At 35.6% G+C, this 488,045-nt stretch overlaps 1 protein-coding gene across 8 annotated transcripts; it reads left to right on the forward strand.

Moving 5' to 3' along the window:
* The first annotated feature begins 198,779 nt into the window (after positions 1–198,779).
* Positions 198,780–482,651, forward strand: ADAMTS19 (ADAM metallopeptidase with thrombospondin type 1 motif 19). Of its 8 annotated transcripts, none has more exons than XM_015451847.3 (24): positions 198,780–199,459; positions 200,082–200,737; positions 257,523–257,688; positions 275,364–275,536; positions 276,851–276,934; positions 277,637–277,794; positions 293,146–293,189; positions 337,753–337,858; positions 358,587–358,727; positions 360,236–360,386; positions 380,786–380,887; positions 386,284–386,414; positions 387,309–387,481; positions 392,824–392,951; positions 397,133–397,253; positions 404,049–404,162; positions 418,710–418,867; positions 423,069–423,222; positions 439,508–439,643; positions 445,690–445,894; positions 448,547–448,699; positions 459,640–459,735; positions 479,226–479,403; positions 481,387–482,651. In XM_015451847.3, the coding sequence occupies exons 1-24, from the start codon at positions 199,369–199,371 to the stop codon at positions 481,536–481,538; spliced, it is 3,771 nt and encodes a 1,256-aa protein (XP_015307333.2). In that variant the 5' UTR covers positions 198,780–199,368; the 3' UTR covers positions 481,539–482,651. The 8 variants fall into 8 exon arrangements, with proteins under 8 accessions (XP_015307333.2, XP_065402784.1, XP_065402785.1 ...); XM_065546712.1 differs by having other exon boundaries at positions 404,049–404,129; XM_065546713.1 differs by lacking the exon at positions 459,640–459,735.
* Positions 482,652–488,045: the final 5,394 nt, after the last annotated feature.

Raw genomic sequence — 488,045 nt, forward strand, 5'->3', positions numbered from 1 at the left:
TTGTCAGTTCAGGTGTCTTTTGATTAGTGATTGAGCAATATATTGTTACCATTGTCTTACTTTCACTATCCTTCTGTACTGAAATGTTTTTCATTGCATACAGTTGCTTCATTTTAAAATCGAATCTGACAATCTGTTTTAATTGATATTTTTGGACCATTTACATTTAATCTATTTACATGGCTAAAAGTTACCATATTTCTAGATAATTCTGTTTGTTTCTTCATTTCTCCTTTGTTCTTTTTTCTGCCTCCATTTTATTGAGACCTTTTGGCTTCTAGTTTATTTCTACTACTGATTTATTATTTATACTCCTTTTTTCATTTTTAAAGTGAGTTCCCTGAGGTTTACAATATACAACTTTAAAAAATAACAGTCTTGTAATATTATTACATTTTATGTACCATAAAAACTTTGCAACAGTATATTTCAAATTCTCCTCCCATCTTTTTTTTTGAGATGTAGTCTTGCTCTGTCGCCCAGGCTGGGGTGCAGTGGCACAATCTTGGCTCACTACAACCTCCACCTCCTGGGTTCAAGTGATTTCTCCTGCCTCAGCCTCCCGCTGGGATTACAGGCACCCACCACCACCATGCCTGGCTAATTTTTGTATTTTTAGTAGAGACAAAGTTTCATTATGTTGGCCAGGCTCGTCTTAAACTCCTGACCTCAGGTGATCTACCCATCTCTGCCTCCCAAAGTTCTGGGTTTACAGGCATAAGCCACCGTGCCTGGCCTCACCTCTCATCTTTTGTGCTGTCTTCATACTGCATCTTACTCTTCCACGTTGGTCCAACCATAGTACTGTGCTCTATTTTTACTTTAGACACTCAATTATCGTTTAGAGCAATGATAATGTCTTAAACATAAGAAGACATTTCATATTTATTTTCATTTTCACCATGTTAAGAGACTTTCACAATTTGCATAACCAAAGTTTTTGGATTGCGTTCATTTTTCTTGAAGAGTTTACTTATAATATTATGTGCAATCTCCTGGTAATGAGTCCCTTTTTTATTGTTTCTCTAGCAGTACTATGTCTTTTTATGACCGCCTACCAGGTTTTCCTTTTATGTCTGAATTTAAGCATTTTGAATATAATTTGGCGGAAGGAATATTTTTTAATCGTAAGGCTGAGTTTTCCGGATCTGTGATTGATAGCTTTTTAACACAAAATTCTCAGCCTTTTTCTCTTCAAATGTTCCTTCTGATTTTCTTCCTTCAACTTTATACCCAGATTTGAAGAGTCAATTTTCTCTGCAATTCCTGAGGCAGTGGTAGAATTTCCAGATAACTCCTACAGGAAAGTGTAGTCCTTGGTGTTCAAATTCAGTGGAAGAGAACATACTATTATACTCTCTTTCAAAGGCAAATGCTTTTGGAGTGACTGCAGGTAGCAGTTCTCTGCTTACATTCCTAGGTTCCTGCTTTAAAAAAAAAAATCTGATAATCCCTTACTCTCATACCAACTAATTGACATATCTGGGAAGGTATTTTCTATATTATATTAAGGAATAATTACTGGTTTTGGTTGAAGAGTTGATTCAAGCAACTAACCCATTATGTTGTCAAATAGAATTTCTTCTTGTTCTTAAGGTTTTAGGTGAGGAGTTTGGCTTCAATATTCATGTTAGTTTTTCAAAGTTAAGCCTAGAGACTGGGTTTGCCTTGTTAGTAAATCTGCTTCCCAATTTAGGAGTATCATCTGTAGATACTCCTAAATAAAATTAGCTTTGGTAATAAACCAACATTTTAAACTGCTAGGCAATTGATTAAAGCAGTTAGTAAGCATCATACATTATCTAAAGTTCTAATTAAAAATTATACATAAAAGCGAAAATTATAGATCAATGAACCATTCCCTATATTCCAGATTCAATAACTATCAATTTTATTTTGCCTCATGGTTTATTCATTTTTTTGTTTTTATTTTGTACTTAAATAATTTAAAATTCTAGCTCTCATAAAATTTTCTGCCGGGCGCAGTGACTCACGCCTGTAATCCCAGCACTTCGGGAGGCCGAGACAGGCGGATCACGAGGTCAGAGATCGAGACCATCCTGGCAAACACGGTGAAACCCCGTTTCTACTAAAAATACAAAAAAATTAGCCGGGCGTGGTGGCGGGCGCCTGTAGTCCCAGCTTCTCCGGAGTCTGAGGCAGGAGAATGGCGTGAACATGGGAGGCGGCGGAGCTTGCAGTGAGCGGAGATCATGCCACTGCACTCCAGCCTGGGCGACAGAGCGAGACTCCATCTCAAAAAAAAAAAAAAAAAAAAAAAAAAATTCTGCCTATGTGTTTTCTATACGCATCTCTAATACATATGTATATTTTCTTACCTAACCACAATGATATCACACCTAATAATGTTACCATTAATGTTTTTATATAATCTAAGAACCAAGGCATAAATTTACTCAGTTTTCTCAACACGGCTTTTAAATAGTTGGCTTATTTGAATTAAGATCTAGACAAGATATATGCATTTCATTTGATGATTTTTCTTAAGGATCTTTATTCTAGAATGTCCCCCTCTCTACTTCCTCTCACCTTCCCCTTGACATTGACTTGTCCCACATTTCGTGATGTTCCAATTAATCAAGTCACAATCAGAATTCAGTTGTAAGTGTTCCCATCAGTCTTCCACCTGTTTGGCCTGTTGATAATTATTACCTAAATAAATTAGGTTTTAAGGGTTATAAAATAGACACTACCTATCATTCCTTCTATATTTATTAAGTTCATTCTCAAACTTCTTCCAATAATATTGAATTAGTATTTTGTTTTGGATAATCATGAACTAAAGAGTTTTTAATATATTCAATGAACATTCAATTGTATTCATCAGATACTCAAATTTTTCTATTTTTCACAATGCTCACTTGTGTGTCATTTTAAAATATTTGATTAGTCTTTCAAATCTTGCTTGCTTTATAATATTCCCTGTTTCTTGTTTTATTCACTTAATTTATCCACATGCATTTACTCTTTACTATGAAAAATGAAGATAATACTACGCTTACATTTTTTCCCTATGAGGAGGTGAAAATAATACCTTTCGTTAGAAATATCTCAGTCCCTACAATGCTGAAGGCTTCAACTTACCACACAATAATTGCTCTGCTTTGTGTTGTATTTATATTTGGTATGGGATGGTGGTTAATTCCAGTACAGCCAGTTCTGGAAAGTTTAAAAAGATTAACAGGGGATTTTTCCAGAACCAGAGATCAATGGTTCTTTTTAGAATGAGGGATGCTTAATGCCTGTGTTTTCACCTCTGTGCCAGGTTATCAACTCTGGGGCAATAGAAGTCCCCTTTAACCTCCTGTCACAATGTTTGCAAAATTTGTAGGCTTGCTGGTTGAGTTTTTAGTCTCTATTCTACAGATAAGGTAACCCTTGGTGATGCTCACTTTTAGGAAAGTGGTTTAATTCTAGCTACCTTTCCCACTTGACATGAAGCCCAGATTCCTTTCACAGGGAGCATGTCTAATATACCTGTGAACGATTCTGTATTAGTTCCCTATTACCTTTCTGACTTTGAGGTCCCTCTTTATTTCTGGCACCTACATAATTTTCTTGGTTTCAAGCTTGACTAGGCCTTATATTTCATTTATGGTGATATATTATCTGTAATGTCTACATGTCTTCATTGGTATGGAATCTTCCATAATGTTAGAAAGTTTTCTGAATGTCTTAATGGAAGATGAAAATTAATGAGTCATTTGAAAGCCTCCAAGTGTTTTCTGGTAGAAGAATATGAAAAGGTTGACAGGATATTTTTTCTCCCTACTAAATGTTTCAAAAACTCACAAATTCCATCAAGAAAAAATTTTATAAATATTTTAGTGAGCAAAAAGTGGGATACTTCCAGTCATAGATGGCAAAGTTAAAGCACTTTTATTTAATTATTGTACTTTAAGATCTGGGGTACATGTGTAGAATGTGCAGGTTTGTTACATAGATATACACATGCTATGGTGGTTTGCTGCACCCATCAACCTGTCATCTATGTTAGGTATTTCTCCTAATGCTATCCCTCCCCAAATCCCCCACTGCCTAACAGACCCCAGTGTGTGATGACCACCCACCCCCATGTCCATGTGTTCTCATTGTTCAACTCTCACTTATGAGTGACAACACGCTGTGTCTGGTTTTCTGTTTGCTTTTACACTGTTGGTGGGAGTGTAAATTAGTTCAACCATTGTGGAAGACAGTGTGGCAATTCCTCAAGGATCTAGAACTAGAAATACCATTTGACCCAGCAATCCCATTACTGGGGATATACCCAAAGGATTATAAATCATTCTACTGTAAAGACATATCCACACGTATGTTTACTGTGGCACTGTTCACGATAGCAAAGACATGGAACCAACCCCAATGCCCATCAATGATACACTGGGTAAAGAAAATGTGGCACATATATACCATGGAATACTATGCAGCCATAAAAAAGGATGAGTTCATGTCAATTGCAGGGACATGGATGAAGCTGGAAACCATCATTCTCAGCAAACTAACACAAGAACAGTTAAAGCATTTTTATTCCATTTCATATACCAATTAAGGTGACAAAAAACAAAGCTGCATCCTTATAGACAATAGTAGACAGCAAAACCCAATTCACCAATTTCAAACAATAGTAGCCAAGTAGTGCTAAATTTTTACCAAATGAAGAAACATTGAAAATTGTATATATTTTGGTGTATCCTGGGCATAGTTTCCTCTAAGAATTGAAGAACCTAATCAAGAGATCCTTACTTAGAACAGGGAAATGTGGGGGGCCTGAGCAAGCCATGGAATTGTTCCATAGTGGGAAGTACCATGCATTGCATGTAATTGTATACCTTGAAAACTCAGAATATACCCAAATTTGCTGAGTTCACAAATATTTCCCTTGTACTCCCCACCCCCATACATCTTTATTTATTCTGCCTTGGAACATTTATTAAGTTGACCACATATTATGCCATAAAGGAAAATTCAATCAATTCCATTAAATAGAAAATATACCTCGTTCTCTTAGAACACAATGCATTAAAATTAGAATTGAATAACAATTGTGGAAAACAAAGTAAATCCAAGAAAAACACTGAGAAGGAATTAGTCAAGATAAAGTTAGATATAACTGAAAAATAAAAAAGTAGAATTAATTAAATCAAAATCATAATTATTTGAAAACCCCAATATATTAAAAGTGAAAATAATTTCTAAAACCACTATTGAATCAAAAGATAGATAGTAAGAAGCAGAGGTGCAAAAATCAGAAACTAGATTGAAAGAATTATAAAAGTATATTTTATTCAAATGTATTCCAATAAATTGGAAAACCTTTGTAAAATTATTTTTAAAATATCAAATGTGACCACCAAAAGATAGAATATTAGCAGAACAATTACCTGGAAGAACTTGAAAACATTATGGGCGTGTGACTACAGCAAATGCTGCAGGCTCATTTGATTTCACAGGAGAGTTCTGATCTGTTGAAACTATTTACTACGGAAAAAGAAAACTCTTGCATTTATATAAAACCAGAGCAATGTTGACATTAAAACTTGGCAAAGATAGCATCAAAATTAAACACGTAAACATTACAAAAGCCACTGCCAATAAGTATAACTTATGGATATAACTGCAAAAATTCCAAAATAAAATATTACAAAATCCAGCTGCACATTTAAAAAATCCAAAATTAAAATATTAACAAATTCAGCTGTGCATTAAAAATGCACACCATAACCAAATCAGGACATTTTCTTGTAAGGATAGTTCAATATTCTATTTCCTTTTGCTAATTCTGCTATTAATATGATTCTACTAGATTGTTTTAACATATCTCAATAAGAAAAAAATTGATTACATGAAAAGAAAGTGCTGGAAATTTCAACTTCTATTGCCAAAACAACAACAACAACAACAACTGTGAATTAGGTAGAGATGTATACTTTCTTAACTGGGTAAAATATACATGTCTGAGCAAATTCCAGTATCATGCTCAATAGTGATCTTGAAGTGCTTCCATCAATGTGACTTTTATCTTTAATTATATGTAATATTGTGGACATATCAGTAAATGATATTCCAAAAATTTTACCATGAATTTTCACTATTGGAAAGTTGAAGCCAAAATTATTATTTTTTATTTTAATAAATGCCATGTTATTCCTAGAAAACCCCAAATAGTCCAGTGGAAAAAAATTGAGAGTCATTTACCTGATTACAAAATTAACAGCTTCCTTGTGTATTATAACTGGTGAAGTAATGTGATGGATAAAATCTTCTTTTCACAAAAGCAATAAAATAGTAAAATACTGAGGTATTAATTTAATAATATAATTTATATTACTTGTGCAATAAACGATTTCAACCATAGAATGAGTTTTGTAAATAGAATGAATTCATTGTTTTTAGGCAACGAATTGGTATTCTAGAGATTGCAACTCTCTAAATTATGTAAATTCAATATTGTGACAAAAATAGGAAAGTAATTTTTGCAGCAAACGAATTAGAAGATTTATTGGAGAAATAAGCACTGAAGTATAATGTAGAAAACTTAAAAAGGGGTATTGAAAGTTCATTAGGCTTGAAAAATTTTTAAATGTTTCAAAATAGTTCACTAAGACAATTTTGTTGCACTTCATAAAAATATAGATCAGTGTATAAAAAAAGTTATAAAATAAACTCACACATATGTAGAAATTTAGTATATAATAACCATGGTATTTAACTGAGTGGTTATTTAGAAAAATTCTGAAACTCTATCTGAGATGTTCTATTGAACACAGAACATACACATAGACCCTATCTCCTATTAGATCACAAATTCAAAAGTTAAAAAACAAAACTCTTGGTTAAAAACCATGGCATTCTTTCCATAATACGGAGTGAGAAAACTCCAGACAGGAAATGTCTATCTTATAAATAAAAAAAAAAAAAGATCCATTTAACTACGTGAAAATTTAAATGTTCTCCGTGATACAAATAAAGTCAAGATAAAAAATGTCACACTGGGAAAAATATTTATTAAATACAACACCTAATGCAAAGGCCGATTTTCTTATTGAATATTTTGTTAATTGTAATTCACATTTTTTCCACATTTTAATGTCTCTCGAATTGGAATGTCAAGAAGCTTCCTAAAATGGCATCACTGTAAGAAACAGATGGCTTGGAAGGCCAGTGGTTGGTGGGAAATCAGACAAGCATAGTAACTTTTCTGCAGCTGGAGTGAAGGGTAGATTAGGCTCAGTGACTTAATCTACCCTTTTTTTAGGGACTGTTTTAGTGACTGTTTTAAAAACGTGCTTTAACACCTGTGCTCTTGATTGCACAGTAGACACTATTATGGGGCAAAACATGGATATGAAAGACTCAGTGTTGCCAAGTGATACTGAAGACTCTGACGTTTAATTGAAGAAGTTTGTTTTGTTCTTTTGTATATGTGCAAGAGCGAAACATGACAAAAACATCCATTTACATATATAAAAGGATTTTTAAATATGTTCAAATTAAAAATGTGATAAGAAAGCACTGTTTCTTAATTTAATAGGCAGGGATTTTTCCCCCCTACTTGGTGCATAGTACTATCAGTGATGTCTTAGGTTTGTTGAAATATGTAACATAATGGACTTCTATAAATCCATGAGAGATAATCCAAATTCATATTTGAAGAAATTCAAATGACTCTTAAAGACATGAACAGGGATTGATGTTATTCATAACTTTTAAGATAAAGTCTTTTTAAAGATGAAATCCTATTTTGGCTATCAGATTTATCAAAACTCAAATACAGTGTGGATGAGGGTAATTGTAAACAGCCTCATACAGTTTTAGTGATGGATTAAACTCACTGACTCTCCCGAAAGGGCAATTAAATGATGATTATCACAATTAAGAACAAAAATAGATTTTGAATAATAATTCAACATGTGTAAATTTATCCTACAGATATTCATACACCTGTACAACTAAATATCTGCAAAGAAAGTCACTGCATTATTTTTAATAGTGAAAAACAAAAACAATTTTAGTGTTAGTAGCTAATAGAATAAATTATGAGATATCGAAGCAATATGATAATTAGTTTCTTATAAACAAGGCAATGTTTATATGCTAACACAGAAATGTCTCCAGAATATATTTTCAGCAAGAAAAGAACAGGTTCAGAATAGTATCTATGTGTGCATATACAGTAGACATTCATTCACTTGTTGAAGAAGTAAAATAACTATATATTTCTAAGATTGTGTTTGTATGTATATATGCACACATGTACAAAATTTAAAAGTATATACCAATAGCAGTGTTATCTTTCAATCAAAATTCTAGTTCAAAAAAGGAATAGACATATGACATTTGCCTGTTTAGGTAAGTAGCCTCAGTCAACTTTTGTATGTGCAGACAGTGACTGATATCTATATGATTAACCTGACCTCTAGTTATTTACCCTGAACCTGTTTGACGTGTTTTCATTTCTTGGTGGGTTTACGTCAGGTGAAGAGCAGTCCTATCCCACCCCCTATGACCTTGCAGTTCTTGTTTGGTTCAGCCAAAGTTGACTGCTATGCTCAGTGCTCTATATTGCCCTATAGGTGTTTCAGATATCTCTCTCTGTTGAAAGATGTAGTCCTGTTTGATTTGGGGGTTTTCTCTTTTTCTCTCTACATGGGCTGCTTTTTAAATTTTTTTCTTTGAAAATATTATAGGGTCCCACACATAATGCTGAATATTTCTAAATTCTTTGTTCTACCTGTGCTCCCAAACATGCTGCTGTTAGAAGTTATGGAAGAAAGCAATATTGTCACTGTGGCAGGAATGTGTCCTTTCTTTCTGGAGATTGTTAGCACAAGCATTATTATTCTTGCTCTTGCCCAGGTTGAATGATTTATGGGTGAAATATTTAATTTTTGGAGCACTTGACATTTTTGACCTCTCATCCATCAACCCTTTGGAATTACATTGCTTGGGAGATTGAAATACTACTTCATTCCTTTGTGGATATTTTGAGTTTTCCCTTGTCACAGGAATACTGCCCTGGTTTTACCCATGAGAGTCATTTGAGAGGTTAGCATATGGTTTTCAGAGGCAGGCACAATCAGGAAAATGCCAAGAACGTCTGTGAAGAACAATGTCCCTGTTTAAGTGCTTTGCAAGCATTAAATTTTTACAAAATAATTTATTTCTTTGTACAATATATTTCTAGTTAAAATGGTAGTTTTAACACACACACATACACACAATTATCTTCTTTAGAAGTAAAGTCGTATCAAAAAAAGAAAATTGTTATTGTCATGACTGTCATTAATATAGGTGGCTTTGTGGGATAATAATAGAAATTGTTCTGCTTTTTACGCAGCTTTTCAGCTAAAAGCATTTCAAAACTTCTAGAATATAAAAGCATAATAAAAATAGAAATAGTATATTTTCTAGAATAGATTCCTTCTTCCTTCATGCATTTATGGTGAATGCAAAGTAGTTAAATGTCAGCAACCTTCTTAAATTTGAAGAGTGCCATTGGTAAGTGAACCAGATTTATCATCAATACTTAAAAAATCTTGATTGTCCAGCATATAATAAGTGAGACAAGGCCTTTGGTATCTACATTTGTTATTTTAACTGTCTGTGATTCGACATCTGGACACGTACATATTATTTTTCTTTATAATACAGTCAGGATTGTATCTGTGACCTTAAGGCTTAATTCAGAAAGAAGATATACCACACTGCAAGATTTCATCACTGTGAGTAGACGCTGGAGTGAAAGCATCTGTTTTCTTTGTACTAACTGAACTAGAGGTCTGGCTTTGTTTTCGGCCTGTTGTGAGATATGCTCCCTGGTGTCCAGAAATGGGTGCTGAATTAATCATCTTGTCCTAAGCAAAACTCTGGGAATAACATTCAAAGAACAAAATTCAGAGTTTATTGTACCCAGGAGCCTTCTAAAACAAGAAAATGGGACTGATACTAGGCCATCAAGAAAAATATTTGTTTCACATATGTAATTTATAGCTGTCCCTTACAAAAGACACTTTAAGGTATTAACATTGTGTTCTTTTCACCACCTTATGTCCTCTCAATGGCAGAAAATATCTTCCGTATTGAGACACTAAGAAGAAATCACATCTTTCAAGTTTGAGCAGGCAGAATCCTGGAAGTTATTCCTATTCCCAGTCCTACTCTTTGAAGGATATACTCCAATTGCTCTAAGAAGTAATATATTCTGATTACTCAAAGATTTTTGAGAAAAACATTCTTTCAATATATATTTGTTGTGTCCCTACTATGTGCCACAAACTCTCCTATGCATTTACATACAGCAATAAACAAGACAAAGAGCCTACTTTCAGAAAGCTTTAATTCTAGAATAACTAATTGTAGTCTTTCATATACTCAGGGACTAGAACTCTTTTCCTAGCTGAGGTTTCTTACATAAATGATAGTATCTATCAATTAAAAATAACTTCTCAAAAAGGCATTATACATTGCTTCTATATTTTACTTCATTATCTCAATATTTATTTTTAGAAGGGCAATATAAATTCTTCTATATTTTACTCCATTATCTCAACATTTATTTTAGAAATTTTTTAAGTCCAGCCAATTTCACTTATTCTATTCTTAAGAATTGGAGAATTGCTAGTTCATGACCCCTATTAAAAATGATCCTTAAACTGGTAATTTCCTAAAAATATATATTGTGGTTCAATATATCTGGCATGGGGCCCAAGATTATCCTGCATGTGTAGCCACCCACCAGGTAATCCTGATGTCCTTGGTCTATGGACCAGTCTGAATAGCAAGCCTCTGCACAGCAACAACATAAACTAAACACGCTTTAGTTCTCCCTATGACTCAATTATGCAAGTCTTTAGACTTTATTAATTTTATTCTTCACAGTAAAAATTGTCAAATGTGACTTTCCAAGACAGGTAGGGATTATTATTTATAATGTGCCCCCCACAAAGAAGGGGCTAAAAAAATCTTTAAAGATTATGGTCATTAATTGTATCATTCAACACACTTGTGGTATAGTGAATAGGAGATATGTAATAGTAGCTGAGAGTTGGAAATTTAGAATCAGGAAATGCCTTATTATTTATGTAATGGGAAGAAAGTTACTTTCTCTAAGCCTGTTTATCTGTAAAGTAGGGATGACTAATATCACTTGACACATAGGGTTGTTATGAAGATTATGAGATGATGCTCACATAACTTCTGGCACATATTGTGTATTCAATGCTAGCTCTCCAATTATTACCATGCACAAGGGCTATAGAAGATAAAAAAAAATGAAGACTTTTATTCTATGCTCAAAGAAGATACTATCTGGCGTGGAGATAAGATTTACATGTTAGTAACAAATTCAAACTAGAAAGATTGGTGAAGATTGGTAAAGAAGAACAAATAAAGTGCAGTGGGAGAAGAGGAAGTGATTGGTTCACTTTGGGATCATTACAGTTGCGCCTTCTTGAAAACTCACTATGCATCTGTCTCTCAGTGTTCTAGTACCTTATGTATATTAACTCATTTAATCCTCACCATAACCCTGTGATAGGTTGAAATTTTAATCATCATGTCATAGAAGAAACTGTAGTAGAGATAATTTATCCATGACTAGAAAGTAGTTGGGCTAGGTGTCAAATTCAGTCTGACTCCAGAGTCTTCTTCCTAACCACTGTACTGTTCTGGTCTAAAAAGACATAGACCTGGAGGCAGTTTCTGAAATGGCTTTTAGTAACCAGGCAGATGACGATTAGGGCAGGGAAAGGAGATGATTAAGAAAGGAATTACAGGTACCAGAAATGGCGTGGGCAAAGGCAGAGGGACTGGAAAATGTGGAGCAAGTAGAAAGAGGGGAGTATTTGCATTTACTAGAGCGTATATTAATAGGAGAATTGAAAGAATGGACCAAATAACTTGTATTTTCTAAGATTTTATGAATATGATTTTATCAGTCATAGAGAGTAGTTTTAGGACTTCTCAGGTTCCCACTGATGGTGTTCTTTAGAAAAGACAACTCACTGAAAAAGACCATAAAAGCTCAGCAGTTGGCATATCTTTAGGAGAAATGTGTTCCCTAAGGATATGAAAGACCTGCATTGTTCTAAGTTAGATTTGGGTGAAATGTGTGTTGTTTTCCTTTCCAGAACGGAAGAATGGTTTAGTCATCCACATACAATTTCATTATCTAATGCCGTTGTAAGAGGAAAAAATATTTGCCAAAAATTCAGCAGCTGTTTTCTTTACTTTACCATTAGAAGTATTTGTTCTCTCCCTCAGCAGCTAGAGATTTGCTTGGATAGGCTCTGTTCGGTCTGTCTGGTTTATTATCCTGGAAATTCAGAGAATAGAAGAAGCATGGCTGACCAATTGCTTCCCTGCTTTCCCACTCCTGAAACTCTCTCTACCCCTACTCACTCAGAGGGTATACAGACTTGATTCTAAAGGCTTACATGTGTTTCCAGCTCCAGAATTTAATATCAACAATATTGGAAGAGCAGTTTATACTTTCTGAGTCTATTGCAATGTAGGAAGAATACTTTTCAACCATATCGGCCTGGGTTTCCCATTTCTCAGAAAACTTTTTGTGATTTTAGTAGCTATTTTGTTTCCGATAATGATGGTCCTTTTCTTTTTCTTTTATACATGTTATGTCCCAGGAAAAATTGATGACAAAAACCCTAGGGTAGTCTAGTTTTATATAGTAAAGTCAAGTCTCTGAGAGTTTATCATTAAAACATTTTGTCTTACAAAACTTGAATCTGGAGAACAGTTTTTTCTTACTGGTATTGTTTTGTCATCATGTCTATTTATATAAGTAGCTTTCTCTCTGCCAAAGATAGAACAGAGATGTATCTTGGATTTAATTAAGAACATTGAATTGAAGGAGTTTTGTTCACCCCTTCTCCCCATTTTTAACCATTTCCTACTTTAGGAAAAAGTGATATAAGCTAAAAATATCCACTGTGTTTTGATATGACAATGTAGTAAGGTGAATAATGACTCCCAAATATGTTCACATTCTAGTCTCCAAAATCTGTAAATACATTACGTTTTGTGATAAGAAAGACTTTGCAGATGTGATCAAATTGGGGATCTTGGGAGATGAAGATTGGGTCTCTGTAAGAGGGAAACAGGAGAGTTAAAGTGAGAGAGGGAGACGTGATGACAGAAGCGGAGAGTGGAGTGATGTGGGGTGACAAACCAAGAAATGAGGGCAGCCTTTAGAAGCTGGAAAAGTCAAGGAAATGTATTCTCCCTCAGAGCCTCTATAAGGAATGCAGCCCTGCTGATATCTTGTGTGAATGGTGGGGGGTTGGGGGGCGGGTGGGATACAGAACTGCATCTTTCTACAGAAATATCCCTGAAATATCTGTAAAACTAATAAAAGCACTAAGCATAGAAGTTGACTTTGGTTGAACTAGACTGAAAAACAAGGCCGATAAACAGCAACAACAAAACTTTCACCTTCCAAGTAGTGTTACTTTAAAGTATTTGAAAAAAGTTTGTGTATTTGTTGGAAAGAAGCCTTTAAGACTGTTCTATCCTGTGCACAACTTTCTTTGGTTTCTTCTAGTGTTATTTTCAGATTCCTCCTTTTCACATTTATGTTCTCTAATTGTTCTGCTTTATTTTTAGCAGAAGAGTATTCTCAAAGTGGTTTTCTTATTAGTATTGTTGCAGTTGTGAGGCACAAGAGTGACAGTCCCTTCTTCCTTCTGAAAATCAGTTAAATCTCATGTCATAGTGGAAACCCACGGTTCTTAAAGTAGTCTTACAGCTTTTCCGTAAAAGCCTTTGTGCAATGCTTAAAAAGCCTCGTCACTTTCAATCTTGGAATTGCTGGGAATCAAATTTCTTGATGAGGTCCATTCAGTCTTCTAATAACACGGCAACAGCTGTTTTAGAAAATTTCTTTGTACTTTATCATTAAAAATACTGCTTATTATAAAATTATTGCTTAATTAAATTCTTTTGACACTAATACAAAATCAGAAAACAACAAAAATCCATGTCCTTGGTATGAACATACATATGTGTATGTGTGTGTATGTGTATATATATGGAAAATTTTTGCTGTTTTACTTAGGATGGTAGAAACTATTAAGGGTAATTTTATTCAAACACTGAAAGTTCAGTAAAGCTTTACATCTCTCACTCTTAACCAGGCTCTGGTACTAACCTTCCAAAAGTGAAAAAGGGCCTTATCTTTTCCATGGTCATGGAGATGGAGACATTCTAATACTGAGTAACCTTGGTGAGAAGGGCTTTGTGTAGTAGAGGATGAAATGAGTTTCAAAGTTCTCCTCTCCTTCAGAAGAAGGCTGTTTTCTTCCATCAATGTGGCTAATAGGTGACTGTTCCATTGAGTGATTATATGCCTAGTGTGCCACTATCGGAAAACTAAGCATGTGGGAGTTATTTATATCCTACTGCTCAAGGTTATTGCCAAGGTCTGATTTTTCACATGTCTACAATTCAAAAAATTGCAACCTCCTGCATAAATGGGTTAAAATAGCTGTTTTTAAAATTCTATCTATAATGCCTGTAATCCCAGAACTTTGGGAAGCTGAGGCAGGAGGATCACAAGGTCAGGAGATCAAGACCATCTTGGCCAACATGGTGAAACCCTGTCTCTACTAAAAATACAAAAATTAGCTGGGTGTGGTAGTGTGCGCCTGTAATTCTAGCTACTCGGGAGGCTGAGGCAGGATAATCATTGAACCTGGGAGTCGGAGATTATAGTGAGCCGAGATCGTGCCACTATACTCTAGCCTGGTGACAGAGCAAGACTCTGTCTCAAAAAAAAAAAAAAAAAAAAAAAATCTATGATTTAGATTTCAAAATGTTATTGGAATTAAATTAGATGTGTCTTCCTGTATCATATTTTTAGAAAGTGAAGATCTATTTCCATCATCTGTACATACTTGTCTTTTAAAAGGAATTTGGCTTATACTGATGAACTCTTCAGATTAATATTTGAGTATATTATTTGCTTTATGTGAGGATAATTTGTATCTTGTAGAATTTTAAATGTAAGTTATTCAATGTGACATGTAAATATGTTTTATATAGAATTAAATTAAGAATATATATAGAATTAAAGGATTAGATGACTGTCAACAGCGAAATTTTGAAATTTCAAAACCTTATAGAGCAAATAACTTGATCTCAGCTTGATATTTAAGGAAATTGGAAACCTGGATAAGCTACAAACTTGTTTTTCATATTGTGACAAAACTATTCTAATAAGATTAGATGCTGGAAGAGAAGAAAGGAAAATAGACATAAAATTGGCAGAATTATAGCTGTCATGATACTGGTGTGCTAAAATTTAATATAAGTGGATATTAGTTTCCTATTGCTACTGTAACAAATTACCATGAAGTTAGTGGCTTAAAATTGCATTCATTTATTACGTAGTTCTTTAGGTAACAAGTCCAACATGGGTCTCATTGTGCTGAAACAAGGATGTAAGCAAGGCTGTGTTTTTCTTTCAGAGGCTCTAGGAGAGAATAGATTTTATTGCCTGTTCCAGCTTCTAGAGGCTGTACACATTATTGACTTGTGGTCCCTGCCTACATCTTCAAAGCCGGCAACGTTGCATTTCTTTGACCCTTACTCCAGTTATACTTCTCGCTGACCATAGCCTAGAGAGGCTCTCAGCTTTTAGGAACTTGTAAGGCAAACTCCTGAATAGACAATATTTATTTCAATCTTTTTTTTGAAAGAAATTTCATTTTCAAGAATTAAAGTTCAAATAACTCAGTGTAGCTGATGTTCTAGGAGGCTTCAGAGTTAGCACTCACTCAAAAGAGGATTAACTTCCCAATCTTGAAACAAAAAATTTTACCTGTGGTTCTTAATAATAACTTTTAATCAATGAGAACACAGGGAGGGGAACATCACACACTGGGGCCTGTCAGGGTAGGAGGCAAGGGGAGGGAGAGCATTAGGACAAATACCTAATGTGTGCAGGGCTTAAAACCTAGATGATGGGTTGATAGGTGCAGCAAACCACAATGGCACGTGTACACCTGTGTAACAAATCTGCATGTTCTGCACATGTATGCCAGAACTTAAAGTAAAATTTAAAAAATAAGTTTTAATAACAGACAATTTAGTTTCCTTTAAGAAAGTTTGCTAGACTCTGCTCCTGGCTTACAATAAATGTAAATAAAACCATACCGCTTCAAGTGTTTACCAGATTTGCAGTTTTTTCAGTGCTATGAACAGTTCTTTGATTGTTCATTTTTACCTTCAACTTCTGATTTTTCTTCAAAGTCTGTAGAAATCAATTCTTGCAGACTATGAGTCAGTCTTTGTTATCAGCCAGATGATGGGGAAATGAGGAACTCATCACCCTGTAGGGCTACAGGTTTTTTGCTTTACTGGAGGAAGTAGAAAGTAGATACAGGTCAAGGAAAGCAGGCAAGCAAGCAGATTGGCTTAAAAGCAGGGCGAGTTAGATTTCAGAAATGGCAACCAGTTCTGTTAATGTAAACAGTAAAATTTAGCTTTCGTTGACAATTTAAAGTTGAATGAAAAACAGTCACCAGGAGGGAAATCTGAAAAGAGGCCAGGACAGAGAATAGGCATAGACCACTGTGTAAGAACCACTGTGTAAGAACCTGGAAACAACAATGGAAGACACATTTGATGATATATTTAGGCAATTTTGTTAAAAAACAAGTAAACCAGAAGAGACAGAACACAGCAAAATGTGTATATATGTTATGGATGGTGCTCTAGAAGAGAAGAAAAAGATAAAACTGCTAAAAACTCTCACTTTGTTCAAAGATTCGTGCACATTTTTCCTAGCTGCAATGTTTCTTGTATACAGGAAGATTGGGTTGAATGAGTAGCACATACAAGCAGTACAGATGCTTTATAAGCAATTTAAAATTTTATTTGCTCAGCATATTAACCTTTCATAAACTGCTCATACACTTTAGGCAGGGCTGTAGATCATGTCTCCATATTATAGGGCAACCAACTGTCCCAGTTTGTAGAGCACTTACAGGGTTCTCAGAATACAAGATTTTCTGTTTTGAAACTGGATGGTCCTGGGTACAGCCTCCTGGTTAGAGTTGGTTCCTGGGAGGCAGGACTTTCAGTGCTAAAACCAGAAAAGTCCTAAGCAAACTGGGACAAATTGGTTACCAGACCATGTCCCTTAGGTTGAAGTATACTCTAGGAGTTTTGTTGAAGCTGTTGGGAAAGAGCTGTTCTTTGTTTTATAGTAGGGTCAGTAGACTTTGCCACCTGGTAAAAAAAAACTGTATCTCTCAAATTAACCGAAAGAGTGGTAAACACTACCAACAGGGGATATTATCAGTAGAGCTCTATTCTCTCTCTGTTTTTGTTTATTTTTAATTTTTATGGGTACATAGTAGGTGTCTATATGAGTTACATGGTATTTTCATACAGGCATGAAATATGTAAATCACATTAGGGTAAATAGGGTATCAGTCTGCTCAAGCATTCATCCTCTGTTTTTAAAACAATCTAATTATACTCTTCTAGTTATTTTTACATGAACAATTAAATTATTTTTTTATTATAGTTACCCTATTGTGCTAGCAATGACTAGATCTTATTTATTTTTTACCATGTTTTTATACCCATTAACCATTCCTCCTCTATACTGACGCACACCCCAAGACCGACTACCCATCCCAGCCTCTGGTAACCATGATTCAACTCTATCTCTATGGGTTTAATTGTTTTCATTTTTAGCTCCCTCGAATGAGTAAGAACATGTGATGTTTGTCTTACTCTACCTGGCTTATTTCACTTACCTTTGTGACCTTCGGTTCCATCCATGTTGTTGAAAATGACAGGATCTCATTCTTTTTTATGGCTGAATAGTACCTCATTGTGGATATGTACTATGTTTTCTTTATCCATTAGTTTGTTGATGGATACTTAAGTTGCTTCCAAATCTTAGCTGTTGTGAATACTGCTGCAATAAACACGGGAGTTTGATATACTGATTTCTTTTCTTTTAGGTATATACCTAGGAGTGGGATTGCTGGATCATATAGTAGCTCTGTTTTTAGAGCTGTTCTCCATAGTGGTGGTACTAATTTACTTCTCACCAATAGTGTATGAGGGTTCCTTTTCTCCATATTCTCATCAGCATTTTTTATTGCCTGTTTTTTGGATAAAAGCCATTTTAACTGGGGTAAGATGCTACCTAATTGTAGTTTTGGTTTGCATTTTTCTAACCAATGATGTTTTTCTATAACCTTCTTATACTTGAATACTGATACTTTTCTCTAGGTTTGGGAGTTATTTTATTATTCCTTTGAATAAACTGTGTGCCCCTTCTCTTTTTTCCCTTCTCTTTAAGGCCAATAACTCTTAGATTTTCCCTTTTGGGGCTATTTCCTAGATATTGTAGACATGCTTCATTCTTTTTTATTCTTTTTTCTTTTGTCTCCTCTGACTGTATTTCCAAATAGTCTGCCTTCAAACTCACTAATTATTTCTTCTGCTTGATCAATTCTAATATTAAGAGACTTGGATGTATTCTTCAGTATGTCAATTGCATTTTTGAGCTCCAAAAATTTTACTTGATTCCTTTTTATTACTTCAATGTTTTTAATAATTTATCTGATAGAATTCAGAATGTCTTCTCTGTGTTATGTCGACTTTCTTTGAGCTTTCTTAAAATAGCTATTTTTAATTCTGTGTCTGATAGGTCACGTATCTCTCTTTCTCCTATTTGGCCTTATTTGGTTCATTTGGTGAGGTCATGTTTTCTTGGACAATCTTGATACTGTGGACAGTTTTCTGTGTCTGGGAATTGAAGAGTTGGGTATTGATTGTAGTCTTCACAATCTGGACTTCTTTGTACATGTCCTTCTAGGTAAGACTTTCCAGGTATTTAGGAAATGGGTGTTATGATCTAAGCAGTATCTGCAATAGAGGCCATCCCAAGTCCAGTAATGCTGCGGTTCTTGCAGACTCATAGAGGTACTACCTTGAAGGTCTTGGACAATATCTGGTAAAATTCTCTGAATTATCAGGCAGAGACTCTTGTTTCTTTTCCTTCCTTTTCTCTCAAACAAATGGAGTCTCTCTCTCTCTCTGTTCTGAGCCACTTGGGCTAGAGGTGCAGTGACACAAGCCCTCTGGTGGCCAGCACCACTAACACTGTACTGGGTCAGATCTCAAGCCAGTACAGCACTGGGTCTCACCCAAGGGCTGCTGTAGCCACACCCTGGCTACCAGCTATGTTTTCTCAAGGCCTTGGGGCTCTACAATCAGCAGGTGGAAAAGTCAGCCAGGCCTGTCTTTCCCTTCTGGGTAGTGAGTTCCACCAAGACCCTACCAGGTCCAGAGGTGGTGTCTAGGAGACAGGGACTAAAGTCAAAAACCTTAGATATCTACTTGCTGCTCCATTATACTGTGTCTGAAGTGGCACTCAAACCACGAGATGCAGTCCTTCCAACTCTCGCCTCCCTTTTTCAAAGGCAGAGTAGGTCACCATGACCACAGGCCCGTAGAAAGTACTGTTAGACTACTGCTGATGTTCCCTTAAGGTCCAAGGGCTCTTCAGTCAGCTTGTGATGAATCGTGACTGGCCTTGGACTTTTCCTTTAGGACAGTGGGATCCCTTCTAGTCTGGGACAGGTCCAGAAATGTCATTCAAGAGCCAAGGCCTGAAATCAAGCACCCTAAGAGCCTGCTTGGTATTTTACTCCCTGTGGCAGAGCTGATACCTAAGGTGCAAGACAAAGTCCTCTTTACTTTTCCCTTCACTTTTCTCAAGCAGAAGGAATCCCTCTCCATAGTCACCACAGCTGAGAATATGTTGAATCTCATCGGAAGCCAGCAAGTCTGAGTCTCACCGAAGATCCATGATGTACCACCCGGATGTTGCTGCTGGTTATTCAGGGCCCAAGGGCTCTTCAAGTAGCAGTACCCAAGACTGGATCCTTTCCTTCAAGGAAGCATGTTCCCTTCTGGCCCAGGATGTGTCTATAAATGCTGTTTGGGAGGAAGGGCATGGAAAGGGTAACTCACAGCTCTGACCAGTGCCCTATCCTGCTGTGACTAAGCTGTTATCCAAGAAGCAATACAATGACCGCTCTTTTCTCTCCTCTCAAACAAATGGAAGGAGTCTCTTTGTGAACCATGAGCTGTATAGCCTGGGATTAAGGGAGTGATGGAGCCAGTACTCCCCTAGCTACCCTGGCTGGTGTATCAGTAGATAATGTGCACCCTCAGTCCACTGGCTCTGAGTCTGGTTCAGCCTCTTGGGACACCCGTAGGCATTGTAGTTCTCATGGCCTAAGCTGTCTTTCAAGTTTATTTAAGGACCCAGCCGGAAGTGGCGAGGCTTGCTGAACTCAAGTTTCAACCACTGAGATGAGCACTTCCCGTCTGGCTAAGGTTGGTTTAAATACTCCCTCCCTGGGTGGGCATCAGTGGAGTTTGGTTCAGTTTTGCTTTCTGCTACAACAGGGCAGCACTGAGTTCAATGCAATGTCACAAAATTGTTGTGAGCTCCCTCCCTGAAACACACAGATTCTCCCTCTGCACAGTAGACTTCTGCCAGTGGATGGGGGAGGGGTAGCATTGGCAATTCAGGATTGTTTTTCCTGCCTCTCAGTGCCTCTGTGAGCAATATGAACTTAAAACCAGGTCCTGTGAGTGCTCACCTGATTTTTGGTTCTTATGAAGGTGTTTTTGGTATGGATAGTTGTTAAATTGGTATCTTTGTTGGGGGGAAGAGTGGCAATTGGTGGAGCCTTCTATTCCACCACCTTGCTTCACCTCTAATTCCACTTTTGACATTTTGATATTGGATGTACTCCTGGGTTTAAACATACCTAAATTCCAGATAAATGTACTGGATTTTCTATTTCTGTGAGGCAATACATTCCTTGTTATACTTACATAGGTTTGATTGTTCTGTCATAGGTAAGTTACATTTTATATTTTCTCAGTGCCAAATTATACTTTAAAAAGGCTAAGCCAGTCTTTTTTAAATCACCAATAAGTGAATATTTTAACCCATATTTGATGTCAGACTTTGGTATTCGCCTGTAGTGTTAAATGGTGTATAATTGTTGGTATAGTTGAAATCTTCTTTAGTAATAGTAATGTTACTTTATCAAATTTTTTTTTCAGATAATCCAGTATATGATTAATGTTCTAAATTATTTTAGTATTTTTATATTGGCTGTTAGTCTTTTCCTAGTTGATTAATTCAGTTTGATGTTATACATTCCTAAATGGTTCTCTTTTAACATTGGATATATCTTTAGACATACAGACATTTCCTATATTGTTGTAGTGAAATTTGTTAATTTTAACAGCTTATTTTTTAAGAGAACCTGCCCTATTCCTAGGTCAGCAACATTATTCTGTATTTCCTTCAAAAGTTCGTAATTTTCATTACTTATGTGTAGATCATTATTGTATCTGAATTACGTTTGTGAGCTAGACATCAAAATTTAATCCGTATAAAAGTTTAACACCATTTATTTCTCCCCCAACTTGTGTAAAATAACATCTCTTCTTTTAAAAGTTCCCATTTATGTTTGGGCCTGTTATATTCTATAGGGTAACTAGTTCATTCCTACATAAATACAACACTATTAAAATTACTACCATTTTATAATAAACACTGACATTAGGTGGTTCTGGCTTCTCTTGCATTTTTTTGCTCACAAATTTTAGAAAGAATTTATTAAGCTCATTGTAAAATCTTGATATTTTGATCAGAACTGCAATTGTTTTGTACATTTAAGAAAAATAATAACTTTATGATAGTTTTTCTATATCTGAAAAGGATGTACTCTTGCTATTATTTTAGATCTTTTTTTAAAAATGTACTTTAATAAAGCTTTCTAATTTTCTTAAGAACTTTTCTAGTACTTTTTATGTTAATATTTATTTCCAGGTTATTTCCTACATTTTCTAACTTTTCTGCTATATTTGCTTTAAAATATGTTTTCTGACAGGTTGGAAGAATATTTTTGTATATTTGTGTTTTGTCATGTATCTGGCAATACTGACCCTAAAAATTATTTTTTCACGTACTCTCAAGCAAGACTAAGCAAAAAGGACAAATCTAGAGGCATCACATTAATTGACTTCAAACTATACTATAAGGCCATAGTCACCAAAACAGCATGGTATGGTATAAAAACTAGCACATAGTGCAGTGGAACAGAATAGAAAGCCCAGAAATGAAGCCAAATACTTACAGCCAACTGCTCTTCAACAAAGCAAACCAAAACATTAAGTGGGGAAAGGACATCATATGCATAAGTCTTAAATGTAGCTTGGAATCCAATCTGCTCACATGAGGTGTTAAACGTACAATTGTCGGTTAAAATAAAAGATAAGCTTGTCATGATAATGACAAGTGTAGAACTTGCTAATATTGTGAGTTTCCATTTCAAACATTTAAAGTGCATTGATCTGTGTTTGCTTCTGCACTAGCAAGTGAAAAATAAATATTTGTAGAATGAAATTTGTGAGGCCAATTTCTCCCCATGTTCAACAGTAATCACAAAAATCTTTAACTTCCAATTATGATCATTTTGAATAAGTAATTTGTTTTCCCAGAAGGGTACTAAGCCACACTATAGGAAAGCTCCCTGAGTAAAGGCTTCTGCAGGGTGTCTATGAAAAAGCACACGTGTCCAGTGAGGTATTAGAATTCCTCTACAGGAGGTTATTTCTTGTTCTGTTGGGTTGAGGGGGTCTGAGGAGTCACTGAAGTTGAGGACTGCCACCCAACCAAGTTTACAAATTCCTGAACTACATAGGGGGAAGCACCACCCTTTGTTTTGTCCAGGTGGTATAATGCTCTGTCTCTCCTTAACTTTGAGAAAGGAGTTCTGAGAAGAGGGGTACTATTACAAAGTCACAAAATGATGAACTAGTTCTTTCAGGCTAATTAATAATTGTGACATCAATTTGCATGTGCCGTGAATAGAATTTTTATTATTTACTATTGGAGCACAGGGGAAAAGTAGTTGTAACCATTACTTGTGATTGGAGGGACAGAAGTGGTGGCCAACAACCTCCAAGCCCCAGGAGGGAACAACAGGTATCAAGAATATGCAATGCAATATCCAGCAAACCACAAAGGGAATGGTAGATATGAGTGGGATTTCTCCTTAGTGATTCTATTATATATGAAGAAAAAAAAAAAAAAAACTATTGCTTGTGCATAGAGAGATGAAAAGTAATGATAGTTCCCTGAGAATTCAGATTCCATTAACATGGAATGTGAACATGGGTCACACTAACATGACCAGTTATTTACGTTCAAAATCCCAAAGGCTATTTCCACTTTTCACTCTCCTAAATTTCTCCCTGACAGTTAATACTAAGGACATCCTACCATATAGAATTCTCTCCTTTGGTATCTTCCCATTCATCTTAATGAAAGCACCAAAATTTCAGTGTCCTTCGAATGTTGTGATTGGCATGCTTCCATAGTCAAATTTCCTGGAATTAATCTATAAGTAGAGCTCTTGTCTCCATTTTCCTGTCCACTTACTGCATAACAAACTCAACACTATCATAATGTGTCTGTCTCAGAAAACAATGAGAAGAAAGGACTCTGACTTTTAGGCTTTTAGCTCTTCATATTTTGCTTCCTTTCTGTATTCTTTTGTTTCTTCTTGCTGTTTAAATGTTGGTGACTTTCAGAATTCTCCCCTAGGTCCTATTGCAATCCTGCACCATATATTTTCTCAGGGTGATCTGCAACATGCCTAAGATTTCCAGTATGGCAGTGAATCTCAAATGTAGAACTATAGCACTGACTTCTCTATTGAAACCCTGACCCATATTCCCCATTTCTTATTGTAAATCTTCATCTTAATATGCATCAGATCTCTCAACCACAATGCTTCCAAATCTGAACTCATGTCCTCCACCAGGAAAGGCACTACCCTTACTTCATTACCTGAGTTAATACTGTCACTAGCTTTGTAGGATGCTTTTTAATGGGCTGACCTTAGTTATTTGCACCCATTCTATTTTAATTCCCATATTCATGGTTTAGAAGAATTAGATACTCCAATGACAACAGGAATGTGAAATAAAGAGAAAAAATTTTAAATGTCAAGGCCTATTTATTGACAATTTTGAAAATATAATTGTTTTGATTTCCCCACCTCCTATTGACAATAAGGATCCTCTGCCTCTTTCAGCACCAGCCATCTCTTTTTTTCCCCTAATCCCTCCAGATTCTTCCTTCCTATCTTTGGAAAATGTCTTAGATGTGAGGCTAACTAGTACTACAGCAGGCTTAGTCTGTAGTAAGGATTTAGACTTTAAAAAGTGTTATCCTGCCAGATCCTTGTGATCAGACATACACTGACTTCTTATCTACCCCAGGCCATGGACTAGTGCTGGTCTGTGGCCTATTAGGAACCAGGCCACACAGCAGAAGGTGACAGCGAGTGATACCACCTGAGCTCTGCCTCCTGTCAGATCAGCAGGGGCATTAGATTCTCACAGGAGCACAAATCCTATTGTGAAATGCTCATGCAAGGGATCTAGGGTGTGCACTCCTTATGAGAATTTAATGCCTGACAATCTGAGGTGGAACAGTTTCATCCTGAAACCATCCTGGCCATAGAAAAACTGTCTCACATGAAACCAATCCTTGATGGCAGAAAGGTTGGAGACTGCTACTTTAAACTATTTCATCAGTTTTGGGAAAGGGTCAGGTTTCACTTCTTACTAACTGATTTGCTCCGAATAAGCTACTGAAGTGATCTACTAATTATGAATTGCTATATCTTACTCAGAGAGGCAATATTAATAAATTAGAACACATTCCTGTCTGGGTCATGCTGATCAGGAAAATATTTTTATTCATACCATATTCGGGATCAGAATATTTCTACTATCTAAACTTTAAGTATTATTATGGCCCTCGCTTTCATTTCCATAAGGAGAAAAATTAAAATGTCCCAACTCCTCACTTTTTTGGGGGGTCTGAATTCCAAGCTTAGATAACTAGCAAAATCACTTTTTAAAATGACCACTACACTAGCCTCATTCCTTAGACTAGAATCTTTGTTGTCATTCTCAGCTCCTCTTTTTCCTTCCTTTCCACGTCCTGTTATTTATGAGACGTGTTGATTCCACAACAAAAAGTCTCCTGCATCTAGTTATCGCAGTTTGCTCCACAGCTTGGCATCTGCAGTCTTTCAAAAGACTCACCTTCTGATTCTTATTTTTATACCCTACATTGGTACTTTACTGTACTCCAAACAGGCCTTTGTTTTTCACTATTGATTGTGTCCACTGGCTACTAATTGGTAAAAGCCTTCCAGACTTTTTTTTTTTTTTTTTAATCTTTAAAAACCTCATCCTGCAAGACCCAGCTTAAATTCGGCAAGAGAAGAAGAAAGACAAACCTTTGCTTACAATATGGTAATTTCTCAGTGTAAGTTCCAAAAGAGCAGGAATCATGATTATATCATTTTTGATACATCTCTAATGATTCTATATCAACTTTCACATATAAAAAAATAAATGGCACATGTTAGCTGCTAAATCTAATGAATAAGAATGAATAATAAAAAATAATCACAGGTTTTAGTTCCAGTCAAAATGGAGTAAGCAGTTTCCAGTCTATGTCTTGAACTGAATGGAACTAAATACCCTTGAGAGTATGTACGGAATAGCCATCTAAAATGTGAGCTGGGAAATACAAAAATACTTGGAGAGTAAACAGCACACTTCCTGCAAAATGGCAAATCTAATAGTTATTGGCCTTAAAGAGGAGATAGAAAAAGAGATACAGGGGTAGGAAGTTTGTTCAAAGGCATAATATCAGAAAACTTCTCAAACCTAGAGAGTTCAAGTACAAGGATGTCATAGAACACCAAGCACATTTAACCCAAGAGTACTACCTCAAGGTGTTTAATAATCAAATTCCCAAAGGTCAAGGATAAAGAAAGGATCCTAAAAACAGCAAGAGAAAATAAGCAGATAATATGCAATGAAGTCCCAATATGGTTGGCAGTTGATGTTTCAGTGGAAATCTTACACGCTAGGAGAGAGTGGCATGACATGTTGTTTTGTTTTTTTTTTCCTTCAGAACTTTAAATAACAACTTTTACCCTAGAATAGAACATCCAGGGAAAATGTCCTTCAAGCATGAAGGAGAAAGAAAGATGTTCCCAGACAAACAAAAGCTGAGGGATTTCATCAACACCAGACCTGTCCTACAAGAAATGCTTAAGGGAGTTCTTCAGTCTGAAAGAAAAGGGTGATAATGAGCAAAAGAAATCATCTGAAGGTACAAAACTCATTGGTAAAAAATAGCACAGAGGAAAACACAGAATATTATAACCTGTAATTGTGGTATGTTAACTACTATTATCTTAAGTAGAAAGACTAAATGATAAACTAATTAAAATAATAACCTCAACAACTTTTAAAGACATTGTTCAATAAGACATAAACAGAAACAAACAAAAAAAAAATAAAAGTGGGAGGATGAAGTTAAAGTGTAGATTTGTTGTGTTCTTTTTTCTTGTTGGTTTGTTTGCTTATGCAATCAGTGTGAAGTTATCATCAGTTTAAAGTCATGCGTTATGAGATAGTATTTAAAAGCCTCATTGTAACCTCAAATTGAAAAACATACAACAGATACACAAAAGGTAAACAGCAAGAAACTAAATCATACCACCAGAGAAAATCACCTTCGCTGAAAATCACCTTCGCTGAAAGGAAGTCAGGAAGGAGGGAAAAAAGAGAAGACAACAAAACAATTAGAAAACAAATCACAATGTGGCATGAGTCAGTTCATATGTATCAATAACATTGAATGTCAATGGACTAAACTCTCCAAAAGACATAGAGTAGATGAGTGGATAAAAAAGGAGACACAAGAAACACTTCACCTATATGTTGGATGCCATGTCATACCAGTTAGAATGGCAATCATTAAAAAATCAGGAAACAACAGGTGCTGGAGAGGATGTGGAGAAATAGGAACACATCAATATATATCCACAATTGATATATCGTCTTGCAGAATTGACTCCTTTATCATTATATCATGACCTTCTTTGGTTCTTCTTACAATTTTTATCTTGAAATCTCTTTTGTCTGATATAAGTATAACTGCTCCTGATCTTCTTTTGGTTTCTATTGGCATAAAATATCTTTTTCCTTCCTATTATTTTTAGTCTATATGTGCCTTTAGGTGAAGTGTGTTTCTTATAGGCAACAGATTAATGTGTTTTCTTATTTTATCCACTCATCTACTCTATGTCTTTTGATTCTGCAGTTTAGTCCATTCACATTCAATGTTATTATTGATACATATGGACTGACTCCTGACACTTTGATTTGTTTTCTGGTTGTTTTTCTTCCCTCCCCTCCCCCTCCCCTCCCCCTCCCCTCCCCTCCCCCTCCCCTCCCCTCCCCTCCCCCCTCCCCTCCCCTCCCCTCCCCTCCCCCCTCCCCTCCCCCCTCCCCTCCCCCCTCCCCTCCCCCCTCCCCTCCCCCCTCCCCTCCCCCCTCCCCTCCCCCCTCCCCTCCCCTCCCCTCCCCCCTCCCCTCCCCCCTCCCCTCCCCCCTCCCCTCCCCTCCCCTCCCCTCCCCTCCCTCCCCTCTCCTCCCCTCCCCTCCCTTCCCTCCTTTTATGTCCTTCTTTTGTCTCCTTCCTTCCTTATCTTGTTTCCTTATCTTCTTGTTTTCTTCCTTCCTTTTAGTGAAGGTGATTTTCTCTGGTCGTATGATCTAGTTTCTTGCTTTTTACTTTTTGTGTATCTGCTGTATGTTTTTCAATTTGAGGTTACAATGAGGCTTTAAAATGCAGTCTTATAACCCTTTACTTTAAACTGATGACAACTTCACACTGACGGCATAAACAAAGAAGCAAAAAGAAAACTCATGAAAACTCTACACTTTAACTTTGTTCCCCTGTTTAACTTTTTGTATTTTTCTATTTGTATCTTATTGTACTCTCTGTGTCTGGAGAAGTTGTTGTAGTTATTATTTTTTATTGGTTCATCATTTAGTTTTTCTACTTAATATTAGTTTATACATCACTATTACAGTGTTATAATTTGTGTTTTTCTGTGTGCTTAGTATTACCAATGAGTTTTGTGCCTTCTGATGATTTCTTATTGCTTGTTAATGTCCTTTTCTTTCAGATTGATGGACTTCCTTAAGCATTTCTTTAAGACAGGTCTGGCATTGATAAATTTATTTAGCTTTTGTTTGTCTCTGAGGGCTTTTATTTCTCCTTCATGTTTGAAGGATATTTTTACTTGACATACTATTCTAGGGCAAAAGTTTTTTCCTTCAGGACTTTATGCCACTCTACTCTCTCCTGGCCTGGAAGGTTTCCACTGAAAAGTTTGCTGCCAGACATATTAGAGCTCTACTGTATGCTATTTTTAAAAAAATTTCCTCTATCTGCTTTTTGGATCCTTTCTTTATCCTTGATATCTGGGAGTTTGATTATTACATACTTTTAGTTAAATCTTTGGGTTAACTCTGCTTGATATTCTATAGCTTTCTTGTATTTGAATAGTGAGATTTTCCCCTAGGTTTAGGAAGTGTTCCGTTTTCATCTCTTTGAATAACCTTTCTACCCCCATCTCTTTCTTTACATCCTCTTTAAGGCCAATAGCTCTTTTAGATTTTTCCTTTGAGCCTATTTTCTAGAACTTTTAGGTGTGCTTTATTCTTTTTTCCTTTGTCTCCTCTGATTGCGTATTTTCAAAAAGCTTGTCTTCAAGATCACTAAATATTCTGCTGGATCAATTCTGCTATTAAAAGGCTGTGATGCATTCTTCAGCATGCCAACTGCATTTTTCAACTCCTGATTTTCTGCTTGATTCTTCCTAATTATTTCAATCTGTTTGTTAAATTTTCTGATAGATTTCTGAATTTCTTCTCTGTTATGCTGAATTTCTTTTAGTTTCTTCAACACAGCTATTTTGAATTCTGTTGGAAAGGTCACATATCTGTTTCTCCCAGATTTGTCCCAGCCTTATTTAGTTTGTTTGGTGAGGTCATGTTTCCCTGGAAGGTGTTAATGCTAGTAGATATTCCTCAGTGTCTGGGCATTTAAGGGTTAGGTATTTGTTGTAGTCTTCAATGTCTGGGCTTATCTGTAGCCATACAGATAAGAAGGCCTTCTTGAGATGGCCTTTCAGATATTTGAAAGGAATTGGTGTTGTGATCTAAGCTATGTCTGCCTTAGGGGGCACTCCAAGCCCAGTAACGCTGTGGTTCTTGCAGACTTGTAGAGGTACTGCCTTGATGGTCTGGGACAAGATACGGAAGAATTTTCTGGATTACCAGGCAGAGACTCTTGCTCTCTTCCCTTGCCTTCTCTCAAACAGAGACACTCTCTGTGTGTTGAGCTGCCTGGAGCTAGGGATGTTGTGACACAAGCAAGCACTCCTTGGCCACTATCGCTGGAACTGCACTGGGTCATACCTGAAGTCAGCACAGCTCTGTCTCACCCAAAGCCCACTTTAACCACTATCTGGCTACCTCTTGTATTACCTCAAGGCACTGGCCTCTGCAACCAGCAGTTGGTGAAGTGGGCCAGGTTTGTCTCCTTCCCTTCAGGGCAATGTTTTGCCAGATGGGTCCGGAGACGCCACATGGGAGCTGGGCATTGGAGTCAAATACCTTAGAAATCTACCTGGTGCTTTCTTGTACTGTGGCTAAGCTAGTACTCAAACCACAAAATGAAAGTTCTTCCCACTCTTCTCTCCTCTTTCTGTAGGCAGAAGAGATCCTCCCCTTGGCCACCACCACTATAGACCCGCATGTGTACTGCCAGGCTACTACCAATGGTCACTTAAGTCTCAAAGGCTCTTCAGTCAATTTGTGGTAAATGTTACCTTGCCTGAGAGTCACTCTTCAGGTCAGTGACCTTCCCTCTGGCCCAGGACAGGTCCAGGAATGCCATCTGAGAGCCAAGGCCTGGAATTAGGGACTCCAAGATCCCACTGGGTATTCTACCCTACTGTCGCTGAACTAGTACCTAAGGTGCAATACGAAGTCCCTTTTACTTTTGCCTCTGCTTTTTTCAAAGAGGAGGAGTTGCTCTCACCATAGCCACCACAGCTGGGAATGTGCTGGTCTCTGAGGTAGGGCCTGGATAGATGGCAGCCAGGGACCGCTCAAAGGCACCAGCAGCATGGCCAGCACCTCTCTCAGCTATGGAGCTATTTTAAGTTCACAGCCCTGATAGCATTGTATCCATTTGTCCAGGGGGACAATGGGGCTGGACAAGAGTGAGAGAACAGTCCCCACTCTGCCCTCCAGTGAGGTGCCCAGGAGGGGATGATGTGAGCCTGGAGTTACAGATGGCTCAATTTTAAGAGAAACCTGAAATCCAAATGCTTATATGGAACTACCTGACATTTAAATCATTCTGCAGCCCCCACATGCAGGTGAGGATGGAGAGGATGGGAAGCATTACAGGTTGGAAGGCTACCTATCAAGTACTATGCTCACTACTTCTGTGACAGAATCATTTGTACACCAATCCTCAGTGACACACATTTCACCCAGGTAACAAACCTGTGCATGTAACCTCTGAAGCTAAAATAAAAGTAGAGGAAAAAGCTAAATAAGCTAGACTTCATTAAAATTAAAAACTTATGCTTTGTAAATACAATGTCAAGAGAATAAAATGAGAAGCCAAAAACTAAGAGAAAATATTTGCAAACAACAAATCTGATAAAGAAGTCTTACCCAAAATATACAAACACTTAAAACTCAACAGTAAGAAAATAAACAACCTAATTGAAAAATGGACAGAAGACATGAACAAACACCTTGCCCAAAATGAGATTTACACAAATAAACATGTGAAAAAATGCTCAAAATCATACATCCCCAGACAATTACACATTAAAAAGAGCAATGAGATACTTCTACACACACATTAAAATGGCCATTAACAGCATCCAATACAATTACATCATCAACTACTGTAAGGATGTAAAAGTAGGATGGTACAGCCACTTTGCAAGACAGTTTGGTAGTTTCTTACAAAACTAAATATACTCTTTTCATACAATCCAGCAATCATGCTCCTTGGTTCTCATCCAAAAATGTTGAAAACATATCCACACAAAAACCTGCCAATGGATGTTTATGATAGCTTTATTCATAATTGCCAAAACTTAGAAGGATCCGAGGTGTACTTAAGTAGGCAAGTAGATAAAACAGATGTGGTACATTAAGATAATAGAATATTATTCAGCTCTAAAAAGAGATGAGCTGTAAAGGCATAATATGACATGGAGGATACTTATGTACATATTACTAAGTAAAAGACACTGGGGAAATAACTACATACTGGATGATTCCAACCACATGAAATTATAGAAAAGGTAAAACTATGGAGACAGTAAAAATATTAGTGGTCACCAGTGGTTAGGGCTGAAGGAGGAATAAACAGGCAGAGGATACAGGATTTTTAGGGCAGGGAAACTACTCTTTGTTAGGCACACCCACAGCCTCAGGCAGCGACTCCAGCAACCCTTTCCTTGGGAGGAAGAAGCCTCTAGATTTCAGGAGTGCCCTCCAGTGGTTGCTCTGCCATCTGACTAATCCTCTACTAGTTTCCCCAAGGCCAACTGGGGCAGCACTTCTTGCAGATCTAAAGCCCAGCTGAAAACTGAAGTAGGATCTTCTCACTTACAGGAAAAGGCCTCGATCATTGCATAGACAGGCTAAAATCGACGAGTGCTTTGGGTCAGAAAGTTTGTGGGGTTTGGTGGCTTTTTATTCTTTTTTTTTTTTTTTTGGTTTTTCATATCATGCACACCACTTGCCTACTCAACTCCCAAAACAACATTCTCTCACAGCAATTGCCAGGGAAAAATATGAGGTGGAAAAATCAGAGTAACGTCTTCCCTTAGGGTGGAGATTATACACCCCATTATACACCCATATAGTATGCTACTATAACCGTGGATGTATGTCATTATTTGTCAAAACCCATGGAATATACACCACCAAGAATGAACCCTAATGTAAACAATAGAATTCTAGTAATAATGATTGTGTCAATACAGGCTCATCAGTTATAATAAATGTACCACTGTGGTTTGGGATGTTGATTGTGAGGGAGGTTGTGCAAGTGTGGGAACAAGAGATACATGGGAATTCTCTGCTCAGTTTTGCTGTGAACCTAAATCTACTCTAAAAATAATGTTTATTAATTAAAAACAAGTGGTGGCTTATAGATTAGGAAAAAAGCTATAATTTGATTTAGTATTAAATTGGGGTGTTTCTATGTTTTCATTTTTCTTTGCTTTTCCTTTATTTTTTTATCTCTAATATTGCTTGACCTGGACTCAAAGGCAACCTGAAGTTGAAACTGCACACTGGGTATAGAAGGAAAAATCTCCAGGAGAAAGCTTCTATTTCTGGTCTGAGAAGCAAGAAAACCAGCCCCTGAGGGTCAGAGAGAGATGGTTAAATCCTCTGGTTTTTGTTTGGTTTGGTTTATTCTCTCCCATCTCAGACCTAGAAAATCTTATGGTATTGATGATAGGAGTAGCCATGCAGGAAGCTAACACAAAGAGGGAGGGGAACACTGCCCTTGGACCAGAAAAATATATTCTCGAGAACATAGGAGAGAATGTCCTTTGCTGTTTTATTTCCCTATACCCTCATGTTGCTCAGCCCCAGAGGTAGAACTGGTGAAGGCAAATATCTGGCAGAGAGAGGAGACTGAAGCCCTGACTCTGTAGTCATAGGACCAGGAAAAATGTCCTTGAGAGCTAGATAGTGCCAAAGAGAAAGGAGGGAGTTTAAGAAAGTAATTTTATAGAGTTATGTATGAACTTCTGAGCTCACTCCCAACCTACATATGCTTGGATCTGACCTAAAACAGCATGCCAAAGGCTTTGAGAACTGAATTACTTGGGTAGGTCACTGTGCAGGTCCCAGAATGGACATTATATGGCACACATGCAGGACAGACCTGAAGAGCACTACCAGACTTTGTTAAGTGAACTGATGTTGGAAGCACAGAGCATAAGAAGGAACTTACAGCCTGGACCTTACGAGGCTGACTGCCTGTTAAAACAACAACAAATTGCCGGGTGTGGTGGCTCACGCCTGTAATCCCAGCACTTTGGGAGGCCAAGGAGGGTAGATGGTGAGGTCAGGAGTTCAAGACCAGCCTGACCAATATGGTGAAACCCCATCTCTACTAAAAATACAAAAATTAGCCAGACATGGTGGTGCGCACCTGTAGTAACAGCTACTCAGGAGCCTGAGGCAGGAGAATCACTTGAACCTGGGAGGTGGAGGTTGCAGTGAGCTGAGATCACACCACTGCACTCCAGCCTGGGTGACAGAACAAGACTCCATCTCAAAAAAAAAAAAAAAAAATCAATATTCTTCATAAGATTTAAACAAGACTGAGGGTCTTATAACAAAATATTCAAAATGCCTAGAATATAATCAGAAATATTGAACATATGAAGGTCTAAAAAAACATAAAAGCCAACAGACTCTAAAAGCTAGAGCTACCACAGATTTTGGAATCATTAGATGAAGACTTTTAAAGCAACTATTATTTTCTTTCTCTATGAAGTTTAGGTGGCCACAACAGAAAAATCAATGCTATAATAAAGAACCAAATGAAAATTTCACTACTAAAAATAAAATAGCTGAAATATAAACATTCACTGGATGAGCTCAGCACAGGAATGGAGAGCACAGAAGAGTAAGTCAACCTGAATATAGGTCAATAGAAATAAGATATTCTGTATGTTATGCCCTACTAAAATTTAACCATAAAATGCAAAAATACAGGACATTCTTTTCAACAATGTAAAAAAAAAAATGAAACCATAACCACATATATCCCAAATGCCAAAGCACTTATATATTTGCTTTCACATTTATGTATTTCAATATAACATTTATCTTTTTTAAAGTTTTGGTTTAAAAATGAAATCAGTGCTGAAATCGAATATCAAGACAACAATGAGTCGTGGGTAAGTTACATACAAAATTTACAAATAGAACCAAATCTGTGTTCACAGTAAAATTTATTGCTTTGATTCCTTATATCTCTAAAAGTGAATGATATAATTTACATATAAGTAGCACTCAACATAAAAATGCATAATCACAACATGCACTGAAAAATTAGAAGGAAGTAAATATTTAAAGAAAAAAATAAAAATAATTGAAAATGGAATTGGTAAACGTAGGATACTTTGAAAACCAAGCCTATAAATTAGATAATACATTCTATAGCCTAATTTTAAAAAGAAGTCATATTTTTTGACATTAGAAATGAAAATAGAAAGTAAAACACAGATATAAAGTGAAAAGAAATATTAGTGAATAATATCTTAAGCACAATGCAAATTTGGATTTTTAAATTTGTCTTTGGAAAAAAGTGTAAATCTATAGAAATTAGAACAGATGGAAGAAAATTTAAAGATTGCCTTAAATCCCACTGATAAATGTATGTGGGAAGTCTTGCTTTTTGGTATTCTATTATCTTAATATGAAGTGGGGAATAAAGGAGGTAAAACTGTAAAGAACATAAAAGTATTGAAAAGATCAACTCTTGTCTGTTCCATTACCTGTATCCATGTAAATAAATAGCAAAATCAGCACACTTAACAATTTTAAAGATGGTTTATTTCAAGAATAAAAATTTCAGTGTTATTTAACGTATCTCAGTTTATAAAGAGATGTGTAAAACTCCTGTTCATGTTAAGGTTTATTCCAACATAATCAGCAAAATTTAAAAAGAGCCCCAAAATAAAATCATAATGCCATTGTGCTTACAAATTTTAAGAAACTTATAAGCATAATTTAGAAATAAGTTTAAAAAGCAATATGCCATGACAAAAGGAGGCTTATTTTAGATATGTCAGAATGTTACAATATGAGAAAATGAATTCATATACTTTACCTATTGAAGAGTGAGGGGCCAAAAATTATTTGGTCACCTCAATGACAGCTGAAGAATTTGATTATTTCCCAATTTAATATAAACTTACTAAAATATAAACAGATGCTTATATCTTTGATTTTTAATAACTATATAAGAAAACTAAAAGCCAAAATTATATACAGTCACATACTGCATAATGATGCAGTTAACAACTTACCACATGTATAATGGTGGTCCCATAATATTATAATACCTGGCTGGGCACGGTGGCTCACGCCTGTAATCCTAGCACTTTGTAAGGCCGAGGTGGGCAAATTGCCTGAGCTCAGGAGTTTGAAACCAGCCTGGGCAACATGGTGGAACCCCGTCTCTACTAAAAATACAAAAAAATTAGCCTGGCATGGTGGTGGGCGCTTGTAGTCCCAACTGCTTGGGAAGCTGAGGCAGGAGATATGACTTGAACCTGGGAAGCAGAGGTTGTAGTGAGCTGAGATTGCACCACTGCACTCCACACTCCAGCCTGGGTGACAGAAGGAGACTGTCTCCAAAAGAAAAAAAAAAAAAAAAAAGATGATAATACTTTACTTTTACTGTACTTTTTCTATGTTTAGATACACAAATACTTATGACTGTGTAACAATTGCCTAAAGTATTCAAAACAGTAACATGGGGTACCAGTTTTGTAGCCTAGGAGCAATTAGCTTTACAATATAGCCTGAAAACTATAATGTATATACATGCAAACATAATATACCTAATGAAACTATGCCAAGGCATATCTTTAAAAAACTGCTAAAAACAAAAAAGCAAAAAAAAAAAAAAAAAAAAAAAAGAAAATCTTAAAAGCAGCCAGAGGAATAAGACACATTAGCTAGAGGAACAAAATAAAGAATGCCAACAAACTTCTCATGCAAACAAGATATATTCAGTCACGTAGCTCATCCAAGGACATTTCTGTCAACAACAGAACACATACATGGTGGTGATGCCATAAGTTTATAATATCACATTTTTACTGTACTTTTTCTGTCTATTTTATATATATATTTATAATCTGTCTGTTTGTTGAGACAGGGCCTCACTCTGTCACCCAGGCTGGAGTGCAGTGGCACAATCACAGCTCACTGCATCTTGGACCTCGCCAGGCTCAGGGGATCTTCCTGTCTCAACCTCTCATGTAGCTGGGACTACAGGTGCCACCACATCCAACTAATTTTGTAATTCTTTTTTTTTTTTTTTTGTGAGACGGAGTCTTGCTCTGTCACCCAGGCTGGAGTGCAGTGTCGGGATCTCGGCTCACTGCAAGCTCCGCCTCCCGGGTTCACGCCATTCTCCTGCCTCAGCCTCCCGAGTAGCTGGGACTACGGCTAGTTTTTTTGTATTTTTAGTAGAGACGGGGTTTCACCGCGTTAGCCAGGATGGTCTCGATCTCCTGATCCCGTGATCCGCCCGTCTCGGCCTCCCAAAGTGCTGGGATTACAGGCTTGAGCCACCGCACCCGGCCTAATTTTGTAATTTTTATAGTGATGGAGTTTCGTCATGTTGCCCAGGCTGGTCTCCAACTCCTGGGCACAAGGGATTTGCCCACCTCGGCCTCCCAAAGTGCTGTGATTACAAGTGCAAATCACCATGCCCAGCCTTCTTTTCTGTTTAGATATGTTAAATACACAAATACTTGGGATTGTTTTACATTCACCTACAGTGTTCAGTACAGTAAGATGTTGTACACGTTTGTAGCATAGGAGCAATAAGTTATACCATATAGCTTAGGTGTGTAGGTGACTATACCATATTGGTTTGTGTAGGTGTGTTCTATGATGTTCACACAAGGATGAAATCACCTAACAAAGCATCTCTCAGAATATATCCCTATCACTAAGTGACATGTCACTGTACAATAAATACTGAAAAACAAGACTAATTTCCATTATAACCAGGAATACAAAGATGCCCACTAACACTGCCATCATTTACAATTACTCTGAATGTATATTTTATGATCATTAAAAAGACAAAAAAAAAAAACCCATAAAACTGGAAAGGAACAGACATTTTCATTATTAGCAGATAATTGCATACTTGGACAACTTAAGGGAATAACTTGAACATTGTTAAAAATACTGAAACAGTAACAATCTTCAGTAAGAGGTCCCATTACAAACCACTATTCAAACTTTAATTAATTTTTTGTACAAATAGTTTTAAAGATGAAAAGATGCTATTTACAAGTGAACATAAACATATAAATGCAAATACACCTAACATGAAGTGTGTAGAATTTATGTGAAGAAAATTATAAAATTCTGGCAGGAGTTATGCATGTAGTCTTCAATTAATGGAAAGACATCTACTTTTCTTGGATAGAAAGACTTTCAGTACCTTATAAATGTCTACTCTCCTCAACTTAATCCATAAATTTAATGTTGTTCAAACAAAAATACCTGCAGGACTCTGAAAGTAGTCAAGCGAATTCTATAGCCAAATAAATAAGAATAACGAAAAATAATCTGTAAACGTGTAATGCAGTGAGAAAGCATTATTTGTCATCTATAATGTTGATTATAAAATTTATTTTTAAAGTTTTGCCCTGGCTTCTTAAGAAACAAGCAGATACCAAATGGAACATATTAGAGAATAAAGAATTAAACATAAGTAAAAACGGAAATTTAGTATAAAATAATAGAATTCCTATGCAATAGTGAAAAAAATGTAATCAATATTGTTGTGACAACTGGCTGGTTATTTCAAAAAAGCTGGATTCCTACTTACTTGTTAAATTATACAATAGATTACTTTTTAAGTAAATTATGTACTTTATTTCTTAAATAAAATTTATAAATTCTGGATTAACTAAAATCATAATTGTTTGAAATAGTAACTAGCAAATATTTTTTCCTCTTTGACTCTCCAGCATTTCCCCTGATGGAAGGGACAGCTGTTATACTGTAATGGAAACATTCTAAATTTGTATGTAATTTCCTTGCCTGCCATGCTTCCACAGCACCATCATTCATGGACTTACATAAAATTCTTTCTGAGCAATTAATTTATATATATATATATATATATGTGTGTGTGTGTGTGTGTGTGTGGTGTGTGTATGTGTGTGTATTATATATATATGTATGATATAGCAACTGGTTACTGTTCATAGAATTTACTAAGTTTTCTCTGTAGTCCTGTACTAAAATACAGCTACAACTATGACTATTTGGCCATTTGGTATGGCCATTGAAGACAGTTTTGTACACTTGAAAGCAGATAATGCTTCCAGTTGGGTGTGCTCAAGGAATAAAAATACTTTGAGATTTTAATAAAAACATGGCTACAATATACTGGTCAAGGAACTGGAGTTGAAGGTGAGGAAACAGGAGTGGTATTTCTCACAATTTTATCTATTGACTTGCTTGCAAAAGTCTTGTGACTTGGGATCTGCCAGTGTAGATCATATTACTCCCCAAAAAGAATGCTTCCACCAGGAGACCCCAACATGTTTCTATTGAATTAGAAGCTGATACAGCCATTTGCCCATTATAGGATCTTATGACTCTGGGAGAACAGATAAAAACTCAAAAGACATTTGAGTTGTAGATGCAGGGGAAACTGTAAATAAAATCAGGGCATAGCCTGAAGTATCTCTTACAGTCCCTAGGTCAGGTAATAAAAGTTAATGGAGGCTGGGCACTGTGGCTCACACCTGTAATCCCAGCACCTTGGGAAGTAGAGGTGGACGGTTCGCCTGAGGTCAGCAGTTTGAGACCAGCCTGGCCAACATAGTGAAACCCGGTCTCTACTAAAAACACATATATTAGCTGGGTGTGATGGCAGCCACCTGTAATCTCAGCTACTTGGGAGGCTAAGGCAGGGAGAACTGCTTGAACCAGGGAGGCAGAGGTTGCAGTGAGCGGAAGATTGTGCCACTGCACTCTGGCCTGAGCAACAGAGCGAGTCTCTGTCTGGGGAAAAAAAGAAAAAAAAAAAATAAAGGGTTAATGGAGACTACAGCAACCACAGGTAGGACCAACAAGTGCTCAGGTCACTTGGGAATTGATATTTGGATATCTAGCACCAGATGTAGAACCCTAGTCAGATAAGGTGCTGGGCTGAAGCAAAATATCATATAATAAATCGTAGAAGAAGTAAACCAGAAATATGCAAAAAGCTTTCAGTGTCAGTTGAACATACTTGCATATTCTTCCTTGCTGTATTTATTTTTTCATATAGAGTATGGTGCTGGTGGTGGAATTTATTGCTGTCTCCATATATTATAAAACAATCACATGAAAGTATGATAGAACCACAGGAGGAGTGTATATCTCCCAGAGATCTTGGGCTTGAATCTGGAAGCGAAAATTGATGGGATTTCAGATTGATGACTTTTAGAGAGTGGTTGTGTGTTTTTGTTATTGTACTAAAGCTACTTGAATTAGGCAGAAAATGGTATTTTGTTTTTTCTTTGTTTCTGTTTTTGTTTGTAAACAAAAATAGGCACTCTTCTTTTGGGGCATGAAAGGTGAGTGATATAATGGACATTTATCATTTTAGAGGGTACCAATCATATACTTCTCTGTCTTGTGTTTGGGTAATCCTTTGCTTTGTGTCTCTGAGACTACTGCACTGTATAAAAGCTAAAAATGCCTAATACTCTCTTTGGTGGTTTCTTTTCCATTGATAGCCCATGACTTAAATTCTACTAATCCGTCGCCACATCATAGACTTTTTCAGTCAATAGTTTATGACATAAAGGCAATTGAGCCAGCAGATTTTCATTACAGCCAACATGGTAGTGGCTGTGGCAGCAACATTCGCTTTTCAACAACAGCAATAGCACAGCAGCCCAACTGGTAGTATCCAGTGGCCAGTAATGAGACAGTATAAGCTGAGGAGTATTGGCTTAGTGGGTGAAGGTAGCAGTGATACTGATAGTGATCCAGTACCATGGCCTGATTTTAGAAGCTGCTTTCTTTTCTGGGTCTTCCAGGTTTCCTGGAGATTGAGTTACCCAATATCCTTTTAATAAATGATTTTTTTCTGATTAGTGTAGCTAGAGTTAATTTCCACTGTTTTATAACTAAATATCCAACTTTTTATGGATTTTTTTCTATTTGTATTTCACTCTTTCTGCCCTATTTAAGTATTTAGTGAGTCTTCCTTCTCAGTGCCTAAGGGATATATAGATTTTTTTTTCTTTTTTTTTTTTTTTTGCTATACCCAGCTGTCTGAGTAAAGCAAAAATTTTGGCTTTGTTTTTTTTAACAAATTTAAGCCTTGAAATGGGATTGATAAAATATCTGGAACAGAATCAGGGATTGGTGTAGATTTTCTCAAAATGAACAGAAATCCTTCAGCACTGAGAGAAGTAAGATCAAGAAAAGAGACATGAGAGATGCTTATGCAGGCTTTCTTAACATGCCCTTAATAAGGCAGCAAGAGAGGAGAGGAAATGTCTGGAGAATGCATCTAGGTAGATGAGGTCATGGGTGGTTTTAAAACAAAAGATTCTTATGTCCTAAGCATGGCATTTTTGTAAGCTGTAATTTCTGCAGGGCTGTGCTAAGGGGAGGAGAACCTTCCATGGACAAATGAATTGGTGATAACATGGGCTATTTTTTTCAAACTTTGGCAGTGTAAGAGATCCTAGAACCTTTCATAATCCCATGGAGACAAAAATGAAACATAAAGACTGGGATTAGGTTTCCCATCAACCAAGTGTGATAGAGATTCATAAGCTGATCCAAGAAAAGATAAAATTATGATTTTATTCTCTTGACATTGTGAACTGAAATTCATGTACAGCATTAAATAAAAATGCAAAAATAAAATTCCAAAATTAAATACGGATTTTTATCTCTTAGATTAAGAAAGATGTGTTTTAAAAGATGAACTAAGTCAACAATAATAAAATAAACAACCCGATTAAAAAATGGCCAAAAGCTGGGTGCAGTGGCTCATGCCTATAATCTCAGCAATTTGGGAAGCCAAGGTGGGTGGATCACTTGAGCCCAGGAGTTCGAGACCAGTCTGGGCAACATGGTGAAACCCCATCTCTATTTAAAAAAATACAAAAATTTTTCGAGCGTCGTAGGACATGCCTGTAGCTTGTTACTTGGTAGGCTGAGGTGCCAGGATTGCTTGAGCATAGGAAGTTGAGGCTGCAGTAAACCAAAATTGTGCCACTCTATATGTGCCCACCACCTCGCCCGGCTACTTTTTTGTATTTTTAGAAGAGATGGGGTTTCACCGTGTTAGCCAGAATGGTTTCCATCTCCTAAGCTCATGACCTGCCTGCCTCGCCCTTCCAAAGTACTGGGATTACAGGCATGAGCCATCACGACCGGCCACTTTTAGTGTTTTTGTCACGAAGTCTTTGTCCATGTCTGTGTCCTGAATGGTATTGCCTAGGTTTTCTTCTAGAATTTTTATAGCTTTGGATTTTACATTTAAGTCTTTAATCCATCTTGATTTAATTTTTGTGTAAGATGTAAGAAAGGGGTCCAGTTTCCGTTTTCTGCATATGGCTAGCCAGTTTTCCCAGCACCATTTATTGAATAGGAAATCCTTTTCCCATTGCTTGTTTTTGTAAGGTTTGTCAAAGATCAGATGGTTGTAGATGTGTGGTGTTATTTCTGAAGTCTCTCTTCTGTTCCATTGGTCTATATGTCTGTTTTGGTACCAGGACCCTGCTGTTTTGGTTACTGTAGCCTTGTAGTATAGTTTCAAGTCAGGTAGCATGATGCTTCCAGCTTTGTTCTTTTTGCTTAGGACTGTCTTGGCTATACAGGGTCATCTTTGATTCCATATGAAATTTAAAGTAGTTTTCTTCTCATTCTGTGAAGAATGTCAATGGTAGTTTGGGAATAGCATTGAATCTATAAATTACTTTGAGCAGTATGTCCATTTTCATGATATTGAGTCTTCCTATCCATGAGCATGGAATGTTTTTCCATTTGTGTATGTCCCCTCTTGTTTCCTTGAGCAGTGGTTTGTAGTTCTCCTTGAAGAGGTCCTTCACATCCCTTGTTAGTTGTATTCCTAGGTATTTTATTTGCTTTGTAGCAATTATGAATGGAAGTTCATTCATGATTTGGCTCTCTGCTTGTCTATTGTTGGTGTATAGAAATGCCTGTGAGTTTTACACATCAATTTGTATCCTGAGACTTTGCTGAAGCTGCTTATCAGCTTAAGGAGTTTTGGGGCTGAGATGATGGGGTTTCCTAAATATAGAATCATGTCAACTGCAGAAAGAGACAATTTGACTTCTGCTCCCTGTTTGGATATCTTTTGTTTATTTATCTTGCCTGATGTCTCTGACCAAAACTTCCAATATTATATTGAACAGGAGTAGTAAGAGAGGTCATACTTGTCTTATGCTGGTTTTCAGAGGAAATTCTCCCAGCTTTTGCCCATTCAATATGATATTGGCTTTGGGTTTGTCATAAATAGCTCTTATTATTTTGAGATATATTCCATCAATACCCAGTTTATTGAGGGTTTTTAACATGAAGGGATGTTGAATTTTCTCAAAGACCTTTTCTGTGTCTACCGAAATAACCATGTGGTTTTTGTCTTTGATTCTGTTTATGTGATGTATCATGTTTATTGATTTGTATATGTAGAATCAGCCTTGCATCCCAGGGATGAAGCTGACTTGATCATGGTGGATAAGATTTTTGATGTGCTACTGGATTCAGTTTGGCAGTATTTTATTGAGAATTTCCACATAGATGTTTATCAGGGATATTGGCCTGAAGTTTTTTGTTGTTGTTGTTGTGTTTCTACCAGGTTTTGGTATCAGGATGATGCTGGTTTCATAAAATGAGTTAGGGAGGAGTCCCTCCTTTTCAATTATTTGGAACAGTTTCAAAGGAATGGTATCAGCTACTCTATGTACCTCTGGTAGAATTTGGCTGTGAATCCATCTGTTCCTGGGCTTTTTTGTTGGTAGTCTGTTAATTACTACCTCAATTTCAGAACCTGTTATTGGTCTATTCAGGGATTCCAATTCCTAGTTTAGTTTTGGGAGGGTGTAGTTTCTTTGCATAGAGATGTTTATAGTATTCTCTGATGGTAGTATTTCCATGGGGTCAGTGGTGATATCCCCTTTATCTTTCTTGTGTTCCTATTTGATTATTCTCTCTTTTCTTCTTTATTACTCTAGCTAGCTGTCTATTTTGTTAATTTTTTCAAAACACCAGCTCCTAGATTCATTGATTATTTTTTGAAGGGGTTTTCATGTCTCTGTCTACTTCAATTCTGTTCTAATCTTAGTTATTTATTGTCTTCTGCTGTCTTTTGGATTAGTTTGCTCTTGCTTCTCTAGCTCTTTTTAAATTGTGGTGTCAGGGTGTTGATTTGAAATATTTCTAATGTGGGTATTTAGTGCTATAAATTTTCCTCTTAACACTGCTTTATTTGCATCCCAGAGATTCTGGTACATTGTCTCTTTGTTCTTATTGGTTTCAAAGAACTTCTTGATTTCTGACTTAATTTCATTATTTACCCCAGAGTCATTCAGGAGCAGCTGTTCAATTTTCATGTAATTGTGTGGTTCTGAGTGAGTTTCTTAATCCTGAGTTCTAATTTGATCTCGCTGTGGTCTGAGAGATTGTTTGTTATAATTTCCATTCTTTTGCATTTGCTGAGCAGTTTTTTACTTCTAATTATGTGGTTGATTTTAGAATAAGTGCCATGTGGCACTGAGAAGAATGTATATTTTATTGATATGGGGTGGAGAGTTCTGTACATGTCTATTAGGTCCACTTGATCCAAAGCTGAATTGAAGTCCTGAATATCCTTGTTAATTTTCTGTCTTGTTGACCTAATATTGACAGTGGGTGTTAAAGTCTCCCACTATTATTGTTTGGGAGTCTTATTCTCTTTGTAGGTCTCAAAGAATTTGTTTTATGAATCTGGGTGCTCCTGTACTGGGTGCATATATATTTAGGACAGTTAGCTCTTGTTATATTGATCCCTTTACCATTATGTAATGCCCTGCTTTGTCTTTTTTGATCTTTGTTGATTTAAAGTCTATTTTGTCAGGGGCTAGGATTGCAACCTCTGTTTTTGTTGTTGTTGTTGTTTTGTTTCTGATTTCCATTTGCTTTGTAACTATTCCTCCATCCCTTCATTTTGAGCCTATGTGTGTCTTTGCACATGAGATGGGTCTCCTGAATACAGCACACAAATGGGCCTTCATTCTTTATCCAATTTGCAAGTCTGTGTCCTTTAATTGGGGCATTTAGCCTATTTACATTTAAGGTTAGTATTGTTATATGTGAATTTGGGCCTGTCATCATGATGCTATCTGGTTATTTTGCACACCGGTTGATGCAGTTTCTTCATAGTGTTATTGGTCTTTATATTTTGGCATGTTTTTGCAGTGGCTGGTACCACTTTTTCCTTTTCATATTTAGTGCTTCATTCAGGAACTCTTGCAAGTGTTGGAAGTAAATGCTCAGTGCTGCCAAGTGAAAATAACACTCAGTCAAAAGTTTTCCCAGCAAGGCAATTTACTTCTAGAGAAGAGTGCGTCTCGTGGATGGAGCACACGGGACAAGGGAGGGGAAGAGGGTCTTATTCCTAACGCAGCTAGTCCCTACTGCTGTCTTTTCCCTATTGGCTAGGGTTGGATGGCAAGTCTAAGCTAATCCCAACTGGCTATTTTAAACAGAGTGAGGGTAGGAGCCGGAGTGATGGGGTGAGTAGTTTTGACAGGAGGGACAGTTACAGAGCAGGTAACTAAGGATGACTAAGAACAGAGCAGGTGACCAAGGGTGACTAAGGTCAGAGCAGGTGATAGAAGCTAGGATGGGGTTGTTTACTGAAACTAGGGGAAAGGAGAGGTAAGGAACGAGGAAGTCAAACTTTAAAATGAAGAACAAAGAACAGGGAAGCTGAACATAATGACACATTGGTTCTTTGTAGAGGGACTCAGAACTCATTGTACTTAATAATTTTCTCCCTCTTGAATTTTAAAGGAAGTTAACAAGCTAAACTTTGAAGAGGAATTTACTGTATCCTATACAAGGCAGCTCTAGTGGTGATGAAATCCCTCAGAATTTGCTTGTCTGGAAAGGAGTTTATTTCTCCTTTGCTTATGAAGCTTAGCTTGGCTGGAAATAAAATTCTGGGTTGATTTATTTTTTCTTTAAGGAAATTGGATATTGGCCCCCAATATGTTCTGGCATGTAGGGTTTTTGTTGAGAGGTCTGCTCTTAGTCTGATGGGCTTCCATTTGTAGGTGACCTGGCCTTTCTCTCTGACTGTTCTTAACATATTTGCCTCCATTTCAACCTTGGAGAATCTGATGATTATGTGTTTTAGAGTTGACCTTCTCATGGAGTATCTTAGTGGTGTTCTCTGTATTTCCTGAATTTGCATGTTGGCCTGTCTTACTAAGTTTGGGAATTTCTCCTGGATAATATCCTAAAGTGTGTTTTCCAGCTCATTTCCATTCTCCCCGCCTCTGTCAGGTACTCCAATCAATTGTAGATTCAGTCTTTTTCGTATTTCCACATTTCTCGGAGGCTTTGTTTGTTCCTTTTCATTCTTTTTTCTCTAATCTTGTCTGCATGTCTTATTTCAGCAAGGTGGTCTTCAAACTCTGATATCCTTTCTTCAGCTTGATCAATTCAGCTATTACTTGTGTTATATTCACAAAGTTCCTGTGCTGTGTTTTTCAGCTCCATTAGGTCATTTATGTTCCTCTCTAAACTGATTATTCTAGTTAGCAGCTCCTCAAACCTTTTATCAAGGTTCTTAGCTTCTTTGCATTGGGTTAGAACATGTTCCTTTAGCTCAGTAGAGTTTTTTATTACCCATTTTCTGAAGCCAACTTCTGTCAATTCGTCCATCTCATCCTCCATCCAGTTCTGTGCCCTTGCTGGAGAGGCGATGCAATCATGTGGAGAAGAGGCACTCTGGCCTTTTGAGTTTTCAGTATTTTTTTGCTGATTCTTTCTCATCTTCGTGAGTTTTTCTAGTTTCAATATTTGAGGCTGCTGACCCTTGGATGGGGTTTTTGTGGGAACTTTTTTTTTTTTTTGGTTGAGATATAGTCTTGCTCTGTCGCCTAGGCTGGAGTGCAGTGGTGCAATCTCGGCTCACTGCAAGCTCCGCCTCCTGCCTCATGCCTCCCAAGTAGCTGGGACTATAGGCGCCCACCACCAGGCCCTGCTAATTTTATTTTGTGGTTTTAGTAGAGACAGGGTTTCACCATGTTAGCCAGGATGGTCTCGATCTCCTGACCTTGTAATCTGCCCGCCTTGGCCTCCAAAAGTGCTGGGATTACAGGCATGAGCCACTGCACCCAGCCTGTGGGAACTTTTTTATTGTTGATGTTGTTGTTGTTGCTTTTTGTTTGTGTGTTTTTCTTTTAATGGTCAGGTCCCTCTTCTGTATGACTGCTGCAGTTTGCTGGGTGTTCACGTCAGGCACTATTCATTTGGTTCACTCCCACGCCTGCTGATGTCACTCAAAGAGACAGGAGAACAGCAAAGATGGGTGCCTGCTCCTTCTTCTTGGATCTCTGACCTTAAGGGACACCAATCTGATGCCAGTAGGATTGCTCCTGTATAGGGTGTCTGACAACCCCTGTTGGAAGGTCTTACCCAGTTGGGTGGCATGGGGAACAGGACCCATTTAACTAAGTACTTTGACGGTCTCTTGGTGGAGAGGGTATGCTTCCCTTGGGGGAACCCATTTCTCTGGGCTGCCCGGATTCCTCAAAACTATCAGGAGGAAAGACTAAGTCTGCTGGTCTGCAGAGACTGTGGTCACCCCTTCCCCAGAGGCTCAAGCCCAGAGAGATCAGGGTTCTGTCCCTGAGTCCCTGGCTAGAGTTGCTGGAGTTCCTGCAGGGAGGCCCTGCCCAGTGAGGAAGGATGCATCAGGGTCAGGCCTGAATAGGTGCTCTGGCCACAGTCTGACACAGCCAGTGTGTTGGGCTCTAGGGAACACCTTTTGGGACCAAGCTGACCACCCTGCCTGGCTGCAGCAGGGGAAAAACACAGCCTGGAGCTATAGAGATGGATGCCGCCCTTCCCCCGCCCAGGGAGCTTAGCGTGTTAGGCAGTTATCAATCCCTGTGCTGGCTGCTGCCCCACCCACAAGGAGCTCAAAGGCTTAGACAGCAAGCAGCCACAGCTGTTGTGCTAGTTGGCCCTCACACCAGGTACTTGGCAGGCTTAAGCAGATTCTAGCTGAGAAGCTGCTAAGAATCTGTGTGACTCCGTGATTGGGACCTACGCCCCAGTGGCATGGGTTCACAAATGATACCTTCCAATCCATGTCTCACACAGTTCTGTGGAAAAAGCATGGTTTCCCCTGCTGGGTGGCAAGCTCACTTACCACTTCCCTTGGCTGTGGGGTGGGGACTTCCCTGCTCTCAGGTGGACTGCCTCACCCCACTGCTCTTTATTCCTCTCTGTGGATTACGCCAGCCTCCTAGTCAGTTCTGATGAGAGAACCTGGATACCTTGGTTGCCAGTGCAGGATTGACACGCTATTATGGTTCTTTTCAATGGGAGTCTCTGATCACCACTGCCTCTAATCAGCCATCTTGGCCCCGCCTGAGCTGACCCACTTTTGAAACAGTTTTATGTTTTCTTTTTCTCTGTTCAAGTAGTTATTGGGAACTCTTACTCCCTACGCTGATGAAATCATGGGTAGAAGACAACAGAGTCATAAGTACAACAGAGATAGATGACATGAGGTTGATGGGTTTGAGATAACTCTATAACTTACTTCTGTCCTCAGGACCTTCTAAAGTCTGATCCAAATGTTCTAATCCTACAGTACAATGGATGGCTGCTTTGCCCGGTCAGTATTATAACTTTGTAGATGTGACAGCTCACAGTTCATAATTGCTAGCTATGATGCATAGGCATTTGATTTTTCAGTCTGTACTAGGGCCATGTAGCATGCCAGGGACCGTTTCCTGAAGGAACAGTCATTCAAGTCCTAGTGGTTGATGCTGCAAATGTCCTATTGTGGCATGTCAGAGAATCTATATGGCATTTTCATCAATCCCAGACATTTAGCACTGTGGGAACTGCTGGGTCATATGACCCAAACAGCCTCCCGTTGTTCTGGTGCCCTCTGGAAACTGGCAGTGAAAATAGATTTGAGTATTATCCTCAAGGGTGTATATTCCCTCCAAAACTTGGAGCAGCCTGCCAAGCTCTGTGCCTCTCTTAGTGATGGCCGATATGAGGTGCTCTTCTCTTTAAAGGGGAGGTCATGACATAGCGAAGACCTTAAGATTATTAAGAATACACCTGTTTCTGCTTTTTTACCCCAAAATCTGTATTTTGATTAACCATGTGATCAGAGGTCTGTTCTGGAGTCATCCATTTGGAATATCCTACTACAATAGCTGTTACTCCAAAAGACAACAAACAAACAACAAAAAAAAAAAGGGAGAATTTTTTCAGCTACTAAGTGTATCCATCTTAGACATGTAGAAAATAATCAGGTGAATTATTTGCCCTACTGACTTCACTGTAAGATATATCTGGGTCAGGAATATATTATCTGGCCTCCTTATGTCCCCCCAACATAACTGGGGGGGGCTATAAAAGCATTTGAGGCCTTTTAATGTCAATGGTAGATTAGCTCCTGTATGCAAAAGCCCTGAAAATACATAGACACTTTCTTCAGTGTTAAGTTACTTGGCAAATGGCCATAGATCAATTGTGCACACTTTCTTTAGTATGATGTAGTCTATTATATAGTCGATTCTTAAACTTTAATCCTCTGTCAATCCAAGAACACAGGCTCTGAGAACTTGCTCAGGATTAGAAACTGAGAAAATGAGGGATCATGATTTTCCATTGGGGGAGTGATAGTTTATATCAAACAGTAACCTCCTTGGTTTCTCATCTATTTTGTCTGTTAGCCATCATCATGGATCCCTATGTGTCACTGTCCCCTAGTTAGCATTCTGGCCTTGGAGCCAGCCACAGTAATTCTATCAAATTTCAATCTATTTAAATACAGCTGTATTGCATCTTCTATTCCAGAGTCCTATCATCTCAGTTGTCAGTAGGAATACCAGTTCCATAATACCATCCCTACTATCAATCTTTTCCAGCAGATGACAGCCATTACTGAGCTTCTCAGTGATGTCATGAGTTTTTCACTAGCACATTTCTTTATGGGCTGGTGAAGGGAGTGTTCTACTTGTCCTCCCGGTGAATGTAGTAAGCTGATATGTTCTTGAGTCTTATATAATAGATCCATTCTAGAACAATACATCTGTGAGCCTTATGTTTTCTTGGCTGACAATGTCTAGGCAGTTCTAGCACATTTGCCTCATTAGGACCCTTTTCAGGAGTTGTTACAGTGCTTTGAATCTGAATCATGGGAGAACATTCCCAGACAGCAAATTCTCCATTATTTAGCTATATTCTGCTCTCTGGTTTAGCACCATCATGTATCATTCCCAGGCATGTTTTCTCAGTTACTGCTGGAACCTATTTGCCTGGCCCTGCAGATCCTTCTGTGAATAATACCTTTGTCTTTTGGTAGGGTCAGTTTTTTCTTAGTTGGGCTATGTTAAGCTTGATCTTCATTACTGGTATATTAGTCAAGAGGAGAGGGGGATGGATTTTGAGGAGGGCAAGCATTTTCTTGTAAGATATATGCCTCAACTGAGGCTTCTTTATGTATTCTAGATTTGGGGGGAGTACAGTCCTGCATGTTAAGAGGGTTCAGAGAACCATGGGTGTTCTAGTATTACAAAGGCTAGTTAGAAGATTTTATTTAATTTTCTCAGGTGCACCCACATAAATATCCCCATTTCCAGGCCTTAGGATTCCACAATGTGAGGGACGTGACTTTGACACTGGAGATTTGCATGCTGTGAGTTCAGACTTCACTTATAGAACATGCTAAGTTAGGTGTTTATCCTTGGTGCATTCAGGTGTCATCAGAAAAGCATGAACTTGAACACATGGGCTCAACAGTTCGGCAGAGAATGTGTATGAAAGTTCAATTCAAAGAATAGGGTTTTGACTCAACTGGTACCCTCAAACATGTCAATGAAAGTGAGACTGAAACCGTTTCACAATGTAGGTATAGAAACTTCCTTTACTTTATTGTACTGAGGTAAAAGGTACAAAGTAGGAGATGTTTAATATTTCTGTGCTTTTTCTAAGATACAGGCACTTGAGACCTGTGTAGATTCTGTTTAAGTTCTATCTAAATCATGCCTGCTATTTCTATTCTGTGTATTAACAATAAAAAAATGAAAAGCCAGTGGAGAAAGACTTTGAAGTAACTTTCAACTAAGTTTTATAATACTTGAATGATCATAAAACAAAGTTGATTTTTAAATTATGTTTAAAGTGGTCATTATAAAAAGGCTAAATTATTTTTTCATAATTCCTAAATATGCATTGACCCATTATTTTTTGGTTGTGACCCACTTTTAGCATTTTCTAAGCACATCTGGCACCAAGAGGTAACTTTTAAAGTGGTAGAGAGTCTGTGAATAAGAAGTTGGGTTTTACAAGTTCTTGAGTTATGCTTTGCCTCTGAAGATGTGGGATAAAGTAATAGGTAGGTCCTGTAGTCAAGGAGAAAAGTGATTACTAAGTAAATAACAGGAAACCTTTTGGTACCCAAAGAAGGCATATGGAATAGAAATACCAGAAGCCAACTTCACAGATGAATTTTATGTCATTGATATAGCTCTACATTTTTTTCTTCCTGCTTTTCATAAGGTTTGCTAAAATATAGGAAGTCCAAAGGAAATTCAAAACTAAAATGTAGAGCTATTCTTTCCACTATTAAACTATAATTGAACGATCAGTGTTGACTGGCTGTTTACTTTCAAAGTACATGGGAAATGATAGTCTTGATGGTTTCTCAGTAGCTAGGTATTACAGTTCATTTTGGATAAAAAATAAATGTGCTCAAAATTTGAGTTTTTATTTTCTAATTAAGAGTTTATTTGTATGTCTTTGGATCATAAAATTATTTCAAAATATAAACGTTGAAGTATTACACAGGTGACATATCTACAGAAATTCATCACTTTTTTGTATATAGTCTACTATAAGAATGGTTAGTTTTAGCAGAAAGACTTTATTTTTTATTTTATTTTATTTTTTGAAATGGAGTCTGTCTCTCTGTCACCCAGGCTGGAGTGCAGTGACGTGTTCTCGGCTCACTGCAACCTCCGTCTCCCAGGTTCAAGCAATTCTCCTGCCTCAGCTTCCCAAGTAGCTGAGATTACAGGCATGAGCCACCATGCATGGCTAATTTTTGTATTTTTAGTAGAGACAGGGTTTCACCTTGTTGCCTAGGCTGATCTCAAACTCCTGACCTCAGGTGATCTGCCTGTCTTGGCCTCCCAAAGCACTGGGCTTACAGGCATGAGCCACCATGCCTGGCCAGAAAGACTTTAGTTTAAAACTATAGAAAGAGTGTAAAACCACACATACATATAGTTTACAAATATAAATATTATTTTTAAATATATGTAATTATGTATTATATTACCCACATATAGTAATATATAAATCTTCTAGGAGGAGAAAATCTTTTTAGGTAGGAGAGAATAAAAATCCAGGTTCTAGGCTAAAGGGAAACTATCCTGCAGGCCTTAGAAAGACTTGTTTGGGAGAATACCCTGGCACATATTTGATATATTTGATACAAAGTAAAGGTGTCATTTGAAAATTCTTAGCATTTGTGATATACCTGAAGTGAGTCCATTAAAAGTGGACCATTCTATGGCTTAAAGAAGTAGAAATGAGTGATCTTGTATCAGTGATATTCTATGCCAGTAGTTGTCAAGTGTTTTGGTTTCAGGACCTCTTTATACTCTTAAAAATTAATGAAGACCCCTAAAAGCTTACTTTAGAAAATCTTGGAAGATGTAAGAATACACAACACAAATTCCAGTGGCCATCAGAACAATGATGGCAATGGATGATATTTAGCCTGTGGAAAATTCAACTGTACGCTTATAAAATGATGACAGTAGAAAAGGCAAATAACATTTGTTACTATTTTAAAATAATTTTGATCTGGTGGATCTCTAAGGGTTCCCAAAGCACACTGAAAAATACTGCTCTATGCATCATCTGGAAAGAAACGTTTGAACAAAGGGAAATAAACCTTACTCAATTAACCTATATAATATATTCATTGGAAAAATAACATTTAATTTATGGAAAAATATTTATTTATTTTTACTGTTGTATTATAATTTAAGTTCTAGGGTACATGTGCAGAACGTGCAGGTTTGTTACATAGGTATACACGTGCCATGGTGGTTTGCTGCACCCATCAACAGGTCATCTACATTAAGTATTTCTCCTAATGCTATCCCTCCCTTAGCCCCCCAACCCCTGTCAGACCCTGGTATGTTATGTTCCCCTCCCCGTGTCCATGTATGTGTTTTCATTGTTCAGCTCCCACTTATGAGTGAGAACAAGAAGTGTTTGACTTTCTGTTCTTGTGGTAGTTTGTTGAGAATGATGGTTTCCAGCTTCATCCATGTCCCTGCAGAGGACATGAACTCATCCTTTTTATGGCTGCATAGTATTCCATGGTGTATATGTGCCACACTTTCTTTATCCAGCCTATCATTGATGGGCATTTCGGTTGGTTCCTAGTCTTTGCTATTGTGAACAATGCCACAGTGAAGACTTCATGACTAAAACACCAAAAGCAATGGCAACAGAAGCCAAAATTGACAAATGGGATCTAATTAAAGACCTTCTACACAGAAAACAAACAAACAAAAAAAACCTATCATCACTATCATCAAAGTGAACAGGCAACCTATAGAATGGGAGAAATTTTTTGCAATCTATCCATCTGACAAAGGGCTAATATCCAGAATCTACAAAGAACTTAAACAAATTTACAAGAAAAAAGCGCCATCAAAACATGGGCAAAGGATATGAACAGACACTTCTTAAAAGAAGACATTTATGCATCTAACAAACATGAAAAAAAGCTCATCATCATTGGTCATTAGAGAAATGAAAAGCAAAACATTTTATTTTTTACATTCATATTAGAATTGTGTGTGTATAACTACAGTTAAAACATATATGTTTTAAATGTATATATGCATATGTATATATATGTATATACTCTGGTTGTTACCAGGAGACCAAGAAATCATGTCTTTACCTCACAAAGGTGGAGAGACTTAGAGTAGACCATAGTTTGGCTCTCAAAATCTACACTAGACTGATGTTTCCTGAGTCTAGTACCAAGTACTTACTATACTCTCCTGCTGAAGCACCTTGATGTACTACTATTCTCTACTCAGGAATTCAATCTGTGGGGGGCATGAATGAGCTACAGGGCTTCAGGAGTGGGTCCGATCCCTCTGAAGGGAAGGAACTGGAACCTCCTGAAGAGTGGTGGAGATCTGTACCAAAGAATTAAGGACACGACCACCTCTGAAAGAATGTAGATTAGATCTCCACATAGAAAAATAAACTCTAAAAACAGGGAGTTTCCCATGAGATGTTCTCTTGTGGAAGGCAAACTTTTAGTTTTTTTTCCTTAGATTCCCAAGAGAGTCACAGTTAGCATAACTTTAAAGGTACCCTCTTCTTCCATACGTCTTACATTGTAATGCTTTCTAGAGATTTCCAAACATTCAGTAAAGTTGAGGTTTCCATACAGAATGAAGTTCAGGGTTGAGAGAAATGGTACCATCTTCATGTTTCCATTCTGGGAAGGTCAGCATGGCACACACTAGGTCAGTGAGAGCCAGAGTTAAAATTCCATGTGAACTCTGTAGGTAGAGTAAGAAGTAACCAACCACAGAGATGGGAGTAGTGAGGGTCAGCAGAGATCTGTCATGGGGATAACTGAGGAGTTCTTGTGAGACAAACCCTCTTTCTTTTTCAAATACACTGGAGAAAGATGACACATGACAGCAAGGAGGCCACTTGGGTGCTTAAACTTCGTTTCACTGGTCGGGTGCGGTGGCTCACACCTGTAATCCCAGCACTTTGGGAGGCCGAGGCAGGCAGACCACAAGGTCAGGAGTTCAAGACCAGGCTGGCAAATATGTGAAACCCCGTCTCTACTAAAATTACAAAAATTAACTTGGTGTGGTGGTGTGCACCCGTAGTCCCAGCTACTTCGGAGGTTGAGGCAGGAGAATTGCTTGAACCCAGGAGGCGAGGTTGCAGTGAGTCAAGATCATGCCACTGCACTCCAGCCTGGGCAACAGAGCAAGACTCAATCTCAAAATAAATAAATAAATAAAACCTTCCCTTCCCTTGAATTTTCATTAAAACATGACTTTCTTAGACATATTTTTGCAAATCATTTTCATGTTTTACCTTTTAATTTACTGCAGATCTACAACTCACAATCTTTTTCTTAGCATTAGCAGAATCCAGCATACTGATTTTGAAAGAAATTCTTCTGTATCTAATTTTGAACTCGTTGTTCTTTTTCACCTGTCCCATTGAAATGTTTTTCTTCCTCAATTAGAGATTTATAGACTAAATAAAACATTTGTTCAGTAGCTGTGGTGACCTCTGTCACCAGGGCTGCTAATCAAACTATCTCATACATTTTTCTCTAATCTGTGAGCTATTCCTCTTTATTCTTTCCTAGAACCTGTCTTCAATCTTTGGTTAAAGGCAATGTGATAGAAATAATATCTTATGGTAAATAATTATAGAAATTATGTATATCTTATTGTGGTTTTGATTTGCATTTTCCTGATGATTCATGATACTGAGCATTTTTCAATATGCCTATTGGCCATTATATGCCTCCTTTTCAGAAATATCTGTTTATGTGTCCTTTGTCTACTTTTTAATAGGATTATGTGTTTTATTTTTCTAATTTTTTTAGTTCATTGTTTCTTGGCATTAGTTCCTTGACAGATGAATAGTTTACAAATATTTTCTCCCATTCAATAGGTTGTCTCTTCATAATTTTGTTTCATTTGCTGTGCAGAAACTTTTTAGTTTAATATAGTCCCATTTGTCTATTTTTGTTGCCTGTGCTTTTGAGGTCTTAGCCATAAAATATTTGCCTTGAGCAATGTCCTAGAGGGTTTTCACTATGTTTTCATCTAGTAGTTTATAGTTTTTAGGTCATATGCTTAGATCTTTAATGTATTTTGAGTGAATTTTTGCATATGGTAAGAGATAGGGTACTAGTCTCATTCTTCTGTATATGAATATCCAGTTTCCCACCACCATTTATTGAAAAGAGTGTAATTTATCGAATGTGTGTTCTTGGCACATTTGTCAAAAATCAGTTGTTATTATGTGGATTTATTTCTGGGTTCTTTATTCTGTTACAATTGTCTGTATATCTGTTTTTATACCAATACTTTGCTGTTTTGTTACTATATTCTTGTAATATATTTTGAATATCAGATAGTGTGTGAACTCCAGCTTTGTTTTTTTTTTTTTGATCTGAATTTCTTTGGCTATTTGGGCTCCTTTTTGGTTCCATGTGAATTTTTGGCTTTATGTTTTCTATTTCTGTGAAGAATGTCATTGGTATTTTGATAGGGTATATATGGAATCTATAGATTGTTTTGGGTAATATGGTCATTTTAACAATATTCTTTCAATCCATGAGCATGGGATGTCTTTCTAATTTTTGGTGTCATCTTCAATTTTTTTTTTTTTTTTTTTTTTTTTTGAGACACAGGCTCACTCTGTCACCCAAGCTGAAGTGCAGTGGCATAATCTTGGCTTACTGCAGCCTTTGCATCCCAGGTTCAGGTGATTCTCCTGCCTCAGCCTCCCAAGTAGCTGGGACTACAGGTGTGCACCACCATGCCTGGCTAATTTTTGTATTTTTAGTAGAGATGGCGTTTTTGTAGTTTTCCTTGCAGAGGTCTTTAATATCCTTGGTTAAATTTATTCCTAGGTATTTCATATTTTTTGTAGGTATTGTAAATAGTATTTCCTTCTTGATTTTTTTTCAGCTAGTTCATTACTGGTGTTTAGAAACACCACTGATTTTTGTATGTTGATTTTAAGTCAGATCTAAGAATTATGTTTTTTTGGAAGAGTTTTTAGGTTTTCCTTTCTTTCTTTTATGTATTTTATTATTATTATTTGACACAGAGTCTCACTCTGTCACCCAGGCTGGAGTACAGTTGCATGATCTTGGCTCACTGCAAGCTCTGCTGCCCAGGTTTACACAATTCTCCTGCCTCAGCCTCCCGAGTAGCTGGGACTACAGGCACCTGCCACCATGGTCAGCTAATTTTTTGTATTTTTATTACAGATGGGGTTTCACCATCACCATGTTAGCCAGGATTACCTTGTGATCATCAGGTCAGGATGACCTGACCTTGTGATCTGCCCACCTCAGCTTCCCAAAGTGCTGGGATAACAGGCGTGAGTCACCACCTGGCCAGTTTTTCTAAATAGAAGATCAACTCATCTGTAAAGAGGGACAATTTGACTTCCTTTATTTCAATTTGGATGTCTTTTCTTTTTCTTGCCTGATTTCTCTGGCTCTTACTTCAAGTACTACTATGTTGGATAGGGCTGGCAAAAATAGTCCTCTTTATCTTTTTTCCAGTTCTTACAGAAAAGGAGCTTTCATCTTTTGCTCATTCACTGTGTTATCTGTGGGTCTGTTTTATATGACCCCTTATCATGTTGAAGTATGATCCATACATGCCTAGTTTGTTGACAGTTTTTATCATGAACAGATATTGAGTTTTATCAAATGCTTTTCTGCTTCAGTCTATTAATGTGATGTATTGTGTTTATTGATTTGCAGATATTAATCTATCATTTTATCCCTGGGATGAATCCCACTTGATAAGAAAGTATTATCTATTTTATATGCTGTTGGATTCAGTAAAATAGTATTTTTATAAGAAATTTTTTCATCTATGTTCATCAGGGCTATCTACCTATAGGTTGCTTTTGTTGTGTCCTTGTCTTGTTTTAGCATTAGGGTAATTCTGACCTCATAAAATGAGTTAGGGAGAATTTTCTCCAAGTTTTTTGGGAATAGCTTCAGAATAATTAGTAGTAGTTCTTCTTAAGTTTGATGGAATTCAGCAGTGAAGGCATCAGAACCTAGGCTTTTCTTTGTTGGGAGACTTTTTATTACTGATTCAATTTCATTAATCATTATTGGTCTTTTCAGATTTTTTATTTCTTTCTGGTTCACTTTGGTAGGCAGGAATTTATCTATTTCCACTGGGTTTTCTAGTTTGTTAGCTTATTCTAGTTCATAATAGTTTGTAATTATCTTTTATATTTCTGTGATATCAGCTGTAATGTATCCTTTTTTACTTCTCATTTGGATTTTCTTTTTTTTTTGTTAGTCTAGCAGTTTATCAGCTTTTGTTTACCTTTTCAAAAGCTAACTATTTGTTTAATTGACCCTTTGTGTTGTTCTTTTGGTCTCTATTTTATTTATTCTTGCTCTGATCTTTGCTATTTCTTTCTACCTAATTTTGTGTTAGGTTTGTTCTTGCTTTTTGAGTTCCCTGAGATGCCATCCTTAAGATCATTTATTTGAAATCTTTCTACTTTGTTGATGTAGGTGTCTATTGCTATAAATGTCCCTCTTGGGAATGCTTTTGCTGTTGATAAAGGTGTGCCTGAGACTGGGAAGAAAATGAGGTTTAATGGACTTACAGTTCCATGTGGCTGGGGAGGCCTCACAATCATGGCAGAAAACAAGGCAAGGGGGCAAGTCATATCTTACATGGATACAGGCAGGCAAAGAGAGAGAGTTTGTGCAGGGGAACACCTCCTTATAAAACCATCAGATCTTGTGAGACTTAATCACTATCATGAGAACAGCACAAGAAAGATCTGCCCCAATGTCTCCATGATTCAATTACCTCCCACTGGATCCCTCTCACAACACATGGGAATTCAAAATGAGATTTAGGGGGGGGGACACAGCCAAATCATATTATTCTGCCCCTGGCTCCTCCCAAATCCCATGTCCTCATATTTCAAAACCAATCATGCCTTCCCAACAGTCCCCCAAAGTCTTAACTCATTTCAGCATCATCTCAAAAGTCCACGGTCCAAAGTATCATCTGAGAAAAGGCAAGGCACTTCCATCTATGAGCCTATAAAATCAAAAGCAAGTTAGTTACTTCCTAGAAACAATGGAGATACAGGCATTGGGTAAATACAGCCATTCCAAATGGAGAAATTGGCCAAAACAAGGGGGCTACAGGCCCCATACCTGTCCAAAATCCAGTGGGGCAGTCAAATCCGAAAGCTCCAAAATGATCTCCTTTGACTCCAGGTCTCACATCCAGATCACAGTGATGCAAGAGCTGGGTTCCCATGGTCTTGGGCAGCTCTGACCCCGTGGCTTTGCAGGGCACAGCCTCACTCCTGGCTGCTTTCATGGGCTGGTATTGAGTGTCTGTGGCTTTTCAAGGTACATGGTGCAAGCTGTCGGTGGATCTACCATTCTGGTCTGGAGTATGGTGGCCCTCTTTTCACAGCTACACTAGGCAGTGCCCCAGTAGGGACTCTGTGTGGGGCTTCAACCTCACATTTCCATTCCACACTGCACTAGCAGAGGTTCTCCATGAAGGCCCCACCCTGGCAGCAAACTTCTGCCTGGACATGCAGGCATTTCCATACATTCTCTGAAATCTAGGCAGAGGTTCCCAAACCCCAATTCTTGACTTCTGTGCCCTTGCAGGCTCAACACCACATGGAAACTGCCAAGGCTTAGGGCTTGCACCCTCTGAAGCCATGGTCCGAGCTCTACATTTGCCCCTTTCAGCCATGGCTGGAGCTGCTGGGACACAGGACACCAAGTCCCTAGAGGGTACACAGTACGGGGACCCTGGACCTGGCCCATGAAACAATTTTTTCCCCTAAGCCTCCGGCCTGTGCTGTAGGGGATGCCTGCTGTGAAGATCTCTGACATGCCCTGGTGATTAACATTTGGCTCTTCATTACTTATGTAAATTTCTGCAGCCAGCTTGAATTTCTCCTCAGAAAATGGAATTTTCTTTTCCATCACATTGTCAGGCAGCACACTTTCTGAACTTTTATGCTCTGCTTCTCTTATAAAACTGGATGCCTTTAACAGCACTCAAGTCACCTTTTGAATGCTTTGCTGCTTAGAAATTTCTTCTTCCAGATACCCTAAATCATCTCTCTCCAGTTCAAAGTTGCAAAAATCTTTGGAGCAGGGCAAAATACTGCCAGTCTCTTTGCTAAAACATAACAATAGTCACCTTTACTTCAGTTCCCAACAAGTTCCTCATCTCCATCTGAGACCACCTCAGCCTGGATTTCATTGTCCATATTATCAGCATTTTACTCAAAGCCATTTAACAAGTTTCTAGGGAGTTCTAAACTTTCCCACATTTTCCTGTCTTCTTCTGAGCCCTCCAAATTGTTCCAACCTCTTCCTGTTACCCAGTTCCAATGTCACTTCCACATTTTAGGGTATCTTTTCAGCAGCATCCCAGTCTACTGGCACCAATTTACTATATTAGTCTGTTTTCATGCTGTTGATAAAGATGTAGCCAACACTAGGAAGAAAATGAGGTTTAATGGACTTACAGTTCCACGTGGCTGGAGAGGCCCAACAATCATGGTAAAAGGCAAGGAAGAGCAAGTCAGGCCTTACATGAATGGAGGCAGGCAAAGAGAGAGAGCTTGTAGGGAGGAACTCCTCTTTATAAACCCATCAGATCTCATGATACTTATTCATTATCACAAGAACAGCATGAGAAAGACCCACCCCCATGATCTCTATGATTCAATTACTTTCCACTGGCTCCCTCTCGCAACACATGAGAATTCAAGATGAGATTTGGGTGGGAACACAGCCACACCGTATTACTGGACATAGGGTTCTTGGCACTTTTGAGGCTTTGCCAAGTCTCTGGCCCCATAGTGGTGGCAGCAGGCCAAGCCTGTTTGTCTTTGGGCCCCCAGGTGGGCACTATTGTTAGCAGCTTGAGGTGAGCCAATTCTTAGGCCTCTAGGTGGCTTTCTCATATGCCAACAGTGGCAGTAGTGAGCCAGGCAGGGGCTTGGTTTTTGGGTCCCTGGGCAACATGCACGACATGGGAAATGGCAGCAGAAGTGGCAGGAAAATCCTCAGGTTCACAATCAGCATCTACTGGTGGTCATGATGGCTGCAAAATATAAGGCAGGCCATCTGGGTGCCAGTGGTGGCGGCAGCAGTAGGAGGCTGGGTAAGCCAGCCCTGGGTGGGGCAGGGAAATCCTCAGTCTCCCAGATGGTGTGCTTTGCCACCGGTGGCAGGTGTTCTTGGCCTGTTGTTAGGCCTCCTGTTGGTGTGCATGCATGCCCAGAATGACATACAGGAAAGGGTGAAGCCCAAGTCCCAGAGTGTCATGCTTAGGCACTGGAGAGTGGTTCCAGGCCAGGTAAGCCTGTTCTTAGACTCCCTGCTGGTGTAAATGGGTACAGGCTGTGGTTGGCGGGGCAATCCCTAAGACCCTGGGCAGCATACTCAGGTAGCAGCAGCAGTGGGCAGGGAAAGACTGTCTTTGGGACACACACAAATATTCTGTAGCCCTGCTGCTGGGGAGGTGGGTGTTGCTTTTATTGGCAGTGGACCCAGGCAGGCAGCTTTCAGGCTCTGGGGAGTGTGTACTTTGGCTCCCTTTGTCTTGAGGACAGCCTGCCTGAGGCACTGCACAGACCATTCCCTAGGGTATAGGACACTGTGAGGGTTATGGTGCTGGGGAATCCTGTTACACTGCTGGGTCCAACTGTCATCATGCCACTGCAGCCTTCTTGATGGACATGGAAGGATGTTAGTGGAGGTTTCCAGGGATGTGGAGATGCAGGGACCATTGGGCCCCAGGGCTGAATGATGTCTGGGCTCTCAAAATGGCAACATACTGCAGCTGTTTGGGTCTCAGGAGGTGTGTGGGACTCAGTGTGAATTCCCTATTGCAGCAACACCATTGTATAGACCACAGGAAGCTTGCTATACGACTTATCTCAGGGGCCTATATTTGGGTACAGTGCCTCTTCTGTGGCTAGGATCACAGAAGTCCATGGTGGGAATGTAGACTGCTGGTATCTCTACTTCCCCAACACTGGGGAGCTTTGCTGGCTGCCAGTCAATCCTGGCCAAATTGGTTGCACTGCTTCCCTTTCCATTCATGCCTCAGGTGTGTTCTGTCATTTCTGTGTTGAATTCCAGTGTTTTCTCTCAGGCTATGTGAAGTGTGATTATTGACTTGCTCTTTTGGTTGCTCTTTGTGGAAGAGGCAAGTACTGGATGCCTCTAGTCAGACATCTTGAAGACCCGCTTAATTATATCTATATGATGAGAATTAATTCAATAGAAGGATATTTATCTTCTTTAATATATAATACATGTTAAGTATAGTATATATAAAATAGTATCTCTACTTAAAAGAGAGTTAATGTTTGATAAGTAGCACTAGCTGTCAGGAAATCATATATACTATATCCATTGCAGCCATTCAGGTCTTCAAACTCTCCAAAGATGTAATTACAAATCCAGCTGGCATTTGGAACAGGTACTATACTCACATTGCCAGATGCATTTCGCTATATATATTAATCTTTTATGCAGGGCGCTAAAATTTTTTTCTAAAAGTAAAGTATTTTTTACATGTAACTAGAATATAATTCATTTATTTTGCTATTTCACAGGGCAGGAAATTTAACAATTCTCCTGTATAGAGTCCGAATTTTAATAAAAAAACACTCTTTCATATTACATTAGGATTTTTTCAGAACCTCACTTTGCATTCTTTTATTTGTATTATGATGTAGCTCAGGGATGAATGATAATTTTTTTTTCCTTTCTCTCTAATGTTAAATATCAGTAGTTAATCATAAAACAATGGGCTCTTAATGTTGTCAAATACTTTGATAAATAGAGATTATTCAAGACTTCAAATCCTTTTTGAATTGAGGCACGGCATAAATGAATAATAATCAAGAATACATAGGTGGCAGTGTCATGAAATATAGTGAAACCATTATGTGATACTATTATATTCATCACCCGTTATTAAAATTCTTTGTTGATTCACAGTACTCAGTGAACACATTCAGTACTTCCCCTATTCTTACCATACCATGCGCAAAGCTTCTGCTGTAGAGATTTTAATTAAATGATTAAGAAACCAAGCTAAATGTGAATACCTCCTCTAGAAGGGACAACATTATTAATAAAGTCGTAGATAGGTCAACAGTGAAAACCTGTTACTCTTCATGGAATACTCTGAAGTGGTTAAAATAACTTTTTTTCCTGAAAAAACTAAATTATCATGGTATGTTTAAAGTTCCTGCACTGTTCTTTGAGAGAAAAGTAAGTGGAAAGCATAAAGAAAAAGAAAAATATTAGTAGAGTAACTAGAAATCATATTAATACCTGTGTGTTAATGCTTTATCACAATAGTATTCTGTAATTTGTGACAAATCCTGGATTTTTCACTTGTTTAGCTTTACAAAAATCTTTGCGTTATTTGTCCAGAGAAGAAAGTGTTTCCCCATAATATTCCATCCTATTGTGTAATATTTCTTTTGGGGAAGTTACATATAGATAATTCTCATATTATTTCTACAAGCATTGCATGGACCTACTAGTTGCTAAGACCCACATTGCCTGTCTTTCCTAGTCTTCGTATGGAAGAATGATCATATTAATTGTCTCAGTTCTTTACCCTTCCCTGTATGCATTCTTTGCCATGTGACTTCCTAGCTCCTCTCAGTAAAGAGGTGTGCAGTCTAGTTCCCTATCCCTTAAATCTTGGTTTGACCTTTAGCTTGGTTTGGCCAATAAAATAAGATAGAAATGAACAGTGTATCAGTTCCCAGCCTAGCCTCAAGTGGCATTGCATGTTTTCTTCTGACTCTCTCACATTCTGCTATTATCATGAGAACACACCTGAGTCAGCTCCCTGGTGAATGAAATATGTGGAGCAAAACCAGGTAATTTTAGTTACCCCCAAAGAGGCTAACCTAGATCAGCTAACAATACCCTGACCTACATTTACATGGGAGATCCTATCTTTCTGTGGATTACAAATGTTATTTGATTTTGTCACATAAATGTCACTTACATGTATCAAGCTTTTGGAATTTTATATTTACATTGTAGCTGATTGCTGGGTCAATTTTTATTAATGTCCAATGTACATTTAAATGAGAATATATTCTCTATTGGGTTCAGGCCTATTTATCAGATAAATCTTAAGAATGTTATTTAAATCTTCTTTATTCTTGCTCAGTTGAGGTCTATTTGATCTGTTTCTGAGATTTATAAATTTCTGTAATACTATTTTTCTAGTAGTCCCTGTCAGTTTTAGCTGTATATATTTCAAATCTTAATGTTTAGTGCATTAAGTTTCACGACTGCTATTTTTTGGAGAATAAATAATAGCATCCTTATAATAGTTTTCATTTTGTAGTCTCTTTATGGTATTTATGTCACTTTGTATGCTAGAGACTTATGTGTCTTATTAATCATTTCAGCCAATCTTGTTTTGTAAAAACAAAAATACTGAATAATTTAAAGGGTTTGAAAAATAGACACTTTGTCTTATTTTACAACATAAATTTGGCACTTTTGAAAACATTAATAAACATACCATGCTCATGGATAGGAAGAATCAATATCATGAAAATGGCCATACTGCCCAAGGTTATTTATAGATTCAATGCCATCCCCATCAAGCTACCAATGAGTTTCTTCACAGAATTGGAAAAAACTGCTTTAAAGTTCATATGGAACCAAAAAAGGGCCCGCATCTCCAAGACAATCCTAAGTCAAAAGAACAAACCTGGAGGCATCACGCTACCTGACTTCAAACTATACTACAAGGCTACAGTAACCAAAACAGCATGGTACTGGTACCAAAACAGAGATATAGACCAATGGAACAGAACAGAGTCCTCAGAAATAATACCACACATCTACAGCCATCTGATCTTTGACAAATCTGAGAGAAACAAGAAATGGGGAAAGGATTCCCTATTTAATAAATGGTGCTGGGAAAATTGGCTAGCCATAAGTAGAAAGCTGAAACTGGATCCTTTCCTTACTCCTTATACGAAAATTAATTCAAGATGGATTAGAGACTTAAATGTTAGACCTAATACCATAAAAACCCTAGAAGAAAACCTAGGTAGTACCATTCAGGACATAGGCATGGGCAAAGACTTCATGTCTAAAACACCAAAAGCAACAGCAGCAAAAGCCAAAATTGACAAATGGGATCTAATTAAACTAAAGAGCTTCTGCACAGCAAAAGAAACTACCATCAGAGTGAACAGGCAACCTACAGAATGGGAGACAATTTTTGCAATCTACTCATCTGACAAAGGGCTAATATCCAGAACCTACAAAGAACTCAACCAAATTTACAAGAAAAAAACAAACAACCCCATCAAAAAGTGGGCAAAGGATATGAACAGACATTTCTCAAAAGAAGACATTCATACAGCCAACAGACACATGAAAAAATGCTCATCATCACTGGCCATCAGAGAAATGCAAATCAAAACCACAATGAGATACCATCTCACACCAGTTAGAATGGCGATCATTAAAAAGTCAGGAAACAACAGGTGCTAGAGAGGATGTGGAGAAATAGGAACACTTTTACACTGTTGGTGGGATTGTAAACTAGTTCAACCATTATGGAAAACAGTATGGCGATTCCTCAAGGATCTAGAACTAGATGTACCATATGACCCAGCCATCCCATTACTGGGTATATACCCAAAGGATTATAAATCATGCTGCTATAAAGACACATGCACACGTATGTTTATTGCGGCACTATTCACAATAGCAAAGACTTGGAATCAACCCAAATGTCCATCAGTGACAGATTGGATTAAGAAAATGTGGCACATATACACCATGGAATACTATGCAGCCATCAAAAAGGATGAGTTTGTGTCCTTTGTAGGGACATGGATGCAGCTGGAAACCATCATTCTTAGCAAACTATCCCAAGAACAGAAAACCAAACACCGCATGTTCTCACTCATAGGTGGAAACTGAACAATGAGATCACTTGGACTCGGGAAGGGGAACATCACACACCGGGGCCTATCATGGGGAGGGGGGCGGGGGGAGGGATTGCACTGGGAGTTATACCTGATGTAAATGACAAGTTGATGGGTGCTGACAAGTTGATGGGTGCAGCACAGCAACATGGCACAAGTATACATATGTAACAAACCTGCACATTATGCACATGTACCCTAGAACTTAAAGTATAATAATAATAAAAAATAAAAAAAAGAAAAAAAAGACAATTGTTTTGAGATTGAGAAATAAACAGAATAAAAGAAAATATAAAATAAATTGCTATAAAGGTTGCAGAAGTTGTAAGTTATTTTTAAAATAGTATTAATAATCATATAGTAATAATTGAAATGCTAGGTAAAAAAAATTTTGGGAGGGGGAATATATGAAACGCAAAAACTGGCACAAGAAAACTCAGACCAAATCCTCTTAAAAACCTTGGCTTGGTAATGGAAAGCATTTCCAAGATAGCATCAGCCAAACATGGTTCTGCAGATGAGTTTTAGCAAATGTTGCATGCAGAGATAACCCTTTTAAAAAAATGTTTCTGCATACAGGATATCAAAATACTGTTGTGATACTGTTGTATATTTGAAACTTAAATTCAATTAATTACAAGAGATAAAATCACAGTCCATTTCATATGTAAGCATAGTTAAAAACTCTACAAAATACAGTTGTATTTTCAATAACTAATATATAATGACTAAAGTTTTATCCTAGTAACATGAGGTTATTACAAAATCATAAATTGTATCAATGGAACTCATGATACCAAAACAGTAGTTACTGCTTTCTTTTTACCTATCATCTGTCAAGTCTATAATTTTAAAATCTAGGTTTATTAAAGCAACTAGGAATTATGTCACCTAACCAGGAATTGCATTCATCAATTTTTCTAATGTTAGATACCTTTGTATCTAATGTTTTTTCTACCTTTCCTGGAAAAAAAATATCAATTTGGCCAAGATGATTATTTAATACTATGCAAAATTCAGTGTGCTAATATTTTATGTGAGCTATTTCCATCTGTGTCTTTAAAACCAGATGGGATAATAATGTTATACTCCCTTATTACCTCATTCATTTTGGGTATCAAAGATATAGTAATATTTGCCTCATTGATTTTCTGTTCCTTAGCTGCCTGCTCTACAGAAGAACTTATATTGTTTTGGGATTAATTTTTTGAACGGATATAAGAACTCACCACTAAAATTATTTGGGTCCAGATTTTCATTTGGAGGAGAGAGAAATTCCTATGGATTTTTAATTGATTTCCTAAATGGTTATGGGATATTCTTTTTTGCTGTATCTTTTTGAGCCTGTTGAAATAAAAATTGCATTATTCTAAAATATAACAAGCTTTTAAATTTATTGGTAAAGAATTTGCTTTTAACATTAATTACTTATGTTTATTATTTTATTTTTAAAATGTTAGTTTTTTTATATCTAATGTTGATTTTTGTCGTCTTCTTTCTTATTCATGCCACAGATTTGTTACATATATTAGTCTTTTCAAAGATAATGTTTAAAAATGGCCAAGTGTGAGCCATTGCACCATGTTAGCCAGGCTGGTCTCAAACTCCTGACCTCAAGTGATCTGCCCACCTCAGCATCCCGAAGTGCTGGGATTACAGGCATTAGCCACTGTACTCGGCCTGAATTTGTTCTTATTTTTCAAAACTGTTTTGATCGCTTGAGGTCAGGAGTTGGAGACCAGCCTGGCCAACATGATAAAACCCTGTATCTACTAAAAATACAAAATTATCTGGGTGTGGTGGTGCATGCCTGTAATCCCAGTTACTCAGGTGACTGAGGCAGGAGGATCACTTGAGCCTGGGATGTGGAGGTTGTAGTGAGCCAAGATTGTGCCAGTACATTCCAGCCTGGGTGATGGAGTAAGACTCAAAAAAAAAAAAAAAAAAGATGTTTAAAAAATACTAATAAACAGCATACCAACAGACATCATTTAATCAAAAAAGGTCACTGATTCATCTTCTTTGACCTACATATTATTTATAACTATGTTTTTAAATTTCTCAAAAAATGGAATATTTTAACAATTTTTAATATTGATATCTAACTTAATTGTGGTCAGATTTTAACACTTACAATTTGCAGTAGTATGTGGTCAATACTGCACAAATGGAACATTTGTGCTTGAAAAAATATGTTCTCATTTATTAGGTGTAGTGTTCCGTTTATGGCCATTAGATGAAATTTATTTGTGTGTGTGCACATATTCTATGAATTACTGAGGTATTTTATTAAAATTTTTATGATGCATTTGTCTGTTTCTTTGTATTTTAGTCAATTTTTGCTATTTACTTTTGAGGCTAACATTTTGAATTGTTTTCATTATTAACCTTTTTTAATCTGTCAATATAGATTTTGTCTTAGTTTTTATATTAATATAGTTATGCCAGTCTTTATTTTGTTAATATTTGCTTATCTTTTTTGTTCACTATAAGTTTTAGGGTACATGTACACATCATGCAGGTTTGTTACATAGGTATACATGTGCCATGTTGGTTTGTTGCACCTATCAACTCGTCACTGACATTAGGTATTTCTCCTAATGCTACCCCTCCCCCAGCCCCCGGTGTGTGATGTTCTCTGCCCTGTGTCCATGTGCTCTCACTGTTCAACTCCCACTTATACGTGAGAACATGTGGTGTTTGGTTTTCTGTCCTTGTGATAGTTTACTGAGAATGATGGTTTCCAGCTTCATCCATGTCCCTGCAAAGGACATGAACTCATTCTTTTTTATGACTGCATATTTTATCTCTTTTCCTATTCTTTGACATTCATCCTTTCTGTGTTTTTATGATTTTGTCTATTGTAAGCAGCATATAGCTAGATACAAAGATTATCAGATTAGGGGAAAATGTTTAGTGGTTGATGGGCATGCTAGCATATATTGATGGAATGTCAATCTTACTATTTCAAATAATATTATATAGAATTCAAAATAGAAAATAAGTTTTATGTTTTTATTTGTATCATTTCCTAAATGAAAATACAAATTTTCCATGACATATAACTTTTTAAATAAAAAGAATAAATAAAATGGTGTTCATAGCAGAACTCAAGCTAGTTAAGTTTTGAAGTACTGGGAAAAATAGCAAAAGTTATAAAATTTCCAGTTTTTTGGATATTTCATATTCAAACATTTTATAGAATTTATTGGATTATAACACTTCTTTACTGCCCTCACCTCCACCTTGCAACATCTGTTCCATTTCTCTGCTCTGATTATAGTATAACTCCTTGGATAAGTTACCATGACAGTTGTTTCCAGTTATCTTCTCATGTTTTCTCTTACTTCCTTTTCAAAATCACCATGCCACCAAAATTGGTCTAAGATCATGATAGTTAGTTTTTCATACTGACTTAGCAGGGTTTAACGTAATCATTTTATTTTCCTTAAAGCACTTTTCACTAAGCTTCTGGGACACTACAATAATTTCCATTCTACTTGATGCTACTTCTCAGTTTCCTGTGTTAAATCTTTCTCATCTTCCTGAATTAGAAGCATCAGAGGATCCTAAGACTTATTAGAATCCTTTAGTCATACCTACATACACACACACCCCTTTGTGAGCTTATCCATTTCACAAGCTCATGTTCCAAAATGTAAAACTCTCTCCTAAATTATTTGAGTCGTTCTTTCAAAACACTCCCCATTTAGATGTCAAACAAGCATCTTAAACTAATACGTTAGTTTATAATTAGTTTTAAACTAGTATGTTTAAAAACTGAACTCCTAGCCTTCCCTGCACTATCACTACCTTTGATAAACATATTCCACAGTACCGGGAAGGAAACAGGATTCTTTTAGTTGATCAGACCAAGATTTTGAGACATTATTGGAAGCGACAGCAAATTATCCCTCATTATCAAAACTTTTATTTAGCTATAGACTTTACCCACATGTTGACCGTCTACATGTATTTCCAGCTTGAGAATAAATTGCAAAACTCTTGTCACTTCATGTAGCCTATATGGCTAGGTTTTCTCTATTGACAGATGAATGAAAGTGAAGCATGCAATTTGAGCTTTGTGTTCTTAAAATTGATGTTGTTTAATCTTCGTATTTTCTTTCTGCCTTTCTACAAGTTGAAAATTTGTTTCAGTTCTTGTGAGCTACCTAATAAATCAGATATACTTGGTATGGCAATGCTTCCAGCCCTGAAAGCTGTTTCCTGGATTACCTCATTGAACAATGCTCACCAACACACCCTGGATTACTTGCTTTGTCTGATAGTGACAAAAGTTTAACTGTCTTCCAGTTAATGCATCATACTGGACATATCTCTTTCCAATCCTGTTTTTTTTTTGGCTTTGCCTATGAAATATAACTACAATAGTCATTCTAAGTCAGTGTTGATTTTTCGTCTGCGAGGACATTTGACAATGTTTGGAGATATTTTTAATTGCAACAAATGAGGGGGAAAGGAGTTGCTACTTTCATGTAATTAGTATGGATCAGGAATGCTACTAAATATCCTACAGGGAGTTGGGACAGAGAAAGATGGCAGAAATGAAGGCTCCACCAATTGTCTCCCACACAAAGACACCAATTTAACAACTGTCTACACAAAAAAGCACCTTTATAAGAATCACAAAAATCAGGTTAGTATTCATAGTACCTGGTTTTAACTTTATATTCCTGAAAGAGGCACTTAGGTAGGAAAGAAGCCTTAAATCACTGACACCACCCCTCTCCCATCCCCTGGCAGGAGCAGCATGGTGCAGAGAGTGTTTCCCTGCAGTGGGGAGAGGGAGAGCACCACAAATGCGAGGCAGTGAACCCAGAACTGCCCTGTGAAAGCAGAAAGAAAAACCGGACCAAACTCAGCTGATGCCTTGCCGTTGAGGGAGTATTCAAACCACCCCTAGCCAGAGGGAAATCACAGATCTCAATGATCAGAACTTAAGCCTCACCATAGCAGGTGAAAGTACTCTGGAGCCCTAAGTAGACTTGAAAGGCAGGGTAGACCACAAGGATAGCAACTGCAAGGCAAGTCCTAGTGCTGCACTGAACGTAGGGCCAGTGCACCATGTGGGGGGCGGGCATGCAACCTACTGAGAAACAAGCTGGGGTGGCTAAGGCTGTGCTGGCATCACCCCTCCCATAATCCAAGGTTACACACCTCATGGCTCTAAAACAGACCCCTTCTTTCTGCTTGAGGAGACGAGAGGGAAGGGTGGGGAGGACTTCGTCTTGCATCTTGGACGCCAGCTTAGCCACAGCAGGATAGGGTATCAATCAGAGTGGTGAGGCCTCCTTTCTGGGGTCTAGCCCCTGGAATGCATTTCTTAGACACACCCTGGGCCAGAAGGGAATTTATTTCCTTGAAGGGAAGGATGCAGTCCCGACAGTGTTTATCACCTGCTAACTGAAGAGCACTTGGGCCTTGAAGAACCAGCAGCAATAAGCAAGTACTATATTGAGGGCCTTGGGTGAGACAGACTTGCTGACTTCAGGTGAAATTCAGCACATTCCCAGCTTTGATGGCTATGGTGAGAGAGACTCCTTCTGCTTGAGAAAAGCATAGGGAAAGGCAAAGGAGACTTTATCTTACACCATAGGTACCAGCTCTGTCACAGAGGCGTAGAGCACCAAGCAAACTCTTTGGGTCCCTGATTCCAGGCCTTGCCTCTTGGATGACATTTATGAACCTGCCCTGGGCAAGAAGGGAGCTCGCTGCCCTTGAAGGGTGAGTCCTAGGCCAGGCAACATTCACTACAAGCTAAGTGAAGAGATTTTAGGCCTTAAGGAGACATTGCTGGTAGGCTGGCAATATTTCCCATGGGCCTGTGCTGGTGGTGGCCATGCAGCAAGGCTCCTTTGCATTTGGAAACGGGAGGGAACAGTGGGAGAGACTGCGTCTTGTGGTTTGAGTGGCAGTTCAGCTGCAGTACAATAGAACAACAGTTAGACTTCTCAGTTTTTTTACTCTAGTCCCTGGCTCCCTGATAGCACCTCTGGTCCTACCTTGGGTCTGGGGAACCTTACTCCCCCAAAGGGAAAGAAATGGCTGGGTTGGCTTTGCCACTTGCTGATAGTAGAGCCCTAGGTCCTTGAACAAACATAGGCGGTAACCAAGGAGCACTTACTGCAGGCATTGTGTGAGATCAAGTGTTGTACTGGCTTCAGGTCTGACTCAGCACAGTCCTAGTGACGGTGGCCTTAGGGGAGCTTTGTGTGACTCTACCTCTGGCTCCATGTGGCTCAGAACAGAGAGAGACAGAATCTGTTTGAGAAAAATTAAGGGAAGAGTACAAGAGTCTCTGCCTAATAATTCAGAGAATTCTCCCAGATGTTGTCCAAGACCTAAAGCAGATAAGACTTAGATCACAACACTCAATTTCTTCTGAGTATCTGGAAAGCCTTCCCAAGAAGAATGGGTACAAACAGACCCAGACTATGAAGACTACAATAAATACCTAACTCTTCAATGCCCAGACACAAACATCTGCAAGTATCAAGACAATCCAATAAAACATTACCTCACCAAATGAACTAAATAAGACCCAAGGACCAATACTGGAGAAACAGATATATGTTCTTTCCGATAGAAAAGTCAAAATAGCTGTTCTGAAGAGACTCAAAGGAATTCAAGATAACACAGAGAAAAAATTCAAAATTCTATCACATGAATTAACCAAAGAGATTGAAATGATTAAAAAGAAGCAGAAATTCTAGAGCTGCAAAACATTGTATACTGAAGAATGCATCAGAGTTTCTTGATCAAGCAGAAGAATTAGTGAGGTTGAAGATAGATAGACTATTTGATAATACACAGAGGAGATAAAAAAGAAAAGCAATGAAGCACACTTACAGGAGCTAGAAAATAGCCTCAAAAGGGCAAATGTAAGAGTTATTGGCCTTAAAGAGAAAACAGAGAAAGAGATACAGGTAGAAAGTTTATTTAAAGGAAAAATAACAGATAATTTTTAAAACCTAAAGAAAGATACCAACATTCAACTACAAGAAGGTTATAGATCTACCAAGCAGATTTTACCCAAAAAGTCTACCTCAAGGCATTTATTAATCAAATTCTCAAAGGTCAAGGATAAAGACTGTAATTGCAGCAATATAAAAGGAACAAATAACATACAGTGGAGCTCCAATATGTCTGGCAGCAGACTTTTCATTGAAATTCTTCCAGGTCAGGAGAGTAGCATAAACAATATCATGTGTTTTGTGAAAACATGGATCAAGCTGGAGGGTATTATCCTTAACAAAGTAACACAGGAATAGGAAACCAAATACCATATGTTCTCACATTAAGTGGAAGCTAAATGATGAAAACTCATGAACACAAAGAAGGGAACAACAAACACTGGTGTGTACTTGAGGATGGCGGGTAGGAGGAGAGAGAGGAGCAGAAAAAGTAACTATTGGGTACCAGGCTTAATACCGGGGTGATAAAATAATCTGTACAACAATCTCCCATGACACGAATTCACCTATATAACAAAATTTGTGCTCCCAAATCTAAAATAAAAGTTAAATAAACAAAATCCAATCACCTGTTGCCTAAAAGAAACACACTACACCTATAAAGACACACAGACTGAAAATAATGGGATAGAAAAAGATTCCATGCCAATGGAAACTAAAAAAGAGCAGGAGTAGCTATATTTATGCCAGACAAAATAGATTTCAAGACAAAACTGTAAGAAGAAACAAGGTCACTATATAATGATAAAGGGCTCAATTCAGGAAGAAAATATAACAATTTTAAATATATATGCACCCAACACTGGAGCACCAAGATATATAAAGCAAATATTGTCAGAGCTAAAGAGTAAGATAGACTTGAATATGATAATAGTTGGAGACTTCAACGCCTCACTTCTAGCATTAAACAGATCTTCCAGATAGAAAATAAAGAGACATCAACCTTAATCTGCACTACAAACCAAATGAACCTAATAGATTTTTAACAAAATGTTTCATCCAAGAGCTGCAGAATACACATTCTTTTCCTCAGGACATGGATCATTCTCAAGGATAGACCATAAGATAAGTCACACAATAAGTAATAAAACATTCAAAAACCTGAAGTAATATCAAGCATCTTATTTGACTACAATGGAATAAAGTAGGAATCAATAACAAGAAATTTTAGAAACTATGTGAATACATGGAAATCAAATAATATGATCCTGAATGTGCAGGTCAATGAAGAAATTAAGAAGGAAATTGAAATTTTTCTAGAAACAAATGATAATTAAAACACAACATATCAAAACCTACAGGATACTGCAAAAGCAGTACTATGAGGGAAGTCTGTCGCTTTTTAAGTGCCTACATCCAAAAGGAAGAAAAGCTTTAAATGATGCATTTTTAAAAAAACTAAGAAAGAGCAAACAAAAACCAAATAATCAGAAGACATTTAAAGACCATACCTGAAATTAATAAAATTGAAATGAAACAATACAAAAGATAAATTAAACAAAAGTTAGTTTTTGAAAGTTAAATACAATTGACAAATCTTTAACTAGACTAATTATGCAAAAAAGAGAGATGAGACAAATAACATCAGAGATGAAAAAGGAAATGTTATGACTGACATCACAGAAATTCAAACATTATTAGTGGCTACTATAAAAAATCTAGAAGAAATGGAGAATTTCCTAGAGACATAAAACCTGCCAGGAATGAACCATGAAGAAATGCAAAACCTGAACAGACCAATAAAAAGTAATGAGAACAAAGCCACAATAAAAAGTCTCCCAGTAAAGTAAAACCTGGAATGTGATGGCTTCTCTGCTGAATTCTGCCAAACATTTAAGGAACAACTAATACCTATCCCACTCAATCCATTCTGAAAAACAGAGGAGGAGGGAGTACTTCTCAACTCATTCTACAGGATAGTATTACCCTTATTTCAATAACAAAGATGCATCAAAAAAAAATTACTGGTCAATAACTATGATGAATATTGACGTAAAATTCTTCAGCAAAATACGAGTAAACTGTATTCAACACATTAGAGACATCATTTATCATAACCAAGTAGGATTTATTAGAGATGCAAGGATAGTTAAACATATGCAAATCAATCAGTATGATACATCCTATCAACAGAATGAAGGACAAAAACCATAAAATCATTTCAACTGATGCTGGAAAAGCATTTGATAACATTAAACATCCCTTCATGTTAAAACCCTCAAGAACTGGTTATAGAAGAAATATACCTCAATATAAAGCCTTATACAACAGACTCACAGCTAATATACTGAATGGGGAAAAACTGAAAGCTTTTCCTGTACAAGCTAGAACATGACAAGGATGTCCACTTTCACCATTGTTGTTCAGCATAGTACTAGAAATAGTTACTAGAGCAATGATGTGAGAGAAGGAAATAAAGAGCATCGAATTGGAAAGGAAGTCAAATTATCCTTATTTGAAGATGATATGATCGTATATTTGGAAAAACCTAGACTACACACACACACACACACACACACACACACACACACACACACAAGCTATTATAACTGATAAGCAAATTCAGCAAAGTTGCAAGGTACAAAATCAATACACAAAAATCAGTAGCATTTCTATATGAAAACAGTGAACAATCTGAAAAGAAGATGAAAAGTAACCCCATTTATAATAATCACAAATAAAATTAAATACCTAGGAATTAATTTGACCAAAGAAGTAAAGGATTTCTGTGATGAAAACTGTAAACCATTTATGAAGGAAATTGAAGAGGACACCAAAATGTGGAAAGATATTCTATGTTTATGGATTGGAAGAATCAATATTGTTAAAATGTCCATACTACCCCAAAACAACCTACAGATGTAATGCAATCTCTATCAAAATACCAAACACATTCTTTATAGAAATTGAAAAGACCTTTCTAAAATTTACATGGAACCACAAAAGACCCAGAATAGCCACAGCTATTGTGAGCAAAAAGAGCAAAACTGGAGGAATCACACTACCTGGCTTCAAATTATACTACAGAGTTATAGTCACCAAAACAGCATGGTCCTTGCATAAAAACAGACATATAAACCAATAGAACAGAATAGAGAATGAGAAATGAATCCACATACCTACAGTGAACTCATTTTCAATGAAGATGCTAAGAACATACACGGGGAAAAGATAAGCTGTTCAATAAATGTTGCTGGGAAAAATGGATATCCATATGCAGAAGAATAATAAACCACTATCTCTTGCCATATAAAAAAATCAAAAAAATAACAAGTAAAAGACTTCAGTCAATGAAACTACTACAAGAAATCATTGGAGAAACTTGCCAGGTCATTGTAGTGGGCAAAGACTTTTTGAGCAATATCCCACAGGCACAGGCAACCAATACAAAGATGGACAAATGGGATCACATCAAGTTAAAACCTTCCTCACAGCAAAGGAAATCATGAACAAAGGAATGAGATAACCTAAAGAATCTACTCACCTGACAGGGAATTAATAACCAGAATATATAAGGAGCTCAAACAACACTTCAGGAAAAAACCTAATAATCTGATTTAAAAATGGGCAAAAAATTTGAATAGACATTTCTCAAAAGAAGACAAAAAATGACAAACGGGCATGAAAAGCTGCTCAATATTATTGATCATCAGAGAAATGCAAATCAAAACTACAATGAGATATCATCTCACCCCAGTAAAAATGACTTTTATCCAAAAGATTGGCAATGACAAATGCCGGGGAGGATATGAAGAAAAAGAACCCTCATACCCAGTTTGTGGGAATGTAAATTAGCACAACCACTATGGAGAACAATTTGGAGGTTCCTCAAAAAACTAATAACAGGACTACCATATGATCCAGCACTCCCATTGCTGAATCAACATACCCCCCAAAAAAAAGGACATCCGTGCATCAAAAAGGTATCTGTACTCCCATCCTATTGCAGCACTATTCACAATAGCCAAGATTTGGAAGTAACCTAAGTGTTTATCAACATATGAATGGATTTTTAAAACGTGGCACAGATATATAATGGAGTACTATTCTGTCATAAATAAAAGAATAATATTCAGTGCAACAACATGGATGGAACTGCAGGTCAGTATCCTAAGTGAAATAAGCCAGACACAGAGCAACAGACATCCCATGTTTTCACTTATTTGTGGGATCTAAAATATGAAAACAATAGAACTCATGGAGACAGGGAGTAGAAGGTTGGTTACCAGAGACTGGGAAGGGTAGTGGGAGTGGGGCAGAGGGGTATGAATGGTTAATGGGTGGGTACAAAAGAAAAATAGAAAAAAATGAATAAGACCTAGTATTTGCTAGCATGAGAGGGTCACTATAGTCAATAATTTAATTGTATATTTAAAAATAAAGAGTATAATTGGACTTTTTGTAGCACAAAGGATAAATGCTTGAAGGAATGGATACTCGTTTTCCATGATATGATTATTATGCTTTGCATGCCTATATCAAAACATGTTATATACCTCATAAATATATATAACTAATAGGTACCTCAAGAATTAAAAAGTAAATTGTAACTTACAAAGATGAAAAAAAAAATATCCAACAATTCACAAGGAAGTTTCCACAACAAAGAAAGTATTCACACCAAAATTTCAGTAGTGCCAAAGTCAGGAAACCCTGCTTTTGTATCTGATAATTTCTCACCACCTCCTTTATCACCACCTGCTGTCATCTTCCCTTACTTGGATTGTTGCTGTATCATCCTATCTAGATTCCCTATTTCTATTTTTGCCTCCCTATACTCTGTTATTTGCCTAGCAGCCAGAGTGGTCCCCTAAAAAATATCATCTCAGTTATCTACTAAAATCTTCCAATAGTCTCTCATCTCATTCACAACGAAAGACATATGGAGAACTTCTTTTGCATATGTTAACATGCTTAGAAAAGTCTACAAAACTGTGTATGAGTCCTATTTTCCCTCCCACCTCTTTTATGCTATTTCAATTATATTAGCCTTCTTGTTCTTTCTGAAACAAGCCAAACATATTCTTGCCTCAGGATTTTACTCCTACTATTCTTTCTGTCTGGACCACTCTTCCAAAGAAACGTGCATGACTTGCTTAACCTTTTTCAGGTCAGTGAAAACTTTGACTGTGCCATTTAAAATTGCATCCTATTCCTTTCATACAATACTTCTTATCCTCCTTAACTTGCTTTGTTTCTTCCATAGCACTATCACCACCTAGCACACCGCATGTTCTGCCCTTTTGGTTGTTTATTTTCTGTCCTCACAACTAAAATTTAATCTCCATGAGGACAAGGTTTTTTTTATTGTTTTGTTTTTTTTTATCACCAATGTATTCTCAAGGCCTAAAATTTACCAGGTATGCAGTAGGAACTCAGTAAATAAATACCAGCTGAATGAGTGAACTAATGAGCGATATTATCTTTGCTCTTACTGTCATACATTAAATAATGTAGTACCTGTTCAGGAATGTTTACCTGATCTATCTCTGCCCCTAGTTGTAGGCTATTTGCATCCTATTGCTTGAACCTTACTTCTAACTTAAGGGCTTTGGTTTTGGTTCAGTAACAGTTTTTCAAATATGTTTTAGATGTTAAGTGTTTTAGGATAGACTTTCCTTCCAATTTTATTATGGGCTCAGATTGGTTTTATGATGTGGCTTCTCAGCTCCCTAAGGCAGTTTGGTCTGAGGTTTCTCTTGCATAACTTGCCATAATCTCTCTCTCCCCCAGGACCACCCAGGCTCTGCTGTTGTGTTTTTATGCTCTCGTGCCATGGCCATCATAAGCATCATCAGTTATATGCATTTACTGCTTAGGCACTTCAATAGAAAAGTGGAGGTTATTTAAGAAGATATGCTCCTAAACATTTAAGCATTTGTATTTTTTCTTTCCATTTGTCTTGCCATTTAGGCCCCCCTGGTATGCCCCAGTTTTATGTGAAAAGAAAGGACGTTACAAGATGCACCATTTCACAGTGTTTAACAAGACTGCTTTGGTGCTGTACAAAGTTATTTTACCTAAATATTGATCTAAAGGCACCATTTGAATGATGCGACAATTGATGTTAATTTCTGGATTTTACCTGAAAGTTCTACACATGCTCATGGAAATCAATTTACCTCAATGCCTCCATGACAACCTAAGATTTTCTGTTATAAATTATCTTAAAAATGCTAAATGTAGACAGTTTCTATTTGACTGTGCTGCATTCTGTCCAGAAAGAGTAACCTAAGAGTGAAGGTCCTCTATTTCTCTAGCATACCAAGTCTCTTATCCTGTAACCATTTAAGGTAACACAAGTGTATCTTTTATAGATATGCCTTCAAACAAATTATCAGGAGAATACATAAAAATAGAAATATTAGGTGCTTTTCCAAGCTCAGGCCATACTATCAATAAAATCCAATTAAATTTATTCAAATACCAGGATTTACTCAAATATTTTATGTTTGATGCATATTCTTGGTCTAAGATTTAATTTAAAAAGGTAAAATCTATAATTTGAGAAATATTTGGCTTAAATTACTGAGGGGCAATATAATGTAGTAACTTCTACAGTTGAGTATATGCATTTGGATTTTATGAAGTAATTTTATAGTTTTGATGTAACCAGAAAGTAAACCATTTTCTTTAACACAATTAAAAGTACTCTGATCTGCTATTTATAACTACTAGCTTATTATTTGACATTATGAGAAACATAATATTCTTCCATTGTTTAATGAAAAGAGCCACTATTGTTGAGTTTCTTTGTTTTGAAGTGAAATTCAAAATCTGAGGTCTTATGGATATAAAATGGAAATCAATATCAAAAGTATTTTTCATAATTATGATTAATCTAGAAGATCATATTTGTTTTGTTTCCATATTTCTTGTCTGTTGGAGGAGCAAGATTAACTAGGAAAAGGAAAAATAAGTTTGGCAAAGGAAATGAATATGCTGTAAAGAAATTGTATTAGTTTTTTTATGTAATCACATTCCAGAGGTTTAAAAAGGTGTGCATTGAATAAAACTCTAAATTATTTTAGGTTTTTATTTTTGCTCTCCAAATCTTTAACATCTTGTCCTTTTTCTCTAGTGAGTAGCCAGATAGCTACTGCAATATATTCTAAAGTTTCTTAACAGTTGAATATATATAGTTAACAATAAGGCCAATTCTTTCATTTTTGCAATAACGGTTTCACACTTCTAAATCCATCATGCGCCAAAACTTATAGTCAATCTTGTAACAAACCACTACTTTCTAAAGATTAGGAAAAACTCTTGGTTGCTATTTTTTCTTATAAAATTTCCCTAGTAGATTCTTATTTTAGGGTGGGTTGCTTTTAGTCATTAAGTAATAAAAAAGAAAATCTCTGGCTTTTCCACTAAAGTGCTCCATGACCTAAGGAAATGCCCCAGTCTTATTCGTAATTTGTGAGTGTAGGATTTCATAAATTATTGTCAACTGACAAGAAAAAGGAGAGTTGGAACAACAAAAACATTTTTAGAAACACTACTTCATCTCAAAGTGAGTAACCTTCAAAATCTAGGTAGGGCTATGGAAGTGTTGTAAATCTTTGTGTGATTTGTTGTTAAAATAATACAAATACTATTTTTGAAATATAGTGTTATTTTTTATTTTTTATTCCTGAATATGATCTTTCTCTTAGTCAGAGACATCTGTTACTTTAAGAACATTTGTGTTTTTGTTGTAATAAAATAAACAGAATCCAGGCTAAAATTTTGATTTCCCAAATGATCTTTGAATCATAGCTAGAAATTATTCTTGAAAACCAATCTTTGCTGAGGAAAAAAGGGAGTTTCTAAACTCAAATATATTTATAGTTTAGAATCTCCTCGAGGAATATAAGTATAGGGTTTAACAATAAATCAGAGCATAGTATAAACAGGATGTTTCATATGGGAAGTTCATGTTAGAGAATAATACAATAAAGGATCTAGAAAAAATTAGAGGGGCAGATGACAAATACTATGAAAGAAAACCTGGAGAAGTTGAGGAAGACATTAAGAATATCCAACTGATGCTACACTTCACTACCATTTCCAGCATGACATGAATGTGAAAGAATAATGACAGATGGCAGTGCCTATAGGCATGGGTGTGAGATAGAGCCCTGATCCTCACAGCCTACAAATAGTGTGCCAAGCCTGGGTATTCTCATGTGTTTAGTGTTGGGGCATGACAGTGCTAAGGAAATGAATGAAGCAATTGACATTCGGATCCATAAGGAGGCCATCACTGGATATAAGTTTTAGGGATTATAATCTTCATCATGAGTACTGGTAGGACACTCCGAAAGACCAGCTGGATGAGGCACATATTGGTAGATCTCAGCTCAGGATTCATGCATACGACGTAGTCCTGGAGATCACCAAGCGACCAGGACAGAGGACTGGAGGTGACCAAGAATGCAGAGCATATGTACCAGAATTCCTTCCCCAACCATCTTGCCACAATAAGCTTCCTAGTACTCAATGTTAAGTATAAGGAGACAATAGGTAAGCTTTTTGAAAGAAGGGAGAATCAACCCATAAGGAGTTAAAATTTAAAGAAACAATTTAAATCAAAGTCTATCTTGTTAGATTAAAAGGTAAAGTAGTGAGTCATTAATGGTAGATATTTAATTGGAAATAGACAGTAGGCTGGGCACGGTGGCTCAGGTGTGTAATCCTAGCACTTTGGGAGGCTGAGGTGGGCAGATCATGAGGTCAGGAGATTGAGACCATCCTGGCTAACATGGTGAAACGCTGTCTCTACTAAAAACACAAAACAGTAGCCGGGTGTGGTGGCATGCCTGTGGTGCCTGTAGTCCTAGCTACTCGGGAGGCTGAGGCAAGAGAATCACTTGAACCCGGGAGATGGAGATTGCAGTGAGCCAAGATCACGCCAGTGCACTCCAGTCTAGGTGACAGAGCGGGACTCCGTCTCAGAAAAAGAAAGAAGAAAGAGAAATAGGCAGTATTTTACTTTACCTTTTAACATAACAAGATAGACTTTAATTTGTTTCTTTAAATTTTAATTCCTTATCTGAGTTGATTCTCTCTCCTCTCAAAAAGCTCACCTATTGTTTACCATTTGTGGAAATGTGCCATGGACTATCCCTGTTAACTTTACATTAAAAGATGACCTATGAATTCTGTCTATATCACTAACTTATTTACAAATGACCACACCCAACTTCTCCAAGGTCAACAAACCTCTGAAGATGAACTTGAGAGCCCTGGAGTTCCCTTGCCATAATGAAAGCTGACCTAGGAGCGTTTTTGAAGGCCAGCCTGGCCTGCCAATGGAGAATACAAACAGCCACAAATATTCATAGGGATAGCTTTTGGCATCTTCTACTAAAGTGGTTCCTCTGCTGCTGCTGCCTCTGTTCTTATTTGTAGCCACTATTTTCCATTACTTAGGAAGACACATTTGGTATTCTAAGTAATCAAAACAGTTGATTGGCTACCTGGTACTCAATAGTCCAAAATTATATCTAATTTGTTTTATCAAGGTAGAATATTACTAAAGTGCATTTAGTATGGTTTTTAAACCCTGTTTTCCTAGCATGAGACAATCAAAATAATATTTTTAAAAAATCCAAACGCGTAAGTAATCACAGATAAAGTAGCCATATAGGTAACTCATGTAAACATACGCTTGTACAGATATGTATATCCATCAATAATTAGTCTGTTAACTCATACAAACATATATTTACACACGTAGTTAAAATGGTCATGTTTTTAACTCACATAAACACATGGATTGGCATACAAAGATACATGAATAATTTCAGATTACATGGGCATCACTACTGCATAATTCTAAATTGTCAATTCTTTTTGGATCAAAATATACATAGTGAGCATGCAGAATGAGTTCCTAGTAATGCTTTTAGGTATATAGGACTTTGTTAAATAAATGATTCTGTCTTCATAACAAAATTCCCTGTACTTTATGCTTGAATCCTGTAGAAGCTGATCCAAGACAGAGAAGAAGATACATGGAGCTTATTTGGGAGGTGCCCTGATAAAAGATTACAGACATGAAAAAAGGGAAGAGAAGAAACTCTTTTCAAGGTATGTTATTAAATCGGTTACCATTTGGGCGACTGGGGCTCAGTCCACCTAGGAACACTTAGAGATAAAGTACAATACTCTTTATTCCAGCTGAGGGAGCTGGGGTAGTCACCTCTCCGTCCCATCAGTCATAGGTTGGAGACTTTTCCTGGAATGGGGAGGAGAGGAAGCATTAATTCCTTAGGACTTGTGACCTGCCTCTTACATGCGTTGACTAACTTTTGTTGGCCAGGGAAAATCTTCCAGCAAGAATTGTCAGGCAAAACAATTAAAAAATTGCAAATGTACATGTGTCAGGAAGTGGTATTTTAATTTAGCCTGGTAAAGACAGTGAAGGAAGTGTGTGCCAGGCAAGAGGAGCAGCATGGCCTAAGGACAATAGAGGAAAGTTTTGAGTGCTTTAAAGTAACTGTAAGAAAATTAGCATGCTGGATTGTGGCAAGCTCCTGGGAGCACATTATGAAACGAATATGGAAATGTTAAGGGACAGATTATGTGAGGCTTTGCTGACCTGTTAAAGATGTGGGTCATATCCACCATGCAACAGGGAGTTACTAAAGAGTTTCCAGCAGAGAAGATCATTACATTTTAAGATTGCCCATTACATTTTAAGATTGCCCTTGCTATATGGATAATGGATTGGAGGGAGGCAAGAGTACATAGAAGGGGAAAAATGGCAAAGGAGGCTATTGCACGGTCCAGGATGTAATTGACAGTGATATGAATTAGAGTGGAGATTGGGAAAGTAGATGATTTTGAAATAGATTTTGGAAGTGGAATAGAATTTTATGAGCACAATGGTAAAGAGAGCACAATTTTCAGTTTGTGTGAGCAGGACAATAGGTATATCTGGATAAAAAAGACAGAAAAAAAGGTTTGGGGAAGAGGTAAAGGTCTAGGGATCAGATTCGGAAAACAAACCTGAAATGCCCCTGAGACATGTAAGAGAAAATGTGAAGTAAGCAGTAAGACACATGAATGCACTGGGTTGAGACTGAAATTCTAGAAGTTAGGAAGCATTTTTCTGTAAATCATCAGGGGTGTCAGAAACAACCATTCATTCTCTGATACAGTGAATTCAACAAGAGAAAAGGAGTCAAAAGGTTTTAAACAGGAAACCAAAAGTAAAGAACTATTTCCTATTTATGTCTAAGTTCCTTATTTATTAGGTAGAAAGCTCAAGGTGTTAGAATTTTCCCCCAAAATTTAGTCTCTCAAATTGTGTTTCAGAGCCACGATCATAATCATATATTCTTCATGAACTTTCATTTAGCACAGTCTAACCAAGAAACATCATAAATTGCTACACAGTACATGGTATAGCAGCAAAAGATGTTGGGTTTGAATTTTTCTGTAATTGAGCAGAGTCTTATTCTTCAGGAATTATTCTGCTGTAATGTATAAAAGCATCTTTATAACTCCTTTCTTTCAAGTATTAGGCTGATTTAGGGAAACCCTGGGGCTATCAAAGTAGGCGAGAGAAATTATAGTCTAGGATGATAAATGCTTCAATCTGGGGAACGGTAAATAGTACAAGAGTTGACACTTAGACCCACAAACCAGAAAAAAATAATCTCAGGTCAGAAACTTAGAGAATGAGGGATAAGTATGAATGCAGAGCTTAAAACTGGGCCAGGGAAGCAATTTAGAGATAACTTATAAACAGTGCTGGCCTGTAAGAAACTGCCTTGCATGTATTTGTCTTGTGTAAGATGGAGGAAGACCTGCTGGCTTCCAGGAGCAACAGCTGACCTGTAACTGTGTCAGAGAAGAGGAAGTAACTCTTTGTAAAACTGGAAGGTGGAAGACATCACAGAAATCAGTTTTTTTAAATCTCTTCTCAAGGCTTGTGGGTTTTGGCTCCCGTGTATCTGTTACGTGGTAATTCTAATCTTGGAAAGTCCATTTTATTTCCTAACAAAGGTTCCTATGATCTGAAGCCAAAGACGACTGGAAAGAATTCAAGGTTATTAGCACATTTATCATATAGCACATAGAGCTGAAGGACAGATTATAGACTGATTTAAGTGTTACGGTGATGGGAAGGGGTGGGGCAGAGAGAGGAGAAATTGAGAAAGAAAAGATATTTCAAGAGGCTATTTTCCGATAAGGAAACAAAAACACCTTTTACTTACATAAAGCAATCATAAAATACTCATGCTCAAGTAAATTAAGTAACATCCAACTTTGTTTATATTTTTTCAGTATCTATTCAATCCTAATGAATTCTAAGCCAATTCTCAGAAAACTGTTTCTCTGAATCAGCCTGTGAGCAGATTTAAAGAAGGTAATTACAGCAGAGCTGAGCAGAAACAGAATTAAGAGGCTGGAAATTGAGGCAGTCATCCTTAAGATACATATTTAGATACCTGGTTAGATAAATATATTAGTCAAGCTTGTCCAACCCACAGCCCACAGGCTGCACTGTGAAATGACTAAATACAGCTAATTAACATATGACTTACCACATAAAGTTATTTTTTTTCTGGTGAGAACTAATATCTACTCTTTTAGCATTTTCACAAATAAGATATATTGTTACTAACTATAGTCACTTATTCCTCCTAACTGAAATTTTGTATCCTTTCACCATTACTTCCCCAACCACAACTGCCCCCAGTAACCACCATTATACTCTCTATTTCTTTAAAACCGACTTTTGTAGATTCCACATATGAGTGACATCATGCAGTATTTGTCTTTCTGTGCCTGGCTTATTTCACTTAACATGATATTCTCCAAGTCCATCCATTTTGCTGCAAATGGCAGAATTTTCTTCTTTTTATGACTAGTAGTATTTCATTATGTATATATATGACATTTTCTTTATCCGTTCATCCATTGATGAACACTTAGTTTGAGTCCATATCTTGGCTACTGTAAATAATGCTGCAGTGAATAGGGAAGTGCGGACATCTATTCAACATAATGATTTCATTGCCTTTGGATATATATCCAGTAGTGGGATTTCTGGATTATAAAATAGTTCTGTTATTAATTTTTTTAGGAACCTTTATATTATTTTCCAAATTGGCCACATGAATTTACATTCCCATCAATAGCTTGTGCAAGGGTTCGTCTTTTTTATAATAGCCATTTTAGCAGGGAAGAAGTGATATCTCATCGTGGTTTTAATTTGGATTTCCCTGGTGATTCGTGATTGATCATATTTTCATATATCTGTTGACCACTTGTATATGTCTCCTTTTGACAATGCCCCTTCAGGTCCTTTGCTCACTTTTGATTGGGTTATCTGTTTTCTTGCTACTGATATGAGTTCCTTATATATTTTGGATATTAACCTCTTATCCAATGAATACTTTTCAAATGTTTTTCCTCAATCTGTGAGTTGTATGTTCCTTGTATATTTTGGATATTAACTTCTTTTCTAGTGTATAATTCGCAAACATTTTTTTCTCCAATTTGTGAGTTGTATCTTTCCTTTGAAGTGCAGAAGCATTTTGTTTTTTTGCAGTCCCATTTGTCTATTTTTCCTTTTGGGGTCCTATCTAAAAAAAAAAAAAAAAAAAAAAAAAAATCACTGCCCAGACCAATATTGTGGAGCTTTTCCTGTGTTTTCTTTAGTAGTTTTACAGTTTCAAGTCATCTAGTTAAGTCTTTAATCCTTTTTGAGTTGATATTTGTATATGATATGAGACAAGGGTCCAGTTTCATTCTTCTGCATGCAGGTATCCAGTTTTCCCAACAACATTTCTTAACTGTCCTTTCCCCATTGTGTGTCTTGGCACTTTCATTCAAACTCAGTTGGCTGTAAATACATGGATTTATCTCTGAACAATAAGTGACTCTGTTGTTCCATATGTGTACCATGCCAATTTGGCTACTATAACTGTAGTAGATTATCTCCAGGTTTATTCTTTTTGTCCAAGATCATTTTGTCTATATGGGGTCTTTTGTATTTCAAAATTTTAAGGTTGCTTTTTTGTTTCTCTGGAAAAATATTTTTGGTATTTTGATAGCGATTACCTGAATTTGTTTATTGCTTTGGGGAGCATGAATATTTTTGTGATATTAATTCACCCAATGCATGAACATGGGATATCTTTCTTTTCATTTTTGTCGTCTTCAATTTTTTTAATCAATGTTTTATAGTTTTCAGTGTAGACATCTTTTAACTTCTTGGTTAAATTTACTTGTCAGTGTGTTTTGTAGCCCTTACAAGTAGAATTGTTAGTATTGATGTATAGAAATGTTACTTACTTTTGTATGTTGATTTCGTATCCTGAAACTTCACTGAAATTGTTATTCTAACAGGTTTTTTTTTGTGAAATCTTTAGGTTTTTCTATACATAGTATCACTTTGTTGCAAACAGACAATTTTACCTCATCCATTTCTATTTGAGTGCTTTCTTTCTTTCTCTTGTCTACCTGCTCTGGCTCTGACTTCTAAGACTATGTTGAATAGAAGTGTCAAGACTGAACATCTGTGACTTGTTTTGAATCTTAGAGGAAAAGCTTTTAGCTTTTTCACATTAAATATGGTAGGTTGTGGGTTTGTCACATGTGGTCTTTATTGTGTTGAGGTACATTCCTTCTATATCTAATTTGTTGAGTTTTTCTTTATCATGAAAGTATATTCAATTTTGTCCAAGTCTTTTTTTGCCTCTATTGAAAGGGTTGTATATTTTTTGTCCTTCATTTTGTTGCTGTGGTGTGTCACATTTATAGATATGGATATGTTGAACTATTCTTGCATTTCTAGGATGAATCGCACTTGATCATAATGATCTTTTTAATGTGCTGTTGAATTCAGTTTGTTCATATTTTGTTGAGGATGTCTGCATCTATGTTTATCAGTTCTCGTTTTTCATAGTGTCCTTGTCTGCCTTTGCTACCAGTGTAATACTAGCCTCATAAAATCAGTTTTTAATTATTTCCTCCTTTTCAATTTTTTGAAACAATTTGAACAGCACTGGTATTAGCTCTTCTTTAAATGTTTAATAGAATTTAGTGGTGAAAGTATTAGTTCCCAGTCCTTTCTTTGTTGGGAGACATTTATTATTGATTCAATCTCCTTACTTATTATTGTTCTGATCAGATTTTCTATTTCTTCACAATCGAATCTTGGTAGGTTGCATATCTCTAGGAATTTTCCCATTTCTTCTAGGTTATTCAATTTGTTAATATATAATTATTCATAATGGTTTCTTGTGATTTTTCCCCTCTTGTGTCAGTTTTAATGTATCCTTTTGGATTTTTGGAGTTTGAGTCTTCTTTTTCTTTTGGTCTAGCTAAAGGTTTATCTTTTCAAAAAACTCTTAGTTTTATTGATTTATTCTATTAACTTTCTAGCATTTATTTTTTTCTTTTCTCACCTTTATTATTTCCTTCTTCCTACAAACTTTGTGCTTAGTTTGTTCTTGTTTTCTATTTCTTCCCTTATTGTCTTCTTTTGTGGTTAAGTAATTTTCTCTAGTGCTATTCTTTGATTCCTTACTTTTTTTTCTGTGTATCTACTAATAGATTTTTCACTTTGTGGTTACTATGAAGCTTACAAAAAATTTTTACAGTTATAGCAGATTATTTTAATCTGATAAAAACTTTAATACCAAAAAAGAAACTTTATACTTTTACTTCTCTCCTCTCTGAACATTTTGAATTTTCAGCGTCACAATTTCCATATTTTTACATTGAATATCTCAATAAATTATTGTAGCTAAACAGTTTTGTCTTTTAATATTTATACTATAAAGATATAAGTGATTTACACATTACCCTTACAGTACGAGAGTATTCTAAATTTGACAGTGTACTTACCAGTGAGTGTTGTATTTTGAGAAGTTTTTGTGTTATTTGTTAACATCTTTTTCTTTCACCTTGAAGAACTCCCTTTAGCATTTAGCAAGACAGGTCTCGTGGTGATGAAATTCCTCTGCTTTTCACTTGGGAAAATCTTTACCTCTTCTTTGTTTCTGAAGAACAGCTTTGCTGGGTATGATATTCTTGGTCGCGAGTTTACTTTCTTCAACATTTTAACTACTAGATATCACCCTACTTTCTCATGGCCTTTTATGCCGAGCAGTCTGTTGCTAGTCATATTAGTACCTCCTTGTATGTTATTTTCTCCTAATTTTTAACTATTTGCTTATAATATATATTGATATGGTCCCATTTGAATTGGATCTGATTAGACCTTAGATCTTCCTTTACATGGATATTTATACACTTCTCCAGGTTTGGAAAGTTTCCTATTATTTCCTTAAATAAATTTTTTGCCCCTTTAACACCTTTGACTTGAAAATTTGCTCTTTTGATGCTGTCCCATAAATCCTGTAAGCTTTCTTCATTCCTTTTCATGTTTTTCTCCTCTGATTATTTTCAAATATCCTATTCCTTAGTTCAGATTCTTTTTCTTGATCAATGTGGTTGTTAATGCTCCCACTGAGTTTTTCATTTCATTCTTTACATTTTTTTAGCCCCACAATTTGATATTTAAAATTATTTCCATTTCCTTGTTAATTTTGTTCACTTATTGCCTTCCTTATTTCCTTGTTTCTCTGAGTTTTCTTGAAATTTTCCAAGTCCTTAAAACAGTTATATAGTTAGAATATTGAAATAATTAGGATATTCAAATGGACACATGGATTGCATGCTTATTTTACGTACATCTTCGCCAACACTTTCATTGCCAGGCAGTTTCACGTTGTAGACAGTGATAGTGGGTATATATGGTATTGTAGTATGGTAATTTGCATTGCTTTTAATTTTCATTTCCCTGATGACTGATGATATTGAACATTTTTCCACTGAGTTATTAGTTTTAGTTTTTGTATATAGAGCACTCTATCAGTTTAAACTCTTCACTTTTAAACAGAATCTTTTGAGGAGCAAAATATTTTAATTGTTATGATATTGAGTTTATCAATATTTTTCTTTTAGAGATTATGCTTTTATATATTAAGAAATCTTTGCCTAACCCAAAGTCACGGAATTTACCCTTTTTAGCTAGATTATTTATAACATTCTTATTAAAAGGGCTATTACTACCCATTTGGGATTAATGTTTGCATATATTCTCAGGTATGTATTTTTAAATTTATTTTTTTCCATCATGTGTGCGGATGAATATCTTTTTCCAGCAATATTTGTTGAAAGACTATAATTTCCCTATGGAACCGCCTTGGAAATTTTGTCAAAAAACAATTTATCTTACATGTGCAGATTTCTGGATTTTATTCTACTAATCTATGATTATTACGCCAATATCACTGTTTTGATTAAAATAGCTTTATAGCAACACTGGAAACCAAGTAGTATAAGTTCTTGTTTATAGGACATAGACTAGTGTTTTCATAACAAAAGATTGTTTTTCTTTTTCAAAGTTTGGTTCTTAGGTATTTGGTATTTTGGTTATTGGGTTGCTTGTATTTCCATAGGCATTTTATAATCAGCACATCAATTTCTACAAAAAGCAATTAGGATTGTTGGATATATTGATCAACTTGGGTAGAACTGACATCTTAACAATATTGAGTCTTCCAAACTATAAAGAAAATCATGTTTTTCCCCATTTATTTAGGTCTTGTTTAATATGAAAAATTTTTTTTGTATCAAGAGTGCAGGTCTTGCAAATATTTTGATTAACATGCTATTGTAAAAGGTAGTTTTCCTTTCAATGGTTCATAGTTAGTAAACTGATTTTTAAAATATTTACCTTGTATCCTATAATTATGTTGAGGTCACTTATGTTCCAGTATATTCTGATGTGTTTTATTAGTAAATAATATTAGCAATGTGTTAACAATTTTGAAAATGGGCAATAGGTATATGGAAGTTAATTATATTATTATCTACATATTTAGTTTCTCCACTAAAAACTTTACAAAGAGCCCAAGGACATAAATAAAGTAAAGGATATCTAGTAGAGATGGAAAGATACTAATTGGATTGTAGTTGGCAGAAAAGTGTTAAGTAATAAAACCCAACAATAGGTTGAGTTTTTTTTACAAGGAAGGGAATGGCTTTTGCATTGAGAAGGAGAATGTAACAGATAAAAATCAATTAAAATACAGAGAAAAACATGAGGAAACGTTGGCTAGTAAAATGATGAGTGGGTCAAACTTATGTGGAAAAAAAGGCTTTCATGAAAAATAGAATAAAAAGAACCAAGAAAGTAAAAATATGTCAACAAACATTTGATCGACTTGATTTTTAAAACATATATGTCTGAATATAATCTAAATAATACCATAAATTATTAATAAACTTAATAGTTTCCTATATACCCATAACTTTGCACAAAATACTCACAAACTCCCTGCAAAGCCTGATGGGAGACTCCTTTTTACAGACAGGAAATTTCTTCAAAGTTCATCTGATAAAGTATAAATAAGTCATTTAGAAACAGGTACTTTATTTGCAAAAATCACTTGCAGAAATTTAGCTAATGAACTAGTAAGCCTGAAGTTTCCTTTTCTTAATAAAAGCAAAAATACATTATTTATTAAAAATAGACCAAAAAAATCCATTAACCTAAAGACTAAAAATAGTTTATCAAAAGCCGGATTGTAGGATTAGCATAATGATTTCCTCATCTGCTGTTTCACAGTTATAAAGATTTTGCTTACAAAGGAAGAAGTCAAATTGTCCTTGTTTGCAGATGATATGATGTTATATTTGGAAAAATCTGAAGACTCCACACATACACACACACACAAAACTATTAGAACTGATAAACAAAATCCAGTAAAGTTGCAGGTACAAAATCAACACACATAACTCAGTAGCATTTCTATATGCCAAAAGTGAACAATTTAAAAAAGAAACCCCATTTACAATTTAAATACCTAGGAATTAACTTAACCAAAGAAATGAAAGATCTCTAAGGAAAACTATAAAACACTGGTGACAAAAAAATTTAAAAGGATAATATTCCATGTTCATAGATTAGAAGAATCAATATTGTTAAAAGTCCATACTACCCAAAGCAATCTATAGATTCAATGCAATCCCTACCAAAATGCCAATAACATTCTTCACAAAAATAGAAATAACTACCTTAAAATTTATATGGAACTACAAAAGACCCCAAATAGCTAGAGATACCCTAAGCAAAAGAAACAAAACTGAAGGAATCACATTACCTGACTTCAAATTATACTCCAGAGCTGTAGTGACCCAAACAGCATGGTATTGGCATAAAAAAAGACACATTGACCAAGATAACACAATAGAATACACAAATACAAATCCATACACCCACAGCGAATTCATTTTTGACAAAGGTGCCAAGAATATACAATGGAGAAAATACAAATGGTATTGGAAAAACTGGATATCCATATGCAGAAGTATAAAACTAGACCCCCTATCTCTTGCCATATACAAAAATCAAATTAATATGAATTAAATAATTAAAGACATCAAACTATGAAACTACTACAAGAAAACTTTGAGGAATCTCCCCAAGACATTGTAGTGAGCAAAGACTTCTTGAGGAATACTCCACAGGCATAGGCACCCACAGCAAAAATGGACAAATGGGATCACATCAACCTGAAAAGCTACTTCACAGCAAAGGAAACCATCAACAAAGTGACAAAACAACCCACAGTATGGGAGAAAATATTTGCGAACTACCCATCTCACAAGGAATTAATAACCAGAATAGATAAGGAGCTCAAACAAGTCTATGGTGAAAAAAATCTAATAATCCGATTTAAAAATAGGCAAACAATTTGAATAGACATTTCTTAAAAGAAGACATGCAAATGACAAACAGGCTTATGAAAAGGTTCTCAACTTCACATCACTGATCATCAGAGAAATGCAAATCAAAACTACAATGAGATGTCACCTCACTCCAGTTAAAATGGCTTATATCCAAAAGACAGACAACGACAAATATTGGTGAGAATATGTCAAAAACAGAACCCTCATATATGGTGGTAATAGAAATTAGTACAACTACTATGGAGAACAGTTTGGAGGTTCCTCAAAAAACTAAAAATAGAGCTACCATATGATCCAGTAATCCTACTGCTGGGCTATACCCATGAGAAAGGAAATCAATATATCGAAGAGATATCTGTATTCCCATATTTATTGCAACACTATTCACAATAGCCAAGATTTGGAAACAACCTAAGTGTACCTCAACAGATGAATGGATTTTAAAAAATGGTACTTATACACAATGGAGTACTATTCAGCCATAAAAAAGAACAAAACTCAGTAATTTGCAATATGGAAGGAATTGGAGATCATTATGTTAAGTAAAATAAGTCAGGCACAAAAAGACAACATAGCATGTTCTCGTGTATTTGTGAGATCTAAAAATCAAAACACTGAACCCATAGGGAATAGAAGAATTGTTACCAGAGGCTGGGAAGGGTGGTGGGGAAGAGGTGGGGATGGTTAATGGGTACAAAAAAAAATAGTTAGAATGAATGAATAAGGTCTAGTATTTGAAAGCACAATAGCAATAGGTGACAATACTCAATAATGTAATTGTACATTTAAAAATAACAAATGGTATAATTGGATTGTTTGCAATGCAAAGGAGAAATATTTGATGGGATGGGTACCCCATTTACAAGTAATAATTATGCATTATATGCCTGTATCAAAACATGCATGTACCCATAATTTTTTTAAAAAAAACTTTGGTTACAAACAAATTAACACAGCCTCCACTATTATTCTAGTACAACATTCTTCTTTATTTTTGCTTCACAATTGCCCAAGTCCATCAGCTGCAAGGTACTTATTTTGTCATTTTCTGCTTCAAGTTTTTGGTTTGACCTTTCAAGGTTTTTTTTTTTTTTTTTTTTTTTAAATAGAATGGAGCATGTATTAATAACATAGTCTATTTCTAATCTTACTTTTTTGATTGCTTGACACTAAATGTACAAGGATGCTTACATCATGCAGAGACATTAAATCATATAACTTCTAAAGATACACTCTTATAATAAATTATGAGTCTGGAAAAAATTCTTCCTATATGCTGTTATAATTTACAAAAAGAAAAAATTTAATTATTAATTAAAACATAATTATACTTAAAAAATATAGTACTAATTCTAACCTATTTTAGATTAATCCTGTTTGTAAAAGTTTAAAAAAAAATCAGAATAGAAATTTGCAATTTTAAGATAAAATTAAGTATATTAATTCACTATAGCATTAAAATGCAATAATGTTGATTTCCTCAACATGTCATGAGTGAGATTTCATCCCTTACATTATACTTGCAATGCGTTTTGTTTTCTGTTGTATCTGAAATTAATGAACTGAGTCATTCTGAGATTTGGCTAAAACTAGATGAATTTATTGCTTTAACCAGAAATCTTAATACTAGATTTAGGATAAATTAAATCTTGTTTTTGCTGTCTTTGATATTATTTATACATCCTCTTCTTGGGCAGCTGTTAGATACAGTAGATATTAAATGGCTATACAAAAATGGCATAAAAGACATAGATAATTTTGTCACTGGTACTATGCCAACTAAAATTTAAAATAAAAGAAAGTCTAGTAAGGGAGAAAAAATAGAAAAGAAAACAGTTATACATTACAGTCTCAAATATTTCAGAAAACTTTGAGAAAGATATCCTAGCAAGTCAAGAAAATAAATTTGAGGAAGATAAATAGAGCATTCTCAAAATTCAACAATACAATAAAATCTTGACTTGCTGATTTATATTCTTAAAATAAATTTAAGTAAGATCTTTCAAAACTGTGTATTACTTTTGTTCTCCTGATCCTGTTGACCTGTGTCAAAGTCACCCTGACCTGAGAGAGTCAAATTATTTTTATGTTTCAGATGTATTTTGACAATATTATACTTAGTTTTAGTACTTTTACCTCCTCTTTATCTGTGAATATTTCTCCTCTTCTTTTATTGTCTCTCCATTTAAATCCCTGTAGTTTCTTTTTTGAAATATACACAAAAAGAGGCCGGGCGCGGTGGCTCAAGCCTGTAATCCCAGCACTTTGGGAGGCCGAGACGGGCGGATCACAAGGTCAGGAGATCGAGACCATCCTGGTTAACACGGTGAAACCCCGTCTCTACTAAAAAATACAAAAAACTAGCCGGGCGAGGTGGCAGGCGCCTGTAGTCCCAGCTACTCGGGAGGCTGAGGCAGGAGAATGGCGTAAACCCGGGAGGCGGAGCTTGCAGTGAGCTGAGATCTGGCCACTGCACTCCGGCCTGGGCGACACAGCTAGACTCCGTCTCAAAAAAAAAAAAAAAGAAATATACACAAAAAGGCAAACACTCTAGTTTATTCATTGGCTATTTAAAAAAAAGTATGTGTATCTCCCCTGTTCAGGTTTTTATATTTTTACTACATACACACATATCATTAACACCATGGTATTGCTTTGTATGCTTTCTACATTTTCTTTCTAAATTAAAATATATCACACTGTATATTTCCTTTGTAATCTTTTTTTACTGTTTTGTTTTTTACATTTATTTATGTTAAGACACATTTTAACTGGTATTGCATATTATTGCAAATAATATGTAGTCAAATATAGCAAGTTTATAATGTCCATTTTATATGGCTAGATGACAATGTTTGTATAAGAGAGTTTTCTAGATTATATTCCTAGATGTAGATAAGCACATTGTTCTTCAAGTTTACATATTCATTACGTTTTCATAGTATCCAAACCTTTCTATTTCTTCATCTCAAGTACTTTTATAGAAGAGAAGTATACTTTTTTTTTTTTTTTTTGAGAAAAAAAATCCCCCTGGGAGAAACTGTGTCACCAAAGGCTAACTTACTGGTATTTTACCACAGCCAGAGTATCCTTGGGGAAGGGAATACCCAACTCCAGTTCTCGCTAGCCTTCCATATGTGAGAAGAGAAATTACCAACTCCTGCCCCTCCAGCCATCTTCCAACCTAAGGTGGGGGTGGGGAGGCGCTGCTAAGCACTTGTGATAGTCACAGACACAGGTTCACTAAAAGACTGAGACCTAATCAGAGGACAATAGAACACTTCCCCTCCCTCAACATCTTACCACCACATATCACTAAAGGTTCATTTACTGGAGTTCCTTCAACCCAGTACAAGTCTAGCTTTCAACAAAAAATTACAAGACCTACTAAAAGGCAAAAAATACAGCATCAAAACTAGAGTTAGATATGGTAGGCATCTTGGAATTATCAGACTGAATTTAAAACAACTGTAAGTGCAAGGATTGTAATGGGAGAAGACAACATGCAAGAACAGATGAGTAGAGAAATAGAAATTCTAACAAAGAATCAAGTATATTTAGTATCCCCAGAAGTATGAAGTGCCTCAGGAGACTGCCAGTAAGTGTATACTATTTCTTGTTGTCAGTCCGTTTGTATGTACCATAAGGCTTCCAAAATTGCCACCTTGAATGTTCCTGGAGCAAATCACCAGTGATCTGTGACTGCTGTATAATGACAATATTTACCATTTTTCATATCTAATTGAGCTACTGTTTGTGTAGTATTCCATATACATTCACACCTACTAAAACTTTTTAAGTATACAAAACAGTTGATAATGACATATGCTTTCCTTCATAGTCATACTCAGCTAGTTACCTTAACAGGCCACATCCTGGTTTACAGAAATCCGGTACATCAGTTGCCAACTGCCAGGAACAGTATGTCCAGTTCAGTGTAAAACACAGTCCAAATGGTAATTACAAGCCACTATTACTCAGGCAAGTCTTCAGTTAAGAGTATTATCATCATCAAGGGATGCTGGTTGATATCTTCTCCAAACCATCCACAGCAACTTCTTGGGTAAGCCTTAGGGTTCAGCTTCATTCAAATACCCTTCTCAGCAGAAAAAAAAAAAAAAAAAAAAAATCCAAATATTTCTTTCAGCAGTGGCCATCACTTGGCACTACATCTGAAAAAACAGCTAAGAAAATTAGATTTTCTTTTTTTTTTTTTATACATCATTACCTGTTTAAGTATCACTTCTCTTCTGCCAAAATTTTCCTTTTTCTTTTACTCATTACCTGTGTTAGTCCAGGCTCAGCCGTGCTGGGTGGGATCTCTACACAACAACCCACAGGACAGATAAAGCCTTCTCAGAATTGTTTTTTCATCCTGACACAGATTAAAAAAAATAATGGGACAATTTCAATAACTAGAAGTGGGTCCAATACCTACAGTTCATCTTAAACACACATGGTGAAGACTCTATCCAATCTGTCATTTCCTTAAAGTTTCGAGGAAGTGAATTAGCACAGCAATGCCTCTCTTGTTGTGACATGCATGGGCAGTCTCAGACACAGTACACCTGGATCTGACAAGAAAAAAAAATTTGCAAGGTGTGAAAGGTAGAGTTTGTGGCTATATCATCTCTTAACCCTCATTCCACTTCACACAGGAGAAACCTTAACAAAGTTCTTCTCTCTCCAACTTTTGGTCATTCAGGTGAAATATACATTCATCCAATCAAGCCGGCCTTCCCTTCACACAACCCCCACTTATCATTAACCTCACTTTTAATTGCCCAATCTAGTTCTCAAGCAAACTGTTACTTTGAGCATGAAAAGGGACATAAGTTCATATTATGTTATGCTTCTTAGTAAAATACATACTTTTTAAAAAATGAAGTATAGCCTGGCCGCATTTATAAACATTTCACTACAAAATTTTTATGGTATCTCAGCTATTGCATCCTTTGCAGGATAAATGGAGTCCAAAAGCAAATATATGCCCATTCTAGTCAGAACACATTTGAAGCCATTTGTAGCTACTGGCAAAGATCCTATGTAGCCTGCCAGCCACAGTCAGCTATTATCTCGAAGAAATCTTACACATATTTGTTTCCTGTTGGTATTCTGTACATCTTTTACCACATTAGCAGCTTCATAATTTGATAAATACATAGTTATTCTCTGCAATGTTTCATAGCTTTAGCATCTCCCAGTCAACTACTATTTTTTTTTTTTTTTTGAGATGGAGTCTCGCTCTTGTTGCCCAGGCTGCAGTGCAGTGGCGCAATCTCAGCTCACTGCAACATCCACTTTCCTGGGTTCAAGCGATTCTCCTGCCTCAGCCTCCCAAGTAGCTGGGATTACAGGCACCCACCACCATGTCCAGCTAATGTTTTTCATATTTTTAGTAGAGATGGGGTTTTACCACATTGGCCAGGCTGGTCTCAAACTCCTGACCTCATGATCCATCTGCCTTGGCCTCCCAAAGTGCTGGGATTACAGGCGTGAGCCAGTGCACCCAGCCAGATGTAGCTACTTCGAAAATCCAAACAAAGCTGCCAGCTTTTGCATTCCAGTCCTCTTCTGAGCCAGTAGCTGATTTTTTTCTGTTTAGTAGGTACACGGCACCACTTTAGTTCTTTCTCGGAATTCCTACAGGATTTCCAAAACCACATTCCCTACAGAGATATATTCTTAGTTATATGATAATCTAGGTCTCATTTGCCTGAACACATGGCAAAGCAAAGCAATGGCCACTGTCCATGAGTTCATTAAATGTAAAACATTTTTACTGAGGAAAAACCCAGTTCTCTTTGCACTTTTAGATATGTTGATCTCAAGGCTGCCCATTCTATAGCTTTACCTCTTGTAAAAGGAAAAAAAAAGAAATAAAAAAGAAAAAGAAAACAAAGGAAAAAAAAACCTTGCCTAAGGTCTTTATCAAACCCCGGAAAGATATTGGCATATTTCCAAAATAAATTGCATTCCTGAATTTAGGAACACACCAGGAAGCTTGCTTTACTTTAGCAAGAGACAAATTTTAGGATTCAGGAGTCAACAATTCTAGAGATTGTATGGTTAGTTCCCAAAAGAGGGCTGGAAACTGCTCATGGATACAATGTTCTCTCTAAAAATGCCCTGACAACCACTCCCAACCCCCAACACACAAACACAGCCCAATTTGAGAACATATTCCTATGTGTACCATTTTATCAGTAGACTCAGATGAGTGGCTCTAGCTTTATAGGAGTATCTGACATTATCCATAGCATAGTAGTCATTTCAGTTCTCAGAAGTATTTTTCTTCAGTGATGGGAGATCTCTCCACCAGATCCCAGAAATAAGCCATCAATTATCCGCAAAGGGATGTATCTAGCTGTGGTGTTGGGTACCTGGCAAGTCTATTACAGCGTCACTTTTGTGGGACATCATTTGATTTGCCATTGGTATCGGTCTCTGAGTTTACAAAGCAGGTACCTGCAAACTACTGAGATAAAAGTTAAGATTGTTTGCATCAGTGATGGAAGAACATATTGAGTTTAGTCAGTAGGGGGAGCCATATTTTCAACTTATCCTTGAAATGGGTGGGAAAATATTTAAGAAATTTATAACAGTATGAAAATATGGACTTTATGCAAAAACATTTGCAAGACACTTTAATGAAATTTAGTCATTCCCAACTTTCTACACAAGTTAGACCTTGTATAAAACAACAGATATATGCTTCCACCCAATATGAAGCATCCTTTATACCAAAAAAAAAAAAAAAAAAAAAAAAAATGCTGTCATGATCTATTCAAAGAGGAGAGATATGAAAATCGCCAAGGCATTGTATCCGTATCTCAACACCTCTAATTTAGTCACATTCTCCACCTGAATGCTCTGTAATTCAAACACCAAATTGTAATGTTGTTCATCACCACCTTACTGTGTAAGAGGAAAGAATGAAGAAAAAAGTAATTAGTAATATTTTATAAATGTGTATGTATAATACTTAGTCTGTGTGTATGGGATTTTAGCCCAGAGCTTATTTATTAGGAAAAAACCAATTGCTTTCTTTTCCTTTCCACTTTTCCTTTTGAGGCAAAAAGAATTTCACCAGTCCTGGCCATCTCCCTTCTAATGTCAAATCTACCAGAAGTTTAAAATGTCCTACATGTTTCTTCCTCTCCCAGTAGGGGAAAGATAGGCACTTTATTTCCTATAAATAAAGTGGTTTTATCCTTTTTAAAATATTTTTTCTATTTCTACATCATTTGGGTGTTCAAGTGACTTTATCATTAAATCATGATAATGATTATTTTGAGTGTCACCAGCAATAGGCCTAGACTTCTAAAGTCATAGGAAAAATATTTGAAAGCATGTGAATTGTGTATAATTGATTGTACTGTGAAAGAGATTTATGGATTATAAAACTTTTTTTTTTTAATTCTTCTTAATGATCTTTCAAAGATTCTCTTTTTAAAAGGACTACTGGTGATGCTGATAGCTACAGCAGGCTGGGAAAGAGACTATTTCAAAATATTTGTGTTCTGACCACAGATTTTGGAGGAACTCCACACTTTCTTTTTAAAACTCTAGGAATGCCTGTATGGGAATAAAAGAAAATATGGTCATCTGGGAAAAATCAGTGTTGGCCCAACCCAGAAAAGGGATAACTGAAACTAGGTCACTTGACTAATAGCTTGAGGGGCACCCTGTACTATTTTCTTCACTTTTAGAGTAAGAAGGAATGAGGAATCACAACAAAAACTGTGCTTAATAAATAAAACAAATGGAATTTACCTCACTAGCACTTAAAGTCATCTAATCTTTCTCATGTGGGAAAAGCAAACACTAATATTGTTGCCATCATTTTCCTATTTCAAACTCATGGAGTATAATCGAAGAGCTGGAAGCAGTATTACTCTGTTAAATCAGTTGAACCCCTACAATCTTCTAGAAACTGTATACAAGTTTTTTTTTTTTTTAAGAAATTGTATACAATTCCTTTAGGTAGACTAAACTACATCATTAGTGAGTCAATGGAATAATTTTTTTAAATTTAACTCCAAAATCTAATATGAAAACATACTAATCCCAAGAATAATTGTTATACTAACATTATTTTAATATTTCACTTTAATTTGTAATTCTATTTGGTAAGAACATATAGTCTGTGCACAAGCTGATTGGCTCTTTAAAAGGAAAACATTTGATGAAAACGATCTTTCTATTTCTACTTAAAAGCAGTTTGATAATATAATTCTAGAAAGCACAGTGGAAATCAGTACAAAGTTTAAATCCAAAATAGTTTAGCTAAAAATAACACATTTACCAGCTTAAGAGTCCTTGTAGAAGAGATGAATTAAGATCTAGGACTAGATATTTCTCAACTCAGGCGGAGCTTTATATTTAACAACAAAATTCTTCCAAGTCAGACCATGATATGTTGAAAATAATCTCTTCCTTTTTTCCTTAAAACCCAACTTTAGTCCATCTTGGAGAATATAAGTCATATGTTAGCAAAAAGTTAGAAAGCCTCTGAAGAGATGATTCCTAGGTGTACTTAAACTGGCCAACTTATTTCAAAACACCTGTGGCTGCTGTTTTATCTGAGGACTTTTTTTTTTCAGTAAAAGTCATGCATACTTTACTATGAGATTAATATACCTCTCAATTTAATGAAAATCATGTGTTAAGTAGGCAAAAACTATAACGAATAACAAACTTATGCAAATTTTTAGTATCTCTTATACTGCATCATTAATAAATGGAATAATTATAAATCATTTATTTTTGCATGGCCAATGTAAGCTTTAAATATGAGCATAGGCTATGTTTTCTATTAATTTTATGAAGACCTAATTATGGAGAGGAAATTTAGACATATTTAATTTTTTAGATGTTAGGCAAGATTGCAGGTTTATCAGTAATTTATTCACAGGAAGATTTTAAAAATAATTTTGAAACACTTCTTGGACATGAAATGTGTATTACAACATGTGCCGGGGTTATGAATGTAAAGTGTATGGGACTCTGTTTCTATCCCCAAGGGGTCAAATACAATTTTAAGGAGAAGTATACTTAAATAAAAGCATTCATCATGTATCAAAAACATCCCAAACCTTCCCTCCTTCATTCCATACCATGCATATTATATTTTCTGTTTACATTTCTTGGAATATCTTTTTTTCTCACCAAATTTCCTGGTGACTTAAACTTTAAGACTTAGAATACAGAGGTGTGTTTTTAAACTGTAGGTGTGTTGTTTCTGTGGATTTTTATGTATGTATTTAAATATGTGTTTGTAAGAGTGAGAAAGGTATATAGATATGCAGGTAGCTTAAGTTTTTAAAATACCGTGTTCTCCAGACAACTAAAATGATAAAAAATAGTCATATTCATCAATATTATGATCAACTCTAGTAAAAACATAGAGCTAAAGGAGAAGCACAGTATTATCTCTTTCATATCATACATATGTATTTTACCTTATATATGGCAATGCACATACACAAAACCATTACCCTGTAAATGTCTGCACATATGCTGCACCTTTCTTAACCAACCACTGGAATTAACTAAATATTTTCTATTGTAACTATAGAAAATCAAACGGTTTTTCTGTAAAGTTTTTATACAGTTTAGGTTGAAAAATCAGCATGAAAAAATCAGATAATCAAAAGTCACCTTGTAAATGATATTAAACTTGGTTGTATATATACAACCTTAAATATAAATGTATAATGCATACCTGTAACATATAGTACATATTGTTCTTAACTTCAGTCATCCTTCTCTGGCGTTGAACATTAGAATTTATTCCTTCAATTTAACTGGATGTTTGTACCCATTAAACAAATTTTCATTCCTTCCCCCTAAACACATGACCTTCCCAGCATCTGGTAACTACTATTCTATACTTTATATACATGAGATCAACTTTTCTTTAGCTTCCACATATGAGTTAGAACATGCAATTTTTATTCAACAGAGTGATGGAAGTCTTAACCAGCTCAATTAAGCAAGAGAAAGAAATAAAGGATATCAAAATTGAAAAGAAGTTCAAATTGTCCCTGGTTCCAGACATTATTGTCTATTTAGAAAAACCTAGACCCCACCAAAAAACTGTTAGAACCAATAAATTAATTGAGTAAAGTTCTAGGATACAAAATCAACATACAAAAATTAGTAGCATTTCTATACAACAACAGCAAACGCTCTGAGAAGGAAATCAAGAAAGCAACCCCATTTATAATAGCTATATAAAATAAAATACCTAAGAATAAATTTAACCAAAGAAGTGAAAAATCTTTACAATGAAACCTATAAAATTCTGATAAAAGAAATTGAAGAGCACACACAAAAAATGTAGATATTCCATGTTCACAGATTGGAAGAATATTGTTAAAATATCAATACCATCTAAAGTGGCCTATAGCTATAATGAAATCAATGATTGCATTCTTCACAGAAATGTGAAAACAATCCTAAAATTTGTATGGAACCATGAGGGATCCTGAATCATCAAAGAAATTCTTAGCAAAAAGAACAAAGCTGGAGGCATCATATGAGCTGACTTCAAAGTATACTGCAAAGTTACAACAACAAAAACAGCATGTTACTAGCATAAAAATACATAGACCAATGGAACAAAATCAAAAACACAGAAAAAGTCCACACTTTTACAGCCAACTCATTTTCTACAAAGGCATCAATAACTTGTATTGGGGAAAGGACAGTCTCTTTAGTAAATGGTGATGGGAAAGTGTTTATTCATATGTAGAAGAATGACACTTGATTCCTATCTTTGTACAAAAATCAAATCAAAATGGATTAAAGACTTAAATGTAAGACCTGAGACTATGAAACTACTGGAAGGGAACATTGGGGAAGTGCTTCAGGACATTGGTTTGGGTAAAAAAAATTTGGGGTAAGACCTCAAAAGCACAAGTAACTAAAACAAAAATGGATAAATGGAATTACATCAAACTAAAAAGCTTCTGCCCAGCAAAGAGAACAATCAACGGAGTGAAGAAACACAGCACCAGAGAAAATATTTATAAACTATCCATCTGACAAGAAGTTAATAATGAGAATATATGAGGGACTCAAACAACTCACAGCAACAACAACCAAATAATCTAATTTTTAAAAGGGCAAAATATGAGAGTAGACAGTTCTGAAAGGTAGATATGCAAATGGCTGACAGGTGTATGAAAAAATGCCTAACATCACTAATATTCAGGAAAATGCAAATCAAAACCACAGTGCAAAATCATCTCAGTTACAATGGTTATTAAAAAGGCAAAAAATAGATGCTGGAGAGGATATGGAGAAAGTCTTCTTATACACTGTTGGTAGGAATGTAACATAGTACAATTAGAAACTTGGAGAGAAAATCCAGGTATCTTGTCCCCACAGAATGTTTCACAATAATGTAAACTCTTTGAACTGTGATAGCCTCAGGGTCACATACCCATCTATGGATAAAAGGTAAAATCTAATTGGCCAAAGTAGCTTAAGCACAACATTTGCCCGAAAAGTAGCTTATGCTGACTGAAGAACAACCTCTGTATAGACTTAAAATAGAAAGAGAGGAAAAAAAAAACAAACATCTGAGCAGGGACATCAAAGGTGGCACACTCCAGGGGAAATGGACTTCACACAATTGGTTTAGCCAAAATCTCTAAACAAACAATTGACCAAGCCGACAACAACAACGTAACTCAACTGGGGGAATCAGTGTTGAAAGTGGCACCATGAATCTAAGATGCTCAATTTTCAGAAGAAATTTCTACATGTTTAAAAATATGTTTCAAAAACTAAAGGAAACCATGTGTCAAGAATTTGAGAAATGTTTTAAAACAAGACCTAATCAAATGAAGAGTATCAATAAAGAGAAAGAAATTATTTTTAAAAAATTGGGGCCGGGCGTGGTAGCTCACGCCTGTAATCCCAGCACTTTGGGAGGTGAGGCAGGCGGGTCACCTGAGGTCGGGAGTTCCAGACCAAACTGACAAACATGGAGAAACCCCGTCTCTACTAAAAATACATAATTAGCCAGGTGTGGTGACGCATGCCTGTAATCCCAGCACTCAGTGGGCTGAGGCAGGAGAATTGCTTGAACCTGGGAGGCGGAGGTTGCAGTGGGGTCCATTGCACCCCAGCCTTGGCAACAAGAGGGAAACTCCATCTTAAAAAAAAAAAATCAAAGTAAAATCTCTGAACTAAAAACTTTATTAGAGAGACCAGAGAGGCTGGGCACGGTGGCTCATGCCTGTAATCCCAGCATTTGGGAGACCAGGGCTAAGGAGGGTGGATCACCTGAAGTCAGGGGTTTGAGAACAGCCTGGCCAAGATGGTGAAACCTCATCTCTAATAAAAATAAAAAAAAAACAAGCAGGGCGTGGTGGCAGGCACCTGTAATTCCAGCTTACTTGGAAGGCTGAGGCAGGAGAATAGCTTGAACCTGCAAGGGGGGGCGGTTGCGGTGATCCAAGATTGTGCCACTGCACTCCAGCCTGGGCGACAGAGTGAGACTCAGTTTGGGGGGAAAAAAAAAGACTCAAAACATAAGCTCTAAATGAAAGAATCCGTGACTTGAATATACATCAATAGAGAGTACGCAAATCTGAAGAACATTAAGAAAGAAGAAAAGAACGAGGAGCATCAGTGAAATAGGAGATATTATTCATTAAGTGTGCCAACAAACACACAGAGTGCCAGGGAGGAGAGAGGGAAAAGGGCAGGAAAATATTGGAAGAAATAATGGCTTAAAACTTATTAAATTTGATGAAAAACGCCAATCCACACATATAAGAAGCTCAGTGAACTCCAAGTGGGAAAAATTCAAAAAGATCCACATCTAGGCACATAACAATTAAAATGCTTGAAAGCCAATGATAAAGAGAAAATCTTGCAATCAGCTTAAGAAAAAGGCCTCATCATTGAAAAGAGAACCCTAGGGTGGGATTTGAGGGAGGATTGTTATCACTGCTAATGGGTTTGTGGTTTCTTTGAGGGTGATTAAATTGTTCTAAATATAGATTGTGGTGGTGCTTACACAACTTTATGAATAAACTAAAAACCATTTAATTGTATACTTTAAATGGGTGGATTTGTATCCTGTCAATTAGCTCTTTAAACATCTAAATTTTTAAAAAAGTTTGAATTGGAACAAAAACTATGAAGGCCAACATTCATTTAATATTTAGCTCAAGATGGAGCAAATATAGAGACTGGGTAAGGAACAATATTTGAGCAGATATTAGCTGAGATATTTCACACCAATTCTCAGATTCATGGATCCCACTGTATCTCAAGAAAGACGGATACGTTGTAGTGAGGCTATGGAACAGCAACAACAAAAGCAACAACATTACATTTTATTGAAAAGCAAAAGGAGGGAAAAGACAGATCAGGTTCTGAGGAATGCTAATTAAATTGTTAAATTCCTTATAACAATAACAACCCTAATAACAAAATGCACATTGAGAAATTTAAACAGGATATTCAAACAATGTATGAGTTGGCTGAGCACAGTGGCTCAGGCCTGTAATCACAGCACCCTGGGAGGTCAAGGAGGGCAGATCACAAGGTCAGGAGATCGAGACCACCCTGGCCAACACGGTGAAACCCCGTCTCTATTAAATATATAAAAAAATTAGCCGGGCGTGGCGACGGGCGCCTATAGTCCCAGCTACTGGGGAGGCTGAGGCAGGAGAATGGCGTGAACCTGGGAGGCGGAGCTTGCAGTGAGCCAAGATAGTGCCACTGCACTCCAGCCTGGGCAACGAGTGAGACTCTGTCTCAAAAAAAAAAAAAAAAAAAAAAAAGAAAAAAAAAGAAAAAAAAAAGTAAGAGTCAAATAGAAATTATCACAGAAATTTAAAAAATATATATCCATTTTATGAGATGAAAATTACTTTTGGTTACTGGAAAAAAAGTTTAAGCCAAAAGTGATTCATAGAAAAGTAGAAATGCTAAAAATTAATAAGCTTAGTTTCTCCAACATATGCCCTGAGATGCCTTGAATTGGTTTCAGGTGTGTCACAGACACTAATGTTTTAATATGCTCATAATCATAAAATCATAGCCTGACTGGCTCCTAGGAGATAAGCTGTAAACCCTTGGAATATCCCACCTGGTAAGAGTATCTTTGTATACCTGGGGCTCTGGGCCACACTGTATCAGTTTTACCTCTGGGGGTTAGCTACAGACTGGGTAGCTAAGGTCCCATGGGCTCTCCATGCCTATGGAACTGACCCTCAATAAAAGCCCCGAACACCAAGGTTTAGGTGAGCTCCTCTGGGTGGCCATGCTCTTTACATGATGTCACACATCATTGCTGAGAGAATTAAGTGTTGTCTGGATGACTCCACTTGGAGAAGATAACTGCAAGATTATATCTGGTCTCTCCCCGCCTCGGTCCTATGTGCATTTTGCTTTTACCCATTTTAATCTGTATTATTTTATGGTAATAAACAATAACCACATGTCCTTTAAGAGAAGCATTGAGTTTGAGATTGGTCTTAAGGACCCCGGGTCAACCGTTCAAAAATTTGCAAATGAAGTTGTACTTCAATGTTATTTATATAAAGCACCATCTTTAAACTTTCTATTTTTTTATTCTTAAATATTTATGCTGGTACCAGATGCCAGAAAACATTTCTATGTGAAAATGTAGTGATATTTACTTATTTGCAATATTTACTGTTAACAATTAGGCAGAATCTTCTTCTAGATAGAACTAAAAGATGGGTTTTTTCCTTAAAATATTTTTAAACATAGATGAACACTTAATTAAATCAATTTATGAAAACAGAATGACAATCCATTTTTTAAAAAATCAGTTTTTCAATACATTGTAATCATGAATATAATGTTTATTGAATTTTTTAGTATTTTAGTTATTGAATGTCATGAGTTAGAATAGGAAAATATCTCAAATCAATAACCAGAACTTTAAAACTAAAAGGAAAAGAGCAAACCAAATCAAAGCAAGCAGAAAGAAAGAAAATAAATTAAGATAAAAATAGAAAAAAGTTATTAAAATGCATATCAATGAAATAGAAAAAAGAAAAAATCAATGAAGCCAAAAGTTGGTTAATTGGGGGGAAAAAAAGTTTGGCAAACCTTAGTAAGATTGACCAAAAACAATGGAGAAGATACAGATTATTGAAATAAAGAATGAAAGCAAACAATTCACTTCTGATCCTACAGAAATACAGTAATGTACAACTTCATGCCAATAAATTAGACATTTAGATAACAAATTCCTAGAAAGACAAAAATGACTTTAAAATTACTCAAGAAAAGAAATAGAGAATCTAAATAGGTGAAAAACAAGTAAAGAAACAATAATTATAAATCTTCCCACAAAGAAAAGCCAAGGTTCAAATGGCTTCACTGGCCTGTATTTTCAGAAGATTAATGTGCATTTTGGGCAGAGAGAAAATGCTTATACATGTAAAAGAAGGCCCTATGTGAGACAGGATTTGGAGAGAAAATAAACATGATTATAATTATCTAAACAATGATAGTGGCAGGTGGAATGAGTAGAAATCATATTCAAGAGGAATTCAGGAAGCAGAACCCTCAGAACTTGATGAGGATTATTGATAGGGTGGGATCTATGATGCTACCCAGTTTCCTTGCTACAGTGAATGAAACAGGAAATACTTTCAAATGGCATAGGAAAGACGGGCTTATAGGGAAGATGGGCACTTCGTTTTGTAAGAATTGAATAATAACAGTGTTTCTGCTGTACACAAGGGAAAAGGTCAAACAGGCTGGTGCAGATACCAGCCTTAATCTCCATATGCATGTCAATGTGATCATTCATATTTTCAGACAAATGCACTCTGCATTTCCTAACAGAAAACATAGCAGCTTCAGCCAAATAACATTCATTGTTAAGACATTCAGGGGCAGTCTCAGGTTTGATATATTTGTGTAATGGGGTGAATAGGGAACCATGTATTTTATAGCTTTCTTGTCTGCCAATCTCTGTACCTGTATTGCGGCAATGTGCTCTCTCATGGCCATAGCATGGACGCTGCACCTTTAAGAATTATATCCTTACGTAACATCTCAATTAACAAGGAGCAGAGCAGGATTTAGAGGTGTCCTCTTTGCTTCATTCTGGCCTTTTATTTCTCCCAGAAGCTCTTTTCCAGGAGACTCCCCTTTATATTTTACTGGTGAAGAATGTCTAAGCCCCAATCTTACAGCAACTACTGCCAATGATAACAAAATAATTGGCTTGGACTCTGGGGCTAGGCACATTGGTATTCAGACAAAAGCAGGGTTCCGTTGGGAAAGTAAAAAAGGGAATGGTTGCTGTGTAGACAAAAAGAGTATGTGTTGACAATTACTAAATGTAATTTTATTTAGATCAATAAGTATATAAGTCTCCTGGGTTCCAGTGGTCACGATATGAAAATATGACAAGCCATAGTCCCTGGGCCTAAGGAGCTCACAGTACTTTGATGCATTTACATAAGCAAACAGAATTATTGATCAAATCTGTTTTAAAAGTGGTAATATAGTAGTGTATTGGAGTAAAGAGAAACAGACTCCACACTCACAAGAAGAGAAACAAACTACCATTTACTGACCTACTGTATGCCAGCTTAATCCATGCATGTTGAATAAATTTGTTGACTGAAAAAGTATTTATAACACAGAGATGACATCTGGCCAGCAGAGATAACTAATAGATCCAGGTTTAGAACTCATGACTCTAAACCCAAGACCGGTCAATCTTTCATCAGATATCAGTTCACGTGATTTAAAAAAAAAACTCATAAAGTCTTGTCTTGTTACCTAACTATATGCCTGTTTCCCCTATTTAAAACAGTGTGGACATTCTACTTTATATGTAAACATTTATAATATAATGATTCTGAGATCAGATCTAATTGGAACTCATCTCACTGGATTTTGGTCACATCTAGTAAACCCACCAATCAAATGTCACACTATTGTTCTTAATTTTCCATTGGGATAATTAAGGAGGCTCTGCTTTTTCAGAGATGGGGCTTTATTTATACAGAGGAAGAAAAAAAATCACAACCATAACAAAAAATGATTTTGAAGTTTTCTGCAATTTTCAAAAATTGAAGGAAATGTTAATTGGAGAAGCTGTTTTGTAATGCCAATTACATCAACACAGTGTGTTTATTCTTAGTGTATAATATTCACCAGACTTCCTAAGTCCCATGGAAAAGTTCTGAAGCAGGAAGAAAAGCTTCAATCTTAATTAGAAGCGGGTTGATCAGAGGAATTTCTTTAAGGGGGATTAACTATCCATACAGAAACAAAGGGCCAGATTCTTACTCCTTCTTAGCTTCAAAAGGAGCTCCAAGCAAATAAGACAAGTAGAATAAAGAGAAGGGAAATGGCATCTGGCTCCATTTCTCATCCTTCTGAAGGTTCAGAAAGGATGTGTGACTGCCTCAGGCAAGATAATTAGAGTGGCTGAGTTACAAACATGAGGCAATAACATTGGATATTATACTTTCAATATATCTAAGAAACTTAAATTGAAATGTTTCTTTGGGGGCAAAAAAAAAAAAAAACCCTAAAAACAGCAAACATTTTAAATGTGTTTTCCATCATTGAAAAAAATATATTTTTTCTTTGTTTTGTCCTGGAATTCATTGAAAATGTTTGATGCTACAGTATATTATATCGTCCTGCTATGTGTTAGCCTATGCCAATGGAAGTATACAAATTTTAAAATAGAAGGTTATGAATTTTAATCATTTTATGTTTGAGATTTTTAGAATAGGTGTTATACTATTATAAAATTCATTGTGATGTCAATATTGCATGTTTGAAATATGTTTTCAGTTGAAAAATGTAAATAATTTGATAATAGGAAGGCTACATAGTAACTAAGCAAAACCAATAGTTTTGGAAGGACCGATTTCATGTACTATCATGTTGAATTCATTTATCAGGATGTCCTTTCTGCAGAAGAAATAATACATGGTGACTTTTGAATTAAAACGTGGATAACTTTGAATACTACTGTGATTATTTATATTTCTATTACATAAAGAAAAATCTAACGTTTCAAATAAATTAGCAATTTAGGACAAAGGGAAAATGTTCTATTAGTTTTTCACAAGATCTCAGATCTTTCTTTGAAGAAAGATGACACAAATTTTAGATTTCTTACAGGTGTTAGGAAAAATGTGTTTCCAATTAGCTTTCACTTAAGAATTTTTCACCTTGAAACAATTCCTATATTGAATGTCATAAATAATAATTATAAATATCCATGCTACATACTATTTTCAGGTCATTGTGTGAATTCAGAATAGTACATTTACTTTTGTAAGAACATTGGCTTCAGATTAAACCCTTGCTAAATTTACATGCTGCTGAAAGAAAAAAAAAATGAATCACCTTAAAATTGTAAAAGATTATATAGTTTAAAAACAGAATACCATTTTCCAGTTTAATTTGACAGATGGTTTTCATTCTTTAAAAAAAAATACAAGTAATAACTGCCTTTGTTAATAACTGCCTTTGTGAATAAAACGTAACACTACAAGTAGGTATTGCATAAATATTAAAAATTCTTTATCTTAATCTCCACTACTCCCCATGGTCTTATTGTACTTTACATCCTTCCAGATCTACCAATAGAATCATGCTACATGCAAAATTTAGAAACTTTCTATCTTCACCTAACAAATATTGTAAACTTTTCATAGCTACATTTATTGTGTTGGCTATAAAGTATAAAATGGAATAGAGATATTATGATTTATTCAACTAGTTCTATTTCCAGGATTATGTCCTTCTTTTGCAGAAGCACTGCAAATTACCTATATGAATATTTGTCTTAGGCTATTTGTATGGTAAATTCTTAGAAATAAAATTCCTTGGTCAGGGTTTGGGGACATTCCAAATGTTGATATATATTCCATTTTGCCCCTCAAAAAGTTGTCCTATTTCATCAATGGTATATAAAAAGGACAGCCAAGCATGGTGGCCCACGCCTGTAATCCTAGCACTTTGGGAGGCCGAGGAGGGCAGATTGCCTGAGCTCAGGGGTTCGAGACCAGCCTGGGCAACACAGTGAAACCCTGTCTCTACTAAAAATTAAAAAAAAAATAAAAATTAGTCAGGTGTGGCAGCGTGCGCCTGTAGTCCTAGCTACTCAGGAGGCTGAGACAGGAGAATGGCTCGAACCCGGGAGTTGGAGGTTGCAGTGAGCCGAGATTGTGCCACTGCACTCCACACTCCAGCCTGGGCGACAGAGTAAGACTCCATCTCCAAAAGAAAAAAAAAAAAAAGAAGGACTACTTTCTCACGCCCTGTCAAAGCCTATTTCATTACCTAGTTTATGTTTTGCCAGACCAGTAATAAAAGGTATTTTAAAGTAGGCTTGCTTTGAATGTCTTAAGAATATGTTTGACCATCATTTCATAAGTCAGTGGTTTTTGCTTTCCTCGTTCTGTGAAGAACTTCTCATGAAAAACGTCTATGCCAGTATTCCTGTTGGGTCCTTGGGACCTGTTGGGCTAAAACAGCAACAGCAGCAACAAAAACAAAACGTCCCTTGCTTATTATCTATGTAACAAAATACCAATGGATATTCCTGACAGTAGAAAGAATACATTGAAATTATCAAGTTACACACTTTCCTTCTGGTCACTTTGCATTGATCCTTCTCTCTGCATTGGGGATGGAAATTAAAGTCTTTAATTCAGTAGCTATGTGCTCAGACAAAAAGTGAAGTTGAAAAGGAAGTAAATTAAGTTACAAGCAAATAAATGTTCGACTGGATAAATATTGCTCAATTGGCCATAGTGTTAAAGTTATACAATTCTAGTTCAGAGTATACAGTGCTCAACTCCAATAGAAACATTACTGCATCTGAAAAACTATGAATATATTTAATTAAATCTTAGGCAAATCCACAATATTTCTGTCTTTGGGACCTCTGGTCACATCCTGAACTGTGTTATTAAAATTTACATCCTATGAAATCTGTTCTTATCTCTGGGTTCCAAAGGAATCCTGACGTTTCAGGCCTTTGTTAGCCTGAATTACTTCTTGTTTCCTTGAGATCTCCAGGTCTGTTTTCTGGAAATCTTACCCTACACCTTGATCTAAGACACTCAGTCATATTAGTTTCTGCAATTGACAATTATCGAATTTTGAGGCCTGGTTCTGCGATTAGTGAGAGATAACAATGCTCTTCAACTCTCCTTCACAGGAGAATTGGTTAGTTTTCCTTCACCAATATCATTTAATAAGGTTGACCATTATGAATTACGTCTAACCAGGCACCAGTGCTTGACCCTCAAGCCCTTCCTATTTCAAAGCCTAGCCTATGGTAGCTGTTTAGAATGTCGGTTATTTTCACCTCTGGGGTACTTGTAACTCTTATTTTGGAAGGCTTTAATCTCTTGTTATCAGTCTTGATCATTTATCATTTCGATATTCTATGAAAAAGAAAAATTTCTAAGATTGCATAATTGTCAATATTTTATGGTACTACTTTATGAATAAACTATAGCTGTTTTGACTTCTGTAATTGCTCTAGATTTGCTCTTCATCCATTACTTCCTTGAAAATAAAGACCCAGAAGATTTATATTCACAATTGAGGCTGTTGCAGACACTTCCTTTTCATAAAATTTCAGGATAAATTATCCTCTTTGGGGTAGATTTTCATTCTTTGTATCACTTAGTTTCTTTTCTTCTCCTTAAGATGGTGCTTAAGTGTATACATAAGGATTTGTGCTGTCCCCGGAATCATTATGAGTTTCTGTGGCAGTTTTCTCTCTGCCTCATCAATGAACATGCAAATGACACCTGCCACTGCTGTGTGGTGCGGTAAGCTCAAGACTCGCTCACTTGTCTTGGCTGGCTTCCAGTAATTCTTCATGCACACCTGGCCCTCTCTTTGATCATTCTTTTACTACAGATACTCTGAAGCCTTACCAGTACCTTCCATGGAAAACTCAAGCAGAATTCTCTCATCAATCATCCCCCACCCTGGCAGCCTCAAGGCAGAACCACTGGCCTAGCCGATAGCTGGTTTTCACATCCCCACTGAGAGGACATCAGAAATTTTGAGAGTTGGTCAAAAGCTCCTCCCTCAGCCACTTGCAGCTCACTCTCTGCTAGTACACATTGTAAACAGACTTTAAAAAATGGATTTAAATTTTCCATTCTGTTTTTAGGACAGTGAAAAATGAGACTGACTGCTCTGAGATTCTCTTAAATTTACTGGACTTTTCCAACCATTACCTATGCCCACACTCGGTAATAAAAGTACATCTGACCATTTGCTCCCTGTATCACTCTGAATATTGTCTCGCCTATTGTCCTTAGAAATATTTCCATCTGTCTCCTGTGTAGGCGAGACTTTTCTATTTGACATACTGACTTTTCTTTGCCTATGACTTGAGTTAAATGCAATGTTTTCAAAGTAGTATTCTAATTATAACAATATTTTCTTTTTTTTTTTTTTTTTTTTTGAGACAGAGTCTCGCTCTGTCGCCCAGGCTGGAGTGCAGTGGCCGCATCTCAGCTCACTGCAAGCTCCGCCTCCCGGGTCTACGCCATTCTCCTGCCTCAGCCTCCCGAGTAGCTGGGACTACAGGCGCCCGCCACCTCACCCGGCTAGTTTTTTGTATTTTTTTAGTAGAGACGGGGTTTCACCGTATTAGCCAGGCTGGTCTCGATCTCCTGACCTTGTGATCCGCCCGTCTCGGCCTCCCAAAGTGCTGGGATTACAGGCTTGAGCCACCGCGCCCGGCCTATAACAATATTTTCTGCTAATATAAGTAATTCACAGAAATTTTAAAATATAAAAAACGTTTTTAAAAGTCTGAACTCTCCCCAAGGCATTATCACCACCAATATTGTATTTCAATCTTTCTCTATGAAAATATTCTCATTTGACTGTATTCTATGCAAATAACTTTATACAGATCAGGTCTTAGTACCCATATGTTTTGGAAAATTATTCCTTGCAACCCACAATCAGTCTTAGAGATCTTGTAGCTAATATAAGTGATATTCGTCTTAAAATGTGTACTATATTCCATTGCATGAAAAGGCCATAATTCATTTTACTAAGCATGTCTTGGTGTCATAAATATGTATTTTATATAAAGGTATAAGTTGTATATTAGAATGTGTCTACTTTTTAACCTATTTTGTTTTTCTTAGCCTTTTGACTGTACTGAATTGTTATTTGAAACTATTTCATACTCTACAAAAATATTATATTACAAATAAAGACAATGTAAATAAAATTTCAGAGCTACAAAATAAAAACTATGGAATCATTAAACATTTCCTAGCCTGGAGTTTACCTTAAGAATCTAGGATTATGGGAATAAGTAGAGTACAATTGTAGATTGATATTCTGAATGTCTCTTATCCATTTTTTCATATCCAGGACATTGAAAACTATAAAGCACATTCATTCTTTAAGATGTAAGAGAGTATCTAGTAAAAACAACTTCTGAAATAAAGACATCTATGCCATGATATTCCTCCTAAAACAAAAACAAACAAGTGAAAGAAATTGTAGAATATATAGTAATTAACAGCAGAGTATCTGGAGGCAAACTGCCAGAGTTCAAATTCTGAGTGCATCCTTTACTAGCTGTGTGATATGGGCCAAGTTCCTTAATCTTTGTGTCTCATTTTCCTCATTTGTAAAATGAGATTATGTCATTACATCAGAGGGTGAAGGTTCAGAACAGTGCCTGGTACTAAGTAACTATTCAATATATGCTAGTTATCATTTCTGATGAACCTGGAAAGCAGGTACGACTAATCAAGGAGGGAATACAAGCGTAGTGAAAAATGAGATTGGTGGTAATATAAATTCAAAGGCAGATGCAGATCATTAACATCTTGCAAAGCCCTTCAACATATATTCCATAATCTGAAGGTCCAGTCCAAAGAACCCTTGCTTCAAATGGTAGTTGAGGGAAGCCTTCCTGACTCGTATTTGGCACATGAGAGAAGATGAGATAAAGATGACTGAGGCAGTGCGCAGGTTGACTGTGTGTCAGAGAGTATGAGGAAAGCACACAGCAAGCAGCTCTATAGTTTCTGGTTTTGACCAGAGGAAGAGAAGTTACTGCCAAATCACCACACCAAACATGGTCATCTTCCTTGGGGCCCGGTGTTTTCCTGCCAGCCTGGAACGGACTGAGCCACAGTCTGTTGGTAAATGTTTGGTAGAAAAGTGATAGCTCAAGTTTCCATCTGTAGTTTCCTATCTGCTGACCCAACTCATTCCCCTGCCTGACTTGTTTCTCACACCATCTTTTAACAAACAAACAACTGGCAAGAAAAAAGGCCTCCTTTTCCAAGATGAGTAGTAACCGGAAAGAAATTAGCATGGGGTCTATACAAAGGTAAGAAAGGAAAAACACAATGCTAGACTCCTTAAACCCATGGATGTTGTGTGGATGAAGAGAAACTTTTGTTTTACTTTAAGCCCTAATGATTAAACAAATGAAGTTATTGAATAGTTAATATTCCTTCAAACAAAATATTCCTTCAAACATAAAAATTCTTCTAAATACTTATTCCTTGCATGAGTGATACATCAATGTCTTTTATTAATATTTGAAAAGTAAATCAACCACGTATTTTGAAAACAAAGGATACCCCAGTTAACAAGGTAAAGTAATAGCTGAAAGGAGGTTTGGATATACATTTGAAAGAAAGAGAGTAACAGTATTAAGTCAGGAGAAAAAAAGAAGCCATGCCTTTAAATAAATAAAACATGAAGGCTATTATTTTGTGATTTGAGTTTTCTACATTTAGAATGTAGAGCATGACATACAATTATTTTAATTATGAAAAAGCTTATATTTCTCATTATTTGCCCTTGGCCAATAAAACAAAATGCATACATCAATGCTCATGTATAGATGAGCTCATGTTGTTATTCATTAGCCTATACTTATAAATGATGCCTAAAGAAAGTGGATATGATGAAAAGAAAAAATAGCTATAAAAATGTGTATTAATATAAAATAAAATTGTTTTTAAAAGACAGAAAATTTCAACACATTAAATGTTGATGTCTGAGGACTAGAACCAATTAAAAAAAACTTATTTCAAATATGATGTAAGAAACCTCCCTAAAATAAAGGTATATTTAAATATGCAGGCTAAATGATGTTGAGTGCCTCAGGAAAAAGTAATTAAGAAATATCTTTGGGACAAAAAAGAAAAATACTTATGGGAAAAATAATTAAACTGAAGTTAAAGCTTCCCACATTCAATATTCCATATGTTCGTTATACTAGTCCCTCTAGTTCTGAGAAAGATTTAAAAATTTTACAATAAGGAGTTGAAAATATATGGATATTATAGATCAAAGTGTACTTTCAGTGTGAAAGCACATTTTAAATTTTAAGCCATGTTCTCATTTATTATAGACAACAGTTTTACATTTTAAAAATATACAAGAACAACCCCATAATATAGCATTCGATACTCTTATTAAAAATCCTCATGAGAATAAACTGTGGCCTACCTAAAATTAAATAAAGGAGCACAGTATGAGCATTGATAATAAATGCTGAATCCATTTAAATATAGAACTAAAGCTAAGAAATAATATTATATTTAAAGAAGAAAATAAAAACCTATTGACATGGTAGAAAATATAAATGGACAAAAAATCAGGAAGTGAAGAGAGACAATATGAGTGTTGTATTCTAATTTCCTCAATATTCTAGTGAAGCAGATTGTTTTGTGTTCTACAGATAAGCTGCAGAAGAACCACAGAATAGAAAACAGTACACCAAAACCCAAACAAGAACACAAACCATCTATCAAAATGTATTTTACCATTAGACAGCATTTCCTCAAATATGATGCAAAATTAATAGCAAGCATATCTATCATATAAATAAACGGAGAGAGAATAAGTGTACTCTTTAATGAGCAAACAAAGTTATTAGATTGGAAGCTTTGATCACACAGCAACCCTGCTATTTCTATAAACAAGAAATTCATCTGGAACAAAATGTTTAAGGATGGTATAAAGTTAAATGATGAACAAATCTAGACAGATGAGTGTAAAAGCAGAAGTTAGAAATATCATAAGTATTTAATTCATGGAAAAATCTTAGAAAAATGATAAAGAACACTTTACAATGAAAAATAATATAATTTGCTTTGTATTATGTCATGAATATTTGTTTACAAAATGACAAAGCATAATTTGTCATAAAGCTATGAGGAGTAGGTGAAACATAAGAGTAGAGGAGATTTTATTTTCCCTTTATCAGGATACAACAAATAAAAGGATTCAGTTAATAAATAGAAAACGCAAAAGATTGTATATCATATACTTTTGCCATGTGTTTCTATATTTTACATGTCTTAATACATTTCAACATTATTTTTTCAAGTGTTCATGAAACACAGATAATAAAATGAAAACCACATTTCTTCATCAATAGATAACAAAAGTAGAAGATCCAAACAAAAAGTACTACATTCAAATTTATTTTTAGAAATCATAGTCCTATTCAAAGTAATATTGTGGATTCCTTATAAAATATATTAGCAAAACTTGATGTAACATTGAAAGGAGATAATAACAGTTCGTGGAATGTAAGCCATCTTGTGATGAAATAAGTATTTTTCATTAAGCAGCAAAATGTGTTCTGTCAGGGGATCATTAGATGTATGGGAGACCCTAAAATTATATCAGCAGAAACGTTTATGTGTTTTGCAGGAGCCTCTAAAGCCTTGAAGAAAGTTGGGTTAGCTCATCTCAAGAGACTAATTAGCTGTAAGGCTGACTGGCTGGTCTACTCAGAGAGAAAAGTTCATGCAGTTAAGCAAACTTACTGTAGGGAGTTGATGTGAGTTTGCGAAATGCAGTCTCATGTTGTGAACATAAATAGGTAAAATGATTTCAAAGAAGACAGAAATTCAATGTCTTACAAAAGCTGATGAGAACTGGAATTCTACAGAGTTGTCCTTTAGTTACCTACCTAGGGAACTTTTCCATGACTTATAGTCAATTAGAGGTAAGAGACTTATCTCCACAAGACATGCCATGACACAAGTAAGGTGAGAAACAAGTGTTTTTTTCTTGACACGTTATGTTCCTTTTTGGGGAGAAGGTAGCTTTCAGAGCTTGCATTATCTTCAGAGTTTTGCAATAAATAATCCACATATTGGATGAGAGTACCATTACTGGAGAATTTGAGGTCCTTGAGATCCTGATTAAAAACTTATGAAAAATAAGAGTCTCATTCAATATCTGAGGTATGATAGTCTGCATATATTTGATTCTCTCAAGATAAACAAGTATTGACTGTTCAAATGTAAATAGATTCCAAAGAAAGCAGAACCTCAATCCAAAACTGTGAAATAGGTTTCAGGTGGATTTGAAATAGAATAGTATTTAGATTTAGTACCAATGGAGAGCAGAGTATATCCTATTGATAGCCCCATGATTGTGAATGAATTTCTGATGTTATCTTAAAAGACAGGTTAGAGTATTAGAAAAGCTACTTCAAAGTATAGGTCTCTTTTCTGTTAGTCTTTCCAGAAAGGTCTTATTTCTGTTATTCTGATTTCAAGTGGTGGTGTGCAGCTTTTGGTAAATGTTTAGATGAATCACTCTGAACTTGATGGGTTTAGCTTCAATAATCCTGCCAATATGAATAGAATTCTTGACCCATGGGAATCTGGTATCTTGCAGAGATCTTAAGGTTATATGTTTGATTTAAACATAAAGTAAACCTGTGTCCAAATTAACTGTAACTGGATTATGAGTAGGAGACTGAGAAAGACTTTCTGAGGCTCTTTTAAGCTGACAATTCCATTTATGTTTTAAACCTATTATGGTTAAGTTGCTTGGCATGGTATCATAAAGGAGGAATACTTTTTTTTTAAGTAAAAGTACATGAAATGCAGTCATCCCTCAGTATGCTGGGGGGGATTGGTTCCAGGAACTCCTGCAGATGGCAAAATCTGCAGATTCTCAAGTCCCTGATATGAAATAGTGTAGCATTTTCATATAATCTATGCACATCCTCCCATATACTTTGACTCACCTCCAGATGACTTGAAATACCTAATACAATCTGAATGCTACATAAGTCATTTGTTATACTTTATTGTTTAGGGAATGACAAGTCTGTACATGTTCACTACAGACGCCATTTTTTCTGAACATTTTCAACCAGCAATCGGTTGAATCTATGAATGCAGAACTTACAGATACCGAGGGCCAACTGTATTTAACTAACAATTAACACATGTTTTCGTATTTTAAAAACCAATAGGCCTGGCACGGTGGCTCATGCCTGTAATCCCAGCACTTTGGGAGACTGAGGCAGGCAGGTAACTTGAGGTCAGGAGTTCGAGACCAGCCTGGCCAACATGGTGAAACTCATCTCTACTAAAAACACAAAAATTAGCCAGGTGTGGCAGCGTGTGCCTGTAGTCCCAGCTACTTGGGAAGCTGAAGCAGGAGAATCACTTGAACCCAGGAGGTGGAGGTTGTAGTGAGCCGAGATCGCACCACTGAACTCCAGCCTGGGCAACAGAGTGAGACTCCGTCTCAAGAAAAATAATAATAAATTAAAAAATAAAAACCAATAATTTCCAGCTGTATGCCCCTGGATATATTAACTTTATGTATCTTTAAAAACACAGACTCATAAAATTAAAAATACAATATTATAAATATAATGAAATTTACATCCCATAAAATAAATGATTAAGTTTCTGTTGAAGTTATTGTCTTAAAGACGACTAATCATGTCATTCTCCAATTTATCTTCCACCTGTTACATTGTGTACAGAATAGTTTCCAAACCACATAGCTTGTATTACATGGCCGTTTACAATATGGCTCCCAACTACTTCTTTCATCACTCCACTGCAGCTATTCTACACTCCTGTCACAATGCAAAGTTAATTATTCACCTGACAAGCTCTTCTTTGGTGAATATTTACCCTATTTACAAGGTGAGCTAAGAAAGGAAACTCTGCAACTATGCTTATTGGCACCTATACACATTAATAGCTTTTGTAGTTTTATAATTTTATATCTGTTTAAATATGTCATATGTGTATTTCTTCCTATCCCTAATTAAAACATATGATCAAAAATCTATAATCATATAATTTACTTCAAGATATGCACTTAGGTACCCTTGGAACTTTTATTCTTTAAATATTTCAGTCTTATATCATTTATCAGCCTTTTTAGCCCTTCAAATCATTATTATGGTTTTCTCTATACTCTTTCCAAGTTCCCCTCACATAGAAAATGGTGATGTATTGTATAAAGATGTTTATAACATTTGTCAAGCCTTCATTATAAAAAGTAGTCTAACAAAGCAATGATGTAGTCTTCCTTCCTGTTTATGCATGAATATATATTATGTGTGCATTTTAACAGTGGCAGCCCATGACTGATTTGTGGCCACTGATGAGTCATTTTCTTGACTAATTACACTAGGTCTGTTTATGATATGAACAATAAAACTATGATGGAGAGCTGAATTCTACAGTTTAAGTGCAGATGTTAAGAGTTTACATTCAGCCTATAGAAAGAGGTAACCAGATAGTAATTTCACTATGCTTTCTTTTTACGCTATTGCCTTCCAAATGTTCAGATGCACTGAAAAATGTTGCTTTTTTTGTATGATCAGTTTAAATTTCAATCAGATTTTCTATCAAATGAAAATTTGAGTATAAAAGGCTCTCTTTCCAGAGACTTCCATATTACAAAATGAAAATATAACTTAGGTCATAGTGTTGTCCTTGTTTTTTCCTGTTTGAGTAGCTCTTTCTACTTCTGCCACCAATAGTCAGTGTCTGCACCATCAACATACATATTCCAAATGATTGTTGAGACTGGAGGAGTCATGCAGCTCAAGTAGGTTGAACCTGCCCTCTTATGTAACCCCAGGCCTGTCAATATAGAGGGCTCAATTTTCTCTTAATTAATGAGCCTCACCTTTCATGATGATGTTGTTGCTCTTTGGTTCCTATGAATTTAGGTGCCTTGACTTTGTCTTGAGTTTCATTTTCTGAGAGAAAATGATTCAGGTTCCTTATTATCACTGGTGAGAATCGTGCAGTTGGAAGATCTGCACTGAGAAACCAACTAAACCATGAATGTATTTTATGCTGTTATTATACAAGTTACTTACAATTCTACAGTAAACTTTTTATCAATGTAGTAAGTATAAAGATACCTCTTTGTATAACAGAAGTGTTAATGTGTTTTTAAAAATAATATACATAGTCCGGGTGAGGTGATTCATGCCTGTAGCCTGTAATCCCAGCACTTTGGGAGTCTGAGGCGGGCAGATCATGAGGTCAGGAGATTGAGACTGTCCTAGCTAACATGGTGAAACTCCATCTCTACTAAAAATACAAAAAATTAGCCGAGCGTGGTGGCACACACCTGTAATCCTAGCTACTCTGGAGGCTGAGGTAGGAGAATCGCTTGAACCTGGGAGGTAGAGATAGCAGTGAGCCGAGGTTGTGCCACTGCACTCCAGCCTGGGCAACAGAGCAAGACTCCGTCTCAAAAAGTATACATAATTTGTTTCTTTGTTTTTAGTTTAAAATTTTATGTAAACATAACATGGTGCTGGGATTTCACTCCCTCTTTAATAAGTTTCCTCTGCTGGTTATTCTTTTCCAGAAACCAATTTCAGAAATCTTCAATGAAGTCTGAAGCCAGGTGCGCTGACTCACACATGTAATCCCCACACTTCGGGAGGCCAAGGCTGGTGGATCACCTGAGGTCAGGAGTTCGAGACCAGCCTGACCAATATGGTGAAACCCCGTCGCTACTAAAAACACGAAACTTAGCCAGGTGTGGTGGCACGCGCCTGTAGTCCCAGCTACTCGGGAGACTGAGACAGAAGAAATGCTTGAACCTGGGAGGTGGAGGCTGCAGTGAGCTGAGATTGCACCACTGCACTCCAGCCTGGATGATGGAGTGAGACTGTCTCAAAACAAACAAAAAAACTTCAATAATTCTGGAAGAATAGTAGATTGCAGAAAAGATGACTGTTGTTAGCAACCAAATAGCCAGGCACATTTGAACAACTTGGACATCTCTGTATATCAGAAACTGACATAACATTATATTAAAATAAAAGAAAATATGCCAAGGCTGTGTCTTTATAATAGATTTCAATTTTAAGATGTTTGCTATTTTAATGTTTTTATAATTTACCGTTAACCTCAACATTTAAGTGGATGGAGTTTTATGTGAAGTCATGGCCATCAAGCATCTATTACAGATGGTGCCATCTAAAGAATATTAGTGCTCACCCTCCCAAACTCCCGACGAGGTGGTGTAAAGTCAGATTCTACTCTCACTCAATACCAGTTCGTTCCCTCCAGTCCCCATGGCCTAGAGATGCCTACTTAATATCTATTCTATGCTTCCTGATCCTTTTCAGGATCTCTGTATTGTTGGATGCAGCAATGTGCTCATTCAAAAAATTGCACTTTTCTGGCTGCCCTTGCTTATGAACATGGCCACTGATATGTTAGAAGAAGCTGTTGTGTGAGCTTCAGGGAAAACTTACAAAATCTGGAACTGGTAGGGGATCTTTCACTTTTCACCATGTTCTTATCTGGACTTCAGTAATGATTGATAGTGGAAATCCAACAACCATCTTGTGAGCATGAGGTAAATTTGAGGATGGAAGCCACACATTAAAGATGATAGAGCAAAAAGATGTTAGCAACCTGGGTCCTGATAACTTTATAGAGCCACCATAGCAACTCGTGTTATGTGAGAAAAAGAGATGTTCTGAGATCAAGTTTAAGCCACTATTATATTTCAAGTATCTGCAACGAGTTCAGTACAATTCCTAGCATTTATTACCCTTCCTAAAATAGGCATATAAAGTTGTATCTTTCTTTCCCATAATCAGAAAATAGCAATAACACACATATGTACACATGCATATAAAAATGTGTATTTAAAAATGTTTGGCAGAAAAGGTACCATAATCATCAAAATACAGATATCATTTATATCATTTTCTGTTTCTATTTTCTTGTACTTTTCAAGTAGACTTTTTTTTTTTTTTTGAAACTAAGTTTCACAATTGTTGCCCAGGCTGGAGTGCAATGGTGCGATCTCAGCTCACTGCAACCTCTGCTTCCCATGTTCAAGCGATTCTTCTGCCTCAGTCTCCCTAGTTGATTACAGGCATGTACCATCACACCTGGCTAATTCTGCATTTTTCTTGTACTTTTCAATATAATAAACATGAATTTCTTGTAAAAAGAAAAAAAATTGTTGAAGGAACATATTGAATAAAAATGGTATACCTGGCACTTTGGATTTATAATTCTTATACTGTAATAACCTCATTATCTTATTTTATCCTCTATACCACTATATATATATATATCTATGTATCTATCTATCTATATATGTAGATATATATATCTGCTAGTTACATGCAACCAAATGAATCTGTGATAACAATATTGAGAAGTTGGGCAATCTATATATTTTTACTATGACTATTATTTAAACATCCACAGACCTTGATAATATTTGTTATAAAATACTTTTCTTTCAAGCCTTGAAATGGATTCATCTAAGTGCCAAGAAAAAAAAGTAAGTATTTAAAAATGTCTTCTCTGGAGATTTATGCTGGGAAGTGTCAGAACAACAGGCAAAGTACAACTGAGAGGACTCAGTGCGGCTCAGTCACTGCCATGCCCCATGTGTTCCAGAAGATTAGCACTGTCGTAAGCTTAATTATGATAGATGATGATTAGGTGTTATCTTTGGTTGTTTTTCTGGCTTTCTTTGACATGCTTGTCTTAATTAAACCCAAACTAGAATGAAAAATAAAAAAAATCTGCCATTCAACCTTCTGTATAAAAAGCCAGAATTACACATCAGCTTGTATTTATTCATCCTTAACAAGAAAAGCAATGCCATTGGAAATTAATCAAGTGTTGTTTTTATTTAACTCTTGTACCTTTTAGAATTATGTTTACTAGAAGCCATGGATGTGAAAGCATGTAAAATTATAAAACTCTGGGAAAAGAGACTGAGAATAGAGGTATGGATTGGAGGAGGGCGACACTTCCTAACACATATATTATGCATATGTGGTAGAAAAGATACCATAATGGTTAAAATATAGATATCATGTTATTTCTATGTTCTTGTGCTTTTCAATATAATAAACATGAATCTCTTTTGCAATAAAAAGATAAAATTGTTGAAGGAAGATACCTGGCACTTTGGATTTATAATTCTTACACTGTAATAACTGCATTATCTTATTTTATCCTCCGTTAAAAAAACCCAGAATAATAGTCATCATCATCATAGTCCTTTATATACATTGTGCTACTATTAAAGCTATGTCCACGCATTTTTTAAAATTCCTGGCTTCAAGAGGTAACACTTAATTCCTCTAGCCTGGAGTAAGTGTTAGACCTTGTGACTTCTAACAAATACAGTATGTCAGAAATATGTGTCCCTTTTGAGTTTTGATTATTTCTGTCTGTTTCTCTCTCATCATTCACCACAGGAGAAACAATCTGCCATGTTATTAGCTCCCCTGTGAGGAGACCCACGTGATGAGGAACTGAGGCCTGACAATAGCCAGAAGAGTAAGCTTGGAAGTGGATCCTCAAGCTCCAAACCTTGAGATGATCCCATTTCTGGCCAACATCTTGACAACATCTTGACCGCAAGACCCTGAGCCAGAACAACCCAGTTTAGCTGTACCCTGATCCTTGACCCTGAGGAATTGTGAGATAAATGTTTTCTCTCTCAAGCTTCTAAATTTTGGGGTAATTTATTATGCAACAATGAATAACTTTTTAATATATATATGTCATATATACTATATATATGTCATATATACTATATATATAACATATAATGGATAACTATATATGTGCTGCTATTTTATAGATATATATGTTACCCATTGTTGTATAATATGTATACACACATACACCCACACACACAATTATTATCTAAAACCAAATGTGGAATTCTGGGGTAAAATGAAAGAAAGCTTAAAGTTTCCCCAATCTTTACTACCTCCAAAGTCTACACATTTACCCCAAATCTAAAAACTATGCCAAACAAAGCAGCTATTGAGTGAAGGAGAAAGTTCATCATCAGTCCGTAGTGTACTGCAAGAAGAGGAGACGAAAGAATTCAGAAATCAACCACGACCTTTACTCTGAGATTTCTGTCTTCCTCAAATCAGCAGGTAGGAATACAGGGATAAAGTGAATGGACACAATTCTGAGAAAAACTCTAACTCTCACTATTTGGATATGAGCCATAAGTGCCTCTCCAAATTCGGAGGGATGAGAAACACGGAAGACCATTGAAAAGAATTTGTAAAGACCTATGGCTTACGCTCACATATTTGAGTATATATTGTCTATCATGGTTTTTGTTTTCTGTTCATCTTGCTTAATCTATATTTTTTCATACATTCCTTGCCTTTCATTCTTTTCATTTTCTTCCCTCTTCTATTTTGAAAATTAAGATATATTTTATTCATACAGTGACTTTGACTACATTAATAATTTCTACAAGCATTGTTTAAAGTATACATTAGCAATATCTCTATCCTCTTCCAGAGTTTAGACCAGTGATTCTCAAATTTAATGTCCATACAAAACACTGAAACAGTTTGTTAGACTTCCGACTCTGACTTAGTAGGTCTGGGGTAGACCTGAGAGACTGCATTCTAGTTACCTCCCAGGTGAATCTGACACTCCTGGTCCGTGGAATAGAGTTTAAGGAACAAGGCCTTAGAGCCCCATCATTCCTTTCACCCCTCATTCTAACTAAAATTTCCAATTTACTATTGTTCATTTGATTTCTGACTATCAACTTTTTAACCAGTCTAGCCATTACTCTTATGATTTTAGAAGTCAAGCTTTATTTGTAGCTTTTCTCTGTCTCCATTCTTCACTCTTTGTGTCTTGTACAGTTCTTTGGGGGTCATTTTTTTTTCTGCTTTATATTATGATCTGCTAGTAACAAACTTCAATTTAAGTGTATCAGAACCTTTGCTTTTCTTCTTGTTTAACTTTTGTACACTTTTTTTAAAAATAAGAGTATTTTCTGGGAGGCTGACATAGGAGCCTCCGGTTTAAGCCCAGGAGTTCAAAGCTACAGTGAGACAATTGTGCCACCTACTCCAGCGTGGGTGACAGAAGACCCCCATCTCTTTTTATATACATATATATTCCTATATAGCCAAAATGTTTTCATTTCACTTAAAATAATAATTTTAAATATATTATCATTCCTTATTCAAGTTTTTCTAATAGTTTCAAAATGTCCAAAACAAGAGAGAGAAACACCGTCATGAATTTAATTTGTTACTTCTTTATCTTAAGGACTATTGTATAGTCAAGTTTTTCCTCATGCAAGTAAAAAAAATAGATTTCTGTGTTATGACATTGGTGCCATACAAATATCCAGTTTTCTGTCAAACTTTTCATCTTATGGTTTTAACACCAATTGATAATTGTTACTATAATCTATAGTCATCAGGATTTGTAAAAATTGATTATTTCTCCTACTTATTGTATAGAACTATCTTTCTCTTATTAAACAAAGCTATTTAGCTTACAACTTATTACTATCTAATAAGAGAAAGGAAATTTACTATAACCTAAAATATAGTTGCCATTTAAATGAAGAATAAATTCTTTATTCCTTCTCATAAATTACCAAATTTCAAAGGAAAGTTGATTTAGTAGTTTTGTTAAATAGAAATGAGTATCATTGAGTATCAATTTTTTCATTGAGTATCATGAACCCAACCATTTTCATAAGTTATATTGTAATGATTTACTATCATTACTCTTTGTTGAAGCCCAAATGGTTACAAATATTACCACAAAGAGTCCCTTTAAGTTGGCACCTATCCTAGCCCAAAGTGAATGTCCTCATGCTCACCCTCCAGCAATAGATTAAATACAAACCAGCAATATCTAGCCCTCAAAGTGAACCTCTTAGGGAAAGATAACATGTTTCAGACAAGCTGCTAGAAAGTTGAAAAATATTTTCAAAATGTGTAATGAAGAGAATAGTACAAGGTTCAGAATAGTACTATCCATGTCCTCTGATTTCTGTTAAAGGGATTTTTACTCATTCATTTATTCACATAATGAAGATGCATTACATTCTAGCTAAATTCAGGGAAGATACCCTGCCACTTGCTAAGAAAACAACTTAGCTCAAAGCATATATACATTGTCCTCCTCTATGCTGCTGTGGTGAAGGATTCCTAATCAAATAACTTCATTAACGAATGGAAGCTTATCACTTTAATAGGTTGTTTAAAGAAAAGAATGACAGGTTTTGAGAATGTGATCCTCTATCTGGGAATAGATAAAATTAGGGGAGGAGTGGGTTAATGTTATAGGCAAAAATAAAATAATCCAGGTAATGGAAGATGAAGATATTTCAAATAAATTTCAGCAAAGGTCCATACCATTGAAAAAAGCAATGCGAAATGATACTAAAAATATACATTGAATTTAGGAAAGCATACGCCATTGGTAAGCAATGTGAAAGCTCGTGAATGTTATTTTGGTATGGGAAAAAGTCCTTTATTTATATATAAATCAAAATCTCTGGAACTACACACTATAACTTTTTAATAAACTTTTATAATAAAAGTTTACAGTAGAGAATCATGTTCAGAGTTGAGGAAGAGAAAAAGTAAATTGTTTATTATTTTCCACAGTGTTGTGATTATTTTCATGCAATGTAATTTTTTAAGTTCAAAGAAGGAATTTTCCTGAAACTCTTTTTTAGGATTAAATTCTTAAATTTTGTTGTTTTAAGAGAATTATGTGTAAGAAAAATCATTTGTATAATCTAAGTTTTATAACTTCATGATGCTATCCATGTGTACAGAAAGATATATGATCACTGTGCTGGTAAACTAAGATATCTTGAATAAATATTAATATTTTTAAAGACTCCTTTAAACCAATAATAGGAACTCTGAAATCCTGAGTCCTGGGGTTTTGATTTTGTCACTGGAATTTTCTTTCTTAAAAGGCAGTATGGCAAGTATAAGAATGTTATATTTTCATTGCATCCAGTCTTTTTTTTATCCTATTGTGAAGAAGCATCCTGTAATTCCAGATGAAGCTCAGTTTTTATATCAGCCATTTTTTTAGAAAGAGAACTATACTCTGGATCCTTGAGTGAAAGGGTTAAGCATAAGTAATTTAGTCTTTTTTTCTCCTAAATGTGCTTGCTTCATTAGGTTTCAGAAGAAACTACCCTAATGAAGAAAGAGAAGGGAAAGACGTGAAAACCTCCAGAGTTCTTCAGAAAGGCTTCCTTTACATAGAATCGTTCATCAATTTCAACAGTAACAGAAAGTAATGGAAACGTGATCTGAATGGGTAGCTGAAAATTGAGTAGTAACTTAAAACTCTATTGAAGTTTTTCATCAGTTATGGGGCACAGCTTGACCCTTGTATTATAAATATTTAAATGCTGTGGATATTTTGCCAAAGTTTAAGTATTTCTTCCCAAAGAAACAGTGGCAATATAATGTGAGTCATGTTAAAGTACTTAACCTTCAGTGGGCAGATAATTTTTATGATGATTTTAAGTAAGACCCCGGTATATTCACAAAAACCCAAAACTTTATTTAGAACTATATGGGAAGCTATTCTGTCTAAAAGCTCACTCTTATTTAAAGTATTTTTTGAGGAAATAAAATGATGTTAAAGCTGGAAGTCTCTAGCACAGAGAGTGATTTTTTTTTTAGATGCTCCCAACTCATTATTAAATTTTGCTTTCCTATTTTCTTAATTTTGTATGTATGCCATTGATTTCTGGCTTATACACTTGTATTATATTTATAGCTGTTTACAACCATTGAACCAAAAGTTCTATACCTGTTGAACATCTGAAAGGAGAGAAAATTGAAAAGCAATAGGTTAAGAATCAACCTGTGGTCCCAAGAAAAAGAATTAAGATCCTATAAAATTCTTAAAGCATTTCCTCTATAAATATTTGAAAGTTATTTAATCTTTTGGTCTTTATAGTGCCTGGACTGATATTCTGCATTAACTATGGAATTATTATTATAAGGAATATTTTGTGATTTTTATAAGAAAAAGTATTTCTCAATGGCATTGGAAGAGCTTTGCTAACTCTTAGAAGAAAGAGGGAAGAGAAGAGAGAAGGAAACAAGTAAAACGAACTGGTGGTACGTCGTGTCTTAGAGATAATACAAGGATATCATACTATAATGTTTTCAGACAAAAATTATGGACAGGCTAATTCGTGAAATAAGATGAAGACCTAAAAGGCAGCAATGATCCTATACAGTATACTCTGTAACAGTTGTTTTCAAACTGCTTTTTAAACATAAAAAACAATTTTAAATCCACTATTTGAGCACATTTTTCCAGTGTGACATATTTAAAATACATATCATTAAATTTCTGGTTAATCTTAAACATGGAAATAAAGTACGAAATTTCTAGTTGTTGAAGTATGTTAAAATAAAATACATTAAAATATCAATATTTCAGTCAAAAATTTAAAGTATATGGGGGTATATGTGTACATACATATATGCATATATGTGTGGATGCACAGAAATACAAACGTGTCTATATAAGGATCTATACTGCTCTAAATTTTTAAAACACAGAAGAAGAAAAAACTAAGATGTATTTTTATGACTTTTTAGTCAACTATAGGGAATTCTTCAATTGTCCAGAACTCCTTCCTCTTTTTAAGGCCAAAGGATCATTACCTTCCTTTGTCCACATTAAAAAAGAAAATCAACTTAATCTCTAAATGAATATTAAATTGATTTCCTCTTAAAGTTGACATCTGTTTAACACAAGCTAATTTCCGAGGGCTGAAAGAATTACAAGCCAAAAATGAAACCCTAAGTCCCCGCAGGTGGCTGAACAGACACCCTCTGTGCCAAGGGAACCTCAGAGAAACCTGAAAAACTGAATTCCTACCCATTACTAGAAGGGACATCAGAAATGCCCCATTATACCCCATTCCTTTGGAGTTAGTGCAAAATTGACCAACATTAACATTAAAACAGAGATCGTTGGGCACAGTGACTCACGCCTGTAATCCCACCACTTTGGGACGCCGAGACGGGGAGATCACGAGGTCAGGAGATCGAGCCCATCTTGGCTAACACGGTGAAACCCCGTCTCTACTAAAAACACAAAAAATTAGCCAGGCATGGTGGCGGGCACCTGTAGTCCCAGCTACTTGGGAGGCTGAGGCAGGAGAATGGCGTGAACCCGGGAGGCGGAGCTTGCAGTGAGCCGACATTATGCCACTGTATTCCAGCCTGGGCAACAGAGTGAGACTCTGTCTCAAAAAAATGAATAAATAAATAAAACATAAGACTGACCGAACAAACTCTAGCTTGATGCTGGTATAGCTTCTTGTGACAAATAAAAAACTCTGAATAAATTTGACATATTTTACCCCAAAATGTATTTCTTTGATATATTTTGAAATAGCCCTATAAAGCCATCTTAGGTGGGAGAAATTTGGATCTGTACAGAATTACCGTTCATGTAGTCAGACCTGTCATGGATCTAAAAGAGATTAAGAGTGTGATACCGGCGAGGGAAAAGGGCTTATAACTGTAATCCCAGCACTTTGGGAGGCTGAGGTGGGGGAATCACGAGGTCAGGAGTTTGAGACCAGCCTGACCAACATGGTGAAACCCTGTCTCTACTAAAATTACAAAAAATTAGCTGAGTGTGGTGGCAGGCACTTGTAATCCCAGCTACTTGGGAGGCTGAGGCAGGAGAATCACTTGAATCCGAGAGGCGGAGGTTGCAGTGAGCCAAGATTGTACCACTGCACTCCAGCCTGGATGATAGTGCAAGACTCCGTCTCAATAATAAATAAATAAATAATAAGAGTGTGGTACCTTTTAAGTTGTGAAAGTAGACATTTGTCATCTATTATCTCTAAAGATTCTTCTCTCTAAAGCCTGCTACCTACAGGCTTCATCTATATAACAAAGATCTTAGCTTCCACAACCCCCCTTATCTTAGCTCAGGCATTTCTTTCTACTGACTTCAAGTCTTTAGACAAAGCTTAACTCTCAACCAATTGCCAATGAGAAAATCTTTGAATCCACCTACCACCTGTAAGCCCCCACTTTGAGATGTCCTGCTTTTCTGGGCTAAACCAATGCATATATTACCTGTATTGATTTACATCTTTGCCTATAACTCCTATCTCCCTGAAATGTATAGAACCAAACTATAATCCAACTGCCTCGGGCACTTTCTCAGGCCCTCTTGAGATTACTCATATTGGCTCAGAATAAGCCTCTTTAAATATTTTAATATGTCAACAAAATTAAAAGAGCAAAGAACTGTGTGAGTGGTAAGAAATCTCTTCCCTATTTTTCTATATTTTTGAATTGACTTCTCAAAGTATGTTGCAGAGTACCTGTCCCATATGTAAAGCCACCATGGTTAGCAGTAGCTCTAACCTACAGCTATGATCCAGGGTCATCCAAGTGTCTCAATTTTTATTTTGTTAGCTTTTTAAAATTGTTACCTACTGCATTCCAGAGTGTTCTTAGAGTTAACTTACAGAAATAAGCATTTAAAAATTTCCCATGCATTATCCTGGCTCAAAATATTATCGTAAGTCTTTTTGCCTCATTGTATTGTCTTACATATACTTACTTCCCTATTTACTCCTGGAGTTTGAGGTATTTTCTCTCCTGGTTCCAAAGTTGTTGTCATCCCTCTACTGTCACAAAATCAGAGGGTCCAATTCTAGTTGCTGTAACTTCACCTATTTTCCAGATATCACCACAAACAGATCTTTTGTCCAGAAGGAACAGGTATAGAGAAACAGAGGCACTTCTATAAAATAGATAACCGTATTATCCCATTTTGTCACCGATCAGCCACAGGTAGCCACTTGGTATTCAGCAGGCTCAACTAAGTTGTCATTGTGCTTATCATCTAGAATCATATCAGTCCAACATGAGAAGCCAGGTAACTAAACCATAATTAAATTTAAATTCCTTAGGTACTCCTTTGGCCAGACTGCCATCTGGAGATTGTACCAAATTGGGCCTGGGGTTGCCATTAGGGGAAAGAGAAAAGCATCATATTCAGAAATAGATCAGAATCCTGAACATCCCAAATGAATTAATAAAACCCTCTATTCATTTCTTCCTGGTGGTTGTTTTTTTTTTTTTTTTTTTTTCCCAGGAAGTGGCCAGAGGAGATTATTCCTTTCTGAAAACAGCCCCATTAAGTAAACAAACTGCTTTATGAAAGTATGAGGATCAGTAGAAGGTGAGAGAGGTAGAGTCAGAAATCTTTTTAAGTTGATATTTAAGGAACCTGTTCTAATGCTCAAGAATCCCGAATACCAGTGAGTGGTAGAGGAGAATGGGGAATCCATTGAACAATTTGACGGCCAGGCCATTGTTGAGCTGCCTTTGCAGTAAAACGCGCATTATTTTCAGAAAGCAAAAGGTCAAGAAAGTCAAAAATATGACGCAAAATTAGCTTCAAGAACCTCAGTGGTATGTATGCAGTTAACTGATTAGACAGGAACAGGAACAGCAACGCTGTTGCCTAAAAGGGGTGTCGACACTGGTGAGACAACATAGCAAACCTCTATCCGGTAAGGTTCTGAAGATTCACCTGGTTTCTGCCCACAGTGATTGTCAATTTACCTCCTTTATCACTGCAAAGAGGAGAAGGTAAATTCACAACCATTATGGGTAAAAAACAGTGACTCTCTGTGAGAGTTGTCTGTTAATTCTTATCAGGGTGAATCAGAAGAGAGGACAATATTCGTTTGTTTATCTCTTCTTCATAGTGTCATGGTACCTTTGACATTATTCAGTGTCTTAAACCAGAGAATGTCTAATGTTGGAATTTTAAGTAGGGCAGAAAATCTACATATTTGGTCTACCGAGTGTATTAATCTGTTCTCACACTGCTATAAAGAACTGCTTGGGACTGGGTAATTTATAAAGAAAAGAGGTTTGACTCACAGTTCCACATGGCTAGGGAGGCCTCAGAAGTTTGCAATCATGGCAGAAGGGGAAGCAGGCACGTCTTACATGCCAGCAGGTAAGAGAACATGTGAAGGAAGCAAAGGGGGAAGAGCCCCTTACAAAACTATCATATCTTGTGAGAACTTACTATTATGAGAAGAGCATGGGGGAAACTTACCCCCCACCAAATGATCCAATCACCTCCCACCACGTTCCTCCCTCAACACCTGGGGATTAAAATTAGAGATGATATTTGGGTAGGGGCACAAAGCCAAACTGTATCACCATGGTTTTGTCAAATCATGACAAATTTGCAACCATTTCTATGTGGAGCCAGTTATGATAGATGTTACTGCTTTTGCTGCTTTACCTGATGAGTATAACCAATAGCATCAGCATTTGTCATAATAATACACAGACTGAACATTTATAAGATACTTCACATTTTACAAAGCAACTTTCATGTTATGATTTCATCCACCTTCTTAAACACCCCAAAGGAAGGTAACATTTCTTCTAACAAATGAAAATACGTGGCTTATTTATTATTATGCAACCTCAAAGCAGCAGAACTAACATAGAAACTGGGGTCTTTGATACAGAAATCTGGTGTTTGTCCAGAGCTGTCATTAAAGCTTTCCTCTTAGAAGGAAAGTATGACTAAGGTCTTTTGTTTTGTATATGTTGAGATCTTGCCATGCAGCTTGTAAATGTTCACAAAAAGCATGGGGAGTTTTGATACTTAATTACAAGATTGGGTCAACTAATATAATGCCCTGGATTCTCAAGTTCTTATTAGATACTTTTGATGTTGGAGATTATTGTGTGTGCCAGTGGATGCAGAAGGTTGATTTGGCCCAGCCTGTCATTCCTCCCACAAGCCCCCCAATTACCTGGATGATGTATTGGTAGAATGGGCAATGCTACTGAAGAATTCTTTCATCTGAGAGTGAAGATGAAAACAAACCAATACATTCTCCCTGCATTGTTCACTAGCTTTTTGTTTTATCTTCCTAAGGTTTGATGTTTGATAATGAATAAATTAGGATAAAATGTGAATGCACCCTCTGTAAAGACCCAGCGGGAAACATTGGCTGTTGAGCCAGATCTCAATCAGCAAATGAAAGGGGTTCATTTTGGCATCAAGACCAGGCCTGTGAAGTCTGCATATTTAGAAGAAATTCAAGATGAAAAAGGAAGTATGTGTGCATGATATTTATGTGTATGCAAGGGAGATAGAAAAGTTTCAATTTTATGGAAACATCACAAACTTGATATAAAGCAACTTAATTTCCTCATTTTATATTTAAAAATATTATTTCACTATTGTTGATTAAATTGGCATAGATATTTTATTAGTGCACATGTTTTACCATTTGGAGGCTGAACTTCTTTTGAAACTCATACACATCTGTAAAATACCTACATTATTGGCATAAACTGTTGCTCATCTTCATGGAGACAACTTGAGCCATGATTAAAAAAATTGTATGGAAACTGGTTTTATATGGAATAACATGAACAGTCATGAAATTGGTGTTAATACTTCTTTTTCTTTAGTATGATATTTAGATCTGCTTCTCTCTTCCTGGTCTATATGCATGCCTTCTTTTAAAGGTTGTGATATATTGTTATTCTAAGGACATTGCCTTAAGGAAGTTAATGACATTAATTTAAAGCCAGGATCTGAGGCTAACAGCACTCATACCTAAGATAGTATGTGGTCCCATGCTGTTACCTTTCTCCTCATACCTGCCTTCCATAAAGAGCTGTCACGTGACTTTGGCACCTCCCAATTCTTCCCCCTGTCACTCAGCTTTTCGACAAACGCTGGCTTTTTTCTGTAGTCCTTTCTTCACCTAGGGCATGCTTGAAGCCTGGAAGCTTTGCTACAGGCTTAAATTCTTAACTATGTAAGAGGTTATAGCCATTCGAGGAAAAATACCAAAGAGGCAAATAGGTTTCTCTGGCATATTCTCCCTCTTCCCATATTATTTCAGACTCTAGGACCTGCTGTGAAATGAGCCTTGAGGAAAGCTTGTGATACTGGTGGGCAGACACTTATTGTTTTTTTATATGTATCCATTACCTGTTACTTCTTCTGGGCTCATTTAAACAGTAAACTCTTTTTTTAATTATATAGCTTCAAACTGAATTTCTAAATGAAAAAAAATCTGAGAGTCTAGCTAGTATGTTGCTAGATGGATATTTTGGGTGGCAAAGACACTTTCCTAAATAGCCTATCAAAGATGATGTCTCATCCAACACTTGTATGTAATATGGAATGAAGACATTGTTCCTTTGGAAAGTAACTCAAGATCTTGTACCCTAAGGCTGCTACTGTAGTTTTGCTTCAGACCTTGAATAGACAGCCATAACTCTTGTCATCATTTATTTTGTGTGATAAGTGACCTGGTTCAATGCAGGATCAACTTATTTTTAAATAGAGGAAAAAAGGAACATATAGAGAAATATATGTGACAGGTTCGTTACATTATATGGACATCAAAACAATAGCATTTTTTTCTTTCAATCTGTAATCAGATAAATGTTCTCTTTCAATAACATGAAAAAGGAAGATGTAGATAAGGCAGCTAACTTTTGAAACAGCCTGTTCAAATGAATTTTAAAAAGAAATAAAGGATTTTCTATTCCTTTGAGAAAATTTTTATACTTAATAATTTTAATAATTAGGATTTAACAAGATTAATGCTATGTATTATACATTCAGTGAGATTAAAAATACATTGAATTAAAAGTACTTTTGTTTTATATCTGACTGTGGTTGACATTCAACATATTTACTTAATTTTTTCCTTTGACCTCTTTTCTTCTCATTTCCTTTTTGTGACTATAAAGCTGAGATTTTTATCTGTTAATTAGTAGCTTAAACTTCTGATGTTAGGGTTGCCTGGGGCAAGCAAACATAAATCGTTAAGTATTACATTCCTACCATATAATTAACTGACTTTCCATATGTGAAAAAGAAAAGGGAGAAAGGGAGGGAAGGGAGAGAAAGGATGGAAAGGTGTTAGAGGAGAAGTACCCACCAGAGGAAAATGTATTATATTACTAAATAAGTTGTATTTCTTTATAATATCACTAGGTGGCATATGACTGACTTGAACAAAAAACTAGAGAAGAGCCAGGAAAGTTATAATTAAAAAAAAAAAAAAAAAAAAGCTATATCTGGGAGTTGTCTGTATTTGTTCATTTGCCTATATGTTTGGCAGCTCAGAACTCAGATACATTAGATTTGTATTGGGGATCAACTGATATAATACATGTAAAAGTGCCGTTGGTTCCTGGTGTACAGTTAGCACTCAATATATGTTAATTTGGGTTATTATTTGTCACAGAAAGCATTTTTTGTTGCTTATATTGCCATTCAAATATATAATCTTATAAGAGTTGGCAAGAATTTCATTAACTAGTAATATGTTTCCAAATGGCTTATAGAATTATTTAAAATAAAAAATATGAAATGACAAAGTTATAAGCATTTTGAAATATTTTCTAATTATTTTAAATTTAGGTAAATATTAATGTCTTATGAAAAAGTAGATCCATTCAAATTCAAGAAAGGGTTCATAAATGTGCCTACCAAGACTCACCACCATGTACTGAATTCAAGTTTCTAAAATCTAGAAGTATAAACATATGTATCTGTATTATACTTATAGTCACAAGCATTTTTGTAACTAGGCTCTATTCCTTTAAGAATTGATGGATTAGCTGGGGCACAATGGTGTGTGCCTGTAGTTCTGGCTACTCAGGAGGCTGAGGCAGGAGGATCACTTGAACCCAGGAGTTTGAGACCAGCCTGGGTAACACAGCAATACACTATCTCTTAAAAAAATAATAATAATAAAATAAAATAACTGATGGATTACCAAAATTCACTCCTAAATATAAAAGAGTTTGATTACTTGCTACACACAAATTTCACTTCCTTCTTACTTCTATGAAAAATATGTCTCAATACAATAATAGAGAACCTGCAAGAAAAAGGTAGATTTAATAAAGCAGTTTATATATGTTAGATTAGAAAAGAGAAAAATGGGAAGTTGTAGCAACACTTTAGGGTACTGATGATATTGATATCACCCAAGAAGAATAAATATAACTAGTCAATAGATGTGCATACCATACATTTTCATTTTTCAACATGTAAAAATAATGACAGAATTAGCTTGAAACCAGGTCTAAAACGTTCATGTACATTTTTCCCTCTAATGGTTCATTTAGATAGGCAACAATTTGAACATGCATTTTGATGATGCCTCAAGTAGAAATTTGTATCACTTCCTTTAAGAATCCAAAAATATGGACAAATAATTATACAAAGGAAGAAAACTTAATCTTCTAGTTTTAGAAAAAGAAAAAACTTGACTACTTACTTTGTGGAAAACATATTTACATTTTAACAATTAAACAGTAAGAGAAGTATCATTATTATACATTATCTATGAGAAAAATAAAGTACATGTAAGTAAAAACATGCCCAAAGTCACTCATCTAATATATAGAAAGACATGGATTAAAGTTAACAGACATTGTATTAGGCTGACCCTGACGAACACTTCCAATTAACAGATTTTATGGATGGTGAATTAAAAATATAATGAATTTTCATTAGAAAATACATCTATATTTGATCACAGTTCTGCAAATAAAGACAGAAATTTGATTTTATGCGTTAATACCTTGCATTGGAATTGAGGGTGTGTTTTATAATGCGACAAATTTAACATGGATTAAGGATCAGAAATTCAAAGTGGGGCAATCACAAGTGATATTTAAATGATATAATAATTCAAAATGTTGGAAGCCCCTCTGGTTCCTGGTAAAGTAGATCAGGTAATTTGGACCAAAACTTTCATGAGGATAACTGGAAAACCTGGTGGGGGGGGGGGGCGAAATGTGTTCTGAAAACACTGGAGAGTGGAAAAGATAGTTAACATTTGCAAACTAGAATCTGGGGAAGAAAGGATAGAAAACTACTGAGGTAAACCTGAGATTTGTAGTTGTTTTCCCCCAAAAGTATTTGCCATTACTGAACAGCACAGTCAAGAAACTCAGAGATGAAGTATGTATTTTTACAGTCTGGCATAGACAGGAAGCTGAGAATTGGAGTACAAGGACCTTCAAAAGGAGAGGAATTATAGAATCACTTTCACTTAAGTTTGGGACTCCAAAGAGCCCTACCCCAGGGTAAGAGCGATTTCTATATAGAAAGATTCTTCTGGAGAATATAGTTCATGTTCAACTAATCTCAATCCCTCAGATTGGATTGAGGCAACCCCAGATTTCTACTGCCCCCACATAGCTAGCAGATGCACAAAAAGACTTCGGAACAAGATAACATGTTCGTTCTCAAATGATTTCTCCAAACAACTTTCAAACAATATTTTAAACTACCCAAAATCATAAACAGATGCACAAGGAGTTAAGGTAGCATGACTGAAAACCAGCAGCAAGAATAAAACATAGAAACAGACCTACAGGGACTCCAAATATCAGCCACAAATTTTGGAATAATTATACTACTTGTGTGAAATAATAATAACCAGGATTGAAACTTCCAGAAGAAAATTACAAACTATAAAAACAAATGGAAATTCTAGCAGTGAAAAATAAAACAGTTGTAATGGAAGACTCAATGGATAATTTAAAAGCAGGTGAGAAATAATTTGTTCAGTGAAACAACTAAGAGGAGATATCAACAAAGAGACAAAAATAAACAACAAATGGTAAAAGATATTAAGTGATGAATAAGAATGTTTAGCATAATGATATTTGTAATCCTAAAGTACAGAAGGGAAATGGAACAGAAACATATTTGAATAGATAAAAGATATAAAATCATTTTCCAAAAGACTGTGATAACAAGCCAGATAAATACAAAAAATCCACAATTATATCAGTAACTGCTAAAAGCTAAGAACAAAGACAACTGTAAAGCAATTGGAAGGTTAAAAAAAAAAAAAGGGCCGGGCGAGGTGGCTCAAGCCTGTAATCCCAGCACTTTGGGAGGCCGAGACGGGCGGATCACGAGGCCAGGAGATCGAGACCATCCTGGCTAACACAGTGAAACCCCGTCTCTACTAAAAAAATACAAAAAACTAGCCGGGCGAGGTGGCGGGCGCCTATAGTCCCAGCTACTCGGGGGGCTGAGGCAGGAGAATGACGTAAACCCGGGAGGCGGAGCTTGCAGTGAGCTGAGATCCGGCCACTGTACTCCAGCCCGGGCGACAGAGTGAGACTCCGTCTCAAAAAAAAAAACAAACAAACAAAAAAAAAAAACAAAAAAACCCACAAGGGTTTATATTTTAATATGTGACAGTTAATTTAAAACCGGAGTATTACATCTACAATAGAAAACAAGACAGCTGACTGATATTTTCAAAGTGCTGAAAGAAAACAACTGCCAACAATAATTTGATATACAGCAAATATGCCTTTAAAAATTAAGGTGAAAAAAATAGTTTTAGGTGAACAAATTCTGAAAGAATTATCATTAGTAGAATCTACTATTGTGAAGAAAAATACCTCTTCAGAAGGAATATATAAGATCTCATGAAAAATTAGAGATTCATGATGGTAAGAAGAGACAGAAAATGCTAAAAATGAGTAAATCTAAATAAAGTTGAATGGTATGAAATAACAATTACTGTGGTTTATATTTTGTATGTATACTTATATAATTTAGTTGTAATATATTGTTATATATAATAAAAATTTTTAGTTTATTTATAATTACTAAGAGAAAAAAAAAGCACATAAATTAGAAGTTGGGTGTACATGTCTTTTAAGGAACTATCTGATTAGAGAGAGAAAGTGGGTGGGAGAAATGACAAAGAAAATGACATAGAGAGAAGGTATATTATTCCTTTTTCACACTGCTATAAAGAAATACCCCAGACTGGGTAATTCATAAAGGAATGAGACTCACAAGTCTGAATCTTGGGGAGGCCGCAGGAAACTTACAATCATGATGGAAGGCTAAGGAGAAGCAAGTACCTTCTTCACAAGGTGGCAGGAAAGAGCACAAAGGCGAAGGAGCCCCTTAAAAAACCATCAGATGTTGTGAGAACTCACTATCATGAGAACAGCATGGGGGAAACCACCCTCATGATCCAATCACCTCCCTCCCTTCACACATGGGGATTACAATTTGAGATGAGATTCACCTGGTGACAGTGAGCCAAACTGTATCAGAGGGAATGAATAAACATGTATGGAAACTGACAAACTGGCAAATTATTCTTTTTCTCCTTTCTCCTAGTGCAAAGCCATTAGATAGAGACACGCAAGTCTCTGCCATGACCTGGAATAGATATCAGAGCAAAAAGGTAAAGAGAATATCCATGTAGGAATCCACATCCAGCCAGATGTGGAGTGTTTTCCTGAACAGGTTGAAGGGCACATTTGCATGAGAGGGTGGCCAATTATGTCAGAAATGGAGCAAGGAGGGCATCTAATTTGAAAAGTTAACAATACGGAATCAGAGTCCAATCCAACAACGTGAAGATTGAGACTATGCTGTGATTGGGCAGCCAGACAACAGTGGTCAGAGCTAAAGTATGGTACATTAGCACAGGGTGGAATCTTAGCACAAAGGTGGGGAAGTGGTACCAATGAGAAATATGTTATAGGTAGATTCATCAAGTATTTATTAATAAACATATGAAGGGTAATGGAAATTACATTTCTCAATGTTGTAGCAGATGATTACAAATAGAGAAAGATTACAAAACTAGAATAAATCAAATGGTGAAATGGAATTGGAGGTATGAGCATTAAATTCTGGATGGATGGATAGATAGATACATAGATACATAGATAGATATAGATATAGATAGATGTGTACATGTATGATATGGTTTTGCTGTGTCCCCACCCAGATCTCATCTTGAATTACAGCTTCCATAATTCCCACATGTTATGGGAGGGACCCATGGGAGATACCTGAATCATGGGGGTGGTTTCCCCCATACTGTTCTCATGGTAGTGGATAAGTCTCATGAGATCTGATGGTTTTATAAGGGGAAACCCCTTTCACTTGGTTCTCATTCTCCTTTTGTCTGCTGCCATGTAAGACTTGCCTTGCCTTTCGCCTTCTGCCATGATTGTGAGGCCTCCCCAGCCACATGGAACTGTGAGTCCATTAATCCCATTTTTCTTTATAAATTACCCAGTCTCATGTACATCTTTATTAGCAGCATGAGAACAGACTAATACAGTATACACCACACACACACACACTGGTACTAGTCTCTAAGAAAGAGTGGGAGCAGCAACACTCCATAGCAAAGACCACACCTAGCACCCAGATCTCAGTTTCTAAATACCATTCTTCACTAAAACTACTCCTCGAAAAAGTGATTAAATTCAGAGCTGGAGAAGGGAAAGTGTAAAATGATCCTGGAAATTCTTGTGGTGCCAGAAACATAGAAAGTGCTCAAAAATTGTGTGGGCATGTGAAAAGGACACCAGAACCAACCTGAAGTGGCTTTTTCAGGACACATTGGGAATACTGTACACATCAAAATAATTAATAGATTATAACTCACTGAATGAATTGGAAACCATGAATTAGTACTGATATAACATAATACATTGAGAATTAGATGAGAAATATGATATTCATAGTCTCTCTAGGTGACATTCAGTCACATAGTCTGCAAAACACTTCTTAATTACAAAATGAAGAAGCCTTAGAGACACCACCTTCATCAAGCAAAGTGTACATCATCAGTAATGAGCCTAAATGAAGCCATGTGCCATGTGATACAATGCACTAGGAAGAACCTGACATTTCTTCTGTGATGTTTTTGGTAAAAGTTGCATAACCTAAATCTAATCATAAGGAAACATCAGGCAAGCACAAATTAAGGAACATTCTACTCTGAAATCTTCAAAAGTGTCAAATCTACAAATATCAAGGTAGATGAAGGAACACTTCTAGACTTAACAAAGCTAGAGAAAAATGATAGTCAGTGGTTGGGAGCGGTGGCTCGTGCCTGTAATCCCAGCACTTTGGGAGGCTGTGGCAGGTGGATCATGAGGTCAGGAGTTCAAGACCAGCCTGGCCAACATGGTGAAACCCCGTCTTTACTAAAAATACAAAAATTAGCTGGGCATGGTGGCAGGCACCTGTAATCCCAGCTACTTGGGAGGCTAAGGCGGAGAACTGCTTGAACCCAGGAGGTGGAGGTTGCAGTGAGCCGAGATCATGCCACTGCACTCCAGCCTGGGAGACAGGGCGAGACTCCGTCTCAGGGGGAAAAAAAAAAAAAAAAAGGAAAAATGATAGTCAAATGCAATGCATGATTTTGAAATGGGTCTTTTTGTAATAAATGGCATTTTTGGGGATGACTGAAAAAACTTGGAGCCTGAAGATTATAAAGCAATTATGTGTCAATGTTGATTTTTCTGATTTTGATGATTGTAATGTGATTATACAGAACAATGTTTTTGTTTGTAGAAATACACAAGAATGTATTCAGGGGTGAGGGGGCATTGTGTCTGTAATTCTTTTTAAAATTTTTTTTCCCTTTGTCAGGGCTGAAGGGCAGTGGCACAAATGTGGCTCACTGTAGCCTCAACCTCCTGGGCTCAAGCCATCCTCCTACCTCAGCCCCCTAAGTAGCTGGGACTACAGGCACACACCACCATACCTGACCAATTTTTGTATTATTTTGTTGTTATTGTTGTAGAAACAGGGTTTCACCATGCTTGGTCTGGAACTTTTCAACTCAAGAGATCTGCCTGCTGCAGCCTCCCAAAGTGTTGGGATTACAGGCGTGAGCCACCACACCTGGGTGTAACTAATTCTAAAATGCATCAGGAAAAAATGTTCTCTTTACTGACCTTGTAACTTTTCTGCATTTGAAGTGTTTCAAAAGAAAAGAAAAAAGGCAGATAGAACACCTTCAAAATAATTGGTGAATTTAGGGGACATTTTTGCACACATATACACATATATGAATGTTTATAAAGAAAATATTTTAAACACCTTCATAAATAACATAATTTATAGACAAATATTAGGAAAAATATACATGTGGACCACTTCCTCTAAGACAAACTTGGAGAAGACCAATTTTGCAATTGAGAACAACTAGAAAATCTAGAAGGATTTTTAAAATATGTTTGAAGGATTTGGAGAAGTCTCAGGCAGGACTTGAACAACCAGATTACACATTTTTTCTCTGAAGGCATTTGCAAATATTATCAACAAAGAGGCTGAGAAGGAGAATAGAAAGTGACTACATAGGGACAGGAACGCCCAACAGAGTTTTTAGTTGTGTGGAAGAACAACTGCAAAATAGACATTTTATTCAAATACATAAAACAGTTAAGAATATATTTTCCATGTAGTGAAGTCTCAACCATTTCTAAAGGATGGAAAACAGAGAGCAGGTTCCCTGATCTCTAATAATTCTGTGAATTATTTCAAAAGTATACAGAAGCTGTGGGTGAACAATTAAAATCCATCCAGTTTCCTCTGACTATATCCCAATTTCTCATAGTCACCAGAATCACAATTATAAAGAATTTAGAGGTCGTCAAAGGAAAAGCCTCTTTGGAATTTGACACACATATTCAGAGATCAAGATACACACTTCTAAATAAACTACGGGGCAATAAAGAAGTCACAATAAAAATTAAAAATGTCTTGAAGTGATTAGTAAGGAAAATACTACATCAATACAAGTGAGATACAGCTATAACCATGCTGAGAAATCCATAACTTTAAATTTCTAAGAATAAATGCAAAAATAGATGATCTAAAATGCACTCAAAAAAGTAAGAAAAAGAGCCAATTAAATGTTAAGATAGAGGAAAAGAAATTAGATAAATAATATTTTAAGCCAATGAACTACACAGCCAAAATTGTCTTTTAGAAAGGCTAGTGAACTAAATCCCTACTGAGAGTCATAGAGGCATAAATAACCTGAGTCAGGAATAAAAATAGTGATATGACCAGAGAACCCACATAGAAAAAAAAGACATAATTAGAAAAGATTATGAAAAACTTCATGACAACACATACAAACATTTGGATTAAGTGAAAAACTTTCCTGAAAAATAAAACTTTAGAAAACTGGCACAAGAAGAGATAGAAAAAAATGAATAGACCCTTAACTATTTTCAAGCATTCTAGTAAAAAGTAACAAAAAATTTACAAAATATCATCTGGAGAATAGAAAACCAGGAATAGTTCCCTTCTGGTTTTATCACATTGATAAAATGATGGTCACCAAACTCGTGATTTTTATATAGGCCAGTATCATTTATGCACACACATGCAAAGATTATAAGAGGTCAAATCACATGTAATCTATAAACAAGACTTAAAAAAGTCCACTAACTGTAAACAAAAAGGTTGATAATAGGACAAGAATAAAATTAAGAACTTCTGTTTATCAAAAGATATTATTAGGAAAGCAACAAGGATGTTCCCAGACAAGGAGGATTAACAAAAACAAAACTAACCCAAACAGGTATTTTTGTTAGTTCTACATATTGCAAATATACTTCACTCTTATATACATACTTTAGAATAACATACATATGAGCAACAAGAACAGTCTGTAAAATGTTTATAGCAGCATTATTTATAATAAAATAGCTTAATATGTTGTTATGGAGTCATACAATGGAATATGTGAATGAATAAACAAGCGGCAGACAACATGGTTGAGTCTCAAAAGCAGTGTTGAGCAAGATAAACCATATACAGATGAGAACATACTTTAAGGTTCTAGTTATGCATAGTTCAAAAAAATAGGCAGAACTAGACTAAAGTGCTAGAAGTCAAGATTATAATTTCTTTGACAGTGATGGAAAAGGTAACATCTGGGAGGAGGGAGCTTCTGAGAATAGAATTAATATGGTTTTTTTTTGACATAGGTAATAGTTACCTATTGACAAGTGCTTGCTTTGTAATAGCTTGCTTTGACGTAGGTAATAGTTACCTAGTTGACCAGCGCTTGCTTTGTAATAAGTTAATGAAAAAACTTATTGGGAATATGAAAAGATCATGAAAATTTTAAAGATATAATGTTGAATAAATACTATAATATTAATACTTCTGTAACTGTACTTATAGGACAAAGTAGTAATTTTGTAGTAGTAGTAGTACTACTACTACTGTACTAAAGTAGTAGTAAACCTGATAATTTTGTAAGAAATGGGGACATATCAAAATATGTATTTTTGTTTGAAATTCTGTTAATTATTTCAAAAGTGTACAGAAGCTGTGGGTGAACAATTAAAATCCCTCTAGTTTCCTCTGACTGTATCCCAATTTCTCATAGTTACCAGAGTCACAATTATAAAGAATTTAGAGATCATCAAAGGAAAAGCCTCTTTGGAATTTGATATAAATATAACAACCTAAGATATGCCCACATTAAAATGACCTACAGGTCTTATGATGATGATAATAATAATAATTTAGTAAATTTACACATAAGGAATAAGGCAGTACCCCTCAGGTATGAAAATGATGCTAGCCCTACTGCTTCAGGATATAAATGGACACAGTAATCAATTTTTAACTCTGCACTTAAGAATGCCTCTCTAGTAAGAAGTATCAACTTCAAAAGGACTCTTATTTTAGAAACGTATGCTACAGATCACTAATAGAAATGCTTTTTATGATAGTTTATTCTTTGTCTTTCATCTAAGCAGCTAGCCACTTGTGGTTTTATGAGGGATGTCATTTTTGTGGCCCTAGCCTGAAATCCTTAAATTCGAACATCTCTAAGACACTATGATTGATCTTTTTGGATAGCATGGAGATGAGGATGTATTCTCAATGTTTTCTCCTAATATAGTTTGGCTGTGTCCCCACCCAAATCTCAACTTGAATTGTATCTCCCAGAATTCCCACATGTTGTGGAAGGGACCCAGTGGGAGGTAATTGAATCATGGGACTGGTCTTACCCGTGCTATTCTCATGATAGTGAATAAGTCTCACAAGATCTGATGGGTTTATCAGGGGTTTCTGCTTTTGCTTCTTTCTCATTTTTCTCTTGCCGCCACCATGTAAGAAGTGCCTTTCACCTCCCACCATGATTCTGAGGCCTCCCCAGCCATGTGGAATTGTAAATCCAATTAAACTTATTTTTCTTCCCAATCTTGGGTAGGTCATTATCAGCAGTGTGAAAACAGACTAATATATCTCCCTTGCTGATGATTAAATTTAATGAACATTTAAAATAAAGTGATGTTTGGTTATATTCTTATTTTTAAAATCTTATCCTAGATTGTTAAAAAAGTGTCCTAAGCAAGCCACTTAGGGGGCTGAGGCAGAAGGATTGCTTGAGCCCAGAAGTTTGAGACCAACCTGGGCAACACAACAAGACCCTGTGTCTAAAATAAATAAAGTAAATTAGCCAGGTGTGGTGGCACACCTTTGCAGTCTGAGCTACTCCAGAGGCTGAGGTGGGCAGACTGCTGAGCTCAAGAGTTCAAGGCTGCAGTGAGTGATGATCAAGCCACTACACTCCAGCCTGGGTAACAATGAGGCCCTGTCTCTATTATTAAAAAGTGTTCTAGGAATACATTACTACAGTTCTCTCAGTATGTTGACAGAAAGAAATTTAAAAAAATAATCACACAACACTGCCCAGAAAAGTCTGGGCTGCAAGATAACCTGAACTCTACTTCCATTCTGTGCCCTACATGGGGATGTCAACCCAGAAAGGGTGGCCTTTTTGTAAATTGTCCCCCAAAGGGCATTTTCCTGACCCAAACGATGTCACTATATAGATCAGTTTAGGTTCTGAATTGACCCTCAAATCTGTGTGTGTGTGTATGTGTGTGTGTGTATTTGTGTGTGTGTGTATGTGTGTGTGCACTGACCCAGCTTGCACTACTATGGGTGACCCACTGAGACATAAGCATTTCTTCTTGCAATCAGTCTCAAGGACTGTTTAGCCCACACCCTTCTTATGTGCATCTCCTTGCCAGAGAGACACTGTAGAAGTGCGCTAGTTCTAGATTTCTGCCCAATTGGGGCACACTGTAAATTCCAAATTCCAGATTCCACTCAAGTTATATGGAAGACATAGGGTCCTTTCTCTAGAATTATTTTGCCTGGGAACACCATACCACTCTAAATAACTTTCTGTCTCAGTTTTAGATGAAGTCCCCAAAGGTTAAAAGCAAAAAATATTGGTAGCAACTATGTGCACACTTTAAAACCAAGTGTGGTACTCATTTAGGGCTTACTAAGGATGTGAATGTACCCCTATTTTTGTGATCATATCCAGAAAGAAAATACAAAAGAAGAGATTTTGATTCTGTTTCTTCGATTGAAGAAGGCAAGAGAGAACATCTTAGTAGAGGTGTGTTGGAATGCTACAAAATTTCCCATCCCTGGTCCCATCAGAGGGACCCACACTTTCCCCTCACCTCAAACTAGTGATGTGGCTTCAAGTGGATGATTTAGAAAATACTCCCCTGAAATCTGAGGAGAGAGGAGATGGCATCTTGCAGATTCTGATCCCTTAAGACCAGTTGCCTCTTAGCACCACACACAATCCCATGGTATCACTATTGAAATAATGACAGTCCCAAGAAGAGATGCAAATAACATGATGGTTGACCTTGCCACTAATAATTAGAATGGGATGTGATAAATACTCTAATAAAGGCATGAGGTTTTAAGAGAGTTAAAGGGAAAAAATGATGAACCTTGTCAAAAGAACTCTATGAAAAGCAATGGCAAGAATAAAAGTTTGGGAGGGATGATAGAAGGTGTATTGGGGTTATCCAGCTAACTGGAGAAAATGTTCTGGGCAGGAACAATAGGTTTGCTAAATTTCTGATGAAAGAGAGACTAAGCATGTTTGGATAATGGCAAGGGACTGAATGCTGCTGAACAGTAAAGAGCATAGATGCCAAAGGTCATAATCAGAGATGGGCTGGAGAAGCAGGTCGAGGAGAATTTGATGGTTTTTTATATAATCCAAATATCCTAGAATATTCAAAACTGACACTGTAGGGGTGGAGTTTTTCTATATTGTTGAACGGTGGAAATAATTACTAAATCTGATGATGAGAATGTTTGACAATTAGTTGTAAAGGATACGTTGTAATTTAAACACCATGTGACTTAACAAAACTTGTTAGATAAGTGAATATGTACGCTCTGCACATTGAAATAACACCTGAGAAAACCACTAAGTTTGTTGTTTAGTTTTCACCTGAAACCATAAATTTTCAGAAAAAGGAAAGTGGGGCCGCTCTAAGATAAGGACTTCATGAAAATCTTCCATGTTTTTACTCAGAGGTAGTCTTACCTAGTGTCTCTGGGTGAACGTGTTAGGGAATATAGGAATATTTGATTTCTTCTTGAGCTGGTTGTCCCTATAGCATTAAATACCATAAAGTTTGCATTATTTTCCCCTCTAATAGCTTAATTCACCAGATAGGTCAAATATTTCAGGTGTGAGATTTTTAAAATTTATGATTTGCTAAGAGATTTCTTCACAGTAGAGGAAATTGAAGATGGAATATGTAATCTTTCCACTGTACTTCCCTACAATTATAAAAAGTAATCAAACTTCCCTAAAAATAATAGAAAATGCCTTAAATTCTTTTAGGAGATCCAAATCCATGGTCACTTAACTTTGTTTAAAACATCTTTGCCTCTAATTGTGTTAGGGTAAATTTTGTTGGAATTTGCCCTTGAGGTTACCCTCTAACCACTTTCACAAACATTCTTTTCATATTGTCACATCTAAAGAAGATCCTTCAGCCATTTCATTTATAATCAAGTGCCTCCCCTCTTGGTGTGAGCTTAAGTGAGAGCATAGGGCACACCAGGAAAGCTTCAGCCACTGAATGCTGATGAAGTGATATCTTCAAAGAAGATGTCATTGGCTCATCACAGCAGGTTGGCAGCTGCAAGACAGGGAACTCAAGTGTTATGCGCTCAGTGATTTCTATCCATTGTGACTGCAGAATAGACTTAACACAGTGATTTCTAAGTTATGTCATCTATCTAGGTACCATTGCTAAATACGAGAATTTACAAGAGATGTCTAAGAAACGGTGGCATAATATTTTAGAACACAAGTTGTCTATATAACCCTGTTAATGTTTTGAAAGTTTTGGAATCTCAAGACTTGACACTGTCTTGTAGGCATTTTTTTTTTTTTTTAATGAAGCTACATATGTCTTTCTATAGCAGAGTCAGAGCGATGGATATATTGTCACCTGCTTTGGCAGACTCATTGAACATTCTTGAGGCAGAGCAAATGGGAGGATTGAATTCCCAAGACTTTGTCCTTTCATACTTCATGCCCCCTACTATTCCCTTCAGTCTCCTCACTATGCATCCAAACTGGCAGGTAAATCACTGGCTCATGATGCATTCATCCATAAGCTTTTCTCTTACTTTTCTAAAATATGAGAATCACTAAAATAATCATAGTCATATTTTTGTGATTTAGGATTAATATAACCTACAGTCAGTGATATAATATAGATTGTATCATAGCAATGAAAGAAGAGTTTGGAAAAAATCTCGGGTATAAAAGCCATAACTCAAAGCAGATATTCTACTTAAAGATCTGAAGGAAAGCTACAAGCAGAAACAACATGTGTTTCGTTAAAACCCTAAAATCTTTACTTCTTGCTGTGTACTTTAAGAGTTAGAAATACATATTTAAGATAACTATATGTTACATACAACTTGAGTATGCATTAAATTCAGTCATAAAATTTTAGTGACTGCCAAAGCTGGTTTTAAACACTGCCTACTAACATTCTATTTCTGAATTTATAAGGAAGCTACTCATTCACTTTCATTAAGGAAAAGTTGATTAAATACTTTTTCAAAGTATTATTAATAGTTTACAGGGATTCATGCTTCTCTCGTTAGTACTTCAGCTCATATTCCTATAAGGTGAGTCAAAATATCCAGAATTTAAAAAATACTCCGAATAAAGAATTATTCACATAGATTTAATTCTAGTTAATTCTATAAATCAGGCACACTGAATATCACTTAGCATTTAACCTAAACAAAAACAACATTACATACAAAACAGAATGGGCTCAAAAATGAGCTCACATTCAAGTCTATGAAAGGTTTCATTTTGTTGATCCGCACCTCTCAACTCCAGTATTATGACACTATGAGATGTTCACTTAATATTTGCTCTTCTTGATAAATCAGACAAACTAAAACCAAACGACAGATTTTTAACGAGGATCCTAACTATGTAAGTTCTCACAAAGACTCAAGTTTCACAGTCCTTTTTTCCATGCCTCATGTCCCTTGAGGTAAAGGTTTGGATTTAGTGTATTGTTAAATGTCGGGTATATACTAGGCTTTGGTTTACATACTTTCACACATGTAATCTCCATTCATTTTTAATTATTATTATTTTTGGAGATGGCATCTTGCTCTGTCTCCCAGGCTGGAGTATAGTGGCACAATCACAGCTCACAGCTCACTGAAGCCTCAAACTTCTGGGGGCTCAAGTGATCTTCTGTCTGAGCCTCCCTGTAGCTGGGACTATAAGCATTCACCACCACTCCTGGCTAATTTAGAAAAAAAAAACTGTAGAAATATATTGTCACTATGTTGTCCAGGCTGGTCTCAAACTCCTGGCCTCAAGCAATCCTGCCACCGACACTTCCCAAAATGCTTGAATTACAGTTATAAGCCTCCACACCAGGCATAATTTTAAGTTTTTAAATGGCACACACATACATACCTCATACCTCTCTCAGTGGCACAAATAAGAGGGAAATTTGTTGGAGTTTTTGAAACCACTAAAGGCCTGGTTCAAGTTACATGCAATGTCAGTAAATAGGAGTAAATATATTTTCATGGATTGTGTTCACAGAAAGATTTGGCCTGATTATTTGAATAGGTATAGTTGCCACACATCCCGAAACAAAGTGAATTTGTTTTACATCTGTTCTGTGTCTATAGTACTTTACATTATCTTGATATAAAGGACATTTGTTTTGCTTACTCTCAGCCTGTAGCCCTGAAGTCTGCTTAGGATTGCTTCACATTTATCCTAGATGCTTCTGTGATTTCTCCAGTAACAGTAAAAAAGGTATGCAAGTTATTAACAGTACCGTTTCTACTTTGATCTTTATCACCACACTTCTGCTGAGTCTTATACGTGTTCACATTCTTACAAGTGGCATTTGCAGATACCACCTCAACTGTGTGCACTAAGTTAGCTTCACCAGCTTTTACATCAAGGATTTTAGGAGAAACAAGGGAGAAATTAGCAAATTTCTGTGGTTGAAAAGCCTGTTGTAGTATTATTCCTCGATACAGTGCTGTTTGAGCATGTCAAAACAAAACTACTACTCTCCTCTCCTCAATGTCTCTAGAACTTCATTCACTGTTTACGACGTCCTACTCCTGATTCATTTACCTCCCTTCCTACAAATCATTGTTTCCTGTAGAAAACTTAACTCTACCAAGGCAGGCAGATTATGAGGTCAGGAGTTTGAGACCATCCTGGCCAACATAGTTAAACCCCATCTCTACTAAAAATACAAAAAATTAGCCGGGCATAATGGTGGGAGCCTATAATCCCGGCTACTTGGGAGGTTGAGGCAGGAGAATCGCTTGAACCTGGGAGGCAAAGGTTGCAGTGAGCCAAGATTGCGCCACTGCACTCTAGCCTGGGCAACAGTGTGAGGCTCTGTCTCAAAGAGAAAAGAAAAGAAAAGAAAAAGAAGAAAAAGAAACGTTAACTGTAACAATGCACATCTTATTTTTTAAAAAGTCCCCTTGACCCACTTCCTTTTACTTTAGATTTTCATTTATTTATCTTCCCTTTAGGGCCAAATTTTATGGAAACACATTACTATGTCTTGCCTCTATTTCCTAACTACCCATCCAAGCTTCAGTTCATTCCAATTTGGCTTCTATCTCCAGCCTACTAACAAAACTGTTCTTGTCAGTGACCTCCACTTTTCCAAACTCCATTAGATTTTTACTCATATTGTGCAGATTCTCAGAAGCACTTGACATAGTTACACTTTTTTTTTTCTGAAAATATGATGAAACTGGAAGCTCCTGTCTTTTCCTCTACCTACTGATATACCAAGTAAATATCTGTTCATGGATAAATTCCCTTTGGGAGAAAGTCAGAGACCAGTGAAAAAACTCCTACACCTTCAGCAATTGAGAAAATGTCTATATTGAAGGGATACGAAAAGTAGAGACACACTTGGGCATGAACCAAACTTCTATCAAACTTGCATTGCAGAGTGAATAAGCTCAATATATAATAGCCCTTCAGCAGCCAGAATGAAACTTGGCACTTCACAAGCCTTTCCTTCAGCTTACCCCAGTGATAAATCCAGTTCTACCCACGTTTTTCACACATCGAATAACTCCAGCTCCTGGGAGGAGTTTGGCCATGCAACAAATGCCACAACTTCTGTAACTCCCACCCAAGGCACTGTCTCCTTATTGACCCAGACCTGGGAGTCAACAATGATTTGCATTTCTGATTAGCCATAGACCACAGAAAACAAAGAGGTGGACATACAACAGGCACACTGTCAGCATGTATCTCCCCAGGGTCAGAGCATACAGTCGAACATTAGTATGGGCATTTGCCACAGATCCTTTCCCTGGTCTGGTGCAGAGAATATGAAGATAAACACCTGTGCTTAACTTCACCATGAAGATATAAGAAACCAGGACACACATGCAGCATACTAGCATTCCCAGTTACATTTACTATAATAGTTTGGTTCCTACCTTCCCAGTTTCAGCACGAACAGGACATGGCATGTCTGGAGGATAAGGACCCACCAGAAACAGAGAAAGCAGTCTGGACAAACCCAAAGATTTGAGAGGCACTTTAAAATCTCTGGCTGGACAGATGAGTGAGATCCTTCTTCTAAACAAGGCCAGTCTGTCAAGACTGGGAGAGATAGTTGTATTATATAATATGCAAAAACCAACAGAGAGTTAAGGAACCATAAAGCTGCTCACTGAGGTTAGGGGAACAATATGAAAACAAAGTGAAAATCTAAACAAAGAGAAGGCATTAAAATGTACCAAACAAGGTCGGGTGTGTTGGCTCAAACCTGTAATCCCAGCACTATGGGAGACTGAGGCGGGTGGATCACTTGAGGTCAGGGGTTCAAGACCAGCCTGGCCAACATGCCGAAACCACATCTCTACTAAAATTATAAAAATTAGCTGGGTAGGGTGGCACTTGCTTGTAGTCCCAGCCACTCTGGAGGCTGAAGCAGGAGAATCACTTGAACCTTGGAGGCGGATGTTATAGTCAGCCAAAATCATGTTGCTGTACTTCAGCCTGGGCGACAGAGTGAAATTCCATCTCAAAAAAAAAAAAAAAAAAAAAAACAGAAAACAGAGCTGAAGACTAATATAGCTCAACTAGAAAAATCAATAGAAGGGTTTTCCAGCAGAATAGATCAAGTACAAGAAAAGATCAATGAACTCAAAAACAGGTAATTGAAATCGTATAATCTGAGAGGAAAAAATGTAAAAAGAATGAAAAAAAAAGTAAATAGTTTAAGAGACATGGAACATCATCAAGCAAAACAACATATATATAATTTGCATATCAGAAGGAGAGGAGAAAGGGAAAGGAACAGAAAATATATTCAAAGGAATAGTGGCAGAACATTTCAAGCCTGAGGAAGAAAACAGAAATCTGGATCCGGTAAGCACAAAAGACATCAAATAAGATGAATCAAAAGAGGCCCACATAAAGACACATCAAAATGAAATTGTCAACAATCAAAGAGTTTTGAAAGCAGCAAAGGAAAAGAAAATTGTTACATCAGGGGACCTCTCATATGGTTATCAGTGGAATTTTTTTTTTTTTTTTTTTTTTAGCAAAAACCTTACAGGCCAGAAGGGAATGGAGTGATATATCCAAAATCCTGAGACAAACATGTCAACCAAGAATACTATGCCCAGAAACCCTGTATTTAAAAAAAGAAGGGATGAAATAGACTTTCTCAGATTAACAAAAGCTAAGAGAATTATCAGAAGTAAATCCACCTTACAAAATTCTAAAGTGAGTTCTTCAAGCTGAGGGAAGAGGATGTGAAATAGTAACATGAAAACTCATGAAACTACAAACCTCACTGGTCAAATAAGAACATTTTCAAATCTCAAGCAGTCTAACTCTGTAATAGCCATTGACAAAATGCAAACTTAAAAACAATCATTGTGACAATAATTTGTTAAGGATACAAATTCTTTTAAAAATGTGTATTTTAACATCAAAAATACAAAGCATGGGAGAAGAGGAACTAAAAATGTAGAGTTCATATGTGATCAAAGTTAAGTTGTTATCAGTTTAAAATAGCCAGTTGTAAGATGTTTTATGTAAGCCTCAGGATAACCACAAAACAAAAGCTTATAATGGATACAAAAAAGATAAAAAGAATAAAGCAAAAGCCACTATAGAAAGCCATCAAACCATAAAAAAAAAGGAAGAAACAAAAGAACTACTAAACCACCAGAAGATGGTTAACAAAATGGTGCAATTCAGTTATTAGCTATCAATAATTACTTTGAATATAAATTGATTAAATCTTCCAATCTAAATGCATAGAGTAGATGAATAAAGCATAAGACCAAACTATATGCTGCCTACAAGGGACTCACTTCACTGTAAGGGACCCACCCAGACTAAAAGTAAAGTGATGGAAAAATATATTTCATGTAAATGGAAACAAAAAAAGAATGCCATATTTATTTCCAACAAAATAGATTTCAGATCAAAACTGTAGAAAGAGACAAAGAACATTATTATATACTAATAAAAGTTCAATTTATCAAGAGGATATAACAATTACATACACACCCAATATTGGAGAACCTATGTATATTAACATTAAGAGATCTGAAAAGAGACATAGACTGCAACACAGTCATAGTAGGGAATTTCAATACCCTACTTTCAACATTAGATCATCCAGACAAAAAATTAATAAGGAAATGTTGCACTTGAACTATACTTTAGACCAAAGCAGCCTCACAGACATACACAGAACATTCCACTAAACAGCAACAGAATACACATTCTTAAGTGCATATGAAACATTTTCCAGGACAGTTTATGTTAGGTCAAAAAAATTTAACAAATATATGGAAATTAAACAATATACTTCTAAACAACTATTGGATCAAAGAAAAAATTAAAGCGGAAATTTTAAAATTTCTTGAGACAAATGAAGATGGAAGCACAATACACCAAAATGTATGGAATTCAGTAAACACATTCTAAGGAGGAAGTTTATAGCCATAAATGCCTCCATCACAAAAGAAGGTAGATCTCAAATAACCTAAACTTATGCCTCACGAAACTAGAAAAAGATAAAGCTAGGCTCCAAGTTAGAAGAAGGAAGAAAATGACAAAGAAAAGAGAAAAAATAAATGAAACGGTGGCTACAAAAAACAATAAAGAAAATTAATGAAACAGAGTTTGTTTTTTGAAAAGCAACACAATTTACAACCCTTAGTTAAACTAAGAAAAAAAGAGAAGACTCAAAATCAGAAATGAAAGAGGAGACATTACAACTGATAACACAGAAATACAAAAGATCGTAAGAGACAAAAGATCGTAGGAACAATTATACACCAACAATTTGGACAACCTAGAAGATGAAATATTTCTAGGAAAATACAACCTACCAAGACTGAATCATAAAGAAACTAAAAATACGAAAAGGCCAATAATGAGTAAGGAGATTGAATCAAAAATTTTAAAAATCTCCCATCAAAGGAGGTCCAGAACCAGATGAATCCTACCATACCAATTTTTCTCAAACTCTTCCAAAAAATTGAAGAGGAAGGAACACTTCCCAAACTCATTCTTTGAGGCCAGCATCACACTTATACCAAACCTAGGCAAAGACACTACAAGGAAGGAAAATTATAGGCCAATATCCCTGATGAGCATAGATGCAAAAATCTTCAACAAAATACTAGCAAACCCTATTCAACAGAACATTAAAAGGATCATTTATCATTGTTGGGATTTATCCCAGGAATGCAAGGTTGGTTTAACATACCCAAATCAATATATGTAATTCACTATAATAACAGAATGAAAAAGAAAAATCATATGATCATCTCAATAGTTGTAAAAAAGGTATTTGATAAAATTCAGCATTCTTTCATGATAAAAACTCTCAATAAATTAGGTATTGAAGGAGTGTACCTCTAGACAACAAGTCATATATTAAAAGCTCACAATTAGCATCACACTCACCAGTGAGGAGAAAGGTTTTTCCACTAACATTAAGAACAAGACAATTATTCCCAGTCTCATGACTTCTGTTCAACATAGTCCTAGAAGTTCTACTGAGAGCGATTAGGCAAGAGAAAGAAATAAAAGGTATCCAGATAGGAAAGGACAAAGTAAAATTGTCTGTTTGCTGACAACATGATATTATATATAGAAAATCCTAAAGACTCCATAATAAAAGACCTGTTAGAACTGATAAAATCTGTAAAGTTGCAGTATATAAAACTCAGCTTACAAAAATCAGTAGCTTTCTCTACACTATCAAATTTTTTGAAAAAGAAATTAAGAAAATCCCAATTTCAATAGAAGTTGAAAATATAAAATGCTTAGGAGTAAACTTAACGAAGAAAGTGAAAGTTCTGTATACTGAAAACTATAAAACATTAAGGAAAGAAATTGAACATTACACAAATAAATGAAAAGGTATCCTGTGATCATGAATTCAAAGAATCTTGTTAAAACGTTCATACTACCCAAAGCAATCTACAGATTTCATGCAATTTCTATCAAAATTTCAAGATCATTCTTCCCAGAAACAACAATCCTAAAATTCATACGGACCCACAAAGACCTTAGATACTCAAAGCAATCTTGGCCAAAAATAACAAAGTTGGAGTCATCACAGTAGCTGACCTCAAAATCTATTACAAAGCTATAGTAATCAAATAGCATGATTCTTGCGTAAAAACAGACACATAACCAACAGAATAGAAGAGCGAGGCCAGAAATAAACCCAAACACTTATGGTTGACTGATTTTCACCAAAGGTGCCAAAAACACACAATGGAGAAAGGACAGTCTCTTCAGTTAATGGTGTTGGAAAAACTGGATATCTACATGCAGAAGAATGACATTAGACCCTTATTTCACCTCATATAGAAGAATGAACTCAAAATGAATTAAAAACTTAAACATGAGATTTGGACCTATAAGAACACTAGAAGTAGCACAGATGAAAGTTCTGTGACATTCATCGGAGCAGTGACCTGAATATGACACTGTAATAACAGGCAACGAAAGCAAAAATAGACAAGTGGGACTGTATCAAACTAAAAATTTTCTGCATAGCAAAGAAAACAATATTTGAATAGATAACCCAAGGACTGGGAAAAATACCTATAAATCATACATTGGATGGGCTAATATCCAAAATGTACAAAGAACTCAACCTACTCAAATAATAAAACAAATAACCCTTTTTTCAAAGGACTTGAGCAGACATTTTTAAAAGAAGAATTACAAATGGCCAACAAATACATAAAAAATTGCTCAATATCTCTAATAATTAGAGAAATACATATTAAAGCCACAATGAGATATCATCTTATACCTGTTAGATTGGTTACTATCAAAAAATGAAAGATAAGTGTTGGTGAGAATGTCAAGAAAAGAGAACCCTTATATACACTGTTGGTGGTATTGTAAATTAGTACAGCCATTTGGAAAACCGTATGAAGATTCCTCAAAATACAAAAAAATGGAATTACCATAGGATAAATTCCAATACTGGGTATATACCCAAAGGAATTGAAATCAATATGTTGAAGGGATATCTGCAATCCTGTGTTTATTCCAGCATTAACAATGGCCAAGACTTAGAAACAACTGCAGTGTCCATCAACAGATGAACGGATTTTAACATTTTGGTATATATACACAATAAAATATTATTCAGCCTTAAAAAAAGAAGAAAATTCTGTCATTTTGACATGGATGAACCTAAAAGACATTATGTTAAGCAAAATAAGCCAGGCACAGGTAGACCAATAAGGTATGAACTCTCTAATATGTGGAATCTAAAAGTCTAACTCATAGAAGGGGTATGTAGATTCGGGGTTAGCAGAGCTGTAGGGGGTTGGGAACAAATGGGGAAAGGGGAGACATTGGTCAGTTAGATAGAGGAAATAAGTTCTGGTGTTTTATTGTACAGGACAGAAACCGTAGTTAAAAATAATGTCTTATATATTTCAAATTAGCTAAAAGAGAGGATTTTAAATATCCTCATCACAAATAAATATTTGAGGTAAAAGATATATGCTAATTTGAACATTCCACAATGTATACATGGATGGAAACATCACATTGTAGCCCATAAATATATAAAATTATTTGTCAACAATAAAACAAAACCCTAGATAATTCCAAGATTATTGTTTTAATAATTCAAAGAATCTTCTGATAGCCCTGTTATACATTATCTACAGCCCTAAATATGATCAACTCGTCTCATGAATTCCATTTTTAAGGGAATTTAAGAGAAATAAAGTTATGCATGTAATTTAATCAGCATGAATGTTTTTCAATGTATTAGTAAAACATTAGCTGTATGTCTACTACTAAAGATTAATTTTGATACATTGTCATGATAGAAAACCAAACAGCATATTGAAGTATATATATGTAAAACAAACAAACAAGCAACTATTTGTAACAATAAGAGCTGAAAATACAAACTATGTGGAATAAGATATTCATAGAAGTAATCTCTAGATAGTGGATTTTAAAATATTTGATTGTGTATGCTTTTTTGTATTAAAATCTTTATGTTACATTCATAATTAGAAAATTTAAATACATAAATAAGAGGCTTGTCTAATCCCTCTTAGGTTTTCTCTTGTTTTCTTCTTCTTTTTTTTTTACCTGAGACAGAGTCTTGCTCTGTCACCCAGGCTGGAGTGCAATGGTACAATCTTGGCTCACTGTAACCTCCGCCTCCTAAGTTCAAGCAATTCCTACCTGCCTCAGTCTCCTGAGTAGCTGGAATTACAGGCGTGCACCACTGCACCCAGCTAATTTTTGTATTTTTAGTAAAGACAGGGTTTCATCATGTTGGCCAAGCTGGTCTCAAACTCCTGACCTTATGATCCACCTGCCTCAGCCTCCCAAGTGTTGGGATTACAGGCATGAGCCACCTTGTCTGGCCAGGTTTCCTTTACTAAAGAAAATAGTGATGAGTCTTCCTAATCTGACATTGCTAATATTCACTTCACTCACATTAGCCATTTTTTCTTCCAAATAAAATAAAATCTTTGGTTTATTGGATAACATATATCTCTAATATATGTAATCATTTATCTTATCGATGCCTTGAAAGTAGTTAAGCCCAACATCTTCCCTCTATTTCATGTCTACAAACATGATTAGTAAAAAATTTTTATAATTTTTATAGTAATGAGTCTAAATATAAAGATATCATGTTACCATTCATGAGATTTCATTTACATTGGCTTTTTAGTGAAAGATCCATTGGAGCCTTGCTTCGATGACATAAATTTGCCCAAATAATAATAAATATTTGGGCAAAAACTATATATCAAGTTCAGTCCTAGGCTCCTTAGATGTGTTTTATTGCTTAATTCTAATAATAATGTATGATATGCTGCTAATGCTATCCCAAAAAGAAAATGAGGTTTGGAGTTATGAAGTGATTCTCCCAAAGGCACATAACTAATTAGTAGTGTGGATAGGATTTGAACCTAGGTCTACATAATTCCAAAGTCCATTAAGGCTGTTAGTCTGCATGCTATAGTAAACAGGTTGCTTCAGATTTGGAGGCTGTTCAACAGAAGACCACCTCCTGTGACCAGTTGTTTGTTGTCTTTCACTAGTCTCCAAATAATTTTTTTTTGTTGCACATAACTTCATTTAAAAAGTCATGCTGGTAGTGGTCAAAAAATACTGAAAGCCATAAGCATCAATAAGAGTAGAATTAAAGTCTTTATAAAATAAAAATCAAGCTAAACTTAGAGTAACTTTGCAGTTTTAAATTTAAAGAAGGTTAGATTTATAAGCAGGTTAAGTGTAAATATAATGGAAACATTTTCCTCTGAAAAATCATTATTTCCTACTGTCTTCAATTAAAGTGTTGGAGAGTTAGTTTGCCACTTAATATCCCTATGTAAATAAGTGAGATGTCTTGGAATCACAAGGGAAGATTCATGGAAATGGGGAAGAGACTCATTTGGAGATCAGATTCTAATCTTTTAATGCTGACAATTTGATCCTCTGAAGCCTGTTAAATGATTTAGCTACATAAGTTGTAGAAAGATTCAATTGTTCTGAAGAATTGTACTGGACTTTGTTAGTAACTTCTAACTTATTATCAGAACCAATGAATGATAGAATTTTAGAGCTGGAGATGAACCGTTACAGTAATCTAGTTCTATTCTCTTAACAACGGAAAATTGTGAAAATGCATTTTAAAGTAGTTAAATTACTAGCTCAAAGTTTCACATTTAGCTATAGAAGATTCATTCAGAGGCCAAAATAGTAATCTTTTCACCAAAATTCAAGTTATAAATTTACACAAACTAGTCAATATTCATGTCCAATGTATAAATAGTGCTTGTTTGCTTAGGTCATTTGTTAGTTCCAGGAAATAATCCTAAAATGACTAGCTTGATATTTCACACCCAGCTAGATGATATTAAATCACTACAAAGAGGGACTTCTACAATTAGGCCACTACAATTAAATTATTACAATTATAAAATATTAACAAAAATTTCAATCTGTTTGCATTCATATATTACGTAGTTCCTACATGTATAAATCATTTGTATTATGGACTTGTTTGCTGTAGAAATTAGTTGTCTAATAACTAATTCTAAAATACCAAAATCAGACTATGTGTATATAGTTGAAAGCAAAAAATAAAAGTAAAATTGTGCTTAATAAAAGTTATCTAACCAGAGAATCAGAGCTTACTTTGGAACACCATGAAGAATAACACAAATATCTGGCCATTTCTTTGTACATAACCATCAAGAATCATCCACTCAAACAAGGCTATGTGACATGCCATAGAGGTTTAATGAGGCCAGCATGTTTCCTGAAAACTTGTCTTGCAAAAGGTTTCCCTGTTTACAATATTTCTCTGCATACTAAGGTATTGCTCTGGCACATTCAAAAGTGAACAAAGAGCTTGTTGTTAATACAAAAAAAGCCCCCCTCCCCTTCCCATGTTATTTGATACCTTGTGGCTATAAGTGATCTAAAGACGTCTGGGTGCTGAAGCAAATAAATGGAAAGAAGCTGTTCTGACATTGTACTCAGACATTTGAGTGGAAAGTTAGTAAGTTCTGCTTCTTGCAGCTTCTTATAGATAAGGATCTGTAGTGTGCTCATTTTCCCTTGGCCACTTTCCCACATCCTAATCCAGATTTTGCTGTCAGGTATAGTTACACATTTCCTTTACTCCGGAGACCAGCACTTGGATGTGATCTCATTCATGCATTTTGGATACTAAATCATTGTTGTTGTTGTTGTTGTTGTATGTAAATGGGACCTGTGGAGAATGATGGTAATCCTGGAGCCTGTTGGACTGAAATAAGAAAGAGGCCAGCTCTTAAAAGTACTCAAGTGGCACAAAAGAAGAACATACAGGGTAAGTGGTCTACAAAGATGGTCAGCAATAATTTCTCCCATCCCTGTTCATTCATGCATGCCGTGACTTCTATCAAGTAGTGAGGTATATGGCTCCATTCCCTGAACCGAGGCTGGCCGTGTGATTTACTTCAATCAAATAGAATGTGGCAGAAAGAATGTTCTGGGACTTCTGAGCCCAGAACTTGAGAGCCCTTGGACGGTCCCCTTTTGCTGTCTTGAAAACCATCTACCATTTGCAGAAGTCTGGCTTCCTGAAGGTTGAGACTCTAAAGGAGAGAGAGAGAAAAAAAAAAAGAGAGACAAGACTGTCCCAGCTACTTCAGCCATCTCAAGTGAGGCCATAGACACATCAGTGAAGCCATCTTAGACTTTCTGGCCTATTCCAGGTTGAGCTGAAGAACTTCCCAGCTGAACCCAGCCAACTTTCAGAATCATGAGAAGTAACGAATCATGGCTGCTCAAAGCTGTTAAATTTGGGGGTAGTTTGTTATGTACCAACTGATGACTGAAATAGAATCGTGTTACAGTTGGCATAGCAAATAATCTAACTTCAGCCCCACTACCTTCTGTGAATCTGCTTTTGCTATGATTTCTCTACTGCATTTGGTACCTCTGATTATGCATTTTATAAATGTTAAATGTCTCAATATTTCAAACATGGTTCTACATTAAGCTACTAAATCATCTCCAGAAAACTGTGCTATTTTAAAGTGATGATTACTTTACCTACCTACTTTGCTCTCTAGCAATTCTTTTGAGCCATACATCTGAGCGCCATCTTCCCCTTGCCTCTCTTTCATAGCTCATCAGCCGTGATAGTTTTACATTTGTGACTAGAACATGTCTCACAGATGTGTCCCTTCATTTTCTTCCCATTTAAACATAAGGGACTCAGTATTTATTACCTGAGCTAAATAAATCATCTCCTACATTGTTTCCTTGTCCTTCAATTAAAACGATTTTTCCAAACTGCATATAAAATCATGTATTTTTCTGCTTTAAATCACTAAATGGCTCCCCCTACCATGGGAGAGCTTCCTCAGTATGTTGGGCACAATAACGGGTACACACGTTGGTGAGTCTATAAATGTTTAACAACCTGCTTTCCATGATAAAAAGTATATACAGACACATACATGTATATGGTTATTATGTTTTACTGATATAAAGAGTGCACAGCACACAATTTATAAGTAACAACAACATATGCATTACCCATTCTTGTAAATTCCATATTGCCAATGAATTTAACAGATTTTTTGTTGATTTTTGCCAAACTGATGTATCTGGAACAAAAATATAGTTATAGTTCATAAGCAACTGTAGTTTCTGACATGAATGTTAATATTTTCAGTTATATTTATGGGTATGATAAAAATGAACAGTGATGTATGTTAGAACTTAAATCATTAATGACAACTAAATCAGACAACAGTTTTCAAATGTGTACAGAGTATTTCAGTTTTTGTACTATTCACAATATAAAAACTTTAGATACAGCACACTTAAGTGTAATCTGAATTATTAACATTTTCTCCACCATTTTCTTAGGCCCAGACAACCAATCAACAAAACAACAAATAAAAATCTGATTTTAGTGTTTGCTGATTTTTCCTGGCCTCTCCATAGCCAATTTCAAGCTACCAACATGATGTCACTATAGGAGGAACTGGAAAGATGCATAGTAGTATAGAATTATATAGTATTTCTATTACTCTAGTCAAGTAGAAATAACCTCACAAGCATACAAAGAGTACAGTATAGTTAAAATCATTGGGAAGTTATAAGTTTTGAATATTTATTACTTTTGTTTTTAATCTGCTTAATTAAAAGTTTAATATGATCTCTAATAATGGCTATGTTAATCAACTAGCTTGTATAATTCTTGAGATTTAAACAATCTACCCTGCCTTGCCAGTATTATTACCTGGCTCAGGCACCCCAACCTGTTGTGCCCAAGACCTCCATCTGTTTGCCTCTAGAGGAAGCTGGTAAAGCTCAGGCCTCAGTAATAGCTGAACTTCTGGCCCTCATCCTCACATGGAGAACTGTAGCCAATTTTTCACATTGTGAATCAAGCCTCCATGAAACGATCCTTTGCCCATGCAGACAGAGATGAATACTTCTTCCCTTATGCCTTACTTTTACTTAGTTCTATCTCCTGCAGTATCTCTCACAAATATCATGACTATTTTCCATTTTCCTAATACATTAACCGTTATAATAGTCTGTAGTAAGGAACTGAGACCTATAACATGTATTTTGCTTGTAATGTAAGAATAAATGTATGAAAAGTGAGTGGGTTGTTAGGGATGACAGAGAACAGAAGATTGAAAATTACCACCAGAATGCAGAGCTCTCTATCAGACTGTGCAAACCAACTGTCATTATCATCATGTAACATGAAAACAAACAAAGTGGTTCACTTTATTCAGGGTTAGTGAGATAGCACTGAAGAATAACAGAGCAGTCTGTCATCACTCTCCTAAGTAAATGATTAGTAAGCTCCTAAGAAGACCAAAATACTTCAAAGATTCTCCTTGGCAGAATCTGCCAAGATACTACACTACACACTTTGATGGCAACTTTAAAGTAATGAGAGTAGTCAGAGATAAAGCCAGTATAAACCTTAGTGATACAGAAGCTTTGTGAAGCAAGAAGGATTGACATACTTCTGATTAGTATTTCCTCAACACATGCATAATCTCAGTATCAACTGGCAATATTATAACCACTTCCAGGAAAAAAAAAAGTCAACATCTATGGAAAATAACTGCAGAGCTTTGTGATGTTTTCCAAATGCCACTAACAATATTATTTGACTTCAAAAGCAGAACAGTAAAGGCTGAATCCTATATTGCCTTCTTCCAATTAAATGTGTAGCTTATGTTTTAACATGTTCTGTTGTGAGGAACTCAATACATCTCTCACTGCTTAGGCTGTATTTGGCAAAACATGAAAACCAATAAGGCTGATAATAGGGGTCTGAAAGCCAGTCTCTTATCATAGCTGCACTACTTTCAAATCTATTCTGGGCTGGGTAAAGCCTGGCAAAAGATTATACCACACCACGAAGGTTCTACATGACCATGGGTAGCTCTTGCCAGCAGGGAAAAAGGAGCTCTAAAAAAGACTTTAAAATGTACTGCTTCCCACACTGACGCCACATCATCACAGGATGACCAGCTTGACTTGATCACGTTTTGTTAATATGGTGTAAATTGTTGAGGTTGCCACAGGTCTGCAATAATAAAAATCAAAACATTTGTTGAACACCTACTCTATTCAATGCTGATTATCACCAATTTTGTAACAACATTAATGCTAATTGCTTATAGTAAATGAAGAAATGTACCAACATGTTGAATATTCTTATACCAGAACTTGTAGAAAATCTTACAGTGATATCCTTATTTATAGGTAAATTCAGAGACTCATTGAGGTGAATCTACACATCTCAGGTTACACAGGTGGGAAGTGGCAGAGCTAAATTTGAATGCAGACCTAACCTGAAGGTTTATGTTTTGAACCTACAGCATTCAACAAAGACATACTTTATGCATTAGCATTAAAGTTCCACAAGTTTATGCTGTTAATAATTAGTCAAACATCAACAATGGCATCTTTAAAAATAGGTTAGCAGTAGGAACACAATTCATCTCACTGTGCTGAAACATAAACACCCAAAATATTTGGATGTCAATATTCATGTCTAAACATATTCAGACATGTGTTGAAATGCAGAAAATTATGGGGTTCCTTACTTTTTGCTATGCATATTCCTTAGTAGGATAATGTTTATTTCTTTCATTCAGCAAATATTTATTGATCATGGGCCAGGAAATGCGCTAAGCCTTCCTAATGCCCAATAAACAAGAGAAGAAGGACTCTTGTTACCCAGTGAACATTATAGTTGGAGAAACAGATATATAAATAAAAAGTAAACATGTGAATATGATCACTACAGACTCTGAAACTTATTATAAAGGAAATAAACACTGTGATGTGTCAGAGAATAACTAGAAGGCAACTACTGACAGTCAAATAATTTCTTACTGGTATTATTTTCAATAGCAGTAGCACTAATAAAGGGAATATTTGAGGCTTTCTTGGAAGGAGATATGTATAAATGTATATGTGTATGCATGTGCACGTCTGTGTGTGTATGTATGTGAGGGGTAGAATTACACACTGATTGATGCTGAAGGTGCTATGGAAAACGGAAGAAGTTTTATCAAGTGATAATTGTTTCGAAACCCTCATTGTGTGTCAGCAAATTTTAGCTTTTTTTTTTGCAGGTAATGATTTTTGGTTTCCATTTTGGAAAACTAAATTTTCCTCTCTTCTATTCAGATACAAATGTATTGCAACTACAGATATTTGAATCAGTGGGTTTCCCAGGAACTATGAGAAAAACGTGGCATGAGTTGAAAGAACCAAGAGCCCCAATTCCAGTTGGGGAAACCCTGCTGCCTAGGATATGCCCTTGCACAGGTTATAACAATTCTTTGCAGTCTCTAAACTGAGAGTGTTGCATTCACCAAATGATCTCTGAGATTCATTCCAGCTCAAAAAATCTCTGATTCTGTATTTAGAAGTTGAAAAACAAATGAACTGAATCACTAAGTACAGATTGTGTGTGTGTGTGTGTGTATGCACACACATACATATACACACAATAATATATAATAATATGGTACATAATGTATATAGTTATACCATACACTATAGGTTTTTATATATATTGAGAAAGAGAAGTAGAGAAAATTTATCAAAGTAGGGAACAGAATTGTCTGTTTGAAATATCCTTTAATACTCTATATTCTGAATATTGATTCAGAAATTCTAAACACATCACTGTAAAGACATTTGGTGTGCACAATACTTGACTATTTAAAAGTTTTCTAGGGCCGGGCGCAGTGGCTCACGCCTGTAATCCCAGCACTTTGGGAGGCCGAGGCAGGCAGATCACTTGAGGTCAGGAGTTCAAGATCATCCTGGGCAACATGGTGAAATGCCATCTCTCCTAAAAATGAAAAATTAGCCAGGTATGGTGGTGCACACCTGTTATTCCAGCTACTCTGGAGGCGGAGGCAGGAGAATTGCTTCAACCCAGGAGGCGGAGGTTGCAGTGAGCCAAGGTTGCGACACTGCACTCCAGCCTGGGCGACAGAGCAAGACTCTGTCTCAAATACATACATACATACATACATACATACATACATACATACATACATACTTTTCTAATCTAGTATCTTCATTTTGGAGAGGAAATGGCAGCCAAGAATGATGAAGAAATTGCTATTGGCCAAGAACACAGCAGCAGAAGAAGCAATGGCAGACTGGTCTCAAGTCTCCCACAGTTGTCTCAGATCAACTCTGGATCACATCACTTCAAAACTTAAGTTTTCCCATTTGAACCAGCCATGTTCTTTTTCTGATCTTTGTTCTTCTTTATTGTTTTAATTTTATTAGTATTATTAATATTTTGGAGATATATTTCAACCAATATTATCATGACATTGTTTCTGATTCCAGACAATCATATTATAACTCCAGGTTACTGCTTATTAAAAAAAAAAAAGTAGGACAATAAATTGTCACTTAATCTACATGCTTTGTTCATTGTTCCTTTTGGAATGTATCTTTTCCTTAAAGATAAAACCAAATTACTACACTATCATTAGAACAATGACAATTTTACTGATTACACAGGATTTCAGATTTTATATATGGCATCTAAATCAAGAAATCAAGTCAAGTACAAAAAGGAGTTAAGTTTCGTAATGCTTTCCCTCCTTGTGAGGATGTTCATGCTGTTCCGAAGAAATAAATAAAGTGGGAACTATAATCGAGAACACGCTTCTTAAAATTCTCAGATTAATCTGGCTACCCAAATGAAAACATGCATCCACACAAAAACCTGTACACAAATAGTCATAGCATTATTAATACAAGTCAAAGAGTGGACACAAGCTAAACATCCATCAAATGATAAATGGACAAACAAAACATGGTATACCTAAAAATGAAATATTTGGGAATAGAAAGAAATGAAGCAATATACGTGTTATATCATGTTGGGTGAAATAACCAGTCAGTGGACACTACATATTATATGATTCATTTATATAAGAAGTCTAGAATGTGCAAATCTAGAGAGGCAGGAAGTAGACTAACGGGTAGCTGGGGCTAGGAGGTGTAGAAAGAGGGGATGGTAAGTACTGAACTATTAAAGTTGAGTATTCCTTGGGTTGCTTTACGGGGTGATAAAAATGTTCTACAGTTAGATTGTGGTGGTATTTGCATAACTCTGTTAATATACTAAAACCACGAAATTTTACACTTCAAAGTGGTGAATTTCATTGTATATGAAGTTAAGAAAAATTGTCTACTTTAGCATCTCTATACTGAACTACCTATGAACTCCATGCTCCAACTTATTTCTTAGAAACTGTGAAATGACAAAGTACTTTCATTAATACAAGTTCAAGATTCATGAGCTCGAAAGAACATTTGAATTCATAATAATCAAAAGCTACCCCAAGATGTTGTGGAACTAGATTACTTAGGATTGAATCCTAGTTCTGCTAGTTATAAAATGTATGACTTTCAAAAGAACAAAGCTGGAGGCATCACGCTACCTGACTTCAAACTATACTACAAGGCTACAGTAACCAAAACAGCATGGTACTGGTACCAAAACAGAGATATAGACCAATGGAACAGAACAGAGTCCTCAGAAATAACACCACACATCTACAGCCATCTGATCTTTGACAAACCTCAGAAAAACAAGAAATGGGGAAAGGATTCCCTATTTAATAAATGGTACTGGGAAAATTGGCTAGCCATAAGTAGAAAGCTGAAACTGGATCCTTTCCTTACTCCTTATACGAAAATTGATTCAAGATGGATTAGAGACTTAAACGTTAGACTTACTACCATAAAAACCCTAGAAGAAAACCTAGGTAATACCATTCAGGGCATAGGCATGGGCAAGGACTTCATGTCTAAAACATCAAAAGCAATGGCAACAAAAGCCAAACTTGACAAATGGGATCTAATTAAACTAAAGAGCTTCTGCACAGCAAAAGAAACTACCAGCAGAGTGAACAGGCAACCTACAGAATGGGAGACAATTTTTGCAATCTACTCATCTGACAAAGGGCTAATATCCAGAACCTACAAAGAACTCAACCAAATTTACAAGAAAAAAACAAACAACCCCATGAAAAAGTGGGCAAATGATATGAAGAGACAGTTCTCAAAAGAAGACATTCATACAGCCAGCAGACACATGAAAAAATGCTCATCATCACTGGCCATCAGAGAAATGCAAATCAAAACCACAATGAGATACCATCTCACACCAGTTAGAATGGCAATCATTAAAGTCAGGAAACAACAGGTGCTGGAGAGGATGTGGAGAAATAGGAATACTTTTACACTGTTGGTGGGATTGTAAACTAGTTCAACCATTATGGAAAACAGTATGGCGATTCCTCAAGGATCTAGAACTAGAAGTACTATATGACCCAGCCATCCCATTAGTGGGTATATACCCAAAGGATTATAAATCATGCTGCTATAAAGACGCATGCACATGTATGTTTATTGCGGCACTATTCACAATAGCAAAGACTTGGAATCAACCCAAATGTCCATCAGTGACAGACTGGATTAAGAAAATGTGGCACATATACACCATGGAATACTATGCAGCCATAAAAAGGATGAGTTTGTGTCCTTTGTAGGGACATGGATGCAGCTGGAAACCATCATTCTCAGAAAACTATCACAAGAACAGAAAACCAAACACTGCATGTTCTCACTCATAGGTGGGAACTGAACAATGAGATCACTTGGACTCTGGAAGGGGAACATCACACACCAGGGCCTATCATGGGGAGGGGGGAGGGGGGAGGGATTGCACTGGGAGTTATACCTGATGTAAATGACGAGTTGATGGGTGCTGATGAGTTGATGGGTGCAGCACACCAACATGGCACAAGTGTACATATGTAACAAACCTGCATGTTATGCACATGTACCCTAGAACTTAAAGTATAATAATAAAAAAAATAGAAAATGTATGACTTTAGACAATTGATATCTTCATTCATCCTCAGATTTAAAAAAGTATATAATAGTATCTAGCTTATAGGTAAATTCCTATTTTGTGCAGTATTAGCTAATGTGATATGGTTCAAATAGCTGGAGTAAGTCATGTGATAGTTGGAACCCCTTGTTTTATAAATTTAATATTATTGGCATGATGCTTTAAAGAAGTTATGTAGAATTGCACAAAATCACATAGCAAAATGAGATATTTTATAGCTCAGTATTCTCGACTATAAGATATCATATACTTTCTACTTATATTTAAGAAAAAAAATTGGATTTCATTTTTTTCACTTAAAGAACTACTTTATTTTTGCATGAAAATGTGTCTCACTTTAAAATAATTTAACCAATTTAGCCTTTATAGTCTTTGTTTCTTCTGAAAGGGGCAATTAGATAAAAGGTAAGAATATACTTTTTGTTCATATGCTGATTGTTTGAACTGATAGACACTAAATAAATTTTGTGTTTAATTGAGTTTGTATCAAATGGGTTATCCCAAATAAACATTTATGAATTTTGAAGGCACATTAATAAAGATCTTCAGTTCTAACAACATGTATTAAATTAGCCATTTTCATCCAGCAATCTCTAGTGGGGATAATAAAAAGAATTGTAACACACATTTAAGATGCTAAATTTTCCAAATATTAGAAATAGACACAAATATAAAATGACTCAGTAGTTAAATAAAATATTTTCTGCTGGGTTTTATTTCATGCTTTTGATTCCCAGGTAAGTTTTACATTGATTCAGGAAAGTGATCACAAAATTATGTATACTTGATTTGCTGACTTGGGAGACAAAGAACAAGAAAGTGAACAACAAAGAAGGGGAAAGAGAAAGGAAATGACAAAGACATACTAATGGCACTCTGGTTAGCAATTTTGAAAAGGGTAACAGATTATTTGATCTTGATATAAACATCCTTCTATCATAAAGCAGATATGCAACTACAGTCCCTGAGCTGGAATGCAAAGTTTTATAGCCTAAAAGCAATTTATGCAACTAGTGTTTAAAATACTGAAGTCATTTAGAAATGTAAACTAAAAAGCTTTTTAAACAGCATCTTTCTTATGTGGAATGAAAGGGATAGGAGCAACATACAAACTTTGACATTTGACTGCATTTATAATCCTGACACATTTGGTAAACATTTTGATAACATTAACTTCAAGCTTAAAGAAATGGCAAGGATATGTTCAAAACTTGGGTTTCTTAAATTTTATCTTTATAGCTGATCAGTTACATCCCTTTTTACATCATCTTCCAAGAAGAAAATATCTGATTAACCCAAGAATCAGTAGTTTCAGTTAACAGACTTCTAAAATGTACAGCTTAAATACAGAGCAAATAAAGAATAATTGTCAGTAATTGCAATGTATATTTCATTTGTTCATTCTCAGTTAAAGCAAACATATCCCATATATTATTTCAGTTATACCTATATTATTAAAATATATTCTGTGAGATCATATTAGAGCTATTATAGGCATAAGAATTTAAAAAGACATGGTCACCTCTGTTTAAAAGCCCCTAGTCAGTGGAAGATACACACATAACAAATAATGGATTTAAGTTACCTATAATAAATGCCATAACGGAAGTATTTAAGAGCCCTAGGAAAATATCTGGAAAGGAGAGGTAATTACTACCTTAGGGAATCTTACAAGACTCCTTTAGTAGATAGCAATTAGGCTGGCCTTTAATGGAAGGGTAGTATTGGACAAGTAGCCGTGGGTGATCAGGAAAAAATGTAGAAGAAAGGTATAACAGGAGATAACAGTGTGAACAAAACAGGGTATATTCTTTAAACAAAAGATTGATTGGTCTGAGTCTCTTTATTCCTCTACAATTCAGTTTCTCCCTTTCTGGATATCATAATTCAGCAAACTGTTAAGCAGCCATACAGCATTTTTGCCACACTGCTTTCTATGTTCATAGAAAATTTCCTAAGACTAACACCATATTGAAGGGTTCAAGAAAGCAGGACAGTAGTTTGATTCATCTTGGTGTATAATTAATCTTAAAAAACATATAAACAATCTATATGTCAAATATTATTGCTTGATGCCTTTTAAAAATTTATATGGACTTATGTGGTACATTGTAATAACACTAATAACACTACAGATAATAAAGTTGAGAGAATTCTTACTATGTAAATACTCAGGTCATTATTTGAGTACACCTTGAAAAAGTTAAGTTTTTTCAATGTAGTATAAGTACGAAATTAGCCAACAGGAATATTAATCACTGGATGATGTCTCATGCCAATATAGAAAAAGCCCCTAAACTAGCTATCACGGAAAATTAACAGAGTCATAGAATAGTCAGGCCTCAGAAAATTTGGGGACTGGCTAGTTTTTCAACATCCAAAGTAACCCTACCAACGGTCTCTTCAGAATCAGAAACCTGCCAATACCCATCCTGTTCATAGTTATCGGCTACTTTGTCTCTTCACATTGTATATTTCCATCTTTGGTTTATATTGCTGCGACCAAACCAGTAACACTCTTTTCTGTAAAGGTCTTTTTGGCTTGTACTTATACACAGATTCTGTTTACTCCTGTCCACTGCTACTTTATGATCTCTTTTTCCCTCTCATCACTTTCTGTTCCCACTACCAGGTTGTATTAGTCTGTTCTCACACTGCTAATAAAGACATACCCTAGACTGAGTAATTTATAAAGAAAAAGAGGTTTAATGGATTCACAGTTACACATGGCCAGGGAGGCCTCACAATCATGGCAGAAAGCAAAAGTCATCTTACATTTCACCTGGCAAGAGAGAGCATATGCAGGGGAACTCCCCTTTAGAAAACCATCAGATCCCATTAGACTTACTCACTATCACAAGAACAGCATGGGAAAAACCTGCCCCCACAATTCATTACCTCCCACCAAGTCCCTCCCATGACACACGGGAATTATGGGAGCTGCAATTCAAGATGAAATTTGGGTGGTGACACAGCCAAGGCATATCACAAGCAAATGATTTCTGGCTACTTACAGTTCAGATAGCTAAGAAAAAGGTGTGTAGTCCTTATGCAGTTTTTACACTGGTAACTGACTGCTCTTGATTTACAGGTCAACTCTAATGTAATCACATTTAACCACAGGGATGGCAGCCTTGTAACAATGTCATGTCAACTTACACAAAAGGAAATTCTGGGGCTTGGTGTAATAAACATATACTTTTCAGAACACTCAATTCTGTTCTGAAACATGAATAGGTCGACAGTTTGTAAAATATAAAAATTTTTCATGTTCTAACTATTTAAAAAGTAGTTTATAAGCAAAGACCTTGTTAGACATAGGTAGAAATCATAGGAGGTATTAAAGATAAGTGATTAGAATATAAATGTTGAACACGGAAAATAATGGACAAATCAGAAGATACCTAATATTCATAAGGTCCTTGTGTACAAAAGATTTATGATATACTAAATATTGAGAATTTAGTAAATATGAATGAAGCATATGAAACACTCAATATTCACGAGTACTTAATTGGTCACACATTGGTGACCCCCTCATTCTGGCCTCATATCACCCCTGCCCAAGAAATTCAAATGCAACTCAAAACTGTTCAGCAGGCTATTGACAAGCTACAGATCTGATAGGTACCTTGTCCCTGTGTTTCTCTAATAAGAGAAAGTTTATGTCATTGGCCTGAGGCACCTTCCACTTGTGGGCCCTCTTGCTCACATCTAAGCTTACCAGTAACCACACCATCAGTGCAGAAGGTAGGAGACAGAAAGGCAGGACATATGAACGTAGCATACCCCAAGATTCAGGAAACGTGGTCCTCTCACCCCACTTGTATGCTATCCTATTTGTATTAACTATCCTTGTCTCTTTGCTCTTTCTTCCTGTTAGTGTTCTAAATATGATTCGAGAACGTTCATTTGTTTGTGAGCCTCTCTGTTCTGTAACCTCTGAGTTTACTTTCCTTGTACTTTACTTGGAGGCTACTATTGCATTAAGGTAATTTCCCACATGACATTTGATTTGCCCAAGACTCAAATAAGACATCTTTATTTTAGGTTTGTTTCTTAACATCAACCAACTGGAGTATAAAGAGGATATAAAACAACAGTATACTAGAAACCAGAGGGAGAGCCTTGGAAAGAAGGGAATTTTATTGCTCCTTGGCCTTTTGGCTAAGATCAAGTATAAGAAGGGAATTTAATGTTCACCTCTTTGTATTCTTTTTAGTATGAATTTTAAAAAAAACCCTTATAGGGTTCTATTTTTAATAGCTGGCTGTATTTATGTTGCTATTTTGTTACTAAGAATAATATAGCTTCTAATCAGGATCTTTCTATTATGGATTTAATGCAAATCCATCAGTATTTGCATTCTACAAAATATTATACCTCAGCTATATTACTCTAGTCAAATTTGCTTGAGAAACCCAATTGTTTTCACCATCCCAACATAGTAAAAATTGATATGATAGAAATTCATTTTGTCTTTTTTTTTTTTTTTTTTTGATATTGGGTCTCACTCCATCTCACAGACTAGAGTGTAGAGGCATGATCACAGCCCATGAAGCCCCAACTTCTTGGGCTCAGGTGACTGTCTCATTTCAGCCTCCCATGTAGCTGGGACTACAGGTGCTCACCACTATACTCAGCTAATTTTCAAATTTTTTGTAGAGACTCAGGCTGGTCTCCAACTCCTGGTCTCAAGCAATCTGCTCACCTTAGCCTCCTAAATTACGGGAAGAAATTCATTTTTTATCTTTGTAATTTTCATTGGTAACATTTGGAAGAAACAATAGTCCTTGTTCTATCAATGGTTTCAGACTGTATCCATAAAACAATTATGTAATAATTCATTGTTCAAGTAGAAAGGGATTTAATGTACATCTAGCTCAGTATTTCCATGGTAAATAGGAGTAAACTCCTGTCCATAGAACTGTCTCTATGAAGGCCCTATAGGGAGTTTAAAAAGAACATGGACTAGCAGAATATCTCCTGATTTTAATTATTCTAGTGTAACCTGCAGTTGGAATGGTAGAGTTGGAATTTATATTTGAATTACTGCCTAGACTTTCTTTATACTCTGTATTAGTTTTCTATTGATGCCATAAAAAATTACCACAAATGTAGTGGCTTGTAACAATACATTTATTATTTTAGAGTTCTATAGGCTAAAAGTCCAACATAATTCTCATGGGGCCAAAATCAAGGTTTCATCAGAGCTCTGGTCCTTTCTAGAGGTTCAAAGGGAGATTTTATTTCCTTGTCTTTTCCAGTGTTAAGGCACAACCTTCTACCACTTTCAAAGTCAGCAATGTTCTATCTCTCTGACCCTTTTTTTTTTTTTTTCAATTGTTACATCTTCCTAATCTGGGAAAGGGTCTCCTCTTTTATAAACCCAAGTCCTCACATTGGGTCCAGCCTGCTAATCTAAGAGAATCTGCCCAGTTCAAGGTCCTTAACATAGTGGTATTTGTAAAGTCCCTTTTCTGAGAGGTAGCATTTATATAGGTTCTAGGGTTAAAATATAGACATCATTGGGGACTGTTAAATTCTTCCTACCATATACTCCATCCTTAAAATGATCCAATACCTTTTTTATTGAGGTTTTATAATCATGTTTCTCTAGTGGCCACATTTTTTTTTTTTTACATTCTAAATGGTCAAGATATGAATATCATTATATTGGAAGAAAAAATACTGAAAAACTTCTTTGGTAAAAATACAGTTATATAGTAATGCAACTCTAGTAGGCATTGTAATTGTTGTAAAACCATTGGTGAAAAATGTGAAGCTATGAAAGACCTTCCTCTCCATTCATTGATAATGACATCACCATGAAACATGGCCATTAGTCAGGGTCAGTTGAATATGGCATGTCTTTCCCATAAACTGCAGGCAAGAGAAGGCTCCAATAACTTGCACAATTTAAATGGCTAGATTTCTACTACCTAAGGACAGAATTCTGGAGGGTCAGGATAAAGCATGCATCGTTAGGACTAGATCAAAATCTTACTGAAAAGCAAAAGTGCCTATTATAAAGCTATCAGAACTTTACTTTGACTACTTTTTCTAATATTAATTTGTTTAGTATTAATGATTTGTTAATAGTAGGAAGAACAGTCAATCTAAAGTAGTATCTGATAACCTCATAACTGCTGTGAAAAATAATGGTATAACGTTTAATTTAAATATTTTCTGAGTTTATTTTTATTTTTTTGCTCTATAGCAAGGCTATTCCTAATTTTCCTGCTTGATTAGTTACATAGTCCTTTCAATACTCGTTTTAGAAATATCCTGTGGCATCTTGCTATTTCATTTGCATTAAGAAAAATAAAATAAATAGAAACTGGAAATATAAGAACAAGAGGGCCCAATTCAGACATCTCTCTCCACTACTTAACGTAAATGAGTTGAACTAGATACCACTTACCTAACATCTAAAACGAAGGAATATAATTATCGTCCCACTTCTTTCAACTTCAAAACACTATTGTACTAATTGATTGAATCTTTTTCAATCTCAGTGTAAAATGTAAACGGTGATTTTCCCCATTTCTAACTTGCAGCTAAGTTTTGTCTTTGATGGAAAAGTTTTTGTCTTTACTGCTAATACTTTCGAACTGTATTAATGCAGTATCTTTTTTAGTTTGGTTTAAAACTGAACATATTACAAAGCCTATTGATATATTCTCTTAATTATTAAACAGTAGTACTTAATCTCCATTGAGCCACTCTTCTAAACATACTACATGTCTTTTGTTAAAGCTTAACAACGCCCAGATGAGCATGATTAAGACTGTTTATTGAACACAGCAGTCAGAACATTGCCTATAAAGAACATTGCAGAATGGGGAATCTGAGTAGCACTTGCCACTTTGTGTTATTAACTTCAACTGTCGATAGGTTACATGTCCCCCAGCTACAAGAAAGGCTAACAAATGAGTTTTCTACTTCTACCTTGCGGAGATAGAGACAAAAGAAAAACATTTCTTAAATATATGTTTGAAGCTGCTGGGGAGACAAAAACATGACAAATATGCACTACAGTGAGAAATCAAAATTACTGAATCCTTCGTCCCCGTACTAAACAGAGAGGCTGATTCATTTAAACATTAGGTCATGCATGCAGTTAAAATTATAACAATTAAAAAGTAGAACCAGAATGAGAAACTCCCAACCAATAAGAGGGGTTACTAAAATATTCAGTCAATATAAAGTTTGAAAGAAGGAGAAGAAGAAAAAATTTGATGAGTGAAATTTCAAAATAAGACAGTAAAAATAAGTCAAAAAAACAATAATTGTTAAAAGATAGACACACTGAACTTGTAGATAATAATTTTTAAGTTCAGCTATACGCTACTTCCAAAAGCTACTTCTAAATCAAAAGATTGAAATTAGGGGGATTTAAATATATTATATATATATATGTATATATTATACAAATAAAAATATATAAAAGAAGAAAACTATATGCCCCAAGGCAGAAACTGAATATAGTTGAGTTATTATTTTTTTTAAAAAGGGGACTTTAGGCTTCCTGAGCAAGGTGGCAGGATTGGAGGTCATTGGCTTGTATAACCCCCACAGCAATAAGAATTCTACATCGGTGCACGAACAAAAGTCTCTTTGTGAGAGCCTGGGATTCAGGTAAGAGATTATGAAACCTCAGTGGAGCCCAAGTCCTAGGAGGGTCATTTTAAGATTACAGACACGGCTGGGCACAGTAGTTCACACCTGTAATCACAACACTTTGAAAGGCTGAGGCAGGAGGATCACTTGAGGTCTGGGGTTCTAGACCAGCCTGGCCAATGTGTTGAAACTCTGTCTCTACTCAAAAAAAAAAAAAAAAAAAAAAAAAAAAAAAAGCCAGGCTTGGTAGTGCACGCTTGTAATCCTAGCTACTCAGTCAGGAGTCTGAGGCAGGAGAATCACTTGAACTTGCAAGGTAGATGTTGCAATGAACCAAGATCGCCCCACTGCACTCCAGCCTGGGCAACGGAACAACTTCTTCTTAAAACACAAAAACAAAAAGAGAGTGCAGACCTGCATCCAGGTGGCAGACATACTAATTGTGCTCCTGGGTTCAGACTTGAAAATGGCCCCATTCCATGCCCTGTTTGGCCTTACGCCTGCCGCCAAAACTATCCACAAGGGCTCAAGGAGAAAGCACACACACTAATGCCTCAGTCTTGGAAACAGACCTGAAAGTTTCTGTGTAACTTGGCTTTTGCCCCCTTTGTCTGTGGTCCTAGCTTAGTAAGACCCGCACAAGGACCCCAAGAAAGATTTGCCCTTCTGTGCCACAGGACAAGTACACTGGCTTCTATCTCACCACACATCCTGAAATGGCCCTGTCTGGGATCCAGTTCCTGTTGCTGCAGTCTGGGAGCTATCAGGAAGGCATAGAGATCTGCCAGTTTGCCCAACTGAGTACCCAGGCAGGCTTCCCCACCCCTGTCTCACAGCAGATCCTGAAGGGCCTGGTATCAGCCTCACCTGCTCTGTGCTGCGAGTAATCTCTCCCATCCAGAGAACTGATGGACTCACCTGTCTGTGCCACCATAAGAGGCATGCTAACCTCCATTCCACAGCAGATCCCTAAGGGGCCCTGAGGCTCAGCTTCCACCCTCTTGGCTACAACCTGAGAGCAATCTTGACAAACAGTGAACTTCTGGGAGACACATCCATTTGTGGCAATGGGACAGGTTTTCTAGCCTCTGTCCCACAGTAGTTTTTGAAGAGGCCGTGATTCTCAGCTCCAGCACCTCTCAGCTACAATCTAGGAGCAAATATGTTCTTTTCTATTTCAATTAGAAAGGTCACAAACACTTTATGTTCACAGGAAATAAGCAATATGGACTTAGAGTTTTACCCCAGAACTGTATTAGCCCTCCAGCCCTCTGTCAGAATATATCACAAAGAAGTCTCAATTTTTCTGGACATCCTCCATAACATCACATTGATCTATTACAGCGATGACGTCATGTTGATCAGGTCAGAAGAGCAAAAAGTTACCAGCATTCCTGAATCTTTTGTAAGTCACTCCAGAGAACAGAACATAAACTCTATACCTGACAAACTTGCAAAATTGTAGGGGTTCAATTATCAGAAGCATACTAGGATATCTTTTAAACATGTTAAAAAGATAAATAAATTGACTCTTGCAGGTTCTACCACAAAGGAAGCATAACACCTGGTGGGCCCCTTGGAGCTTTAGAGGCTACATATAGCACACCTGGAGGTAAAGCGCCAGCTCCTAGGCCAGGTGATACAAATGGCTGCTCAATTTGAATGAGGCTCAGAGAAGCAAAGCTTAGGCCATATGACCCAGCAGACCCTATAGTGTTGGAGGTGTCCATGGTGCAAAAAGAAGCTATGTGTATTTTGTGGCAAGCCCCCTCAGGAGAACACTAGTGAAGACCTGTGGGGCTGTAGGCATGGACATACCATCTGCAATGAGAATTATATATTTTAAGAAAAAAACACTGGTATACAAGTGCTTCCTGGTAGAGATGGAGCACCTGACTATGGGACATTAAGTAAATAATAGCCCATAGCCATAATAGCCCATCATGAGCTGGATCTTGTCAGACCCATCCATTTATAAGTTTGACAGCTGCAGCAAAATTCATCCTAACTCTGAAGTGCAACATCTGGGATGAAGCTTGAGCAATATGAAGCCAAAGCAATCTGTTCTAACCAGTGTTCCTCCAGAGAGACAGAACCGACAGGATACAGTGAGAGATCTATGAAAAGGACCTTATTAGGGGAATTGACTCACACAATTACAGAGGCTGAGAAATTCCACGATAGGCCATCTAGAAGCTGAAGAACCAGGAAAGCCGGTAGTGTGGTTCAGTCCAAGTCCGAAGGCCTTGGAATCAGGGAAGCTGGTGGTAACATCCTCAGTCCAAGGCTGAAGGCTGGAGAGCCTAGGAACTGCTGGTCTGAGTCCTAGAGTACAAAGGTGGAAGACCTAGAGCTCCGACATCCAAGGACAGACAAGCACTGCCAAGCTCTAGGAGAGAGAGTGTGCGAGAAATTCTCACCCTTCTTCTGTCTCCGATCCATCTGGTCCCCCAGCCAATTGGATGGTGCCTGCCCATATTGAGGGCGGATCTTCCTCACTCAATCCACTGACACACACCAATCTCCTCTGGAAACACCTTCACAGACACACCTGGGGCAGTCTAATCATTCTAATCAAAAGTAAAACCACCTAGGTTTCCCTTTCAGCAGAAGAGGAATGGGCTCAGTGCCTAATGAAGTATTGAAAACAAATAATTCGACCTATTCATGTTAACTTCAACATAGTCAAGTTAACACCACAAATCCTACAGGCTTATGAAAAGTAGCCCCAATCCCCCTGGCACCCACCACTGTTGTACCAGCAGCTTTCCCTCAGATCATGCCTAAGGTTGTTTGGGGGCTGACTTAGTGTATGGGTGCATAATGGATGGTAGCTGAATTACAGCCTAATGTAGGGGTGCCCTGAGACAGTGGGGACAATAGGTAGGAAAACCTTTGTTAATTAACAAAGTTTCAAATTATGTTTCTGGTCATCTACACTGTGTAAAAAGAAAAAAAGGCCTGAAGACTCACTGGCAGTGAAAAATGCTTTGGATGTTTGACACGGAAACAAAGAAAAGGAAAAGACTGGAAAGAAAGTTACAGGGAGATATGAGATAGAGGCATATGGATGGACATATTGAAGTAGGGCAGTGTGAAAATTATTGTATCATATGTTAACACCCATGACAGAACATCCCCCATAAAAGAGGCATGAATTTAAAAGGACCCAGCTGGTGGCGTCAGCCAGCCCATATCATTGGTCACGTCCATGCTGGCACAATGGGCACACGCACAAAGTGGCCTGAAAGGTAGATAAGGAGACCATCTCTGTGTCCAACAGCATGTGCTCCTACTAGCTGACCTAACTAAGGCCAATATCAAATGTCCAAACAGATAATAATAAAGATCAACCTTGAATCCCCATTTTGGCACCATTCATTGAGAAGCCCACTGACCAGTTGGTGGCTTATTGACTTCATTTGGAAAGGCTAGCAGTTAGTTATCAAAAGAATAAACATTCAGAGTTTGGGTTTGTCTTTCCTGTATACAGGGTCTTAGCTAGTGTTACTGTTTGAAGATATACAGAGTGATCAATCTACTGGCACAGGATCTCATCAAATACTGCAGAAGACCGAATGACCAACTTAAGAGCAAAAAAGTCTTTGCTTACTTGTCGCATACATGACCAGATACTATATAATGTAATAAGAAGATGCAGTGAAAATGTTCCAACAAATTGCTAAAGACCAAACATGGCTGGCATCAGAATGTGTAGCTCCTGGGAGCTGCAGTTTGTCCTCCCTGAATCCCAGCAGGTGTTCAAGGTGAAGATTAAGGGAAATCCTGAGAAAGCTTCCCTAGCAATGTCACCTGGGGGAGAGGAACAATTGCCACTGTTAGAAATTCCAAATAGACCCATCTCCCCAATCTTCCTTAAAGAACAAAGCCATAATCTGCAGGGGAAACAGAAAGAACAATTGTCACCTTAAGGCACTAGAAACCCCTTGCAACTAGTAAAAGGGAATTTAAAAAATAAAATAAAAAGCTCTACCTGGAAGGCGGGGCAGGAATACTTGCTAGTCCCAGTACCACAGCTAGAAGGCCGCACTCCACAAGCTCATAGAGACTGCCAAGACTGAGGCTTAACCACTACATTAGAGAGCACCCTTCCTTCCCAGCTTTCCACCACCTACGTAATAGACATTGCATTCCCACCTCCTAGGTAACAAACACTGAGTGAAAATCACAGTGGAACACAACTGAGAGAGTGGCAAGAGACAGATTCTCATCAGGGAGCAGACATAGAGAAGCACTCTGATAAATTAGCCCACACCTAAACATGTGGTATCATTGAAGGCATACAAAGCCTTTTTGCACTGAGCATGACTATAGCAACACCAAACTTCAACCGAAACCCAACTTTTGACTAGATCACTAGAAACTTTCACACTAAAGCTGTAGAGGAAGGAAAAGTATGCCCATCTCTAAGCATAAAATACACTTGCCTCAAAATCTGCTCTGCCATAGAACATGTCTGGCTTCTGACCAAAATTACAAGGCATTTGACAAGTTGAGAATAAACACAGCCTGAAGATACAAAGTAATTATCAGAACCAGACTCAGATGTGACCCAGATGCTATAACCAACAGGGAATTTAGAATAACTATAATTAATATGTTGAAGGTTCTAATAGAAAAGTTATAAAATATGTAAGAATACATGGGTAATTTTAGCAGAGAGATAGAAACTATGGGGAAAGAATCAAATCAAACGTAAATACCAGAAATAAAAAATACAGTGACAGAGATGAAGTGTTCTATGCACTTCAATTTTCAGATCTCTAAAAATGAAATTGTTATTTAGCACTTCATACTTCTACCAATATGAAAGTTCAGACTGATTTGACCTACCAAGTGTTTTTAACTTACTTGTGTCTCTTTTGGATTGCTTGAGTAATAAAATTAATAAAAACAAGAAAATCCAACATAAAGTTATTGTACTGACTCACTTGTGTTTAAGACATGCGTATGTGTTTGTGTGTATAATACAAAAATGTACCTTTTAACTACTTCATTAAATTTAATCAAAATAGCTGAATCAATTTCTTCATATAGCCCCTAATTTTGAGTAGACATGTTGGGGTGCAAAGACAGGAAAGGTCTTTGTGTCTGAAACTAAGACTGTTACTTATTCCAGAAATTTCTGCATATCACGTAAGTATCCAAACTTGCAGGCAGCAATAATTTTCTATTACAGCCGAAGGTAAACTTCCTGGAGAATTCTGTTAAATTAAGTTGTTCTGTGAGAACACAATACTCTATGTGATATAAAACAGCTCCCAGAAATTTACTAAATTGCTTTCTCATTAAGCTGTATTTTTGAAACTACAAATGATCAGTTTAAGCATTTCTTCTCAGCAGAGTACATGTAAGACGAGATCAAGAAAAACTTGTATGACAATTCAATTAAAGTTCTGTGGAATAGTGCTATTAAAATACAATAATCATACAAGTTTTACCCATAGGTACTGCTGTTAATAATACTCTTTGTAATTTGTTAAGTGCTGACAGTGAGCAGGCACAGCCCCTGCCCTGGGACGCTATAATATAGAATTTAGACAGCCAAGGAAAGTTGAATAAACTATACCAGTTAATGCAGTTAATGTTAGGCTTTGGGGCTTATGTCCGTCTATAAATTTGTCTTCCTTTTCTCTTCATTTCCTCCCCTTTATTCTTGTAAAACATCTTATATAAAGTAAATACACTACTGTATATTTTTTCAGATTTCTCATAGCTAGTTTACATTAAATAATTCATGAGCTAATTTATAACATATAAAGTTCTTTACAATTGTTTAAGGCAGTATCGCTCAAAGTCCGTGACAGCTTTTTGCAGAAAGAATTTGACATTAAATTCATAAACATTGGTAAATAATGAAATATACAAATTACTAAAATTATCCTGTCTCATTGTCAGAAATGGTGGCCTATTTTATAATAGTTGGAAAACAAAAATGAAGAAAAGAAGGAAAGAAGACCTGTTAACAACACTATTCACAGTTGTTATCTTTGTTTCACCTAACAAGTTTTCTGTATTGTATTTGAAGTGGATTTTGTTCTAAAGTGAGTTTTCCTTAAGACATTATTTTTAAAGTCTTTGTTTGAAGTAATCTCAAACATATACATGTATATTTACAATTTTAAACAAATCTTTAATTTAAGCAAATAAATGTAGAGTAGAATTAGACACTGAACATTTGGAAATCATGAGTTTGGTATTCATTACTGTTCAGATAAACAGAAATACATTGTTACTTTCATAGAAGAGAACTATACCATCACAAAGCCATTAAAACAAAAATCAAGATCTAGCACATACAAGTATGCTTCTAGGATGAAAATCCAGCTTATAATCTATCTTCAATTTTTATGAGTTTATTTATCCTGAGATAATATTTGAAAGGCTTTCCAGAAATAGGAAAGCATACGTTTCTGGTTCTAATTTAAATAGTCATATGTGACCTTAATGTAGTAAGAGGTATTCCAGTCAGGGTAGTTTCTTCTATGGATCAAGTATATTTTTGTTAAATTGTAAAAATTTAAAACAAATGTCTCCTATGCTGAAAAAAAGAACCTCAAGGGCATCATCAGTCATAGGTTTAAAACACATGCCCAAATAATTAACAGCTAAATCATAGCAGAAAAGAATAAGAGCTTTTCCTGAACAATTTGCCGCATTATTTAAAGTCTTCTCTTAGAAGGGAATTGTTCTAGAATGACTGAGTTTCTCTTTGCACTTTCACTCAATAAACATTAATGAGTCGATTATGTAAAAGTAAAGAAAAACAGAGACGCATTGAGCACTTTTGTGATTTTATCCTTTAGAAATTCTTTAGAATTTTTTAAGTTATAGAGAATTAAATGACATGATAGAAAATATTATTTAAAAAGCTTTCCTATCCCTCAAGCTCTCTTTGATGCCTAACATACATTCCCATCTTATGAGGTGTTTCAACAGTTTGTTGTCTATTCTCCAATTCCTTTTTACATACTCATACAAGCATATACACACACATCTCAAAGAAAATACTATGTGTATTGCATTATGACTTCATTAAAATATTGTGATATAATGTATACTTCTTTCCATATCAGTAGAAAATGTCCATTTTTAAAAAGTAATTGAGAATTTTTCATAATAATGTGAGCCATAAATTATTCTTTCACCTACTGACAAATATTGTTCTTTTCCTCCAGTTTCATGCCACTATGAACAATGAGCAATAAACATCCCTGTACAATATCCCCATGTGCCCTGGCTTATGTATCTCCAAGATGGGTTTCTTCAGGTAATACTTCTGAATCAGCAGCATGTGTCATTTAATTTTTTTAAAGATGCCCAGTTCCATTTCCCAAGGGGGTTCAGCACACACTTGCAGAAGCAAGGTATGACTACTCCCACCTCTCACATCCTCATTTCCACTGACTCCTGTATTCATTTTATTTCAATGGGTGAAAAAAAATCAAATCAAGATTTTTTGGCTATAATCCATATTATTCTCCATGGTGAAGTTGAGAAAATTTTCATGTGATTATTTCATGTATGCATTTCCTGTTTCCTCAATGACTTATTCTATCCTTTACCCACTTTCCTTTTTGACTACTGTGCTTTCCAAACTAATTTATAAGAGCTCTTTTAACATTAAAGATATTAATAATTTATTTTATGTGTTTTTCTTATTTTTCAAATGTTATATTTTAAAATACACACATTTTTAAAATGAAGTATATTTTTAATGACTTTTAGTTTTTTTATATTACTTCAGAAGTCTTTCCCAACCAAAGATTGTTCAAATATTCCCTGATAACATTTGTGTCACTTGCATATTAGGGAATCCACCATAATAGAGACTGTGAAAACTTTAGTGAGGAAAGCTGACATTTGAGAGTTTATGAATAGCTTCCATACATTGCCACCTATGATATTTGCTCGCACTCTCATTGATCAAAGACAAATAAGTGGAAAAAGAGGCTGGCAGATGTAACCTAAGAATGAGCACCTCTTTAACAGAAGGAAGTTAGAATGAATGGAAATTAGAGATTAATTAGTCCACTTACTGAGGGGACTTTTGAGGAGTATGTATATGGGGCACAAATGTCTTCTACTCTAGGGCCACTTCAAAAAGTGCAGGTACATAATGCTTATGTGGGTTTCTTTCTCAGCATCCTCTGATTGGGTTCCTTCCTAACTTCTTACAACCTTGGCAAGCCATTAACGACTGTTCATTAATCAGTGTAGAAGCTTACTTCATGCCATCCCTCTTTCCAGCGAGGTGGACAAAAGAGGTGTAGATTTGATATTCTGTGGGGGTTCTTCAGGACTATCCTGGACAGGGCTGTAGCACTGCAACAATGCACTCATGGTTTGTTGATGATAGCAAATTTCAGAGAAATCCATAAACAGAATTGTTTCCATTGCTGTACATTTTTAGAGTTTAAGAGAAAAAATTCCCAAATCTGTAACTGCCTATTAATTGTTAGAGGCTATATTTGTTTGCCCAAGTAAAAAATCACATCTAGAATAGCAATTAACTTTGATTACATTTACAACATTCCATTATTATTCTCCAGGGCCATCTATCATCTGCACAGGTGAGTTAAGTAGGAATGTGGGAAAAAAACGGCACCTCTCTTGCGTCTTCCAAGCCTCTTACAGAGGCACTGATCACTGTGGTTTCCTCAGTAATTCAGGGTTGCTTTGATTTATTATTTTGGTTTGGAGAGGGAGTTCTAGTGGTTTACCCTTGGTGTCTGATCACAATAGTTCTTACCTTATGTGTCAGGAAAATTCCTGATCTTCCAATTCCACAGTATTTCTATTCCTGGTACACATTCAGCAACTGGAGAAAAAGCATAGCATTGTGATAAAGATTGCAACATTTTTACCAAAATACATTTCCCATTTTTCCTTGAGAACATGTTAGTTTATATTTCCTACCCTCCCTTGTAATCAGATTTTGCCAAAAGAATGTGAGTTGCCATAATGTGTGCCACTTTAAGGTATTTTGGAAACAGGTCTACCTCCTTTTGTGCCTTCTCCTTCCACAGGCTAAGTGTAGACAACAAGATTATAGGAGATGAATAAACCCTAAGAAGGAAGGAGCTTGGTTCCTAAAGCATAAGGAACATTGCCTGGTTTGTTACAAAAGTGTGAAATAAATTTCTATGATGTATGAGCCACTTTATATTGTTTGTCATCATTGCCTAACAAATGCAGAAAATATATTTTTGTTGTGTTTCAGCTAAATTGAGGATTATATTTGTTACTATCATGAACACAGTATAGATTCAGGATTTCATTAGGCCTATCATATCAGACTCAGATCAAAATACATTTTTGACTTTCAGAAGTCCCCACTTAAACATGTAAATTGCCATGGATATTGAGTCTTCAGGTATCAGTGTGCTCCGAGCTAGTAAGCAACAATAAGGCCTAAAAGATCTGAGCAGTAGTCTACTCCTCAAAGCAAAGTGATCTTAGTAGTTCCAGGTTCTCTTCTGTCAGGCAAGGAGGAAGCTTCACTTACATACAATATTATCATCAAGTCTTCTCAGGGCTGTCCAGGTTTTCCTTCATCCCAGGGCCTGTGGACTATCTGATTGAGCCAGGTCTGAGAATTCAGTAAAAAACTGATTATCTTATCTTATAATGGGTGGTCAGACCTAGAGGATATTTTTGTTTTCTTGTTCTGTTTTGTTCTTATGTTTTTTTAACTCAGAAAAAATAGGTGGCTCTGGTAAGCTGCCTGTTCATGTTGCCTATAACAAGCCTATGATATATCAGCAACCACCCAAATCTCTGTGGGTCGGGCCATTTGGATTCTCTTGCCAGTAACAAATCTGCTTTGCCTCTGAGATTAAGTGCCGCTATGTCACCCAGAATTTCAATTGCCACACTGGAGTCAGGGAGACCATTTCAACTGCATCCCATATCAGCATTGGCAGCCTCAAAGAAGAGCCACTATTGCATTTTTAAATATGCTGATAAGCCTCTCATCAACTCCTCTAATTTCTCAAGGCCTTGGAGAAAGGAGTAGTTTCTAGGCCTTCTTGAGAGGCATAAATTTCATATGATCAATGCTCTTTAGCATTGTAATCTCCTGGCCTTTGAATTTTTCTTCACCAATACACCAAGGAAGTTCTGAACTGAATGGTAGTTAGAGATTGTTTAGTCCGCTCATAGAAAGCCCCTGAGTTTCAGCACGTGCTTTAAGCTGATAACTTTGAAATTTGGGCCTCTCATTGGCCTTTTGAAAGGTCATTAGAAGCAGACACCCGACCCCAAAATTCTTACATTCTATATGGCAAATATATGGTGGCAGATAATTCTGCTTTCAGTGCATTATTTAATTCCAGGAGATCGCAGATAATAATTTAAAGAAAATCTTTGTCATGATGTGTCATGGACTGACAGATTCTCACTAATAAATACAAACAATGTTCATGGCCTCCAACTCTAACTACGTACAACTCCCTGGATTTTTCTGTGGTCCCTTTGACTGCAACCTGCTCCCTGATACTAATTTGTGTAAGTCATGGTTTTTACTTGGAGCAACAGAACTAGATTCTGGCTCACCTTGGCAAAAAGCAGTTTAATAGAATGACGTCATTGTGTAGATTAAAGAATTGATGAAAAGCTAAAAAAAACAAGCTGTGAAACAAGGAGAAACCACAGGAAGCTGTCATTATAGCCAAGCCCCTGCTGCTGGAATAGCTGGTGAAGATGCTGGTGCATTGTTTCAGGATACTAAACAAACTGCTGGCACCATCACCACCACAATCCCTGGACAATTCTGTTGAAAGGAAATCAAAAGTGCTCTTACCTTTGTGTTACTTGTTTCAGATTTGCCACCTATGGACATTCTATTAGCCGAGGTCATAAACCTGTACCCCAGTGGATAACGAGAATGAAAACCTGGACTATTATATATTATACTTCCAATTCCACCTTAGTGGAAATCAATCCCCATTTACCACCTCAAACCAGCACAATTCTTACCTGTGGGGTTCCTATAATACACAACATGGGAATGGGATTCCCATAATTCTCAATTGTGGGATTCATATAATGAGAAAGGAGGTCAAATAGTGGGCAGCCAAAACCTTAACAAATCAAATGTCACAATAGCCTATCGATTTTAAATTCTATTTTCATTTCATGCTAAGGGTTACCTTCCCATCTCTAGTCAACAAATAAAGGGAGTACTGTTCAAACTTTTTTTTTCTTTGTCAATGGAGCCCTTTTTGTCTAAGAAAAATTCTGATAACCATTTTTACTTACCCTTCTGTCTCTCTCTGTCTTTGTCTCTCTGTCTCTTACACACACACATACACATTTTGAATACCTAAAATAATCATAGAACTGTAAACATAAAAGGCCTATATCAGTCTCAAGTGAGTCAACCTCTTACCTCTTACAAACAGTGACGTGGATATGGATGGCACTGTCTTTGGTTTCAGTCATTCAATTATCCAATAAACATTTATTGATTATTTAGCAAAGGAGGGTATTCCCTCTAAGACTTGACATTGCAAACAGTGTTGGAATTAAGCATCTTGCTAACCGGGAGAAAGGGTACTACACTGTATAATACAAAAAGCTTAAGATTTGTGTCAGACAGAGTGATTTTAAGTCTTCAGGTAATGATCATTATAGTGATGATCATTGGTACTCAGTGGGATGCTGCTCAAAGGAATGCAATGGAAAAGTCCAAGCAGGGAGCTCTTGGCCCTGGATCAGTATTTCTTAACCTTGGAATTGGAGTCTCAATAGTTCTGTGTAAATTATGAATAAACTTTTAGTAGCAATGAAATTCTTGTATATAAGATCTAAGCGGTATGTGGAAAGGCCTAAAGTATTGCCTTATGTTTTCATAAAGCCAGAGAACTGTATTATAACATAATTTACTGCTTTGAGAATAACATATTTTATTGTTTTGAAGGCTGGGGATTCTCATTTTTAGATTTTAATCTTGGCCTCTTTTACTATTGAGAGAATCTTAAATACCTGTTTAGGCAGAACAAATTTCTATAATGAGTTTTATATGTAACCCAAACAAAACTGAGACAGCCATGTGCTACACTCAGAAATAAAACACAAGTCCCACATGCCTCCCCCTGTCCCAATAAGAATAGAAATAATTTCATATGCCTTAAATGCATATATACATAACACATAACAAAACTTTGTAATAATCTCTTTTATTTATCAATTTTTCCAAAGCCCTTTTATCACTGCATAGAGGTGGCCCCTGCAACATTTTATATTACTTTCTCGAAAATTTCAGGAAAACTCAAAACTCAGTTTTCACAGACTATTTTCTTTCTTGTTCTTTTTCCTTCCTTCTCAGATTTTTTATTTTCATTAAAAAAAATTGCTCTTCACACTAAAAGGATTTGAAAGACCAGCTTTCATTCTATTCACCAATTACTTGGCCCCGGTCCTGAGCAGGGGGTATTTAACATGTCCATTAGAAGGCAAAGGAGGGGGAAGCCTATATATATTTCTATCTTTTAATTTTGTTTGTCATATATTATTATGCTGACACTTATCAATACATTTTTCTTTCATAATAGTCTGGAAGGCACAAAACTAACAGTGATTATACCTAGGGAGTAGAATTTTGGGATGGTGAGCGGGTAGGACAAAGTCATATATTGAACTGACAATTATTAGGTTGGTGCAAATGTAATTGCGGTTTTTGCCATTTGGTGCCATTTGCACCAACCTAATATAAATAAATGCTAAATCAGTGAGGACTGAACAGAAACACCAGGTGCTATGATGACGTAGAGCAGCAAACGAGACCTAACTTGGTACTTCCGATGCAAAGAAGAAAGGTACGTGAAGAATAAGTAGGAGTTGTCATTGTTAATGTACAGGATGAGAGGGAACATGTTTCCATTAGAGGGAATGGCATACATGGAGACACAAAAGACTATAGTATGCTATAAGAATTGAGAAAAATCCAAAAGGGAAGAGTAGAATGTGATGGGACTGAAAATACAAAAGGACTGGGATCGCACAGGTCCTTTAGATTTTGTTAAGGAGTTTGAATTTTGTCCTGAGAGTATCTAGAGAAGAATATTAATCAGAGGATATTATTTTCATTTTAAATGATCACTATGGCCACAGAGTAAAGATTGGAACGTGGTAGAGCAATGTGCAAGCAGGAGAAAGGCTAACAGAATGTTGCAGTGGTACCACGGAAAGATGACTGCATCAGCTTAGTGCTACAAGCACTAGAGCGAGGAGATGAATTTAGGAGCTAAAGGAATAAAAGAGAGAACACAACACATGGACACAGAGAGGGGAACAATTCACATCGGGCCAGCTGCGGGGTCGGGGACGAGGAGAGAGTATTAGGACAAAGAGCTAATGCATGCGGGGCTTAAACCCTAGATGATGGGTTGACAGGTGCAGCAAACCACAATGGCACATGTATACCTATGTAACAAACCTAGACATTCTGCACATGTATCCCAGAACTTAAAAAAAAAAAAAAAAAAAAAAAAAAAAAAAAAAAAAAAGGCCATGACTTGATGACTGGTTGGATGTGAGTGATAAAAAGATGCATGCGTTGGCCGGGTGCGTTGGCCGGGTGCGGTGGCTTACGCCTGTAATCCCAGCACTTTTGGAGGCCAAGTTGGGTGGATCACCTGAGGTCAGGAGTTCAAGACAAGCCTGGCCAAGATGGTGAAACCCCGTCTCTACTAAAAATACAAAAATTAGCCGGGCATGGTGGTGGGTGCCTGTAATCCCAGCTACTCAGGAGGCTAAGGCAGGAGAATTGCTTGAACCCAGGAGGTGGAGGTTGCAGTGAGCCAAGATCGTGCCACTGCACTCCAGTCTAGGCAACAGAGTGAGACTCCATCTCAAAAAAAGAAAAAGAAAAAAAAAAAAAAAAAAGCATGAGTCAACGATGACTTCTTAGGCTCATGGTTCCACCATTTGGGCGGATGATGGTGACTCTCACTTACCTGTGGAATCTTGAGGAAGGTCCCTATTCCCTAAATATTTAGTCACTAATGGCTAAAAATGAAACACTGAGAGTGTCACATATTTAGCTTAAGTCTTTCTGTAAATAGATTCATTGAGATATAATTTACATATAAAACATTTAACCGTTAAGTGTACAATTTGAATGATTTGTGAAAAATATATAGTTGCGCAATGAGTACCTTAATTGTGATAAAGATTTTTATCACCTAAAATAGTTCTCTCATAGCCCTTTTCCCTCTTTGCTCCCAAAGCTCCTGGGACTGAACTTCTTTAATTACTTCCGTATTATCTTTTCTCCACTTTCATATAAAGGGAAGCTTCTTTCACTTAGAATAATGCTTTTGCGATTCATCCGTTTTTGCCTGCATCAGTAGTTCTTTTCTTTTCATTGCTGACTTATGTTCCACAATCTACTACAATATTTTTATCTATTCATCAGTTGATTGACATGTAGGTTATTTTCAGTTTGGGGCCATTATAAATAAAGCTGACATAAAATTCACATGAAAGTCTTGTGTATACCTACATTATTTTTTCTTGGGTAAATATGTAGGAATTGTGTTGGTGAGTTGTTGGGTAAATGTATATTTAAGAATCATAAGAATCTGTCAAACTGTTTTCCAATGTGTCTATACTATTTTGCATTCACATGAACAATGCATGAGAGTTTCAGGTGTTCCACATCCTTGCAAACATTTGTTAATGTAGAGAATTTTTATTCATTCTAATAGGTGTGTAGTGTTGTCTCCTTGTGGGTTCAATTTGCATTTAATGTGCATTGTCCTAGTTACTAATAATGTTGGCTACCTGTATATAAAAATATGAACCTTGATGCTTATCCTACCTCATTTACCAAAATTAGGTCAAAATGGATAATAGTCCTAAATTTAAGAGTAAAAATTTTAGACCCAGAAAAAAAGTAGGAGAAAAGGATTTGATCTTAGCTTAGGAAACACTTCTTAGAAAACCAAAAAGGAATTCTATAAAGGACAAATTAATAAATTGGACTTCATCAAAATTAAAACCTTTTGCTCTTTAAGATACCATTTAGTAAATAAAGGTCAAGCTACAAACTAGGAGAAAATATTTACAAACTATGTATCTGTTAAAGGATTTTATTGAGAATATCTACATACAGTCATGCAACACTTATTGATGAAAAATTACATTTTTATTTATTTTTTGAAATGGAGTTTCGCTCTTCTTGTCCAGGCTGGAGTGCAACAGCATGATGTCGACTCACTGAAAGCTCCGTCTCCCGGGTTCAAGCGATTCTCCTGCCTCAGCCTCCCAAGTAGCTGGCACCCACCACCAAGCCCGACTAATTTTTTATATTTTTGGTAGAGACGTGGTTTCACCATGTTGGTCAGGCTGGTCTCAAACTCCTGACCTCAGGTGATCTACCCATCTTGGCCTCTCAAACTGCTGGGATTACAGGGGTGAGCCATGGTGCCCAGCAGAGGATACATTTTGATAAATGCATCATTAGGTAATTTCATTGCTGTTTAAACATCATAGAGTGTTCTTATACAAACCTACATGATGTATCCTACGACACACTTAGGCTGTATGGTATAGCCTATATCTCCTTTGCTATAAACCTGTACAGCATATTACTGTACTAAATACTGTAGGCAATTGTAAAATAATCCTAAGTATTTGTGTATCTAAACATACCTACACAGAAAGGTGAATTAAAAATATGATATAATATTATGGGGCCACTGTCATATATGTGTTCTGCTGTTGACTAAAATGTCCTTCTATGAGGTACGTGACTATATATATCTTCATGTTTGCATAGGTTTTGATGAGAAGTTTGCTGTCATTCTCAACTTTGTTTCTCTAGATAATGTCTTCTTCCTCTGGTTGCTTTTAAGATGTTCTATTTCCTTTCTGTTTTTAGCAATTTGTTTAATATATGCCTTGGCATAGTTTTATTAACTATGTTATGTTTGCATGTATACATGATAGTTTTCATCAAATTTGGAAAATATTCAGCCATTATTTTTTCAAATAGTTTCTCTTCCCATTTCCATTTCTCCTCTTCTTCTAAAACTCCAGTTACTCATAAATTAGATATCTTGTTATTATGCCACAGTTCACCAACACTCAAGTCAATTCTTCTTGTCTTTTTCTTTCTGTGCTTCACTTTGGATAGTTTCTTTTGCTATGTCTTCGAGTTCACTGATACTTTTTTTGGCAGTATCTAATCTACTGTCAATACCACCCAGTATGTTTTTCATTTAAAAATATTGTATTTTCCATCTCTATAATTTCAAATTGGGTCTTTTTATGTCTCTCTTGATAAGGTTCATGCTTTCCTCTATCTTCATATACATTTACAGCATATGTGTAATAGCTGTTTAATGCTTTTGTTGGCTTATTTTATTACTTTTGTCATATCTGGATCTGTTTTTACTAAGTGATTTTTCTCCTTGTTATGAGTCATTTTTTCCATGCCTGGAATTTATAATTGGATGCCAGAGAATGAGAACTTTACATTGTTGTTGTTGTTGTTTTGAAATACTATTATTCCTAGCCAAGTGTTGTGTCACACGCATGTACCCTAGCCCTTTGGGAGGCTGAGGCAGGTGGATTACTTGGGTCCAGGAGTTTGAGATCGACCTGGGCAACATGGCAAAACCCCATCTCTACTAAAAATACAAAAATTAACCAGGCGTGGTGGTGTATGCCTGTAGTCCCAGCTACTCAGGATTGTGCTGAGGTGAGGGGACTGCTTAAGCCCAGGAGGTCAAGATTGCAGTGAGCCATGATTGAGCCACTGCACTCCAGCCTGGATGACAGAGTGAGACCCTGTCTAAATGAAAAAGTACAAATATATAAAATAATTATTATTCATTTAAATAAAATAGACCTTGTTCTAGCAGGAAATTAAATTACTAGGAAACAGATGAACCATTTTGCAACTATCTTTTAAGCCTTGTTGAGATAGTCCCACGTGAAACTTTAATTACAAGGCTAATTTAATTTTATTACTAAGATGATTTTCTAAGAACATTATCTAATATCCCTCATATTATGATGACCTTCCACCTTAGCCAGCAGGAACTCATCATGTTTGGAGTATTGTTTGGCCTTTAATACTTTATGCCTCCCCCTCCCACCACTCACCCTATGCTTTAGGTGGTTTCTTCACATGTAGAAATCAGAACATAGACATTTAATTCAAAGTTCTTCCAGAAAACATTCAGAATTCTCCCTTTCTCTCTTTGTCATAGCCAACACTACAGACATCTCAATTGGTTCAATTTACATTATTCTGACCAAACAAATTATAATTGATCAAACTTTCCACCTGATGGCTGCCAAAACCATTGCACCCAACTCAACTACAAACAAGAGCAGGGCTTTCAATGGAAATGTTAAATCAGTGGTTCCAAAACACTGAAGCATTTATTTGATGAATTGTAAAAGGAAACGGAATGTGGTTTCACCAGTAAAATCCTGAATACAAAGCACAATCAAAGCAATGGCTACCAAGAGAGGTTAGTGGTTCATTCAAAGCAAAAGCAGTCCAGTTAAGAGCAAAGGTCATGGCAACAGTTTTTGAGATGCTTAAGGAATTTTGCTTGCTGACTTTCTGGAGGGCCAAAGAATAACGTCTGCTTATTATAAGGGTACTTTGAGAAAGCTAGCTAAAGCTTTAGCAGAAAATCTCTGGGAAAGCTTCACCAGAGTCCTTCTCCAAATGACAATGCTCCTGCTCAGTCCTCTCATCAAACAAGGGTGATTTTGTGAGAGTTTTGATGGGAAATCATTAGACATCACCTTATAAGTCCTGATTTGCTCCTTCTGACTTTATTTCGTAATCTTAATCTTTAAAAGGCATTCGTTTTTCTTCAATTAATAATGTAAAAAAGACTGCATTGACATGGGTAAATACCTCACAACTTTTCAGTTCTTCAGGGATGGAGTAAGAGGCTAGTATCATGGCTTACGAAAGTGTCTTGAACTTGATGGAGCTTACGTTGAGAAATAAAGTTTTTATTTTATTTTTACCTTTTACTTCCATTTTCCACATACTTTTTGAAATTTCCTTGTAATTTATGGCCAAGGGGCAGACAATGATGGTTTTTAAAATATGTCCACAAATTCTTTGACATTTCCCCATTTGAATGTGGGCTGGACCTAGTGACTTGCTTTTTATGATGAGAATATGATAGAAGTGGTGGCATGTCACTTGCAAGATTAGGTTTAAGAAGACCATGGCTTTTATTTTGGGTGCGCTCTCTCTCAGATCACTTGTTCTGGGGGAATGCATGTAATGAGCAGCCCTATGGGAAAACCTGTGTAGCAAGTTGCTGAGCTTCCTGTCAACCAAGTGAGTTGAAAGCAGAACCATTTCTTCCAGTTAATTCTGCTGAAACTATAGCTCTGGCCAAGAGTTTGACTGCAAACTTGTGAGACAGCCTTAATCAGAAATACCTGGGCTTATCCAGTCTTGGATTCCTGACTCTCAGAAACTATGTCAGATGATAAATGTTTGTTGTTTTAAACTGCTAAGGTTGTTACGTAGCAATAGATAACTGATTCACTCTCTGTGTAGTTCCCTCCTTTCTGGTACTCTGCCCTATAAATTCTAGCCTCCTTCTCTGCCTCCTCAACTCAGCTTGTATTCAGGGCTCTGTTTGGCTTTCTTCTCTCTGTGTTAAGGCCTGAAACTGCCTCCAGGTAGTAAGCTGGGGAAATTGTAGTGACCAATTCATTTACTTCTCTTCTCTCCAAAGTCATAACCCTAATCTCCCTGTTGTCCAATATCTAAAAACCTGTACTATGTTTTCCAATTGCCTAAGGTGAGAGTTAACTACAGTCCCTGTAATTCCATTATGGCCAGAACTAGCTTAAGATTTGATGTCAGTTTAGATGTGAGTTCTACTGGGAGTTGGTATCTTCATGGAACTCAGTGAAAGAGTTCTGTGTATTTTCTCAAGACTTTAAGAATTTGGTGGGGGGAGGGCGGGTGGATTTAAGATTAGCTTAGGTTAATTTTAACCTAGGGTAAGATTAGGTTGTGAGAGGCTTAGTGCCAATGAGTGAAGAGAACAAGGGAGAGTTGACAGCATCAAGTCCAACTTTCTATATGGAGGAGCGTGGATTATAAATGACAGTATGAGCACCAAAACAGTTGATTCCACTTACTCTGATACTTTGTCATTTACCTCTTCTCCTTCTGTCTTTATTCTAAGAACACAAAAGCAGTGCTCTGTTGGTGTTAGCAACCATCTGGTGACATATGTTGTGATCTGTCTTACCAACATATTTTTCCCAGCTGCTCTTTTCTTTCGTCTAAGGTTGGTAATGCACACACATGCCTCAGTCCTGCCTTTTCTTCTCTATTTCACCACACACAGTTTACTCAATTCCAAATTAGGCTAGTTCTTTCTTTTATATACAAAGGTACTCAAATTCACTCACTTTAACTGATGCTCTTACTTGCATATCTAAGTCTCTCCTAGAGCACAAAAATTCGCCACATATTTCTTTCTTAGGCTTGCTCATTCTGTAAACCAGATAAATCATGTTGATAGTGGCTAATCACCAGCAGAGCCAGTGATGCAACTCCTGATCAAGGAATTAGAATTGGAACAAAACACCATAAAAAAAATCAATTTCCATCACTTTCTAAAGCATCTTGGAGAATTTCCTGATAATTTCTGAACCTATTCAGTGTAAATCCTTGAATTAGTCAGGTGATATATAAAAGAAATCATTCCTACCTTTCAAAAACATTGATAGTCTAGTAGGAGAGATAAGTACATAAGTCATTAAAGCTCAGGTGACTTATAAATGTCTCTGAAATATGTAAATACATTATAACAGTATTTCAAAAGGGAAAAAAGAGAAGAGTTAGCTGGGAATTAGACAAATCTTTCCATAACAATTAATATTAACCTTTACCATGAAGGATAGGTAGGGATTATATATTAGTAGGAAAAAAAGGCAGCAATGCAAACTTACATTGGTAAGCTGTGCTTTTGAGTATACTTAACTTAGTTATACAACTCATTTAGTTTTAAAAAATCATGAATGTTCTCTAATAATAATAATAATAACTTAATATGCATTATTCCTTCAGTGCTGCTTTTTGTTGTTGTTGTTAAAATATGTGTGAGAAACGTGCTAAGGCTCATCTATTGGAAATATTTCATTGAAATTAGCTTTCAATCTTAATAGCTTCCTGTACTCGAAAAATAAACTGCCTCTGATTTTTTTGCCTAGCTTTAAATCTGTATAATTGAGTCTCACGAAAAAAAAGCATTTAGGTTTCTAAGTAACCCAGATATTTCTTGAGCATCTGGAAACCCACACCTTACTTACTCCAGCATTAGAGATTTTATAAGACAGGGTTTAGAGGCAGATCACTCTTGACAAACTCACCTAGAGTGTTTTTGCCTTTGTTTCTAAACTCTGGACAACTCAAAGAAAGTATTATAGGACCCAGCTTATTCAAACAATGGCTTTCCTTTGAAATAAGATCGTCTGCTTCCCTTAAAGGCATAGTAGTCACCTTTGACACAAGGAACAGAAGGTAAAACAACAAAGGAAGTGGTGAACCAACCTCAGTGCTGCAATTAAAAAAAAAACAACACTGATTTGCATTACTTCTCATTTCTAGGTGTCTGGCCTAGTCCAGAGGATGCAAATGGCAGTTCAGATCAATCATCCTTAAATCTGATATGAACGCTTTGATGTGGCTGAGGGAGAGGTGTGGAATGGGGAGTAGGTACCATGAAGAGAACTGCAACAAAGGAAAAAAAATATTTGGGGTTGAACTGCCCCCAAAGAGGACAGAAACAGCAAAAATATATTTTATATGTACAAGTAAAAAGTACAGAAGGCAAAATAATCTTACCTGGTCTGAGATCTTTAGAATATAATGTTTAATGTTGATTCCCTTACTCTTACTCCTTTTAGGACTCCGTGTGTGTGTGTGTGTGTGTGTGTGTGTGTGTGTGTGTGTGTGATGGGGTGGGGTAGGGAAGGAGAAAAACTGATAGTACTGATGAATGGTGAGCTATGAAGATAAGGAAGGAAAAGAGGCTCTGAAAGGTAAGGGTGCCTACTCTCCTGGGAACCTTTAAAGCACATTCCATGACAAATTACATTATCTCCGGGCTTAGAAAATTCCGACAAAGATGAGAAGACAAATCAAAGGCCTTTGGTAAATGAGGCCTGAGCTTTGTGGTCAAGTCTGCACTAATTTTTGCCTTGTGTGATGTGTGAATTTGACAAAAAGAGGAGCTGGATTGAGGAGTGGGATGGGAAGGGGGAGGCACCTCTACCTGCACACACCTCAACTGACTGATGGGGGGCAGGGGATGGATGCAAATCAGGCCTTCCCGAGTGGCCAATCAATAGTCAGGTGAGGGATTTTGGGTCCCCACCCCATCCCAACCGGCGTTTGAGCACGTGCACAGTGTTCTGGGACCTTTGTCCCGCAAAGTCACGCTTGGCGGGCACCCCTTGGTCCCTTTTTCTGATCAGATGTCCTTGATTCTTTTCTGCTCTACAACCCACCTCTCTAGTCGTGTCTTCCCATCTCCCTACTCATTCCCTTCCGTGCTGCTGCGGGTGAGAGCTTTCAGCGTTGCGTCCCAAGGAGCGTGAGGAGTGTGCGGAGCTTGGCACACCAAGTTGCTGAGACTGTGACACCAGCCTCCGCCCGTTCCGCGCGGGTGCAGGCGGCGAGCCTCGGCTCGGACACCACAGCTCTCCTGCCCGCGCCGGGCAGTCCTCCGCCTGTCCAGAGGCAGCACTCCCGGCTCTCGGCTGGCTGTGGGTCTGTCCTGTGGGGCTCCAGCACTAGCCTGCTCGGCCTCGGAAACTCCTGCAGCGTCCAGAACACAGAAAATAGACTCATCACCTAATTCGCCAGGGAGCTCCAGCGCTGCGGGGCCGCGGCACTGCCTCCCCCGCTCCTCCCCCCACCCGACCCCACCCCACCCCCGCCAGGGCTTCGGCGGCCTCCTGGAGTCACAGAGCCTACCCCCCCACCCCAACACCCCCTCCCCCGGCAGACAAAGGGCCTGGGCAAATTCGCCGCCCGGCCTCCTAGCGCTCCGGGGAGGCCGCTGCGCCCGGAGTGGATCGCGCTGGAGGCGTGCGCCGGGCGAGAAGCCGCGGCCGCCGGAGCGCAGTATGGGGAAGAACCGCGAGATGCGCCTGACTCACATCTGCTGCTGCTGCCTCCTTTACCAGCTGGGGTTTCTGTCGAATGGGATCGTTTCAGGTAAGTTCTTCCATGACTTTCTCGCTTCCTTTCCAGCCATCCCAGCGGAGACCGCGAACGTAGGGGTCGGCAGGGCTGGTGCAACCGGTGCGTGGAGAGCAGAGCTCAGTAGGTAGCAATAAAAATGAGCTTGAGGTGCGGGTTAAGGGGTCAAGTTCGGAAATGAAGCACACTTCTGCCGGCCTCGTTTTAACCGTATGTGGAATAGTTTCCTTCTAATTAGAGCAATAATATTTGCAAAGGTACGTTTACAGCACCTGGAGGAAAATTAGAACGTACCTAAGTTGATAGCAACGCTCTGCTCTAGCATACACTTCAGAAATCGTTTACTCGTGCTGGAGTCTTTGCATCGGTTTTCTTTTCAACAATGAAGTACGGTCACCAAACTTTGATTCCCCCTTCCCCCGCCCCCAATATAATCGTACTTTTACTCTGAAAATGCTGGGGTCTGTAATCTGATCGCAAAGCTTCTGGGGTTGCAAAGAGTTTCAGGGGCTAGACGGGTGGTCTCCATTGCATTCAACGCGAGCGCCCTGTATCTATGGATTGTGAGCTTGGAAATATTTGTGCTACTGGAACCGCGGCACTTTAAGCCCCGCACTTCTGTCTGCCCCGCCCGCAGAGCTGCAGTTCGCCCCCGACCGCGAGGAGTGGGAAGTCGTGTCTCCTGCGCTCTGGCGCCGGGAGCCGGTGGACACGGCTGGCGGCAGCGGGGGTAGCGCGGACCCAGGCTGGTTGCGCGGCGTTGGGGCCGGCGGAAGCGCCCGGGCGCAGGCTCCCGGCAGCTCACGCGAGGTGCGCTCTGTGGCTCCGGTGCCTTTGGAGGATCCCGTGGAGGGCCGATCAGAGTCCCGGCTCCGGCCCCCGCCGCCGTCGGAGGGTGAGGAGGACGAGGAACTCGAGTCGCAGGAGCTGCCGCGGGGATCCAGCGGGGCTGCTGCCTTGTCCCCGGGCGCCCCGGCCTCGTGGCAGCCGCCGCCTCCCCCGCAGCCGCCCCCGTCCCCGCCCCCGGCCCAGCCTGCCGAGCCGGATGGCGATGAAGTGTTGCTGCGGATCCCGGCCTTCTCTCGGGACCTGTACCTGCTGCTCCGGAGAGACGGCCGCTTCCTGGCGCCGCGCTTCGCAGTGGAACAGCGGCCAAATCCCGGCCCCGGCCCCACGGGGGCAGCATCCGCCCCGCACCCTCCCGCGCCGCCCGACGCAGGCTGCTTCTACACCGGAGCTGTGCTGCGGCACCCTGGCTCGCTGGCCTCTTTCAGCACCTGTGGAGGTGGCCTGGTAAGCGCCTTCTTTCCCTAACTCTCCATTTTCCCCTGCTGCTCCTCTCCTTGCCCCATAGATCAGGCTGATTTGCATGCACCTTCTCCCCTTTCAGTGTGCTCCTTTTGAGCTTCGACCTAGACTGCACCCCAGGTGTCTACATCTTTTGCCTCCCATGGAACATCTCCAGGGCAGTTATGTAAATCCGACGTCTAATTGGATGGATAAATGGCCTTCTCCTTCCAGATGGTTATGTGTCTTTCGAAACTACATGAAACTGTGCCTTTTTGTAACTTCTTCCCAATGGCTCTTCTTTCTGTTCTCCAGGGTTTTCTGAAATAAGGGCACCACGTGATGCCTTTTAGAAACTCAAAAACAACCAGTCGGCTCACTGATGAATCTCCTCCGTGTTTGCACAGCACTCTCTGTTCCTCATCTGTTATCTTAGAGCTTTTTCATAACCTACTTCAAAGTTGTAAGAACAATTCTATAGGGAATTACTCTGACAGTTGTCTAGAATTTAAACACATCCAGAGCCATACTGGACACCTGTTCACTGTTTTTGTGAAAGATAGGAGTTGGGAGGGACTCAATTGAGAGACTGGAGCTGTTGAGTAATGGGTGACATTATCATCCAATCCGTGTTCAAAGGGTTATGGTTCTGTGATTTACATTTCATTTGACAGTAGTTTCTTTTCTTCTTTCCACTCTTTGGAGGAAAGGAGCAAGGTGGAGAGCCTTGTTAAATGGCCTGTTGGGATGGAAAGTAAAAGCCATTTGCTCTGTCAATGCAGAACATCATTTGATTTTTCTCCCTCTGTCATGATTCAGGGGTTAGGACAAGCTTCTATAAGTTGTCCTTTGTGTGTGTGTGTGTGTGTGTGTGTGTGTGTGTGGTCAAATATGCATAACATAAAATTTACTATTGTAACCGTTTTTAGACGTACAGGTACATGGCATTAAGTACATTCACGTTGTTGTGCAACACCACCATGTCCTTTATGGTTGCTCCCACCACCATGGGCTTAATATAAATTGGTTTAAGAAAAAACTCATAAAATATCAAAAATGTCCTTGTGATTTGTGGCTTCATTTTGCTCTTCATAGTGAGCCACTGAGAAATCCACAGGAACTTGCATGGAAGCAAACTGCTCATTTGGAGAAAATCCAACAGCAGTGGATAGCAGAAAATAATCAGCACAGTCACAGCCACCCAAACCTACCACCTGCCCCCCACCCCTGAACCAAGATCCCATAGTCGAATGATGTACACTGTTGGACAGTGCTCATAATGATGAATATTCAAATATGGGCATTTTTAGGCTTAAGTGAAAAAAATTGGCATGGAAAAATTACATGTAAAGCTTTTATTAAAAGGTTTTCTGTGGAACTGATGTTTGAACATTTCACTGGGGAAAACGTTTTGTGGAGATTTCATTGTCCACTAGCTTTTGGCTGGGGATTAAATAATCACATATAGAAAGTTCCTGGTGTGGTAGGAGCAATGGGGGATAAAGAATTTCACTGTGTTGAAATGTGCACTTTTGGTCAGATTTTCCAAATGACCCATTCCTTCTCTCTGTATTTAAGGAAGCAAAGTTAGAATTATAAGTAGGTTTTTCATAGACTGAATAGGAGTTTGACATACCTCCCTGTTTATCATGTTGGACTTTTACTCACTTTTCCTATTAGCTACATATGTATATGTTCTGAACTGGGAAGTCTTTGTTATTGAGGAAAACTACCATTGCCAGCAATACAGTTTAGGAGTTAGGTTTTCAGTAAAAAGTTAAGCAAATAGCCAAGAAGGGTGGGTTTGTTACTCTAGACTCTAATATGCCAGCCCTTTTCCCTTATGAGCTGGTGGATAAGGAAAGAGAGAGTTGTTATCTGTACTCTGGAAGAGATTTGTTCCCTGATGACTGACAAGCTCCTTATCTCTCTAGGCTTCAGTTTCCATAGGTAAAATTAGAGAATTAGATGATTTAATTAAACAAATTGGAAGGTGGGATTAAAATTCTGTTGGATATTTAATGTATTCCAGGTCCCTTGTTTAGGGGATAGAATGTTCTGCCTTTTAGGGGCCCCAGAATTAAGAGAAAGATATCATGTATAAGTGGAAATGACACAGGTAGTCACAAGACAGTGACAGATCAGCACAATGAATCGAATGTTATGCTAAGGTAAAAATCCCTTGGGAGAGGTGGGGAATGCTTCCCAAAGCAGATGAAGTTTAACTGGATCTTAAACCATGGAGAGGATTTCGCCAGGCAGAAAAAAAAGCTGGAGTGTTGTAGGTAGAGGGAGGAGACTGAGTGCAGGCATGAAAATACAGGACCTGTCAAGGGAATGATAACGATTATCTCCTATGACTAGGCCAGAAGATGCGATAGAGAGAAATGATCTTAAAATGTCTAGAGATCAAACTTCAAAAGCCTTGTCTGCAAGAATATGGGCTTTTTCTAACTGAATATTCACAAAACTCCTTACCTGTTCCTCTATATCTCAAGAATTCTGTGATCCTGTAATGCTAATGTGAGGAATTATGATACCTTTATATAGAGATGATGAATCATTTATAAATGCAACTGCCATTAGTTTGCAACAATTATTCTCTTCTCAGGGAAAGCTTTCTTATTGTCAGTTGCAGAGAAGAGGGTATTTCACTAACAGTACCTTCCCCTCCCCTCTCTTGATAGTAAGTTTTGCCTACTGGTACCTGAACTTTTCAATATCTTTTGGATTATGAAATGTTTAAAAGGATCCAAAAGTCTGTAGGAAAGGAAATAGAACATCAGCTATCCAATTAAGTGAACATTTATAAGATTGACCAATTTACTCTCCAGGTACTACGCTAACTTGTGTTATCAAAGGAAAAGTGCCAGAATGGAGATTTTGGATATGGGGCAAGAGCTGCCTCTTCAAAGTTTTTAATCTTTCTGGATATCATATCTGGATCTGTCTCTATATAAAATGTACAAATTATACTTATATATGTAGCAATTGATCTGTGAAGCGTTATTATTTCTATTTGTCCTGATTAGTGTATTATTGAATAACAATCTTATTTGAGTCGTATATTAGGTCTTATAAGCATGCAAATATACTACTACTAATCAATTAAACATTTATTGAACAACTCTTATGACTAAGGCCTTTTCCAGATATTGAGAATACAAAAAGAAGATGAAGCAGTCTCGATATATTTCACGGGGCTCTCAACCTAACTTGCCAGTCCCCAATGAAAACAGGGAAATACAATAGGTTGAGATGTATGAAAATACAGGTATACCATGAGTGCTCTGATGGCACTGTCTTGTTCATCTCTTTTCATTTCCAGCACTTTAGTTTTTAGTAGGTACTCAGTAAAAATCACTGAATAATAAAATACAACAGATGAAGTACTTTATATTTTAAAATCATCTTAAAAAGTTAAAACACACAAAAGCAACAAATTAAATCCCATGAAACTGTGCAACAATTATCTTTGCTCAAAGTTAACACAATTTTTTTTTTCTAAAAACATTCTTATAAGCACTGGGCCAAAATAAACTAGATTAGTATATACCTGGCCTATGTTTTTTTTAATGGACTACTGACATGGCAGACTACTTAGATTATTTTTTCCATATGATGAAGTGTGGATACTAAAACTAATTCCACCTTTTCCTACTTAAATTAAGAGTTTTATCCAGTAGTCATTTTGGTTAGCTTTTATTACAGAATCTGGAGCCTTCTGTAAATTCAATTATTTTTTATCTTATTTGCACTAAAGTATTCTATGCTGTGGGAAGTTTTAAACAATTAAATATTTTTGTGACTCCCATTTAAATAAGGCACTATATCAGTTAGCAGTGTGAAAGCTGCTGTCAGAGCAGGAATGGGTAAAGGGAAATAAACACATAACAAGGAGAACCAGTGGAATCAATCAACATCCAAATGAAAAAATTAAGATTACAGACTGACCTCATATATCTACTTTCTTCTTTCAAGCAAAATCTTAGGAATGATAGAAAAGATATTCTAAATAAATATAAAGCAGTATTAGAAGAGAATGTCATCAGGACATCAGATATTTTAAATATCTCCTGAAAGATTGAAACAGTTTGGCTTGGATTAAGGGAAACATATAGTCATTAGAAAACATCTGTGAATTGCAGGAGCCATGCCAGAAGTGCCGCTGTACATGCAGGGAAAGGCAATGCAGTGAGCAGAAAGGGACCTAGAATAAGAGTAGGATTTGTTTTCTCTGTTATCCCATTCTGCCAAGCACCAGAAGCCACATACATGTCGCTAACACAGGAACAGAGAACAGATGCAGAGCTTACCCAGGCACATGGGTGACACCCAGGAAATAGTCTCTACTCTCAAAAGATGAGCTGTTGGATTCTTGCACCGAGTCAAATGTCCCATCTGTCTCTAACTCAAGGAGAGCTGAGTAAACTGAACTAGTCACAACAGATAGGTGAGCAGGGAAGCCAAGAAAAGATGAGCTGACACCCAAGAATATTACATTTTGAAGAAAATAATATAAAAAGAGTCTAAAACTCTTGTTAATTAATACAAGAAGCAAAAAATTAATAAATAGAATAACAGAAATCTAATGCCCAGAAGAATAAGAGCAGGTATATATTCATGGAAAAAAATAAATTAAAAAAATAAGAACAAACTTCTATCCATAAAAAAAAAACAGATTAGATACAATGGAACTGAAATTATATCTCTGTTAGAATAAAAACTCAATAGATGAGCTGATAGGTAAATTTGTGATATGGAAGATCAAACCCAGAAATTGTCCCAGAACATAATACAATGGCCAAATGAATATATAATAATAAGAAGAAGTTGTGAGCCATGAATCATAGGTCTATATCAAACATTTCTCTAATAGGAATGCATTTAAAAAATCAGTATAAAGATTCAATTGTAAAAATACATGCAATTATATGCTACCTATCAGTTAGACTTTGGATATGAGGCCAGATGTTACTTCTCTGAGGGTAGAGGGTAGATGAGATAAATGATGTTCTGGATGATCCTCGCTCAGCATACACCAAAAGCAATTTTCAATACAGGTTTCCGTATTTGGAATTAAAAATAAAGACAAATGGAAAGCAGTTTATGTGTAGAATTCTTGATTTTAAAAATTTTCATTCTTTATTGTTGTTTCCTTTCAAAATTGTAGCAACATTTTTAAACAACTTTCTTGTTTTTCCAAAGTTTTCACGGAAACAAAAATGTATTTTGCACTCAGATTTCACTGGCTTTCATATTTAATTATTTAATATTTAAATATTGATTAAATTATACATTTACAGAATGTTGTACCTACCAGTGTTCAGACAAATATGGCTGACTCTTGTCACAGGCTGACTGGTGGAAATGGTTGTGTGCTGTAAGACAAAGGAAGTGTCTGCTAGCTATGAGCATTCAGCATGCTGTATGCCTCAGCGACATATTTTCCAGATGATGTGTGGAGTATTAAGTCAGCGATTCTAGTTGAATTGGTTGATATAACCAAGATTAGTTAGGGAGAGGTAAAGAGACCAGTGATTCTGATTGAATTGGTTGATATAACCAAGGTTAATTGGATAAAGGTTAAGAGACCTTTTTTTCAGCGTCAGAAACAAATTTGTCAGAGATGAGACACAAACCTTCAGAGTGAAGGACCAACCACAAAACTCCGCATGACCTAAGAGGGACCCAAATCTAGATACACATTGACAGAATATTAGAAAATCAAAGAGAAAGAGAAAATCCTATGCATTTAATGGAGGAGAGATGATCTACAGTGGGATGTGTGTCAGATTGACTTTAGAGGATTGAATCAGTAATACTGGGTGCCAGAGGATCAGGTAACTTCAGAATTCTGAGGAAGAGTCATTCTAAGTCCTGGATTATATGGTCACACAAAATACCATTCAAATCTGAGGCCAAAGTAAAATCATTTTCAAAATTATAAGGACTCAGATGTTACCACACAGAATCTCCAAAAAGATATGCAATGAAAAATCTTCCTCAAATACCTATCCCCTGGTTAGTACTTAGTTTTCCATCCTAGAGGTAACCAGGGTCATCTGCTTATAGTGTCTGATCTGGAGGTAGTTTATGCATAAACAAATATATATACATGTATACACTTACAGTTTTTTAAAAACCCATATTGTTTACACACACACACACGGTATTATCACATTTGAATGTGTAAAGAGATTCCCCTTTTGTTTAGTCCTCTTATATCTGATTGCAAGGATCTTTTGTAATCTACCTAATCAGTTTGGTGTTCCTGGATATTTGATTGAATACAATATTTTCCTATTAAGAACAAGGCTAAATATATAGGATTCTGTAGAAATGCTGTTTTGCCTCTAATGTATATCTGTATTAAAGGGCATGTGTATTGGTAATTTGGACAGATATTGCTTAATTGTACCCATAGAGATGGTGCTACTTTACAGTCTCAGACCAGGAGAATAGGAGAGTTTCTCTTTCCCATGTCCTGTTACTGGTACGGACGTTATTATTAAAATTTTTGACCTTTGTGAAATCTAATAGGTGAAAGATGTTATTTATTATTATTATTATTATTATTATTATTATTGAGACGGAGTCTCACTGTCGCCAGGCTGGATTGCTATGGTGCGATCTCAGCTCACTGCAGCCTCTGCCTCCTGGGTTCAAGCAATTCTTCTGCCTCAGCCTCCCAAGTAGCTGGGACTACAGGCGCCCGCCACCATGCCTGGCTAATTTTTTGTATTTTTAGTAGAGATGGGGTTTCACCATATTAGCTAGGATGGTCTTGATCTCCTGACCTCGTGATCCACCCGCCTTGGCCTCCCAAAGTACTGAGATTACAGGCGTGAGCCACCGTGCCCGGTCGAAATAACTGGTTTTTAAGTGTACCTACCTTTATGGCATTCTGTGGATTTCCAGTTTAGCATCAGAGTAGCATGAATAATATAGTTATGTGTGAGAGAAGTTTCTGGATTATGAGAGGAGCAATATGTAGATACGTTAGTCTTCATCAAAGGAAGACTGAATAAACAGAATTGTGATGCTGATCAAATAAGCTACATTGTACATTAAAAATAAACTAATCATATATTAACCTATGTCTGCATTCTCAGAGAACTGAGACATGGACCAATTTTGTGAGAAGAAATTTTGATTATTTAATAATCAGTAAATAATTGCATGTATTTATTTTAAGTTTGTTAACTGAATCATAAATATAGTATACTTTTAAATAACAAAATTCTTTATAGAGCCTGAAAATATGTTTATGCAACACTAAAACAGAGCACATTTTAATTGAGCTCATGCACAATTGAATGTTTCCACTTATTTGCAATTGCATTTTTACCCCAGAGGGTTTTATGTCTTCGTATTTGCAAAATGAAGAAGAATCAGAGGAGTTCCAGGTTCCTGGTAGATGGGATATGTTTTGGAGCAGTGGGAGAACTAGTAGTCCCCCTTGAATTATGATTTGGAGGTTTCCTGAAAGGAAGTTTTAAGATTCCCTTAGCAAACTGAGAACCATAATTTGATGCAGAGTGCATTTAGGGTGCAGCTATAGTGAGCACATCCATCTCATCATTATTCTGATGCCAAGCCCTAGACTGAGAGAAGTGAGAAAATGGGAGCTTAGCCATTCCAGTGCTACCCAGATATTTTTATAGAATTATTACATGGCGGTGTTGGGAAGTACCTTAGGGATTAGATGGTTTAGTGTCTGCCTTTTCCAGAGAGAGAAACTTGACTTCATCTCATAATTAATGTGCATGTATCTGCAATAAATTATTAACTTTTTAGACTCTAACTCAGATGATCAGGGAATGGTGCTGGTGAGCCCAGGCCAGTTTTGGGATTACCAAATGCTTCTGCTTTTCTATTGTTTTCCATTTAAAATAAATGAGATCTAAACATATATATATTTTTTTCTTAAGCACATTCAAAGGATAAACATAAGGATATTTTGCCCTAAACTCTTTTTGTAGTCTACTAGCCTCAGCCTAGCTTTATTTAAAATAAGACCACTTCTGCAGTGAGGCTACATCATCAGCCATTTGACCATGCTCCTTGATGTTCTGTTTCTTCAAGTGTGGTGTGTAGATACCAGGATCAAAATCAGGCGGTGGGGTGTATGGGGGTGTGGGGGGATGTGGTTTGGTGAGGTAGAGGTAGTCTCTATAAAAAATAAGGATTCCAGATTGAATGACAAACCTAAAATATGAATTTAAAAAGAGTCCAAGATAAAAATAAGCCTGGGGTGGTGGCACATGCCTGCAGCCCCAGCTACTCAGGAGGCTAAGGTGGGAGGATCACCTGAACCCACGAATTAGAGGCTGCAGTGAGCTGTGATTGCACCACTGCGCTACACCTGGGTGACAGAATGAGACCCTGTCTCAAAAGAGTGAAAGAAAGACAGAGAAAGAGAGGGATAGGGAGGGAAGGAGGTAGGGAGGAAAAGAAAGGCAGGAAAGAAAGAAAAAGGAAGGAAGGAAAAGGAAAGAAGGAAGGAAGGAAGGAAGAAAGGAAGGGAAGGAAGGCAGGCAAGACCCTGTCTCCAAATAAATGAATAAATAAACAAACAAAAAGAATACAAGGTACTTATTTTTTGAAAAATAAGGTACTTTTAAGTTCAGGGGTACGCATGCGGGTTTGTTAAGTAGGTGAACTTGTGTCATGGGGATTTGTTTTACAGATTATTTCATCACCCAGATATTAAACCTAGTACCCATTAGTTAGTTTTCCTGATCCTTTCTCTCCTCCCACCCTCAACCCTCTAGTAGGCCCCAGTGTCTGTTGTTCCTCTCTATGTGTCCATGTGTTCTCATAATTTAGCTCCCACTTATAAATGAGAACATGCGGTGTTTGATTTTCTGTTCCTGTGTTAGTTTGCTAAGGATCATGGCCTCTAACCCCATCCAGGTTGCTGCAAAGGACATGATATCGTTCTCTTTTGGGGCTGCACAGTATTCTATAGTGTATATATACCACATTTTCTTTATCCAGTCTACCATTGACGGGCATTTAGGTTGATTCCATGCCTTTGCTATTGTGGATAGTGCTGCAATGAACACACACACGTGTGTGTCTTTATAATACAACAATTTATATTCCTTTGGGTATATACCCAGTAATGGGATTGGTGGGTCATATGGGGTATTTCTGCTTTCAGGTATTTGAGGAATCACCACACTATCTTCCACAATGGTTGAACTAACTTAAACTGCCATCAACAGTTTATAAGCATTCTTTTTTCTCCACAACCTTGCTAGGATCTGCTATTTTTTGACTTTTTAATAATAGCCATTCTGGCTAGTGTGAGATGGTATCTCATTATGCAAGCTAAAATTTGAGGGCAGCCACTTCAGTGGCTCTGAAAACAACAGAGCTCAAGATTCTTTCCTACTGGATTTGCATCCACTAAACTTCATACCCTAAGGATCTTGCATGAATTTTAATCCTCATATGCTCTTTTTGGAAAGTTCCAGTAACAGTAAAATTAGATACATCCTGTCCTTACTTAATAATATGGTCCCAGAAACCGACTCAGATGCTAGTGAGCTAAAAAGGATTCTATGGATTTAAAATTATTAATCAACACAGTATACGTGTGAACTAGTTGGAAGGTAACACAATGGAACATGAATGCCAGCATGAGTGTTTTCCTACTCTTCAAATAAAAAGAAAGCAAAAATTGAAATCTGCTTCCTCTTCTAGAATCTGGAAATATTAAATAGAAGTAAGTAGTTTCATTCATCAGCCATTTTATCAGTAAAATTGCAGCAGGAGAATTACTCCAGCTGTTTCACAATATTATTGGAGTTATATATTTATATTATATTTCTTAAATATAATTTTATATTTATATATTATCTATTTATATATTATTATATTTATTAAAATAAAATTTATCAGAAATAAAAGAAGAAATATAACTTCAGACTGAAAAGGTCAGTTCAGATGTGGATAAAGGAAGACCGAGGCATATTGTAGTGGGATGTTAGAAAATCAGTGGTGTAGAGAAAATTGTAAACTCTTTGTGAGAGGTTGTCTATCCTGGAATAGCAGTGCAGTATGGGGTTAAAAGGACCTTGAAAATGCATAAGAACTGAATGGTAAACTATCTCAAATGCCAAAAAAAAAAAGAAGGTCTTTTCTACTCATTCACATTCCAGGTATTTGGATGTCAAATGTCCTGTAAAACTTATTAAAATTAACAGTTAAAAAAAAATTAACCTGCTAAGAGCAGTGGAGAGGCAGGTGATTATATCAGCTAATCACATTAATGCATTTGGTCTGTCTCCATTATAATTTGGATTTGAATGTATATATTAGCAACTAAAATATTATAGGTACATTTCCATTATAAGATTATTATGTTACCAACAAATATTTTAGTCTGCCCAATTTATAGATAGGCAATTAGGTTACTGACAGAGGAAATTGCATATAGTTAGCATATCTAGGGTGTTTGTGTTGTCTGGCTCTGGTTATATTCTTACAGATGAAGTAAATAGAACTTTAAAATTTTATTACAAGATAGAAAGTTTGAGTAATTCATCATGGAAATAATATTTGTATATAAATATAATCAACACATTTAAAGGCTGAGTAACTCATTGTGGAAATAGCTGCCTGTTTATAAATTTAATTATTTAGTGCCCCATTTTTTTTGCTAACATGGATAATTTCTCTGTAGATCACCACTTAAAATTCTGTCAGTTCAAAATAGGTGGTTCTATTTAATAATGTTTTAAAATATATTGAATTGATATTTTAAGATGAAAGTTCCTATGTAGAATTTTTTCCAAGTGCACCCTAATTATCTCTCATTAGTAAGATACGTTCATGGATATGTCAGGCTGATTTTTTCAGGGTAAATCAGTATTTAAAATGTAACAAATTAAAAAGGATACTGCAAATCCCCTTTCTTCCAACATCTTTTTTGAGGTATGATTTATATACCCTAAAATTCATCCAGTTTAAGCGTAAAATTCAGTGTTTTTTAGTTCATTTATAGAATTGTGCAACCATCACAACTTAGTTTTAGAACAGTTCCATCAACTGGAAGGGTCCCTGATCCCCACCTGCAGTCATGTGTTCCTATCTCCAGTCCCAGGCAACCATTAATCTACTCTGTGTCTCTATAGATTTGCCTTTCATATAAATGTAATATTATAAAATTCGGCCATTTGTGTCTGTCCACATTCACTTAACTTGATGTTTTTGAGGTGCATTCACCTGGTAGCATGTATCAGTAGTTCATTCTTTTTTTCTTCATGGACTATTTCCACTGTCCTGAAATACCACATTTTGTTTATTCACTCATCAGTTGGTGGGCATTTGGATTGTTTCCATTTTTTGGCTATTATGAATAAAGCTACTATAGATATTTGTGTACAAGTCTTTGTGTAGATGGCTATTTTCACTCCTCTTCGGTGGAAACCTAGGACTGCAATTACTAGGTTGTACAGTAAGTTTGTTTAGTATTTTAAGATACTGCCAAACTTTTTTTCAAATTACTATATCATTTTATATTCCCCCCAGTAACGTATGAGGATTCCGGTTTCTCAACATCCTCAACAATACTTGTTTACGTACCACAGAAATCTCTCATTTTAAGTGTACAATTCAATGGTTTTAGTACATTTACAGAATTGTGCAACCATCACAACTTAGTTTTGGAACATTTCTATCAACTCAAAGGGTCCCTTATACCCATCTGGAGTCACTCTGTTCTTATCTCCAGTCCCAGGCAACCATTAATCTACTTTGTGCCTCTATTGTCTCTTTTGGATTACTTTTATGGATTTGCAGTGGTATCTCATGTGGTTTTAATTGTTTTCCTAGTGACTAATTATATTGAGCATCAGTTCATGCACCAGTTCATAGCCATTGTAATATCTGTCATCTTTGGTGAAATGCCTACTCAAAACTTTTGCCAACTTTTTAATTATTTTTTTCTACTATTTAGTTTTAAGAGTTCTTTATATACTCTGGCTGTAAATACTTTATCAGACAAGTGATTTGCTAATGTTTTCTTCCAGTCTCTGGTTATCTGTTCAGTTTCTTAATGGTATCTTTTAAGGCCAATTTTTGAGACTTTTGATAAAAATCTCATTTATCTTTTTTTTTTTTAATGGAACATGTTTTTGATGTTGTATCTAAGAACTCAGTGTCTAACCCAAAGTCACAAGGACTTCCTCCTATGTTTTCTTCCATAATTTCCATAATTTGAAGTGTCACTTTCAATCCTATGATTCATTAGTTTTTGTGCATGTTGTAAGACTGTACATTTTCTCTTTGCATGTACTTTTCCAGTGGTATCTCAGAACCATTTGTTGAAAACAGCATACTTTCCTCATGAAATGCCGTAGCATTTTTGTTAAAAGTAAACTGACTGCAAATGTGCGAGTTTATTTTTGAACCATTTTTAGTGTTGTTTTGATCTATATTTATCCTCATGTCAATACCATACTGTATTGATTTATGTAGCTTATAATATTTTTTAATTTGGTGGAAATTTAAGTCCTTTAATTTTGATTTTCTCTTTTCAAAATTGTTGTGGTCTGACAGGCACGGTGGTTCATGCCTGTAATCCCAGCACTTTGGGAGGCCGAGGTGGACAGATCACTTGGGGTCAGGAGTTTGAGACCAGCCTGGCCAACATGGTGAAACCCCGTCTCTACTAAAAATACAAAAATTAGCAGAGCAGGGTGGTGGGCACCTGTAATCCCAGCTATTCAGGAAGCTCAGGCATGAGAATTGCTTGAAGCTGGGAGGTGGAGGTTGCAGTGAGCCAAGTTTGCACCACTACACTCCAGCTTGGGAGACAGAGGATACTCCATCTCAAAATAAAAATAAAAATAAATTGTTTTGGCCATTCCGGCTTCTTTATATTTCTATATACATTTTAGGATCAGATTGTCAGTATCTTCAAAGAACCTGCCTGGACTTTGATAGGAGGGTTTATGCTTAATCTGAAGTTCGGTTTTCTGAAATTCCATTTTGGAAGAGATCTTATCTTAAATAATACAAAACCGATTTTTTTTCTCTGTGAATATGATTATTACTAGAGGAGTTGTTAGGATCTGTTTTCGAACATGCTGTTTATTTGTTTGCTTGATTTTAACCCTGACCCTAACAACTTTGGTCTTTTTCATAGCAGTAGGCATGAAACACAATAGTGGAGTCTTGATTAAAAGGAACAAAATAAGCTACTGGTTGTCCATATTACAGTATTTAAAATGAACAATTTGAAACCATTAACAATATTTAAATTCCATAAAGGATTTATGAGAACAGGTAATCCAAGATACTCATTTGGAGGCATACAAATAAGGAATACAAAATAGGAAGTCACACAGATAGTGTTTTTGCAGGATTAGGACATGAACCCAGGATTCAGACTCCAGATTCCACTCTTAATGTCTGTCCTACTGCTATGAAAAAGACCAAAGTTGGTAGGGTCAGGGTTCAAATCAAGCAAACAAATACAGACAAATGAACAAAACCCAAACTAATCTTTTCAGGAGTGGATTTCACTCACAAACATTCAGAGTTATTCTGTAAATGTAAGCTTGTGTAAAATTATTCTATGTGTTTAGTTACACAGAACCAAGGATTTCAGTACAGTACTTTTTATTAAAAACCAAACCAGTATGTCCTCTCTGGTAATGTAAGTTTCAAGAGTTGTCTCCAGACCACAGGTATTATGACTGAGTAAATGTTAGGGAAATAAAGACCCTTAGATAGTTAATCCATTAATATGAATTTATTAATGAGATAAAGAAACCTAGTAAAGGATAGAAATGCTGTATTTAGTTAATTCCAATGAAAATTTTTCTTATTTTAGTAGTTCTTACATAGAGGTGTGTCATGACACTAATGACATCCTGGAGTTATGAAATTTGATATGAAAGCAAATGTGGAATCACTATCGTTTTTTGGAAGTGAACGTTTATAAAGCTCTAGTTGCAACTGTTACCCTGGAAAAACTTGGCTCAGGAAGTGAAAGGAAATTCTATCTGAATGGTTATATTTAAGTCTTTTGCTTTAGAATAATAATATATAGAGATATACACTGGAAATCTTCATAACTTTTTAAATAATATGCTTGAATTTCTTCTATTTAAGTTGACTGTAGGTGAAGATTAAATCAAAATTTTATTCCTGTATGTCTTACACTGAGTTTTAGCTTTAAGAGATAAAATGATGACTAGGAATTCTATGAGGAGAGATGTTTTCGAATGGTCAGAGGAAAACAGCCAAGACATGTAAGTATCATTTGAAAGTCAGATCCAAATCTTAGCTGATACAACAGTAAATTAAAGAAATAGATTTCATTACTAATTTAATGTCCATGATTGTTTATTTTGCATTTTCAATTTCTGTAGTTCCTTCTCTTTGTCAGGCCCCAAGAGATTACACAATTTGTGTGAATTGATACAACCTTCCTATGAGGGAGGCAGAATCATAAAGGAGGTTAGTGGGTGGAAAGATGAAAGAGGAAAAATAAAGCCACTGATTTGTATTTAGAGTGTGGTTTAAGTTTAAGAATATGGAAACCCCTATTTTCATTTGAAATGCTTTGGAATAACATACTAAAGCATCCTTGGGGACACCCTAACACTGCACATTAATATGGTTTAAAAGGTCTCCAAAGCATTTGCCTATAGTTAGCTCTGTTGTAGTATTTTAGTAAGTGTTCTAATAACTTGGCTGCTCTTGCCTTTGGCTGTGAAGTCTTCACAAGTGCACAGTGTCCAATTTTTGGGTCCTTGGTCACATGGTCTTACATGTTCACGTTCTGAGCCTATTAATAACTCAGCATAGGCTTGTAAGAAAATACATCAGACTCTATATTGGAACTGCATAATCAACTGTCTACTTAATCCTTCTCTCATTTCTTTCCATTACCTCTTACTGTAGAAGATACACATTCAACTATGTGTTCAGTGCCTGTTTCCCCTTTTATTCTCATTATTCTTTTATTTATTTCAATAAATTAGCCTTAGAGAGTTAAAAAAATTCAATATAAGTGAAAAAGAAAGCAGAGAACCATCACAATCATATAAATGGTTATAACCATGATGATAACATAGGTTTTTAAAGTACATTATAAACTGTATTTACAAATTCTTTTGGCTGTAGTAAGGTTACACACTTTGTGGAAAACAGCTGACCTGCTTGAACAAATGCTTATGTGTAAATCTAGTTTCTAGAAATGAAATTATATTTTAAGGGCTCTATAGGGTGTTGCTATGTAAGGGAAACCAATTGTGATTTTTTTGTCATTAATACAATAATAACCTAGAATTTAGTGTCACTTCCTTAGCACAAATCTGGTTTGCACATGCTTATTTTATCTTTTCATAATAATGTGGGATACTCTTAGACATTTTGAAGGTACTAGTAAAATTTAAAACATATATGAAATAATTAGAATAGCTTTCTGTGTTATGTCAGTGGTGGATAGTAAGTAACAACAAACATATCTGCAAGGAATGGGAAAAGTACCAGATTCTCCTGTTAATAATACCTACAAGGACAGGTAGAAAGTGGCACCCCTACCGTTTTTTGTTTGTTTCTTTTTAAAAACGGGGTCTTGCTCTGTCATCCAGTCTGGGGTGCAGTGGCGTGATCATAGCTCACTGCCACCTCGAACTCCCATGCTCAAGCAATCCTCCCACTTGAGCCTCCCCAGTTGCCAGACTACAGGTGTGTGCCACTATGTGCAGCTAATTTTTACTTTTTTTTTTTTTGTACAGATGAGGGGTCTCTCTGTGTTACCCAGGTTGGTCTTGAACTGCTGAGCTCAAGTGATCCTCCTTATCATCTCCCAAAGTGCTGGGATTATAGGCAGGAACCACTGCACCTGGCCACCTCTACCTTTAGTAAAAATCAAATCACAAGAGGAAAATCAATGAATGAAGGTGCTGTAGTTTTCATTTGCATTGATTTTTAAAAACAAAGACTTGAGGACCAAAATATAATAGCCACTATTTATTGAACACTGCTATATGCCATATACATATTGCCATAAGGTATGGTGAATTTTTCACAGAAACCCACTAAGGTACATGTAGTCACTCAATTTTACAGATAAGGATGCTGAAGCTGAGGGAGATTAAATAAGTCACCCTGGTGGGGTAGTTGATGAGGCCTAGAGGTGAAACTTAAAACCTTATGTGTGTGTGGTGTGTATGTTTGTGTATTTGATGAAGATACTTTGTTGCTTCAGTATTATTTTTCAGAGATATAAAACAGATTCATATCATTTTAATTCTTTGATCCAAGATATGGGACAGAAATTGATGTGGAATAAGTATAGGAGTAGAAATAGTAGAATTTAACATAGAAATTTGCTGATTTGTAATGTAATCTATCTTCTCTTTCTCTTTCTGTTTCCTTTCTGATGTTGGTATATTTAAAATTTTTAAGTAAGAAATTATCACGTTAGGGAGATTTCCTGTGAAATAATCCTGGCACAGTCCAATATCATCAGTACTTCTAGAAGCAAGGAACTCACTAAGGCAAGAAAATAAATAAAAGGTGGTCAGATTGTAAATGAAGAAGCAAAGCTGTTTTTTTAGTCACAAAAAACATGATGGTCTATAGAGAAAATCCACTAAAACTAACGTGAGGTTTAGCAAGATGGCGGGATATAAGTTTCATGTACAAATACAAGTTTATCATAACTTTTTTTATAGTACTAAGGAATGATTAGAAATTAAAATTTTATAAGCACATTTACAATACTATAAAAACATGTGATACTTAAATATAAATTTAACAAAATATGTCCTGTACCTGTATAGTATACCAAAAACTATAAAATATTGCTGGAATATTATAAAATATTGACAGAAATTAAGGTATATCTGCATAAATGGAGATACATACGTAGCTCATGAATTAGAAAACTCAATTTTAAGATGTCAATTAGTTCTGAATTGATTTATAGATTTGGCACTCTCATTTTTTTTAAAAAACCAGCTTTTTGGATAGAAATTGACAAACATGTTTATAGTTATGGAATTCCAGAGAACTTAGAAAAGCCAAAACAATTCTGAAAAGAACAAAGTTGGAGGACTTACATGATCTTATTGAAGTGATAATGTTAAAGGTTTAAAATCCAGATAATCTGATATTGGAACAAAGAGGCATATGGAACATAAGACAGAATCCAGAAATAGTTCCACTTAAATATGACTAGTTGATTTTCAAGAAAGTTACCAATGTAATTCAATGGAGAAATTCTAGTCCTTGACATATGGTGCTGAAAGAATTTGACATCAATATAGGAAGAATGAATCTTGGCAGCTATCTCAACAGCCACGAACATTAATTTGAACAAACTATAAATCATTAGAAGAAAATCTTCACTCCTTTGACATAAAAATATTTTAGGTAGGATACAAAACTACAACCTTAAAAGAAAAGTAAATTACATAATTTGGACATCTTAAGTATTAAAATCATCTCTTTTTCAAATGACACTGACATAAAAACATAGTACAAGAAGTGGGAGAAAATATTTGCAAAAGATATATCTGATAAAACATTTGTTACCAGAATATGTAAAGAACTCTCTTCATTCATAAGAAGGCAGACAACATGAAAAATAGGCAAAATGTTTGAGCAGTATCTTCAGTAAAGAAGATACCAGATGGAAAAAAAGCTCATGAAAAAGATGGATAATATTATTAGTCATTAAGAAAGAAAGAAAGGTGAATATCCACATAAAAGTTCTCAAAGATTCACAGCAGATTTATTCATAATAGCCTTAAACTGGAAAATAAGCAATAATGTGTTATTGTCACACAACACAGTACTACTCAGCAAAAACAGTAATATATATTCCACAAAATGGATGAATGATGGAAGCTAAACACCAAAAAATCTATTTGTATGAGATTCTAAGAAGGAAGGACAAAACTGTGGATCAGTGGTTGACAAAAACCAGGTAATGAGGAAAAAGAATTCATTGTAAAAGTGCACCAGGAACTCCTGGGGTGAAAAAGTATTTTGTATAATAATTGTAGTGGTTGTTACATGACTGTATATGTTTGCCAAAACAAATGAAAAGCAACATGCAGTCTTTTACCCCTGTATTAATCTGTTCTCACACTGCTATAAAGATACTACCTGAGACTAGGTAATTTATAAACAAAAGAGGTTTAATTGACTTACAGTTCTGCATGTCTGGGGAGGCCTCAGGAAACTTACAATCATGGCAGAAGGTGAAGGGGAAGCAGGCACCTTCTTCACAAGGTGGCAGGAGAGAGACAGAGAGTGCGAGAGTGCGATTGCAGGGAAAACTGCGACTTTTTTTTTTTTTTTTTTTTTTTTGAGACGGAGTCTCACGCTGTTGCCCAGGCTGGAGTGCAGTGGCGCGATCTCGGCTCACTGCAAGCTCCGCCTCCCGGGTTCCCGCCATTCTCCTGCCTCAGCCTCCTGAGTAGCTGGGACTACAGGCGCCCGCCACCGCGCCCGGCTAATTTTTTGTATTTTTAGTAGAGACGGGGTTTCACTGTGGTCTCGATCTCCTGACCTTGTGATCCGCCCGCCTCGGCCTCCCAAAGTGCTGGGATTACAGGCTTGAGCCACCGCGCCCGGCCAAAACTGCGACTTTTAAATTATCATATCTTGTGAGAATTCCTTCACTATCACTAGAACAGCATGGGGGAAGCCATCCCCCATGATCTAATCACCTCCCACCGGGTCCCTCCCTTGACACCTGGGGATTACAATTTGAGATGAAATTTGGGTGGGGACACAGAACCAAACCATAGCAACCCCTGATTACCTAACCATCCTCTGATTAACACTCTTGCTCCCAGGATAAATGCAAGTGTCCTTAGCAGTTTCCAATCTTTTTGAACCTGGTGGTACAGGTATAGTCTGATAATAGTTATGGTAAAACTGTTACATTTCTTAACAGTGCATTTCAGTGGTGTGATCTCAGGTGATCTTTGCTTGTTTAGCCCACGTTTCATCTAGTCTGACAGTTCTTTTAAATCAAAACATTAATGGATTATTTTGTAAAATAGTAAAACAACACTGAAGTAAGTATAGAAAGAGAGAATCCCCAGTCCCCAAACCCTCCCCAAAGGTGACTTCAGATAGCAGCTTGATGTGTTTTCATGGAGGTCTTTATACATACTATGTATAAATAGATTTCCGGTGTTACCTGAAGTAAGTATAGACAGAGAGAATCCCTAGGTATTTTATTCTCTTTGAAGCAATTGTGAATGGAAGTTCATTCATGATTTGGCTCTCTGTTTGTCTGTTACTGGTGTATAAGAATGCTTACTGGATTAAGAAAATGTGGCACATATACACCATGGAATACTATGCAGCCATAAAAAAGGATGAGTTTGTGTCCTTTGTAGGGACATGGATGCAGCTGGAAACCATCATTCTCAGCAAACTATCACAAGAACAGAAAACCAAACACCGCATGTTCTCACTCATAGGTGGGAACTGAACAATGAGATCACTTGGACTCGGGAAGGGGAACATCACACACCGGGACCTATCATGGGGAGGGGGTAGGGGGGAGGGATTGCATTGGGAGTTATACCTGATGTAAATGACGAGTAGTTGGGTGCTGACGAGTTGATGGGCGCAGCACACCAACATGGCACAAGTATACATATGTAACAAACCTGCACGTTATGCACATGTACCCTAGAACTTAAAGTATAATAATAATAATTTAAAAAAAGAAAGAAAAAAAAAAAAAGAGAGAATCTCCAGTCCCCAAACCCTCCCCAAAGGTGACTTCAGATAGCAGCTTGATGTGTTTTCATGGAGGTCTTTATACACACTATGTATAAATAGATTTCAGGTGTTACCTGAAGGCCTTTTTGCCCTAAGATCTCCAGGAAATTCCTTGAAGCCCTCGAGTGTCTAAGGCCTTGACTCAAGATTTCTGTCCAAGCTTGGGGTAAGGAGTTAAACAGCGTGGACATCCTTTCTGAGCTCCTTCCTTCTCTCTGCACTTGCATGCGTTGCCTTTGCTTCCTCTGCATCAACTAGTATAGAACATTTAAGCACTTCACTGCTTTCCCAGAAAATAGTTTCAGACCAGTCATTTTAGGAATTATAGGAAATTTTGATGAAGAACTAGGGTATTTGGAAATACAATATATTGGAATACCTCAGCCTTCTAGTACTTCATTGTCTCCCATGCTTTCTCCCCATCCACCTGTGCTCTCCCCCTTTTCTTTCTGTGTTGTTTCCAGATATTCTGAATTCTTCACCCTCTATCATGCGTAATTATTCACCTCTTCACTTCTCTCACCCAACAAACTTTCTGTATCAAATCCTTCAAGGTATACAGAAGAAAAGATGGCCTTCCAGTCAATGAAATTCTCTTCTAAGGGGTCAGTTTGAATTACCACCTTCCTCCTTGGATTTTTGCTGTTCCATATGTTGTACAATAGAAGATATTTCATGTGCAATATTTTGGACCTGTTTTTCTCCAAATTAAGGGAACTACCAGAAAATAGGTTTCTTAATTCCCAAATTAATTAGCTAAAATCAAAATATCTAAAATCAAATTATTTAAAATCAATTATCTAAATTATACAAATTAATGATCTAAAAAGATGAGTTATCATATCATACATATTTGCAAAATTCAGTGAAGTGTTTTAAGCACTTGTTTATATTACAACAGAACTTACAGCAAGCAAGACCTGTCATGATTCATGTGCTATCAATAATGTCCCATGATATCACTCCATGACCATCCCTGCCATTCTCCTAGTTATTACCAACCTCTTATTCACATTTCTATGTTCACAGTATCACTATATGCTCAGTCCCATGTCAAATATTTCTTCAATTATCTTTGTGTTGAGAGTTTCTAAATGAATACTTATACAAAATTATCCTTTTAGGATAATTCCATTCTTATATTTTGCTGTTATAGGGTCATAAATAACACAATCTTTTCACATACAAAATTTTGCTCATAAAATATAAATGGGATTACATATTATATGTGTTCCATAACATTTTTACTTGTTTATTGACTTGTAGGAGATCTTTATACAGCTTGAATACTAATATTTTATTAACTGTATACATTACAAATATCTTCTGTAACTCTGTGACCTAGAGATCATTTCATGGCATTTGTATACATCTACTTTTTTAAACAGCCATATAATAATCCATCATATGAGAACACAATAATTTATCTAGGCTTCCTGTGTAACTTCCTTTTTAAGAGCAAGAAGCTCGGCTTCCTATTAGCTGTGTTATTTTGGATAAGATATTCAATCTCTCTGAGACCCTGTTGCCTCATATTTAAATGAGGAAAAGTATTTTCTACCTCATATGGTTATAGGTGAGATTAAAGAAATAGTGCAAATAAATTATTCTAGAGCCGGGTTTCTCAACCTAAGTACTAATAATATTTTGGGGAGAATAATTGTTTTAGGGGGCTATCCCATGCATTTTAGGCTATTTAACAGCATCTGTGACCTCTATCCTTAGATGCTCAGTTCTAAAAGCCCAGAATGTATCCAGACATTGCCAGATTTCTCCCTGGTATGTGTGTGTGAGAGGAAGGAGACACAATCACACTCAGTTGAGAACCAATATTTTGGAGAAGGGCCTGGCAACTAGTGTCAGATATACTACTACATGAGAGTGGACATAGGCACAGCCAAATTCTGTAAGATGCTCTTCATATGAATTACATTATGGGTAGCTCTTGCTGCAGTTGTGCGTGGTTGTGGCCATGAAGAAAGGTGACCATATTGCTAGGCTTTTAGGTTTGTGTCATTTTTACACTAATACAAATAACAATAATTTCACAATATACAACTAATTACATAGATCTTTGCATGCCTGTGTGAGCATGCCTGCAAGAGATATTCCTGGAAATGATGTCTTTGATTGGGGCGTGGGGAGACACAGGGTTTGCATTGTTAAAAGTTTTATATATTCTACCAAATCAACTTCTAAACCAAGTGGTCTAGTGCTAGACCAAGTTACACTCTCATTAACTGTAGTTAAGAGTGCCTTTTGCCTCATATCTTTATCCGTAGTGAATATAAACACTCTTATTAAATTCAAACATACTTCGTGAATTTTTAATGTTTATTTCCGTAGGTTACATTTTTTCTTTTGTGCATTACATCCTCATCATCCTTTTTATATGTTTCTGTTAATCTTTTAGTTTTTAAACGCTGTACCCAGACCTCGAATTATAAAGCTATTAGATTACACAATAAAAGCACAGATATAAATATAGGTAACAGCCAGGTTTCATGAATGTTAACATTTTATTATTTTTGCTTAAGACCTTTATTTTAAATTCTGCACATCATGTTGAAGCCCTCATGGTATTTCTCTCCAACCAATTTTTTTCTGGGTTGCCAGATGTAACAATGATTCCAAATTTGCCCATATATTTCCATTCATATTTTTATTATTTTGTTAGGCATATATGCAGCCATAAGAATGTACATAGCATTGTCTTGTGTTTTTAAAATTTGCACAAATTTAATTGTACTTTACAAATTCTTTTAGAATGCCTTTTAAAATTCAGATCATATTTTTAAGGTTTATTCAGGTGGATGCATGTAGTTTTAGCCTACCGTTTAAACTGCAGTGTTTATAGAATTATTTGAATATTTTATTCATTACCTTATTGATGGAGGTACATTTTTTCTCATTTTCTTAATTTTTGGAATTATAAGCAATATAATAATGATGATCCTGTTGTAAGTCTTACGTGTACATGTGCGAGAGTTTCTCTTTGGTTCAGAGCTATTAGTAAGATTTTGGCTTGTGAAGATATACATTTTCGTATTTATTATATGCCATCAAATTGTTCTTCATGGTGATTATAATACTTCATCCAGCTGTTTAGTTTTTGACGTCCATACCCACCAACTCCTGGTACTTTCAGACTCTATTGTTTTTTCTTCCAATCTTTACTCATCTCTCAGTAAGTGGTAGAACAAGCAAACAGAAACTCAAAAAGAAAATAAACAAGGTAAAGAGAACAATATCATCAACCTACTTAACCTAGTTGACAATTAAAGAAAATTTTATATCTATTACACATGGAACAGTTATCAAGATAGATTATATACTGGGCCATTAAATTAGTCTCAACAAACTTAAAATAACTGAAAACACATTGGTGTAATCTTTGGCAGGAGTGGATTTAATGGAAATGAATCACAGAAAGATCTTTAAATGTTACTTTAAATTTAGAAATAAAACAACACACTAGTAAATAACATGAGACAAAGAAGAAATCCCAAAAGAACTTATAAAATATTTGAACTTAATGAAGATGAGACCAAAATATCTCTAAACATGTGGGATGCAGCTAAAGCAATGGTTATGGGAAAATGTATAGCATTAAATACTTTTGTTAGGAAAGAGGATGGGTCCATCCTAAATCTAAAAAGAAGAAATTAAACCTGAAATGTAAGGAATAAAGGAAATAATATAGATAAGAGCAGAAATCAATGAAACTTTTTTAACCTAGAAAAGCACTGGAGAAAAATTAATTTTCTGTAATGAACAGTAAAATTGATAAACTTCCAGCTAGACTGATCAAAGAAAAATAGAGAAAATACAAACTATTAATGAAAGGGAGACATCACTATAGTTTCTTTGAAATTAAAACAATAATAAGGAAATATTTGAACCCCTTTATGTTGAGAAAGTTTACAACTTTGGGTAAAAGGGACAAATTCTTTGAAAAACACATATTAACAAATTAATTTTAAAAAAATGTAGAACATGGCGGAGCCGTCTATGATTGAATTTATTTATTTATTTATTTAATTTTGAGATGGAGTCTTATTCTGTTGCCAGGCTGGAGTGCAGTGGTACGATCTGAGCTCACTGCAACCTCCACCTACCAGGTTCAAGTGATTCTCCTGCCTCTGCCTCCCGAGTAGCTGGGATTACAGATGCCCACCACCATGCCTGACCAATTTTTGTATTTTTAGTAGGGACAGGATTTCACTATGTTGGCCAGGCTAGTCTTGAACTCCTGATCTCAGGTGATCTGCCTGCTTCACCCTCCCAAAGTGCTGAGATTACAGACATGAGCCACCATGCCTGGCCTATAATTGAATTTCTAATTAAAATTTCTCCCACACAGAAAATTCCAGACACAAATGGCTTCATTGGTAAACTTTGTCAAACATCTAAGGTAGAAGTACTAGAAATTCTTTAAGAAATTTGAAAGGAGGGAATACTCCCTATTATTATTTATGAGGCCAGCATTATTCTGATACCAAAAAAGATAGATTAATTATAAGAAAAATCTACATTATAATTCTACATGAACATAGACAGTAAAATCCTTAACAAATATTAACAAATCAAGTCCAGCAGTAAAATAAAATAAATTAAAAATCAGAAGCAGGTGGATAAGAAAAGAAGTAAAATTATGCTAATTTGCAGACGACATGGTCATGTACATAGAAAATATTAAGGATTCTAAAATAGCAACTAGAGCTAACAAGTTTAGCAAGGTCACAGGATGCAATGCCAGTTCATCAAAAATAACCACTGTGTGTGCATGCACATGCATTTTTCACAGTCCTCCTCTCCTTTTCTTCTGGCATCCTTTTACTCCCCTTCCTGTCAGGTTCACATATTATTTCAGCTTTCTACCTGTGAAATTTGAATGAGAAATGTTTTCCAAGAGTAATTTTTACCAATTAGGGTAAAGCTAGAGGTAACCCAAACAGAATAATTCTTCCTTAAAAGACTATATAACCTAGTCATTTTATTTATTTATTTATTTTTTACATTTTTAAGGAGTGAAAGAGTTTATTTTCTTCTTTTCAAAGGACTACTTGGGAACTGCCAAGATACCGATAAAATTTAGAGTCAGGGCTTAAAATGCAGGATGGTAGTTTTTCAATATATGATGCTATATTTTGTGTAAACAACAATGTATTTCAACAACAAATTTAAAACTCTTACCATTTTAAACTTCTAAAGTTAATAATATTGCCCAAAAACACACTCTGTAGCACCTCAATAAAAATACATTTATTCACTCAATGGCTTTTGAGGTCTATTTTTACATTTAACAAGTGTGTTTTATAATAAACATATTTTTATAATATTAGGGAAATCCTGGCTCACCACTTTGTGTAATATATAATCCACTTGTAAATCATCAGAGTTCTATTTGTGGAGCATGATAGTACATATATATGTGTGCTAATTAATTAATGCAACTGGATGTAGCAGTTTTGTGTTTCTCTACTTTTTATGTATGTAAGATAATGAACACATTGATCTGTTTTCTTGGCATTCAGGGACTGAACTCTAAATAGCGTAATATTTTCTAGATGTGCTTTTTTCTTTACATAATTAATTTCAGTTTGTAGGAGAGGTCTGTGGCATTACTAATTAAGAATCTAATTCAGCAAAACATATGTCTTCAATTCTAAATTAATTTACTGTGGCACATATTGAATTAATGAGAATTGCCATCTATATGTATTTCTTTGGGTAGCTGAATTAAACCTGAAGCGATTCATACCCATGTATGGATTTGAAGTCTACATGTGGAATAAGTTGAATAAATAATAAGTCACAGATAAATTGCAAGACCAAAAGAAAGCAAGAAGTAATGTTGTAACTCTGTATTGTATTTGTGGTATGATTTTATCCCTCTGGTTTTACTTATTTTCTGTAAGAGACCCTATTAATACTCATAGCAAAGAAAATATACCAAGCTTTTATGTTGAATTGAAAATCTTAATTATTCAGAGATAAAGTACTTATGCGGGCTTTGTGAGATAGAACAACAGGAATAGTATACATTTGCACTTGTAAATAATGTACTTTCTGTAGAGATTTATAGTTGTACAAAGTGTTCACGTATGTCATTTCATTTCATGAACAGAAAGCTGTTATTTGTAAGATAGGAAAGAGTCACTTTAATTTCAGTCTTATTGTTGCCTTTTCCTTGACTGAACTTTACACAGACCACTCACATCCATTTATATTTGCTGAACATCAGCCCAGGTCCTAAGGCTAAAAAACAAAAGTAATTTGGCTCTTTCAAATTGATGAGTAGTATTTAAGGAAATTAATCGAAGTATAGAATATATTTTTAAATGCCACAAAGCTTCAGTGATCTGTAAAGACCAGGTTTTTAATGTTACAATTGAGCTTATTTAGCTGTATTTTATAGTCTCAGTTTACTACCCAAGCCAATAGAAAATAATTCTGAAGTCGTTATCATCAAAGGCCCACATTTCTTGAGTGCCCATTATGAAAAGTAAAATGTGATTTATACATTTGATTCTAACAATTTGTGGCACTTTTTATCTTAAAGATTATTACCTGAAAAAATGACATGGTGGAAGTGAGAGGAAAATGACTACTGAGGGAAATGGTTACTTGGAATTTCTACTTTCTACACTGTTTTTTGTATTTATCTGTCACTTGGTAGGAACATGCTAGTCCATAAGATCCTTTTGGTCACTAAGGTGATCTCATTTTAGCAGGTGTTGGGAAGTCTTGAAGAAGCTCATGTTGTTCAACAATATATTGGCCCAACTGGCTCCAGTTTTCAAACAGAATGACAGACACTTAACCTTTCCTTTCTTAATAATTTGAAATCTTCCATCTTATCTTTTATGAGAATGAGATAAGGACAGTTGGCTCTTAGTTTTCTAGGTGCATGAACAATTTAGCTATAATTTCCAGAGATTGCTTGTTTTTATATTTTCTAGGAATTAGGAAACATATCCTCAGTTGTGTAAATGTTTTAAAAGTGTCCATTTTTTGTAACTAGGGCTTTGGCACTGTTCTGTGGGATAGTAGTAGATAGTATGTGTTTTGTACATAATAGTTGACGAGAACATTTTATAGATTAAACTGTTTTTCAGATAGCAGTGATCAGCAAGTCTTAGCAGTCCCACATTAACAATGAGAAAAATAAAGACCAAGTGGTTATATTATTTGCTTTAAAGACATACAGGTCCCATGTGACAGGATAGATACTGAGTTTGGTCTTCCAGTGCCACATCTGCTTCCTTTTCCTTTATGCATAAGGTTTCTTCTGGTTAAGTTGAATTGTATGAAATTCTTAATATGTGAATATTTGACCTACAATAAAACAAAATTCATATGCTACAACCTAACAAAAACAAAACAAAACAAAAAACCTACTAATTAGGAAAAGTACATTTTACATATAGTTAAAACTGAACAATTTTTTTAAAAGTTCATTACTATTAGTAAGTTTGGGGGTGGGGGAAACGACATAGTCATTAATGTGTGAAAATGAAAGGCCAGAGCAAACAAGTTTACATTTGGAGTACTCTAGGCTCTCTTAAATCAGGAGTGTGGGCTCAGCAGCCAGAGTGTGTGGTTTAAAATCCTGTGAAGAAACTCATTGGTAGCTTGATGGGGATGGCATTGAATCTATAAATAACCTTGGGCAGTATGGCCATTTTCACGATATTGATTCTTCCTATCCATGAGCATGGTATGTTCTTCCATTTGTTTGTGTCCTCTTTGATTTCACTGAGCAGTGGTTTGTAGTTCTCCTTGAAGAGGTCCTTTACATCCCTCGTAAGTTGGATTCCTAGATATTTTATTCTCTTTGAAGCGATTGTGAATGGAAGTTCATTCATGATTTGGCTCTCTGTTTGTCTGTTACTGGTGTATAAGAATGCTTGTGATTTTTGCACATTAATTTTGTATCCTGAGACTTTGCTGAAGTTGCTTATCAGCTTAAGGAGATTTTGGGCTGAGACAATGGGGTTTTCTAAATATACAATCATGTCATCTGCAAAGAGGGACAATTTGACTTCTTCTTTTCCTAACTGAATACCCTTGATTTCTTTCTCTTAGAGACTTAAATGTTAGACCTAATACCATAAAAACCCTAGAGGAAAACCTAGGTAGTACCATTCAGGACATAGGCATGGGCAAAGACTTCATGTCTAAAACACCAAAAGCAACGGCAGCAAAAGCCAAAATTGACAAATGGGATCTAATTAAACTAAAGAGCTTCTGCACAGCAAAAGAAACTACCAGCAGAGTGAACAGGCAACCTACAGAATGGGAGACAATTTTTGCAATCTACTCATCTGACAAAGGGCTAATATCCAGAACCTACAAAGAACTCAATCAAATTTACAAGACAAAAACAAACAACCCCATCAAAAAGTGGGCAAGGGATATGAACAGACATTTCTCAAAAGAAGACATTCATACAGCCAACAGACACATGAAAAAATGCTCATCATCACTGGCCATCAGAGAAATGCAAATCAAAACCACAATGAGATACCATCTCACACCAGTTAGAATGGCGATCATTAAAAAGTCAGGAAACAACAGGTGCTGGAGAGGATGTGGAGAAATAGGAACACTTTTACACTGTTGGTGGGATTGTAAACTAGTTCAACCATTATGGAAAACAGTATGGCGATTCCTCAAGGATCTGGAACTAGAGGTACCATATGACCCAGCCATCCCATTACTGGGTATATACCCAAAGGATTATAAATCATGCTGCTATGAAGACACATGCACACATATGTTTATTGCGGCACTATTCACAATAGCAAAGACTTGGAATCAACCCAAATGTCCATCAGTGACAGACTGGATTAAGAAAATGTGGCACATATATACCATGGAATACTATGCAACCATAAAAAAGGAATGAGTTTGTGTCCTTTGTAGGGACATGGATGCAGCTGGAAACCATCATTCTCAGCAAACTATCACAAGAACAGAAAACCAAACACCGCATGTTCTCACTCATAGGTGGGAACTGAACAATGAGATCACTTGGACTCGGGAAGGGGAACATCACACACCGGGGCCTATCATGGGGAGGGGGTAGGGGGGAGGGATTGCATTGGGAGTTATACCTGATGTAAATGACGAGTTGATGGGTGCTGACAAGTTGATGGGTGCAGCACACCAACTTGGCACAAGTATACATATGTAACAAACCTGCACGTTATGCACATGTACCCTAGAACTTAAAGTATAATAATAATAATAAATAAATAAATAAATAAAAATCCAAGCTCCTCAAGTAACTTGCTGTGTAACCTTAGGCAATTTGCCTAACCTCCCAGTGCCTCAGTTTATTCCTATTAAGAATCAGTAAGATACTTAGAACAGTATCTGGCATCATTACAAATCCTGTAAATATGTTTGTTAATTAAAATGAAAATGAGAAGTAGAGATAGAAAATGTTTTGTTCCATGCATTAAATAATTTTCTGACCTTTCAAAATGCTACCTATTAGGTACTTTGAAATTAATTAAATTAATGCAGAAGAGTAAATTTAACCCAAGGAATATTGTACTCATGGGCAATTAGCACACTAATTTTTTAGGCAGATCTTAAAGAAAATGTATGAAATGAATTACTCCCAGCATTCTAGGAAATGTCTGTTGGTTGGCTGAGCAGTTGAATGAAGTTTTGTCACTACAGTTCTTCTCCAAAAATTATTTCCAAATTTTAAGTGCTGAAATGCCATCCAGGAACTGATTTCTAACAGGACTCTAATGTTTCCCCATTCTCTTACAGATAGGTGATATAGTAACTTCCCATAACTAAGTGATCAGCTATAAAATGCACACCCATGAGATGATGGGTTGATTTGCTTGTTTTCCTATAGCCTTCAATTTTCTATATGGCTTTTCAAAACATCAGAAGAATGCATAGGAAATAGAAGTGAGAAAAGAACATGCATTGGTAGCTTGTTAGGGGCTATGCTAAGTACATTACAGGATAAGAATTAATTTGTAATATTTTGATAAAAGGCAACTAAAGCTCTCTAATTCCTATTTGTTTCTAGGAACCAAATAAAATCAAAGGTATATAGAAATAATTTTAATTGAAACATCTACTATCCAGCTTGTGAAATATAGAATAAATACTGGCCAAAAGAAAGTAAAGTCTAGATAAATAATGAGACAAGAGACCCTAAGTCTACAAATAAGGCCATTTTCTGGTGAAGATGTGTCATTTTATCCCAGATTACTGAGAGGATTTTCAGAGTAAACACTGAACTGCTCTTAGTTATCTCTATAAAACAGGTATTTTATAACCACTTCATTAAAATGCCACATTCAGAGGTCACTTGGGTTGTTTTTTGATTTTTTTTGGTAAATTATGAGATACAGTTTGCACTGCCAATCTTGTACTACCTTGTTAAACACTCTTTCGTACTTGTGCAAATTATTCTTTTCAGTGAAACTGCTAAGCCAATGAATAAACATATTTTGTTGTTAGAGAGAATAAGATAACGTGGAATTGCCCCCTCAGTGTTTTCTTTTCTTTCTTTTTTATTTTTCGAGACAGAGTCTTGCTTTGTCCCCTAGGCTGGAGTGCAGTGGCACTATCTCGGCTCACTGCAAGCTCCGCCTCCCGCGTTCATGACATTCTCCTGCCTCAGTCTCCCAAGTAGGTGGGACTACAGGTGCCCACCACCATACCCGGCTATTTTTTTGTATTTTCAATAGAGACGGGGTTTCACCATGTTAGCCAGGATGGTCTCGATCTCCTGACCTTGTGATCCACCCGCCTCGGCATCCCAAAGTGCTGAGATTACAGGCATGAGCCACCACGCCCGGCCACCCCTCATTGTTTTTATCACTTTATGCCACTGACAATGTTTCAGCGTACCTGTTTCTCCAATTACCCCTAATTAATTGTCTAATTTTAAATTTTATTTCCAAGTAGATGACTGTGAAAAGCATTCTGTTATTGTTTCCATTTTAATTTCCTTGCTTATTGGTCAGGTTGATCATCTTTTCATGTCATCAGCCATTAGGGTTTCTTCTATTGTGAATTTCCTACATTTAATTTGGAATCCTTCTACTCGATTAACTTTATATATCAGAATTATTTTAAAAATATATTTCTTTGTTATATATCGTACATATTTTCTTCCTGTCTGCCAAATTTATGACTGTTTTGTCATGAAATAGTTTTACATTTTAATGTGGTCAAATTTGATGACACTATCCAATAAGATAGTCACATTTTGGCCTTCTTTAAGAAAGTTTTTCTTCTCCAAAGTCATAATCAAATCTCACTCTACTATTCTCTTTTAATACTTTTGTATTGCTGAGGTTCAATAAAAAGCAAATTGCAGAGTGATACATAGATTATGTTACTTAATTACGATAAAAAAAAATCTCACAATACTTTGCATTGTCTTCTCGGTACCTAGATGTGTACGCGTAAAGATATAAACATGCCTGGAAGAAATCACATCAAATTGATAATGATTATTCCTTGTGGAGATAAGTTGTATTCATCTGTTCTTCCATTGCTATAAAGAAATACCTGAGACCAGGTAATTTATATAGAGGTTTAATTGACTTATGGTTCTGCAGGCTGTATAGGAAATATAGCAATATCTGTTCCTGTGGAGGTCTCAGGAAACTTACAATCATGGCAGAAGGTGAAGGGCGGCATGCATCTCACATGGCAAAAGCAGGAGCAAGAAGAGGTATGGTAGAGGTGCCACACACTTTTAAATGTGTGGCAGATCTCCAGAGAACTCATTCATTATTGTGAGAACAGTACCAAGGGGAGAGTATTAAACCATCCATGAGAAATCTGACCCCATGATCCAGTTGCCTCTCACCACCTCCAACATTGGGGATTACAATTGAAGGTGAGATTTGGGTGGGGACACAGATCCAAACTGTATCATAAGTGAAGGGGTCTAGGATTGAGAGTGGCGGTCAAAGAGATCTTTAAACTTACTGATAAATTTGAAAAACCATTTTGACAGAGAGTGCTGACGTATTGCTTGTATAATTAAAGGTCAGTGTGTATGTGTGTCTGTGTATATATGTGTATGTATGTATGTATGTGTGCGTATATGTGTGTGTGTCATGAAAACAGTGTAATCAAACCACATAATAAATGTGAAAAAAAGAGGGACTTGTTTGTTTTCATTACCTATAATCGCTATTTGAATTTTGCTATACTATTTTTACTACCAGTCTGTTTTCCTGTGACTGTATTATTTTAAAATAAATTCAAATCATAATGTATATAACTTTTATCATTTCTTAAGAAACATCACACACATTTTGCAGTATTGCCACATAAACTTCAGTAAAGCCAAATTTAGTCTATATAGTGTGTTTTTCCTGAACATGCCATAATACAGTTTACCATTTTCTTAATGGTGGATGTTGAGATAGTTTCTGTTTAAAATTATGAAAAGTGAATATTACACTATATAGTTGCTCTTTATGTGCTTCTTTAAGAAGAACTTCCCTACTCCAAGCTCATAATCAGATCTTGTCTATATATTTTTCTGTAATACTTTTATATTTTTGAATTTCATAAAACAAACAAAGGAGGTCTAATTTTGAATGTATCCCAAGAATAAATTACAAGAAGTGTAATTTGTGAACCCAGAGGGGTAAGTAACATGGTTCTTCAAGGATTTCTCAAAAAGCACTGATTTAATGAATCACCAGTGAAGTTTGAAAGTATAGATTCACTTCATTTTTATCAACTATGTGTTATAATTTTATGTGCTATTTTTAATTGCTATTTGAAACAGTGAAATTTTGCCTAATTGTTAGAATTTACATTATTTTAATTGCTGGCCAAGAATGATCATGATTCCAAACCTATTTCTCTACTTGTTTTTATTTTTTTGTGTGAATTATAGATATCATTTATTCATTTGGCTGCTAAGATCCTAGTGTTTGCCTCTTTGCAAAATGGATGTGCTATAATCATATGTATACCAAATGTTTTCTCAATTCATTTTGCATTTTTAGTTGAACTTCATCTGTTAATTCCCTTTTCAGTATTCTGAATAACTTTCAACTAAGATGCTTTGTAATTTTTTAAAAAGTAACTGTTTAATCACATAGGATGAGAGTATTTAGGTTGATTTCTAGCTATTTAAATGAAGATTTAATCGCAACCATGAAAGAGATTGCTAGGATGCATCATGATTCTGTCTTTGACTCTACCTGTTCAATAATTTCAGTCAGTCTCTTAGATAAGAACATTAATATGTTTCTAATTCTGTTAACAAATGCTAAAAATAATTTATGAATAGTTGTTAGTTCCTTGAATGATGAAATCAGTGTCAAAAATATTTTTAACATCTTCACTGCATATAGCAGTTAAAACTTGCAAGGATAATAGAGAAGTTCTACTATTAGTTTAAATAAAGCTTTGGACGGATGAACTCTTATTCTTTATGACAACCAAGATGGAAGACAGATGACTATTACTGACATATTGTCTGTTTCATAAGAATCACACTCTAGATTCCCTGAGCTCCAAGATGGCCCAATAGAAACAGCTCCAGCCTCCAGCTCCCAGCGCAAGCGACACAGAAGACTGGTGATTTCTGCATTTTCAACTGAGGTACAGGGTTCATCTCACTGGAGAGTGCTGGACAATTGGTGCTGGTCATCTGGTGCAGCCACATCAGCGAGAGCTGTAGCAGGGCGAGGCATCGCCTCACCTGGGAAGCACAAGGGGGAAGGGAATCCCTTTGCCTAGCCAAGGGAATCTAAGACACACAACACCTGGAAAATTGGTTAATTCCCACCCTAATACTGCGCTTTACCAAGGCTTTTAGCAAACGGCACACCAGGAGATTATATCCCACACCTGGCCTGGAGGGCCTAGAGGGTCCCACACCCACGGAGCCTCCCTCATTGCTAGCACAGCAGTCTGAGATCTAACTGCAAGGCAGCAGCGAGGCTGGGGGAGGGGTGCCTGCCATTGCTGAGGCTTAAGTAAACAAAGCCTCCGGGAAGCTCGAACTGGGTGGAGCCCACAGCAGCTCAAGGAGGCCTGCCTGTCTCTGTAGACTCCACATCTGGGGACAGGGCAATGCTAAACAAAAAGTAGCAGAAGCCTCTGCTGTCAGAAAGACCCTGTCTGACAGCTTTGAAGAGAGCAGTGGATCTCCCAACGTGGAGGCTGAGATCTGAGAACGGACAGACTGCCTGCTCAGGTGGGTCCCTGACCCCTGAGTAGCCTAACTGGAAGACATCCCTCACTAGGTGCAGACCGACACCCCACACCTCACACGGTGGGGTACACCCCTGAGACAAAGCTTCTAGAGCAAGAATCAGACAGGAACACTCACTGTTCACCAATATTCAATCTTCTGCAGCCTCCACAGCTGATACCCAGGCAAACAGGGTCTGGAGTGGACCTCAAGCAATCTCCAACAGACCTACAGCTGAGGGTCCTGACTGTTAGAAGGAAAACTAACAAACAGAAAAGACACCCACACCAAAACCCCATCAGTACGTCACCAGCATCAAAGACCAAAGGCAGATAAAACCACAAAGATGGGGAAAAAGCAGGGCAGAAAAGCTGGAAATTCAAAAAATAAGAGCACATCTCCCCCACCAAAGGAACGCAGCTCATCGCCAGCAACAGATCAAAGTTGGACGGAGAATGACTTTGACGAGTTGAGAGAAGAAGGCTTCAGTCCATCAAAATTCTCAGAGCTAAAGGAGGAACTACGTACCCAACACAAAGAAACTAAAAATCTTGAAAAAAGAATGGAAGAATGGATAACTAGAATAATCAATGCAGAGAAGGCCATAAATGACCTGACAGAGATAAAAACCAAGACACGAGAAATAGATGACAAATGCACAAGCTTCAGTAACCAACTTGATCAACTGGAAGAAAGAGTATCAGCAATTGAAGATCAAATGAATGAAATGAAGTGAGAAGAGAAGACTAGAGAAAAAAGAGGAAAAAGAAATGAACAGAGCCTCCAAGAAGTATGGGATTATGTGAAAAGACCAAATCTACGTCTGACTGGGGCGCCTGAAAGTGATGGGGAAAATGGAACCAAGTTGGAAAACACTCTTCAGGATATCATCCAGGAGAACTTCCCCAACCTAGTAAGGCAGGCCAACGTTCAAATCCAGGAAATACGGAGAACGCCACAAAGATACTCCTCGAGAAGAGCAACTCCAAGACACATAATTGCCAGATTCACCAAAGTTGAAATGAAGGAAAAAATGTTAAGGGCAGCCAGAGAGAAAGGTCAGGTTACCCACAAAGGGAAGCCCATCAGACTAAGAGCAGATCTCTCGGCAGAAACTCTCCAAGCCAGAAGAGAGTGGGGGCCAATATTCAACATTCTTAAAGAAAAGAATTTTAAACCCCGAATTTCATATCCAGCCAAACTAAGTTTCATTAGTGAAGGAGAAATAAAATCCTTTACAGACAAGCAAATGCTTAGAGATTTTGTCACCACCAGGCCTGCCTTACAAGAGACCCTGAAGGAAGCACTAAACATGGAAAGGAACAACTGGTAACAGCCATTGCGAAAAAAATGCCAAAATGTAAAGACCATCGATGCTAGGAAGAAACTGCATCAACTAACGAGCAAAATAACCAGCTAATATCACAATGAGAGGATCAAGTTCACACATAACAATATTAACCTTAAATGTAAATAGACTAAATAGTCCAATTAAAAGACACAGACTGGCAAATTGGATAAAGAGTCAAGACCCATCAGTTTGCTGTATTCAGGAGACCCATCTCACATGCAGAGACACATATAGGCTCAAAATAAAGGGATGGAGGAAGATGTACCAAGCAAATGGAGAACAAAAAAAAAGCAGTGGTTGCAATCCCAGTCTCTGATAAAACAGACTTTAAAGCATCAAAGATCAAAAGAGACAAAGAAGGCCATTACATGATGGTAAAGGGATCAATTCAACAGGAAGAGCTAACTATCCTAAATATATGCACCCAATACAGGAGCACCCAGATTCATAAAGCAAGTCCTTAGAGACTTACAAAGAGACTTAGACTCCCATACAATAATAATGGGAGACTTCAACATCCCACCGTCAACATTAGACAGATCAACAAGACAGAAAGTTAACAAGGATATCCAGGAATTGAACTCAACTGCACCAAGTGGACCTAATAGACATCTACAGAACTCTCCACCCCAAATCAACAGAATATACATTCTTCTCAGCACCACATCGCACTTATTCCAAAACTGACCACATAGTTGGAAGTAAAGCACTCCTCAGCAAATGTACAAGAACGGAAATTATAACAAACTGTCTCTCAGACCACAGTGCAATCAAACTAGAACTCAGGACTAAGAAACTCAATCAAAACCGCTCAACTATATGGAAACTGAACAACCTGCTCCTAAATGACTACTGGGTACATAACGAAATGAAGGCAGAAATAAAGATGTTCTTTGAAACCAATGAGAACAAAGATACAACATACCAGAATCTCTGGGATACATTTAAAGCAGTGTGTAGAGGGAAATTTATAGCACTAAATGCCCACAAGAGAAAGCTGGAAAGATCCAAAATTGTCATCCTAACACCACAATTAAAAGACCTAGAGAAGCAAGAGCAAATACATTCAAAAGCTAGCAAAAGGCAAGAAATAACTAAGATCAGAGCAGAACTGAAGAAGATAGAGACACAAAAAACCCTCCGAAAAATCAATGAATACAGGAGCTGGTTTTTTGAACAGATCAACAAAATTGATAGACCCCCAGCAAGAGTTACAAAGAAGAAAAGAGAGAAGAATCAAATAGATGCAATAAAAAATGATAAATGGGATATCACCACTGACCCCACAGAAATATAAACTACCATCATAGAATACTATAAACACCTCTATGCAAATAAACTAGAAAACCTAGAAGAAACGGATAATTTCCTGGACACTTACACTCTCCCAAAACTAAACCAGGAAGAAGTTGAATCCCTGAATAGACCAATAGCAGGCTCTGAAATTGAGGCAATAATTAATAGCTTACCAACCAAAAAAAGTCCAGGACCAGATGGATTTACAGCTGAATTCTACCGGAGGTACAAGGAGGAGTTGGTACCATTCCTTCTGAAACTATTCCAATCAATAGAAAAAGACGAAATCCTCCCTAACTCATTTTATGAGGCAACATCATCCTGATACCAAAGCCTGGCAGAGACACAATAAGAAAAGATAATTTTAAACCAATATCCCTGATGAACATCGGTGCAAAAATCCTCAATAAAATACTGGTAAACCGAATCCAGCAGCACATCAAAAAGCTTATCCACCATGATCAAGTGGGCTTCATCCCTGGGATGCAAGGCTGGTTCAACATACACAAATCAGTAAACGTAATTGAGCATATAAACAGGAACAAAGACAAAAACCACACAATTATCTCAATAGATGCAGAAAAGGCCGTTGATAAAATTCAACAGCCCTTCATGCTAAAAACTCTCAATAAATTCGGTATTGATGGAACGTATCTCAAAATAATAAGAGCTATTTATGACAAACACACAGCCAATATCATACTGAATGGGCAAAAACTGGAAGCTTTCCCTTTGAAAACTGGCACAAGACAGGGATGCCCTCTCTCACCACTCCTATTCAACTTAGTGTTGGAAGTTCTGGCTAGGACAATCAGGCAAGAGAAAAAATAAAGGGTATTCATTTAGGAGAAGAAGAAGTCAAATTGTCCCTGTTTGCAGATACATGATTGTATATTTAGAAAACCCCATTGTCTCAGCCCAAAATCTCCTTAAGCTGATAAGCAACTTCAGCAAAGTCTCAGGATACAAAATCAATGTGCAAAAATCACAAGCATTCTTATACACCAGCAACAGACGCACAGAGAGCCAAATCATGAATGAACTTCCATTCACAATTGCTTCAAAGAGAATAAAATACCTAGGAGTCCAACTTACAAGAGATGTAAAGGACCTCTTCAAGAAGAACTACAAACTACTGCTCAATGAAATAAAACAGGACACAAACAAATGGAAGAATATACCATGCTCATGGATAGGAAGAATCAATATCATGAAAATGGCCATACTGCCCAAGGTAATTTATAGATTCAATGCCATCCCCATCAAGCTACCAATGACTTTCTTCACAGAATTGGAAAAAACTGCTTTAACGTTCATATGGATCCAAAGAAGAGCTCACCTTGCCAAGACAATACGAAGTCAAAAGAACAAAGCTGGAGGCATCACTGACTTCAAACTATACTACAAGGCTACAGTAACTAAAACAGCATGGTACTGGTACCAAAACAGAGATATAGACCAATGGAACAGAACAGAGTCCTCAGAAATAATACCACACATCTACAGCCATCTGATCTTTGACAAACCTCAGAAAAACAAGAAATGGGGAAAGGATTCCCTATTTAATAAATGGTGCTGGGAAAATTGGCTAGCCATAAGTAGAAAGCTGAAACTGGATCCTTTCCGTACTCCTTATACGAAAATTGATTCAAGATGGATTAGAGACTTAAATGTTAGACCTAATATCATAAAAACCCTAGAAGAAAACCTAGGTAATACCATTCAGGACATAGACATGGGCAAGGACTTCATGTCTAAAACACCAAAAACAATGGCAACAAAAGCAAAATTGACAAATGGGATCTAATTAAACTAAAGAGCTTCTGCACAGCAAAAGAAACTACCAGCAGAGTGAACAGGCAAACTACAGAATGGGAGAACATTTTTGCAATCTACTCATCTGACAAAGGGCTAATATCCAGAACCTACAAAGAACTCAAACAAATTTACAAGAAAAAAACAAACAACCCCATCAAAAAGTGGGCAAAGTATATGAACAGACATTTCTCAAAAGAAGACATGCATGCAGCCAATAGACACATGAAAAAATGCTCATCATCACTGGCCATCAGAGAAATACAAATCAAAACCACAATGATATAACATCTCATGCCAGTTAGAATGGCAATCATTAAAAAGTCAGGAAACAACAGGTGCTGGAGAGGATGTGGAGACATAGGAACACTTTTACACTGTTGGTGGGTTTGTAAACTGGTTCAACCATTATGGAAAACAGTATGGCAATTCCTCAAGGATCTAGAACTAAAAATACCATATGACCCAGCCATCCCATTCCTGGGTATATACCCTAAGGATTATAAATCATGCTGCTATGAAGACACATGCACATGTATGTTTATTGTGGCACTATTCACAATAGCAAAGACTTGGAATCAACCCAGTGTCCATCAGTGACATACTGGATTAAGAAAATGTGGCACATATACACTATGGAATACTATGCAGCCATAAAAAAGGATGAGTTTGTGTCCTTTGTAGGGACATGGATGCACCTGGAAACCATCATTCTCAGCACTCATAGGTGGGAACTGAACAATGAGATCACTTGGACTCAGGAAGGGGAACATCACACACCGGGGTCTATTATGGGGAGGGGTAAGGGGGGAGGGATGGCATTGGGAGTTATACCTGATGTAAATGACGAGTTGATGGGTGCTGATGAGTTGATGGGTGAAACACATCAACATGGCACAAGTATACATATGTAACAAACCTGCACATTGTGCACATGTACCCTAGAACTTAAAGTTTAATAAAAAAATTTTAAAAAAAGGATCATACCCTAGTTACTTTTCTGTTTGTTCTTGGTGGATTGCTCTCAAATATTTTATTTTTTTATATATCATTTTCCTTTCAAATTACTGAAATTCTGTCCATTACTATTAAAATTATAAAGTCCATATGTATGCATGATGAATTTTGAAGTTGCATTTTTCCCCATCTTCCATTAAAAATTATATTACATTTAGTATTAATGAAATAAAAAAATGGAATGCTAGTTATGTCTACTTTTTTCATTTGAATTGTAAACAAAGAAATATCTATATTTCAAAATACTTAATTATGAAGGATAGAGGCTATGGAGCTGCTGGGGAAAAGTATTCCTATGGGGCTACTGATTTTCAGTGTATAGCTTATCATCAGTAGCATTGGAAATAGCTCATCATGCTTTCCTTCTTGACATATGTTTTTGTCATTGGCCATCCTGGACACCACACCTCTCTGACTGCTCCGTTTTAGATTGTTTTATTGATTATTAGTTTTCTCTGTGTATCCTTTACACTGGCATGTACTAGTGCTCATGGGCCTTCTTTTCTTCTCTGTCTACAGTGGCTTGGTAATCTAATGCAGTCTCATGGCCTGAATGCCAACTATCTGCCAATGACTTCAAAACATACAATTCTAGTTCAGACCTGTTTGTTTAACTCCATGATTGTATATCCAGCTACCTCGTTGAAATTTAAATATGAAATCTAATAGATACACCAGGTTTTTAACATGTTCCTAACTGAATCGGTCTCCTCTTCTCCTGCAATCTCCAATTCTGCTTTCTCCACATTATTCTCCATATTATCGATGACCATATTGACACGGGCCAAAATTATATTGTGATCCTCATATTGTGAATTCTTCTTTTTTCAAATTACACATCCAAACATCAGCGCATTCTTTTTGTTCTACCTTCAGAGTTTTATCTTGATACTGACCAGAGGGAACCCTTTTAAATAAGTCCAGTCATTTCCATTGCAACATTTGGCAAAGCATATGTAGTGACAGTACAAAACCATGGTTGCAAATAATGCCACTTCTTCTGTGTAGTAATTACTTTTGAGCCATAAGAAAGATAATTGGCTTTGGGAAGTTGTATAGGGTCCACTTCAACTGAATCAATAAATTGTTTTATATTTTTTAAAAAGATCTGTAGCCAATAATTATTAATATTTGTTAAATACTGAGGGTGGATATGTGAGCACTCTTTGTTGTACATTTCTGAAGGTTTGAGGAATTCCCTAATAAAGGATTATTAAAGACAATAAATTAAAACACTTTCCATTTTGTTATCCTGTGCCAGTCTGCACCAGGCTCCTAAAGGCATACTTATAGTCTCTTATTTCAACTCATTCTTCATTCCAGAGACATTTTTCATTCAACATTCGTTGCCATAATTTAGAATCAAAGGAAACTGAATCTAAGAAAAGCACTTATACACTACAGAACATCCAAGAAAAATAAGAATGAAGAAGGACAATAAACCCATCTCATATCATAAATGGTTATACTAATGGGACCATGAGAATATTTGTCATATATTTGAAGCAGAAAAAGGTGCTTACAATACAGAATCAGGACTCAGGATATATAGTTATGATGAGGAAGCATTCTGGACCTTTTATAAAAACTTTAGTGGATAGTTACCACTGTCTAGTAGAGAGTTGGATTGCCCCACAGTAGTGATTGCTCTACTGGTGACTGAAAGGAGTAAACAGAATTTTAAATATTTATCAGTAACATTGATGAACGGTTCCTTCTTGAATTTGGAACCAACTTACCCCTAATTTCTTTTGATGTTCTTCTATTTATAATTATCTTTCTTAAAACATGATGCATGGCCATGCGTGGACATAATAGTCTTGACATGGTCTGGTATATGCAGAATGTTTTGGGGATTGATTCAGGGTTTATACCATATTACATCAGATCTTTAGGTATATGATCTCCTACAGCAGCCTCTGATAAATCAGCAAGAGATTACATTAGATTTTTGGTCTCAGTTCTCACTGGTGGGATATATATATAAAAGAGAGAGTATGGAAAGGCTGGGAAGAAAAAAGGTCAAATGTGTTTTTTAAGTTCTCCTTTCATAGCTACATTTGTATTTGGGAATGTCATGGTTGAGAAACAGGCTATGAAAGAAAGAACTTTGTTGGCACAAAGTACATTGTTCCCTTTAAAGGGGGGACACATAATTATAATTTCTTGGATTTTATTTATGTCATTCAGAATGGGAATTGGGGAGAATTAGCCAAGGGTTCTAAGTGGGGGGAAAAAACACAACACTATCACCACATTTTCCTGATGGTGCAAGTGGCAAGGAGGACATGAAATCTGTAATAAGTAAATTTCTTAATTACTGTAAAGATATTTAAGATTGTCAGCCTATTTTAATGTTTTGCACATTGCTATATTTTCTGCATCTGGAAGATTAACACATAGTATACACTCAGTAAATATTGTTGAATACATTATTGTATTCATTTGACCTTTAATTGAATCCTGAAAATAAGTTGCAGCAGATTTTCCATTTCTCTGACTACCAGTGCTAGGTCCTTAAGTAGTTTGCTCCACTAATCTTGTTTCCATGGTAAAATGAGTTTGCATCTACTCTCTAGGGGTATGTAGGAGGTTGGCAACATCTCTGTCAATTGTGAGGTCACCAGTAAGACCTGGCAGTGGTGAGTGCTTCCCCAAATTACAGCTGTGCAGCTTTCTCAGTGGTCTCATTCTCTTCCACTTAAGGCACATAACTGGGCTGGAATTGCATGAGATAAGTGCTGCAAGGGCTCATCACCATGGTGAATGGCTCCAAAAAATCACTGAGTGACTAACCCTTTAACAACTAGGTGTACAATTGAATATACACCAACTCATTAAGTGCTAGGGTGGGTGGCAATTTGGAAGCCACCTTTCTGGTCAAGAAATACTATGGGTCAAAGTTAGTTAATAGATTTAAATTCTTCTCTTAACAATATGGAACATGTAAAATTTTCTCTTTTGCAACAAAAAGAAGCCACGTTGTTATGACTTTTGAGAATCCTGATGGATGAAGACATGGAAATGTTTCTTTGCTCAGCTCTTGCTATTGAATTTAACAACAGAATGAACACGTGTTTGATCATCTTGCATAGCACTACTAAAATTTTAAGCTTTAGCATTGTGGGTTAGACACGGGCAGGAGCTTCCTCCAAGCGAACTAAAGGAGAGCTTACTCTTTTCTTTTCTTCAAAGTCAAATTGAGAAGGCATTAATTCTGATTTTGTTTTTTGAAAAAAACATCAACCTTACAAGCTTTCACTTTTTCTTTAACCTCACTAGCCCTTCCTCCATAATCTCCTTTGCTTGTTCTTTCTCTTCTTCCCAATGTTAGGGTCCTCAGAGATTGATTTTAGGCCCGGTTCTGTTCTTTCTATATCCTCTTTTACTGAATAACATCATTCAGTCTTAGGGATTGAAATTGGCAGCTCCCAGATAGATGTCTCCAGCATAAAACTATCCACTAAGCTTCATTCTCCAACTATCTACTTGATTTTTCCCTTTGCATGTCTCACAAACATATCAGACCTGATAAGTTCTCATCAGAAACTTTGATTCTCTATCCCTAAAATCCGTTTCAGCTCCATGATTTGATTGTTATATCTCAATTGCAGGCAGCTGTCTCTTCCTTCTTAAGTACCAAAGCTAGAAACTTTGGAGTAATCCTTAATTCTTCTGTGCCACTGTTCCTCCATGTCCCAATATCACACCATTAACACATTTGGATGATTGCCCTCTGGTTTGGGTGAAAATCCAAAATAAATTTCAGATCTGTTTACTTTTTTCCACGTCCTTAGTCCAGTCACCATGTGTTGCCTCCTTAGCCTAGCCACTGTGATCTTGCACCTGGATTATTGGAACTGACATCAAACTGGCCTCCCTCATTCTACTTTTGGTCAACCTAGAATCTGTTTTCTGAAAAACAGCAAGAATGGTTTTCTTTAGATTTACATTAGATCATGCCATCCACCATCATTTGCTTCCAATTACACTTCAAATAAAATCTAAATGGCTTAGGGTCTCGAGAGCTCTACATGAATCATGCCCTGCCAACCTGTCTGCTCTGTTTTTGCTGCCATAATTGTTTATGTATGACTCCTATCACTGCCTCAGTCTCCACACCACCTGTCAGTTTTTAACTGAGTTTGGCTTGTATGTAGGGTTTCCTAATAGACTTTACACTAATGCCACCATTATTTATTGCTTTAATTACTGCAGTTGCCTCCCAACAAGTCTTGTGTCTCTCCATTTCAATCCTTCCTTCTTTTAAATTAATCTAAGTCATATGTACATCATTTAAAAAGTTAATGCTTACTATAAGAAATAAAATATCCTGCCCTTTCTCCCCATCTTTGACTTCTGCCTATAGGAACAATACCATTTCTTCTGGTACTAAGTATTCTAGCTCTATTTATTCTTTATTTTTCATTTTGAAAAATGAAAGCTTTATAGGAGCAATCCTGTTTCTTCTGGTACTAAGTATTATAGCTATATTACTTATTCTTTATTTTTTACTTTTTGAAATATGTTTTGCTGTGACATATACACATGGGACACAAACATATATTGTTATAAATGATAATTAGAAGTGTATACCTTTGTGAACATAAAGTATATTTGTTGAGTTTCTCCCACATGTCTTCCAGAATTACAGCATTGGTTTATGGCATCGCTTCAACTGGGACACCATCTTTTCCCAATTTAAGTTTGTTTTCATATGGTGGGCTCCTTCTTTCACTTTAGTTATTGCTTCAAATGCCAGCTCCTTAGTTATTGAGCTACCCTTTCTGGCTTCTCTAGCATTCACTCTTTTTTTTTTTTTTTGGATCTTTGTTTCTTTAATACTGCTTTTTACAATTTATAATTTCTTAAGTGTATTTTTCTGAATACCTGATTTTTGTCTGTCCTTCCCTCATCATCCCCACTAAATATACAAAGTCCATGAAGACAGGGGTTCATTCTGTTTTCATCTTTGAATCCTCAATTACTTGCATACTGCTGCGTGGCAGGTATTCAATAGGTATATTTGTAATGAACATTAAATAATCATCAGGAAGTCACATCGGAACATAATAGATTGGGGCTAGACTGGCAAACAACTAAAAAGTAGATTTTAAAATAAATTTGCTCCCTATTTTTAACATGTTATTTGCATATTTAAATAATTCATAGATAGCCCAAAATAATAATTACAAATTATTACATGTAACAAGAGTTTACAGTAAGGTGAACGGATACAAGAAAGCGTATGAAAATAGCTTCTCTTGATATTGAGCAAAAATTAGAATATACAATGAGAAATGAGGTAACTATCAGAACAAGAGCAACAACAACTAAAGCAGTCATTTTGGATATCTAAATGTGAGGATGGAGTACTCATTTTCCACTTGACCAGTCTTCACCACTTGCTTTTTACTTCTTCACCATAGAGGCCAGAGAGTAGCTTCCATTTATTCTCGTACTGTTGTATATGATAGAGTTGAAAAGGCACATTTTGAACCTTTTAAAATCTATATCTCTATTAAATATCAAAGAAAAACATAGAAAAGGCCAGCAGTTTACAAGAAAATGAAGAACAGCCATATAATATTCATTTGTAGGAGTGAACTTGTTCCTGTGTAATTATGTAAGTAAATATGACTGTGTTGAAAGATATACCACAAGAAGCCCTCATGAAGCACACCATGATAAAATTTGTAAGCAGTGTCCAAGAAAATATAGATGGTTTAAAAAAAAACAAAGAGGACTTTCATCAGGGATTGTTTTTGAATATGAATCAAGTAAGTGAACCTGCTATGGAATGCCCCTGGGTTTCTTTCTGATAACCATTTCACATTCTCACTTCCCATACATGAAGTCTCTTCTCTGAGGTCCCCTCATTTAACAGGCATTTCTACATCACTCTGTAACCCATTCCTAGTACTTGGCACTATTTGAATTCATATTATACATGCATAGCTTTTCATTAAGTAAATAAGACTCAAGGGTCATAATAAAACTCTTGCCTGCCCCTCCTAGTTTTATCTCTGTTGTTTATTTGTAGGTTCTGAGAAGACTTCTGGTAAATTTAGTCACACAATTCTCTAATCTTTCAAATATTTGTTCTATAATCCTCAAACTGTCAAAATTCACATAAAGTTAAAGTGAATTGGCCACATGCCCTCTGCATTCAGGCTTTCGTAGAAGAAATTACATGCAGTGAAAAAGGGAGAATGAAGTCAGAGTCTTTGTTATTTCTCCACCTATGGCTTTCAATCCTCCTATTCAGTGCACTGGGCTTTCTCTGGCTCTGTAGCATTAGAGCTGTTAATGGACACCCAGAAGGAGGAGCAGGTTCTTAGGTGATGGATAGCATTTTGGGACATTATTGCTGAGCTCCACATTTGCCAAGTGCTTTAAATGGACAGTCTTTCATGGGCCACATTTGTGGTTCTTGGGAGACTCTTTTCTTCAGAGATGCTCCTCAGTCTGTGGGGATCTCACTCTTGTCGTATGAGGTGGGTGAATTCATCTTCTTAGGTGGTCACTTGCAATGCCTGCCTTAGTCTTTGGGTATCTGTTAACAGGGGTACTTTCTGGCTATATTTTCGTCTTTTTTTATTGCAAATTAGAACACAGACAGAAATAAGATTATAAGTAATCAACACAAAGCTTAACCACAGATTATGAAGCAAATACAGATCTTTTTGACCTAGCTGGATAAATGGTGCATCATTTTCTTTCCTAGAGTGTAAGTTGATGATGGTCCTTGACCACCTTGTTCACTACTGTTCCCTGAGCTCTAACTGTAAAAAGGTGATACTAATAAACATTTATTGAATAAAGAGTTGGATGAAAAAATAACTAATAAAATTATGATATATTTAGAGGATAAACTATTATTTGGCAATTAAAAAACACACAAAGATAACATAATACTATTGAGAAACAAACTTTTCTTAAATGGGACAAAGTAGAATATGAAATTCTAATATATATCTATGCCTGTGTATACACACAAACGTATGCCCACAGACAGATACATATACAATACAAATATATATGTGTATTTAAATTGACTAGAAGTATATACATACATTCATATGTAAGTATCCTGTATGATAAGATTTAGAAGAATTTTTTAAACCATATTTTTAAGTGTTCCACTATGTTTAAATTCTGGTTGTATGATCAGAAAAGATTGTAGGAAAGAAAATACAAAAGAGACTTAAAAGAAAGGAAGAAGAGAAACAAAAACCTTGAAATATTCTACCAAGTCTGCCATGGGAGAACTGTTGGGGAATCCACCGCTGAAGGAGGCCTGGAGGTGAAACCTCAGTCCACTTAGAAAGCCAGTGTGCCTTTGACAGCCAAGAAGTCTCATCACATACAACAGTCAGCTCAAGATAAAGTTCAGAACCTTGATGTAGTATTTTTGTCTTCTGCTTTCGGAGGGATGGGGCCCTGGCCTGGCAACTGATATCAAATTTTGGATATCTACCATCTGTGAGGTGTTATGCTTGACGTTCAAATTCTTAGTGTAAAATTTTTTTAAGATGAGGATTTTTTTTGAAATAACACTCATATGGCAGGCCTACCCTTTTGTAGAAAGCTTCACAAAGGCAGTGTGTGTTTGAAACCAGACAGCCTTTCGTTTGAATCTTGTCTTCACCACATACTGATTTGTGATCTTAGGACATAATAAATCTTTTTGAAGTTCACTTTTTTTTTTCAATTATAAAATTGATGAAATTAGCATGTGTCCAAGGCTCTATTTATAGATTAAATGAAATAATGCATATAAAATGCCTTGTAAACAGGCCTATTATTATATTATTGTTTGCTTATAAATAGTTTTAAATAGACTTGAAAAAGAGTAAAGGTCCATATAATTTTTAGCTTGGGTAACTAAAAAAAGGTAGAGCCATAAACAGATATACAAACTTTGAGAGGTGGCACTACTTTTGAAAGAATAATGATATGACTGAAGTGAAACAAGGGAAGTGAGAGAGGAGGGTTAATTTTTTTTTATTATTATTATACTTTAAGTTCTAGGGTACATGTGCATAACGTGCAGGTTTGTTACATATGTATACTTGTGCCATGTTGGCGTGCTGCAGCCATCAACTTGTCAGCACCCATCACCTCGCCATTTACATCAGGTATAACTCCCAATGCGATCCCTCCCCCCTCCCTCCTCCCCATGATAGGCCCCGGTGTATGATGTTCCCCTTCCCGAGTCCAAGTGATCTCATTGTTCAGTTCCCACCTATGAGTGAGAACATGCAGTGTTTGGTTTTCTGTTCTTGCGATAATTTGCTGAGAATGATGGTTTCCAGCTGCATCCATGTCCCTACAAAGGACACAAACTCATCCTTTTTTATGGCTGCATAGTATTCCATGGTGTATATGTGCCACATTTTCTTAATCCAGTCTGTCACTGATGGACATTTGGGTTGATTCCAAGTCTTTGCTATTGTGAATAGTGCCGCAGTAAACATACGTGTGCATGTGTCTTCACAGCAGCATGATTTATAATCCTTTGGGTATATACCCAGTAATGGGATGGCTGGGTCATATGGTACTTCTAGTTCTAGATCCTTGAGGAATCGCCATACTGTTTTCCATAATGGTTGAACTAGTTTACAATCCCACCAACAGTGTAAAAGTGTTCCTATTTCTCCACATCCTCTCCAGCACCTGTTGTTTCCTGACTTTTTAATGACTGCCATTCTAACTGGTGTGAGATGGTATCTCATTGTGGTTTTGGTTTGCATTTCTCTGATGGCCAGTGATGATGAGCATTTTTACATGTGTCTGTTGGCTGTATGAATGTCTTCTTTTGAGAAATGTCTGTTCATATCCCTTGCCCACTTTTTGATGGGGTTGTTTGTTTTTTTCTTGTAAATTTGTTTGAGTTCTTTGTAGGTTCTGGATATTAGCCCTTTGTCAGATGAGTAGATTGCAAAAATTTTCTCCCATTCTGTAGGTTGCCTGTTCACTCTGCTGGTAGTTTCTTTTGCTGTGCAGAAGCTCTTTAGTTTAATTAGATCCCATTTGTCAAGTTTGGCTTTTGTTGCCATTGCTTTTGGTGTTTTAGAGATGAAGTCCTTGCCCATGCCTATGTCCTGAATGGTATTACCTAAGTTTTCTTCTAGGGTTTTTATGGTATTAGGTCTAACATTTAAGTCTCTAGTCCATCTTGAATCAATTTTCATATAAGGAGTACGGAAAGGATCCAGTTTCAGCTTTCTACTTATGGCTAGCCAATTTTCCCAGCACCATTTATTAAATAGGGAATCCTTTCCCCATTTCTTGTTTTTCTGAGGTTTGTCAAAGATCAGATGGCTGTAGATGTGTGGTATTATTTCTGAGGACTCTGTTCTGTTCCATTGGTCTATATCTCTGTTTTGGTACCAGTACCATGCTGTTTTAGTTACTGTAGCCTTGTAGTATAGTTTGAAGTCAGGTAGTGTGATGCCTCCAGCTTTGTTCTTTTGACTTAGGATTGTCTTGGAAATGCGGGCTCTTTTTTGGTTCCATATGAACTTTAAAGCAGTTTTTTCCAATTCTGTAAATAAAGACATTGGTAGCTTGATGGGGATGGCATTGAATCTATAAATTACCTTGGGCAGTATGGCCATTTTCACGATATTGATTCTTCCTATCCATGAGCATGGTATGTTCTTCCATTTGTTTGTGTCCTCTTTTATTTCACTGAGCAGTGGTTTGTAGTTCTCCTTGAAGAGGTCCTTTACATCCCTTGTAAGTTGGATTCCTAGGTATTTCATTCCCTTTAAAGCGATTGTGAATGGAAGTTCATTCATGATTTGGCTCTCTGTCTGTTACTGGTGTATAAGAATGCTTGTGATTTTTGCACATTAATTTTGTATCCTGATACTTTGCTGAAGTTGTTTATCAGCTTAAGGAGATTTTGGGCTGAGACAATGGGGTTTTCTAAATATACAATCATGTCATCTGCAAACAGGGCCATACCACCCTGAATGCGCCCGATCTCGTCTGATCTCGGAAGCTAAGCAGGGTCGGGCCTGGTTAGTACTTGGATGGGAGAGGAGGGTTAATCTTGACTATGAGTGAGGGGGTTGGGGAATCATCTCCATAAAGGAGGTATAAAACCATTGAGTGTGATAGATGCAGAAAACAATTGCTGATCAAAAGCCAACCTTGGAATGAGGAACATGCCCTATTTAAGGGAACAGAAATAGTTTCTAGAGACAAAAAGGACCAGGGCAGTGGTAATTCAAGGAGGAGAAAAGTGGGCAAGGATCAAATGCTGCAGAGAGGGGAATAAAAAAGGAAATTGTGGGCAACCTCAGAACAATTTCTGAAGTTTGGGGATTTGGGAGGGGGAACTAGAATGTAAGTAAAAATTTAAGTAGAGTGTAGGTCGCAAGCAAAGATAGCGTGATGTATCAAAACCAAAAATTAGCATGGAAACTGGGAAGCCTGCACTCTAGCCCTGACATTCACATTAACTCTCTGTATAATTTTAGGCAAGCCATGCAATATTTCTAAGGATTGATTTTCTTTATTTTAAAACTCCTATAATGCTCAGATGATTTCTAACTTTCCTTCTATCACTGGAGTTTTATGATTCTCTTTGGAGTCCTTTGGTTAGGAAAGAAAATGGAATGAGGTTAACAATGTGATCATCTGAAAAGTTTTCCTAAAGATACTACTACTTGGGCACACAAGAAAGCCAACATTGGAAATGCCCAGTGGAAGAAATAAAATTCTTATTTCCCTCTATGAAATCACAGGTGGAGTGAGTACCTGCTCTTCAGAGCAGTGATGGATACATTTTCCGTTATCTCAAGAAGGAAGACTACATTGAGTTAAGAGCAACATTCCTTGAGCATCTGTTATGTATTAGACCTTATGTATTGAAGACATGAAGATGAGCACTATTCCAAAGCCTCAAGTAGCTCATGGTCTAATCAGAAAGACATGAAACTATAACCACATTAGACATATTAGTGCAACAACAGAAAATGTCTGGTGTAGAATTAGATAGGGAAGGCAGTGGTTACTCTGGAGAAAAGATAGGGTCTGCTTGATTTTGAAGAATTGATAGCTCTTCACAGACCCAATAGCATTCTGGAAAGAGAAGGCAGTGTGTGCAAAATGCCAAGATGTAATCATGCAACTAAAGGTTATTTTGAAATATGTTTGTTCACACAGTAAAAGTTTGTCTGTTATTGTTATATATGAAGTTTGAGTAGTAAAAGTAAAACTGGAGAGGGAGATGATACAATTCTCATAGCCTTATAGGCCTCATATATCTTCATGAAGGATTTTATCTTTCTGAGCATATTGTGGAAACACTGAAAGGATCATCAGGAAGAGTGTTTTAAGATGATAAGAAAATAGGATAGATGAGGTGTCAGAAGTGTAGTTTTATACAGATTTATATGTAGATATAGAATACACAAATGCATGAAAAATCACTCCCATTTACAGTAATACTGAAATGATATTTTATTTGAAGATAGCATAAGAAAAACATATGGCATTGTAATTTATGCCAAGCCCTATGTCATGCTTACATTTGAAACTATATAATGCTTTATAATGAAATATATTAATACATTATAACCTTATGAGAAAATACTTAAGAAAATAAAGCCAGGGTGGGTGAGGAGGCTCACACCTGTGTTCCCAGTATTTTGGGAGGCTGAGGTGGGCGGATCACCTGAGGTCAGGAGTTCAAGACCAGCCTGGCCAACACGGAGAAACTCCATCTCTACTAAAATTATGTGATCCTAACTACTAGGGAGGCTGAGGCAGGAGAATCACTTGAACCCAGGAAGCGGAGGTTGTAGTGAGCCAAGATCATGTCATTGTGCTCCAGCCTGGGTGACAGAGTGACACTCCATCTCAAAAAAAAAAAAAAAAAAAAAAAAAAAAAAAAAAAAAAAAGGAAAATAAAGCCAAACTTATATAGAAGTTCAGATCATGTACTGCATCAGACATTTGTCTAAAATGTTTTTACAAGCATATACTGATTCCAAAGCCTTTAAGCAACTTCTGTTACCACTGTTTACAACCAAAACACTTCTGCTTCTTCTAGTGTCTCGCTAATTCTCAGATGTACCGTACATTGGAACAATAGACTTACATCCTAAGATATTTGATATTCAAGACATTGGCTTTCATTGTCCCATCAAGAACATTGTCATATATTTTTTTTCAATTATATGAGTTTATTTTATTTTCCAACTATATTTTCCCATTTCTCTGCTCAAACCAGGCATCTTCCAACTGTTGCCTAGACTCTCCATCCTCTTTGCCCCCACTCATAATGCCTCCTCTATAAGGAGCATCCTTGCACTTGTCTTATGCAAATCCTGCTGTCCCTGGGTACCTTTCTCAGATCCTGAATTTATAATGATCTATCACCTTTCACATGTCCATCAGCACTTAGGACATCTAGTTATTATGATAGGCTCTATATTTTTAAATTATTTTAAATGACAAAAATTACAAATACATCACAAATGCACATATTTTTGGTGTGAAAAATGTTTTGATATATGCATACACTGTGCAAAGATTAAATCAATTAATGTGTCTGTTATCTCACATACTTATCAGGTTTTTGTGATGACCACATTTAAAAACTACTCTCTTGACAATTTTCAAATATATAATGCATTGTTTTTAATTACAATCACCATGTTGTGCAGTAAGTCTCTTGAACTTATTCCTCTTGTCTAACTGAAATTTTGGATCCTTTGACCAACATCTTCCCAAACTCCCTTTCTCTCCTTCTGCTGACTACCATTCTACTCTCTGCTTCTGTCAGTCTGACTTTTTTAGATTTTACATGTAAGTGAGATAGTGCAGTATTTGTTTCTGTAGTTGGCTTATTCTACTTAATATAATGCCCTTCACATTCATCCATGTTGTCACAAATGACAGGATTTTCTTTAAGTCTGAGTAGTATTCCGTCTACACACACACACACACCATTTTTTAATCCATTCATCTGTTAATGGACACTTCGGTTGATTCCACATCTTGACTATTGTTAATAGTGGTGCAATAAACATGAGGGTGCAGATCTCTCTTTGACATACTGATTTCATTTCCTTTGCATATATACCCAGAAGTGGAATTGCTGGATCATATTTTTTTAAAAATAGGATTTTATCATGACTCTTGCAATGTTAAGTATCTAATGAATGCTCAATATGTATTTGTTCAACTCACCCTCAAAAAATACCTTAAGCCAGTTCACTGAAACTTTAGCTAAAAATCAGAGGTTATGGAACATGAAGAAAATTGCAAGAAAGAAGCATGGAAGAATGAAGAGAAAACTTCAGATAATTGTGGTAGTACTTCGGTTATGTCAGTGATTTGGAAGTGAGATAGTTGAAGTGAAATAGTCATCCCAGTAGGAGTGGGGAAAAGAATGGAGAGTATCAGATTTCTTTCTGTTCCTTCTAACTCTTTAGTTAGATCTTATATGCTTTAGGATCTGTTTATTTAATAGCCCATAGTTAACTTGAATTTGAATAAATGAACCATTTATAAATAATGAGGTAAAGTAACAATATATGAACATTCCTGTACATGGTCCAAATCGAATTTTATGTTTTGATTAGAAGTTGGTGGTAGTGTCAGCACATCTACATGGAGATAAAAGTTAATGGTTATTTTAAAAAGCACAGAGCCACATAAATGGAGAAAAAGAAATTTCAACCAGTAAGAAAAGAAATGACTGGTAGCTTATTTTCACAAAAGCAATGCTAAATTGCAAACTACGGAAATTCTTACTAAATTGAGAACTCAGATAACACTAAATGACAAAACAACAGATGTAATCATATGAGAAAATGCCTATGAAGACAGAAATAAATTAGAAAACAACTGTTAAACTTAATTTTACATCCAGATATTTACATGAAATGACTCGAGTTAAAATGTTTTCGAAAAATTTAAAAAGGAAAATGTGAAAAACACATATACTAGGCGTTTATTTTAGATAATGCATTGTGCCATATTCATTCACATAATATTTTATTTCCTGCTGAAATTCAGAGGACAATATTTGCACTAAAGCAAAGGCTGCCTAATTGTGGATTGCCCAGCACAAGGGCACTTGTGCAGAAAGGTTAATACGGGTTCATGTTCTTTCATAGCTTGTAAAATCACAGTGCAGATAAAACAGTTTATTTTATTAATGGAAAAAGTGAGCCCTTTGCAGGGACACAGAAAACCTCAAGATTTTCTATAATTCTGCTTTAATATGAACCAGTATCTTGAATGACACATATTCATGCTAGGGCACTTTGTGTGACATAGGATAGTATTCTAGGCCCAGATAGAAAGTTCATGGTGTGACTCTTGGTGCTAAATATGCCCTAGAGTGAACTGAGTTGGAACACAGTGGTCAGACTATAAACATGTATTGAATGAATGAGTCACCACTTATAAGTATTCCAACTTGTTTTTTTCCTTTTTAAAAGTAGCTTTCTTGTTTTTAAAAGTGTCTGTAGATAAAATTCTAATACAACAGAAAATGTTTTGTAATGAAGAAGCTTCCAAATCCTAACAAAACAACAATATAATTTATTTCAGACAGTAATTTACATGCTAACAGGGATACAAAAATTAATAAAGTTAGATCCTTTGTACTCTGTTTTTCAGCTTATACTCAAATGTTTGGGTGCTTATATTTATTATGATTGTCCTTATTACTAAAATTAAAATAACAGCAAACATTTATTGACTGGTTACCCATTATCAGAGCATTACCCATGATAAGAGCATTGCTTTCTGTTCCTTCTAACTTGTTAGTTTCTTGTAGTTACACAGCTAGCAGTAAGTTATGAACCCAGTTCAGAATCTGTTCTTGGAGTCATTAAATTTTATGTGATAGTATGCAATTAAATTTTATAAGGTTTATTGTTATAAATCTAACCATGTTTATAACCTGGTTGAAAGGATGTATTGAATCACAAATTTATGATTTTCAGAAACTGAGCATGTTTGCCTGAGCTGTGCTGAGTATCATAATTATTATTTTAATTATCAGCCTCACTGTCAATTTTATGAGTGACCTTGAAAACTTAGTAACTCTCAGAATTACACTAATCCATAAGACAAGAATAACATATTTCTTTATTTTTAGCCTAGGTCAATAATGTGTAACACACCACCACCTATTCTTAATTTATGTGTAGATGTACTACATCTTTAATGGCTATTATTTAATAATTTTATCTTTAGTATTTTCTTGTTTCTCATTAAATTAAGCTCAGGGGAAAACTACTGGATTTCATGTCATTGCCTTAAAATTCAAGCTAGTTTCAGATTGAGAGAAGTAAAATATGTATGGAAAATGAAAGAACTTATTTGAAGGTATTTGAAGGCATATTAAAATTATACAAATATTTGGCCCACATATATGCCCAATATTCTTGAAGGTTCATTAGAGTAAATCTTTCTTCATAATCCCCTACCCCCGAATATATTTGTGTGTGTGTGTGCGTGTGTGTGTGAGAGAGAGAGAGAAAGAGAGAGAGAGAGTGAGACATAGGGAAACCAATAGAGGGAGACAGAGAGAGAGAAAGAGAGAGGAGGGGGGACAGATCAAGGTGATAAAATTGCTATTATTTAATAATTTTATCTTTAATATTTTCTTGTTTCTCATTAAATTAAGCTCAAGGGAAAAACTGCTGGATTTGATGTAATTACCTTAAAATACAAGCTAGTTTCAGATTGAGAGAAGTAAAATATGTATGGAAAATGAAAGAACTTATTTGAAGGTATTTGAAGGCATATTAAAATTATACAAATATTTGGCCCACATATATGCCTAATATTTTTAAAGGTTCATTAGAGTAAATCTTTCTTCATTATCCCCTACCCCCGAATATATTTGTGTGCCTGTGTACGTGTGTGGGTGTGTGCGAGAGCAAGAGCAAGAGCGAGAGAGAGAGAGAGAAAGAGAGAGAGATTGAGACGTAGGGAAACAAATAGAGGGGGAGAGGGAGAGAGAGAAAAGGAGAGAGAGGAGGGGGACAGATCAAGGTGATAAAATTGCTTATTCTCGTTCTTGATAATTTTTAGTGATAAAACTCATTCAATAAAATGAGATTGATTAGGATTTTAAGATTTACTCTTGGTTTACTTTATTTGGTACAGAATGAAATGAAGTAGAATATTAGCAATGGAAGATGCAATACTCTAATAATTCAAACACATTTTTAAAACTTTCTTCTGTACTTCCAAAGAAAACATGCATTTCTTTCAGGGTATATGTATTTTTTTAATTTCCACTTTAGAAAATAATTATATTATTATTGTGCGACTTATATTTGGGTCAAATTGAAATGAAATATACATAAAATTGACATTGATCATTCAAAACAGAATTAAGAACTTTGATGTTAGCAGATTGGTAATACAGGTTTTAGTATATGATTTACTCAAAACTATTTGCTAAAGAGAATATAGTTGAATGTATGCTATCTATAAATATATATCTATATTAATTATACGGAGTTAAATATTAAAAATGGAAAAGATCAAGTCATAGCATGTTCTTTCATGTGGAACACTTTCCCAGTTATAATGTAAATTTATATTCTAAAAAAGGAAAGGAAGAAATGACTAGGCTTAGCCTCAAAATATTACAAGTATACCTACTTGTTATAAGTACTTTTTATTGATCATAACTGTATTTTACAGTTTTAACCCTCTGTCTCACAATTGAATGACTTTTAAAACATGTCACTATGTGAAATGAAACTTGTTTATATAAGTAATGCTTCATTTTTCTCTTATTCTTCAAGGGCTTTTAAAATATATAGTAGAAGACTTTAATAATATTTTATATATTAATTTTGATGCCTCTTGCATTTGTCTCTTGCATTTGTCTTAACATGTTATATGAATTACTATATTAAATAATGACTGTCAAAAAGTTGGACTGTGTCATGTATGCAATTAAAAACTGTATTGCTCTTTCTGTACGTGCTGTACATTTAAGTGACCCCATGGGTCTCCCAAAGTGAACCTTTAACATTCCAAAATTTTTACTGTGCATCTGTTGCTGGCGTCTAGCCTCCCACCCACACAGGCTAAGACTAACTAAATGAAGTTTATGTTAGTGCAATAAAGTACATAACGATGAAGTAATAAAATGGGAAGATAGTTACCTTACTAGTGGGGTTGCTAAGTTAGTTTCACTAGAAGACTGTATGCATGTTTGTTAACAAAAACAATGTATGAGTGGAAGAATCTAAAAGTATTTTTTCAAATGGTATTTCTTACATATCTTTTTGTGTTATATATTCCAGATGGGATTTATACAGCTCAATGAGGACTTCATATTTATTGAGCCACTCAATGATACAATGGCCATAACAGGTCACCCACACCGTGTATATAGGCAGAAAAGGTCCATGGAGGAAAAAGTCACAGAGAAGTCAGCTCTTCACAGTCATTACTGTGGTATCATTTCAGGTAAATGCCTTCTCCTGAAAGAGTTTAAGTAAACATTCAATGTGAGATGACTACTTTTAAAAAAAAATCTCTCTCATCTATTTACTAGCTTTACTTATTTATTTTTAATGTAGAATCTTTTGGTTAGTAACAATTAAATGTATCAATTGTAGGATTATCTTTTAGTTTTTTATGAAGCACTACATTTTAACATCAAAAAGTAGAAACTCAAAAGGACTTTAGAGATTATCATATAACATATCCTATACTTTTCTTGAATTGTAAAGTGTTCCTCATGGGATACTGATCACTTTACTGGAATAGAAATGACACAGATAATTCCAGATACCCTGAAACTGAATACTGTGAGCTCATAGCCTTATTTTAGTCCACCTCTATGAAAGCATCATAGACATCTCTTTACTTGGACTAGAAGCATCCTCATCTTCTCTTTCTTTCTTTTTCTTTATTTTCTTTTTCCCATCTAACATCATTTTGGAGGTTAAAATTAGCTTCAGAATAGGAAGAAGAGTAAAGATTTATACGTTTGAATTTTGTTCTCAGTATTCAAATCCCTTAAGTCTGGAACTTTTCAGAGGCTCATAAACATTCCCAACCATCAAATCCTCGGCTCTTTTTGTCTGCCAGTTCTTTACAGGAACAAAATGAGGGTGACTGTTTCATGTACTTTCTTACTTCCCTTAGGCAGAGATCTGTGGTGTTTGCAAGTATGGTGAAGAAAATGAATGATTTCTGTTACATAAGTAGGATCTGAAAGTCATAGCTAATATTCAGAAAAAAATTAAAAGTTTTCCTAGGAAAAATCTTTAGACATGGAATCCAGACATCTCAGGGTATTTACTGATTTAAGAAATATTTCCAGTTAGAATCTGAGGAAATATGAATTTATTGAAAATTTTTCAGTGTAAGGACTTTAAAATTTGACTTGCAGATTTTAAGTGCCAATGTAGCTTGTATTGAGATATCAATTCTAAAATTGATTATGCTATTTGAGGCTAGATTAGATACGTGCATGGTGACAATAAGTCAAATTTTAGAGACCATAGGATGTCTATATCATCAATTGCCTAGGGTGTTCAGATTCAGAAAAATACTATATTTCTATTTAGAATATATTTTTATCTCAAATTGATCTGTTACTTCCGTTTTCTTTTGTAAAAACTCATGATGTCATTTTGTACAGGAATCATCATCAAAAGCAGTTGAGTCTGTCTCCACGTCACAGTATTCCATGTCCACAATCAAGCCAGTTTAAATAAGACATATCCCTCTTCTCTATTACAAACACTGTAGATATAAAGAAGATAAAGTCTGCTGAACAAAAGGTGTAGCATTATGAACAAGCAAAAGAAAAGCTTCTGTATTGGGAAATGATAAAAACGACAGCAATAGTTTGGATTTAGTCCATTTAAGGAGATTGTTTTGTATGAGTTGTACTGAAAATCTGCATTGTGTAACTTTTGAATAATTGTTAAGTTCCAGCTGTTCTAATTACTCATGTACTCTGATGACACAAAGCAGGCTTTGTATGCCATTATGTATAGAGGAAAGGTTTCGAGAAAATTCTGAATTATAGTAGGTTAATAAAGCATAAACACACAGTTCATATTTGGCAAATGTTGTGCATAAAGTTTCTGATATATATATTTTTTTGTAGGCATGATTGTTACATGTAGATGTTGACCTACTTGGGCCAAGAACTTGCATGTAAGGAGTGTTAAGCTATCATCAGCTAAATGATTTACTGAGCTTACCTATTTTCAGATGCTTTTTGAAGGTTCAGAATTTTAAAAATCATTTTAAAATTAGCAATCCGTGGAATAAAATATTTATTTACTGGTACTGACATGTCCAATTGTAGCCCTTCTCTTCTTATTTCAGGTTGATATATTAACAAATTAATAACATGGTCCAAATTTTGATCATGTTGCAGTATTTGCCTCTGGAAAATGAAATTATTAAGTTTGCTTTTCTTCAACTTGGTCTTTGCACTCTCTTAATGTTTCCAAAGTTTTAGGTAGGTTATGTTTATATGTATTACTTACATGAATATTTTTTTCCAAACAGGGATTTTCCTGTTTTAAAATGACTTTGTTGTGTTATTGTACTAGAACATAATGTAAAGGAAGGGAAAGCACATGAGTTTGAGAGTCAGAGGCCTCAGGTTCAAGGTCCAGCTTTAGTCTCACTCCAGCCTAGGTAATCTTGAGCAATTACCATAACTTTTGAAACTTAGATTTTTTGTTTGTAATGTAAGCACAACCTTACATGAATGTGTCACCTTACATGAATGTGGAGATAAATGACAGTTTCTATTCTCAAGAGGTGAACAATATATTATTTTAACAAACTGGTAAATCAGTAATTACACCATAGTGTGATAAGAACTAAAATAGACTTAGCACACAAGATCCCAAGCTCCTGAAAATGGACAATTGAGTCTCAAAGATCAAGTAAAACTTACTAAGACTAGAGGAAGAAAAGGGAACAGAGTGCAGGCTGAGATAGTGGACTTCGGAATCAGAGTGCTTGTATATGCTACTTCTCTCTGTGTGATCTTAGGAAGCTTACTTTATCTCTCAAAATGTCCACTTACCATATAGAAAATGGGGATAGTGATACTTGAACCTGAAGACTGTCCTCAGAATTAAGTGACATTATGTATTAAACATGAGAAACATGAAGTTTTTAGTGCATGTTGTTACATGTTAATGAGGCAAGAACATTTCAGGCAGAAGGAACAGCACATGAAAAAGTATAAAGGCATGAGAAGGCATCAAGGGAGCGGAAACCAAGTTTCTGTACTTGATAAGACACAGCCCTGGAAAAGTAGTCGTGGACTAGAAACTGAAGGGACTTGTGTGCCCTGGTAAGGACGTTATCTTCAAGTGACACTATCAGTTTGTATTAACATTTTAGTATAAACACATGAGTATGTCTAAGACTCAGTAGGAAAAAAGAAGAGATTTACAGAGTTGAAGACAAAGTTTAGGCAGGATGTAGAGATCATCTATCTCCATTCTTACAGCTGACTTAACCAGGCCGCTACTGAACTAGTTCCCATACTCCATCCATAAGTATTGTGGAGATTATTGTCAATCTGTGGTGGGCACTATAGAGAGCACACACTGAACACTGGTGAATAATTCTACATTTCATCTCTGACTGCAAGTGTACAGTATCAACTGTGTTGTTTTTATACATGCATTTGGATACAACATGGTCTAAAGATTTAGGAGATGAAGAATGAGCTCTGCATAGTTGTATGTAATAAAAACATCAAAGGGAGCAACTTAATAGAAAGATTACTTCAATATGCATGTTTTTCACAGACAATGGATAACTTATATGGCAGAGTCTACTGTGAAGTTGAGATTTTTTAGAAACCTAGAATTTTCCAGGTAGCCTGTTTAAATGAAAATAAGGACAAAGGAAACTGACAGATTGGGGCCATCACAGCTGTCACCAGCTGGGACACTGAGGGAAATATACTTTTCTAACTCTGTCTTACCTGATCTATCTACCACTCTTGGTACAGATAAAAAGCCTCTCATTTTATAAACTATCCCCTTCATTTTATAAACTATCCTCCTTTTACATTTCTTGCATCTCCTTCTCTGTCCTTCTATGGGAATGTCTTCTTTTTTTGTTTACCCCTGAATACAGGCATTTGTCAGGACTTCCTTTTTTTTTTTCTACTTCTTATTCCACCTACTTTCCCAGGGTGATATAATCCGAAGCCAATGTGGGTTCAGCTTTACATTGATTAATTCCAGAGTGTCTCCATTTCAATCTTTCTCCTGACTTCCACATATATATATATATATATGTAATAGTAACTTCTGTTCAGATGTCCTCAAACATCTCAGACTTAATAAATCTAAAGCTGAACCCATCAACTCTCCTCCCAAATGCCTCTTCTGATATCCTTGACTGTTTATCTAGTCTCTTGAAAATTAAAAATAAACCCCCCAACCAAATCACAAGTAACAACTTAAAAAAAAAAGTATTAATCTAACCTAACCTTCTGCCTTTTCTTTCTCTAAGTCTGATTGAGTTCATTCATGATGCTGTCTACCTCCTAATATTTTGCCTGTCATCTCTTTCTACCACTCCTGTGTAATTATTGTAAGAACATTTGTTTAGCCAGTCATAGTGGTGTACCTGTAGTCCTAGCTACTCGGGAGGCTGAGGTGGGAGGATCATCTGTGCCCAGGAGTTTGAGGCTGCAGTAAGCCATGATCTCACCACTGTACTCCAGCTTGAGTGACAGAGTGAGACCTGATCCCATCTCTAAAAGACACACACACACACACACACACACACACACACACACACACACACTTCTATAAAATGTATCATGTGCCAGTTCATGTAGTTATGTTACATGTGTTATTTTATTTTTATGTTTTCTATAATCCTTTGAGGTAGGAGGTATTTGTACCCTCATTTCTTATTATTTAAAAAAATTTGTTGTGGGTACATAGTAGGTGTATATATTTATCAGGCACATAAAATGTCTTCATATAGGTATGCATTGTGAAACAAGCACATCATGGCAAATGGGGTATCCATCCCCTCAACAACTTATGTTTTGAGATACAAATAATCCAATTACATTATTTAAGTTATCTAAAAATATACAATTATGTTATTATTGACTATAGTTACCCTATTGTGCTATCAAATAATAGGTCTTACTTTTTTGTACCCATTAACTATCCCCACCTCCCCTCAAACCCCCCACTACCCTTCCTAGCCTATGCTAACCATCCTTCTACTGTTTATGTCCATGAGTTTAATTGTTTTGATTTTTAGATCCCACAAAAAGTGAGACCATCCCATGTTTGTCTTTCTGTGCCTGACTTCTTTCACTTAACATAATGATCTCCAGTTCCATCCATGTTGCTGCAAATGACTGTATCTCATTCATTTTGTGGCTGAATAATATTTCATTGTCTGTAAGTACCACATTTTCTTTATCCATTCATCTGCTGCTGGACCCTTAGATTGCTCCCAAATCTTAGCTGCTGAAAAAACGGTGCTGCAACAAACATAGAAGTGCAGATATCTCTTAGATACACTGATTTCCTTTCTTTTGGGTATATACCCAGCAGTGGGATTGCTGGGTAATATGGTAGCTCTATTTTTAGTGTTTGAGGAACCTTCAAACTGTTCTCCATAGTGGTTGTACTAATTTACATTCTCACTAACAGTGTACAAGGGTTCCCTTTTCTCCATATCCTTGCCAGCATTTGTTGGCTGTCTTCTGAATAAAAGCCATTTTAACTGAGGCGAGATGATATCTCATTGTAGTTTTCATTTGCATTTATCTGGTGACCAATGATGTTGAGCACCTTTTCATGTGCCTGTTTGCCATTTGTATGTCTTCTTTTGAGAAATGCCTATTCAAATCTTTTGCATTTTTTTATTGGATTATGAGTTTTTTTTCCTGTAGAGTTGTTTGAGCTACTTATATATTCTAGTTATTAAACCTTTGTCAGATGGATAGTTTGCAAATATTTTCTCCCATTCTGTGGGTTGTCTCCACTTTGTTAATTGTATCCTTTGCCTTGCAGAAGCTTTTTAACTTGATATGATCCCATTTGTTCATTTTTTGCATTGGATGCCTGTGCTTGTGGTGTATTACTCAACAAATCTTTGCTGAGACCAATGTCCTGGAGATTTTCCCCAAAGTTTTCTTGTAATAGTTTCATAGTTTGAGGTCTTAGATTTAAATCTTTAATCCATTTTGATTTGATTTTTGTATATGGTGAGAGATAGGGATATAGTTTCATTCTTTTGCAAATGGATATTCGGTTTTCCCAGCACCGTTTATTGATGAGACTGTCTTTTCCCTATTATATGTTCTTGGCACCTTTTTCAAAAATGAGTTCACTGTAGGTGTGTGGATTTGTTTCTTGGTTCTCTGTTATGTTCCATTGGTATATGTGCCTGTTTTTATGCTAGTACCATGCTGTTTTGGTTACTGTAGCTCTTTAGTACAATTTGAAGTCAGGTAATGTGATTCCTCCAGTTTTGTTCTTTTTGCCAAGGATAGCTCTGTCTGGGGTCTTTTAGTGATTCTGTGTAAATTTTGGGACTGTTTTTGAATCTGTAGATTGCTTTGAGTAGCATGGACATTTTAGCAATATTGATTCTTCCAACCCATGAACATGGAATATCTTTCTACTTTTTGTTATCTTCTTCAATTTCCCTCATCAGTGTTTTATAGTTTTCATTATAGAGGTCTTTCACTTCTTTGGTTACTTCCTAGGTATTTAATTTTATGTGTGGCTATTGTAAATGGGGCTACATTTTAAAATTTCTTTTTCACATTGTTCACTGTTGGCAAATAGAAATGCAATGATTTTTGCATGTTGATTTTGTATTCTGCAACTTTACTGAATTTATGTGTTTTAATAGTTTTCTTGTGGAGTCATTAGGTTTTTCCTAATATAGGATTATATCATCAGCAAACAAGGATAATTTGACTTCTTCCTTTCCAATTTGGATGCCCTTTGTATTTTTCTCATTTGATTGCTCTAGCTAGGACTTCCAATAATATATTTAATAACAGTGGAGACAGTCGGCATCCTTGTTGTGTTACAGATTTTAGAGAAAAGTCTTTCTGTTTTTCCTCATTTAGTATGATACTAGCTGTGGGTCTGTGGCATATGATTTTTATTATGTTGATGTATGTTCCTTCTATCTCAAGTTTTTTGAGAGTTTTTATACTGAAGGGATGCTGAATTTTATGAAATGCTTTTTCAGCATGAATTGACATGATCATGTGGTTTTATCCTTCATTCTGTTTATAAGATGTATCATGTCAACTGATTTGCAATTGTTGAACCATCCTAGCATCCCAGGGATATTTTCCAATTTGTCATGATGAAGAAACTTTCTAATATATTGTTGCATTCAGTTTTCTAGTATTTTCTTGAAGACTTTTACATCAGTATTCATCAGAGATATTAGCCTGTAGTATTTTTTTTTTCAATTTATATGTCTTTTTTCTGCTTATTTGTTTGTTTGGTTTCTGTTTTTTTGTATCAGGGTAATACAGGTTACCTAAAATGACTTTGGAAGTATTCCCTCCTCTTACTTTTTTTGAAATAGTTTGACTAGGATGGGTATTAGTTCTTCCTTAAATGTTTGATAGAATTCAGCAGTGAAGCCATAGGGTCCTGGGCTTTACTTTACTGGAAGACATTTTTTTATGGCTTCAATCTTGTTACTTTCTATCTGTTCAGATTTTTGATTTCTTCCTGTTTCAATCTTGGTAGGTTGTATATATCTAGGAAATTGTCCATTTCTTCTATATTTTACAATGTATTGGCATATAGTTGCTCATAGTAGCTACTAATGATCCTTTGAATTTCTACAGTATTGGTTGTAATGTCTCCTTTTTCATTTCTGATTTTATTTATTTGGACTTTCTCTCTTTTATTCTTAGTCTGGCTAAGGGTTTGTCAGTTTTGTTTAACTTTACAAAGAAAACACCCTTCTGTTTTATTGATTTTTTTTTGTATTTTTTATTTCAATTTCATTTATTTCTGCTCTGATCTTTATTATTCCTTTTATTCTAGTTTTAAATTTGGTTTGTTCTTGCTATTCTAGTTATCTAAGATGCATTGTTAGGTTTTTTGAGATTTTTCCTTTTTTTTTTTTTTTTTTTTTTGATGTAGGCACTTATAGTTATAAACCTCCCCTTGAGTACTGCTTTTGCTGAATCCTAAAGGTTTTGGTGTGTTTTGTTTTCATCATCTTTGTTTAAAGAAATTTTCCAATTTCTTTGTCACTTTCTTCATTGATCCACTGGTCATTGAGAAGCATAGTTTAATTTCCATGTATTTTCATAATTTCCAAAATTCCATCTTGTTATCAATTTCTAGTTTTATTCCATTTTGGTTAGAGAAGATGTTTGATATTATATTACTTCAGCTTTTGGAATGATTTAACGCTTTTTTTTTAAAGATATAACATATGGTCTTTCCTTGAGAATGATCCACATGCTGAGGAAAAGAATGAGTATTCTGCAGCTCTTGGTTAAAATGTTCTGTAAATTTTTATTAGAGTCATTTGGCCTATAGTGCAGATTAAATCTGATATTTCTTGGTTGATTTTCTGTCTGGAAGATGTATCCAGTGCTTAAAGTGGGGTGTTGAAGTCTCCAGCTATTATTGTATTGTGGCCTATTCTCTCCCAATAGCTCTGATAATATTTTCTTCATATATATGAGTGTTGGTTACATATATATTTAAAATTGTTATATCCTCTTGTTTAATGGACCCCTTTATCATTATATAGTGACCTTCTTTGTCTTTTATAGTTTTTGTTTGGAAATCTATTTTGTCTTATATAAATATAGCAACTCCTGCTGTTTTTTGGTTTTTATTGGCATGGAATATCTCTTTCCAATCTTTTATTTTCAGTCTATATGTCTCTTTATAGGTGAAGTGTGTTTCTTGTAGGCAACAGATCAATGGGTCTCGGTTTTTCATCTGTTTAGCCACTTCATGTCTTTTGGTTAGATAGTTTAGTCCATTTACATTAATGTTATTATTGATCAGTAAGGACTTACTCTTGCCATTTTACTATTTGTTTTCTGGTTGTTTTGTGGTCTTATCTTCCTTGTTTCTTTTCTTCCTGTATTCCTCTAGCAAAGGTGATTTTCTCTGATAATATGACTTAGTTTCTTGCTTTTTATTCTCTGTGTATCCATTATATGTTTTTGGGTTTGAGATTACCATGAGGTTGCAAATACTATCTTATAAACCATTATTTTAATCTGATAACATCTTAATAGTATTTCCATAAATAAACAAGCATAAAGAAATCCAACAAAAACTCTCTGCCTTAACTTCATACTCCAACTTTTTAACCTTTTTTTGTTTATATTTATGTCTTATTGTACTGACTATGTCTTCAAAAGTTTTTATAGTTATCAGTTTTGATTGTTTCATTGTTTAGTGTCTTAAATTAGGATGAAAGTAGTTTGCACACCACAGTAACAGTGTTATAATATTCTGTGTTTTTCTGTGTACTTAGTATTACCAGTGAGTTTTGTACCTTCAGGTGATTATTTATTGCTCATTAATGTTCTTTTCTTTCTGAATGAAGTACTTCCTTTAGCATTTTTTGTAGGACAGTTCTGGTATTGCTGAAATCCCTCAGTTTTTGTTTGTGTGGGAAGGTCTTTATTTTTCCTTCATGTTAGAAGGGTATTTTTGCCAGATACACTAATCAAGGGGAAATTATTTTTCCTTCAGCACTGTACATGTCACACCACTCTCTCCTGGCTTGTAAGCTTTCCACTGCTGCCAGTGTATTGGAACTCAATTGTATGTTTTTTGTTTCTTTTCTCTTGCTGGTTTTAGGATTCTTTCCTCATCCTTAACATTTGAGATTTTGATTATTAAATGCCTTGAGGTAGTCTTCTTTGAGTTAAATCTGCTTGGTGTTCTATAACCTTTTTGTACTTGGATATTGGTATCTTTGTCTAGGTTTGGGAAGTTCTCTGTTATTTCTTTGTAAAAACTTTCTGCCTCTATCTCTTTTTCTACCTCTTCTTTAAGGTCAATAACTCTTAGATTTGCCCTTTTGAGGTAATTTTCTAGATCCTGTAGGTTTGCTTCATTGTTTTTTATTCTCTTTTGTTTTGTCTCCTCTGACTGTGTATTTTCAAATAGCCTGTCTTCAAGATCACTAATTCTTTCTTTTGCTTGTTCAATTCTGCTGTTAAAAGACTGTGATTCACTCTTCAATATGCAAATTGCATTTTTCAACTCCAGAATTCCTGCTTGAGTCCTCTTAATTATTTCAACTTCACTTGGTGTTCTACCCCTCTGTGGCTCTGCTGGTACCTGAAGCCAATAAGTCTCAAAGGTTCACCCAAAGTCCTCGATGTAGTACCTGGGTGTCACAGCTGGATATTCAGGGCTTTTCAGTTAGCAGGTGGAAAATATTGCCAGGACTAGATTCTTTTCTTCAAGGCAATGGGTTCCCTTCTGGCCTAGGGGATGTCTAGAAATGTCTTTTGGGAGCTAGGACGTGGAATGGAGGCCTCACAACTCTAACTGGTGCCCTATCTTGCTGTGGCTGTGCTCATATCATAGATGTAAGACAAAGTCTTCCCCACATTTCCCTCTTCTCGCCTCAAGCAGAAGGAGGGAGTCTCTTTGGAGCCACCAGCTATGCAGCCTGAGGTTAGGGGAGGGGTGATGCCAGAACTTCCTTGGCTATCCCAGTTGGTGTCTCAGTATACTGTGTGTATCTCCTAGTGCACTGTCTCTAGGACTTGCCTAAGAGTTGCAGTCCTTATAGCCTAACTGCCTTTCAAATTTTCTTGGAGGCTCAGAGTGCTGTAGCCTTCAGTATCGAGGTTTACAGGCACTCAGTTTCTTACCAGTGGGATTGCTGATTCCCCTCCTGCTAAGGCTGATTTAAATGCTCTCTCTGTGATGGGTGTCATCTGAGTTTGATCTGGTTTTCCTTTCTGCTCTAACAGGGCAGCACTGAGATCACTGCCTCGCAATTATTGCTCTATTCTCCGTCTCCCAGCACCCAGAGATACTCTCTGCATCACTCTGCAACTGCTGGGGTGGGGGAGGGGTGGTATCAGCAATTCAGCACTGTTTTTTTCTATCTTCAGTGCCTTTTTCAGCGATATGAAGTTAAAACCAGGTATTATGAGTGCTCACGTGATTTTCAGTTTTTGTGAAGGTATTTTTTTTTTTTTTTTCTGTGTAGATGGTTAACTTGGTGTCCTTGCAGTGGGGACAATTGGTGGAATGTTCTATTCCACCGTTTTGCTCTGCCCTCCCTGTTCTCATTTTATAGGAAAAAAAAAAAAAGACAACGGAAACTGAAAGATTGTAAATAAACACACAAGGGATGATGTGATTCCCAGTATGCCATTTTGCATACCAGGAGACCCTGGACCCTTGACTCTACAGCCAATTTAAATATTGCTTGGATTACTGCAGTTTATTGCTTTCTCTGTGTCTTCTTGATTTCAGTCTAACCCTCTCATAATCTAGTTTCCAATTTTTTAAAAAGGTGCATTTGATAATATTCTTTTCTGGGATTCTTCACACCTTCAGAGTAAAATTCATACTCTTCAGCTAAGCACACAACAACCTGAATATGGTAAGTAGATTAAGTGCACCAAAATCACCTGGGGATCAGAGTTAAAATGAAGATTTCTGGATCCCATCCAGATGCACTAAGTCAGAATTACTGAGGCCGGGACCCAAGAGAATCAGCATTTTAAACATGGACCCCGAAATGTGATTCTTCTTCATATTTAGAGAAACATCTGAGTTTATAGAGGTCTTTTATTTCTATCCCTATGTACCATACTCCTTCCTGTCTCTAAGTCTCCTGGTTTTCTTCAAAACTTTCTCCTCTTTTCCTTTAATCTTCTCATCCTCCAAGACTTAGTATCTTAGGGAAGTCCTTCTGAATCCCCCTGGATGCTACTTTCCCTTAGCCTTTCCAAGCTATTGCTTTGTAATGCTACCATTGCATTTTGTGCATGTGGTGTTACACACTAGGGAGCCTAATAAAATGCTGGACATAAGGTTTCTTCACATTAATTCCATGAATATTATTCACTGCATGCCATACCCTGGACACAAAAATATGAGTAAAAATCAGCCTCTAAAGACAAAAATGTGGGAAGACACAATCTTCTTTGTGAAACCTGAGAGAGTAAGATGACATTTCAATGATAGGAAAGATAAACAATGTTTGTAAACACTTTGAGTAAGAATTATTATTTGTTTCCACTAATTATTATTATTTGGACAATGATTATGCAGAGTGTTACTCTGTTAAGAGTTGAGATACATTTTTTCCCACAGATCTTTTGCTATCCAGTTATATGTATTTGTATGAGTCACTTCTCTGCCAATTGGAGTAGATACTCATGATTCTGAGATTCATTACATGATTTCTAATGAGTCTAAAGTTGTAAAATTGTTGTATTTTATTATCTCATTTTCTAAATCTGCATGGTTTTCTCTTATCTGCTGCAGCTCGTCGCTCAGGACCCTAAGCCTCAGCTCTGAATGAGAACTAACCCTTTTTCTATCTCCTATAATGCCAGCTCCATGCCCTAATTTGTCTCTTCTCTGACCTCCATGAGGTTATCCCAGTGATACTGTGAATGAGATGGTCACTGTAGTGATATATTTTATACGTTTATAGCTTTCTACTTTAAAGCCTTCTAGAATGGAATCCAGTTTTCTCTTTTACAAAGGAAAGCATCTTTCAAGGAAGAGATTTTCATGTGGGCTGTGGTGTTATTAGATTGCTTAAACATTGCAGTAACAAAATAGTTGCTGTAGGAATTTTCTTGAGTTCTGAATATAAAAAAATAGTTTTAATATGACCAGTGATTATTTACTGTAGGTTTTAGTAAATATTATTTGATAATCAAAATGTAATAGTTTGCTAAAAGCAAAATTTTTAATGAGAGCATAGAGTATATATCTAGGTGAAACTTTAAACCCATGTAAGTGTGCATGTTCCCATTTAGAGATCAAATAAATATAAAGATTAATTTCCATATTAAAAATGTCATCCTAATAGCTAACATATTTCACATTTAATATATGAATTATACATTGCAATAAGCAAGTTCAATATACATGCTCACATATTCCTAGTCATATATAATTTTTATCTATACAACAAATAAGTAGAAAAGTAAGTTTTTGTCCCACAGTCCCAAAGCTAGTAAGTTGCAAATCCAAGATTTTTATCTATGCATTTTGACCCCAAAGAATTGGTTTAACATCCCCCAGAAATGTTATCTTCCAATGTCCACCTAAGCTCTCTATACTTTGTCTAGATTCTAGCCTATAGGATGAAGGAAGGAAAGTAGGAGACAAGTGATTTTCTTTTAAAGGGTAACCAAAAGTTGTACATACTAGTTCTGTTCAAATTCCATGTTTTACAACTCAGTGACATAATTACACTCAGTTGAACAGTAGACTGAGAAATGTTTCTGGGTACATAGCCACACATCTGACCAAAAAGTAGTGGTTGGGTGGGGATGTGGTTAGGGAATTTTTTATTCCTAAAAGTAAGAAAGGGAGAATGGATACTGATGGACACTTAATAGTCGCTACTACAGCATCTTATACAGCATCTGAGGACAAGAAGGTGATAGCTGGGAGAAAGTAAGAGAAAATGTGGAAAAGTGTCTAAGTAGAAGGAAGTGTCTCTTTTTAGTTATTGGATGTATCCATATTAATCTCATTTGCTCAGCAGAAGTTGACACTGGTGAGAAGCTATCACTTGTCACAGTTGGTGAATATGTGATGGATAATACTCAGATTCTCATTTCCCTTCAAGGCCAATTATATATCCATCTACAAAGATGGTGTTGAAAGTATGTGTGTATGTGTGTGTGTGTATATATATATACACACATTAATATATATTATTAATTATTATATATAAAAATATTAATTTATCTCTTGATTTCTTTTTCTTTTCTTTTCTTTTTTTAAGATGGAGTCTCAGTCTGCCACCCAGGCTAGAGTGCAGTGTCGTGATTTTGGCTTTATTATATATATTATATATAAAAATATATAATATTAATTAATATAAATATTAATATATATACACATGTATATATGTTAGAATGTAAGTATATACACACATAATATATAAATAACATGTATGCAGAGTTGTGTGTGTGTGTATGTGTATATATATATATGATCAATTTGGTCTTTGTATTAATTTCTGGTACTGAATCTGGATCCATAAAGTTTACTTTTAACTATAGTGATTCTGATTCAGATGGCTAGTATTGTTTTTGTCATCTTGCATTGCCTTGTTATATGATATAAATAAGGAATATTTGCATTAATTGTTATAACACTTCAGTTAACTTTGTTAACTGATTATACATGATAGTTGAGTAAAACTGGATTTATTACATAATTTAAAAATCTGTGTCATTGCTAGAAAAAATGAGAAACAGTAACTTATGGGGATAGTCTAGATAAGATTAGTTTCCAGCAGTAGTGATGGGAGCCAGTTCTTATTAGATCACAGAGTTGACAGGTGGGCATAGAAGTCATAATACAAATTAAACAGTAGGTCAAGAATCCAAGAGATAAGGCTGGAAACAGTGGCTCACACCTGTTATCCTAGCACTTTGGGATGCCGAGGCAGGTGGATCATCTGAGGTCAGGAGTTCAAGACCAGACTGGCCAACATGGCAAAACCCTGTCTCTACAAAAACTGCAAAAATTAGCCAGGCATTGTGGTGCATGCCTGTAATCCCAGCTACTTAAGAGGCAGAGGCAGGAGAATCACGTGAACCCAGGAGGCAGAGGTTGAAGTGAGCCAAGATCGCGACACTGCACTCCAGCCTGCGTGGCAGACTGAGACTCCATCTTAAAAAAAAGAAAAAAAAGAAAAAAAAAGAAAAGAAAAGAAAAATAAACCAAGAGATAAATTATTCTGTAAACATGAAAAGATGTTAGAGGTCAAAGCAAGGTAGGATATGTGGTTAGTAGGATAGGATAGGATAGAATAGAATAGAATAGAATAGAATAGAATAGAATAGAATAGAATAGAATAGAATAGAATAGGCAAGCTAAAACCAAGGCACCTGGAATAAGACTCAACTTATCAGAAACCAAAAAGATCGATTAGAACTGTGAGAACACATATCCTGAATTCAAAACAAAGTTAGAGACATACAGGGAATCATGACTAATTGAGTATACGTGTTTCACTTCACTCTTGAACAGACTTCACTGAATTTATATTAAATAGTAAAGAAATACAAAGGTGTCAGTCAACAGTGCAAGTTGTGGAAAGATGATAGCAGCTTAGAGACATCAACAGAATATGATAAACGGCAAGGAAAGGAGCAAGTGATAGCTGATTTAACAATATACCATGGAGATTATTCTTCAACTGTAGAAAATTCTTAAACTTGATTGAATTGTACTTGTGAATGGCTGCATAATGTGGCATGTAAGTTACCCTCAATAAAACTGTTATAATTGTAAATTTATTATTGAAGCACCATGGGCATACAGAAAATTGCAGAAACAATATGTTCAACTGCTGAATTTTCCCAGTGTGAACATAACCAATAGCTACTGGAATCAGACTATAGAGAATACCTAGGAATTCAGCTTATAAGGGACATGAAGGACCTCTTCTAGGAGAATTACAAACTACTGCTCAAGGAAATAAGAGAGGACACAAACACATGGGGAAAAAAATCATGCTTATGGATGGGAAGAATTGATATTGTGAAAATGGCCATACTGCCTAAAGTAATTTATAGATTCAATGCTATTCCTATCAAGCTTCCATTGACTTTCTTTGCAGAATTAGAAAAAAACTACTTTAAGTTTCATATGGAACCAAAAATAGCCAGTATAGCCAAGACAAGCAAAAAGAAGAAAGCTGGAGGCATCACACTACCTGACTTCAAACTACTACAAGGCTACAGTAACCAAAACAGCATGGTACTGGTACCAAAACAGATAAAGAGACAAATGGAACAGAACAGCGACTTCAAAAATACCACACATCTACAACCATCTGATCATCGACAAACCTGACAAAAGCAATCAGTGATGAAAGTATTCCCTGTTTAATAAATGGTGCTGGGAAAACTAGCCATATGCAGAAAACAGAAACTGGACCCCTTCCTTATACACCTTATACAAAAATTAACTCGAGATAGATTAAAGACTTAAATGTAAAGCCCAAAACCATAAAAACCCTAGAAGAAAACTTAGGCAACACCATTCAGGACATAGGCATGGGCAAAGACTTCATGACTAAAACACCAAAAGCAATTGCAACAAAAGCCAAAATCGACAAATGGGATCTAATTAAACTGAAGAGCTTCTGCATAGCAAAATAAACTATCATAAGAGTGAACAGGCATCCAACAGATTGGGAGAAAATTTTTGCAATCTAGACATCTGACTAAGGGCTAATATCCAGAATCTACAAGGAACTTGAACAAATTTACAAGACAAAACAACAACGACAACAAAAAAACAACCCCATCAAAAAGTGGCCAAAAGGTACGAAGAGACACTTCTCAAAAGAAGACATTTATGCAGCCAGCAGACTGCTATAGCACATGTATACCTATGTAACAGACCTACACGTTCTGCACATGTATCCCAGAACTTGAAGGAAAAAAAAAAAAAGAAGGAAAAGAAAATGACAACACCACAGATCTCTCCCTTGTGCCATGCCCGGGCTCTAATTTCTCCAAACCTAAGATATTCACTGAGTTGGTTTTTAAGAGCATTTCTTCCCAGGTTTTGATGTGTCTTTAAATGGAATCATACTACCTAATCTTTTGTACTTGACTTCTTTCCATCAGTATTATGTGGATGAACCTCATTATTTGTAAGGTTCTTCCATAGTTTCACATGTTACAGCAGCTGGTTCCTTTTCATTGCTATATAGTATTCCATTACATGAATATTCTAACATTTCTTTATCCATATACTATTGATGATTATTTGAATTTTAAAAATAGTGCCACTCTGAATAGTTTGTGCATGAGATTTGTATGCATTTCTGATGGCTGTATGTTTTAGATCATTGATTAATGGGTATGCAAATATTCAACTTTAGTAAACACTGCAAACTAGGTTTTCAAAGTATTTATCCCAGTTTAATCTCTCAGTATGTATGCATATGGCACTTCTATTTGTCCCCACAGTCTTGTCAGCACTTGATATAGTCAGAGTCTTTAATTTTAGCTTATTCCAGGGATTTTAATTTATTTAATGTATTTTGGTTTTAATTTGTATTTCTTTGAAGACCAGTGATGTTAGACATTGTCCCATGATAATTAGGCATTTAGATATCCTATTGTGAGAAATGGTTGTTCAAGTTCTGCCCATTTTTCAATTAGACAGTCATTAATTTAGAATAGCTCTTTATTTCTTTATTCTGGAAAAGTATTGAACTATCTCCTCTCACAGGGTGGCATGACTTCCACTGTGATAGTTACATGTTTTAATAAATGGAAGTTCTTACTTTTTATGTAGGCAAACCTATACATGTTTTTTGTTTGTGGTTTCTGCTTTGATTTGGCTTCATTTGAGGAATCTATATTCCCCAGCAGTTATAACTTCTGTAAGATCTTGACGGAAAGTGGAGCAGAATCCTTTGTAATTCATGCATAGTAATTTAGTAATCAGGGGCACCTGCCTGAAATTAGAATGTGTGGAGCAGTCACTTCAGGCACTTCTTTCAACTAGACCTTTATTTTGCCATTGGTGTCAAAAAGAAGATTGTAGTGTGTTTTATTTATTGAGTTATTTTGTTTATATTGGAGCTCCTTGCTAGAAATCTAATGAATGTGATCTTATTATAAGCCAGCAACAACTCTGGAAGGTCGGTGTTATTATTATCCATTTTACAGATAAGGAAACTCAGGCTGACTGGGTGATGTTAGTTTGCTAAAATGGCAGAGCTAATAAGTGGGAGAAATTCAGTCTGCCTCATTCTAAAGTCATACTTCAAAGCCAAATGCCCTTTAAGATTTTATGTGCGTCGGGAACTTATTTGATTTTGCTCATTATTAAATATGTTTAATATTATTCACTTTGCCAATATGAAGGTGCATTGAAAACTTCAATTCTCTGTTGCAGATAAAGGAAGACCTAGGTCTAGAAAAATAGCAGAAAGTGGAAGAGGGAAACGATACTCATACAAATTACCTCAAGAATACAACATAGAGACTGTAGTGGTTGCAGACCCAGCAATGGTTTCCTATCATGGAGCAGATGCAGCCAGGAGATTCATTCTAACCATCTTAAATATGGTAGGCAAACTTTAAAGTGCGCTTGGAATTTTTTCAAGAAAACTCTAAGGAAGACGTGTGAGTATTTATAATGAAGTTCTTTAAAATTAACTCGTTACTATTCCTTTCTCTTATTGTCATCAGTTAAAAAAATACTTAGGTATACAAAATTGATCCATCTCAAAAGCAATATCAAAATAAAAATTCACATATCGTAAAAAAGAAAACACCCTTCTTGTTAATTTTGATGTGGCAAACCTCTTTCTATGTTACTCTTTTCTCTCTTTTTTTGGTACTGTTCTTTTCCTTTTTTTTTTTTTTTTTAATATTTCTAGCCCCATTTATTTATTTATTTGTTTGTTTATTTTGTTGGTACATAGTAGATGTATGTATTTATGGGGTAGATAAGATATTTTGATAGAGGCATAAATTTGGTGAAATTATCATGAATATTTTAATATATGTTTATATACATGGCCCCACAAAAGGACCATAGGTTAATTATGATGTGATATAAAAATGAATGTTGGTAATCCACTGAGCTATTATATAGGTATGTAAAATGAATGTCAGATATGATTCTAGTTGATGAGCTAAAATTTTAACCAACTAAATCACAGGTGACTAACTTGAGTTGATGATTTCTGATTGTAGAAATCCTAGTATCTCGTCGCCTCTTAGATTTCATGTAATATTCCTTTAAGGATTATTTGCCTACTTACCTTGGAACTTTTACCAAAAAAAAAAAAAAAGAAAAAGAAATCCTAGTATCTATCATGTGAAGGATGTTTTTTACCAAATTGATCCTTTGATTTAATTTCATACTCTGTTGGGCAAACCTCATTCAAGGAAGAATCAGAAGGTTGTAGTGAAGAGTGATTCTTACACGAGAATAAAGAGAAATAAATGTTGAAGGCAAATGTCCATTTATAAGTCAATTACCATTTAAGGACGGCTGATGTAATGATAAATACAGTCCCATTTTTTACTATCTTTGCTATCATTTGGCTGTTTTCCTGGGGAACAGAGTGTTTTTTTACACTTTAGATATTTCTGTCCATATTCCATTACCTTCTGAGCGCTCCTCTAGAATGGGATATATGGTAGATTAACACTGCCTAACAACCAGTCTTTTCTAACTAGAAATATCTCTGAAAGCATGGGTTTGACGTAACAAAAAATTACTTTGCTTTGCAAGCTTTTTTTTTTTTTTTTTTTTTTTTTTAAGATTTCCTCAAATAAATTGAGACTTCTCCACGTATGGGCCTTGAGAAAAATTAAGACGACTTTCTGTTTAATTTTAGGATTTTTATTTTTATTTTTATTTGTTTTTAGGTTTTTAACCTTTTCCAACACAAGAGTCTGGGTGTGCAGGTCAATCTTCGTGTGATAAAGCTTATTCTGCTCCATGAAACTCCAGTAAGAAAGTCTTGAGTTTTTAATTAAATTTAATGGGTGAGAAATTTTGTTCAGAAACTTTTAAGTAAAGGGAATGTTAAGGATGTACTTAAAAATCTGGAAATATCCATTGAATCACTTAAAGTATACATAAAACTGGCCTTTAGTTTTGGTTAATGCCCCAATCTTATTTTAAAAATAGGATATTGTTAGTTTCCAAGAATCCTGAAAACAAATCTTAACTTTCCAAAGTATAATTTTAAGAAGTCATTTTAAATGACAGTTTTATTCTATTATTTAGATGTGTACTTCTAACACTTTTTATTTATTTTAAATGGGAACTATTGTGTGGCACCATTTTGACATGCAGCTTAACTGGCACTTTAGAAAATGTTGTTCCATTAGAAAATCTTGTTCTTAAGTTGTAGAAACAACAAGTTATTTTAGTCTAAAAGTTCCACATTCTTAATTGAACCTCTCTACTTTTTCAGAATACCATTAAACAGATTTTGTAGTTATTACACCCTCACAACGCTTTAAGCTTTTAAGCTCAGAGTAAATCAAACCTGAATGTCTTCCAGGTTCTAATTAATGTTATGGTCAGCAGTTTGCTTTAGTAATTCAAGAGTGCCTTTGTTATTTGTTTTTTGTTTGTTTGTTTTGTTTTGTTTTTGTATATACCTAAGAATAATATGCCTTGTGATGAAATCTGTTATTTTGCAGCCAGATCTATACATTGGGCATCATGGAGAAAAAATGCTAGAGAGTTTTTGTAAGTGGCAACATGAAGAATTTGGCAAAAAGAATGATATACATTTGGAGATGTCAACAAGCTGGGGGGAAGACATGACTTCAGTGGATGCAGCTATACTTATAACAAGGTAAGTTTTCCAAAGCCAATTAAATGGCATTCCTAATTCAATTACTGCACTGTTAATCCCATTAATCCCTTAATAGATAATGTTTTTATTTCAGATTTCATGTTTCAAAAATGATTTTGGCATAATGGTGTTAGTCATCTCCCTCAATTCATAATAACAGATTTGTAAACAGCTAAATATTGGATGGCATATTGACAAAACATTTGGTTAGTTAATTCTAAAAAATTACCCTAAATTTTTGAGCTCAAAGGCATAGTCATTAATGATAAGCTAAAACTATGGTGAATTTGTTGTAAGTTCAAAATTATGAATCTAGACTGTATGTTTTTCAGTCATCACCATATAAAGTAACCTAATATGTTAAATTCAGCAATTGAAAACCTTTCTGGCTCCATGTGAGAAACAATTTCAATTAAGTCTCTGACTAATTATAAGCTACATTGTGAATGTACTACTAAAAAATATTTTTAATACAGCATTAAGTATAATATGTAAATAAATGTAAGTGAAATAATGAGCAACAATATGCTCTATATGATTAATATGTCTAATAATCATACATAATTGGTCTGTCTTGCTTAAAGTTGGTAAAAATAAGTAATTCATTGTGAACTAGCAATTTAATTTTAGTCATCAAAAGTGTTAGCATTTCACATCACAGAAAGCACAGTAGTGTAATTACATACGATTTTCTGAAATGAAATCATTGAAATCATTGCAATTTCTTATAATTAATACTAAAGGCAAATAATTCATAAAGTTGAAAAATCTCTAGGCAAGAACACAATTGGACTTCTACTTTCAGCTAAGTAGGTATAACTGATATTGAGCTTGTGCAATAAGCAATCATAATATTGGAAAATAAGAAGTCACTGCTTTTAGTCATTGGAGAATGAACAGTGTAAGACTGCAATTCCTGAAAGAAGGGGAATTTATTATGCAAACCTTGCAGTCAACTCAGCTTTTTCCCTGGGAAAAATTTCTTAACTAGCGTAGCAGGGTAGAATCTAGGTAGAGCACAGTGATCCTGCTGAGGACACCAGAGATAAAAGTCTTAGGCATGGAGAGGTGCCATGAAGTACATGTGCTGACCACACATGAAAACTTGGCAATGGCTGGTCTGAATATAAACAGATAGAGGAGACTGCCCCAAATTTACCACAGGATTGCTGCTATGGAGTTCCAAATTTAAAAAGATACTAGGAATGAGCAAATTCAAAGCACAAGAGTGGAACAATCTTGTGATACCTTATCATCATTTTTAGCCTTAGGGGAGACAGAGCTTAGAGGTTGAATACCACCAATTTACAGAGGCTTTGGTATCATCTTGGATTTTTGATAAATCTTCCCTACCAAAAAATAAAGTCAAATTTATCTAAGTGCAGGATGATGAGCTAGTAATTGTGAACTGCCTCTTAAAACAGTTTTAAGCACTCTTCAGAGGAAGATAACAGAATAGCAAGTCTCTCTAAAAGTATATCATTCACAATGTCCAGAGTATAATAAAAATTAGTCAAGCAAAGAAACATGAAAATGTGACCCATGGTCAATGAAAAATTAGTCAATAGAACTGACCTTGAGATAGCCTAGATGTTGGATTTAGCAGATGAATGCAGTTGTAATTGGAGTCTCAGAAGAAGAGAGTAAGAATGGGTAAGAAAAATTATTTGAAGACATAATGGCAAAAAATTCCGCAAATTTGATGAAAAGCAACAAATATGGACCTAGGCATATCATAGGAAAGTTGCTGAAAACCAAAGAAAAACAGAAAAATTTCCGTCAGCCAGCAGGCTGAGCATTGAGGGGAGCAGAGGAAACATTAAACAGGAGGAACAATGTTCAAATAAATGACTTACTTCACATCCAAAAAAACAGTAAGCTCAAAAGACAATGAAACAACATTTCTAATGTACTGAAAGAAAGTAAACTAAAGAAATCCTATTAACCAAAAATGCTTACTGAGTTCTTGAGGTACTATCTTAATCTCTGAAAGGGTATCTATGAAAAAACATGTCTATAACTAATACCACAGCAAAAGGAGAAAACTGAACATTTTCTCCTTACAACTGAAAGCAAGGTAAGGATGTCTCCTCTTTCCACTTCTATCCAATATTGTACTGAAGATCATAACCAGTGTGGTAAAGCAGAAAAAAACAAAGGAAAAGCATACATATTTGGAATATAAAGAAAAATGTCTCTTATTCATAGATGATGTGAAATGGTACAAAGAATATTTTAAGAAATCTAGCAAAAATTTGCTAGAATTTGTAACTGGATTTTCAAGGCTACATCATGTAAAATCAGTTTTCAAAAACCAATTATGTTTATGTATACTGGAAGTGAACAATTGGAAAAAAATTATAGTGACTTCCAAAACCATAAAATACTTAAGAACAATTTTAGTAAAATATGTGTAAAACCTCTAAAATGAGAACTACACAGCACTGTTACGAGAAATTAAATATCTAAATAAAGATTAATTCATTGGAATACTAAATATTATTAAATGCCACTTTTCTCCAAATTGATTTATAGATTCAATATACTCCCAAGGAAACAACCTTTGCAGGCATGTTTTGTAGAAATTGACAAGCTGACTCCAGTACTAATTTGTAAAGGCAGAGGACCTAGAAGAATCAAAACAGTTTTGAAAAATAAGAACAAATTGAGGCCAGGTGCGGTGGCTCACACCTGTAATCCCAGCACTTAGGGTGGCTGAGGTGGGCAGATGGCCTGAGGCCAGGGATTCAAGACCAGCCTGGCCAACGTGACAAAACCTCGTATCTACTAAAATTACAAAAATTAACTGGGCATGGTGGTGCATGCCTGTAGTCCCAGCTAGTTGGGAGGCTGAGCCATGAGAATTGCTTGAATCCAGGAGGCAAAAGTTGCAGTGAGCCAAGATTGTGCTACTGCACTCCACCCTGGGCAACTGAACAAGACTCTGTCTCAAACAAACAAACAAAAAAACCCCAAAACCTTCCCATTCTGTCACAGTAATGAAAATGTATATATGTATATATATGAACAAATTGGATGGACTTACACTATATGATTTCAAAACTTACTCTAAAAGTTTGGAAATCAAGATAGTATGGTTTTGGCAAAGTCATGCAAATCAATGAAGCAAAATAAACGGTCTAGAAATAAGCCCACATATATATGGTTAATTGATTTTTAATAAAGCTACCAACATAATTCAGTTATAAAAATAATCTATTCAGCAGATGGTATTAGAATACATCAAATGGTACAAATGGAATATCTGGATACCTCTGTGAAAAAAATGAATATCAATCCCATTTAACATGTGTAAAATTAATTCAAAAGGGATCATAGAATTAAAAATGAAAGCTAAAACTCTATTGTAGTAAAAAAATGAAGAAGAACATTTTCATGAACAAGAGGAGGACAATGGTTTCTTACACAGGATACAAAAAAGTACTAATCAAGAAATACTAACAATCGTCTGGAATTTTTAAAAATGAAAACCATTTCCTGTTCAAAAGACGTTCACATCTTTTGTGAATTTGAGAAAATAATTGCCATACATATACTAACAAAGAACTTGTATCCAGAATGTTTACATGTATGTGTGTATACACACATATACAAATACAAAAATATGTCAACCTCTTAAAAATAACAAGAAAGAAATATGAATCTCCAGTAAGCATATAAAGAGATACTCAACATCATTAATTCCCAGGAAAATGCAAATGAAATTCACACCCACTTGAAAGGCTTCAGTTATAAAAATTAAAAATACTCAATGATGGTGAGGATATGGAACACTCTTCAGTTGTTGGTGGGATTATAAAATGGTTCAACCACGTTGGAAAATGAGTAGTTTCTTATAAAGTTAAACATTTGCTTACCATATAGCCCGCATCAGCTTCTAGATATTTACTTAAGAAAAATAAAAATGTCATTCACAGAAAAAAAAGAACTTAAGAATTTATAGAAGCTTTCATAATTTTTTTCATAATTTTCATAATTGCCAAAAATTATAAATAAATATACATCTACAGGTGAATGTATTGTGTGTTCATACAATTGAATACTCTTCATCAAACTACTGATAAATGCAACCAAATGGATGGATGAGTTTTAATAACATTATACTGAGGCCGGGTGTGGTGGCTCACGCCTATAATCCCAGCAGTTTAGAAGGCCGAGGCAGGCAGGCAGATCACTTGAGGTCAGGAGTTAAAGACCAGCCTGGTCAACATGGTAAAACACTGTCTCTACCAAAAATACAAAAGTTAGGCAGGCATGGTGGCTCATGCCTGTAATCCCAGCTACTCAGGAGGGTGAGGCAGGAGAATCACTTGAACTTGTGAGGCGGAGGTTGCAGTGAGTCGAGATTGTACCACTGCAATCCAGCCTGGGTGACAGAGTGAGACTCCACCTCAAAAAAAAAAAAAAAAAAAAAATACTGAGTGAAAAAGCCAAATTAGAAACTGATCAGAGGATGATTCCACTTATACAGAGTTTGAGAATAGGCAAAATTCATCTGTCGTGTCAAATGTTGCCTGCTTTAAAGCTGGGAAAACTGACTGCAAAAAGGCAGAAGGAACTTTCTGTAGTAGTGGAAATATTGCATATATTGCTTTGAATACATGTCGGTTTATACATTTGTCAAAATTCACCTATCTTCTCATTTAACTTGTGTGTATTTTCTGTAAGTTTTACTATAATAAAGTTGGTTAAGAGTAGTAAATTGAAGTTGGGAGAAGGGATGGAAAGATTTGCATGGATGGGGAGGAGACCTATGGTTATAAGGTTTGAGGTGAGTCTAGGTTAAACGTCTGCATTGTTCAAGTCTTTCTTCCTTCTTAACCGTAGTAGATTTGAGAAATATTGCTTCTGAGACTAAAGAAGATGATAATCATAATTTGATTACTGATTTATAATTTTCCCTTATAAATGCGATATATTTATTACAGAAAATTGATAAGTATAAGAATAAAGATAAAAATTAGCCTATAGGCCCACTACATAGGAAAAGTATAGTTAACATTTTAAAGTATATTTCATCAGTTGTATTTCCTATGTATGTATATAATACATGGATTTACATTATTGGGATCATAGTCTACATACAAGTTTTGTTTCTCACCAACAAAATATATTGTGGCATTAATTTTATTTCTTATTTCCAATGCCATTTTTTCTTTCAAAACTCTAAAAAATGATTTAGAATTTTCTGCATCCAACATTTTTAATGTTGAAAAACTTTAAGACTAGCATCTTGAATTGACCATTGACCACTCTTCATTATTGTCTCCCTTGTTGCTAGCTTTCCCTAGCTATGCAACACAGGAATTCTACTAAAAGGAAAAGAAGAAAGCATAGTGTGATATGTTTCATATATACAAAAAGCATAAAGAATAATATAATTAACAACTGCCTGTTTACCCCTCCACTTAGGAAACAGAACATTATCTATGTTGTTGAAGTCATTTTACATACTGTTTTATAATCCATATTTTCCCTTAAAAGTCTGTTTCAAACATTTGCTTATTTATATATATATATTTCTTGAAAATGTAGCCTAATATGGTTTTATTTTTCAAGTAATGCATATTCTCATGGCAAAAGTTTAAATATAACTTTTAAATATATTGTCATATTATAAGCATATTCTTATGGTTAATGTAAAAGAAACACTTTAGCATTTACGTAGTAAATTAACTTTTACCAACTTCTACTCCCGCTCTCCAACCCTAAGGTAATCAATGTTAAGAGTTGGTGTGTATGTAAAGAACATTGTTTCATGCTCTACACAGTTTTCTCTATTTGTTTGCTTTTTCACTTTACTATTATGTCTGGCAAGTATTTTTATGTCATTTATTGTGGAAGGCAGAATAATGTTCCTCCTCCCCAAATACCCATCTTCTAATCTCCACAACCAGTGAATATGCCATCTTACATGGCAAAGGGACTTTGCAAATGTTATTAAATTAAGGATCTTGAGATAGGCAGATTATCCTGGCATATTTGAGTGGGTTCAATGTAATCACAAGAGTCCTAAAATAAGGAAGAAGGAGGCAGAAGTTCAAAGTCAGGGAAGGACTGGAAGATGCTATAAACCCAGTTTTGAAGAGACAAAAACAGGTCATAAGCCAAAGAAGGAGAGCAATGTCTAGAAACGGGAAAAGACCAGGACATAGATTATACCCTGGTGCCTCTAGAAGGAATGCAGCTCTATGGCACTTTTATTTTGGCCCGGTAAGACCTGTACTTGACTTCTGACAAGATAACACATTTGTGTTGTTTTAGGCCACTAAGTTTATGGTAATCTGTTATAGCAGCAATGGGAAACTCATGCGCTCCTATTGGTCTGCATCGTTTGTGGGGGCAGAGAGCTGACATACTATATATTGCATAAAAGTATCCTGATTTATTCAACTACTTATCTGTTTATAGAACTTTCTAATTTTTTGCTGTTAGAGAAAATGTTCTATAAATATGGTTATATGTGGTTGTAAACATGTGCTATAATAGTATTTATTTAGGGTAGATTAAAAAGTACTTGCTCTGTCAAAGGGTACACATATATAAAATACTGACAAATACTAGCAAACTGTTCTCCCTTTACTCACTTGTGGGACAAGTCTTCTGTGGAGGATCACCCTTTCTCCATATTTCTGTTTCCAGTGCCATAATAGTGAAAAATCACCCCACTAAAGGGAATATTTTATTCCTAAGTTACCTGGTACCATTTGGTTAATAAAGATTAAATGAGTGCTTCATGTAGTAAGGGAAAAAAATCCCTTTCTAGTTAGTGTAAAGATGATCAGGTATTTAGCTTTGTAAGAAAACTGTGAAAAATAGAATAACATAAGAAAAAATGTTAATCTCCATGGATTGCATGTTCTTATCCATATTTGACAGACTAAACTCAGAACCAGGTTCAGTTGTTAGTAAATGCTCATTGTAGATAACTAGTAAATGTTGGGGGTTGTGTGTGTACATTAGTAGGAAGAAATTTTAGCTCAGGGATCAAGTTCGGTGTCAGCTAAAATACATAATGCTTCTACAAATCCAAACCTATCTGAGGTCATATATTTGTTAAATTGTCCTGTGCAGTACAATAAAGTAAATAGTTTAAAGCTGACCTAGTTATGCTTCTGGGTTCATAGTAACAAAAACACAAAACATGTTCTCTTAGCTCTCAACTCTGTGATTTCTTAGGGCAATTTTCACATTTCTCATTGAAATCAGGGAGAAGGCATACATCTTTATGCCCTTTGGAAATACTCTTTAAAATTCAATTTTATTAATGATAGCTTTGCCTTTCCTATTTACAGAAATGCTTTTAGTTTACGTATAAAACATGTGAAAGTTAGTTTCAAACTAATGCCATTGGCAAGTAAGAGAAAATTTAATAAAACTAGAAATTGCAAAAATAACTTGATTTAATACAAATTACAGAATAATTTTTGAATGAATCATTTATAGGTATATCCCAAGGCACTATTAAACTCTACAGTGAGGCTTATTCTCAGTTGCATCTTCGTTCTTGGAAATTAAAGGCTACATTTCATTTTTTTCAACATAAATCAGAACTTAGGCAGAATTTATTGGCTTTCCCAGTTGCCAGAGTCTAATAGTATCATTTCTATAAACTCACATAATGAAACTCTATGATGCAGACTTCAGGCGCACATAATCTACATGAGCCAAAAATGAGAGAATTTGAATCCACATGATCAAAGGTCTAGTCAGCAAATAATCTCTATCCCCATCTTATAAAATAAATATTTGAATATTTTGAATTAGGAATACATTGGTGTTCTGCAAATAAGTTGATTATTGGAGAAATGAAGATTAAGACTTATAGTCTGATCTTTGGTTTATAATGCTGCTGGCTATTTTTCAGTTTTAGTGAGAGGTACTTCTAACGTTTCTGAATGAAAGAACTAGAGTTTGTTTGTTTGATTGTTTTTTGTAATGTGCTTTTTTCATTTGTTTGCTAAGTGAACAGAAATTGGCTGTGTGGTGGATTCTAAATGCCCTTGACAATAAGCAGTGCATTTGTCATAGTTTTATCATGTTGTTTAATTACAGATGAAGTCCCATGTTTCACATTATATAAATCAAATAGTCATGTTGCAGCCTCTTGCATCATGATATGATGTATTATATATTTAGAAAAACCACCCCAAATCTCTTTCCCCCTACATCTGAATATACTTTTCACTTAGTGATTCTTGACCCTAAGGTGAAGATTTGATTTTATGTGGTTCTTTAATTTTTTGCATTGCCATTTTATTCAGTATCATCTGTTTCAGGTGTTTCTTTCTCTTTTTGTTTGCTGGCAAATGCAGTTGAAGAATAGAATTATTCAGTGTTTAATATAACTCCCCAGACTTCTTGCTCACTGCTCCTGGGACCCTTATCACATTACAGAGGTGATATGTTTTATCCACTTCTGTGCCTTTCAAGTAGAAGCCTATTTTATTTATCTCTGTTGTATCCTTCCCCTTATTTAGTACATGGCATATTAGAGACACTTAATGTATCCCACAGTGTTCAGTTGTATAGGCCGTACACTACACAACAGTAGAGGAAGCCATTTATGTTGTGTATAATAAATGTGTCCATAGAATTATGCAGTATACAACTTCTACCACTAGGGATGGTATTCTTGTAAATGATCTCTATACTTTCCTATGCAGAGAAATGATATTTTGTCATTTATTTATAATAATAATGCTAGAAAACCTTTCCATTCATCTCCATCTATAGTTATATTGAGACTCTGAATATGTTTTGCTGCCAGGAGAAATTATTTTCCTTTATCATTAGGATATTATTTGTTTTGAGTCACAGAGACCAACTTTGCCTAAGTTGAGCAACAGAAGAAACAGTTGGCTTACTTTGATTCTACATTTTCAGAATCAAAGGAAGAACTGAAGAATCAGGCATCAGGAAAGATAGCAAAGAGGAAAGCTCTAGGCATCTCATCTACTGAGTTTTGATGATTCAGAGCCATTCATATTTTACTATATTATCTCTTTTCCATCCTCTGAAAACATGGGTTTCAGTGTGGGGGGATAATCCTATGATTGGAAGCTGATGACTAGAATACACTGATCAGAAAATATGATGCAATAGAAGGTGATTTCCCAGTGGAAAGATGCTAGGGAGTAGAGTTGGGGAAGGATAGGATTTACCTCAGTACTATGAAGGAACCATTTGGCTTTGTAAAAACCTTCCCTTATAACTCTGGGAATAAATGTTCTGATTGAGAGCAGTCTTATCTTGCCCAGACTTACAAGGTTTCCTGTTTTGTATCTTGTATATTGAAGGGAATGATGACTGCTTGGAAAAAGTAGTTGCATGCTGTTTACCATGGGAAAAGTTTAGGGTAGGGCAGCTATAGTGGTTATGTTTTATGAGATAAAATTTGGATGTATCTTCCCTCATTTATCTAGAGTTTTCCTTCTAGTTTTGGTACATATTTTCAGAAAGATATATATATTTACAATAAAAGGTATAAATATTAAAACTCCCAATACTGACAATCAAATTATTTACTTCATCAAAATTACTTTGCTTTCTTTCCTATTTACTTAAATAATTTACCAAAAAATGCATCTACTTTTCAACATCCATTCAGTTGGGTCAGTAGACTTTTAAGGAGTATGCAAGCAACCTAATAGGATTATATCATCTGTATACAAAAAAAGTTAAGATTAGTGTACCAAGTGCTGGCAGCCATCTTTAAATGATCAAGAATGGATTAACTAGGGTTTTGGTTTTGTTTTTGTTTTTGTTTTTGTTTTCAGTTTAAGAAGGAGTTTCACTCTCGTTGTCCAGGCTGGGGTGCAATGGCATGATCTCGGCTCACCACAACTTCTGCCTCCTGGGTTCAAGTGATTCTCCTGCCTGAGCCTCTCGAGTAGCTGAGATTACAGGGATGCGCCACCAGGCCTGGCTAATTTTTTGTATTTTTTTTTTTTAGTAGAGACAGGGATTCTCCATGTTGGTCAGGCTCATCTTGAACTTCCTACCTCAGGTGATTCGCCCACCTCGGTCTCCCAAAGTGCTGGAATTACAGGCATGAGCCAAAGCACCCAGCCTGGATTAACTAGTTTTTGGATTTAGTAGAATACAAAAATAATAGCATATTTGAGAAAAACATTAAAATTTATACAAACTGGTAAAAACATGTTATACTATTTCTGTTGTCTGGAAATATACCGTAATTGGTAGACAGCACAGTGTAACATTACATTATGTCTACTGTGTTTTAGGGATAACCTACTCCCTCTCCAGTATAATGAAGTGAGTTTTGCAGTGGGCAGCAGGCCCTCTTTAGAGCAAAGGTTTCTCTCGATGCATTATAAAAGCAAACAGAGGTAGGGGAAGCATGGTCACTAAAACAAACTAAAGCCAGGTATTTGAGTGTGGAGTTAATTAAGTGAGGAAAGAGAGAAGAGATAACATGCAAGAGGGCCTGCGTCTTTGCCTTGCTTGAGTCCTAATGAAATACTGGAGAAGTGTTCTCAGCTAAGAGAACCACAGGACTAATACATCTTCCACTATACTTCATGAAGCAATTCATGTGATAACCTATCATATTTGAATTATTTTTGTTATTTATAACTAGAGAATGGTAAATGTATTCCTAAATTTTGGGTGTGATTTAAACGAATTAAGTTTGTATTAAGTTCAATTTGTGCCTTGTATTGAAAAGATATTATTTAAGATTATTGTTTATCTTCTCTATTTTAGCTCTGCCTTTTCCACATTACTCTCATAATTGAGTCTATATTTGTTTCATATAGCCATCTCCTTCAGAATTTGTCAGGAGAAATAGAGAATAATTTTAATAATATTGATATTAATATACTTCATCCCTATCTTATACTCATGGCTAGCAACAATTATTTTTTTCTATCTCCAACCATTTGCAAGAAAATAACAATTTGTAGTAATCACTAATTTTTTACAATAATTTATAAGTAAAATAATCCCCAGTTGTTGAAAGACATTTTTGAAAAACTATTAAATATCAACTGAACATCTTATTGAGGCAGGTCCGCAGTCTTTTAAAGCATTTGGTGAAAGTAGCTGCATGATGTAAAATGTAATAATAAAATAAGGCATATATGGCTTGTTTCTATATATATTTAGACCTAATGCTAACAATAAACTAATGTATTATTTTACTACACTTCATTCCTATATGATAGGTCACAGATTAAGTCCAGTCCTTTTAATTATGTGATAATCTGGCTGTCTAGATAATCAGAAAATGTTCCCATTATGAAGATCCATAAACCATAGCAAAAAATACAATAAGCATACTTTTACATGCACAGATGAGCCAAAAACAAAGCAAGTTCTGGCAAGAAGTTTAGTAAGCATCTAAAGTAATGTGGTAGCTTCCCTGAGGGAGTTTTTTGAACTAAACAAATCTAGGTTTTTATGTTTTAATGAGTCTGTGCGAAGTAGGGAAGTGGAACTGAAATGATTACACACAACTAGAATTTGTAGATACTTAGATCCTTAATAAAAGTATGCACTGTTAAAAGTTCTGCCAGCAAGCACAGGTTGTGAACAAGGAAACATTCTGCCTCATCCATGACCCCAGGTTAGGACAAAAATGCTTCCTCCGGGTATTCATTACCATGAATTTGATTCAAAAATTGAAGCACTTAGTGAAAGTATATGTAAAACTGCTCTGAAGGGACTCTCTCTCAACTTACACCATGAGGGAACCACAATTAACATCCCACTGACTGAGTTCATAATAGAATTCCAAAATGACCAGTGACAACATATTCCATTTTAAGAACCCAGAGGCATATTAAAGAATAATAATTTGTAAAAAGTACTAACAGGGATTATAAAACCAGCATGTCCACCTAATTAAAAACAATAAAAAATTTCAAAATATGAGAATAAGGTGTTTTTTTGGGGAAAAACAGTTTATCTGAAAATTGATGAAAATAAATGTTCTCGGGAAGAAATATGGAATATGGTACTTAAAATTTCAATTTCTAAATTGAAAAGCATATTAGATCCAGCTGAAGAGAGCATTAGTGGATTGGATGATAGATCTGAGGGATTCTCCCAGCAGGCTACATAGAGTGGTTGAGAGATGGAAATACACAAAGGTGCCTGAGCGTTACAGACATCAGAATGAGAACTATAATATTCCTAAAGAAGTTCTAGGAAAAGAGAATGGAATGTCAGAGGGATTAACTAAATAGATAATGGCAAGAATTTTTAAGTATTCATGGATCTTTAACTTGAAAATATACCAAGTACCAAAGAAGATAAATAAAAACAAAATCAGTACCTTGACTCATCTACGTGGGACTGTAGAATTATAAAGACAGAAATAGTGTTAAAAATTAAGCAGAAAGCAATGCATGAAAAAAGGGCAAAAACTGTAATCAGAGACTTCTAATCAATATTTATGAATGCTAGAATAAAATGAAATGGTATCTTCAGTGTTTGAGAGTCAATAAAGTTGACTTTATAACAACTCAGTTACTGTTCAGTTATGAATAAATGCTAAATAATAAAAATGAAAGCAAAAGAAAATAACTAGGAAAGTTTACCATTCATAGATAGATCCTCATTGAAAGAGATACTGAAGAATGTACTTAAAAAGAATAGTGAGATGTCTAGAAAGTAAAGATAAAAGATATAACTGAGAAAAAAAATTGCTTAATAAAAAGGCAAATTGTTGCATAAACCCTGATGGTTTTTAAAAGCAACTGTCAAATTTCAGATTTGAAAAATCAAGATGGAACCATAATTTCAGATTAAAAACACATGAAAAATTGAAGGGAGAGATTGGATTAAAAGAATGTTATGTTCTTGCTTTTTTCAGGAGGAAGAGCTTTACACATTGTAAGGATATGTGGTAGGCAGGAAAAGTAACATTCCCTGCAAAGATGTTTATGCTCTAATTTCCAGAACCTGAAAATATGTTATCCTGTATGGAAGAAATGACTGTACAGATGTGATTATATTAAGGATCTTGAGGTGGTGAGATTATCCTGGTGTGAGGAAAAGAGAGAGGAGAGTCAGAGAGGGTCGTATGATGATGGAAGCAGGGGGCAGGGTGATGGAATTGTTGGCCTTCAAAATAGAAGGAGGCCCTGAGTCAAGAAACCTGGGTAGCCTCTGGAAGCTAGTGAAGGCAAGGAAACATATTCTCATCTAGAGCTTTCAGAGGGAACATGATACTGCTGACACATTGATTTTAGTGCAGTAAAGCCCGTTTCAAACTTCTGGCCTTCAGACTGTAAGTTGAAGTTTTGTGTTGTTTTAAGCCACCAAATTTATGGAACTTTTACAGCAGCCATAGAGAACACATATATCATACTTTAAAATGTAAAAGGAATCACACATCAACCACAATTTAATGTTACTTTCAAAGTAGCCAAAAAAAAGTGAGTGAAAAATAAAAGGAAGAAAGAGAAAAAGAAGAACAAAGAAATAGAACTTGGTAAATAGAAATCATAAATAATAGAAATCCAAAGATATCAACAAGAAAATAGAAAAGGATTAAATTCATTTATAAAGATATTATATAACTAGCTTTTAAAATTTTCGCTATGTACTCTTTATAAGAGACTCAGAGAAAATGGATGTTAACAACAAAATGAAAGCGATAGGACAAGCAAATACTAATGCAATACTGTATATTAATATTTGTTAGTATCAGACACAATCCACCTTAGCAAAGTAAACATATGGATTTTACATGATAATAAAAATAATAGTTCAAAATAAACAAACTTAGAGACTGAGTACTTAATAAACAATAAACTTTGAGATAAAGCAAAAATTAGAATCACAGGGAAACATCAAAAAAATTATAACCACAATGGAATTTTAACAGTCTTTTCTCGGTACCATGTAAAAATCAATCCAGAATTGATTATTCTATGTAACAATTGTATATCAGAGCTTTTAAGAGCTAGATGGAACTGCACTCCAAAAAAAAATATACATTTCTAATATACAAGGAACATTTACGAACACACATATACACACACATATATATACACATATATAGATATATGTATGTATTAAATCACAAATGCTGCTAATGAGCCAAGCAAGATGTGAACTGAAAGCTAACCATTATCAAGATCAACGTAGACTTCATTGGTGAATAGGCAAAAGTATTGTGCTTTAATTTTAAAAGTCTTTTTTTTTATCATTTAGATACAGCTTTCAGATCCTGTAACAAACAGAGGAAATTTTTTTTAAAAGATAATTTTACTTTCTCATTTATGTACACACAAAAGACCTATTGTAATATTGTTTGTGATAGTAAAAATTGTATAGAACCTAAAAGCTTATTGCTAAGAAGTTGCTTAAATTATGATACACTAATAGCAGCAATAAAATAATCCCCAACAAAACATCACAACTAACTTTTGAGAGCTTACTTTGTGTGTGGCATTGTTTTAAATACCTTATATGTGTTAACTCATTCCCCTTGCACAGTGACCTAGGTTTTTAAGGTTTTATGTATGTTAAATCATTTAAATTGAAGAATAAACCTAGGTGGTAGATATTATTACTATCTTTATCTTTTTGATGAGGTGACAGAGGCACAACAAGGCTAAATAAGTTGCCTAAGTTCACGTAGCTAGTAAGAGGTAGATTAAAAGTTTTGCTTTCATATATTCTGCCTCCAAATCTCATAACTTTTATTAAGATATATTAAATTATGTTCTATGAAATCCTAAATAATTGATAACAAAAGTGAAGCATTCTTAGGAATGCTAGGATATAGTTTCAGATAAAGAGTAAAAATTATAAAATATTATACATAGTTAGATCCCATTTATGTAAAATAATAATTTCCTTATACCATTAATAAAATGATTATCAGTCTTTTAAAAATTTTGCCAGTCTTATGACATAAAATATTATGTTGTTTTAAGTTGTATTTCTAACATTTAAATCTTCTATCTGGAAATAATTTTTGTGTTACATGAAGTAGGTGTCTTCCAGTAATTTTTCAAATGGAAAGCCTTGTCCCAATACCAGATACTATTTTTTGTAATAAAAGAATAGAATACTGTAAAATTCAAAACAAGATGGGATCTTACTTTTGAAATATTGTCCATAATATGGGAACTGTCTAATGTCTGAGGATTAATTATATCATGTACAAATGTGCTATAAAATTTAATCTTCCATATCTTAGAATTAAAAATCTTATTCACAATTTTATTAGATTCTTGGAGATAACAGATGTGTTTCAATTACTCATATAACTATTAAAAATGAGTCACATGATGTTTTGTTTGTAGAAAATAATTTATCTTTATTTCAGTTTTCTATTTTTCTTTCTAGGAAAGATTTCTGTGTGCACAAAGATGAACCATGTGATACTGTTGGTAAGTATAAAAATTCTCACACTTTTGGAGTTCTGGAGAACTTGAACACATCACTTGTTTAAGTATATGAAATTATTTGTGTTCTGGTTATAAAGGAATAACTTCAAAATGTCAGACATACATATTTTCTACCTATATGTTTAATCGTTTGTCAGCACTTCAGTTATTAATTAAATAGCTTAAAGACACATGTATCAACTATATGTAGGAGATAATCTTTAAGTGATGCTTTGAGGCTATAATCAGTCTTTTTGTGTTATTTTCTCAGAGATACACACATGAGTTTGATAAAATTTTATTATTATTAATAACCCAAGACAAAATATATTAATGACATTGTGATTGACTAATTTGCAGGATAACAGATTGTTTTTTATGTGTGTTTAAAAATCTTTGCAGACTGTGTCAAAATAAACTGCTGATTCAGTATGATTCTTCTTATGTAAAGTGGCAAATTTTTCACCATTTGTATTAGATATCTAAAGTGCCTAAAACAGAACCATATAGCCAACAGAATTCATGAAACCACTGTTCTAATTTTGAGAGAATGGCCACATATATTTTCATGTTTTAAAATGTATCCATATAAATATAAATGTATCTATCCAAAGATACCCCAATCTCTCTCTCTATATATATATATTTAATTTTAAGTTATGTAGCTGTGTGTAACAATATATTATTGGTAAGGTACATTTAAGAGTTGTAATCTAATTTTGGCGTATCGTGTAGGGTTCATTTCTATAAGATGAGCAATATTTTAACTTGACCATTTTGTTGTGTCATTTGTTTTTTATAAAGTGAACAATAATAAACAATAAATAAACAATAAATAAAAGGGGGCAGAAACAGAACATAGGGATATTAGTATTTTAAAAGATAATTCTAACCAGTTCCATTAACCTAATTTTTCATCAACCTCCTCATATGTTTAACATCTTGGATAATATAAGGATTTTTGACATGTATTATTCATAAAACTTACGATGGAAAGTAGTTATAATAATGTAAAGTGGATGATGATGGAATCAAGGGAATATTTGGTTCAGAAGGAGCTGTCAGCATAAAAAGAGCTGGGCACCTAAGGAAAAGTGGAATTGATGTAGGGACCATCTTCCTACTGTTGACTCTCTTGCCTGCTTCCCCTCCAGTTTTCTTCTTTTCCTGTCTGAATCTCCAGAAATTAAAACTTAGTATCTAGTTTTTGTTACCCTAACCATGGAAGCTTTTGATTACCAGTAAAACTTGTCTCAAAATAACAACCTCTTCTTTCATGCAAGCAGCAATGTTGCCCCCATTTATTATTATTAAAGCCTTCTTTAATAGGGACAGCTCACATCTTGCCTTGCTCGAGTACATGTGAGAAATCAGCAACTCAGGTGACACCTTCCATAGCTATACACACGAACTGACTCTTTATAGCCTGTAAGCAGCTACTAATAAGAACCAATTTCTGTTTTGATAACAACAGAATTTCACATCTTGCTAAATCTGCTAATTCAAAATTGTGTGTATATTTGTGATATGGTATATGTAAATTTTATTTTCTAATTTAAAACACATTTGCGTAATTGAGTACCTCAGTGTGTTCTGATAATCAGAGTATGTAAGATTTGGCAGGAAAGCAATTTATTGAGTCTTTGGCTCTATTTGTCCTGTTCATTAAGATCTTCAAAAAAATCAGTTTAAAATATTATAGCATAGGGTGTGAAAATTCCAGTGCCCTTCCTGAATTTTGTTTTGCTGATTCCTTAGGTTGTCATCGGCACCTCTGGCATCACTAAAGCCTAGTTCTCTCTTCGTATCTTATGGCAGATTTTTTTCCTTTAGCCCAAATATAGATGGGATCTTTCCCTATGTAGTCTTGAGCAGAGTGAAAATATGAAATATTTCTTCAAGACAGATAAAATGAAAACTTATAGCAACCAAGTCAAAGTAATCTGTTTTACCCAAACCCCACGAAAACCTTCTTGTCACACTACCTATGCCTATGTATAGAGTCATATACAGTCAGCCTTCTGTATCATGGACTCCAACCACTTGTGGTACAAAAATATTTTGTCTAAATAAAAATATGAAGTAAAATGCAGCAATAACAAAAATACAAATTAAAAATAATGCAGTATAACCACTATTTACATAGCGCTTACCTTGTAAGTGCTAAGTATTATATTAGGTATTAAAGGTAATCTCGAGATGATTCAGATGATAGGAGAGGATGTGTATAGGTTATAATCAAATACCACCCCATCATATAAAAGGAATTGAGCTTTCATGGATTTTGTTATCTGCAAAGAGTCTTGGAACTAATCCCTCATGGATACAAAGGGACAACTATATTAATAAGATTTATAAAGACATTTGTGAGACATAGACACTGTGATTGCCACCTCATCATCCATGCATCTACCACTGTGTAGCTGCAATGCTATGTTAGGAAAGGATAGCCCTGGGGGTTGGGTCATGATTTGTCTGGGCCTATCATGGGGATTGTTTCAGGACCATAGGCCTAAGCCAGTCAGCACATGCCATTGCCCAAGTGGAGACATATGATCTGTTCCCTATATTTGCCTCATGAAGCTGAAAAAGGTAGCATTTTTGATGGTTAGAGCTTGATCATTTATGCCTCCACTGGATATAAATAAGGAAGGATGCAACCCTTATCACTGTAATCAGGAAGGAAACCATCCTTGTGATGAACCTGACATCACATACTGCAGAATGAAGAGATGGAAAGTATCTTTCTCTTGGATAACATTGTTGAATCCTCCAATCCTGGAGCCCGGTCTAATGTTTGGGTTTCTGAATATGTGAGTCAGTATATCCTTATTACTAAGCCAGTTTAAGACTTTTACATTCCTTGTAGCCTAAGGCATAAAAATCTTCCCTGATGTTCATATTTTCATTTACAGGGCAAGAAAAATATGGGGCAATATTAATAACCTCTACTGTTATTAAGAGAAAATGCTGGTAAACTGCTCTGTGACTTCTTAAAAAAATTAAATGAGCATGTATATAGCTTATCAATCATCTTAATAGCTATCAATCTCTAGTAAAACAAAGCTGAAGTGATTTAGGGTTAACATCAATAAAAGGTTTATGCATACACATTTTAAAATCTCTTCATATAATCCAAAGGGATATATTTTTTGGTAGATGCTTTTAAGTCATTGTATACTTCTTTTCCCTTTTATCTATAACCAATGTGAAGTCAGCCATTTTACTTTTAATACTATAATGAAAATATGGAGAGAAGAAAGAGAAAGGAAAGAAGTGGATTTAGTATTTATTAGTTTGGATCATGTAGGGTTGAATGATGACTTTAAGATGCTTCTCCCTACTCTCCTAGGCATAGTAAGAGGAAAGAACAGCACTTAGAGGATTTGAATGTATATTATTAGTGTGAGTTATAAATGGAGAGGAATGCTTGTATTTTCAAAGCAATGGTAAGATTTATGCTTTGCATTGTAATGCAAACAGTATTTTCATGGACATTGTCTCATTTAATTCCATCGAAATCTGAACTCTCTAGTTTTGTTATCATTATTATTTTACAGATGAAGAAAGCCCTGAAAAACAAACATCATAGATTTTGAAGTCAGATATCCAGATTTAAATCAAGTCTATGCTACTTATTAACTATGTGAATGTGGGCACACTAACACCTTGAAAGCTTGGATTCCTCACCTTTAAAATAGAGGCTACATCTTCTGTCTCACAGAATGTTGTGAAACTGTGACAGTTGCAAAGCAGCTAGTTAATTGGCATTTCATCTGCACCAGTTTCTATCACATCCTCTTATTCCCCGTGGAGAGGTTACAGATTTGCCCAGAATCACTGATAGTAAATGGTAGTGCTAGACTCTACCTCAGATCTTCTGACTGTACTGTCACCTCTCTTTTATAACATAATTCATTTTTATGCCATAGATAAAAATACAACTAGAAAACTGAATGTGAGAAAAAATGTCTTCAGATGAAGATACAGAATTAAATTGGAAATGACAAACACAAACTTTGAAATAATTTTATTTACCAGTATTTCAGCTTTAAAACAATAGGATATTGTGCTCATTTGCTGAGTCAAAATGTTTGTGCATTTTAAATAAGTTGGGCTATATTAATGTTATGGAATATTGTTAAGTAAGTGTTTTCGTTGATAAATTATAGTTATTTACTAAGCTTATATTTGAAAAGCTACATAGGGGATAAAAAGTAAAAATAATTTTTACCACCTTCTCAATTACACATTTTTTTCCTGTTGATTTAGTTATGTAGATGGTTTGGTGGGTCAGTAGGTAGGTATGTAGATCATGGAAGAAAACACATGGTATTATATGTTTTAATCCATTAAAATATCAATTTTAAAACATGTGCATTTATCTTTTTTTTTCTTTTGATTTTTCTGAGATGGAGTCTTGCTCTGTCGCCCAGGTTGGAATGCAGTTGCGTGATCTTGGCTCACTGCAAGCTCCACCTCCCAAGTTCACGCCATTCGCCTGCCTCAGCCTCCCGAGTAGCTGGACTACAGGCACCTGCCACCATGCCTGGTTAATTTTTTGTATTTTTAGTAGAGACAGGGTTTCACCATGTTAGCCAGGCTGGTCTGGATCTCCTGACCTTGTGATCCGCCCGCCTTGGCCTCCCAAAGTGCTGGGATTACAGGCGTGTGTTTACCTTTTAAATCCCTGAAATTAGGATTCATTTTGCAATGAATGGCTTACCAGGGTTGTCATAGTTTAAAGTTTTTAAAATCTTACATTGAATGAACTATGGTAGTATATTTAAATTTTAAGGGAAATAAAGTGTATTTCATTATGCAAGTGGAACTATCTCTTTGCTGCTATTGCTTATGAAGTTGCCTTAATTTTTGTGGTAGGCAGAATAATGGTCCTTAAGAGCGTATTTGCCCCAGTCCCTGGAATTTATGAATATGTTAGGTTACAAAGCAACAAGGAATTAAGGTAGTAGATGGAATTAAGGCTGCCAGCCAACTGACCTTGAAATAGGGAGATTATCCTGTATTATCATGGTAGGCCCAATGTTGTCACAAGAGTTCTTAAAAGTGGGAGAGTGAGGCAGAAAAGTTCTGAGTCAGAGGGAGACGTGATTACTAAAGAAAGACAGAGATGCAGTATGAAAAGGATTCAGCTCATCATGGATGGTTTGAAGAATGAGGTTACTAGTGAGGAAATGTGAGCAGCTTCTAGAACATGCAAAAACAAGGAAATAGAATCTTCCCTGGAGCCTACAGAAGTGAACACAAACAGCCTTTTCAACACTTGATTTTAGCCAGTGAGGTCTGTGTCAAACTTCTAACCTAGAAAACTGCAAGAGAATAAATTTGGATAGCTTAAGCCACTGAATTTGCAATAATTTTTACAGGCAGCCATGGAAAACCAGTACACTTTCTAAGTAATATTGCCTCCATCATTTAGAGAAAGAATAAAGAAACGTAATGATTTCAAGTCTTTAAACTGTGGTATCAACAATTCTGTTTCTATGGTTAGTTTTGAGAACTGGTAAAAAGATTAGATAAAAAGTAGTAATTGGTACCATGATATAAAAATATTTATAAGGAGTAACAAACTCAGGTTCTGTTAACAAACATGATTAATTATAGTTAACCATTTCTAGCTGAGGGATTAGCCAAAATAACGACAACAAAAAATAGTCTGTATCTTCTTTTAACTATGAAATAAATTGAATCAGTTCTTTAAAATCTACCCACGGCTGAGCACAGTGGCTCCTGCCTGTAATCCCAGCTCTTTGGGAGGCTGAGGTGGGCAGGTTTTTTGAGGCCAGGAGTTCGAAACAAGCCCGGGCAACATGGTGAATCCCCATCCCTACTACAAATATACAAAAAAAAAAAAAAAAAAAAAAAAAAAATGCTGGGCATGGTGGCACGCACTTGTAATCCCAGCTACTTTGGAGGCTGAGGCAGAAGAATTGCTTGAATCCAGAGGTGGAGGTTACAGTGAGCTGAGATGGCACAACTGCACTCCAGCCTGGGCAACAGTGAGGCCCTGTCTCAAAAAAACTTATAATAAAATAAAAATAAAATAAAATCTACCTACAAAAATACCAGGCTCTGATGATTTTGTAGATGATTTCTATGTTCCAAAGATGGATCATTTTAATGTTATACAAACTATTTTAGAAAATAGAAAATGGAGAGATTAAAACTATAGAAATGTCTTACTAAATCCTAAGAGGATAGGGTAAAACAGAAAAATGATAAGCCCTTCTTTATTAGGAAAGAAATGAAGAAAGTCAATTAAATATTAGCAGATATTATCTTACAATGAATGCATTTTTTAAATAACCAAGTATGGTTATTTTATTGCAGATTTATTCCAGAAATGCAAGGGTAGTTTAGCATTAGAACATCTTAAAATGTAACTACGTATTCCAATTAAAGATAAAAACCATATGATCATCTTGTTTGTATAAAGAAAATGCCTTTCATACGATTCAAAACACATTCATGATAAAAACTCTTGGCAAAGCAGGGAAAAGTAGGAACTTTATTAACCAGTAGAAATCACTTACAAAACAACTTGTAAATATCTTTCCTTTTAAACAGTGAAGCATTAAAAGCATTCCTTTTAGAATCAGAAACAAGGAAACAACTCTGCTACTACCACTTCTATTCAACAATGCACTGAAAATTTTAGGCATTACAATAAACTAGATAATACTATTATCTACATAAAGAATAAAACAGATTATGGAATTAAATTATGAGAAATAGTAGGAGAATTTAATTGGTAGTTAGATATCAAATCAATATGCAGTAACAAATTGCATTTTGTTTTAGTCATAGGCAGTAAGAAATTAAAACTTCTGTGTATTTTATGTAAAATATGAAATATATTGAAATATATCTAATGACAAGTATGTAAAACATATGGAGAATATTATAGACTATATTACAATTCAATAAAGAAGACCCAACTTGATGAAGAGATACACTCTACTCATAAGACTAAATATGATACAAATGTTCATTTCCCTCAAACCGATCTATTAATACAATGCATTCCATTAAAATTCTAACAAGAGTTTTGAAGGAACTAGACATGATTGATTCTAAATGTATAGAGGAACATAGGTCTGAAAATTGCCAAGATATTGGTGAAGAAAGAATATGGGAAGGAGGGAAACCTGCGCTATCAGATACCAAGATATAGTACACAGTAAATATGAAAACGCAGTTGCCCGTATTTGGAAATTGATGTATACTGCAGATCACTGGGTAAGGCATAGTTCAATATGTGATGTTAAGATGGTTATTCACATGAAAAAAAATTGAGATTAATTCTGTATGGTTTAAATTTGTAAAAACAGGAATCTATTTCTGAAGAAGAGACAGATTTCTTAAAGAGTACACAAAAATGTTAATCATACAGGAACTATATTAGTATTTAAAATTTATGAATATTAAAAGACAGTAATGAAAGTGAACAAAAGCAAGCTTCTATCAGGGAGAGGATACCATATTTCCTGGATTTTAAAGTATCTTCAATTTTCATTGATTTCAACACATACCCTTAGTTTATATATCACTAAATAAATAAGACAATGACCAATTTTAATTCTAAGAATTATTGATTTCAAGACATTACAATGTGAAATAAGATGAATCTTAGAATTATTGATATATATTAATAGTATTTCCAATATGTGTAACCAACAAAGTATTAGAACCCAGAGTATAAAAACAAATTTTCTGAATCAGTAAGTAAGAAACAAACAGGGAAGTAGACATGCCAAATAGGGCAAAAGACTCTAAAGACCATTTTTGGAAGATAATACATCAAGGGTAAATTTAAAAAAATAAAATGGTAAGATGCCCAACTTCATTAGTAGTAAAGGAAATGAACATTCAGATCACAAGCAGATTTCTACCAGTGGGATTGATGAAATTAAAATCCTACATTATAAAGTGATGGCAAGTATGTGAATCCATGGAAACAATGTGCTTCAGGAGTGAATTTAAATTGATATAATCACTTTAGAGAACTTTGGGCAGTATTTAGTAAAACTTGCATTTGTACAACTTGACATCAATTAAATTCTTACAAATACACCTTAGAGAATCCTATGTGCATTAAAGACATGTTTACAATAGAAATGCAAACATATATCCAAGTCCAAAGTTTATCTTTTATTTTCTCTCAGGAATATAAAGCCCTTGAAACATTCTATATCCCCTGTCCTTATTGTAGGCTGTTACCATTTTTTTAAACAACTTATTTGATTTTTAAAACACACAAGATGTTATGGTTTTCTACAGTCAATGCTCAATTAGATTTATTCACATATTTATTATGTTATTGGCTTTTATTAGTTCTTCGTTCTTTCTTACAAACCAGTTCTCTCTCCTAATCTTACTTTCCTCCTATTGAAGCAATATTTATTAGAATTTCCCTTAGTAAAAGTCTACTGATGACACACACTTAAGTTTTTGTTAGTATGAAAATGTCTTAATTTTACTTCAATTCTTGAAAGATATTTTAAGTGAGTATAAAATCCCAGGATTCTGGATACCTGTTTGGTATTTTTGTTTTTTCAGCACATTTTGAAGATTTAGTTGGCCTGTCCTTTGGCATCCATTGTTGCTCTTGAGGATTTAGCTATCAGTCTAACTTATTTTAATGCCATCTGTCCTACAAAAACAAAACAAAACAAAATAAAAACAGAGTCTAGGCTAAAAAGTAGACAGGTTTTCATGCTGTAAATTTTTTTTTACGGAGCAGATTGTTTTTCTTATCATTTTGTTGAGTTAATTATTTGTGTGGGAGGGTGGAGAAAGATGGTATCTTCTCCCACTCACTTTAATTAGAAGTTTCAGTTTGGAGATCTCACCTTGAACAGGCATTATCTTTGTTCCAGTGCAATGGCTAAGGCTGAACATTTTGGATCTGAGACTGGTAAATGCCTATAGGCAATCAGCACATCGGTGCCAGCTCAGAACTCTTCCCTGCTTTTCCTTCAGCCCATGGAAGGATTTCCTTTAAGAGTGAACTCAGCTATGCATTTAAGATGATTTTTGTTATTTTTACTCCATCATTTATATGTTCAGGTGATTTGCAACCAGACTTTTCTCACTGCTGAAAGTGGAATTTCAAGAAAAACTTTTAAAGTACTACTGTACTTTATGTGTGTATTTTTATACATACGTATGTTTATACATTTGTTTATACATCTTGCAGCAACACTTAGTCACGCAATCCAATTTGCTCAACATTCACATGTGTTGTGACACTAACTTGGATAATTGGTTTTATAGTTAAGATGTCTCCACAAGTTTTTTTTAAAGAAATAGTCTTAGACACTTTGGGAGGCCAAGGCGGGTGGATCACGAGGTCAGGAGATCGAGACTATCCTGGCAAACACAGTGAAACCCTGTCTCTACTAAAAATACAAAAAAATTTAGCTGGGCGTGGTGGTGGGCGCCTGTAGTCCCAGCTACTCAGGAGGCTGAGGCAGGAGAATGGTATGAACCCAGGAGGCAGAGCTTGCAGTGAGCTGAGATTGTGCCACTACACTCCAGCATAGGTGACAGAGCAAGACTATGTCTCAAAAAAAAAAAAAAAAAAGTTTTAGAAACTGTTTTAGAGATGTTCAGATTGTATGCTACAAGGTAGCAATTATTAAACTTTTTGGTCTTTGTACTCCTTTACATTATTGAATTATTTAAGATCCCAAATAGATTTTTATGTAGGTTACATTTATCAATTATTGTTGTCTTAGAAATTAAAATAAATTCTAGAATCATTTTGATTCATTTAAAATTAATAAACTCATCAAATGTTAGCATAAAGGACATGCATTCATAATTTTTACAAAAATTAGCTATATTATCTAGAACAATAAAAATAGTGAGAAGACATGGCTTTGTTTTATATTTTTGAGAGTCTCTTTGTTTGGGTTCTAGAAGACAGCTGAATCTCATATCTCATATCTGCTTCTGCATAAGGTGTTTCTGTATGTTATTATGGTTGACCTGTATGAGGAAAATGTGACCTTACCCAGAATGTTGTTGAAAAATGGAGGACTATTTTCAGATTATTGTGCATTTTCTAAAACCCATGTCATAGTGTTTTAAAAGTTTGTGGAATGGGACAATGTAGAATCTGAAAGCACAGAATGAACTTTCACACTCTAGTATATTAATATCTATTGGTATATCTTATAATTTAAATGGATGTTTTAACCCTGCATGGCTTTTTAGTATCAATTATCTATTGATTGGAATATATTAGTTCACTGAATTAGGCAGATCTTCTAAATGTTGATGCATTTCACCCTACTATCTATCTACCTATCTATCTGTCTATCTATCTAATCTAATCTTATCTATCTGTTAATATCACCACCTATATTATCAGAAAAGTCTTTAAGTTTTGAGAAGCTGTCAAGCTCATGGTGACAGATGAAAGTTTTCCAATATTCTAATTTTTCACTTGAAAACTTGAATTTTATTATTGGCAAAAGAAATAGTCATAATACCATAAGTTGGTTTTCATAGAGTGACAAGTTCACTTTGTTCATTTTTAGGCAAGTATTGCTCAGATTTCCAAGTCTGAATACTGTTTGTCACTTATTCTTTCAATGAAAAAATGATGCTTCCTGAAAAGCACAGCCATCTCAGCTCATAACTGAAACAATTTCACAATACTTTTAACTGAGAGATCATATTTTAGTCTGCAACAGAAATGCTTTATCCATACTTGTTTTTTTTGTTACACAAAAATATTTTTAAAATATATATACTCAAGTGTTCAGATTTGATAAAATGAATAAATGTTACTGCTACATCTGGAAATTTTGAAGTGAAATTGTCATGGTACCCCTCCTGGGAGTAAGTGGCAGTGAATAAAATGACTGACATGAAATTGGTGCCACTGCCTTGACTAGGCAATTTTACCTACCATTACTTTGGCACCATCACTACAAATGTCAACACAGTTTTAACTTTCCATATACCTCTTGAAAAGGTCTTAGAGGACCCACTCAAAAGGTCTTATGGACTCCCAGGTTTCTGCATAACCCTCTTTGAGCAATTCTGCCATAAGCTGAGAATGATTGATAATCAATGGGGATAGTCAGTGTTTACGTGTGTGTGTGTGTGTGTGTGTACACACGTTTCATGAGACTTTTTAAGGACTTTAATGTATAGAAAATTGGAAAATACTTAAAGCTGGCAAAGATAAATGCTGATTGAATGAGTTTTCTGCTATGAATATTCCTCCAATACTTGTGGATAAGAGAGGCTGTGTATCCTCTACCACCAAGTTCCCAGCTCTGTGATGCTCTGACTCCCCCAGGCATTCTATGGAAACTTAGTTGCTTCAACATCCTAACTTTTTTTCTTCTGTCTTTGAGCAGTTTGGAATGATCCAGGTTATTCTTCTCTATGCTTCTGAATATTCTGATTTTATGTACTTGACATATTGTCAGGTATACAGACCACCCAGGAAGCAACTGTCAAAAAGAAGCATATCCATACACTAAAACATATTTAAATAGCCCTTTATGTCAACACTGTACTGTGAGAATCTCCAGACACTTCCCTTTCCAAACACCAGTACATTCTTCATACCACATTGCAGCAGAAGTAGTCATTTTTGCTGGGTGAGAAGAGGTTAAGCTCATTTTTAAGTAGCTTAATTTTTGTTAAACAGCAATTTGGCATTTTCTTTTGCATCATGGCACCTCAACCATAGAGAATCTCAGGGACTTAAAATACTTAAAGCAATTATTGAGGTCATCTTTTTACTTTAATACCTTTTATGATAGAACTATACTGTTTGTACTGAAAAGCCTTGTTAGTTCAATATGCAATATTTTGACATTTTTAAGCCTTTGGACTAGGCAAAGACTAGGTTAACTTTTGTCTACATGAATCTTAGTTTCTAAATGAATTAGTAGTGTAATTCAGTATTCATGGGAGTTCCAATACATTTATTGGGGATTTACTATATTCAAAGTCCAATGTCAAGCTCTATGATGGATTCAAGGTTGACAATCAGATTTTTGCCCACTCAGTCTAGTGGGACATATACTTTTGCAGAAGAAATTAGCAAGCATATTAGAAGCCTGTGCCAACCTTCAATGGGTAAAATTTTATAAAAACGATTTTTTGAAAATTTTTTGAATATTCAGAGGTCTTCACATTTATGAGAGATCTTTTGTGATAATGCGCTGCTCAATGATTAACACAGGAAGCTTCAGATATGCAAATAGAATATATTCAGTGTGGTAGTCTCACAGAATTCTTAGTAATCCCAAGATTTCTGACCCCTAGCTATTCAATCAAATGCTAATCTAAGTACTGCTGTGAAGGAATTTTGCAGAGGTAATTAAAGTTTTTCAGTTTACCTTAAGACATGGAGATCTAACCAGGTGGAACTTTTTTGTTTGTTTGTTTTGGTTTGGGTTTTTTAGACAAAGTCTTGCTTTGTCACGCAGGCTGGAGTGCAGTGGCACAATCTCAGCTCACTGGAACCTCTCCCTCCCGGGTTCAAGCGATTCCCCTGCCTCAGCCTCCTCAATAGCTGGGATTACAGGCAGGTGCCACCATGCCCAACTAATTTTGTGTATTTTTAGTAGAGATGGGGTTCCAGGCGAAACTCTTAAAGCAGAAGCAAGGCACTGAATTGTACCAACAACCTGCATGAGTTTATAAGCTGATACTTTCCATAACCTTTAAACGAGAGCACAGCCTGAATGATATCTTGACTTTGCCCTTGTGAGACCCCCAAGCAGAGAACCCAGTCAAGCCCACCCAGACTTCTGACCTATAGTAATGTGGGATAATAAATGGGTGTTACTTTAAGCTGTTACATTAGTGATAATTTGCTATGAAACAGTAGAAAACTAGCTCATTCTGACTAAAGGATGCGTATTATTTCATATTAATGGGGGCTTATATACAGGAAAAAAACAAGTCTATGTTGGATGCAAGTATATACATGATCCTTGTTGAGGACATAATAAGAAGGAAGAAAATGTTAAGAAATAAAAGTTAAGGGGAGAAATTCAAAGAAAGATTTTCATTTATCGTATCTGATGAGACAGTAAAACAGCAAAAGGATTTTAAGAGGATTTGGAAGGACTTCATACAATTCTGTAATCATTCCAATTTCTCCATATTTAATATTCATTTCCTTTGTCTCATCAGTGATGAACAAAAGCATATTAAGGTGAAGTGGCTCTAAACACTTGACTGTGGTACAGAAAGTAAATGGGGTGGGGAAAACTGGTTCTTCAAGGAGGTAATTTGGATGGTGCCAGCTTGGAATAGAGGAAATGCAAGTCTCTGGGTCTCCAGCAAAGAAACTAAGAAAACCTAATAGGGTCAGATTGGGCCTGGGCATGACTTTAGTTTTGAAATAAAAAGGCCTGTGAGGTTTATTTATAGATAAAGTAAACATATAATTTGTAATTCATACCAGGGAACTTTTAAAAGTTAAAAGAGACATAATTATGCTTAGACAAAAGCGTAAATTGGGATGCCCTAGGCAAACTAGCCATATGGTCACTCTATTGTTGATGAACATGTTTAAGACATTTTTAAACACACTAATCAGAATTTTTAATAATAAATTTAAAATTACTTATTTCAGAAATATTAACCATCACAATTATTTCTATAATTTAGATTTTTCATTATTTAATCTCCCAATAATTATAATTAGACTCTATAGGAATAAACCTATGAGCATTTGCTACATGTATTAGAAGCTGATTCTATACTATTTTTCTTAACTTTGTTTTCATTTAATCCAGATGGCCACAAAGCATTGGCTATTGGCACATTATGATGGTCTAGGTCTCAGATATATTTGATATGTACAGAGTAATAACCTTCATCTTGTACTTAATTCCTTTATCTGAGAGGCCTGGAAATATACTTTGAATATAATATGAAATGTGCTACTGTATCCATTTTCCTCAATTTTTATTGGTTCTTGCATTTCAGATGGCCTTCTTTTCACTTCTCTGTCTCTTTCTTATCATTTATTCAATTTCCTCCAATATTCTGAAACCTCTCTTCTGTGTCCAAGTTTGTGTTAGGTGCTAGGCACTAGAAATAGAATGGTGCCTAAAATGATCCTATTTATATATTCTTTAAATGTTTTCCTTTTTCCTAGCCTTTTGTTATTGTTGCCCAGATAACCTAAAAAGTTTCCTATTTGTCTCCCTTTCATACTGAGCCAACTTTTTCTCTTTTACTATCATAGCTTCCAAGAATAAATGTATTAATACATATCTTTTAAACATAGAGAAGCCTTAATATTTTCTTCCAAATCTGGATGTGAGGGGAAAAAAGTCTGCCATCAAATTTTAATGATGTTGGTTTGATCAGAAAACTTTATTCTGAACTCAGTAGAAATTTTTCTTAGCACTTTTTAAGCAACAGGATTGGGGAAAATTGGCAAATCTGTTTTTTTCCTTTTTGTTTAATCATCAGTATGCTAATAATATTAATACAATCTATATTCTTTTAAAGCAGATGTCTAGTAGGTTAGTTGTACTATGGTATATAGAATATTATCAATTATTACATGAGAAAATATAGAAACTGTATAAACCCATACAGAAGAAAATCCTTTTGTCAAATATTGCAGTGCTTTGGGACTTTAATATGTAAATAATCTAGTGATATACCAAAGTTGTCTCTGCATTTTCCAGGTCCTTCCCAATCCTGTCCTCTAAGTAGCCGGATAGTGGAAGTACTTCTAAAGAATATTGAGATAATGGAAATGTTTGATTTGCATCACAGAAAAACAAAAAACAAAAAACAAAAAAACCCACAATTCCCTAGGCAGTTTTCTTTGAATTATAAGATGCTAGTTTTGGTTTATTATTTTTATTTTTTGCAGAGAAGTAACTATCTCTGTCTAGTTTCAGGTAAACTGGAGTAAACACACTCCACCCTTCTCTCTCCCATTGAACGCAGCTATAAAACTTGAGAGAATGGAACACCTATTTGAGGATTTTTAAAAGTAAAAGTAACAGGCTGATTGGGAAGAAGATATGAATTTGAAGTGCCACCAAACCAGCAGTGAGTTTATATTTTTTCTCTCTTTCTGTATTCTCCATCTTGGATTCAACGCAGCCCACACTTGTAAGTTGTCATTAGGACCTTGAGGGAGAAAACACTAGCAGAAGCCCTCCCGTTCTGGATTAAGGCCCAGGAAGGGGTCCTGATGCTCAGAGAAAGTAGGAGAAACCCCTCCTTTAATGTCTACATTCTCTTCTGCCCCATCTTCCGCCTTCTACAATCCTATGATAGTGGCAGCAGGGATAGTAACAGGGGCAGGAATATGAGCCATAAAAATTTGGATAAATCTTCCTGTCTGATCTGAACAGCTTTAATCCCAGGAGGATGGGGTAAACACCACTGCTTCTCATCTCTTGATTCCCTCTGCTTGTACGTGGAAACAGACAAAATTATGAGAAGTACACAGCAGAGTGGTAACTAACTCCACACTTTCTGAAAGCAGGACTGGAATGAGAACTGCATGGAAGTGGAAGGTGCTAAAAAAGAGCATGGAGAGGGAAGGGCTTAGGAAAGTGACCTCAAAGCTGTTTACCAACTTTGTATGTATGGATATGACTCTAAAAGTTCTTCGAGAACAGAGCTATTTGAATAGCAATGCAAAGGCTTTGAAAATTAACAATTTAACCAAAACACACAGAAGCCTTGTTAGTTTGTAACTTATAGTCTGAACCAAAGTAGGTTGATTTTATGCTAAAAAAAAAAATTAGCATTCTCCATAAGATTTAAATAAGTCTCCTAATGTTATAGGCAAAATGTCTAGAACATAATTCAAAATTATTTTACATATGAAAATCTCAATTTGCATGGAAAAAGACACACGACAGATGCCAGTTCTGAGATGGCACAGATTTTAGAACTATCTTGCTAGACTAAAGCATTTATTATGAAGATGCTCTAACAAGTAAAGGCGAACATTTTTTTAAATGAATGGAAGGGTAGAAAGTCTTAGTAAATAAATAGAAAAAGCAAATTGAATTTTTATAATTAAGAAAATAATAATTGAAACAAAATCTCTCTGGATAAACTGAATAGCGGCATGGAGCTGACTGAGAAAAGAGTCAGTGAACTTTAAGACAAATCAGAAGAAACTATCCAATCTGATAAATGGAGAGAAAAAAAGATTGGGAAAACAATACCAACAGAGCCTCAGGAACCGGTGAGAAATAGCACAGTAGTTATCATGGGTTCCAGGAAAAGAAAAAAATATATATGACTGAAGACTTCTCACATTTGGAAAAAAATTTAAACCATCAGATTTAAGAATCTGAGCAACTCCAAACAAGGAATACACAGAGAAATGCACAGCTGGAGACATCATAACCAAACTGCTGAAAGCTAAAGACAAACTAAAAAACGACACCAAAAAACAAGCTCTTATATAGGGGAACAGTGATTCCAGCAGATTTATCATGACAAACCATGAAATCCAGAATCCATGAAAGAAAGGATTGTCAATGTGGAATTCTATATTTTCGAAGAATATTTTTCAGACATGAAGGTAAAATAAGGACATTATAAAATGAAGAAAAACTAAGAGAATTCATAGCCAAAATTGCTGCTTTAAGAGAATTGCCAAAGGAAGTAGTTCTAACAGAAGGGAAATGATACTTAAAGGAAACTTGGAACATCAGGAATGCAGAAAGTAAAAGAAATGACAAATATCTGAATAAATAAAATAGACTCCTCTCAACCCCAGAATATTTTAAATAGGCTTGATATTTGAAAGCAAAGATTGTAACATTGTCTGATGCAGTCCATGATGTATAGTAGATTTAATACCTAAGACAACAGTAATACATGGGAGGATAAAGGGACTTACATGTTGTTAATTAAGCTTTCAATATTCCTTTTGAAACAGTAAAATACTGATTCTAAGTAGAGTTTCAAGGGTGAATATTGTATAATGTAAAACCTATAGGAAGAAACCACTAAAAATATATACAGAAGGATAAAATTAAAAACAATAAATATACCGGTGTATACATGGTGTATAAGTACACTCATGCCTCTAAGCCCAGCATTTTGGGAGGCTGAGGCTAGAGGATCACTTGAGGCCAGGAGTTTGAGACCAGCCTGGGTAACATAGTGATACCCCTTTTCCACAAAAAAGTTTAAAAATTAGCCAGGCATGGTATTGTGTTTTGGTAGTCTCAACTACCCAGCAGGCTGAGGTGGAAGGATCAATGGAACCCAGGAGTTTGAGGTTACAATGAGCTATGATGACACCACTGTACTCCAGCCTGGGTGACAGAGCAAGACCTTGTCTCTTAAATAAGTAAATAATTAAATAAATAATTTATTATTAAAATAGTTCAAAAAACAAAAGTCAGGAAAGGATAACAGAGGAAAGGATAAGAGTAAAAACAACATCAACAAAAAATAATAATAAAATGTTAGTCCAAAATTTTCACATTTCAATAATTACATTAAATGTAAATAGTTTGAATATGGCAACTAAAAGGAGTTCATCAGAATGGATTAAAAATTTAAAGACCCCACCTTTGCTCTCTGAAAGAAACTCACTTCAACTGTAACACATAGGTTAAGTGTAAAAGGATGAAAGTGATATACTGTAGAAAAAGTAGTAAAAAGTAAAAAACAAAAAACAAAACAAAGAACCCTCAAGTAACTATTTATATCAGATGATGCAGATTTCAGAACAGAGAAAATTACCAAGAATTAAGAGGGACATTACATAATATTAAGCGATCAATTCACGAAAAAGGTATAGTAGTTTAAATGTTTTAGCACTTAACGATAGAGCTATAAAACTCATTAAGCAAAAACTGACAAACTAACAGGAAAAATGGACAAATGCACAACTATATTTAAAATGTCAACACTCCTCTGAGTAATTGATAAAACCAGTAAACAGGAACTTAACAGTGATACAGAAAAATTGAAAACTACCACTAGCTAACCTTTACACGCTGCTCCGCCCAACCATAGCAAAATATGCATGCCTTTCAAATGACATGGAAATTTTTCCGAGGGGGAAGGAACATTTTCTAGCTCATAAAGCAAACCTTTACAAATTCAAAGGAATTGGAATCAAACAAAGTATGTTCCTGGGCAAAATGGAATTAGACTTCAAATTAATTACAAAAAGATAGCAGGAAAATGTTCTCTAAATGTTTGGAAAATAACATTCTCAACAATTTATGGGTCGAATGAAAAATTTCAAGGGAAATTACTAAGTATTTTGAACTGAACATACATGAAAAGACGACATACAAATTGGAGGATGCAGAAAAAGCCATGCTTAGAGAGGAATGTATAGGATTAAATGTTCTTATTATACAAAAGGAAAGATCTCAAATCAATAATCTAAAAATCTACCTAAACTAGCTGAAAAGGTAGGACAAGCACAACAAAACACACTCATATCAACCAGAAAGAAAGAAGTAGTAAAAATAGGAGCATAAATCAATAGGAGAATTCACCTGTTGTTTCAGATAATTCTCCTATTGATTATCCTAAAGAATTCTCCTAAATCAGTTATCCTGTTGATTTATGCACCTATTGATTTATGCTCCTGGGAAATCAAAATGGAATAGCAGTAGTGAAAATCAGTGGAAACAATTTTTTGTGTGTGTGGAATTGTGAGTAAAATTTCAAACCTCTAGCAAGTATAACAAAGAATACTAGAAAGTGGAAATAGTTTACTGATACCAGCTGTGAAAGGGAAGATATCATTATAGGCTCCACAGACATTAAAATAATCATTAGGGAATAATAAAAATAGCTCTGTGAGCATCAGTTTGACAATTTAGGTTAAACGGATCAGTTCATTGAAAACCTCAAACAAAATTTGTCCAAAATAAAATGGATAATCTGAGTAGTCTTATTAAATATTAAAGAATTTGAGTTTTTATTTTGAAATCACCCAAAAATAAAATCTCCAGGATTTTTCATTAGTAAATTAAAGAAAAAATTAAGTTAAAGGTGTTTCTTTGGTTAATTAAAGAAAAAATAATATAAATTTTACATTATCTCTTTCACAAAACAAATGTCAAGGATACTTAGATTTACCCTGATACTAAAAACCAAACTAAGGAGTACAAGAAAAAAAATAAAATGAAAAACATATACACCCATGTTTCTCATGAACATGAAAACAAGTATTAGCAAATTGAATCCAGAAATATATGAATAACAGAAGAGAATCAAATGATTTATCTAAGGAAATAAAGGCTGGTTCAGTATTTGAAAAACAATCCATGCAATCAAATACATTAAAAGCCTAAAGAAAACGCATGTGACCATATGAACTGATGCAGAAAAAGCTTGTGACAAAATTCACCATCTGTTCATGATAAAAACTCCCAGAAACCTGTGAATAGGTGGAAACTGCTTTAACCTGATAACGAGCATCTACTGAAGAGAAAAAAGGCAGTTAATGTAACATGTAATGGTGAAAGAATGAACGCTTTCTGACTCAGACTGAAACAAGGCAAGGTTGTCTGCTCCATCCCTCTTATGAAAAAAAAAAATCCCAGATATGCAATTAGGTAAGAAAAATAAATGAAAGGCATAACAAATATGAAGGAAGAAATAAAACTGTCTCTGCAGAAAACATTATTGTTTACATAGAAAATTTCAAGGCGTGTATGAAAAAACTCCTAAAACGAATATATGAGGTTAGCAGAATCAAAGGATATAAAATTAACCCACAAAAATCTAATGTATTTTTATGTACTATAATTGGATAGTCAGAAACCAAAATTTTAAATATGTACATGTATATATGTGCACATATATGGGTGTTTATGTGTGTGTGTGTGTGTGTGTAGATATATGTATATGTATAAACATTAGGACATGATATATATGTGTTTCTGTGTGAGTATATGTATGTGTGTGTGTAATCAAATCTCCAAAATGAAAAAAATGAAATACGTAGGTATAAATTTAACTGAATAGGTACAAAATCTGTATAGTAGTATCTACAAAATGCCGGTAAGAGCAATAAAATATCTGAATAAATGCAAAGAAATACCATGTTTATGGAGTAGAAGACAGCATAGTATGGATGTACCACTTCTTAGGCTGATCTATACATTTAACATAATGCAAATAAAAATTTAAGTGCTTTTTTGTAGATACAGACAAGATGATTCTAAAATTTATTTGCAACTGATCAAAACAATTTTGAATAGAAAAATCATTTCAGAGAAATACTACTCATTATATCATTTATAAAACAAGGCTTTAGTAATCAAGACAGTGTGCTGTCAGTGAAAGAAAACATACATACATCAATGGACCAAAATAGAGATTCCAGAAATAGATCCACACAAATAGGGCCAATTGATTTTCTACAAAGGTAAAAAGGCTATCCAATGAAAAAAGATTTATCTTTTCAAAAAATGGTGCTTAAAAAATTGAGTATCAGTATGCATAAGAATGACCATTAGACAAAGTTAATACAAAATAGACTATTAATCCAAATGTAAAATGCAAAACTATAAAAACTTGGTAGAAAAGATAAGAGAAAATCTTGATGACCTTGGATTAGGCAAAGAGTTCTTTCATATGACACCAAAAGCTTGGTCCATGAAAGGAAAAATGATAAACTGGATTTCAACAATATTAAAAAACAGCAAAAGTACTTTGTTCTCTTAAGGGATTAAAATACGAGTAATAGCCCTGGAGAAAAGATTTGCAAGTTGCATATCCAGATACTAGGACTTGTATACAGAATGTATAAATTACTCAACATTAAGAAATCAAACAACTCAACTCTCATACATTGTTACTGGGAACGGAAAACTTCACAACTACTTTAGAAAATGGTTTGGCAGTTTATCCCAAAGGTGAAAATGGACTTACCATATGACCTAGCAATCCCACCTCTGAGCATTTACTTCAAAAAAATGAAAACTTGCATTCACCCAAAGCTTGATCACAAGTGTTTATATCTGATCTGTTCATAATTGCCAAAATTTAGGAACAGTCCAAATGTTCTTTAACAGGTGAATGGATAAACAATCTGTGGTACATCCATATAAGGAAATGCTATTCAGCAATGAAAAGAAATGAATTAGTGATCCATCTAACTGCTTGGAAGAATACCAAAGCATTATGCTGAGTGAAAGAAGATAGTCTCAAAGGTTACTTACTGCACAATTATATTTATGTGTCATTTTCTAAAAAACAAACATAATGAACAGATCAGTGATTACTATTGATGAGGGAAAGGGGAAGCTGTAAGTTTACAGGAATAGCACAAAGAAGTTTTGGGGTGTGATGGAAATGTTCTGTCCCCTGATTATTGTGGTCATTGCACAAATCAATAGAAGTGTTAAAACACATAGGACAGTACAATAAAAAGAAAATATTACTGTATATGAATTTAAAAATTAAAGTTAGAACAATACAAAGAAGAGTAAGAATTTTTATGTGATCATTAGATTTGGTTTTAGCATTACAACTGTGTATTTCCACAAAAGGTTTCTGTGTGTTGTGCGCTTTCTAAAGGTATCTAATCTATAGGGCCTACAGGGGAGTACATACTGACATCCATCCCAGACTTCACCTGCCAATCCCTTTTTCTAATCCTTCCATGAACTTGAGAAGCCTTTTAAAAATATCCATCTCCCCAATTTTGTACCTCTTTTAATTGACATTAGCACACTCTTATAAATGAAGCCTTGCTTAGGACCAATATTTTTTGCAGATTTTAGTGAGTTTCTGTGTTCACATATATTGTTTTAGAAATTCCAAGTGGAGAGCTATTTCTTTGTTGTTCATTTCTTCCTTTATTCCTTTTCCACATTTGACCCATTCTTCAGAACTCTAAATGAATTCTTTTAGATTTCCTAGGTTGTTTCTCAGCTTACCATGCATCATATTTCAGTATACCTTTCTTATAACTTGCATTTCATTCATTCTGTCTCCCCAGTTAGATTCTAATCTCTTTGTGATCAAGGATCTTTCTTAATGTATGTCTGTCTTTCAGCACATAGCATAGTGGCCTGAGCATCCCAGATCTATATATTTCTGAATAGAAGTGAATTTCTGATAAGAAAATATTTCCTATGGTTCACAAGAAAAGCAAAGCTGAATGTAATTGTCTTTAACTTTTGGCTGTCTTGTATATTTTATTAGGCACTGGCCAAAATGTAAATTGAACACTTTATATTTCTATTTTAGCAATAGGGATAAAACTTGGACACATCGTCAAAATTGGTTGTTCTTAAGATATTTCTCTTCTCAAGATTCTTTTCTGTTAACGATGGACTTTAATTATAGCATTTTGCTTCTATCAAAATGTTTTGATGGTGCTATTAAATAATATATGAATATTAAAATATATTGAATATATCCTTGGGAAATTTAGACCATCTGAATTTAGAAACTCCCTGAAGTTCTCACATTTTTTGAGTTGTTCGGATAAACTTTGGAAAATGGCAGCTTTGTATTCATTAAACATTTACCCAATGTTGTCAGTGAACAATAATACTTGTTAAGCATCTACTAGGTACCACGAATTTTAAAATATGTCACCTCTTTTAATCCTTGGAGAATTCAATGCAATAAAAGATTGTTACTTCATTTTACAAATAAAGAAAGTCACAGTTTATGTTTAATGGTTATCATGTTTCAGACAGGCCAATATATGCTTGAAATATGTATCTAAATTACTTAGCATTCCTAAGACAAATTATTTCAATTCTACTGTTGGGAAAACTGAATGTCAGAAAAGACAACTAATTGTTTTTGGCATTTTTCTTTCTTTCTTTCTTCTAAAAATAAATAAATAATGGGATACATGTGCAGAACATGCAGGTTTGTTACAAAGGTATACCTGTGCCACGGTGGTCTGCTGCACCTATTGACCCATACTCTAAGTTCCCTCCCCTTGCCCTCAACGCCTTGACAGGCTCTGGTATGTGTTGTTTCCCCTCCCTGTGTCCATGTGTTCTCAATGTTCCACTCCCAGTTATGAGTGAGAACATGCAATGTTTGGTTTTCTGGAGAACTGACTTTTTTATAGTCACAGAGTGAAATTCAAGGCTGGGACTCAAACCCTCCAGTATTTGACACAAGAGCATTGGTTATTATTTTTAGGCAGGTTCTTTTTCAAAAATAAAACACCGTTATTGAGGCAAAATTATAATAAGCCTGTTTTGTTTATACAATTTGATGAGTTTGGACGTATATATAAATTCTTAAAATTTTATTCTCCTCATTTTACCTTCTTTATACTTAATGCAGAAAAAGGTAAAAAAACATTTATTATTAAGTTCCAGTCCGATGTTTTTTTTTTAAGTATCAAAGCATTCTTGAAAACATTTTTAACCTGTTTATTTACTATGGCAGTTTCCTCAATGTACAAACCTAAAAACTGATGTCTTAAAAATACATCTACAGTTTGAGTCACTTGACTTTAAATAAATATTTATTTTATTTAACAAATTATGTCAAAAACTATATTAAACTTTATATTTTAAATAGTAATAGAGATTTAAGAGCTTTAGTAGCTATTGGTAGGTATAGTTGCTTTGAAATTATAATTATATTCTTTAGATTTCTGCAGTTTATAGATTACTTGAATAAAAATACTGATCACACTGAGTAGAAAGCAAGTTGTGAAGAATAACAAAATGATTAAAAATTGGCATGGTGTAAAAATATTGTGTCAAACTGTTTGGAAGTTTGAGTTAGTTTGTAGTTGTAAATGAATGCTCTCAATGCTTTTACTAGTATATTAAAAAAGCAATTTATACAGCTTTTTGGTAGCATGATATTTATAGTTTTAATTGTGCCCATTTAATGCCTTCAGGATATGATTATGTTATAACATTGTAAAAACGTGTTAGCCAGAATTCCTGATTTATGTGCAATCAGAACACTTAAATTTTTCCAGCTGTATCCTTAAACTTACTTCATGAAAATCTTTTAACTGTGATTCATCTTACCTATTTTTTAGTTATGACAGTTTGTTAATCTCCAAGGCAGATGAAATCATTAAATAACTTCTTTAGCTTGTGAGCAAAATCATATAGAAAGCCTAAGAACTCTGACTTTTATATTTCTTTTAATTAACATAACAATGAGAATACCAAATTTCAGCTGTTTCTGTGTAGACTGTGCAGTAGGGTTCCCATCACTGATTTAGAAGAGTTAGTTGTATAATCTACCATGTATGAGTTGTTGAATGTGTCATAAGCATTATATTTTCTGAGGTACTGAAATTAAAAATTTCAGATGGAGTATTTTATTATGATCTGTCAAAACTACAATAATGAATATCAGAGTTTGGCTTGATTCAAACTCTCTAAGGATTTGAGGGTTTATCTTCTAAAACCATCCAATAATCTAACCTTATATTTTCTGAAGAGGGATAAGATGTGAATGTGAAGTAGAATAAATCTGGAACAGGAGCACAAAAGCTAGCTACACACATAATTTTTTTTAACATTCTTCCTTCCATATAAAAGCAATCCATCTCATCATCTTAATGTGGGGAGGAAGGGGGTGCGTGGGTCTCAGTGGTGTCTTTTGTAAAAAAGCTTAAAGGAAGTATAAAACAACAACAGCAGAAACAAACCCTATTTTGGAAAGTGTTATTTACAATGACAGCCTTCCCATTTCACAGAAGAGCAGAATTTAGAAATCACCACTGCTGCTCCTACATACCATTGTCCCTGCGAACCTCCTTTCTTTCACTTTTTTCCTAAACATTTACTTGAATCATCTTTCATCTCTTTCCTCCTGTACCATATTAATATTTTATATAAAATTTGCCAAAGATTTAGAAGTGGCCTATGTGTGTACACACACTTTTAAAAATATAGCTATTTCCATCTGTACTTAATTTTGTCTCCGTACACGGAGCGGGCAAAAAATTATACTAAATTACGCAAAGAAAATGTTGCATTTAGCTTTCTACAGTGTATTAAATCTTTCTCCTAAATTTCTATTTCACTTAATTCCAAGAAAATCAAAACTCAAACTTGTCCATTTATGTTACTTTCCCTCTACTTTAAATTGCTTTTTTTTTTTAAGTTAAATACCCATTTTTTCCAAATAGCCCCTCCTAACCTCTCATCTGGTGCTTTCCAAGTAGCTGGGAGGGCCCTTTGTTTAGGTCAGCAAGCACAGGTTCTTTCACTACTCTCTGAAACCCTTTTGGTCTTTGCAGTAAATTCCCTTACTTCAGGGCAACCAGAGCACACTGTTGGATTTGGTGGCCAACAACGCAGTTGGTGGGTGCAACTCAAGCATGTTGGCTGACCTACCTATTCAATTCATCTACACCACACTTTTTATTTATCTTTCCCCTGATGCTTACCCTACTAGCTTGTACTGCTGAAGACACTGCTGAGCTTCAGGCACATCATCCATAGGTTCCCTGTGTTAAACTGCCCACCTCTCTGCCTTCCATGGCAGTCAGAGTCAACGTGGGCTCAGGAATAACTCAGCCCTTCTCTCTGCCTAATTACTCAGTATTTTCACTGTTTTTCTTCTTGAGCCATCCTATATTGACATGGAATAGAATTCCAAAAGTGTTCACTAATCCTAATTCCTCCTCACCTGCCATCAGAGAGAAGCCTTTAGAGGACTAAAAAGACATCAGCTACATGGAAATATAAGACAGATGCATATTAATGCATTTTCAAATTTTTTATTGCTACACTGTACAAACATACCTGGACTCATAATTTATTCACCTAAATATGTTTCAAGTTCCCACAAAGAATTCCAGAAAATGTTTTACACATTGGGAATTAACATATTGATTTATTTCCTGTCATTGTTGTGCTTACATTTTGATGGCGGCAGTGAATATACATATTAAATAATTAGCTGGTATATTAAAAGATAAAACTGATATAGAAAAAAATAGTCCATCTAAGTAAGGGATAATCTGGGAGTTCCAGGGGAGAAGGAAATTTGTAATTTTAAATAGAGTGATCAAGAAATGTCTCACTGAAGAAAGTGACAAGTGATATTTGCATAAAGGTTTGATGATAATCTGGAGGATACATCTAAGGAAAGAATGTTCCAGGCAAAGTGAAATCTGGTCAAGAGGTCCTAAGATGTAAGGATACTTGCTCACATTTGAGAAATGACCAAAAGAAAGCCAAGGTAGCTGGTATTGAATGAATGAACGATTATAGGAATTTCAGATTTTTTATTTATTTTTTGACTGATTTGATTAATTGTAAAATTTATTTACATATGTTTGTTATATTGCCTTGACATCTTTAAGAATTGTAGAGATGTTTCCTTATTTCTTTTGATGCTAGTAATTTGTATTTATCTCTCTTTTATCCTTGATAGATTTACCAGGGAATTATTCATGTTTTTGCCAATTTTCTTATACATTCATTTTGTAGTTCATTGATTTTCCTCATTTTTACTTAGTTTTTTTTAAGCTTTGATAGTCATCTTTTTTTCTTTAGCTCCCTGAAGGAATTTATTGATTTTCAAACTTTTATATATCTACATATCTTTATCTATATCTATCTATCTATCTATCTATCTCTCTATCTATCTATACACACACACACACACACACACACACATATATATATATATACTTTTTATACTTTAAGTTCTGGGATACATGTGCAGAACATGCAAGTTTCTTACATAGGCATACATGTGCCAGGGTGGTTTGCTGCACCTATTAACCCATCATCTATGTTAGGTATTTCTCCTAATGCTATACCTCCCCTAATTCCCACCCCTTGAAGGCCCTGGTATGTAATGTTCCCCTCCCTGTGTCCATGTGTTCTCATTGTTCAACACCCACTTCAATGAGAACATGAGGTATTTGGATTTCTGTTCCTGTGTTAGTTTACTGAGAATGATAGTTTCCAGCTTCATCCATGTCCCCACAAATGATATGAATTCATCCTTTTTTTATGGCATGCATATCCCATGGTGTATATTATCCAGTCTATCATCGATTGGCATTTGTGTTGGTTCCAAGTCTTTGCTGTTGTGAACAATGCTGCAATAAATATATGGGTGCATGTGTCTTTATGGTAGAATGATTTATAATCCTTTGGGTATATACCCAATGGGATTGCTGGGTCAAATGGTATTTCTGGATCTAGATCCCTGAGGAATCGCCACACTATCTTCCACAATGGTTGAACTAGCTTACACTCCCACCAACAGTGTAAAAACATTCCTATTTCTCCACATCCTCTCCAGCATCTCTTGTTTCCTGACTTCTCAATGATCACCATTCTAACTGGCATGAGATAGTATCTCATTGTGGTTTTTATTTGCATTTCTCTAATGACCAGTGGTGATGAGCTTTTTTTCATATGTTTGTTGATCACATAAATGTCTTCTTTTGAGAAGTGTCTGTTCATATCCTTAGCCCACTTTTTGATGGGGTTGTTTTTTTCTTGTAAATTTGTTTAAGTTTTTTGTAGATTCTGGATATTAGACCTTTGTCAGATGGATAGATTGCAAACATTTTCTCCCATTCTTTAGGTTGCCTGTTCACTCTGATGATAGTTTCTTTTGCTGTGCAGAAGCTCTTTAGATTAATTAGATTCCATTTGTCAATTGTGGCTTTCATTGCTATTGCTTTTGGTGTTTTAGTCATGAAGCCTTTGACCATGCCTGTGTCCTGAATGGTATTACCTAGGTTTTCTTCTAGGATTTTTATCATTTTAGGTCTTATGTTTAAGTCTTTAATCCATCTTGAGTTGATTTTTGTATGAGGTGTAAGGAAGGGGTCCAGTTTCAGTTTTCTGCATTCTAGCCAGTTTTCCCAACACCATTTATTAAATAGGGAATCCTTTCCCCATTGCTTGTTTTTGTCAGGTTTGTCAAATATCAGATGGTTTTAGATGTGTGGCCTCACTTCTGAGGCCTCTGTTCTGTCTCGTTGGTCTATATATCTATTCTGGTACCAGTACCGTAATGTTTTGATTACTATAACCTTGTTTGAAGACAGGTAGCATGATGCTTCCAGCTTTGTTCCTTTTGCTTAGGATTTTGTTGACTACACGGGCTCTTTTTTGGCTCCATATGAAATTTAAAGTAGTTTTTTCTAATTCTGCAAAGAAATTCAATGGTAGCTTGATGGGGATAGCATTGAATCTATGAATTACTTTTGGCAGTATGGCCATTTTCACGATATTGATTCTTCCTATCCATGAGCATGGAATGTTTTTCCATTTGTTTGTGTCCTCTCTTATTTCCTTAACAGTGGTTTGTAGTTCTCCTTGAAGAGGTCCTTCATATCCCCTGTAAGTTGTATTCCTAGGTATTTTATTATCTTTGTAGCAATTATGAATGGGAGTTCACTCATGATTTGTCTTTCTGTTTGTCTATTATTGGTGTATAGGAATGCTTGTGATTTTCGCACATTGATTTTGTATCCTGAGACTTTCCTGAAGTTGTTTATTACCTTTAGGAGATTTTGGGCTGAAATGATGAGGTTTTCTAAATGACAATCAGGTCATCTGCAAACAGAGACAATTTGACTTCCTCTCTTTGTATTTCAATACTTTTATTTATTTCTCTTGCCTGATTGCCCTGGCCAGAATGTCCAATACTATGTTAAATAGGAGTAGTAAGAGAGGGCATCCTTATTTTGTGCCGGGTTTCAAAGGGAATGCTTCCAGTTTTTGCCCATTCAGTATGATATTGATGGTGGGTTTTTCACAAATAGCTCTTATTATTTTCAGATATGTTACATCAATACCTAGTTTATTGAGGGTTTTTAGCATAAAGGGGTGTTGAATTTTATTGACGGCCTTTTGTGCATCTATTGAGATAATCGTGTCATTTTTGTCATTTGTTCTGTTTATGTGATGGATTATGTTTATTGATTTGTGTATGTTGAACCAGCCTTGTATCCCAGGGATGAAGCTGACTTGTACATGGTGGATAAGCTTTTTGATGTGCTGCTGGATTCAGTTTGCCAGAATTTTATTGACAATTTCTGCATCGATGTTCATCAGGGATATTGGCCTGAAATTCTCTTTTTTTGATGTGTCTCTGCTAGATTTTGGTATCAGGATGATGCTGGCCTCATAAAATGAGTTGGGGAGGAGTCCCTACTTTTTCTCTTGTTGGGAATAGTTTCAGAAGGAATGATACTAGCTCCTCTTTGTACCTCTGGTAGAATTCAGCTGTGAATCCATCTGGTCCTGGGCTTTTTTACGTTGGTAGCTATTAATTACTGCCTCAATTTCAGAACTTGTTACTGCTCTATTCAGGGATTCAACTTCTTCCTGGTTTAGTCTTGGGAGGGTGTATGTCTCCAGGAATTTGTTTCTTCTAGATTTTCTAGTTTATTTACATAGATGTATTTATAGTATTCTCTGATGGTAGTTTGTATTTCTTGTGATCAGTGGTGATATCCTCTTTATCATTTTTTATTGTGTCTATTTGATTCTTATCTCTTTTCTTATTTATTAGTCTGGCTAGCAGTCTATCTATTTTGGTAATCTTTTCAAAAAACCAGCTCCTGGATTCATTGATTTTTTTAAGGGTTTTTTGTGTCTTCATCTCCTTCAGTCTGCTCTGATCTTAGTTATTTCTTGTCTTCTGCTAGCTTTTGAATTTGTTTGCTTCTTGCTTCTCTACTTCTTTTAATTGTGAAGTTAGTGCTGATGTTAGATCTTTCCTGCTTTCTCCTATGGGCATTTAATGCTATAAATTTCCCTCTAAACACTGCCTTAGCTGTGTCTCAGAGATTCTGGTATATTGTATCTTTGTTCTCATTGGTTTTAAATAACTTATTTATTTCTGCCTTAATTTCATTATTTACCAAATAGTCATTCAGGAGAAGGTTGTTCAGTTTCCATGTAGTTGTGCAGTTTTGAATGAGTTTCTTAATCCTGAGTTCTAGTTTGATTGCACTGTAGTCTGAGAGACTGTTTGTTAAATTTCCATTCTTTTGCAGTTGCTGAGAAGTGTTTTACTTCCAATTATGTCGTCAATTTTAGAATAAGTGTGATGTGGTGCTGAGAAGAATTTATATTCTGTTGATATGGGATGGAAAGTTCTGTAGATGTCTATTAGTTCCACTTTGCCTAGATCTGAGTTCATGTCCTGAATATCCTTGTTAATTTTCTGTCTCATTGATCTAATATTGACAGTATGTGGGAGTCAGAGTTTCTTTGTAGGTCTCTAAGAACTTGTTTTATGAATCTGGGTGCTCCTGTACTGAGTGCATATATATTTAGTATAGTTAGCTCTTCTTGTTGCATTGATCCCTTTACCATTATGTAATGCCCTTCTTTATCTTTTTTTTTAATCTTAGTTTAAAGTCTGTTTTATCAGAGACTAGGATTGCAACCCCTGCTTTATTTAGTTATTTTGCTTTCCATTTGCTTGTAAATATTACTCCATCCCTTTATTTTGAGCCTATGTGTGTCTTTACACATGAGATGGGTCTCATGAATACAGCATACGGTTAAGTGTTGACTACCCAATTTTCCAGCCTGTGTCTTTTAATTTGGGCATTTAGCCCATTTACATTTAAAGTTAGTATTGTTGTGTATGAATTTGATCCTGTCATTATGATGCTAGTTGGTTATTTTGCCTGTTAGTTGATGCAGTTTCTTCATAGTGTTGATGGTCTTTACAATTTGGTATGTTTTTGCAGTGGCTGGTACTGGTTTTTCCCTTCCATATTTAGTGATTCCTTCAGGAGCTCTTGTAAGGCAGGCCTAGTGGTGACAAAATCTCTCAGCATTTGCTTGTCTGTAAAGGATTTTATTTCTCCTTCACTTATGAAACTTAGTTTGGCTAGATATGAAATTCTGGGTTGAAAATTTTTTTCTTTAAGAATGTTGTATATTGGCCCCCACTCTCTTCTCGCTTGTAGGGTTTCTGCAGAGATCTGCTGTTAGTCTGATGGGCTTCCCTTTGTGGGTAACCTGACCTTTCTCTCTGGCTGCCCTTAACATGTTTTTCTTCATTTCAACCTTGGTGAATCTGACGATTATGTGTCTTGGGGTTGCTCTTCTCGAGGAGTATCTCTGTGGTGTTCTTTGTATTTCCTGAATTTGAATGCTGACCTGTCTTGCTAGGTTGGGGAAGTTCTCCTGGATAATATACTGAAAAGTGTTTTCCAACTTGGTTCCATTCTCCCTGTCTCTTTCAGGCACACCAATCAAACGCAGGTTTGGTCTTTTCATATAGTCCCATGTTTCTTGGAGGCTTTGTTCGTTCCTTTTCATTCTTTTTTCTCTAATCTTGTCTTCACACTTTACTTCATTAAGTTGATCTTCAATCTCTGATATCCTTTCTTCCACTTGATCAATCCGGCTATTGATACTTGTGTATGCTTCACGAAGTTCTTGTGCTGTGTTTTTCAGCTTCATCACATCATTTCTGTTCTTCTCTAAACTGGTTATTCTAGTTAGCAATTCCTCTGACCATTTTGAAGGTTCTCAGCTTCCTTGCATTGGATTAGAACATGCTCCTTTAACTCGGAGAAGTTTGTTATTACCCTCTTTCTGAAGCCTACTTCTGTCAGTTTGTCAAAATCATTCTCTGACCAGTTTTGTTCCCTTGCTGGTGAGGAGTTGTGATCATTTGGAGGAGAAGCAGCATTCTGGTTTTTGAAATTTTCAGCCTTTTTGCACTGGTTTCTCCCCATCTTTGTGGATTCATCTACCTTTGGTCTTTGATGTTGGTGACCTTCAGATGGGGTCTCTGATTGGATATGCTAATCCTTTCTGTTTGTTAGTTTTCCTTCTAACAGTCAGGCCCCTCTGCTGCAGGTCTGCTGGAGTTTGCTGGAGGTCCACTCCAGACCCTGTTTGCCTGGGTATCACCAGGAGAGGCTGCAGAACTGCAAAGTTTGCTGCCAGTTCCTTCCTCTGGAAGCTTCATCCCAGAGGGGCACCCATCAGATACCAGCTGGAACTCTTCTGTATGAGGTGTCTGTCAACCACTGCTGGGAGGTGTCTCCCAGTCAGCCTACACAGGGGTCAGGGACCCACTTGAGGAGGCAGTCTGTCCCTTAGAATAGCTCAAACACTGTACTGGGAGATCTGCTGCTCTCTTCAGCGCTGCAGGCAGGAACCATTAAATCTGTTGAAGCTGCACCCACTACCGCCCCTTCCCCCAGGTGCTCTGTCCCAGGCAGATGGGAGTTTTATCTGTAAGCCCCTGATAGGGGCTGCTGCCTTTCTTTCAGAGATGCCCTGCACAGAGAGGAGGAATCTAGAGAGCCAGTCTGGCTACTGTAGCTTTGCAGAGCTGCGATGTGGACTATGCCCAGTTCGAACTTCCTGGTGGCTTTGTTTTCGCTGTGAGGGGAAAATCACCTACTCAAGCCTTATTAATGGCGGATGCTCCTCCCTCCACCAAGCTCGAGCATCCCAGGTCGACTTCAGACTGCTGTGCTGGCAGCAAGAATTTCAAGCCAGTGGATGTTAGCTTGCTGGGCTCCATGGTGGTGGAATCTGCTGAGCTGAACCACTTGGCTCCCTGGCTTCAGCCCCCTTTCCAGGGAGTGAATCGTTCTGTCTTGCTAGCATTCCAGGTGCCTCTGTGGTATGAAAAAAATCTCCTGAAGCTAGTTAGGAGTCTGCCCAAATGGACACCCAGTTTTTTGCTTGAAACTCAGGGCCCTGGTGGTATAGGCACCCATGGGCAACTCCTGCTCTGCAGGTTGCAAAGACAGTGGGAAAAGCATAGTATCTGGGGCCAGAATGCACCATTCCTCAAGACACAGTCCCTCATGGCTCCCCTTGGCTAGTGGAGGGAGTTCCCTGACCCCTTGTGCTTCCTGGGTGAGGCAATGCCCCACCTGCTTCTGCTCGTCCTCTGTGGGCTGCACCCACTGTCTAACCAGTCCCACTGAGATGGGTAACTCAGTTGGAAATTCAGCAATCACCTGCCTTCTGCGTTGATCTCACTGGGAGCTACAGACTGGAACTGTTCCTGTTCGGCCATCTTGCCAGCCACCCTCCAGTCTTTTTCTAATATACACTGTGAACTTCCCTAAGAACAGTTTTCATTTTAGGTTACACATTTTTAACGTGTTCTTTTTTGTAATGACTATGTTAAAATATTTTCTAATGTCAATTATACTTTTTTAAAAAATAACTTTTGAACACTTGTACTATCTCCCTACTACATGTTGTTGCATGTATTTTAAATTTTGGGAGATATTAATGTTAATGTTTTATGTATTCAATATTTGTTTATAGTATTTATATAGCCAGTCATCCTGGTGCTCTTCATTTCTTCCTGCATTTCTGTGTTTCAATTTGCGATGATTTTTCTTTCTGTCTAAAGAAACAGTTTTTGTATATAGGAAAACATTCTTATGGTACCTTTATTTTCAAAAAAGTTGTTTCACATAGTATAGAATTAGAGGTTGACAGATTATTTTTTATTATAAAACTTTAAACATGCCATTTCATTATTTCCAGCTTGTGTTGTGATGTTGCAGACACCTGTCAGCTTTATTGTTGTTACTTTGAAATAAAGTTTCCTTTTTTTCCTGGGCACTTTTAAGATTCTCTTTTTTTCGTTTTTATTTTCAGCAGTTTTGAGTTGTGTTTTGTTGTGTTTGTTTTGTTTGATTCTGCTTGTTGCTTCCCAAGCCTTTAAATTTCTTGGACTATTTTTTAGAGCAGTTTTAGGTTCACAGCAAAATTGAGTGTAAGGTACAGAGGTTTCTCTTACACCCCCTGTCCACACATATGCATAGCCTCACCTGTTGTCAACATTCACCACTAGAATGGTACATTATTTCTACAACTGATGACCTTACATTCACACATTCCTATAACCAAGCCCACAGTTTTCATTAGAATTCAGTCTTGGTATTTTAAATTCTATGGGTTTAGACAAATGCATAATAGTATCCACATTATGGTATCATATAGAGTAGTTTCTCTGCCTTAAAAAATCTTTTGTGTTCTACCTATTTATTCCTTCTTCCCCTCTTAATCCCTGGCATCCACTGATATTTTTACTTTTACCATAGTTTTGCCTTTTCCAGAATGTTATATAGTTGAAATCATGCAATAGGTAGCCTCTTAAGACTAGTTTCTATCACTTAGTAATGTGTAATTAAGTTTCCTCCATCTTTTTCCATGGCTTGATAGCTCATTTCATTTTAGCACTAAATAATATTCTGTTGGATAGAGATACCAGTTTATGAATCCATTCACCTTTTCCAAGTTTTGGCCATCATGAATAAAGCTGCTATAAACATCCATGTGCAGGATTTTGTGTGGACATAAATTTCCAGCTGCTTTGGGTAAATACTAACTAGCATGATGGCTGGATCATATGGTAAGAGTATATTTAGATTTATAAGCAATTGCCAAACTGTCTTCCAATGTGGCTGTACCATTTTGCTCTCTAATCAGCAATGAATGACGGTTCCTGCTGCTTCACATTCTCTTCAGCATGTGGTGTTATCCGTGTTTTGAATTTGGGCCTTGCTGAGCTGTGTTTATTCTGTGTTGCCTTACAATTTTTTTTTGAAATATACTTAATCATTAATTCTCAAATATCATATTTTGTTGTCTGTTTCCTCTAAGATTGAAATTAGAAGAATGCAGCACCTGTGATTGTGTCTCACCTGTATACTATGTTCCTTTTTAAAACACTTTCTAATCATTTTCTTCTCTGTTGCTGGAATTTGGGTAGTTTAAATTAATCAATCCAGAAAATTAATTTCTGTCTCCTGCAGTTACATTATCTATTAAGATCATAATTTACTGATTATAATCTAATTATATATGTCATTATATAATCTACTGATTATAATCTACTACTAGAGATCATAATCTGCTCATCTCAAATACTGTAATTTTCAAATCAAGAATGTCTGTTTGATTTTTTTATAAATCCCAATTATTTGAGAGTTTCTGCATCTTTTATCAATTTTGTCTAACTTTTACTCAATGTTCTTTAACATATTAATCCCAATTATTTTAAAATCTCATCTGCTAACTGCTATATTTGGTCACTCCTTGGTGACGGTTTATTGTCGTCATTTGTTCAAATGGACCTGCTCATGCAAGCCTGGTACTTTTTGAATCAATGATTAATTTTTAAAAATCTCTGCAGCAATGAGGTTTCAGATGATATTATTATATAGGAGAAATTATTTAGTCTTTCTTTGTCTAGACAGATAGTATGGGAACTAATGATCTAATTTGGGACTGTATTGTGTCACAAGTTCACATGGAGATTCTGTTCGGCTCTTCGGAGGTTTGGGATTTTGCTATTTAAAATGCCATTCCATGCCAGTTTTAGAATATGGCAGTTTTCTTGAAGGAGAATACTCTATGGCTGCTCAATTCTCCAGTTTTGTTACTCCAGCTTGTGTGACTATCAAAATCTCCAGCCTTTTATGGACAGGAAAATCCAGTGCTGGGTGGCCCCTCCCACCCCCAGTTTTTTTTTTCTTTTTTCTTCTGCAATTGTCCTCTTCTGGTTCAAGTCCAGCTTTTCAGTTCCTAGTTCTTTCTAAAAAATCAGCAAATACTACCAAGGAAAAAGTGCCTTTAGTGATTTAGCTCACCTTTGAGAGTCGCTCCTATTTTTAGGATTTAAAAACTTCTAGTCTTTTTTGTTTCTGTAGTTCACTGATGGCTTTACAAATACTATTTTCTGTATTATCTAGCCTTCCTAGTTGTTTCCAACAGGAATATTGGACCACTATGAACTACTCTACACTGTGTACCACTGGCTGTGTTATGTAATGAATGGATACGTTTACTTCTACAATATTTATTATTTCCACTGTAGTTTCTCTTCTTTGATCCATACATTATTTAAAACTGTTTCAAAATATCCACTTATTAGGAGGAAGAAGAGAGGGAGGAATTGGAAGGGTAACCATTTTTGTGTGGATTTCTAATTTTATTGCAATGCAGTTAGAGAATATTAACTCTATGACATTGTTCTTTGTTTATGTAGTAAGTGTTGTTTGGTGGCATTGGCAACTTTAGAAAAAGTTCGATGCATGTTTGAACATAATAGGAATTTTCTAATTGTTAGATATAAAGTGTGTGTGTGTGTGTGTGTGTGTGTGTGTGTGTGTGTAAGAGAGAGAGAGGAAAAAAAATTAAACTTTAGATGGAATATATTCTCTGTATTTTTATTTCTTTATTTTCATCTATTGAATCTATAATTATTGAAAGATCAATTATTGATACTAGTTTAGAATTATCTATTTTAATTTTATCATTAGTTTGAGATGAAATTATGATATACATATATATTAAATGCTATCAAATATTTCTTATAACTATATAATTCTTCCTTTTATGCATAATAATATTTTTACCTCAAGGTATATTTTGTAAAATATTGTAACCAGTTCTTTGGGGGTTCTTGTATTTGGTGATTCTTTTTTGCTGGATTAATGTTTTTATTATTAAGCTTTACATGTGTTCTCTATAGCCAGATATATAGGAATTTTATTAAACCCAATCCAAGAAGTTTTTAAAGCAAGCTCCTTTTACCCTACTTTGACTACTAATATATTTTACTTTATTTCTGCTTTCATTTTACCAGATATTTTCTCTCCAGTTGTTTTCTTTTTTACTTCTATTGCAATGATTAAGTTGTTCTTATTTTCTTTTCCCCCTATTATTTTGTCAGTTATTAATTATAGTTCTTTATTTCAGTACTCATTTGAAAAAGTACATATTCTTATATTAACATAGTCTAAAATTAGTTATCATTTCTATCCTGAGTCTGAACAATAGTAGAGTTTAAATTTCTTCATGTTTTATCTAATTTTATGATATTGAATTCACTATATTACTTCCTTCATTGCATAAATCTCACACAACTCAAAACTTAGACATTATTATTACTATCACTTATTTTATTGAGAATGTTTATGAAGATTTTCATGCCAGTTTTCTTGTATTCACCCCTTGTTTCTATGTTCAGCTTCCTTTTTTCTGTAGCACTTTTTTTTTTACTAGTTCCTTCACTGAGGGTCTTTTCCAGATTAATGCTTATTGTAATAGATAACATTTAAATTTTCATTTATACTTTTGTGTAGTTATATATACATTATAATTACATATATTATCCAAATGTATAATGAATATATATACACAAGTACATTACAATTGTGTACATTATACATTTGTGTATTTACTTGAACAAATTTTATCACATATCAGTGAAAGTTTTTATTCTCAAAAAACTGTTTATTACACCAATAATTGTATATGAAGTATCATGATGAAGTGGTTTCTTTCTCTAACTTACAAAAAGATGTATTTGGGTTGTGGTGGCCCAGTAAATGTGAACGTCAAACTCTCTCTATGTTAAAAAAGTATTTATTTCATCATCATTTTTCTCTGGTTTTTATATCTGTGGTCTCTCTCTTCACAGGGAACCATTTCTTTACTTGGTTTATAATTATGATTTGTGAGCTCATATTCAGTGGAACTTGTTTCCCCTCTGAGAATTTCATGCTTGCTGAGGTGATAAAGTGTCTCATCATAGTCATATTTCATTTGTTATCACAGGACTGGCAAAGATCTCCACATAATAGGATCAACTTTTACGTTACATATATGGCTTAGTATTTCTTAAGCTTCATACTGATGTTCATGTGCTCATAGTAGCCTTGGGTTTTGATTTCTAGCATACTCAGATTCTTTTTAAGCCAAGTTTTCTTGATACTTCCCTGCACTGACAGATTCTTAAAGTTATTTTCAAATATGCTGCATGGTAGTTAACAACAGCATTTTCAGGCTTTTTGATTTATGCATGAATCTCCATTCCCTACTCACCACCACCTGTGCTCAGACATTTTGAAACCACACGTTTAGTTAATGAGTTATATATCTTATCTGATACTCAGGCAGTGGCAGCATCATGATTTTCTCTCTCCAGATTTGAAGTTTTTTAAACTTTAATTTTGCACCTGGGAATTATTGTTTCTTCTTCAACCTCAGCTATACATTCAAAAAAATGTATATTACTTATAATTTGTCATTTCTATGTGCTTTTAGCAAAAGGGGATTCAGTCTACCATGATGCTAGAATGCATAAACAACATTTTAATATCCATACAATATTCTATCTTATTTGATCAGAGATTTATTATAGCTTTTATTATACTCCTTTCTCTTTCTAGATCAGTTTTTTTCTCAGTATTCATAAAAACCGCACTGTTAAGAGTGGTGTAAATTACTTTAACGTTTAAGAAAATCTAGAAGGCTTTTTAAAAATCTGTTTTAAAATAGAAATTAACTCTGCTGATACCAAACTTATAATTTCCATAAGAGTACTTTTACATTCTTAGATCACCTTGTTGTCTTTTAATGAAACAGGCAGATTAATAGCCAGCTAGCAAGACAACTTATTATTTAAAAATGTTTTCAAAGCCCAATTTGAATTTAATCATGTAAATAGGTTTTATATTATCTGGGTACCATTCTTATATCATTCCAAATTTTTTTCTTATTAATCGATAAAATGAATTTTGATTCTTCACAATTACATTTTTATTGGATTGCATTGGGTCACATTATATGTTAGTCTTTGTTTCAGACAATTTCACCTGAGCAGTTCCTTTAACACACTCTTTACTGAGGAAATCCTAAATACAGTGTTGATGCAGAAATGTGCTACATGGCTGGCACACTTCAAAACCCTAAGCCACCACCTCTATGAGAGACATTAACTTTCATAAGTATCTGCTTGCCCTTTTCCCTGTTTAGTCCTTTGTTCAGGAACTCCCTTCAACTCCCATTGCCTTTCCCTGGCTAACCCCTGTCCATTCAATGATATCACCAAGTTGTTGCCTCTCTCAAAGCCTTTCCTGCTTAGATTTTTCTCTACCTTATTTCCCTTTTATATTCTTCCATAATATCTTATGTATATCTTTATGTGTTAATGAGCAGATTTTAAAACGAGTATTTTAAAATCACACTTTTTTTTTTTTTTTCCTGAGATAGAGTCTTGCTCTGTTGCCCAGGCTGAAGTGCAGTGGTGCAATCTTGGCTCACTGCAACCTCTGCATCCCAGGTTCAGGCAATTCTCCTGCCTCAGCGTCCCGAGTAGCTGGAACTACAGGCACGCACCACCATGCCTGGTTAATTTTTATATTTTTAGTAGAGACGGGGTTTCACCATGTTAGCCAGGGTGGTCTCGAACTCGTGACCTCAGGTGATCCACCTGCCTCGGTCTCCCAAAGTGCTAGGATTACAGGCATAAACCACCACACCCAGCCAAAATCATACTCTTAAAGTCATACTCAGCATCTTTGCACCTTCACTGCTTGTCATGTATTACGATCTTTCTTTCGTTAAATGCTTCAAATAATAGTAAGACTTATAGTAAGACTCACAAAGTACAATCATAGGATCAGTAATTAACTGGAGCTTGGCCAGGAGTTTGTACCAAGAGTGCCTGGATTTTGAACTCAGGTAGCTTAGCTAGTGCTTAAAAACAGTACTTCTGGAGCCCAAAGACTTATTTTTGTTAGAATGCATCCATCTGATCACATAAAAACTCTGATCTCTCCATTAGCTCCATTATTGGAAAATGCATCTGGGATGGTTTTAAGAGTCTGTGATCATCTTATGAGGTGTGTCATAATAACATCTGGCATGTGTTTTGTTTTCTGATGAGAGCTTCAATTGACTTCTTGTTCATGACTTGACTCATTTTAAGTTGAGAAATGAGGTTGTTTTCATTTGCTTTTTATTTCCAGAATTTTTTGTATTAAAAAAGTAGTTTGAGCTGGGCAAAGTGGCTCACGTCTGGCCTCCCAGCACTTTGGGAGGCTGAGGTGGATGGATCACTTGAGGTCAGGAGTTTGAAACCAGCCTGGCCAATATGGTGAAACCCCGTCTCTACTTAAAATACAAATTAGCTGGGTATGGTGGTAGGTGCCTGTAATCCCAGCTACTTAGGAGGCTGAGGTAGGAGACTCGCTGGAACCTGGGAGGTGGAGGTTGCAGTGAGCCAAGATCACGCCATTGCACTCCAGCCTGGGCAACAGAGTGGGACTCTGTTTCACAAAAGGGCCTGTATTGCATCTATCTTTAAATAACATATGTGTTAATTCCTTTCCCCTTCAACCTCATCTCTTATTATAATAACAAACATGTGGTTTCTTGAACTGAAAAGCTAAGCTTTTAAACAGAATAATGCAAGTCATTTAAATTAGTCACGGTTACAGTCATTCTCCATAACTTTCAAATCAAAGAAAAATTTCTTGGGGTTCCAAATCTAAGAACAATGGAATTTAAATTTATCAGAGTCTCAGTTGAAGATTCTGACTTTACACTTGAGTAAAATAAGAATAGGAATAGATGGTCATTTTAAGGGTTCTTTTGGGTCATTTTTGGTCTTACAGACCACACCCTAGTCTACAAGAAGTTCTACTAATTACCATTCACATTTCGTAGACATGATTATCATGTTTATTAGACTTTAATTTTCTCATGATAAAACTGTATCTTTTTGTTCATATGAATATGTGATGGTATGATATTTTGAATACATAGTTGTAATCATACTTCTGTGTAAGTATGTGCTCATCGTTTTTCAATATTTTATATTTTATTAACATATTTTATTGCATAAACATGTTATTATATTATAAACTACTGTCTTTATCATCATATTGTTTTACATGACCACATTGTAGTCATTGATTTCCTATAACCAGGTGTTTATGGGTTTCTATAATCCAGAATTCCAAGAGAGGCCACTGTTCCCTCTTTATCGTCCCCTGTATCATAGGGCTGGAACAAGAAACAAACAAAAGTTGTATATTTGTCATATTCCTCCGGTTCCCCACTGGTGCTTCTAAACCCAAATCTCTCTGATCCTGAAGTTTTTGAGCCTTAGCATGTTAAAGCTGTGATTGATCTTGATTCTCACCCACATTTCTTATGGATATTGGCCACCTACCATTGTCCCAAGTTCTTTCTGATCGTGTGCAATTTCACGTTGATTATTATTAGTCCACCCAACACTATTTAATAATTATTTGAACTCAGTCTAGATGACCTCTACCTGCACCCTTCTTTACTCTTGTGACAATACCTAGTCATGTGATCTCAGAACTTTCTCTCTGAAATCTTTTTTTTTTTTTTTCTTTTTTGAGATGGAGTCTCTCTCTGTCACCCAGGCTGGAGTGCAGTGGCGTGATCTTGGCTCACTACAAGCTCTGCCTCCCGGGTTCATGCCATTCTCCTGCCTCAGCCTCCCGAGTAGCTGGGACTACAGGCGCCCGCCACCAAGCCCGAAATATGTTTCGTATTTTTAGTAGAGATAGGGTTTCACCATGTTAGCCAGGATGGTCTCCATCTCCTGACCTCATGATCTGCCCACTTCGGCCTCCCAAAGTGCTGGGATTACAGGCGTGAGCCACCGTGCCCAACCTCTGAAATCTTAAATCCCTAAGTCTCACTCCCTGATAAAATACTTTCTTTGTAAAACGTCTGCTGTTTTTCATCATTGGTGATTCCATTCTCTTTACTACTGTATTCTTTTCTCAAATTATCAGGCTCCCTCTAACCTTACTTTTTTACTCATCCCCCATAGATCCCTGTAAGTGTTATGCCTTCTTTCACTTTCAACTTCACTGACAGCTTTTATACCTTTGGTCTTCCTCCACATGTGATCTACAAAACTTCAACCTAAATTGAATCTAAATGTACTCGTCTTTGTTTCAGCCACTAGGTTGAATATCACTCAACTGAGTACTATGTTAGTGCTACTCCAAACTCATGCACTCCGTCCTCAGCTGAAGCAACATGTTTTCTGACTCATTACATTAAGCACTCCTGTAGTACTTATTCAGCGCTTCCATATTTCCCTAAGTGGCTATTTCAATCTGTGGATCGTTTCCCAAATATTACTAATAAACTTCCATTCACCTTTGACCTATATATCAAATCATGTTGCCTCCTTCTTCACTCAGACATGCAATGATATCAGAAAGTTATTTCCTTAAGTTAATAAGGTATTCTATGAATACCTTCAGCAAACATCATATGCAACTGTGAAACTGTAAACATTCCTATTAAACTCAGAAGGAAAAATAAGGACATCAGTATTGCCCATATATTTCAATAGTACGTTCGAAATCCTAGCCAATGCAAATTAGAAGAAATAAGAATTGGAAACAAGTGGCAGTACTATTTTTATGTGGGGAAAGTATGAGATTAGAATGGATACTGGAGAAGACATGTAAAACTCATTAAAGTGACTGAATTGTATATGTCCTAGGCCATGTGACAAACAAGTGTATGACATGATGATAACCCATGTTAGCTGAGTTTTAAATCTGAACAGGGTGATGGGACTGTTTTAGCTATGGTGAAAAAAGTGGCAAAATATATGGGAATCTTAAGAGAAAATTTGCACTAATCAATGGTAGCAGCATGCTAATTATAGTGAACTTGATTTAGTATTTTGGGGGGACATTTAATCTCAAAGTATTATTTTATTTTCAAATGCTATAACTTTTAATACTCTATTTAGAGGAGATATTTTCTTTTATCCTCCTTCCTTCTTTTCTTTCTTCCTGTCTTCTTCCATTTGATTATAATACAAAATTAATTATCTCAAAATCTTTGTTTTCCACTCTTTATTGTATTAATATGATTTAGCTTTCTTAAAATTCATGTTATGTTTAAATCAAATTTTAAAAAGTTTTTATTTCATCTGTTGTTTAATAGAACTATAATTTAAAAATATGATTTTCCTGCTTCTCCCCTCCTCTTCTCCCTTCCCCAGTCCCTCTCTGTGTATCCTTACCTTCATCTTTCTGTCCTATTTTTTCTTGATTTAACTTTGAAGTAATTTCAGTTACCTTAATAAGCCAAATGAAGTAACTGGGCTTATCATCTGTCTATTCATCCATCCATCCACCTAACCACGCATTCATTAAGGAGTCATTTCATCTATTTGTAGGTGATAAATTTCTATAAAATCTATTTTAATTTGTAAAGATATAAATAAAACACTACATCCATATGTGTATTTCATCTTTTTGCTATTTCTTCATGTAGTCATATTTCTTAAAATAATATGTTTATTCCACCTTTTGCTTAAAGATTACATCTCTACTTTCCTGATAGGACTGTGGATACCAGGCCTTGACATTCTGCCCGAAGGTTTAAATGAGTTGTTTGGAACTTCAGATATAGTTTCAGCTAATCTCCATTTTCAACCCTCATGCATTGCTTCTCCCTAGACTATGTGTGCCTCAGTCTTGAGACTTTCTGGAGTTCCACCAATTCAGAAGTTCTCTTCTCATCAAAAATCTTCCTCTTGACATTTAGGCTGTAGCTTTCACTAAATCTGTTCATATTCTTCCCTGAATTTTCTAGCTTTCCTAAACATGGGCAAGGTGATTCTTTTAACATTTTATTAAAATAATTTATTTAAATTATCTCTTAAGACCATTATATTTTGTTTCTGGAGAGAGAGAAAAGTCACAAGCAGTCAGTTGACCATCTTTAATTAGGGCAAGCTCTGTATTAAATTTTTTTTCAGAAACAAAATAAATATCCAGCAGATGGATTCAAAGGTGAAATTAAATCCCCATTCCATCATGTTTAGTAATTATGTGATCTTTGGTAAATCAGAACTTCCTAGGCCTAAATATCTTCATCTATAAAAGGAGTTTAAAATTTATTTTATAAGGATATGGGAAATACAGAACATATAATGTATCAAAAATAATTGATATTAAAATAACTTTTGTTATTTGAAAATAACATTATAACTTATACTTGGTAACAATTCATTTTCTGAAATGATTATTCAAGTATATGTCTTAATTAGTAAAACAGAACATAAATATTTGACTAAAGAATATTAAGGAGTTTAAATATTTCCCTTTTTACTGATAATTTAAACCAAAAGATCAAATATCTTGCTAAAATTTTATGTTAATTAATATTTCAGTATCATATACTATGCAACATACCATTTTGCTAAGAAATTTTCAAATAAAATATTTCTGGTATTTCAAATATGACAGATAGCTCTATGCCATATTAAAATAGTATTTCATAAATATAATTTCACAATTGTATCAATTCAAAATATAAATGTAAGTTCAAGACTGCCTTATATGTAGTTTATTTTGCATTAATATTTTTTCAAAACTATGTTCTTCACAATAATTGAATATATTTAAATTATTCATTGCTGTTTTATTACATTTTCTAAGTTGTAACTATTCATTTGTCTTACATGATGAAATTGGTATTTATAACATATATTCTTATATTATTCCTTTGGAATTTGATAATTGGTAAAATAATTTTATCTAAAATATGAAAATGAAAATGATATGAACAGTTTTTTGCCTGGCTTATACATATACACTTGTCCCTAAAATTTCATTTATTAGGGCTAGATTTCACAGATTAATACTGACATTTTAGTCGTGACAACTGCCATTTTCATCCCTGCAGCGAGTAACTAGTAAAAAATTTGCATATTCTCAGCTAATAACTACTAAAAATTTTGCATATTCAGACATATAATAATTAATATTTGTATTTTTTAGGTATAGCTTACTTGAGTGGAATGTGTAGTGAAAAGAGAAAATGTATTATTGCTGAAGACAATGGCTTGAATCTTGCTTTTACAATTGCTCATGAAATGGGTCACAAGTAAGTAAAAATCATGGCTATGTTAAATATGTTAGCATATAACTTTGTAATTTGAGTTACTGAATTACCTGGATATCTTTTGATTTTTTTCTGGGCTTCAAGTTTTTGAAAAACTAGGGAGAAAAGAAGGGGTGAAGACTGAATACATTTAAAGAATGTCTTTTGAGTGTTGCAACTATTCCTGCTTCTTTGAATAAAATCTTATTACATTATTAAAATCCTTAGCAAGACAGTCATTACATAGTGCATGATTGATTTCACTACAGATTTTTAAATGATACAAATATTTCCATAATCATGAGACTACAAAGCTATAAACTTTTCAAACATTCACTCAGTACAAATGAAAGTAATTCCAGCCTTTGGTACTACCTGTATTTGTTATTACCAGGCACAAGTGAAGGAGTTAACCCACATGATTTAGATGTAATGTACTTGAAAGACAATGAAATTAGACATATAATTAACATGTATTGAATATTAACTATGTCTCAGGAATAGTTATAAACATTTTCAATAGATTAGTTCATTTAATACAAAACCCAAAGAAGTAGTTATTGTTTTAATTTTCATTTCACTGAAATTAATAGCAATAACTAGTAATAGCAACACTTACATAGTACTTACTATTAATATTTGCCAGACATGCTTTTAAGTGCTTTGTATATATTCACAACAATTTTGTGATGTGTTATTAGTATACCCATTTTATAGGAAAAATACTGAAATATAGAGAATTTACCCTCCTGAAATTATTAAAATGGTAATTTTTGAAGCGAGGGGTTTGAACTCAAGCCATTCAACTCAGGTCAGACTGTTCCATAACATTAACAAACTGTTCCATTAAGTTATCTGTTATCTTCTGGCCTAGATTCCTCATCAGTGAATTGGGATAATACCTTTGTTTTGGGATTAGTTTAGGATTCAAATTACATAAAGCTATAATCATATTTTTAGGAAGTTTATTAAAGTAGAAATGGCGGCCTGGCATGGTGGCTCATGCCTGTAATATCAGCACTTTGGGAGGCTGAGGCAGGTGGATCACGAGATCAAGAGATCAAGACCATCCTGGCCAACATGAAACCCTGTCTCTACTAAAAATACAAAAATTAGTTGGGTGTGGCGGTACGCGCCTGTAGTCCCAGCTACTAGGGAAGCTGAGGCAGGAGAATCACAGGAACCCAGGAGGTAGAGGTTGCAGTGAGCCAAGATTATGCCACTGCAGTCCAGCCTGGCGACAGAGCAAGACTCTATCTCAAAAAAAAAAAAAAAAGAAATGGCACAGGTTAGGGAATCAGACTTAATTTCGAATGCAGGCTTCCCTAATTGCTGGCAGTATCAGCAGTATAAATGCAAGTATTTTAATTGGACTCAGATTTAGTGAGGCCCTACTAGGGAGGTGATCTTTATGGAGGGACGGCTCTTTAGTTAAAGACATATTTAGTTTGGCCTTCAGTGTTTGAAAAATTCAATTAGTTGCCAACATTAAAAAAGTATAAATTTGACATAAAAGTAAGATTTGCAGACCTGGTAACACTCAACCCTGTCCCATATGGCAACCATTCCTGGGAGCTGGGTAGCATCTATACCCTTTAAATTAGACCCATCTTTCTCAGTTCATCAGAGGCCACAACACCCTAGTATGGTACACCCAGCTCACTTCATTTTCATTATATTCCTGGAGTCTGTAGGCAGTTGAGTAAAGTTTAGTTGGCAGTGGAATTTGATTGGTAAAAGAAAGATTACATGAAACAATTTACATCGGACATGACAGTAGTTGATTTAAAAAGTTATTCAAGTAAACACAAGTGATCAGATCCTAATTACACAGCTCATTGAATTATCAAAAATTAAATGTAGAAATGTATCCATAACCCAGCCTAAGAAACAGAAAAATACCAATACCAATTGATTTTTATTTTTTTTAATTGATCAAAATTTACTCCATACAAATGTTTTGAAATGTGTATACATTGTGGAATGGCAAAACTGAGCAAATTAACATAAGCATTACCTCACATACATAGCAGTTTTTGTGTTGAGAACCTAAAATCTACTATCCTAGTAATTTTCAAGTAATTGATTTTTGATGTCACCATTTTTAAATGTATAGATATACAGTTGCCCTTTGGTATTTGCCAGGGGATTGGTTCCTGGGTCTCTGCATATCCCCAAACCCAAGCATATCCAAGTCCAGCAATTGGTTCTGTGGAACCCACTTATTTGAGAAGTTTGTCCTCTATATATGCAAGTTTAGCAACCTGCAAACACTGCAACTTTGATCCTTGTTTAGTGTTTAAAAAATTGCCTCTAAGTGACCTACACAGTTCAAACCCATGTTGTTCTAGGGTCAAGTGTCCTTTCAGATTCTCCCATATAGGCTTTCACTCTTCAGTTAACTGACCAATAATATGAGGAGTTAATTTGTTAATTTTAAAAAAAGAGCCAGGCGTGATGGCTCACGCCTGTAATCCCAGCACTTTGGGAGGCCAAGGCGGGCAGATAACGAGGTCAGGAGATTGAGACCATCATGTGAATGGTGAAACCCTGTCTCTACTAAAAATACAAAAAACTAGTCAGGCATGGTGGTGGGCGCCTGTTGTGCTAGCTACTCGGGAGGCTGTGGCAGGAGAATGGCGTGAACCCAGGAGGCAGAGCTTGCAGTGAGCCGAAATCGCACCACTGCACTCCAGCCTGGGTGACAGAGCGAGACTCCATCTCAAAAATAAAATAAAATAAAAAATAAAAATAAAAAAAGATAAATATACTTTAACATCCTCATCCTTTAGGGAAAGTATGCAGTGCACTAACCTTGTTTAATATTTCATTCTAAGAATGATAGGCTATAGATTCTTAATTCCAAAACAATTCTGATAATTGAAAGGTATTTTCAGTTTAGTCATAAAACCTATGAAAAATTATAGGCATCATTTGAAGGAAAAATGCTGAGAATAATGTCTAGAGGCAAGAAAATCTTATTAATAAATAATTTTATAAAGATATGTGTTTTCATAAATAGAATTCTCATAAAATACAGATTTATGAATAATTATGATTTTTGCTCTTGAGCTATGCAGTAACACCTTGATATAAAAACAGTATATATTTCTGTAAACAGATTTTAAATAATTTTGTCAAGTACCCTGAATAGTTTACTTTTAAGAAGTATATTTTTAAACCAGTATGTTTAAAACCAGATATGCAAAATTAATTTCTTCAATCTTCATTGTATTCTAAAATGTAGGAGAAACACTAAGGGAATCAAGTGCAATACAAGTTAATTTATTAACATCTAAACTGTTGACCATGGAGCTACAACTATTTAAACCAAAAACTAAATGAGGTAATTTAAGGAAAAGCCACTTCAGCTTTATGTAGTAGGAATGTTGGTTTATGACCAGGAGCTAAGATTGGAATAGCTCAAATGGTACGAAAATATTATTTTATTTGACTTTTATAGAGCTGTACCCAAAAGCAATAGAGATGTGCCAAAGGTATGTGTAATACTTGATGGACTAGGACCAGGATGTGATATATGTTAAACTACTCCTTTACTGAAATTCTCCATAGCAGTAAGCAATATTTGTCTCAAAAGTAAGCAATATTTGTCTCAAAAGTAGTGGCTGGTGTTTTCCTGATGCTAGACAGTGAGAAGCAACAGCAGTCAGAATAATGTCATGTTTATAAAAAACAAGTAGGAAGAAATTTATCTGTATGAATTACGTCATCATCATCCATTATAAGATATAAGGCACAATGTAAGAAGAAATAAAGAAAGAAGAATACAAGAAAAAATGTCCATATGCTCATAATCTCTCAGTGGGGAAAGTCTTCATGGATGTTAAATAATGATATCTACAGATTCTATGTGCATGCCATTGTGCATGCACACGTACACACACACACACACACACACACATATATATGCAGAGCCCTTCTATTTAGCGGTATGATTAAGAGTTAGCTACTTAAGTGAAACTCTTTAATCCTATATTTTTCTTTTTCTTTTTGGATTTCCTTCTTTCTTTTTTTTGTGTTAAATTATATACGTGAACACTATCTTCTAGAAACTAATAATGAACTATGATATCATGTAATTCTGCAACTCACAATCTTAGAATGACAGAATGATTCCGTGTAAACTTTTCAAGAATACTTTTATAATCATATATAAAATGTTTCTAAACAGATTTTAAATGAATGTATTTATGTTTGTTGACTTTAATTTGATTTCTAGAAATTCTCAGAACAAGTTCACATAAAGCTAGAAAAATCAATACAGTCCACTAAGTATTTAAAAAAATGACTCTTGGGGATGAAAATTTGGGTAAATAAAGAGAACCAACAATTTGTCTCTTACTAGTGCAAAGGAATCTAAAACAAAGTCAGCAAAAATGTATTGACTTTTTCCTTTGGCAAATTATCAACTTAAAAATATATACAATTATATAGAAAAGTGTAAATTAAGATCTACAGTAAGAGAAAAGAAATAAATTATTTAAGCCAGCATTTTAAAATTGTTTCAGAACAATTTTGCTTCCTAAACAATAACAGTAGGAATTATTATTTTTTTGAGATGGGGTCTCCCTCTGTAGCCCAGCCTGGAGTGTAGTGGCTCCATCTCTGCTCACTGCAACCTCCACCTTCTGGGTTCAAGCAATTCTCCTGTCTCAGTCTCCTGAATAGCTGGGATTACAGGCGTGCGCCACCACACCTGGCTAATTTTTTTTTGTTTTTAGTAGAGACCAGGTTTCAGTATGTTGGTCAGGTTGGTCTCGAACTCCTGACCTCGTTATCTGCCCACCTCGGCCTTCCAAAGTGCTGGGATTACAGGCGTGAGCCACCATGCCCGGCCAGAAGTTATTATTTTTCTGGTAACTAAAATTTTTGACAAGAAATATTTTTATTGGTAGTGCTGAATTAACACATATTCATCAAATATAATTGGGATGTTCATAATTTAATGTGATGAAGTCTAAAACTTTATTTTGTGAATGAAAATACTTAGAAATTTTTCATGAAATTGACGTTTTATTGAATTCATATATATATATGCACATATTTATTATATCCACTATATTTTATATGATCTTTGTGAACAACAGTTTGTTAAAGAAAGGAATTTTACTTTCATTTTAGGCCAAAACTTATGAATATATTAATTGTTATTAGATTGCTGTGCTTTGAGGGAAGAGTCCCTAAGACTAATCTGGGTTGATTTGCTAGCATCACTCAGAAAACTCAGCAAAGTGGTTTTGCTCATGGTTACAGTTTATTACCATGGAAGGATATAGATTAAAATCATCAAGGGAAAAAGTCACATAGGCCAGAGTCCAGGAGACACCAGGCTCAAGCTTCCAGTTATTCTGTCCCAGTGGAGTTGTGCAGACAGTACTTAATTCTCCCAACAACAATGTGTGAAATCATGCATAAAGTATTGGCAACCCAAGAAGCTATACTGAGCCTTGATATCCAGGGATTTTACTGGAGTTTGATCATGTAGGCTTGGTTGACTTCCTACAAGGCAAACCTTCAAGTCTCCATTCCCTCCTGAGGTTAACCTGGCCCTAGTCCCCACCATAAATCACATTGTTAGCAAAACCCATGGTGGTAGAAGGCCTCCAGCTAAACAAAGATATTCCTGTCAAACATACTTTGGAGGGATATCCCAAGGACTTAGAGGTTACTTCCAAGGAGTCAGGCAAGGACTAAATAGTTCTTTGGAATGTGCAGATTTTAGACCACTGAAACTTGTGAACTCTACTGCACAATTACACAATATTTTTAAACTTGCAAAATCCCATATTTTATGTTGAGTTGCCAAAGAGTTTCTAATAAAAACAACAGTGTCTTTTATTAGCAGGTATTTTGCTAAATGCTGTGTATTCAGATCTAATTCAACTGCATAAAAAATCTTGAGCTAAGTATTGTATGATTGTCATTTTACAGGCGAGAAAACTGAAACTAACAGAGATTCATTTCTCAGGAGTTTATTCAATATTAATGTCATTCTATTTTCATTAAGTATATTGTAAAGATTTTCCTAGTTCTAATCATTAGTTTAATCTTGATTTTTAATGTTTATAACTTGTAGATTTTTTAATCATCAAATTTCATACTTTTATAATTTCTTCTGGAGGTTTTTGCAATTACAAGTAATTTCTCATTCTAAAATTAGGGGAACACATTTTTGTATTGTTGTCTTATATTGTGTGTGTGTGTGTGTGTGTGTATGTGTCTTCGTCTTTCTCTCACTGTTTAACACTTTAAACCATCTAGAATTTACTTTAGTGTGCATAGTAAATTTCTCTCCATTAAATATGCATTTTGCATTAACTGCTCAATAAATGATCTTACTACTGAAGTGTGGTCTGTGATGAGTTAGGGATCTATGCCAGAATATAGGACATTGCTTCCTTCATTGAAAGAGTCTTGACGTGAAAAAAAGCTGAAGTAAACTGTGTGCTTAATGATTTAGCTGATTTACATTCTAGCACCAGCTACTTATCTGGATACAAATCAGTAGTAAAAAGAGTTCATCAAGTGGCAGCGAGTGCATAGGTCACACTCTGAGTAGCCCTCCCACATAACAGATGTGACAGTCGCTGTTCAGTCTAAGTCAGTGTTGCACTAGGAAGTTGCATTTGAGTTGCTAGAAAGCCATCATTTTTATTTTTGGCCTGAAAGGTGGTCTACACTTGTATATCTTTGTCCTTTTTATTTGTGAAGTATGTAGACATAATCCTATGATGCCATTCACGGCAAATAATAAAAGTTGTTCTTTTGTACAAATATTTAGTGGTGCCTTAGAGTATTTTGTTATATAAATAAAGATACCGTATTTTTATACACACACACAAAACATAGGCTTTTTTTCTTAAAGTTTACAAATAATTCCATTTTCTTTGTGGATTCCAACCAAAAGTAAACTAACCCTTGCATTACTGTGTATGGTTTTAGGAAAATTTAGCCCCAAGTCTAAGATATTATACAATATCTAAATTATCTGGGAAATAATCATTTTAAATATACCTATTAATAGCATAATCCCGTGACCATTTTCTGACCTTGCTAAATCTGGAGATTTATTGAAGTCCAGATTTATTGAAGAATTTTGCACTGGCTTAGCACATTGAGGCCAGAGACTTCTGCTCCCACCTAAAGATGGAAGGCAATTATATTACTTTAGAGATGATGATTGCCAAAGCTCACACAGCTAATAAGTGCCTGAATCCATGATCAAAGCCAAGTCTGTTCAAATCCAAAGCCCATGTCATTAATTACAGTGCTCTGCCAGAAACATGGAAGAGTTCTTCTAGCTAACTTTACTCAACTTACTTCTGGGCTGGCCCCGGATTATCTGTCCCCACCTTATCTCTTTAGCCATACTTCATTTCATGCCCCCTTTCATTCTCAGCACTAGAGTTCCTACAGTGTTTCCAAAGTACCATGTTCCAGTGAAAGCACATGGAAATAGGGAGGGGAACAGCTTATACTGGGGCCCGGTGGGGAGGAGGTGGGGAGGGAGAGCATCAGGAAAAATAGCTAATGCATGCTGGGCTTAATACTTAGGTGATAGGTGCAGCAAACCACGATGGCACACATTTACCTATGTAACAAACCTGTGCATCATGTACATATACCCGAGAACTTAAAAAGTACCATGTTCCTTCACACTGCAGGACCTAAATACATGTTGTTCCTCTACTTGGAGTATACTTACTTTTTAAGCTTAGTTTAATTATCTCCTCCTGCTCAAAGTTCATATACCACCTCAATAGTCATGTTCTAAAGAAAGCATTCTCTGTGGGTCAGTCTCTCTATTAATCATTTTAGTGGCACCACCTCCTTCATAAATGCACATTTGTTCATCTGTTAGATATATACTTCTTTAGGCTGTAAGCTTCGAGAGGTGAGGAACCATATCTGTTTTTGATTATAATGGGATTCTTCATGCATTTGACAGTGCTTGGTATATATTAGGCTCTTGATATATATCAAATAAGTAAATGACTGGATATAGTAGTTATCTTAGTAAAATATTATTATGCATAGATTATCAGTGAAACTTGATTCAAAACAGGTGCTGCATGCATATTCAAAGTGTTTAGAATGTTTTTTGTTACTGGATGAGACTTTCAATAAAGTATCAGGTAAATTTTTATAAAAAAATATTCTATATTTTGAAATGTACCCATATCCACGTAAGTGAGACTTTATTCTGGTACACACATGCAGAAATGACTACCACAGCCCCAAAAGTGTTGCCACTGAAGTCTTCCTATGACAGTAAATGAAGCTGCATCCTTCTAGTGGGACAACCAAAAGCCAAAGAATTATCTTTGGGTGTTCTCTGTTTCTCATAGTCCACATTCAATTCATCAGCTGTTGACTCTACCTTCAAAATACATCCAGAATCTGATTACTTCTCACTAATTGTCCTGCTAGTTCTTTGGACTAAGCTACCAACACCTCTCATCTGGATTATTACCGTAGCCTCTTAAATAATGTTTCTTTTTTAGCCTTTGCGTCCTATAGCCTATTTTCAAATTAGAGTCAGGGAGATTCATTTAAAACAAAGCAAATCGCCTGGCTTCTTTACTCAGAACCTTCCAAGAGCTTCCTGGTTCACCCTGTAAAATCCCCAGCCCACACCACGGCCCACCAAATTCTACATGTTCTAGCCTCTGTCCCTATAGCCTGTCATTCCCTTCTTACCAACTGCGCTCCAGATTCATTGCCTCTTTGTTGAAACTCAAACATAGAAGACAAACACTCACTTTGGGGACTTTGCCTTTCCTTTGATTTCTACCTGGAAAGTTCTCCAGAGCAGCCACATGGCTGCCTCCCTTTCTTCTTAGTTCTCCACTCATGTATCAGGGTTCAGTGAGGCTTTTCTGATAACATTTCTTAAAATTGTAAGCACAACCACTGCCTGGGCTTATTCCCCTTTGCCTTCCTTAATTTTATTTGTAAAACTTTTCAAAATGTAACTCTCTACCCTATGTCTCTTTCTTCTGTTTGTAGATAATAAGATCTTGTCTACTTAGTTCACTGTCATATTCCCAGCATGTTAGCACATTTATAGCTTATGCTTGTAATCAAGAAAATAACCAATATAGCCCTAATAGAATTTTATATTTTTACAAGTTGAAAGAGACTGCGTTAAACATATACCACTTGCCCACTGATTGAGAACTTTATGTGATAATTAGACTGTCTACTTCATAGAGATGTTGAGTTGGGTAAAATTATATGAGTTAGGGGAAATTACTTATATTTCATTTCATTATAAAAAGATCAAGCATGTTTTGATATGGCCAAAAATGCGTATGTATTTTTTGTTTTTGTTTTGATTTTTGAACCAGAGGAAAAGGTCTACTGTATATTATTAAACTTTGGCATGGAGACATGGTTTTTCCACTAAGTGGGCAATTCAGGAGTTTCTTTGGAATTAAAAGGCTAATGGGGCTATAAATATGCAAAGTTACCTCGTTGAAGGCAATAAATATTTGGGCCACCTGCTAAAATTTTAAGGATTGCCAGAGTAACAAGAATACAGACGCCTTGTGACTAATAAGCCTTTGGAATCAATAACATTTACATACATACTTACTTCTCTGGAAATTGTGCCTGGATAGAATAGAGGGGAGGGCCAGGTTATAAACCTGCTTCTTCAGACATCTCTATTTCTGTCATTGGCACCATTATTGCCACAAGGCCTTTAGTTGAGACATCTGAGCCATCTTTAACTCTTTCTCCCCTAAGTTACTTCCATAATCAGTGGCCAAATTCTATTCATTCTTCATCTGAGAAAGCTATCTCAACCATCTATTCTTTCTTCTGTTATTCCTCTTGGTTTGGACTCTTGCAGTATCCACTTAACTGGTGTCCTCTCCTTTGCTACCTCATCTTTCTAATGTATTCACATATTACTAAGATTCAGCTTCCTGAGATGTGGTCCTAACCTTCATATCAGAAAACTTTATTGCCTTTCACAACCTAATGAATGAATTTGAAATTCCTTAGCCTTAGATTCATGACTTCTATAGAGTGACCCTAGTCTATTTTTGTAACTTTACAATCTACTTCTCTAGTTGATGAATGCAAATCATACTTTTCAAACATCATGCCTTTATTCATTTTTTTATTATCCCAACTTCCAGCACTAATGATTTTTTACTAATGATTCATTATTTTTAATATTATTAAAATATTAAATAGTTTAGTATTATTTACTAATGATTCATTATTTACTAATGATCTATCCCAATGGTACTTACCTATTAATGGCCACGACAAATGCTATCACTTTTGTGAAAGTAAATTTGAAAGCCTGGTTAGAAATATGTTTCCACTTTATTTTGAGATGGAGTCTCACTCTGTTGCCCAGGCTAGAGTGCAGTGGCACTGTGTCAGCTCACTGCAATGTCCGTCTCTTGGGTTCAAGCCATTCTCCTGCCTCAGCCTCCTGAGTAGCTGAGATTACAGGCGCTCACCACCCTACCCAGCTAATTTTGTGTTTTTAGTAGAGACAGGGTTTCACCATGTTGGCCAGGCTGGTCTCGTACTCCTGACCTCAAGTGATTCACCCACCTTGGCTTCCCAAAGTGTTGGGATTACAGGCGTGAGCCACCGCACCCGGCCTGTTTCCACTTTTAAGTCTCTTACACTGATTATTTTAAATATCATTTGTCACTTAAAATTATTTCTGAGATACACTGATTTATACTGGTATTTACCTATGTCTAAGTTCCCAACTGAATAGCAATCTGTGAAAATATGATTCATGTCTAATACATTTTTTTCACAGCACAAGGTTGAATATATTATACATCATAAGAACTCCAACATATGTTGTACAAGTGAATAAACATTTGTTGTATGAATGCTCATCTGTTGGTCATCTTGAGGTCCAGGACATAAGACAATTGAATCCCAGAGTGGAAGAATCAGTTTGAGTCAAAGAATGCAATTGTCTTGACTAAGTAATATTATTTAATGAGAAAATATGGTTTTATTGCTATGCAAATATAATGGCAATATATTTTTCCCTTTTGATACATGATATTTTGAATTCCTATTTAAAATAAACTATTGTATGAAAATACAATAGTTCAATTATATTTCAGTTACGATGAGTTTACCTTAAAGTCTAACCAGACTTTGGTATGTATTAGGCTCTTGATATATATCAAATAAGTAAATGATTGAATATAGTAGTTATCTTAGTAAAATATTATTATGCATAGATTGTCAGTGAAACTTGATTCAAAACAGATGCTATGTGCATATTCAAAGTGTTTAGAATGTTTTTTGATATTGCATGAGACTTGCATGGACAGACCTGTCCAACTAGTTCATCCAAATCCTAAAGTTTGAATGCAGAAGGGTCAAATCTAGCAATTGTAGTATTAGGAATATTTAATTGAAATTCTGTTAATTCACAACAGGTATGGAAACATACCTGCCAAGATATGAAAACAACCTGTATCTGTCAACAGATGAATGTATAAAGATGAATGTATGCAGAAAATGTGGTGTGTGTGTGTGTATGCATATATACACACACACATATATGTATTTCTATTATATAAACATAATTCTATATATAATGGAATATTTATTTTTTATGTATTATTATATATGTATATTTACACAACATAATATACATTATATAATTGGAATTTTATGTGTATATATTATATATAGATAATATATATAGATAAATATATATATATAAAATGGAATATTACTAAGTCTTTAAAAAGAAGGAAATTCTACTATTTGCAACAGCATAGATGAATCTTGAGGGCATTTTGCTAAGTGAAATAAGCCAGACACAGAAAAACAAATATTGCATGATCTTACTCATATGTGGAATCCGACAAAAACAAAGTCAAACTCATAGTAACAGAAGAATGGTGGTTACCAGGAGCTGTGGGATGAGGGGAAAGGGGAGATATTTGTCAAAGGTTACAATCCTTCAATCACAAGATGAATAAGTACTGGAGACCTAGTGTACAGCATGATGACTATAGTTAAAGAAGTTAGCATATGCCCCAGGAGGCATACACAGATTTGGTTACCCTCTCTCAGCTTCCAAGAAGAGTCCTTTTCAGAAGTGAATAACATTTGGCACTCATTTGCATTGATGTGCAGTAGTATATCTGCTCTAAGAAGAGAGGATATGCTCTAAGAGGAAATTATATACACTAAGAACTAAATAAAGACCAGGTATAATGGCTCACAATGGAGCACACCTGTAATCCAAGCACTTTGGGAGGCCAAGGTGGGCGGATCACTTGAGGTCAGGAGTTCAAGACCATTCTGGCCAGCATGCCAGCTTGAGGACGGAGAATTGCTCAAACCTGGGAGGCAGAGGTTGCAGTGAGCTGAGATCACACCACTGCACTCCAGCCTGGTCAATACAGCAAGACTCTGTCTCAAAATAAAATAAAATAAAATAAAATAACGAAATAAGAAATGCCTATAAAGTACATCATCTCCTAAGACTTTTAGAATGGGAAATAGATGAAATAATAATAAATTGTTATAACAGGCACAAACCAAATATGCTCTTCTAGAAATCCGTTGCTCCTTAAAATGTTGAAAATTAATTTTTTTGTAGTTATTGTTGACCAACTAAAATTAGTAATGGCTATCTAAATATACTGTCCCCATTGTACTCTTTAGAATTTTCTATAGCAGATGTCACAGGTATCTTCCCCTGACACAAATGCCTTGGTAAATGTGAAAAACTACCTATGTGGATAGTTAAGTGGGAAAGTGCATTATTAGACATACAGCCTTGGGCTTGAGTTGTTGTTCTGCCACCTACTTAATGAACGAGCTTTGGATAAATCAATCCTCTGTATTCATTTCCTTTATTCCTAAAATTTGGATAGTTTTTAACTTCAAGGTTCATTGTTAGGATTTGTGATACTATAATGTCATGGCACAATGATTGGCACATAATACAGAGTGATTGAATGATAACAATAATTAGTAGTATTATTTTTATGAATTCCTTAATGTGAAAAGGAGATCTTCAGCTTTCACTGGTCTTTCATTTTTCTGTTCTTTCTTGGAGTGCTTTCATACCTTTTAGAGGTTTTTTAACTAGATTGACAGGAAGTTTACTTACCATGAAGACTCTTGTAGACCACTAACATGGCTTTCGTATTTGATATTTTATTTAGACAATTCTACCACGTAGAATAATAAGCAGTTTTTCCAAGTTAATTATCATAATGAGACTTCAGCCAGTATAGATATGGCAGCCCTCCCACACCAGATTCTCTCCAAATGTAGGTTTGGATGTTGGAGTGAGTTAGTGGAAGAGGGAAAAAAATCACCCAGCTAATGAATGACCTTGGAAGAGTTGGCTTTCTGTTTGCAATTCTCTGATGTTTCTTGGCAAATGCGTATCCTAGAGTAAAGCAAGCAACCTTCCTGGAGTAGATCATCTGTTAACTTTTTCGTGTCTCAGTTTCTCTGTGTTGGCAAGAGGCCACAGTAGTTTCACGTCTCTAATTATAGCATATTTGGTGTTTCTATGATCCTATATCAGTTGATAAATCAGTAGACATTTAACAGGACATTCAACTAAATAATTAAAGGAAGTAAAAAGAAAATATGACAATTTCTGTGAACACGTACATTCTAGGTGTGGTGAATTATATATATCATTTAAAATTAACCAGAAATACGAGACAGTTCTGATGTGTCTTACACACCATATATGTGAAGGGCATAGAAGTTAAAGATAATGATAAATATGGGCTATAATTTATTAAAGAATCCTTTTTTAAAGGCAGAAAGTCTGTATAAATGCAGATTAGAATGGAAGGTATTCTAATGGAAAGGAACTATACAAAAGGTTAGGCTGGAATTAACTATGAAAATCAGATTGATATCAGTTTACAGATGTTTTGAATAATGAGATAAAGAATGGATTTCATCCTGTAGATCATTGCTTTCCAGAATTTTGAGTAAATAAGAATCATCTAGAAAATGTGTCAAAATGCTATTTCTTAGGCCTTACCTCTAAATATTCTATTTTAATTCATTGGGGGAAGGCCCATGAATCTGCATTTTAACTACTCTAATGTCCTCATGCCCTATGATTCTGATGCAAGTGGTTCATTATTCACACTTTTAGAATCTCTGCTTTCCAGGGCTAATGAAAAGCTTTTACATAGGAAATTAGCTTTTTTATATTAATACGCTCATTAAGAAACTAGCACCATTAAAGCATGGTTTAAGAGGCAAAGAGTTGAAGAGCAGGAGGACAGTCAGGCAGACATTACAATAATCCAGAAGTAAAAAGAATCAGCACCAATTTTGGTTGATAGCAATAGAATTGAAAAGGGGCAGATAAGCGGTAGAGGTTTAAGGAATATAGGGCAAACAGGATCCAGGCATTCATTTGCTATACAAGAGCAAGGGACAGTGTTCCAATCCTAGTAGATAATACACTCTTTGAGTGTAGGAACTGAGTTTTATTTATCTTTGTGACTCCAGCTCAGCACAGTAGTGGGTTCTCAACAAGTGTATGTGCATTGTTAGATAAACCTGTAATATAATGCACAACAAAGTCAAAAGGAATCTCTTTTTATACCTCTACTTTTCTTCTTTTAACCTCTTATTTTTTACCTTGCTTTTATATAGCCTTTTGACTTGCTAATAAAAGTAGGTTTCATTGTTTGTGCAAATTGAAATGACTTAAAATATTAAAAGAAATATGATACAAAAATATATTGTATATCTTAATGTCTAAATTTTTTCTCCGTGAACACACAATAGTGAAATTATATTGAATTAGATATACCCACTGAATTCTAAGAAATATGAAATTAAATGTCATTTTGTATAAATATAATCTACTTCCAGTAAGACGTTGTAATAGTTTGTTTCTTTCTTTTATTAATGTTTCCACATAATATATGGCTTTAGTGGGAAATACTATGTCATAAAAATGCTTAATGCATTCAGCACAAAAAGCCTACTCTTTTAAAATATTACTGTTTACAAATCAGATCCTTTCCAAATTATCCAAAAAAAGTGAGTGAATTCATAAGGCTTCTCCTCTCTAATTCGTTAAACATCAAAAGGGACCATCTTCAAAATCCAAATGCTTCTCCAGCTTTCCGCAGGATATCACAAAACTTCCTGGCAAAGAGTTTTAAACAAGTTGAGAAGTTTTATATGATAAAAATATTTTTTCAGTTGACTTGACAACCATGTACAATGTTAGTGAAGAGTTTATTTGCCCAAGGCTCTTTGTCAAAATGAATTTAAACTGAGATTATTAAAATGTAGTTCAATTGCAGTGTGAGTAGAGGTGTTACTAATGTCTTACTTAGAGAATGTTTTTCATGCAATGCATGTAACTTGGTTATAAGGTTCTACATGTAGAGGTGCATTTCTGCTAAAAGAACAGAGGCATTTAAAATTGTTCGGAAAACAAATCATCTCCAAAAGTGGAGAGTTTTGATCCAGAAAGAAAAGCACTATTGTGTGATAGTTCAGAGGTTCATCTGTGTGAGCATCAGACTGCCCGGGTTTGAGTCACAGCTTCACCATTAACCTCAGCACCTTCCTCATTTGTAAAATAGAAGTCATAATAATAGAAACATTATGGGAATATTGTGAGGAATAAGTGATATCATCTTTGTCAGTGGTTAATAGAGTAGCTGGCACAGATTAAGGTGCACAATTAATTGTTTTATTTCAAACCTATAAAGTCAAGACTAAGCAGTGTTTCCTGATAATTCCAGATGTGTGGTTAAAAAAACCTGTCCCAATTTAATGATAATTTTTTCTGTTATGAGTTAAATGGCTTCAGGAAAATTTAACTACTGGTAAACAATGCTTGAATAACCAGACCTCCCCATGGCTGAAGCGAATTTGTTATATCAGAATCAGGACCAGGATCCCAAAAGGAAAATTATTATCTGGATAAGAGGTTGTAATCCTCCATATTTAGAAAATCCTATTACACGATATTGGGAAAATGTCCAAATTGCCAAATCTTGGAAGCAATCCCTCTCCTTCCCTCATAGGAACACATTTTTTAGGAGGGTTTATTATTTCTGAGAAAGACTAGTTACCTTTCAAAAATAATAGCATTTGTGTATGGTTTGAAAGATTATGCCACCACAGATGGAAGAGTCAAGCACGTTCCAAATGGCAAGTGGTTGTTAATTAACAGGTCACCCAGTGATGTGTGCTGTAGCCAGAATCCATGGTAGAGAGGAGACAGGACACTGATGGGCTGCATTTGAACCACACAGTTAGAATTAAATTAAGCCACTTTTACTGATTTGTGATATTGTGCCATATTTATAATTTCTTATTTTAACTTAATATCTAAGTAAGTTCTTTTGATTGTTATTTTCTTGGTTTTTCTGAAGCGCACACTTTCACCAAAGAAAGCAAATACAGGAGAGTGAATTTAATGTAATTAATGATAAATCTGTTTATGTATCTTTTGACAAATTAGAATGATATAATAAAATTTCTCTGATTTATTTCCCCGTTATAAAGGATCATTATGGATTCTGTCTGTATTCCAGGCATTGTTCAGGTACTACATATCATGCTTATGCAGTCATCACCACAAATCAGTCAAGAAAGTATATTTAGCAAATAAGGCAACTAAGGCATGTTTATTTATTGTTTTTTAACTTGTCTTTGGTGAAATAAGGGGAAGATACAGAGATTAAGTTACTTTCTAATTTCAACATCTTTTTACTCTGCCTTCTAATATTTTAATTGAACTGGTTCATACCTATTCCATATACTCTCTTATTTTTCCTCTTTATCTTCTAAGTATGAAAACATTTATCTTCCTATTTTCTCTGTTATTTATTTTATTAATATGTGTTGCTACAGACCCTATTTGAAGAAATTTATTAGAATAGGAAAGAAAAATATGACTCACTGGTGAATTTTTCTAACACCAAAAGTGAAAAGTAATATTCAATAATGTATTTCAGTTTTATTTATACCATAATTTTTATAGTTAAAGTTAGCATGGTGATATAATTAGTCTTAATTCATTAATGATATGGATGGAATTTATTTATTCCTTTCATATTTTCTTCCTTCAAAAACATATTTAATTGTAACAATTTTGATTCAAACTTATAATTCATCTTAAAAATATAGTTTGGTAGTTTTTAAAAATTTTATTTTGATTTGAGGAAACATAGGTACTCTAATTGTAATTTCCCTTAGCAATTTCTGCAACAGTTCTTCTAATTTCGTGTTTTAAAACACAATATAGATATTCTTGTGAATTTTTCATTATGAAAACAATTTTATTTATTATCTAGACCATAACAGAAGAAGAAAAGAGAACAGTGGACTATCCTGCTATTATCTCAGGCTATGCATGTACACAAATGGACTCTTCTCTGCTTCTTCAGTACTAACTCTCATCCACAAAAATTATTTTACTGGCCTCATTATGAGAATTCACAAGAGACTATATAATTTTTTTTCTACATGATCATTGAACCCATGATTCAACATTGGTTACAGAGTCTCAAGAATTTGGAGAATGAACCAGAAGTAAAAATGTATAATGCAATATAGGAAATGCTGTAACCATGTTGTTCACAGAATCCTGTGTTGTTCCCAGAAGAGATATTACAAATGGGTGAGGTAGGGGATAGTGAAAGAAAACCTGATAAAAGTAAACCGCATTAATGTTGATGATTAAGTAGAATTTGAGTTTGTCCAGGCAAAGAAGCTGAAGTAGAGGCACTGTAGACAGCATATGGGGTTGGAGGATGGAATTTATAGATGCCCAATGTGGAATGGTTAATCACATGACTTCTAGAGCTCAGTTCAAACATTATTACTTTCCAATTTCTCATTGTATAATCTTGGACAAGTTACTTCTCATCTGCAAAATGCATATTATAATCATTTCTACTACATTTTGTTGTTTAACACAAGTTTATAAATTCCCTTATATGATTTATGATACCTAGAAAATGCCAAGTAACAATTAACTGCAAGAAAATAAGAAACAATATAAGGCCGGGCGCGGTGGCTCAAGCCTGTAATCCCAGCACTTTGGGAGGCCGAGACGGGCGGATCACGAGGTCAGGAGATCGAGACCATCCTGGCTAACATGGTGAAACCCCGTCTCTATTAAATGTTAGACCTAATACCATAAAAATCCTAAAGGAAAACCTAGGTAGTACCATTCAGGACATAGGCATGGGCAAAGACTTCATGTCTAAAACACCAAAAGCAACGGCAGCAAAAGCCAAAATTGACAAATGGGATCTCGTTAAACTAAAGAGCTTCTGCACAGCAAAAGAAACTACCATCAGAGTGAACAGGCAACCTACAGAATGGGAGAAAATTTTTGCAATCTACTCATCTGACAAAGGGCTAATATCCAGAACCTACAAAGAACTCAAACAAATTTACAAGAAAAAAACAAACAACTCCATCAAAAAGTGGGCAAAGGATATGAACAGACATTTCTCAAAAGAAGACATTCATACAGCCAACAGACACATGAAAAAATGCTCATCATCACTGGCCATCAGAGAAATGCAAATCAAAACCACAATGAGATACCATCTCACACCAGTTAGAATGGCGATCATTAAAAAGTCAGGAAACAACAGGTGCTGGAGAGGATGTGGAGAAATAGGAACACTTTTACACTGTTGGTGGGATTGTAAACTAGTTCAACCATTATGGAAAACAGTATGGCGATTCCTCAAGGATCTAGAACTAGATGTACCATATGACCCAGCCATCCCATTACTGGGTATATACCCAAAGGATTATAAATTATGCTGCTATAAAGACACATGCACACATATGTTTATTGCAGCACTATTCACAATAGCAAAGACTTGGAATCAACCCAAATGTCCATCAGTGACAGATTGGATTAAGAAAATGTGGCACATATACACCATGGAATACTATGCAGCCATAAAAAAGGATGAGTTTGTGTCCTTTGTAGGGACATGGATGCAGCTGGAAACCATCATTCTTAGCAAACTATCACAAGAACAGAAAACCAAACACCGCATGTTCTCACTCATAGGTGGGAACTGAACAATGAGATCACTTGGACTCAGGAAGGGGAACATCACACACGGGGCCTATCATGGGGAGGGGGAGGGGGGAGGGATTGCATTGGGAGTTATACCTGATGTAAATGATGAGTTGATGGGTGCAGCACACCAACATGGCACAAGTATACATATGTAACAAACCTGCACGTTATGCACATGTACCCTACAACTTAAAAGTATAAGAATAATAAATTAAAAGTATAATTTTAAAAGTAAAAGTATAATAATAAATTAAAAAAAAAAAAAAAAGAAATACAAAAAACTAGCCGGGCGAGGCGGCGGGCGCCTGTAGTCCCAGCTACTCGGGAGGCTGAGGCTGGAGAATGGCATGAACCCGGGAGGCGGAGCTTGCAGTGAGCTGAGATCCAGCCACCGCACTCCAGCCTGGGTGACAGAGCGAGACTCCGTCTCAAAAAAAAAAAAAAAAGAAAAAGAAACAATATAATGTTTGGGAAATTACAAGTCATTTGGTATTGCTGAAGAAAAAATATAATAATGTAGAAGAATATGAAGGGGCTATGTATCATGTTAAAGAGCTGGAAATTGCCATATGGATAATGAGAAAACATAGGAATGGCATAGGCAGATTGTGTTTTAAATAGTTCTCACTGGGGCAGTGTAGGAGAAGGGGAAGGGAGAATGTTGGTAAAGATTAGAGGGACAGAACCCAGGTACAATACCATAACAACTCAAGACTTTGTATATACTATAATAAGGATAGAATACAATAATTTAAATAGTAACTATAGGATAGAAGGGAGATGACAGTTGAGTGAAATACTTAGAAGGTAGAGTTGGCAGGGCTTGCCTCTAACAATAAATAAAATAGAGCCTATGCGATAATTCAGGAAAGGAAAAAAATAAATGATGACTTGAAGATTCTTTATTTGGCAGAACTTACTAGCTAGCAAAAGCATAAAAAGAGAGCAAGAAAAAAATAGAATAGAGGAGTAAATAGAGAATTGAAAGAGAAAGTAAGAAAGGCAGTCTGTAGACATACTAAATTTAAGGTATTTCTAGAACATCTATTTAGAAATAAGTCCAACTTTTAGAATACAATTTCAACAGATGCAGGATTCATTCAAAAAGATAAAGATGGCCAGGATAATTTGTGTTATATGATGTGGGAGGAAGAGGATGGTCTAATGAAGTGCATGGTAAAGACATAGGAAATTAATAGATTAATGAGGTTTCAAATTTGATAAAAGATGTGTATTCAAATCAAATTTTGAAGAAAATTTGATTCAGGCAACAAGAAGAATCTAGTATGGTTAAATATAAATGTATTATTTCTGAGTTTCACACATACTACTATGCAAAGAATATATCTATAGATCATTTCAGTATGAAGGACCTAAACATGTCATTTTGTAGGTTGATTAGGGAAATATTTTTTTATTAAATAAAAATATTTACCTTAAATTGGGGTAACAAAATTTAAAAAGTAACTTAATCTGAAATCTAATTTTATTTTGAATCTAATTTCCTTAAAACAAATTTGGCTCCCAGTATTTTAAGTGTTTTAATCATTATTTAACTGCAGTTACAAAAAGTTAACAAGTAACATTTACTTAGTGTAAATTTTAAAATTTTATTATATTCCAAATCAGCATGGGCATTAACCATGACAACGACCACCCATCGTGTGCTGATGGTCTTCATATCATGTCTGGTGAATGGATTAAAGGACAGAATCTTGGTGATGTTTCATGGTCTCGATGTAGCAAGGAAGATTTGGAAAGATTTCTCAGGTATGGAGGTCACTTATTGTTTTTGCCTTGTGAGTGTTTTATGTGTGCTGTTACTTTTTACAAATAGAGAAGCCAGTGTGGCAAAGTGGAAAGGCCACCAGAGTAAAAATGAAGGCACTTGGTTCCAATCCTGACTTTTCCATTGACTCATGGTGTAGTTTGGGACATGTTATTTAACCCCCTGCTTTTTAATTTCTACATTTTTCAAAAAGGACAGTTAAGATTATTTGTAAGATTGAAAAATTGCTATAATGATTTTAAAAATCTGTCACAGTATTTAATTGCCTCTTCGATTATTCCCAGTGGAAATATTCACACTGTTCATCACCCAGCACATCTGTTATCATGAAGATCAGAGCCCCTCTAACAAAATCTTCACTTTTCATTTGTAATACGCTTCAACTATTTTTTCATTAATAAATAGTTTTCACCATTATCATAGCCCTTGAGTCTCTTCTTTTCCACATTCAGTGGCAGTAACACTTAGCTTCTGTCTTGTTGGAAAAGTAAATGAAAAATATTACTGTTGCTCTCATTTTCATTTTAAAGCACTTGTTCATTTTTAAAGCCCTTATTTCTATAATTATAGAAGGATCACCTGAAGCAGTAAGAAATATGCAAAGTAGTTAGTGAGATGCTTAAGGTATCCAAAACAAGTCTTAATGAGAAATACAGGAACACCTATCTTGCTAAACTCACTGCACAGATGAACTTTATTCACTTTTCTATATCCTTTAAATAGTTAAGCCAATTTTTCTATCAAATGGCTACGAAATCTATCAAACTATAATGTTTCTCACATTCCATAGCTTTGCTCTAAAATATGTACAATATATGCTGTGCATGCTCTTTGTCGTAACAGTCTAGAGAAGAGCACTCAGAGCATGTGATATTTCAGACACACCATCAGTAGCTGCATCAGCAGCCCTTCTGTAGGCCCTAATGAGTTCCTAAGAAACATGCATGATTTTGTACGGCTGCCTTCACATGACTCAGGACTCTTATGACATAAAATACCACTTTAAAATATATTACAGAGTTGTATACAAAGTTGTATTACAATGTCAAGCACAAATATATCTACACTGTTAATATTCAGCTGAGGATGCTTTCCATACATTCTTTAAATCCCCAAAATATAGCTGATATCTTACATTCACATACTACTTTTGGGCAAGTTACTCTCTGATTCTGAGCTTGTATACCTATTAAATGCATAAAATAACACTGAACTCACAGTGTTATGTAGATCAGCTGAGTTAATTCATATGAATGTGTTTTTTACACCATAAAGTTCTTTTAATTTGAAAATTATTTATTACGATTATCTTCATTGTAAATAAATGATTTTTGACATATAGAATAATTTCTATGAATATTCAATGGAAGAGCAAAAAGAGTAAAAGTATATTTTTGATATTATAAAAGTGTTTATTGTTATATGCTAACTAATCATATCAGCTTTTTACATTAAATTCAAAATTTTACACATACCTACCTATTGCCAGGTCAAAGGCCAGTAACTGCTTGCTACAAACAAACCCGCAGAGTGTCAATTCTGTGATGGTTCCCTCCAAGCTGCCAGGGATGACATACACTGCTGATGAACAATGCCAGATCCTTTTTGGGCCTTTGGCTTCTTTTTGTCAGGAGATGCAGGTAAAAATCCAGGTGGGGTTTTTGTGCGTTCATTCATTGTTTAGAAGTATTGACTGGTAGGAGAAGGTAACTTTATTTTACGGTTTGTGGATCAAAAATACCCCAATATATAAAAGAAGGATTTTTTAAGAAAAGGTTTGTGCATTTTTTTCTTATACCTTGGAAGTGATAGAAATAAGATGTGAGCATTTAGTCAAAGTCAATAAAGAAAGACCTAATAATTTCTACTTTGAAAATTACATTGATGTCAGGGAAGCATTTTTATTATGTCAGTTCAATGCTTCTATTTTAAATCCCATATAGTTTTCTCTCCATATCTGCAGGAATTGGTTTCAGTACCCACATCTCGTTCCCTGAGCAGATACCAAAACTCCCAGCTGCTAAAGTCCCTTATGAAAAATAATGTAGTATTTGCATATAACCTACCCACATCCTCTCAAATACTTTAAATCATCCCTAGATTACTTACAGAACCTGATACATTTTAAATACTATGTAATTATTATACTATGTTATTTTATTATTTGTATTATTTATATTGTTGTATTGTTGTTTTTTAAAAATATTTTTTGTATCTGTGGTTGGTTGAATCCCTGGATGTGGAAACTACAAACAGGGAGGGCCAGCTGTATTTTCTTACATGGAAATGGGTAAAAATGTGATAAAAGCTATATATGAACATGTAATTGTGGAGGAGGAACTATATATTTTAACCCTAAAAATAAAATTTTAAAAGTATCTTTTATGGTACATCTAGTTCTAGATCCTTGATCCTCAATCGCAGATACTCTTTCTTCCAGTTGATCGAGTCGGTTACTGAAGCTTGTGCATTTGTCACGTATTTCTCGTGTCATGGTTTTCATCTCTTTCATTTCGTTTATGACCTTCTCTGGATTAATTACTCTAGCCATCAATTCTTCCACTTTTTTTCCAAGATTTTTAGTTTCTTTGCGCTGGGTACGTAATTCCTCCTTTAGCTCTGAGAAATTTGATGGACTGAAGCCTTCTTCTCTCATCTCGTCAAAGTCATTCTCCGTCCAGCTTTGATCCATTGCTGGCGATGAGCTGCGCTCCTTTGCCGGGGGAGATGCGCTCTTATTTTTGGAATTTCCAGCTTTTCTGCCCTGCTTTTATTGCAGCACTGTTCACAATAGCAAAGACTTGGAATCAACCCAAATGTCCATCAGTGACAGATTGGATTAAGAAAATGTGGCACATATACACCATGGAATACTATGCAGCCATCAAAAAGGATGAGTTTGCGTCCTTTGTAGGGACATGGATGCAGCTGGAAACCATCATTCTTAGCAAACTATCACAAGAACAGAAAACCAAACACCGCATGTTCTCACTCATAGGTGGGAACTGAACAATGAGATCACTTGGACTCAGGAAGGGGAACATCACACACAGGGGCCTATCATGGGGAGGGGGTAGGGGGGAGGGATTGCATTGGGAGTTATACCTGATGTAAATGATGAGTTGATGGGTGCAGCACACCAACATGGCACAAGTATACATATGTAACAAACCTGCACGTTATGCACATGTACACTACAACTTAAAGTATAATAATAATAAATAAATTTTTTTAAAAAGTATCTTTTATAGGAACAAAAATTAAGAGAGTACATTTCTACATAAACTGGAAGAAAAGGGAAAATGTATAATGGTAAAGCAGTGTTTATGTATTAATATTCCAATAGTCAGTAATTACTCAGAGAAGACAGTAGTATTAAGTCCATAAATTCTAAAGGATGAAGCAAAATTACCTTCTTAACTGATGGAAGAGTTTAAGCTCTATTAACCCCTTTTTTTTTCTTTCCTGCTGGCCATCCCCTATCTGCCCATCTCCTCTCACCTCCTCCTCACACACACACATATACACATTGTACTTCAGGAATAAACCGATAACCACACTGAGAGTAAATTGGTTAAGTATCGCTGAAACATAGCCTATTTCACCCAGCCACAGTTTTTGTGAATGTCTCAAAGGAGTTTGGCTTTGTTGAGGATAATGCTGTTTTGGGTAACTCAGCATAATTAAGATCCATTATAAGGAACAAAGCATATGACATTATAATGTGTTGAATGCTGTCTTTGCTTTGTGGTTCTTATTAAAAGAGTTTTGCACTTATTTATTAATTGCTTTTGATCAGTTTCACCCACCAGTGTGTAAGCTGCATGAGGGCAGAGTGAGTTTCTCCAGCATCTAGCCTAGGGACTGGCACAGAGTAAGTGAAATATCCAGTGAACAGATTTAGAATTAAAATGAGTGAATGTATGGAGTTGGAGCTGCATCAAATGTGATGTGTAAAAGGCTGTATGGACTGTAATACTCATCTGGCAATAGTGGAGCTTGAAAGGAACTGGTGTTGCTATGTGTGATCTAATGCCAAAGGGTTTACATGTGGCACAACCATGGATCCTTGGAACTCCATATCATGTGTGACAATTATGACATTAGTTCTGTAAGGTCTGTCTCCAGTACCTCTCTGACCTCATCTACTAACCTCCTTCATTCTGCTTTCACCTCTGAATCTTTAGACAATCAAAAGTCTGGTTACAATCTTCTTCCTTAAATATTCACGGTAAAATGAAAGTTTCTGAGGTACAAAGGTTTGGGTTTGTGGGCAGACACTTTTACAGGCTGAAGTTACCATTATTTTAGGCAACAAAGTAGGCTGTCTGTGTTCACTGTCACTGGAGCATTGCACAGGAGACAGTTTCAGTTCATGAGATATAGAGAACTGATAGAACTGATCAATGGATCAGTTCATCCAAAATGTTCATCTTCTATAAAGCATTCCTGCTGTAAAAACTCAGTAGATGATCAACTACACACATGATTCTGTTAAATTGTAGATTCTTTTCCATAATTACTATTTTACAAGCTTTTAGGGTGCTGACGAGTTGATGGGTGCAGCACACCAACATGGCACAAGTATACATATGTAACAAACCTGCATGTTGTGCACATGTACCCTAGAACTTAAAGTACAATAAAAAAAAATAATGAATTGGGTCAGCTTACATAGGTAGGCTCAAACTGAGACACAGCTAATAGGAAATAAGAGCAAGATTTCCTTATTAGAGCCCATTGCTTATGAAATACCCTAAGCTACACAGGACAGTTTATAGCTCTGGATAGTGATGTTCTTATTACCTTGGAGTAATTTTGAAATTTATTGCAGTAACGACTGCCTGACATTTTGCAAAAGGTAGATCTTAATTTAAAAAAAAAAGATATTATTTTAATATATCACATTGCAATTAAATTTTGCTAGTGCCATTCTACAATGTTTTGACCTCTAAATATCTTCCATATAGTGTGTTAAATTATTTATTTTTATGATGTAATTTGATTCTTTTTCTTTTATTATACTTTAGGTTCTAGGGTACATGTGCACAACCTGCAGGTTTGTTACATATGTATACATGTGCCGTGTTGGTTTGCTGCACCCGTTAACTCATCATTTACATTAGGTATTTCTCCTAATGCTATCCCTCCCCCATCCTCCCACCCAACAACAGATCCCAGTGTGTGATGTTCCCCGCCCTTTGTCCAAGTGTTCTCATTGTTCAATTCCCACCTATGAGTGAGAACATGCAGTGTTTGGTTTTCTGACCTTGCGACAGTTTGCTGAGAATGATGGTTTCCAGCTGCATCCATGTCACTACAAAGAACATGAACTCACCCTTTTTATGGCTGCGTAGTATTCCATGGTGTATATGTGCCACATTTTCTTAATCCAGTCTATCATTGATGGACATTTGGGTTGGTTCCAAGTGTTTGCTACTGTGAATAGTGCTGCAATAAACATATATGTGCATGTATCTTTACAGTAGCATGATTTATAATCCTTTGGGTATATACCCAGTAATGGGATGGCTGGGTCAAATGGTATTTCTAGTTCTAGATCCTTGAGGAATCGCCACACTGTCTTTCACAATGGTTGAACTAGTTTACAGTCCCACCAACAGTGTAAAAGTGTTCCTATTTCTCCACATCCTCTCCAGCACCTGTTGTTTCCTGAATTTTTAATGATCGTCATTCTAACTGGTATGAGGTGGGATCTCATTGCAGTTTTGATTTGCATTTCTCTAATGACCAGTGATGAAGAGCATGTTTTCATGTGTCTATTGGCTGCATAAATGTCTTCCTTTGAAAAGTGTCTGTTCATATCTTTAGCTCACTTTTTGATGGGGTTGTTTGATTTTTTTCTTATAAATTTGTTTAAGTTCTTTGTATATTCTGGATGTTAGTCCTTTGTCAGATGAATAGATTGCAAAAATTTTCTCCCATTCTGTAGGTTGCCTGTTCACTCTGATGGTAGTTTCTTTTGCTGTGCAGAAGCTCTTTAGTTGAATTAGATCGCATTTGTCCATTTTGGCTTTTGTTGCTATTGCTTTGGGTGTTTTAGTCATGAAGTCCTTGCCCATGCCTATGTCCTGAATGGTATCACCTAGGTTTTCTTCTAGGGTTTTTATGGTTTTAGGTCTAACATTTAAAATTTTTTCAAGATGGATTAAAGACTTAAATGTTAGACCTAAAACCATAATTTGATTCTTATAACCATTAAATGCCATGGTTATTGTCTAGTCCCATTTTACAAATCAACAATTTGAGGTCTAGAGCAGTTAAATAATAATTTGAAGTTCTTATACCTATTAACAGAGAATGCTAGATCTAAACTCAGATTGTGTCTAAATCCCAAAAAATAGAATGCACTGTAACCACTATGCTCTCCAGTGTCTTATGGAACTCAAACTTCTTTATATGCTCTATTGTCTTCTCTATGGGAAAACCCTTAGATCAGCTCTTGTATTTAAACTAATTTTTTTGTCTCCTATAGCACCTATACTATCAGTTTCAACCAGTATCTTAATTGATTTCTTTTGCTAAGCTCTTTGCTCTATTCATGTGATTATTTCCCACTAACCTACCTGCACAGATTTTTTTTCCTTGATCTCTGAAAATATGATTGTTTATTTGGGTTTTTACAATCTGTTTCTCAATATCCTAGGATGTTGCCTTGTTTTTAAATTACAGGTTGTGCTAATAAAGTTAAGTTTTATGTTTAAGATGTCCAGAAATGTTCTTTTTATTTTCTCTCCACTTTTATATTCCAGTCCCAAATCAGTATAGCTTGTAAAGTGTAGTAACCTAATAGATGACAGATAGCTAGCTAGAACCATAGAAAAGATCATTTACATATTTAGTCATTGATTTGACAAATATTTATTAAGTTCTAAGTACTATGCAGGCACTGTGTGAAGCACTAATAATACAGCAGGAATCAAAGACCCTGCCTCCATGGAACTTACATTTTAGTTGGAGGAAATATAAAATAAGCAAATGCATATCTAATATGTCAGTTGGTGATAATTGTTTAGAAGAAATATAAACTCAGGTAAAACAGGAAGTACTACCAAGGTAGATGGTTGGGATGGTGTTATTTCATATAAGGTGACCTGGGAAAGTTTCCTAGAGAAGGTGACATTTGTTTAGAGATCTAAAGAAAGTGGAAGAATAAGCTATGCATTTATCTTGGGAGGAATATAGCAAGAGAAAACAGAATGCGAAATGCCCTGGGATTCACTGTGGGTCATGTTTTGAGATGCCCATTACACATCCAAGGAGGAATGTAAGCAGGTCCGTGATATATATTTGGAATTCATTAAGAAGTATAAGATATTGGGGACATGATACCAAATAACAATTGGAAATGAGTTAGAAAAGTTTCAAGGACTAAGACCCAAGTCAATGCAATATTTAGAGTTTCGGAAAATGAGAAAGAAAAAACAAAATTCTGAAGTATGTTGAGGTAGGAATATAACCAAAGCAAATTAAGATCCTGGAGGCAATGTGAGGAGGACATTTCTCAAAGAGAGACTGATCAGCTGTGTCAAAAGCTGAAGACTTAAATGTAAAACCTAAAACTGTAAAAGCCCTGGAAAACAACCTAGGCAATACTCGTCTGTACTATTTTTTGCCCATAGGAATGGGCAAAGATTTCATGACAAAGATTCCAAAAGCAATTTCAGCAAAAACAAAATTTGATAAATGGGATCTAATTAAACTTAAGAGCTCTGCACAGCAAAAGAAACCATCAATAGAGTAAAGAGACAACCTTAAGAATGGGAGGAACTTAAACAAATTTAAAAGGAAAAACCGACTCCATTAAAAAGTGGGCAAAGAACATGAACAGACACTTTCCAAAAGACATGCAGCCAACAAGCATATTAAAAAAAAGTCAGTAACACTGATCATTGGATAAATACATATCAAAACGACAATGAGATAACATCTCATACCAGTCAGAATGGCTATTACTAGAAAATAAAAAAATAACAGATGCTGGTGAGGTTGCAGAGAAAGGGGAAGACTTATACACTGTTAATGGGAGTGTAAATTAGTTCCACCATTGGAAAGCAGTGTGGCAATTCCTCAAAGAGCTAAAAACATAACTACCCATAACTACCATTCAACCCAGCAATCCTATTACTGGGTATATACCCAAAGCAATATAAATCATTCCACTATAAAGACACATGCATGTGAATGTTCACTGCAGCACTGTTCACAATAGCAAAGACATAGAATTAACCTAAACGCCCACTAGTGACAGGTTGGATAAAGAAAATGTGGTACATGTACACTATGGAATACTATACAGCAATAAAAAAGAACGAGATCATGTCTTTTGCAGGAACATGGATGGAGGTGAAGGCCATTATCCTTAGCAAACTAATGCAGGAACAAAAAACCAAATACTGTTTGTTCTCACTTATAATTGGGAGCTAAATAATAATAACTCATGAACACAAAGAAGGGAAAATAGACACTGGGGCCTACTGAAGACTGGAGGGTAGGAGGAGGGAGAGGATCAGAAAAAATAGCTGTTGAGTACTAGGCTTAGTACGTGGGGGATGAAATCATCTGTACAACAAACCCCTGTGACATTGAGTTTACCTACATAGCAAACCTGTAATATACCCCTGAACTTAGAATTAAAGTATAAAACAAATTTTTTTAAAAAAACTGAAGACAAGTGGAGCAAAATAAAGGCTGAGATTAGACGGTTGATATTTTTTCCCAAAGGGTTTGACACACCATTATTTGAAGCTATATGGGAATGCCTGAATATATAATGTGTCAGGAAGTATAACTTAAAAATATAGCAGAAAATAGTTCTAACTGTGGAAGACTGAAAATAGTTTGCACTACATAATGACATTTCAGTCAATGGACCACATATACAACAATGGTCTTATAAGATTATAATCTGTATTTTTACTGTAACATTTCTATGTTTAGATGTACAAATACTTAGAATTGTTTTACAGTTGCCTAAAATATACAGTACAGTAACATGCCATACAGGTTTGTAGCTTAGAAACAATGGGATACACCATATAGCCCAGGTGTATAGTAGGCTATCATCTAGGCTTGTGTAAGTACACTCTACAATGTTCACACAATGACTACATTGCCTAATGACACATTTCTCAAAATGTATTTCCATCATTAAGCAAAGCATGACTGTAGTTCTGCTACATACATATACACCGTCAATTGGCTCTATGTGGAGTCACCATACCTGCCAATCTGTCATTTAAGTGCTATACAAAACAAATCTCCTGTATAGTAAGCTCCTTCACATTATCAAAGTTGTCAGCCCTTTTGTCATTGTATCTCTAGCATCCAAATAAGTGTTCAATAAATACTTGGTGAATGAATAAGTGAATCAATTGAATAATGGGGTACTGATTCTAAATTTTTCACTCATGTAAAACACTTGAGTCTCAGAAATATATCAAGATAACATGATAACCTTTTAGAATATTAATGCAATAACTACATAAAAGCCTACTTATGCTATTGGGCAGGTAGCTTGTTTCACAGCTTATTCATAATTCAATTAGGCATCCTTATGGCATCCTTATGACCAGCTTATTTCTAATCAACTACAAATAAATATCAAGCTTTGTAGTGTGAGCGTTCATAGCAACCTTCAACATGTGTGTTTCAGGCAGAATCTTAAAAACAAGGTAACTCTGAATCTGACAAAGGCAGTTGGGCCATAGCATCTAAATTAGATGTTTCTCTTCCATACTTATAAACAGATATTTAAATACAAACACTGGAGGCTCAGCATTATGCAATAATTAATAATATAAATTTACCCTTAGGATAACAACTTACATCTGCAAAATGTTTAAAGGCACAGATGTAGAGATTCTGGTGAAACATCTTGATCGCAGGCAATAATAGCTCACTCTTCTGCATTAATTTGCAGAATTAATGGCTGACTTCTTGGATGGCCTTGTTCCTGACTCCTAAGCAATTGGTGCCTGGTACCTTCAGGCCATCTGGCATCTTGTGGGTGAGCCAGCTCCAACTGCATCAAGTCATTGTAATAGCTTCCTGAAATTACTTAGCCTGGCTGAAATACAGAGGTATGGAAGGATTTTTCCTTAGAACTAGTGAGAAGTGGCCCCGTAGGAGTTAACCTTTTTTTGAAAAAGAAGGAAGTGTGATAAAATTGAAGACCTCCAGGAAACTTAAGATCCTGTCTTTGTGAACTAGGCACACTATGAATTGCATATGTATTAAATAGATAGAAAAGTTTATAGTATAACTGAATCATATAATGACCTTAAATATTGACATAGAAAGTTCCAGTTTTACATTTCTCCTGTATCTACTTTATTCATCCAAGTTTGTAGGACTCTCTCAAACTTCTCCTTGAAGCCAATGCACAGACTGGAATTGAAATAAAGTAATGGCAAAAAAACACAATTATGTTTGCACCAACCTAATATTATGAAAAACTGTAGAAGGCCTAGACTCTGTAATTTGGCATTGCAAAATTCCGGAGGCAACAAGAATTTAGATTAAAAAAAGGCTTAACATGAAATAGTTGGAGGACATAAACTGCATGATTTAAGACTTACAAAGCTGCAGTAATGAAGACAATGTGGTGTTGACGAAAGGAGAGACTTAACTCCTCAGTGGAACACCATAGAGAGTCCAATTATAGACTCTCACATATGTGTACAATTGATTTCAACAAAAGTAACAAGGCAGTTGAAAGGGTAAAGAAAAGCTTTTCAACAAATTGTGCTGGAATAATTGGATATTCATCTTTTAATATTACATCATATCATAAGATAAAATTAACCCTAAATGTATTATAGACTTAAATGTGGAATCTACAAAACTATAAAACTTCAGGGAAAAATGTAGAGGAAATACTTTTTTAATAGGACACCAGGAGTATGAACCATAAAAGAAAAACAAAACAGAAAATTATTGTTTGAAATGTATCAAAATAAATTATTTTATGTTAGGAAAACTCTGTTAAGACAATGAAAAGGTAAGCCACAGAATGGGTGAAAATATTTATAATACGCATATCTGACAAAGGATTGTTGTCCAAAATATATAATCCCTGTAATAGTAATAAAAGACCAAGCAATATAATTAAATGGGCAAAACATTTCAACAGACAATTTAGAAATGAAGATATGCAGATAGCAAACAAACTCCTTAAAAGATGTTTAACATCATTCATATTGTATCAAAAAATGCAAATTAAAACCATAAAGACCTACATTTGCATATACATTGCAATGTCTTAAGTTTAAAGAATTGAAAACACTAAATTGTTCCTGATAATACAGAGCAATCAGAATTCACATACCGCTACTGGTAATATAGTATAGTCACTTTGGGAAAATTTTAGGTGTTTTTAGGTGTTTTTTGTTTGCTTGTTTGTTTTTGTTGTTGTTGTTTATCACTTAACCTTTCACCTCTTATGTGATCCAACCTTTCCACTCCTAGATCCAAAAATATACTCTGCATGATCTCTTTAAATTTATTGAGACTCGTTTATAATCTGTCCAGGTGAATGTACTATATGCATTTGACAGAATGCATTTCCACAGTTGTTAGTGTTTCATAAATATTAATTAGGTCAAAGTTATTAATAGAATTATACAAATAATCTTTTATTATGTGTATAGATGTTCTAATAATTACTAAAGTGGGGAATTTAAATATCCTACTGTGACTGTGCAGCTGTCTGCTCCCTTCAATTGTGTCAGATTTTGATTCATACCTCATAAAGCTTTATTGCAAGACACTAATACAGTTATTATTGTTATGTCTTCTTGATGCATTATGTCTTCTTATTGCATTTCTTTTCATTATGAAAATGTCTTCTTTATCACTGGTAGAAGTATAACTTATTTATATTGAAGTTTATTATATCTGACATTAATCTGATTGTGTTTATTTTTTGCATGGTATAATATTATGCTTTTATTTAGTTTAAATGTATTCATGTACTATTTCAAGTGAGTTTCTTGTAGTAAGCATGTAGTTAAGTCTTGATTTTAATCTGTTTTAAAAATTATAACCCTTTAATTGAGGTAGGTGTTTCATTAATGTTTAATCATTGATTAAACAATGTGTTTGAATTTAGGTCTTGATTTTATAATTTATTTTTTAACTCTTTATTTCCCTCTGATCCCCATTAGTTTACTTTTATGTTATTTGAATTCTCTTTAGGATCCTACTTTATCTATTACATTTTTAGCTATAATCCTTTACCTCTTTAAGAGACCTGATCTGGGTCTAGGTCTGGGATCACACATCTTTATTTAAAGGGCCAGATAGTAAATATATTAGGCTTGTCAGCAGCGGAGCCTATGTTGCAACTCAAATCTGCTGCTCTAGCTCAAATCAGCCACAGATAATATGTAAGTGGATGAGCAAGACAGGTGGCCAGTCTCTGGGCCATAGTTTGCCAAACTCACCTCTACGGATTAAAATAGAAACCCTCAATTTTTCTGAATCTATTTAGAGTTATTATAGTACTATTTCATTTGGAATTATTGGAATATGCAACCACGTACGTGCATTTAGACTTCCTCATTTAGTTTTTCTGTACTACAGTCATTATATATATATATATATATATATATATATATATATATATATATATGATAGAGAGAGAGAGAGAGAGAGAGAGAAGGCATCTGTGTACATTGTAGACCATACAATAAAATTGTATACATTCTACTTTATATACATTGCATGTATTTCAAGGATTAAGAATGTAAAAATAGTCTTTCACTTTTAGCTTGATATTTACCCTTTCCATTGTTCTTCATAACTTCCTGAAGATAGGAGTTTTCCTTTGGTTTCATTTTCCTTCTCCATGTCTTTTAGTTGGGTTGCTAGTGACAAAATTCTCTTAATTTTCTTTCACTTGAAAATTTTCATTTCACCTTAATTTTTGAAATATATTTTCACTAGATATAAAATTATAGGTTGACTTTTTCTTTTTCTTTTACCATCTCAGAAACATTCCTCTATCTTCTCTTCTCCATAGTTTAAGATGAGAAATATATAGCCCTTGGATTGTCATTTCCCTGTAAGTAATCTGTTGTTTCTTCCTGTTTGTGTGCAAGATATTCTCCTTATCTTTGGTTTTCAGAGGCTTGATTATAATGTGTCTACATATGCTTTACTGCATATTTATCCCATTGGAGGATTGTTGAACTTACTAATTTTGTAAATCTCTGCCTTTTCTCAAATTTGGAAAGAAGTTTTTAGTAATCATTCCTTTAAATACTTTCCTACCTCTCCATCCTCTCCTAAGAATAGGTACACACATTAAGTTTTTTGATATAATCTCACAGCTTTCTGTAAATCTTTCAGATTTTTCAATATTTTCCCCTTCTCCTTCAGAGTGGGTAGTTTCCTTTAAACTATTTTCAAGCTTACTGAATTTTTATTATTTCCATCCTGCTCAAATCCATTCAGTCAACTTTTAATTTTACATATTGTATTTTTCACATCTAAAGTGAAAGTTTCAATTTACTTTTTTTAAACTTTTCTCTTGAGATATCTTTTCATTTATTACAAGTAAATTTCCATTACCTCACTAGGTATATTCATAAAGTCAGTTTCAAATTTTATGAAAATTGTAACACATGTGTCATCTCAGGTTTGAATTGTTTATTTACATTTTTAAAGAAAGGGTTGCATTTTGCTGTTCTACATATGCCAGTGATTTTTACTTCTATACTAGAAATGTTGTTGTTATATTGTAGGGCAAGCATGAGCAAACTATGGCTTAAAGTTTTACTGGAACACAGTGACACACATTTTTTCATTAATTTTCTATGGCTGCACTCAAGCTACAATGGCAGTGTTGAATAGCTGCAACAGAGACCACCTGGCCAAGAAGCCTAAAATATATACTATTTGGCAATTTACAGAAAGAGTTTGCTGACCCCTGTTGTAGAGGCTCTGGATTCTGTTATATTCCTTAAAAGACTGATTTTTGTTTTCACAGGCAATTACATTAATTAGATGTAAACTGGAAATTTTGTCTCATCTATTGTAGGCAGTAGCTCATATCTTAGATCAATTCGTTTTTCTCTTATCTGTGCTATTTGTAGGGTGTGTTGTGTATGTATGGGTCAGGTGCCAAGGGAAGACTTAAGCTCCTCTGATTCTATTCCCTCTGGGATTCTCCCTTCAGTTTATGGCAGCCTTGACCACCTCAGTTTCTGTCTTCATGACTCTATAAGATTATATGTTTTTCCCAGTTGGCACCTAATGTCAGGACACAATAGTGGGCATCTGTCAGGTTAAAGTTGCAAAAATGATGAACTAACCTTGTGCCAGTTTTTTCAGTTCCCCTGAAAAGTGTGCCTGTTGAATGCAATCACTTTCACAATTGCCATGCACAAAAAATAAAATACGTAGGAATACAGCCAACCAGGGAGGTGAAAGATCTCTACATGCAGAAATAGAAAATACTGCTCAAAGTAATCAGAGGTGACACAAATGGAAAAACATTCCATGCTCATGTATAGGAAGAATCAGTATTGTTAAAATGGCCATACTGCCCAAAGCAATTTATAGATTCACTGCTATTCCTATTAAACAACCATTGATATTCTTCACAGAATTAGAAAACCTATTTTAAAAGCCATATATAAACAGAAACAAGCCCAAATAGCCAAGGCAATCAAGCAAAAAGAAGAAAGCTGGAGGCATCATGTTACCTGACTTCAAACTATACTCCAGGGCTACAGTAAAAAAAACAACACAATACTGGGACAAAACAGACACATAGACCAATGGAACAGAAGGGAAAACTCAGGAATAAGGTTGCACACCTACAACTATCTGATCTTTGACAGACCTGTTCAATAAATGGTGCTGGGATAACTTACTAGCCATATGCAGAAGATTGCAACTGGACCCCTTTTTAGGCCACACACAAAAATTAACTCAAGATGGATTAGATACTTACATGTAAAACCCAAAACTATAAAAAACCTTGGAAGACAAACTAGGCAATACCATTCTGGACATAGGAACAAGCAAAGGTTTCATGACAAAGACTCCAAAAGCAATTGCACCAAAAGCAAAAGAAAAAGAGAGAGAGAGAGAGAGAGGGAGGGAGGGAGGGAGGGAGGGAGGAAGGAAGGAGGGAGGGAGGGAGGGAGGGGATCTAATTAAACTAAAGAGCTTCTGCATAGCAAAAGAAACTATCAAGTTTCCACCAAGAGTGGACAGACAGCCTACAGAGTGGTAGAAGATTTTTGCAAACTGTGAATCTAACAAAGATCTAATATCTAGCATCAATAGCAAACTTAAGTTTACAAGCAAAAAACAAGCAACCCCAATAAAAGGTGGGCAAAGGACGTTAACAGACACTTTTCAAAAGAAGACATACATGCAGCCAACAATCATATGAACATCGCTAATCACTAGAGAAATGCAAATCAAAACCACAATGTAATACCATCTCACACTAGTCAGAATGGCTACTATTAAAATGTCAAAAAATAACAGATGCTAATGAGATGTGGAGAAAAGGGAACACTTACACACTGTTGATGGAAGTGTAAATTAGTTCAACCATTGTGGAAAACAGTGGGGCAATTCCTCAAAGAGCTAAAAACAGAAATAGCATTTGACCAGCAATCGTATTACTAGGTATATACTCAAAGGAATTATAAGTTATTCTGTTACAAAGACACATGCACGCATATATTTCCTGCAGCACTATTCACAATGGCAAAGACATCGAATGAACCTCAACGTTCATCAGTGATAGATTAGATAAAGAAAATGTGGAATGTATACACCATGGAATACTATGCAGCCTTAAAAAATGAGATAATGTCCTTTGCAGCAACATGGATGGAACTGGAGCCATTATTATTAGCAAACTAATGCAGGAACAGAAAACCAAATGCCACATGTTCTCACTTACAAGTGAGAGCTAAATGATAGGAACTTGTGGACACAGAAGGGAACAACACACATTGGAGCCAATTAGAAGGTAGAGTCTAGGAGGAGGGAGAGGATCAGCAAAAATATGTAATGGGTACTAGGCTTACTACCTGGATGATGAAATAATCTGTACATCATACCCCCATGACACAAGTTTAGGTATAACAAACCTGCACATGTACCCCTGAACTTAAAAGTGAAATTTATGTATTTATTTATTGAGACAGTTTTGCTCTGTTGCCCAGGTTGGAGTGCAGTGGCGCCATCTCAGCTCACTGCAACCTCCAGCTCCCAGGTTCAAGCAATTCTCCTTCTCAGCCTCCTGAGTAGCTGAAATTACAGGCACCTGCCACCACATCCGGTTAATTTTTGTATTTTTAGTAGAAACAAGGTATTACCATGTTGGCTAGGCTGGTCTCAAACTCCTGACCTCAGGTGATCCACCTGCCCCGGCCTCCCAAAGTTCTGGGATTACAGGCATGAGCCACCGTGCCTGGCCAAAAGTTAAATTTAAAACAAAAAGTGTGTTGCCTTGGTTCACTCTCCAGAGCCTTCAGGAAGTTGTTTTTTGTATTCTGTTCACAGTTTATAGTTGATACCTACAAGAGGGTTGGTTTTTTGAGAAATTAATCTACAATTCCAGAAGGCGAATCTTTTTATCTTAATTCTGTATCATTTTTCTTTAAAAATTTAAAATAGGCTCTTCCTTCTTTTTATTGTTTGCTTTTCTTTGGGGGCCTCCATTATATAGATATTAACAGTTCTCCTTTCTTTTAATTTCTTCTTATTCCCTTTCTTTATCACTTCCTGATGTAACTATGAAAGAGTCCCTTGCAGCTTGCTGCTTCATTCATTGACTGTCCGTGGGTTACATTTCCCTTTCTATGCCTATCACTTTACTTCTGCCAGTAGCTATGTATGTGGAGTGGAGGAGGTGAAAGAGAGAATGTCGACTTATTCAGCTGGCAGTGGCCAAATCTTCTCTGTTAAAGGATAAAGTTTCTAGGATGTAAATGAGCTAGATTACTAACATTTCTTCCCACTAAAAGAAGGCTTATAATTAATGTTTAAATCCAATAAGTGTTACATTGTGTAGTCAATGTTTATTAAGATTTATCCTCATTTTTATCAGTCTCTTTGCTTACCATTGCTTTTCAGTCCTTTCTTATAAGGTCATATTTCTTTTTCTTAAAAACATCATTGAGAAGCACCTTTGGGGCAGATCTGTAGAAGGTAAACACTCAGTGTTTGTTTTATTGAAAGGGCCCTTATTTAACCTTCAAACCTAAATAAAATTTTAGCTGAGTTCAGGAGTGTAGATTGACAGATTTTTTTTTCTCTTTTTTGCTTCTTTGAATATATCATAACTTCACCTCCTTACACTGGTTTCAAGATATCATCTTTGCCATGTGCCTAATCTGAAGAGGAAACTTGCCATATTTGACATTTATTATGATATTTGCTATAAATTTTCTTAGATGCCCTTTAATTATAAAGAAATTAATTTCAATGACTTAGTTAGTTTGCTAAGATTTTTAAGTGAATGTTAAACTGTGTCATGTATTTTGTATCCACAGATATAAAAATCATAGATTTTAAGTTATTGATGTGCCCAAGTACATTAATTAAATTCCTAATATCAAACTTACCTGTATTCTGAGGAAGAAAACCTAATTTGGTCATGGCCAGATTCAGCCTGTTAAAATTTGTTTAGCATATTCAGATCTTATAAATGAAATAGATCACTATTTTTACTTTCTTTTAAAATCCCCCTCTAGTTTGCATATCATAGTGTTTAGAAGTTGTACAGGAACATGGATAGAGCTGTAGGCTATTATCCTCAGCAAATTAACACTGGGACCAAAAAAAAAAAAACCAAAAAACAAAAAACAAAACCACACATACACAAATAACTGCCGGGCACAGAGGCTCACATCTGTAATCCCAGCACTTTGGGAGGCCGAGGCAGGCGGATCAACTGAGGTCAGGAGTTCAAGACCAGCCTGGCCAACTTGGTGAAACCCGTCTCTACTACAAATACAAAAATTAGCCTGTTATGGTGGCAGGTGCCTGTAATGCCAGGTACTTGGGAGGCTGAGGCAGGAGAATTGCTTGAACCCGGGAGGCAGAGGTTGTATTGAGCCAAGATCATCGTGCTACTGCACTCCAGCCTGGGTGACAAGAGTGAGACTCTGTCTCAAAAACGACAACAACAACAACAAACCAATTACCACATGTTCTCACTTACAAGTGGGAGCTAAACAAAAACTTATGAACACAGAGAAGGAAACAACAGACACTGGGGCCTACTTGAGCAGGGAGGGTGGTGGGAGGGAAAGAAGCAGAAAAGATAACAATTGGGTACTGGGCTTAATATCTGGGTGATGAAATAATCTGTACAATAAACCTCTGTGAAACATGTTTACCTATGTAACAAATCTTCATATGTACCACTAATCCTAAAATAAAAGTTAAAAAGAAGTGATGCCCTCTTTTTCTGTTCTCTAGAAAGTTTCTGTGTTTTGAGAATCTACATTCCTTCAAAGAGTGTTAGTTTTTGGACAGGTTTATTCTTTGTGGGAAGATTTTTAACAGGCATACCTATTCTGTGGTTATAGAATTGTTCACCTTTTCTATTTCTTCTTGATTTCACTTTAGTAAATTTTAAGTTTCTATTTTTCAATTTCATATAGTTTTCAAGTGTACTGGCATAGATTTAATTATAATGTCTATTTTCTGTTTGAACTGTTATCTGTTATGCCCTCATTTGTTATTCCTAATAGTATTTATTTTTGCCTTCTCTTTTTGCTTGATTAATTTTCAATTATGTTAGTCTTTATAAAGAACTAGAGTTCAGCTTTATTTTCCCTTTTGAGTCTTTGTTTCTTATTTTAGTACTGTCTCACACACACACACACTCACACAAAGTTATTCTAATTATAATAAAGTTCTGTTATTAGAAAAGAATGTTTCTAAAATTTTATTTATATCTGAATTACCTTTGCAATCTGTGAAGTTATTGAAAATGTATTTCAGACAGTAATGCAGAGAAAAGAAAGTAGTTATATGTCCAAGGATTAATTATTACTTCAATGCATATGCAGTTAAAATTGTCTTATTTTAACATAAATTTCAGAACATCTTAATGGAACTATTTGTTGTAAAAGACGCATGGGTACAGGTTAGCTTTGAAGATAAATTTTATAAGATTTGTACAGGACAATTAACCTTCCATTTCAATACATAGTACATTTATGTAACATTTAAAAAGCCTATTTGAGATAAACATCCAAGTACGTATTATATTCTTTCAATAAACTCTTTTTGTTATAGAAGCATAACAAAGGAATATTGCATTATTTTTATTAGTTTACTAGAAAATGCTGGGTTGTGCATCTCTGTTGTAGATTCCTATGCCAAGCATTTTAAGTTATAGATATTTTCTTAACTGATTTATTAAGTGGTTTCAGCAACTAAGTTGAAAAAAATATTTTACTCTTGCCTGTGTAACATATGGACAGTGTTTGGTTCTAATGTAATACCGCAATTCCCCATTCTGCCCTTTAGAAAGGGCTTGCTATTATGTACCTCTAATGTGACATATCTGAGGTATTCCACTTTTCAAGGTGAAAACCGTACATACTATTTCTGCAACATTTTATTGCCTTGTGGCAGTTTGGTTTGAACTTCTAAATCTTAGTTACTTTTAAGACTGAGGCTGTAATTTATTTACCATAAGATTCCTAGACCTGCAGAACAGAAAGGATAAAAAACATCTCTGAGAGAGATTTTATTCTACGTGACCATGCTTATCTTGAAAAGCTGCCAAGTTTGCTTGTGTGCTCTGAGTGCCTCAAGTAGGAATCAGTTAGAGTACCTGCTGTTTCAAATAGCAGCAGATAATGGTGGAAGAACAGAGTGTAGACTCCCAACAACATTCAACAAGCAAGCATTATTCCAAAACTACAGTGTAGATTTGCTTTTTCAGTTCAGTATGCATTGGTTAACCAATGAACTTGAATAAATTAATTATTGTTATGTGATAACTAAGTTTTATTAAATGCAAGTAAAGAAAAATTCTTCTTTGAAATTTTCTTCTAAAGAAAATTCAACATTTGACCCTGTAATTATCAAACATCCTTGATAGACAGTTCCTAGATGGGTGAAAAATTTTTGGAATCAAAAATGCTCAGGTTAGACATCTGATAATTGAAATATTCTTAAATGTCTCCACAAAAGTACATGAAAAACATTTGACCTCTTTGCCTATTTTCAAGAGTTTAAAATTTTGCAAAGGGGCAATATGATTTATAGGCATTCTTTACAATAATTTTCTAGATGAATTTTTGGTAAATGCTATGGGCAGTTAGAAGCACACTAGTTAAGCTAAACCATATCCTAAATATAATAAGATATATTTGTGTGACATATTTTGAAGCTGGAAAAAAGGTCACAGAAAAGAAAATAAGGTAAATTAAATATATCTCACTCTCCCCATAGACTATTGAATTTTAAAAGCTACAAATAGTTCAGAAATCTAAAGTATAGGAAAATAATATGTTGGAATTTGCAACAAAGTGTGTATTAGAGCAATTAAATATTAAACATATTGAAAAAATATATGTTTCAAATAGGTATGTCACAATTTAAATATATTTTTCAAATATATTTAATAGATTTGGGTCATAAGTTAACTTTAATTTTGCTGTGATTTTTAGTCTGTTTTGAACACCAACACCAGAATAAGTTTCCCAAAATAACCTATTATCTTATCAATCTTCTGCTGGTCAACTGCTAAATGGCTTATTTTTCCCTACAAACATAAAGTCCCTAGTCTTTCCTGACTCTTCTGTCTTTTCAACCTTGTTTTTTGCTACTCTCCCCCATGATATCCCTACTCCCCATTGCACCAGTCTGCTCACCTTTTCATAACTATGCCTTTCCCATTTCTACTTGTTCTGTCTTTTTGACCTGTTCTCCTCCACCCTCTTCTCCCAATGTCTGGATAGGTAGTAACACAGTCATCTTCGCTATGGATTTAATACTCAACTCATTTTTTTTTCTTTTTTGAGACAGAGTCTCACCCTGTCACCCAGGCTGGAGTGCAGTGGCGCTGTCTCAGCTCACTGCAACCTCTGCCTCCTGGGTTCAAGCAATTCTCATTCCTCAGCCTCCTGAGTAGCTGGGATTACAGGTGTGCACCACCACACTCAGCTAATTTTTTAAGTCACTTTTAAATGTCCTTTATGGATTTCATATTTCTGCACAATTGTTAACAATATTTTTGAGTCTAAAAAATGTCAACCACCTTACAGAAATAGAAAGTCTTTATTAATGTGTGTGTTGGCCTCTTCTTATCTGTCTGTGAGCTGACCACAATCATAGCTGTGTCTGAGGTTTTTGACAATTTTTCTATTACATTTCCTCAGAGTTCTCTTTGCTTATTGTTGCCATGTTTCAGCTGCCTTATCCCAGTATTTTTTAATCCCTTTAACATATCCCTAGAAAACTTTCATTGTGTTCTGAAGATGTAAAAATCCTTCATATTGAGGTAAAAAGTATTGATAACAATTTATTGAAACATACACACTAAGACTATATTGTGTCAGGGGTCAAGACTGTATAATGAATTAATAAAGTACTAACCATGACATTTAAGCATAAAATCAGAGCATAAGTGGGAACAGACTTTAGGGCAGCAGACAATGAATTTATAACACAAAAACAAGCACTTATTCTTCCAGCTGGTCCATGTGTCATAGTATAAATGATTATTTCTGTCTTAAGTTTTTCTGTTGTATCTTGTGTAACCATATGTGTTTTATTTAAGGAGGTTTTAAAAGATTTAACTTTAGTAAACAGATTTTTCTATCATTATGTATCAATCTTCCCATCACTATAAATGAGCCCTATACTATTTCAATTACAGGTTTAATATTTTAAGTACCAAAAGCATATTTTTCTTCAAATAATTTTTGTTGTTTTACCAAAATAGCTTTCTTAACAGTGATTGGCTTCACTTAAAAAAATGTGATACCTTCCCCTTATAGTGTGCCTTTGTTTTCAGCATGTTATTTGCACAGGATTATGGTGCAAGGTAGAAGGTGAGAAAGAATGCAAAACCAAACTAGACCCACCAATGGATGGAACGGACTGTGACCCTGGTAAGGTAAGTCATTTGTGTTGTCTGAATTTAATAAGTATACTAGGTGAAACTTGAGAAACTTGCTTAGCACTGATGGATTTATTTCAGTATATACAGAAATATTAATATTTCATCAATTTTAACATTTATACTTTATAAAATCTGTGGTTGTTTTGTTAATATCAATGTGGTGGGGTTTTATTTTATTTGTTGTTGATTATGAAAATGTTGAGAGTCATATATATACATTAATATAGCAAAAATGTGAACTTTTTTTACTTTTTAAACAGAAGTAAATTAAGCACAAATAATAGCATAAATGGTAAAATTTCTCATCGCCAATGAATCCTTTCAAGTATAAAATCATTGACTTAGGAGAGCAACTGAGTATTTTTTCCTTGTCAATATAATAATCATCCATAAAATATTCCAGTTGACATTTGGAGATTAGTAAATATTTGGCTGTCTGTGTAGTTTAACGTACTTCATAAGACTTTAAAAATTTATTAGTATACATTTCCAGATCAAAATAACTGCTGTTAAAAAGTAATTTTCCTTTGAGGAATATGAAGAAGATGGATTTCATATGCATTTAATAATTATGGTTAACATAATCAAAAGATAACAGATCAATAGTTTACATAATTTTCTAATTTGCATACTGTGATGGGAAAGTAGCATTGTTATCACTGTACTCAATTGCAAGATCAGAAAGCTTGCCTCTGAAGTGCATGAATGTGTATTACATTTGAAAATAAATAGCAACACAAAGAACCTATAGATTGCTTATGGTGAAATACTTGAAGAAAACATGAAATTATGTGGAATTTTATTTTAAAAACATATTGATTTGAAAAATGGACAGAAATGAAGGTATTCAACTTCTAGAAAATCATCTGAAGAAAGTACACACACAGACGCACATATATACACATACACATGCACACAAAGATGCTTAGGTAAGGATGCAGTTTGTAATGGAGAGAAATGAGAAACAATAAAAATATTCATTAGGAGATGAACGGTCACAATGTAGTTGTTAAAAAATGAGGGAGGTACCTATGTTCTAACCTGAAGAGATCTATAAGACATGGCTGTTGCTTGATAGGCATGTCAGAAATATTGATACTTTATAATATGATTTGACATTTAAGGAAAGCACAGTTTGTATACACACACACAAGCACACACACACAGAAGTATATATTTTCAAACTCATAAAATTAGGTAGGCATGGTGGCGCAGGCCTGTAATTCCAGCTACTCAGAAGGCTGAGGTGGAAGGATTGCTTGAGCCCGGAAGGCAGAGGTTGCAGTGAGCCGAGACAGCACCATTGCACTCCTGCCTGGGCGACAGAGCCAGACCTTGTTTCAAAGACAGAAAAAAAAAAAAAGAAAAAGAAGATATAAACACAAAACTCCAAAGTGTAACTAGAAGTTACTTCTTAGGAGGGAAGTAGAATTGATGGCTGGGAGTATATCGATGAGATGGGTGAATATAACTTTTCTGCAGACATTTCTGGATTGTTTGACATAAGCATGCAGTCATTTATTACTTCTATGATTTCTTTAATTAGAAAAGAAAAATGTAAAAATTGTTTACATCCCAACTATTTTTGAAAAAAAAAACTAGAAATATTTTATCACTATATATTATCAGTAAGAAACTGATTCCTTAGAGGGAATTTCTGTGAAATATCAGTTAATTGTTTACAGACTGTTCCAAATATTTCCTATAAGCTTAAACAAAACATCAGAATTTGGGTCTGTTTTATTTTTTAAATATATACACAAAAGTACAAGAACCTGTGTATATCAAGCAAGCCTCCTGATATTGTGCTGAGTAATTTATTGCTTGAATCATAAAACTTTGCACCAGCAATCATTTTTATCATCCCCGAAACACAAAAGCAGTAATATTAAGAGATAACCAAACATGAGTCCTCAACCATCACATAACTTGTTCATCTTTTGTTTTTTAGCAATATAAAAATCTCTTTATTTTCATGATCTGGCACCTTCAATATTTTTCTGCTATGATTTTTTCCCTTGTGTGTATGAACATAATTTGCCTTCTTGAAATCTTCAAAATAAACTTATTTTGGCAGTTAAAACTATAATTACTAAACAAAAGTAAAATGTTTTGTTTTCCTATAATTGTGTTAATGATACTCTTAGAGGTTCTGTAATGCTTTGTATTTTGAAATAACTAATGAACCTCTCAGTTTTCCAGGCCTTGTGGGCTTCTTCAAATACTCATCTCTTCCAGCTCTTGTAGAAGCCATCGTGAAAATAGCTTCCAACACTCTGCCATTGTGTGCAGGAGTGCTAAAATATTTGAATGCTTGCAACCTCGCACTAAACATTGTTAGTTCAGTACATTGCTATCCAAGAGACAAAGCTTGGGATTTTGCAATTGATAACACTCTAGTGATATTAATCAAATTGTATAAATCTAGTTAATCTAAGAGTATATATTACATCTGAGAAGGTGCTTACAGAATTCTATACTTCTGAATGAGTTTTAACAAAGAGGCTTATATACTCTTTATGGACAGCATATTGCAAATTGAAAACAACTTCTTTTCTTCTCTTTTTATATTTTTAATATAATTTTCATATTTTGCAACTTACAATACAAATATCAATATGTGGGCATTTACATTTCACAGAGATTAGTGGGCAAAATGATTTATTAAACAATAATAAATGTATGTATTTTACTTTCAGTACTTGCTAGGAATGAAAAGAGGGGAAAGAGACATTAAACACCAATTTATTAGAACTTTAGACTGTTTGGAAGGATTCTATGTAATATATTTTAGTTATTTATTTTCCCTCATTGAGATTCTTGAAATTGCCATCATAATTTATTATTGGAAACAATAAAGACTGTAATATCCTAATATATCACAATGTGCATATGTACACAGCTTTTTGCCTTCCTTCCTTCCTCCGCTTCTCTTTTCCACAATATATGTACAAGATTTGATCAGAGGCTGATCAGACTCCTTTGACATCTTCACAGACCCCTTTCAAATGTGTGTTTTCATGAACTTCCTAGACATGTCCACATAAAAATTTGGGAGTATAGAACTATAATTAGTCTGTTAGGTCATGCACTGTCTTCAGGTGGTCTATATTACATAATTCCTTAGTACTTTTATAAATCAGACTGAATTAATAGATAAGACAATTTTTTAGCGTTTTCAACAATACATAACTTATTTTTTGAGGCTAAAAAATGCAAATGTTGTATGAAACAAATCATGCTGCTCTCCGTAATAACCCTAATGATATTTATGGAAAGCATCATTAGGATTATTTTACATATCTTATATAACATACTGTATAATAAACAGAACATTTAACACTTTCCTCATTGTTGAAGCACAGAACCATATAGAAGACACAAAAGCAGATACCCTCTGGTTTCATCCAGACATCTGGTTATCTGCAAGGTGACAAACTTTAAATATTGTGCTATACTTTCTTCAAATTTCACTGATCTGTGTATGCAAACTGCTTTGCATATCGGTGTCCATTTCTCTTCATCTGCCAGATGTGTTACAGTTTAAATGATGTACAAATCTAGGTCCCAGTCCTTTCCAGAATATTTTAGTCTGCTGTGAACTCTAGCCCAGTCTTTCAATGCCAGCTTGCTGCTAAATGGCCAACGAGGTATGATATGCACCCTGGGAAACATAAACACCCTTAAAGTAGGCTAAAACAATGTGACCAATTGAAGTTTGACGACTTTCACATTGGATTTTTTTTTTCCATGAATGGCATAACATTTTTAAGTCCTTAAAACAAGTAAGTAATGTAGAAGTTTTCACATGGTTTGTTTCTCCTTTTCCAATTTTTAAACTGCATCTTTGTACAAAACCCAAATTTATTTAATGAGAGCCTTAGCATATTGATATTCTCTGAGTTGTTGATGTTTATTTTGTTTTTCAAGTTTAGATTAAAATCTTTTTGAATCTAAAAGAGGTTGAATTTAAATGTTGACATTGTTAGAGAAAATCTATGGGAACTAATCATTGTATTGCCTATAAAAGTAAGGCATTAATGGAGCCCACACAAAACTATATAGTGTAGTCTTCTTAATTCTCTTTTCTAAAAATAGCAATAAAAATATTTTCACAGTAAATTATAAAAACAGATGAATAAATATCAGAATGAACAGAATTTTGCTTAGAATTCTGAAAGTATTAACATAATGATACTTATAACTCTATTATTGTTATAGTTAGCCCTTATTAAATCCTTAGTAAGGGCTATACATTGTGTTTAATGCTTCATTCAACTCCTAAATAAACTGATAGGTAAATATGATTATCATTCACATTTTAGAAATAAGCAAGCTGAAAATCAGAGCATTTCTGTAATTTCCTCAAAATCCTTTGTAAATTGTGTTGCCATTAAGTGTAGAAGTTCCTTTAGGGCTAGGAGGACCAACTTACTCAACCGCATCATTATACAATCACTAATCTAAATGCTTGTAATCATACTTATTATTCTCAATATGATTTTGTTACTTTTACCATGTTTGCTATGACCATCATCTATTTGATTTTCAGGAATGAGGAGAAATTTTAATAACCTGTTCCCCAAATTCTAGCAACCATTCCTGGGTGACCATCAGCAATCTCTCTCACTGCTTTTGTTTTCAGTGAATGAAAAAATAAAATAAAAATAAAAAAGAGAATGACTACACTCCTTTCTTTTATTCCAGTTATCTTTGCCAGTTAATAGATACCAAGTAAAGTACAGAATAATTGGCATGAAATGACAGATTTTCAGCATCTAATTGCCCACGTCTTTCAAACCAACTTGCTATAATGTTAATGATTGAAGTTGATGGGAATTCTTTCAGGGAAAATAAAAAATAAAAAAAAAGCATAAAGGAAAGTGCTAAAATCAAACAGTATTTTTAAAAAATTGCAAAGTTAAAAAAGTACGGAGTCACTGACATTTCGTATGAAAATTACTAAATTCGCTAAAAATGTCTGCTTTGACGTAGGACATTTATTTCTTGTTTCCGTTCTTATTACTATGATTTTTTTGTCCCTTTAAATTATTATCTGTTTCTTAAATGTGTTGAATTTTCTTTCCTGGTTGTGCAACCTCGGATTCCCTACCCACTACCCTATCTCCATCACAGGAACTGAATTCTTAGTACTATAATAACAAATATTTGTGCACTGCTTTCCCGACGAGACCGTATCTGTGAGAATTGGGCAATTATATTACTATGACAAAAAAACAAGTGCCAACTTACTTTTGGTCTTTCCTAATTCCCCGTGTTTGTGGCTCTAGTAGACCTGATTTAATTGCAATTCCAGTGACATTTTAGGCCAGAGAATGATTTTCAGTTGTGCCCTGATTTGTTCACCTAAGACATAACTTTTGGAATAGTGGTGTAAGGCTGGAGAATGTACCAGCAGGACCTCAGCACCTGAACATCTGGCCGGAGAGTGGAGCCTGTGGAGTCCTTGTAGCCGAACCTGCAGTGCTGGGATCAGCAGTCGAGAGCGCAAATGTCCTGGGTAAACTCAAAGTTCCTGGTTGGGGGAGGGCATTTCTTCAAGTTTGGAATGCAAAGGTTTTACTGACAAAGCATGTTGGAAAGCAAAAGAAGCCCCTCAAACTCTACTCATGTTGGAAAACAGAAAAGTCCTTCAAATTATTTATTTTAAATAAAAACTGCCTTTAAGAAGAAAATAAAGACCAACCCTTCTAAGAATAAATAATGAAAGCTACAAAAGGTTATTTCTTGAGTAAATCTATAAAATATTTCAATAAACAGGGAGATGTGTATTAGAAAAATTATGTGAACATTTACAGGAACTGGGAGAAGAGCAGAAGGATGATAAGAAAGAGAATGAGAACAAAATTAATGACAGCAAGAGCTAAGACTAATGAAAAACAGAAACATGCTAAGCACAGGTACAGACAGGAATTATTATGGGATCAGCTTGTTAAACCCCATTATTCCTAGAGGAATTCTAGGAAAGTGTGAGAAAGTCATTCCAGCTTGTGAGCTTTAAACTATTGGTGTAGAGGTCACATGCAGTTTTAAATAATTTATATGAACTTATTTAAAAACATCTCCTTAATAATTCTAAGAACCAGATTTCTTAATGGGCATTTGAAGGCTATATTCCCCTCAGTCTCTGCCCTTTACTCCAATTTATCATTTTCATGGCAAGTGGGCTTTTATTCCTCATGTATTGTGGAAGGTATATTGATCAAGGGTTAGAAAATGTATATAGTCAAAGAAATAAATATATCTTGCTACTACTAACATTTAATGTGTCCAAGTTTTCAAAAGTAAATATAATATAAAGGGTTATATATTATTAATATAGTGGCTTTTAATTTAAAAACTGGGTAGTTAACATAAAAAATGTAAAACTGATTATTTGTACTTTCTTTTCTAGGCTAGGTTCTGAAGCAAGGGATTGTAATGGTCCCAGAAAACAATACAGAATATGTGAGAATCCACCTTGTCCTGCAGGTTTGCCTGGATTCAGAGACTGGCAATGTCAGGCGTATAGTGTTAGAACTTCCTCCCCAAAGCATATACTTCAGTGGCAAGCTGTCCTGGATGAAGGTATGACCAACCAGATCACCACCATCTTTGTTAACTAGATTTCTAGGTTTGCCAAGTGTTTTTACAATAGTCAGATTATTGTACATATTATCTTCAAAATATTTCTAAACTTTATTTTTTTCTACCTGTACTGACATATAATAACCACAAGCACTGACAAAAATATATTTTAAAAATATGAGGCGCTGTTACCCCATACCTATTAGAACAATGAAAATAAAAAGCAGTGACAGCAGTAACGCTGGTGAGGATGAGGAGAAACTGGATTTCTCAGGCATTGCTTGGTGGGATTGTAAAATCGTGCAGCCACTTTGGAAAATATAGTTTGACAGTTTTGTGAATAACTAAATGTACACTAACAATATAGAAATCATACTTCTGAGTGATGGAATACTCCTCAGCACTAAAGAGGAGCAAACGATTAATACATGCAACATCCTGATAGATCTCAGAGCATTATGCTGAGTGAAAAATGCCAACCTCAAAAGGTCCCATGCTATATGATTTCATGTGATAATATTCTTGAGTTGATAAAATTACAGAGATGGAAAACAAATTTGTACAAATTAGTGGTTGCCAGGGATTAGGCATGGTGGTGCGGAGAGGGATGGGTATTACTATAAAGAGGTAGCATGAGGAAGATCTTTGTGCTGATGAATAGTTTCAGACCTTGATTGCGGCAGTGGTTGAACAAATCTACAAATGTCATAAAATGGCGTAGAACTATACACACACAGGTAGCAATGCCAGTTTCCTGGGTTTGCTGTGGTTCTATAGTTACTAAGGTATAACCATGGAGGGGAAACTGAGTGAAAGGTATGTGGGAACTCTCTGTACTATGTCTGCAAGTTACTCTAAATATTTGATTATTTCAAAATAAGAATTTTAAGAAAACTGTATGCTGCCTTATTAGTTAAGAATGATATGCCAAGCTAGTTGACTCACATCTATAATCTCACCATTTTGGGAGGCCAAGGCAAGCAGATTGCTTGAGGTCAAGAGTTTGTAACTGGCCTGGGCAATATGCCAAAACCCTGTCTCTACCAAAAATACAGAAAAAGAAAATTGGCTGGGTGTTGTGGCATGTATCTATAGTCCCAGCTACTCAGGAAGCTGAGGCAAACCTCGAGGCAGAGGTAACAGTGAGCCAAAATGGTGCCACTTTACTCTAGCCTGGGTAAAGTTGTACCTGTATCAAAAAAAAGATGATAATACTTGCCCGTGGTGAGTGGGCTGTGGGTGTGGGCTGAGTTGCAGTTACCAAAAGTGGTGACAGATTATCTGATTTCATTGTTTATGATGCCACTAGTCTCTCTTTTCTCCCCTTAGTCAATTTGAACTTTGCTTTCCATCATTCCAATTAGATTCTTCTCAATAACCTAAACTCCATTGGCTGTCCATTTCAGTGCCCCCATCTGATGAAACCCTTTTCTCAGAATAGCACCTACATATAAGCAGTAATGGAAACAGCCAAACAATGGGGCAGATTATTCCTCTACTAGTGGTGGTGGGAGGAAATATAGCAGCCATCAGATTGATTACCTCCTTATTTTCTGCTATCAAAACACGTTAGCCTAACTTAGGATACTTCATCTGCTTTCTGCTATATGGCAGAATTTTAATTCCTTCTTTCCAAGGCCAGTCCCTCCAGTTGTGGCCTTGATACCATCCCCATCTTCCCTTTTCAGCTATCTTATTGATTACCCCTACTTTCTCTCATCTAGTTAATCTTCTCTGTTTTGGATCATTCACATTTAATTTTTTAACATATTTAAGACTCTCCCACTAAAACATAAAAACTTCCCCTCAAGATCATAGCCATTTTGCGCTGGTGCACCTACACGTTTCTCTCCTCACAGACACCCTTCTCAAAAGACCTGCCTGTATCCCAGCCCTGTTTTCTTCCCTTCAATCTGGATTCCACCAACACAAGTCTTTCTAATGTCATCCAGGAGTCTCATGGAAATGAAACCTAATAAATAGTTTCCCATCCTCTTCTTAGTTGACTCTTAAATACATTAAGGTGGCTGCCCACCCCCGTGATTCTTGGAACACTCGTGTGCCTTGCTTGGTTTCTGTGTTGTAACACTGACCTGGCTTTCCTGCTACATCTCTGGCGTGTTCTCCTTCTGCCTACTTCAAACACTATTCTGTTTTCACTCTGCATTTTCTTTTTAGGTGATCTTATCTGTTCCCATTACTTCAAATATGTAAATAATACATGAGTTTACATCTTCAACTAGTTTCCATTTGAGCTCCAAACTTGTACGTACAACTCCCCTCGTTGATATATCTAATTGGATATTTGCAGGTTTAAGACCAAACTCACGATCATAACCCTTCCTATTCATGTCCATTTGATCCTCTAGTGTGTCCCATCTCGTTGAAGGTAACACTTGCTTTTCAGTTGCACAAACTTGATCACCTGGTTTATAAGGATATTTCTATGGCCTGCCCCCTTTAATTTCTCCTGCCTCATCTTCTCCATCATTCTCTTTTGTAGACTCCTATATGGCCAGGCTGACTTCCATTCCACCCCTTAGATACATCTGCTCTTTTATTTTTGGGCCTTTATACCAGCTGGGTTTTGGCAAAATAAGCTTTCCTTCTCAAGCTTTGACATTGGTGTTTATTTATTTACCTTGAATACGTCTGCTGATTTTTGGGACTCAGTGTATGTCAATTCCTCTAGGAAGAAAGAATCCCTCTGATCCTCCAAATTATGTGTGCCTTCCAAGTACCACACACACAACCTGTAATAGCACATTTTATTGTGTCTGCATTCCCCCTAATGTCTGTCCCTAGTGTATCATCTATTGTATATTAAGTGTCCAATGAATATTTGTTAAATAAATTTGAATACATAGCCAGTAACTTTTTATTGTAACAATATAATCAATATGACTGTTCACATCATGAAAATTTTCTGATTATTTGAGTCTTAATCCTGTTTCTACTTCCAACTGGCTGTGACAGTTAATAATGTCAAGTTTATTTGAAACCCATTTAATTATGGGTGAAATAAGATACAGAAAATAGGTGTTCTCCAAATTAAAAGAAAATCAGAGTTGGATGTGCATCAATTTAAAACACTAAAGCTGTTAGAAATCACAATTAAAGGGACTCCTGACTCTTATAAAGTGATTTATATCATCAAATAATCCATAATAGCTATTTGTATAATCAGCAGGATACCATTTGTGATGATTTTGCAACACGTATCAATCAAACTCATCAGTCTGTATTTCAGATAAAATATACAACAGTCACTAGCCTACATGTATTACAGCACTATGGAAGAAATGGAAATATACAATTCTTTAAAAAACATCGTCTTAATAACATGTGACACCTTAAAATACAAGCGGCTATATCTGTTATATAATACACGGATCCCTGCCTAGGAGAATTAAATGTGGGGTAGCAATGCAGCAGTGAACATTTATTTTTAGAGAAAAGACATGCGTGGCTTCAACATTCAGGTATTTCACATACTTTGTGTGTGCCAAAATTTGGCTGAAATCCATGTCTAATGCATATCTTGGAAACAGTTGGTCTCTTAAATCAAGACAGAGCCTGCCTGCCAAGTATGGCATGTTACATGGATCACTACAATGTCACAGCCTTGAGGGCATACTCCAGAAATGAAGAGTGGTATCAAATGTTTATGTCATCTGTACAGCTGAAGTCAGCAGAGTGTATTTGTAATATGTTATAAAAGGAGAAATACAAAGATTTTTATCTGAATTTTTGCTTGAAATATTAATGGAATTTTCTAGGAGACTAACTCCTTTCAATATTATTTATTCATATATCTGGTTTGCTCTTCTCTTCAATGAAAACTACAGAAAGAGCATTATATATACCACTTTTAAAGTGTTGCAATTATAGCAGCTGTTTTTAAGTTCAAAGATATGACATAGTAAGCAGTCATTGAATAAACATAACCTACTTTGAGGTGTGAGAGCACACTGAAATGCTTTATTGCAGCTTATAATGGCATCTTAAAGGAAAATTTCAAAACCATGCACATTAAAGGCCATGTTCCAACTCCCCAAAATTGTTGAGAACAGTATTCAGAAGCCACATGTGAAAACTGTTTGAAATGTTCACTTCTGAAGGCTCATTTAACTGTCTGTCTTCTCTTTGCAAAGTGATACCCTGTTCCTTGCCTCTGGCTGTTATTTGGTATTTATAGAATCCCATCAGCATACGTGGAACTTTACTGAAGACATAAGGGAAGATCAGTGTCAGAGACCGTAAACTTTTTTCCATTCTATTTATATAAGCTTAATAAACAGTAAAGGACCTGACTGGTGTCAAGCCAATAGAGTAGTAATGTAGCATGGAAATTGCTCTGAGGTTTCAGATTTGGATAATAGTATTAGTGGTGTTACCAAATACTACAGCTCTTCTGTGGGAGGCTTAGAAATGGACACAACACTTTAAAAATATCGTGCCACATTCTGAGCCTAAAAGGCAAGTGTTTTAACCCCAAACATCCTATCTCATTGCTGAATGAGGCACTATGAAGACTGGCAGCTGTTTGGGAATTATTTACCTGGGTTTATGGTTCTCAACCTAGATATTGTATACAACGACATGGTTTCTGCATAAGTGGTGAAGGGGACAGAGTTCTCCCAAGCGCATCAGCAGTTGCACATAACTATGGATGCTCTCATGGGATGGTATTGCATTTCAGAACAATATTTCTGTTGCAGTGTAGTAACAATCCTAGTAACAGAAATGTTTTTTACAAATGCAATTGTTACTACAATCCCAGTAATAGGAAATTTCATGAGAATTCTCATCTTAGAGGCTCCTGTTTCTCCCTTTAGACATTTTTTCAATTAGCAAATGTCAACTTTGTAGAAATAAAAATTAGCGCATTGAAATTTAGAAGTAAGACATCAAGAAATAATTCAAGCATGAAGTAAATCTTAACCACGACTTAAAGATAGGTAGAATCCTGGTGCCTACTAAAGTTGAAGAGGATATCATTTCAAAAAAATATGATCATAAAATTGGGGTGTGCCAATTATTATTCAGGGAGGAGGTCTGGATTGTGTGTGCTAGATATGTTGAGCCATAAAATAACAAATGATACATTTTAAGGTAATTTGAAGCCAGATTTCTTAGAGGATTAATATTCATTGAACATCTCCAGGCACCTAATGTATTACACATAGAAATCTTCTAATGTTATCTACTCCAATATTACATTACTTAATTAGCATTGAATTATATTTTTTACTCAATAACCATTCTGACAAATGAAGCTTAAGGTAAAAATATGTATGCAGTAACTTTTTCTCATTTCTTTTTATCCATTCTGTATGTAGAAAAGCCATGTGCCTTGTTTTGCTCTCCCGTTGGAAAAGAACAGCCTATTCTTCTATCAGAAAAAGTGATGGATGGAACTTCTTGTGGGTATCAGGGATTAGATATCTGTGCAAATGGCAGGTGCCAGGTAAGACATTCCAAAAAGAAGAATTTATATGTTGAAGGAAAATTGTGGGACCATTGAGCAACTTCACAGTATGGTTGAAAGCTTTGGACTAAGATTCAAAAGATATTGCTATAGTCCTGCCTTGACTATGACCTTGAGCAAGTCTGATTTACTTTGAAACCTCATTTTTTCATGTGTGTAATGATGCGTTTGACTTGGTACTCCATAAAATCTATTACTAACTGAAAGAATCTGAGATTTTGATTGTGTAATATACATATTTCAGGTTTAAACTTGGAGCACTTTGGACATTTTATATCAAAATATTTCAGACCAAAAATTCAGGCACTCTAGTTCTCCATGCCTTGTGTCTAAGACTGAGCCATGAGGCAAAAATCAATAAAATTGACCTTATAACTCATATTCAAGTATCCTCAATATACTTGAATCAGATGATTTTTAAATGCATATTCAACTTTCTTATAATAAACATTTTATTTGCTTTTCTCTTTCTTTTAAAAAATTTCCATTTACATGCATGTGTGTGTTTTTCATCTATGTTTAGAAAAAATAGAATTCCTGTTAAAGTGATTATGAAGAGCATAGTGGAGAGATCAAAGTGTAGAAGTGAGCAGTTGCTAGTCATGGTTCTCCCACTGTCTCAAGTTAACATTCCCTGGAAGATCAATATGTGCAAAGTTTAATGCCAAGTGTTTTCATGATCATCATCTATGTGGAGATAAGGAAGAGGCAGGTTTGGGCACATGGTGAAATCAGGCTCTGGTGCAGTCACAAGACCTTAGCTGACCCCGTGGGAAGCACTTAAACTGGCATGGGGCTTGAGGGTTGTTACCATTTTGGGTGAGAAAATCAGACCATTAACTCTCAGCATCTACTATTGTTTGGATACAAGCTGCCCCAGGAAGTGGCTACGACCTTGGGGAAAGCAGGTTTCCTTAGTCTAGATAGTTTCTGATAAACCTTCCAGAAGCAGGAGAAAAATAAATCCTTTAGCAATGAAAGAGGTTGCTGAGTGGAGTGGCACTGAGTCCATGACAGCCTTTAGGAAACTGTTACTGGGCAAATCACTTAAAATATATTTGCATGCATTAATTAATCTATAAAATAAAGTTGGTAGACCATTGGTCATTGACTTTGTGCTATATACACTCCTTTGAGAATTTGATGAACTTCTTTTTCCTCAGAAAAATGTACAACTGAACACACACATACACATATACATATACATGCACACAAATGCCAAAAATTGAAAACAATTTCAAGCAATGAATGGATCAATCCATGGTCCAATAGAAGCATATGCACTTCTGGGTAAGAAGCTGGGAACAACACAAAACTTAAATGCTTTCCCAGCTCTGAGATTCTGTATTTTGCCAGTAGGCTATAAGGTTTAAAGCATAGAATCATGTAAAACCATTGGCATAAGAAGCAGTCTTTTGACTATATATTAATTTCTTTTATTCTTTAACAGAATATGGCAATTACCAAAATGTAGTTTTTCATTAAAAAATATCTATATTTTATTTGATTTATATAATTTAAAGATGTTTTACCTATACATATTTTGTTTTCAGATATGCTCTACTATTGAAGCCTTCATCTCATCATTATATGTAAATCTATTAGATTATTGTATGTCTTAAATGAATTTATTTTTTAAATTGTGTATGTCAAACATAATAGCCTAAATTGCTATGCTTTTTACTTAACAGTATTGTATAAGCCAAATCTTTTACAAAGTCCCTGGGTAAAAATTAAAATTACAGCAAAAACAACAAAGATTTTGCACAAATACTATGTGGACCTGATGATTATAATTAAATTAGAATTGTTTGAAATGGATTGTGACTTATAATGGCATTAAAACACTTCAAGATTCTGGCTTTTTAATTAAAATGCTTCATTTAGTCTTTCAATAAAATTGAAAACATGCCTCTTTAGTTTTTCTGACAACCCTTAGCAATTGGGGGTTTGAGTAGAGTGTTTTATCACTGAATATATAGCACCAAAGCTGAATACAGCATTACAGACATAGTGAATGAAAGGCAATCGAAGGCAGACAACTTTCTCTGGTGACCCATTTTGGTTCTGTGACATTTCTCTTACTGAAAACGATAAGGAAGGCTGGAGCCTGTATGATCATGTTATTTGCGTATCTCCCACACACCAGTGGTACCTCAGGTACTTGCTACCAGTGATGTGGCACTGCCTCTTCAAAGTAGTTCATCTTCAACTTTTGGATTTATGTGAGCATATTTTGATATGTGTGGATACTTAAAGCTACCAATTATAAGATACAAAATATTTATCTTTTTTTTTAAAAATATATGATTATTGACCTGTAGTATATATGTCTATTCCTTACTTTTACTTTGGATTTACAGACCTTGTAATATCCTAGTTAAAAGATTGGGAAAAACTAAGAAACTGCTAAGTACCAACTTATTTCGTAGTTGAACTATTATTTACTGTATTCTCACCATTTGCCAAGAGGCAATCTGGGTACCATGGATAGAGCAATAAAGATACTTTTATCATTTCAAAAACACTCCAGCTCTCCTCAACTTTTTCCCCATTTGAACATGGAGAGACTTTTCTTCTCAACCCAGGACTCCCAGTTCAGGCTCCTGCTTAATGTTCTCTTCACATACTTGGTTGTATACTCACATACTCTGAGCATTTCCTGTGGCTACTTCTTTCATCTAGACATTCTCTTTATTTCTCCCTGAATAAGCTTTGACTTGCTGATCAGAGTTCTGTGCTAACATTTTGTACCTCTTGACACTGATAGGACCCCCTTGACAAAAAGAAGGAATGCTGTATTGTGCAGTTTTAATGTGACTTTTGCTCCCAGCATATCCATCCTGCAGCTGCATTTAATAATCTGCTAGCTTCCCCCACCCCAACACCAGCAGCACCAGTCACAAAGATTCTGTTTTTCTTTCCGTTGCATTTAATATTTTAAAATTTCCTGAAAATAATTGGAACCTATTATAAATGGATGTATCATCAGTCTCTGTTCCAAATCCATCTTGATTAGGAGGAATTGTGTAATACTACCATTTATTTCTGACAGTACTGACATACTAAATTCTGCCCTTTGAGTATGTACAACTTTGGCTCATCAATTGGAAGCAAACATTATTTACAAGAAAAGAGGCAATTGATTGGGCCTTAGAAGATTCATATTAACAAAATTCTTCTGGGAGCTTATAAAAATTAATTCCCCAACTGTTCGTGTTTTCTTAAAGCAACCATGGGTTGTGAGGGGTTCTTACTCACATTCATGTGCTAGCTGCCAAAGGAGATAGGGATAAAATAAACTACAGTTGATTTATGAACTGTAGTAAAAATAAACAGCTATGCTTAGTTTTCCAGAAAGTTAATATTTACCATTTAGCACTTACTTTACAATCACTTTAAAAGTTAAGCCATCCATATAGTGAAGTATATCTGTTCTTTGTTGAGTAGAAGGAATTAAACTAATCATGTTGCATTTAACAGAAATGTGATTTCCTTTGGGACTTATGTACATTACATTTTTCTCAATAATATTTTTTCCAAATTACTTTATGGTGTAATTTAATACTTACTATAAAAGATACTCTATGCTGGTCAGAGTGGCTCACACCTATCATCCTAATACTTTGGGAGGCCAAGGCAGGCAGATTACTTGAGCTCAGGATTTCAAGACCAGCGTGAGCAACATGTTGAAACCTTGTCTCTACAAAAAAACACAAAAATTAATCCAGCATGGTGACACATGCCTGTAGTCCCAGCTACTTGGGAGGCTGAGGTGGGAGGCTGGCTTCAGCCTGGGAGGCAGAGGTTGCAGTGAGCCGAGATGGAGCCTCTGCCCTCCAGCCTAGGTGACAGAACCAGACCCCATCTGAAAGAAAAAGAAAGATAGAAAGATAGATAGAAAGGAAGAAATAGAGAAAGAGAGAGGAAGGTATGTAGGTAGGTTAGCTGTCATCACTATCTAGGTAATTTTACAGATTATGTTATTTGACATTGGCTTGTTGTATTAGCTTGCACCAGAGAATATGACATTTTATAATATGACATTTTATAAGTTTTACAATTAAATATATCTGGTTTATAGAGACTATGTCCCAAATTAGTAGTAAAACAAAAAAGAATACCTCTATTTATGATGTGCTATCATTCTCTTGTTACAGAAAGTTGGCTGTGATGGTTTATTAGGGTCTCTTGCAAGGGAAGATCATTGTGGTGTATGCAATGGCAATGGAAAATCATGCAAGATCATTAAAGGGGATTTTAATCACACCAGAGGAGCAGGTAATTTTTCTTTATTTTTTCATAAATATTAATCCCTGCAATCTTTGGGGACACAAATTACATTGAATTTAACTTAAGAGATTATAGTTCTAATTCTATTGAAGACTTGCAATGGGTATTAAATGATTTTTGTGATGACATACAATACATGTGATATGAGCCAAAAATCCTAACAAGCCCATCTCCCAATAATGAAAATATGAAGTCATCTGTTGTACATTTAATAAGTTAGAAGAGCAAGGGAATAATCTAATTTGCATTGGCTAATGTTATCAGGTTTCTACAGACCTTATTCTCCAATGCAAAGAATGATGTCTACTGGAAAATAATGATTTGTAACAGCCTAAAGCAACCATTGAGAATAGTAATGTTGAGATTTTCAGCTTTCCATCTTTATTTTTTTCTTAATGTTTTTGCTACATTATCAGGGAGTACATTTTTGGAAACAGAGGGTCCATGACAGTGTAGCATACAACCAAGAGGAGTCAGAAGATGTGAGATAATGTTCCAAATAGATTTAACAGCAGAGTTCATCCTCTCTTGTTTTCTCATCTATAAATACTAATACTCAGGGAATGTGAGATTAAAATTATGAATGATCTACATAGTATACGTTTAAGGTAATTTACAACAAAATATGATATTGTCTTTACTGAAATATAATGATCCCAAAATGTGGTTTATGTACAGAAAATGCTTTATACTCAGGATCTTAAGCTTACTGGAAAGCAGCAAACATTTTCTGTGTTTACATTAGTCTGTTACCTGGGCATGTGTCTTGTACCCTTAATATTGGTATCTATTTTCATGATTGATATGCTTATGTCAAATATACTCTTTTCTTTTTAAAATTATACTGTACTTTTTGAGACAGCATGTCACTCTGTTGCTCAGGTTGGAGTGCAGTGGTGCATGGCTCACTGTAGCCTTAACATCCCATGCTCAAGCAATCCTCCTAACTCAGTCTCCCAAGTAGCTGGGACTAGAGGCATGCACCACCAGGCCCAGCTAATTTTTTTTTTTAATGTTGTTTTTTGTAAAGATGGGTCTCACTATGTTCCATAGATTTGTCTCAACTCCTGGGCTCAAGCAGTCCTCCTACCTTGGCATCCCAAAGTGCTGAGATTATAGACATGAGCCACTGTGCCCACTCTAAATATGCTGTTTTCATCATTAATATGCTTATATTAAATATACCAACATTTTCCTAGTTTAAATTTCTTTTTGAAAAGAACAAGAATTCTGAGCCTAATACATGAATTAATTTTAATACAAAGAACAGGCCATTTATGTTTGAGTAATCGAGAAAACAGTTCATTCTAGATAAAACAGTCCTTCAGAAAAGAAAATTAGTCACAGTCTTCTAAAGTATGAATGTAAATTGTTTGCTAGGCCTAAACAGAATAAAAGATAAGTGAGCCTGAACATCTTAAAGCCCGGAAATGAGTAGGGCCTATGGTAAATTGCAGATCAAACTCGCAGTCTTCAAAGTGGTGAAAAAGGTGATAGGTCTCAAACATCAAAAATCTGCCAGCACTCATTTAGAAAAAATAAATAAATACTTAGCTGAAACAGGCTCTCAGACTTTCAACTAGGAAATATAATTATAATAAGCTTTTTCCACCTGATTGTGATGGCAGAAGTTTTTTTTTATAGTGCAGAAATTCAAAAAAAAAAATTGAAAGACTAAAAAAATTTAAAGATATTAGAGTTTTAAAGAATATTCTTTCATATTTATTTAGTATGCCTGGAAACAGTTCACAGAATACAGATGCACACTTAGCACTGATGCCTTTATTTAATTGTAACACTTCATATTTTCACTAAGCATAGAAAACAGAAATACCATTAAAAATCAGTGACTCTTTTTATTCTGACTGTAGTTATGTGAATATATATTTTCCCAGATTTTTATTTCAAATCCCCTTTTTATTCCACTTTAATTTCTACTTTTGTTCACTGTAGGTAAGTTATATTAAAACTTACCTACCATGTTTATTTGGAAAACATCAGCAGTGCCTAATATCGTACAAATATTAAAGGCTAGTAAGACCACTTTCTTCCTTACAACTCTGTTAATTTCACGTTGCTCACAGGGAAGAAACCAGAATTCTTAGCTTGGACCTTAAGGTCTACATGTGTTGTCCCTGTCTGTCTCTCCGGTCTCCTGTCACACCAAGGTCCTCTTCCTTCTCTGAGTCCTTACAGGTGCTTACACTGACCATGCCCCTACTGCCACCCACCAGCCTCTGCCACACACACCCACGTCTGGCATTTCCAAATGTGTATCGATCAGCTTTCTCTTGGCTTTGATGGATGAATTCCTAGATATCACGTAGTTCTCAGTTCAAATATCATTTATTTAATGAAGTGATCCCAGAAGTGATACCTCCTATGGCTAGTGACTATTTTAGTGATGTTTACCATGTTTGTATCCATATCGTTTAGCTCTAGTCACATTTATAATTTTATGTTCACTTGTCTTTCCTATGCCATTAGGCCTTAAGCTCGATGAGAAAAAAAATATGCTATTTTTGTTTAACACCATATTTGTAATTATCAGCATAGTATGTGATCCATTAATATTTGCTAGTTTAATAATGAAATGCTAAATTTGTATAACGTTCTATTTTAAAAATTCTGCAGGAGTTATTAATTCTATCACAGGCACCATCTACTTGTGACTTCAGGAATGTTGTATTTATTTCTCTTGAGACGATTTTATCCCTATAGCTATGTACTTCCTAGAATTTTTTAAAGGCCATGCAGCCCTCTTTGTCCAGTTTGGCCACGCACGTTGAATATATTGTATGAGTAACACATGTGCAGACACACATGGGTGTTTTCAGTCCCTGTGCTCTACTTAGAGTTTGCTAAATCATTTTTGTTGGAGCTGGAAAATAAATTCAAGAAGCGGTTTTTTTTTGTTTTTGTTTTTGTTTCTTAGTACTTTATCATGTCTTCCATTGTAATTTGCCTAGCTAAGTGATACATTTTTAGAGGAATGAAAGGCAAATTACGTATTGGCCAGTTGTTGAACTGCATAGTTATCAGTATATACTAAGAAGAAAATGGGCATAAAATGTTTTATTCTTTGTATAAGAAAATGAAGTACAAGGAGGACATGCTGTAAGAGCTTTTGTGTGTGTAGTTGTTTGCCACAGCAGTGGGAGAGTCCTAGTGTTAACTATTTTTTTTTTTTATTTTAGGAAATAGTTGCAGTGAATTATAGCAGTGAATTATAGCAGGAAGTGAACAGGAGAAACAGACAGACCTGAGTTCAAAGCTTGGGTCAACTAATTACTGACAATGCAGTGTTGGAAAGTGTGTTTTTTCCTCTATCTTTATTTTCTCATCATATTAAATTAGAAGTGTAATATCCACCTTGGAGGCTATAATTATGCTTAAAATTAATAATTTATGTAAAGTAACTATAATAATGATTAGCACATACAGTTTTTCAAAATATGGCATTTGTTACTTCACTGTTACCGTGAAGATGAAGAATGATATCAACATTTTAAGATGGCTGATTAAAAATGGGATCTCTGGTTATAAAATAGGATGTTATTGTGTGTAAAGTGCACAAGAGGATCAAATTTACAATATTGACTTCACTGGCTTCATGATCCAACTTCTAAGCTTCTAAGTCAGTACACTGTTAATTGTGCCAAATGGCATATTTACTGAAAGTATTTAACTCCCAGTCATTGGCTTTCCCTCTTCATATGTGTTTGATTAATATTTTTCTACCTCTCTTCTTAAATCAGTCTAACCTTTCCTTTAAGTCATCCCAACTCAATAAAAGAGAATCACTGTAAATATAGCTATAAACTTAGATATACCTATAGCTCTAATGTATAACATACCTCAGAGAGTACCATTAAACTCAAACAAGAATTTGCACATACTAGCTCTACTTTGTTATATCTACTCTTCTTTTTTAATATTCTGAAGTTCAACATCTGCTCCCAACACGTTGCTGAATTCATTTGCTTGGAGATTAACAGTTATCTCTTGACTGGAACACTCAGAAGACTCTCTTTGGCCACCTTTCTCTTTGATGCCTCATGTTTGACATACAGCTTTTGACAGTTCACCAGCAATTCTTCTTGAGATATTCTCATCCATAGGGTCCCACTTCCCAAAACAGACCAGATGTCCTCCTTCTCCTTCTCCTTCTTCTTCTTCTTCTTCTTTCTTTTTTATTTTTATTTTTGAGACAGAGTCTCACTCTGTCACCGAGGCTGGAGTACAGTGGCACAATCTCAGCTCACTGCAACTTCTGCCTCCCAGGTTCAAGTGGTTCTTCTGCCTCAGCCTCCTGAGTTGCTGGGATTACAGGCGTGTGCCACCACACCCAGCTAATTTTTTGTATTTTTAGTAGAGACGGGGTTTCACCGTGTTAGCCAGGATGGTCTTGATCTCCTGACCTTGTGATCTGCCTGCCTCGGCCTCCCAAAGCGCTGGGATTACAGGCGTGACCCACTGCGCCTGGTCCCATTCCTCTATCTTTTTTCCCAATTTATTTTTATCACTTTGTTAAAAACTATGACTGTCACCAAAGTTGAGTCCTTGATTTCTCTTCTTGATTTTCTCCACTTATTTCCATGCCTTAACTTGGTGATTCTGTAAGGATATCTCGCAAAGCTACGTCAGTAGCATGACCTTTCTCTAGATTCCAGATGTTACAGGGTTCTTATTGGATGGTTTTACTAGTGTGTTGTACCATTTTGTTAGATACAAATTGCAAAACCAAATTTATTCATTTATTACCAAAACTAGATGATTTCTCTCTTAACTTCCATGTTCCTGTAAATGATGCCCCATTCTCACATAGCTAATAATAAAGCATTGTGTTCAATATTTATTATGCCCACTTTCTTTTGGTTACTAAGTTCAGAAAATTTTTTCTACAGAGTATCTTCTGGATTTTCTCCCTTAGCCTCCACTACTCCTGGATTTTACCATTAGTGTCCTCACACTGTCACCCACAACTATATCCCTGTTCATCTTGGATATCACTGTTAGACAAAGCCTCTCGAAGCCAGGATCCAATTACCAAGATCCTTGCTATAGAATGTTCGATAGTTTCAAATTGATAAATTCATTCTCCTGGGCATGCATTTAAACTCTCTTTAATAAAGCCACTCTCTTACATCTCATTCCATCAGAATTATTTCATTCAAGTACCAGTAACCACACCACATATCCCTTACTCTTCCTTATACACAGTGAACTCATCCTTTTTCTGTATGTATCTGAAGCCTACCCATTCTCCAAAGGCAGTTCATCTATTTACTTTTTTGTGAATCTTTCCTTTATAAGTTGTTCTCTCTTCTGAATCATAGTGATTCTGTCTGATGACATTGTTTCCCAAGTATGAGTAATGTTTAACAGGGAAAAAAAAATCCTACCTCTGTGAATAAAAATAGCAGTGAAGCCTTGAAGGTAGTAGCTTAAACAACTCTGGTTTATAATCTTCAGCAGAGAGCTAACCATATCATTTTGCATATTACCTTTTTAACATGATATTTGCCATTGTATTCAACTCATTTATATAAGGTAGTTATGCCTGTCTTTCCAATTCAATTATAAGCTCACTGAAGGCAGAAGTCACATACCTGACTTCTATGTGCAAATAGCCATTATGCATTTGTTTCCATTTTAATTGCTGCGTATTTTGTTCATGTGAAAAAGTGACAGTGCTTTTATGTTTAGTGTTACTGAGAATGGCTTAGTGTTGCTGAAATGTGCAATTCAATAGTTAAACAAACTGTGTTCTTGAATGGAAATAACTATTCTAAAAGCACATGGCACTACTTCCAGCCACTGCCACCAGGTGGGGTATATGCTACCTTTTGGTATATGCCAAATATCTAAATATTCTCAGGAAGATGAATAATTAATAAATAGGAGACAACTCTGGAATTAGGTCTTGTGCCTTTTTTAAAGCTTAGAAGGTAGACTTTTATAAGATACGTGGATCTGCACAGAACTACTAAGAACAATATTTTAATATAATTGGAAAATAACTATTCAAGCAAAAGTAGGCATCTGTTCTCACTATTCTGCACTAAGTGAAACTTGAGTCTGTATTTTTCTACACATTTTCTCTTATCTCACTTTACCTTATCATCTTATTTCTCTTCAAGCATTATATCCCTAACATCTGCTGAAAAATGTTTCCTGAGAAGCACCTAATTTTGCCTTGGGTCTAGCTGTCTGACATCTTCAGAGATGACCCTAGACTGCTTGGTGTGACCTAACACTTTCTGTCTCCGGCATCAGTTTCAAAACCCTTTGTTAATATCCTCCAGAAAATGCTTGGTCTCTCTTGTCCTATACTTCAGTACTCCAGGGATTCAGTCCAGGCCTGCTATATTTTCTCCAGCTATATACTCTTTTTCCCCACACTTTCTAACCTAAAGAAGTTCCCACAACAAAATCTGAGGTTTTCTGTCCTATTTCACGATCCACTGTGTTTCTAACCAGGCTGTTCCACTGGGTTTTTTTCTTTCCTTACAATTCATAAGGTATCAATGAGCTTTTTTTGTTGTTTTACATAAAATAAAAGTGCCTGTTTGTCCTCCATAGTGCTGTAGGCTCAACATCTTTCCAAGAAACTTCACTGGAAATCATGACAGCTTTTATATATAAAAATTTTTCTTTACGTAAGTAGTGAAATATCATAGCAATAACCAAAACCGAAAGGAAAACAAAAGGCAAGTCAATCAAGAAAAGAGATTTTTGAAGGAACTCAAGATTTATTTCATGTTTTATTGACCCTTACAGGTTATGTAGAAGTGCTGGTGATACCTGCTGGAGCAAGAAGGATCAAAGTTGTGGAGGAAAAGCCGGCACATAGCTATTTAGGTAACCTGTGTTACAGACACAGAGAAGATCCAAGTACGAGCCCAACTCCCTGCCCTGAGAGTTCTATGATGAGGAGGAAGTCAATCTGTTTCTAGTTTTATGTTTGAACTTCCCAGGAACTATCTTTTGTCATATTAAGTAGGAATATTTTTCCTTCTCTCCCAAGGACTTCCCAGGAGCAAAAGCAATCTGGTTGTCTGTATGTTTTTGAGGGGTAAAAATTGCTTCCACATGTTAGTCCAAGATAAAAAAACAAAACAAAACAAAACAAAAACCTCATTGAATGATTTGGGTATGATTTATATTCATATATATTCCGTAACTATATTTATTTCACATATATACATACATTCACACACACATATACATATTAGTTGCATTTATAAATGAATTTATGTGTATATATATAATGATCATTTTATCAGGAAATCTTGTGGCATTTTTGAAGTAATGTTCTACATACTAAAGGACTTGATTTTTTAATGGAAAAGGGTTCTCTCTCTTGCCTCATTTTAGGAAAACTCACCTATGAAGAAAATATTTTTAAAATTTTTAACTAATATGAAAAGTACTGTATCAGTTATTTTAATCGTTTAATTAGGTCATTTCATGATTTTTAAATATATGAAAAAAAGTTGTCAAAATATACATGCTCATATGTTAAAAAAAAAAAAGTTTCAATCTAAATCTTGTGAAATGAGGTTTTATCTGGCATCCAGAGATAGAGGGACCTAATATGATGATGTCAGGCAGAAGACTAAATAATTTTCCAGAATTGTAACACTGTGTTTGTATTATCTTTACACACACAAAAAAAGCTCTCAAGCCTATTTTTTGTAACAAAAATAATGTCCTCCCTATTTTTTCTTAAATGAGCAATAATGTCCCAATGAGGAATCCTTTGTACATAAAAACAACTCAGCTTACGTGATTGTTTCTACTCTGCAATATCAAAAATACACAATCTACACTCAGATTGAATTTTTTTCAATAGAAGTTGAATTCTAGGAGTAGAAAAATTTGAGGAAAGGGGACAGTAAAAGGAATTCTTTATCATGTGACACACTCATTACCAATTATTACCATTTGTTCCCAATATATGCATTGGTATTTAATCTATTTTACCTACTATGGTACAAATAGATCATACAGGATTTTCAAATACAGATTAAAAGTCCTGATACCCAGTTTTTAGAGACACTGGCCATAATCTAGATGATTTCAATACATTCATTCAATAACAGACAAGTGGTTATTACACTTGCATGTATGTTTTCTTTTTTCCAAGCTATAAAGGAATATATAGATATGTCATATGGAATTTTGTCAATTATACAAAATTCTAAATTATAGTATGGGTTATAGTAACCTGACACATGTGACTGAATAAGCCAGGCAATATTACAAAGGTGACATCTTCATGCTGTCTCCAATTTCTTACCTCCCAGTCTCTTTAACCAATCCAGTCCTGTTTCCTGTCTCCCTCTACAGTAAATGCCTTTTTTCAGGTCAGCAAATACCCTCTATGTTGACAAATCTAATGTTACTTGACCTGTAAACAGCATTTAAAACTGCTGACCTCTCCTCATTTCATTAAACACTTAGAGGACCACTGGATGCCCCTTACTGGTCTCTTTTGTGAGGTCTTCAGCCTCTTTATGTTTCCAAATGTTCCCATACTATAGGGTTCAGGCCTAGGTCCTGATCTTTTCTCTGCTATATTTTCTCCCTAGGGAATTACATCCAGCTCTATTGTTTTACACGTTTATTTTATCAAAAGTTTCATAGGTACCTCAGAAATTATAAGTCTGATATAGTTTGGATGTTGTCTCTTCTAAATCTCATGCTAAATTCTGATCCTCAGTATTGGAGGTGGGGCCTGGTGGGAGGTGATTGGATCATGGGGACGGATTTCTCACAAGTGGTTTAACACGATCCTCTTGGTGCTGTCCTCATGACAGTGAGTTCACATGAGATCTGATTACTTAAAAGTATGTGACATGCACCCCCCACCCTCCTGCCCCTTGCTCCCTCTCTCCCCATATGAGATGCCTGCTCAAGCTGCACTTTCTGCCATGACTGTAAGCTTCCTGAGATGCTCATCAGAAGACAAGCAGATGGCAGCACCACACTTCCTGTACAGCCCACAGAACTGAGAACCAATTAAATCTATTTTCTTTATATACTACCCAGTCCCAGGTGTTTCATGATAGCAGTACAAGAACAACCTAACAGAAAGTCCCAAATCAAAAGTCCAAATAAAAAATTTGATTTCCACTCCATGCTAAAACCTCTTCTTCCTTTGGTGTTCTCCACTGCAGTGAATGTCACTGCATTAGTGTCCTATGCCTACTATAACAATTACTGCAAATTTGGCTACTTAAAACAACAAAAATGTATTCCCTCATAGTTCTGCAGGCCAGAAGTCAAAAATCAGTTTCACTGGACCAAAAGTCAGTGTTTGCAGTGTTACACTATCTCTGGAGACTCTAGGAGAACATCTATTCCCTGTATTTTCCAACTCTGGTGGCTGCCAGCATTCCTTCGCTTGTGGCCTTGTCACTCCATTGTCTGCCTGCATGGTCTCATTGCCTTCTCCTTTCCTTCTGGGTTCAAATTTTCCTCTTCTTCTCTCTTATAAGGATACATGTGATTGTACTTAAGGCCTACCCGGATAATTCAGGATAATATCCCATCTCAAGATCTTCAACTTAATATCTGTAATTTTTTAAAATGTGCCACAGAAGGCAATTATCTTAATTTGTGCTGCTATAAAAATGCCATGGATTAGGTAGCTTATAAACAACAGAAATGTATTGCTGATAGTTCTGGAGGCCAGGAAGTCCAAGATCAAGGCACTAATAGAGTTGGTGCCCTTTAAGGGCTCATTTCCTGATTTATAGATGGCATCTTCTCGCTGTGTCCTCACATGGTGGAAGGGGCTAGCTAGCTCTCTGGGATAAGGACACTAATCCCAATTATAAGGGCAGAGCTCTTATGACCTAGTCACTTCTGAGAAGATTCCACCTTCTAATGCTTCTAATTCTAACTTGGGGTTAGTATTTCAACATATAAATTTTAGGAGGGGGACACAAATATTCAGACCATAGCAGTAGTATTCATATGTTCCAAGGATTAGGATATGGGTATCTTTTCCCCCCTCAATAAAATTTTTTATTGTAAAATATATATCACATAAAATTTACCGTCACAGCTATTTTTAAGTGTCAAGTTCAGTGAATTCAGTGGCATTAAGTACATTCACATTTCAATGAAATCTTTTGAAGGAATACAAAAACCCATTTTAAAATTCATATGAAATTTTACATACAGAAGTGACCCTGAATAGTCAAACCAATCCTGAAAAAGAACAAAGCTGGAAGATGCAAACTTTCTGATAGTAAAACTTTCTACAAAGCTACGGCAGTTAAAACAGTATGATCCTGGCATAAAGACAGACGTCTAAACCAATGGAAAAGAATAGGAAGTTCAGGAATACATATATATATTCAAATGATTTTCAACAAGGGTACCAAGACCATTCAACTGAGAAAGGACAGTCATTTTTTTTCCAGTGGTGCTGGGAAATCTAGATATCCACATGTAGAAAAATGAAGTTGGACCTTTACCTAAAACCATATAAAAAGGCTGTTTTGTCCAGGGCTTTTGATTTTTGATTGCTGATTTAATCTCCTTGCTAATTATAGTTCTATTTATGATTTCTCTTTCTTCGTGATTCACTTTTGGTAGGTTTTGTTTTGGGAAATGTGCACATTTCATCTAGGTTATCTAATTTATGGTCATACAGTTGTTTATAGTACTCTCATAATCCTTTTTATTTCCATAGCATTGATTATAACATCCCCACTTTCATTTCTAATTTTAGTAATTTGAGTCTTGTCTTTTCTTTTGTTCCCTTAGTCAGTCTAGCTAAAGACTTGTTAATTTTGTTGATTTTTTCAAAGAACTATCTTTTAGTTTTGTTGATTTTTCTCTATTGTTTTCTATTCTACGTTTCACTTATCTTTAATCTTATTTGCTTTCTTCTACTAGTTTGGGATTCAGTTTGTTGTTTTTCCAGTTTCTTACATGGTTAAGTTTTGTTGTTAATTTGAGATCTTTTTTCTTTTTTAATGTAAGGGTTTATAGGTATACATTTTCTCCCTAGAAAAACTTTTGCTGTGTCCCATAAGGTTTGACTTTGGCATGTTGAGTTTTCATTTGTCTCCAGATAATTTCTAATTCCTGATTAGATTTTTTTTTCATTGTTGCATTGGTTGTTAAATAGTATGTTGTTTAATTTCTACAAATCTGTGCATTTTCTGTTTCTGTTCTTGATTTCTAATCTCATCCCTTTGTGGTCAGAGAAGATATTTTGTATGATATTATATCTTTTAAGAACATAGATAGATATCGGGGGGGTTGTTATTCAGCTCATCATATTCATTAATTCCTATCCAGTAGTTCATGTCAAAACAGAGTCCTCCTTGATCCTTCACTTTCTTAACTGCTCTAGTGTGATGCATCAGGAAATCATTTCAGTTACTCAAAATTATTACTTTTTCTCCATGTACACTGACCTCTAACCAAGCTACTCTCTATTACATTGTCCTGCTTTATTTTCTGTATTACACTTATCCTTATCTGATTTTTTTATTTGTTCAAATTCTTGCTTTTCTAATGTCAATCTCCATTGTTAATTTTTGAAGGCGTTTTGTTCTTTTGTCTACAATAGCTAAATCAAAGTCTGGCACACAGGAAATTACAGACTTTTTGAGTGAATTTGTTTAAGAAAAAGATGTTTCACACTTGGTTAGTATAGGCCAGTGCATTACATATATCCATAAATCCTCAGAATACCTCTATGAAGTAGGCATTATTAATTTCCCAATTTTTAAAATCTGGTAATAGAGTGACAGAAACTTTAAATTTCTTGCCCAAGGTTATACATCTAAGAAGCTGTGAACCTAGATTTGAACCCGAGGTGTCTAGGGATAGCATCTGGGTTCTTAGGCACTGAACCATGCTGCCTCCTTTTTAGTTTTATTATTTTAAGTAATTGTCTTCCATGCAACACGTGTGATTTAAAAGTACATGTCATATTTAAACACATTTTCTTTAAACTTCTCCCATATAACCTCTTTTTCCCCTTTTAAACCAGGGTGATCAACTAATTGTATAGAATTAACTCAGAAGGGTATAAATCATGAAATGACTGTTTTCTTCTCTACTCGTTGTCTCCAATTGTACTAAATCCCATCATTTTTCTCTGTTAGTGACCTCTAAACATAAGTCTCCAATCACTCTTTGTTTTTAAAAGACCACTTAGTTTAAAAGTTGAATCACATATCTGTCTCAGTTAGTTACTGTAAATTCTCCTTGTGCTTAGCCTTAGGCCCAAGTGAGCAGGGTCTTTTACTTGTAGAAAGAAACACTATCTATGCCCCTAAACAGACTGAATGCTGCTTTGGAGATTAAATCAATGTTGGAAATACTAGTATGTTACCATGTTTATTCAAGAGCACATTTCCTTACTTGCTAACTCAGAAAAAATAATTCACCTCTGATGAATCAGAGGAAGAGTGCCTTGGAGCACACATTCTTGGAGGCAAAGAGACCTGTTGCATAAACCTAGCGAAAGAATAGAAATAGGAAACACCCAGTAGCTTCCAAAGACGTTGAAGAGGTTGAACTGATGGAACTTGCTGAAAAATAGATGTGTGTTGATAGAGGATAAAAATTCAAGGATGACTTCTAGGTTTCTGGCAAGTAATAGTAACACTTACTAATGTGGGATGCATGGATGAGGGGCAAATTTGGAGTAAAGAAGAAATGACACTGTGTTAAAATCACAGATTTCAGTCCTAGAGACTTGGCAAATAGATGCACTTCATAAATCACATTTCCTAAAGGCTCCTTTGGGCATAGGAAGGAAGTCATTGGAAATATTCATCTTGAAATAGCTTTAGCAAAAAGAAAAGAAAATAGAACCTTGGCAAACTGATCATTCTTAAACAAATTAACCTGTCTACGTCAAACTTATATTATTTTATAGAGATAATTAATCCCTTCCCAATATAATTATTGTTTTTCATCATTCCTTCTTCGAACTGTATTCTTAATGGCAATTATTATTTGCTTTTCTGAAGACTGTGGCATTATTGTCTTGTTAGTAATTTATCAAAAAGCCTAAACTGGAAAATATTTCAGATAGATCTATGTTGTATCTTTGCAAAATCATTGCAGCTCACGAGTCTTTAAAAAAATGTCGAGAAGGTCATATGCATCTACTTACCTTCCATGCAGTTTTGTATGTAAAGCAGGATGGACAACTTCTCATTAAAAAATATTAAAATGAGCAAAATTCAAAAGAAAAAAAAACTTTTTATAATGTACCTGTCATGTAGTCACTTTGGGCTGCTGTAACAAAGTGCCATGGACTTTGTGGCTTATAAACAACAGAAATTTATTTCTCACAGTTCTGGAGGCCAGAAGTGTGAGATCAAGGGTGCCAGCATGGTGGGCTTTTGGTGAGGGCCCTCCTTCTGAATTGCATACTGCTGACTTCTAGCTGTGTCTTCACATGGCAGAGAGAGAGAGGAAACAAGCTTTCTTGGGACTCTTATAAGAACACTAATCCCATTCATGAAGACTTCACTCTCATGACCTCATCTAATCCTAATTACCTCCCGAAGACTCCACCTCCTAATAAGATCACATTAGGGGGTAGGGTTTTAACATGAATTTAGGGGGAGGGCACCAATGTTTAATCCTTAACACCTCTGAACTGGAAAGAAATTAAAGAACCCTTAGATACCAAAAACAAAGTGAGAACAGGAAGCCAGAGAATTAGGCTGACTCTGAAGACCCACCTATACCTGATTCTGGTAAGCAGGTTTAGACTTTGAGAGCTACAGGGACTCTGTGGACAGAAAACAAAACCTAAGGCCTTTACAAAGTGTGAGCTCTAGTAGGAGAGCCCTGCATAAAGCAAGAACACCAGGTTACAACTTCACTGTGGTGGAGAGATAGAAATTGCACCACAAAAGGTGGAAAAAAGAAACTGTATCTATATTAACTTTAGTACTAAGTGGAAGTAGAAAATCAATTTTCTTGAGAATTTATAAGGCAAATCAAATCCTCATACGGGTTTCCAGCACCAATTTACCTTAACTGTGAAGTTCAGGGTTCTCAAGACTTACATGGTTACTAAGTTGGTTGGCATGTGCAAGTACAAATCTACACACACACACACACACACAAACATATACACACTATATATATACACACATATATGGTTATTCAGATATTCTTATATATATATTATATATATGGCTATTCAGATATTCTTTTTCTTTTTGTGTCAATTTTGGTAACTGATATCTTTAAGAAAGTAATTCCCTTACCTTGTCAAATTCATTGGTTTAAGCTTGTTTATAGTATTTCCTTATTATATTATAATACCTCTAAGAATAATGTTTTGTCACTTATCTCTAATGTTTTTAGTTTGTGTCTATTTTTCTTAGATAAGCTAATGTTTTATCAGTTATTTGATATTTTCCAATAACCAACTCTTGGTGTTAATGATTACCCCTATTATTAATTTACTTCTATTTAATTGACTTCTGCCCTTTATTAATTTCTTGCTTCTATTTACATTGGGTTTATATTTATTTTTTTCTACCATTTTAAGGTAGAAACTTAGATCATGAATTTTATTGCTTTCTTCTTTGCTAATGTGATAATTTAAAGCTATAGGATTCCCTCTAACCACTGCTTTAGTTGTATTCTACAATATAGTCTTAGTTCAAAAGATTTTCATATTAGCACCATGATTTCTACTTTGATTCATGAGTTACTTATAAATGGATTGTTTACTTTCTAAATATTTTTATTTTTTAAAATAGATATATTGTTATTGATTTTTAGTTTAAATCTGTTCTGGTAAGAGAATATATTCAGTATAATTTCAATTGAGACCTCTTTTATAACTTATGGCATCTATTGGCCAGTGACCCATTTATACTTGAAAAAATTTGTATTCTATTAATACAATTGCTGAGTATAATCTCTAAATATCAATTAGGTGTATTTGGTTCAGGTCTTCTATATTTTTACTGATACTCATCTTTTCTTCAGTTAAGGAAAGTATTGAAATTTTCAACTAAAATTATGGATTTTTCTGTCTCTTTTCAATTATGTCAGTTTTGCTTCATGCATTTTGATAATTTAGCATACGCTTAGGATTGTTAAGTCTACTTAACAAATGTTATGTCATTTTAAAATTTTAAATTTAATTAATTTTAATCTTAATGACCTTTAAAAACACATGCCATTTTTTAAATCTCAAAATATTTCTTGCCCTTGTCCATGGTATCCATTAATTATATGGCCATTGGCTAGGCACGGTAACTCACGCCTGTAATCCCAGCACTTTGGGAGGCCAAGGTGGGTGGATCACCTTAGGTCAGGAGTTCAAGACCAGCCTGACCAATGTGATGAAACCCCATCTCTACTAAAAATACAAAAATTAGCCAGTGTGGTGGCATGTGCCTGTAATCTCAGCTACTTGGGAGGCTGAGACAGGAGAATCGATTGAACCTGGGAGGTGTAGGTTGCAATGAGCTGAGATCACACCATTGAACTCCAGACTAGGCAACAAGAGCAAAATTCCATCTCAAAAAAAAAAAAATCATTAAATCCATTTTTTTATATTTAGTGTTGCATGCTACATCTTTTTTCATTCTTTTTATCTTAACCTTTTTTTTTTTTTTTTTTTTTTTTTTTTTTTTTTTTTTTTTTTTTTTTTTTTGAGACAGAGTCTCTCTCTGTCACCCAGGCTGGAGTACAGTGGCACAATCTCGGCTCACTGCAAGCTCTGCCTCCCAGCTTCATGCCATTTTCCTGCCTCAGCCTCCCGAGTAGCTGAGACTACCGGCGCCTGCCACCACGCCCAGCTGATTTTTTGTATTTTTAGTAGAGACAGGGTTTCACCGTGTTAGCCAGGATGGTCTCGATCTCCTGACCTCATGATCTGCCTGCCTCAGCCTCCCAAAGTGCTGGGATTACAGGCGTGATCCACCATGCCCAGCTTGTTTTAACCTATGTATTTTTAAAGCTCATTGAATACTGTGAGATTTTTCATCTTCTTTAGCCTGACAATCTGTCTTTTAACCAATGTCCTTAGTCCACTTAAACATAATAGAATTTTGGCCATATTGAATTTGTTTTCTGTTTGTTCTATCTCTTCTTAATTCCTTTGTTCCTTTTTCTCTGGCTTCTGTTGGATTGAGTACACTTTTTACTATTCCAGTGTCTTCTTTACTTGCTTATTAGCTAGAATTCTTACTTTATATTTTTAATGCATTGTGTAGCATTTACAGTATGTATGTTTAACTTATTACAGCCTCCTTACAAATTATTTATGCCATTTTATATATAATGTAAGCTCCTTAAAACAGTATACTCCTCTTTTTCTCTCCTTTTTGCTATTATGCATCTTACTTTCACATTTCCTATTATCAGTTTAATTCTACATATATTTTAAACACCAAAATACATTGTAATCATTTTGCCTCAGTTATACTAAAAATAATATAAATTTTTTATACATTTACCAGTATCAGCTTCCTTCCTTCCTTCCTTCTAGACACCTCTTTCCATCTTGAACCATTTTATTTCAGCCTGAAGACCATTCTTTAATTTTTTTTATGGAGTAAGTCTGCTGACATTTCTCAATTTTTGTTTGTCTGAATATGTATTTACTTTGCCTTCATCTCTGAAGGATATTTTCACTAGATATAGAATTCTATATATTTTTTTTTATTTTTTTTGCTTTGTTTTCTCTCTCTAAATGTGATATTTTATTGTCTTCTGGCTAGTGTTAGTTCTGATGGTATATCCAGTGAATTGTTAAATCTTTTACCCTGTTTTGATGTGCTTTTTTTTATCTCTAGGCACTTTCAAGATTGTTATCCCTATTATTGGATTCCAGCAGTTTGATTATAATGTACATTGTATGGCTTTCTTTATGCTTAGTTGGCTTAGATTCCATTGCATTTTTTAGATTCATAGGTTTGTAGACTGTATCAAAGTTGGAAACAATTTTGAGCACAATGTCTTCAAATAATTTGTATGCCTCCGCCCACATTTCTGGAATTCTAGCTACACATATGTTACTCTACCAGGTATTTCCCATGGGACAGTTATGGTCTGTTCATTTTTTTAGCCTGTTTTATTTTTAGAATCCAGTTAGTTTCTATTATATTAGCTTTCCTTCAAGTTCACAGACGACTTTTGCAATATCTAAAATGTTTGTAAATCTGTTCAGGGAATTTATCATTACAGATATTACATATATTTTCCTATTCTGTGACTTTATCATTACAGTTATATATATTGTTTTCTATTTCTATTTTATAAATTTATTCTGTGAAATTTGATTTATTTTTCATAGTTTCCATTATTCTTCAATATTACATATTTTTCTTTGAATTATTGTGCATACCGAACATACAATAGCTCTTCAAAAATCTTGGTCAGCCGGGCACAGTGATTCACACCTGTAATCCCAGCCCTTTGGGAGGGCGAGGCAGGCAGATCAGTTGAGGTCAGAAGTTCAAGACCAGCCTGGCCAACATGGCGATGCCCTGTCTCTACTAAAAATACAAAAATTAGCCAGGCGTGTGGCAGGCACCAGTAATTCTAGCTACTTAGGAGGCTGAGGCAGGTGAATTGCTTGAACCCAGGAGGCAGAGGTTGCAGTGACCTGAGATGGCGCCACTGCACTCCAACCTGGGTGACAGAATGAGACTCCATCTCAGAAAAAAAAAAAAAAAAAAATCCTTGGTCTACAAATTCTATCATCTCTATTATTTAGATCTCATTTTATTGGCTGATTTTTCCACTGATTATGAAGATTGCAATCCCTGACTTTTTCCCATACCTAATACTTTTTGGTTGGATGTTGGATATTATGAATGTGACATTGCTGAAAGACTGTATTTTGTTATTTACTATTGAGTATTGAGTTTCATTTTGCTGGACAGTTAACTTATTTGCAGATCAGCTTAACTTCTTGAGGTTTTTTAAAAGCTTTGTCAGTATGCATCTAAAGTAGCCTTTGCTCTAGGATTAGTTTAACTTTGTTTCTTATATGTAGCCTTCTTTTGTTCTCCACTAAAGACTGTGTGTTCAATAAAATCTTTACAGCTGCTTTAGCCAATTTGAACTCTATTCTCTGTGTCCTCAACTCACTGAAGCCCTTGCCCTCATCATCTGTGCTCTGTGTGGGTTCTACCTCTCAGTCAGGGGGTCTGGTAAATATTTTCAAGCAGAAAGCCAAGCACTTTTAGAGATCAAATCATTTGGTCTTCTCTTAGGGATTACAGTTCTCTGTTGTTATTTACCCAGCATCTGAGAACAGCTGTTTCATACATTGTCTAATTTTCTAGTTATTTACAGTACGAGAGCTAATACAGTTTTAGTTATTCAATCATGGTGAAGAGTATGATTTCTAAAAGCACATTTTTTAAATTAACGAATTAAAAACAAAAAACAAGAAACATACATACCTAAAGTATTGATTCTTTATGTGAGGCTGCTATTAAATGGTATGGATTTGAAGGTACATGTGTGTGCCATTTTCTGGAGAATGCTGAATTTCAAAAACACCAATTGAGTCTAAATATACTCTAGCGACCCCCAGGATTTTTAAAGGCATTTTAATTAGAGATTTTCCAGAAATATTTCTTTATATTGTGCCCTAAAAATGTACTGAAATACAGAAGAAAAAAATGGAATTGTACTGACCACAGTACATATCTAGGCCAAAAAGATTCCTCAAAATACTTAACAGACTTTAATGAAAATCAGGAAATAATTTACCTTTTAAGAAAAATCATGAATTATTTTATCAATTTAGCATTATCTAAATGAAAAAAATATAAAGTTCAATAGAAATAAAAATAGATCCTTTAAGAAAACTAGATTGGGCCCAGCACGGTGGCTCATTCCTGTAATTATGGCACTTTGGAAGGCTAAGGTGGGCAGATCACCCGAGGTCAAGAGTTCCAGACCAGCTTAGCCAACATGACGAAACCCTGTATCTACTAAAAATACAAAAATTAGCTGGGAGTGGTGGTGGGAGCGAGCCTGTAATGCCAGGTACTCGGGGTGCTGGGTCAGGGAGAATTGCTTGAATCTGGGAGGCAGAAGTTGCAGTGAGCTAAGATCCGGCCACTGCACTCCAGCCTGGGTGACAGAGTGAGACTCCGTCTCAACAACGAAGTTAATTTCTGTTATTGCTCCTCAACTATGTTCTTTTGACAGTTTTTACCATTTCATTATTTGCCATCATAACCCATCTGTTTTCTCATCCTAGAACCCTAGCATCATACTTCACACTTCCATTTACCCAGGATAACCAATTCATTACCATGTTCTGTCCATTTTTCTCCTAAATAAATCTTGTTATTTTCATCCATTCCCTTAATCCAAGCCACCATTACTTTCAGTTCGGTTACTATGTTAGTGTTATATCTTATCTTCCCTGTGTAAATTTACCCTATACCAGCCCATTTTCCACAGAATATTTTTCAAAATATTTTAAAGTTTTACTTTCTTTTTTTTTTTTCCCCAGACCATGTCTGGCTCTGTTGCCCAGGCTAGAGTACAGTGGCATGATCTCAGCTCACTGCAACCTCCGCCTCCTAGGTTCAAGCGACCCACCCACCTCAGCCTCCTGAGTCACGGAGACTGCAGGTGGACACCACCATACCTAGCTAATTTTTGTATATTTTGTAGAAATGGGGTTTCGCCATGTTGTCCAGACTGGTCTCGAACTTGTAAACTCAAGCCATCTGCCCACCTTGACCTCCCAAAGTGCTGGGATTATAGGTGTGAGCCATCACACCAGCCATCACATTTTTTTCTTAGGAAAACTCAAAATACTAACAAGGCCTCTCTGGTCTGGCTAGTCCTCATTTCTCAAGCCTCCTTCCTTCATAATCTGCTTCAGCATGTTTGACTTCATGCACATGGGTCTCCTGGTCCTGGTCAAGCTGCGGTGAGCTTTAAGTCCTTTCCATGTATGGCTCCCTTAGTCTAGAATGCCTTTTCTCTGCTTCCCTTATTTCCCTTTACTAACTTCCTCAGTAAATAACGTCCCTCAGAAGAGCCTCTCTCAACTCTGCCACGCAAGTATCACCATGTTGTTGTCAGTTGCCTACGTAACTTGTTTAATGTCTGGCTCTGCAGTTAGAGTGTAAGCTCCATGAGGACAGAGAACATATACATGTTGTTCACTTTGGGGGTTCCAGAACTTTGAATGTTGCCTGAGTTATAGTTGATGCTAGATAAGTAATTATTCAATCATGATTCTATATTATGTAAGAGAAACTTACTTTCAACGATGTGCTCAGAAATAAGCACTCTCAGTCACTATTATGGAAGTATAAATTGATGCAACCTCTATGAAAATCACTTTGAAACTGTTTTTCAAAATCTTTAAATGTTCAATTTATTTATTATCGTAATTCCAAATCTGGATATCTAAGGGAAACATTCAGATATACACATAATTAGTATGTAGCATATTTATTTAAACATTATTTACAAGATAAAACTTGGAAATTTTCAGATATCTAATACTTGGAGATTAGCCTAAATAATAACTAGCAGGATTTATTGGCTTAAGTTATAAAAATGTTTTCATATAATTTTGACATAGCCTTCAATGAATCCTCATGTACATGTCTTTAGGAAAGACAGTAAAGTTGTATGAAAGAGTTTAAAAGTTTAAACACAAAATCATTTGAAGGAAAATATTTTAAAAATTTGATGTAAAATGGTAACCATGACATCTCATTTCTATGTCATTAATCTTATTTAGATTGTACACAGATTAGCTCAAAAAGAAAAAAAAATTATGTAAACAGAATTATTCTATAAAAATCCTATATAGATGATAGTTGTTTGTGGGTGAGAAATAACATTTATCTTCCATTCTTGTTCATAGCAAATCACAAACATGTTAAAAAGTCCTGGGTCTATTTTTAAATCCAACATATTATCTTAGAAATGTTTTATAATGCATATAACCCTGCCATTTTAATCTGTTAATTAGTGTGCTGCTTAATGATCCTTCTTTAATCACCTACTTTTCTGGATGGGCATAGGAGAGACAGAGCATGTATGAGATGTAAAGCCAGTATTCACAATGCTCATAGGATCACTGGATAGACTAAATAGATACACATAGCCTGAATATAGTAATGTGTTAAAGAATAAATGATTAAGGACCAAAATAAGGAGTATATACATCAAGGGTCCAAGGACATTAGGGAAGGTAAAGATAAATATGGCTATATAGTTACGGACAATTTCAGGACAGGAGAGCTTATAGCATCTGCAGTGATTGCAGACTTTTCCTAAAAAGAGCTGCCTCGAGTTTTACATCAGGGAATGTTGATCCATTTGTTTGTAAATAAATGGACTAGTTTCAACAAAATAGTTTATAGTGGATATTGATCAATGAGGCTGACATGTTAATACTCATTATATTTTTGAACCTCTTTATAGCTCTCCGAGATGCTGGCAAACAGTCTATCAATAGTGACTGGAAGATTGAACACTCTGGAGCCTTCAATTTAGCTGGAACTACTGTTCATTATGTAAGACGAGGCCTCTGGGAGAAGATCTCTGCCAAAGGTCCTACTACAGCACCTTTACATCTCCTGGTATGAGGGAATGAATTGATAACATGGCATAATCAACTTCTCAAGGAAAGGGACATTCCCAGTGCACTTCCTCTAATCTTTTTCAGATTTGAATTGTCACACAGACATTTAAAATTATTTAAAAAGTGGATTTTTTAGAGGTTTTGTAAAATGTGTTTTAATTAATGATATCTAAAACCAGCAATTATTACAGGAGGAGCAAGATGTTTTAGGGAATTTACAGATGCAAAGTACAGGTGGATGACAGGGAATCCAAAGAAACCCCTTTTTCCTAAAAACATACATTTACTAACTGAAGAGGATGTCTATAAAGAAAGTACTATAATATTGCATGCAAATCACAGCGTTATATATATATATATGAATGGCCATTATCTGACTCTGCATAAAAACCTTAGGTAAAATGTCATTCTACCTGAGAGAAGGAATTTGATAAATATATCTAACAATGCTCCCAATCACCCTGTTATTAATGGATTTTTGTAAAGAATTATGAAAATTTGAATGTTTGGGATGACAAGCTTCATTACCATTAGTAAAAAACTGGATATAGGCCAGACGTGGTAGCTCACGCCTGTAATCCCAGCACTTCGGGAGTCTGAGGCAGGCGGATCACGAGGTCAGGAGTTTGAGATCAGCCAGATCAACATGCTGAAACGCTGTCTGTACTAAAAACAGAACAAAAAAAATAGCCGGGCATGGTGGCACGTGCCTGTAATCCTAGCTACTCAGGAGGCTGAGGCAGGAGAATTGCTTGAACCCGCGAGGTGGAGGTTGTAGTGAGCAGAGATGGAGCCACTGCACTCCAGCCTGGGTGACAGAGGGAGACCCCGTCTCACAAAAACAAAACAAAACAAAACAAAAAACTGGATATAAGTAGTTTAGTATTTGAAGAGAAAGAATCAGGATGATGGAATTCTGTCCAGGCTGGTGGCAGGTTCATGGGCCCCTTTTGACCTTGATTATGGCAGTGTGTGCTAATGGCACATGAGCCAAATGACTGACTACACAGCTGGTGTGAGTTTTCTATCCTAATGGCAAAACAAAGTCTAAAATTCAGACACTTCAACACCTCCTTAATTCCACACATAAAACAACTCTAAAACACTATCAATTGACTGTTTATTTGGAGCATGGTGTGCTGCATTATTTAATATCTCCACACGATTTAAGATGCATTTGTCTTCAATTGGAGACATTTGTGTTGCTAATCTAAGAGCCACAGGTTCACATCATATATTGGCCCATTTGCTTCTCCTGCTTTAGTGTGCCTGCAGATTACCTGGGATTCTTACTAAAATGCATAGTCTGATTAATTTGATTTGGGGCAGGATCTAAAATCTGTATTTTTCACCACCTTCCACGTGATACTGCTGCTACTGGTCCACAAACCACATTTTAAATTACAAGGTTCTATATAACTGCAATTAATATGCTTTACCAACAGAAATAAAGGGAGCAAAGTGAGTGGTGTGTGTACCTTCTATTCCAAATCAGAATAATAATAATATCTATCATTCATTGAGGACTAAGAATTAGACATTATCCAAAAGTGCTTTACATTCATTATGGCATTTAATCCCCCAAATCATCCTGTGTAATATATATTATTATTACTCTAGCTTACAGATTAAAAAGAATTAAATATGAGAAAAGTTAATCAGTGTGCTCAGTGTTCTCCAATAAGTTATTTAGCTGTAAAAAACTAGGTATTAATCACTCTTCTCTGCTATCTCACTGACATAGAGGTCCAAAGAACTTGGATCCAAAGCTTAGATCCAAGTTCTTTATACCAAACTGCCTTAAATCATAAATGTAAGTATACTTTGAATAATCATTTTGTACATCTCCTCACAGTCCCATTGGATCCTATTATTTAATTTCAGCTGCAAACCCTACTCTCTGCCTTATGCCATATATAGAGAGAATATAAAATGAATAAACAAATGTTGTATGAACAATATCTGTTTCATTCCATTTGGTCACTTATAATAACAGTATCAACAGCAAACATATGTTTAATGATTGTATTGCATAAAATGCCATCGTGTTGCCTGCCTTTAATAAGGGTAACCTCCCCTGTTTTTATCTTATGGTGTAAGACGAAAGCTTCTTTACTAAGCTTCTAATTCAGAGTTTGAAAACACTATATGTGAAACCTTAGTGTTGGGTGGAGGGAGTTTCCTTGCTGCAGAATCCTTAATCTAACTGGTAATTACCAAGGTTTTTCCTGGAAGCATGAAGCATAATTAAAGTCAGTGAACTATGTCTAAAAGAAGGCATCTATGTGACCTGGATTTATTCAGTAATCCAAGGGAAACTGCACTTCTAAGATATTTTTTCTTTAATGACTATTACAGATTGAAGGACTGTACTGAATTTTGAAAGGCAATCCCTTCTGCTGCCATGCTTCAACATGTGCCCCTCAACTGTAACGTGGTCACACTTTCCTTTTTGCAAAGAATACTGCCAAATTCAAATGGTTTAAGAAAAAGCTAATGGTTTTGTAGCCAATGTCTCTGTTTTAAGTGGCATTAGATATTCAAGGACAATCTAAAGTTCTATCAATGAAAAGATAGTTTATTAGGAAAAATAGACACATTTTTATGTGATTAAATAAGTTGACAAATAGCTGGTATTTACATGTTCATTCCATCCATTTAAAAACTATGTATTAATAATAGTCTGGGGATAGTCATAAACAAGATATGTCATTTTTTAAAAACTCATTTAAACTCTCTGTCTTTATAAACTCATTAGGCTGAAAGTCGCTTATCATCGGCAACATCAAATGACATATTTAAGCCAAAATAAGTACAATGATATACTTAGAACTAGTACACTGTATATGTTATGCATTTGTGAACTGAAAATTACTGTTTTTATAGATGCAGTTATTTATAAAGTTGACACACTAGTCTCCCAATCCACACATCAAAATACATCTTAGGCATTCTGTTGATGTACTGAACAAAACTCTGAGGAAAAGAAGGAAAGAAAATATAATAAAAATCTTCAGATACTTAAACCTAGGCCCATTTCAATTTTCTTATGGAGTGTCAACTCTGCATTACCTATCATTACAACTACCTTGATGCCAGTAAAATATTAAATAAAGTTCCTTAATAATTTATCATAATTTTAAAATTTGGGTACATGTTTTTTAATGTATCATATTATATTATACAGATTGTTTCCAAAGTCCTCAGATCCATAGAAGTGATATATTCCATGGAATTGCTTGACATATTTTCTAAAAATGGATGCATAAAGAAATACATATATATACTCATTAAATCTTTCATTAAAATATGTGTGTATGTGGGGGAGGGGTGGGTGTATTTATGTACAAGTGGCCACACTATCCAGTTCTGAGCCTTGGCACTGGGAATGAGTAGAGAACAAAACAGACATGGTCCCTGAATATAGTGCAGTCCAATGTATAGCCCAATGTTCAGTCATTTTCATGTATTTTTATGGTTTATTGAACTGTTTATATATATGTACATAAGTGTACAATTATTAAGTTAATATTAAAAGTTCATGTAACATAAATTTAACTTCAAAGAAAACAATATATACTACAAGTAGAAAATCAGTAACCTTGCTAAAATTAAAGGTTAACTGTAAGCATACATGGAATCAAATTCTTGTCCTCCGGTTTGCTTAGAAATTCTCTGCCTTTATGAAGTTCAGTGATCTCGGAAGTCATCTATCCTCTTCCTCTTTTGACTCAGCGACTTCCTGTCCATCTTTACTTTGCTCTACATTTGGTATTAGATTTTGGGTCACACCTTGATATTTGATAGGACACATACTCCTGCCGCCACTTTTGCCCACCCCCAACTAAAGTCATCTTATACATGTACTATGCTTTGGGAAACTGTCTAGTCCATCAGATTGAAAGAAAATGATCTAGTATTTCTGACCTCACTCAAATGAACTTTTCTTCAAGATGTTTTTAGCATGGAGGTAAGTACAAAACTCCAGTCTTTTCAAAAGCATGCCTATATCACCATTTAAGAATAATGTCACGTTTCTAGTATGCATTAAGAGAAGGGTATGTCCACAATGACAACAACAACAAAAGACATGCACAAACGCAATGAGCATTTTAAGTATCAATATTGTTAATTTTATGCTTTACATTGCACGTGCTCTAGTCTGACCCATCTGCCTTGATCATTTTTATATACTATAGGTGCTCCTGTTTCAGGATCAGAATTATGGTCTTCACTATGAATACACTATCCCATCAGACCCTCTTCCAGAAAACCAGAGCTCTAAAGCACCCGAGCCCCTCTTCATGTGGACACACACAAGCTGGGAAGATTGCGATGCCACTTGTGGAGGAGGTGAAGGATTTTTAAACATGTATCTTTCCAGAACATCAGTTGTTTTCTGATTAAGCACTGATAATTAAGACAGATCCAAAATCCCTAATCTGCAATTCCAAAATCCATAAAGAGTTAGAAACTGAAAGTTTTGTGTGACATGTTTAGTGGCTAAACACCTGAACTACTTTGAATGGAAGAACAGCTATTTAGGATTGTTACATATCTCAATATGACTACTCTTTGCATTACATTACGTAAGTATTAATATATTTGTTTACAGGGGCCTCCCCAGACACCATTCAGATTGTTAGGTACTACTTAGGCACTGTGTTACTTCTATGAAATCTTAAAAGTTCTAAATTCCAAAGTACACCTGCCCACAAGAATTACAGACCTGAATTGAACATAAGAGTTATTTGACAAGAACAGTCTTGAACTGGCTTCTATGTTGTCTGCATACTTAAGCTAACTACACAAGGCTCATGGTATCCAAGACCTCCTGTGGATACCAAAATTTGAGGATGCTCAAGTTCCTGACATAAAATGATGTAGCACAGTCAGTCCTCTCAATCCGCTGGTTCCACATCCACAATTCAACCAGCCATGGGATGGAAAGTACCTACAGGCAGACTTTCATATCTGAAGGTTTTGATCTGCAGATGGTTGAATCTGTGGATGCAAAGCCTGTTGATACTGAGGGCCAACTGTATACAGAGCATGTGAAGAAAGTAATTTTCCAATTCCTTTAGTTTGCTCTTTTTTAAAAGTATACCACTATTTTCAATACATATAAATGCATCCTGAAATTGTGCTCCAAGTTTGTTTTTTTAATTTTCAGTCTTATATTAGAGGTTAAGGAGGCAAAAGAACATAATTAGTTCAGCATCAAATGTGACCATAAGAAATTACTTAATCCTTAGCCAGGTGTGGTGGTGCACACCTGTAATCCAAGGTACTCAGGAGGCTAAGGCATGAGAATTGCTTGAACCCAGGAGGTGGGGGTTCCAGTGAGCCATGATGACACCACTGCACTGCAGCCTGGGTGACAGAGAGAGGCTCGGTCTCAAAAATAATAATAATAATAATAATCCTTAATCCTATCCCTTTATTGTACCAATAAGATAATCGTGTCCTGCAGGTTAGGTAGATTGTGGTTGCTCATAGAACCAGTTAGTAGTAAAGCCAACACAGGATCTCAGGTCATGAGATTTCCAATTTATACCTGTATCCATCTGTATCTGTATCAGCAGTATATTATTTCAGTTCTCATTTCCACTGAACACATTTTCTATGGCCTTGTAGTAACTGATACCTTTTAATGCTGAAAAAAATATTCAATTATACAAAAGTATGATATATACATATATATTGTGTGCAAAGAAGTGAACCATCTATTTTGTTTTCTGTGCAAATAAACTGTTCACATAAAATGTTGCTGCAGCAGAAGTGGGGAAGGTGCAGTGACTGGATTTGGGGGAGTGGATTTGGGAGAAGAGACAGAAAGCAAACATGCAAGTAAGTAATATGGTATCAAATTGCGATACTCTGGATAAAAATAAAGCAAGGAGGGAAAATAGGAGTTGGGAAGATGAGAAGCAGTAGGTGCAGTTTTAAATATGGTGGTCAGAAAAGTCCTCAATGAGAAGATCCCACTAATTAAAAAACCTGAAGTGGATATGGGTGGGCACCAACTACAAGGACAGAGCATTGTAAGCAAAAGCCCTGAGGCAGGAGAAGAGCTTGGCATACTCAAAGAATAGCAAGAATACTTGTATGTCCTTCCTTTACTCTGAATGATGTAGGATGCTATTGGAAGGTTTAAATAGAGGAGTGACTTATTCTGACTTAATGTTTTTAAAAGTTACTTCTGTTTCTGAATTGATTGTACAGTGAATAGAGAAAAAGGGTACAAGTAGAGTGATCAGTCAAGAGGTTACTACAATAATCCAGGAAAGAGATGATAGTTGAACCACTGTGGTAGCAATAGAGGAGGGAGGAAATGGTCAGGTTCCATATATATTTTGAAAGTAGAACTAATAGATAATGTTGATAGACTAAATGTGGAGCATGAGAGAAAGAGATATGTCAAGGATGACTGATGGTTTTTGCCAAGCAACCTGCAGGGTTAATTCACCACTGCCTTCCATAGAAAAGTCTGGGGAAGACCAGGCACAGTGTCTTACGCCTGTAATCCCAGCACTTTGGCAGGCTGAGGCATGTGGATCACAAGGTCAGGAGATCGAGATCATCCTGGCTAACACGGTAAAGCCCCATCTCTACTAAAAATACAAAAAATTAGCAGGGCGTGGTGGCGGGCGCCTGTACGCCCAACTACTCGGGAGGCTGAGGCAGGAGAATGGCGTGAACCTGGGAGGTGGAGCCTGCAGTGAGCCGAGATCCTGCCACTGCACTCCAGCCTGGGCGACAGAGTGAGACTCCATTTCAAAGAAAAAAAAAAAAAAAAAAAAGAAAGTCTGTGGAATAGCAGGATTAGGAAGGAGTTTTATTTGAAATGTCTGTTGGACATCTAAGTGTGATGTCAAGTAAGCAGTTAGGTATATAAGTCTGGCATTCAGAAGAGAATATCAGACTACAGATAAAGAATATATGGATGATATTTTTAAATGCCAAATTAGAATAGTCACCAAACACTTTATCTATCCTTGGCATTTAAAAATATCATCCATATATTCTCTTTTTTTTTTAATACTTTAAGCTCTTGGGTACATGTGCATAACGTGCAGGTTTGTTACATATGTATACTTGTGCCATGTTGCTGTGCTGCACCCATCAACTCGTCAGCACCCATCAACTCGTCATTTACATCAGGTATAACTCCCAATGCAATCCCTCCCCCCTCCGCCTTCCTCCCTCCCTCCTCCCCATGATAGGCCCCGGTGTGTGATGTTCCCCTTCCCAAGTCCAAGTGATCTCATTGTTCAGTTCCCAACTATGAGTGAGAACATGCGGTGTTTGGTTTTCTGTTCTTGTGATAGTTTGCTAAGAATGATGGTTTCCAGCTGCATCCATGTCCCTACAAAGGACACAAACTCATCCTTTTTTATGGCTGCATAATATTCCATGGTGTATATGTGCCACATTTTCTTAATCCAGTCTGTCACTGATGGACCTTTGGGTTGATTCCAAGTCTTTGCTATTGTGAATAGTGCCGCAATAAACATACGTGTGCATGTGTCTTTATAGCAGCATGATTTGTAATCCTTTGGGTATATACCCAGTAATGGGATGGCTGGGTCATATGGTACATCTAGTTCTAAATCCCTGAGGAATCACCATACTGTTTTCCATAATGGTTGAACTAGTTTACAATCCCACCAACAGTGTAAAAGTGTTCCTATTTCTCCACATCCTCTCCAGCACCTGTCCTTTCCTGACTTTTTAATGATCGCCATTCTAACTGGTGTGAGATGGTATCTCATTGTGGTTTTGATTTGCATTTCTCTGATGGCCAGTGATGAAGAGCATTTTTTCATGTGTCTGTTGGCTGTATGAATGTCTTCTTTTGAGAACTGTCTGTTCATATCCTTTGCCCACTTTTTGATGGGGTGGTTTGTTTTTTTCTTGTAAATTTGTTTGAGTTCTTTGTAGGTTCTGGATATTAGCCCTTTGTCAGATGAGTAGATTGCAAAAATTTTCTCCCATTCTGTAGGTTGCCTGTTCACTCTGATGGTAGTTTCTTTTGCTGTGCAGAAGCTTTTTAGTTTAATGAGATCCCATTTGTCAATTTTGGCTTTTGCTGCCGTTGCTTTTGGTGTTTTAGACATGAAGTCTTTGCCCGTGCCTATGTCCTGAATGGTACTACCTAGGTTTTCCTCTAGGGTTTTTATGATATTAGGTCTAACATTTAAGTCTCTAATCCATCTTGAATCAATTTTCGTATAAGGAGTATGGAAAGGATCCAGTTTCAGCTTTCTACTTATGGCTAGCCAATTTTCCCAGCACCATTTATTAAATAGGGAATCCTTTCCCCATTTCTTGTTTCTCTCAGGTTTGTCAAAGATCAGATGGCTGTAGATGTGTGGTATTATTTCTGAGGACTCTGTTCTGTTCCATTGGTCTATATCTCTGTTTTGGTACCAGTACCATGCTGTTTTGGTTACTGTAGCCTTGTAGTATAGTTTGAAGTCAGGTAGCGTGATGCCTCCAGCTTTGTTCTTTTGACTTAGGATTGTCTTGGAGATGCGGGCTCTTTTTTGGTTCCATATGAACTTTAAAGCAGTTTTTTCCAATTCTGTGAATAAACTCATTGGTAGCTTGATGGGGATGGCATTGAATCTATAAATTACCTTGGGCAGTATGGCCATTTTCACGATATTGATTCTTCCTATCCATGAGCATGGTATGTTCTTCCATTTGTTTGTGTCCTCTTTTATTTCACTGAGCAGTGGTTTGTAGCTCTCCTTGAAGAGGTCCTTTACATCCCTTGTAAGTTGGATTCCTAGGTATTTTATTCTCTTTGAAGCGATTGTGAATGGAAGTTCATTCCTGATTTGGCTCTCTGTCTGTTACTGGTGTATAAGAATGCTTGTGATTTTTGCACATTAATTTTGTATCCTGATACTTTGCTGAAGTTACTTATCAGCTTAAGGAGATTTTGGGCTGAGACAATGGGGCTTTCTAAATATACAATCATGTCATCTGCAAAGAGGGACAATTTGACTTCTTCTTTTCCTAACTGAATACCCTTGATTTCTCTCTCTTGCCTGATTGCCCTAGCCAGAACTTCCAACACTAAGTTGAATAGGAGTGGTGAGAGAGGGCATCCCTGTCTTGTGCCAGTTTTCAAAGGGAATTTTTCCAGTTTTTGCCCATTCAGTATGATATTGGCTGTGGGTTTGTCATAAATAGCTCTTATTATTTTGAGGTACGTTCCATCAATACCGAATTTATTGAGCGTTTTTAGCATGAAGGGCTGTTGAATTTTGTCAAAAGCCTTTTCTGCATCTATTGAGATAATCATGTGGTTCTTGTCTTTGGTTCTGTTTATATGCTGGATTATGTTTATTGATTTGCGAATGTTGAACCAGCCTTGCATCCCAGGGATGAAGCCCACATGATCATGGTGGATAAGCTTTTTGATGTGCTGCTGAATCCAGTTTGCCAGTATTTTATTGAGGATTTTTGCATCGATGTTCATCAGGGATATTGGACTAAAATTCTCTTTTTTTGTTGTGTTTCTGCCAGGCTTTGGTATCAGGATGATGTTGGCCTCATAAAATGAGTTAGGGAGGATTCCCTCTTTTTCTATTCATTGGAATAGTTTCAGAAGGAATGGTATCAGCTCCTCCTTGTACCTCTGGTAGAATTCAGCTGTGAATCCATCTGGTCCTGGACTTTTTTTGGTTGGTAGGCTATTAATTATTGCCTCAATTTCAGAGCCTGCTATTGGTCTATTCAGGGATTCAACTTCTTCCTGGTTTAGTCTTGGAAGAGTGTAAGTGTCCAGGAAATTATCCATTTCTTCTAGATTTTCTAGTTTATTTGCATAGAGGTGTTTATAGTATTCTCTTATGCTAGTTTGTATTTCTGTGGGGTCGGTGGTGATATCCCCTTTATCATTTTTTATTGCGTCTATTTGATTCTTCTCTCTTTTCTTCTTTATTAGTTTTGCTAGCGGTCTGTCAATTTTGTTGATCTTTTCAAAAAACCAACTCCTGGATTCATTGATTTTTTGGAGGTTTTTTTGTGTCTCTATCTCCTTCAGTTCTGCTCTGATCTTAGTTATTTCTTGCCTTCTGCTAGCTTTTGAATGTGTTTGCTCTTGCTTCTCTAGTTCTTTTAATTGTGATTTTAGAGTGTCAATTTTAGATCTTTCCTGCTTTCTCTTGTGGGCATTTAGTGCTATAAATTTCCCTCTACACACTGCTTTAAATGTGTCCCAGAGATTCTGGTATGTTGTATCTTTGTTCTCATTGGTTTCAAAGAACATCTTTATTTCTGCCTTCATTTCGTTATGTACCCAGTAGTCATTCAGGAGCAGGTTGTTCAGTTTCCATGTAGTTGAGTGGTTTTGATTGAGTTTCTTAGTCCTGAGTTCTAGTTTGATTGCACTGTGGTCTGAGAGACAGTTTGTTATAATTTATGTTCTTGTACATTTGCTGAGGAGTGCTTTACTTCCAATTATGTGTTCAATTTTGGAGTAAGTGCGATGTGGTGCTGAGAAGAATGTATATAATGCTCCAATTAAAAGACACAGACTGGCAAACTGGATCAAGAGTCAAGACCCATCAGCCTGCTGTATTCAGGAGACCCATCTCACACGCAGAGACATACATAGGCTCAAAATAAAGGGATGGAGGAAGATTTACCAAGCAAATGGAGAACACAAAAAAGCAGGGGTTGCAATACTAGTCTCTGATAAAACAGACTTTAAACCATCAAAGATCAAAAGAGACAAAGAAGGCCATTACATAATGGTAAAGAGATCAATTCAACAGGAAGAGCTAACTATCCTAAATATATATGCACCCAATACAGGAGCACCCAGATTCATAAAGCAAGTCCTTAGAGACTTATAAAGAGACTTAGACTCCCATACAATAATAATGGGAGACTTTAACACTCCACTGTCAACATTAGACAGATCAACGAGACAGAAAGTTAACAAGGATATCCAGGAATTGAACTCATCTCTGCAGCAAGCAGACCTAATAGACATCTATAGAACTAAAAATATCATCCATATATTCTTTATCTGTAGCCTAATATTGAGTGAAGAAAGAGAGAAGCTATTAGAGGATTGAAACTTGGGGTATGCCACCATTTAGAGCTTGGATTGATGAGGAGAAACAAGCAAAGCCCATTGAAATGAGTAGCCAACAACATAGCAGGAAAAAAATAAAAAATAAGACATGCAAGAGGCAATGCTTTCCTGTATGGCAAGTGAAGAGAGTATTAGAAGAAGGAGGGAATGATCAACTGTATCAAAAGTTGCTAATAAATAAAAAATAATATAGCCTGACAATGACTGTTATATTATAGTCATTATATTTTATAAATGAAATACATTTGAAACATGAAAGTCAATGATTATCCTATAAAAATTAATTTTAATAAAGTGTTTGTCTCAAAAGACTGTGTGGATGGATTCAAGAGAAAATAGCAGAAGAATTGAAGAAAGAGACTCTAGGTTACTCAGGAATGTTGCTGAAAAGAGAAAACAAATGTGGCAGTGGTAAGAGGGGATATAAAACAAACGTGGCAGTGGTAAGAAGGGATATGAGTCAAAGGAGTTTGTTATTGTTTTCAATAGGGCATATTATACAACATTGTTTGCCAATGTGCATTTTTTAGAATAAAACAAAAGCTAGGAATGCAAAGGAAAGAGCAAAAAAATTGCCGAAGTGATCGCCAGATGGGATGGGATGGGATGGGATGGGATGGGATGGGATGGGATGGTGAAGTTGGGTTTAGGCAAAAATATGGACAACTCATCACTAGTCACAGGAGAAAAGATAGGTGTTGGGAACCTACAGTTGAAACTATTTTCTCAATAAAGGCTATCTGGTTGAGAGTGAGGGTGGAGAAGGAAGTACTGAAATTTTGAAAAAAAGAAAATGTGAATCAATCACTTAGATAATGAATGGAATGGGTATGTGTATTTTGATTATCTGGAGTAATAGTCTGTTTAAAGTTCATGGTCATGAATTTAGGATGATACCAGTCCTTATGATGGTATGTTACCCTCTAGCTATGTACAGCATGTGAGTGCACTTGTGAAATGAGTTTGGAAATTGCCAAGTCAATATGATAAAGTAAGAGAGGAGTAAGTGCTTGACCTGAGGTTGTATGCAAGAAGCTGAAAGTGGTGGATCATGGAATTTAGGTGCAATAGGAAGAACGTAAAGATATGGGGGCAGGAAAGACAGTAAAATGATGATAGGATTGATGGATTATAGGGTCTTGAGGGGTTAAAGAATTAGTAGTCTCAGGGTGCTAAAGGGAAAGACTTGTTAGTCTCATGGTACTAAAAGACTGGAAATATAGAGGATGATATCAGAAAATAGAGCTGAGATTACAGAACAGAAAGGGAGAGGAGTCTGGTAGTTGCCAGCGGGGAGCATGGCAGCCCCACCATGTCTAGATCCAAAGGTACCTGGAAGTGAGCAAAACAATGGGCGCCCCTCTAAGGCCTACAGGGAGAGTAAGAAGCTGTGTCTTTAGGAGGAGAAGGTGCCAAGAATATTCAAGCAGCATAGAGTGGGAAGGAGCAGCCTTTGGCAGAGGGCTCAGAGCTTTGAGGTTCTTACCTGACTCCAGGAGCACCTTTGCCAGAGCAAATGCAACATCGAGGGCAGAGGAATGGTGAAGTTATAAGGAATTCACTTTGCTCCCCAAGAATATAAGGTTACAACAAAAATATTTCAAATCACTCTCTCAATTTAAGAAAACGTTTTCAGTTATCCTTGCCACAAGAAATTTTCAGTGGCTATGTTTCTCTTCCTGGGCCCTATTACTGCCCTATGACTTGAGCTCTTCTGTCCTCCCATCCTCTCCTGCTGATGCTCCCATATGCACCCAAATTCACAAATTCCTGTTCCTCTGCTCCACTCATCCTACACTGATGCCAGGGGCTCATCTTTCTTAAGGGACTGTGCTTCACCTTTCTCTACCCAGATAAAAATCAAAGGCACAAAATAGAACCAAACACATTCACAACAAAAATATACACAGTTATATTTTTCTCTTTAACATAACTTACATAAGATTCTTAGTCATATCTGCAATCCTACCAACAAGCCCCCATCTTGTGGTTGAGGGAAAGGCAATGGAGGAGTAAAGTGATGGACAGGCTGATGGTTCCCCTGATACCACTGAGAAGAAGTTGTTAAAATCCATTTACATTTAAAACTCTAGACAGGAAAATATTTGCCCAGTGAATTTTTTTATTCTCATTTTTTCCTTCTACCATTTTGATCTAACAAATGCTGCATCAGAAGAAGTTACACATGTAGAACTTGTCAGTCTTCAATTTGAAAAAGCAAATTGTCTAGGGTCTACCTTTTTCCCCAAATTATATTAATTACTTCCTAAAATGTGTTTTACCAATTGCTAAGCATTACGGAATAGAGGTTGACTATAAATTCTTTTTGTTTCAGGATCAGGAAAAATATTAGATATTCTTAAACATAACTTCTTAATTATCGACATGAGAAAATTGAAGGGCTTAGAGGTTAAGTGACTTCCCAAGGTCACATGGCCCATTTGGGTAGAGCCAGGATTAGAATCAATGACTCAGGGGTTCAAGTCTTCTTTCCTCCTCATCATACTGCCTTCATGAATGGCTCAGGAGACTTAATGTAGTTTATTTCCACAAAATACAGCATGTCCTCTAGAGATTATTTAGGTTTTCTTTGGATACAAATGGACGTTTTATTATATTCTGTTATGTAAGAATTTAGATATGCTCTTATTTTTATTTCAAATGGCTGATTTTGTAAAATAGTCATTCTAATAATACATAACTCCTATATGATTTGTGCTTGAATAGATCTCCTCTTCCAACTCTACTCCACTGTATTTAGTCAACAGTTTTCAATTATCTCTATGTTAATAGGGTGCATATTCATTTCAATGCCAAAATATTTCTGGGCTTTTGGATATTATTTTCCTTTGCAGTTCATAAATAAAGTGGATGGACAGAATTTCAAGGATCGCATCATTTCTGACTTCATATCATCGATTTTATAGCCAGAAAGAGCTTTCTAGTCTTTCAGCATATTCATGAATTAAATGAGAGTAAGTTCAAAGCACAGAATATTGGAAACAGATTCATGCAAAATTTATCTTCAACAGCAAAGAGGAATAATAATAGCAGTATTCTACTTCACAAGAATATATTAAGAGCAAACAAAGTATCACAGTGCAGTACAAAATTTGTGTATAAGATGTGATTTTTCTAATTCTGTTGTAAGATATTAAATTGCCAATACTGTAATAAGTGGGAAAATAAACATTAAAAGGATATGGTTATCTAGCTAATTTTTATCATAATTATATTTTATATCAGCATCTCAAACTAAGTTTTAAAATGGTAACTCAAACTGAACTTATTATACATATGTATTCATTTATTATTGTCAGTTATTATAAGATATGAAAAGCCTAAGAGATGAAAATTCTCTCTATTAAAATGAATACTGCCTTAAAATCTCTAATGAAGGCTGACGATCTCAGGTAAATTTTTTCAACAGTTTAACATATGTACGTAAGTTATTAGACTTTCTATCACAGTCTTTTGAGTCTAATGATAATTCTAGAAATATTTGAATTGACATATCATTTTGTATTTTAACATTGGTCATTAGTTCTTTTATTTTAAACGGCTTGAAATGTTTTTGTTAAAGAAATGTTTACTTTGCATTAGAGTTCTAAGTCATCTTAAAATATTTGGAGGAATGGTTTAAATTTATTTTGGCACTTCAGAAGTGTAGATCAGTTTGCTGCAAGGTTCCTTTTGACATTAAAGACCTGTTTTAAGTGATCTTAGTCTTCAGAGGCAGTATAAATGTATTATTCCAAAATATCTGAGAATTGTGTGTGGAATCAGCATTAACTGCATAACTTTAAGAATTGTTTTGATCTAGTGAATAGATTAATGAAATAAAATAGCACGAGGACCCCAAAATTCAGTAACCCCTTTTGAAACACACGAAGAGTTAAACATGCTTTTAGGAAATCCTAAGCAGATCTACTTTGAAGGAAAAAAAGTAAGCCAATATTCCACATTATTCACACCAGTCCAAGTCTGTCTAGCTTATGACTGTCCTGGGATCCTCTAGACACTGCTTCCCTTGTCCATATTGAGATCATAAGTAGATATCCAAGCCTTTGGGTCCAAGCGGAGGAAAACATTTCAGTATTCAAATGCCTATACCTTTTAAAACCCTCTAGAATATATTTAACCTAGGAAAGAACATATAAGGGTGTGATTTGTTCTGTTTTTACTTTTTTTTTTTTTTTTTTTTGAGATGGTATTTGGCTCTTATTGCCCAGGCTAGAGTGCAGTGGCACAATCTCAGCTCACTGCAACCTCCACCTTGCAGTTTCAAGTGATTCTCCTGCCTCAGCTTCCCAAGTAGCTGGGATTACAGGTATCTGCCACCATGCCCAGCTAATTTTTTTGTATTTTTAGTAGAGACCGGGTTTCACCATATTGGTCAGACTGGTCTCGAACTGCTGACCTCGTGATCCACCCACCTCAGCCTCCCAAAGTGCTGGGATTACAGGCGTGAGCCACCGCCCCTGGCCTGTTTTTACATTTTAAAGGTACTATGCATGTACCAAAATAAACATTATTTGCCAAAGAAAATGCACCAGAATATCTTTTCTATTTTTTCTCTGCATTATTTTATTTCAATATCTAATATAATTAGATATTATTTCATATACGAATAAAAACATCTTATATTGACAGAAACTATTCATAACTTTGATTTTTAATACCTAAGTGATAATCCAGGAACTGGATTTGCCATAAGAGGAACTGGATTCCTGATAATTTATCATTTAGTTTGCAAATGATTTTTTCATCATTTTAGAAAACATAGTATTGAGATGAACCTCTTAATACAGAAGGCACTGACAGCTTGAATTACATGATTATATTTCACTCATTCATTCCTTTACCAGTATTGACCATGCACTCACTATTGCTAGGTGGTCCAAAGATGAATATATCTTTCATTCAGAGAACTCACAGTCCATCTAGTGGAAGTCAGATAATAATAAAATCACCATACTCAGTGATAAAGGAAGATATAGAAAGTCTTCCAAGGATATGCCTTGGTGCAAAGGCACCCACGTGCCAAGTGGAAGGCTTTCTTGGAAGTGAAAATGTTATTACTAGAGTGTAAAATATGAGGATTGGTGGGTGGGAAGTGATTTGATCAGAAAAGTAGGATGAAAGCCAATTCATGAAGGTCCTTGAGTGTTATGCTAACAGTTAAGTTAAATTTAACTTGACAGCTATGGGATCTCATTAAAATATTGGCATGCATATAAATGGCAAGATCAGATTAGTTATATATTAGGTGTTGTGAACAAAGCAAAGTAAATTATTTTCATTAAAATAAAAAAATGAACTAGTCATTTTAACACTCAGACAATATCCTAAGGGAATAACATTTTTTAATGTAAAAAAAGGATAAAAAATAAATGGCATACATGATTTTGAAAGTTCTTTAAGTTAAATAAATGTAGGTGTAAAAAGTAATCCGCATTTTACAAAGCTCGAGGAAGCGCTCAGAGAAAATCCTTCATCCTCATCAAAGTATACTTACTTTTGGTTCTCATTCTTACTGGCTATTGTTAATCCAATAGAAAATTAATACGTAGAAATTTTAAAAGAAAATTGTAAAAATTATAAAGAAATTTACCAACACACACAGACACACACACACACACACAGTCTCTGTCTTATAGAGTTCTATAATTTAATTTAAAATTTTAGAATGTTAAATCATGTATAGAAAGTTTCAGTTATTCTTATTGAAACACTGAACCCACAACCAAGAATATGTTTCAGCAATTACAATGCAAGTTCTAGGAATGTGATATACCTCAACAGAATTTAGTTTTATTTTGAAATATCCATTTTATGAGTTAAATACGGAGTATATATTTTATAGTGAAAAGTGTCAGCTTATCTGTGAAACTGGAAAAGGCAGCTCACTTGATATAATGTCTAGTCTTTGTTAAATTTCCAAAGCACAAAGAGTTAATAAATAAAAGTTAACCTTCATTTTCAGATATTGCAATTCAATAGAGATGAATGCATAATGGTTATTTTATATTTATAATTGTATTCAAAACATCCAGACAGATTTCCCCAAGACTAATTTAATGGGAATGACCAAGAGGTGAAGTTAATCACCATAAAGCAAGTAATACTCTGTCAACAGCCTACAGCTCTCATAATTCAGGCAGAAGGTCAGTTATTTCATCACTTTCCGTTTGTCCCTAGGTGCCACAGTATTGGATGCATTGTAGATACGGCTATTGGATACTAGAATGGAAATTTCCTGTGTTGGCTGGGACATTTAAATATACAAAAGAAAAACTCAAACAATAACATTTCCATATGGCTTTAAGATCTTAGTTGTATTTTCATAGGCGTAACGCGTCTGTCACTGAGCAATGAGTTTTTTTCTAATTCTATTGTTTTTGTTCAATGAAATTTTTAAAAAGAGCTAAGCTTCCCCTGGCTGCCAAAAACTTATGATGTAGGAGTCCTTTCTTACAATGTCAATAAAAATGTCTCAATTCATACTCATGCACTTTCACACTTTCTTAGAAAACCACTAACGTGTCGCTAAAATGATGCTGATACCTGTATCCCTTTTGATATGACAATACTTATAGTTAAAAAATTCTTTTTCAGTATCTCAGTACATAAGCAGTGGGCTCATGTAACTAAGGTTAAAGATTTTCTGAGGATGGGGAAAAAAGCATTATAATCAGCCTTGGGTTGTTTATTCTGTGACTACATATATGTTCAGCAAAAGCTTTCTGGAAAATGCCCATCATGTTTTTGTGTTGCAGTAGGCAAAATGTTATCATTTAAATGAATTTAGGCAACTGCATCTATTCTGTAAAAGTGTCAAGGCTTCAAGTTAAATTTTAGAACTAACATTTATATTTCTTAAAAGTAGTATTTACTTTAATCCTGCTTTTGGCTATCGCATCATAATAATGTAGAAATAATACCTAAGCTAGTATTATACAAAATCTGCATAATATCTATTTGATATGTACTTCAGGTCCTAAAAGAGCCCTTGAAGCATAGGAAGCTAAGAGGAAGCTGACCAAAAATCAAAAATCTGTCCCAAAATTTTACATTTAGGTAAATCTTACCTCGTGAGGCTTGTTTTCTCCATGTGGGAAAAAAAAAAAAAAAAAAAGAGCTTAATGTCATTTCTGCTTCTCCAGCAGTTTATCTGAAAATTATTTGAAGTTGTTGGGTTTTGAGCACTACTGTGATTAAGTCTTAATCTACACCTCATCCTTCTTGACCTACCAAGGAATAGCATGGACAGCTTCTAAGTGTCTGCCAGGGACATGAAAGACTGCCTTTCCTCTACAAGTTAACATCAGGTCACCTTGTTGCATGAGCTGCAAAGGTTCGCTCAAGAGGACCTCAGAGGGTGTAGCTCCCATATTCAGGCAGTTTGTGCACTGCATAAAGTCTTCAGCCAAGGGGACTGCAATCCAGTCCATGTTCCATTTGCCAAGCCATGCAGCCTGCTATGGGGCCACCTCTATGTGGAGGATGAGTACTGTTTTCTAATTCATCTGCCTATAGGCCATGATTTTTTTCCTAATCCACTTTTTAACCTGTGGTTGGATGTCATCTCAAGGCCCTCCCCATTGGTGGCCCACCAGTGTACACTTCTGGAATGCCATAGGGTACTGGTAGGAGGCATACCTCGTTCCACTCAAAGGAAAGGGCCTGTTACCTGCCTGACACTCTTGTATATATTGAGCTCCCATAGAATAAGTTGCATTCCATCAGTACTCCAAGATTTCCTATAAAGGGAATAACTTAGCCAACATTATGTTATCACTGCTGATAGAACTAAAGGTCCAAATGGTTTTAATAACATGACATGCAATAACCACAGAATAATTATTTAATTTACACATGTATACAAATGCAGTTGTGTTTTTATACTACAAATTGTGGTAGGACTATGCTCAGAGCTGTTGAGAGGAAATCAAGGAAAGACTCTGAACCTAAAGCTATTATTTTGCTTTTTACTTGGCCACCCAGTTGTCTCTTACCATCTCCCATTCAAACTAAAGTAAAAGGTATTCCAAAATTATTCAAAGTGCCTCTCTACATCCCTTCCTTCCTCATTCTTGATGCCAGCAGCTCTCTCTGTTAATTGAGGGGCAGAATGACCTCTCTGCCACCAGCCCAGCTTTTCTTGTTTGCTATTACTAGCATGAATGCTCTAAGCTTCCTAATTATCATGCATGTCAGTCATAGAACCTTAACTAATGGGCCTTTCAATAGTGAACCAGCAGCAGACTTATGATGTCGTCTTACTTCTTCATGACCCATCTGGCTTCAAAATTTTGGGCTGATTTAACTATCTTATAGTGTCAAACAATGAATTAAATAAGATTATTACATCTTATACAGATGTGTATCTTTTTCTACTCACAAGAAATTTACATATAAGACTTTTTCAAAGAGAAACAGAAATTAGCACATACTTACTAGACATTTTACTTGTAAGATGAATAATATAACTCCTGTAAAGGAAGTGTGCTTACAGGGCTGTGTAAGCAAAGTGAATACAGCATAGAAATTGTCATTTTTACATCCTATAATCAAACTTTATCATACTAGAGAAAGTAGAAAAGTAAGTTTTCTGAAATCCGGTAAAAGATGGTAAGAGTCCCATGTCTTTTCTTACAGATGATGACAATCATTTGGGTAAAGATTTCTAGAATTCTTGGGGTCTTTATTAGAGGTGATAAGAATAAAGGTCTGAGTTATACTCACAATAAATGTGCTTTCCATACCTTATTATAAAGCACTAATGATGTACAAACCAAATGGTAAAAATGTGCACACATGTTTATGTGCTTTTAGGAAGGCGTATTAGGGAGATTTAACTTTATGGAAATATAGCTTTCCACCACTTAATGCTAAAAGATGGCCACAATCCTTTACAATATCTTCAGTTTGTATCTTGCTAATTTATGTTGTCATGATCACTTTGTATATAAAACTTGACATTTAATTTCTAACAAGGAAAATTTATTACTCATCCCTTTTAAGCCTAGAGGTACGTTTTGTTATGTAAATTATAAATAATATCTTCACTGTTCTAAAATTTGTTTAAAATATCTTTGAAAAGTATAGTAACATGTAACAAACCTGCAGGTATACCCCTGAATCTATAATAAAAGTTGATGGAAGAAATAAGACCTGGTGCTCAATAAATCAATGGAGTGACTATAGTTAACATTAATAAATTGTACACTTCAAAATAACTAGAAGAGAATAATTCAAATGTTCCTAGCATAAAGATAAATATTTAAATGATGGATTCCAACTTACCCTGATTTTATTATATGATGTATCAGATTATCACATATACCCTGAAAATGTGTACATCTAATATGAATCAATTAAAAAATTTTACTAAAATAAAAATTGAATTTATAAGTTTTTTAAATAAAAAATAAGCACAATAAGCCTATGAACACCTCCTAAATCCATTACATGAAGGCCTATAATAATATTTCTTTGTTTGTTTGTTCTTTTCAGGAGAAAGGAAGACAACGGTGTCCTGCACAAAAATCATGAGCAAAAATATCAGCATTGTGGACAACAAGAAATGCAAATACTTAACCAAGCCAGAGCCACAGATTCGAAAGTGCAATGAGCAACCATGTCAAACAAGGTAACCCTATTCCAGCAACCCTTAAAGCATTATTTGTCCATTAAATTGCTGTCCTTTAAAACATGCTCAGAATATCATTGAAATCACATTTTCTTAAAAACATTGCCAAAGGATACGTACCAAAATGTAAGGTATTAAATAAGCAAGATCTAAGAAAGCAAGGCCAAGAATTTTCCACTTAAGGAAGGGGTATTGGGAGGGACGGTTGCTGAGGAGTAATTAAAACCACTTTTTATTTAAAATCATTTCATAAGCTCTAGGTCCCCTCTTCAAAAACCTTGTTATTTGGTTGAACATAGCTGTTTGCTCCTGAATTCTCCAAAATGGTGTGTTAGAATTTGCCAACAGTAACATGAACCAAACTAGGACTGCCATGACCCAGAGCCCAGCAGAACAGGACCAGTGTAGTGTTTCCGATTTCTCTGGCTAATTTCTCACTTCCTAGCCAGAGTTCCCAAAGCAAGCTGCCCAATCCCCGATCTCTCATCACCAACTTTCTGACCCGGGTCCCAGTTACTGTACCACGGATGCTTTGGTTTCCTCTGACACTCCCCAATGAGTATTAGGTAACAAAGCAGACAAGAAATTCACAAGTAGAGGACAAAACAGCAATGCTGAGCAGCTGTAACTGGAATAGGAAGAAAGAAGTCCATGCTTTAGTTATTGGAAGTTAGGACAAAGACAGATGAGTGGAACCTGAGTGTAATTTTGGACCAGCCTAGCAACGAGGCTACTTGGCATGGCTGCCAACACAGGCCTCCAATCTACCTGCTTTCACATAAAAATTAAGGCTTAGCTTGATTGGGACTCAGCCCTGGTGTCCAAAATCCTGAAAACTTTTAGGAATGAGGTGACAGAAAGAGTGAGGCTGGATTGATTCCTTGGAATATTGGGACAGGAATATTTATTTTGTCCTGACACTCAGGAATTTGTTGAAGCCCAGTGAGTGAGGACATAGTTGTAAGTTCTTAGGTAGTCAGAGCATTGATCTTCCCCTCATGAGAGCTTCTGTAATGCCTTCATGGTGAATTTACACATCCTACAATTCAGATAGGCAGATAATTTGTCATTTTATAGCAGTTTATAACTGATATAACTGTCTTCATGGCCATCTACCACAAAGAGTAGGTATGGGGGAGGTAAGAGGGAGAGGAACAAAGTTGCTAATTAACCATATTTGAGCTTTTCTTTCTTAATCTCTTTGGGGATTAGTGTCATGCAGACCAATCTTAGTCCTGATTTCCCTATTCACACCCCCCATGGAAACTCAGTTACTAAAGCCCTCTAAATCTAGCCATGCTATGTTAATGAAAGCTTAAAAGAATTTGGGATCACCTGAGGTTGGAAGTTTGAGACCAGCCTGACCAACTTGGAGAAACACCCTCTCTACTAAAAATACAAAATTAGCCAGGCATGGTGGTGCATGCCTGTAATCCTAGCTACTCGGGAGGCTGAGGCAGGAGAATCACTCGAACCCGGGAGGTGGAGGTTGTGGTGAGCAGAGATCGTGCCATTGCACTCCAGCCTGGGCAACAAGAGCAAAACTACATCTAAAAAAAAAAATTTTTTGGAAAATACTTCATCTACAAAGTTTGAATTTCAAGGTTTGCTTTCTGTAGGTTCGATATATTTTAGATACTGTAAACCAAAATGTATCTGACACAGGTCTCCTATCAATTTAGAAGCTTATGTTGCCAAAGTTGTGGATCGTGACCCATGACATGGTCTCACATGGCCCTGAGAACATTTGCTGAAGGTGACTGGGTTACAGCTTGGTTTTATGTGTTTTAGGAAGATGTAAGATATCAATCAATACATGTGAGGCATAACTTGGTTTGGTCTAACTCGAAGCTGTTGACTTACAGGTCAAAGGTAGATTCAAACATTTTCTGATTGGCAATTGGTTGAGGGTTAAATCATTATCTGAAGACCTGGAATCAACAGAAAGGAGTCTCTGGGTTAAGATAAGGGGTTGTAGAGACCAAGGTTCATATTATGTAGATGAAGTCTCATAGGTGGCCAACGTCCAGGGGCAATAGATGGCAGTATTTCCTCTTCAGACCCTTAAAATGTGCTAGACTCTCAGCCAATCTCTAAAGTATCAGCAAAAGGCCTGGAAAGGGAAGGGGATTCTCTATAAAATGTCAGTTTCCCCAACAAGAGAGAGCTTTGCAGGACCATTTCAAAGTATGTCAAATTTTGGGGTAAAATAGTTTGATTTCTTTGAGGACCCTGCTATCTGTCTTGTGATATTATAGTAGAGTCAAGTTGGAATTTAGTATCTTTTGCTACAAAGAGTCTATTCGGTTAGTCTTAGGATCTCTGTTTTAATGTTAATGCTGGTCAGTTGTAAGCCTGAGCTCCAAAGGACGGAGAGTAATAATGAGGCATGTCTAACCACCCTCCTTTCATATAATGGTCTGAACTAGCTTTTCAAATTTAGTTGTGTCCCCTTAGCTAAGAGAGGAGGGTCCATTCAGTCAGCTGGGGGGCTTAGAATTCTATTTTTGGTTTATAGTAGTAGAAGCTGATTATCATCTTTTCCTGTCTTTTGCATTCCTGCTCTAACAATCCTGCCCCAGGCAAATGTCTGCTTTAAAAGAACAGGAAGAATGATATATAAAAGGATGTGCATAAGAGAAAAGTACATGAACATACCTTCAGTAATGTCACGTTCTTTGCACCTTCCTGGGTGCAGGCTTTTCAGCCTAACTGCATAAGTGTGTGAACTAGTAAAGCCTTTTCATGATACAGAGTAGTAATGAGGTACAGTGACCTAGGGAATTATCCTTGCCTACCTTCAGGTCCTTGGATCATTTCCATTCAGTGCTGGACAGATACATAAAGTAACATTTTTGGCCTTGGCCCTGTCAGCTAAAGAACCAGGATCCTTACTGTTACTGCTGTTCCTCAGAATTCTCTATCCCCTTTAATAGATATTAAGATGCTAAATTATCTTGTGTTAAATAATATTAAAATACTTCAAAACATAATTTGTTTCATATTGCCATATAGTTGTTCCAATTTGGTGAAAGAGCCATGGCTTTTTCTGATACATCAGAAATCTTGAATGAACTGATTTGAGGACTAGAGCGTATTTGTTGTTTCCCAAGTTGGTCTGTGAAGGAGCAGAGTGTACAGTACAACACACTATTTATTTTTCATTCCCTGACTTCAACTATCTTGGAGAAAAACGTCTCAATAATGACTTGGTAAAATGAATAGTTTTAAAAGGTCAGTACATTTCTGAGTGAGAAATTTTTGCAGCTGGAGACTGGAAGTCTTTTTGTTAGAGATTGTTATCTCCCTTCCCTTGGAAAAGGAGGGAATTTATTTTGAACCACGAAGCTGTGATGTTAGTGAGGTTAAGAAAAGTATTGGAAAGAAAGAAATGAACATGGGCAATTACTAAGAGTCACCACAGGAAAACTTTCCAAGACTTACTGGAAGAGTACATCCTTTATTCCTCCTGTCTTTCCCCTTTCTCCAACTTAGTAAAAATTTCTAATTTCCATTAACATTTATTGAGAAAGTCACTAAATGGCCTGATGGCATTCTGTGGGCCAAATATAAAATAGATGAATTCACTAGTAAATACCTTTGTAAGTAGAAGGTCTCTTAGAGATAAGGAAATGGGATCCTTCCAAATTAGGTAAGTTCTAAACCACGAAAATGTTTCATTAGAATACATTTTATATTTTAGTTCTTATTTTTCAGTGGTTTTCATAAGGAATAGGAAAAGTAACTTTTTATGATTATATTGAGGATCTCAAATTTTTATTTTACTTAAAAATATGAGATTCCATGAAATTACAAATAATTCTCTTTTCAGTACAGAAGAACCCAGTAGTGTCTACTGAGTTCCATAGTTGGAAAAGATACGTAGATGAACTTAGATTGGGATTATTTTCTGGATATTCTCTTACAGAAATATGAAGCAGAAACTAGACTAAATTTGTAAGATATGCACTTTAGGAGAAATCCACCAGGGAACTCCAAACAAAAATGGCAGATCTGCAACATGCTGGATAGACCAGGAAAAAATAACCTTGTAAAGCCTTCTATTTCCTTTCTCAGAAATAGAAACATAAAATCATTTACAATTAAACTAACTTACAGATGAGATTTACTAGGCTGTAAGAGGATGTAACTCCTCAAAATGTGGATCATTGCTAGGAATACTTGGTTTTGGTAAATCTGGAATAATTAAGGTTACTTCTGTAAAGCAGAGAGAAACATAAATTCCATTTCAAGAAATGTTTACGGCTGGGCACGATGGCTCATGCCTGTAATCCCACCTCTTTAGGAGGCCAGAGCGGGTGAATCACTTGAGGTCAGGAGTTCAAGACAAGCCTGGCCAATATGGTGAAACCCCTTCTCTAAAAATACACAAATTAGCCGGACATGGTGAAATGCCCATAGGCCCAGCTACTTGGGAGGCTGAGGCAGGAGAATGGCTTGAACCCAGGAGGCGAAGGTTGCAGTGAGCCAAGGTCACGCAATTGCACTCCAGCCTGGGCGACAGAATGAGACTTCATCTCAAAAAAAATAAGATAAAATAAAATAAAAAATAAACTTTTTATGAAAAGCTATTATGTAAAAGTGTTATGGATGCTAACAAAAAAAAAACATTGATATATACCTTTGAGGAACTTATATATTACAAAGAAAAGAAGGCCAAATTCATTAGGTAGCCTTTGAGCCCCTCTGCTTCCCTAGGGAATATCTAGTAAGTCATGTGAGTGCTACAAGCCAGGTGATAGAAAGCAAAGAAAAGGTCAGTCCCCATTAGTTGAATGGAGAAGCCCTTCTAGGAGGAATGGGCGTGGGGCTGGCTGTCAAGGATCCAGGCACAGGATGTAATGAGGTGAAAATAGAAAGTGTTTGGTAAGCAAGATGAGCATATGGTTTATTTTCCGAACAAGTGGGAGACGAAGCTAGAAAAATATGTGAGTAAGTATGAATCATTTTAAATGGAACATTTTAAATATGCTCCAGTGTCTATGATCATATCAAAGCTAGACATTGGCTAGCCTAAAGAAGCATATGTAGCTCCATGTGGGAGGATATAGCCTGGTCACAGAAATCTAGTTGCTGCTGAGTGTCATACCTTGGTGATTGCTTTGTCCAGGAAAGAGGCCAATCACAGGCTTCTGTTACTTTGCTAATACCCCCACATCTCTCACTGTTAAGTAGTCTACAGCCTCATTTGAATTGTTGGTGCCACAACTTTGTGACCTTTGATAAGTTATTAAGCCTCTGTGTGCCTGAGTTTCCCTTTCTGTAAATTTGGCCATGATAGTTGTGATACCCAATACATAGGGCTATTGTAAAGATATAAATTACAAAGAATAAGAATAACTCCTGGATATTAGCAATTTTATACTTACAAAGTCCCACAGTATAGTGATATGGTAAGCAGTGAAAGACAGTTTATAATATGACATGGACAGAGTCTGATGGACACTGAGATTCTAATAAGAACAAGTTCCTGAGACAAGAAATACAGAGCATTCAAAGCAAGAGGAAGCCTGGGCGTCTTGGAGAAAACTATTGTGTTTGGTTAAAAAAAAAAAAAAAGTATAATGTCACCGTCTAACATTCTGCTAACTCTAGACATGTCAAAATATATGGTAGTGATATGGTTTGACTGTGTCTCCACCCAAATCTCATCTTGAATTATAGCTTCCGTGATTCCCACATCATGGGAGGGACCCGGTAGGAGGTAACTGAATCATGGGGATGGCTCTTTCCCATGCTGTTCTCATGATAGTAAGTCTCAAGAGATCTGATGGCTTTTATAAAGGGGTGTTCCCCTGCACATGCCCTCTCTTGCCTCCTGCCATATAAGATGTGTCTTGCTCCTCCCTGCCTTCCACCATGATTGTGAGGCCTCCCCAGCCACATGGAACTGTGTCAACTGGACCTCTTTCCTTTGTAAATTGCCCAGTCTTGGGTGTGTCTTTATTAGCAGTGTGAGAACAGACTAATACAAATACATAGGTATCTTTTAACTTGTTTCCAGTGACTCTTGCTTTACTTTCAGGTGGATGATGACAGAATGGACCCCCTGTTCACGCACTTGTGGAAAAGGGATGCAAAGCAGACAAGTGGCCTGTACCCAACAACTGAGCAATGGAACTCTGATTAGAGCCCGAGAGAGGGACTGCATTGGGCCCAAGCCCGCCTCTGCCCAGCGCTGTGAGGGCCAGGACTGCATGACCGTGTGGGAGGCGGGAGTGTGGTCTGAGGTGCATACATGCCCCATTTCTATTCCCGTTCCTACTCTGACTCTTAGCTTGTACAAGATCAGGTTGGATCATGTTCAGAATCTGCACGGAAGTTGATATTTTTCTATACGCTTTATTAATTTTGTTAATGATTAAAGTAATACATTCAAATAATTTTGAAATAGAAAAATACAAAGGTATTTACTTTCTATTCTATAAATATTGCAACATAATCAAGGGCATATTTTATATACATTTTAAATTCTGCATTTTTACTTATATACTGTGACTACACTCTTGAGTTGGCACATATTAAAATACACACTTAACTCATTGCATATCGCTGAACATTTAAAATGGAAAGAAAGAAAATTAACATTTAATTATTATATGTGAACAAGGAGTACATTTTTACTTAATGTTTAGTATATTGTTTATATTCAATCACCTGTGCAGGAAACTTAAGCTTCATCATTTTATAAGTAAGAGTAATATAGCTCAGAGAAAGTAAATAGTTTACCCTAAGTCCTACCTAAGTGGTAGAGCTGGGATTTGAACCCAAGGTTGTTTAACTCATTGCACCCTCCCAACCCCTACAGGTTTGTAGTGTATAACATACAGTTGTGTTCCATGCCAAACCATAGTGATTTATTTTCTGTTATCATGATGCATATCTTTGCATAATAATAAATGGCACTCACGACTTACACTTAGTGGTTGCTCTGAAGCACTTTAGGTGAGGGTCTGGCTGCATTTACTCATATAAACATACTTACATACTCATATTCACACATGTACCAACACAGCTACACACACAAAAAGGAAAATCATCCATCTATGTAATTTCAAAATATTAGATAGGATGCAAAAATGATAATTTAAAACTACTGTATTGAAGTAGCTACTCTTTTGAAAATGAGGATAACATAGCTTAGATAATACAGTTTCTAAATATCTTTCAGTTAACCCAACCCCCTCCAAAAAGCACATTCACAAAAATCCTGGGTTTCTCTTTTCTTACTATTCTAGGTTATACTGTTTAATGGATTCTTTTTCATTTATAATGTATACTTTTGAAAATGAATGCCATATCACATCTTACATTGAAATGAATCAGTTCAATCTGGAGAGAAGAATCACATGAGCATAGAGAAACAAAATACCCCATCCCAACCCAATCAAAACATTTTTGCAAACTCTTCAGGAGAAAATTGATCAGAAATATTCTACTATACAGAATTTTGGCACCAGCTGAGAGAAATAATATGTCACAATGCAATATGCCAATTAAAAAAAGGTTTATTGTTTTAGTTTAAGTTAAAACTCAATTTTATGAATCAGACATAGTTTGACTCACTATATATATATATAGCGACTCGCTATATATATACATATATATATATATATGTGTGTGTGTGTACTAAAGTGCCAAATCACATAGTTCACTTTAAAAACTGAGCATATTCAAATGCAAACTTTAAGTTATAAGACAATTACTTACTTGTGCAAGATTTAGTATACCTATTTAAAATGTCATTAGTTCCATGCTTAAGCTTTCAGGACCACAACTGTCATTAAAGCTTGCCAACATGAGCAAGGGGAGGAGCTCAGCTTCTGCTCTCCTCAGGACTCAGAGCTATGATGTGGAAATCAGCATGATTATTCCTATATGATATCATTGATGAATATATACTGCAACCCTTTCTTTGGACCTCTTCTATACACAAATATAAATTGGACTTTCAAGTTTTGTTATATCTGGTATGCCCCACACACATATCCAGAGCAATTTTGGTCCCAATGTCCAGGTAGTCAGTGGTGCTTGCCTTTGGACAACAATTATAATTTCTAGGAGTATATAGTTATATAAAGAAATTCTAAATTTTGGCCAGGCACGGTGGCTCACACCTATAATCCCAGCACTTTGGGAGGCCGAGGTGGCTGGACCATTTGAGGCCAGGAGTTCAAAACCAGCTCAGCCAACATGGCAAAAACCCATCTCTACTAAAAATACAGAAATTATCCAGGCATGGTGGTGTATGCTTATAATCCCAGCTACTTGGGTGGCTGAGGTAAGAGGATCACTTGAACCCAGGAGATGGAGGTTACAGTGATCCAAGATCATGCTACTGCACTCCAACCTGGGCAACAGAATGAGACTCCATCTCAAAGAAGAAAACAAATTCTAATTTTTATTTTTGCTAAGATTTTCTCTATTTCATCTTTGAAACATGTTTTTGAGAAATGACATGCTGGGGAAATTGTCATTTTTCACAAACATGTCTTCCATCTAAATGAAAGAGTACATCTTAGAAAAAGTAAAGTTAATTTTTTTACATAATTATATTTAAAATGTGATATCAAATTTTAGTAAATTTAATTTTTATCATACTGTATTTATCTTTTCCAGATAATCCCTGTTATATTACTCTCTGTAATAATGGTTCAGTATTCCTGAAACCACTTATCTCCAGCATTGTGCCTTAAGCTCCTTCTAGCATCAGATACTGGTGCTTAGCCTGTTGTTACCTTTAAACTTATTTATAATTTTATCTAGCTTTTATATGGGTGATGGGCTCATGAGAGATTATTGGAAACCAATACTTAATTGAGTCTATCATCTATATCTCCTATTCACCAACTTTATCTAAAACCTCTGATGTTATCTTCTAGTGTTCAGTCAAGTGTGGCAAAGGCGTACGTCATCGGACCGTTAGATGTACCAACCCAAGAAAGAAGTGTGTCCTCTCTACCAGACCCAGGGAGGCTGAAGACTGTGAGGATTATTCAAAATGCTATGTGTGGCGAATGGGTGACTGGTCTAAGGTGAGAACCACTCTGTATATTCTCAGTAATAGGTTTCAATAATGTCCGCATTGCCCTGTGTACTATAACCACATAGCATGGAGTTTAGGAGGGAAGGACAATAGAATTAAACATCATGGGATATGGAGCATTATATACCACATCCAAGTACAGATTCTGGCTGGCTGTCCATGGTCATGATCTCTATAAAACTGTGTTAAAAATTAAGATAAAATGTACAAAGCACTTAGCACCACACTTGACACAAAGGGAGCTCTCAGAAAATAGTAACTATCGTTATTGCTGTTTTGTTAATTTTTATTCATATAGTTCTTTCTCAGAATATTTTTTCATAAAACTTATCTAAATAAATAGAATACTGTCAGATAAGTCAGTTCAAAATATAATTAAGTAAGGTAGCAGAAGAACCAAATAAAGGGAACTCAGCTCTTACTAGATAAAAGGCAGTCATTTTCCCACCAATTTTGGGAGTTGTGTATGGTAGAAATGGAAAGGAACAAAAATGTTGACATCCTTTGGTCAAATCAAGTGAACACAATTTATATGGCAAATGAACAGTAAGTTTAATTCACGATAATAGTGATGCCTATTTAAAGTTTATATGAGAAAAGTAGAGCCTCATATAGGGCTTTAGAAAATACCTGACCTGTTCATTCTATGAAATACTAATAAACCCCATGTTTTAAGGTAAAATTCTGATCATTTTTGGGCGAAAATAGATTTCACGTGTTATTTTTCGGAAGTGTAAATATGAATCAATGATCCCACTTTCAGCCATGATATTACATACTGACTGTCATGAAATCATAAAATTCTAGGGCTTAGTTCCATGCTCAGATGGTCATAATGATTTAGATGAGACATAATAAATCCTCTCTCCTTTCTCTTTTATTGTATAAAAGAGAAAAGAAAGTGATGGTTGCTGAGGTATGGAGAGGAGTATAATAGTTTTTCATAAATAACCCTACAGGGCTTTCTGGGAGAAATATTTTCAATATAGAAAATACTGTGGTTATCCCACTTTCCCAGTGTTGCCCCAAAGCAATCCATGGCATTTGAAATATAAGCTATTTTCTTGTGATTATGTATGCCTTTTGTCTCTAAGAAAAGTTTGCACATTAATATTACATCTGAGTTATCAGTAAACTAGGCTCTCTTGCTACTACTTATCACATTCAGAATTCACTTTGGGACTCTTTAAAGGATGCATTTGTAAACAACATAAATCAAACCCTGACTACAGCAGTGAGAAATATTCAGCTCAATCCATGGGAATTTTGACTGGTGAATCACAAAAGGAAACTTCACACTTCAGAGTAAAAATCTTTGAGGCAGCACAGAATTCTAAATTAACTACATCTAATTTCTTTTATATTCAGGATTTGTTTCCCTAATTCTAAGGGAGACAAATAGAGCAGGATAATAGGGAAAGACAGTGTCTTGGAAGTCAAGAGATACGGAGGACAATTCTCACTCCCTCTTTGCATAGATGGGTAAGGTGGTTAAGCCACTGAATTAATGCCTTTGTGTCTTTGTTTCCATGTGAGTAAAATAATGAAAATGGAACAGTGTTTTCAAGCTATATGTATAACAACTGTTCCTTTTTTAATTTTGTTTCAATAGTTTGTGAGGAGCAGGTGGTTTTTGGTTACATGGATAAGTTCTTTAGTGTAAATGTATAGTAACTTTTCATTCATCATTGAAGATACACAATAGGATAAGGAAGTAGAAAAACTACTAGCAGCAAGAAGGCAGGGAAAATCACCTGTTGCTCCCTTTCCATTGTAGGAACTCATTTGTTTCTTTTGACTAGTGAAATTCTAGATATTTTCTTAGAATGAAACAATTCTGCTCTGAAAGTATTTACAAACCACCTGAAAAAATGAGCTATATTTTTCCAACTTTGGTGATAAATAGAAAAATTTAAACGTAGGCCAGGCGCGGCGGCTCATGCCTGTAATCCCAGCACTTTGGGAGGCCGAGGTGGGTGGATCACTTGAGGTCACGAGTTTGAGACCAGCCTGGCCAACAAGGAGAAATCCCATCTCTACTAAAAATACAAAATCAGCCGGGCATGGTAGTACATGCCTGTAATCCCAGCTACTTGGGAGGCTGAGGCAGGAGAATTGCTTGAACCCGGGAAGCGGAGGTTGCAGTGAGCCAAGATCACGCCATTGTACTCCAGCCTGAGTAATAAGAGTGAAACTCAGAAAAAAAAAAAAAAAAAAGAAAAAAGAAAAACTTAAATGTTAGTTGTTGTTAACCTCCAATTAACTATAAAATCCAGAAGATGTAATTGCAAAAAAACCCAAAAGATTCAAGTTTTATTGTAATGTGTGACACAGAAGTACAAGCTCATACAATGCTGCATGTGGAAATATGGCTAGCAAATCCTATTTGCTTGACAAATACTATTACTTTTGGTTAATGAAACATGCCTATTATGTGGCCTCTGGTTAAATCTTAGGTAAAACCAAAATTAACTACAGAGATCATAGGGAACACTGATTGTGGTTTTTTATGCTAAATTAAAAAAAAAATTCAGTTTTACAAATATATGTAATTCTTAAATATAATTGGATTGAATTACTTCTAATTGGTTTTGTGGTGTTACTGTATGGCTACCCAACTAGAACATAGCCTTTGTGAGTGAGGAAAGAAAAGAATAGCTTCAAATACAGTTGACCCTTTAACAAAACAGATTTGAACTACACGGATATAGATACATACGGATTTTTTCAAGCAAAGGCGGATCAAGAATACATTATTTCCTGGTTGTGAGACCCCGCTTTAAGGAGGGCTGACTTTTTGCACATGTGGGTTCTGCAGGACCCACTCAAGCTTGCGTGGATTTTGATTATACTTAGGCTGTCTTAAAACCAATGCCCACATATACACAAGGAAGATTGTATTCATCTTTATTCCTGGCCTTTTAACCTTTTCTTGTTGGCCTGTTTCTTTGTTTGGTTATTTAGAAGATCCAGTAAATGGTGCTTTTGTCTGTCTACTTTCGGACTTTATATGAATATAAGTGCTTTTTTCCTTAAAACCATTTTTTTCCTTTTTTATTATAACTATCTCAGCATCGCAGACTCAAACAGTGTGCACAAATTAAAACCAATGACTCCATGTGAATTTTATTGATTTCACCCTTCATTTTGTACTTCTATGATATTACTTTCATGTTAAAATGAAGACCATCCCAAAATAATTACAGAGAAAAGGAATAATGAATGCCATGATTAAGTTTCAGTGATTAAAGTATTCAGGGACAGAGAAAACACATAAATCTCTTATTCTTATCAGCTGCGTCCTTGAAACAGGAATAGCAACAAGATGTGTGTGATTGTGGGTGGATTTCTGTGCTCCTCTGAGGTCAGTTAATCTGTCAGTTTCACTCAAAGTCTGCCCTAATTTTAAACTGTCAATACTAAAGTAGACTTCAGCCTTGGATTTGCTTTAATCAGGAATATTAAATGTACAATTTTTTTATAAAGTCTAGCACTGAAAACCTGTTCCTCCCTTAATAATACAGCTGGGTCCCTGGGAGAACCAAAAGAAAATATATCCTCAGCTTCTCCCACTGCCTAAGAATCATTGACTGCTATTGGGCAAAGGTAATATCTGCTAAATGGAGGATGAATGAAAAGATGGCTTATGCCTCAAACTATGTTCACTGCATTTGTATCAGCCTACATGATTTGTATCATATATATTTTGCGTGGTTTTGTATAAATAGTGGAAAAATTGCTCTGGGCTTCTGGGGGGGGAAAAAAGACTAAGGTATATGCAAAGAGTGAAACTTAGGTCATAAAATTCTTGCCTTTGATTTCTAAGCAAAGGTAACGCAGCCTTTGTTGAACCATGTTCACGTTCATTTCATCAGGATTACAATGATGGCAAAAATAGGACACATACAATGTGGCTGCTTTGCCCTGGCTTGCATTATCTTACACAATTATATGCCACGTTCTGACTATATCTCTTTCTGCTATACTATGTTCTTAGGCTCTTTCATGGGTGAAAACAACATTGCACACGTTTCCTGCCAACTTAAATCTTTATTCACTCAGTTAAGCTCTTCTTAGTATGGAACACTGGCTTGAAAAATAACAGTCTCTAATGTTTAATGAAATGACATTTTTTTTTTTTGGTCTGAATTTGACCTTCCTTCCTTTATTTAAACTTCTGCAACTCTTGATTTTCATTGCTGGAGACCAGCAGAGGAGAAAAAAAAAAAAAAAAGGCATTATTTTATCTACCTGTTACACAGGATCTCATTATTTATGAAGCTTTTATAGAGTTAATCCTTCCATGGAGTATTAACAAGTGATTTAAACTTATTCAACAGAATTCTGTTGGGAAACAAGACACCTTAAAATTGCACATAATTGTTCCTGGTTTATTCTTATACTTATATTCTACAGTTTAAACTTACTCCTTTAAAATTCTAGGAAATGATTAGTTTTGGACACATATAAAGTTATGACATTATTAATAGATATTTTTGGACAGGGAATTTATGAGCCTTTTTGAAATGATATAAACTAAAATAATGCTGGAAGCACAGTAAATCATTTTGGATGATTTAGTTATACAGCCCAGCCAGTTGGGTATATATTTGTTTAGAAATGAGAGATACAAAGCCTGCAGTATGATGAGTAATTTTTAACTTATCCTCCAAAACGAAATCACAATTATATTCAGCATGTTCTACTGAATAGGAGAGGAATTGGACAAATGAGGAATCTAAAACTAAAGTGATTTTTTCCTAATGAATAAGTAAAATATACTTATCTAAATACCTGCTTTCTAGCAATAAAAATTAGATTTATGTTAATAGGAATTCTACTTATTCAGAGCTCATGCTCATAGTGAAGATTTTCTAGTTTCCTTAGTTACAAATCTCAAAATGGTGTTCTACAATAAATGGTTTTCTCATTTTCTATGGGAACAATGCTTTGGATGAAAAAATAAAATATATTGACTACTTAATAATTTATTTTTATAATTAAAGACCTGTATATATCTGGATTCTTTCTAGTAAAACTAATTTCTTACCATACATATTACTGATGTTATTGAAATCCACTTCATATATTTTATTGTCCTAGGAATCTGTAATAACTATAAGCAAATAAGTGTTCCTAAGTTGTTAGCACTCTAATTGTTTAAAAAAGTTCAAAAAAAAGTACAAATTGATTAGCTATGCCAGCTCCTTAAGTATGCTTTGCATAATCAAGCACTGTAACCTTAAAGTGTTCTCCTGTTGCATAATTATTAAATTAGAGCAACCCATAACAAAAAAGTGCAAGATCAAAGAAACAACAATTTAACAAAAACATTCCTTATGTACATACTTAAAACAAGTCTAGAAAGACAATACAAGATTTATTACCTTGTCATTTTGAGCCTTACCTACATTCAGATTGGCCAGCAGTCAATACAAGTGACTTGATTTGCGCCATTTCACATATCCCTAAAGAAAACATTTTCTCTTACTTTTTGTTATGTTGGATTCTTAAGGTGTGTAAATTTGAAGTTCTCAGTAAATTAGTAGTCTGTAGGCTCATAGGATCTTTGGCCTGACCATCTGTCCTCTATTTTCTTTTCTTTTTTTAAAATTTGATTTTATTTTAAGTTCCGGGATACGTGTGCAGGACCTGCAGGTTTGTTACATAGATAAATGTATGCCATGCTGGTTTTCTGCACCTATCAACGCATCACCTACATATTAAACCCTACATGTATTAGCTATGTATCCTGATGCTGTCTCTCCCCGTTCCTCACCAACAGGCCCCAGTGTGTGTTGTTCCCCTCCTTGTGTTCATGTGTTCTCATTGTTCAGCTCTCACTTGTAAGTGAGAACATGGGGTGTTTGCTTTTCTGTTCCTGGGTCAGTTTGCTGAGGATGGGCTTCCAGCTCCATCCATGTCCCTGCAAAAGACATGATCTCATTCCTTTTTATGGCTGCATAGTATTCCATGGTGTATATGTACCACATTTTCTTGATCCAGTCTATCACTGATGGGCATTTGGGTTGATTCCATGTCTTTGCTATTGTGAATAGTGCTGAAATGAACATGAGTGCATGTATCTTTCACAACAGAAGATATTTATGCAGCCAACAAACATGAATAAAAGCTTAACATCACTGATCATTAGAGAAATGCAAATCAAAACCCCAATGTGATACCATGTCACACCAGTCTGGGTGGCAATTATTAAAACGTCAAGAAACAACAGATGCTGGCAAGGCTGTGGGGAAATAGGAACGCCTTTACACTGCCTTCTATTTTCTATATAGAAGCTTGCCACCTCTTAAAACTAACATTGACAGTAGTATGTGAGACTTAACACAGTTGGTGGGATTTTTTTTTTTTTTTTAATAATCATCAAGGACACTTCTTTCCACTGAAGGAAAACTCAGTGAGTCTTTGAAAGAAACTTGAAACCTTGATCTGATACAATCAAGAATATACTGAAGTAACTGACTAGATAACAGTTTTGATCATGCGCCCCTGATGTCTAGTGTTCTTTTTGTTTTTTCTTTGCGTTGCCAAAAGGTACAAAAATCACCGGAACCAAAAATTTTAAAGAGGGATTTCTTGCTGCCCCAGGGCTATGCTGTACCTTAGTACGATGGATTCCGACATGCCTGTACTGACCAATGATGGCAAATACGCTACCCCAATTAAAATAAACTTGCAGGGAGTCCAGAGTCCTAGTGAGAATTTGTATAGCTTGCTAGTTTTAACACAACTAAAAGAAGTAGGCTATTAGAGGGAAACTCAATCCCTTGTTGAAAGGATACTTATTTAAATTTAAGGGAACAATTAGCAGCAAAAGCAAATAACCTAATTAAATACCTTAGTAGAATGTAAAAATAGAAAATGTTAAGCATCCACTGAAACTAGAGAATAAACACAATTAAGAAAATAATATCTTGTCAAGTAGACACATTAGTAAAATTGGTATATACCAAAGGTTTGAATGTCATCATTTTTGTAAGATCAAATACATATTGATTTAAGAATCCTTGGCCAGGCATGGTGGCTCATGCCCATAATCCCAGCACTTTGGGAGGCCAAGGTGGGTGGATCATGAGGTCAGGAGTTCAAGACCAGCCTGGCCAACTTGGTGAAACCCCATCTCTACCAAAAATACAAAAAAATTAGCCAGGTGTGGCGGCAGACGCCTGTAATCCCAGCTACTCGGGAGACTGAGGCAGAGAATTGCTTGAACCCAGGAGGCGGAGGTTGCAGTGAGCCAAGATCATGCCACTGCACTCCAGCCTACGTGACAGAGCAAGACTCTGTCTAAAAAAAAAAAAACAAAACAAACAAAAAATTCTTTAGGATAGCATTTCCAAAATTTTGTTCCATGGAAAGGTCATTCCTTAGGGATGTGGTCTCCATATATGAAAAATGCTGGTGTTAAATAAAGAAAAGCAAATATCTTTGCTGTAGGACTTTTCGGGTCTTTTAATATTCTACAGTATTTGGTAAATTGCAAAGAGGAACCTAAAGTATTTCTCCTTTCTTTTTGCTTAATACTAAAGATCACTTCTGCAGAGGACACAGCTAGTTTATTTAACATAATACACTATGGGTGACTTCACATTAGATTATGTAACTTTCAAAGAAGAGTTATGTGAATGTTTTCTTTCTAGCTAGAGAAAATGTATAGATTGAAACTAAACTGAAATTATCTCTAACTTAGAGAATTTTTCCTGAAATAGGTTAGCATTTTATACAAAATTATTTTCTAATTATGTCTGCAAATATACTCATGTTTGGAGAAGGTAACTGCTAATAATTTTTGTAATTACAAATAATTACATAAGACAGGAAAATGTGAGCAGCTACCCCCTAAAACTATCACACCGAAAGCTCTCATTGTCAGATCAGTTCATCATCTAAAGAAATCAAAGATTGTGGACTTAATTTTTTTTTTTTTTTTGAGACGGAGTCTGGCTCTGTCGCCCGGGCTGGAGTGCAGTGGCCGGATCTCAGCTCACTGCAAGCTCCGCCCCCCGGGTTTATGCCATTCTCCTGCCTCAGCCTCCCGAGTAGCTGGGACTACAGGCACCCGCCGCCTCGCCCGGCTAGTTTTTTGTATTTTTTAGTAGAGACGGGGTTTCACCGTGTTCGCCAGGATGGTCTCGATCTCCTGACCTCGTGATCCGCCCGTCTCGGCCTCCCAAAGTGCTGGGATTACAGGCTTGAGCCACCGCGCCCGGCCAGCGATTGTGGACTTAATTTTAAAGCATTTGGACATTGGAAAAAACCTATCCCAAGATATCCTAAAAAAGAAACATTTTACATTTTATTTTCTTTGAAAACTGTTCACAACAAATAGATTAGTCAGTAATAAATAGGATCCCTTTCCTCAAGAAAGACTTTCTATTTTGTTGTTTAGATATAGCCACTGAGTACTTACAAAACTTTCTACTCACCATTATATCTGGAGAAGCCATGCAAAATTTCCCAAACAATGACTATCAATTGTTTTTTCTTTGTCTCTTTGCACTAACAGAATGGAATTTTTTTTTTTTTTTTGGCATTGCTGTTATTTTTATTTTTATTTTGAAAATCTCCTGAGAGTCTTATTTATTGCCACTAGATATACAGAATTTAAAAATGAATTTCTAAAATGTTTGAATTGCTGAAAACAGTCAAGTACATTGGCTGTTATGATCGAACAGAGCAGAAATATATTAGCTTAAGAAGAATGAGGCACATATGCGGTTATATCTTCTACCTAAAGAAAATGTATACTTCAGAGAGACTGAGATAGTCTCTCTCTCTCTCTCTCTCTCCCCCCCGTGTGTGTGTGCAACACATATATAAGTATAAATGCAAATATAAGAACATGTGTTTAATGTCATTTGTTTTGGAAAATGCAAGAGAAATATTGTAAAAATAAAATCCAGAGGGTTTAATAATATTTTCTTCTTCATAGCCTCTAGCAAAATCAGTAGGCTATTAAAATAATACTTTCAATCACTATTCTTATGCAGCATAATTGGGAATCTATAATTTCATCTCCAAAATCATCTCTCAAATGAATTCAGAAAGTAAATGTGATGGAGTTACTTTTGATATTCTTTATAGAAGGATGGAGCATACATGCTAAATCTCACGTTTGTGATGTTGAACCTCAAAAGGATTCAATGTTGCAGGGGGTGGGGAGGTATGTTCACATGAAAAAATATGAGAATTTGATAATTTTATAAAATTATAAGCAGTAGTCTTAACACTGAGTGTATTTTACTTAGATATGGTGAAATATGTGTTCATCAACTAATAGAGCCTATCCAGAGATAGACATAACCAGATAACCAGGATAACTAGAGAAATACAAGTTTAAGATGCAAGAAAAATATACAAATGATCAGCCAATTACAAAGATATCACATGAAGTCTTTGGATTTAAAATGTAACACACAGGCTGGGCACAGTGGTTCACATCTGTAATCACAACACTTTGGGTGGCCAAGGCAGGAAGATCAATTGAGGCCAGGAGTTCAAGACCAGCCTGGCTAGCAGGGCAAAACCCTGACTCTCCTAAAAATGCAAAAATTAGCCAGTGATGGTGGTACATACCTGTAATCCCACCTACTTGAGTGGCTGAGGCATGAGAATTGCTTGAACCCAGGAGGCAAAAGCTGCATTGAGCCAAGATCATGCCTCTGCACTCCAGCCTGGGTATAGAGCGAGACTTTGTTTAAAAAAAAAAAAAAATTAACAAAATTTCTTTAACAAACAGAGCCATGGACCCTGAGCTGGGGGTTCTGGCCTTGAGATTTTGCTTCAGGATGACTGGATGGCACTCCAGCATCCACACAACCAGGGTTTCACATTGGTGTTGATCTTGTTTGCAGAGGAACAGTTCCTTAGTCCCCCTAGCCTCAAACTCCACATTTGTAAAATGTACCAAAGTTAACAACAGGTTTCTTGGAATGTCAAAGTGCTTTCACCATGCAAGTAAAAGTAATAATCCAGTGTCAATGATGTGCATAGTCCAAAGAAGTGTATTTTGAAGTCCTTAAAATGAAGAGTCAATGAAACACAAATAGCAGAATGGATTAGAAAAATATACATCTACAGGTCTGTGCTATAGGACAAAATATGCATAAGTACATAGAGCATAATAAATAAATCTAACAAATATGTTTACAAGTAAACATGCACACACAGAAATACACGGGAGAAGTGGAGTGAGGGATATCAGGGGGCAACCCGAAAGCTCCACTTAAAGGGTGCAGACTCTACTTAACTGAGTCCAATTGCTTTCACATATCTCTTTCTGCACAGCACTTCTAATACTGGATGTTATCATTTTTTTACACTAACTTGATATGTGAAAAAATTACATCTCATTTTGAAATGCATGCAGTCTTTGACTCAAAAATTTTCCTTATGAACATTGTTAAAAATGTTTAACAAGATTTTCCTTATGAATGTTTTTGCATAATTTGCTAACCATATTTATGAAGTTGCTCATTGCTGTAGTTTTAAGTCAACAAAAAATTAAAACAACCTGTTTGTCCATTAACTATTTACAGAACTCATGATGCTGTTTCAAACAGTGGAATATTGTAGCTTTAAAAAAAATTTATAGATAAATACATGCTGATAAGAAAATTTCTCCAAGACCTATTATTAAGTAAGTAAATATCATGCAGAATTATGTAGTGTCAAGAAAGGTTATTGTAGGTATATTAATCATATACATATTAATGTATGCATGGATCTTATTTTCTACACAGATGTACAAAGAACATTTTATTGAATTACATTGCGGGAAATGAATTTTTTTTACTTATAATTTTACCATATCTATATAATTACTTTTAATTTTACAAAACTTGTTAACAGTTTCTATCTGCAATTTTTAAAAAAACTCTTACTTTTTTAATTCTTACATTTTTTCAGGCTATACTATTGAGAATGATTGATATTATGGATACAGGGAGATGTGAAAATACTATAGAGTTTCAGGAGAGAGTTGAGGACTTGGGACTAGAAGAGGTAAGATAGCTCAGTATATCTGGTTTGAATTCTGTATCTTCTGTTATAAGTTAATGGGTCCAAATGAAATAATTCATGGAAAATTCTGAGAATAGTGTCACATACACCGTAACTATGTAAGTGCTGGTTATATTCAAATTGTAGTATCAGTGGGGCTAGGGAGAAATCGTTGCATTTGAGAATTTTTTGTGGGGTTAAAATGAAAAGAATGTGGGTTGATTATCTGTAGTGGGAGGTAAGAAAGCAGGAGGTGTTAAGGAGAACTCCCAGCTTAGTTTTCTGGCCTAAGCAACTTGTATGGATGGTGGTTTTGTGATATGAGACCCTGGAGAAAGATTAAGTTTGAAAGGGAAGATTGTGAATTCTGTTTTGTTTCAATGTGCTCATCAAATAGTTAAATACTGGTGAGTAGTAGGCAGATTAGGGGAGAAGTATGGGATGGAAATAGAAATTTCTGAGTTATCAGCACCTAAACAGTGTTTAAAATTTCAAAGTATACGTGTACCTGGGTAGAGGGTGTAGCATGAGAAGAAAAAAACGCAGTTCTGAGAAACTCCCTCTGTAAAGGTGTGTGAGAGAAGCAGCAGCTGCGGCAGAGGGAACTGAGACAGGGTTATTCAGAGGAGCAAGAGAGAAATCATGAGAAACAAAAAAAAAAAGGTTTTAAAAAAAATATTCCATGTGATGGGGACGAAATCACAGGGAGTTGAGAGTACTCTATCTTTAGTCTCAACTCAAACTTCAGCTGCGCTAGGAAAGTGCCTTTGGCATTCCAATAACTCCTCATTTTTATTGATTTTTATTTATTTATTTATTTATTTATTTATTTTTTCTGATACAGGGTCTCGCTCTGTTGCCCAGGCTGGAGTGCAATGGTGCAGTCTTAGCTCGCTGCAAGCCTCTGCCTCCTGGGCTCAAACAATCCTTCCATCTCAGCCTCCTGTGTAGCTGGGACTCAGACATGCACCACCACACCCAGCTGATTTTTGTATTTTTAGTAGAGATGGGGTTTCACCATGTTTCTCAGGCTGGTCTCAAACTCGTGGGCTCAAGCCATCTGCCTGCCTTGGCCTCCCAAAGTGCTGAGATCAGTCATGAGCCACCATGCCCAGACCTCATCTTTAAAAGATATATATTTAAACCAAAATTCTTGATCTTATTTTCTCAAGACTATAGCCCACTTCCAGTTTCTTTTTTTTTTTCCAAAACATTTCAAAATCGTCTCCCTACCTACCCAGGCTAGAAGTTATCCTTGGCACTTATTCCTGTATACACAAGTAGGGTTTTGCCTCAGTTACTCTTAATTCCCAATATAATACCACAATCCCTTCCTATATTTCACCAGAATTAGAGTAACAGTTTCCTTACCTGCATACTCCTCCTCCCACAGCTCCGTCTATTCACAAGAGATGGTTGCATCATTCTTTCCTATACTCTTAAGTACTTCCAGAGATTCACCATTGATTGCGTCAACTACCAGATACTGTGGCTCAAAGCTTTCTATATTGTAACCTAACCTGCATCTCCAGAATTTTCTCATCATTTTCATTAACTCAGGTGTTCCCACTAAGCTCAGGCCTGAGCACTTTTTACTTCTACAATCTCTGTGTCTTTGTTTATACTGTTCTCTTTGCCTACAATGTGTTTCTTCCAACAATCCAAGTCCTCAAAGACCAGCTGAAGTACCTAGTTTCTCAAAGGGCTTCGTCAATAAGTGACAGCCTAAGAACTCCTTGGTACTTATTGATTACATTAGTTTTTCACAATTATTGTCTTACATTATTGCTATTTCATTAAGAAAATATTAACTCCTTTACCCTTCTCAAAATATCTCAGCAACTAGACCATTGTACTATATGTGTAAGCAAAAAAAAATTTAAAAAGTGTTATACATTTAAGCATTGTATTTTTTAAAATTTTAAATTATTTTAAAACTTTGGGGGGTACACAGTAAATGTATATATTTATGAGTTGATTTTTCTGACTCTAATTTGATAACAACGAAGATTTCATATATTTTACAACAAAAGATTTATTCACTGATATTTTCCATGAAAGTTAAACTAATCAACATAATTTTAGTAGTCATACAACTCTCTTCACCTTTTCCTATATCATAACTCAAACTACTTGAAAATATGTTTTTAAGTAAATTTACCCTTACTTTAATATCAGAATACTTGAGACCAAAAAAAGTTTTTAAAGTTGAGTTTCAAGGAAACAGGCTACTTTTGTGTCCTCTCGAATCCATTTGGCTGAAATACCCCCCATTAGGTTGGATAGCCGTTATCTACCTTAGAAAAGAAGTGGCGGATAGAAGCAAAGCTCACTTAAGAATTTTCTCTGTGAATTGGCAAATACGTAGTTTATTCTAAGTTGGAATAAGTTAAATATAGCTATCTAATGCTATCCGTGCTATTTAAATCAAGACTTTACTTATTTAAAAAATCAGAACAAAAAACACACACTTCTCTCTCACTTGGCCACAGAGGGATCTGATCCACTTTTGACATACAACTGTTGGACTAGACATGGAAAGTATTTTATTTGAAAAGGAAATTTAATGATTGTCATTCCAAAAAGTTCTCTCTGGTGGGAAGATGTTTCACTGGAATGACAGTAATAAAATAGAAATGTCTTGATCCACTTTTTTCACTTTAGCAAACTGATTTCTGATCTGAGCTCTCACAGAATTGCAAGTATGTCCAAAACTTTGTGTCTATTAATTACTTCTTAATGCAAACATCATTTTTTTCTTCCATTGTTGTGGTGATCAGTGTACACTTTGATATAAAACACATTTTGGTTATTTTGACAGTCCTTTCACAACATATTCAGTTCTCTCTAAATCATTCATAAGCAATCTGTTTGATTTTGTCACAGACATTTCCTTGATTTGCTATAAATATATGTAAACATTTTCATTAAAGAGGCAAGAAGTTTGAATGTTAGATCCAAATAATAATTAATTAAACACATACACACACACACACACACACACACACACACACACACAAAAACAAAAAAAACACCCTCAAATGCCTGACCTCTAGGAATGGATTCAATTCCAAATATCCGTGTGTTAAATAAGGAAGACAAATTGCTTTAAAAAGACACTGAAACACAGACCAAAATGAATAGCAAATCTTTAAAAACAAACCTAACTTTTGTTCTTCAGTATGCTTGTTTCACACTCACTTTATTAAAAAGTTGAAAGATGGAACTGCCAAACATATACATAAATGAATAGGAATGCAACGCTAATAATTTCCAGTAGAAGTCATCGTTTGGTTTCCTTATGAGGTCCTCTCTCCACTGTGAATGCTACTTCACTCTTGTTAAACCACTTTGGAATAATCCATTATTCCCAAAGACAAATTACCCAAGTCTATGCTGTTAACCTTGTTACAGATTGGCACTTATCATTACAGATTATATCAGGTTCTGTAAAATTGTCTATTATATTGGTTGAGGAAAAAAACATTTGCGCTCTGCCAGTGACAATTTTCCCTTAATTTAGGAATTCCTATTTCTTACAGAGGCCAGCTGGAAATGAGCAAAGCATTACAGAGCCTTCCTTAGCTGTTGGCCTGGAGAATACACATTCTCTCCAAAATATATATCTTTGGCATAGTCTAGAAGTAAGGAATCTTGGGTAATCTCTGTGCTGGCCAAGTGTGAGAATTATGATTTTTAACCCCTAAATGCACTGAAGTGTTTTTTTTTTAATTTAAGAATTAAAAAACAGACTGCTGTTGAGTTTTTTAATCTAACAAAAATTTAAACACCTTAGAGTGATATTTTTACTGTTGTGTTTTCTGCCTCTTTGGTAAAGTATTTAACATGACATTTTATAGGATTTACAGCTTGAAGAATCTTACAGTTTCTTTAGGATGTGTTTAACATGCACAGATTAATAGTTCCATGAACTCACTGACAAACTAATAGATTATATAACCTAAATCTACACATTTATTTATACCGTAATCTCCCATATAGTCCCCAAATCTAAGTAATCTAAATATTCAGAGTGACAAATGACTAGCTAGTACTGAAACAGTACTTATATGACTTTTCGGAAGTCCTGACATGAAAGGTAGAAACTAACATTTAGTTAATAATTTTAAACTTTGGCATTTTACCATCAATTCTCAATGTACAAGACTAGATATGGAAGTCTTTAGCCCCATGTTCAAAATCATGCATTACTTCAAATTATAACTTAATGGACAAATATGGAACATTTTCTATAACAGCAGTTGTTAGTCAAATAAGTAGAGTTAGTAATTATCTCAATGCATGTTTTCAAAATGATTTGATTAAAGTAAAATATCAAACTGCCAGTTGAAGAAAATTTCATTCTAACATTAAAATATTTATCGGCTGGGCACAGTGGCCCACATCTGTAATCCCTGGACTTTGGGAGGCCAAGGTGGGCAGATCACTTGAGACCAGGAGTTCGAGACCAGCCTGGCCAATATGGCAAAACCCCATCTCTATGAAAAATACAAAAATTAGCTGGGTATGGTGGCAGCACCTGAAATCCCAGGTACTTGGAAGGCTGAGGCAGGAGAATCGCTTGAACCTGGGAGGCAGAGATTGCTGTGAGCCCAGATTGTGCCAGTGTACTACAGCCTGGGCAACAGAGGGAGACTTCATCTTAGAAATAAATAACTAAAATTAAATATTTATCATTTTTTCTTTTGAGCTTTTTGTGCCAATCAGTAAGAGCTTCTATCATATACTTTAATTTTAGAACAGTATATATATACACACACACACACACATATACACACACACCCACATATATGTATACACACATATATATAAACATATGTGTGTGTGTATGTGTGTGTATATATATATATATTTTGTTTGTTTGTTTGTTTGTTTTGAGACAGTCTCGCTCTGTCACCAAGGCTGGAGTGCAGTGGCATGATCTTGGCTTACTGCAACCTCCGCCTCCAGGGTTCAAGCGATTCTTGAGCCCCAGCCTCCTGAGTAGCTAGGGTTAAAGATGTTCGCCACCAAGCCCGGCTAATTTTTCTATTTTAGTAGAGACAGGATATCACCATGTTGGCCAGGCTGGTCTCAAACTCCTGACCTCAGGTGATGCACCCACTTCGGCCTTCCAAAAGTGCTGGGATTACAGGTATGAGCCACTGCGCCCGGCCTAGGACAGTATATTTTTATACTTCTTCCTTTCACATTCACTTTGAGAAGCACTAATAAATCTTTATTTTTACAAAGAATTACAAGACTCAGTGTCACGATTCTAGTATAGTTGTTTATGCAAGTTAAATACAGAAAAACAGCATAATTGTTGGCTGCTTGCCAGATAGCAACAGTGTAAGACATCAAAAATTGGCATGCAGGACAGTCCAGTGGATGTCAGAGCCCATGCAGTGCAGAAGCCATAGAAGAGTCAGAGATCAATGGAAAGAATGAGTGTCTGCTCTCTCAACAGGAGAGTGGTTCAGAGGCTTTTATGAATAGCCCATTTATAACGTGTTTAGTGAAATTAAGTTGTTCAGAAGTGCCTACGTTGCTTCTTGGCACAGCAGACAATATTCTTTGGTGAATTTGGCAGAGACATGATAATGGCTAGGTTATACCATGAGCCATCACATAAATTTCTACATATGATTCATGAATTTTCAATGACAGAAAGATAATTTTATACTTTACAAAAGTAGATTCAAGTTGTACTATGTGCAAGTCTTGAGCAACCCATTGACATCATGTTTGACTATTCTTTTGTCTCATTTGGGCACTTTATAAATTTGTGGATGGCTATTTATTGGAGCTTACGTAGCCCCTTTGAATTAAACACGTTTTACTTATTTCAGTATATTTCAGAGCATATTTGCTATCATTCACCGGAATTGAGTGGATACCTACTAAGCATAATGGTGTTCATATAAACTATGGGAAAGAATACGTGAAGATGATCTTGATGAACATATTCAACTGTATCATAAAAGGAATGTTTCTATATAAAATAATGAAAATTTAGCAACAGAGTACTTTCATATCTTCTGTGTAGCATTTGACCATCAAAAACTTCTTTATACCATTATGCTATTTTAGATCTAATTAACCTCAGTTCCTAAAATGTATCAGATTACACTTGAAAAACTTTAATTTCATCAGGCCACACGTATTCAACAGTACACACTCACTGATCTTGAACATACTGGAGCTATGACATCTGTAAATATCTCAAGGTAAATGGACATTTCTTTGAGCATCTTCTATAAGGTATTCACCTATTTTTCAGTGTTAAACCAAGGTCTTCTTCTTTTTTTTTTTTTTTAATTTTACTTTAAGTTCCAGGATACACGTGCAGAACATGCAGGTTTGTTACATAGGTAAACGTGTGCCATGGTGGTTTGCTGTACCTTTCAACCAGTCACCTAGATATTAAGCCCTGCATGCATTAGCTGTTTGTCCTGATGCTCTCCCTCCCCTCCTCCACCCCGAACAGGCCCCAGTGTGTGTTGTTCCCCTCCCTGTGTCCGTGTATTCTCATTTTTCCGCTCCCACTTATGAGTCAGAACATGCAGTGTTTGGTTTTCTTTCCCTGTGTTTGCTGAAGATGATGTCTTCCAGCTTTATCCATGCCCCTGCAAATGACATGATCTCATCTCTTTTTATGGCTGCATAGTATTCCATGTTGTATATGTACAACATTTTCTTTATCCAGTCTATCACTGATGCACATTTGAGTTGGTTCCATGTCTTTGCTATTGTGAATAGTGCTGCCATAAACATATGTGTGCATGTATCTTTATAACAGAATGATATATATTCCTTTGGGTATATACCCAGTAATGGAATTGTTGGATCAAATGGTATATCTGGTTCTAAATCCTTGAGGAATCACCACACTCTCTTCCACAATTGTTAAACTAATTTACATTCCCACCAGCAGTGTAAAAGAGTCATATTTCTCCACAGCCTCACCAGGATCTGTTATTTCTTGACTTTTTAATGATCACCATTCTGATTGGTGTGAGATGGTATCTCACTGTGGTTTTGATTTGCATTTCTCTAATGATCAGTGATGTTGAGCTTTTTTTCATGTTTGTTGGCTGCATAAATGTTTTCTTTTGAGAAGTGTCTGTTCCTGTCCTTTGCCCACTTTTTGAAAGGGTTGTGTTTTCATCTTCTAAATGTGTTTAAGTTCCTTGTAAATTCTGGATATTAGACCTTTGTTAGATAGTAGATTGCAAAAATTTTCTCCCATTCTGTAGGTGGCCTTTTCACTCTGATGATAGTTTCTTTTGCTGTGCAGAAGCTCTTTAGTTTAATTAGATCCCATTTGTCAATTTTAGCTTTTGTTACAATTGCTTTTGGTGATTTCATCATAAAATCTTTGCCCGTGCCTATGTCCTGAATGGTATTGCCTAGATTTTCTTCTAGGGATTAAGCGAAGATCTCAGCAACACTTTCCATTAATGCCATAAGTAATACAATTTCAGGAGTGAAATTTCCATGTTCAGTTTTCTCACGTTATTTAACTTGTCAGCAGTGTCTCATGTCTCATTCATCTTTTGTGATAGAAGAAAGGATTTCACACCTTGGTCTGTCCAAGAAATGGACTTCACAACTATTCAGAGTTCATTTCATCCCTTTGTTCCTGCAATAATGTCACAGTTAAGAATTTGTTAAGATTTTTTTTTTGAGTGTGTTTTTATTTCCTACACATTTTCATTTTCTCTCATTTGTCTGTGTTTAGGCCAGTCCATAACTTTGTCAAATCATTTTGACATCTTAGCCTATCTTTATCAGTAATGCCAAACCCTGTCTGCTCGGTGCTATCAACTTAGTAGATATAATTTTGTAAGAGTTCATGTCTGTATCTGTTACTACATCATCCATGGTCACTTGTAGAAAAAATATAAACATCTGAGTTAAGTGAACTTCTACTCTACGCTTCTGTAAACTTGGACATCGCTTATACGTCCCCCAAGGATTTCCCTTTCAGCTGGTTTATTTTGATTAAATTATTTTTAGGTAAAATAAAGTCATTCAGCTCTTATTACCTGGCATAAGAATGGCAGGTAATAAAGTAGGAAATGGCAGGAAATTAAGCTTTAGAGACTGAAAACGACTATAGGGTTTAAGAAGGTATATTTCATTTTGAAAGAAGATTAAGTCTTTTTCTTGTTACCAAATTGGTTTGCTAACATTTCTATTTGAACTTCTCATTTACTAAACTATTTCTCTAATCATATTGAGAGTCCAAAGTGTTCAAATTATTGAGAATTATTTTATCGTGTTTAGTGTTTGACATGTGAGCCACAGTATAGATACAATTTAATACAATCTTAGACATTGTCACTAATGTCCAGGGCAATGATAGGTTTATTTCATTATAAAAGAAATATGGGGTTGTCAATGAAAAGAGTCAAACTGTGTAAAATATTTAAAGAGATTTATGCTGAGCCAAATATGAGTGATCACAACCCATGACACAGCCCAGGGAAATTCTGAGAACATGTACCCAAGGTAGTCAGGCTACAGCTTAGTTTTATACATTTTTGGGAAACATAAGACAGCAATCAATACATGTAAGATGTACATTGGTTTGATACAGAAAGGTGGGACAACTTGAAGAGGGAGCTACCAGATTCAAAGATGTTCTGATTGGCAATTGATTGAAAGAATTTATTTAAAGACCTGGAATCAATAGAAGGGAGTGTGTCTGAGTTAAGATAAGGGGTTGTGGAGACCAAGGTTCTTATGCAGGTGAAGCTTCTACTTAGCAGGCTTCAGAGAGAATAGATAGTAAATGTTTCTTATCAGACTCAAAAAGGTGCCAGATTCTTAGTTAATTCTCTTCTGGATCAAGAAAAAGACCTGGAAAGAGAAGGGGATTCTTTACAGAATGTAGATTTTTCCCACAAGAGAAGCTTTGCATGGCCATTTCAAAATATGTCAAGAAAATAAGTTTTGGAGTAAATTACTTTGATTTGTTTCAGGGCCTGCTGTCTGTCATATTCTTATTGCCACAAAGAGTTTGCTTTGTCAATCTTAAGGTCTCTTTTTTAACGTCAGTGCTGGTCAGCTATGCCTGAATTCCAAAGGGAGGAGGGTATGATGGGGTATGTTCTACTGTTACCAGCAGCAAATCCATTCGGGTCTACAGCACCCTCAGTTCTTATCTCCTCAGAAGAAAGAATTTGAGGGGCATAAGGCAGAAGGAGAGACCAAGGCAAGTTTTACAGCAGGAGTGAAAGTGAAGCAGCGTCATTATCTGGGGTAAATACCCGAGGTTTGTTGTCTTATGCCAGGGGCGAACACACAATAAATGAGCTTAAGCGCAGACGTTTAATAGGCAAAAGAACAAGAAAAGAGAATAACTCTCGTAGAGAGAGGGACTCCTGAGTGGGTCTTCTGATTCTGTGGCGAAATGCACGAGGTTTTATAGATGAGGTTGAGGAGGCGGTGTCTGATTTACATAGGGCATGAGAAATTGGGCGGACCAGGTGTGCCATTCGTTTGCATAGCACAGGAAGAAGCTGGCCACCCCACCCTAATCTTTTCTTACGCAGATGGGTTCTCCACTTGGCTGGTATCATGTTGACTGTTCCTTTATTCTACACCTGGCTGACAAAGAAGAAGGGAGATGGACCCTCCATGTCGAACATATCTGACCCCCAGGTAGCCTTTTCCTATTGGCACAGTTGCCTGCATTCACCCATGCAAGCTTCTAGCTTCTATGTCTGCAGCTCAATTTTACAGGCTGTTCTTTGTTAGAAAAGAAATGATTTGGGGGCTGCTTTTCATTAAAAGAAAAACCTTACCAAGGACTCTCTGACTCTCACAAATTGCCTAAATAATTTCTTTCTAGCTAGTGTATGAAAAATGTATTAAAAAGCTTTAGAGCAGGAATGAAAGGATGGAAAGTAAACTTGGAAGAGGGCTATGCAGGTAACCTGAAGGGCAAGTATGCGGCTTGGTCTTTTGGCTTGGGGTGTTATAGGTTGGCATGCTTCCGGGGTCTTCCATTCCTTCTCCCCAATTCTTCTTTTGGGGTGAGCTGTCCACATGCACAATGGCTGGCTCGCACTTGGGACTGAAGCATGCGCAGTGTGTTTACTGGAGTTGCACGCATGCTCACTTAAGGTGCTCTTCCCTTAGTAGTCTAATATTCCTAGGAGGTCATATACCAGTTAAACTCCACCATTTTTCCTCTTAATGCTCATGCTTGAGCCCACTTGCCCAATTCCTGAGCTCTTATTGGAAAGCTGCTGATCACCAGTTTCCAGTTTTTTTCTATCTGTAGGGAAACTGCCTTCCCCAAGTGCTGGCTGCAACTAATTATTATTTTAGAGAGACAGTTAACAACCTACTGACCGTCACCTGATGGTCGCCTGACATTCCTGGTTGTGGGGGAGGGAGAGTCCCTCTTCTGCCTTGTTCATGTCTGCCTATCTAGTATAACACTACCACCCATTCATGGCCTGAATTTGTGTTTCAGGTTTACTTCTAGAATGCTCTTGGCTGACAGGAGGGGTCCATTCAGTTAGTTGGGGGACTTGGAATTTTATTTTTGGTTTACATGGTGAAATTATCTCATGTGTACCCAAGTACAGAGAAGATTGTACTTTCCTTAGGCAGATTTAATTGATGCATATCACTAAGGCAATAGAACAAATTTTGCTTTCAGAGACTTTAGGGCTTATTTTTTGGTGGGGAAAAGGGATTATCAACATCACTTTTCCTTGTGCCTTGTTGTTTGTCTATGTCAAAAATTTGCTTAAGTCCTAAATCCTTGTGACCTATTTTCTAAGCTATTTAAGTTTGCTCTAAAGATGATTGCTTTCATTTTACTCTAGTAAGCCTGGGACATCATGATTGTGTTTCCTATTCAGAATTAAATCTTGTATATGGAGTTGATTCATGAGGTGCTTTGTTTCAAAGGTCTTTTGGGTCAATATTAAACTCTTTGGGGAACAGAATATCTATCAGACAATACAAGACTCTCTTTTTAAAATACTCTAGTCAGAAAATTTTCCTTATAAAAGAAATTTCAATAGCAAGTTATCTGGTAAACTCTGTATTTCTTTCCCATTTGCTGGCAAATTGATGTTGACATTTTAGCATTTTGGTTTTTAGTGGAACTCTATAGTGTGTCTTGTTTCAAATATACATTAAATTATTTGATACACATGTGAAGAGCAAGATGTAGCATTTATTAGAAAGAAGGACTGAAAGAAGGGAGAAGGGAAGGAAGGGGTGAGAGAGCACGCCATGGAATCTGAAGAAACACCTACCTAAAGGTCCACTCTACTCATTTGCCCTTGTTATTAAATGTTTTAGAATATCATAGCACACAAATGTATGAATAAAACTATATAGTGCAGATAGTAGAAATAACATTATATCTGGAATCAAAAGACTTGCATTTGAGGTTTGTCTCTCCTTATGGGGCATGTCTTTCTATCATCTCCTTGAGTCCTACCCTGATTTTCCCATTTGAATTACAAAACTCCTTGTCCCAAATGTTTCTCATCCTCTCTCTCAGCTTTAATTTTTTCCATAGTACCTGTTAACATGTATATTTTAGTGTACTTTCCTCCTTTTTTTTTTTTTGCTCTTACCCTCTCCCCCATTAAGATGTAAGCTCCTGGGGGCCCTGTTCTTGTCTGTTTTGCTTACTATTCCATCCCAGTCTCCAGAGGTGGCACATTGGCTCAGTAAATATTTGTTGAATGACTAATTGAAATACATGCCTCACACTTTCTATTAGCAATGTTGTTAGGGTTATGAGAAAGATAACCGAGATATTCTATGTAAAAGCATATTAGAGGCATGGAATATAATAGGTGTTTCATATGTCTGTTCATTTGTGTTTATTGTCTAATACATGATCTGTCAGTAGGTTGTCTGTAGATAATGTGACTAGATATTTTAGTTTATCCAGGACTGTCCCAGTATGCCTAGAGTCTGGGAAAAGTTATTACCAGCAACTTATTTCACAAATGTCCTGATAAGGATAATAAATTATATGATCACCCTATCTAAAGATGAATCATGCATGTGAATTGTCCTTAGAACAAAAGTTTACCTCATACCACATAACCTGAGTTATACTAAAAATTAAACAAAAAAGCTTTCAAAATTCATTAATTTTTAATTTAACAGTAAAGTAGGAGGATAATAGTCTAACATGGCAGCATGTGGAAAAGGGAAATATTTGTTTTAACATAAAAGGAATATTAGCAATTTTCTAGTATTAAATAGTGCTTAAGCATTCAAATGCTGAATTCAGTATTTTTTAAGTTAAAACTCTAATTCCAGCACTTCTTGCCTGTAAAACCATAGGCAATTTGTGAACTTATGTGAGCATCTACTTTCTTGTCTGTTTAAAAGGGATAATAGTATTCATGGCCTTCATTAAAATAAATGAAGATATTAAATTAAAGTAAATATAAGCTTTAACACAGTGCCTGGCATATAATAAATATTACATAAGTGCTAGCTTCTTCCTGTTCGTATTGAATGGAGGAAAAACTTTCAGAAGTAGTACTGTCAGAGACTTTGGAACCAGAGAGACTCACTCTTGAATAGAACCTGGTAAAATAAGGCTGAGACCTACTGGACTGCATTCCCAGGAGGTTAAGGCATTCTAAGTCATGGGATGAGATGGGAGGTAGGCACAAGACACTGGTCACAAAGACCTTGCTGATAAAACAGGTTGCAGTAAAGAAGCTGGCCAAAACTCACCAAAACCAAGATGGTGATTAAAGTGACTTCTGGTCCTCCTCGCTGCTCATTATACACTAATTATAATGCAGTAGCATGCTAAAACACACTCCCACCAGCACCATGACAGTTTACAAATGCCATGGCAACATCAGAAAGTTACCCTATGTGGTCTAAAAAGGGGAAGAACCCACAGTTCTTTGAATTTCCCACCCCTGTCCCAGAAAATTCATGAATAATCCACCTTTTGTTTAGCATATAATCAAGAAATAACTATAAGCATATTAAGTTGAGCAGCCCATGCCGCTGCTCTGCCTATGGAGTAGCCCTTCTTGTATTCCTTTATCTTCTTAATAAACTTGCTTTCACTTTACTCTAAGGACTCACCCTGAATTCTGTCTTGTGAGAGGTCCAGAAACCCCTCTCTTGGGGTCTGGATTGGGGGCCCTTTTCCATAACAGTACTATTGGTTTCCTTTGATCACAAAGCAACGAAGTGGCTTTGTAGTGTAACTGATTGTTTAAATATTACATAACTGGCTAAAAGTAGATGAAATTACCCAGCTTCCATAGTGGTGATAATCTACTTCTCAGTCCATCGATTTTATGTCATTGTGTTTTGTTAATAAATGTTATTGAATAAAATACCAGATCCATAGTAAATGATCTCTGGTGTTTTTATTTTTTACACAAGACCATGAACATAATGAGTGGTCAATAAATATTTGAAAACAAAAATAAATGATGTAGTATTCTGAGACATTCAAGCAGACTATAATTTTAAGACTATGTTAGACAGGACTTCTATTTGCAGAAAGCAAAAGACTTGCCACAACTGTGAGCTGGCAAAGTGGATAATTAGTTAATGAGATTAGAGTCTTTACTCTTATGTGGCTTCACCACTTAGATGATAGTAACTTTTAATAATAAATCTTTGGAATTTTACTTTGATAGTAATTTAGACCTGAAACTGCAGCTGTCATCTACTAGAATGCCTTGTCTAACAAAAAGGAAAAATAAGTTTCAGGTAAATTATTTGCTAGAGGCAAATAATCAGCAGCCAGGTCTCCTAATTTTGAAGTCAGAATTATTTTGGCTTTTTCTTTAATGTCAGTGTGTTTTTAATCACAGTGACATTATTTGAGAAGATGTTTGATTATTTAATATTGTCTTCTATAATAAAAATAATAGTTTAGAAGATACCTTGGGATTTCAATTGTTCTATTTCAAAAAACTGTCCATTTTCCATACATTTGTAATAAAAGTTTTACCAAATTATATTTTATAAAGAAAATACTAGTAAGAACTTGATATCGTATTATTAAAATATTCTAATGAAAATTAGATTCTAAAGCTAAAAGATTATTTATTTTAATAATAAAGCAAATCTATTAGTTATTAGTTTCAAAAGCAGAAAATTATACTGTTTTAGTTTAATGAATTACAGAACTTTCATTATTTCTTGGACAATATTTTTATTTCCAGGTTGTGCCCAAATAGTTACAAAACATAATTTGCCTATAAAATGCAACTAGCATCTTTTTTTAGTTCCCAAATTTTTATCAAAGGTGCTGTTCAGCCATTATCTGCTAAGATTATGTATTCTGAGTTATCATGTGTCTACTGTTATTTTATGCCATTTTCAATAATACTGAAAAATGATGTGTTATTTTGCTTTGCTCATATCCTTTGGAGTTGATTATATAAGATTGACTAAAAGTGTCAGGAATAGTCTGTGACTAATTATGGGCCTCTTTGAAATACTGAGAACCTTCTTTATCACATCAGAGTGATTTCATCTTTCTAAGGCTTCTATTCTTTTGGTTTCTCAAATATTGTGATTTTTTTCAAGATTTACAGAACTTTTAGGAATAGATACTAGAACAGCATTTTGTTCTATGTAATATTAATTCCTTAAAAGTTTTAGTTAAACTGTATTTCATTGTCCTGAAAATACTTTTCTAAGCATGTCTTTATTTATATGGTTATATCCATTGTATAGAGTGGTATTGAGATTAAGGCTTTTAAAGGAGAAAGACCATGTCAAAGAGTCCTCCTATAATAGCTGGAAATTATAATAAAGCTTACACTGAACTGGAAATATTCAGATCGTGTAGAAGTTTGAGAGAAAAAGTCAGGTTTAAAGGACATAACATCATAGTTTGTTGTTCTTTGATCTGCTATTTGCAGAAATTTAAGAATTCATCAGATAGAAAGATAATATTTTGCAGAAATATACACAGAGTAAAACTTAGAAAGCTAAGTTATCTGTAGATTCATGTTAATGACATGCACATCAAATTCCATTATTCTGCAGTAAACTATTGTCATACCAGAAATATAGGCTTCATTATTGAACATGACATACGAACAACTCTAGCATAATTTCCCATGCAGCTGAGGCGACAAACTAGATGAATTATATGGTACTACTTACAGATAAGAAGCAATATAAAGGGTCTATGCTAAATACAGAACATGTACTTTTAGCCAGTAATTTCCAAACTCAGACTGCACAGCATAATCACCTAAATACATTTACTAAAAATGCAGATTCCCTGATCTCACATGAATTTATTGACTAAGAAATTCTATGTCTTAAAATCCATCATTGTCTTTAAAGAAAAATCTCTCCTATGATTCTGAAGTGTAGACTCAACATATGAATATATGGTTTAATTTATAAATATTGCATAAATATGCATAGGTAGTTGGGATAATGTGGAGGCTTTCATGGAGAAGCTGGATTTGAGATAGTTTTGGTTTTTTTGTTGTCGTTTTGTTTTGTTTTTTGTTTTGTTTTGTTTTGTTTGAGATACAGTCTCACTCGTTCACCCGGGCTGGAATGCAGTGGCATGATCTTGGCTCACTGCAACCTCCGCCTCTTGGATTCAAGCAATTCTGTCTCATCCTCCCCAGTAGCTAGAATTACAGGCCTGCAGCACCACACCTAGCTAATTTTTGTATTTTTAGGAGAGATGGGGTTTTTCCATATTGGACAGGCTGGTCTAGAACTCCTGGCCTCAAGTGACTGCCCGCCTCGGCCTCCCAAAGTGCTGGAATTACACGTGTGAGCCACCACACCCAGTCTGAGATACAGTTTTGTAAAACGGCATGGCATTTAGGAAAGGAGTATTACTCTGAGCACAGTTGTAGAGGTAGAAATAGAAATTGCATGGAAATAATTAGTTTATAAAATAACAAATTATTTTTAATAGGGTGGAGTTGAATATAAAGTTAAAGAGGTAAATACATGCCAGCCTGGATATAGCAAGATACTGGGCTTTATCTTTTAGGCAATGGTAAACTCAATAACCAAAGATTTTTGTCCAAGGAGCATATATATGTAAATAAATTTTGAAAGAATGCATTTTCAATTAATATGTGACATTCATTGGCAGGCTGAGGACTAAAAACAAATCAAACAATAGTACATTAGATTTGAGGTAATGAGGATTTGTGCAGAATGCTTCCTTTGCTAAGGAAAATAAGAAAAGAGATGAGCCCAAGGATGATCATAAAGGAAGAACTGATAACAAAGAGAATGCAATACTAATAGTAACTTAGGAAAATACAAAGGAAAAAAAGTATTAAAAATGGTAAGTCTGTATATTTAAAAGATGACAATCAAAATATTTATCAGTTTGTAATCAGAATAGTATACACCAAGATAATTTATTTAAATAATTATAATTGTATTAATAAACCCTTTAAGCAAAATATTGCTACATATTTTTACACAGAAAATAATATGGCTAGTAAATAAATCATTATTTTCAGAAACACAAGCACATTTCCCCTCTTACATATAGTTTTGATACCATAAAATAATGGTGTTTTCTCAGACAAAGTAGCATCAGACTATTTGTGTCAAAAAACAAATTTAGTGATATATGTATAAAACCAAGAGATTTCCCTAGTAAAAGACTGTTACACATCAAATATGTTCTTTACAAAATATTTTACAAATGAAAATAACATTTAGTTGAAATGCAAGAAATCGGTTAAAAGTGCACTTGATTAATAAAAGCCATATATGACATACCCACAGCCAACATCATACTGAATGGGAAAAAGCTGAATGCATTTCCCCAAAACTGGAACAATATAAGGTTACCCACTCACCACCTCTCAACATAGTACTAGAAGTCCTAGCCAGAGCAATCAGGCAAGAGAAAGAAATAAAACATCCAAATTTTAAAAGGGGAAGTCAAATTATCTGTGTTTGCTGATAATAAGATTGTATACCTAGCAAACTCTAAAAGACTCCTTCAAAAGACTCCTAGACTTGAGAAATGGCATCAGTGAAGTTTCAAGATACAAAATCAAAGTAGAAGCATGTCTATACACCAATAACATTCAAACTGAGAATGAAATCAAGAAGACTGTCCCATTTACAATAACCACACACACAAAAGAATTACTTAGGAAAACATTTAACTAAGAAGGTGAAAGACCTCTGCAGGAGAACTGCAAAATACTGATGAAATAAATAAATGACACAAACAAAAGGAAGAACATCCCATGCTCATGGATTATAAGAATCAATATCATTAAAATGACCATACTACCCAAAGCAATCTAGAGATTCAGCACAAATCCTATCAAATTATCAGTGTCATTTTTCACAGAATTAGGAAAAAAATGCTGAAATTCATATAGAATCCTAAAATAGCCTGAATAGCCAAAGCAATCCTAAGTAAAAAACAAAGCTGGAGCCATCACATTACCTGACTTTATGCTACAAGACTATAGTAACCAAAATAGCATAGTACTGGCACAAATATAGATACACAGATCAAGGGCACAGAAAAAAAGAACTCAGAAACAAAACCACATACCTATAACCAACTGATCTTCAACAGAGTCAACAAAAAAATGCAATGAGGAAAGGACAACCCTATTTAATAAATGATGCTGCAAAAATTGGATAGCCATATGCAGAGCAATGAAACTGGACCCCTATTGCTCACCAGATACAAAAATTTACTCAAGGTGGATTAAAGACTTGAACATAAGACCTGAAACTTAAAATCCTAGAAGAAAACCAAAGAAAATGCTTTTGGACATTGGCATAAGCAAGGAGTTTATGAGTAAGACCTTAAAAGCAAATGCAACAAAAACGAAGACACAAATGGGACTTAATTAGACTAAAGAGCTTCTGCACAGCAAAAGAAATAATCAACAGAGTATACAGAAAACTAACTGAATAGGAGAAAATATTTTCAACCTATGCATCTGACAAGGACTAATACTCAGAATCTGCAAGAGACAACTCAACAAACAAAAGACAAGTAGCCCCATTAAAAAGTTGGCAAAGGACATGAACACACATTCCTCAGAAGAGACACACAGGCAGCTCACAAACATATAAAAAAATGCTCAACATCATTCATCATCCAAGAAATGCAAATTAAAACCAAAATGAGATACCATCTCATACCAGTCAGAATGGCTACTATTAAAAAGACAAAAAAGAACAGATGTTGGTGAGGATGCAGAGAAAAGGGAATACTTATACATTATTGGTGAAAATGTAAATAAATACAACCACTATAGAAAACAGTATGGAGGGTTCTCAAAGACCTAAAAATAGAACTACCATTTGACTCAGCAGTCCCGCCATTGAGTATCTATGCAAAGGAAACAAGTCCTCGTATCAAACAGACACGTGTACCCATATGTTTATCACAGCACTATTCATATTAGCAAAGTTATGAAATCAATCAATGTGTCCACCAACAGATAACTGGATAAAGCAGGTGTGTGTGTGTGTGTGTGTGTGTGTGTGTGTGTGTGTGTGTGTGTAATAATATGCAGCCAAAAAAGAATGAAATTATGTATTTTACAGCAATGTGAATGGAGCTAGAGGCCATTATCCTAAGTGAAATAACTCAGAAACAGAAAATCAAATATTTCATGTTCTCACTTGTAAGTGGGAACTAAACAATGGGCCCACATGGACATAGAGAGAGAGAGAGATAATAGACACTGAGGTCTCCAAAAGCAGAGAGAGTTGAAAATTTACATATTGGGTACAATGTTCACTATCTGGCTGATGAGTATACTAGAAGCCCAAACCTTACCATTTTGCTATATATCCATCCCCCGAATCTATAAAAATAAAAAAGCTTAAATGATAAAAATAAAAAAGAGAAAAAAAGTACCTTTTACCTGAGAAATTCAGATTATCAAACATTTTTATTAGCATAATTCTAACATCACCTAATCTACCAAGAAAAAGCAATTACTTTAATAACGTATCTAGCTAAGACATCTTGATATTATTTATAAACATTTTAAGGCCAGAAAAAATAAGGCAGATAAGTATATTCAAAGACTATAACAAGGATCCAGCTCTAAAAGTAGACATGTGCTAACTTCTGAACGTCAATGATTAAATTAAATAATCATGAATCAATTATTTGTTTGCAAACCATGTATTAGACCTTTGAAAGCTGTCTGCTCAAGCATTACTGATGTCATTCACTCTTTCTCTTCAAGTCATACTGTACCTTTTCCTTTAACCTTCTTTACTCTCATGTCCTTTTCATTACCCAAAACTCTGTCTTAGATCAGCCAGAGGTTCTCAACAGCATTGTGCCCAATTTATGAGCATCAGTGCTTCTGACCCATGTTTTGCCTTGACTGTCGATGCTGCAGCTCATGTTTAATTTTAAGAAACATTTCGAGAAGGTTGCCACATCCTAGAAAATAATAACAGCAAAAAATAAAAGTAAAAAAGAACCTTAACAAATCTTGTATTTCTCCTAGTGCTCAATTACCTGTGGCAAAGGAATGCAGTCCCGTGTTATCCAATGCATGCATAAGATCACAGGAAGACATGGAAATGAATGTTTTTCCTCAGAAAAACCTGCAGCATACAGGCCATGCCACCTTCAACCCTGCAATGAGAAAATTAATGTAAATACCATAACATCACCCAGACTGGGTAAGCAGACAAAACAAAAAAGATGTTTTTGAGAAATATAGAAATGCTTACGGCTTCTTGTATTTTGTATATTACTTTAAACCTTGATAGTTGTAAACCTATACTGATTATTTTGGTTTGGACTAAATTGGATCCATTTAAATATGATTTTGTCCAAATGGTCAGGTGGGTAAAAAAAAAGTCCTAAAAACTTAAACTGCTTTGATTCCCAAAGTTGTCCAATCAGAGCCAGATCCAGGAAATAATAATGCCACACCACCCCAGGTCTTTTTGTAACCAAAACTCAGATCAATCCCATGGCAGAACTATCAATTAAGTTAATATCTGCAGAAAGATGAGATTGTAGTGTAAGCCTTAGATTTCTCCATGATTTATAGCCTTCCTTGTTATCTGGGTACAAATTATTCCTTGGAGGGACATAGACTAAAAACTGTCTTTCAAGAAGAATGGGTGCATGGATCTACACCATTAAACAAGAAGTTCTATTTTCTTTTTAAGTTTTGAGAATATGATACTAAATAAAAAAACAAATTCTAGTAGTATTGAATATATTGATGTTTACATTGTTTTATGTTACAAAATGCCTTCATATATTTCCTCAACTTCTGTTATTTAATCTAAACCATAATCGAGAATTAGAGTATATATTTTAAGTAGATAGAGCCTACACTTGCATAACAAATACTAATGAATGATTTAGCATTTATATCTGTGACTTAGTAGCTTTTAACAGCACTCCTGCCTGATTGTCAGTGGGTTAATTTATGTTTAATACCTTTGGTTTTAACCTGTGCATATAATCTCCAGGGGAACAATTTGAATCATACAAAATAATATTACCAAAATGTAAGAAGATAAATTGTCATATGTATTTTTCCAGGCATAAGATTCAGTCAAATGAGAAAACTTGGTTTCTTCATGGAAATACAAAAATTCTCTTTTGGGGGCCAAATAATTAACTAACATTTCTAAGAAATAATCAGTTCAAGGTGAATAACACTGATTAAGACAAAAAGTTAAGCAACTCTAGAGCGGATGTACTAAATACATTTATTCAATAGCAGTATAATTCCTTTCTCCAACAATTACTTTACAGTATATTTCCTTTCTCCAACAAGTCCTTGAAATATTATGTGGCAGAAAATAATGGATTAAAAGAAAATTTTATTAAAATTGCATTTTCTCTATTTATTATTCCTTGAAGGTGTACCCCAAAATACAGAAGCACAATGGTTAGGAAAATCTAAGGTCTTTAAAAATGGAATAATTATGTTAGAATACAATTCTTTCCCATATGCAAAAGAAATAATTGTAGCAGGAGTGACTTTCATTATGCATTCCAGAACACACTATTGTTTTACAAAAAGGGAGGCCAAGTCTACATGACCAAATATTCTATACCAAGTTCTCATTTCAAACACTTCAACTATTGCTATAAATCTCAGTCACTTGTGATGATGTGCGTTGATTTTTATAGAACCCTGAAATCACAGCTCCAGATAATCCATTTAGATGTGACTGTTGTCTGGGGAAACTAGGAATATGAAATAACTGTGAGCATATTTTTGCTTTGCTGTTTCCTTGTAATTTCAACCTCAATAATAGTATTTATTAATTTGTATTCCCATAAAGGCAGATATATTGAGCACATTTATTTTTCTTTTTAATTTTCTCTACTAAAATTCAAAAGAAGCTTAAATGAAAGCTATGAAACTGAAGCTTAAAAGTACAACACATTGAACCTGGGAATTATATCTTTAATAAGCCTAAAAACATTTATAAGTAAAAATATTATTCATTCTTTACTTTTTAATCATAGGAGGGGTGTGTGTGTATATCTCTTTGTTGCTTAAATTCCAGAAGGTAATATAAATGAATCAAAGAGAGTGTACAAAATCTGCCCCCATTTAAACGCTTGAAGTTTGTTTTTACTGACATATATGATATCTGCATGGGCTGAATTCACTATGTTCTATTTCACAGCTGCTCTGACTTTCAAGTGCCTGGGAGATCAGTGGCCAGTGTACTGCCGAGTGATCCGTGAAAAGAACCTATGTCAGGACATGCGGTGGTATCAGCGCTGCTGTGAAACATGCAGGGACTTCTATGCCCGAAAGCTGCAGCAGAAGAGTTGACCTCTAGCAGGCTGGCTGGATCACAGCTCGTTGCAATTACATTATTTATAAACACACACACTAGCATGTTTTTCAGACCAAATATTATCAGATTACATATAATTTAATCAAATTAATTTATTTTTTTTGCCTGCCAAACATCTAATGTGGTGCTTGTTTTGGTTACACAAACATTTTGATTTCTACTATATGGCTTCATAAATAATTTTATATGAATGAATTAGTTGGATCCAGTAATATAATGAAAAGAAAAAGGAAAAAAATAGATCATTATACTTAAAACAATGTTTTGTTGTTTTGTTAGGGCTATCCCTAAGGTGCTACTCTCTCCCCACCAATAACATTGAATTATCCAGAATGTATACTGACTTAGCATAATAGTTCAGGTATATATGAAGAGAAACTATTTTTGTTTTTTGGTGTCCTGCTGCAGAATTAGCCCATTTTCTGTTATCTGCAGGAGATGTGTAAACATAATGAACCTCATGGTGTTGAACAGGTTTTTAGAGAATGTATTATGAATTTGGTTGAGATTTATAGACATCCATAGGAAAAATTCTGCTGTAATTATAACCTTATTTTGATATGGAAAGGAAAAGTCAAAATAGAGACTTTGATCATGTTCATGAACATGTACTTGAACACAAGTATTGTAACAATGAAACACTGTAATGATTTACACTGAATCACAATTGCACTGTTGATATAGTGGAGAGAAATCGTTAGAAATGGTAACATCTTACAAAAATGTGTATTATTTTAACATGTTATCACTAGATTTTAGCTTTTTAAAAAATATTTTTAACAAAGAAAACATTGATCCACCCATTTCCCTGTATCTTTTTAGCAGATTTATTAGAGTATAGTACTTAGCCTCACGAATCATAATTAGAAAATTTACTAATATTTCTCAGCCTTCTCCCTAGGAACAAGGAAAAACAGAAAGCATATAATACTGTGGTAGTTTCATTGTGTTTTTCTTCCTTTTAAAAATTAAAAAGTTTTACAGTTATGTGAAACGTTCAAAAGCCAGCTTAAAATTTTTCTTGTGAGAAAATATTGTACATGATTCACATGATTTCTTAGATTTTTCAATAAAATATGTAAAACTTGCCATTGAGAGACAATTCTTCATAGACTTGTCACATATCCGCATGTCTGACCGACAAAGGTACTGTCTACTTTTGTTCTGGAGTATCTTCTAGAGGATGTTTGTATAGTGAACTGCCTTGGAGGATAGTATCTCTCTTGGGAGCAAAGGGCAAACATGCTTCTCATTATAAAAGTTTCAGGTTCCCTAAAATTGGGGTTTCTTTACTATAAGACAATCCAATGCATGTGCTGACGTCGCCTGGCTCTCTTCATGTCACCCTATGGGAAATGGGGCTCAAGAAGCCAGTACAGGAAAAGCGGATTCCCTGGCTACTATTGCTGTGAGTAACGAAGTCGTTTGTCTCTAATGCAGGAGTCTTATGTCTTCTGCCCTGAAATCATAATAGGCTAACTTGATAAGTTGCAAGTAGGGTAAAACCTCAAAAGCTTCACAGTTCTTTACATTTCTCTCATTAATATTTTTCACCCTGATTTTAATAAATGTGTTTTAATATCAAGGTCATATTTTTTCCTAGATTGACCCTTCCTATGTAAATCCTTTAATTTAATTGCTGAGATATAGGGTTAACCAATATCAACAAATTTTATGTGAGATAGTAGAAGAATGGGAGAAGGAAAAAATGAAATAGTAACTTCCATCCCTTGACTCCTGAATCCATAAATCTAGGTAGAAATAGCACCATGTATTGGTTGATAATTCAGAAAATATACATCTTAGAGAACATTATCTCAGACCTCCAAAGTGTTTTCATCCACCTGGTAGGAGACTAAACTTTTCTTAAAAAGACATATCATTCTGTTAGGCCATCTGCTTCGGGGTGATGGAGAGCACGGTACTATGAGAGATTTACATGACAGGGGGCCCCTGTCCACACTTTATTTGCTATCACATAAGTTCCTTGAACAAAAACAATATTGAATGAAATACCCTAACAGTGAGTGAGACATTTGTTTAGTTCACAGATGGCATTTTGGCAGGAGCATTACAAACTGGGAAAGCAAATTTATTTCAGATCAACTGACTGTTTTTGCAAGAACAAGCTACTGCCTCTTCTGTGATAGAAGGAGTCTAATGTAATCAACCTACAATCAAGATGGTGGGTTGCTTCTCCCATAGAAGGGTACCATAATGTCTTCTCTGCTATTGTTAGATGGAACCCTCAGCAGTGACTGTAGCTAGATTGACCTTGGTGAAAGTAAGTTCATGTTGCTTAGCCCATGCATAATCTCCACTCCTGCTACCATTATCTCTTTATTTTTGAGGGTATGGGTCAAGGACAGAGGTGCGTGGAAGAGACTGATCAACATCAAAAGAACATGTCATCTTATCCACCTGATGATCAAGATCAGTTTCTCCTAAGTATGCTGTTTGGTGAACACTCAAATGGAATATAAGTATATACAGTTCAAGGAGTTCTATCCATTCTTTTTCCTCAGAACTTCATTATTACCAGTTTTTGTCTTGCTCCTTTCAGGTTCCTACCAAACCCATTAGACACAGCCCATAAGTTAGTGCATAGCCATACCTCTGGCTGTTTTTTCTTCTGGTCAAAATAAACAGCCAGATGCACAGCTTGAATTCCTTCTGAGAGGATTTTTCTTACTAATCATTCAGGGCACCTCTGTGCAGGGTTGTAGAGCTACAGCTGTCTACTCTTGGTTATGCTAGCATATTGTGAAGAACCATTAGTAAACCAGGACCAAATGTTTTCTGTCTCAGTCAATTCATTATGATAAAGTCTCTATGAGGCTGTGTGGGTTGAGAGAGTGGAGGCAATGTAGCAGTAGTAGGACCCTTAACCATCAGATCCAATTATTCCAGGGACTCATGCCTAAGTGTGTGCTCAAGACTAATCTTGTACCCTTGATGATGGAGTGATATTCTGCCCAGGTAACCTGGGTGGATCAGACACCACCGAGGTTATAATGAGCAGTTCAAGTTACATGGGAATTTGGTGACCTGTGGTCAAGCATTAAACATTTACTAGCATTTCATTGCAAACCAGAAATAGTTTCTCAAAACAGAAAAAATTATTTGTAGAAAAGGACACAGCTTTCTCCAAAGTTATTAAGACCTCACGGTGATTCACCAATAGGATTCTGCTGGAAGCTCCATATAGGATCCTTATGTGCCACTGATTCTTTAAGTACCATAATGTCTGCTGTGCCATATTGCCTAACTAGCAGAGTAGCTTCAATTGCAACCTGAACTGATTATAGATTCTCTCCTTATTCTGTGCACTACATGAAACTGGAAGTCTCTGGGGTTACTCAGTAATAATGTATAAAGTAGCATTCCAAAATGAGTTATACATGTCACAGCCCAAATGGGATGTGTCTCTCTTAGGAAGGGCTAGAGGCAGGAATTTGCACTTTACTTAGAAGGGATATCTCAACATGTCACTGAATTCCTAGAAATTTTACCAAGCTATGAAATTCCTGAAGTTTTTGAGGAACCATTCTCAAGGAGAACTGACCTCCCCTTCATTCAGGGAGTTCTGGGTCTGAGAATCATCTCTCCAGTGAAAACTGATAAAGGGAATGCAATTATCTGGTGTGGTGATTCAAATGCAACGTGTGTTCACTAAGTATAGAGATATAATGGTTACATAAATCAAGAAACACTTTAGTAGAATGCCCACATATTTCAGTCCTAAGGACTCCCTGGTCAATTGGCCAATACCAAAAATTTTTGCAGGTCAAATCATTCCTGTGTTAGTCTGTTTGGACTGCTATACCAAAGTACCTTAGACTGGCTAATTTATAAACAGAAATTTGTTGTTCACAGTTCTGGTAGATGGGAAGTCCAAGATCAAGCACCAGCAGATTTGGTGTCTGGCAAGGACATGTTCATCATAAATGGTGCCTTCGTTTTGTCCTGACATGGCAGAAGGGGTATGATGCTCACTAAAGACTTTTGTAAGGGTGTTACTTCCATTCATGAGAGCTCTGCCTTGTGATTTAATCATGTCCTTAAGGCTCTACCTCTTAGTTCTATCACAGTGGGTATTAAGTTCCAACATATTAGTTTTGTGGGGGTGGCAGGGGGAACCAACATTCAGACCATAGCAATTCCCTTTACTACACTGAATCTGCTGCTCTTTGTAATATCCATGCATGCATGGTCTTTGGAAGTTAAATCCTGCCACTTGGTTCCTGGCCATGAGGAATTTATTATGCTCATTAAATTCTATAAGATCAGTTCTATGGCAGCATTTCCCAATGTTACTCCGGCTTCCAGAGAATAGCCACTACAGAGTTCTTTAAGGATTCTAACGCTGCCTTCACCATTGTATCTTTCAAAGCCTTGATTAGGGAATGCCCTCTGGGCCCTCTTGGGGAATATATTTAACAGGTGGATGAACATAACTATCATATTAAAACCAGTCTTCCTAAATGTATACCTTTCTCTGTACTACATTGTAGCAAGGAAGTCTGGCATCTCAACTTTGCTCAATATGAACCACTATTGGGTCCAGTTTTCAGTCAAACTGTTAGAATTACACTCAGTCATATCAACTAATGCCTTAAATCCAAAATCTCTACTTATCACATACATATCAAAAAAAAATTAAGCTAATCCAAGATTGTATATCTTCCATCCTAAACTAAAACCTTTAAGAAACATCCCCACACAGTTTATATGACTTTGCAAAATCTTGTAATTCTTTTAGAACCTTAAAGTACAACCTCATCAGTCACAGTTTTTACCTGGTCCCCTTGAATCTTCCAGGACGTGAGTCTGAGTATGGATTTAGCAGACATGACAGATAGGGAAAGGTCCTGAGGAAAATCAGCAGTACAACTGAAAAAGGTTTGCTGTGTTGAGGTGCCTCAACACAGTAAAGGCTATATGTGTCAAATCCATAGTTAACATCATATTAAACAGAGAAAAGTTGAAAACTTTTCACCTAAAAATGGGAATAAACAAGGGAGCCTACATCACTCTTATTCAACATAGTGTTGAGAATCACAGCCAGAGAAATTACAGAAGAGAAAGAAACAAAGGGCATGCAAATTGGAAAGGAAGAAGTAAAATTTGGCCCTGTTTGCAGAAGACATGATCTTGTATATAGAAAAACCTAAATACTCTTAGAACTGATAAATTCAGTAAAATCTCAGTATACAAAATCAACATACAAAAATCAGTAGTGCTTCTACATGCTAACAATGACAACCTGGAAAAGACATCAAGAAAGCAATCCCATTTACATTAGCTCCAAAATACAATGAAATAAAATACCTGGGAATAAATTTAACTAATGAAGTAAACAATCTCTGCACGTAAAACAAACTAAAATACTGATGAAAGAAATTCAATAGACACAAACAAATGAAAAGGCATCCCATGGCCATGAACTGGAAAAAATTAATGTTGTTAAAATGACCATACTCCCCCAAACAATCTACAAATTCAATGAAATCATTATCAAAGTGGCAATAGCATTCTTCACAGAAATACAAAAGGCAATTCTAAAATTTGTATGAAACCATAAAAGGCTTCCATGCTTATTGCAGCACTATTTACAATAGTCAAGATATGGAATCAACCCAAGTATCTATCAACAGATGAATGCATAAAGAAAATGTGGTATATATAGACAATGGAATACAGCTCAGCCATAAAAAAGAATGAAATCCTATCATTTGCAGCAACACAGATGAGCCTAGAGGACATTATGTTACATAAAATAAGCCAGAAACAGAAAGTTAAACGCTACATGCCTCACTCAAATGCAGAAGCTAAAATATATTGCTCTCATAGAAATAAAGAGTAAAGAAGTCCCAGAGGCTGGGAATGGTAGGGGAAAGGGGAGATAGGGAGAGATTTATTAAAGGAAACAAAATTATAGCCAGTTACAAGGAATAACCTCTAGTGTTCTATATCACTCTAGGATGACCATAGTTAACATTAATATATTTTTTCAAACAGCTAGAAGAAAAATAATATTGAACATTCCCAATAGAAAGAAATGATCGGTATTTTTGAGATGCTGGATATGCTAATTACCTTGATCTGATAACTATACATTGAAACATTACTATGTACCCATAAAAAATGGAAATATGTGGGTATATATATGTGTGGGTATAACTATTATGTATCAATTTTTAAGATAAAAATATTTAAAGGTTTTATTTCAGAGCAGTCACAGAAGCTTTTTCTACTCCCAACTTGGATCTTGAACTGTGACTTTAAATTCCATCTTATCATTTTCTTTCTGTAAGTTCTTCAGCACATTTAGAAGCAGTGAATCAACTCCACAGTCAGTATTCTCTTTGTTTGCGAAAAGGTTCTAACGCAGCAGATAATAACTCTGCACATTGCCTCTGTAGCCACTTAGATTATACAGGCACTAGGGGTGACTATAGGTGAGAATTTAAATAACTGTT

This window comes from Macaca fascicularis, chromosome 6, assembly GCF_037993035.2.
Source record: "Macaca fascicularis isolate 582-1 chromosome 6, T2T-MFA8v1.1".
Classification (NCBI taxonomy): Eukaryota; Metazoa; Chordata; class Mammalia; order Primates; family Cercopithecidae; genus Macaca; species Macaca fascicularis.

Bases quoted from the DNA above. Each gene is read 5' to 3' on its own strand.
- ADAMTS19 (XM_015451847.3), top strand. From the start codon at position 199,369: ATGGGGAAGAACCGCGAGATGCGCCTGACTCACATCTGCTGCTGCTGC. The intron at 358,728-360,235 runs GTATGGAGGTCA...ACCTATTGCCAG, and splicing joins GATTTGGAAAGATTTCTCAG to GTCAAAGGCCAGTAACTGCT. The intron at 439,644-445,689 runs GTAACCCTATTC...CTTTACTTTCAG, and splicing joins GAGCAACCATGTCAAACAAG to GTGGATGATGACAGAATGGA.